Below are 556,006 nucleotides of genomic sequence, written 5' to 3' on the forward strand. Positions count from 1 at the left end.
CAAAACAATTAATTAATAAAGCACCCTTCATCCATTTCTAACTGGAGCTGTGGTTCTAGCTTCCACATGAGCAGTAACATAACTTTTTCCTGAACTTCTGCATAATTTTTTTAAACTTTCCATTCTTATTGCCTCTGAGCGCCCAGCATATTTTTTTTTTAAATGAGCATCATTAAACACATGTGACTCATTAGCAATGATAGTTTAGCTTGGGATGACTTTGGTGGTTTCCACTCCTAGCCGTCTGTCCTGGCTCTCTCTTGGCAGTTCTTCCTCTTGCTCCAGGGTAGCTCAGTAGCACATGAAGCTCCTTCACCCTTCAGGTTTGGAGGAAACCAAGATCCATTTCAATTTCCCTTAATACACCTGCCTCTAATTTATGGCAGCTCAGCCACTGCTCCTGAGTAGCCATGGCACCTCTGCAGTGGAGGCAAGAGCCTCTGAGGGAAGAGCAGGGCAGATGTCCTGACTGAAATCAAGAGTGTAGGTCAGATACGATACGTTAGCGTATGCCACGTGTCACATTAAAGACATCCGAGGAGTAATGCACTCTGAAAACAAAACAGCGCTGGGCAGCAATCTAAATACTTGGGTGGTGCGAGGAGCAGGGAAGAGAAGGTGCTACAGAGCCGTTAAGAGTAGTCAGATCATCATTCAGGTCTAGAAAAAAATGCTTAGGAGGAGGCCCGAGCGAGGTGCAAAATTAACCTTTGGCAATATATTCAGAATTTGCCATTGTTTTTAATAAAGTCCAGGTAATAAGTATGCATTACTGCTTTAAGAGGTACCCCAGCACTTTGGCTCAAGGTATGCTATTTTTGAAAGGGCAGGGGTCAGCACACAGAGGAAGCATGTAGGGGATGTATCACTGCAACTTTCAACACAAATGACTCAAAATCGATCCTCTGTCTTAAAGACCATGCCCATGAAAGTTCTCCTTGTCCTGTAGCAAAGTATAAAGCAAAGCCATGGTGCCCTGGCTTTGTGGCTTAAAAAATGAGAAATGGGATTGCTCAGCTGGTCTTCTAGATTTAAAGAATTAAATCCTTTATTTACATTTAGGCCCAAAAGGATTAAACAAATGCAGAAGAAGGGAATGTTCTCTGGAGATGTGGCTGATTATTTTCCTAACCTGATGTGTCATCAGCAGCCTAGATGCTACCCTTAGAAAGAATGTGGCCTTACAACACAATCTTTGTACATCCAGTTCCTTTTTTAAGACTCTTTGTTTTCTCAAACTGATATTTGAATTGTGTTCAGCATCCGACGTATTTCCTGAGAAAACAACTGTGTGTTGGTACAGGAAGCTGCACAGGTGACAGTTTTATTTAGAAAAGAATAGCAAAAGAACCCGAGCAAATTCCACATTAAAAAATTGATTCTCTAAAACAAAGCAGGCATAGCTTTGCTTTTATTGCCAAAACGGTATTTGCCTATTTTATTCTCATTTTCCTGAGAGAACTTTCCCAGGAGGATCTCCAGGTCAGCAAGCAAGTGTGCTTAGCCAGTCTTGTGGGGCTTCTACAAACGTTTGGCAACACGCTTCTGGTTCATCAGCACAAGCTTAACCAGTTAGGGAGGGGGGGTGGCGGTGACTGTAAAAGAGGACAGTAGGTTGTGTTGCCCGATCTTGTATCAGGCATCGCCGTCTCCAACAGCAGGTCCAATGTCTCTAGGGAACCACAGAGGTCCAAGCAACAGCTCAGAGCACCACAAAGGCTAATTTAACATTACAAATGCATTCAGCACGGTACCTCAGGTAAGAGCATTTGTAATAGTGTGTTCTTTTAATATGGGGTTGGGTTTCTTTGAGGAGTTATAAAGTTCTGGCTCAAGAAGAAAAATGCAGTATTAGAGACTGCAACTTTCAGTGCTGAATCATCTGAGACAGAGAGTCTGAAGGAAAGATTGCTGTCGAGTGCTTGTATATGTTGTTAGCTAGACCTGGTCTTGCAAACACCTTAAGTACAGAGCAGCCATTGGATACCACAAGAAGCAAACCAATGCTGTGTGCCCTATAATCTTGTCTTTAATCCACTGTTGATAAATTCTGCAGAAAAATATTAAAGCAAACATGAGCAAGTTAACCCATGTACAAGAGAGGAAGAAACAAACAGGCAGGAGCACTTTACATTATTGATGGATTTGCTGTCATGAAGACCGTATTGTCTCACTTTCACCACCAGTTTGTAACTCCCAGCCATGCGTATACGAGGCATTTTTGGCCCAGTCATTTTTACATTCCTGGTAATCTCTGGTCCTTTGTTTTTTGATATCATACCAAATACATCTTATTTTTCAAAGTTTCAGAAACTGGTGATAAAAATCATTTGGGAGAGAGCATTGGCAGACTCACCTGGCACAGAAACTGCCTTTTAACCTTGCGGTGAAGGGGAAGAAAGGATCTAGCTGAGCACTCTGCAGTAGGCGAGGCACTGCCGAGACATGGGACAGCTGGAAAACTCCACAGTAGCAGAGATGTGAGATATGCCAGCTTCTGTTTGGGGCTCCATGGTGTATGTTTGGTAGAAGTGACAAAGTCCACTATCTCATTATGTTCCCACTCTCAAATTCTTCCTCTCACAAACAGCCCCACTATCTTTAAAGGAAAGATTTGCTGCTACTTTCACAAAGCCTCAGCCCCCCATATAACAGAGGCTCATCCCCTGAGATTTCCTTTTGGCTTCCAGCTTCTTTTAAGGGATAAAGCTTAGAAGACAACAAGGAAAAGGCCATGCAGTCAACTTCCCAATGTTCTGGTCACAGGGATGGATAATCATGAATTACTTTAAATGGGAAGTTTAATGGAAAAGGACTATATTAGTTTAATGGAAAGGGATTTTTATCTCAAAGGTAACAGTGTGTGAACGCATGAGCTGACAGGTTCAAAGGCAGCCCAGTTGCTGCAGGTGTCCCCAGCCCAGGAGCAGGAGGCTGAGGCACTCTGACATGGCTGGTCCCAGGTGGTACCATCAGCCCTCAACAGACCTAAGCTGCCCCTGTATAACACATTTGTGTCCACAAAGAGCAGACATAAGTTTACTGGGGCTCATTAGCTCAGGCTCACCCAAGAGCTTTCTGAACCTGCTCCAGCCCTACATGCAGCCAGCTCAGGTGCTCCTGAAGCCATGGTCCATTTACCAAACAGGTAACCCATTCAGAGGCAATGGAGCTGACTGGTCCCATTTACACTACCTTTGATGAGGAATCTCTGCATGGATCACAGAAGGACAACATTCAGCACACCTTTTGCATCTTTACTCAAAAGGAGAAACTCCTTTTCCATGTTGCAGCCTGTGTGTTCTCTCTATCATCTTCATAGAGGGAACTACACGCACAGCTGGTGTACAGCTGCTACCTACGAAGGACCCATATCTCAGTGCAAACAAAGCAGTAGATGGTTTAGCTGCATAAAGTGACAACATAATAAACAGATTCCCTTTTCCTGTACATTCATTCCTGAGTATCTGCTTATACTTGGAAACATTTATGGTGTTAAGAATGATTTACAATTATTCAACACTAGCTGCTTTAAAGCATCTGCTTCTTTCAATTAAAAAAATTGTAGCTGGGCACTCTCCATATGATTCTTTACTCAGGCAATGTTGCAGATTTAAACATGAATTGTGGAAACTGTAAGGGAACAGGGACTGTAGATGAAAATTCAGTGGGATATGATATAATTAGCCCACCACAGTGCCGAAACCAACACAGACTTACAGGGTTGTGCCCCCAGACCAAGAGCAGGGTGCTGTGCTAGCTGCCAAACTGCAGAGTATGGGGAGGGTTAGGCACCTCTGAATGGAAATGCTGAGCAGGGAACTGCGCCGCTGCAAAACCCTGGCAATGGGGCACCTAGCTCCTGCCATCAGCTACCTAAGGTAGGGCAGTGCCAGGCTTTCCTCAGAGGTGCATGGTGAAAGGACAATTGTAATTATCACAAGCTGCAGTAAAAGAAATTTTGGCTAGATACAAGGACAAAAATGTTCACAGTGAGGCTAAACAAACACTGGGAGATGCTGCTCAGAGAGGCTGTGGAGTCTTAGTTCTTGCAGGTATTCAAAGCTCAGTTTGACATGGCCCTGAGCAACCTGCTGTACTTGATTTCACTTTGAGCAAGAAGACGTTGGACTGGATGACACCCAGCAGTCTCTTCTGACCTACATTATCCAGTGTTCCTGTGAACCCCTCTCCAGAGTCTGGCATGCTTATGGAGAAACGCAGTTAGTATTATTCATGTATTTGGAACCCATCTCCAACAAGTCTCTCCCAAAGAAATGTCCTGTAACCATTTCCTGAAAAAGGAAAAAGCAAGGGTTGCAGTTTCTTTTAAAGCTCAGGACAGTGCTGATGCCAGTACCCAAGACCTATACAATATGTGGCTAGCGAAAGCGCTTGCCCAAGAAATAGCTGTCGTTACTGCCATCCCTAACCCAAGCAGGTTCAAACCCGTATATTGCAGCCCCCAAGAAATAAGGATTCTGAAGAAAGGCTGAGGGACATGAGGAAACGCAGCCCCGTGGTGAAAGGTTAATATCTCCTTCTAAGAAAGGCAATCGTCACATCTGGTGCTAGACTGTTTTGTGCATGGGCTCAGGTGGAGAAACAGCCGTGGAGCTGGGCACATTCTAAGCTTTGCTCCCTTCCCAGCTCTACTGTAGCTCCTGGGCTGCAGTCACACTGCCCCTGGGTGCTCCCTTCCTGGCCCTTTGAGTCACAGATAATTTATTCTGCCAAAACCCAGCTTCAACAACAAGCTCCAAGTTTCTTCCCCTCCCAGAGCTGGCCTGCTTATTAGGCTGCTCTCTTGGGAAACATAAGCTTGAGCTTCTCCAGACTGAGGAAGACCTAGTATTGAGGTTTCCCTGGGCAGGCACCCCAACTACCATGCCACAAACTAAAAAATAAACCCACACAGTAGTGCCATCCCCATTACCTCCTCCATCATAACCGAGGCATGTTTCCAAAGAGCTTGGCCCCTGCTGAGCTCTGCAGGCAGCTGAACGCCGTCCGTGGGCGTTAGGTGTGCTCTGGGAACAGGCAGTGGGACGGGCCTCGAGGGAGCAGAGCTGGGAGCTGCCAGCTTCTTGCATCCCGCCCTTCCCAGCACCCGGACACGGAGCCATGCAGGCTGCAGAGCTTCTGGCTGAGCAGTGAAGCAGCGCTGGAAGTGCCCGGGGCACAGCAGGACCTGCCATGTGAGCACAGGCAGTCCCAAACTTTGGGAGCAGCTGCAAAGAGTCTTCTTGGATTGCTGCTTTGGAGAGAGGTGCCTGCCTGACATGCTTTCCTGAACCTCAAGCCCTGTGGCACAGCCAGTTTACACACCTACAGCTTCTTTGGCCTTTCATGCTCGCGTTCAGTGCTCTGCTTGAAGCATTTTTTGGGCATCATCTCAAACTCTCTGTACCCTGTTTCTTCTCGCTCCTGCTAAACCCTCTTTCCTACTGTCCTTTCTATCCTGTCATGGTGCCCTTCTGCCCAGGCTGTCCATGCACTTTTTTTAGTGGCCATTTTCTTTCCATACAGTTCCCCAGCAGAGCTGATCTGCATGTGTGTGCCAGGGCTGGTACTTCCCAGGCACACTCTGGTTGTGTGACCAGATGCAGTCCTAGCACCCCAATTGCTAAAGCAGCCCACAAGATCCACATACTGCTTCAGGGGGACACTAAGGAGCTGATAGATTGCTCAAACTAATAGAAATAGCTTCAGGTCTAGACTGAGCAAAAACCCAACCTCCTCTGCTAGCAGCTCCTGAACGCAGTCCTTCTCTACCAGCTTTAGCCTTTGCCTTCTGCCATTCACACCACAAGCTATCACTTCTTTTTTTACTGTCTCCAGACTTGTTCCAATAGAGCCCTACTGCATTCCCATGGCAAGACTAGCATGGACCAAAAGTGCTACCTAAGATGTTTGTGACCATATTTAAGTATTGAAAACTGATTTTTGCTTTTCTTCTTCAGAGATGAAAATAATGCCCTTCAAATAACTCTTCTGTCAAAAGTGTAGTAAGGCATCTATTTGCAGACTAAACTTCTTGCTCTTCCACTTTGGAAGGCACACATGGGTTAGGAGTAGAGCATTGGTCTTCCAATATCCCCTGTGCAAGTTTCTTTTGTGCTGCTTACTTACAAATCCTTCCATCCTTGAACACTTGGATTACAGCAAAGCTGGGAATTAGTCAGGATCTTAGTCTAGGAAACTACCTGATCTCCTCATCACAGAGTAAGACGTATGCCTACTTTTTCAGTTACTGTGTCTGCCACTCTTCTTGACAAAACCGGTATGGCTTTGGAAATATTTTTACTCTAAAAAAAATCAGATTTCAGAAAAATGTCACTTAAATGTAAATCAGCTATAGTCTTCTAACACCCAGACTCCTACTTCACAATTTCCTTTTGGTGTCCCATTTTTAAAAATATCTGGAACTTCCCCATGTGTTTCTTCTGTTCTTTCTCAGTGATGAACTCTTAATGGTACAAAATGTACCATGAATAGTTCTCTTTTACTATTGAAGGCCAGGAGAACAATCTACTGTACTCTATCCTGTGAGATTCCAACTAGAAGTTACAAGAAGAGTGAAAACTGATTTCCTTATCTGAAATGGCACAGTATACATTAAGGAGAAGTGGCACAATTCTAAGAAATTGCAGGGTGAAACAGAAGGGCTGAAACACCCCAACAATGGCAGAAACCATATAATACAGGTACCAGAGAGGGTGACACAGGGACATCCAGATAGTGTTACCCAGAGACAACACAGCACTAACGACACTGGCACATGGCCAGAGATAACAAGCCTACTTACCCCACTACAGAGCCAGTCAAGTTTTTCTGGAGTATGTTCTTCTCTTCAGCACTCAGCAAACTGGCTGGATTTACCATCTCGGGCTTAACGCCAGCAATGCCAGATGTCAGCGTGCCTGCTCTGCGGGCTGGTACCGGGAAAGCCACGGAGACCCAGGGTGGCTCTGCATGGAAACAGCTGGAGTGCAGCATGGCTCCTTAAGGGAAAGGCTTCATTATTTTCAGGGTGAAAAAGAAGAGGGTGGAGGAAACTGGGAGAGTGAAGAAGGAGGGTGGAATGAGGCTGCCCTGTTTAAAGCTGCTGAGCTCAGTTTAGCTGTACTGCTTAATTTTGTCCTTAGACTCCGCAACACAACTGCAGTGAACCTGCTGCCAGACTGGAGCTGGCTCTGCAAGCAGCGGAGCTGCACCTGGGTGACATTCCTCCTAAACCAAAGTGTGGCTGGTCCCCAGCTGGCTCTGCTAGTAGAATAGTCCCCCAAAACACCAGCAGGGATTTGAACTGTCCTAGCCATTTAAGTTGCACTGTTGGTGGTACAACCATCTAGCAGAAAAATGTCAGGGTCAACTATCAATGGGATCCTTTGGAAAAAAAAACCTCAAAACCCACAGGCTCGAGTGCCTTCCTATAAACCTGGGAATCGACATGATGTTTTCTGGGTGCTTATGATGGGTGCTATTCTCCACTCATTGGACTTCCTCGTGCTGTCATACAGCACACAGACATCTTGGTGTAACATGTGCTGGTACTTGTACCTGGCCTTGATCACTAGTGTATTAGTGGGAGGCTTCCCTCTAGGCTTCACAAGGGATCTGGCCTGCTCTCTCACTTGTGCACAAACAGTGTGGTATCCCCATCCCTCCAGTGTCAGGCCATAGGGCTGAGCCTTGAAAAGTGCCCCTGAGGCTGCAGATGCCTGCACAACCTATCCCACAGGCATCGTTTGAGAAATACCCTTGCACAAGCTTGGTCTCAGTCTTAACTGTGCTGCATGGTAAAGCATTTTCCTGCCTCAAAAAAATTCCATTCAAGTAGTCTGAACTGCAGGGATCTAGAGAAACTACAATCCCTTCTCAAAGTACAATTGTCCTGTCCCTCTTCTCGTATCAATCCTTAAACTGCACACAAGCAGGAGACTGGGAAGCCAGAGTGGAAAATCCCACAGAAGAGAGGTTATCTGAAAAAAGAGCCACTGAAATCTGCCTCATGCACTACTAAAATACTCACAACTTCTTAGAACAAATGTAAAAGGCCCGACTAAAATGGAAGAACATATTTTTTACTGTAACTTGCTCAGCCAAATCCGCTAGAAGAGCATACACTGCAAATTCCAGTTATATGATAACATTAAGTCTCTGCTGTGCCTACCACTTACTCTTGAAACTAATTTATGTCAAAATACGCTAATATTCTCCCTTTAATTCTGATGCATTTTCCATTGAGGAAAATGGAAGTTTCCCCATTGCTTTAACTCTGTACAATGCCTTCTGAAAAAAACCCACAGATAGCTGTTACTACTTAACAGGTAACTACCAGTACATGGTTTTATAACTATATCTTAAATAGTTATACAGTAATAACTAAATATTTATACAGTATAGTTAACTACAAAGTTAAATAGCTGTTACAGCTCATTTTAGCTGGAAAAAGGAATATTAAATTTTTACTGGAATGATTTAGCATTTGCTAGTGAATTTGCTAGAATTATTTAAGCACACTGCATGTCTCCTCTCCTAGCTGTCCTCAGAAATCAAGTGCCGGCTGAGAAACTTTGGCTGAGTAACACAGAGGTTAATACATGGGACTAAACTAATTTTCAAATCTTCCAAACCTGTCTTGAGCAGGAAGCAAGGAGCCAAAGGTGTTTTGCTAATCCCATAACTGTTCCAATGCTGAGGTCCGTTTCTTTGTGCTGTGCAAGCAGTGAAGAGCTCTCCAGAGCGCATCAGTTCAGCCCCTCTGCCAGAGCAGAATCCATCCATGTGTGACAGATACTGGTCTAATCAGCTTTTACAAACCTCCAGTGAAGGAGATTTGCAACACGTCCTGCCTGGTGCTTAGCCACTAGATTTTTTTTTCTTCCATATATAATTCAGATCTTCTTTTCTGCAAATTAGACTCTTGTTTTATATACTTCCCAGTGGACATGTTAAACAATTTAGTTACTCACTGATCTCTTTAAAGCAACCTTTAAGCAGTACCAATGTTTTTCCACTTCACAACATCCTATGCTGATTCACGCTAGCTGAGCAGCTGGGCTACAGTTTTAAAAGAGCTGTTCTGCCAGCGCCAGGGGACTGGTGATGGCAAACCAAGATTCCAATGCACTTAGTGTGATAGTGTTGGTAAGCCATTGTGAGCTTACAGCTCTGATGCTGACCTGTAGAAAACAGCTGTTTGAGGATGGATTGTGCCCACCTATAGTAGACAGCAAGAAGAGTTTTGCACTCCAAGAAAAAGCACTGGCTTATTCCCTCGTCATATTCTCAGTTTTGCTCCCTGTAACACAGTTAAAGTAATCTTAAAAACAAGGGAAGGAGAAAAAGAATTAGAACTCTGTTTTCTCCTAAACAACTTTCAGCAGCAGGTTGTTGAAGTTTTTCAGCATCACACAACAGGATTTTCATTCCATGAAAGATGTCAACTGAAAGTTTTTACTTTCAAAAATGTTCTACTCTGTTTCTTACAGATGCCTGATGCATTTCTTCTATGTGATTGGTCCTTCTGTAGGAAATGTTGCAACCATTCCTGGTTTGGCATGGAAAGTGACTGCTCTGACTGTGCGACAACTTAAAAAAAAAACCAAACCCATGCATATCAGCTTGGAAATGAATGCTCCTAGGAATTCTGTTCACAGAGGGAAAAAAAACCAACAAACCAGCAGCAACTGGTACTGTCTTCTTAATGGCTTGGAGATTTATCTTGAACTCATTACCTGAAATAACTCAGGACTGGATGGCCTAGATGCATGAATGGAAGTTGTGTGACCCAGATTAGCCTCCACCACACCTCCTGGCAATCAGCATGATTTGGCCCTTATGGAATGCAATGATAATGTCTCTGGACCTCACAGGCAAGGGGAAGATGGCAAAAATTGTGGGGGGAGCAGAAATACAAATAAACAGAAAATAGCATCAGTGTAAGATCCTTCTGATATACTGAGAATTTCAAAGGACAAAACAGAATGTGCTGTTCTCTTTTGGCCTGGCATGGCTTGTCCTGAAAAGAATAAGCCTCTCTGCCTTCCTAGGCAGTGGTACATGGGACTGCTTTTGAGGCAACAGCAGCAATGGGGGAAGAACAAGGAGTGATTTGTAAGAGAACAGCTTTATGAACTTTAACAGGGAGCTTACGACTGGTTGCAGCATGGGAGATGGTAGCATGAAGCTGGTCAACAAAGAAGCTGACAAGGGAAGAGGGCATAGGAGGGAGGTCTAAGAAGCTGGTCCCTGGGTTGGTGCTAACCTAGAAGAGTTAAATGGGGGGGATTTCTCTTGGGCTGCTTGGGAAGTTTATTTGCCCTGGGAATCAAAGAGTGAGCAGAAGAATCAACATAACAGGTGCACTTGCGAAGTATTGTAAGGAAAAAGTTATGACTGTTTTGTATAGGGATAGATCTGAAATAACATGTAGAAGAAAGGTTTGAAAGAAGACAAGTGGTATGGTATTTGATTTTTCCCATGCCAGCAAGAGACTGGAAATTGTCCCTAAAATCAGGGTGAACTTCCATGAATGTTCAGTGCTTCTTCATGTGGCAACATCATTCCTCAGACCAGTTACAGCGAGCACTCAGGGTGGCAGTGCAACACAGAAGCTCAAAGAGAAGTGTTGAAGAGGTAGATCAAGAACAAAGTTCTGAGGGAATTCATGGCATGGAAGTAATGGAAGAACCAAATAATAGAGCAAAGGATAAGGACAGTGCTGAAGGAGACTTAAACAAGAGGAGAGGAAATGTGCATGATACATATCAGGTTGATAACCAGGGATTTTGTTAAAAGTATTGATCCAGAATTGAAGGCCACATTAAGAGGGAGGGGATGCAGAGGGAAGTCTAATTAATGAGACAGGGTCTCCAAATGAAAATACAGGTCACTGTGAGAGGGGGAGAAGAGCCAAAAGGCAAGGCTGGGGAGTGCCAAGGTTGGGTGGTACCAGGTGTGATGTACATCACAGCTACATGCAGCAGGAAGAAAAGTCAGGAGGATACGAAACAAACTAACAGAAGGGAGAAGAGGGCAGCTCGAGGCGGGGAGGAACCATCCGGTTTCATTGAGCTTTTCTCCTGTGTAGAGACTATCACAGGAATTTACCCTCCATGTTTCATGTATTTGTGGCTCAATTTGTAATATTTCTTTGCAAACAACAACTTTGGTAAACGCTCCTTAACATTACTCTTTGCACCGCCGCCGCTGAGGACCTTCACAACAACATGAAGTAGAGTGATAAAAGCCATCTAATTGCTGTGCAGGCAGGGAGGAGTCACCAAGCAGTGTTGTTATTGAGTGGACAGCACACAGACCGTGTGGGAACTGCTGAAAATTAGTCATATTTTAGTAGTGTAACTATGCTACTTTTCCTGATATTAAATTCCCCCTGACATGCCAAATTTACCAGGCACTATAAACAAAAGTTTGTGGCAAATTCCTCAACTGGCACAGAAAAGAATTTAAAAACGCATATTCATAAATTTTGTCATTATAATTGTGTAAATTACATTCCTGATCTCATCAGATGCCCCCTCTCCCACTGGCAGGTCCCCAGCTTCTGTGCCTCCTGCCACATAGCCCCATGACTCTCCCAGGCTCCAGTTCCCTGTGGTCAGCCAGGATGATCTCATGGTCCTCACTCATCTTCAGTTCTTCTGCCTCCAGGAGTGGAGTGGTGCCCACACCAAATAGCCCCGCTAAAGCAGAGCCTGATCTACTTAGAACAAAGACAAGACAGAGAAAATGGACCCACAACAAAAGGGCCATTATCTATACCAGTCTGTCCCACTAAAGCTGACTGTGATGGCTGCTCCTCCGGGCTCCAGAGCCTCTTCCCACATTGTCCTGTGCCCAGTGGCAGCTCCTGACAGCTGGCTGCTCCCTCTTGGGGCAACTTCTTAACTGTTTGCTGTCTCTGGATTTGCAAGCATCTAAACCAGCAAAGTAGAGCCTGAAGCTTTTCACTGAACCGAATATAGGATGCTCAAAGGGATTGGCTTTTCAGTGCTTGCTGGGATATTGTTGTCTGGAAAGTCACTGTACAGACTGACATGTTTTGTTCTTCCCACAGTCCCACTTAATTAGAGCAATGCTGGCCAGCCAGGAAGCATTCCTCTACCCCTCTAGAAGTCAAACAGATTATTTTAATTTCCAAGGGTACATTTACATTGCAGAGAACATGATGCAGAGATCCCCAAGCTAGCACTGAGCTGATTTGGCAAGTTCACACAGCACAGCAAAGTACCGTGCAGATATGCCAAGTGGGACTGAGAAGCAGAATAATCATGTTCAGCTGGCACAGCACTCAGGGCTGTATTGCGTCTGGTTCAGTGCTGGCTTGCATGGAGCCCCTGCGCTGTGTTTCCCAGCTTTTCAAGCTGTGGGAGTAAATTGTATCGCGCCAGCTTAGATGTCTTTGTGCACACCCTAAATTGTTGATCAGATTTGTAGATTATTACGTGGCAATTCCACTCCATCACAACCTCTGTCTTTTAATCAGTGAGAAAAAGTTCTTTAGTATGATCCATTTTACCTTCATTTTATTACACTTCTGATGTAAGAAACTTAGAATCTCTTAACCTCTACTTTCATGCATTGATTTTTTTAAGCCTATCCTTGAGAAAGTCATATAACACTGGCCCTCAGATGTCGGCACTTACCCTGATCCCTTCCTTCCCTCCAATATATTCCACAGCCTTTGAGAGCAAAAAAAAGAAAAAAGAAAAAAAAAAAAGAAAGAAAGATATTTTACACAGATAAAATTATGATCTGATACTAGATATGGTATGATTAACAGTTTTGGCATCAACTTGGATTAGTTACCCTAGATTCAAGAAACCATTCCTTCTAGCAGGTCCTAGCAGAACAAGGAACAGGAAGCATGAGAAAATTTGCCATCTTGCAAAGTTTTTGTAGCACTGACTCTGTGTTCTTGAAAAGCAGCCAGCACTCCATCCCATCCACTTGTAAATGTTCTGCAGTTGTTCTCTTAATAACTCAAGGTTGATGGATGAGTGTAAGGTTGGGCAGCTTTGTTTGATAGCCTAGGGGAGAGAGAAGGAGGGAAAGAAGCAAGTATCAGCAAATAGATTGTGCAACAGACAAATAAAAAGAATTACACAATGCACTCTATATTTTAAATAAGCCTTCTGGAACATTGTCTTTGCCACCAATTGATGTTGCTTAGAAGAATTCACCAGCTAATGCCGGCACAATCCTACCAATAATTTCATTTGAAGAGAGACAAATGGGTCAAAATCATTGCCCTCTGCTAGTGCTTAAAGGAGTGTCAACAAGACAGAGCAGTATTTTCAACAAGTTGCATTTTCTAAAGAAAGATATTGCCTTCATTTCAGTCTCCTTTTCCCTTCTGAGCTTGAACAGCAACTCAGGAAAATGGGCTCAAACATGACGTAGAGGGGACACCTGAGATTTTTCCAAACCTCAGAATCATTTTTGAGTCACTTTCGTTAGTTACTTAATTCAGTGATTTTTAAAACCTCTAGGAGACACAGAGCAAAAAGGTATGTGCCCAAAATTTTCACAACAGGTAAGTGAGAAACAGTCACCATTGTCAGTAGACTTAAATTTGGTAGAAATGGGAACTGCACCTCCACTTGGTAAATACTGCTATTGTCAAGATTGTGAAAGTTCATTTAAAATCTGTTATGAATTCTTCTAGTAAATATCAATGAATTACCTTCTGCTTGAAGACAAAGACATAAAAGTCCTTTCTTTTCCTCCACCTTTTGTCACCTCTAACCCATACTTCTTTCCATTCCCTCTCCTTGAAGGTTCAGCATCTTCCTCATTTTTTGATACCAGAGCAAAACATACAAATAATGAAAACATCTCTAGTATGAACTGAGGTTTTTCAACGAAAGCATGAATTATGCAATTAGGAATGTGTGGAAGAATTATGGGAATGAAAATTCAGATCTATTGCATACATGCAAACCAGCAGGAGTTAAGGACAAAGAATATGGTCATGCATAATATAGCACAGATCACTGGGTTCATCAAGCAAACCTCCAGTGGGAAGGTGAGCACCTGCAAGTCCTTTTGATGTTTGGGCTGGGCTCAGTGTTTCACATAATTAATACACTTTTTTCGAAACCAGCAAGCATTGTATTCATGCCTTGATGAAGAAAAGGCACAACAGCATACGCAAAGGGTACTCAGACATACACATTAAAATCAACATGAAAATGCCTGCTGACCTTGGCTGTGATCAGCACCCTCTGTGTGTATGAGAACAGACATCTGAAGTTGACTTGAGGTAGAAGAGAAGTTTCTGAAAAATGGAGAAAAACATTTTTCTGCAGAGTTTGTAGCCACTGTGCAGCCCACTACTGGCCAACTCAGTCTGTAATCTGGTAGTAGCCCTGAACTCCTGACTGACAAAGTCATACAGAGCAGCTCCTGTAGGGAGTGTTTGACAGACTCCACCTGGTGCCCTCCAGACTGGGGTCTGGGGAGGTGATCTTCACCCCTCGTGTCATCATGCCAAACTCCAGATATTGCAGAAGACTGTAGCAGAACACAGGTTGCTATGAATTAATCCCACCTGCCCCCTACTCTCTGCCCTGGACATCCATGGATTTTCAAGCATAGTTGAGGCTCTTTATCTCTGAGACCCTTCATGGCCACTATTAAAGGCCACCAAGAGTTGCAGAGTGAAGACTATGACCAGCTTCAGCACTTTCAGCCACAAATATCTGAGGTACAGGGATCACTATGGTAAGAAAAAACTTTTTTGGGGCAGAGATTAGAACTCTTTTTTAAGAGTTCTGAATCTGCAGAATGAACTTTCCAAGAAGCTAAAGACCACTACAAACAACAGAACTTCCTGCTCCAACTGTACTTGACCTTGTCTTTCTAATAGTAATAAAAAGAAGCGTGCCGGCTGTTATCCCACCAAAAGAGGCTGCTGCAGAAGTCCCACCCCCAGGGGGTAGCTGGCAGGGTACATCACGGCATGCACACCCACCACCACTGCAAAGCACCATCATCACACCTGTGACTGTGGAGGCTGTTTGGAGCAGAATACACTGCCCATATCAGCTACAGGAGGATCAGGGTGCATGTGCGAACAGCAAATACCCTGAACAGGCAAACAAGTATTCAAACATCCTTGAAATCAATAAAGCTTTGAAAGAGAAAAGTGCAGCACTGCCCCTGCTAGAAACTTCCAGCTAGCATGCTGCTTCTGCTGTTCACCACCTTCAGCTGTCCATGAGACAAACCAACGTTGTCTGAGGAAGGACTGAAGAAGTTACCTCCACATTTGTCCTGCTTGAAGCTTGTTTTTTATTGAACTTACAGATCAAAACCGATTTGTATTACAGTACATTGGTCACACCAAAATGACAACTGGTTTTACTCTTGTTTTTTCCATCTGTGCAGTTTGGGAGTAGAGGGCAAGGCTCACATCTACTTTTTGGGGTATGGAAGCAGAAAGGATTAGACAGGATGTTGTCAGACTACTTACATCCAACTGCCTGCTGCTAAATACCCAATTAAAGCCTCTGTGAAGTTGAGTCTAGAAGGCAGGGGTTCCTCAATCCAATAGCATGTTTAATTCATATCTCATTACCATAATATTGAATATTATAGCAGCAAGTAATCCAGTAATTACAGTTTTCCTTTTCAAATCTACTGGAGTTCATTGACGCATTTGGCATTAAAACAATCCTGAGATTTCTCAGAAGCAAACCAACTTGCCTTGATGTCTTTATTTGTAAATGCATTTACTCATATAAACAAGTTAAAGCTAATTTCTGAAAAACACAATGTGAATTGTATTTTGTAAGATCCTGAAAATGCTTTGACTACCTCAACATTAAACACACAGAATCCTACTTGAGCAATAATAATATCACCTCTTCCTTTCTAAGAAAGCCTGTTTGACTTGACAAAACGTGTATTGTCAAATATATGACAGGCACAGATGATTCAGGAGATAACAGTACAAACAGTCATAAAATCTGAAAGTCAGGCAATTGCCACGAATTCCCATATAAGTTTTATTTTTGTGCTATAATTCTTGTGAATTTGTTCTTTCAACATATGAATAGCTGTAGTAGTTTAATGACAAAACCATGAGAATAGCCTGACACTTGTAAATTCTCAGTGTTTCTTCTGTTTGTACATCATATCCTTCCACCGAGTTTTCTTTGACAATTGTAAATAGTTTGGGACAAACATGAGGGTATGTACATGAGTATATGTTGGCTGTTGTTGATCTTGTTGGAGACTTTTAATGTTACCAAAATACAAGTAACAATAATTAATATCTACCTGTCAGATATAGCCTCTTCAGTGAGAACTAAAATAAAAATTATAACTCTTGTGGGAGATCGCCAAAACTGAAGGAAAATCTAGAAATACACTATTCTGTAATCAGGTCAACTTATTTCATAGCACTTGTAAAAGCATGAATCACATTATGTTCCCTTGGCATTTCTGTGGTTGCCAACTTTTTATATGCAAACGTTGTAAAGAGCCTTGCAAACAATTAGGATGAATTCATAGCTCCTGGTAAGATTGGCTGTACCCCACAGGGCAGCCTGTGCCATGGCAAACCCCTCGTCCCTCCTGCGAGGATACCTGGCTGCATGCTGATGGTCCATTAGGGCAAGCCCTCAGGGTCACCATCTCCCTCAGTGCCTGGTTTACTGGTGAAAACCCACAAAACAGTCAGAAAGAGATATACAGCAGGTCACTGCGTAGAACAGCATCTGCAGTTAACTACACGTGGATACAGAGCAGGTAATCTCACAGGAGCATGATAAACAAATCAGCAGTTCTCAGGACAATGCTGTGATTTGGGTTTAGCAAGGCAAGTGCTGATGGCAGAGATATAATGGAGGCATCCATCATAGTCCAAACACAGGAGAACTACATGCGTTTTTTCCTTCATTTTTACTTTTTTTTCTTTTATAATACATCCGTATGTATATGGAAAGGCTGGATTGTTTGGAAATGGTCTAATTTCTCTAAAGCGGTGGACCCTCCAGAATTTTCTACTCCTTCAGCTGATGCTGATACAGAACCTTGAATGCTTAGTACTTTTGAAAATCTGGTCACACATATAAGACAGGTACATTAGGGCCTAATTTTCAGTTATCTCTTTTAAAAAAGGATCTGGGTTATAGTCTTGAGAAGTAGAATAATTGTAAGACGTTTGTATTGTCTTTCCACTTTGTATAACTGAATGGCATGCTGTATTTCTGCAGGTGCACATACTCACTTTACAGCCAATCTGAAACCAATGTGTTCAGATCACACAGTGCTCAGGGATGTCACTGCCCTCCTTGAATGGGTTTGGGGAGTTACACCCTGGCCTACGGCTGTATTTAAGTGCCTGATGACCAATGCAATCAACAGGAGTTCCGGCGTTTATGTATCTCCACACACCTGGGACCTATAGCCACCACTGGGCAGAATGGTGAAAAAGAGCCAGATCATTTTTCTACATCTATAAAGGGCATCGCCGAGCAGTGAGCGCTGTGAACAGCGAGGCTGGGCCCCGGCTCAGCGCTGCTGTGAGGCACGGGCTGGATGCAGCTGGGGCAAAAGGGCACCCAGCACCTGCTGAGGTTCCCTCCCGCAAGCCAGCGCAGCTGCGGTACTCAGCCGCCGCAGAACACGCGCAAAAGGAAACCTGCAGCAGCTTATGCCTACACCCGGGGACAGAGGAGCAGCTGCACACACTGCCCAGGAGTAGCACGGAGCCCGTACGTCCTCCTCCATTACGATATAGTGAAAAAAACCCTAAAACTGCTGCAGACAGAAACTGCACAGGTAACAGAAACATTAACATCCGAGAAAGAAGGAAGGCCGGGAGCTTAGTGCTTAGCACTGGGCCCTTCAAGAAGGGACAGCTAGTACCGATGTACATGAGCTCAACAAGAATGTAAATAAGGAGCCTTCTGACGAGGAGGAGCTAACTGCTAAAAGAAAACAAACTAGGGTAAAATAATTGTGGTAGTAATGGATCAGCGACTTCCTACTCAAATGGCCCCCATCCCAAAGAAGGTGGATCCCCCACCCAGGGATCATGCTGATACAGATTAAAACCAGCCCAGAGGGCATGGATTAGCTTGGCATGTTTAGAGTGGACAATAAGGAAGGACTAATGGTTAGCTAGCAGATGTTCCAAGATAACAGAAACTAAATAACAAAGACTGCTAATGTATGCAAAGATAAATAAGAACTACAGGTAACTGCCCAAGAAGATGAAAAGTACATCTTGAAGAGGCGCCAGAGGGAGGAGATTCTGAATGTTCGGAAACCTTATGTATATGCATGACTTTGCATAATAAATATCGGACTGCTTGTTGAAACGGTGTGCAAGTTAGGAGGAGCAATCCCCCTTGCACCCGGTGCCGCAATAAACGTACCTGCTTTATAACTCTCCTCAAGTTGTAGAGTTCGATTCCACACATCAGTTACCACAAGGTACCAGGCCCTGCTTCTGCTGGAAGATGCCCGTCTGCTTGTATGGGCCTGTACTGCACCAGTGCTCAAACATGCACATGACTTATTCACAGGTATCTGTAAGATTAGTTTTGAAAACTGTAAAATAATGGACGGTGACAGACTGGTCGTATCTCCCGTGGTTTCATTATGTCAAATGAAGCTGAAGAATCAGCAAATATTTTGTTTCAGCTTCTCACTGAACCAATGAAGAAGAAATCTGTCCCTGATGCTTCCTCACCTGCAAACAGTCAGCTCTCCAGGCAGACCTTCTGCCACCTCCCAGGGCTACCGAAGGGCAGATGCCAGCCAGAGGGGCAGCCCTTGGGTACTGCCCATTGCACAGTCAGCAGAGCTGCCCTCCAGCATCGGCATTTGCATCAGCCTGGGTGCCTTTCTCATTTGGGACCCAGTTCTGCTGCTGCCGTGTTAACAAGAGTTTGTGATGGGGCATGTTCAGGCTTCCAATGCATTAGCAATAATGCTAATGATATTCTATGTTTTGCCTGCATTACAGTCTGGTGCTTAGAAAATAAACATCTTGGCTTTGCCTCAATGTTTATCTTCAATAAATACCTCAGTTTTGCCTCAGCAATTATCTCTCCACAGCAGACCATTATCCAGTAGCAACATATAATCCCATTAACAGCACCATTTAAAAAATATCCTCTTTGTGCTGCAGAGAAAGGAGTTGTGTGTGAGAAATGTCAGGGGCCTCATGTAGTTTTGGAGTTAAAACAGAAATTAAATCATTCAGGCTATTATTTATCCTGTTGGTTTTTGTTTTTCTATTTCTTGTTTTGCACAATACGAGCTCTCTCTGGCTCGTGAGGAGATTGCAATTGGAGAAATCTGGAAGGCGCCCAGGGAAAGCATATTTTAGGGCAATCCTGTGCCACGGGCTACTGCAGGTGATAAAAACTGATAAAGATCCAACATATCACCTGAATCTGCTTCAAACTGCTTTAGGAACAGGTAGGCATTGGGCTGCTTTGTATCTTCTAAGGAAGAGGTGTGAGAAGCTCCTGGTGGTAATTGTTAAATATTAACATTGTGTTGACATTTCAATCTGATTACATGCAAGTCAGCAAGACACCTAGAGGTTAGAAGGGTGTTTAAAATAAAAATGATGTCAGTCCTTTCAGAGCTGGTGCGGGAGCACTGTGGGAGGAGCCACTGCCATGACATTCTGTGCAAACGGCCCAGGCAGCAGCATCTGGGAGGGAACAGCTCTCTGTTCTGCATCACTCTTATTGTCCTCTGCATTCTGTACCGAGCCAACAATGCAGTTAGCACTTAGCAAATATGCAGTAGGGCAAATTAAATGGTAGAGAATCTGTTCTCACATGCATCAGTACAAGTCCAGAGGAACTCTATTAAGGTTGCAGAAGTAAATGAGATCAGAACCTGGCTCATTGTGTTTATGACCAGCTAAACTTTGGCAAAGAGCTCAGACAGTAGGACCTCTCTGAGGGAGAAGGCTGCAGTGATGGAAGGTGGCTGAAGCAGAATGGACACTGGCAGAACTGAGCAAGTAGAGCCCCAGTTTAGACAGAAACAACATATAGGGTCTGCAGTCAAAATTGCCATGGCTAGATCCAGTAAAGGATAAGGTGCCAGGTTGGGGGGTCGAGGGGCGGTGGGAGGAGTGCTTGAGCTGTTTGAGACCCTTGCAACCAAGCCTGATGTTTCCCAGACTCATGTGGTACCTCACTATTGGAACTCAGCATTCCTGGGCTTCTGTACAACCCAGACTTGCCATCATCTCACAGACGTTGAGCTCAGCTCTCAGTATCTACTTCGTGCCCACAGCTGTGTGGCATCCCAGACCAGGCATCCCAGCACCAAGGTCTCCTGAAGGGCTCAGTCTAGTGGGTGCACTCTGAATACACCTCAGCATTGAGTTTCATGGAAAACACCACAGACAGGGTCCTATGCCTTGTGGGGGAGCCCAATATTTTCTGAAATAACCAGCAGTTCACTTTTATCAGCTTTGGGACCTAATACCGGTGGCACAACCCACAGGAGCAGATGGCATTCCCAGAAGCAAACAGCTGTCTCCACCCTCATCCATCATCAGCCACCAAACAGCTTCTGTACTGCTGTTAAGGGGCTGAGGAGATAGGGGCAGAGGCTGCTCTGTAGTCTGGATTACAGTGGGCTGAGCAGGTTTCATGCAGTAATTTAGAAAAGCTCCCTACAGGAACAGCTGAACAGCTGTCTCCTCAAGGAACAATGAGACAGATAACAATATCACCTGGTCTAACGTTAGCCTACAGGCCATTGGTGTGGCTAGGCAGGCCTGGCAAATTCACCACTTGCTCATTCACTAGGAGAGAGGAGCTAGAGGTCCTCCTCCGCAGCTGTGTTATCTCTACTAGGCAGTCAAAATTAAAGTAAGTCTAAGAACTGTGGTTCAGCCTTGTGGTTCAGAAGCACAGGTGGGACTGGAGGGTCTTTGTTCCTATTCCTCTTCTGTATTTTATCTGATGTGAAATGTGTGGATAGCTCTATGAGCAGGGACAGTCCCAAAGTCACAGGAGATGATGGAGTGGTCAATAACGAAGAAATCAGGTCCCTGAGAAGGAGCAATGTGGCTTGCTTGGCAAGCTGCATGCAAGCAACCAATTTTTGATATGAACTCCATCACAGCCAAAAGTCGAGTCATTCATCAGAGGACAAATCTTGCAGGGCACCCCCACTGGTTAATGAAGCCCTTAGAAGCAATGAGTTTGCAGGGGTGGAGGGCAAGGCAGATTACCCAGCAGGAGGAAATGTTTGCTTCAACAAAAGGGCTAGGGCAATCCTCGTGTGTATGAACCTGGGAGCTCTGGATGCTATGGACAAAGTCTGGAACCGGTCTCGGTTTAAAAGTGTCCTGGCCTTGTGTGTACAATTCAAGAAGAACGTTAATAGATTAAGAGCTTTCAGAAAGGAGTTCACTAAATGCCTGAGGACTTCAAAATGTGTCTTACAGCAAGAGTTTCCAAAAGCTGAAGCTCTTCACTAGAGCAAAGGGAAAGGCTCACATAGGTGTAATTTAGGAGTACCTGCATTTGGAGCAAAACTTTGGAAGTGGGCTCTCACACAAATCTGTCTAGACAATTCACCTTAGAAATAAGGCATGTGGTTTCAGCAGAGAGAAGAAATTAACTGCTGGAAAAATTTACATAGAGCGGAGGGGTAGCTTCTTCGTCACTGGGCACAGTTTAATTAAACTTGGCTGGTTTACTCAAAGAAAAGCAATAGTTCAAACAGGAACAAATGCAGAGAAGCCCTTTGATCCACATTATACAGATGGCCATGCAAGATGATTCATTCTGGATATCAGTCAATGAAAAGCGAGTCGTCCCATGCTCTGTTCCACCTTCCCCCTCCATCCCTCAACACCAGGTCTCTGAGCAGTGGCAGCAAAGTGAAGCACCTCCAGTGTTGCCTTCCTCCACCCTGGGATGGAGAACCCGGAAACCACAGGAAGGGGAGAAAGAGATGGGCAAGAGATCTTAATTGCAAGAACTGAGCTTGGAAATTCAGACATTAATAGCATTTTTTTCTTGGGTTGCATAACTAATTGTTAAGCAAAAGAAGAGAGCAGATGGTAGGATCTAGAATAAATTCATTAGAAATCAAGCGTCTGATGGCCAGCTGGGAACTTCCTACTCTCAGGAGGCCAGAGAGAGCTCTTACAGAAGAGGGTATCACCCTCTGTCCATCCAAAAGAACTGGCAACACTCACCATCTGCCTTGCTCTCTTACACACACAAGAGAAGAAAGAAGAAACATAGCCTTTTTTAAAATACCTTATGATATTAAGGTCATTCCCATGATTAGGAGAGTGCTGAGTTTTCCTCACTTCTGGGGTTGAGTCCTGTGTGAGATCCAAACCCTTCGAGGCAGGCAGTGCCCCCTCCAGCTACCCTCCTGAGCATGTTGTCTCATGCTTTTGTGAATGCATCCACTGAGGATGCCGCAGTGACCTCTCTTGGCAAGCGATGAGCCTGTCAAATTGCAGGCATGTCTTTCTTCTCAAGCTACTCTTTGCATGATGTCTGCCAGGAGGTGCAAAAGTGGAATCAGCTCAAAAGCAGTGCTAATTGCCTGGAAGTTTGTCAGAATATTACCTATTCCTTACAAATAATAATAAAAAAATCCTCTGCCCATTTTTGTAGTGTCAACACAGCACTAACATAGCAGTTCAGCCAACAAAATTTGTCAAAGAGCCAGTTCAGATTAAACATGAAATATTTGATCCCTGAGCACTCAGATCTCCTGTTCCTTTAAAGAATCACACTCTGTTAGAGTCATCTTCAGTGCATCAGCCTCCCTTGACAATGATCTTAAAAATGCTAGCACAAAATTAAGATACAATCCTACAATGCTTGTACAAGCTGTGGAAGCTCATGCCTGCGTTTTCTTACTTCTCTGACCCCTCTGTTGTTCATCTAGGGCAGAAGGTGTATTTCAGCCATCTGAATTTTTTCACTCCAGGCTTTATCTAAGTATTCCTCTCACCATCCCCACCCTCCAGGCTTTATCGAGTTATTCCTCTCACCATCCCCACCCTGACCCGAAGGAAGTACTCTCTTTAGGACACCCTGCAAGTCACCAGTAGTGCTGCAACATGCCATCCACCTTTGTGTGGCTGGACAGGTGGATGAGGAACCTAGCCCATGCTCCCATCTGGAGACGCTTTCCAATGGGAAGGACAAGGAAGCACTGGAACAGGTTTCCTGGGGCACTGGCGGAGTATCCATCAAGTCTTTAAGAACTGATAAGGCTGGCATATGTCAGGAGCAATATAAGCACAGTTCGTTCTGCCTTCCAACCCTATTTTTCTTGATCTAGGGTGAAATTCTGCTCCTGACAAACTGTCATGAATATTTGCCTATTCCCTGCATCCTGGGAAGCTGAGGAGACACTGTTTAGCAACTGGCATTGAGGTAAGCAGATTGCAAGTCACATTAATCATCTCGGGAGTCTATTGGGCCCTTACCTACTATTGTCCAGCTACTAGAGTCATTGGTATTGACTGACAATTGAATCTTCAAATCCCAAAATGAGCAACAGCTTCCAGACTTTCATAACTTGCATTATTTTTAGCCTATTACACAGTCCTTATGACTGATCTGCCTGGAGTGGCTTTGCTGTAAGCCCTGAGGGAGGGGAGAGGAAGGGGTTCATGGAGACATAAATTTCCATGAGTGATAAGCTGGCATCTGTTTTGAACAGCAAAATGGCAGCTCGTTGTGAAATCCTCTCAGAGCATACCTTTTAAATGCCAAACAAGCACAGGACCAACAGCACATAAAGAAATAATTGAAAGGCTCTGGAGGGAAGCCAAGAGGACGTGGCTAATGTTTCACCTAATCTCACCCCCTCGCTCGCTCTTCCCCAGCAGTCCAGCCGGCAGGACGCGAACCTCAGAGCTCCAGCAGGCAGCTGCTCCTTGACTGCCTGCACTGTCTGCCCTGCTGGCGGCAGGACAAGGAAAACAAAGCAGCTAAAAACATAAAGCAGGGAGAGATTAGGAACGGCGTGGCCGGGCGGAGAGCGTGCTCTCCCGTCACGGTGGGGCTGGGGCTGCAGGGCCTCCCCCGGGCCCTGCCCCAGCCCCGACCTCTCCTGGCAGGCGGCACCCGCAGAGCCACCCTGTGCTCGGCTGTGCCTCCTTTCTCCCTCCAGGAGAGGCCCGGCACCCAGGAGACCTGACATGGTGGTTCTTTCACAACAGACTGGCGTTAACGGGGGGAGCAGTGTGCAAAAAATTTCTCAGACTGTACTTTCCCTTTGAATAAATCCACTTTGACTCCCCAGCCTCCTGTCACTTGTCCTTCACATGCACACGGTCATTTACCTTCCCTGCCATGCCCACAGATGCTTTTCCTTTGGCACAGAACAGCTTCTTTTTCAATAATCTGTATTAAAAGTAATTATTCAGAGGCCCTTCCCAGTGGTCCGGCTCTGAAACTCCTGCTTTCCCGAGTTGCTTCCCATTGTGTCCTTACTTTACAAAATCAGCACCATGAACAAATGATACCCAGGATGCAGAGAGCTGCTGACCGCCTGCTCTCGTTTTGTGGCTAGCACTTGCTGGCAGGTCAAATCGAACATGAAGTTGACAATCCTGACTGCCAAGCCAAGAGAAGCACTCTGTATGCCAGAATTCAACTGAATCAGAGGTGAACAGTGTTAATTATTGATCGTATTCGCCTCAGTTCAAGTGAAGTTTTTAGGACTGACCTTTTACCTGCCTTAAAAACTGTGGTTAATGGCGCAGTAGAGCTGCAAAGCTTTCCAGTGGGTTTAGAAAAAAACTCTTTGTGCTAGCATCAACCTAAGAGACAAAAGTATTCCAGATCCTAAAGGAAAAGAAACAAGTCATAATTTTTTACTAGGTGCTGACCAAAAACTTGGAGTTTAAGTCATAAATCACCAGCAATACTGTCTCACAACATAAGCAGTAGCACAGCAGCAAAGCACTTGATGACCGGCAGCGAAATAGCAGTAGAGATCAGAGACTGGTAGGGGACTGGAAGCAAATGTGATTTTTCTTGTGAAGAATGTATGAACACACAGGGGAGAAAAGAACTAAAAATTAATTCACGGTTTGGCCAAAACCAGATTTGGAATTAAAATCAACTAAGTTTCTGAAGGTTTGGGTTTGTTTGTTTATTTGTTTACAAGATTTCTTTTTGGTCCGGCTGTTTTTCATTTTGGTTAGTTTCCTTTTGAGGCCAAAGTGATGAAACACTACAAGAAAGGAAGTTTTTGTGGTTTCTTGGGGCTATCCAGAAGCAGAGTAATGGAAAACCGGCAACAAGCAGGAAGGACTGGAAAGCGTGTGAGGGCTTTCCTACCCAAACTCTGCTGAGTTCTGCAGGCTGACGGTGTATATTGTGACATACAGACTCTTTCTTGGGGCTGTGCAGCTGCGTACAGACCTAGTGTAGGCATAGGCAAACGTCATGATAACCTCCTAGAGAGTACCGAAGCTGGATTGCCTTTGGAGGCACAGTGATCCACCCCTCCCCAACCACTCCCTTCGCGCTCCTTCAGAGGTGTCTAGTCTTTGTGCTGCATCAGCCACAGGACTTACCTTGCATCCGACCAGCAAGGGCTGGACACATGTTTCTGTGCTCTCTTCTCTGCTTGAGCACTCATATCATGACAGGAACCTTCTGGCCTTAACATAGGTCAGAGGCTGCATTAGCATTGTGCAAAATTGAGCCCATCTCCTGTAGAACTACTGTTTTTTAATTGCTCTTCTCAATGAAAACTTGTCAGTGCATAGAAAGTGCATGGCATGGCTCTGAATGGTATCGTGCTTAAGCTGTCTCTCTCTGTGTAGTCACAGGTACTTCCTGTAGCAAAAACATGCACGTGAGTCTATCGGTCTATCTAGTGATAATTTGTTTTACAGGCTAGTCAACAGAGTTTTGAACACAGCCAGAATTGTTCTCATCCAGCCACCCTGCACAAGCAAAAACAAAACAGAAAACAGAATGAGCTCCAAGCATTGGACTGGCCATGCCCAGTCAGGTCCACTCGGTGCACCAGTCATCAGCATCAGAACAGTGAAAAATGTTCAGGAACTCACACCTGTCCCTTCTGCAGGCAGGTACAGAACAGACAGGACATCAGGAAAAGGCAATGCCTAGAGACAGGCTTATACCCCGAGAAGAAAGTTTTACATTTTTTCTCATGTAATTTGTGGAAGTGTTTTGAGTAAAGAATGAAAATTACTTTCCCCCTCCTCGCCCAAGTGCAGCTGAAACCTCTGTTTTGTTGAGGATGCGTACTCCTTCTGCTCGTGATGCACATACAGCTGGCACCGCTTAGGTACGCCAGTGCTTTGTGGTCCGTAACACATCCCTCTTCACCACTCCTGTACGCAGAGACGCAGGAAAAGCTGCCTTCACTTTGCAGAAGGAGGACTGATTTGGCTGAGGTCCTAAATCTCAGGCAGAGCTCAACCTATAAAGCCGTGGCTAAAAGTTTAACCGTCTTTTTTTTTTCCTCCTATCATTTAATATTCATTAAGTAGCTACTGACCAGATCTTCAGCTGGCTAAAGTCACCTTACCTGCAAATCTTTGAGGGGATGTTAGCCATTTTGCCCTGTGTCTGCATTTAACCATATAAATGTCAAAAGGATTTGCTCCTGGAGTTGTGCAGTCTTTAATGACCGTCCTTGTTTGTCCCCCAGCAAGCAGCAAAGGACATGTGAGTAAGTATCCACCAAAGGAAGGATGTGCAGGGGGGTAGTGCTGGCTGGGGTGGACGCAGGGGGCAGAAGGATGCCACAGAGGGGTTCAGCAGATCTCTTGCGGACCCTAGGGAGCTCTCTTGTCCCACCACCTATGCAGCACTACTAAATACAGCAGTGAAATGCTTGTGGGTCATACTGAAACTCCCTTTCCAGCTGGTGTACACAAGAAAGCCTAGTTTTTACACCACCCTCATACAACTAAAACAATAGCACAGGATAAATCCTGCTTTCCCTTATAGTCAAATAAATCTGAGATGACACTGTTGGTTTCAGGAGGGGAGCTCACATTCCTGCATCTTCCCACTCCCAGAAGAAAATTATTTTCTCTTCTTTAAGTAGTGAGCAGAGGATCCCAGCTGTGCCTGGAGCTATGTGATTAATCAGTAGCTGATGTGCAATACCATGAGAGCAAACGCTGGGGAGGGGCTAAAAAGTAAAAAAAATCATTTGGGGGAGAGGGGGAAGTCAAATATGATATTTTATTTCATTCCATTACTAGTTTGAAAAATAAATGTAACTTAATGCAACCTTCAATGGTTTCCTTTAAAAAGGCCAAACATATATAAATTTGAAAAGAGTTCTTTAAACAATTTTTAAAATACTTTTCAAAGCTGTTCACTGAGTTCAGTAAAACTGTCCAAATATTTTCAGTCAAATCAGGACCACATTTTCATCTTACTACATTAATCTCAAAAAAACTCCATTAATCTGAAAAAAAATATATCCATTTTGTATTGGGCGCAAAAAGCAGAAATGTTTTACTTCTGTGAATATCCTCAGGTTTTATACTGCTTTATTGTTCTTACACTGAAGGATGGAAAGATTTAATTTTATTCCCTCTTTGTAGACCTTCTGTGTCCTAATTTACTTGCACTTTACAAATTGAACCCCCAATCATCTATGACTGATTTCAGAATATTTCTCAAAGATGTGACAATGAAATTACTGGCAATTTTTAATCAATGCAACTAAATATATTTTACCTTTCAATCAGTCATCTGTTTCTTAGGCTGCCTGTTCAACTCAAATACTCAGCAAGCATTTTTAAGGGAAACAATTGTTTCCTAAAGATTCAACACCCTGTTCCATCTGCTATGGGTGGAAAAACTCAAGAACATAATTTCTGAGACCACCCAAAAAGTCATGGAGAAAAAGAAAAGGAAGACTAGAGTTGTGAACCTTCTTGTCATTTTTGTATTGTGAGTTTTATTTGTAAAGCTCAGAATCAGGCCATCTGAGGAGTTCACTGTGCTCTCTTGGGGGGGGGGGCGAAGGACAGGGGTACTACAGAGCAGTATGTTTCCAGGTTTCTAAGCAAAGTTTAAGGCTATATTTCTTCCTATTCTGTCGGTGTAATGGTCTGCCAGAAGTGTAAGGATACACCTTTTTTTTTTTTTTTCCTTTCCCAAGAAAGCTTTATGTATTTAGTCCATTTTTTAGCTTTTGGTACACATAGGGATTTGTTTCAACTGCTTTTTGTTTCAAGTAAATGTATTAAAAATTTTCTGGACAGAATATAAATTAACAGCTGGTTAAAAGATGTGTTTAATTATCTTCAGTAGAACTGTCATTTTTCCTGTCATCTGGTACCAAATGACACTGGACATTTTACTCTGTTGAAGAATGTCCTGCTTTTATCAAGTCAAACTCCAGTCACATTTTTCAGCAGAAAAGATAAATAGGAATTGAAGAGGGAGGACCCCATGTAAAGGAACCACAATTTATCAGTGTAAAACCTACAATAAATGAAACCAGTTTTCTCTGAACTAAAGCCTTTTAGCTATCAGAGGAGCTTCCACACCATTTTGTTATGCTAAGATACGTTCCTCATTAATCACTGCATGCACACGGCTCTGCGCTTGGTCACATGAATGGTCCTGGAGAGCTGTCCTCACATCCTTTTGTCCCTCCCCGAGCTTACAAGCCTTTCATGGGATGTTTAGAAAGGAGGAAGGACAGCAGGACACAAGTGTGAGAGTGCCTATGACAGGCTGGGCGTTACACGGTTCTGCTTTTCAAAAGGGTGGATATTTGCCGTTATTATACCCACTGGTTTGCACCACAGTTGAGGCAGAAACAGAGAAAGCCTGGACAATGAGAAGGGGACAAGAGACAGAGGTCTCTGCAAAGTAGTCCCAAGTAGTCAAAAACCCCAGGTGAGAGCTACATCCCAATCTTCTCCAGGGAAAGGAAGCAGTATCAAAGTGACCCAGCCCTTTGGGGGACCTTGTCCTTTCTGTAACTTTACAGGTGCTAGTGGAAATCTAGGTGAGTAGAAATCCTTCCAGCCCCAGTCCTAGATCCATTAAACAAAAGGTTGTCAGGTTGTTTGGTCAGTGGAGTTTTCAGGCAGAAGAGCAAGAGACACACTGCAAATAGATATGAACAGAACAAGAGCTGCACATATTGAACCAATTTTGTATTGCACTATCCACAGGGAAGTCTTAAAAGGCCTCGAACCACAAAGGTACACAGCCCTGCTGTTTAGTTGGGTGATGCCTCTTCATTGGTACAGAAATGAAACACTGGGAGCCTGGGCAGTCAACCCCAAAAAAGAGCTGCTTTGCTTGCAATGTGCAGGCTGAAATTGAGCCCTATGCATGCCTGCAGTTCTCTCTTACATCTGCAGATTGCTCTGAGATGCCCTGCAAAATGCATTCAGATCCACAGTTGATTCTTCTAAGGGTCAGTACTCCAGAGTGCCATAAACTCTGCATTTTGAAATGATTCTGTGCGCTGATCTGGATCATTTACCATCGGAAAGATCAGCTGTACTATATAACCCAAGGGTATTAATGGCATGGTGAGCTACTGTAGCTTTCCTATTGATTTTGTCTCACTCTGTATCTGCAGCTATGAAAGTAATATGCCATGCACTATAAGTGTCCTGATGGCTGCAGTGCTGGCTGGCAACCCGAGTGGGGACCAAGAGGCCAGGGCAAACAGGCACATGAGAAGCATCCTGGACAAGTGACACAGATGTGGGAAATGTGACCAGTAGTTATGGGATGGGAATAAAACATTAAAATCATGTTTAATTCTGTCTCTACACATAGCCATGTGCAAGGATGATGGCTCCCGTATTCTAAGGTTCAGTATGGTTACGTATCACCTGCAGACATGGGCTACAAGGGGAGGAGGGGGCACAGGATGGGCAAGAGGCAGAAGCACTGCCAGAGCTGTGGTTCTGGTCCCTGCCATCTGGGATGCCTTCACCTGGTCTCAGTGCAGGAGTGCATCCCTGCCCTTCCACCGACCTTGATATCCTCCCACCCGCCTTGTCCAAAAGTACACCTCCTCAAACTTCAGGAACTTCAGCGAGACCAAGCATCAGCTTGAAGAGTAGATTTCCCAAGCCCCAAAATCGTGGGCATCTCACTGCCAAAGCCATTCCCAGAAGCCCATCAGTTCACATAACATTTAATATAAAAATCCCTCTGTAGAGCTGAATGAAGCAAGGAACTTTTTTTTCCTCTCATTTGTGAATTCTAAAAGATCATGTAAGTTTGAAAAAGCTATTTTAAGCTCTGGCAAATTAAGAATACAATCAACCACTGAAAGTCAGTCAGGATGCTTTGTTATGACAGATTGCTTTTGGCTAATGAAAATATTTCAGCTTGAGTCTGACTACCTCAAACATTTTGAATGTTTTAAATACCATTAAAGGAAATTCTGAAATAAAATAATGATGAACCAAAAGTACTGAAAAAAACAAAGTGACAATTCAGCATTTAACAAACTACTTTATTAAACACACTTATATTACATAAACAATTATGCAGATTTTCCATGTATTTGTGAACCATTTCAGCATTGCTACAGCCGCACTCTCCATTTAAACAGAGTGTTTCTTCAGTTTCATGAAGCCCTAACTTATCTCATTTAGCCACATAGAGTTGAAACTACACAAACAGGAAAGTTTGAGAACATAATCATTGAAAGATTGAAAAAATAGTTTTGGATGACCTTGTGTTTTCTCTCTCTTCTTCCATTTTGCTCCAAGGAAAAAGACTTTTGTAAGAGCAACTCTTAAATGTGGTTTGGAGTTCAGTGCTTGCTTTCATTTTCACTTTGCTGAGCATTACAACTCCTATATTATCATTCTAGCCTGAAATGAATTGAACAACTTGAAGTGATTCTCATAACACTGAATTTGGGGCTGAAATTATATGACTTGTAATAATGTCAACCTTTTCTTAAAGTGAAACTGTCTTTCACAGCCATAATGGAAACAGGCAGTATCTTGAAAGGATTGTTCAATCCCTATGGACCGGATTCTGATTTCATGGATAACAATGTAAATCAGAGGCAGGAAAAACATTGGAGGTGTTAAACTACTAGTAAGAGTAGGACTGAATCCTACATTTTGAGATAAACAAATATGCACATTAAGAATTGTGTTCAGCTAGGAGTATTGTATTGGAAGGAGTCATCTTCCTTTAAATTTATTAAGATCTATTACAGAATAAGAACAGGGGCTGGAATTTTGAGTTATTCTTGTACCTTCTGCAGCCTTTCTTTCTAGCAGATGCTGTTTGGTATCTAATTGCCTTGACCATAGATGCAGAAGAAAGTTAAAAGCAAACAGATAAAAAGTAATTAAATACATTGTAAGTATTCAGGAGTTGAATAAAAATAAAGTTCAAATTTGCTAAAGCTGAACAGGAGGAAAAAAAGCATATTAACACATCCACACAATGCCAAGACGGAAAGAGCCATTCTGAACTATGATGTTGCCTCCATAAAAAATCTCTGGAGACTTTACTCTTCATCTGGAGGAAAAAACTCTGAACAAAGAAATGACAGCTTAAGGTGTATCATCTTAAATGCACCAGGTGTGTGCTTCTACACAAAGTATGCAAAAATATTCTTGGCCTCTTGCCAATACTTCTTGCTTTCTCAGGAACCAGTCCCTCCACTGAATCAGGATGGCTGTGGGTTTTGTACACCATCAAGTAAATAGGAATAGGAATCACCTCACTAGAAGAAGGCAAGCATCATATGAGTTAATAATATATATATAATAATATATATAATAACAACGTAGTTCCAACTTTCTGTCTTCTCCACCAATGTTTCCCCATATCAATGTTATTAGCACATAATAATGAAGTAATTTTTTAATGGTTTTATATCATACAAGTTTTTTCATAAATTGTTTAATATGCCCTTGGTTTGGCTTGGTTTCTTGGTTTGGTTCAGGTTTTGTGTGTTGGGGTTTTGTTGTTGGTTTGTTTTTTTTTTGAAAGTGAACATGTAATGATGAAAGGAATAAATACAATCTTCTTGATTTTCTGTTGTCCCACTGGCTTGATTCCCTACTGTGTTACAGGAGATTTATGCCACTGTGCAGTTCTCATTTACAAGTGGTAGGTTTTGAGCATGTAGTCATTACAAATGAGTCCAGGAAAGTATGGTTATTATATGTACACATTGAGAAGATGATTTGAAAATGTTTTAGAAAATCTTATATACCAAGACCAACTGCCGCTTTCTCTCAGTTGCCTCACGTTAGTATGTCTGGGAAGTAGATGCTAAGTATGAGGAAAACTTACCTAAGTTAGTGACCAGTGGTATGCGTGGTTCTCACGGACCTGACTTGCATACAGGTGTATGTGGGTCAGGATGCCACTTGGTAAAAGTCAAGGAGGAAAAATTTTGGAAATGTTATAGCAAGTCATAACGGTATAGTGCCTCTGGAAGGTGTCAGAGTTGTTTGTGATATTTTCACAGATATGCCTTGCTGCTTTTGTCCTTGCTGCTGCTTACATGTAGGTGTGTGTCGGATGGATGGTAAAAGCATGCCTTCAAATTTCATACTAAAAGCACATTATTTATTCCTCATTTTCCACCACTCCATTTTTGGGCTTGGAGGTTTTTTGTGAATGTGATTCTCATCTACAATTTCATTCTCAGTAGAAAGCAGAGCACCTTATCAAGGATCAGACATCCTAGCTCTTATATAAACAATACATGCTTCTGATAAACAAGCAGCATGAGTGACTATATGGTGAATATTCTCTACTGTGAAGCCTAGCCTTACACCTCTCTCTCTGCTCACATCATGAATAACAAATGGGAGGACTAAGTCAGAAAAGAAGGTTAACCTAGCCAAAAAACCTAGTTTCCCAGAGGCAGTACTTCAACAAGCTCTACCCTTGACAACACAGATATGGGGAAAAGGGAAAGATAAGGGTTTCCGCAAACATCATTTGGCTTTTAGGAGGGTGAAAAAGGAGATGAAACACATTCTACCAGAGGCAGGGAGGGAGCGGCACAAGCAGCCAATTCCTGGTATCCAGTGCTCACAGGGACACATAGATGAGAGCCCCGTCCCACCAGCCTGGGAGCGGGGCGGCGCTTCTGCCATTTTATCTGAAAAGAAAGGATATGCTTGGCATAAAATTTTGGCAGGTGGAGCTGGGCTGGTTTAGCCAGACACCAAGACAACAATCACAAGATGAAGAAAAACAGTACGACTGGAAGTAAATTAATGTCTGTAATGCAAAGCAGTTGTAAGAGAAGATCCAGATTATTGGGAAGTGGGAGTGTATGAGCAAAGGAGATCAGGGAGGTGCTGGAGATGGTGAAGGAGAAGAGAAGGCCTGGGAGGTATATCTTGGAAGTTGGAGTCTGGATTTTAGGGCTTTAGAATTTTTTTTTTTTTAGAAAAACACAGTGGATGGGTGAAATAATGGAAATGAGGATATGGAAAGAGTAATGCTATTCTGTCAATCATATTCCATTTCAAAGCCTGGTTAAATAGGCATTTACTTATACCAAGTAGCAGTAGATGGCTGCAGCAGGCATTTGATAACCCTCAAAGCATTTTCTATCTATAGAAATGCACAGTGAAGGCTATTTAATATGGCCTTCATTTCAAATTGAGCAGATTAATTTAATAGACTGCAGCCTTTTGTCTAAGGACAAAGGCAGGAAACTGTGCAAAGCTGAATAATATGAAATACTCAGGAGTCTGCTTCTGGCTGGTACTTAAGGCTCTGGTTTACAGTTATGGAGTTTGGGGAAAATGCTGTACATAAAAAAAAAAAAAAACCCACAACAAAAAAAGAGCAGGAGGTGCTTTTCCCATATAGTGTATTACTTCCTGCAATTCATGAGAACTCTTTCCTTGTGCATAAAGGTCACCTTTCATTTATTTACCCTATCTGTTTGGTTTGCTGAAAGAGTGTCCTGAAAACATGTTAAACAAAAATATGAAAGGAAATATAAAAAGTAGGGGTAAAAGAGTGTGTCTCATGGCAGGACTTCTATAAATAATGACTATTAAAGGGAGTTGGCCATTGAAACTGCCCCACACAGAAATATCCTCATGGCACTACAGATCACAGACTGAAAAAAAATTGCATTTACTGACACTTAAATCCACAGGCTGACACTGCTCACTGCTATGAATGGCCAAAAAAACATGTAACATGTGAGGATGTGAAGTGAGATGTGAAATTTTGCAGAGTAATGCTGTAACAGAGAGAGAACCTAAAGGAAAACCAGCAACCTAGAAAACAGGGGAGCAAAGATACTCATTTAAATGATTGGATGCATTCAAGAGCAAGTGTTACAGTATGTTTGCCCATGTCCCCATCACTGCTCTGTGCAGAACTACTTCCATCTTAAACAGACCCAAGATCCTAAACGACCCCAGCAGGTCCCAGCAGATGGCTGTGCAGTAAGATGGTGGTGTCACTGTAACCCAAATGTATGAGATGCAAGCAAACAAGGGAAGAGAGCATGAGATGGGACCAAAAAATTCTCATCTCATGCTCAGCATGGGGGATTTGGTGTGTCTGCCTGGAGTGCATAGCAGCAGGAAGCCTGCATTGGCCGGTGGTGGGATACCCAACTTGAGCAGCAGCAGCCAGCTGCAGAACCACAGCCAGCCTTTGAGGGGCCATGGGCAGCACTGCTTTTCTTTTGGCTGAAAATGAGTGATGGCGTTTTCACTTTGATGGAGCCTCTTTAGCAAACTCCCCCCACACCCTTGCTCAGCAAGGGAAAAATGTGATTGTAAGCAGTGGTTAGTGCAATTCATAAGCCCTTCCACAGCCAAGGGCAAAGAATTATATTTGCAACCACGCCTTAGAAACCCTGAACAAAATATGGCTTAAAACTAAACCTTCATCAGCTCATTTCCATCAGTGTTGCTGTATGTTCCCATGACTTGTGTACAAAAATGTGTTTCAAGTTGATCAGCAGTGAGATGCTGCCACTGGAGCTGCAGAGCCCTGACCCCAGTTGTCTCGTCATGCACAACTCACCTGTGGGTGTGGGGGTTCTCTCCTTCACTTGAGGTGTACACAGAACTAAAATGTTCTTCAGGGCCTCCCCAGCTTGCAACCCCTACCCAGAAGACCCCGAATGCTCAGAAATAATTAACCTAGAAGTCAATATCTTGGTGACCATCAAGAACTGGAGCAGGGCTGGAGCGATGCCAGCGAGGGACCTGGAGGAGCAGGGAGGACCACACAGGAGATCAAATGCTGCAGTCAGTCAGAATTGTGCAGGACACAGATCCCGGGGATGGAGGGAGGGAGGGAGGGAGGGAAAAAGCACGAGTGGGTGGTGGGTGAGCAGCTCTCCAGCACCTGTAACAGCAAAACAACTCAGGAGGCTCTGGCAGTAACACAACATGGATGTGCAAAGGTGAGGGAGCCCAAGTAAAGCAAGTTAGGAAAAAGTCTAAAGCAGGGAGACCCTCAAATTCACGACTAATATCAAGCCTGCATATTTTAGAAAGTGTTCTAAACATGAGATTTCTTCGGCTGGAGCAGTAGGGAGGGGACTGCCGGGGCATTATGTAGGAAAGCATTCAGCCCTTCCTATAGCCAAAGGTGCTAAGACCAGGCAGCTGAAAGGGATCTGCACAGCAGAAGGATATCGGGGTGTGTCAGCAATGTGAACAGCGAAGGACAATGCAGAGCTGCAACTCCCTTCCGCCCCTGCCCCCTCTGCCAGACATCCGGATTCCAGGCGCAAAAGGGCAAAGTCATTTTTTTTCTCCTTGAATAGCTTTTTGGGACTCTGGGAGGCTGCCCTTGAGACTGCCAAAGCCTCGCTGCTGCCCATATGAGCTGCTAGCACTAGGTTCAATTAATCATCCTCTCCCTGTGGTAACTGTAGTAGTGCTGGAACCAGACATCATGGTGAAATATCCTGAGCCTGTTTCCTTTCTCCCTGTTATTTCTGTAACACAGCTGATGGGGTCTGTCACTTGCAGGTGAAGGAGTTGTGACTCTGCTGTCACTGCTGATGCATTACAGAACGTTACATATATCCTAGCTGCATTTTTTCCTCCTCTTACTTTTCCTCAATACTTTTTTGACTAAAGTTCTGTTTATTTAAAAAATAAAAAGAGGATTTTTTTTTTTTAATTTAGTGGAATTTAAACAAAAAAATCCCTGATGCTCAGTTGACCATTCAGGAGATTCCTCAGACAAGCAAACATGCAACCTTGCTCTACAGCACATGTGAATGTCTTGGGATTTCTACCTTCTGGAGACCGGACCACTTCATGGTATGCAACACCTTCACCTGGAAAGCATAAAATATTATTAATCAAAGTCTTGAAGTGATCATGAGGTCCTGACCTGGTAGCAGGGGAATAAAACCTGGCAGTACTATCACACAGATACTTTTTTTATTTACTTATTGAAGCGCTGGGATAATAAAAAATACGTATGCCTTCCTGTTTACTGCATTTTTAAATAACCATTCAGCATTGCTTTTATTTCTCATTTAATTTGAATAAGTTTTATGAGTTGCTGTTGTGATGTGAATTTTTTACTGCTGCTATTGTATATGTTACTGTCTTCAGGATGCAGAATTCCATAAGAAAAAACTTTTGAAATAGGTTTTTGGTTAGCTAGTTCTGACAGGTACTTAGAGCTGCCGTAGTCCAGAGTTTTCCCTGGGCTTTCTCGCAGGTCTACACACCCATGATCAGCCCACCTTCTCCTTGGCTGTGCAGTCCTGGCTGGAGGAAGCAGCAACCCGGTGTTCTCAGGAGGTGAGTGTGTATTGCCTCCATATGCCTCAGTGAAGGGGACACCTTGCAGAGATCCCAAGGAGCGCATTCAGTCCCTTGCTGTGAGAAAAGGCAGTTTTCACCCTATTATCCAACATGGTAGAAACAGAAGCCCAAAAAAATCCCATTTTCGAGTAACCATGGCTTCACAGTTACTAGCAACACAGAGCTCTAAAATAACGAGAAAAGGCATGGAAGGAAAACTAGAGAATAAAAATAATTTAATAACCTTTTTAATAATAATAAAATAACCTTTAAAATAATTTTATATATATAAAAATAATAATTTTAAATCATAAAAAAACTTTTAGAAAAAATCTCCCAGGAGCTGGGACTAGATGGCAATCCCAATTTCCACTTAAAGTGTGGGATGCAGAGGGAGTTAAGAAGCCTGTCTGTTATGTAGGAAGGAAGCATTTTCTTAAAAGAAATCTATTATTTTTCATTCCATTGGTACTGGGCTGTGGCCTGAATCCAAGCCAGGGACCCGTTCACAGAAAGAAATTAGAAGGCAGAGCCAATAACTACGCCAGATGATTCTTCCAGCTCTGTAAGCATGCGGCCAGCTACAGTTGGGTGAAAACTGCAAGCATGTTGGGAGGACCTTGCAGCATGCAAGCTCATGGAGGTATAAGGCCCATGGAATCAAACATAATAAATCACTGTTCATTATTAAACAAGACTTAGAATTAGATTGAGCTCAACTGGACAGTGGGGACCAGGGCTGTGACAACAGTAGTTGAGGCAGCTGTGTGCCCTCTGAAAGTGCTTCAATTTGACCACACCATTTTCGCAGGATGTTTGAAGTCCAGTAAAACCAGTGAAGCCACTAGAGATAAAGAGAAAAACAAGTGTCCCTACCTTGGAATCAGGATAGTCTCTGCCATTGTCTGTTTATGGGTTTATGTGCATAGACCCACATTAGAAAAAACACTAAGGTCCTTAATTCTGATTTTAGGTTCCTAATTTATGCCGATTTCCTGAAAATTAAAGGTCTAAATCTTCTGTTCATTTTGACTTGTGGTACCCAAAATTGCTCAAAAAAAAATCAGTTTTACTTTATTTTCTCCACTGGAAAATTAGCTATGCATAAGAATCCTATTACTCATTTTTGGGTTTTGTTGGGTTTGGGGTTTTTTTCCTGAAACTTAGTTGCCTCTGATGGAATATTTTTTTCCTCTGTCAAAACATTCTCACTCAGAATCAAAGCATTCTGCCAGCATGAACAAAACCAAAGGTGAGCACTGCAGCTCCTGACCCTCGGGTCCTGCATTACACACAGCCACAGAAGAAGCCTGGAGAAGAGAAGGTCTTGAGTTTGGCTGCTCCCCTAATGCACTTCATTTTGCATTTCCTATCTTCACACGTGGCCAATTCCCAAATGGTCAAAGGGGTCATATAATGGAAACTGAGTACTAAAATAAGTTTCCCGTCTAACAGAGGTCTATACCTTGTGAAAACACATTCCACAGATAGGCTGGCTACTCACAGCAGAGAGGACAATGACTTGTTAAATGTTTTAAAGTCATATCATCTTCCACTTCCCAGTGGGAAACTGTGTCTATAACTTTAATATTATTCCGTGTAATTGACATCATCCACTGCTGATTTTTGTCTGCAAAACCTTTCAGAAAATCTCATGGGGGTATGAACAACATCTGTAAATTATTTTTAAATATGAGATATGCCTGGGTTGACCCTAGCTGAGGGGTTTCTCCACAGCAGCCTGGACAGGCATAGCCAAGAGGGGTTGCTGGGAGAGGGCAGCAAGTGTGCAGGTTACCACAAAGTGCAGTTCACCCTAGGGAATTGCAAAGAAAGATGGAGACTTCTCCACAGTGAGATGGACTTCCACTCCTTTTGATCTGTGTGCAACTGCTGGTGAGCGAAGGAATAAATAACGCAGCCAGCAGAAGATGCTCATCTGCTAAGATACCCTAATCAGTTGTGGCCACATGTGCTCAGTGTCTTTGGAGCTGCTGAGACCAGCGGGGTCTGTCACACTTCTGGACATGCCCTGAAATAGAGTAGAAATGATCTAAAGGGCAGATCCCCCAGGACTGATCCACTGGCCCCTGTAGTCCATGCCCGGTACTCTTCTTGTATTGACTCTACCTCTGCCAATGCTCTTCATCTGCATCTTTATCTCTACTCAGCTTACCTAACGAAATTCTGTTCCTAAATCCAAAAAATCTGTGTTCCTTGGTATGCACATGAATGCTCTTCTTCGCAGGCACAGAAAAGTTCTGCTGCCGCATTCACGTTGCAGCATACTGCCTGTGTCTTCAGTCCAGGATCCCATTTAAAAAGGGATTCTTGTTTGACTCGCTCCGTAACTTCACTTGTTACCTTTCCTCACAGGCTTTACTGTTTCTTTGACTGCTCTCTGCTGCCTCAGCTGGGACCCTTTCTCTTCTGGCCATCTCTGAGAGCAGGATAAGAGAAAAAGACATACTGTTCATTCATCTCAACTGCAGACACAAGAAAAAACGTTAATGTCTCTGCTGGCCACAGGGATATTCAGTGCTGTAATTGGCAAGCCTTAATTTATTCTTATTTTTAATTGTAGCTTGATACTCTGCCTAGTCCTCATATTTAGAAGCCAGTTAACAACCATTGGACAGGAGAATAAGCAACTTATTTCAACAAAAAAGCTATTAGCTTTACAGCTCTGGCATAAATGGGTAACACTTCGGGAGTAAATGACCTGCTGTAGTTACCAACGTCAATTTCCTTTTTGTTCTTTTCTCTCTTGGTTCCTCTCTCACATTTGTTACTTTATGTATCTTCTTCTTAATTCCCCTTCTCATCTTTTTATTTTTTGTTCTAGCTTAAGAAAAAATCAGGGGCGTGCAAGTATTTTCGTGCAAGTATTTTCCTGTGCAAAGGTCACACAGTCATTTGCATCAGACTTCTCCTTTAAAATGAGACAACTTGTGTTCATCTGACACCGGCAGCAGCAAGTAACAGATAAGAACATGCACAATTGGAGGCTGGGCACCCTCCCAGGCGGGCTGCACACACCCACCCTGACCACCAGCTGTGATCTCTCCCACCCAGGACATCTGCAGCATTTAATGATCTGCACCATTTAATGTAGGGGTTTGTGATAAACTCAAGTCCCTCAACAGACCAAGCTATGGAGCCTAATACACAGTTTATCTTTCCAGGCAGTCTTTTCTTGTTCCAAAGCAGTTTAGTGATACCATCTGCAAACTCTAAGGCTGTCATTTCAGCTGCATGTGGCTCTGCTTTCCATGCTGAGTTTCCACTTAAAGGTCTGCTCCTGACCACCTTTAAGGCTTCCATAAAATTCCACAGTAAGTTGGTCAATGATTTAAGCTCCCGTTCACAGAAATCACATTCTTAAATCTATTTAGCATGATGTAATGCCTGTACACTCTCAAAGAGTCAAAGACAGTAAGAACACCATTTTTACAAGAATAAGGCATACTGGGTAGATCAAGGAATCTGTTCGTCAGTCCCATCCACGAATAATGGGGTGAATATTAACAGCAGAGGGTTCAGGGACATTTTATGGTTGAATGCTGGTGAAAGAGTAACTCCTCTCTCTTTCTGGCCTAACGAATATTTAATTCAAAATGTAACTGCTCCTACAGGAGAGACTTAATAGCTCGGTACATTGAATATTCACCTGAGATACATATATCATGGGCTTTAGTTCCTTCCCTGGACAAGGAAAAGCCCATGTATTTGAATGTAGTAAAGCCAGAAGTTCAGTGTGGACCTTTGCTGTCCCAAAAGAGGACTGCAAACACTACCATAGCTTTTTTACAAGGGCCTCATGACCTCTGCAAAACAAGCAAAGGAAAAATCCCCAAGCCATTCTGTATTCCTTTAGTCTTTGGTGGTTAGGAGATGAGGGGAATTGCAGAAAGAGGATATAAATATAAAATTATATAAAACAATTGCTTGACAAACTCATAATTTTACTGTTATAGCTAGAAACATTTTATTTAAAAATACTGGCAATTCTTGCCAGCTCTCAGCCATGTCTGCAGTCAGGCATTAACAGCAGCTGGAGCCAATAAGCATTTCACGGCCATCTTCAGACACCTTGTGCCTCACCAGTCATCCACAGCACGACAGTGTACCAGCCTACCTGGCCGTCAGAGACTGCTACCCTTGTTGTGCTTCCCCAAAAGCATTTGAAAGGTGCAAGTCTCACTCTGCATCAAAGCCAAATGTCAAAAACCTAAAAACCACTGACAGAGTGTTCCCCACTGTACAACTGCAGCTGTAGTACCCTCCCCTATAGAGCAATGCTGAATTTCATTCGGGGACGTCCAAAAAATTGATTAGTGAAAACATAAAATGGACAGAGAAAGCTATAAAAGAAACCACTGAACAAAGCAGAGCCATAAGGAATCAATCTCTATCATTCTTTCCACAATTGTGATCACAATAATAAGCAACAATGAAGTACTGGAGTCATTAAGTAAATTGGCAAAATTTGTGAGGTACAGTTTCACTGACACGCAATCTCCTTGTCAACTTTTCTATACTAATGTTAAGGGGGGGGGGCGGTGCTTAGTAATTCTTTTTCCTCCAGCTTGTGGAGAAAAAATGGGATAGACTGATCTCTGCTCTGCTCAGCTGCAAGATGTTAATGGTGAGGTACCTGTACAGTCAAAACTGCAGACCCTGCTCCACCAAACCCACCACAAGTTCCACTTCCCTCAAATTCCAACTGCACACAGGGTCTGGGAGAGCAGGAGCACTTGTGCTTCACCACTCACAATGAGCTGTTTCTGTGCAATTGAGTTACACCAGGTTTAAAGAGCTTTAGCCAACCAGCCCAGCCCAGTAGAATAGTTTTTGGCTGCCCAGTTTGACATGACAAATAATCACTAGTGAATTATCAGCGTGAAAAGTCTGTGATCAGTTTTTGGGTTAAAATTCTCTCCTCTGAGATACCTCAAAATACTGCTAATTAAAACACTGGTAGAAAACCGGAATATTTCACAAGTCATCTGGAAGCAGAGAAAAAAAATTAGAGCAAGTGACTAGTGTTCTTATGTGATTTCACATTTTTAAAAATAATTTTAAAATCTCACGGTAGTGTAAGACCTAAAATCTGCAGTGGGGGACTTGTGGCCTACGGAGAAGGCCCTTTGTATAACCAATACCCAGCAGAAATCCACATTTACAAACTGACTTGCAGGCAGTTGCACAAGGGAGCTGGGGTTCACATCTCCCAGCACATTTTTGTTCAGCCGAGGCTTTCTCACGGACATAAGATCCACTGCAACCAGCTTTGAAGTCCTGTGCACACCTGCATAGATTACAAAGAAGGGAAGGCAGGTCCCTCCACACCCAAACTGTAAATTAACAATGCAACAAGTCAAGTTAAGATATGCCCTCCAGCACCTTGTTTTAAAGTCAGACCAATGGCTGACAATCTCCTGATACACTTAACCCTTTCCCTGGAATTCACACCCAGTTTCCAGCCTTGTGAAAGAAGAAACAAACTTGTAGGAATAACTGCGTGATTTATTTTTTTTTAAAAGTAAAGTATCGGTTCAAACCTGGGCCATCTGCTCTAATCCAAGACAGGAACTGAATCATACCCTGGTTTTTTTCCGCACAAAACAGATGGAAGTTACCCCTATACTAACTCAATTTCTGCAGAGTGCCTTGTATAGCAATAGTGAATATGTCAGAGGTTGAAGAGAGCCAGCCTTTGCCTTTCCATTTCACCTGTTTGTCCTGGAAGGATCCCCTGCTATGGGTAGGTCATGGCAATTACTGGGGGGTTTTCTCCAAAACCTTTCAGAAGGTTCTGCTCATCCACCAGAGAAGCATGTCATCAGTAACTATAGCTTCGAAAAGGGCTTTTAACTGAGCCAAGAACAAGTACACTCACCCAAACTGCCAGACCTCCTAGCCTTAATGTAACCACCTTCCTTACTTCATCCACTTTGTCATAGCCCGCCACTAACTACACTCATCACTTCCCATCACTTCATACCTAATGGCAGGTGAGAACTAATTCCTGTACCATCTGTAATGCTAGCCTTCTCTGGACCTAACCTCCTCTTGACCCTGTCACCTCACAGCTCCTATAGCTGTAGGGAACACGCATGTGAGAACAGAGGACACTGCTGGCCTCCCTGGCACGATTTCTGCAGGGGAGAGTGCCCACTGCGACTCCGTGCTCCAGCACCTCCTTTACCTGCCCTGTGCAGCACAAACCCAGGCCTATGCTCAAGCTCAGGCTTGTGAGCACCCTCACAGCGCGGACCCAAGCAGAACTTCAGGCACAGGGTGGAGGTACCAAGAGGCGTGCTGGGGACAGGCAAGCGGTGTATCCCACCTTGCTGTAGCCAGCAGCACAAGGACAAGCACACATCCACTTACAGAGGGTTCAGGGTACCACCGGACTGGGCAAGCCACCTCCATGTCCCCCACCTGCTCTTCCAGGGAGCCCATGCAGCCTGCTCTGATCTGTGGTGCTGCCTGGTGGCAGCCCAGCACTCCAAGGAGAGAGGCTGGAGGCATTTAGGTTGGGCTGCCATTTTACAGTATGGACCTGATGGTGCAAGCTGCCACTGTCCCAGAGGTGGTAACATGGAGCCAGAGAGGGACCAGACTGCGGTTCATCCCCTGCTCCAAGCACCAGAACCCAGCGATGACTTCTGTGCCCAGGTGCTGGTACTTACAGTAACACCTGACATACTCCTGACCAGTGACAAGAAAGATCATCCAAGTATCCAGCCGTACTACAGGAAAACTATCCTCATCTGCCTGCTGTCAAGGATATATGATTCAACTGCCAGGTGCTAGAAGGCTCTGCATTTGAGGTGAGTTCAGATAGAAGTCAGGAGGTGCGGCCTGTGTGTGTCTATATATGCTTTTCAAATCTTAATTGAACTTTTCACATTTGGATATTCTTTGACTGTTTTGGGGAAAAGAAAAAGAAAAGGAAAAAAAAAGATAAAAAGAAAAAGGAAAAGAAAAAGAAAAAGAAAAAGGGAAAGAGAAAGAAAGAGAAAGAGAAAAAGAAAGAGAAAGAGGAAGGGGAAGGGGAAAGGGAAGGGAAAGGGGAGGCAAGGCTTCACTTTATCGCCCTCTTCTATCTGTCTCACACACATCTCCTTTGTTACAAACCCATTAGAAAGAGACCCATCCATGTTTTCCATAAAGTAGGAATAATCTATTAAAATTTTAAAAGCTGATTTTCAGAAGCTTCTTCTCTCAGTGGAAAACAAATGTACCTCTGATAAACATTACCTCCTCATGTATCTGTATTAAATGATTTACCTTAATATCTAAATCCAAGCTCTTTGGTGCATATTCTTAGCTGCATGAAAAGGAACTAAATATCCCAGGAGACTTGCAAAAAAGGAAGAAAAAAGATTAAGGAATGGCAACCACCAAGAGTATTAAAGGATGTGAAGAAAAAAGAGAGAGAGAAATAGGACTCAGCATCTTCAGATGAAAGCTGAACTGTGCCTTCCATCCAAAAAGCACCAGGTAAGGAGAGCAAACCATCAGATTGCCCAATGAGTGTAGGAAAAGGAATAAGGAAGACAGAGCTGATTAACAGGAGGGATGTGAAGAAGGACTACTGCAATCCATGGTGGTGTCTTTATTGCTTTACAACAATCTTGAATTCCAGGTTGCTTTTCCACCCAACGTACTTTGCTGTTCAGATGTAGATTTTTTGTTTGGTTGGGTTTTTTCCTCTTACAATTACACAACAAAGCTAACTAGAATAGTCAATGTATGTCTATTCTGCAGCACTCTGAAATGTTATCGCTGTTGGGAAGCAGATAATGTAGGGAAATGTGAACAGTTTGGGGGTTGTTTGTTTGTTTGTTTGTTTTTTCAAAAAAGGAGACAAATAGGCAGCCCTCCGGGTCAAGCTGGGACTCACCCCATTTTAGGGTGAGGTTCCAGGCACTCTGTGCCTCCTGTCTCCTATAAAAAAACTTTTTCTATTTCAGTTTGCTTTCATAAAATGTACATAAAGAATCCAAAGCAGGGCACACAACACACACCCCCCACTATCCCTGGGGAAATCACAAGTAACAGGAGAGTGACAAGGCCCTACACCCAGGGCATGAGATCAAAAGGAAAAGGGCCCAGATAGGGAACATTTGGTATGTAGATGAAAAGCCAGTAAGCTAATGACTTGTTGCCTAATAAATTTCTAAAGACTAGGACAACAAAGCATCCCAAAAGCTTCCTCTGAGATGCCAGGATGAGGAATGGCATTCAATATGGTTCCAGTGGATGGAAGCTATCAGTTGTCTTTCATGGAGTGTGAATAATGGGCCATATATGATTTATTTAAAGGTGTGCTCATGTTTATCTGAGAAGACCCTTATTGTTGACTTGAGGATGTACTAAATCCTTAAATGGGTGATATAGGGAGTGTGCTAATTGTCCAGGCACAAGATATGTTAATGTTGTTAACTTGAAGATATACTAGGTCCTTGAATAGGAATGTGCTAATTGTCCAGGTGTGAGAAATGTTAATGAGTTCCCGGAAAGTTAATGAATAGACATGAGTGACTTGTATAAAGAGGGGGCTGAAAGGTTCCCTTGGTGTGCATGACTTTGGAGGAGCGATCCCTCATGTACCCAGCGCTGCCGACTAAAGATAACCTCCGCTCACTCGAATATTGGTGATAGATTCTTTGAATCAAGTGCTAAGTGGATTTTTAGGTTTTTTAATGAGTACATCTTCAACCCAACAACAGATCAAAAAGGATGTGCACATAGATTCAAAATAAAATTTAAGATGGATGGATGTACGTATGTATGAATAACAGAACAGAATGAATGCAATCAGCAGTGCCCAAATGCTGTTTGATCAAAAAAATTACTTTTAGAAAATTTTGTCAGATAATGCCAGCACCCTCCTTTCTGCTCCTTTGCTTTTCACCTTTTAACTCAAGAGCCCTCTGTCATCAGCATCTCAAGAATCCACATCTCCGAACTCTCTCAATGACAGAACATAGTGCATTAGCAATAATAAGCACAACACTGAAATGACTGCCATGATACTGATTTTCTCGACTTAGTTACACAGAGAGTGCAACAAACACGTAATAGATTACTTTCATTTCAAAGGAAAGGGCAACTTGATCTAATCTGATAAGTGACTGAAAATAGCACTAGGGAGTGTCTCGCTTATTGTAATTCACTGAACTCATACCACTTGGCTTAGTTGGAAGAGAAATAAAGATCCTCTGACAGTACTGGGGAATATGAACTTTCTAGAGGAGAAGCAATCAGTCCTCCCCTGAGCTAATCTTAAAGGGCAGAGTACCTATACACTCAGTAGAGAGGTATCTCACTGTGAAATATTGACACATAAACTGAGCGAGGTGTAATTACTTGCCCTTGAAGGCCATTGCAAGTAAAGGCTTGGAGTTCCTCCTGCCAAGAGTTCACGCTCCCTTCAAGTATATCATGAATTTAATTGACCTGGTTATCTCAGAGATACAAAACCAACCAGTGTTTATAGAACCATGGCTCAGAGGAGATACTACCCTGACTGTGTCGGGGTGACAGGGCTCCTAAACCTCCTTACTTCCACTTTCACTCCTCAGCCAAATTTCCACTCCCTCTCACTTCCATATATAAATTCTCTAGTGTTTTAAAAACTTTTCCAATTAGGCAGACCCTCAGAAACCAGTTTTCAGGTGCCCCTCTTGTGCTACAAACATCCCCATACTGTGCTTTAGTCACTGGTCAAATCTCACTTAGCTGCCTCCAGGAAACTAACTTCTGCCGCTGTTCCGGTGCGCAGTGGCTGAGCAGTGCACTTGCATCCCTTCCTTTGTATCCCAATGGAATTACCCTCCTGCTTGTCTTGTTCTCCCGTGAGCCTGCCTGACTGTGCAGCCAGGGGTTGCTGTAGAGAGCACAGAAAGAGTTAATATTGCAGAGTCTGTTATTGCTCATTAGTACTGCAGAGGTGCCTGGGTGCCCTGGCAAAGACCAGGATTTACCAGGCCAAGGACTGTACAAACAATAAGGGCCAGTGCCTGCCTGCAAAGCCTGAAATCTAAATACACAGCACAAACGAAGGCCAAGCTCCTGTTTCCATTTGACAGGTAGGAGGAGGTGCCACCCCCCCTCTGGCCACCACCTCCCCGTCCTTTCAGCACTCAAGGTGAGGTATTGCTCTGTGGGGCTCTCCAGCAGGTACCCCCACCTCCTCTGGCAAGGAGAAATCCCACTTTCCTCAGGGATCTTCCACGATACACCTAGGAGTTTCTCGCTGCATAGCTCCCATACTCACCAAGGGCTGACCCCTGCCCACATCACACACACACAGCCCCTGCCAAACCACTGCAGCCCCTATACACCTACGTACCCATGAACACATGCACAGACATGCAGGTAAGGCACTCTGCCTGGCCCAGCACACCCAGAACTGCCCACTTTGCCCTTGGGCAACCTAACTTCCTCACATGCTGCACCCCAGACTGCAGCTGCACCCGCACCCAGGTCCCCCAGGAGCTGCTTCTCAAGGGCACCCATAGGGGCTTTTCCTCCCACTGCTACATGATGTGATTCACGCTCTGTGTTGCATGACATGATGCACACCCTTAAATTCACCTATATTATATTTAAGACGGGAAACAGTCCAGTTTCCTCAGACCCATGTGTGTGATGAGGCAGTGATCTTCCTTATGTTGTTGCTTATGGTGGCACCACACCACTTGAAGTCATCACCCAAGCTTGGTCTCACAAGTGACTCCCCATTCAGGGCAGGACAAAGTGTCCACTTCTAGCAATACCCCACTAACTCTGGCCACTGCTAGGCTGGCAGACAGCCTGTAAAACCCAACATCTCAGAAAGCAACCAAACTGTCTGTACATACTTTGCACAAAAGATCTGAGGATTTTCAGTAGATGTGAGAGCTCAGGATCATGTTTGACTTAGCATGCATGTTTGACAGCTAAATAACATGAGTAAGCACAGCAAATCCACAGTCCCAAACACTTCAGATTTACCATACTATCTATTCACACAAGCAGAACAACAATGTCTGAAATCCCCAGGACCTTCATGCTGGCTGTGCACATGCCAGGTAGCTAATCTGTGCATGCAGTACAGAAACATTGCAGATTTCCAGCTTTATGGTGGCTCAGGCAAGGATCTATCACGCAGTCCCTCAGCAGGGCCGCCCACTGGCTAGAAACCCTGGGCCAGTGTAAAAAACCCCATGGCTCTGCCTATGCAGCACATCTGCAAGGAAAACAGGGCACCCTCAGGAGAACTCAGACATGTGGGGGCTCTGTGTTAACCATGGTGGCAACAAGGGCTTGCTTCTGTCCGCTTTGCCTCCAACAGACAAGCGCTTTCTTCTTCAGACAGAGCCTGTGCCTGGTGTCATTTGGAAGGTTGCACTTGCTTGTACTAGCCCATCAACAAACAGATGCGGAGCCCATGCAACGCTAATTATACACTATAGGTACCTGTTAAGCCATTTTGTAGCCAGTTGTGTGCCTTCATAATTTAAAGGGACAAGTGCAGTTAATTACATGTAAATGAGGTCTGGCTCAGTGTCACAGCATCTATAAAGGACACGAGAGAGGCAAATAAACCAAGGAGCCCTTTTCTTCTCTGCATTACTGCAAAGGAGGCATGCCTGCTGATGGGGAAGAAGTGGTTTGTTAGCACAGCCAGAGGCACTGCACGCCCTAAGGGAGAGCCTACCTCCCAGGAACAGGCTGTAGCAGAGACCTCTCCCCACCAAACCCCAGCTGGCAGGTTGGGATCAGCATGGGAGGGAATACCGGCAACTCCTGCCCTGAAGCCCTGAAGGGAGGGAAAGGCTGCACCCAAGCCCTTCCCTCGCAGTTCCTGGGGTCAGCTTCCTGCCCACCGCCAGCACCAGCACTTGCCACTCAAGAGGACAAACCCAAAAGGAAATGCACATGAAGGGAAAACCTAGAAAAGGAGGGAAACGGCCAGGGAAGTAAAACTCACTGCACCCATGGCCACGTTCCCAGAGCTATGCAATTTTCTAGGAGGTATCACACGTGATACCACAGCATCAATCCATAAGCAAATAAATAAACCAGCAGTGGTATTCATTTACCTACTGCAGTGCAAATTCAGTTATGATGTTCAATGAAGGCAAAAGCCTGGAGGCTTTTTAAAAGGACTCAAACCTGTGTCAAACAGTGAGGGATCCAGAATTGCATTAGCTAAGAGCCTTCTTAAGAGACTGGATGGTTGTACACTCACCTCATGTCACAAGACAACATATAGCTGGTGGAGATGAGGAAGGACTTCTTTCAAGAGGCTCATTTTCTTGAGTCCTCTCTTCCAGATTCTCCCACCTTTCTACATTCATATTAGTCATATCTGAAAATAAGAACCTGAACCAGAAATTGTGTTTATTCTTTTTTATTCTGAATGCTGGTCTGGGGGTGTGGGGCCGGAGGAGGTGATGCAACTCAATAGAGGCCTGAGTTTTTAAACTCTGCTGACTTTCCTGGAAGTATTCCTGATCTACACATACAATGTGCTTGGTCACCTCTTGGCAAAGTCTTCCTTCCACAACCACCACCTTGACACAGTTGGCAGTAACTGGTGATGCTGAGGACAATTCCTACAGCGGTGCAGGTGCCTGCTGGAGCAAATTACCGGTTCTCCCTTCAGGTGGTCATTCCTGATCAGCAGTGAGTAGAGTAGCAGCAAAGCATCAAGAAAAAGCCATCTTTGGGAAAGATAAAATTCCAGCTTCTAAGATGACCCATCCATAAACCTGAATGCATTTATGTAAAAGGAAGAGATCTCTGGAAATTCAGAAAGGGCAGTGTCAGATTGAAGAGTCATATTCCTTGCATGTTACCACTGCATGCAGACATAGTATAGGAATTGTTTTCACAAACCAGACATGGCTATTGAAAGGCCCACACTTCTAGCGCTTCACTGGATGAGCAAGTCCCAAGTTAAGGGCCTCAGAGTGTGGTTCACCCACTGGAGAAGCCACCCTTCCCTCCCTGCTTTCCTTCAGGCCAGAGATACCTCCCGGGATTAGATCATTCCTCAGTGTCAGGCTGCGGTGTTAGGTTGCCAGCCATGGGTGGGTGTGTTATTAGTCAGATTTACATGTCTAAAACATCATTTATGCAAACACCCCAGGGCATGGCTATGAATGTGCACAAAACACAAATCTGAAGAAGTTGTTCAATAAGTAGAAAAAGCAGCATCTGAGTTGAAGCACCTCTACAAATTGGTCAAATCTACTTGCAGCGAGTTGGCTAACATGATTGCTCACCAGATTTACTGCAGAATGTGTTTTGATATCGAATGCTTCTTTCAGTTGTATTCACATTGCTCTGCTAGATGCAGTATGTGCTCAGTATTTGTCTCTAAAAAGTAAAAAATTAAGTCGAAGAGTCCCACACAAGGGGCACATCTCCAGAGGAGATACTCTATAAACACCTGCAATAGCCATTAAATCACAGGGGCTTCATAGGCCATGACTATACAAATTAGTTATTCAGCTACCTAACTTGGGGCTTGCAGGCTGACACTCTGGCTTTGTTCAAAGCACCTCTGCGGTGCTAGGATGCTGCTGTCCCCAGAGAGTAGTAAAAACCACAAGGAATGCCAGACATAGTAATATACGAAGCTAACCTCAGAGGAAAGTAACAGATTACAAGCAGCTGTCAAGGTAGAAAAAATACTGTAAACTTGTTTTAAACATTTTCACAGCAAAAAAAAAGAAATCTATTTTAAAGTGTCCTACTCATACTTTTCATTACTAAGACAAAATTAATGGCCACACTCAAATGTTGTCTGGGCAAACCACACACAGGAGTACAGGGCTGGTGGAAAGCAATTTTGAGTCCTATCAATACCATGCTATTGGAAGTGAGGGAGTAAAACAGCTGAGCTGGTGCCCAAAAACCATCCTCCTGACCGGCTGGCTCCAGATCAGTTGGCAAGGGAGGAGCTGTGCTTTCCTCTTCCTATAGCACCAGGGAGGAATAAAGTGCCAGGGCTGCAGCTTTCAAGGGGAAAAGGGGAAATGTTGTGGAATCCAGAAAAAAGTCCAGAAAGCTTTTTGGGTGCTGGGCTGGAAACGTCACTTCAGATCCCTGGTCACTTTGTAGCACCCACTTGCACACATACACTTCCCCTCAACATCTGGGCGCTCCACGGCCCCGGCCACCACAACAAACAGGAGTAACCGAGCCACTCACAGGCTGCCCATATAGCCATGCCATCACGTCTTCTAATCCTAGACTTGGTGCAAGCCAATTTACCTGATTACATCGCTTTTGTTCACATTAAGTGTTCATTGTGAAACTGTCTCCAGACAGGAAAAACTAGATAACAGGGGAAGAGCTCCTCTGTGGAGATTGCCACAGACAATTTTTTGTTTTCATCAACTGTTTTCATCATTCAAGACATCAGCATGACATCCAAAATGACCAAAAGTTTCCCTGAGATGTCCTAAGCATGTCATAATTTTACACAGTTAAGCTGTGCAAGGAATAATAAAAACAAAATTTATTTCAGTTTGCATTCATAAAATGTATGCAAAGAATCCAAAGCAGGACACACAAAGCACACGTCCCACCACCCCTGGGGAAATCACAAGTAAGAGGAGCCAGATTCTTAAAATCTCTTTTGGAATAAATTGATTGAATAAGAAAAAAATTATTTTAAACGATTCACAGGGCTGGTGGGCACACCTGCCCTATTCAGATATGGTCAGAATCAGCAACTACAAATATAAATGAAGATCATGTTAAAACTCCTCCAGTTGCTGCCAGAAAAATAAATAGATTCAGCCCACTTTTCATATTTCTTTTTAACAACTCTGATCGTAACCTGGGGCCATCCCCTTAGGTCACTTCTGTCCTAGACACCATCCATTATTCCTCCACACAGCAGAGCACTTCCAGCCCTGACTCCTCTTTCATCCATGCAAATATTCTCCCCTCCTTCCTCCCTGGGTCGCATTGGCAGGTACAGAGGGGAGGGTGGCAACTTGCCTCCTGCCTGCAGGGAGAGAATATTAATCCCTTCCTGCTCCATGGAAATGTGGGAGCTGCCTACCACGCTGCAAGCCAAATCCAAGCTTATTTTTAAATAGTACTGTCTTGATTTTTGGTATTCCAGGTTTAGGAAAGGCCTCTATCTGGTCTCTTCTCACACTGTTTTCTTTAATAACCTCAAATTATGAAGCTGTGATCCAGAAAGAGCATAGCGGTTGGTACCACCATATAGAATAATATGCACCAAAATGCTCTCACCCACACACATCCCTAAGGTTAATTAATTAATTAGAGCAAACTGAAACTTTCTGGTAGTAAATGTTTGTTGTTAATTGAATAAAAATAAATGACTGAAAATACAGTTATAAAATTTGCATTTTGCTAACGTTTTAAAAGCCTATATGTAGTACTAAATACAGAATTATTTGCCTAACATTTTTTCTATAAAATATGTTATTTTATTCACCTTGTTTCTGTTGGTTTAAAAAAAAAATCACAACTATTAATTTCCAAAAGTCACTGTCTGTGACTTGTAAATTTGCACACAGTAGGTGATGGGCATTTTATTAAATCACTAAGGATTGACAGGATGGCATGGAGAGTCTTCATATATTTTGTATTAAATGGCATTTCTGATAGGAGACAGTATTTTTATATAAGTAGGGTATTTGCCTTGTATCTATGTACAGTACTAATACAAAACATAACAAACCAACAAAGCTATGCCAGCAGAAGGAACATTGTTGAGACACATTTCCAATTCCTTGAAGAGTCATGTTTTATTGTTATTTAAGAGGATATATTGGTAGAATTAGAACTGTTTTGAAACCACGCCTAGCAACAGTTCAAGGAATTAATTTGTTGAGCAAAAACTTCACTTACAGTAAGCGCACAATTTCTATAAATTTTCAACATGAAAAAGTTTTGAAGTAAAATGTAGTTGTTTGCTATTTAGGTAGCTGAAGTTTGCTGCTGTTTATCCTTAGTTACGGCACTGACCTCAGGCAGCCCCAGAAAACGTCAACAGAGAATTGCAGCCAACAAACCACTAAAGCTCCATCCTGTCCTGTGAATGTTCCATTGATTTCAGTGGTGTGAGACCCATCTGAAAAGCTTTGATGAAAATGTCATGTGCAGTTCCACTCTAGGATTCCTCTTTTAGGTATGCCATTCTCAAAAACTGTTAGTGCCAGCAGCAGTGTACACTGGCCTAGGGTTTGCCCCAAGTTTCTTTTCCTCCAGCAGACTAAGGACAGCTGGAAATCTTTCTGCACTGTTTCATGTGCTCTCCATGCGGAAAGTTTAACCTATAAATGAGTACCTTCTTCTGTAGGATCCTAATGCTTCAAAAATTATAAGCTGCCACATACCTCAACCTACCAGAAGAGCTGCCATTGACTTGTAATAGGAATCAGACTGGCACTTCATTAATGCAGTGCAGATTTTTTTAAATACCTTTCCAGGAAAGGAGAGAGCTTTATCAGTATGTATGGGACATTATTGTAATTTCTATGTATCAAAAGGCAAGTGGGTCTGTTGCAGAGAGCCCTTTGGTGATTTATGATCCAGACAATTTCAGAAACATCATGTCCTTAATAAGGGCTGAGCCAATTCTTTGGTTCGTTTTCTCCTATTAATGACAAGCATCCCATGAAGTTAATCATTCTCCAGTAATGTTTCTCAAAGTGTGGACCGTGACTCCTTTAAAGACCTGAAAGCGTTCCAAAGAGGTCAGGTAACATGAGCAAAAGCAGAGTTAGTCAGCTCAGTTCTTTCAGGCAAAGAGTTGTGTTTACTGGCTACCACTGTTTCCACCAGCCCAGGAACTATGATCTTCCTCTCATTGCTTTTAATTGGCTGGCATTAGTTAGGCCCCTTCAGCACATGGGCATGATTGTTTATACATGAAGCAGCAATTACCAGCAATTCTCATTATTCCATCCTAAAGGGACTAACCTGCTGTCAATTCAGGAGGTTGTAAAAAAGATGGATAAACCAGAAGAGGCTGCATTTTCATAAATCCTTGATATCTCATGCCCAAAGGATAACAGACAGCAAACAGTTCCCTAATTTTTGAAGAGGTAAATAGGTGAAACTGTGAAACAGAGGGAGAAGGGGCTGAGCATTCAGCTGGTCTCCACACTTTACATAAAAACTTGCCCTTTAGGAGGCAAGTTCACTGTATGAGTTAGGAAGGTGGCAAACTGATAAAAAAGGAGCTAGTGAAAAGGGAGATGCAAAGAACACCCATCAAAATCAAGATGTTGAGAACAAAATTAGTCACAAAGCCGAAGGACACAAAAAGAAGAAAAAGCTAATTGCCTAATCATCAGCATAAGAGCTGGATAATAGATGAGAGGGACTGGAGTTGCTCAACTACAAGCAATGTGACAGTGTTACAGAGCCCAGCATGATAAGTATGTTAAAGTGAATTGCTAGGATCTGCATAGGCACAGGGAACAGGAGAGACAGCCTTGCATGTCATGCAAGGTACATAGTTACATGTACACAGCTCAGAAATCACAGCTAAAAAGCTCGGCAAAGATCTTCCCACTTGGTTTGCATGTTCAGACCAGCCACCACAGCCCTTTGCAACCAAGCTGTTCTCTTTGTAGACCTGGTAAAGGTGTCCCCTCTACAACTAATCTCTGAGTTGCTGGCACTAAGGAAGAAAACTATCTTGAAAGCTTATGAATGAATATTGTCACTTACAAAGTTCAAGATGAGTGAGCGGTGGTCCATTTTGCAGACTATGAAATCAAATCAATTAGCTAGATGACTAGGTCTATAATCAGCTATGCATTGTGCCAGAGTAGAAAGCCACATTATCACCCAGATCTTCAATCTGAATGAACCATGCTGGATGTCTTCTGCTGTCATCAAACAAATGCAAAAGTACAGGCAATAATTTCCTTATTTGAAAATTAATTGCACCTGATATAAGAGCTTGACTGAAGACAGTTTGGCCACAGAAGTCTATTTTTGGCAAGGGATTATATGCCGTGAGTTACATGTCAAGACAGTGAAGTCCAAACCAGCTTGTGATTTAAAAGGACAAATGCCACTAAGTAGAAAATAGTTAGGAGCTAAATCAAATGAGATAAAGAATTTTAACAAAAATGTGTGAATGATAACTGGAAATCCTTAAGAAACTGTAGTAGATGTTCAATAAGCCAGAGTTCCAAAACACCAAGGTCAGCCAACCCTTCCCTTAGGAAGGGAATTTGAGGGCACATATGACATTAACTCCTAAGAAAGAAAAAGGAAGCTGATAATAATTGTTACCAACCAAATGATAGGGACCAATAGAGAAATAAAAGCACAATGACCAAAAAAACCAGTATTATCTACCTCGTTTCCTCATATTTTTAACTTCAAGGGTCACAGAAGTTTGTTTTTCACTGACCCACACCAGCAACTCATGCTCAGACAGTTATTCACCCTGTTTACCATGTCCCTCTGAACATCACTTTCCCCCAGCATGGATCTGTCCATTCCATCTGTATGACCTAAGATTTTTGTTCTCTCTCCAATAACTTTATATTCAACTATGTTAAAACAAGAAACCCAAGGTCACTTTAATTATAATACTGGCACTAGCCCTTTGACATTTGCTAGTTTCTCCAGCATTAATGACCTCTGAAACTTCATTTGCATTAGTTCTGTGCTTTCTCCCATATATTTGGAAAAAAGTACCAAACACCATAGACAAAAGAATCATTTCTCAAATAACTTTGCTAAAACCAATCTGTTTAAGGAAGAGGAACTTTCACACTAAGTAAGAGATTTTGCAATCTCCTCCTGTAGAGACATCCCAAACTCAGCTGGACAAGACCCTGAGCAGTTTGATCTGCCTTTGAAGCCGGTACTGCTTTGAGCAAGGGGCTGGACTACATGGCCTGCAGAGGTGCCTTCCAGCTTTAATGATTCTGTTACGATTCCCCATTTGTATTCTCACACCTGTCAGCAGACCAGCTTTCAATCAATGTCACACATGCCACGTTGATTTTATATTGTTTGGCTTTCTTAACTGCTGTCTCATTTGATGTTGGGTCAAATGTGGTGATTTTCATCCTTATCAAATTAACTTGCCATCTCATCAAACAAGGTAGCAAATAAGATTTACAGTATTGATTTCACAGACAGTGATGATGACTGGCATTAATTATATTTTTCTCCTTTGATTTTTCTTTAATCTAGTCCTAATCAGTTGTTCATTCTTCGGCCCATGATTCAAAACAGGCCTTGCTGTATGTACGGTAAATTACTCTGGATTCCCAGCTCTTCCAGAGTTTCAGGAGTCACTAAACATCAGCCGTGAGTAAGCTGCCACCCTCCAGAACGACACTACTGAAACCTCTGCATGATTTAACATTTAACTTCCAGTTCCCGACAGGACAGAAATCGTTTCACCCCACTCAACGGCCAGCAACGTCGCACTTGACATCTCTCCAAACGAAATGTTCATTGAACCCCACTGCCCCATCTGTGCCACCAGCCCCAAGAGCTGCACGCCGCCGGCCGCTGCCGCCCTGCCTGCACTGCCCGTGGCGGGGACCGCCCTGCCTGCACTGGCCCCAGCTGCCCTGCCTGCACTGCCCGTGGCGGGGACCGCCCTGCCTGCACTGCCCGTGGCCGCAGTCACCAGGCCCGCACTGCCCGTGGCGGGGACCGCCCTGCCTGCACTGCCCGTGGCCGCAGCCACCAGGCCCGCACTGCCCGCACCAGGGGCTGCCCTGCCTGCGCCGCCCGCAGCCGCTGCTGCCCGGCCTGCACTGTCCACGACGGGGGCCGTCTGGCCTGCACCGCCCGCCGCTGCTGCCGCCCTGCTGCACTGCCCACGGTGGGTGCCGCCCGGCCTGCGCTGCCCGCGGCCATTGCCCGCCCCCCCGCCTGCGCTGCCCGCGGCCCGCCCGAACACCGCCTGCCGCCGGGGCGGGCAGGGCCGGGGTGGAGCCCAGAGCTGAGCTCGCTGGCGCAGGCGGGGGGGACTGCACCGCGCCGCAGGAGTCAGCGCCTGCACCCTGCACACCCTGCTCCTCCTCCTCTCCTCCTCCGCTTCCCGCGGGGCGCAGCGCGGGCCCTGCTCCCCAGCTCTCCCCCCCCGGGGCTTTCTGTCCTGCCCCTCCCTCTCTCCCGCCTCGGCCGCCCCCCGGGCTGCAGCGGGTGCCCCGCCCCGCCCCGCCCCGCCCCGCCGCCTCCCCGCCTGCCGCCTCACACGCGTAGCAGCTACCGCTTCTGCAGAGCTTCGGGGGGGGGGGGGGGGGGCTGGGAAACGGCGTAACTGGGATATTTCTTGCTCTTCCTACAACTAAAAAGCCCTTGTTGATTAATTGCAGGCATTTCAGAAAGCCACTACTTGGCGTTAAGATGCATATCAAAAAGTCCCATTTGTCATGCATTGTCCAGATCATACCTGTTTTGCTGGCCAATCCAATACCAATAAATTCCACTGGATTTTTTTTTATTATTATTTTTTGTTTTGCCTGCCTACTCTTTTTTTGAGTCATCAAGACGTTGGCATTTGCGCACTGTCTCCATACACTTCCCCACACTTCATATTCATCAGTACCTGTGGCACATCCAGAGCCAAATGCCAACACCCCTCTTTCCACTTACATCATCTGCCAGCACAGGCAGTGGACTAACAATCCCAAAATATCACAAACCGACACATCGACTACTGAAAAAGGATAACTGATATTTCTGTATTTAGCACTGCAGTAAAGAGAAAGTAAATCCTTTTTGTCCTTTTATTTTTTTTTTCCCCTGTGAAAATTCTGGTTAGTTTTGAAAGCAAGTTTGGTAGCTAGCATTGCATTTTGGTAACTGACCTCAGAAATTACATTCATCATACTCATTGCAAGCTTGTGAGAAAACTTTTAAGTATGTCTCACTACCAGTTGCAAAATCTGCTTTAATTTTTCACTGTCAACTCTAGGGCTTTCCTGTGGCAAACTGTTCTGCCTTTTCATCTCCAGCCAACCAGTGCTCTGAATCCCAGTTATCACACATAAAAAATGAAGTGATTCTGCATATCGGCACTCATCATCTGTCACTTCCTGAGAAAGAAAATCTACTCAAACCAATCTTTCCACTCTGATTTTGGTTAGCATTCAGAGTATAACGCCACCCTCCAAAACACTGCCCTTAGACTCTCTCAAACTGATGGAATTCAGGACAAATGTTGAGGAGGAAGCCACGAGGACTTTTCTTTCTCCACTGCTCCACATACCACCACAAGTTAGGTGTCTTTAATACTAAGTTCCTTTCACCTGAGATGTCTTTCACAAATAGTACTTAAAAACATATGATGAACATGAGGAGGATGCATACCACCGCAGACCCTGAAGCCATGGCTCACTTTATGTCATTGCTTTTGGCACTGAGACATTAATCCTCCCCTCCCTAAAAGACAGTGAGACACCCTACCCTATACACCTTATCTCCCATCTCATTAGGTTTCTCTGCCACAGTAGAAATCTCAGGACTGAAAAGTAGCCCTTTCATTCATGAAGGATTATCTTCAGGAGCAGAAATGCCAAAGTTTCATGAAAAACCTCGTATTTACGACATTGTGCAGAGCAATATTGACAGGTTAACAATAGCTCTTCTTCTGCCAAATAAAAGCATGTGGGATGATCAAGAGATTACAGGACGGGCCTGGTAATTAGACAGCTTCAAGTGAGTAAGTGGTCACATGCACTTATTATCCAAGGACCTATCCTGCAAGAACTTCAACATGTCCCAGAAGAGTCCATCAGATCCTGTTGAAATCAGGTTATGTGGATAGTACCATAAACGTGGAACAAAAAGGAAGGCACAAACCCTGCCCAAAGGCTTACAAAGACAAATTGAAACAGACTTACAATTCAGGCATGGGGATCTGCTTATATCAGCACAGGAACACATCAAAGATAGAAACGGATCTCCAGAGAGAGAACAGAGACAGATGGTCCCAGTTCAGACATAAGCATGGAACCTGGGAGAACTTCTGGCAGTTCCCTCCACTTTTCAGAGACATCCTGTGTGTCTTAGGCAAATCACTAAGGGATAAATATGTAATACATAGCTTTCATTCTCATCCTTTGGCATGCAGGCACCCATTGCCTTTCTCAAGTTATTCATTCAACCCGTGAGGAGAATGAGACGCTTATGCAGCATGGGTGCAAAGATGCTGAACATGACCTAGGAAATGCCACAAGAGGGATGGATAAGTACTAAGCTAGGCTTCCACTAAAGTGCCAATGCCCGAGTCCAGACTGCAAGGAGATGCCTTCTTCCAGTCAGGGGCAAGCTAAACTAGGTCAATGATTGTACATGGGAAGAGAAGGAGGAAGAAGATGTGGTGGCAGTGATGACACCCAGAAGCCCAAGGGCAAAAGAACTCACCCTGGAGGTGGAAGATTCAGGTTCAGATGCTTTCTCTTCTGCCTGACGTGGAGCAGGGATTTAATTTCAGGTCTTCCATCTCTTAAACAAGTGCTCTGAATGCAAGCCATCTGCCACCCAGGCTTCTTAGTGCAACTGCACTGCTTTCCACAGCATTTTTAAATATTCCTTCGGCCAGAAAGAAAAAAAAAAATGCCTTCATGCCCTGGTGTTGGAGCAGTGATGTGAGATGGACACTCCAGCTCTCATCCAGTGAACATTTAAGTGCTTTATACAAACTAGAAGAGCTGAGACCCACTGCAGAATATCCTCTAGTCTACTGAACTGGGCACTTCTTACAGAACTGTGTTTAGAACCAGAGGGATCAAAACCTGGAATTTCTACCATCTCCATGCAAGGTTTTGGAGCTTTGGGGTTTTGGTTTTTTAGGTCTTGGGGCATGCAGAAGCAGGGATTCCTGCTTCTCATGCTTCGGGACAGGTGCAATGCAGAAGGCATGCTCTCTCAGATTACATGTTTCTGGTGAGGTTGAGACACTTGGAGCTGTGAATGGTCACAGTAAGCAAACATTAGCATCTCAGAGGCACTGGGAAGGGGAGGAAGGATTGTGCGCATGCCCACAGAAAAAATGCAGGCACATTAAGTCCTTAAGCTTTCTCATCATCAACACCAAGGGACATCAAGGGCCTCTCAGGCTAAGCAGACCTTGCACAGGGGGTTCTGATGATCTTAGGAACATGCAAGCATCAGGTTTGCCAGATACCATCCTAAATGTTAATCTAGCCCTTAATCTCCAGAGTGCATCTCCACTGTGGAGTGGCAGTGTCACAAAGATGAGGCTCCAGGCCAGACTCACCTCCCACCCATCTTGCCTGCAGAACTTCCCTCAGGGCAGGTTCTGGGGCAGCTCAGCCAGTACTCCTGGGGATGGACTCCCATGCGCACCCAATGCATTCAAGTGCGCTCGAGGGCACATTTATTTCCGTGCAGTGCAAACAAGCCCCAATTTGCCCTTGCAGACATATCCTCTGACCTTTATCAGACAGACAAGAACATCTGGAGTAAGACAGAAATGTCTCTTCCACAGGTGTAGATAGGATTTGTGTGCTACAGGAGCCCAGGCCAACTACCAACAAGAGTGTGAGTGTGAACGTGAGATGCTTTGCTACCAGGGGACCCTTGCTCCAGAGTCTGTGGGAGTCCATGTTTCGAGGTTGGAGTACTCACAGCCCCTCTACCTCCGCTTCACTTGCAGTAGCTGTGATCATCCCCCTACCAGCAGCGCTGTGGGGATGAATGCAGTAATGCACTCTCTCACACAGTGGGGGCCACTGTGGCCACCAAAGATGGTATTTCAGAAGAGGCAGGAAAGCTGATCTGACAAATTAAAAATGGAAAGGTAGAAGCTCTTTTCTAGAAAAAACAGTCCCGAGGAGCACAGAACAGAGAATAGGGAGGAAGAAATGAACAACCACGTCATTGCCAAATCCCAGCACACCACAGTCATGAGTCAGGCCCCAAAGAATCAAAAGATTTCAAAGCAAAATGACATTTCTGTTCTTTCTATTCACCATCCGATTTTCTGAGTCTCTAGAGTTCATATGCAACTTTTACTCCATTAGAAAAATAAAGATGAGATTTTGCCCTTATCACTTATCTCCAGAAAATATGGTTGCAACAAACACACCAAACAGAACAAAGACCACAGTGAAACCCCCAGAGCTATTAGCCTCCTATTAATAATCAGAGAGCTGGAAAAGAGAAGGAAGATTGGAAGAAAAGAGCAACAGAAAGCTGGATGTGTAAAAAAAAAACCTACATGCACAGCTTTAAGCCTTTCCTTAAGGCAGAAACGGTCTGGAAGACAGAAGATACATTAGGGAGGGTGGTAGCAGTCATACATCTTGGGAGAAAATGAAATTCTCTTTAGTTTGCCTCCTACTCCAAAAAAGACTGCAGCAAGTATTGAATTTAGCTAAGAAACTGAAATGCTGAATTTCAGCTAAGAAACATAAAACTCAGATGTATAGTATGGATAATTAGTGACATGGCTAATTGGTGACTTCCACAATCTGTTCTCCTACTGTGAAACATAAGACGTTTCGTATTTGTGTAGACTGCAAGTCGGAGAGGAATGGAAAAAGAAACATTTGAATATTTGCAAACATTGCATTACTTTTTTTATCCATCAGGGTGCTATTAAGAGAAATGTACTTGAATGGATTCACCGAGTTTTTTGTTAATGTGTGATGCATACAGATGAGGATGTGAGAAAATGCAATTGGACATTCATCTTGTCTTCCCAGCAACATCTGCCACATCCACACTGTTTTCCTGTCCTTGCACGTTAAAGCTCTCCACTCCTGTCTGGAAGAAGACCCCGCAGATCATGTAGCTGAAGTTCAGATCCCAGAATTTTTATGAATGTGGGCAATCCAGATGTAATTGACAGCTTACAGGAAGCAAAATAAAGAGGGGTTTGTGTCCATGTTTACAGTGTAGTGAACAGGTGAGTTTATTATCAGGTATTAAATATATTCAGGTAATAAATCACATCAAAATAAATCAAAGTCTTATTGTGCTGTGAACAGCTTTTTTTTCTAACTCATTCTTCTTTGACATGGAGTCTTTGTTCCGATTATGAAACGTCATATTTCTCAATGACTTTCTTTTTATCAATTTGCCGATCAAGTTTCACAGCAATATAAAAGCATCAGAATTTTAACCCAGTTTTAAAATTCTAATGTTAAAAGCATAGATATTCAATAACTAATTACAGAACTGTCAGTCCAAGTCCCTGTCACTTCAACTAAGATGCTTCATTCAGATCCAAACCTTTCTTTCTTTTTGTATGGTATCCAATACAGACATATTACAATAGTCCCAAGGAAACATAAAAGTCTCTGTCGTATGTACAGGTGAAATCTTTGCGACTTCCTAAATTAGAGGACTGTGCAGGGGAATGTTTTGGTTCCCTTAAACATATTGAAATAGCTAGCATCTCAAAAAGGCAGAATTTTTACTTTAACGTATTGCTGCAAGTGTTCTCCAACAGGACTACTGGAGCATCTTCCCTCACAGAGACTGCAAAGAGAGAGAGAGCGGTAACAAAGATGGGTTTATGGATAAAGCACATAAAACCTCTATGCACTTTACGCACTGCAGTAAAGCCGAGGACATGCTGCTGGCAGCATGGCTTCACGTGCTCATATGCATTTGCAGAGAAATGCCAATGCCTGCCCGGGCAGTTGGTGAGGAGCCATGCAGCAGGACAGTGAGCCCGAGGTGCTGGTGGCCCCCAGCCTCCCTCACATCAGGGATCACTACCACCTCCGTGCCCGTGTCGCCCTACAAGCAGCTGTCTCAGCTCTGCTCAGCCTGGGGCAAGGCAGAGCTCATGCACGCCTGCCTACAGAGGAGCACAGGGCCGATACCAACAGCCAGCCACTCCAACAATCTGCCAGTGCATCTAATGTCCTTTCTCCTCCTTCACAGCTGTTCTACCCATGAGGAACTTCACCATCTGAAATTTTTATGCATCTGAACTGCAAGTTTCTTGCAGCATCCGCACCTGAGAGACAGTCTCTGCTAGGAGGTGCCATGCTGATGGTGCCATCAGTCAGGCCAGCAAAGCAAATACCTAAAAGCTTATCTATATTCACACCAACTCAAGTTCACTTCCCAACACCTACATCCCGCCTATGCCTGGGAGAAGTCTTTCAGCTGCAGGAAATCTCTCTGGCTTGCATTTGCCTCAGCTCTTTCCCAGCTAGTGCCCTTCCTGACTGAACACAAACATGACTCAGCTTTTCCTTTGAAACAGAAGAAATTTGGTTCTCTTTACAGTTCCACTTTGGTGTGCTATGACAGAACACAGATCTGTCTTTTGCTTTGTTTAGAAGAAGTGACGCCAGTAGCAATTGTGGATTCAATTATATTTCAGCTGCAAGAGAATCTCAGTTATGTTTTTTATGTCTCTTCTGACCTCAAAAAGCCGGCTTTAAACAGGCAGAGAATTCTTTAATATCACTGATTGTGGCTAGAACTGACTTAGGTCCTCATAAAAGAAATTACTCTTTTTGTCCAAATTGTTTATTTTGGCAATATAAAAAATGTCTCTTTCATATGTATATGTGTGTGCGTGGATATATATATAAGTGTATTGAATAAATGTCATTGTATAATTGCATAATGAATTGTATAATTAATATTTGAATTTCATAATGAAACTGCATAATGAATATCTTGGCACATAAATATAAGTCAATATTCAAAATGTCTTTCATACATGTAAACCAACAATAAAACTTCTCAGTAATCCTTCGTCAGCATAACCACAACAACCTCAAAAGAAAGAAAATACGTTTGTAAAGGCTGAACTCTCCTATGTAATGCATCTCAGAAGAAACCAACTTGTGATAGCCTTCATTTTGTTACATGTTTAATAATATTCATTCTACCTCATACATGTTTCCTATAAATTATTGCTTAAGGATTCATATCCGTGCAATATCACTGTCACCTTGGCTTAGATAGCTCCTTTGCTCTAGCTCTCTAGAAATAGACTATTCACTTAGTTCAAAAACAGCACTCCTCACTGCTTTGATAAAGTTTCCTCTTCTGGTGGGATTGATTTTTTTATCACAATTTAGTGACAGACCTTAAAAAGCACTTCGGCGCACAAGAGGCAAGAAGGAGCTGGTATTGCACATAGCAATGCAATAAGTGGCATTTTAGGGTAATGTAGAGGGACACGGTAGTTATTAGAAAAAGAGGGTGGATCAGACTCAGTCCAGCTCCCTGCCACAGTGACGCCTCACCTATGGCGGGTGTGGATGAGGGCGGGCAGCTGTGTGTTCCCAGCCCCTCTGCGTCACGCCATTCAGCGCCTGCACCAGCTTCCGACATCGCACACCCTGGGGTTCCTGGTCCTCTCTCAACCTCTCCAGCAACCCTCAAGAACCAGTTTGGGGTCACAGGTATCACTTCAGCACAGAGATGCTGAACTTGAAATGAAATCCAGGAGGCAAAAACAACTTCTGCCCAAAGCATTGCACAAACCCCAGTCTCCAGCTAGGGACGAGCTGACTTTCATCCATCACTTCTCCCTTCCTCTTCTGCCTCTTTCCTGCTTGGCCTATTCCCATTCCTGTATCAGTGGCATGTCTTTTGCGTGGCACTTGGCTGAACACCAGCACAATATAAATCACATGAAACAGATATAAGACATAGGGCCACTTTTCTTCTGTTGGAGAATCAACAGCCTCAGGGGGGAGGTGGTTTTATTTTCCTTCCTTCTTGTGCTGGGAGCGGAAGGGGCGAAAAAGCTGACAAAATGGTACTTCAAAGATGTAGTTTCCACTTAATAAAAATGGAATAAAACCAATAAACATTAGCAAAGACAAAAATGCCTTTTTTCTACATTCTTTGTGATACTTCACTCACTGCATCCGGCAATTGCGTTGCTGCTGACAACACAGGGCTGGGCTGGCGGGTGGCTTGTTCTTGTACAACACTGCCACGGCAGGACCAGGAAACGTGTCTGTCCTTATCCCGAAATCAGGGAGCTAAGAAATAGAGCCTCTGTGCTTAAGGCTGCTACTGCTGGTATGGGAAAAGCTATGTAAATCTGGATTTGAAGCTTATTGATTTGGATAAAAAATATCAGAGCCCCATGTGCAAAGCATACCGATATAGTATAAACTCACTCTGACAATTCAGATTGGACTGACCCATCACCATGCCTGCCTGACCCCCTCTAGATTTTCACCAGCCAGGCCAGCACACAGATGCAACAGAAATGTGCTTTGTATGACACCACAGAAATGCAGTCGTGTGCCACACCTGATCTGAATCAAACGTACTTCTGAGAGATCCAGTCATACATGGATCCAGCTTTAGTAGCCATTGATTTATAGCCAGGGGAGTTTCCAGAGAAAAAACTACAGGGCCAGGAAACAGGGATTTACGGAAATTGAAGGCAAAAGAAACCATTATTGCAAATTGCTTCTTTCCATAATAAAGCCTGTAAAATCTTGTTCTTTGAGAGTTATTAAGCAAGCAATTTTTAATTCACTTAATGCAGTGGGATTGTACTGCTTTCCTGTCAGGCACTTTTTCAGTCAACATTACAGGGGCAAATGCTTTTCAGAAGTCTAACAGGTGGCAGGAGGACTATTGTTATCCCAGTTTCTGATTTGGAAGTGGTGGGAGAAATTGCTATCAAATTGAAATCCAGCTACCATAAAACTTCATGGCTGAGCATTAATTACACAACCATCCTTTCTGCTTACTATTTGCATGCCACAATACCCCCTCTAAGATTTTACTCGAGATCAAAGCAGTTACCCTGTTCAGTTTCCTACAGTTTTTAAGCACCAGCACAGATCTTTGCAGATCTCTGTGTGCTGAGCTTTACCACTGGCACTTCTGAGAGTCACTCTGCCAACCTCAGTAATGCTCTGGGGAGCGATTAGAAAAATGTTTTAACTTCAACAGCTGCTGCTTCATGTCTTGGTCGGTAGGAGCTTGTTTCTGGCCACACCAGGCAGAGCCGGCACAGCCAGGTGTGGGTGCCGCAGCCACCCAAGGGCGTTGCACATCCCTCCCCTCCCTCCGCAACTGCCCCACTGCCCCAGGGTGAGGTAACTCCTCCCTGACCTTCCCACAGGCAGTGGGCAAAAGGCAGCAGACTTAGCCCGGGGGTATGGGGCTGCTGGTCTCCAGGCCCCATGGCAAGGCAGGACTGACAGAAAATCCACCTTATTGTGCAGCCTGATCTGCTAATCCTTGCTAGGCTGCTGGCAAACTCTTGTCTAAGTGTGACACCCTGGCTGTAGGCTTTGGGAGACTGCTTGCAGTAATTACAGTCTGTCATAACATCAGTTTATTACAATAGTAGTGTTCATGTAATAGACAGAAATGTTTGTTCCCTTATGAAATACACAGATGCTGGAAGATTTATGTGGGTAATGCAAACAATAACGCCATCACAGATTATGAACCACAGCTGATCTGCATATACTGTACTGAAGAAACAATGACAGCAGTTTATAAAGTCATCTGCCTAAAGCCAAGATTTCAGTAAATTATTTACCTTCAAGGAAGCAATGTACTGTCTTTCAGTGATGCTTCTATTTATTGACAATTGCAAGATATTTGCTACCACTTAGAAGTAAAACGTGGGACAGTTGAGGGGATCTGTCTGCCTGGGGGGAGGATTTCTGTCCTTTTTTTAACATGAACAGCCCCCTCCGGGAACCAGGTACAGCATCAGTATGTTCAGGTCATGCTAGCATAAGCAGGTTTTAATTCCCGAATTCTTATTATTTTGGCTGCCACAGCAGGGACCCTCTAAATACACCAGTGGAGACCTTGTCTGCCACAGAAAGGCAGCCAGATCCCTGGGACACAGCTTGCTCATGATTATGGAAGCTGAAGGTCCTTATCACTAAAACAGTATTTCCCTACCTTTTTGACCAAAGAACCACCTAATTTTGGGCATGATTAAAAAAAATCCTTTAATCATCTTCAACAGTACAGCCATGAGACCCTCTATATGTAACTACCAAAAATGAGGTTAAGCCATCAGTATTCCCTTAGAGAATTTTCTTTGAGCAGCTTGTTTCCCCAGGCTCACCCGCAAGGCAGTATGCAAGTTTGGTTATACATATTTTATTTCTTTGTGATTGTTTCAGGAAGCCTTTCTGAAGAGGTGTAGCTCATCCACCACTCATTGACAGTGTTTTCAAGGATGGGGCCTGAGGATGGCTGTGGCAGGCAGACAGCTGCCACCGCGGAGGACTTGTGCAGCTTCTCAGGCTACTTCTTTGTGTCAGTGTCATCCAAGAGATGTTCCATGTCTTCCACCCAAACTGCCACAGGCACCTCTGCAGCAATAATCTCCACCTAGCCTTGAGAAAGAGTCTTCAGCAACAGTAGAAGTTTAATCTGTGCAAAACTTTCTGTTGAAAGTTACATTTGCAAGACAAGGTTTGTAGCTCCACCATCTTGTTTTCATTAGAGCTAAATTTGCAACGACACTTATTTGCATTCAGGATAATGGTTCATCTGTTTGTACAAGCCACAGCAACATCTCTTACTTTAAGTCAGCTCCCTGCACACCAAGGTGTCAGCAGGACATGCAAAGATGACAAGCATAACAGTGACACAACTGTTCCTTCAGATCTGCCGTCTACTCTACTTAAGGTATTTTTACTTAAGGTATTTTCCTTCTGAAAAGCAGCCAGGTACACACCAGTCAGGCCCTAGTGGGGAGACCAATCAGTATTGCTTATCATTTGGAAAGCACCACAAAAATACTTGTCAGAAGTGTTGAACAAACATGCAGGATAGTCCCTGCTCTGAGCAATGAAGTTTAAAAACATGAGGTGATACAGTTAATGGCAAAAAAAAAAGAAAACAGAATAAACGTGCTATTGAAAATAATGTTTAAATGTTCTCTACTGAATAAATTTAATTGCTTAAGTATTGTTTTGGCTTACTGCATCTTTTCACAGCTTTCAATGTACTTGATGCTTAACTTGCTACTTAAATTTAATTACTTTTTGAAACCATAGAAGCCCTTAGTATCCACAATACCCCGTGTCAATGAACTCTATTTTAACAACACGTGTCATGAAGTATCATCTCCTTTTATTTGTTTTAACTTCCCACCTCATGATTTCATTTGATGCCCCCTAATTCTTGCACTGCAACACACAGTAAGCGCTTCATCCCAGAGTTTCTCCCTTTCTCTGCATCGATCGTGTGAGCTATCCTCCCTCAGTTCTCTCTCCTTGGGCTCAGGGATTTTGGTATATTTCAGTATTGCTGATAGGAAAGCGATTTTGTATCTTCAGTGATTGCTGACCTTCTCCCTACCTTGTATAATATTACTGTACCCTTTTTGAAAACAGCACACGGTATTCAGAGTGAGGGTGTGTCATGGATTTATACAGTGGGATAGTTTTACTGCTATGAGCAATTTACTATCTTCAGCTGCTAATTCAATTACATTTCAGAAAGATGCAAAATTATGACAAAAAGCAAATGTAAATCTCTTTAACCTCACTGATCTCACACTGATTTTGGGACTTGATAGTCCAGCTTAAGTTTCTTAAGTCTAATTACTGATATGGGAAATCTAATTGCCTTACTGGGGCATATAACTCTGAAGTATTTTTGAGGATGTAAGCAGAGAATTAGGTGCCTACATTCTGTTTGATAACTCATCTCTGGCTGAAAAAAAAAAAAGAAGTATTTTTTGTTGTTTTCTTCTCCAGATTGCTATGTGAGAATGGAGCTGGAATTTAAACTCCTCGTAAGTTAAAACAATACAAATCACCAATCTCCTCCCCACCTCTTTGTTCCTACTGGTATTTCTCCATGTGATCCTACAAGCTAAAGACACAACCTGTTGCTGTTACTGGCCAGAAACAGAATCTTAAAGAATTCTGTTAAGCAAATATATGTGTAATTTTAATGGTCACACAGTAAGGAAAACTTTTCACTTTATGAAACTTGTAACATATATAGCCTATATACAAGGGTATATTGCATAGCTTCAGCACTTCTTATCACAGAGTATTCAGGTACTTTGAACCAGACCTAAAAAAGCATTGGTTCTCTGAAACTAACGGAGATGCGCTGGTTGAAATCAGTTGAAACAGGATGAAGCAACTTTCTGGCCATGGTAGAATCATAACTCTCCTGTCCCTTTCCAAAGGACTTCCAAGGGTTCAAACAACATGATTTACTTTGCTATAGGAGGTCTAGGTAATCCTTACACTGCATTTGCAAAGCTTTTTGGTCACAGAAATACTGCTGACAAAGGCATTATTTACACTGACTAGTCTGATAAGAGAATGTAAACACCTTAAAAGTGCCATTCCTCTTGCACAATTAGCTCCTGGCTGCTGAATCAGCACTCTGGGGACAGCGCTTGCTGCCAGCCACCTTGCCTGTTGTTCAGCCCGCACCTATCTGTGCTGCCATCACACCATCTCTCTTCTTCAGTGCTCCACAGGAGCCTCTGAGAGCCTAGCAAAGCCTTTTGCCAGTCAGCACAAAATTGCCATCCTCCTTTTCTAATCCCAGTATTTTATAAACTAACAAATCAGAACATTAGCCAGCTGTGATAATGCATGCTCCTTTTCACCAAGGCAGGAATAACCAATGAGAATCCCTACCATGCACGCATTTTCTTTCAGGTCAAGTGCACTGTTCTTGAATTACCAAACTGACCCTCCTTGATTAAAAATATGAAGAATCCCAGTAATAACTATTGACTACTTAAAAATATGTTTTGCTTAAGTTTGTAGGTTCTTGCAAAAGCCCAATGACTCCAGACAGTAAGCCTCTGTACTATCTGGGTAGAGACAGACATTTGCAAAACACACAGCACCATCTGAAAACCTTCATCTGTACTGGGTAAAAATCAATGGATTTGAAGAATGGATAAAGGCTTATCTTTTATAATCTTGTAAAGGATAACAGCAGAGCTGATGATAAGATCCAGCAAGTGTTTGCAATCATATTATTGCATTCCATAAGCTGCCATTCCTCACCTGTCAGCACATCTGTGAACCACAGCTACTGTGCAGGCTGCAAGGCAGAAATACACAGTCTGGTTGCTGCTAACTGGTTAAGATGCTGCCCAGTAAAACCGAACGCACCTAAACCATGGGTGAGTGCTCACTGCAGCTGTGTCACGGAAGAGTGCAGACAGAACCAGGCTCCACTTGGAAATGCACAGGGGCAGGATGAGAGAAGCATGCTGAAACATGAGAAATTCGCATTAGATACTGGGAAAATATTTCCACTATGGGGGGGAACCAAGCACTAGCACAGGTTGCCCAGAACAGCTGTGGAGTCTCCATCTTTGGAGGTATTTATACATGGTCTGAGTAACCTGTTGCAGCTGACCTGCTCTGAGCAGGGTGGGGTGGGACAGGGGTGGATTAGGTGATCTCCAGAGGTCCAACCTCAATTATTTTGTGATGATGCGAATTTATGGACACTTACTATATTTCAGTCAAGGGAACACTAGTTAACAAGTTACGAGGATTTTAACAATTGTAACTATCAAGGGAAAGTAGCAATAAAGAATTAACAAAAAATCACGGACAAGAAAATAACAATTATCTACAGAAAAAGAAACCAGAATGTAGAGGCTGGAGAGGTGCTTCCCAACCAAATTATAGCTGGCAGCTCAGCTCCTCAAGAAATGGAGTTTATTTAGACCAGGGGAATTTCCAGCATGCCAGAGTCTGTTTTCAACCAGATTTGAGATGAAAAATACAAGATAATATATTTTACAGGAAAAATCCAAAATATTTCAATTCATAAAAAATGTTAATACTGTTAAAAGATTATCACATAATACACACATGCACATACATGCATGCACCTAAATTAAAAAAAAATATTGAAATGGAACAAGAATGCCAACACTGAAAATTCAGGAAAAGTAATGCCGGAAAAGCAAAATAAAACAGGAAGAGAATATCCAAATGGGATGGGATGTCACATTTCAATTCTGAATTTCTTTGAAATTCTCCCATTCAAAAAGCCAGTTGTTTTCAGCATTCTGCTTCATGGAGCACATTTTGCACCCAGTAGTGGAAGATTTTCCAAAGGGAAATTTCCATTTTGAAACTTTGTATCAGTTCTCTTCAGCTATTCTTCCAAAAGCCAGTATCCTTGAGGAATATGGGCTTTCTTCACTGATGCAACTTTACTTTTCCTGAGCCAGGATTTTCCTTTCCTCACAATAAAACAGTGAATTCTTCAAGTTTGTTACACATTCCTGTAGTGTTTTACAAAAAGACATCTACAAATTTTACTGCCCTGTTTCTTTCCGGACCACCCTAACAAACAACTTCTGCTTTATTTTTAGAATTAGCCTTTCTTGCTGGCTTTTATTTTCCTGTGCAGCCCTAACATGATTTAACTATTAGTCTGCTGCACCACACAGCTGATGCTGTGGCACAAATAATACTTACCTATTTTTCTCTCTCTCCAAGTACTTCATGTCCTTCCATCACATAGGCTATTTCAGTACCCCAAATTACTGACAAACAGAAAGAACATTCATAACATAACTGTCTTACTTCAAAGTGTGGAGGAGGTTAGTAAGGTTCACCTCCCAGCGATCCTAGCAATCAGTCCTCACTGCACTAAAAGCTGTGACACTGTGCATTATGTTCCTGGGGGTAATCGTGTAACGTTTATGGAGGTGAGTTACGGCCAGGAAAGGAGAGTTGTACTTTCAGTGGTATAATGCCACTAAAGGTCATGTTAGAAGAACTGAAGAACTCTGCATTACAAAGTTATAAAGAACCGTGATGTCTCAAACTGACGGCAATGAAAAACAAGGCTGTTTGCGGCTACAACACAGTTAGTGCATGAGGCAGCTGCTGCTCCACAGTTGGTCAGGAAAAGGTTAATATTTTCTGGAAGTGGCGTTTCCACAGATGGCAAATTCCTCTTTCTGTTCAAATAAGACTGTCAAAAACAAAACAACCTCTTTCCCAGAGAAAGAAAATTTTCCACAAATTCAACCCTTCCTTCTTCCACCATTTCCTCAGCTGTTGGTTCACTGCCAGCTCACTGCATCGTCAGCCCTCAGTTCCCTGTAGTTCTCGGCAAAGATCATGCTTGCTATTGTTTCCCAGCCCTGGTTACCCTACTCTTGCAGTGGACATTACATCCCCCTTTCCCCTGCTCTCATTCCTCTTGCCTTTGTGGTTCCATCTCCAGTTTGTAACATGCGCTGCTGGAGCAGAAGACACTACCTCTCCCTGTAAAACCTGACTCATTCACACCTCTGATCTCACGAAGTTAATTGCCTCAGGGGTTTATTCATCTCGACAGCATCAAGCTAAGCCCATTCTCCCGATGATTCAGTTTCAGATCTATGTATTACCAGCTGCTTTTTCAGATCTCTTGTTTTTCTGTGACAAACTTCATTTGGTTTACCGGGATCTTCTTTAACCTCAGCAGATGTCAGGAACTGCAGTTGGTAGGCTTTTTTTTTTTTTTCCTCTCTTCAGCCTTCCTCCAAGGCTTGAAAGGCTTCTTTTACATTCACGCTGTTGATTTTTTTCTTACCATGTAAGAAGAATTAACTATACCTCACAACTAGTGGAGCTCAACCATCAGAGTTAAATGGCTTAACTAACCCCTGTATCCTTCTCTGAGTGTCTCAACACCCATCTGTGAGAACATGGATGTACAAATTTGCCATGTTATGAACTTGAAACTTTCTCAGTAGCAGGCCCGTTTCTCCAGGAGGTGTTCTAATTCTGTTCATATTCTTTGGCTCTGGAGCATCAATAAGTTATACATTACTGCACTTCCAGTCAAAGTTTCACACTTTCATGCAGTTATATGAATAGGTTTTTTTCATATTCTAATGAATTATATAAACATTTGCTAAAGAATATAAATAGCCTTTATTAGGTGAACAGGCCAGCAGGAAAGCACAATTTTGCTTATTGTAACTTGATGTGGAAAAGCACATTCATATGAGAAGGCAAAATTTTCTAGGAATTTCCATGAAATTCCTGAATCTCAGACTTTTCTGTAGTGTAGGTCATGGCTGCATGTGTATGCAGATGGGCATTTAGTTCCTATCTACATACATGAATCAGATGGCAAAACCGGAGCTGCAAACTGGTGTGGCAAAGCGGGACTGCTAGTGGCACAGCTGGCTATAGTGTTTTCATCATTTTCAAGCAACATAACCTCATATAATTGCTTTGTTTTGAACATATACAAAAACTGCAGCAGAGCTGAAGAAGAAAATCCCTGGCCTCTGAACAGTCGAACTATTTGTGCAGCTGGATCCCTCCAGCTCCTGCAAAGCAGACACAGCAGACAGCCACCTATACAACCTTTCAAACCACCTAATTTCAAACCACCCTTTGGATATGCCACTTTCAATCATTTATTCTGCCTCTAATTCCCATGCACAACACTCACAGGGGCTCCTTTTCTAGTCTCTCTCTCCCGCTCCCCAGCTTAGCACAGTCAAATAACGGTCAAGGCAACTATACTATATGAACTATGCAATGGGTACGCACGCAAACACTTACTATTTGTTTCAGCCTCTACACTGTACTTGTTCAGCTGATGAGTAACTTGAGGGGGGACATTTAGAGAGGCTATGTGTGCCTCAGAGGTCAATTAAACAGGGGGACCTCTGCAAAAAGTTGTGCTTACAGTACCAGGGGGCTAGGGCCAGCTTTGCTCTTAGAGCACCTAAAGCACTTCCAACAGAAAGCCCCACTTCTGTGAGAAGATCCTGCACAAGACACTTGCATCCAGGAAAAAATAAATACTTTCCCTAGGAAAATTCTGAAATCCTTTTGTGATGAAATAGTATCACATATTTTCTAAGCATATGGCACACAAAAATTATTATTTCATCATCTTTTCCTACTGCCTCTCTACGCTTTTAATTCTGCTTTCACTCCCCTCCTAATTCTAACACTCCCTAATCAGCACCTCCCCCAGATTCAGTGATCTCTGCCAGCACCCTACCACCCAAAATGCCCTCTGTACCATGCCTTAGCTGACTGGTTAACTGATGACTGCCAATTACTCCTGATTAGAGAGGGCTTTGTGGGCAAAAGGAATAGAAAGTGATCTCTCATTTTGCTAATCATAATTCTGGTTTTGCAAACATAGTCCACCATTGTTTTTCTTACGCCTGTTTTCATGATGGCATTTGCATGTAGTCTCTGAGTAAGCTGTGCTGGCTGGCTAAGGTCTTTCATTATAAATACTATCTAGAGCTGTTGATACCTGGGCTTTCCCAACTCAGTCAAGGGTGAAATCTAGCTCACTCAGTCTCAGCTAAAGAGCAACCTGTTTCCCTAGCACTCAAATGGAGTCAAGCTAGCCAGTTTTTGTATCAGGAAATCCTTACAATATGCCTCTAGTAATTCCAAGGAGTTTCTGCGTTGTTAAATCAAACTATGCCATGACAAATTGGCACTTTTAAACAAAATGCAGTCTCATAATTCTCACATTTCTGTGGATAAATATTAAATGAGAACAATGTGGCAAAATTCCAGGTAGCTTGCTGGAAAGCAAAAAGGTTAATTAATCCTCAGTGCAGTTTCTATCGTGAACAAATAAAAATGTTTAAAGAGCTCCAGGGTTCAGGTTTCAGAAGAGGCTGCTACGTATACAGCAAGGCTAGAATGCTCTTCATCAGTCTGGCCCTCCCCAGAGATTTTTCTGTATAAGTCCCAAAATTTAGGATTTGAGTTTTATTCAGATAACGGGGCTTTGGCTAAACAGCTGAGCCAAGCTTACCAGGGCATCCTTCTAGCTTCAGCTCCTCATTACTCCTCTCTTTCCCATCCCTCCAGCATCTGATCTCTTTTCTTTTGCCTTCAGAGATCACTGCTGTCAGTCCCATGCCAGAGACAGGCCATGACCCTCAGCCTGCCACTTCTTCCCACCACTTCTTCCCACGGGAGACCCAAGGGTGTGCCCCGTGGTAGGAATCTGCCTGTTAAACATTGTGTTCAAGGAGATCTGTCACACGAAAAAGCCTTACTCTCTCTTCTGCCATGCTTTCCTGTTCTAGGCACCATATTTTCCCCAAAGTCTGACTCGTTAATTTATAGAAAAAATAATGAAGCATTTTGCTCCTTATTACAACTGGATAAACATTTAGTGAGAGAGCATCATTTTAAGGAGACCCCCATACCGATCGTTCTGATCCCGTACCAATCAAAGGATCTTTTTCCAATTACTTTGGTGAAAATCAAATTAGCCCCAAAACCACCTGAAAGATGTGTACAGGCAGGTCTGTATTTCCTGCTGGCTGTTTGGGAGTATGGCATATGAAAAATCAGACCTGCGGCTCCAGTACCAGGGAGCTCAACGCTGCTATATGATTCAGTGACTCCTGCAGCAAGCATCACAAGCACAATGACTTACAGAACAAGGCGACACACCCAGTATCAATGTTTAAAGAGCTCAAAGCTCATCTGATACCTTTGCAGAAGGACAGAGAGGTAAAGGACTATTAGTATGTATTAGAAGAAGGATGTAAATTTGAGCTGTGAAACATTCCTTACAGAGTAAAACTGTGAGCCAGCCCACTGCCAAAACTACAGATCTGAGTTTTGTATTTCTTTGCTATGGAAACTAGAACCTCAGATACAACTGCACCTAAATCCAGGGATCAGGACTTTGGACCTGGGTCTAATCTTTCCATCTTTGTAGGTTTTTCAAAACAATGTTCAGATTTGATCTAACATAAATTCAGACCCAGACCCAAAATATCAATTCAGATTCTACTGGAAATGAGTTATACAATTTATACCATTAAAATCCAAATTTGTCCAAATTCCTAGGAAGTTCAACCTCAACTAAAATGATTCTAAATTTCTACAGCGAAGTTCAAATTCACATACCTGAAACATCTGGAGAAATTAGGATACCTAGAGTATGAGGAAAAGACAAGGATAGAAATCAGAAGCAAAGTAGTGAGAGGACCAGCTGACTGCCAAGAGAGGAAAGACACACTGAGAGGGGAACGGCAGCAATGCTGTTGCATAGCTCTGTGGACACTTCTATTGGGTAGGACACAGAAAGCCAGTTGTAGTGTGGAACCCACGGAGATAGGTCAGCACGCAATGTGTCCATTCCAATACATCTTGCTTTTCAGGTAGATTTGCTGGAACAGGAACACTCCCATCCTCACCAGTGATGCAGTTCTGAGACTGGAGCTGATTTGCACTTCTCTTGGAAACCATGGCACCTGACTGCTTCCACCTTGTCAGCAGGCATCTAGTATTTTAGATAGCTGCCACACTGGCATGATAGCGTAGACATCACATCAGTCTGGGGTAACAGGCCCAAGCAGAAGTAACTTAAATAAGTACCAATGACATCTCTTCAGCTGTTAAAGACCCTCATATCAAAACAAACTCTTAGTTTAAATGTGGCACTTGTTCTAAACCGAAGTGGTAAAATTCTTACTCCAGCCCTAAGAAGGTAATTCCTATAAATGGAGCCACATGTGGAATATTACTGTTTCAGCTTTGCTTTTCTTGATAAAGAAGGAAACCACAATGTACTACAGAAAGACAGAAGGAAAAACAAGCAGCAATGCTAACTGACCACTTGCTGTGCAAGCACAGTAGAGATAAATGCAAAAGCTGGTAAGAAATAAACCTGAAACAACCTTGTTTCATCCTCAGCAAGACCAAAGGTATAAAACTCCTCACACATGGTATCCCCTTGATCAGCAAGAGCCACATGGCCTGTTGAACTTAACAGAAACTGCTGTTTTAGTGCTCTCCCTCGCTCCTCTCTCATGTACTCACCATCAAAAGTCACCCCCCTAGGTGCTGCACAGAACCAAAAAGCTCATCATTCAAACAAGAGAGGTACACTCAAAGACACATGCAAAAAGCACCCTGCCGCTGCCTTTACAAGGGCAATTACAAGGCAGAAATTCTGCAAAATTATCATGCCAAACTCATTGTGATTTTGTGGGTTTTATCCTTTTCTGTTATCCACATTTTTGTTTACCTACTTATCACATGCTTGTCTGAAAATGGCACATACAGCCAAAGGTGCAGTTGTTGCTGTATTGTTTTGCACAAGCTCTGTGCAAAACTTCAACACACATGGGCCAAGGACAGATTCCAGCAAGACCCACACAGAGCAGCAATGGTTGTGCTGCAGAAACACTCAGGTGTAAGAGCAGGGCCATGCAAGAAAGGGAGCCCAAACGATGTGCCAGAGATGCCCGACAGGGTAAAGAGGCTGGAAACTGCAGGCTGGTTCTGAAATTCAGCTAACACTGGCATGGGGCTGCAGTGAACAGAAAACTGGGATGAATGGGGTCTCTCACAAAACAGAGAGGAAATCCTAGCAGTGTTTAAAAACTCTGTGAAATGGAGAAAGCAGGAGCAGTAGCTACAGAAGCAATTGAGGTCAAAGGTGGATATTTCTTTAAGGTGAAAGAGACAAAAGCTTGCATTATGTGGCAAAAAATGGCAGATCAGAAAGAAATGAAAGTGGGAAGCAGAAGAGAGTAGCGATGGGGGGGTTCAGTCAGTGATCAGCCTCCAGTGGGGGTATATTCGCTGCCTCTCACCCCACACACCCCTATTACCAGCCATAGGGTGCCTGTAGCTTGTACACCACAACCATACTCCCTAGACAGCAGCTTGACTCCTGCCTGATCATACTGCTCATTAAACATTCTGGGATGTGCTTTTAGGACTTTTTGGCTGGCCAGATCTACCTACATGACATCATCGCAGGGGACCAAGGAGCTGTAGCAACGAATCTGAGCTGGGCTCTTGCATCTGTAAGTGTGGGCACATACAGACTTTGGGCATGACAGCAGGTTCAGGCTTGTGCCCAAAATACACTAAATTCTTTGAAGCATTTTTCCCTAAAATTGATGGCATAGCCCAGGAAATGAAAGTTGGTCTCCAGGGCATTATACTGGGACCTTCACTGCATTTTTTATTCCATGCCACACACTTGGATATTTGTGCATCTATGCATGACTGCTCATATAGTGAACTGCATGGCAATTTGACATTACCCACACATCAAATGCTGGGAAATATCTGCTGAGTTAATACATTAACCAAATTCTTTGACAGGCCTGGAAGAAGTTAACTTCAGGTGAAGCTTTCTTTTTTTCTTTTTCTTTTTGTGAGACATTCAGCACTTGGCTCAGACCCAACATTATGTTAAATGTACTCGGCACTCTCTTGGGTATACAAGAGTTTGAAGGAGTTGAGCATCCTGGAGGACTGGGGACACAAGTCCAAGGATAGCCTCTTCTTAGGAAATAATTTAAGGTTACCTTTAAAATTATAGGGCAAATGGCAACAATAAAACAGGTAATAAATTACTATCACAACCTATATCTCCTTGTAAACAAATATCTGAACAAGACCAAACTACTGGCAGTGCAGTAAAACACAAAGGGTGTGGAGTTTGTGTAACATGAAGATGTAATTTCTGCTTCATGAATCTACTTATAGAAAGAGGAATTAATTTCTGGGAAGTAAGCAAGTTTGTTCAAACAAAATAAACTTCAAAGAAAATCATAAAAAGCAGAGGGTAAATGCAGAGATGACTTTGTTTTGAACTCTGTACAATTGCTCAATAAAAATGTCTGCTATTCAGATTTTGTTTTTGGTTTAAACATTATAGTTTCCTTTGCTACTCCTGGCAAAACGCTTTCCTTATCCTGGAGGCACTTCTGTTGTTACCCTTTTTCTTAGTCTCTGACCTTGAGGCTCCACAGGGACACCAGAGTTCATCCCCACAGATTAGCTCCTAGGATTGGGGGTTACTTATAGTTTATTGGAGGGTGTGGAGTGATGTTTTTCAGATATGGACACTAATGTTTTCCTGCAAAAACAGTACAGGTAAGCTCAAAGCTGGAGAAACTGGATGTCATTACTGTAGAAAAAAAAAAATCTCATTCTTCATTATTTCTTTTCAAAGTACAGTATAAATTTCAACTATAAGGAACCTACTTCTGATTTTCAAATTTAAATTGCACATTTTTAGAGTAGCAGGGAGTTATCTGGCAAGTCAGCCTCTGCTTTTTCTCTGCCTCTGATCCCAATTCCTCTTTTAAAAGACTCTCTGTGATCCTCTTAAGCAAGGCATATCAGACATTTACCAACCAAAGAGACTCGGAAGCGGAAGACACAGTTCCTATTTACTCACATGCTGTCGTTGAGAAGGAGAAGGTGAGATTCTTTGGGAGCCAAAATGCTTCAGCAATACATACTGATAAGTCATTCTTTTTAAACTGATACCATTTAAATTTTTATCAAATGTCGTAGCCATATTTTACCCACAATTTTCTTATTCTCCTGAGAGTTGAATGAGCTGACATTTATGGCTTTAACTGTTAGCATGCTGTATGTGATATATCTTAATTCACACATGCACACTGCACACAGCGGCAAGGCTTGCCAGGAGAAAAAGCAATTTTTCACACTTAAATCTCCTATGGATTTTAGTGGACTTACATCCCTTTGGGGACCTACTTCCTTTCCCTGCCTTTGAAAATCCAAACCAATATTAACATTTAACAGCTTTAATCCAACCCTTATACCATGTTTTTAATGTTCTTTAAACAGATTAATGAATCAAACTTTCTAATACCCAAGAGAGACAAGTGCTATTTGCATACAACAGATCCCAAAGATCTCAAGACAACAAAAATAAAACTCAAAGCCCACTGTAGCCAGAGCAAAGACACGGGCTGACACTAGGGACATCAGGACCTATGCTGAAAGCTGGGAAAAAACCAAGTTCCCTCTTTACCCACAGGCCTGTCCTTCCCTTGTAACATCCAACTTACCTGGAGCATGAAATGTTTCTGGAGACTATGGCATTGTTTTGGTCTGGTTAATATTTCTTTTTATAAAATTCTTTATCATGGTTTTCAAATAGCATTAGCACCAAAATGACCTGTCACCTTTTATTTTTAAAGAAGTATGACTTGTCAGATTCCTAGGAATACCTATTAAAGCCAGAGACCATGTGGTAGCCAAAGATCCTCCACACTTCTAACTTAAGTAGCTCTATAAAACATTGCTTCAAGCAGAGAAAATGTGGTAGATAAGGCACTGCTGGATGACAGTTACATTTTCCTCAAAGTAGGAAAAATGTCATAGTTCCCAAAGGCCCCATCTCTGTAGGCTTGAAACTGAGCAAAGAAAATAAAGCAAAAAAAAAGTAGCACTGTTTTCCATTTCTCAAGAACTGCCAGTAATAAAAAGACAATGGATAAGCCTTTCCTGTACATAATGCACTGTATATGATATTTTTGCATCTTCACGAATGTTATGTATACAAAGTACATATGCACACAAATACATAGAGACGTCAAGAAAAAGAATACCATTAATGTAACCACAGAGTTGAGAAATCAAGCATTTCAAAGGCTGGAAAATGCAGTATAAAAATAAAAAGGTCTCCTGTATTCATTCTAAGATACGGGATTTATTATAGAAAGGAACAGGAGAAATACTGGTGATTCCAACTGCACAAACAACATAAACCCACTTTTTGTACAACCCAGCATAATATCCTCTACCAAAAGTAATCCTTGGCCCTTCCAGTTCTATAGGCTGGAGAACTTTGGCTCAGGTAGTTTTCTGCAATCTTGTCATATTTGAATTGCAAAGGTCTATTAATTAAGCTAACTTTGGTTAAACTGCTCAGCTATCCTTTCACAAAAAATGTGTGGGTTTATCTGGGGAAAAGTTAATGTATTCGGAATGAAAAATGCAGGAAATGCATTCTCCTTGCTGCAATGAGACAAACTATGAAATCAAATTAAATTTGGTAAAATTATGCACAGCTGGGACAAGGATTTAGGAATCTAAACTAAACATTTCCCTTTAGTAATCTATATTATTACTAGTATCATTTTTAACCCACCCAAATAATGCCCTCATAAATTAGGCAACACACACTCTGAGTACCTCCAATTTTTCTTAGGTTTATGTGAAATAAAATTAATTAATTAAATATCTGCATTGATATCAAACACTGACATTCCATTAAAAGCTTTACAAATTCACCATTGAACTAAGTGTTACTGTAGGTTAAAATTAAATGAAATGTATTATTAATTCCTGCATTGAGGGATTAGAGCCAAGAATTTCTGCAGTGTGGTGGAGGTTATCAGCTGGAAACACAGCAGGGAAGACTGAGGATACCAGGATCACAGAATGCCCATTAGACCCAAATGTAATTATGAATTAAGCAATGTGGTCCTGGGATATTTCAGACAAAATGTTTCCATTAGAAATGTAATAATATTCAAGGCAATGTGCAAAGCACTGCTGCACCTTCATCTGAAATATTTTGTATACAATTCTGATCACCTGTTTTTGAGGAGGGGTGAATTCAGGATACAGAAACAGTGCAGATGGCTGGTATGAGCCAAAGAACAGACAGGCTACCATACATCAGAATACAGTAGCTTCATTAGTTTAACCTAGTGAAATAAAGGTCAAAGAGGGACACAGCATAAACACCAGAAAGCTAAAATAACTTTTTCAGCTACTGGGTAGTGCTGACACTTCATAGAAATTGTAATTATGAATTTTTTACCATAATTTAAATTTTTAACCAGCAAAGAAATAGGGTTCTGAAACAGACAATAGGAAAAGTGGAAACAGAAACCTAACTGGTTTTACAGAGAAACTTGAGTAACTTGTAAAAGGGATTGTATGATACAGTTGTCTGCAACAGGAAACACACGGCTTGATGATTAAAAAGGTCCTCTTGAATTACATCAGCCTACCTGATATGTATTAATCCTATAGGGATGGTATACCCCACAGATTTTCTGGGGTTCAGACACCCATAAAAGACTAAGCATCACTAAATGTTTCAAGGATTACAACAGATGACAGGAACTACCACCTCAAAATCACTAAATCACTTTTTAATTTAATTTGAGAGATGTCAGGCAATGCCTGCTTGTGTTTACTTTATTCCTGAAAACACTCTGGGTTGCTACAGCCACAGATGCGGGGCCAGCGGTAGTCACTGGTGAAAGCAACCTCAAGTTCATAGGTTAGCCAAGCCCATGCTGTGTGGGGTCTTGCCCTCATCCCTGCCCAGCCTCCTCTGCCTAGGTTGCTCAGTGACACATCCCTGCTGCAGGAAACCCTGCATGAAACGTGCAGTAAGTCCAGCAGACTGTGTGAGTGACTAGCAGTGTTCAAGCAGCCAGGATTTGGAAATTTTGGTTCTTGGCAAGGGGACAGTTTGTTAACATGTGCTGTGGATCCTGGAGCGTTCCTAGCCCAGTTCTTTGACTTCAGCCTGTTTTCATCCAAGACCACCTTTTTGGATGGATGGCATGGTCCCACCCAGGGGCTGTTTTCTGGTCCATCTGCAACTTTGTGACAGCACATGATCTGGAAAACCACGGCTATTGCACACTGAAAAGAAGCCTTGACCACCTACAGTCGTTGCCTGCCATTTCTCCTGCAATCTCATTAAGCCGTGTTTTGTTTTGCTGACACCAACACTGCCAAAGAGATAGCTGGCAAAGGAGACTGCATTAGTAATGTGGCTGGCATTTTGCCTCCTGCAGTTGAGGTCACTTCTGAGCACTGACTCTCTACTGGTCGACTTGCACGGATGGCCTAAAACTCCTTCAGTTCAGCTTCCACACGATGCAGCATGCCTGCAATTGCGCTGTTCCACTGGCCTTGCTCCACAGCAGTGATGATATCTATAATGACTATTTTTCTTGCCTTCTATCTTCTCTTCCCTAGCCAGCCACCTAAGCTGTTGAAATACTTGGTGAGCCTGTGTCCCTGTTCTGTTCCCAAAGCTCCGAGCAGCCCTGTAGCCCATTCATCTTAATTCACAGCAATGATTCCATTTCGCTGGAAGATTTCACTACAATTGTTTCTAATTCAGGTTAGAACCTTTCTTTTCTAGGTGAACCTTATGAAATACTCATCCCTCTCGTTCACACAAATCTTTTAATTTCAGAGATCAGAGATGTGCAGTGCAAACTCTGCCTACTTCGCACAGTGCATAAACAACCCTAAATGTAGCATCCAGGATGGGGTTTATTTCACTTCACCTTAGCCATCTGAAAGTCAGCCTCACTCCATCACCTAGATTCCTTCTATACTGACTGGAAAAGGGAAATTTCTTTTTGAAGAAAAACTCTCACACTGACACATGGGGAGGTCTCACCCTCTGGAGTGGTCTCTTTTCACGTAATGCAGAGCACGTCTAGGACACCTAATACTCAGAAAGCTAAAGGTAGATCAGACTGATGATTGATATTTCATGCCTTAACAGTATTTTTTAAACAGAAACTAATTATTTCTGGCTCTTAAAAGCTAAGTAAAACTTTCTAGCCCATTTCAGAGAAGGCAAATAGAAGCACATACAGAATGTATGACCCGTCAAAAGACAGACTGGCAATCACGGTCAAAGTCGCAGGAAGAACACGGGAGATCCTCGATCACAGACCTGTGCTAAGGCCATTAAACCATGCTTCTTTCAACAAACATCTACTTGCTACCAGCAAACATCTTGATATAAGTTTTACATGGGTTATTAATTCCTTGTAGTGCCTTGCCTCTGAACAGCGATAAAAAGTGGCCACACACAAAGGATTCTCTGGAACTGGGTGGTTAGTTCATGTCCCCTAACCCCTTCGAGCCAGCTTAAAGGATGGCTTGAAGCAGCATCCAGAGTAGTTCCAAGTGATCCTTCACTTCTCTGGATTCAGTGAAATTCCAGTGGAGACATAGTTGTACCAGAAAAAGGTGGGGTTTTTTCCCAGGAAAGAAGGAACATGAGCAAAAGCAATCTTTCTTCTGATCATAACTGTGGAAGGCTTGCCAGCTCCAATCACATTTTCTGGTGTAGAACTGACCTCCAGCCTTCACAGGTACTATGTCATCTTGCACCCATGAAAGTCAGGCCAACGAAACTTCAAGTTCATAGGTTATCCAAGCCAGTATAAATATCTACCTATGTGTGTATCTGTATTAATACATGTACATATGCATATCTGGGTGTACCCAGAGGCATGTGCATGTGTATGCCCACAATCTTACAATTCTTGATATTCAAATATTTGGTCTTACTAGTAATGTATACAGCTCACCATAAATTTGTATGCACCTAGGGGAACCCTAGAGAGATTTTTTTCACTTTATCAAGCCAGACTCAGCCTTCAGAGCACTGAAGAGACCCACAAGGCCAGGAGGGGAGAGGTATGTATGCCTATAAAGCCACAGTGAATAATTTGTGGTGCAATGTAGCTGTAAAATCACTGGGCAAATACCTGCTTTGCCTCTAGTCCATCGAGCTGGTGAACTCCTCACTGATGCCAGGGGGTGGGGGGTTGGGGAGCAGCGGGGGCATGCCATGCAGCAGCTCAGCTGTGTCATACAAGAGGCTGCATGGGAGTTGTGAATTCTTACTGCCAGCTTATCAGAAACAATCATAGGACAAAGAGAAGGATTTGATCTTTTCCAAAGTAACTGACAGCAGAAAATACTGGGCTTGTCTGTGGTAAAGGTAGCAGTACATCCTGCACTCACTTAGCTACTGTGCAGAAAGAGAAAGCCTAAGAATGCAAAGCAATAGCTTTTTAAGGTTGTAAATGCTATACCCTGCTTTTCATGCCCCATGCTTCATGCTGAGGAAAAGCTGCAGCACACAGTGTCCTGGTTTTGGCTGGGATAGAGTTCATTTTCTTCCTAGTAGCTGGTACAGTGCTGTGTTTTGGATTTAGTGTGAGAATAATGTTGATAACACACTGATGGTTTAGTTGTTGCTGAGCAGTGCTTACTCTGAGTCAAGGCCTTTTCAGTTTCCCATGCTCTGCCAACAAGGAGATGCACAAGAAGCCAGGAGGGAGCAGAGCCGGGACAGCTGACCCGAACTAGCCAAAGGGATATTCCATACCATAGAATGTCATGCTCAGTCTGTAAAGTTGAGGTAGTTGGCCAGGGGCTGCTGATCGCTGCTTGGGAACTGGCTGGGCATCAGTCAGTGGGTGGTGAGCAACCGTACTGTGCATCACTTGTCTTTCTTGGGTTTTATTTCATTGTGTTGTCTCCCTTTTCATTACAATTACATTATTGTTGTTGTATTTCAATTATTAAGCTGCTCTTATCTCAACCCACAGGTTTTGCTTTTTTTCCGATTCTCCTCCCCGTCCCACCAGGGGTGGGGGGGTGTGAGCAAACGGCTGTGTGGTACTTAGTTGCTGGCTGGGGTTAAACCATGACAGCCAGAACAGAGCTCTTTTCAATGAGCAGAAACAACACTGAGGAAACTGGAAATCTACATTATTTACTGCATCTGAACCTCTTTCTTATGGTAAGCAACAGCCCTGGCCAGCAAGCCGCAAACCAAAAGACACCTTAGTGGTCCAGGAAGTTCAGAGATCTCAGAGTTAAATATTGAGCAATGCAGGTGCAGGCTGCAGATGGGAGGTTTGGGTGCGAAAGCATGCCAACTGCATAACAAAACTCGATTGAAGGAAGCCAATTTTAAGATCTCAGTCTGAATTCATTGCACATAGATGGCAGGAATTCCACAGATACCCTGTCTGAGAAACAAGAGTTTTCAAGGTTCCTCAATGTGCAAGCCACTGGCATAAAAAGGGACCTGCTTTGCTTTGCTTTGCTTTGCTTTGCTTTGCTTTCTTGAAATTACAGTTACTAGGCACACCCAAGTGTATCTCCTGTTAAATATGCGGGGGCAAACAACTCCTTGGTGCAAACACAGCTGAAGAGAGCAGGGAATTTAGTCTGTATTGACAGATTTAATGTTTTTTCAAGATTTGTGTCTAATATTCTAGAATTAAGAACTGAAGATTTTGCTGAAAGCAAGGAGGCAGACCATCTGTATTTATTTCCACCTTACTTCCACTCATTTTTTGTGCACTTTGTGCTCCCCTATCCACTGGGATATGCCAACCATTTTTAAGGCTGAAAGAAATCCTGTTTTGGTGTGTTCTTCCTATCTACCTATACAGAAACAGGAGCTCTAGTCTGTAAAAATGGACAGAAGTTCAAACAATGAATGAAATGACAAAGAAAAAACAACAGAGAAATGTTGGGAGGGGCATACTGGGAAAGAAATCAGCTTAGCCTGTAAAGAGTGGGTGCTGATGGGTAGACAGACTTTACCATGCTTTCAAACCTGGAATTCTCCACATTGCTGCAAAACAGCCCAAATTAATAGTCTACCATTTGAGGGGAAGAGGATGTCACAAAGAAAATACATCTTCTTAAAGCAAACAACCATTGCTTGGCTACACTGCAACATTCAAGTAATGCCCACCACAAGTCTTAAAACACCAGCAATCACCCAAGAGAAGTCCACCTTGCATAAGACATTCCCCTGAGGCTCAACAGCCTTTTGGTGAACTACTGGCTTAAGAGTTTCTTTGAACAGGATCTTTGAAGAAAAAAAATATCTGGGCATTTTCTTCTTCATTAGGCTCCCCAACTGCACGATGTATTCCTATTTAAGGTGAATTTTAAGTGAGAAAGCTGTAACATCAGCTTGCCTCACCACATAGCTACATAATAATGACTTGTTTCATTCCTCAAGGTGTTTTCTCTTAGCTTTGTTGAGATGTTTACTAATATGAAAAAGAAGCAAATATCTGTTTGGTAACCCATCATGCGATTTCATCTGTAAACTACAGGTGATAATAACATAGGTGACTCTGCTACATGTAAAGCTTAGTGAACAGTAACCCTACCAAAGTAGCCACTTGTATTTCCTTGAAACCATTGACGTGAATATTGGCATTCTGGATCTGGACCATTGCTCATACACTGCTTTTGATACATAAAGCCCTATACATCTGCTGACTACTGCTACTGTTGGCACATACTTAAAAAGACAGACCTTATGATTTATTCTAATTTCTTACATTTTCATATTCTTACATTTCTTTGCTTAGGTCCCAAATCTACCTAACCTTGACAGCCAGCATTTTAAGTTTACACATTATTAGCTATTATACCAGAAATATTTGCAGTATATTAGGTTAGGCACATACATCAGTCTTTGCAGAATCCAGGATACTTATTAATTCACAAAGACTGAAATTATCTCTTCTCAAGTATGCCTTTGAAATTACTCCTAAGCATTTACTCCAACTTAAGGACGTAAATGAGATTTATGTGAGAAATGGGCTGTCACTGGCTGTTTACACATGGGTGAATTTTATCCAGTGGGTGTGTATGTTGATTTTCTACTCTAGAATTTCTGATCCTCCCAATTCTTCCCTACTACCTACCAAAATCACTGCTGTTAGTTTTGGGGTTTTGCGGTCAAAATATTCCACGTGATCCTTTTTCCATTCACCTTTAACTTTCTTTCCCAGCCCTGATCGTAACTGCTTAAAACAGCTAAAATGGATCGGTGACCTTTTTGTTAATTACTCATGTAACTAAAAAGCTAATTTGTTAACAGAGTAAGTCTTGGTTTCTGGAGTACTGTGGAAAAAATGTGTCACTGAAGACTTCTCTAAGTCAATGGTGCCTGTATAAGAAGCTCTAACTTTCTCAAGTGCTTATTTCTGAGAACTTCCAGCCCCGAAGGACTGATGTTTATCTCTGCAACAATTTTCATTGGGAAGATTTGGGAGTTTAAAGGCTTCAGACTTAGTGGCAAATTTTTCAGGAAGTACATAGCCCTTTCTGAGAGAAACATTAATTTGCATTTTTAATTCAATAATTATTTTCCCCAAAGCAATAAAATTTTGCTACAGCAGAATTTTTGTTAACCAAAGGTGGAATTTCTCCACTGATGTGAACCTGCTTTGGTCATGCCTCACCAGAAGGTTTTGCTGAGGGAGTTCTTTTGAGAAGCAATCATCATAGGAGTAGCTTTGCTGTTCATAAGGGACCCAAAGAAGCCTGAAGAGAGCATGCCTTCGGTGTTGACAGAGAAAAGTAAACTCGACTGAAAAGCCATCTTTGTGTCCTCCTGATCTTGGTCTTCTCAGTCCCATGTAATTCAGACATCCCAGGCAGACTCCTCAGCTGGCACGCAAGCAGCAGTGCTCTCCCAGCACCAATACACTTTAAAGTGCCCACATTATTAACATCCCCATGGCTCTTCCCACACCCATGCCTAGAAAAACCCTCTTACCAAGTTTCTGAAAGGATCTTCAGAAAGTGGCCACATGGCCATCCTCCCCTGTTCCTGTTCCAGGTCAGCTGTCTCCTCTCTGAAGGCCTCTTCCTCTCCTCCATCTCTCCCGCATACTGTGAAAGGAGACAATAGGAATAAGAAGCTCATTGACGGTTTATATAGATCCAACAACCCACGTTTTGTCACTTGTGTGACCCAGGAGAGGTAAAATCTTGTTTATGGATAGTTTTCAATAACTTTTTTCCTGTTTTGGGAACTGTTTCATTTCTGTTTAAATGTTACTATAGATACTGGAATCCAGCCTCACAAAGTTACATAAGCTGCCTTTGCAGCAGCAAGGGCAGGGATGTCAGGAGGGACACACAGTGTCCTCCCGTGCAAGCCCTACACAGGGGAGACTGTTCGGTGCAAGAGTACTGGGAGGGGAGGGAAAGGTACCCTTCACACCTCTGTCCGGGTCTGGGAGGCTGTCTGCCTGCCCTCTGGCCCAGAAGGGACTGAATGTGGCTGAAGCATCTGGGAATGATTGGGTGAAACTAGTCATAGGATAGTCATTAAGAATATTGAAAGGGTAATAGCAGACTTTGTTCAGACATTGAGAGACGGCAACACACACAAGCAGACATTCCACAGCTTGGAAACAGTAATGAAGGTACATTGCATGTGTCTGGACTGTTCAGGACAGGGGTGTGCACAGAAACCAGCCCGCCTTGGAAGAAGCTAACCGCAGGCCCAGAGTGCCATGTGCCCATGCAGCCCAGCTAACTAGCTCAAAAAGCAGAGCTGGTCAGTTGTCGTGTCAGCGCTGTCCCTGTGCCGAGACCTGCGGTGGTGGCTGGCTAAGCACAGTTCAAAAGTCACCAGCTTGCTCAGAGCAAACTCTGAGCAAAGTTACCTAACCACGGTGGTATGCTCGTGGCCTCAGGCATTTCTCTATTACTCATGAATATTTCTTTATCATATGGTAGGGAAAAAGAAGTTTCTAAACCAACTTGTAAGTGCTTAAAGGCATTTGACTTCTTCACCATCATTTTCACAATTTTGGAAATTACTTAGAAAAAGTCCACTATCCTCAAAGCCCATCAATTCTCTACTGCTCTGCCAAATACAGCTGAATTCCAAGTGGATGTCAGCATGTGAGAAGGAGAAGGACAGTTCACTGATTTCTCAATATTTTTCAAGAAAGGCGGGTTCAGTTCCTGACCCCTTGAAACACTGAAGTCTAGGTCCATATTTCCAAACTGACAGGCATTTGAACATTTAACAGAGCATCTACCGATTCACACTGTAATTTTCACACTTCCCTGCTAATACTTTCTCTGTTTTCCATGAATGAAATGGTGATCATGCTTCCCTATTTAACAGAAGTGCAGCAAAGAGAAATTCTGTTAGCGAGTATGTGATGCTTATCATCAAAGTTCAATGAAAAAGACAGCTGAAATGGAGATTCCCTGCATCGCAGGCATATAAAATGCCCAACTGTTTTTTTGTTTAAACTAGCATCAGTTGTAGTCTCGCCTTTCTTGACAGCTACTGCAAATGCTCCTTTTACAACCAGTACCAATGCTGATGCTGATGCTGCTTCTTCAGTAAAACAAGGACAAAGCTCAAGAAGACAGAGACATCAGGCACAGTCATTTAGGACCACAAGTGAGTAAGAATTAATTAACATCACGTGGCAATATAGGCTGGCAGATTTTATGAGCAGAAGCCTTGTTTCACCTTCCCTGGTTTTTTTTGCATCTACCTGCCACCCCAGTTTCTTACAGCTCTTCAAATGTCATTTATACTGACATTGGGGCTTTTAACCCATGTGCAGTTTTTAATGAAACAAAGGCCATTCAGACACTCTTCAATGATCTGAGTATTCACAAGCTATGTGTGCAGTACAGTACTCGGAACAGCCTCTGACACCAGTTTAAAAAAGTGTATGGTTAGTCCACTTAACTTAGTAGACTTTTCCCAAATAATGTAAAACAGGTCAGACACAGGTCCATTGCATTTGCATACTTAAAAGACAGGGTTTAGGTAAACACAAAGAGGGAGATTAAATCATGCAGCACTGAGAAGGGAGGTAGGTGGTCATGACTCCAGTGCTTGTAGTGCACAGCTACATATACAGACATTTCAATTCTATTTCCTCCTTCAGTCACCAACAACAAAAAAAGCCCCACAAGAACAAAAAGCAGCCCAGTTTGCCTTTAGAAATGCCAACAGAGAACAATTTCTAGGACATACTGACTCCTTCTCTTTATGACAATTTGGTTCCTTCAAAAGTGTCTCAAAATGCACGTTGAAAAGCTGAGGACTTAAAAAAGGACCTGGTCATTTAAAAAAATGTAATAGTAACATGAAGTGTTGTAGATTAAGGAACAGAAATGGTGACTCTTCCCTTAAGCTTAGACTGGAAAATGTTTTTCTGGTGCAAGTTTTATCTGATTTCATGAAAAATTACGAAGGTGTTTGGCGAAACACACTGTACAAATGCTTTTCCTATTGTACTGAAAAATCTATGAGCACAACTGGAAGACTTGCTCATATTGTGAAATAGTTTCTTCACTTTCATGTCATTCTAATGTCACTCAGTATTTCTTAACGAAATCCTGAACAATAAACTGAGCTGTAAGCAGCGTAACTATGTAGTACACCCCCATGCCTTTGGATGTTCTGGCCACATCCCCTGCTACCCCAGTACCTTTTCTTTTACAATCCCATAGACTTTGTTTGAATTCTAACTAATACCAGAGTATTTCAGATAAATTCAGGCCATTTTAACCAATCAGTTCAATGTGGTTCTTCGCTCAGAAATGCCAGTGTGACCTTACCATTTGCTGAATCTGTAAATAAGTAATTATTTGGCTTACTTATTAAGGTAACACACCCTAGCTAGGATGAAAAACCAGACCTACAAGATAATCCTCATCTCAAGTTTCTGCTGGCTGTACTGTCTCAAAGTATTTTCCCGTATTGTATTAGTGAAATTTCATCTATGCTTCACACTGAAGTTGGAAGTGTAAGGCACGGGTGGGCAAAGCAAGACCTCTAACAGCTGTTTTCTCTCATTAATTTATGTGCTTAGAATCTTGTTCTGCAGATAGAAAGATATCTTTTCCTTACTACAGAAACTGTATTGTTAAGCATGTAATTAAAATTTTCTGTCAAATAACTTTTCATTAAAATTGGTGGATCAATAATGGTATTACTTGGTGTCTGTGCAGAAAGCGAAGAAATACATTTCATACAAGGGGACTGTATTTCACACTCTAGCTGATATCACCTAGAACATTAATCTTTTTGTTTGTACATTGGAATTCTAAATAACATCTCTTTACAAAAGCAATCTGAAAGTGTCATGAAAACAGCAGTGATGTTAAAAAAATTAGACATGTTGACATATATAAAAAAAATATTTTTGAAAGGATGTTATTTTCCCAAATGTTTTTTGCTTTTATTACTTAAGAGTATGCAGCAAAGGGAAAACTTTTTTAAATAACAAAAATTGATGGTATTGCTGGTTAAAATAGAGAACAGCACTTATTCTCTGTTTTTAACCAACAGATACCATTCTTGCTGGAGTATATAGTACTAGACACTGGCCATTCCTTTATTGTGTTGTTAATGTCTGCATTATGGTAATTTTAACTTGCAATTTGTTTTCATTCAGGTTTTCTGTTTAACAAGTACAACATTTTATAGGTAGTGGCTGCCATGAACAGCCTGATTTTAAAGCACATAATGATCCTTATCTTCCCCTAAAAGTGGTACTTAATGCAGAATCACAGAACCACACCGTGGGTCAGGTTGGAAGGGAGTCATTTAGTCCCATGTCCTGTTCAGTGTAGCTCTGAATTCAGAACAGATTTGTCTAGGCTTTGTTCAGTCAGATCCTGAAAACCTTTTGAAAAGATGTAAGAGCCTCTCTGGCCAACCTGTTCCAAAACTTCATTGCAAAAGACTGTTTTTTCTTCTTTCGGCTGGACTTCCCCTGCCTCCTTGATTTTATGACCACTGTCTCCCATTCTCACACTGTGTTCCTCAGCTTCAGCCTTATCTTCTCAGTAACTTCTCCATAGGTGCTGGGGAGGGCTGCTGTTAGGTCTCCCTGACACTTTCTTCTCTAGGCTGTCACAGCATTTACTGAAACACTTTTTTACAGAGATATTTTTAATATACTGATACATGTTTTTAATATACAAAAACCAACCTAAAGATGGCAAGTAGTCCAAAGTGGTCAGATTCAGCAAAGTTTTTTTTCAAACAGCAAGGGAAGGAACCAATCTCATACCAACTTCAGTACATCTCTTCAGACAAAGGAAAGAGGCTATTCTTTGTCTGGCAAGTCATTTAAGGACCTCTCAATTCAGCAAAGAAATGTGCTAACTTTTCAGTAAGTATTTAATGACATTAGAGTAAAAGAGATACAATATTCTTCAGTTCTACATTAACTTTTCAAATTGTGCTAGTACACTTTTTTTAAGCAGTACCAGCTTTGTAAAGGGAAAAAAAAAAACCCACACAAAATATCTACCCCCAAAAACCATGGTTTTGGAAGCTCTTTTTGAATATTGAGCATTATGAGTCATTTGTGACTGTGTAAATTCCAGTAAGTCAATGGAGTTGTGTCAGACCTGGACTTTAATTTCTGATGGTACATCTTAAATTGCACAAGCAAACAAACTCCCCAAATGTGAAAGGAGGAAAAAAATGCAAAAATGTGTGTTAGCATCTTCCATATTTGAAGACACCTCTCAATCACCCAAATTAGACCCAAAGTTGTTCTCCCATTCTAGCAGGACACCTAAAAACCTGTGATCTCTGGATATACAAGACCTCTGAAGGTCAAACTGTGTCCTAGTCAAGTTACATAAAGCTGAAGCCATACATTATAAAACATGACAAAGTGGGGAAAGAAATGCTTTAATTAAACCAAAAAACAGTAACAGAAAACTTTAAAATTTCTCTATTTCCCCAGCAGTAAAGAAAATAAGTAATAACTGGAGGTACAATAGCCTTAACTACAGGCTACTATAGTTAGATAGCCTTAACTATCTCCTGGAAGATCCAAGACCTATCTTTTTCCTAGGAGTAATCTGGCATTCCATCGAGTTGCCTGACTCAGCAAAGTCAAAAGTGACTTTTACATGATATGGACACTCAGTAGATGTAGATACAGATATATCTAAATCACCTTTTGCACAGCAAAGTCAACTTCCATCTGTTAACGATTTGACTTTCTAACTGGCACATAGCAGGATTTTCTGAGAATAGCAAAGAGCAGAATTACTTCTCTGGACTTCCCATATTTTCAAGACTTTCACAGCATATCTTGCAACACTCAGCAATTCTTTTATACAGTGAAAGTCAACAACTACATAAGCAGACTAGTTTACATTTTATATGCAGTGAACTGAGCTGAACAGAGTAACCTACTTCTTATCCATGTGTTTCCCTTTGCTTTCTGTTGGGAAAACATGTATTTTTTGTATGAGCAAATCACATCATCTTTTTCCTGTCCTACACTCTGAGAAGAAATTCCAGCCCCAGTACTGAGGAAAATTACATTATAGTAACACAGCTCAAGAACAGTAGTAAGAGACAGAGCATCTACACAGATTGTAAGACTGTATTCTCAATTACATCAACACTCACATCTCCTCTTGAGTCCATGTCAGCATAAATTTGCTGAGAATTTGGTCTCCACACCCAACAATCTTTATACATATATATCTGCTATTACTTCCAAAATTGCTGCTATTCTTTCTGCTATCTAAATCTCAAGTGTCCCTCAACCACATCTTGGACATCAATACTTAATACAACAATCTTTCTACACTTCAAATAAAGTAACTCAAGCCTAGCAGCCTTCAGTAGAGGTTACACCTGCAACAAAAACATGCTTATTCTCAAAAAGTATCAACATGTAAAAAGAAATTCAACACACACACACTCCCAGTCCCCAGATGTTGACTCTGCAATTTTGATTGCTGCAGTGGGCTTGAGGGCTGACCCTCGGAGGGTTGTTTTTTTATTAAAAGCAGTCATGTGCGACTCAGTGGTTTTAACTAGAAAGAGCAGCCGTCCATCCTTTCCTTCTGCGAGGCGCTGAGCACAAAAGAGCCTTGTGTTGTGGTGTTTTAAATTTGTTTCTGCACGAAATGAGAACTCATTTCAGGGGTGAGGAACTACAGCAATTGCCTTGGTCCTCAGGCCACAGGAAGGGGCAGGCCGGGAGGGACCTGGGCCAGGTCAGGCAGCAGGACTCGTCACCCAGCGTATGTGGGCAGGAGGAAGGCCGGGAGGGGCTGGGGCGTTTGCCTCTGCCCTAGGCCCCATGCACCTCAGCACCAGCTCTGCCCAAGCTCCTCCGGTGGTTTCCTCTTGCCCGCACCTGCGTGCCAGAGCCGGGAGCCTGGCTTGCTCACCACCGCCTTGCCCTTCCTCCGAGCAAACAATAAGGTCCCAATTATGCAAACACACAGACTGACTCACGGATTGCTCGCGTGCCCCAGTGGCTACAAGACGAGAGCCCACTGTTTCAATGGGCTTTCAATGGGAAGTTTCAACGCAATAAAAGCGCATCTGGTGTTGTACTGTGAGGTTTGTAATACCTGCAAAAGCCTTTCCCAGGGACCACTACCCACAACGGCTCCCAGCTCCCAGAACAGCATGGAAATTTGTCCGCCATAAGACAGGACTGTCAAAGAATTCACAGGAGTGTATGTCTATACTGTAGTCACAACTGATGTGACTACAATGCAGTGTAAACGCAGCCAGGCAAGCTTTAAATTAGCTAGCTTGGGCACCGGTGGTAGTCTAGTTGTTGACTTCAGGCCAGCCTAACCACTCAAGCATTTACCCGGGTTTTGGGCATGTTTTCCAGCCAGCTCCAAGTTCCATGCTGCCACAGCTGGATTGCTACCAGCTTCCCAGTTGACTAGTTTAAATCCAGCTCAGGTATGTCTGTGACGGCAGTGTAGACATACCTAAGCTTATAAGTCATTTAAACTCCTATTTGTGTCTCAAGTTCCACATTTCTAAAAACTTGAAATTACAACACCGGCCTTCCTGTATCATCACCGTATTGCTGAGATTAAACGTTCTGGATGCTATAAATAAATACCATGTTAAGTGTGAAATTTACGGTTCTTCTAAGATGTAAATCGTGTTTAACAAAAAATAATGAATATTGCTGGCTATGTGACGACCTCTGTCTCATTCATTCCAGAAGCAGTTCAGTGAGCACCAGATGTACGAGGTGACTATCTGACCTGAAACTCTGCAGAACACAGTAACTTTATACACAGATGTCCAAATACCTCAAACATGTCTATGACTTACTCTGTATCTGTGGACTATGGAAAAAGCCCACTGATTCCAGTGGACATTTTCCCTGCATAAATACCACTCACTGACTATATAGTACATTTTGTAACACAGAGAAACTTGGAAGAAATGCCAGCTTAACACTTGCACTGCTTGGGACCAGCAAATCATTCCAACCTCAGCCCATAACCTGAAGTTGAACTAAGGACTGAAAAAGTGCACAAAATTCTTAACTATTTCTTTTGTCTTTAACTGATTTTTGGGAAGCATAAATTTGTGCACAATTTCAGTCACATTCATCACAGTGGTAATTTAGCTGATTGTACCAAGGGTTCATTTCACCATGGCTGGATTTGGTCATTTAACAGACATCCTTTGCATTCAACATTTTAAGACCAATTTGTTCAAGCCAAAGATCCATACTTTCTCTTCACCCACTCTATGTACCACCTCCTGTCTGCTTATATCAGAAATTTCTATGTGCCAGCACTCCCTAATGCTCGGGAGTATGGATCCTCAAGACTCCGTCACGTCAAATGCTCCCTATCATGGCAAGGGCTCATGCCATGTGCCACAAACCAAAGGACACCCAAGCAATGTTCTTTATCTTTTCAATAGCACGGACTTACATACCACTTCTCTTACTCCTGTTTTGAGAAAGAAATCATTCAGCACGTCAACATTTGAAACGCTGCAGGGAGGATGGGCAGAGGGGAGGTGTGCTGGAAGATGTTATGGGCTGCCATCAGCTAGCCCTTTGATCTAGAAACACTTCCAGACCTGGTTAAAACTGCTGGGTCTGCTAACCAGATGGCAAGGACTCTGTGTGTTCCCAGCTTCTCCCTCCTGGTTTTTCAATTCCCATTAAAATCTATGAGGTTCTAGTCCCATCAGAATTTGAACATTCCTTCAAATTTTTGAACTGTTAAAGTATGAAACCAAATGCAGGAAGGCAACAAAATGCTGACAGGTGTACAATCTTGCTTGGCACCACAAAAGCATCATTCCCAGTCCTGCCTCTTGTTTGCCAACGTAAGTCCAAAGTGACTTCACAAGAAAACAGTAAAATTACAGCTGATTAGAACAGGTTCATCTGAGGCCAGACCTAGATAATAGTCAGCAGGAAACCCCGGTGACTTTATCAGGAGCGGCATGCTAGCTACTACTAAATATTTTGGCATTTCTCATGATTTGACATCAAAACAGCTCTGCCTCTGACCTAAGGGTTCTAGTTAGCCGTGTAACCTCTGCTAGTTCCCAGAAAAAAAGAATGCAAAACTGGAACATAACTACTTTATCTTGAGCATGTTCATGCAAGAAAACTACAGCAGCTCCTTTTCACAGGTCTAATGAAATGCTTTGTGTCCCTATGTTCTAACACAGCAACTCTGTTTATTTTATAAGCTTATAATAAAAAAATGACACTTTACGAGCTACATGATAGTATTTCAACAATACCTTGTTGTGACATGATACGGTGTAATTACTTAGCAGGAGATACTACAATTTATTGTTATGCCATTGAGTCATACCCTTCAGGGCTTCAGACTGGTGTCTAAGTTTGCTTTTTAAAGCCATACAGGCTAGCAAGCTAAGTCAAGGGATGCATTAAAACATCCTAGAAATAAAGACATAGACCGAATGCGTGCCTGCACACAGCATTTGAAAACACTTCCCGAATCCTTTTCCCTTCCCTCTTTGTTTTGCTTTTACAGCATTGACTTGGCTAATAATAATCAAAGAGAACAGAAATTTCAATGCAAACGTACAAGACCCTGACATGTCACATTAGGGTCCTATTCAGGCAGTTAAATACATAGATGGATCCTATGGAACTGGAAATGCTCAGCACCTACCACTGACCTTGCCCACGAGACGAAGCGTGTGATCGGAGTCCTGCAGGGACTCCATCCACAAGAAGCATTGCTGGCTTTTCATCCCTCCGCACAGTTTGCACCGTAGGACAGGGCCTTGCCAAGCATAGCATTTGCCTCCACCTTGGCGTCACTTTTAGGTGCCATACATCAGTGAGGAGAGGATTTAATTTTCTGTGGCACACTGTAACAACCTTAAATGCAAAACAGTGAATCAGTGGCAGCACCTTTCCCTGACCGATGGAGTCGAGACAGTAGGCCAGGATGTTTTTTTTGAAAAGCGTCGCTCTGAGCGAAGCCCCTCGATCCATCTTGTGGGTATGGAGATAAGGGGCTCCCGTTTCACAGGCGGTACGTGCAGTGCCACCCCGCTGAAAACGGTCTCAAGCAGCAAGCGCAGTCCTGGGACAAGCTCACCCCCGCGCCGCCACGGCGTGCCCCGGTGCCCCGGCAGCGCGGGGAGCCGCTCGGCGCCGGGGGCGGCCCGGGCCCCTCAGCCCAGCCGCCGCCTGGGCAGGGCGGCTGCAGCTGCCAGGGGGCGCGGAGAGGGGAGGACGGGGACACGGACAGGGACACACACACCCCTGCCCCCGGCGGGTGGCAGCCGCGGGGCTGGGCAGGCAGGGGCGGCGCGGGGAGGCCGACCCGCCGCCCGCGCCTCCGGGAGGGCGAGCCGGGGGGAGCTGGCAGCGCCGCTTCCCCCCGGCGGGAGCGCACCCGGGCACGACGGGCTGATCGCAGCCGTAAGAAGCACCACCCCGGCAGGGGCCTCAGGCAGCCGGCAATCCCGGCGGCCGAGTCGGGCGAGGCGCCAAGCCGGGGCGGAGGCGGGCCGACGCCTCTGCCCCACGCCCCGCCGCCGGCCCTCGCCTTGGCCCCCCCTCGCCTCGCCCGGCCGCGGCCCGGCCCGGCCACCTCTCCGGCGCGACGGGGCGCGGCGCGGGCAGCCCCGCGGCAGCAGCTCTGGGTGAACCACCGCCCGGCTCCGCGCCTCCCCGCTCTCCTTCCCAGCCCCCGCCGGCGAAGCCAGCTCGGCGGCAGCGCCCCAGAGCGAGCACCTCCCTTCCTTCCCCCCGGGCGCTGGGTGTTGCTGTTGTTTTGCTGCCGCCGCCGCAGGTCGGCCGGGGTGGGCGCGAAGGGAGGGAGGGGAAGGGGTGCGCTGCGGGGCCGGGTGCCAGGCGCACGCCTCTGCCTGACACACGGGCGGGGAGGAGCAGCTGGACGGGCAGGTTTGTCAGCGGGGCGGCGGCGGCCCCGTTCCCCTCCCTCCCCGCGCTGCTGGGGATAATTAGTGTCTGTGCGAGTCTGTCTGCCCCCGGGAGGCAGGGCGGGCAGCGCGGAGTCAGTGCGTACCCGGCTGTTTGTGCGCGGTGACTCGCCCCAGCCCCTCGGCGGAGCCTCCACCCCGCGGGCAGGGAACCGCCCGGCCCGCCCGGCCGCGCTCCCCGCCGTGACCCTCCCACCGCCACTCACCCCGCCGGCCCGGGGAGCCTGGCAGGGCGAGCGGCGCCGGCGTCATGTGACAGCGCGGCCCGGTGCCAGGAGCCCGGGGGCAAGGCGAGCGGGCGGGCGGAGGGCGGGAGGCAGGGCGGCGGGCGGGCAGCTCCTCCTCGCACACAGACACAGAGCCACCGCCGAGGCGTCTCAGCCGCGGGGACGCGGGACACGCCGGCCTTGCGCCTCGGTGCCGCTGGAGTGCCCCCAGCCCTCCGCCACCTAGTGCGACCCCCGGCACTGAGGGAGCCGACGGAGGCCCGGCGCCCTCCGTACCGCCCGCCCAGCGTAAGTGGGGGTGGGGGGGCGGGCCGCGCTGTGCCGGCTGCGGGATGGCGGTGCCGGAGGAGGAAAGTTTCCAGGCGCTGCGAGCGGCGCGGAGCCCGGGGCGGCAGGGGATGGGACGACACCGGCAACAGGAGGAGCGGGAGCCACAGTCGCGCCGGGGGCCGAAGGGGCCGGGGTCTCCGTCGGGCCGCAGCTGCGGGGAGGGGGGAGGACTGATCTCGGGGGGCGGCGGGGGCTTGCTCACCGCCGGGCTCCCTCCGCGGCGCCTGTGAAACTTCTCGCGTGGCCGGCAGCGCGGTGGGGCGCCGGGAGCGAGGGGGCTGTCCTGCCCGGCCGCCGCCGCCCGGGGGGGCAGCGCACCTGTGTGGCCGGCGGCGCCGCTCGGGGCCGGGGCCGGGGCCGCCACCCCCGCGGCGCCCTCCCCCGCCGGCCGCGCTCCGTGGCAGGGGGCCCGGGGCCTCCCGCCCGCCTGCCCCTGGCGGGAGGTCCTGCGGGCCGCCCGCCCCTCGGAGCCGCCCTCCCGCCGAGGGGGCCGCAGCCCCCGACCTCCCGCCGGGGTGTGACAGGCTTGTCTCGGATGGGGGACAGAGGTGTCAGCGGATGCCGCGAGCAATACCGTGCCGGACGAAGCTGAGGTGAAAAGTCCAGCGGGTTCCCTCGGCTCTGAGGCGTTGGGGAGATGCCCGGGCGGGAGGTCGCCTCTGGGCGGTGTCGCAGCGGCAGCGCCGAGCTGATCGGCGGCGCCGTGGCCCCGGTTTAACTCCCGGTGAAGTCGAGGGTGAGAGCGGCTCCTAAAAATCTACCCCTGGTATTGTCATCTAACCGTGCTTACAAGCATTTCGTAATGCAGGCGAAGTTAAAACGCCTGGGACTGCACGGCGGTTTTGTGGAGTCAGAAATAACGAACGTAATTAGCTTGCCTTTTCTGGATGCCGATTGGGTTTTTTTTCTAAAGCTGAAATGGGAATAGGGAGGTTATTTGCTTTGGACCTTTGTCAGGTGAGTGCCTGGCAGAGCTAGGGGAGCTCTGGAAAAGGAAGGTTCGGCAGTGGGAGCCAGCGCTGGGAGATCGCAGCACCTGACGGGCGGTTGGCAGAAAGACCGATCTCAGAACGGCTCCAGTGGGCATTCCAGAGTTACGTGAAAAAAAATACATTAAAGTTGTTTTGTGTATTTCCCTGGTGATTCGGGTACTTTACCTGCACTGTCTGCTGTGTTTTATTTGGTTCCTCGCCTTTTGAAAGTTCAGGAAGTGTCACTATTTGTGGAGCTGGACTCTGCAGGTTTTATTGTTGGGAAAAGCTGGATTTGGGTGGCTGATATCTCTGAAGACTTTTTTAAACTAACACCCATAAATGCTTATTACCTGTATTGAAAACAAAGGATTACGTGGCGGCTCACTGGTGACTTGTCTGTAGAATACTTTCAAGATACACTGTCTTGATGTATGGAGGAACTAGCTGCTTCTTGTGTGACAGGGATTGCCTATGGATTTGATAATCCTGCATGACCCAGGAGAGATTTAGTTCAAACTAACTTTCCTCTTGTATTTTTAATAATACTTTGTCGAGTATCAAAATACAAAAAAACCCCTGAAACTGACTTGAGTGGCCTTTTTTATTTTTTCCCAAGCAGGCAAATATATCTTTTTCTTTCTTCACACCCCGTTATAGCTGTGTTAAAGACCTCAGGGGAGACTGAGGGGAAGATTCTAAATGGTCTCTCCCTTCCCTGAGAAACCAAGCAGAATTTTCTCTTAAACAGCAGAGCTGCAAGGAAGCTTTTAGGTACTGTGAAGATTTGACCTATGCAGCACCTGTTTAGCCAACCCCAAAAGTCTACAGATAAATAGTGATGTAGATGTGAGTGAGATTAGTCGAGGGCTCAGGTAATAAGAGATGGGAGTTATACAGCCACCAAATTACTTACATTTCCAGATATTCAGTATGAAAAAAGTAAGGAACTGATATTATCGGCATAAAACCTACACCCACACATTGCTGTGTAGATGTTGTACTAGCCAGTTGTCACCTCGTGTGCATTGTTAAACTCCAGCCATGAAACCCTGCAGCAGTTATTAATGCAATTATTAGTGTTGCTGTGGTACTCATCCACGTAATTTGCTGTAACACATTCTCACATTGGATAATACTAGCTGTCCCACCCATGGTATATAAATAACGAATGCAAAGTATGAAAGTCCAGAGAGAGTATTTGAAACCATAGCTTTAAAGGAAAATGAATGTCCAAGTTACTTGGTTGCATGACATTTAGACAAGATGCGCTTTTCCTCTGCCTCATGTCAGTTTATTTCATTTATTCAGCTGTGTATTCGGGTGCTTCAATAATAAAAGCATTATACCACAGAAAAATCAGATCGTGAGGTGAGGGGTGACTGCATACAAAACAGGGATGTAGAAGGCTAAGCATGTGATAGCTTAGAAAAATACTCGCGGGTGCACTGAATGATGTTGGTCCTCAGCTATTGAGCAGTGCTGAACAAAAGGCTGTCCAGGACCAACACCTGGCTTTACAAACCACTCCTGCAGCGGTCTGATCGCCCTAGCTCTGTCTGCAGAGGTGCTTGCTGTCAGGCTGGGCGCTGCCTATTCGATGTCCTGAAGCTGTAGCTCTGTTTAGCTGCTGGCATTCTGTAAATACAGTAATAAACCAGCTAGTCCTAGGGAAGGTTCCAGCTAATCATCATGACCTGTGGTGTCTAAAAATCTCCTGTTCCCTTATGTTAAGGGAGCCTGTTTGTAAATAGGGCAGGGCCCCTGCATAAGGACAGTGTTTTTATTCACACCCAATGAACAAACACCTCCACCCACTGTTGTTGTTTTAAAAGACTCCAGCTGCTCATGAATATAGGGTCAGGGAGGGCCGCCTAAATGTTTCTCTGTGCTTTCTCCCCAGCACAGCCAGCAGAGCTGTTTCCTGTTCTTTGTTTCAAGGCTGGGGTTTGCGTCACACATTCCAAGTGGCATATGTGGTGCTCTTTCCTGTTTCAGGCTGTTTTCTGGCAGATCAGTAGCCTCTTCCAGGCCCCTTGTCACTGCCCCTCAACTCCCAATCCCCACCCAATGAGTTATCATGTCTCTACACACTCAACGATTGCTTAAGATGCCTGTGTTATGTCATAATGAGGTTTCCCAAGTTAACCTTTAACATACGCCCTCGACTCCAGTATAGTTATGGGGGTGAACTGGAGAGCTTCACTCCCTTCACTGAAAACTAGTACTCAAGTCTCCAAAAGTTGTGAGCCAGTTTTCTGCTCTCACTTGCTCATCAGTAGATCTGGAATAGCTCCATTAAAGTAACAGAGTTACACTGGTATAAAAAGAGTGTGAGAAGAGAATCCACATGTGTAGGCTCGTATTTGTAAGAGGGTTTTGGCTTCTGCCCTTACCCAACCTGAATGGCCACCAGAAGCACTCTTATTTCCAGATCTCAAAAGGAATAGGTATTTTCTTCATATAGAAACTAGAAGAGTCATTGGCTTCCAGATGTAATTCAGAAAATGAGGCACTGCTGGCTATTTTTTCTTTGGAATACCATAGGTATGGCTGTCCCACATTTTGTATTTTTGAAGGCATAAAAATAATTTTTTTATTCCTGTTTTTATATTTTTCTTGTCCCCCCACCCTGTTGCAGGCAGACGTAGAGAAACATCAAGAGGAAATTCAGAAAGAGAACGTAAATGTTTCTGTTGCTTTGGATCTGACAGAAGAAGAGCTAAAGGACCCAAGCCAAAGCTCATTGAAATAAAGAGAAAGACTTGCATTAACTTCAATGGGCTTTGAATCAGGCCCTGGCTGAAAATGCAAGATGGAGTGTTTATTCTTCTGTGTCACTTAGGGCCGGAATATGCATTGTTTCTGTACACACAGAAATACTTCCACCCTTTCATTTTACCCCTTTCTTTCACTCATTTTTTAGGTAATCTTTTAGTTCCTGCTGTTGCTCTTCTGGATGCTAAAAATTTGCTTCTTGTAATCATTACAGCTGTCTTTTAAGAAGGATCTGAAATACATGCTTTAAACTTCCTCTTTCAGGGCTTAATTGTGTGTGAAAAATAATTTTTACTGAATTATATGCACATCCTTACATCAACTTGTTTTTTGTCTGTTCAGAACTCGAGATAACAAGAAGTATTTGGCCACACGGTTTTGGTAAGTTGTTTATCGATTATTTTCATTTTTCATTCTCAGTTGGTTTTACTTACTTGTTTTTCTGTTAATTCATCCAACCATGGATGAGTTTACCCATCAGAACCTGATTAAATATCTTAATTCTGGTACTGTGAATTTCGCAAAGGATTTCAGACATGATTAATCTTTCTTCTCATGACAGAGGAAAAGTGTTGCATATAACTGCATTTAATATTGGAAACTGGTGTATAATAAATGCAGTAAATTTTGTGGTTCACACCTTTTTGTAGCCAGAAGTTCTACAAAATCAGGAACTGACATTAAAATTACAATAGTTTTGTAAACCAACATTTTAATATTAATTAACACCGCTAACAGGAGGTCTTTTAGAGTTCTTTCATGCTGTCAGCATTGAAGCTTTGTCTTTTCATTCCAAGGCTGGTTGCTTCCAATCCAGAATATGAAGTTTGGCAGAGCTGGTTTTAGGAGAGATTTAACCCTTCCCTGTTAAGCATTCACTTGATGCCAAGGCTTCCTTTGAGGGTTTTGTAGTCGTCGTTGGTATCTCCCAGGGGAGGGAAGTGTAAGCATAGATCAGCCAAATGGAAAGATAAAGCTCTAACAGGTTTTCAATGGTAAACTAAGTCAGAATGGAAAAAAAACCCCAAACTGCGTGGTCTGCCTATCATGCAGTCAGTGTGTGTTACCAACAAACTAACTTGATCTATGAAGGCATGACAGACTTTATACTTTTTATTAAAGAGTCTAAGCTACTTCAGTCACTCTCATTTGTACCCACTACACGATCCAGCTCTTCTCCCCGTTAGGTTTTTTCCCCACTTCCATAGGTACATAGAAGTTCATTGACATTTGCCCTATATTCAAATCCTCATTCAACTTAATCATTTAGACTATTATTCATGAATGTACTCTTCCTTTCTTTAGGATTAGGGGTTTTTTTTCTTCTTCCCCATACTATCAAATATGTTGAATGTCTGTTTCATGTTTCATGAAATAGCAGAACCCTTTATGTAAGAAAACAGTATTTGCTGCCATTTTCCCCTCATAATACAAAAATAGGATTTGTGTGTTTCACCTTTTAAATTATTGTGAAAGTTAACCTCTTAAGAAAAACGCAACAAAACAAAGTTCAGTTTGGAAGAGAAAGATTATCATACCATTCCACATACTTCACTTGTTTTCAAAAGTATGATCTTTCATCCTTACTAGACTGTTTCTCCTTCTAAGAAGTAGCTTGAGACAGGAAACCAGACAGCAGTCTGCCCCGATAAGGGAGAATATTGTCTAATGGAGGTGCCTCAAGAGCTTTTCTTCCTCCCTTAGGTTTGGTAAATGTAGAACTGAAGATTTAAGAGGGTTTACATGGGCTTAGTTTTTCCTCAGTAGAGAAGGCATTTTCTTCAAGAGCACTGCAAGACTGTTTTTGCCCAAGATGTTTACCTACAAGAAAGTTATTTCCAGGTGTGTGGCTTCAAAGAGCCTGCAACAGCAGTACTGTACATTTAATGCAAATACTGATTAGTCTGGTACACAGCTGATAAATTACTATGTTAAAGCAGTTCTAGGTCAAACAAAGTCAGCAAAGTTATGATGCATAAGTTCTGCAAAAAGACAGGTTTTTGAGGTTGCTTGCAGTTCTGAAAGGAGGAGTGTAAAAAGATTTTCAAGTCAATAACAAGCAAAAATAGTCTGAAATACTAAATAACAGAATCCTGTAGAAATACTCTTTTTCTTCGTGCATATCAAGTAACACTTTCAGCAGAAAATTTCTGCCCAAGTACCATTTTCTTCTTAAATGATATCCTAACTTTTTCAACAGTTACTACCATACCAATGGGAATCCAGTGAATCAACAAACACAGAAAGCTGCTGATCAGCGAAAGGTTTTCTTGGTATACTAGTTCTTTCCAATTCTCCCTCTGCTCTGTTCTTCATGGGCTGGCTTCACCAGTGCTTTCCCCCAGTACCGTGTCTGGGCTTTTCCTCCTTCCCCTGCTCTTGCTTGCTTTGACTTGAGTCTGACTGCTGTGCTGAGCTGGAGAGTTTCTTAGCCTTGCTGCTGTTTTGGGGGCCAGTGCAGTTAAGTGCTTGCTTACTTCCCATTAAAGTTCATGGAAGTTTAGAAACCCTTTTTTGCTGACTCAGGTCTTGATGAGCAACTGCTACAGTAAGTGCAAACAAGTCTTGTTATTAGCCCTGGAAAACATTTTTTGTACCTTTTCCAGGGAGTCCTGCTCTCAGAAACTGGTTTTTCTCTGTCAAACTCTTTCAAGGTTCCCCTGAAGACGACTTCTCACCCATGTTCAGAAAAGTCTGTTTGGTTTCATTAGTGGAGAGTCTTCTGATATTATCACTATTCCTTAGTATTGGGTGAAGTTTAACTCAAGGCTGACAGAAGAAGTAATAGTTTCAAGAGCAGCAGCCCAAAGGGCTTGGACTGAAGAGCTTTGGCTGCATGACTTACGTTGGCTGCTAGATATCAACAGTGCTGCAAGAGTTGCAGTGTCTTTGCAGAGGGCACTCATGCAGTGCTAATTTAGCAGATAATATTACATTATTCTGTAATTATACCAACAATAACAATCATACTTTGAAGCTTGTAGACAAAGCTTCACTCTACCATGGGTCAGCATTCCTTGCTTCCCCCAGGCACAAAGACTGAGAAAGCAAACCCCGTGCATGCTTGCATGCTGGGTGAAGAGAAGCAGAATTTATGGTTACCACCCCTCTGTGCGCAACGAGAGTCAGGTCACTGACTGCTCTACCAGGTATTTAATGAGAGTAAAGGCTCTGTGTTAGAGGAGGGCTTTGTAGTTGTTGGATGTGCACAGTCAAAACTGGCCCTCCACCCCACCCTTTCCTTTCATAACAGGTCGGTGGACCTTGAAGGTAGATGTACAGAGCTGCTGGGAGTAGCTGCAATGTGGTTGCCCTTCTCCAGCTGCTCTGCAGTGCAGATGTGTAGTCTGGGTGCATTCTTTTAACGCCTGTGCTCATTTCATCCAGGGTAAATAATCTGTACAAGTCCTTGTCGTCAGAATACGTGTTAAGTACCTTTAAGCTTTCCTTTACTCTTAATACTCTGAAACAGTAAACCATACTGTTAATATTGAGAAGTCTTCAGTCTTGACAAGGCAATGAGCTCTACAGTGAACTTACTTTCTCGAAGGGATACTTTGCTGCATATTGGATTATAAGGGCAGAGTTTGTGTTTTTTCTGGCTTTCTGTCTTCACTGGACTTCAGATAGGAATATACTGAGGAACTTTGCCTGGACTTTACCTTGCACCTGTCCTTATTTGCATACAAAAACCAATTGCTTCATTTGTCTTTCTGAAGTACAGGGTGTGAGCAAAATCTTATCAAAAGCCATGTCCTGTTTGGACAAGTTGGACTGACTTGGCAGAGATCCACAGGGTGGAGTGAATGGGAGGAGGCAAAAAAGTAAAAACTGGGTGGCTTGTTGGCAGAAAAAGGGAGAGCAAAAAAAAAGAGAGGGTGGAATGTTTGCCTACCGGATTGTAGTTAATTATTTAGTTTCAGATTACATGCATTTTAAATTTTTTTAACCCACATAAAAAAGCCCTTTAATGCAAAATAGTTTATCTAATAACGTGAAAGACAAAGGCCTTTATTTTTTAATACACTTAATATGAATATATTGTTGTCTTCTCACTCTTTTTTCCAGGGTACCTCAGGAATGAGAGGCAGTATTTTGATTTTCCAGAAACTAGTTGTATTTACTAAACAATTTGTGGGCTTTCAAACAAGTACATTATGAAATCAGTGTGTAAAGTAGAACCCAACTGTTTTTTCATTCCTCTGTAACAGAAACAGATAAGACTGTTTACCTTCCCTATTGCCCCCTTCTCAAATGTTTAGGAGAAATAGATTTGGAGGTTTTGAGTTAGGAGGCATAACTGTACAAATAGGCTAGGAAAAACTACTGACTTAGAAGTAGCATGCTTTATTTGTGTGTGAGTGTGCATGCACATACGTACTTGCTTGTGAATGTGGTCCAAGCAATCAATTTGGAACATTATTTTTAAATACAAAGAGAATTGTTTTGTGAGTTAATTTGCAGCCTTAGGAAAGTGTCCTTCTGAGCTAAATTGTAAATGCCAGATCCAAAGCTGGTTTATATTGACTATAGCAGCTATATCAGTTTCCACCAAATAAGAATTTGACCCTGTGATCTGGACTGACAGGACCAAGCGTTATATATTAATTAATTTTCCTTTCTTGAAAACTGGTTTCCAGTCACTATCAAATGGGGAGAGCAAACTTACCACTTAAGAGTAACGTGATACAGAGGTGCTCAGTTCCCCTACTATGATGCAGCAATAAAAGTAATGTTTCCCTCTGACTGTACCTGAGAAAGGTTAAGAATCACTTGTCACTTTTTATTCAGTGCAGTACACTTTCTGTTCTCTATGTCAGTCTAATTCCTACACAGTAATTTAGAACCCTCTCAGGAAATGCTCAGATGTGTAGCATGACATGTGAAACGTTTATCAAATGTCTTTCATGCACCTTCTTGTAATAAAAAGTGAAATAAAAGGAATAGCTCTTAAACTGAAGAAAATTCAATTTTATAACAACAATGACAGAGTAGCCTGGAAGCATGACTGCTTACTTAGAACAAACTCTTTCCTTCTCCCTCCACCCCCCACCCCACCCCACCCCCCCAATGTACAGATTGGTGTGTCACTTTAGGTATGCACATACAAACTCAAATTTGAAAGTTTCTGGAAACCTGAAAACAAGTAGTTCCAAATTCTTATACATGAAGTCCAAGAGGCTACATTTTACTGTAAACATTTTTTATGTCTAAAAGTATAACTTTTTTTTTCCTGTTTTCACAATGCATATATATGTGTTGGAACGTGTGTGAGTGTTGCATATGTACACATACATATTTAATGCATAGATATGTGGATGTATTTCTGGGAAGACAGTCTTCTGAAACAGTAGTTCTAGCTATATGAAACGTTAAAAACCTGAAAAAGGTAACCATGGAATGAAAAATAGTATAATTAATAGTCTTCTCACATACCTAAAGTATTTACAAAATTATCACAACTTTTAGCAAATAGTGCCATCTTACACAGCTGCTTCTAAAATAAAACTACATGTTAAGTTTAAACTGGCAATTACATAGAGCTATTGTACTGCTCTTTTTTTCACTTTTTTTGCAAATCGGTTTTGTCAGGCCTTTGACTTTTGTCAGAAGAATTATGAAGAATCTTTATTTTTGATACTTGTTTGTTTCATTATTCAAAATATACACTTGTAATATATTTCTGTAAGTCTTTAAACTTTATTCGTATACCTGAATAATTAATGATAGACTTGAAACAGCTCATGCCGTCTTTCTCTGGAAGCTTTTAACAAATTTTTATCTATAATGGTGCTGGTTATGTGATAGTTAATTGCAAGATTGTTCATTAGCGTAGGTGTATCAGAATTGTTTAAATTTGAGCAGGTACATCTTAACATTTTCATATACATTTCTGGGAGAATTTTCCAGCCACAACTACAAACGTGTTGCTGAGCCTTTAGCCTACTTCCCTGGGGTGAAATCGTCAGCGGGTGTAGTCTGGCTGTATTCGTTTCTTTCCAGCGCCATCTACTGGCCAGAACTGGATTTGTGTGGATTTTTTTGTGTGTGTGCCCTTGTGTCTTAATAGAGGTCATACCACTTTCTGGCAGGGCTGTGAACTCTACGGTGTATGGTCAGAACTGGCTTCTTTAACATTCATCATATAATGTGTAACCTCAAGAGATTTATAAAAAGCATGTCAACATCTAAATGTCATTGAGAACAACTTCCCTTTGCTTTTCTTGGTTTTTACTCTCTACCCATATGGCTTCGCCCAGAAGAGGTATCTCCTCCTTTCCTTCACAGCGTCTTTCCAAGTTGACCGTGGCAAATGCATAGTATGATAATTAAGTTATGGCATGCTTTACACTAAATACTTTTTATCTCAGGCAGTTTGAGATAAGATAGAATTGGACAAGTGAGGTTGAACATTGTAGAAGAAACAACTGAAGCTGCATGGAATACGACCAGATTTTTGAAGTGCTTTTCCATAGTTAGCACACGTTGTTGAATTGTCAGTAAAACTATTATGTCAGGGAAGTAAGTGATGTATTTTTTTATGTTAAGTTATTGCAGCATGTTGAATGTACTTCTACAAATTAGTTCCGGATCTTAATCTTTCTTTTGCATTGATTTCAATGTCACTGTTATAAAAGTTTCAACTTTTCTACGAGGACTCTAGAAAAAGAGATATCTTTTCCTGAGTCAGTTCACTTGTATAAATAAGATTATTCTGAAGTTGTAATGATGATGAGAAATGCCTAGTCTAAACTGTGATGTGTTTACACACTGACAACTAATGAAAATGACAATTCTGTAATCTTGGTATGCCGACATGCACAATAAAAATTCAAATTAACTTTCATTAAAGTGAGCAGATGTCCCTTTGTTTCAGTAGCAATTGGGAAAGAATAGACTTACAATAACTGAAATGTTTAAATGAAGGCCAGTCAAATAATTAGGAAGCTATGTTAGAGATGGATAAATATTCACATTAATTTGATGAAATAGGAAGTTCTCTACAATTCAGAAAGTTGATCAGGGGGTTTCCTGGGGCCTTCTAACACCTTGTCTTTCTCCTGCAGGCCAGGACCTCAGAGGCATCAGAACAGGTGAATAAAAAAGATGCTGATGTTTGACCCAGTCCCTATCAAGCAAGAAGCCATGGAGCCTGTTTCAGTGGTAAGACCCTTAAAATATATTAGCTTTTGTAATGACTCTATAGTTTTTCCACCTTTAAATTCATACCAAGATTTCTCTAAGCTTTGAGCTTAGGAAAGGCTGTGAAACTATATTTTCTTCTTAGGGCAGTGAAATTCACATTCTAGGAAACTTTTTCTGTAGTTGATTAATTTGTTGCCCATAAATGATCTGTCCCATTACCTCTGCTAGTGCTTTCATCCCCAGAGCAGAGGAGAGAACATCCAAGTCCTCCTCAGCCACTGCAGTGCAAATGTAATCTCTGTAGCTCATGCTGTTGATGGAGGTGGATTGAAGTTACGTTGCCAGGCTTCACAGTGAAGTGACAGGAATCTGTGGTTTTGATGTTACATCTTTGAACTAAATGAACAGCTTCTCACTGTCACCTGCACTGTTTCTCTCTCGGTCTTGACAATGTGTGTCCAAGGCTAACTCTGTGCTCTAAACAGCAGAAAATTAATCCCGGCAAAAAAAGCAGTGGTGTTTTTTCTGGATAAGCTGGGTGCATTACCATGTGAACGGATGAGAACCAGGGCAGTGGAGGAGGAATGGGGAAAAAAGGGGAAGGAGAGACCTTTACTTTTCGATTGAGTTAATTTTCTATTAGCTTCATGTATAGGGTCATCTCAGAGAAGAGTCTGATAAGAGCAGCAGGAATGTGTAGTGTGGGGGAGGACAGTGGGAATTGTAATGATTTAGGCTGCCAGGGAAATGGGGCCTTAGGGAGCAGTTTCACGTATACTTCACCTATTCAACTGCAGGCTGCTGCTGTTCAGGTTTTTCTCCCTCCTTTCCAGCTTTGTGTCTCCTTTGTATGACATGAAGCAATTGTGTGGCCGCAGAATGATTTGAATCTTTCGGATCGGCTCATTGAATGGTCAGAATTGCTAACCCACCAAAAATACCCTTATTTTGTCATCAGGTCAGGAAGCTGATGTGACTCATTCTGTGCAGCTGCTCAATGCTAGAGCAAGGGGAGGGGGGAAGAGGAGGGAACAGGACCTCCCCTTTCAGCAGTAGCCTGCAATAAGATCAGATACAAGCATAACATAAAACCACACCTCTAGAAAGGCAGATCAGTTAAAGGGGTGAAGTCAGTGTACATAAATTAGAGTGCATTAAACTCATGCTGCAAATGGTGTATTTCAGTGAAAAGTTTGTTTCCAGGTTTATTTAAAATGTAGAATAATTGTCATCAATTTAAATACATCTGTAAGCAGTCTGATTTCTTTAGTGCTAGTAACAGCTTCTGAGAGTTAAGATTTTAAAATTAAAGTCTGACTTTCATGAGGTTTATTTACTTGGGACCAATGATAGAAATATAACCGATCTATAACTGAGGGTGTGAGTATGAAAAATTCCAATATTTAGGTCAAGAAAGAGCCTTTAGTATTGGCCAATTTCTGTGTCACTTCAGTCACAATTATTGTATAACCTTCTAAAGATCAGTGGTGATTATCTGTGATTACCTAAGGGTATCTAATGATGTCCGTCAAAGGCGGAAAACGGGCTACTTTTACAAGTGTCGTTACACGAATAACAGAAAATCCCTATAGAGATGCGGTGGGCTGTCTTTTGTACACACCTGCCTTCATCTCCCAAAGAAGGTTCTGCAGTGGCTTGGGGTGATGCACATGAGAGACAGCTGTGGGCTTCTGCAAGATGGACAGGGTGGGTCTGTCAACAGACTGACCAGGAGAGGAGTGAGCAGTCTTCCCCAGACCAGCAAGTGAAGGAAAAACTGCAGTGGGTAGAACAAGGGAGCATTTCTGAGCCAAGCCCATTTCAAGACTGTAGTTCCAAATATTGTTTATTCTGTACTGTGTGCTCCTTGCAGAGGAGTGGTACCTTCCATGTATTGGACCTCTGGAGTCACGTTGGGTGTTCTTACAACTCTGTGTCATCACTCTGGCCAGTTGTTAAAGACTGTTCAGAGCATTACCAAACCTGTATGCTTTCCTTTTCATTACTGCATAATGCACCACCCCCCCCCCAAAAAAAAAAAAAAAAAAACCAAACCAAACCAGAAAGGCAGGAAAGGAAAAGCAGAAAGTCAAGAGGAAAGGACATTTTTTGAGTGAGGTTCCCCTTATGGAGATTGCTTTTGCTTCCCTTGGGCTGAGGAGTGTGCATTTCACCTTACGTGCACACACAGGCTGTTCAGCCCCAAGCCTCAAGGTCCTGGCTTCCCCAGCACTTCTTGGTCTTGCAGCTTCCTTGGAGCTCTGCCACCACAGCTCCCCAGCACAAACAGCTCTGGAGACACTTCTAAAGGGACGCATCATGGTGTGGAGAGAACACAGGAAAGGATCGCAGCCACTGAGTCTGTTAAGTTTTCTTGACCTCATCTTGAGGAGGTGGAAGGAAAAAGAAACTGTTAGTGTGACGTTTTGGAACTGCTAAGCATAGCATTCAGTTCACTGTGGGCTGATGTAACTCAGAAATCTAAAATCAGGATTTGTTTCTATTGTATATTTAATTTTTATAGTATCATTAGAGGCCAAACTAAATGAAGCCTCTTAGGAATTAATTTGTTATTTTACCTGAAAATACACTTCCCTTATAGGTATATCCAGATACAAAGTCTGTCTTCAAAGTATCCCGTCAGGTGGAAGAGGGAAGCAAATTTCGGTTTTGATACCCACTGTATTTCAGGGTGTGTGGCCAAAAGGTTTAACTATACTTCTCAGATGACTGAAGCTTGCACCCGCAGTATTTCATCAGTCTACCAGTAGCTTACGCTATTTATTGAATTATTGAGCACATTTTATGATAGTTCTTAATGAACTAGTGATAAAGTCATCTGAGTTGTACCTGAATATTTACTGCAAGGACTTTTTAAACATTCAGACAAACATCAGTTACTGTTTAGTGAAAGAAGTTGCTTTTATATGTGTTACCATCTTACCTGGAATTGAAATAAACAGTTTTTCTCTGCCCTTCCATCAGTCCTCCCCCAAACGACTTGTTTCATCCATTCTGAAGGATAGCTATGTGTCACATGAGGGGTTGAGGTCTTAGGTAGTGTACTGGAATACAAATTTCATGTGGTGAGAATGCTTTTTTGTGTATTAGCTACTATTTGGATTAAATTCTATTCATCGTCTTGTACGATACTAATTTGACAAATAGTGTAAGTAGGTAAGCAGGTTCTTTGCTTGTATCTGTTCTTCAAAGAGGCTGGCTAAATTTTAAAGTTTAATTCATAGACTTACGTAGTTCATAAAGGATTTGGGAAATTGCTTCAAAATCTGTTCACCTGTACAACAAAGAAGGTGTTTCACTGTGGCAGTATAACAGAACTCAGCAGATTATGTAGTGCTTGATAATGTCCCCTTGTGGAAGCAGCAGTCTTCTGGGCAGTGCTAGGTGTTCTTGTGACATATTTGGCCAGTCTTTATTCTTGATAGATTGTCAAGAGGAAAAGCCTGGTGATTCTCTTATTGGATTTCTTAATTTGTGTGAGCCACATGGATATGACTCAAAAATACTTGAAGTTCCTTTGCTTCATTTTCCAGTTTGTTTGTGACTTCAGTGCTCTGGGTTTCGTTATGGACAAACAGCAAGGAAAGGTAAATGGGTTGCTTTGTAAGGCCCAAAGAAGGAAAGTGATCAGTGCAAACATGAAAAAGAGCTAGACGGAGACTGTAACAGAATACAGGTTGAAATACAATCCTGCATCTTTAGAGTGATCTACTGTAGCAACATAACATTCTGCACGGGGAAGTTTAGGAAAGCAGAATTTACAGAAGGGGCAAATTTGTTGGCTTTTTTTCAATCCAAGTCAGATCAAACTCCTGCATACGCTTAATTTCCACAATAGAAATCCAAGGAAAATGTATCTGCTTAAATATTTCAGGCAGACAGAACAATGATATCTACTTTTCCATTGTTCCACCAGGATATTTTGCCTAAGTTCTAGGACAGGTGAGAAAAGACTGCTTTTGCAGGCTATGAAGTACACTCCTGCTTCCTACAGTTGGTGGCATTTAGAAAACCAAATAGAGGTAGTTGGTTGGGTTTTTTTTTAGTTTGCTATTGTTAATGCTCCCCATTTACAGAGAAAGATTGTGAAGTCTTACTCTCCCATCCCATATCCCCCAAGGGGTACTGTCCACTTCCCTGGCAAAGAAAGGGAAAGTGACTTAGCAAATTTGAAAGCAGTGGTTCATATCAATCTAATGGCAATTGTGGTGTCCCAGGGAGCTAGAAATTGAAACTTTGCTGTGCTCTTAAGATACAGGAAGCTTAACTTCAGAATTGGGAGATACATCTGAGTGTGACTTACTGCAAATGAACAGGGTTTTAACCACTTCATTGATAGGGAAGCAAAACCGTTTCCTACCAGTGTCTGACTGACAGCAGATATTCTCCTTTTCATTGTTCTAGCACCCTTTTCAACTCCTTCACTCTTTTTCTTCCCAACACAGATTGTCACACGACATTTTTCTGTCACAAATCTATCTACAGTTCAGATAGAAACAGCAATTAAAATCACAGAAGGATGAAGAGTTTAGAAAAATGATTCAGCTTCCCCAAACTGCCAGAAAAAATAGCTAATGTTAAATCTGTGCCAGTTTAATTACAACAATGGAAACCTTCTATGCAAAATAATGCAAGGCATATGGTGTAAAATACCAATTCCTTAAAATAATAACTTCTTAAAAACATCATTTTCTTCCTAATTCTTGGAGAGTGTTTCTTGGTAGTCTAGGTATATTTGACTTAACTTTTGTAGTTTTCAGTTCTCTGCACATTTTAGTAGGTTTTTTTTCAGCACGCACATACTCCTAGTGTTGCTTAAAGAGTTGAGAGAAGATAACTGTTTATATAGAAAGGTTGCAGCCTGGAGATACTTTGTTCTTTAATAGACTCATTGACTGAAAACATTCCCTAAGATTTTAAATTGCATAGTCTTTTTCTAGTGTTCTTGCAATGGAAGAAATAGCTGTAAGCACTGTAAATGCACTGATGTTTAGTGGTGGAACAGTTACCGTTTGTTGAAGCTGAGTGAGTAGGCTTTGTACTGTAAACCAATAACAGCAATTCTACTGTAAGCCAATAACAGCAATTTTAACTGAAGTACTTCTTATCTCTTACGCGCGTGAATTTTGAATTTTTGCCTATACTCACAACTTGATCAGATGTAGTAGATACTAAATACTGTTAAATATTAAACTCTCAGTATTCAGTGGCCTTCATCACTTAGAATGATAATTTCATTGCTTGGCTTAGCAGTGGTGGTAAATGTATAGAACCTGTTTTAGCCAGCACTGTTTGCGATAATGGCATTGTAATAGAATTTTGAGGAGCCATTTACCATCAAAGATGAACGTTTTTATTGATTGAATTTGTAAGAATAGTCATAGAGAGCATAAATAAAGTTTCAGAGGTTTTAATGTAATATTTACTGTTTGAGGATAAATCACCATTGTGATGCTGCTTTATTTAAGTATTTTATGGAATAGGTGACTCAGCTTTGTTGTTTTATCACAGTGCTATGAATGCAGCAGGAAAATTTAATATTTTCTAAACTCACTGTTTCAAACTAACTGAAAGGAAAAATGTGTCATTTTGCAAAAATGTTAGTTAATGCTCACATTTAAAATCAGCTAATGGGCACTCACAGGGAAGACAGAGTTAAGAAACCAGGAATATGTATTTGCTAGTTTTCATCCCAAGAAAAAAAGGTAATTGAAATGTCATGGAAATGATTGTATAAAAATACATTACTGTTGTACTGCTAATCTGCTTAATTTTCTACCATTCTGAATGTTTTTTAATACCACTCATCAAAATAATTTTGATGCCAAAGAATCAGCAGTTTTTTAATATTGGTGTGAAACAGGCTTAGCCTTAACGTGAAGCTTTACTTAGAATCCAAATTTTACTGAAATTGTATTTCAAAAAGTTTACACCATCTAAGGGCTAAAACACTGTGTGGATTGTATTTTCTATGTCTATCTGCTGTGTTAAAACACCACATTGGTTTCCACTGTAAGTTATCTGTTAGTAAACAACTTCAGTTTTTAACACTTTAATTGCAAAATTGATCTGGATAGTTGTTTTATTAATACGTTATTCTGCAATGAATGTTAATACTTCTTGGTTTACAAAACTTATTTCCACTAAAATGTGTATATCATCATGTTGGTCAAGATTAGCTTAGGGGTTTATATGATCTTGTAATGAGAACTGCTAGCTACCACTGACGGGAATAGTATTTCAACATGCCAACTGTTTATGCTTGTACTAACGTTTCAAAATCAAACTGGCTAGTTAGCTGCTTTATTTCTTAAAAAAAGTTAAGTGTATGTGTGTCTGTGTTTAGAATTTACGTTTTGCACTCTTTGAGTTTCCTACCCATTGCTTATATAGTTGAGCTGTGTATTTTTTATTGTTTGTATGATTGAGATACACAATTTCTTGCTTTAGTGATGATTGTTTTCCAATTACTTAAGCAGTTGATTGGGACCTGTTACTTGCAATTCTGTCTAATTTAACTCCCCTCTTGCTTGACTTCATGATCCTCCATATACAGTTACATGCTGGCCGTAGCACAATGTATCTCCCAGGTCAGTTAAATAACGCACAACTTAGTATGTGAAAAGCAGTTTTTAAGGGAGGAAAAGAGTTGAATAAGCCTTGAGGATTTGTTTTCATCATCTGTTTTACATTGCTTCTGAAACAGTGAATCAGTACTTGAGTAACTGCCTTTGTGTGAAATCTTAGGCTTTATTTAGTTCACTTTTATTTAGAAAGTACATTAAAGTGCTTTCTTGAAACTTTTTCATTTTGCCTCATTTTATTATTTGCCTTTCTTTTTCAGCAGTAATTGTGTGTGTGTTGATTTATTATTTGATTTTCCATATTTTTTCCCACTCCTTCTGACAGTCATACCCGTCCAATTACATGGACCAAATGAAGCCAAACAAATACAGCGTCATTTATTCTACACCAAGTATGTTGCACAATAAATTCTACTCAAACCCTGAAGGACTATCAAATGGAATCCAGATGGAGCCAGTAGACCTTACAGTGAACAAACGGAGCTCACCATCTTCAACTGGAAGTTCTCCTTCCCCCCTAAAGTTTCAGACTGTGCACAGGAGAACTTCACCTGGATTGACTCTGTCCTCACCCAGCTCACCTCTCAGTAAATTCACACCGTCACCCCCAGGAGTACAGCCTATTTCCATGCCAATAACAATCCCACCTGTAATGGCCGCTGCTCTTTCACGCCACGGACTAAGAAGCCCTGGAATACTCCCAGTTATACAGCCGGTTGTGGTCCAGCCAGTTCCTTTTATGTATGCGCCCCATCTTCAGCAGCCCATCATGGTGTCTACAGTTCTTGCAGATGAGATGGAAACTCCAAGTAGCATGCAAGGTTGGTGTTGTCAGGGTTTCTTTTTTATGCCATCCCTCATCCTGGGAAAATAACTGTATATCCAATCACTTTTGTGTTTTTCACATTTTAGGAAATGGGAAATAATTCCTGTTCTTCTGAAATACACAGGCATAGAGTTTACTGTGTAAATATTTTACCAAACTTACTGAGTTCTGATTTATACCTGCATAAAGCTGTTTATCTCCTGAGATTTGGACTGATTAGAATGTTGGACTGATGAAATTTAATTGAATGGGTTTGAATCACAGTTCATCAGGAGATAGACTAAAACTGGAAGATTTTGTATTTTAGCATAAATTGTTGCATTAAGTATAGAGATGGGGGATTTCTTTTAACAATAGATTTTTATATCAATTTTCTATTTCCATAACTCTTGATATTTTTGATGTGTTGTCTTCCCTCTGCTACCCTCCCCCATACAGTGCCTGTTATTGAGTCTTACGAGAAGCCTACATTGAAGAAAACAATCAAAACAGAGCCAGGAAGTGAACCATCAAAGACTGACTTCTATCCTGAACAAATGTCACCTCCAATGATGACCTCATTGTCTCCCCAGCAAGTAATGTTGCAAGAGTAAGTAGCTAACAGTAGTCCCAAGAACAGCAGAAGAATGAAAAGCAGTTCATTGCAGCAGTTACTGATTTTGAGGAGTGGAGTGTTGCTGTGCTTTAGAATATGTGGTAAAATGTAGAAAAACATCCTTTCCCCCCCACTGCTACTGTGAAATGTGATTTCAACTTTTTTTGCCCCCTCTTTAGCAGTACAGGAGTTGATATGTATTTATACATCGCAACCACATGAATCTGCCATTTATATAATACGCTTCTGAAGTAATGCTAGTCCCAATCTTATAATTTACTGAAAGTAGGACTCACAGTAAGCCAGTGATACCTGTTTGTATAAAACCAGCAGCAAACTGTAAAGATACTGTAGAGGCATTTCATACTGATTTCTGTATTTATGTTACCTGAAATACATTTCGTTAAAAATACTCTTGTGACTTTATTTTCTCGGAGGACCTCTTTGTCTTCTAAAAAATTTTGGCTGCTTGGTGGAAGGAATCCCCTCAGGCCTACAAGTTGTGTAGGCCAGTGAAAATTCCATGTTTACCCAGGATGTTGTTCCATGGGTGGCTTTTTTGGCAGCTCAAGTAGTTCCTGAAGCTCACTCTCCTCCCAGCCACCCGTTTCCATCCCAGTACCAACCCATTGTGCTGGTACAGCTGTTACTGGGGCCACTGCATGAACTGGATCACAGATTTAATTGGGTTTAAAAACAGTCCTGTTTGCAGAAGGCAGAGCAAGGGCTAGAAAGAATTGAAGTCTGGGGCAGAAACTTTTTAATTTGGAATATTAAAAATTTCTCAGGAAGTACCTGAGGAGCCATAGGCACCTTTCCATTTCCTGTTTTCCTAGGGAAAATTCTGTCAACTTGCCAAAATCATGGAATGCCCAGAGCCCAGCTTGTCCTTCAGCAGGCGATGCTCTGGGCAGGCTTGCAGGCTGCTGAAGTGACTCTGGTAGGAGCTGAAGTGGGAACTGAGCTAAGCTCATGGTACATGACTTCAGAATCCATTTCTGCCCTTTCTTCCTGCTCACCCATTGCCCTTAGAGGTGTTGTGCGAGACCTCACCTCCTAGAGTGGGGAAGAAGGGCTCAGAGCCAGACTCCCAAAACCCGTGTGTGAGTGCAGGGTGATTAAGAAAGAGAGAGAGAGAGCATCAGACAGGTGGTCTCCTGCATTTCCTTCAGCAGACATCCTCTTCCTCCTGCTCGTGACCGTTACAAGGATAAAAGGCACACTGCAGCTCCTGGGCCAACAACGTTCTGTACAGGCTTCTCTTCTGGGCACCCTTCCTTGTTTTCAAGTCTCTAACCAGCCTACATGCAGCTTCTAGACTGCAGGGTCTTTGCAATGAACTAGTTGCCAGCTAGGTTTTAGAAACTTTATGCTGTTTATTTAAAAATAACCTTATATGTTTTATTATAATAAACATATAATAAAATGGTAAACATCCACGTTTACTAGATGGTTAGTTATCTTCCATAATGGACCTGCTACACAAGGGAGTAAGGTCTGTATGTACTTGGAACTAACTCCTGCTGAGTTAGGACTATCAGATGGTTCAGTTTACTTTTGAGGCCTCTTTAACAAGCGCAAACCAGTAAGTGCTGTTCCTGGCTGATACCACACCCTTCCTCCAGGGCTGAGACTTCTGCAGATTTATCACCTGCATTAGTGATTTGCATTAATTGTTTCCCGATGAGTCCAGTTTTCCGCAGGTAACCCATCCACCAAATAAAGAATTTGGTATAATGTGTAGGTAGTGGTGTTAAAAAAACATTTCAATAGTCCATGTTTCCAAAGCATCTCCTCTGCGCTTGCCCGTGCAGAGCATTATGTTTATGGAGACCCTGTCTTCACATTGTAATGGCTTAAATTGCTTCCGAGCTGTCCTGTAGAGCTGCAGTTCTTGCTCATTTCTAAAGCCAGCCCTTCCAAGTTCACATTCTTCTGTATCCACAGCAAGAAGTCTGTAAATGGTAGCTTTTATCTTTTCATCATTTAAAAAAATAAAACACAAATACAACGCATAGACATGAGTTACAAAATGAGAGACCTAGATCTTTATAAAATTTCCTGTTGTCTCACAGCTTCATCAGTCTGTCTTTCTGTATTATGAGCTATAGTTAGGCAATGATTTGTTACCATATTTCATAGGTTTCAACTGCCCAAAGTGCAGTATTCAGACATAAGCTACACTAAAGGGACATAGGAAATCTTCAGTCTCACTTAAGTGACTGTTTCTGCATCAGTGTTCGGTTTTGGCAGGCGTTATAAATGTATAATGTTGGTGGCATTTCTGTAGGGATTGCTGACCTTTCTAGGATGTCTGATAAGTGACATAACTATGCAGTTATTTCTAAAATCATACATGAGGTAATAATCTCTGACCAAATATAAGAAGCCTCATTAACATTGTATTTTCTTGTGAGTGCAAGTGTCAAAGTCTAAATCACACTGTCAGCATAGTGTCGTCAGTTGGTAAAGAAGAAAAAGCTGTTGAAGTGGCAACATGATTTTTGGAAGGTACTATTTATTAAAGAATGATGCTTAAATGGTTAGACTTGGGTGAATTTGTATCTGGTTGTGTAAAAGGGAATGAAAGAATTAGGGCTTTTATTATCGGCACTTAGTATTTATCACTGCTTAAACCATTTTTTAAAACTTCCATGCCCTATCTGATTATTGATAACATTCTGTAGTCTTGCCAGCCTCCTTTCCTCTAGAGGGAAAATGAGACAGAGAAAAATTCTCAGTGCTTTTTTTTACATGCACTTAGGTTGAAAACCATCACAAACAGTGTGCAGCCAATATCCTTTTTCTCCCTTTTTCCAGATGTTACCATATCCAGGACTAGCCTCCACATATAGGGATTTAAACCAAGTTTGCTTGGTGTCCTAAGCCAGAGCTTCTCCTGTTAATAATAGACTAGTAATATAATAATATATTTTTTTAATATATATAGAATATATAATAATAGACTAATAGTGAAAGACTAGTATGCAACAGCGTTAAAACTGGGCATTGCTTTAGAGGAGCATTTATTTGGAAGCTAAAAGCCTGCCTTTCTTATTTGGGAGCGTGTACATCTGTGTCTAACATCACCATCTGAGGTTTCCTGCCATTACAATATTTTTAGCTAGATTAATGTGTACTTGAAGAGTACATTACTCAATAGTCACAGAAACACCCAAGACAGAGAATTTGGCTCCCAATTTCAAGCTTGTAACTTTTAAAAATTAATAACAGAATTAAATTTTTCCCACATCAGTAATTCCCATCCTGCTGCTGTGGAGAGGAATGGAAAATTTTTTTACTGTTAAACCATGGGAAAGATTTTCTATCTTTAGCACATATCCTTTATTTTGCTGAGAGAAGTAGGTATTCAGTGTTTCTGAAAATTAGGACCTAAAGGAATTTGGTTTAACTTAGTGTTATAAAATGTAATTAAATCAGTAAAGAAATGTGAAATACAGTAACTGAGAAAAAAGTTTATTTCTGTCATGCGGAGGAGCTAGTTTTGCAACAAGGAATGCTAATATCTGCACATACTCAGTTAAAAGCTAAAAAATACATTAAAGCAGTGCTACAGATCTGCTAATGGTTGCAAAATGCAACTTTGTGAGGTTACAAGATTTGTAATGCCACTTAACCTTTTTGACAAACATACTGAATTTCCTTCTCTTAACATCAGCATGGAAGAAAGAATCAAGGTTGTCCCCAGTTCTACAGCAGAAGTGCTGTTCAAACCTAAGCGGCCACAGTTGATGACACCTTTTAAGAAGCTCAGTGTGTTTTCACAAATGTGAATATTTATGGTTTTATTTGTTACATTAAGTCCATATGTAGTTAGTACATGTCTTACCTGTACCGTACCTGTGGGCTTCAAAAGCAAAAAATGATGTTTATGAAGGTGGAGGGACAACTTCAGACATCCTGTGGGTGTGCCACACAGGCTAAACTCTACTTTTAGGAATTGACGTCAGTGGTATAGGGAGGCCGCACCCTCCTGCCAGCACCAAACAGGAAATTCTTAATTATTCTCTAAAGGAGTGGCTGGAACAACAGAGAATAAGTTCTGCTTTGAAACTCTAAAGATACAGTTGCTTTAATGATACGGAATAGCCGTTTCCAATTACAAGTGAATTAGTTACATATGAAGAACAAAAATTGTGAACAAATACAAGAAAAGTGCATTATGAACCCAGAATTTGAGAAATCTCAGTTTGACTGAAAATCAGGAATTTTAAGGGTTTTTTTTCCTTTGTAAGTTTAAAAAAAGCTAGGGAGTAGTAAAAATGGCTACATCATGCCACGAAGTGAGTAAAGATTTAAAAATATTACTGCTAGAATACACAACACTTGGTAAACCCTCTTGAATTTTTCGACATGCATGTAATGTTGTTCTTTCTGCCAAGAGACAGTGGTAGTGAATAAACAGCTTTGTCACGAGTCGTATTAGCTGGGGTTTGCTGTGCTAAATTTTTTTCATTTTTAACATTCGGTTTGACTTTGCAGGAATCACCCTTCAGTTATAGTTCAGCCAGGAAAGAGGCCTTTACCTGTGGAATCTCCAGACACTCAAAGAAAACGCAGAATACATCGATGTGATTACGAAGGCTGCAACAAAGTCTACACTAAAAGCTCCCATCTGAAAGCTCACAGAAGAACCCATACAGGTTTGAGCATTGCTATGCTTTTATTCTGTTGTCTGTGGTAAAATAGTAGGCTAAGCTTTTAGTTTGTGCTAATGGCCAGGTGACCACATGTGTAAATAACTAAATGACAGAAGTTAGATCAGGCATTGTTCTGAAAATAATGAATAGGCTGAGCGAAAGACAGAGGATGTAGCAGGAGAAACCCACAAGAGACTGTAAGGCAAAGCAGGATTACGGTGTATGCTTTACATTCACTGGCTCTTTGCTCATTTTCTGTCCAGTTGCTTGCAGATTACTCATTCTGCACACCCTGTAAACACCAAATCAGTTCAAATTGCACTACCTCACCTCTTACATCACTGTTAAACTTGACTGAGACTTCCATGGGAGTAGCCCATTTGCAAAAGTCTGGACTGTGTGCCAAACACAAACACATCTGCTTCATGTGGACACGCTAACCACTGGTCTGATAGTGCTCTTTTCTGAGTGAATGTTCCAATAAACGTATCCCCATCTCTGTTCTCCACTGCAATGTTCTTCTTGGCATGCTGAATGAATATATGTACATCCAAGCCTTTTACGAAGATAAGAGACACTTCTAGGGTAAAATGGAGCCCAGTTCATGTCTGTCTTACATCAAGCCAGCCATTTACCTGTTGGGCAGCCCAATGGTTTTAAGGAGGAGGAGGATGATCACATATTAGGAAGTAAAGATTGAGAGAGATTTTAAGTTGAGCTGCTTGCGACAGTGGTACCAGTTATTTATACTACAGTAACTTTAAGAGGTCACAAGAAAATTTCTGCCTGCTGTGCTGAATGGTAGCAGCACCAGTCCTCTTCCCCCACATAATCTAGGTCCTGGTTTTGAAAATACTTGAACAAATGTTTAAACCTTCACACTTCTGGCCTTGGTGAGACAAAACAAATGCTGATAGGGCAGAGAGAGGAACAGAGAGACAATAAAAAAATAAGTTATGGCAGGAAACAATTTTTTTATCCGTTAACATCAATTACACAGTTTCTAGTGCAGAGTACTCCACAGCCGAGTGCTCTTCAGAGGTTTTTTTGAGTAATCATTAAAAAGTACTTGCTGAAATTTGACAAGGCAAGAGGATAAATCCATCAAATACTTAGCTGATATGTTTGTCTTAAATCCCCACTTCTGTGTTTCTTTTTCCAGGTGAAAAACCGTACAAATGCACTTGGGAGGGATGCACGTGGAAGTTTGCTCGTTCTGATGAACTAACGCGGCATTTCCGCAAGCATACGGGAATCAAACCTTTTCAGTGCCCAGACTGTGACCGTAGCTTTTCACGTTCGGACCATCTTGCTCTTCACAGAAAACGCCACATGCTAGTCTGAATGTCTTCTGTCCCCGACTCCTGTCACACTTTTTTTTTTTTTTACACATGCATTTTGATTTGGATTCAGCTGGTCTGAATCTCTGAGTTTATACCATTAAAAGCTTACATATGGTCAGTAACAGATGTTATCTAACCCTTCTATGTCCTTGCCACGGGTCAGACCTAAAGAATGTGAACACCTTTTTTTCCTTTTATTTTTTCTTCTGGGGATGCTAAGCAAACCCTTTCTGCAGACAGTATGTTTAGTGTATTCCATTGTGAATAAGGGAATTTGTAAACTAACAGCTTTTGTTGGTTTCTTCGTATAATCAACCCAGCATATACTGATAAAGTAGTAAATTTACTGAATATCCAAAATGCTAGTCCTTGCCAGAGACTTTTTAATTATGTGCCCTGTAAGGGATAGATACACTCTCATTTTATGCTTAACAATGCAATTAATGGACTCTCCCAACTGTGTTGATTTCTGCAGTATGGTTAATACAGCAGTTTTAGAAAGACACCCAATTTAGAAATCCCCTTTGCCCAAACAGTGAATGACACTGTAGAAATAAATCGAAGCAATATAATTACTTTACAGAAAGATTGAGTCATCATATCATTTACCCCAGTCAAGAAGAAAAATTGGCAGGAATTGGTCCATATATAATACTGTGCATCTAAACCAATGTCATCTGTCCTCTGTATTATAGTGTAGTATATATACTTGTTTTTATTGCATAATGCCCTGGTGGATTTGTTAAATGAAGGCCTTGTGTGACACTGTGTCTGCTTTTTGTGCAAGTGTATGGATGGAACACACACGGTACTCTCCTATGATACGGCATTAAATTATGTTCATACAAACCTACCACACCTCATTTCAGGGATGTAGACTGTCCCTCTACAATCGCTCCCCTACATTTCTTCTAAATATTTTTTTTCTTTGCTGTACCTCAGAAAATAGCAATCATTATGTCAAAAATGCTCTGACCTGTATTGTTGAAAGTGAGTGCCACTTTAATACACTACAGTATTTAAAATGATTAATCCACAATATTTTTATGACAAGATGGCATCAGACATTATGAAACACTTCTGATGATAAAATGAGTCATGTATCTGTTTTGGATAAAAACATACCAGATCATCCATTTGGTAACCCTGGTCTGTGACTCTGGTAGCGTCTCAACAGTAGGTAGACGAAGCTTCCCTGTGGATGTGTCGATTGTATTAAAAATACCGCATCAGCAAGTCTTAACTCCCATGTCGGTTAGCAAACACAATAGATTAACTGAAATCAAGCAACCTGCAGCTGACCCTAGAAATGTTCCTGTCTGTGGAAGCCTGCTGAAAGGAAGGTTTCTGACTATTAGCTGGGAGACTTGGTGGCACTGCAAGGAAACAGGATGTATTTCTCCAGGCTGTTGCACACTGGTGCATTTTTCTTCTTTCTCCTATGTAAGGCAAATACCATTCCCTGCAAATTAAACATACTGAAGTCAGGGGTTTGTTTCTCTTGGGAAAAACCCACTGGAAGATGGAGGGGTGAGGGGAGGAAGAGTTTTCATAAAACTCTCCAGGAGGAGTCAGGTGGAGTGTCCATCTGCAGGTGGGTATTTTTGAGGTTACGGAGCAGGTAGGCTGTGCTGCTACATCCTGTGGAGTCCCAACAGCAAACTGAAGTAGTCTTGGAACAGTTTTGAGTGCAAAAAGCCTTCCCTAGGTGATGGGAGTTTACCAGGTGTTCTGCTGACATCCACGTAACCATAGAATTACAGAAGGGCGGGATCTGTACTTCCTGGAGAAAACAGTCCTACAGCAACTGCTGTGAAAAAAAGTATTGTTCCAGTTGTTCAGCAAATCTTGTATGTGGGAATATGGAACTGGCAATTTTATTTAAGGAATGGAGCCCTGAACATGTGCTCTACGAAGGGGAGAATGGAGATTTGCAAAGCAGACTTGGAAACATCGCTGCAAAGCTTTCATGAGGAAGATCCATATGCTGTGTTACAGCACCATACATCCTCACCACTCCGCTAGAACTGAGGGAAGTTACACCAGATCTACTTGTAACTGGCCTTCATCTGCTTAGCTATGGAGCTGAGAAACCTGGGAGATGAATCAGTCTTTTTTTGGTAGGCCAGATTGTTACTGATGTTGAGGAACTTGCAGGGAAGAGGAGGATATTAGTGAGCAACTGTTCTAGAATGGAGATTTTTGTTGGATATTTTTATTGGCAGCAGTAGCAGAATTGGCCTCCTTCGCTAGGCTCTAGGTTTTAATGATAGTGCCATAAATGCAGACACATCACTTGAGAGGGTGTGTGGAGTCCCTGTAGCATCTGTCACAAGTCTACAGACATTCAGTGTCCTGGGATGAAAATAATTCTCTTGCATTCTAGGGAAAAAAACAGATGAGATCTTATAGAAATAAATGGCTTAATGGCAGTTGGTCCCATTTTTAGCTTAACATATGCAAATCCATAGAATTTGGAATGTTTAAGGAAATTTCTTTCCAATGCTGTTCTCTTTTGAGGCCTTCACAATTTTTTTTTTGTTTGGTTTGGTTGTGTATGGGTTTTATTGGTTGATTTATTTATTTTTTTTTTTAAATTAGAAGTCTAAAATCAAGTACCCTAGGTGCAGAACTTCTTTGTAACCATGAGTTACATTGGAGAATTTAATTTAGGTTATTTGCCATGTTCATTCATTAGCCTATGTACTACTTTTTTCCTGAAAATATTTATGCTAATAGTGGGGACAAATACAGTGGAGATTCAATAGAACTTTCAAATATCTTTACCCATGTGCCTTGGGATTTAGGACAACAGAAATTTAAGTATTAAATATTTGAGATTATTCCATATAAATGCCTTGCTTATAGAATTTTTCACTTGTGTCTGTGGTGTCTTGTGGGATGTCAAAAAAGTCACAAATACAATTTTGTCTTTCAGCTGAAAATGTGAATTTACATCTTAACTGGCTCATTGATTCATTTTAGCAAACTCTGATTTGAGGGTTATCTTGTAATTTTTAAATATACCTGACTAAGTATTTTTTAAAGCCAATCCTTCTGTCTTTGCCCTTACTAAAGAAAAGCCAGTTTAGATACATAGAAAACCCTAATGCTGCAGAACGTGTATATTTTAAAAAGCCACCTTTTTCCCTAGCAGTATCGCATTGTGCGGTGTGTAACAGGTGATACCGTTTTACTAAAATGTGTCTAAGTCATTTGATTATAACAAATTACTAGTTTCTAAGACAATCACGAAAAACTGCATAGGTATAAATGCATGTGGTTTTATTGAAATATACACTGCCATTCTGCAGTGATATTTCTAATGCCACATCTTGTCCAGGTATGTTGTCTCTGTCAAGGTTAGCAACATGTAGGTGAATACAAATGTTTTCTATAAAAAATTACGTTTTACTTATCTTAAGAGGGCTACACCAGTTTTCATTATATTTTACAAATATTAGCACTTTTTAAAAAATGTACTTTAAATATTAGAGGGTCAAAATAATCGTTCTGCTTAGCATCTCTCACCTGCAAATGTAGCAGGGATGTTATATTTACTTTAATACTTGTATAAACTATGCAGAAATTTTTTAATAAAATGTAATATATTTTATAAGCTAGTAAGACTGAATGGGTAATTAAAGGTTTCTAGTGTGCATTACTATAACTTGCAAATATGGAGACATTTTGGTAATTTTTCTTATTAAATATGTGAATGTTTCATGTACTTTCACTGTTTCTACTTTGGTAGTCCAATGGGAATTCAGTAATGACATTTTGTCATGTCAAACTGTGAACATAAATTTGTACTGTACAGTCCTCATATTTAGTACACAATGCATATGTATCATACTTGTTAATAAACCCCTCAGAATATCGCTTGTGATCGTGTCATCATATGCTGTATGACAGAGAGGACTGATGCGGGTACAAGGGTCAGAGGTGTGCTCAGGGATCCCCACAACCGAGGGCAGGAGCAGGCAGGGCAGGGCAAGAGCAGGAGCCAGCAGAGCAGAGGCAGGCAGGGCAGGAGCGGGAGGGGAGCAGGCAGAGCAGGGCAGGCGCAGGCAGGGCAGGAGCGGGCAGGGCAGGGCAGGAGCGGAGCTGAAGCAGGCAGGGCAGGGGCAGGAGCGGGCAGGGCAGGGCAGAAGTGGGCAGGGCCGGAGTGTGAAGCATTGCAAGCCTGTAAGCACCACCACCTCTTCGAGCGGCTGTGCTGCGGAGGAGCTGTGCCCAGCAGTGCGCTTGGCAGCAAACTCACAAAAATAGTTGACTCGCTTCTAATTGGGGCATTCTAATTAGTCTGTTTGCAGGTCTGGAGGGCCAATCATGCAAGTCTGCATTTTTTATCACTCGCGGAACGGCTGGCTGGGCCGGCTGCTTTAGCCGTGCTCTTCCCCAGAGCCCTTTCCCATGCTGGGTGCCAGAGCGGCGGGCACAGGCGCGGGCCGCCAACGCGTCGGCGCGGTCAGCCCTGCTCACCTCCAGGCACACCCGCAGGCTTCGCTGAGAGATGACGATGTGTGGCGCTGACAAAGAATGTTTTTTGTTTCTTCACATCTTTTCAGATGCCTAAAAAGAGTGACCCCAGATGAATTTATTACGCGTCTCTTAACCCCATTCCCGCTGAGGTAATTGCATCGGGATGTCGGGCTGCCGCTGCCCGGGGCCCAGCGGATCAGCTTGCGGAGCACCCGCGCTGTGCCGCGGCGGCCGGCGGCAGGGACGGCAGGGGCGGCAGGGACGGCAGGGACAGCAGGGGCGGCAGGGACGGCAGGGGCGGCAGGGACAGCAGGGGAGGCAGGGACGCGGCGTCAAACCGCAGAGAACGTGAGACAGCGGCCGGCTCGGATTGTGTAGCGTTCTGCCCGAAAGTAAGGCTTGGCCGTTGCAAGGCAAGACTCGGTGCTCGCTCACACCGTGCTGCTGCTGCCTAAGGTTCGCTCAGCGAACCGGCCGCTAGCGGGGCCCCGCAGCCCGCCCGCAGGACGGCCGGCCGGCGCGGGGTGGGCGCCGCCACAGCCACTGCCCTCGCGCGGCGCCCGCCACCGGGCTGGGCGTGTCCTGCCGCGCCCCCGGCCCGCGCAGCGCGCGCCCCTCGGCGCTCGCGGGGCTGACCGGACTCCCTCAGCCAGGCGCGCTGAGGCGGGCGGGGTGCGCCGTGTGCGTGCTGCCGGGAGCCGGCACGTTCGGGAAATGGCGGTAATTTAATGGGCCACTGGGTGTCACCCTTCGCCTGAGAAAAAGGTAGACTTTAAACTCACGGGATTGTAATTTAACGAAATACTTATTTTCCCGTAGTTAAAAAGTGACGCTGTTCCCTCTGTCCTACTTTATCAGTGAGTCAGATGCGGTCATGCACAGAAATATGCTCCAGGATTCAAAACCGATCTTGGTGCCTTTACTGCAATTTTTAGCCATAAAAACGCTTTTAACGTATCCTCTACAATTAAAGCTCTGGCCTGGCCGCACAAAGTTGGCGCAGTGCTGCTGTTGTGTGTGCTTCGAGGCCTGTGTGCTCAGTGAGGAGCACCTGACGCCATTTTATAAACGGGGACGACAGTATGACAGTATTTCAAGAGCTCAACCAGATACTCATGTCCTGTCGGTCTTGCGGACTTCTTTCCCAGAAGCAGCTCTGTGAACACACTTTAAAAAAAATTAATAAATCTTCAACAGCGTATTGCCTCATAAAAAACAGTGAAGAAAAGCATTTTCTACGTTAGCCCAAAACAAAAAATAATCAACACCCTCTGAACAGAAACAGAGTTTTACGGAAGAAAAAAAAAGGAAGATCCAAGAGAGAAGGGATGAGAAACACTGTCAAATGCTACCTTAAAAAAAAACAACCACAAACCAACCAAACTGTCTTATCAAAGGAACTCAGATATGTATTTTAAGCAACTGTAGTGTACAGTATAGTACATACATACAAATAAATGAAATACTTGGCATGTGTAGGAAAGTTTTCTGAAGAGGAAAAGACAGAACATAAAGGGGTGTTACAGGGTTAATATCCTAAAACAATGCACATGGCAGACTAGTCCTTCCACACCTACCTACAGCTTAAGTTTCAGAACAGTCTTAAGGGTGAGGGACTCTTCCATGGCCCAGACCCTGTGTACTATTTAGGCCATAAAACCCAGTTTGCTAATGCATGACATTGACAGAGACCGAAAAGCCTGATTTGAGAAATTTTCCTTCCTCTTTTCTTGTCCAGTAGCCTATTAAAACATTACCACTAAGCGTGAATGCTAGTCATATTCTTAGACTGTAACACTTGGGATGGGGAGAAGTCTTTCAGAAGGAGGGGCACGGGTTTTCTGGTAGCATTCCTCACTGCAAAGTGCAGAGGACCCCCAGAAACATAAATGCTACAAAACGTCCAACCAGCTTAATGTGCACTGGCCTTGGCAACTGCACACTGCCTCACGTACCTGAGAGCTGTGTAGCACGCAAGCCTTAATTTACAGACATATGTAATTCTGGCTGTAGCTGAAAGAAAGAAGCCGCTGAAGCTTAGCCAGGTACTTGCCTAAGATCAGACAGCAGTGTTACGGAGGAAGTAAAGAACCTGCACCCAGAGGGATGCTGTACAGCTAGGAAAAACCTGTTAAGAAGGAAATGTTGCAGCTCCAACGGTGCATTCAGGCTGCAGCCCCAGGTTTAACATCACTACTTCCATGGAAAGCACCTTGCTGTCACTGGCTGGCTGGCACACGAGGTTTGCAATGCACTTTCAGCAGTGCCCCATAGTGCCCAGTGCCCCTGGCTGCTGTGTTGGGTTGCCATGAATCACAGAATCATAGAATGGTTTGGGCTGGAACGGACCTTAAAGACCATCCAGTTCTGACACCCTGCTGTGGGGAGGGACAACTCCCACTAGACCAGGTTGTTCAAAGTTCCATCCAACCTGGCTATGAAGCACAAGTGACTCTCAGGGTAAAGAATTTCTGACTCGAACTCCTGCACTGTGCTAAGCTCCAATGTGTCTCTGACCTTCTCCCCTCATAAATCTGCTTTTCAAGCACGCTGCATCCACCAGCTCCCACTGAAGTACTGAGGGTCTAGCATCCCTTTTTAAGGTACACAAAGAAATCTTGGCCCAGGCTTTGGGAAGGGGGAGATCTGTTATGTGTTATCACAGAAGTCAGTAGCCAACTTCCCTTCCCCTGAAATTAAGACTTAATAGAGATTTTTAGCCGTTCTTTCCAAAGCTCTACATTAACAGTCAGGCACCTTGTATCCTACTGCAATGCCCAGTTAACCTGAGCTGGTAGGTGGGTGCAGAGTGGTGTCTCAGCACCTCTAGACACCAGAAAGCTCTCCCATAGCTTCCTGTCCACTGCTTCATCTAGCTACCACCACACACACCTGGCAGGTGCTCAGTCAGCCACGCCAGTGAGTGTTAAGGATCACATCCTCTCACTGGCTTGCTCCCCTCTCATGCCGCTCATGGCTGTGATCAGAGGGCTTTGCATTTCCATTAAGCCATAAGTATAATTACACAACACCACACCTCCAGTGAAATGACACCAGGAAATATAACAGATAAAAAAATGACAGGTTTATTAGATTGTCAAATTAAACCCCAATACAGCAAATTATTAGATGTCTCCTATCAACAAATACCATTAATTGGTTTGATTTTAGAAGAGAAGTTATTTCCCAATGAAAATTGCTCCTTTCTCACCTGCATGATGACCCTCAGCACCTGCTATTTAAAAGCGCAAGGTAATAGAGACCAATGAGAGTCTGGAGATGAAAAGGGTTTCACTTCCAAACATCAAGCTTCTATCTTTTAAAAAACAGGAAAAACAAGTAACCCAGTATAGCTTGATATAATCATAGCAGAAAGCAGCAATATTATAATGCTATAGAAATTTCATAAATGCAGATAGTAACTATTATTTTGAAGACAACAAATAGTGAATTCTATGCAATCATGACTTGGTAGGTAAATCTAGGCAAGTGGGAATGTGTAGTACAATAAAGGAAGAAGAATATTAAACAGGGATTAATGGCTCCAACTTTCAGCTCTTACCCAGGAAAGTCTCTGTCCGTGATGAAGGGAAAGACTTCCAGGAAAGGAAAACAGGCTGAACAGTGCAGGTATACTGTATGCTTGACATATGCTATACCAATGTCCAGGGAGGTATTTGAGCAAGAGTTTTCTTCTTTATATTAATTGATTAAAGCCAGTGAAGCAGATATCTACCACCTTAACCCCACAACTTCCATGTCAGAACAAAAATTAAATGCATACCTTGACAGTCCTGATGACATTGAACAACCACTATTTATATTACTTTCAAAGATGGCTTTCAATGGGAAAAGTTTGAAATAAATGCAGCCCAAGTATACAAAAATAAATGTAATCACTATGAAAATTCCTCTCTCTTTCTCTTCGTTGATGATGGGCAACTACAGAAGACTTCTGACTACCTTCACAACTAGAATAAGCAATAGAAGTTTCTGTATGTGTCACAGTTACATTTTGCTACAAAATAGGAATAATGTAAAAAACTATAAAAAATTGATTAACAGTTTAATGCAAGACAGTCAGGTCACAGTTATTCACATACTGACTCACACTACTAGTAGAAGTAACATCACTCTGCTACTCATTTGCATCAGCCATTGGCAGGTTATAGCTAATAGCTGCCCTCAGATTAGCCCAGAAAAGGGCACGCTTGCTCCTCTCCTTCGGCCACTCCAGGTAGGTTCGCTTTGCCATGAGAGCCTTCAGCTTGTGATACCTGGCAGGGATAATATACGGAGGGATTGGCTCCAGCAAGATGAGTATTAAGCTGTTGAAATTCTCACTGAATAACTTGTGATGGGCAAAGTAGAGCTCATAGTGACACCACTCGCTCTGCACAAAGTTGGGAGACAACACAAAGATCGACTTGTAGCTCTTCTCAATGCAGTTAATGATGTTCTCCACAATGCTCTTGCCGGGGACAAAGTTCCGCTCATGCTGGCACAGCTGTACGCAGCCCTCCCCCTTCTCCAGGTTTGGGATCAGCTCGTTCTTCACCCACAATGAATCGCGCTCGCTGTAGGAAATGAATGCATGGAACTGCAGAATGGCCTCTTGCTCTTTGGGGTGGCTGTGCCAAGCTCTCCGCTTCGTCTGCGTCCACTGCCACGTCATTCGCAGGTACCACGGCACATCCAGGTAGATGCACAGAAAGGCCACGACAGCCACCAGCAGCAGCATTAGCAGCAGAGCTGTCACAAGCAAGAGCATCGTGTTGCACGCCAGCTCAGTCAGGTGGAAGTCCTTTAGCTGCGTCCCTCGCAAGTCTTCTGGGTACTCGCACACGTACGCTGCCGGCCAGCCAAACAGCTTCCCCCCAGAATGCCTCTCCAGACGGACAAAGTCTTGAAGTTCACAGGAACACCTGAATGGGTTGTGCCCGGCTTGTAGCTCCCTGACCTTTGGGCAGCTCTGGAAGAAGTCAGCAGATGGGGTGAGGATCGAATTCATCTCTGTATTCAGGAACTCCAGGGATGTAAAGCCACTGCACCCCGGCAGGTCAGCCAGCCTGTTGGATGCCAGGTTCAGCTCTTTCAAGGACTTCAGCTCAGCCATCCCCTTGGGAACACTGGCGATCTGATTGTTTTGCAGGTCAAGTTTTTTGGTGTTGACTGGCAAGCACTCAAAGACGGCATCCGTCAACTGATTTGAGGACAGGTCCAACTCTGACAGAGACTCAGCCCACTGGCATTGCTCATCAGCTCCATCATGACGCAGCAAGTTGCTGCTCATGTCCAGATATTTCAGTGACTTCATGTGGCTGGTCATGAAGCTTACCTTGAGGAGGCTCTCAAATTTATTCCTCTGCAAAATAAGTGATTTCAGAACTGTCAGTGTGCCACAATTCTGGAACAATTCATCTGTCAGGGCGTTGTGAGAAAAATTTAAATACTGAAATGAGCTTGTTCTATTGGGGCAAAGCATGTGTGGCATATATGCATCATATATTGTCAAACTGGCAATATTCATCTCCGAAAACTGTCTGTATAAAATCTCCTGGTTGAAATAATAAAGCTTATTACGAACATGCTCCAAAGTTAGCACTTTCATGGAGCCACCCAAAGAGATTAATTGTTCCACAGAGCTTAATAAGGCTAGAAATTCATATTCAGTCAGGTCCACCAGTGGTCCTCGAAAAGTCAGATTTCTTACAGTCAAATGCTCCACGTGTGAATGCCAAATAAGCAGGAAAATTTGCAAAATGATAGCCCACTGTAAGTCCACAGTGTCAAGCGTGAGAGCTGTTGTCTTGATTTTCTTCAGAAGCATTAAAGAAGGAGGGGGAAAATCTTTGTAGCTCAAGGTGTATCTTAAGTTAACTACCTGTAAGTTTTCTGAAGTGCTCATTCCGTCGTACAAGAGGGGAAAACTGAAGTTTTGGTTTGCTGCAAAAACAATGTGGAGGTTCCTTGTATTCAAGGCCATCAGACTCTGAGGTTCGTACAGAGAAAAGTATTCTAAGGTAAGGAAGACAGTATGCAGCTGTAAATGTATGATATACCTGAAGTCTGACCTTTGTATCATTGTGGCACTTAATCCTAGGTACTCTAAACGAAACATGTTCCCTAATTCCTGGCAGATGGGCAGGGCAGTAAACTTATTGAAAGAAAGATCTAAATGTCTAAGATATGCAAGAGTTTGACAGTAAACTTTCAAAATGTTATTATGAGATAAATCTAAGTATTCTAAATCTTCATTAAAAATGAAGACACTGAAGTCAAGCTCTGTAATTAGATTATGAGAAAGATTTAATACTTGAAGGTCAGAAAGATAAATAAATTCTGAGATACTAAGTCCAGAGATCATATTATGTGATAAATCTAATACATGAGTATGGACTGGAATGTTTTTTGGAACATTAGTTAGCAAACTGCTTGAATAATTTGCAATAAATTCATCTTCCACAGTTGGCTGGATATTATTCCATAGTGTGAATGTGAAGACACAAGCGAAGACATAAATATTTGTAAGTGGTCTCATTATGCTTTCAGGTTTATCTTGTTCTTTTACAGAAACACAGCAGCATATCTTTGTTTTCTATTCAATATGTCTCAGTGATGAGTTCAGTCCTATGAAAAGAAAACACATGGAATTTGCTGGAATTGTTGAACTGTTGAATTTGGATTTATTGCTAAAATAAAATTCAATACAAAATTTATGTAATAAAAATTTTATTTTTACATACTCTTGTTCTAAGTTCTTATCAATCATCCTCACTTCCATTCTTTAATTCCAATTATTGATTATCTCAGTTAAGTGGAAATTAATTACTTTATAATGGGAGGAACAAAATCAGCAGTATGTTAAAACACAGAGATGTTAAGAAATTCAAATTTCTCAACAATCTTGAAAAATACAAAACCGGTACAAACAGACATCAATGCATTTTGGAGTAAAGGAGAACACAACAAGCTTCCCATCTGCTCTTTCCTCACGTCCACATACATTTGGGGACAGCACTCAAAAAGTCCCATGGACCCTCACAGGAACTGGTGCAAAAGCAACCTCTTCATTAAGAAGACCCAAAGGATATTCCTCTTCACACCCCAAAGGCCCATGACATGGCCACGCACCCCCTTAGGGTCAGCCAATCAGAGAAGCTGATCAGCTTTGTCTTTGCTAGAGCACAGACAGAGAGGTCCATGTTTTCAGTAAGCCAAGAATCTTGAGGAGGAATTATACTGTCCTATTGTACTGGGTTTATGTGGGAAGGCTTTGGTAGCAGGAGGGCTACAGGGGTGGCTTCTGTGAGAAGCTGCCAGAAGCTTCCCCTGTGTTCGATGGAGCCAGTGCCAGTGCTCCGAGATGGACCCGCTGCTGGCCAAGGCTGAGCCCATTGGTGACAGTGGTAGCACCTCTAGGACAGCATATTTAAGAAGGTGAAAAAAACCACCCTGTGCAACTGCAACCAGAGAGGGGTGAAAATGTGTGAGAGCAACAGCTCTGCAGACACCAAGGTCAGTGAAAGAGGAGAAGATGCTCCAGGCACTGGAGCAGAGATTCCCCGGCAGCCCATGGTGAAGCCCACGGCGCGGCAGGCTGTGCCCCTCAGCCCATGGAGGCTAACGGTGGAGCAGATACCCACCTGCAGCCCAGGGAGGGACCCACCCCAGAGCAGGTGGGTACCTGAAGCAGGCTGCGACACGGTGGGAAGCCCGCGCTGGAGCAGGCTCCTGGCAGGACCTGTGGCCCCATGGAGAGAGAAGCCCAGGCCGGAGCAGCATTGCTGGCAGGACTTGTGACCCCACAGGGGATTCACACAGGAGCAGTGCATTCCTGAAGGACTGCACCCAATAGAAAGGATCCACATTGGAGCAGTGTGTGAAGAACTGCAGCCTGTGGGAGGGACTCACATCAGAGAAGTTCATGGAGAACTGTGGAAGGGACCCCATGCTGGAGCAGGGGAAGAGTGTGAGGAGCCCTCCTCCTGCGGAGGAAGGAGCAGCAGAAACAACTTGAGATGAACTGACTGTAATCCTCATTCTCCATCCCCCTGCGCTGCTGGCAGGGAAGAGGGAGAGAAAATTGGGAGTGAAGTTGAGCCCAGGAAGAAGGGAGGTGTGAAGGGAAAATGTTTTTAAGATTTGGTTTCATTTCTCATTATCTTACTCTGATTTGACTGGTAATAAATTAAACCAATTCCCCCAAGTCGAGTCTGTTTTGTCCATGACAGTAATTTGTCTTTATCTCTCCATGTCCTTATCTCAACCCATGAGCCTTTTGTTATGCTTTTTCTCCCCTGTCCCGATGAGGAGGGGATTGATGAGTGACTTGGTGGGCATTTGGTGTCCAGCCAGAGTCAACCCACCACACTCATGGATATTGTATTGCCGATCTGGCTGAAAGCATGTTAACAGGAAAACCACAGCATAATCAGACACTACATATGAAGCAGTGGTACCAAAAATCTGAAAAAAAACCCCACTTGACACTTCCAAAGACTCTGGGATTTCCTAGGTGTCCTAGGAAACTTCTAACATTTTCCAAATTATCCCACAGTTCCAACTTGACAAAGAACCTCTCTAGAAATGATGAGGGACAGTAAGTCTAGGTCTGAGGATCAAGAAATCCAGGAAGGGAAAGAATTTGTGGATATGGAAAATGGTCCAGCAGAATTAATATCTGGACATGTCTATCAATAGCTTACATAGATTTGGAGAGGCATCCGTTCTATCATAAAAAAAGATGACCTGGGCACTACTCTCTGGTCAAGCATTAAATACAACACACAGACAACCAGAAGATGAGCAACTCATAAACCATTTCAGAAGACAGACATCCCCAGTTTTTTTCCTGTAAAACACCTGAAGTTTTAAAATTGTGTAATCTTTTGTTAAATAAACCCCAAACCCCTATTTTTTTTCAGTTATAAGTTGTAAGTTGTCTTAGTCCTAATAATTTGATGGACTGATTTCAAAACTCATCCCTGCCCCTCCAAGTCTCCTAACAAGCTTAATCAAGTTTTCTTTCAATTCAAAAGCAAAAAAATGTGTCATATCACCAAAAGCAATAAAAGAATAAATTAGTAAAGTATAAATTTCTACCTCAATAGAATCCAGTTGAGAGGTCAGATCCTGTCTTCAGAAAGTTGTGCTAGGGTGTCTGAGCACAGAATAGAAATGAAGCTGGGATAGTTGGTCAAAGTACAGTATCACCCACAAGAAGAACCAAGACAAAGAAATCTGACCCAGCTTCCTTCAAAAAGCAGTTGACCCTGTTCTTCAGAGTCCAGGACGGTAGAGAAGCTCTTGAATCAAATAAACTTTTATCTGGAACTATCTGGAGGAACTTCCCCCTGGGCAAAAGGGACATCAGGAACAAAACAAGAAATATTCTGAAGGAAAACAAAACCGGAAAGATATTCTCAGTCCATGCTCCATTGCCAGATGAGTTTTAATTTACTCTGCATGCTATGCTATACACTGCAGGTGCATCACACAAGGTATGATCCACACTGTATAGCACTGAAGAGTGCCACAGTCAAAGAATAAAGCAGATCTCTCTAGCAAAGCAATATTAAGGAACAACGGTATCCCTCCGACACTATTTTATGACGGTATTAAATTAAGAGTTGGCTAAGAATGAAAATTGCCATACCAAATGTTTTTTTCCCTTTCTCCTTTGCTGAAAGTCAACATACAGATGAGCATTTCCACTGAAATTTCAAAATGCAAGAATATCTTACAACAGTGATGAAACACCAGCACCCGAGATTTGATGGAGTCCAAAACATGTATAACAAAAAGAAAAAAAATGTAAACAATGAAGCAAATATAACCCACCTTTTGTGTGTGGAATTCATCTCTTGAGTGAAGAGCCAGCAAAAGTCCTCTGCATACTTGGTTAACATCCTCAAAAGAATTTCAAACATATGAAATGTTCAAGCTAGGGAAATCTCACACGAGATGCTAACGCCTTAATAATTACTACCTCAGGAATTAGAAAGAACCAGGTTTTATTATATAGGCTATAAAATTCTAAGAATTATTGACATTTTCCTACATCACAGGTATTAAGAGCACAATGAAAGGAACTTTTTAACAGTCTGGACTCAAAATGTATTTACTTCTGTGATATTTACATAACGGTATGGTTTAGGAGGAAATAAACCTATCTGCAGTACAGAATATTCACCAAGGCAAGACTGCTTAAATAATTCTGCATTTCTAATTTCACTTCTGCTTCTGATGGTTACACAGATGTTCTAGAAATTTGTCAACTGCATTTTCTCTTCTGCTCAGAAAAGAGGAAGCAGAACTCTCACTGCCAACTTCTCTTCATATCAAAACCTCTTGCAGAGCTCTGCCCCACTCATGTATTTTTCTCACCAAGCAGACTAATTAATGTAGCACATTGATGGATGGCAATCTGGGGATGGAGGAATCCAATAAAGCAGCCATTCAATTAGCGTTTTGAACAGGAGCATGAGCTTAGGGACCAAATCAACAGAGCAAAGAGCGAGTGCATGGCAAGGGCAGATGTAAATAACCAAAACCAACACCTCACTCCCATAAGCCTCCAAACTAATACAACATGCTTCAGTAAGATTAATTAGCGGAGAAGAAAGAAGCAGAGATGAATAAATGAATGAAGATTTATTTAATTGGAATTAATTTTAAGATTAAATTCATGAAGTTATGTAATGAATCCTTCAGGCATGAGCAATCTAGGGGAAGAGGAGGCACCTGGGTCCATTCTGGACTCAGTCTAGAGCTTACTCCACCCCATAAAACCGTGCCTTGGAGAAGAGTTGAAGACAAGAAGGGTTTCAGCTAAAGAAGCTGAGAAGTATGAAAGTTTATTCTAGATACCAGTGCCAGTTACACTTCAAGCTTGCATTAGATTCCTTTGAAACTTTTCTTTTTGCAGTTATCTTTTAACTTTTGTAAGGAAGAACTTAGCCCTTTGCTTTGCTGAAAGAAAATTTTCCTTTTTCTTTTTTCATTTCATTTCAAAATGAATAGGCTAAGGCACTTGTTGACAGAACAATAATACCACATTTATGCAAGCCAGTGGCAGTTTTACTTCCAATATAATCTGTGAAAAAACATCGCTGCATGGACAAAATCAAATACACCACCAGCTTTCATCAGAGCTGACTCCAGTGCAACACAGCCATAAAAAGCAGAAGTATCTACGCCTTTACTTACCACTCTTCTTTATGAGACTTTAAAATACATTCAAATAAACAGTTTGCCATAAAGAAAAATTTGCAACTGGTTAAAATAAAACTGATACTTCTGAATACCTCTGTTAAATCATCAGGAACATTGCATTATGTTATTTTTACTAACCAATTCAGAAAAGCTTTGTTTGGGGCTCGTTTCAGTTCACTAAGTCATTTTGCATGATAGGCAAAACCTAAAAAGCAGTGTATTTCTGCTCATGCATCCTGAAATGTACCAGCTAAATACCATCCTTTCCATAGTCAGCATACATACACTCACGCAGATCCCTTGTTCCATTTCTGAAGCTGATACTGCTGGGGTTTTTTGCAGCTGATTCTATCAATGAGCACCTGTCTTCACAAACAGCCTTTCCCCAAGGCACATTTCACATTTCTGTCTGTATGTTGTGATTACTTACCCAGAGAAGAACTGCAGCTACAACTTGGCAGGGTATCAGAATCTATTCAGGACCAACACTGTGCCCAAAGGTGTAAAGAACCTCTCCAACTGGAACTGCAGAAGGGAACTTACTTTACGCATAAACAGACACAAGGATCAAAGCTGTGGAAATCAAACTGGTAACACAAAGCCACCTTGCAGAACACAGAACTTTCTCGTTTATTGGTTTATCAGTACTGCTTCCTCTTGACCAAGCAGTATCTACAAATGAGCATTTTAGTCAATCTCCATAAATGTTTCTGAAAGAAAAACCAGCTAAACTGAAGCCCTAAGTGAAAACATGCGTTTCACAGAGGTTTTGAACCTTCCTCTCAGCAGAATGCCTCACCTCCCACAGAGTCCTATTCTTTTCCCTCATGTGCCTTTCCCTGCTCTAACCCTCTGCAGTGGAACTTCAGCGATGATGCTTTGTAACATTTTCAAAGCTAAAATAGAGCCAAGCTCTCAGCAGGGCAACCCGTGTTGCATCAGGACTCCCAATCTGTTGCAGTTCAGTTTCTTTTATACTACACACCACTTAAATATGCATAAACCCAAGTACATTTTCTCTTCATTCTGCACATTTTCTAGGTTTTGGCGTGTGTTCAGCCCTATGTTATCAGTTTTCTATGTTGATATTATTATGTACGCAAAAATAGCATTCCTGCTAGTCACCAAGATAACTAGTCAAATGCCAGGAATCTGCCCTGATACCTGCTCTGATATCTGACATCAGAATACATTTACACAGTCCCATTTCCTCACAACTGGCGTGAATTAGCAGTTACAGATTTCAGTGCAGAACCAGCTGCAGACTCTTATCACCAGGGTGCACAGGAAAGGGTAGCTACTTTCCAAAATGTGCAGATAAAGTGGTTGACATTGGCTGTGAGACTATATGTGGCCCCACGTATGGGAAAAATTTCTTTGTGAATTAAAACTGGTTTTATAGAAACTGTTCACAGTATGGCAGAGGCTAAAACAACTGAAATATTCTGCTATGTATCACTTGAGAAACTCATTCTTTCCCTGTGGAATCAGAGAAACTAGATGTGGTAATTCATTGCATGTGTAGCTGTTCTGTCAATTATTTGGCACATATCCTGGGCAAAAATCTAATAGTGTGTGTGCTTCTCATTCCAAAATACAAGTTTTAATTGCTCCCCATGCTCATTACAAGCCTCTCTTCCCAACATTATTCACTCAAGGATTTTGGACATATATCAGAAACCTGTAATTATATATTTCTGCTTATGATCATATCAGATACATTGCCAGAGGTCAGGTAGTTCCCAAGTTCTTTCCGAAGTGGCCAGCAAACCCCTGCTAAAACCTTCTACTCCTGAAAGAATTAATTTCTGGAAACAGGTATGTGCTCCCACATGAGTAACAGGAAGGATTCCTGGTGCACTCTGACTTTCGGAAGGTTTCTCTGTCCTCCAGCCAACAGAAGAAGCCATATGGGTTCTTAAAGCTTCACACACAGCAGGGGGAACTTAGCTGTATTACAGAAGTTTCAAGGGCTACTGACAAAACTCTGAGGCTCTTCAAGAAAATTTTCAAGCAAGCCACCATGTCACAAACCAGCTGTCCCTAGTTGTGTGAAAGCGACAGGCAAACCAAGCGAAGTTGGTTCCATCTTCCATTTTCTAAGGGTTGAATGAGTCATACACTGAAGCATTAGTTGGACGGGAACGAGGAAGTACAGAAAACATTTGTTTCTGCAGTCCTGAATGAAATGTCTGCAATTTTGTAGGAGGTGTGTTATACTCATTTTGAGACTAAGTGGGATGAAAGAGCTAAAAGTGTTAAATTGACCTTTCCCCTACAAATCATAAACAGTTGCTCACAGTTCAAGACTTCAAGTCAGGAAACCTCAGTTTGCTTAGACCTCAGGCAAAAACCACCAAGAATTAAAAAAAAAAATGTTAATAACAATGGAAGACAAGAATGAGGTAAAATGCAAACATTTTCTACTAAATGAGGATTTCATCTTAACATCCCTTCTCTCGTCTTCATGATGAAATACACCTCCTGCTTGCTGGTCATCAGTCTGGTATTCCAGATGGCAAACACCTCCCCTCCTGCCAGCAAAGACAAAGTTTGCTGTGATCAACTTCAGCAGCTGTGAATGTTTGTTGGAGCCCAGCCATGTTTTCTTGAAGCCAAAACAGCACAAATACAGGTAGCGAGGTCTGCTGTATTTCTATAAAGGAGAGCAAATATTGTAAACATAGCTTGTCTTTACGACTCCATGAATAGAGGGTCTTACCTGCTGTCACAAGACCTGGCAAATTCTTTCAGCCTCTTACTGGTTATTGCCTTTCTGATCAGAACTCATAGCTGTGCTGCAAAAGATACTGTTTCAGCTAAAAAGGACAGATTCTTTTAATCATAAGCATAAAATAAGATGTATGGTTGAGAAGAAAAAACCCAGAAAGCTAAAGAAATAGCATGATCTAGGAAGTTAAGTTTCTCAAGATATAGCCAATGATGATGAAGGCAGTTCTGTTACTGCAGATACCCTCTCAGTCCCCTTGGTAAGGGTATGTCTCAGGATCAAAATGGTAGCAGGACTCTACCAGAGGATGGGAATTAGAGCTCCGATTGTCAATTCACTACTCCTCCCTCACAACAGTGCCAAACTATAAGCCCCAAAAGGTGAAGGAGCTCATCTTTCCTTTTTATTTTTCTTTTCTTTTTAAAGAAAAAAAAACCCAGCCTTCCTTCCTCACTCAGTCCTCCTTTGTGGAATGCCCATTTATGTCCACCAGTGCTGGATGTTTATAGACTCCTGTATCTGGGTCCTAGCCTTTTAAGCTTCACTGAATCTAAGAAAACACTACCCAGGAACCATCTCAGGCTCTGGACTTCTAGACATTCTCAGGATGCATAACCTTCTCTCTCACAAATTAATTTCAGCAAAAGAGGTCCTGTGGCCGAGTTGATTAAGCTTTGTGATTAATGCAGCTCTGCAAACTCTACAGAAACTCAAGCATTCTCCACATGACTATGCCAACTTTTCCAGATTTTATTCTGCTGAGAAAAATTCAGTGCAGTATTTCAAGCTGTATTTCAAAATCCACATCCAAATACATGCATGATTTGCTATCTCTATATCAACCTCCAGACACTTCCTGTAAGGTGATAAGAATTTTGCCTGCAGTTAGGAGGCAGCACAGACAACTATGTAGAAACAAGGTTCTGTAACAAAAAGCTAAATACATTGAACAACCAATGAAAATCAAAAAGTATTTATTGCTTCACTAAGAAAAAGCAGAAGAAACTCCATTAGAAAGATTCTTAGTCTGCTTCCCCACACCTCTCTGCATCAGCCATTGGCAGGTTATAGCTAATAGCTGCCCTCAGATTAGCCCAGAAAAGGGCACGCTTGCTCCTCTCCTTTGGCCACTCCAGGTAGGTTCGCTTTGCCATGAGGGCCTTCAGCTTGTGATACCTGGCAGGGATAATATACGGAGGGATTGGCTCCAGCAAGATGAGTATTAAGCTGTTGAAATTCTCACTGAATAACTTGTGATGGGCAAAGTAGAGCTCATAGTGACACCACTCGCTCTGCACAAAGTTGGGAGACAACACAAAGATCGACTTGTAGCTCTTCTCAATGCAGTTAATGATGTTCTCCACAATGCTCTTGCCGGGGACAAAGTTCCGCTCATGCTGGCACAGCTGTACGCAGCCCTCCCCCTTCTCCAGGTTTGGGATCAGCTCGTTCTTCACCCACAATGAGTCGCGCTCGCTGTAGGAAATGAATGCATGGAACTGCAGAATGGCCGCTTGCTCTTTGGGGTGGCTGTGCCAAGCTCTCCGCTTCGTCTGCGTCCACTGCCACGTCATTCGCAGGTACCACGGCACATCCAGGTAGATGCACAGAAAGGCCACGACAGCCACCAGCAGCAGCATTAGCAGCAGAGCTGTCACAAGCAAGAGCATCGTGTTGCACGCCAGCTCAGTCAGGTGGAAGTCCTTTAGCTGCGTCCCTCGCAAGTCTTCTGGGTACTCGCACACGTACGCTGCCGGCCAGCCAAACAGCTTCCCCCCAGAATGCCTCTCCAGACGGACAAAGTCTTGAAGTTCACAGGAACACCTGAATGGGTTGTGCCCGGCTTGTAGCTCCCTGACCTTTGGGCAGCTCTGGAAGAAGTCAGCAGATGGGGTGAGGATCGAATTCATCTCTGTATTCAGGAACTCCAGGGATGTAAAGCCACTGCACCCCGGCAGGTCAGCCAGCCTGTTGGATGCCAGGTTCAGCTCTTTCAAGGACTTCAGCTCAGCCATCCCCTTGGGAACACTGGCGATCTGATTGTTTTGCAGGTCAAGTTTTTTGATGTTGACTGGCAAGCACTCAAAGACGGCATCCGTCAACTGATTTGAGGACAGGTCCAACTCTGACAGAGACTCAGCCCACTGGCATTGCTCATCAGCTCCATCATGACGCAGCAAGTTGCTGCTCATGTCCAGATATTTCAGTGACTTCATGTGGCTGGTCATGAAGCTTACCTTGAGGAGGCTCTCAAATTTATTGCTCTGCAATATTAATGTCTCCAGTTGAATTAATTTGTCACATTTTTGAAAAAGAAGATCTGTTAAATCATTCTTCAAAAAATTTAAGTATCTAAAGGGACTGTCAAACAAAGGACATAGCATATGTATCATCTCTGATTCAGCTATTGTCAAGGCTTCAATATTCATGTTTGCAAATATTTTGTATAGGTTATCTTGTGAGAAGTACAAATCTGTGATTAAAACTTTCTTCATTGTCAATGCTTTCATAGACGTACCTGAATAGTCAAAGTCATAGCTTTCAATGTCCGACAATTGTGTTATACCATTAATATTGCAGTATTCAATGGATGAGTGCCATACAGTCTGTAAAATATCAGCAAGAGCACTCCAGTCCACTGACACATTTGTCAGTGTCAGATTTTGTAACCTGGATCCTTGTCTGAAATTAGATAATAAAGCTATTAATTTTTTTACATTGCCATTTGTGATTTCTGACAAGGACAGGCTTTCTGTAGTATTTTGTATCACAACCCAGTCAAAATTAGCTTCAGACTGATGCCTGTTTGTGTACAGGAGTAGCAGGCTCTTGATTTTTTTGTCATAGCTATCTTCTGGAAAATTGTTAGAAGTAAAGAGTTGATTTTCCACAGACAGGCTGACATGGTTCCAAAAAGTTAATGCAAACAAACACTTGTAAAGAAAAAAGTTTCTGAGGGATCTCGTATTTTCTGTCATACTGGTTTCTGGTTCCTTGGATATGCTCAATACTTTTCTTATTTGTCCATCTTTGTTCTAATCCTGTAGCAAAACAAACACAAAAAACAGATTGTATCACAGAGATTGTTTTTTTAAGGTTCCAATTTCTCACCTCTCCCTTTGACTCAAAACACAATGAAGGCACTTCTTATCACTTGGGAGAGCCATTCTTTACTCAGAGAACAACACTGAAATATCTATTTGACAAATATGCTGTACTTAACATATAATGAAACTGTTCCTTACAAAACATGTCTGATTCCATAGGTGACCAAAATTTGCTGCTTACTTACAGAATCATTGCTGTGATTCAATGTGTTATGAAGACTTCCCACAACTGTAATGACTTTGATCCAAAAGAACAGTATTTGAGGCCAGTATGGATCCTTTCCTCAGATTCTCTCTTGAAGGATTAGACTCAGAGACATTTATTTAAAGGACTTTTGACTATAAAACTTGGAGGGAAACACAGTTCAAGAGACTGAATCAAAGGTTGGCTGTCTTTAGGTAGCTGAGATTGGTCATTACTGCTTACTTTAACTGCGGTGATGGAGGTAGGGGGTAGGATGTTCTATATTTATGCTATAGGAAAGTTTGCTTCTTGTCTGGGCTAAAGCATCTCCTGAATCTAGACCCCACTCTGAAAGTGGGGTGTCCCTGTGTCTGATCTGTTAGATGTACACAGAGGGCACCAAATGCACACTGAAAGTATTTGCATGCCACAAAAAAATACCAGTTGTAGAACCTCTGTACACAAAATCTAGCCCTGATCTATGGACACTGACCTCAAATGTCTCTGTTGTGAAAGAGGGGCTTCTTTAAACACAATTTTGAGAAAAATCATAACCGTGGATTTGCTTTGATTTTCCCTAATGGAGGACACTTCTCCTTTCTGAATGTAGTTTAGGGTAGCCAGTCTTACTTTAAGTCAGCCATTGTGAATACTGCCTTAAAACTCCTTTTAGATATTGCCATAAATGCATCAGAACACCTCTCTGAAAGAGGAACCGGTAAGAACTCAGCTAACATTTTAATATGTGTAAATCTTGATTTAGAGTTGTTTTCCAGATTTTTGAAATCTTGTTTCCTTGGTGCATTTCCCCCCTCTTCTTCCCATTACTTTCAAATCATAGCTGTCTGAAGATTTCCGTAGTGCTTATTCATGACTGCACTGGCTTTCAGCTTTCCCTTGATACTTAAATAGCTACACTGTAAGTTCATATTTCTAGTGACTCTGCAAAGAGACAGTAATAGCTGTCATTTGTTGGACTAAAGCTACAACCTCAAGGACTTCATCCTCTGCACCATTAACCATTCCACAAGCTTGCTTAGAATTACATTACTGGATCTAATATGTACATTGTCCTTGATCTGACACAAGCTGTATTATGAAATCTCAACATAACATAAACAGTGCAACATAAAACAGTCCACTGACTTCCTCTTTTGTAAAGAATGCATGAAATCATCTAGAAACAGTGGGGCAATACAGCAAAACTTTTCCAGCTTTTTTCCAGATTTTCATTTGTAAAAATTACATGCAGCTTTACCATCATAGCCCTCAAAAGGCATTTGGGCATGCTGTTTTGCTGATTGACTGGATACCAAGCAAAAATAAATTCCAAATCAAACATAAGAATAAATGCAGTTTATTATATTACACTATAAAAAAATAGCATGCGATATGATAAAAAGAAACTGTACTAGTTATTATGCACAATATGATAAAAGAGCAATAGGAGTGAAGCACCTGATCATTACTGCAAAGTGTTACGGAGACAAAGAAAAGGATACATCACCAAATACCACCTTAACATCACCCAGGCCCACACTTCAGCCGGGAAGCCCTGCTGCAGCTGGTGCCAGAAGTCTCTCGGTAACTGGGAAAATCCCTACGCAGTGCATCCACCCATAGGTGAGGCTTCTGGCCAGGTCCCAGAGCTTGCCCAGTGAGAAATATATTCAGTGAAAAAAAAAATAAATAAAGTGTACGCACCTAGTGTATGCAAACTTTTAAATTTAGGCTATGTGCAGGCGTGTGCTATTTCATGATTTGTAAGGTTCACACATGCCAGGGACACTGGCCAGACACCTGAGCATGGTGGAGTTACTGTCATGACTCAGCTGCACACAATATTTATTGCCTGGATATTCCTGCTCTTATCTTGCTCGTTCGGGGGGCTCAAGACAAACACCACCCGCTCATTAAAGTTGTCTTTGAGCTCCCTGAGCACACTGTCCAAGTTAAGCGTTCCCTAATTAAAGACAAAGGCTTTTTCATAAGCAGTAATCAATCTAATACATTTTCACCACATAAGTGCAGAGAAGAAAAGATAATAATCTTTTATCTAGATAGACAGATAGATAGATAGCATCTCCTATCCTGTTCTTCCAAGTGTTTGGGCAACACTACTGATGTTCATGTAATCAAAAAAAATATATAGCTTCAAGAGAAATCTGGAAGAAAAATCTACCTTCAAATAATTATTTCTTCTTAGGACAAAATTTCAGCAATATCCAGGGGCTAGGTGAAAGAAGGATATGATTCTTCCACATGTGCTTAATCTTCTCTCTCATTCTTATATCCTGGCATTCAGTCTAATTATTTACAAGCACCTTCAAACTTTCTTTAGAATATGCTATGAAGCCACAAAATTAAAAACTGTTGTAACACATGACCCATGATTTGGGGGCTAGCACTGGAGAAATCACCCTTCATAGTCATATCCCTTTTAATTCAGAAGTATCCTCAAGTCTTCAAACTTGATAAAAAGAGCATTATCAAGATATAAGCACAGAAGCAATCCATTAGGGTAAGCAAATAAAGACCATCATGAGAAATTGTCCTGTTGTTTAAAGAGCAAGAGAAGAAATCAAAATTGAGGTGTTAAAGGAGTTTTTCCAATATAAACTCAGTATAAACTGACTAAGCTTTCATATAAGAAACATACAGAATGCATTGAGCTACGATGGTTCATGATTAAGGCATGCACTTTGCAAATTATCGGCATAATACAAAACCCAAACATTAAAAGTATGTCTTTCGAATGAATGAAACATATCAAGTTAGGCTCATTCCTGAAGTGTAGAAAAACTATTTCCATTAAATCACTGCAACCCCCATAACTATGGATGTAGTGCAAATACAAAGGAACTGCTATTTGGCCAGCTTCTTCAGATAAATTTACTGAACATAAGCAACTTTACTCTCATTTCTTAACAATATACTTGACAGTACATCATACGCTTGCTAATAATCCTCTATGGGAAACATGGTTTGTTATCAAATAAGATGCAGAACATAAAACAGTTTGAGCTAACCAGCAACCAGATAAAATCACCAAAATGAAAAGTTTCTCACCAGAAATCCCTGGTCTCTGAAAAAGCAGAAAATGTACTCAAGAGAAACCAAAACCAAAACTTCCTGTAACTCTATCCTACTGTGTAACAACACTTAGGAACGCCCAAATTCTTTATATAAATGTTTGTGCCACCTACTGACATTTTATGAAATGGCATCTGCTTTCCTCCAGATGTATTTTCCACATATGACAGTACTGTAATTCCTCCATTATTTAATTTTTATTGAACTATATTTTTTCATGCTTTGCAATAGATTAAGCAGGGGAAAAATTAATCTTTTTACCAACTTTCTGTCTTCATCAAATTAATATAAGTATTTCTTCTGAGCAAGTTTTACACTCAAATTCATCCTCTCTGAACTTAATAATGGTCTAAGTCTATACACATTATTCTGATGTTTTGTTTTGCATTCAGCTATACCAATTCAGTTGTCACATCCTTATCAAGGCTGGTTTACAAAAGTACTTTTGTCTTATTTTAATTTCTATTTAATGGGAATGGAAAAATAATATCTCTCTCTCCTGCTCCAGCAGTATTGTGATTGGGTTAAATAGTGGATATGGGAACAGAGCAGCGACTTCAGTACAGAACACTCAAACGCTTGGATTATTATCCTGGCAAAGACATAAACCAATCTCTCTTTATTTCTGTATGATGTTGGTCAGAAATTCCATCTTAGCTGAGATCAAAATACGGAACTGGCACACTACCATGCTACCTTTCTGGGTTAGCATACCATAATGCATTCACGATTTAACATGTCAATGATTCAGGAAGCAGAGGAAATAATCTTTAAAATTACTTTTTCACATTAAAGCTTATTCTATACATTATATTTCTCAGAGGTCATCCAAAAAAGGGAGGGAAAGACGGGACACGTAGTAAGCAACAGAATACGGTCAACTCATATTCTCTGCTGTTATGCTGATGACCCTTATGGTGGCACTCTATGATCCCTTCTCCATTTCTGTTCAATACAGACAAGAGTATTCACAGCTCATTTCCAAATGACAACTGGTAATACTGTTATATACAAACCTCACCACTGCCTGCTCTTAGTTAGGAAGATTTTGCTATCCATCCTTAGGATGAGGTAAAATCCTAAGGTAAGACCTTGCTTCCACCAAACATGCATTCCTGTTTTAGAATATAACAGTTTAACTGCTTGCACATAACCTAGCTATTACTCTAATGAATACAGAACCAGACGTATGTTTGGTTAACATGTAATAACTGCTGTAAATTAAAGACTCTTATTCAAGAGTCTATCTTCAATTAAGTGACAGTATGAGCTGGCCACTGTTGTGATTTTGAGTTCTCCAGTTCTGCTTATATGTTATAACAATAGATAGAGCATATGTTCAACAGCAAAATAAGCATATTAACATTAATTGCATGCCATTAGTCCTCATATTTACCACTTGGATTTACCAGGGCAATCACTGGAAGAAGATTAGCATATTCCTCAAATGTTATGCACACTTCCGTGTTTTGTTAAAAGTAACCAAATGTAGTTGTTTCCTCCCATCTTTTCTTTATACTTACCCACATCTTTTCTGAAACCCATTAGGAAGATGATGGCAACTCAACTTAGGGTAGTAACAAACTTCAGCGAAACCTGAGATGCATAGCAGCGTTCAATCTCTATCACTCATTTATTTCAAAACCATTTGCAGTATCACCATACTGACAATACAAGGGAAAATAATTACTTAAAAGTGAAAGAAAATTTTAAAATGCAAGTGCTAAATTCAAGAAAGTAATTTCAGAACTTAGGAAATGAATGCATCCTTCCATCCCAATAGAGATACATACATGTTTGTTCACTTACAATGTTAATTTCATCCTGAAGCAATAACTTCGTATTACAAAAGTGATGAATACGGTCTTGCAGCTCTAAAATATGCATGGCCTTCTACAGAATCTGCAAAACAGTGTAAGATCCACTTTACAGACAAAATTACCATCTATCATGGGGAAAAACAATCTCCAGCTATAGAACTTCATCCATCATGATTCCTCCTAAGACACTGCCCTTACTCTTCTGCAAGCTCCACTGAAAAACACAAGCAAAATCCTTAGGGCCACTCTAGATTTCATTTTCAATAAATACATCTTAACTTTAATAAATTAATCTAAAAGATGCTAGAACTGCCAGCACGCCCTGATACTTAAATTCTCATAGAAATGCCTTCTAAATAAACATTGTATGATGATATGAACATTTGTTCTGCTACTGCCTACCTTAATTGGAAACTCAGACTTTTGCCTGAGAAGGGTGTAACATGACTGTATTTTTGATGCATGCTTCAGAGAGCTGGGGCTGTATTTTGTGACCTCCTATAGCAGCTCTCCTCGGTGACTCACATGCGTGATTTTGTTTCCTGTGGCGACAGTAGCTATTTCTTTCTTCTGCAAAGGAAGGCTAGTGCTAGCAAGGATGCTATGATGACTCGTGGAACTGCCTTTTATCACAGTAAAAGGGCATGCTTCACCGTGAAATGAAGAGGCAAAAAGAGGAAAGGGTGTGAAGGATTACACCAACCAGAGGCTGTTGGGCAAGGGCCTGCAACAGCCCTGTTCAGCCAAGCGCTTCTGGCGTGGCTGTGGGCGCTGACACTGGTTACTGGAAATGTGCCCGCACACCCCCCGCGTTCTTCTGGCGGCATTTCCTGTAAACACGGACCAGCGCCGCTGCAAGCGGCATCTGGAAAGCTCCATCTCCGTTAATTCCACAGCCCCACACTGCAGTAGGTGCTTAGCTGCAGCTCACTCCGAGGAAGGCTTAAACTTTTTAAACACGAAAAATAGTATTAAAATGTGGCGCCACCTCAGTGACTGGACCCACTCGTACTTAAGAACGCCTGGGTACGGCCGCTCTCACACCGGCGTTGCCAACGCACCCTGCTGCCGCCCCGCTCCCCCCGCGCCTATCGCTCCCGGCCTGCGCTTCCGGCGGGTCCCCGCAGGCCGCCCCCCGCCCGCGGGCTGCCGCGTCCCACAGGCGCCGCTCAGCCCGCGCCCCGCCGCCCCGCGGAGAGCCGGGGGCTCGCAGGGCCGGTAACGGCGGCTGAGGCGGCGGGGCAGCCCGGAGCCCGGGTGCGGCTCAGCAGCGGCGCGGGGCGCCCCTTCCGCAACAGGCGGCCGCCTCAGAGCGACGGAGGGAGAGCGAGGGAAGAGGAGCCGGCCCTGCCTCCTCCCCGCGGCCGCCCGGCCCGCGGCCGCCCGGCCGGCTCTGCCTCCTCCCCCCGCTGCTGCCGACGTGGCGGGGCGGGGAAGGGGAAGGAGCAGGGGGCGCGCCGGCCGGGGGACTGCGGAGCGGTAAGGAGCGCAGCGATTTCTTCTTTTCTGCCGCTTTTGAAACTGCCTGCGGGCTCCTCGCTAAACTCTGCCCCAGAGGGGATTTCGAAAAGAAAAAGGAAAAGAAAAGAAAAGAAAAAGAAAAAAAAAAGGAAAGGGGAAGCTGTGGCTGCTGCGGGTTTGAGGGAGCGGCGCCTCGGCTGGCCCCGCTTCTCCCCGAGCGCGGGGCAGGTGGCCGGGGGAGCTGGCGGCCGCAGCCCGAGGGGGCGTCGCCTCAGCCCGCAGCGTCCCGCGGAGGGAGGGGTGACAGAGGTGACAGGGGCGCTGAGCGAAAGGGGAGCGCGGTGCCGCCGGCCAAAAAAGTTATCCCTCCCGGAGGCGCTGATCCCCGTCTGAAGGCGGCCGTCGGCGGCTGGCTTTGCTTTCCAGGCGGGATTAAACTCCGCCGGCGGCGGGTCGGCAGGTGCCGCCAGCGCCAGCCCCTGAGGGTCGGCCGGTCCCGCTGGCCGCCGGCGGCTCAGGGCGAGTGGCGGCCGCTGGCCGGGCGCTCCCCCGCCGCCCGGTCCGGAGCCGGCCTTGGCATCTCCCCCAGGAGCTGCCTGTGGGCAGGAATTGCCTCTGGGCGGGGCGGTCCGGGCTGATGCAGGTCGGTGTAGCCTCACTGATGACAGCTTGGATGGCGCCTTACCCCCGGGCCGGGCGCGGCTGGCGGCGGCTCACGGACGCGGTAATTCGCTGTTACCTGCCGTGCGCCGGTGAGGTTGGGCAGACAACTGCAGGGACCTTGGCCCAAGTGGCCCCCAAAGGTGACCCAGCCCTGCAGAAATTCATGGGCACGTGTATGTGTGATCCTTTAAACAAGCGGTTAGGGGCATTTTCTTATTCAGCTCTAATCCCTGTGCAAAATGATGATGCATGTGTGTACAGATTTTGCAGGTTTTGGTAGAGGATCCTCATATCGGACGGTGGAATTTGATTTACAAATCGATTTTCTTCAGGTGATGCTGCCCATCACACAGTGAGTACTGTTAATGGCAATATTTACCTACACTAAAGCATTTTATAGTATTTGCTGTATTTGTAATAGAAGACTGCAAATACTTGTGGCAGATGCAAAGATTCTGACTTGTAAATGTATGTTTTCTAAAGATAATTAAGTTACAGTGTAAGCTAAAGTAATATAAGTGATACCAAGTGCTTGTTTATTTATGTTTCTCGTTCACTGATCCCAAATGCTATTCTTGGAACTGTTGAAACAGCTCATCTACATTCAAGTGGGATAAACACGATGCTAAAGACACAGAGGTACATGATCCTATAGACTTTAATAAAATGTAGTGATTTACATACATGCTTCTCAGGCAGATGTCTCCTAAATCCCAGTCATATTTTGCTTTTTTCTTCCCCACCCGCACCCCCGCAACTCAGCATATGGTCAAGAGCTTGCAATGTCAACTCTTTGTCAAGGGTTGTCTTCTGAGTAGAGTGCCAGGCATATTGTTGCCAACATGTAAGTGGTAGTTGTAATCACTGTACAGTAGTTCTTTTGGACTGTGCCAGTGCTGATCCTTAATCAGCTGCAGAGGTTGCTCAGTGGCCATTTCTTTCCATTCCTGGATCCTCAGCCCAATGACTGCACAGTGGTGGAAAATACTGAGAAAAAATAAGTTACATTGGAAGATAAGGGGCAAATACAAGAAAACTGGTTCATAACTTAGAAAAAAAACCAAAACTGTACCTTATGTAAGCTTACCTTGTTTCAAAACTGAAGTTTAATCATACAGCTGGAATTTTAGGAACAGGTGAGAAGTGTTGCACTCCCCAAACAGTATGCCTTTGAGACAAGTGATGCAGAAACAGTGTGAACAATGAATGCTTCCTGTCTATGAAATGGCTGCAGGGACCATGGCATGTCATGTTCTCAAATTATGCCCCTTCTCCAACACATAAATATCACTATAGTTTTTGTCACGTAGTGTTTGTCATCCTCCTCTCCATCAGTCAGCAGTCTATAGGAAACTCTGGATGTAGAGAGCAAGAGCTGCTTGGCTATTGCAGCTCAGATTATCCTGTTCTCCAGTGGTCTTTCATACATGTCTAATAGGGAATCTAGGAATTAACCACATGGCAACTCTTACATTTGACTTCTCTAGACAAATGAACATCCTTTCTCCCTCACCAGACTGTACTTGGAAAACAGTAATGCTGCACTTCATACTTAAGTGAGATCCTGCAAGGTGAATAGAGTATTCACAGTATCTTATGTTATTCACAATACCTTATGGTAAACACTGCATATTTTATAGTCATTCAAATGTTTATGTAACCTAAAAGAATTTATTTTCTTTATTCAGAATTGAAAATGTCTGAAGACGTATGTGATGGCATCCCATCTGAAGAAAATCCTGAAGTAATGGAAGTGCCCAACAGTGAGATACTGCCTAACAAGTCAGTATCACACCTTGTGGAAGCTGAGATCTTGCATGAGTCTTCACAAGATGAACATGGACAGGCCACTCAGAGTGCCAGTAATAGACAAGAAGGAGACGTATTTATTAATGATAAACCTTTGACTGAAAAAATAATTGAAAGTCTGCCTTCCAACGGAGAGGCGACTGAAGACATGCCCACTGAGTGCAATGAGACTGTAAGCCTTGATACAGAACCTGTATCTGAAGACACACTGCATGAAGAAAGCAGCCCAGTAAGTCATAGTTTCTTTTCCATAAAAGCCCTCCCCTCCCTGCTTTGTAGGGGCAGTATTTTGTACAATGTATATACTGTTTTTCACAAAAGCTTAGAGTTGTATACAGAAAGCCTGCATGGGAATAATACTAAGTTAAGATAGCAACATCAAGCTTTTGGAAACTGGGAATAGTTGAATTTCTCTTTGCCAATATGATGTTAATTTGGTCTTTCTAGCCTGGTTGCAGTAAAACTACACCAGAGCCTAAATCTTAACTAAGAATCTAGTCCATTTTGCATAGATATAATACACCTGTGATTTTGTTATCTGGCTTTCTGTACAAATCTGCTTCATGCAGTTCACAGAATGAACCTAGAAGAGGACAGATTTTAAGCTGCATATGCAGCACTGAATCTTGCACTTGCTAGGTTTCAAGTCACTGACTTTACAAAAACAGTGTATGTTTCACAAAGCTCAGTGAAACACCCAGTAGTTTTTTACTTATTCTAGGCCAGTAGTGTTTTATTTGTGATCCACAGACCTTTGGGAGTCCTGTGAGTAATTGCAGGAAGTTAATAAAAGAAAACTAAGAAAAACAAGGCTTTTTTTACTGTCTATACAGCATCCAAATCCAATACCTGTGACATAGCTGAAGATGTTCTCATCTCCACTGAAAAATTTTCAGGCATCCATGAACTGGAAAAGGTTAAAGCACATTGGTTTAGTCTCTCCACAGGGATCTGTACATTGTACAATGCAGGCTTGTCTCAGGATACTTCAGCTTTTGGTTTTGAGTTGATTGTGTAGGGATGATATGCTACTGGAACTTTTCTTGAGACAACAGTTTCTTAATATGATTTACATATGGAATACTGATAATCACTTAATACCACACTTCAGAGTAAAAGGTGGGCAGCACCTCCTCTGGCTGTCTTTTTATTGAAATCAGTTGTTAGGCATTCCCTGTGCACATCTACTGGGTTACACCTTTGAGGAGACTCAGGCAGAGAAGTCTCTAACTGTGGCTCCTGGTAGAACTCAGGAAACAGACGAGTTCCTGCCTCTCCCTAGTAATAGCCCTAATAAACTTGTATGGCTTTATAGGATTGGGTGCCTGAAGAAATATTAGGGAATTTATAAAGACATCTTTTTAGGTGCTTTCAAGAATAGGTGATCTGAACTAAGCTTCCCATTCTGCTTTCTTGTGCACAGAACTGTATATAATACCTGATCTATCATCATTTAATAAATGCTAGACTTTGTTGCCTGACAGCTTTGTGTTTCCTCCTGCCTTTGAATTTTAGACAGTGGAGTAATATTTTTGTTCTTATAGGCCACAGACTCCTCATCTAAAGTAAGTAGATGGGGAGCTTGGGGTACCTGGGGAAAGTCTCTTCTGTCATCAGCTTCTGCCACAGTGGGTAAGTGTTCAATCGGTAAAGTACATGAAAATAAATTGTAATTTTAATGTGTCATTAGACACGTTAATGTTGCATCTTAGAGATTCATAGACAGTTTTGTCCTGATATGCTTAGCAAACGTGATTTTTTTTTTAATGGGAAAAAAGTTCTCCATAAACTGTCAAAGTACCTAAATATTCCTTTGGGTCAGATTACGGACAAGGTACTAGGCTTGTTTGTTAAGTTAGTGAATTACCTTGTGGTGGCTTCTTCCCAGAAGGGGTACATGATCTGATACTGTTACTATCAGCCAGAGGTTTATGGGTTTTGAAATGAAAGCACTCCAACCCAGATTTGTGCACTTGCATGATTGTGGTTTATACACCATGACCTCTGTCTATACAATCCAAATTCACTTCTCATAAATCATTCCAACTTTCATTGACACCCAGTCAAACTGTTAAGCTATCACACCAGACTTCGGAATGGAACATACTGAAACATGGATACTATACGCCCTCTCCCTATACTCTCATTTCAAATAGTATGTCAGTATAAAATGACTTTGTGAAGACTTTATGTAAAACGTAATCATTACACATCGAAGACTCACAGATAAAAAGCAAAGCATGCAAATACCTAGTTACCAGTGGGAAATCATTTCTCACACAACAGCTACTAAGCTGTTAACTAATCAGTTCTCATAAAGGATCCACAAAACACCTCTTCAAAAGATGAACCTAGGAATTAAAATTAATTGCCAGTTACTAAAAATAACGGACTCAACAAAGATACTGGTTTTATTCTCCCACATAAGGCTAAATAATTCTCTATATCCTCCTCTGTTCCATAGGCAATAAATCCTGTCTGTCCCTCAGAGGAGGGAACTTCCCCTGTCCTCTCTTATTTTCAGTAACACCTGCACTCAAGAGTTCATAACTACCTTTTCTTTTAGACAGTCCAACTAATTGACATATCTAATTAAACCTGGAATGGATTTCTAAGATGTCTTTAAATTGACATAAGTGAAGGTCACTGCTGAAAGGAGCAGGCCTGCCCTGCCCCAGCAATGTATTTCTTCCTTCTCTTATGCTACCAGTAGCTTTCCTGTAGTGATGTGGGGAACTGGTTTATGGAACTGATTTTGCAAAGTACGAATTAAGTAAGAGCTGTTTTTTCAGCTGGATCAGTTTGTAAATTCCCTAATCTGGCTCACCATTTGATCACCCAAGTGTTACTGAATAGGAAATGATGGGAACACACAGAACATGTCAATAGGGACAAGGGCAGCTTAACTAGCTGTGGAACTGCATAAGTGTTCTCAGCTTGTATTTAACCTTAAAGTTTAGCACTTCCCTTTCAGACTTGAAGAAGGGCATCTCATGTCAAAAATTTTGCCTGACACTATTAGTAGGTCTAGTAGCAGGTGCTGCTTTCACAGACTTCCATGAGTCTTGCCTCTCTTACATTCTCAGATCATCGTAACAACAGCATTCTGAAAAGAATTTGGCTTAGTGTAAATAACTAAAGAAGAAAATGTATGTGCATGTTGATAAGTTGGAATTGTAATGCTGATCAATTCCTCAGTTCAATTTTACAGTTGCAGCAGGGTTTCTTAAACAGAGCTCTTTCAGGTCAGTCAGGTTTTGCCTGTGAGATAGCCATATCTATGTTCTGTTTAGCTTTTGCAATAAATAGTGTTCTATCAAATGGCCATTCTACTGTTTGTGAGAAATAAGGTTATTTGTTACTGAAAAGTTACTGTTCTTGTAGGCTTGCAATGGCAATCTCACTTACAGCCTTCTGTTGCTTAAAAGTCTTGGCCTCACTGAGCAATCAGTTTAGTGTCACAAAGAGTATACATTTTCTGTGGGGCACTATGGCCATAGATATTTCTGGCCCAGCTGATGTAAGCTTGCCTGAAAATGTTGCAGAAACTTTGGGAGGTGAAAAAGAATGAGTGTTGTATCCCATCTTACTATCTAATCAGGACATATTTTTTACAGCTGTTTGTTGCTTTTTTCTATAAAACCTGCTGCCAGCATTGTATCTGTGGATTTCCATGGACTTTTTACATTATGTGATCTCATTTTTATAGAGATCATATAACATCTTGGTTCATTAAAGATTACATTAAAAATTCATGCTTAACTGATACTGGCTTCTTAACATACTACCTGACAGTATCAGCATCACAACTGTCTTCACAGAGTGTAAATATGCAAACAAGTCTGTTGTGAAGGCAGCCTGACTTGGTAAGTTTGTGTGATATTGTCTATTTTGAATAGGCATGTCATCACTATTATATATATTTTTAGATTTACTGTTATGTAAAAATGAGCACAGTTGGAACAGGTCAAGTTGCCTAGGCAAAGGAGCATCCACATGCAGAAAAGGAAAAAGAAAATTTAAAAATAATTTTAATTTTACACGAGAATGGTTGCACTATGTCACATCAAAGACCTGTCTACTATCTAGTTTCTGGCGCAGTGACCAACAGCAGCTGGGAAAGAGCCTAGAACCAGATGTATGTGAAGCAGCACAACCCTTGTTTTCTCTTCCCCTTTTCTGGAATCTACAACTTAGACAGACTTCCTGATCCTGGGATCAGGATAGGGTTGAGTTCCGATATTAATATCTAATAATTTTGGATCTAACTTTTCTCTGTGAATTTATTGAAATGGACTTTGAATTAAGGAGAAATCAAATATACTTTTCTTCCATGTTCACTGAACCCAAGGTAACTTGGAAGACCATGTTGATAACCTTAGATTTGTCCCAGGAAATCAATGCAACAGGTAATAGTTTATATTCCTGATACAGAGAGCATATTTCCTAGTTGTTTGTTATGGAAATTCATGCTTGATCTTGTGAAGTATTTGCTCTCTCTCACTGTATCAGACAGGATGTGGGACTGTGTATACCATATGTCTGCTTCAGCGTGATAATTCCTAGCAAAAGACAGAGAGAAAAAAAAATTAAAGCTATTGGGAATTTCTGTAAGATTTCTTCTTTTTATTAAATATTTATTATTCCCCTTCAAGTTACTCCATTTAATATCTGAGCAGTTCAACCAATGCTTCATCTCCTGTTCTGCATCAGAAAATAGGTTTGCCGTGAATCAGTCCATTTTAATGTTGCTTATTCCTTCAGTGTAGCAAATGGTATAAGTAAGCTGCGTTCTTGGAATTAGACTTATCAGCAACACCTTTGGCATGTGATTTTTCTGTTGCTCTGTCGTTATCTTTGTACAGCACTGCTGGTTGTCTGGCTAAGTATGACAGACACTTACTATCCCTTATACTTTTCTTAAAAATTGTACTCTGTAAAAATAGCAGTTTCAGGTGGAGTAAATAACATCTTAAAGGCCTAACCAAATACATTCAGCTTTTAACAAACAGTATCACAGAACAGCCCATGTTGGAAGGGACCTTAAAAGATCATCTAGTCCAGGCTTTTGTGGGAAAGGGTGCCTGGGTGAGATTATCCAGCACCTTGTCCAGTTACATCTTGAAAACCTGCAGCAGTGGGGACTCTACCACATCCCTGGGGAGGTTCTTCCAGTGAATGATTGTTCTCACTGTAAAACATATCTTTCTTACATTCCTTTTTCTTTAAGACTGAACTGAAATGATTGTTCCAAGGATCTCGGTTTCAATATGCTTCAAACCCTAATTTAGAGCTCCCAAACAGATTAGCATTTTTACTGCATGGCTGTAATTGTTTTAGCATAGCTGATTTTAGTTTCTAATAATAAGGTAGTTCCCATATAATTTGTATCTTACTTCTCTTTAACTAACTCTGCACATATAGCCAGTGACTGTTTTCGTGGTGGTTTTGTATTCTAAAGGAAATATCTGTTGTCTTTGAACTGATTTAGACATTATTTGGATCAAGGTCCCTGCCACAAGGCAGATGTGTTATTAATCTATACAACAGAATCTGTAATGCCTTTGGATTAGTAGCAGTCACTGCCTGAACCATGCTTAGTGTCTGACACTAGATGTCACACTAAGAAAGTTGTTGAATCTGTCTCATCAACGAGATAAAGAGTTTTCTTTTGTATTTAAAAGGTGCAAGAAATTTGCTTTTCCCCGTTGTGGAACCACAGTGGAGTAGATCTCCTGCAATAGTTGCTGGGATGATGAGATGGGAGAAGTAGGCTCACTGTGATCTGGAGACATAATTTGTACTAACTGTCACCTTTTAATCCTCTTTCTTTTAAGTTGTATTTTGTAGTAAAGTAGCAATTACATCATCTAGTCTTTTAGTAACAGTGTTGATAAAACTCTGCTTTAACAGTGGGTTACCACTGCAGCTAAACTAATCTCATGGCTAGCAGCCACTGAAATGTGCAGTCTGCACCTCTCTTTCCCTTGTGTGTTTCTTCCTCCTCCCTGTGCCAGCACTCAAGCTTCTCTGAGCACCCAGTAATCAAGTTCAGGAAGCTAAACTGACATCAGAATAACTCTAGAGGAAAGAAAAAGTAATTTTCCTCCTCTTCAGTTCCTTCAGCCAGCTCACTGCGATAAGTGCCAGGGCAAGCAGAATAGACAAGTATGGAACATGGAAGGAGCAGAACATCCCATACCAGCACCAAGAAGCCTTTAGGTCAGCTTAGCTGTAACAGCAAACTTTTTATCCCCAGGGCTTAAGTGAGGCAAAACACATTGTCAGCCTGTACCTGAAGCTTGTGACTTCCATTTTTAAAACCAGCTTGTATGCTTGAAAGCTTGCCTGTTTGGTATTTTTTTTCCAACTAAGCTACCTGGTAGCATAATGAAAATTACTACCTTCTCCTACAAGCCTTGCCTTTCATATGCTGTATTTCTTTGTATGGATGAATTATGGTGTTCATAAGGTGCTTAAGTTATGGTGCTCAACCAGCTTCATTTCCAAGAAAAGTCTGTTCTCTGTCATGCTGTATGCATGTGCTTCACTCCATGTAAGTGTGGGCTTTTTTACATCTAGTGCCATTGATAAGACTAGCATCTGTCAATACAAACACAGCTATTTAATTTACAAGGCCTCTGAAATTCATACAGTAAGGCTGCTTAATGCATCTCCCTCACGTATTACTTGTAATTAATATTCTGCTCTCTTGATTATTTTGTGCTTGTGTATATTCCTCATCTAGTTCTTTACCTAGCAGAATGGCACAGCAAAGTATCAGACACCCATAGTTCTCCGTGTTATGCTGAAAACTTTTTCTTGTCACTCAGTATGACAGAAGGAAATGTCACTTATGGTGTCACTGTGTTCATGAGCTTCGATATTACGCATGGATATGTGTAATAATCAGTATTGCATAGCTTAAATTGAAGTCTGTGGAACAGAAATGCAAATGCTTCAGATAAGGTGAAATTAAAGTATTGCAATTATGTGGATATTGTTTCCATTCCCTATAGATATTATTCTCGTGAAGTAAAGAATGATCTAAAAAACCCCCAAAGGCTAGATATTATGCTTGTACCATATATGACCATAGAAAGGGCAGTTAATCTCTTCAGAAGACTACTTTTTTTTTTTTTTTTTTCATTGCATAAATTCAGCTGATTAAGGGAAAACTGGTTTGGGGCCTGAAATCACATGGTGGTCACTCAAGTTATTTTGTAAATAACACTTTACAGCTGCTGTAGCAGCAACTCCCTTTAGCACTGTTCCTTCTTTTTAAGAATGCTGAATACAAGTAAGGGATGGAAGAAATTGTGGACATGCTTTTGGGGATGGCAGTCCCGACTGCTTTCATCATGTCTTTCAACATGGGTTTGTGATCTAGAAGAGGTTGAGGACCAATAATCTGTTGTAGCAGCCTTTATGCCTACTGCTATTATTAAAACATTTTACCATTGCAGTAAGGAGATCTGAAGCTAGTCTCATTTACCACAATGTAATTGGAGTTATTCCTGATTTACAGACTGGACAGCATAGGTATTATCAGAATGTAGCCTGTGTTTTTATTTTAACTACAAGGAAGAGAATTTTTCTACAGTCTTGAAGTGAATGGAGTGCCAATAGGGTAGCCTTAAAGTAAGCACAGTGGGGTCCCGCTTTTTTTAGTGTACAAAACCAGAGCACAGCTGGCTTTTCCACGTATCTATATTTCATATAGTAGAGTGATTCCCCCTCAGCCATCTTCGGGTTCCTCAGTTTCTCAGTCAATGTCAGATGCGAATTTAAGGCCAGTTTGAACCAGATGAAGCTTCCATCAGAAATGCCCCCATGGTGCAACACAGATTACAAAAAACTGTGTGCTAGCCAGGGGCAAAATCTCGAACTTTTCCTCCCCATTTATACCACTGAAGCAGGGAGTCCAGTTTCCTGGGAGTACTAGATTGACAAGGGACAGCGATTCCTACAGAGCATGGTTTAGATTTCAGATGTGCTTAACTGCCCTCCATAGGTGTCTGTTGGCCTCTCTCAGCTCTGCAGGGAATCCAAAGCTTCTAAACTGAGAGGTGGAAGATAAGAGAGCCTAAAGTGAAGTGGGATGTATCTGACTAAGGCATTTGTGAGCGCTGTAATCTGGCCTTGGGCAGATCAGGCAAATTCAAAGGCAGGCCACATTTTCAGGCACTGCTTGCAAAACCTTCCTTTGCAAATGAAAGATTTAAGCTAGCAAGATGAACAACAATATTCTGCTGAAACCGCTAGCCAATAGAAGGAAAAGAAATCATGAAGGCAAGAAAAAGAAAAGCAACAACATAGGAAAAAAAGGCATGCTTTCTTCAAAAAGAATGCAGTTAATATAACCCATTGCATAGCTCTTTTGTTATCTGCTGTTACAGATGAGTAAATGGAGGCATCAGTGGTGTTCCTAAGTTTACAATATCAGGTCAGCTGTGTTACCACACAGTGTAACAAAACCAGTGCACCTTTATTTCTAAAATGTAGTTCATCTCCTATAACCTCTTTTATTTCTGTGCCGTTTGAAATTACAAATAATCACTTTCATTTCCAAAGCAACATGTGCTTCTGCTATGTTTGTGCGTGTATCTTAACAGTGCTGACTTGCTTCAGTTGTGTTCTTCAGATCTCATCTGGTTTTGTTGTTGTAGTCAAACATACATGCCATACAGTTCAGTCAGCAAAACCACTCCTAACTGACCTGAAATATTTGTATCATTCTAGCGCATGTAACCACAGCCCTGAAAATGCTGCCTTTTGTAAGTCTGTAAATATCAGTACAGCAGCTGTGTGCTTTCTTTTGGAAATACAAGCTTGTCTGCAAAACTATGAGAACCAAATTACAGAATATATATATAAAAAAATAATGTTTAGATAGAGAAAAAAAATTGGAAAATTAATCTGAAAAATCCGTAACTTTTGCACACAGTTAAAAGGATATCTTTGCTTAATGTTTATAGTTAATTTTTTTATATAATTACAGGACAATAGTGCTTTGTTAGCAAGTCCGATCCTTGAGAAAAATTAAGTCAATGGTAAGAATAGAACTCTTTTGCTCATTTAAAAAGTTGTGAGCAGAAGTAGAATGAAATGTGACATGGAGTATCTACTAGTTTAAAAGCACAATTAATAGATATTTAAGTGAGTCCCAGGGATTTGGAGAGTAAATAAATTACTATAGAATCTATTCATGCTAATATTTTCATTGAATCAATTAAATTCAGGAAATCTGGATTAGACAAAGTAGTACGCTGCTCTCCAGTATCTGCACTGGAACAGATTTTGCAAAAGGCAAGAAGTTGTCCAGCGATGGCTTAAATCACTGTGGTGCGCAACCTGGTACAGTTCAACATGCTGCTACGTTTTGTAAGACATGAAATAAAATAGACAAGGGTCATCTTTTCTTTAGAGAGGTAAAAACATTTACCTGCCTAGTCTCTCTGTTTTCGTAAAACATCAGGACCCTGTGCAGCTTAGGCTGTTGTATAGAAAATTACTTCTTTCTGCTTGTCTGTTCCTTAGGGGACATCTGTTATTTCTGTTTACCTCCTCAGATACTCCAGTTTTCTTGTATGTGATCTTTCAGTAGTGCTGTTTCACATGTTTCACATATGTTTTCTACAGTATATTTATTACTGAATTCATAGAGCACCTGATGTGCAACCCATCTGGAAATTATAAATCTAAGCTTTCCTTCTTCCTATTCCATTTCAGGTAGTTTTGCTACATCCTTCTTTAATCAGATGTTCAAAGGCATATTTTTATGGTCACACACACACATATATATGTATGTGTTTATTCAGAACACTGCAGAGCACTGGCAAATGATAGGCTATTTTGCTGTAGTTAATGTAACTCAGAAAAGAGGCTTTGAACTTTTCTAATAGAAAGTGCACACAATTGTGGGAAAGTATGGACAACAGTTAATGAATTGTTATGTTTGACTTCATGCCTTAAATGTCTAAGTATCTTCCTGAGCATCTGTATTAATGCCTTTTCTGAAATCATTTATCTATTTACAGCTCATTTTAAGGTGACAAAGCAAAGAAGTATGAAATTGTCATTAATACTTCTTATAAGCAGTTAGGCAGATAGTTAAAGCACTCTGTATTGTCCTACTGCTAGAAGTAATCAGCTTTATGTGAGATGCAGTAACGGTATGTTGTGCAAGAAAAAATCAAATAGGGTCACCAAAGCCATTTCATTTTGTGTTAGAAAGAAGCATTGCTTGCCTGGTTGGTTGTTTACTTACTGCATCTCATCTGATATGCAGAAACTTCCAGGTAAGGAAGATGTACTAGGTGGATCATTTGTAACAAGAGAAACATACCATGAACATAGTTGTGGATATATCCAGAAGCAGAATAGGCAGGTAATTTGAGGGTAGTCTTTTTTAAGGGCAGTGTTTTTCAGCTACAGTTAATGCAGATCAGGAAACTGTTGCCTCATTTTGCTGACTACCAGCCAATCCCAGCCTGTCCTATAGCAGGATGTTACCGGTCCATGTGATCTGCTAATGTAAATAAACTCTGTGTAGAAAAGTGGCAAAGCAATCCCATTCTGTCAAAACTATTCAGATAAAACCGGTAATAACATACATTCTTTACATTAAACTAGACCCTTTTAATAGAACAGAGAGTTAGGGGGTCACTATGTATGTGTCGGGTAAAGGTGGTGAAATCTCTGTAGGAGATCAGCTACTGCTGGAACAATAATTCTGTGTCATCTGACACCAGCAGACTTTACTGGTATATCTGTTATATATATATATATACACACATATATATACACATATATAGACACACACTGATAAATAAAGTATATTTAAATAGCAGCTTTGAGGAGAGACACTTTAAAATCTGACTTCAAATGAGCAACTGAGGAGCTTAAATCCTGACATAACTTCAAGGATTTCTAAAATACTTCCCTAACATTGCACCTATGCAGCAGACTGAGGAACAGATTCCTTACCTCAGCCCTGCAGTCACCCATAGACCATTACTTGTGGGTTAATTGTTCTAGACCTCTGAAAACTAGATGGGACCAAACCCTACAGCATTAGGAGGACCATCAGTTTCTGTTCAAGGTGATTGTAATAGCATATTTAGCATTTTGAAAAGCAGGCAACTAAACTTACGTGTGCCACGGAAACAAGTTTTACATTTCAGATCTAATGTCATTTGTATCATATTTTAGCTTTAGTGTTTCTGGTCAGTTAATACACTGGATATAGTAGAACAAGTGAATTCTTAACCTAGAAAAAAATTAAGCGATGAGGTAAGTTTAATAGTTACTCTGATTGTCGTCATTTGTGGAGTGTAAGAACACTATGCAGTGTTAGTAGTAAGTTTTCAAATTGTATAATCTAGAATATGCTTCTGCTGCAGGTCATGGCATAACAGCAGTGAAGGAAAAAGCAGGAACTACCCTAGGAATACATAACACAAGTTCAGCATCTTCGGAAACAGCAGTGCCTCCTGCAGCTGAAACACCAATTATACGTAAGTTCAAGTTCACTGAAATTGGACCAACCTCTCTGACACTGCCAAATTAGTCCAATTTACAAAATTATAGGATTTTGACCACAGAATCCAGTTTACTGTAATTTGTGACTAGTAGAGATGAAAGTATGCTGTAACTTGCTTTTTTTTAATTTTGTTAGAAGCAGAAGATTCTCTGGACCAAAGCTCATCTGAGAATACTGCTTCTTCTCCTTCGTCTGGATCTCGTGGCATGTTGTCAGCTTTCACTCATGCTGTACAGAACACAGTGAGTCTTTTTAGCTGGCCTCTGTGCTCTAATCATTCTTCATCATTTTTAGGTGCAGCTTCACTGTAGGTCCCATTTGTTAAGTTGTAGCTCTTTGTAAAAACAGTTAGGTTGTAAGTCTGTTTAGAGTCTTTTCTATGGCAAAATAACTGTATCAAATTTAAAAGAAAAAGTCAAACCAACTAAGTAATTTACTACTTTAGCATCATTTTCAGTGAAAAATATGGTATTCTCCTAAACTATATAGAATTCTGCAAATTCTATTGCAAGAATTCTATTGCAAGAAAAAAGATTTCTGGGAAATCTTGTACCATCATCTTAATTTTTTTTTTCAGTTAAGTCCTTCCAGAGAAAGTATGTTAATATTTTTAATAATTTTTGAAGGCAGATAAAATAAGAAAATACTCCATTCGCTTATTTGAAGGCTTCTACTAAACTGTGCATTGTTAGTCCCTGGCCCTTACCTTCACCTCTCTATCTAGTGTCTCATTTCATATTAGCCTTCCCTGAAGATGGTCTGATTGCGGACTCAGTGAGGCAAAATCTCTCGTCCACAGTTCTTTCCTGTTACGGTCTCCATATATCTCCTGTGTGTTGCACTTCACCCTTTTCTGTTTCTCTGTGTTTCAACTTTTGCAAACTCCTGTACCATACTGTTCTCAAATAAATTTTTGTTTAATCTTCTTCCCTTACATTTTTTACACAATATTGCCATAGCAAATGTTTTCCTCTGATCTTTTCAGTGTGGCGTTTCCCTTGAAATTGTAAGAGACTTGAAGCATCAGCTAAAAAGGCATAGAAGACTAAGTCCCCATTGAGCATGTTTTAAAAATGGCAGTTCTTTTTTAGTGCATATCCAGTTCACTCTGAGCACCTCATCACTCTAATATCAAAGATTTTGGGAGCAGGGAGAGATTCCTACTGACTATTCCTAAGACTGTTGCTACAGAATCTGGAGCATCGTAGAGCTTGTTGAGGGCTGGACATCAGTAAGTTTACCTGAGCATTGTATAAAATTTGCAAATAAGAGAAATGTGCTCTTGCAAACCTAGAGAGGCTACTATACCACAGTGATGAATGTCACCAAACAAAAAGAATAACTTAAGATTTCAGTAAGTTGCTTGTAATGCCATTTGAGACTTCAGTAGGGTTTTCCATTATATATCATGTTACATCAGCATTTGATTATCTGACAGATACATAATCCAGACTGAATTGGGAATCTTTAACCAGTGAAAATTCTTCTTCAGTGTACGTGAAAAATTGTGAGTGAGGGCTAATGCTAATACGAAGACACAGGAAAAACAACTGTATTTCTATAGGAAGTTCCAGAGTCATCACAAGTGTCAAAAATTGCATTAACAAGAAAGGTTAGGTAGGGTAGGATCATCCTGTTCATGATGGACTTTGGGTCCATATTATTCATATCTAAAATATATTCCCATGGACTAGATGTCACTTCAGATGAAATTAAAGTGGTATTCTTAATAATTTTTTTTACTGGCAACAGGTGTTAACGTTTCTCTGGTGCAAGTCTTTTAATTAACTAGAAATATTTTTATAGTTGAGTTTTTTCTTCTTGAAAATATATTCAGAACAACGTAACAATTTTATAAATGTGTCAATCCTAGTGTTCGTTGAAGTATAGAAGATCTAGGGACCTGAATGTTCACAGATAGTGTCAGCAAAAGCAATACTCTTTACAGTTCATATTAGCATAAACTGGAAAGAAAATAACCACATTGCATTGTTTTATACAGGGGAAAAGTGTGTTATCTGGAGGCTTAGATGCTTTGGAATTTATTGGGAAGACAACCATGAATGTCCTTGCAGAAAGTGATCCTGGATTTAAGAGAACCAAAACACTGATGGCAAGAACAGTTTCTCTATCTCAGGTTGGATTTATTTAACTACAGCTCTGTCAATGCAGTTTTAGATTCTTTTTCCGGAATTTCAGATGCCTCAGGGAGAGGCTTTATTTATTGAAATAGATATTGGCTAGGCTTAAGGAAATAAATATTATGCTTTATATTTGCCCCACTTTATTTTTCTTCAGAGAGACACAAAAGATAATGTAAAATCATCTTTTCTGTATAATCACATGTGCAACACCTGATTTTAATAGGATAGTATATGTGGTGATAAGTCATTACACTCTGGAGACAGAATCAAATTGTTGGTGTTATTTCTAACAGCTGTAGATAGGTAATCTTCCAGCACAAACATCACTGTACTGCTTTCCTTGGAAATAAGTAATACTGGAATATGATGTATGTTTCATTAGGAATTAAAGCTGTGAAAAGTTAGATCTTAATGTCCATCTTAACTAAAACTAACTTTTACAGCCATGACTTACATACATGTTTAAAAGTCCAGAGGTATGATAAAAACAGAAGTGCTGTCAGTACAAAATTATTTTAGCTCTCCAGACACTGGTAGGAGGGTGGCTGTGGAAATCAATAGACATTGAAAAAAACTTTCATTTTACTACGTGTTTACTTCCTTGTAGAGAGGAGTAAGGTATTTTTCTTCTAATGAGATGTTTTGTCTTTGGTGTTTGTCATTCTAAGTGTGAACAGACTGATACTGTTGTAGTAGGCCAAAAGCAAGTAAAGCTTCTTAAGGCCCACAGGGTTAAACCCAGCTTTTGAGAATACCTTTCTAAACAATACGCATTAATTCACACATAAAAGATGAGTCAGAAAGTGACATGAATCAGTTCTCATAGGTCACATAAGGTAGTGCTTGCTTTTTGGTGATTTTTACATAAAACTTTGTGAATGATCTTTGGAAGGTGGAGACTGAAAAAAACCTACTATTTTAAGTCTTCTGTAACAAGTGAATAACTGAAGACAACATTGTAGAAATTTTGATTATGGAATAGTGTAAGTGGCGAGAGTTAATCTGTATTCAGAGGCTTATATGTGACTTGAGATGCAGTTCAGATGTATTTACCAGCTTTACTTTTTAATTTACAGTAAATTCATATGACAGGCCATTCCGTCCTGGAATAGAAGATCCTATTCTATACACTATTCTGTCCTTGTACGCTAATTTAAGTGTGTAAGAAGATCACTCCAAAATATCCCCAAGTACATGGAGTGTAGTTCTGCCCCAGTTTTGGTAGAAAACACACCTTATTAGGCCAGTCTCTTCTGTCAGTCTTGCTGTCACATAAAACTGACTTTAATATCTGTTAAAAATATTGTACAGGAAATGTTTATATAGGTGCATTATTTATGCAAGTAGATAGGCAGGTCCTGAAAATAATAGTCTTCCCATTTTGTGGTCTGTGGAATGGATTGCATGACTCTCTAAGGCTGTGTATAAAGTAGTCCTTTTCATTTTATTTTCATTGTAGTTGGTGGCAAAATTTCTTATACAGTATCCATAGCTGACATTGCTTTTGAGAACATATGATTATTTGTTTGTTCATTGTTTTTTTTTAAAAAGATGGTTAGCAATTGCCATTGGGAAAACCACACTTGGAATACTACTTAAATATTTTATTAGAAAAGTTTATCAAAAAAGTTAGATATTTCAGCTTTGCAGGTGTGATATAGTCCCAAATTTTATTAGTTTCCTAGACAAGCAGAAGCAGGAAGTAATAAAATCTGTTATACCTACAGCACTACCAATAAAACAAAAGGAATGATGTGTATTTTTGCAGCTGTTGAGAGAAGCTAAAGAAAAAGAGAAACAGAGGCGGGCCCAGCAAGTTACAGTTGAAAGAACAGCACATTATGGACTACTTTTTGATGAATTCCAAGGTTTGTCTCATCTTGAAGCTCTGGAAATCCTGTCAAATGAAAGTGAAGCTCAGGTACAGTATGCAGACAGCATAAATCAAAATGGTTGGTAAAAAATTGATCTTTACATAAATTTCACTCTGCAAGTACATAGGGAATGAACAGTAAGTTTTCCATCAACTTCAGAGAAAGCTGGATTGGTCCCATGGGCCAATCATTGGCTTCAGGAAATCAGTCTCAATACACCTAAAATTTTAACTCCAAGGTTGACTCCAAACTAACAAACATCTTAACTGAATGTTATTTTTGTTAGGACTGTGTATAGTCTATATTTTTCAGCTTGTGACACAATGCGTATGTCTTTTCAGCATTTTCAAGGTGGTTGAAGTCTTTTGGTTTTGTATTGGGCTCCGATACTTACTTTCAGGAATTCCAGGCCTACTACACATGAAGGCTGGTGAATTAAAATGAATCCCAGATTACTTATCCAATTCATAAGCCTTTTTTATTGTGTTAGTTTTTAAAGTTACATAAAACTACCCTAAGATATTATTACTGGAAGTGTAAAGATGTCTCTCTGAAGAACATGCTAATGTTACTATGGCCTGTATGATAAATATATTTTTTAATTTCAGCTGTCAATTTATAGACTCTGCTAGTAGAATAGTAGCTCTCTGACAGTAGATTAACATAATTTGGTAGAATCCCAGCAGCAGTATTTTGTAATAAAACAGTTTTCTGAATAAGTTTATTAAAATGCAAGTTTTCTTCTTGTTTGTTTTTGTAATTAGCAGTCCTTGCCCTCTGGGTTATTTTTAATAAAAAGTAACCAGCTTATTTTTTTAAATGTTCACAAATAAAAGAAGCTTATATTAGTAACAGCTAAGTACATACTGTCCACATTTTAAATTTTTGCAATTATGTCTAAATGAAAAATTAGAAATTCAAAACTTCCATGTAAGGTTCAAGGGCCTGCTTTTGGAAAAAACCCAACAACGAAAAACCACAAAACAGCAAAGCGAGAAATAGAAATCAAGTTAATTGTCAACACTCTTTTTCTTTTACTGTGAAATACCACAGGTTAAGTAAGACTTGTGCAGGTTGTTACCATTTTCTGATGTGCTTCATGTTATATCCTAGATAACCCCTTGTTCATAGTCCTGCTTACTTCAGTTAGGATTGAATGCAACTATGGGGGTCAACAAGTCCAGTTCTATGATAAATATTCCAATTACCATACACACACAAACACACACACACCAAGCATGTACAGTACTATAAGCTTAGAGACCTGTACTAACAGCCCAAAAGCCAAAGGAGGAGCACATGAGAAAATGAAGGTGTTGCTAATGTCCTATGTGCTTCTAATAGCAAGGATTTAAAAATATTTTTAAGCTTTTATTTTGAAAGTTTCCATTTTAAAAGTTCCCATTTAATACTATGAAATGGATAATGCTACAAAGAGGGACAAAAAAGCCCCAGGTGGTCTTTCACAACCTCAGTCGGGTCTCCCAACTTCATCTTGTATTTAACCCTGAGCATGGGAGCTGGACACACCAAGGAGGCACGTATGAAAGTAACATCTTTCCCCAGTCTCTCACTGAGCCAGTCTGCACATTTGTCAAGCAAGCTTAAACAAATTCCCTTGAAAAAAACCTAAAAGTAAAATTTTGTATCAAGGGGGGAGAAAGGATTTCTCTTGGCTTCCGTAGGCAGAGAATGCAATCAAGGGATTAACACCATATAACTGTAAAACAAGTGATTCAAGGAATCTGTTTCCATCCCTCTTAGGCAAACTAACAGTGATTCAAAGAATCTGTTTCTGTCCCTCTTAGGCATGCCACCTTATTAGATATGCAGGGACCCGCAGATACCTGAGACATGCAAAGACCTGTCAATGCATTCTTCAGAACAGGTGGACTGGTAGACTGTCAATAATTTTGGTTGCATTTTGAAGGAGGGGAAACAGGCTTCTTTTTTCAACTCCTGTGAGTCCTCAGACTAACCATGAATTTCACCTGTGCTCTTTTTGCCTGCTGTCTTCCAAGCAATCTCAAAATGCTTATAACAGTTTGCAATTAAACCATAGATTTATAATTCAAAACTAATGTTCTGGGAGAAGGTAGAGACCTGATGATCTTGCAAGGCTGGTGTAATTTTTGTGATAATCAAATGTTGATGAGAACCAAAAATGTGTCTGCATTGAAACGTTGTAGACAAGGTTGGAGCATAGTGGAAGTTTCCACTTCTTAGCCTATTTTGGTATCAGGCTCTAAATCAGCATTTAAGAAATGCTCAGTTTTGGTTAGCAATGCTTACTGTCCTTTCTTTTACAGATTCAGTCATATTTAGCAACACTTGATGGAGAGCAGTTGGAGACTGTGAAAAATGATTTAATTGCTATAAAAGAGATTTTTGTTCCAAAGGAATCAGATGATGAAGTGGTGCAGGCACAGAAAGGTAATTGGAAATATAGAGAATCATAGGAGTAATTGTTACTTTTGTATACAGTAATTTTAAAAATTACAATCCATACTAGAATTTCTGATATCCTAATACTCTTCATAAGGTAGTCATTAAAATTAATTCTCTATAGAAGTTGTGGAAGCTGATCAATGCTTAATTTTGAATTTATATTGTAATTGAAGTGTGAGATATAGGAAATGTAAGGAAATATATTACTTTGCTGTATCATCAGTGAAAGCAAAAGATAAATAAGGGAAAATGATAACCTTTTGAATAACTGAGGTTTTCTTACAGAATCTGTTTATGAAATTGTGTAATCTGAATGTTTTGGGGTGTTTAGCAATGCTTTTCCGTTTAGCAACTTCCTCCTCGCTTTGCACCCTGCCTTACTAGATAGGGAAAAGGTAGAGTGTAATAGAGACTTAAGAACCCTGAACTTTTTAAATGAAAGTCACTTTGAAACACAGTGGCTTTCTAGGTATTGCTTGGCAAGATGTGACATGTGAAGTGTGAGAAGTCAAAGCAACCAGAAGCATGCCATAACTATGTCATAGTGCACAGCACTGAAGAGAATGGGACAAGCATGACAGTCCACAGATCAGCTCGCAAAAGTTACAATAAAATGGGTGGGTGATTTGGTTGGGGGCAAAATAGGTGTCTTAAACAGGAATTTTGGCATTCCCCAGAACAGGCTGAAAACAGAGGGTAAGAAGTTAGCCTAAAGTCACCATAGGGCACATGTCCAGGCCTGTGAGATCCATACCAAACCTCTTCTAGCTAACAGAAGCAGTCCCTTTGATGTGACTGAAGACTGGCTTATGCTATTGAACACCATATTGTTGTGTTTCAGAAGAACAGAAACATAAAAAGATACTTGTTCCACATCTTCTTGATCTTCTCAAGGGTGCTTTACCCATAAAACCTACATTTTACAGGATGGTGAGGTATGATTTCTCTAGCCTTCAGAAAAGCTAGAAAAACTGTGTTAACATCCACATGAGTCTTTTCTGGTCAGACTGTGCTTTCTAAGCAGTGCTTATTCAGTATGCCTGATGTCTTTCACAGGGAGCTTATTGTTTCTTCTTGGGTGGACAACGAGCGGTCAGTGTAAAGTAGAGTACAGTAGAGTTTTGTGCTCCCCCCGTACCCCTTGTTACTCCTTAAAACCCCATGCTCCGCTGTGAGGTTGTGAGAAACAGAAGTCAAGAAAGTGTATTAACTGTTTAAGAGTGAGGATTCATGAGATGACTGTTGTTCCTTAATTACTGTGGGAAATATTTCCTTGCTTTGAAACCAGCCTTCAGGAAAAGTCCATTCGTTGCACAAAGTGATGTTTTCTCTGGTGGTGGGAAGTTCTGTTTTTTTCAGTGAAACACAGCTGCTGATCATGTTCCTTGAAACATTAGCTAGCCTTTTAAATAGTCTGGGACCAAGGCAATGAGCACCTCAAAAAAACAAACAAACCAAATCAGAGTGTCCAGCATCCAGCAGCTTTCCCCCTGCAAAAGCAAACCAGTCAGCAGTGAAACATTTCCTCCTCTCTGTGACAGCATAAATAATAACCACACACGTGTTCTTCTCACAACTGAATGGGTGTTACTTCAGGCTGCAGTTCAAAATGACTCACAGCCTTTAGTGTGATCAGGTTCAAGATTTATTGTTACTTGAACTAGAGATAAATTTCATTAATTAGTATTAAGTCAGATAAATTTTAGTTCCACTGGAGGACACCAAAAGAATAGAAAAGTTAATCACTTCTCAAGGCAGTTTTCTGTTACAGCTGAGCCTAAAATTCTGTGGTTAGGCTCCTGACCTGGGACATGTGGCCTTTACTTCTTTCTTCAGTCCACAATCCATAGTACATGCAACCAACACTGCACTGATAGTGCTCTTACCACTGCATAGTGCTTTGACACATCCCTTCTAGACAGTGTCCTAGCCTGGGTGCCTTTCCCAGTCACAAAAATGTGTTATGTTCATTAAAATCTTGTCCGAGTGAAAAAAGGCTTCGTATCATCCTCCTGAGTCAGGGAAACCAGACCTTTTCCTGAATTTCTTAATGCGCAGGATCTTTAGTGTTTTTATTAAGTGCATTTATGCAGCAAATGCATAAAACCTTGTAAAACTTAAAGAATTCCACTAATAGGCTTTTACATGACAATTGTCTGCCCTTTTTAGATAAAAACAATGTCCCACGCATTTTCATGTAATGTTCTATGTGATTTGGCATGTCCATTTCCCCTCATGGAGCACAGTGCTACTGAACAGTTTAATGTTTCATTGATACTTTAGTTTGCCAGTTTTCACATAATTTAAGTTGGATTCCAGTGACTCCATATTAACAATGCTTAGCATTCTAGTCATATTTTACAAATAAGTTCAGCTTTCTGGGGTGCATTGATACGTATCCTTCTGGGCACACGCTTACCTTTTAGAGTCTAGGTTTAAATTGTTTGGGTTTGTTTGGGTTTTTTTTAATTAAATTGGTATCGTTTACCTGAAATGACTTGTTGGAACCTTAAGCGTATTTCTGTGGCATAATTAATATTTACACTAAAAAAATGGTCTATGTTTAATGTTACCAAAACATTTAAACATCATTTGGCATCCAGCACCGATAAAAGACAGTGAAGTTTAACAACAGGTTCACTGATCAGGTTTAAATGCAGCTCATGTCTTGCTGTGAAGAGAAGACTTTATTCTAGTTTGTGTTCTCAGCTCAAGCTCCTGTTAAAAACATTAATTGTTTCATTATTTATTTTTACTTAAACTAGCTAGTCTAGCAGAACGTAGCAGTCTACATTAAAATTCTGTGGAGTTTTATTTGTGTTTTCTAAACAGTTTAAGACTACAACTAACTTGCCTTCAGTAGTATTTTGATTTGTTCTTCCTAGATCAATTAAATATGTGGGGTTTTTCCTCTATGCAAGGAGGCCACCCCCCTACAAAAGAGTGATTAACTAATGATGTCTGAAAATGTTAAATCTTACCTAGCCACTGAGCAGTATTTGAAAACAAGTTAATTACTACTTATTGCTAGTTACCACAGTGTTACCACTTTCTCATCATCAGTCATGTTATTTATGTGGTGTAATTTGTCAGGGCTATATATATTCAGCAAAAAAGAAGACTACTTGGGAGGAAAACTAGTACTTTGCATTCAAGTGTTTGAAAAGGGTGGCACTTTGGTTTTTGTAAATTCTCAGGATACCTTCTTGTCCTAGACTCTCAGAATCTCATTCAGAGATGTTAGTGCTGCTTTTTGTTTCTACTGTAAACACAAGTGTTTACACAAGAAGAAATTACTGCGGTGATCTTCAGAGGACTGTTTTGGGAAAGGATTGGGGCTAGGCTTTGTTCTTGGCGACTTTGAAACTGGAATTGTAGTTTTTTCTGTGTCTTTGCTTAACAGTCAGATAGGTGCAAAATGAATACAAAAAGAAAGAAAAGGAAAAGATATTTTCTGACAAAGGTGGGAGAAAGCCACATGCATACCCATACCCTTCTCTAATGTTTCCTCTCACTTTGATTATGTAACTTTAATGTATTTTTCACTGCAGCTTATTTTCCTTTCAGTTGTTTATGAAATAGTGAGAGGAGAATATCTGAAAAGGTAGCTTTACCTACATTTTGAAAGCCATTAACACCAAAAAAATCATGTGTGAGGTTAAGGGAGACAGTAACCAAAGTGAGTATTGAATTGAATGTACCAATTATCAACAATTTTGATAATTTTGTGTTGATCCAGTGAACTGCTTATCAGTTTTCAGCATGCTATACTTTATAAAACAATTTGCCATTGTTTTAAGAACAAGCAAATTTGGTGTATCCAAGAGATGCTGTATTGCAAAACCTGAAGGTCCTATTGCTAAAATTTACTGGTAAGGGCAGCAGTGAAATGAACTCTCTGCATCTTTTTGGCCTGCCAGAATATGATCTCCTTGACCTGTTCCTCTGCTGTTAAGAGGAAGGCTCAGTCCCTTCCTTGGTCACTGCAGCTGAAGAGTTCTTTGTGCTAAATACCAGTTTATTTTATAGCACCAAGATGGTCACTGTCTTTACAAGCAAGGGTACAATGTCCTTAGCTCTAGAAAGTATAATCTGAGTGTCAGATTCCACCACTTTTCCACATGTTGCAAGGTACTGTGGACTGTGAACAGTTCTACCGAAATCCCCAAACTCATTGGAGAATAATGGGTCTCTGCTTTTCAGCCCAGTACTGAAGATTTGCATAGAAATAGAAAAACTGGCCCTACCTAATAAATGAACAAAAAAAGTGGGAATACAGCAAGACATGAAATTAATTTTTGAAGTAGCTGGACTTCTATCAGGTTCAGTATGGGGACTTTTGCCTTTTGGTGTCATCAGGCTAAAAAAGCAGGATTTTGTATATTCCACCAGGAAATTTTAATGAAGGTTCCAAACCAAGTCAGTGCAGATGAACAGAACGAACCAAAATACCAACCTCCAGGAACTTAAAAGCATGTTAGAATATGGCAACTGCAAGTAGTCAAAGGAAAATATATAATATAGGTGAAGTTCAAATGCTAATGGTATTTTATCTTTGCTCGTAAATCCTGTGAAATAAAAGTGCAGATTCTTTAAGGCTCATTAGTCCAAAGCAGAACAGGAAACATTCTTCATTTAAGCAAAGCTCAGTCTTAAAATAGAAAGAAAACACAACTCTCAGCTGTGGTTTCAGACAGCAACAGAGAACAAGCTTTCCAGTATGTTTTGGTCTGAAACTTACTTGTATCTGGTCCTGCTGCAGTTTTTCTTCCTTGGTTTGCAAGAATAGGTTAGTATCTCTTTGGTTATTTTGTGGGTCATGTATTGTTGCCAGGTAACTAGGGATGATGCAGCTTCTTCTCCTCTTACCTGTTCTTTTGAAACGTAGTGGAATTTAGAATGGGGCGGAAAGAGTAGTTGAAGTGTCAGGCTAGCATATCTGGTTGTACAGGTATCTCTCTTGCTATTCTCTTTATTTGAGCATACACACGCACACACCCACACATCCCTTTTGTCTGTCACTGTTCTTCAAGTGCTAGAGTGCTTGGGGAAACTATGTGACTGCATGTATTTGATTGTGTAAAATATAGTGATAACACCCTAAAAAAAAATGTCTTTCTTTCTTGCAGTAGATACGGGAGAAGAGTTTGTCAGCATGCTCACTGAACTGCTGTTTGAATTGCACGTTGCTGCTACTCCTGACAAGCTTAATAAGGTTAGCAACTGTTAGTGAGCTGCCCTGTGTTTTTTGGACAGAGATAAAAAAGGAGGGCTTTGTTCTGAAATCTGACTCAGTTCAGACAGTTCAGAAAGCAAAGAACAGGAGGGTGGCACTAAAATGATGAATATAGAAAAGCTTTCAGAGAAGAGAGTGAGATTAGTAAGGCAATACAGCTGCAATGATTAGCTAGCACAACACGTTAGAAAGCCTTCAACCAGGGATGTCTCAGCAGAAGAGTTCATGAGCACAGCACATTTGGTCTTACGTTCTGGGAACAAAGGTCAGGTTCAGATTTATTTTTCTTGCTCATCATGTTTATTCTTCTGAGGGACTTCTCCAGACCTTCTTAGCTAGAAGCAAAGTCTTGGATTTATCTTGTCTAGCTTCAATCATCTAAAAGTTAGATGGCTAGAAGCTAGTCACGTCACTAGTCACATTTGTACTGTCAGGTCCCTTTAAAGTGATTCACCTGCTGATCTTCGGCTCAGATGAATGTTTATCTCTCTAGCTGCATGGACTATGGATAACTATCTTAGTCTTAGGTCTTAACATATTTTTTGACTTCATGTTAAAAAAAGAGACATCATAAATTTCTTATTAACTATAACAGTAGTCTGAAGGTGTGTAGAACTTCAAGGTTTTTCCACTTTGATCTACTTTCAAGCCTGGGAAGGCAGCTGAAGATACACTGATTTGCTATTTATTTTGCCTTCAGAAATTTAGTACATCTCTCTTACTTCTCCAATATTTTTTTCTCCTTTTTTATACCACCTTCTTATTTTATTTGGGAAAATTATTTCTATGTAAATAGATACCTCATAAAGCTGAAATATTAGTAAATTTGGTATTAATGCCAGCTCTATGTGTTAGTTAGGGATTTCATACCTGTAGAGGAATTACCCTCACTAATCCATCTTTATGTAGTCAGAAATGCTTCTCCCTGTAGTCTCTTAAATATACACTTAACTAAATGCCATGCAGAGGCTTGATATGTTTGAACTTCTGAATGTAAAAAGGAAGTAATTAAATGTATTGTTAATTAATGTTCATGAACATAATTTGATATTCCCTATATGAACTGAACTTTGGGGTTGGGTTCTTTGTTTGGCAGGCTAGGAAAAAAGCTCATGAATGGCTGGAAGAAGCCAGTTTTTCTACCCCAGTAGACACAGAAGAGAAGCTAAAAGAAAAACCTGGGGAACCTAGTGAAGAAAAGATTGAAAAAGAAGATAAAATTGACAGTGATAAAACAGAAGTAGATAAAAACAAAACTGTGGAGGTAAAATAGCTTCTTGGGGATAAGTTTCATTAAGCAAATTGTCATACTTTGATTACTTCTTTGTTTGTTGGTTTTATATGTTCTCCTTCTTTATAACTCATGGAAGTATTAGGAAATAGTAATATATAACTATTCACTGTAGACCCAATAGGAAACTAATTTGCATAAATATTTTTACTTAGTCTGTTCCCATAAGTACCTATCAAAGTAGCAGGTCCTCTGTCTATTGTATTGGGTTTTCATGTCTAGGTTTTTGTGTATATGTATGTGTATACACAACATACAGTGAGCTGAGGGATTCTGTGGTGTAATGTCAATAGCACATTGAAAGTCATACCTCAACATTCCTTGGCATCTGTGTTTCCCAGTGACAGTACATGAAAGAAATTCACAAACTTTGTTTAAACACTTAAACAGTTTAAATCACAAACAGACAAAACAGAAATATTATTTAGGCACCTCACAAATGTTCATTCTCTCTATGAGAGAGAGCTCTTAAGGCTAAAAGTAGCATGTTTAGACAATCCTTCTTGCTGATAAGGGTGATTGTGATCGAATATTTTACACCAAATTATACCAATGTTAAATATGGTTGGTATCTTTGTCAAAATATTATCCATAATGTTTCCTTACAAAAAAGGTCCAAGGAAGGAGACAGTTACACTGTATGTATTATAGACTTTATGCAATTGCAGATTTCCAGCTGGCATCAGCTTGTGAAAGCTGTAACACCGTAGTGCTAAATTGAATTCTTTATCATTGCTGATAAAAGTCACTTTTTTATTGGGAGTATTATCCATTTCTACTCTGGAAATTCATCTGAGGGATGACTCAATACTTTTGGCTCTATATGAAAGTAGTTATGACTTACTTTAGTGTTAAGGGATCTCTGTATTTGTTAGGACTAGGTCTAAAAGTGTTAGGTTAGAAAATCCAAGAGCGTGATGTGACCTAGTTCCCATCCAAATAAATGGTAGACTTGTTCTTACTAATTTTTCAGGATGAGTGTAAGGTCTGTATTTTATAATCTGTGGATATTTCATTTCCTAGTATTGTTTGTGAGGATGGCATTATGGCTGATATTACTTCACTATGTACGTGATGGTATTTCCAGTTGGGGCAGGGCTGCTCCTATGTTTGAAATTCTTTTATGTGTATATATCTATATGTATATTTATCAATGTTGTTATTAGTGATTACATTATTCACTGTTTCTAATTTAAGGAAATATACATGCTCTCCATTGAAAGTCTGGCTGAGGTAACTGCTCGTTGTATTGAACAGCTTCATAAAGTAGCAGAATTAATTCTGCATGGGCAAGAAGTAGAAAAAACAGCTCAAGATCAAGCAAAAGTACTGACAAAGTGAGTATTTTAAGCATTTCATGTATGAACATTTGACATTTGCTTAAAACTCATGTAGTTTTGTTCAGCTTTTGGCACTTGAAGGCAGTAAGTTCATGAATCAACAAATGGTATTGGCTTTAGGGGTCCTGGTGCTGTATTTTCTCATGTAATCAAGTTACATAGGCTACCTGTCATTTTTTGACATGGCTAACACATGTATGTTTACAAAAACATGACCTATTCACAGGCTGAAAGTTGTTTCTGCTCCAGCAAGTGAATGTACATGCTAATTTGGGTTGCATTTCCTGTTCCCTCTGCAAAAGATACTGTGCTAGCATATATAGAATTTGCTTTTAGAGCACATAATGCATCTTATTATCTGTTGATTGAGTTTCATTATCTAGTGTTTAGGTGCCAAAAATATATAAAAATTAGTCTGTAGTTCTAAATGATGAGACTACATTTGCCAGCAACTTTCTGGTAAACCGCAATAAAACATGCATAAATTCAGGAAGCCAGTTTATCTAGTGGGACTCAAAATTCAGATCTCAAGCTCTCTGTAATAATCAATTCTACTGACATTAATGGGTTTTGACGCTAAGATGTTGTAAGCACTTGAGTCCTAAGTAAGTAAAGTATTCAAGCACGTGTTTATCCTTAGGAATCCTAGTAACAATAGCAAAGTCCATAGCAACACTTCAGTCTAAAACAAAGTACTTGAACAACTATTTTTCAGAATTAGAGCTAAGGTATGGTGCATTTTGCAGGATGAGGTTCTATGTGATGCACTTCTGAATGTTTTGCAAAACAGTGAAAATTCTAGGAATAGAACTAGATCTCCTTCTTCTTTCATATTTTAACCACAAGTGTACTTCCTCTTTTAGTACAGAGTAGATGTTTTATTGCTTAGATAGGAAACTTTTCGCTGTTTTCTTTAAAGTTTGATCTATTTCCAACAGTATTTCTAGGAGTTGTGTTGCTGCAGTTATCAGAAAAACATGAGTTAAAAAATTGAAACATTGCCCTATCAAAAAAACCTAGTGTTTGTGCCAACATGATGTCATTTTGCTGCTGTAGTCAGCAATGGATTTTTCAGTGGAGGAATGTAAAAACTATTTAATGAACAAAGTCTACTCCAAAATATTTAAAAAAATACTAGAAGCAAAATTGCTTTAAGAACGTTCTTGGATGAAGTTTGTGCCTGGGGTAGTCACAGAGTTTTTACTTGTTGACAGGACAAGGATGTATTTTTATATTTGTCTCTCTTGTTTTTAAAACCAGTTTAACAAGTGCCATGTGCAATGAAGTTTCGTCTTTATCAAAGAAGTTTTCTGATTCTGTAACAGCAGTTGGGGTAAGATAACAGCATTCTCTGTAGCATTCGGGCTTTTTTTAATAGTTCACTTCTTGAAACAGAACTCACTACACAAGTGCAGTGGCTTTACATGACGTACCAGCAAAGAGGGCATTCCTTTCCTCAGATCAAGAACACAGAGCATCTTTAGAGCAGATTACCTGTTGCAGAGAAAGTTTATAAGCCTTGATGGATGGCAGTGCGTCCTCTGCCTTTTATAATCTCTGTTCCTAGACACATTTCCCATTTTTCCTGATCACCGCTCAGCACTTCTTGTCTTTTTGTACTGAAAGGGCCCTACCTTTGTAGTCCCACAACTTGATATTGTCTTCTCAGCCTATCCCTTTTGAATGCATTTGTGTAAAAGTCATTAACAGATAACACTTCCAGTACCTTAAGATGGTTTCACGAGCTGTCATCTTAGCCTTTGCTAAATCCCCTGGCCTAGGGCCACTGTGTTTTCAAAAGGTTTAAGAGATTAGAAAATCTATTTAGTCGTTCATCTTAAAAAAAATGACTCTGTCTTGTATTTCAAGATATTCCATTTAGGAACATCCATTCATCTGTGAACATCTTTGCTAGAAATATTTTCCTGCCTTTCAAGATGTTTCAAAGATGACTGGCATCTGAGTACTCTCAGGATCCAGAAGCAAAAACTGTGCTGTTGCTGAAATTGTTCTGTAAACTTCAGAGAAGAACAAACTCTGGTTCTCCTGATTACTCCATGAAAATGTGAATGTACATCAAAGGAAATTTTCCCAGTTCTCCCATGAGCTCTTCCAACACATCTCTGAGCATTTTTTTTCAGAGTTATTTGTAGACAACATGATTTACTGGGTTGCTTTTATTCTGAATAATTTACATTCCTTCCCATTACTCTGGGAGAAACTGCTTGTTTTGCATTTTGGGATTGTATTTTAGCATCTCTTTGTGTGACACTCGCAATAAATACATGCACAGACATATAAAAATGAATTGCACATGAAATATTAAGCTAGCCCAGCTCAGGAAATTGGAAACAAAAGCTTTCATAAGCATCACATTAGGTTTTGTTGTTATTATCTCTGGACTCAATTTTTAGGACCAGATTGTTTTTATGGACATTCGTGTGGACATGTAAGAAATTGAGCACAAAGACACTCCCCACTACTAAAGTACTCTCTAGAAGAGAGTTTTAGTAGGCAGTCAGATGATCTTAATGTGCTGTCCTGTGCTTGTAAGCTTTTGGAGGAAGATACGGGTATCCTCCTTACCATGATCAGTAGGTCAGATCAGGGCCTGTCACACAGGACTGTAGAAAATCTACATCTGCCTGCACGCCCCAGTGGTTCAGCTTCCTTCTTAACCTGCCAACAGTACCTGGGTTCACAAACACATTCCAGTATCCTGCAAAGTGCATTAACTCATGGAAACTGAGAAATGGCTTAGAACAGAAAATACTGGTTTTTTTCAAACATAATGTCATCCCTGTAGTTTTACCTGTATAATTCAGACAATAGTTGCAGTGCTGGCTGTACACATAGTCTATAATGTTGGCGATGTTTCTGAGTGAGCAGTAGTGCAGAAGTAAGAAATAACAGCTTTTCTTGCTACATAAGATTTCTTTCAAATTTTAATTTATTCATTCGTACAATCAATAGTATAAAATTGATACTGCTCTCTTATCTGTTTCAGTTTATTGATAATCAACTGAACAGTGCATTTCTTAATGGATTTTTTAGTCACTGACAGTAAAATTACTTTTCTTTTCTCTAACCATCTTCCCTTTGTTCTGCCATCTTTCTCCAAACTAAAATTAAGGTGTTTTATGTTTCTTTAAATCTGTAATATAAAAGCTACAAGGCTGTAAGTGGAAATATTTCAGTTAAATTAATCAGTATTGTGTTTCCTTTGTTTCCTTTGCCCTAATGAAGTCCACCATTCAGTATTAAAAGAAAGCAACTCTTTCTGGAGGTTACTGTCATTCTAAAAAAACACAATGCAAAGAAAAATGAGAAAAAAGGAAAGAAATTTTGCCATTTTGAAAACCAGAGGAGCTGACAAATCTTGGTTTTCTGGCCTCTAGTAGTGTCACTACTCATTGTATCCATTTTATTCCTATCTGGTGGCTGAGAAAAATGCTATGTATGCTGAGCTATGTCTACTGGCTGGTCTGCATTGTCCAGCTCAACATATACTGCCTCCAGCACGGCGATCCGAGTTTCATCTCTTTTTCCTTCTGTAGGGGAGCTAATCTGGGCCTTTCATTTCCTCCTAACCACAGATATTTGTGAAACTTCAGAGAACTTAATTTTTCTTCTGACCTGAATTTTTCCTTCTTCTTTCCTTGAAAATGAGCAAGGGGTTAAAAATTTTTGGGGGAGATTAAAAGGTCACTGACAGGCAGATGGACAGACAATGTCATCACATAAATATCACATCCATAGGAAACCAAGCAATTTGAAACTCTGTGGTACATGAATTAATGAAAAAGTAAAACTGTTCATTGTGCTCAGTGATAGAAATACGTAGGGTCTACTGAAGTGTGTATGAAATGTAGACGCAGTTACCAGGAATACTGTGATAAACAGTCTGAGTAAGAATCAAGGTGAAGCAAGACCTTTATAGAATTCATAAAACCACTTCTCAGGTAGCAGTATATTTCTGTTAAATGTATTTCTTGTCCTGGCATTTCATTCTATTTTCTGGTTTACAGAGCAGTATGAAGGCAGAGGTTCTTAACCCCATCATCAACAGTGTGCTATTAGAGGTAAGCCTTCACTTTTTTCACATTAGGAGATGTTCTAGTACAATGATTTTGAAATGAAACAGTTGCATTTATGTCTGAAGAAAGAACTATATAAAAAGTAATGACAATATCATTCTGGCTGTTCAGCGCCAGCTCATAAAGCTCTTGGTTTTGTGTTCATCCTCTCCCACAAACACTATAGTAGTAATACTGCATTTACTGAGGAGTCGTAAGAACTGTGTCACTGAAGTGAGACTGGCCAGCTCTTAAATTCTGCTGCTGTATTGGTCAGAGCACAGCAGACAATTTGCTGTTTATCCCTTTTCTAACCTATTCACATGTTGCCTGGGATGTCTATTCTTACTGTTATATTACCTACTTCAAATCTTGCAGAGTATTTCTGATTCACAGATAGTTTCAGACTATTCTTTCCTTTAAAATTGGAGTTGCAGTTATGCTACAGTGCTTCCCTTCCATAGGCATTTAGGTTTCCACAAAGATTCACAGTGTAGCAGCAGGTTTGGTCATCACATGGATAACCGTGTGTTAGACATCACCAAAATGTTCCTGAGTGATTTCTTTTATTAGTTACCATAACCCATGAGTGACCTCTTCTATTAGACATCATGAGCTATTTTTCATCAGAAGAGCAACAGTAAGTAAAATGTGCCTCAGTTTTGCTGAGAAGAGGTCAAGAGGGAGTAATACACTCAAAGTACTAAAATGTGTACTATCTGCAGCATGAGTTCTTTTAACTCTGCTAATTATATCACACTTCTCTTCAAACATAAATAAACATGTAGTAGCGACTACAAGTTGCCATTCTGTATCTAAAACTGTTCTCTTAAAAATGAGGAAAAGATTTTTACAATAAGCATTTTTGCACTGAATTAACAATATCTTTAGGGAAAATAATGGGAAGATTAATAGAGCTGTAGTAAAGATTACTGTGCAGTTCCTTTTGTTATAGGGTAAATTTGCTGTTGCAGCTGATGTATCTTTCTGTGCTTCAGAAATTGTGAAATCTGGGAATGTCCGGAATTGTGGAATATGATGTTTTGTACTTCTTAAATCCCGTATTTGTATTTGTACAAATATGTATTTGTACAGCCTAGGATCATGGAGAATTACAAACTGCTGTACTGTTCAGTATTAGAAATTCCAATAATAGTACTACACGTTAAAACCATTACAATAATTCAAACTGTTATTTTCAGTGACACTTTTTCCACCTACAGCAAATTCAGAATTAGTTCTGTTGTTGGAAAGACTAGCTGTTTTGTATTTAAAAAGTCAAATCTACTTCTGAACACTGGCATTTTATTCTACTCTCATTACAAACAAAACTGTCCAAGAGTTCAAACGGAGGGAAAATCAGATTTTCATGTAGTGATTGAGGCTCTCCTTGTTAGCCATAAGCTGTTGCAATTTATAATTTTTGGTATCTGCAGGTTCTAAAATCTTGTGTGAATACATATGCTAATATAGCATGATGCAGATGTATTAAAAAAAAAAAAGAAGTGTATTTAAAAAGTACAGTGTAATTCCTGAAATACATGACAGCTATACTGATGAACCACATGTTTTCTCTCCCCATTAGGGTTGCAACAGCACTACTTACATTCAGGATGCTTTCCAGCTATTGCTTCCAGTTCTGCAAATTTCACATATCCAAACCAGTTGTTTGAAAGCACAAGAGTGACAGTTTCCCAGCAGTTGTCTCCATTGGGCTTAACAGAAACCACAGACGTAATGTCTTTAATGTATGCAGATAGAAGACGTGGTATGAGAGATGTTGGGCCACTTAAGAGTCCTTTGAAGACACTAACTGCAGTTTTGCACATACAATCTTGAACATCATTTTAAAACTCTCTCAGATTTGTAGACTTTAGAAGTAGTTAGTAAAGTGAGTAATTTCTTTTCCATTACAGTATATCCTCTGCATTAATTTAAACTGAAGTTTATTGATATTAGCATTGATTTATATACGGATTCTAAGTGTTGACCCTTCCAGTTGTAGACAGTGTCTGAAGCAAATTAGAAGGTAAAATTTTAAAATATTTCAGCCCAAATGACCATTTCTGTTGTTTGCATCCTGTCAGTTAAAAATGTATATTTCAAAAGTTGGTTTCAGTACTTCATTTTAGCCAACATGAACAAATTATCATAGTGTTGGTGCTTGTTAAATATTATTTACAGTAGCAAATAATAACATCATAATAATATGTACCACTTACATAACACTTTGTGTTGAAAGAGTTGTACAGCAATAGGTATTAACTTTACTAAATGAAAATTATGGAGGATATGCATAGAGAATTATACTGAAAAGAAATTTTCTGAGCCAGTTAAGAGTATGGGTAAAGTTTGTATTTGCTGACCCACAGTTTTGTGTTCATTTATGTCTATTTATTCATTCCAATGGCAGAACAACATTGCAGGCCAAAATGATCTTTTTAATACACAAGAAATAGAAAATTTCCCTTTTGTTTGGCGATTGAAATACCCCCAAAATAATCTCCTCTCAGATGTGTTACCAAGTTAGCACTTTGGGATTTAATTTTGGCTTTAAACATTATGAACCTTTTTAACAAATGGAGTGACTGATACTGACAATTCAGAAATAGGTTTTGGGCGTAGAGAAGAAGTTGTGAAAAGAAGTTAGGAGAGAATTACTTTAGGTGAGGATGTCATATGTCAGAGCAATCACCTTTTATCTGAGGCAGTAGGAATGACATTTCATGATAACACTAGCAACGGTGATAATTTCTCCATATCCCTAGCTTAAAATCCTGAGCTGTGAACCTCAGAATTTGTTCAGGCTAGTGTACCTCGTAGATAGGAAGAACTTTCCAATATTTTATGCAGTTTGTTCTCCTGGATTTTCATTGTTTATTACATTCTTTCAGCTATTTTTTTCCTCTTGATACGCTCATTAATTGTTTTTAGATACTTTTTAATTGTAGTTAACATCTGAATATATTTAATCGTAGAAGCATAGTCTATACATCATAAAAATAATGAAACAGAGCATGAGGAAATACTATCGTGTTTGCCAGAAAAGAGAAAACATGTATCTGCTTTGCACATGGTAACTTAATTTTGAGTCCAAGTAAGAGAGGACAGAAAGGTCTCTTTGTTTGTGTCTCACACTGCTGTGGTCCCTGTTCTGCTGTCACACACATTGTGACTTTTCCATCTTTTTTATTTAGAGATGAAATTTTCACTCTCCCTTCAATAAGGTTTATTATGCAAAACCTATTTTCTGACACCATGTAATTTAGCAGATTTGAGATAATCTTTCTGGGTAAGTAGAAGCGGTACAGTCTTCGAAGCCACCTACACAGAATGTAAAAAAAAAATATTAGAGCAATGTGAACAAAAATAAGAAAGCCCCTTGGCAGCTGAAAAGGCAAACAAAGCTTGACATTCATCGGTATTTATGCCATATTGAACACCTAAATTACCTCAACATGAGAGAAAGCGGGACAGAGGAGGGTGCAACTGGTAGGCGGGGTCACTAGCCCAAAGGTAGGATACAGCTCCCATCAGCCGTTACATCCGTGACACTTCTATCTGACATTGCTTTATTTCTGAAAGCGTCATTTGAGGTGTGTATTACAAAATAATGTTTAGTTGATGCAAAGCATTTCACCTCTGGCATCTACACTTTGAGGGGGATAAGCGGGCTCTTCTCTAGTGGTCTGGGCTGGCTACTGGGAGAGATGCACACTTGTACTCACCTGGCAAGCACTTTGGCCGAGAAGAACAGCTCCTCAGTGCAGATGACTGAGAACCGTGTACTTGCTCCATATAGTTGATCATGAGCAGTTTGAAGTATCTGGGCACCAGTGAAAGCATTCAGTGGCTTGTAAAAAGGCCTGTTTAAAGTGTTTTTTTCTGTTGTTCTGTGCTGGCAAGCAGAATATAATACCTGGTTAAAAGCTTGTTTATTTTTCAAACGAAGACAGTCAAGAAAAATCTAGTGTTTTAACCTATCAATCATTACATCCTGGATTTATTTTTACTTTAATTTGATCATTAGTTTTCATCAAGAAGCCTTTCTGTCCATGTTGGAGTACAGCTCTGCATCAGATATCTATAAACATCGTATTACTGCTAAATGAGTCATAGAACATAGCACTAGCTGTTTCATATTGTTCCTATGCCAAGTTAATGTTTCAGACATAAATTAATTTAGTCACTTTTTCATACAAATCTTTTTTTTTTTTTCCCCTCTGAAATGCAGTGCAGAATATATAGTGTTAAACCTGTCAGAAAAATGAGTTGACTGATAGTGGTGCCTTTTAGCAGAGACTGAACAATGTAGTATTAGAAGCGTCAGGGGATAATGTTTGAAATCATAGAGGGGCATTCTTAAGACAAAGATTGCTTGTCTGAACTGTTCTTTACTAGAGGTTTCACTGTCTTGCTTAAATTATGTATGTATTGAATAAAGTACCTTACCCTAAAATAAAAGAAGCTGTAAAAAATAACGTGAGGGCTTACAGTTTTTACATCCATACAATGTAGGAAAGGAAATAGGGCAGAATATGAGCACAGGGATACTCCATCTGATCTCAGATGCAGTCATCTTGTCCTAGGAAAACTGAATGTTACATCTTTAAATCAATTTTAGGTAAATAATATTTCAGTAGAAAAGTACTGTATAGATGTAACCAGACTATTCTGTTTACACTAGTTTGTATTCTTCCATCAGTCAAATTTGAGATACCTAACTGAGACAGTCTACTAAGAATGTTTTGAAGAATAATGTGATGGGAGGAAGTACTCAGTGAAGTCTTCCACTTTCTGATTTTGTGATTTACCTTCAGAATGATGAATATGATTTTACTGAGAGTCTGATAAAAACAGGTGTTGCCTTAAACTTTTAAGGGAGAGTGTACTTCCTTTCATCACCACTGTTTTCCACATTGGTTCACTACTGTTTTCCACATTGATATACGAACTGTGCCTTGGCACTCATCAAACTACTAGGCTTTAAGTGCTTATTTAAAAAATAACCTAGATTGTGAAAATTACCTGTTCTCTTAAGCAGATCTCTTTTTCATGGCATTCCTTTCACTTTGAACACACCTTTTTATGCAGAGACAAAGGAGGCAGGCTTTTGCACTCACTGAGTTGAGAAATTTATCAAGATGAAACTTAAACCAATGTCTATGTACCTACAGCCTTGCATCGCTGAAGGATGAGCTAGAAGTAAACTATTACACAAGTCATTTGCTGTATTTGTATATTAAAGGTATTTGCTGACTTTTATTTTTTTTCAGGCAAACAAAACAAAGCAAGCTGTAAGTTGTTTGCTGCTTTTTAGGGTATAGTCAATTCATGTGTAAACATCTCTTCCCTATGATTTGCTCCTGCACTCCAGCATCCTGCACTCCAGAATATTTTTGTTTGAGACAGCTAAACAAAAGAACTGTCTCTTCCACTTTTTTCATACTGCTTAGATTATCCACCGAAGCCATTAATATTTTCCTCTAAAATGTGCCTCAAACATATCATTACAAGTTGAAATGCTTTTTAATGATGTTTCCAGTGTCACCCATCAGTCAGGATTCATAACAACCTTAATGGGACTGAAACGCCACAGTATTTTTAGGGACAAATACAGATTTTTCACCTTTTTTCTGATTTCACAGAAGTGTTTTTATCATACAAGCAGTCACCCAGCTCATAGGATTATCTTTGAGATGTTCCAGTTCTATTTCAAATGACAGCCCTGTCCTTTCTGTTAGCCTCAAAAGAACGTGAAGAGTGAAAAGGACTTTCCTGAGTTCTTTTTAAAACCATCTCGGAGCAAGGCTTAACATGACACCATCAGCCAGTCTGACCTACTTTGAAACTCTTACAGCCTGATTGGAAAGCCTTCTGGACTTCAAACACTTTTTTTCTGTCTTGGGTCAACCTTTGCTGCTGAACCTGCTTTTAGTGTGTGACCTGTACGTTTTCCATGTCTGACTCCTACTCCAGTGTTTGTAATACTGACGATGGTGTGCCATTTTAAAATTAAAGAATTGAAAATAAAATGTCACAAATTGAGCTATATTAAAAAGATGGGAAAGGGAAAATTATTTTCAAAGAAAATAAAAAGGACATGCTGTCTGGAAATAGGAATAGTTTGCAAGGTTGGATTAGAGAAAAGGCTCTGTGAAAGAATTTTTCAGCATGGCTCAGAATAAACAAGTGATGACATCTGATTTGTTCCAGCAGAACTGGAATAAATTGTAACAGCACTTCTGAAGTAAAATGAAAATCTGCATGAACTTGAAGGAAGTAAGTCAAAGATAAGAACGTTCAAAGAGGAAGAGCTCAAAGGAACACAGACAGCTAATTTGATCGCGCTGGATCTGCAGTGCTCGTTCTCCCTTCTTTGCCTGCACCCCAAAAGTCCCTGAGCATGCACCTGCTAAGAACTCCTTATTAGTCTCCCCACTTTGATCTCCTTTTCACAGCTTCCCTTTACAGTCTTTTGAGGAGGTGCTGTAACAGACTCCAAACCAAAGCACTAGCTGTTCATTCTGCCTTTCAAACATTCTACCCAAGGAGTGAAAGAATATTTCTTACGCAACAGTACAATAATGTACAAAAGGAGTCTAAAGCTGCAGCAACAACTAATCATAATTCTTAGTGAGCTGAATTTGCTGCTGCTGTAAAGAGGAAGGCATGAAGGCATTACTCAAACACGTGTGTGCTACTGCGCTTCTGCACTGCAGGGTTGAGGCTGAAAGGCATTCAATGAGAGGTGCCTGTTCTGGAATCAGACAATGCCACCTAAATGCAAGCCAGAAAACTGGGTAATTCGAACAATTTTTAAACACCTTCAGAAGCCTCAAGCCATTTACTAGACCTGGAAAAATGCAGTTCTACTCTTCCTGCCATTGCTTAGCCCAGACACTGAATCAGCAGCTCAGACAGTGCTGGTATTGAAGGTGGTCTGTGCCTTTCCTGTAGTTCCATTACCAGTTCTGCCCCGTGTCCCTTTTGGACATTTCCATACACAGTCAGTTCTGCCTTCCCCACCAGTGCCATCCACCCCACCCTCCTCCACCTCCTGTCTCCTTCCTCCTGTTGCTTTCTGAAGTTCTTCCTTCCTGCCCATCCTCTCATGCTTCAGAGTCTGCACCAGGATGGCCTTTCTCTCCTCAGGTGTTCAGTTTAGAAGAAGCCAGAGATGAAGAGAAGGGAGTTAGAGGACATGGGAGGAGAGAAGCCAAGAGGATCTTAGGAGAAAGTGGGAAATCGGTTGCTCATTAGTCCCTTCCTTGCTCCTCCAGCCTGAGAATGATGGACTAGAGACAGCCTGAGGTTCCTTCAACTGCATTACCTTACGATCACTTTTTTTTTTTTTTTTTCTTACCACTCTCACCAATGTCTCCCCATTCTCCCACTGTTCCCTCTAGTTTGGATCATACTTGCAAGACAAGGTAAGCTCTACTCAACAGGGATGAAAAGCTTGTAAGAGCCTTTTGTGTTTACTTGTTCTTGGTGGTTTTAAAGGTAACTTTTTTAAAGGAACCTTCCCAAGTAGTAAAACCAAACGCTTAGAGAGCTGTGAGATAACTGTGGGTGATAAAAGAGTAAGTCATAGTTTAGCCATTGAAGGAAAAGCAAAGAGGGAGGTTACAGGCAGCAACAGTACAGAATTAAATTATAGAGGAAAGGAAATTAAACTGGGGTCACAAGGAGCAGGGCTGTCCCTATCAACGAGATCTCTGGATTACCGAAGGGGAGGAGTGATAGATAGTGCCATCATTTGAAGCATTTAAACACGGATTAAAATGGCCTACAGCGATTTGAGATAGATATGCCTCTTCATCTGTAAGTCGTTGTTCTATAGTAAGAAGAAAGAAAAACAACCAGAAACCAATTGTGATAGTTTTGTTTTATAGACTGTATTAAAAAATCCATTTCTGAAAAACTTTAAGTTATTACCATAGATAAGCAATAAAGGCTCAAAAGCTCCTAAATCAAGACAGTATTTTTCTCTGATTTTTTTATAAGATGGTAACAAACAATAGAAACAAATGCTTCAGACTTATCCAACTAAATATAAAAAATTCCATATGGCCTCAAATCATTCAGAAGCTGATATTCACAACTATTCCTATTAAATCTGAGCTGCTTGGTGCAGTATAATGACTGAAGAAGCAATTTCGAAAAGCTTCAGGAGGGAAAAACTATATAAAATGTAAGGTATAGAGGTTATGAAGTATTAACACGATGCTAAATTGCTGCATATCATATTTGCAATGGGCAGTTTACAATCTGCTCATCCTGATGGATTTAGCACAAGGGAGTTTGAAGACCTGGCTCTGCAATTTCAGTTTCTGCCTAGTAATTGATGGTTAAATTGTACACACAAATAATGTGTTAGCACCAAATGATTTTGGGACCCTGCTCAGCCCAAACTGCTCCATTACACTCAGAGGAGTAGTAATAAATGGAAAGTAAGGAAAAGTTGCAGGAGATAATGAGACTGAATACTAATGACCTAAAGTAGTGCAAAAGATAGAAATGCAATTTTTCAAAAAGTACAATCCCCATTTGGCATCTTAATGAGTTATTAAAAAACAATAATAACGATTCTGTGGTTTGAAGCCAAATTACTATTTTTCCACATTTTTTTCTTTATCCACTAAGATGTTGCAGAATTTATTAAGGTCTTCCAGGTTTACTGCAGAAATTAAAATGTACTGCAGGATTCTCTCCATTTACGATCCTCTGGTCACCTGCCTCAACAACCAGAAATTGTATCTTTTAGGAATCTTACTCACCTAGAATATTAAAATAGGCTGAAAACTGCTTATTTCAAGGAAGCAGAGGATAATTTCTATCTTTAAACAGACTTCCTTGTCTGATGGAGAATATAAAAGAAATTTCTTCTCTGATAGAAGATGAAATTGTTGCAAGCATTATCTCACAACCATATGATTAAGTATAAATCCCAAATGAACTGAAAATAGATGTAAAATCTATACTCTCCTACTGAAGTTGTTTTCTACAGCAAAGTATGTTTGTCCATCATTAGTATTTTCCTAATACCAAATAATTAGGGTGATGGATAAAACGAAGCTTCTCAACTAAAATGCATAATTAATAAATTAATAAAATTGCATTAATAAATTAAATTAATAAAATTGCATTGTCATGAAAAAAAGGCTGGATAACATAGCTCCACAAACTGGAAATGGAGATGCTTCTTTCTGTGGTGTATGATGTGTCTTCTTTCATCCAACAGTAATGATACTTCACACGGCAACATCTGCAACTGAAGAAAACAGCATCAGAAAAAAAGAGGTTAATCAGGTCTTTCCTGATTTATCTTAAATGTCATTCTCTTGACTTTCACAGTAATGAATTTCCCTCTTTATTTCAAAAGAAAACAACATTGTAGCTAAGAGGCAGACAAAACGGACTATATACATCCGATTGGGGTGAAAGACCTAAGCATGATACCTGCCAGCAGAATCACGGTTTAGGCACCCACCACATGAGACTATGGTACAGGAACCTGAGTGAGACGCCCCAGACCTCATTCACCTTCAGGGAAGGTGGGCAATGTAAGTGGTCAGAGCCAACAGCTGCCCTAGAGAACATGAACCACATCCACCTGGCTGGAACGCTTCGGTAAGAGTGTCCCTCAAGTGTCCCAAACTGGCTTTCTGCAGAGCGTCTCCATCTACACAGAGTTCAGCCTGGAACTGCCTTTCAGAGGTAGGTGGTGATTGATCTCTTTCCTTCAAATAACAGAGCAGGCTTCCCTCTCTCTGTCCCTCCCAGCGGCTAGAAGAGGCAAGAAGAGTTCTGTATGATGTCTGCCTCCGCTCCAGAATCTCTTGCTCTGTGTCAGCTCCAGGGCATCTCCCCATGAACTACTCCACCTGCAGCAGAGCGTTCAGAAGTGAATCTGGGGTATTAACAAGGTCTAACTGAAGCTGACCCAAAATAAGCTGAAATATCCTAATGGGAAAAAATAAAAATAGACCAATACAAACCACCAGCTAGATGGGAGGAATTTACAAACCTGCGCCCAACTACATTTCCCGTGCTACACTCATATACAGTAGGACAAATTTGGAAATAATGAACTATGAGCAGCTTTTTCCACATTCCCAAGTGAAAAATACTCCTCAGTAATTGTCAATGGGACTTTCGAAATTTGGACTGCAGCTCCCAGAGTAGCATGTGGTGAGGAACCTTGAAATATGAAAATGCCCAGATCCCAATCAAGCTCATCTTAGTTGTTAGGGAACTACACGGTGCTGGCTTGAGGGCAGGGAGCACAGGGTTTCTGTACTTCTTACTCTCACGCTGAGTGAACAAGCAAATGTAGCCTGTCATCTGTACCCAATGCACCCACCCACTCTGGTAGTTGATGTAGCTGCAGGTCCAGTAATAACACCTGTCTCCCTTTTCCTTTATATCATAAGGACTGGGATAAGAAGTGTTCCTTGACCGGGAAATCATACTGGAGGCAACAGCTGCTGAAGCGAGCTAGAAAATGACAAGTGTAGGCAGGATACAATGCATCAAAAATTGATGCCAGCTAATGGAACAGTGGTTTAAACAGCCTGCACGGTGCCTGTTACAGTCCAGTTCCGCGAGCAAGCAGAGTGCTTCCCTTCAAAAAAACCTCTTAAGTGTCTGTTTTGCGGAGAAACACACCCTGGCATGCATTGTGTGCAGAGCCCAGTAATTGTGCCAACTACCCTGGAATGTGCTCAGCAATCCGATTCTATGAGCTCTTTCGTCCTGAGAGGAGTTTAAATTTTAATGCATGATTTAAGCCTTGAATCTGTTATGGAAGCAGGAACAGAGGAGGAATTATCTTTCATATTTAAAAAATAAATATGTGATTGAGTGACTGCATACAGTCCTGAAAGCAATTTAAAGCTGCATATGGGTATAAATCTTTTTCATAGTTACCTACAGGAATTTGTGAAAGCATAAAAAACGATGTCTTACAAAAATGGCTACCTGGCAAACCCAGTATGTCACTACCAGCAGGAACTCCTGCTGTCAGCGGCACCGCACCCAATCTCATGGTGACTTTCCCCACAATAATATCACTTCTGAGCACTGAAATGATGCTTTTTGGAAAAAGTGTCAAAAGGCTAAGTGGAAAGATCACAGCAATTTAAAATAATCTTTAGAAATACATTAATGATTTATAAGAACAGCTTAAGCGTAATCTTTCTCTCGCTCCTGAGTACATTTGGTATGTGCCTTCGCTAGAACATTTTGAACTATGAGTTTCACTGTTTTCCCTATGTAATTTGTATCTTCTGTTGTTTGTGTAGGTGTCTTACTTAAAGACAGACGAGAGGGATTCTTCTAAATATGAAAACGTAGAGGCATGAAGCCGGGTTAATTAACATTGCTAACATACAGCTGTGGGCTGGCTTCAGGGCGTGGGCTGGCTGATGTGGACAAGGTGCAGCTGTGGCTGGTTCTGTGGAGTGGTTAAATAGCTCATAGGGGTATGGAAGAGGAGCAGCCAATGGAGAGAGATCTGGAAGAAGCAGAGAGGAGTAGTACCTGCCTTGGGGGCAGAAGAGATGAGGAGAAGGATGCAGTAGGGGTAAGAACCAGAGGGACTGGCCTGAAGAGTATGAAGAAACGGCATGGATGGTAGATGAACTGTTGAAATCTTGTGGGGAATTGGTGGCTGTGCTGGGGCAAGGCGTGCTGGCTGCTTGTTGAAGTTAACCTGGTATGGGATGGTAAAAAGTCTTGTTGCAGCCAGCTAGTTTTGAGAGTGCTGTGATGTGAAAACATTTCTGTAAAGCCACAATCACATAAGGAAAAGTGGGAAAAGAATATTTTTAGGCTATTTCTGTTTGTGCTACTAAGTTCTGCGATGATGGCATGTAAAGAGCTCTTCAGCAAGGCAGCAGGGGCCTGAGCCAAAGCCCTGGGTGGACTTGCGTTGAATTTTCCTGGTATTGGATTGGAATTTGCACAACTACATTTCTAAATTGCTAGGGGAGGGTATCCTTAGAAATGGACAGCAGTGGTGATACTACTGATGTAGCTGGATAAGAACCAGCCTCTCGTACACTCAGTTACTTAATGATCTCTTGTACCAACGTGGGAGGTTTTGTGTCCACATGCTTTTAGATTGTAAGAGAAGAAAGGGACCCATCAACTTCTCTTTTACAATTTCTGTGGAAGAGGTTTTCACCTTTTTTAGACATACACACACTTCCCCTGTGCGTCATCCCTGTCATCTACCTTACATTCCAGTTTTATAATCCATTTCACTGGATGATAAGGCTGTGCCTCAAGTTCTATATTCACTGGGAGACTAACTTGTCTTATCTAACCATACAGCTACACTCTTGCTCAGAAAGAAATAGAGATATGTGAAGCACCTTGTACATTCAAGGATCTCAAAGCTCTTTACAAAGAGATGGAAGTGCTGATGGCAAAAGGCAGTGTACTAAAAATTGTTGGCAATTGCTGATGTGGAACTCTCATTAGCTTTTGTGCAGCCTTTGACGTGTCCACCAGTTTTATTAAGAGAATTAATGGGAGGCAGGACACTAAGATTGTTTCATCTTGTCCTTGGGGCATTGACTGTCAAAGAGATTGATGCAGTAAGAGAAGGGCTCGGGGTAATAGTGAGTAGATTGTGTGAATTTGATCTAACAACAGCTCAGAGCATGATACTGGACCCTTTCTACCAACAAAACAAGTCCACAACAGTTAGCTTTAAGACACTGTGTTTTCCTTCTTTTTTTTCCTCATAAATTGGCAGCTCTTCATCAGGAACTGTCAGATCTGTATCTGTCTCTGATTTCCCCAAGTAAGAGAGAACACTGTTCTATTCCTAGTCGTTCGTGAGATCCATTACTGCCCCTTTTGATTCGGAGAATACAAGGCCACTTCCCCTTGAGCAGGCAGAGCACCCGAGTACTGCAGGAGAGGGGTCACCGTTACTTTTCATGCCGTACACACGTGACACTTATTCTGCCCTGATCATTGTAGGACTGAAGTACTCTTCTGGTGTGGAAGAAGCCAGCCAGTCTGTCCAGACTCCATGTGGCCCCACTGCTGGGGAAAGAGGGACTGCCATAAGGGCAGGACAGATACAGAGAGAAGTCACACCTTGGGACAGGATTTCTTAAGCCTCCAAGGGTAAGCTTAGCCAAAACCTTCCCTATGAAACAACAATTTCAGGGCTAACCATCAGTAAAATCATCTTGCTGTATACTCCACCACCTTCAGAGAGGATGTTCGTCATATATCAGGGTGTTTTAATGGGCATGGCAAATTGACTTTTGCTCACTTTTATTTCTTACTTCATTTATTCTCTGCCCCCACTGTTTTAGGGAGCAGCCATTGAATCAAGTGCGTTCAAAAACGTTAGCCCTCTTACAGCTTCACATGCTGCATTTTTTTAAGTAAAGGGAGCTAGTTGCCTCACTTCAATATATAAATTATTTATTCTTCTGATCTGCTCTCCCAGATTTCTTGCCATCAGTCCAGCTTCTTGTTTCTGTCTTTTCATCTGTCACAGGAGAGGGTATTCACTCCTGGAACTTTAAAAAAAAAATAAAATAAAAAAAGCAGATATACATCCCACTGCATTTCAGAACTGCTAAAAATAATAGTTGATATGAGTAGTGCTTTTAAAGTTAAAAGTACCAGTTTATGCAAGTAGTGCTTTGTAAGTTAAAAGCACTACACAATCTCTGTTTCAGCTGAGGATAAACAGTTCTTACCACAGTGCAAATTAGTAACAAGGCACTATTGGCAGAGACAGAAAAGTTGGGTCTCCAGAGCCTTATTCTAGCATGCTGTCCTCCGAACAGCATTGCCTCCAAACCCAAGTATTTGCCCTAAATAGTGTTCATGCTTCCTATCCAAATAAACAGCACCCTTGACATTTAAGGTAATTACTATCACCTTTTGACTGCACTAAGGAAATCCACCTACACTTGCCATATATAAAGAGGGGACTGTCTTAAAGCACTTGAGAGACTTGGCTCATTCATTTTTTCCAGGACAGTTACTAATATGGCAGTTTAATGGAAGATGGCAGAAACGGAGGAGGATTCTTAACTTCAGCAGTCAAATTAATAATAATAGTTACTGTGAAAATACACAGACATTAAGTGACCTATGCTGAAAAGATTTTCCTTTGGCAAAGTTACAAGTGCAAAAGTTAGTGCATTTTTTATCAGCTGAATTAGCTGTCAGTGTGATAGTAACCAATGAACTGGAAGTAAGGAAGCATGTGCATGCGTGTCTCTGCACACACACAAATGCACACAGAGGATATAAGTATATTGATAAACATGATACACATAATGTTTATCAATATACTTACATTTCATGATCAACTATTGTCTTAATATTAAAGACATTAAAAAGACATTTGTAGAAAGAAACGTCTTTTTTTTGACAATTTTCAAATGAAAAATTCAGCAGAAAGTAGCAATACGTCATTGATATCTCTCTACCTATTAGTAAGATAAATACTTCCCTGTTGCAGGCTAGAGCAACAAGCAAATAACATGCTTTACACTTTGCTCTCCCGTCCGATCTGGACTTTTTAACCACAGGAATTTACTAAGTTAAAACAATGTTGTTGGGCCTTTCAGCTTTCAATTGTTGGGTTAAGGGCCGTTGCTGAGACCATCAGCAGGTTCTCCAGCTCAGGAGCAATAATGATGGTGATAAAAGCGATCCAGGCTTGCCCACAGCAGCCACTATACCTACCACACCTACTGCATAGCTAGCCTGCCTACACAGAAATCAAACACATGCTCTGTACTGTGGTTAACGCTCTTTCTGACTGCACCTTCCGCTAGCTGGAAGTGAGGAAAAGCATAACTCAAAAGCGGTTTGCCCGTCCCAGTCTTGCCCGTTTGATCCAGGGCAGACACTGAGGTAAATCTTACCAACTGGGCTGAAGCTACATTTGAAGCAGAGAAGGGCAGATGTTAGCACTATTCCCAGCGGAGCTCTCTTAGGTTTCTAGCTCAGGCTAGAACCCTTCCTTGCTTGAGGCTCTTGTATTGGTGGTCTGAAATCCTTGTGCTTCAGGGGAGCAGCTGGTAGGGTAATACAAAGATGATGCTCTTTGATCAAGAAGCTCCTGGTACATACTTCTTGCCTCCACCCCACCTCCTCAAGAAAAAACAGGTTTTATCAAGTTGATGTAGTCTGCAATTGTCTGTTCTTGAACTTAATCATCTTGGTGTTTCTCAGTACTCGGCTGTTCATGTGCAGCACTTCTAAAGCAGCCAGCTCCTCCCTGCTGAGCAAACTAGTCTTTAGTAGCATTCTAGACGCCCCATAGAGACAACGCTAGCACCATGAGACAGGCAGCCCGCAGCCTCCTTCTGCAGCCTGAGTAACCCAAAGGACTTGTAGCTGGGCAGCTTTCCTGTAACTGCAGCATTGCCACCGAGCCACCCACAAACAGCAATGAATTGAATCTGACCTTATCAGATGAAGGGGGAAGTGTTTCTTTGCAGGAAACGAAGCAAAACTAAAGCAGAAAGGGCTTTCATTGTTTTGACAGAGTATTTAGCTTTGAGACAGTATTCCTTTCAGAAACGTTATCCAAAACTGCAAAAAAACGCAAGATCAAGATCTAAGTTCCTGCCTCTCCAGCCACTCATTGAATAATCTTTCCACACAACGTCAGGTAAGATCACAATTCCATGTATTTGTCATTAATCCCATGTATGACATCCAGTTTTCCCCTCGCTGCCGGCAGTCCTGACAGGAAGACTGTGCTATGACCTGGGAAGCAAGCCTGCTCCTACAGCACAGCGCTGCAGCAAGGCACTGGGGTTTCTCAAGATACCTAATCTTTTTCTTTAAGTCACCGACAGAGAGATTAAGGAAAGGGATAACTTCATCCCAAAGTGTCCTGGATCTCATATATGGCCTTACAGAGCAAAGATCTGCAGAGTTGTTCCATCTCTTCTTTCTGTCCTTCAATGTGTAACACAACATAACGAAAGCGAAAGGAGTGCTAGCAGGTCAATTCTAATGGTTACTCCCACCTCTAGGAACACAGGTGTTAAATTTGCACGGGAATGGGCCATGAATGTTGTTTCCTGCCTCTAAAAGATAAGTTTTGGTGAACCCAATGTCCCAGAAGGACAAAGCATGCTATCATTCAGACATACTACTGTATAAATGAAGGCACTGAATACTAGCGAGCCCTCCCTTAGCGACACATCTTACTACAATGTTAGTCTTATTTTTAACCCAAGAGTAAATGTTCTCTCGTGAAGCAATTAAAGTAGGCAGGTACGCGGCAGACAGGGATATAGGAAGATAAAGGTTTACCTGAGAGATATTCAACAGGTATCAGAAAAAGAAACAGTCTGGTACTAAAGTGGCCGGGAGGAGTCCATGGAGAGGAGAAGCAGCTGCCCTGTGGAAAGGCTGGTGGGGCCCTGGGAAAGGGCCTACTCGCTCAGCAGAGGCTCGTGATGTCCACATGGCAAACAGCTGAACTCGGATGATCTTACCAGGAACTGCTCTCATCTGTGTCACCAACTTCCCAAGCCATGCTACCTTTCCCTGCCTCCTGATGCCCTCATTTTAGAATAGCTGTAATGACAACTTTTCATCTTTGGAAGTCCTTGTAAGATCTATAGATAAGATTCACTTGGAAAAGTGGTCAGTATTTTTAATTACTGTGATAAACTGCCATGTAACCCGGCTAGTCCCTCTCAAAAGCCAAACAATAATCTAACTCAATTATTAATTTATTAAGGAAGTACCTCATCTTTGGTCAGCAATGCTGTTCAAAATTTCTTCTTTAGCTCCACTCTCAACACACAACTTAGTTGTTTATGGTTCCACACGAAGCACAAAAATCAAACTGCTCTTCAGTACATAAATTTTTTTAACACATTAAAATAGCATGATATGATATTGAGTTTCCAATAAAACTCCATCCAATTTAAAGAGATGTAAAGAAGGACCTTCTTAAGCTTTTAACCTAAAAATTTCACCATAAATAGTACTATCTGTGCAAGCAGCCATAACCTTGTCTATGCAATTGATAGATTAGTCAGTATTACTTATTTAAGTAGCATCTGTTCTGTTTCTAGGCTCTACAAGTCTTGCCAGGAAGAGGTATAGCTTACAGCACATTTCTTTTCAGACTTGTTTCCTTAGATCCGGACTTCCTGAAACAATTGCTGAGGAAAGTTAGAAGTGGAAGACTTAGTTTTAGTTCCAAGCTGAAATCAACTTCTTGTCATTCCTTCTGACTGGAGTAATAACGACAGAGCAATCAATTTCTGTTGTTTGGAGAATTTGATCAGCAAACTATTTCAAACGTGATTTTCCTCAGAGATCATTCGCACGTTGCTTTTCTCCTCTGCCCATGTCAGAAACAAATGTCAGCATAATGCTAAAGTCTGAGACACAATATTCTACACCATAAAAATGGTGTCAGAATTTGCACTGGGACCTTCAGGGCCACACAGGCTTTAAAAGGCTAACACATATGTTTATAGATGACCCTTGGTAGCAGATGGAAAATCGATTTTGTTTCCCTGCTACCTAGCTCTCACAAAAACACAATTTCCAGTTTGTCATCTCATATATTTGACTAGAAGAAGTAGTAATTTATTTTGAGCAGATATTGCATACTATTATTTCTAAAAATATGAGGCAAAAGAGAACAATGAGTTGTAAGATACTTACCTTCTATGGTTGATGCACCCACGTGACAATGCTCTTGTTCAGGAATTATGGGCAGTTTCTCTGTGGTCTGTGCAGTAAGTGGAATCTGCTGTTTGCTGGTTTTCACTATTGAAAGTTAAAATAATTTTTATCCATATTATTAAACAGCAAACGTATCTGCAGAATGTTAAACATTGAACCTGCAAGTCTGAAAACAATTGAGATCTGTCTGAACAGGAGGCATAGGTGGACAGCTAGTTTTTCAGTGGGATTTCAGTGCCTAGAGATGTAGGTACATGTCAGGAACTCCTGAAAGTACTAACCATATCTTGTATTTAATTCCTCTTGAGACTTGTGGGACTACAACATGCTGATCCTAAGTCTCCTTGGGAAGAAGCTTGAAGGTAGGCAACTAAATTGCTCTTGGAAATTTCACTAGTGGTGAAAATATAAAAGCATGCAAATTTGGGATTGCACCAGAGTCTCACCAAATGCAAAAGCCTACAGCTGGCCAGGTAAGCAGAAACAAATGAAATTCAGAGTATGAACTTTTTGATTCATTTTCACATAAGGGCAGCCCAGACTGCCACTCAGGACCACATGATGTGGCCTCAGCAAACGTCATACACACAGGGAGGGCTACTGGGTGTCATCCAGTTGTTACCAATGACAGCATGCACCTCAGAAGCAGGGAAGGGTGTGGTGATGCCTTTAGCACACTGGCAACACAGATGCTGATGGGCTGTCTTGCTGGGATACAGATAAAGAAATGCAGAAATAGCACGCTCAGGCAAATGAACACAGAGTTGTTGACCTAATGCTTTTCAAAGAACTACTGTAGAACACAGATATTTCAACTCCAGGTCCATCCTGTCCCTGACCATCCATAACTTCTGTAAGCCTACAAATGGGTTTCTACTGAGTTCATAACAAGAAGATGAACTGTGCTGCTTGTATTGAGCTGTATCATTTGGGCTTCTCTCTTCACAAATGCAACTAAAAGAGTAGAGTTGGATCTTGGTAACTAAGCAACTGAATATGAAAAGCAAAGTTAAAATGAAACGGTGGTAGTTTTAAGAATAGCAATGGATCTTGTTTCACCCTCAGGATGAACCTGGAAAGAACAGGAATGTAGACTGACATTCCCCCTGGAGCCCGTGTGTAACACTGTTCTGCATGCGTGCAAACTGAGCAGAGAAAAGGCCTCTTGTGCATCAATGCTCTATGGAAAGCATACAGGGGCTACAAAAAGCTCCCTATAATTACCTGCATCCTATAGGTTTTATCCTCCCATCTGAAAAATAAAAAAGCCCCAAAGTGGCAATAAGGCTTCGTTTTTTTCTCTGAAAATGTTGCATCTCAAACATGTAGGTCTGTGTCAAATATTAAAAACTATGACAAGCTTTGCTTTCCCCAGCATTATTCATCGAAGTTGCAGAGGAAAAGACAGCTATTCAGCTGTGTCAGGAATTGAGAAGGATCAGAATCAAATAGGTGATGCTTCACTTGGCCCAGATTAATCAAACTTCTTCTTTCTTGGCTTTGCATCTATTTGCTGCTGTAGAAGATGTCTCATGCTTTTCCCCTTTGCTAAAAAGAAAATGTATTGCAGAATACAAGGAGGAGTGAGTCTGAATTCACTGGGATGCCAGCCCTGACACTACAGAGCCAGCGTTTGATTCTATTTCCAACCTGTCAACTAACTTGAAGCTGTAGCAATACATCAGAGAAATGGCAGAATTTCACCTATTTCCTCTAATCCTGTAGGAGAGGAACTATTATTTTAATTGGATAGCACAGAAAACAATACAGGAATTCAAATAACTGAGAGGAAATTTGTCTTCTTGTTTCTTATGTGCAAATTACAGTTGTCAAGCCCGCTTATATCAAATGCCACAAATGTCACAAAGCCTAAACAGTCCAGAAAACAACTGCAGGCCAAACTCGCTGAGTCCTGGTTGTCCCCATGATCCTGCAATGTCCTTCTTTCAGGATGAGTTATAAAATTACCATCCATCAGAACTGACTTTGCTGTGAGCCAGACAAGTGTATCCTGTGTTTGTATCCTAAAATGTAATGAACCAAACTGTGACTGTGAGCCAATGGAATATCACCGAAAATGAGAGAATTGTACTGTCTGAGCAATGTAGAACACGGCATTGTTTGAACTAAGGTTGCCCTCACAGGCTGTCGAGTAATAACATGATTATATTAACAATACGATTCCCTGTCTGCACAGTCCCGTTCTAGCATAGGAACGAGAGCAGGCCTTTCTTTCCAATAGATCTCATGCTACTTTCAAAATAGAATAAAAATAAACAAGGAATGTAATTCTTATGCTAGGAAAAGAAGGTCTAAATGGGAATTTATAGCGGTAGACTTCTAGTAATATAAATTCACACTTAAGTATAACCCATATAACTATACAAACAAAACTTCCCATATGAAAAGACCCTGCTAGACAGATTCAGTCTAGGTATTAAACACCCTGATTTATGCAATCTGTTTCCTGTACAACTTTTTTTTTTTTAATAATGTAACATACAGTTCACACACACTGGCCTGCTCCCAACAGGTAATTCTGTGCCGTGTCCCCAGGCTTATTTTTTTTTAGGATACAGCTATTATGAGAATAGCTATACTTAACCAGTTACTAGCAGTGGAAAAGGTACTAAAGTGGTTTAGGGGAAGCAGGCTATGGAAAAACTGTAACAGCAGAGTAAGTGTAACTGCCTTCCCTTCCTCTGAAACTGAAGCTGATTTAAGCAGTAAGCTGCACGTGACAGTTGAGCAGTTTCTGTCAGGGTTCTTTGAAAACACTGTGCTGAATACTGTCTAGTCCTTCTAATTGCTATTATTAGTTTATTAAATTGTTCCCAAACCTCTTCTACTGAGTCTTAAATCTGAGAAAGCTCCATAAAGAAATTCTTGCAATAAAAGTCTCTTACATGGGACTCTCCCTAAGATTCTCTGTCATGAACACAAAGCGAGGAACTGACTTTTCTTCTATGGATTGTTTTCCATGTGCTACTACTATCAAGTCCTCTTTGATACAAAAGTGCTTTATGTCTGGAAGCACAGATCAGCCACTTAATACTTACTTTTTGCACTGAAGAAAAAGCACCCTGTACTCTTTCCCTTCTCTTGTGGCTGCATTTAAGGGCAACTGGGTTTTGTAGGTTTTGTCAATTCATACCATTCAAGGGTCTGTTTTACATAAACACAAAGGCAGGACCAGATCCAAAGTCTGGAAGATGTGCTCTGTCAGCCCATGCTCCTGTGCAATCTTTTTTTGGCTTAACAGCACAATGTTTAGTCGACATTTACGACCGGAATGCTTTAAAGCTCCCCTATCATCACTATATGTGCTTAATCCTTTATAGTACCATGAATTTGGAAGGCTGTAACTTTAATCTTACTCTAGAGAACACGCTATACATTTTTCCTTCTTTCCTCTGGCCACCAGACATAATGGTAATGATTCATGGACACAGAGCCACTGACAGTTGCACAAAACTACCATCCATGGCTGTAAATTACCTTTTTGTAGGACCACAGTGATAGTAAGATAGTCATTTCCTTAGCCTACCTAGGAAATTATTCTCATTCTCAGAGTATAGGTTTCCTTCTTTTTCTTCCCTTATCCTTTCTGAACTTTGAATAACCTTCTAGTAGTACCTATACATCTTTTAATCTATATGATAATACCGTCACATCCTCCCAGATACATAGTTATTTAGCCTCATTATGATGTTTCTAGGGTGGTTGTATTGTCTTCAGTGGATCTTAATGTTTTCTTTCAAGATTCCAAGCTATGCACTAATGACAGTGAAAAAATTATCAAGGGCTGTCAAGGAACTCATCTATAGCTATTTATAGCCATTATCACAGTAGTCAATTTTAAGCTTAGCAACTGTGGGAAGAATAAACTCTTTTCATATGATCCTGATTCCACTTTAAATTTTATTGGTATAAATTGGGAAAATGACTGGATTGATTGGAATTATCATGTGTAAAATCAAGGAATTTCATATTAAAATAAAACCCATTATAGCAGTTCATACAACTAAGCAGCTTTCCGAGTTAAATGGACAGATTGAAGTGGCAGGATAGATTGAAGTAGCAGGCACATAGAAGTAAGAATGACAGACCAGTAAAAGATTCCTATTCTCTAGTTAACTAGATCTGACTTTCCATAAAACTCCATCATTAAAAATGCCTTTGGATATACAACACTAAGAACGCATTGTGAAGCACGGTGATAAAATAGGTATGGTATTAGTAAAGCTACTCAAGACAAAAGATGTCAGAAAGATAATTCCTTTCCTGCAGGATGAAAATAATGAGCTCATAAATATATCTTAGAGGTAGCCAGTGCTTTAAAAGCAAGGATCATAAATTGTACTCACAGGAGAGTTCAGACAGACAAGGAGCTATTCACTCTTTTCTAGGTAAAATTGAAATGCCATGAGTTACTGAGTTGTAGAGAAAAATTATCAAGTCTCTTCTTACTCTTGAAGAACTAACAAGACAAACAGCCAAGTACCCAAGCCTAGATAAATTTTAAACCATTTTTTGATTTGCTGGCTTTGTATTTATTCTTGTTTTGGAGGCAGGTTGGTTTGCCATTCTATATGTTCATGTTAATCTTTTTAAAGATAGAGCTTCCTTCGTGAAGCCAGAATCCATGGAACTTATTAAAGCATATGCCTCTTCCAGCAGCACTAGTAACACTCAGAGGTACAGCTGCTAATTTCCCCTCACACAGGGATTTATTACCAAATCATGATTTCTGGAACCAAAACTTTGCGCTTAGCCATGCCATTTAATTTATCTGTGCTAAACATCCTACACTCTCAGAAGACCACATTCTAATTCCTATCTGAAACTAGAAAATTGTACTTTGTGGGAATTTTCCCCTAGAAACAGGCTACAAAGTGTCAGCAGAGCCATTCTCTTGAGTCCTGCTACAGCCAGTCATTCCATCCTTTGGTAGCACATTTTATGGGGAATCACAAACGCACAGAGCATACATACACGTGCGTACATGTCTGTATACTTCCCATACACACACAAAGCATTCAGCTGCCAAACCTCAAATGTGGCACACAACATGACCAAAAATTAAGAGGACGTAAAAAACCACCAACACTTTTGGAAGAAGCATTCCCACATGACATACGTAAGTCTTAATAGTTTTATTGTCAGAATTATTTCTTTATGATATAAAAATGTTGCCATAACATAAGCCAAATCAAATTTGCATAGGATCAAGGTAACTCTGAAACAGACCTGAAGCATCCCTTGACAGGAAAGACTTAAAAGGTCTTTCTTGACTTTTTCATGCCTCGAGGGTTTGTTAGGTATTTGTTTCACTTTTATATTACTTACCAGGAAAAGGATGAATTTTAGTAGTAGATATGGTTCTTCCTGCATATCCGAAACTCTTTCTTCTTAGAATAGTAGAAACTGCTGCTGCTACTCTGTGTTTACAATCTGTTTTAAACAAAATGTGTTTTATCCTTAGCTATAGAATTACATTACAGCATCGATTAGAAGGAAACCCTTATTCTTAAACTGTTGAACAATTTCCATGAAAAAGCAGGAAGTTTTTGAAATAAGGTGATGAGGAAAGCCGAGGGCCAGATGTTTTATATTTTTCTGAATTAAATTTTCTGGAAATTCCATTCAGGTTTGCCCCTTTCAAATTATTCCCTCCCTTTTCTACACTGCGTATCTTGAACAAATTTTGGAAGGTTATCAAAAAAGTACATGTCCCAGTACAGGTTCAGACTCACACTGCTGCCAGTGGAATAGCAAGGATGGAGTGTATTGGCATCCTAGGAAGCTGACAGATTCTTTGCAAGTGTGGGATGTTCATCTTTGGAAACACAGTTGGAGAGCAAGCTCTACACCACTTGGAAAGACCCAGCTGGGTTGAACACCTCTGACTGTTCCTCAGCACCCAGCTCATAAACTCCTCAGTCTCTCCACCCTTCTGCTGCTCTTTTAATACTGTGGTCTTGCTGGGGTTATCGCAGGTGACTGGGTAGCTGTTCTAGTTAGCCCTGTTCTACAGTGACAGCAGTTCAGGGCTCAGCCAGCTTCTGATGACAGCCTCGCTCCAATTCTACATAACAGAACTTATTTTTATCTTTTTATTTTCAGAACACTAGAAAACTTCAGCTGTAGGAAATTAATTAAATTAGTATTATTTAGGTCATGATTTTCTTATGAATAGCTAGTGGAATTGTAATGCGCTGAAGCCCTAAGCATGCACTGTAACAGTTAACATCAAAGGAAGCTCTGGAAGCAGTCATAAGATAAAAGTGGAAGGGAAAAGGCAAAAGGACTAATTTCTAATTTAGCTCCTTTGTCATGGATTGGTTGTAAGCGCTATGAAGTTTATCTGGATATTTTGTTTTATGCACTCATGGAAAGTAATTAATGTTTCAGAGACTGTCAGAGTCTGCCTAGCTGAATGTCTTGCAAGGTCTCAAGAGGAAATGAATAATTCTGTATTTCTTACCAGCTTTCAGTGGTGCTCAGAAATTAAGAGAAAAACTACTAACTGAATTATGACTGGAAAAATTCTTAGCAGCTGTTTTAGGCACATAGTAATATTCTGCTGTGTTCTTTGGGCACCTCTGAAAAAAGCAGTATACAGACTTGCAATTAAAGGTGGTACCATAACATATACATGTAAGGAATGCAACCCTTAAATCTGATTTTTATGTGCTTGTCTTTTTATTGGTAACATACTGATGTTTATGATGTTACATGTTATAAACTTAACAGAAAATGTATTCTAGAAGCAACTCAGTAATTAGAAGCATCAAAAGGGCATTTTTCCTTGCTGCTTGTGTCCATGACAATTCTGAAAAACCTGCATTTAATAGAAAGCTGATGTTAAAGAATAAAGGCAGTAAATCATTAACCATCACTGCTAACAGTTCTGCATTAAAAATAGGATATTATGACTCAAAGCACAGAAAATCATACTCATGGCATTTATAGGTAGCTTTCAAATTACAAATAAAAGTCCTTTAACTTAGAGCATTTAATAGCCCACTTATAAAGCCCTAACTTACATTTTGTGGGATTTTTACATACATAAAATAGGTCTCAGAATTTCGTTCTGGCAATAAGTAAAAGAACATTTATTTTAACAAAGATAATCTGGTAAGGAGTTTCTTTAATCACTGGCAAGGGAGCACAGATTTGCCATTTTAAGCAACTATTTCGCTCATTCATTTAAAACTATACACATAAAACATTTACATTATGCAAAAAAATCAGAGAAGTATTTTGTGTGTGGGTACTCTTCTGCCTTCTGTTCAGTTATGATTAAAGCGTGACTCCTATTGCTCCTTCACTACAAAACTGCCTGTGGATACAGTAAGGACGATCAGGGGAATGGATATGGCTTATGATTTTTTTATTACCCCTGTGACCAAGGTCTCCATTTGGCAGCTCTGGACTACAAGGTGAATGGATATCTGCCTGGTAATAGCAACTAAATGCTGGTTATCTGGAGGCATGTTCTGTCCGCTCAGGGCTGACACCGGCAGAAAGTCTCAGGAAATTGCTCTGAAAAGCATCTAAGAGCTATTATCCCAGGTAACAGGTTAAGTTAAGAGTACCTTTCCATGCTGATGAAAGGGAGTGTGCTCCCTATACCAGCTGCCTCTGACTTGGGATTGAAAACAAGGACCAGCAGCTGACAAGTGGTCTATTCTCTGCATTGTTCCTGTGCAGAGGACTTCGTCTCGATTGCTCAAAAGTCTCAAGCTCAGAGTAATCTTTTATTTTCACCTTCTTCACTGTATCTCGCTAGAAGAAATACTGTAAATCTGATTTCAGCCTGTATCCCAAGTGAATTGCATAGGATGAGCCCGTCTTGGCTGGTGAAGGTATTCTGTAGAAACAATCATTCCAGTCTCTGAACTAAGGGCAGGTTCTTTCATAGCAAAGTTTTAATCACTTGGAATAGCCAATAGGGCTGATTCAGAAATCACAGCAGTATTCTTTTTGCTGAAATAACAGCAAAGAGAAGAAATATTATCTGGGCTTTATTCAGCTCTGGGGTTAAGAAGGCACAGGTTGGCTGACCTGTATGGGATTACACCACCGCCGAATTTAGGTAACAAGTTTTTAGGACAGATAGCTGAGTGTATATCTCTTCGTAGCTATCGTGTAATTTTTCTTGACCATGACCTAGATGAATCATCTTCAGGAAGGAGAGGGTATTTCAATCTGCTGACACTGGTCATTGGCATTTATGCTTAAGACCTTCAACAAGGTTCAACCGTAATTGCTTTTTATCTACTGGAATCAGTCTGAAACTAGAAGTTCATACCACTAAGGATCACAGGCCACCAAGCACCTGTTAAAACCCCCACATTTCATTAACTGTCAACAAGTTTGGATTTGCATCCACAATTCAGAGGTGAGAGGTGATAGTATCAATCACATGAGTATTTCAGTTCCTGTATAAGAAGCTTTTATCATGTTACAAATAAAATACTGGTGTCTGAGCTACATTAATAATCAACAGCTTTGTTATTGTAAATTAATAGATTTTTCATTGCATAGAAATTTAAATTCATGCAGATTAACTTTTTGTTACTTACAGTTTTGTTCATTTTCTTGGACTATTTTGTAGATGACAATTGAAATAGTAAACACAAAAACTATTGCAATCATAGTCAGCCAAATGATCTTCGCCATACACATTGGATCTGTCCATAAAATGGAGAAGAGATAAAATGAAGCAGGAAACCACTGACAGAGAAAAGCAGAACATTTGATCTTGGTAGGTTTTTGGACCATGCCTATCCCCCCAGATAAAAATTTTAAACAAAAGAGATTATGCCTTGTTCTTTCAGCCTTCTTTGTTGTTTGAAACAAAGTTTCCTATCTATAATTTATCTTTACTTTCACCTGTATCTATGTCTCCATGTCTGAAATAGTTCTACATAGCTAAGTGAATGAAAATTTTTCCTGTTTGTATAAACAAAGGAAGAAGTCCAGGAAGAAAATGTTTCAAAGATCAATGTTTATATTTAATGGATGGAGCACAGGAGGAATTGGTCCACTGTCCAACACTAGCCTGTACTGGCATTCTCAACCTCCTGGTCTATCTTCATATATGGTGGAAAGTAAGATTCTACATATAGAAATTTTCTTACCAAAATTTGAAGAAATGCCACCAACAGGACCCCTCTGGGAAGTTCTTTTAACTAAAGCTGCCTTGGGTGAGAATCAGGGAGGGACTGGGTGTAGGAGGTAGGCTGCTCTTTTGGACAACAGCTGCTGCAGAAATGCACCCACGTTCTGCAGGGAATTAGTTCAGTAACTAGTACAAGCCATGACTACATACTACAGAGAAAGGATGTGGGAAAGTTTCCTTCCTGATTATTTGAAAGACCTTTCAAACTTCTTTGGCAGCTGCATGTTAATGCATAGCTTAGCATTGTCAAATAACTATTTTAAAAAACAACTACGTTTCTATGGCTAATATAAAATCAAATTACAGACTATAGCCAAACCACTGTTTTCCTTTCCTTGGCTTAGAACGGTATAATTAGACCTACATCAACTCACTTCCCTTGTGCGTCTTCTCCACTGAGAAGTCACGAGGTAACTGCCAATAACCCCATGGCTCTGTGAGGTAAGCGCAGCTCATGTCTCCTAATTCAGAACTAAAATTTCTTTAGTACAGTCATTCAGGCTCCTTTCAGACAGAGTACTCTACCCCATCTTGCAGTGACTTGTAATGACTTGTATATCAACCTTGCTTAGTAAAGGCCCTGAGCACCTCGTCAGCTTTGCTTTGAGGTAAATAGAAAAAAGATGCGTTGTTAATTTGAGACAACTACTTCCCCAGTAAATCACCATTAGCAAAGGGTGGTTACCTCATAGTTTTGACACAAGTTGGCAGGGCAAGTTACAAACTATACTCCACTCATAGCTAGACCTACTTATTTTAAATAAAAACACCGTAACTGCCCTCTCTTCTCTAGGATTTTACCTAGACTTCTTTAACATAGGTTTAGCCAACTCCAAAACACTTCCCCACCCCCACCCCCCCCCGAAAAGGTACAGCATAAAATGCATTTGCCATACAAAACTAAATGAATTTAGTAATTCAGCAACTCCCAGATGGCAAACATTGCACATAGACAGGCTGGAAGCCCGGATCATAGTCAGGCAATCAGCCAAAACACTCCTGCAGCACAAAGACAAATTTAAAAAGCTGACAGGCTGTCCTCTGGGAAAACTAAGCCTAGTTCAGCTAAAGATTTCTCTTTTAAGTGTACTGTAGTAAGGCTGCATAGTAGGATATTGCAGTACAACATTAAGAAAAGTCAAACCTATCTCCTGGTTCTTCTGCCGCTGAAGTTAACGGGATTTTTTTAATTTGCCTCCAAGACAACAGGGTTATGCCATTATCAGGGAGGGGAGAAGAAAAAAGTAATCCCTGGTTTTGTCATGCATGCAATTTGTGAGTCTGTCACCACTAAGCAAAAAAATATACAGACACCTACTTTGCTGTGTTGCTTCCAGGGAAAAACAGCCACAGCTAAACCTGTTTCAAATCACTATAAAAACTGTCAGTTACCTACTAAAGATGGTCTTTTACTAATGGATGATCAAAATTGTAGTCTTTTCTTGTGACATACTTAAATACTTCCAAATTGTTGCTGAAAGCAAAGAACTACCTACTGGAGATTTTTTTGTAAGATTGATATTGTTGCTGGTTTGATTTCCATTCCGACTCTCCTTTGTAACTTACATTCTACATAGGACTTCAGCTGCAGTGAAATATTTATACAGTCATTTTGGTCTTCCATCATGGCCAGTAGACAGGAATGATTTAGGTGTTCTTCAGCTGCATTTCTTCCTCCAACTACAGAATTGTTGATGTGCATTTCCAGCAGGTAGTAAGTATTATGCTCTACTTCTTCTTTCTCAGAAACCGTAGTGAAATTAAAATATTTATAAGAATAAATAACATCTTCTCTTTTCACTTCAAGTAAGCCTTTTGCTTTTGGAAATAGAAATTACAACAAAACTGTTACATAATGTGCAGCAGACAGAGAAAACAAGTTCTCTGTCTCATTTGCAAAAACATACAGTAGGCTTTTACATTACTATGCTAAAATGTACAAAAGCATACTATGTAAAGTTATTCTGAACAGATCTGTAATGTATTGGTTATCTATACAAAATATATTTTCCCTGCAAGCTATAGCCCCTTTTCTGCTTTACTACCAGCTTCAGAGCTTTTCAGTTTTTCATTGTTTTGTTGTCTGTTGTCAAAGGTAACAAAAAAAATCAGGCTGTGAAAAAAATAAAAACTGAGAAAGTCATATGATAGAGATATGATCTAGTCTGTTACCAGTTGCAGAAGGTTCTTGTTTCACTTTAAAGCACACAAGCTGTGAGACTTGCACAACGTTAACAAAAAACATAGGTAGATGAGACATTGTCAAAATTGTTAAAGGTGTAACTGAGAACAGACTTTGTCCACATTTCTTTTTTGTTATTTTCCATACTTGTTAAGACAGCTATTTTATAATAAGAAAATCAGGCATTTGGAAAACAACTGCATTTCTTGTATTCAGGACTTGGCCTGTTGCCCCCGTTGCTGACAACGTTAGAAAACCAAAATTCAGAGGCATCTTCTTCCCCAAAACTTTCCAGATACTTTGCAAGTGTGTACAGCACAGAAGGAATATGCTGCTACCGCTCTGAAAAGATGTGAATGTTGCTGAACTCTTCTCTGTATTGCTCTGCCAGCTCTTATTCAGCACTGCATTCTATGAAACGTGCAAAGCCATTTCTGATACTACACTGTTCTGGGTATTGTAGACTACAAGCACAAAAATGGTTATTTCTTGTATAGCTGTCACCTGAATAGTTGCCATCTTTGAATTAGTTCTTTAGGTTGCTCACAACAATATATATATCTTCATATAGTATCAGCAACCTACATGTAGAGTTCCACAATGACGTTTAAAAGCAAATTCAGCATGAAAACTGATCAGAAATTACAACTCTTTAAAAAAATAGAATAAAATAATAAAAAACCCCCACTCTTTAAAAATAAATGAAATTTTAGAAAATTTAGCAAGATTAAAAGAATGAAGATGGGGATCTAAGAGCATTGATAAAAGCCAGATGGCAGAGGTCAAATTTGCAACAAAAATACTCCAGGTGGCTGCTGGATAAGGCATTCTTTTCTCACAGCACCCTCCTTCAAGGCCAATACAAAGCCCCCTGAAGATAATGACACACACACACCTGCCATGAATTTATACAAGATCTTCAAAGAAGAGAAGTCAGCATTTTGCTACTGATAGGTTTCACTGACATCCAGGCATGAATGCCACTGAGAATCTGGCATAAAACTTGCATTCTCTAGCCATTCAAAGGCAAGCTAAAAAAACCATTGTTCATAGATTTTGCAAAGACCATAGAGAACCAGCAGCATATTATCATTTCCTTTTAACTACCAAATAAAAACATGTATTTCATGTTGTAATTAACTACAAAATTATGTATTTCTCTTCCCCTACTTACTTTTTCTAGCTACTGACCCTGATCCTTGATGATCAACATTCGCATCTCTCTTGGATTCACAGTCGGTGTGTTTAGTATGGGACTGCTGTTCCCTCCTGGAGGACTGGCAAACACATGGAAGATCATGGAAACTGGAATGATTTACAATGGCCTTCAGTAAAACAGTCTGGTTTTCTCTTCTATGTTGCACTGCTCTTTTGCAAGAATTGTTAAAAGTACAAAGTGGAAAAGTGGTGTTATGTGATGAACAGGTATCCATGCATGACACAATTACAGTGTTAGCTGTAAAATTAAAAAAAAAAAAAGAAAGAAAAAAAGAGTACTGTATCAGCAAGACAGTCATATAGGACACACGGACAAATACATGCATGGAAGCATCATGTCACAGATCCTTTAACCACCTTACAATGAAACCTGCTTTATTTCTTGAGGGTTATGGCAGCACGTTGAATGCATCAAGCGAGAGGAAGCAAGCACAGTTGTCCCACAGCCTAGATGCTGAATTCTATTGCTGAACTGTTTGAAATCTCTTGCAATACTAGCTTGAATTTGTGGTGGCAGCTAGTCACATTCTAGTTTCAAAGCTGCTCCAGTCTGATGGTACTTGAAGATGAAAGCACTCACGTTTGGAGGGGAAACTTAGCCCTGGAACTGTGCCATTGTAACGCACTGGTGCAATTACTTTATAAAATAGCTATAATCAGAATGAAAACTTTTTTTCCAATGACATTGAAACCACACAGTGAAAACACACAGAAACATTGCTGAATCCTTCAACCACACCCTTCGCATCCTCTTACATTCAGTCTTAATTATGACCATTGGTTTTGCTATTCATAGCCAAATTTCAGTGTCGAATTACTGTATCTAGAGGACGTTAAATGCCATTCTGGCAAGTAGCAAAACCCGCATAAAATTAATTATTAATAAGTGTTATTTTAGCTGTCTTCCACATTAAAGTACGGCTTTATTGTATAAATTGTGCATTTCTACTTGAGTTAACCTTGAACTATTTTTTCAATATGAAAATAAATATTTAAGAATAAAAAACTTCTGGGACCCCAACATGAAATAGGTATTTATGAGTACAAATAACCACTTCCTGGAGTTGACGCAGCACTAACCTATAGTTCTGTAGCTGAACTTCCAATTCTAGTAGTACTCTTGCATCTTTATGAAGAGGAATTTTGCATCTAAGTCCCATTATGAGTAATCAGAGTAATATGTTCCTAAATCCTTATGTATATAGAGAAAAACATAGCCTTTAATTGCTCCAGTGCTCAGCTGCAATCTGACAGCTTCAATAGGCCACCTGTGCTCACACAGCACCAGGCTGACCTCAGAAATGGTTCAGTGAAGGGTTTCAGACAGGATACAGAAATAAAATCCCAAATCCAATGCCAAAGTCAATTACCTTTGCTTTATGAACCCTACATCAGAGAGTCATAAACTCCTTATAAAACATAATAAATTGAAATGTAAAATACACATCTTATGCAGGTAAGAAAATAATTCATTTTAATACAAAAAGGAAAAAGTCAGACAAAATTTGGGCTTGATCTTTCCCTGAGGCAAGACAAAACACTTCCCTTGAAATGCTTACTATCTGAGTCATGCAACCTGGAGTGGAGCAGGCTCCTGAGGTCAAATCCTTCGTGCTGAAGGAATCATTCAGTGCAGAGTTTCTCTGTGGAGATGAGCCAGGAGCAGGAAGTGAACGTTTGCTCTCATGGCAAGGTGTGTGTGCATCTGAGCAACCAGTCTAAAACCATTTCTACAGCTTTCAAGGTCAACTAATAGTAATTCTGCACCGTACCCCTTTCACCAAGAAATTTGTACGCAGACTAGGGAATCTGCTTAACTACAGGGCAGTCTACATCCAGCACTGTGAAGTCGGTTTTGGACTTCACACACCGCTAAACAGGCTCCAGAGCTGTCTGTGAGCCATGCTGTAGATAAGTAAAAGGCATGTTATCTGAGTGGAAAAAGTTTGAATGCTGTCCCCTTAGGAAGGGCACTTACCATCCTCTTGAAAGATCTCTACAGAGAAAACCGATCAAATTATGATCTAGCATCAGTAAACTTTATTTTCTTCCAACTCACAGGACTGTGGACTTTCTAGGGAGGGATACGTATTGCTGAACACTGTAAGCAGGGCTGCAAAAAGACTAGACTTTCCCAATGGATTACACGGCAGACAGAGAGCCTAACCCACAAGAGGCTTGCTCCTTACTGCAGGACTGGGAGGGACCCTCCCAAATGTAAACGTCACTAGAAATGTGGAAGGGTTTTGTGAAATCTGAATGCAGATGGCCTGAAGTGTTAAAAGAATCACTGAGATGAAACCATGCAAAGTACCTCTAGGAAACCGCTTTATATTCAAAGATCTGTAACCCACATGCTTAATGTTGGGAATTTCTGTGATTACGACATTCTTTTCTTAAGCCTCTAGTTACAGGGTTTTTCCATAGAAAATCCAATTCCATTAAAACAAAATTACTCACAGGGAAGATCTGAATTTGTAAAAAACTTGCTTCCCTCTAAGAAAATAATAAATGTTTCATTTTGGATTGGCTTGACTTTTTTTCATTTGATCTGTGGTATTCTGTTTTGAATCAATTCAGCAGTATATGAAGTTGCATTTTTTAATCACTTCCTTATGGAAATTACAGTTGTCACATAATATTGTACAGATACAAGGCCTACAGTACAAACTGGGGAACACACCACTGATAAGACTAAAGGAGATGGACTCTATCCAGTAGCTGGACCCAGAGAACAGGACTGGGATTGAGAGCAACAGGCTCCAAAATAACGTCCTCTTGCTCTAAAGTGACATCCTCTTGCTCTAAAGTGACAACCTCTTGCTCTAAAGCAATGTAGTTTAAAGGTTCAATGATGTTACGACCAAACAAGTGGGCTGCTTCAGAAATGTAAAGGAGACTTTTCACTTTTGGAATGCTGAACTGCATGGTTTTGATAAGTTTTTAAAGGCTTTTTAAAGGGTTTTTTTGCAAATTGATTTCCCCCTAAATTTCTGTTCAATGAGAAAATTCCATTTTTATTCCCTCTCTGGAATAGAAATAAATGCTGAAACTTCCCCTGGGATACAACATTCAAGTTTCACTTACCTCTATCTGTATACTTTGCTTGCCTGCCATCTCAGAGCTTATATTAAAAACCTGAAGTACCTACAATCTTAACATGATCTTAGAAAAGCCTGTGGAATTAGGTCTCTCCCACTCATTTAGACCCACTTGCAGAGGAAGGAAGATACGGTGACCTCCACATCTCAAAGATTTCCAACAACAACTCTGTGTGGTGAAGTCTGATGGGGTAACCACCAATTTGAAACATCTACAGCAAATCCTGTACATTTTTGGTTTGCCACAAAATCTGAAACAAAACTGGTTTCCGACAGAAAGTTTTCAATTAATCAGACACCCAAATTCCTTGAAATTTTCAAAATAAATAGTTGAACATATTTACTTTCTCATGTACTTCAGACATTGTCATAGTCTGTTATATAGTCATATAGTTTTTAGAACATCCAAAATATGACAATGATTGTAATTTTCCGAATATAATTCTGTACTGTATTCTACACTTCATAATCTTATTTTAGACACTTTGTGAATAAGGTCATACGCAGATATCAGAATCGCAGTGGTGATACTATTGCAGCATAAAGTGTCTCCAATAAGAGCATTCTAGAAAAGTTACCATGGAAAAATGCAATTAACAGTAAGGCCAATGTTTTCTTCTGGTAATAGTTGTGTCATTGTTTGCATAGTCTGTGCTAGAAAATACTTTGATTACTTCTGCATGGAGGTAAAATATTAATTATTCCAATACCTTAAACTGACTCATCAATATTATGATATTCAAAACTTATGACAGCTTATAAATTTTGTTTATAAACCATAAAAATCTATAAATTATGCTCTAGTTACTGTCATGCTTATTCTTTGTGGTTAATGAAAACAGAAATGTAAATATAAGTACCCTGATCTGGATATATTTTTATATTAAGTCTTTTTTCAGAAAATTATGCTTCATAACGAATTTATTTCATGATGCTTGGGAACACGCAGCATTTGTCAGAGGGATGCCTTTTATTATAATATTTATCTATTCAAAAGCTTACTTAGGAATGGAAGTGACGAAACTATTTTAATATTAATTTATTTATAGAGTTTAAAGAAAGCAGTGAATGCATTACTTACACAGACATATTTTGCATTTATCCTAAATCCAGTATCGACCTTTAGGGTCACCAAGATGCACTTGGAATTTATATTAAAAGAGCTGCTTCGCTCAATTATACCTACTGTGCTCTACTTTTTCTTATCTTATGTTACCACTGCGTATCTCTTCCACAGATAGCATCTCATACCAGACAGTAACTGTACAAAGTTTTATAAGCATTTAAGCATAGAAACCTGAAAAAAGTTAATTTATAAGACATGAATACATGCTGTAAAAGAACATAGTCACTTTAACTACTCTCTTCACAATGGAGACTGTAACAGTTGCGTGGAAATAGTCACCAAAAATTTTGCAGTGTATGTACATGCATGACAAACTCCTTTTGAATTACGACATACAGTTAATGCTGTTGGCTAAAAATCTAGCAAAAAAAAATATGTACATGCTTTGCAAAGTCCGTATGAATACAGCATCCTAACCATTGCTTTTAGGAAAGCAGATGGCAACTTTTCAGTTGCAATCAGACCAGAATAAATAAAAAGCTATCTTAAAAGCTGATTACCTACCTTCATGGATCTTGAAAAATTCAGGTAAACATAAAATAAACATGGTAATTATTCCTAGTACTAATTTGAAGACTTCTGATTTTCTTAAAAGCAAGCACATGTCACTGAAGCACTTCTATCTAGCGTAGTGGTGGTAACTTCCTTCCTGGTTTAGCTTTTAACATAGCTTTTGCACACTCTATGCAAAATAACGTCTGTTCATTTCCTTTTTTTCTAATATTATTTTTCTTTTTACTTCTTGTTACGTTAAGTTGTAAAAAATCAAGTTCTGTTCTTACACTGGCATAGATGAGGATGATTCTAATGAATATGCTGAAGATAAAACTCATGTACCACAATGAAAATAAGAGAAAAACCATGCATAGAAACTATTTTATTCATTTGGGGTAGTTTTGGTTTAGGAACAGCACCCTGTAATGGCCACTTTCATATACCTTCCAAACAGTAACACGTGAAGGAATTTTGTTCTCATTTAGCCAAGAGGATTTTTTTAAAAATGAGTCAGACTCTCATTATAAAAATGAATCAGAGCCACATGAGTCAGATATGGAGATTTTATTGTTTTATTTATATACATATGCATTGGGTCTGGGGAGAAGATAATTTTATGTAATACCTAATCTTTGAGACTTGAATAGACTATTAATTTGATCATTACAACCTCAAGTTTCTGATCTGGCAAGTAAGTGATGTACTAAGTACAATGAACTGAGCGTTAGATTTCATATTGTCCTTGCTGCTGTATTCTTAAAAGACAACAGATGTGTTGCAATCTGTAGTCTTCAGTGTGTACGTTACTATCCTTAACACCACCAGAAAACTGGATATAGCCATTACTATTTCTATATATTGTAGTCACGATTTTTCAGCTAAACTTTCCAGTTGAAAAAGTTTTTCACTCTGACAACCACCATGATATTCCTTAAATTCTTCTTACAGACGACACTGCAAAGAACATTTCTGAAATGTACTGGATAAAAGTGCTCTGAATAATGCATATGTAAAAGCAAACAATTTGACCCAAATATAGAGTATATACAGTATGAAACATTTAATTAATTCAGAAAGCTCTCTTCTGATGTACTATTTTTCCCACAACCCATTAAATATTGAGTACTACCAAAATGAAGCAATGCTGCTGGAGTTAAAGACATGTCTTAGAAACCTGAAATACCCTTCTTTTCATCTAATTATCTCAGAAGATGAGTAAGCCAGGTGGAAGCAAATACAGTATTCATTCTATAGCAAGACTCTTACTGAAGCTGTAGTGAATATAGATTTGTTAATATGATATTTTAAATGTAGCACTTTTATGCAATGAAAGCAAAGCAAAACAAACTGATTTTTTTGACGGTATGGTACAACAGAAGTAATAGGATACAAAAAATCATAGGTATGAATTTAAAAAGTAAAATACTGTGTAATTTGTATTTGTCAACTGTCAGCAAATTAGCCCTACTTTGTGTTAGAGTACATTGCCCCTTAAGTATATTCCACATCAATTATTTGTATTTTCCTGTTTTCAAGGTTGCACGGTGTTCACCCATTCCTTCTGTCCAGAAGGAATGGAGAAAATACTGGAAAATAACAGGACTTTTTCAAGTAATACGTGTACCTATCCCTTTGTGATAGACTCAGACTTTCACTGCTGTTGGTAGTACCCAAGGTCAGGATAGAAATTGCCCTATAGAATCACACCCAAGCTCACCCTGTTGTATATCAGATATAGTGATAGCCTGTGGAATATTTGCAGTTTGAGACGCTACAGAAGAAGGTTTTCAAGAACTCTGCAGTCAGCAGATGGGGAATATCTATTTTAGGGCTCTAGTGATGGTTTAGCGTCGAAGTTCGGGAGGCCCACGTGTGGTCTCTCAATGCACCCCCAGGGACACCCTGAGCTTTGGGCACTGTCACCCTCAGGCAGTTGCCCGTGTGTGAACCGGCTGAGGCCCCACGCACTAACTAAGCTGGAAAACGCATCCCTCCACCTAGCCAGTATTTCTTAGACAGCTGGAACACCGAGTACCATTAGAAACCCTATTCATGGGTCAAATTCAGTTGAAATTGGCTAAATTGGTTGAAGTCGGCCGGGACAAGAATGCTAGCCGTTTCCTCACGGAGCTGAGCAAAGCAAGCGCCCCGCACCTCGCTCCCCGTCAGGCCGCCGCCAGCACGCCTCAGCCAGGGTCTCGCGTGCCCTTACATCGGTTGTATCAGTCAGAGGCACATCTGCCACGCAGTCTTATTAGTTCGGATAATTATTCTGCCTTTGGATGGCAGAGGTGACCGGTGAGGCATCCCACAGCGAGGCCAGCAAAGGCCGGAGCCTTGCTCGCCCGTTCGAGAGCGCGGATGGGCCGCCTCAGCACCGCGCGGCGCCGGGGCCCCGCGGGGGGGCTGGCGGGGGCCTGGTGTATCACTGCAGGTTTATGTCACTTAAACGTGGCAGGGGAGGTTACGGCAGCGCGCAGCCGTGCGGCTACAGAAGACACGCAAAGCTCCCCGAGGGCGGGACGAGCCCTTTCACAGGGTTAATGACGAGGCGCCCCGCAGCCGCCCGCCCCGCCGCCCCACACGCCGCGCAGGCGGCGGCAGCGTAGCGCGGGTGGCGCCGCAGCCCGGGGGAAGGCGCCCCGCCCCGCCACACGCGGCCACGCGCTGCCCCTGCCCTTGGGCGCGCGGAAGCCGCCGGTTGGCTGGCCCCGGGGCAGGAGGCGGAGCCTCCAGCGGGGCCGGGGGGGTGTTCCGTGGCGCCCCGCCCCGCCCCTAGGCCTCTTCCCCCGCCCCCCCCCCCCCCCCCTCCCCTCCCCTCCTGCGCGGCCGGCCCTGGGGCCGGAGCCGCCCGCCCGCGCGGAGGGGAGGGGCCGGGAGCGGGACCCGCGGGGACCCATTAGCGGCGGGGAGGGACCGCCCGGTGCCCTCGGCCTCCCCCGGCAGAGCGGGAGCGCTGGCCGCCGCCGGGGCGGAGCGGGAGGGCAGGGGAGGGGGTGCCGGGGCCTCCCCTGCAATTTTTGTTTTTTGTTTCCCCGCCCCCCTCCCAATCTCGCCCCCTTCCCGGACCTCGAGAGGTGAGAAGGGCGGTCGGGGCTCGGCAGCGAGAGGAGGGGGTCGGGGCTGCCGGGAGGGGGAGGAGAAAGCGAGGAGGAGGGCGAGGGCCAGCGAGGGGCGGGCTCCCGCCCGCCTGCCGGCTGTGGAGAGCGGCCGGCGGCAGCCGCCCTGAGGCGCGTCCCCGCGGGGCGGGGGGTGGGGAAGCGGCCCCCGGGCTGAGGGGGGGCCCCCGCCCCGCCGCCGTGGCGGCCCCACCGGGTGGGGGCCTGGGGGGCTCGGCCGGGGCAGGCGCTGGCGCCCGAGCGGCCGGGTGCGGGACGGGGAGCGGGGGCGCCGGCGGAGGCGGGGCGGGGGTCTCTGTCCCGCCGGGCGCGGCAGCCCCCGCGGCTGCCTCGGTCCAAAGCGTTCGGAGCGTAGACCCGCTAAAAGTGCGCTTAACACCCTGGGCTGTCAGGTATTTGCCCATTTGTCTGTCGCCTAGCCTTCACGATCATAGTATGAAATAGTGAAAGACTAATTTTTCTTAATTTTTTGCTGAGACTGGTCGAACAGCGTAGAGCAGCGACTACCAGATCACTAAAACAGGGAGTGGTGTTATTACGCGGGGGAAAAAAAAAAAAAAAAGCGTCGAACATCAAACAAACAACTGCTGTTTATACATATTATTGGTTCATGTTTTTCCTTAAAGCCTTTTTGTGGCTTTGGGCTTTGAACTCGGTGTGGGAGCAGTGGTGTGGCTCAGCAGACCAGCTGAAGTCAAGCCAGCCCTGGCTCCCATCGGTGTGCTAGCAGTAATGTCACTTTTTATCTGGTAAGGTCAGAACAGTAAACACGGAGTGCTTGGGTTTGTTTCTTCTACTTAAAAGTTAATTAAGAAATTGTGTCAGCTCAAGTCCAAATACAGTCTTATTTTCATGCAAAAATACTGCTCAAGTTGTCTCACTAGCATGAAGAGGAACAAAAATTGGAACTCGTGGTTATGCCATTGTAGCTTTTGCGTCTAAACAAACTATATTGTGGGGGTGGATCCTTTTTAAAAATGGATCACAAAATGCATTTTCATGAGTGGTTAGTTAATTTTGCCAGAAACAATGTCTGATCATTTCTCATGATGGTATTTTTGCATAAGAATTTCCAGATACATATGTGGATAAATATTAAAAAAAAAAAAAAAAGCCTTGTTCTTGAATTTCATAGGTGCATTCCTGATCGAGGAGATTGTGTTCCCATCTTATGTTCATTCTGTTTTCCACTTGCTGGGCTCATGCTCACGAGCATAGAGCAGGATAGAACCAAAATAATCATGACATCCCTAACCTGAGTCTGATAGTGTTTTCCTCTGCCATGCATCAGCTTCATTGAACTGTCCCTCAAGTATGTCCTCTGGATGGGCAGGTCCACTATGAAAGCTAGCATGCTTACTCCATGGCAGTAGATTTTAACATACTGTGTATCCCAGAAATGCAATGACTGCAAATTTGAAATAGAAAAGAGTTTGAGTGAAGGTGAAACAACCTTCCATTAGACAATTATAGGCAAACAGTAATTGCAGACTGTTGGTAACAATGACAATTCGTACTGATGAATTTGTTCCAACGTTCTGGACTTTCATATCACTAGTGCTTTTAAAAAGATTGTTCTTTGGCTGTGTTGATATTCTGTGTTTTTGTTGATGCAATTCAGTGTTTTGTGATGTGGTAAAGAAGTTTACCTAATTGGACGTAATGTGTCCCAATAATGAAAGTTTCTATAGCTCTTAAGAAATTACAATGTGATTTTACATTTCCCTTTCAAAACTCTTATAATGGGAAAGTTTACCTTCTCCCCTGTCATTTAAATTGCTTTTTATTATAGCAATCTTACCAAGTAGAAGAATGCATTAATCACAAACCTGACCATCCACCATTTGCTTTTTTTCACAAGAACAAAAGCTTTCATTCAAAATTCCCAACAAAGCAACTGCTGACCGTAAATACATGTATTAATTGGCTGCATGACCTTAAAAACCAATCATATAGGAGAGATGAGGTCATGTGCTCCAGATGCAAGAATGAGGTGATACTACTATTCAGACAGCTAGAAGGCTCTTGCAGCTAGTGAAAAAAGATCAGACCATGAGAAGTCAAGTATTAGGTATCACACTATGCATGCAGGTGTCCTGTGGGGCTATGTTGTCTTTCAATTTAAAGTGCATATAGTCAATTTGTTTGGTGCTGAGCCAAAAGTAGACATGTACTATTTCAGCAAGCTAGGATTTTTGAGTACAGGACTTACATTGGCTGGAAACTTTCTACTGGCCTGTAGATAGGAAAAGATTGAGAGTCACTGTAATAGTAGGTGTGACTTTTTTATATAAATGTCTGGTTTATTGAAGCATGTGTAGTGGTGCTTGGCTTTATTCACCAATACAATCAATGTAACTTTTTGGCAACAGTGTTCAGTTTAAGGGCTTCATGTGGTAGAACAATTCTCCACTGTTCTTCCCTTCATGGAATTACAGCTAGTTGAAGGTAGGGGTGAAAATGCACTGAGGTGATTTTTTTTACAGAAAAAAACCCCACCATACTGTCTTGTAACCCAGTGTTCCTTGAGAGTTTAGGTCAGGGGTCCTAAAACTACAGCCCGCGGGCCGGATACCGCCCCCCAGGGTCCTCAGTCCGACCCCGCTATTTACAGAACCCCCCTGACCCCCCCCTGCCCCTCGGGGGTTGGGGGGGGAAACCAGGCAGCCGCAGCTGACTGTCTGCCGCTTCATCTGCGTACCGGCCCCCTGGTTAAAAGTTTGAGGACCCCTGGTTTAGGTATTCAAATTTCATATTAATTTTCCCTTTTTCTTTGGAGTATTTGTTGATGTGTAAGTAACTTGAAGTTGTGGAAGAAGCTAAGGTGACAGTTGTGGTGACATGCTTTTGTCGCTGCTTTCTCAGAAAGCTTAGGAATCACAAGGCAAATGGGAGGAAGTTCTGTCTGAATAGAGTAGGCAACCTGATTTCATTTTGGGTTTTTTTCCCTTCAATGGCTGGTTCTTATTTGTTAGCACTGTTGTTTTTGTGCCTCCAGGTTTTTACCTGCTACCTCAAATTTTTGGAAAGAGGAAGACAAATGGAGTTACGTGATTCTTTGAACACTTAAGAGTTCATTTTGGTGTTACAGGTAATTATTGTATTTTCTCAATTTTAACATTAAGTTATGCTACAAGGAACACAGTTTTAGCTCACAAAGGTACTAGGTCTTCCTTACACCTGAAATTTAATCGTTTGTCTGTTAAACATCTTGTGAAGGCTTCCTTCCCGGTAAGCGTACACAAGCAGAAATTGACTTTGCTTTTCTGGACTTCACTCCTAGTGTTTGGAACATTTTTATGCGATTTCATCGCTTCTGCTCTTTATCAAAGCATGCTTTATAGAAGACTGTCAGTGTTACTATAAAGTTCAGTTTTAATCTTTTCAAAATGCATGAGAAACCTCTGACTTTGAATCTTTTAATCATTATAGGAAAAACAGGCAAAGCTGATGCTGAATCTGTAAGAGAAAATACTTCTTTAGAGAAATGCTTGTGAATAGAGGCCCGTCAACTGCACAGTCAAATCTCATTACTCCAATAATACTGGCTGGTTTTCACTTTCCATTTTTTTTTAGCAGGAAAGCAGTAAGAATGTTCTAAGCTAAAGTAATTCTCAAAGGGAATAGCTTTGACATTTGCACAAAGCAAAGGAATAAAAGAATGTTGAAAACATGAATACATGCAAGAATCTAGCTTTATCTGAGCTCTCTGTAAAGTAAAATACTGCTGAAAAAATAGTGGTGAGTTAGAAAAGTAGTCCAGTTAATTTAGGAATACTAGCTTTTACTAAAATGAAAAAATTGGCTTTCATGACTGTGAGATCCCTCTGCTTTGGGAATGTTGATAAAGAAACATACTCCTTTATTGTCTAGGATTTACTCATATCATGATGCAAATACAGAAGAAGAGAGACGGTCTTTCTCACTCTTCATGTCATCTGTCACATCACTGGCAATTTACCATATATAAATAATGTTTTTAATAGTAGGTGCTTTAATTTGTTCTGTTGTGTATTTTTCTGCTTCTCTGCTTCTTGATAAACTTTTTGGCACAGTATATTATATAATTAATTATATTTTTGGGGCGGGGGTTGGGTCTGTAACCTTTGACTAGCTTTCCAGGAACAACAAGTTTAAAGGAATGTTGCAGTTCTATGTGATGGAATAACAGAAAGTCTATTTCAAATAAATTTAGCCCAGTGATAGCTGAGCGCCAGCTGCAGCGCCCTTTGTGGCTGTTTGCTGTGTGGCAGTGCTAGCCTAGAAGAACGCAACTCTTGAGACATATTTTTTATTAAGAGTGATGACACAGTACTTGAGAATTCTGGGTATAGTAATTACAAGGTTTTGCTTTGGGCATTTTTGTGCATGGCCATCACATTAATGAGTTGGGAATCATGAGTTTGGTAAGTTTAGAGTTTGAGACCATTGCTATCCTGTCATTTATTTGTATTGGTTCTGTTAAACTGTTGGGAGAAATTGCAGTACTCATATTTTGTTTTATATAGATTAATTATAAATTTATTTCATATTTCCAATATTCACTTCTTCACCCATTGGTGCACCAAAAAAAGCTGATGTCTTTTTTAGTTAGTATACTGAGTGTTTGGGCTAAACGAAATTCATCCATATAAGCTTCTTATACTTAGAAACATGTATCAAAATACCACTTTAGTATTCCTGTTGCTCTGGTCTCAAAGAAGGAAATGCTTGCAAGACATCTTAAGGAGTTTGTTTCAAGTGTCTGGTTGCCACAGTGGGACAGACTTTGGCAAGTAATTGGCAGGTAGTCCCCTGGCACTAGCTATGGTAATCATCAGTACCAGCAATGGGAGAGTATTTGGTGTTGTATTAGTCTACTGCATGCTTTTCTTCAATGCAGGCTTATATAACATCAAAACAAGAACCTGTTTCTCACTCTGCATTGCTCTCAATAGTACCAAATATTTTAGTATTGCATAGCAGAATGATGCTTTTGGTGCCCAGATGGAGATTGGGAGGCATCTGTTTAAGCTTGATGTCTTCCTCTGTCTTTACTCAGGTTTGATAAATTCAAAACATAGGGTTATAAAGAATATGGCAATGAAACTCAAACAAGCATCATTCTTTCTTGAGGTGCCTTGAAATTCAGCTTTTTCTACAAAGATGCTGCCACTGTTTTATTTATCCTCTCCCTTGTCTGTTTAGAAGCCTTTCCTAGACAGCCTGTTAATCCAACAGCAGTGATAATCGGAAAATTATTATAGTCACGTATGTATGGCATCAAGCAATTGGGGAAACCAGTCCTTCTTGACTGCTTTATTTTCTGGGAAATAATAGGCTTTATTTAATTTGGGGTCATAAAGGATTGGTCTCTAGTCAGGCTCTTTTCCCTTTTCCTTTTTTTTCCTTTATCTTTCCTTCCTTGGTCAGTCTATATCCTTGTTGGTATCTTCCACCATAGATGACATCAAAACTATTTTGAGCTTTAGAAATTATTAGAACTGCTGAAGATCCCCAGAAATTACTTTGAGATCAGACTTCTTGTTTTCACTATTTTGCAGCGGTTCAGAATGTGGTAGCTCCACTTAGAAAATAGCCAACCTCCTCTAGGTCATCAGAATTTTTAGACTTGGCCTGCACGTTTTTCTCTAGTGGTCATGAAAGTTAAAAAGAATTTTAAACAAATGCCAAAATATACTCCAAAGAGAAGGAACTGAAAAGGGGGATCACTATGAGAGAAATCCTTATTCCTGTCTTACTGCAAGGTAGAATGATTAATTATCAAGCAGGGCTCCTGGTTAGTAATTATGTCTTACGGACTATGCTGGCATTTTTCCAGAGGACAAATTTCTGTACAGTTGAGGGAGATATTGATTTCAGTCTGTTCAGAGGAATACTTTGCCAATTAATTACCTCTTCTGGCAATTCCAAGTGCAACTGATGTTAAAAATGCTGATCTCTTCCATAACAACAGGATATATTTTGAAGAAGAATTTTTCATTATTAACTTGGATTCTTCCTAGGGCATCCATCAGTTCTTCAGAATTAATGGAAGATTGTTCATAAAATTGTACAAGATGTATTTGTAAACCAGGGAAATTTAATGTAGAGCACTGGCTTAATCTCTTTGAAAATGTGTCTGAGATAGACTTGTCCTACTGCTTTAGCTGGTAACTCTTGTCAAAATAGTCAATGTACTTTGTATTGAGTCTAGTGAAAATAATTTAACTTAATTTAAAACTTAATAAGAATTTAACCAACTTGCTTAAAATTTGCAGTGCTTTCCAGTTCAAGAAATTGCCACTTAAATCAACATTCTGCTTTTTATTTTGGGTAAACTCTTATGGCTCTGTATTACACATTCAGTGGTGGGGTTGGTTCTTGAAAGAGTACATCAATTGTACTAGACATCTTTTTAGATATCAAATGTACAAGTGCTTTCCTACTTACAGAATCAACCTTACCTTTTTAACTTTGAGAAATGTCCCCCCTTTACAGTTTCAAAAAGCTACAGCTTGCCCAAGTGTTTCGCATAATTACAGCTTTTTAAGCCTCTGAAAAAGTTTTCGAAAATGTAAGGTGCTTCTCCTGCTTATGCTTACTGGATTTTATATGAGGGAGAGGAGGAGCAGAATGTGTCTTACCTAGGAAGAATGAAATCCTAAGTAACTAACAAGAGTGTTGTGGATAACTTAATGTTTACAGACCTGTTTCTGACAGTCTTTTCTTAATTATTTCCTGTGGGTTGCAACTGAAGACTTCGTTAGATAGATAGGTTAGATAGGCTTTGTGCCTCCAGCAGTAAAGCAGTTCTCACCTTGGCCAAGCATTACACCAGTAGCATTGGAAAGGATGACATTAAATGAAAAATCAATTATTTTTGTGAAACATGATTATAATGATGTTATTATGAGGCCAGAACAGTGATTATTTCTTTCATCTCTCTTTGTTTTGTGGTTGTAGTATTCCATGTTAGGTTAAAAAGAAATCTCTCCCCTCCAATTTCAGTTCTGATTAGAATTTAAACCTGTAAGAAGAGAGGCTCTGAAGGAAACAGTTTCTTTACTAACTCCTATCTGAGGTACAATTTTCTTCTGAAATGTTATATTAAGAGCGATTACCAGAAAAGAAAAAAACCCCACCTCAATCTTTTGAAAAGCTAAACACAAAACATAAAAGAATAGTTCAACTTCGCAGTTTTAAGTTTTCAGTTGAGTGAAATGTTCCTATTTTTAAACTTTCTGCTGTATCTGCTTTCTACTAGTTTCCCTGAAACTTTCTTCTTTTTTAATCAATAGGCAAGATATTTTAAAAGCTGGACTTAGCTGGAGCAGAATGTATTTCCTGTTCTTCCTTCCGTGTTTCAGAGTGAGTGAGTGTGTGGTACTATGATCTGCTTATGATTTTGTAACCCTTTCATGCTTAGTGTTGCTTATTAGTGACCATATTCTCAACCGGAGGAACTGTTTACAGACAGCATATTTTAATACTGGCTTTGAATAGGAAGATCTTCCATCATATTGACCTACAAGCAATTTCACTTCCTAAGCACTTCCCTCCTCCCCCCCAGCACTTTTGAATCCATTTTCTGTATATGTTGTTCGTAAAGGGGAAAGAGCAATGCAGGAAGAGAAAGGGAGAAAAGAAAAACCTGTGGTCAGGCCTTTATACCATCCTGCTCTCAAAAATTTCTTTCAAAGTAAGCTAGAGCTATCTTGCAATCATAGCTATTCAGAATCAAAAAAAGTAGAGAGCCACATTATCTCAAATCTCTTTTAGGTTATCTTTTTAAATGCTGCTGTTTTTTCTGGTGTGCTCCATCTATTCCACCTCCTTTCCTTTTTGCAGTATGTTATGAAGCTGTAAGAGGAAATACTGCTAACATTTTGATATAGGCTATAGAAGCATGATGATTATCTCATCATCTGTCTAGTACAGATTTGAGTTGATTTGGGTAGAAACAGTACCATTTATTATAAAAACAAAAAAAGTGCACACCATTCCTATGCTTACTGTAGTCTCAGTTTCAAGCCAACAGAACTTGTTCAAAATCAAGCTAAAGTATACCTGTAGAACACATGAAATATTCACAGCACCTGGCCATGTTATATTGTACGTATTTGTAGTGTACAATGAGAGAAGAATGAAGTCCAGAGAGGTTTACTAACCTGAACTGTAAAGAATACAAACAGTAATATAGCTGAATTACCAAATTAATTAAATGTTTACAAGTAGTGTTTATGTGGTGAGGAGACACAGGAGCAGCTCACAGGAAGATGAGTTTTTTGTTAGTGGTTTTGGTGATTGGATTGTTTGCAAGTGAGTTTTTGTTACCAGAGCAGACATTTTATGTTGACTTTTGCACAAATAAGCTGTTAGCCTGACAGTTGCCTTGAGATAAGGAAAGCATTCTACATGGATTATTCATTATATCCATATGCATTTTTCTGGTAGATATTCTAAAATATATTCTAATATTCTAAAAATAAGTGCTTTTAAATACTAAATTATCACTTGGTCCTTGCCAAAGATGAAATCAAAGTTTAAATCTTGATCTTTTACATGCAGTAGGATAAATGATACTTTGGATGTAAATGTAATCACAAACTTGTGCATTCAAACTGTAATTAAAGCATTAAGAAAGTAGAGCATTTAATGATGCTGTTATAGCTCTGTAAGGTTTGGCAAGATCTTCACCAAGAACCATAGCATTTTAAACTTGGAAGTGTTTTCCAAGGAAATAAAAGTAATTAAAATTTATCTATGAGTTTATAAATATGTGGCAGATCAAGTGATAAGTAGTAGAACTTCACTCTTTTTGTACCTCCTCTCACTTCTTGATAGATGTTTTTTTCCATTAACAAATACAAATTTAAATTGCACCTTCGTGTAAGAAATTAACTGATGTTTTGACCAAAACCAATTGTACTTAAAATGGATCAGGTGATAGTTTCCGTAAGTATTCAGACATTATTGTTTGAAAACTTATGAGCTCAATGTATGAGAAATATCTTTTATAAATACTGAAAGCTAAATTAGGAATTCTTAGAACTTTGAGCTTATAGGGAGGATAGATGGGCAAATGATTGCAGATCATCTAAATCTAATGAGATCTACGTGCGATAGTACAGCATGTTAGTTTTGTATTTCCCTTAAGGTTTAGCCAGAGTTCATATCAGAGGAAGAAAAAACACTTGGTAAGCAAATAATTTTTTTCTCAATTATGCCAGCTTCTGACAGTTTAGTAATCTGTGTTCAAGAGTTTTCCCTTTTAGGAGCATGCTACTTCAGTAGTGGATCTCATGCCCCTGGGAGTGCCAACAGTCTGGGTTAGTATCCTGTGTTCTTCCTGGCAATTGATTTATATTGCTCTTGTCTTCTCACTCATGCAGAACAGGAAAGGTTTCAGGATTCCTGTAAAAACATGGGTCAGGCAGCTAAGACTGGGATCAGTGTGCCTCTTAGGATAGTTGAACTGTTAACTCTGCAGGTACTTTCATGATATAAAGGTTTAATAGGTTGTCGATTTCTGTCATTGTTGCCTTCCTTTTCAAGGCCTTTTCAGTTTTACAGCTGTTGAAGACTAGGAGCTTGTAGTTGTGTGTGAGCAATCAGTCAGATATTGTGATGATTTCTGTTCTGCTTTGTTCCTAAATCCTGGGCTTAGGTGGTACAGAGCTACTCAAGCTAAGGCAGTTGTGCATACTCAGAAGCAAAAGGTAATGCAGCTTGCAAGTCTGTAAGTTCCCCAGATGAGTTGGTTTTATGTCTTTTGGTTTATTAGTTCTCCCTGAACATTTCTGTCTACTTGCCAATTTCAGTCAAGCTCTGTCAGAATGGAGTTCTTACCGTGTTCAAATTCCTGAAAGGCTTTGGAAATACGGGTAGGTAGGGAAGGCCAAGTAATACTACTTGACCTGCCTGCTGCTGAGCCTGTCTGCTTCTGGGTCTGAATACGACAAAGGATTTGCTTATCCTCCCTGTCCTGGTACTTAGTAGGGAGGGATATGCATGCGTGTGGGTGAAGGAGAACATGGGAGATGAAGCATGTAGGAGAACTGGAATTATTGTTAGAAGAGATTGTAAAATAAATACTAGTGGGGAACATGAGATTACTTCTGCATGAAACTGCAGAGACAGAATGGAGAGCTAAGAAACCAGTTTTCTGATTATATTTAGGAATAAGTGGTGACCTGATACTATCAAATCTCAGATTAAACTATGTATCCAAATACAGAATTAAAGCATATTTTTCCTTTAATATGCCTCAGATATGTATTATTTTTAAGCAACATTGACCCAAGGCAGAGAAGTTTTGTTTTAGAGTGAAGGGGATAATTAAATGTACTGTGATTCGGTCTGCATGTGTTTTTCCTAATAATGCTTCTTTGAGCCAAATCACTGGTAAAAATCAATGGAAACCTTTAATTAACAACTCTTAATTTAATCATGTTGCTTTTACAACTTTGTGAAGCTTATTGTAACACGAAAAACCTATTGTCAAGATACGAAGTTGTAATTAAAGCCAGTAATACAGGACGTTTTGTTGTGTGTTTCTAAACAAATATATGTATGATCCAATTTAAATGTTTCTGGGACTTTTTGATTATGAATACTGGTCTCTGATACTGATCTCATTTCAGTGCTTAATTTCAGATTTAGTTTCTGCTGTAAATGTCACTTGTTGTGGAGAAATAAGATGGAAGATTTAGGTTTTCTACTCTGCAAGATAATACTTTCTAGTAACGTATATTTGTCAGCTACTAGCGTGTCTATTTATAAACAGGATTTTTAGTAGTAATTGGTGATGAGTCACCTCACAAGTCCTTACTTGGAATATGAACACTTACGCTCTTTTAAAATTCTTTAGTAGAATACCTATATTTTATAAGAAATTGAGGTAATTTCTTTGTGTGGCATTTCTTGCATAGTCAGTGCTTCATCTGTGTTCAGTGACCTGTATAAGGAGCAATCATTGCTGGCAAGCTGAATTGGAAGAATGCTTTTCTGTATTGTACTGTTAAAGTAAATCATACCTATTTAGAGTTGGCATAGAAAATCTTAATAACATATTGGAGGAGGGAGAACATGTGCATGTACAGTGTTCTTTAGATAATACTCTTAACAAAAATGCTTCTGAAGCATTTCTTGAAAAAGGCATTTAATACTTTTGTTTGTATGTATAAAAGAAATATTTAATTTAGTGGGGGTATGAGAATAAACTGTAACTGAGAAACTGATGCACAGAATTCCTCACCTCCTGTACATCTAGTTACCATGCTTTGCAGTCATCTTCTCTACTTGTAAGGATCATGACTGCAACATGGCAGTAGATCAAAATGTTTTTTATTTGTCTAGCCTTAGGCTTACCAAAATGGTTTATTTCTATCCAGCTGTTACTTTGAAGGCAGTGGTGGTGTAAAGGTACTTAATGGATGTGAGTGCACAAATAGAATTAGGGTGCTCATTTGATGGGTTATGTTGCTTTCATATTACTTGTATGATAAATGCAGATTGTTATTATTTAAAATAATTCTTTACTTGTCACAGCAGCCATTCCTGTAAAGTCAGTTTAAGGAAGGGGCTTAAGTCCATGGAATAAGTAGATGATAGCTAGATACTTGAATTCCCTTTTGCCACCTTACAAACAGTTCAATATTTCATAGAATCACAGGGTGGTTGAGATTGGAAGAGACCTCTGGAGGTCATCTGGTCCAACTCCCCCTGCTCAAGCAGGGTCACCAAAAGCCAGGTTGCCCAGCACCACGTCCAGACAGCTTTTCAGTATCTCCACAACCTTCCTGGGCAGCCTATATTCAGTAGTCCTCACAATGAAGAAGTGTTTCCTTACATTTAGGCGGAACCTCTTGTGTTTTGGTTGTTACCTGTTGCCTCTGTTGTCCTGTCGCTGAACTGTCCTAAAAAGAGTCTGGCTCTACCTTGTTTGCACTGTCCCTTCGGTTATTTGTGGATATTGACAAGACCTCTCTGAGTCTTCTCTAGGTTAAACAGTTCCAGCTCACTCAGACTTCCCTCATACGAGAGATGCTCCAAGTTGTTAGTCATCTTTGGCCCTTTGCTGACGCTCTCCAGTATGTCCCTTTCTCTCGTACTGAGGAGCCCAGAACTGGACACAGCAATCTAGCTGTGACCTCAGCAATGCTGGGTAGAGGGGAAGGATCACATCCTTCAACTTGCTGGCAACACTCTTAATGCAGCCCAGGGTACCATTAGCCGCCTTTTTTGCAAGGGCAGATTGCTGGCTTTTGTTCAGCTTGGCAACTTCCAAGAGACTCTTTCTCTGCAAAGTTGTTTTCCAGCTGGGTGGCCCCCAGCATGTACTAGTTCATGGGATTGTTCTTCCCTGGTGCAGAGTTTTGCACCTTCCTTTGCTGAACTTCATGAAATTCTTCCTTTTGTCACCTACGTACCATAAAAGTCGTTGATGTTGCCTTTGACATCCCTTGTGAGATTCAGCTCCAGGTGGGCATACAGTGGTAGAATTCTTCATATAGCAGGGATTTTTATGAGAAGTTCTGTTTGACATCTGTGATGTTACGCACAACTGGATTCCTAAAATGTAAGCATATGTCTTTGTGTAATGAGGTATTGACTCTTAAAACTAAATAAAAGTTCTGTTTTTCATATTGAGACATTAATGTGGTTCTCATAAACATTAATTTGATACTTACAAATATTGATATGATTCCTAGAAGCATTCTGCCTTTTAGTGTGGTGATTGTTGGTTTTATACTTTGATCATTTGTCTTGCCTTTCTGTGAACCGTGTATTCTGCAACAGTGGTTTTGAGTTGCAGTGATCAGTTGCACACAAGGAATTTCAGATGAGGTCACACCATTTGTTTTATAAATATGTATAAAATATTATATCCTCATATATTATCCCTTATGCAGCTGAAAGTCTGTGGGGGAATGTTAACTGAAGTTTCTAATTAAACAGAGGTTTTCATTGAGAGAGAAATAATGAATCTCTTGTGTCTTTAGGTGTTAAATCATTCATTTAAAAAGGTCTAACTTGAAAGACTTTGCTTCAGTAGCTGTGGCATTGCATAGCTTGACATTTAAATACGGTGTAAACTTTTCACCTATGGACCTCTATGTATTTCTCTTAAAAGTTTGTGTGGTCTGGCATGGAGCACTGTCTTGTGTTACCTAATCACTTGCAAATCTACTTCTTCACTGTTCTTTTACTGTGTCATAATCTGGTAGTATGGGGCCTGATGTAGAACTGTGAATACCTGTAATTTTTTACCAAATATCCGCTCTGCTGTTGACAGTGTTGGTAGTGTTGTTCTTTTCCCATTTTCCTGTGGGGTTTTGAGAAGAAACGAATTACTTGTGGTGAAATAAAGCTGCTGCTGTCTTGGAAAAATGTGAAAATATCTTCTTCAGTTTGCCTGCAAATATGCCTACAGAGGTGACCTGGGCTATGTTTATCTTATCTTGATAAAAGGAAACTATGTCCATGTCGTTTTGTTTGGATTTGCCACTGTCCTTCAATCTGTGGTATATGGTCTTTTGTAGCTTTATTGGGCTATACCTTTCTAAACTAGGTCTAAAGAAAGGCTTTGCTTTTGGCAGGAGTTCTTCAAATATCTGCAGACCAGTGTTTTTGTTACCACTCTTCCTTAACAGTGGCATTCCTAGAGGAGGTGATTTGTGCTGGAGTATTACTGTCTCTAGATTGATGACTTTACTTTGTTTTCATTAGAATTGGCAGTACTGGTGTCCCTGGAGTGTATGAACAGGGAACCTTTTGCTTGTCTTAATCTCTGCTTGTGTGGCTACTTGAGCCTTTTGGTACAGAAAACTGATTTTGTGATTTGGGGGTTAGTCTTTTACAATATTGTCCATTTTGTATTATAAATGAGTTTTAACTAAAAAATGACAGCTGACCTGATGGACTTGGAGTGCAAACCCTTTAGGGGGTGAATAAGCTTCAGGTGACTTACTGTGCTGTTTGCTCAGGAGTAGCTCTGCATTTCAGTTTTACGTAGATGGTACAGTTCCTGATAGTACTTGGGTATTACTTGGATAGACAGAAATCAATGTTAATGTTTTGATGCTAAAGAAATGTAAATATCTTGGATCACAACTATTGTTCTGTGTGAACCAGTATGATGCTTGAGCTAAAAAACCAGGATCTGACAGTATAGTCTTCTATTACATATGGAAATTTTCTCCCTTCCCCTCTGCCCCCTTTATCTGAATAAAATAAACAGCAAACCAGGCTGTTGCTGTATACTGGTCTTTTCATGCAACTGTTACACTGAGTTTTCTAAAGTCAGTGTTTTTAAACATACGGCTTGCAACTCTCAAGGGAAATGTGCAATGCAAAGTGGCAGAAAGTTGCGATGTAGTGCCAGTAATTTGGCTGCAGCTCATTTCTGCCAGTCAGAACAATGAATTTAAGTACATACAGTCAGCATCTGTGGGGTGTTTTCCTCTTTTTCTCCTGGATGAACTATGCTGTTGCTTGCTTTAAGGGACTTTTCACATAACAATAAACCACAGAAATGTTTGCCCTTATAAAAAAACTTTGGGATAGGAAGTGATTATTGTTTTATAGAATCACAGAGCATGAACATATCTATCTTCCTGAAGTCCTTGTTGAGCTATTTCTGTAATTTTGGGGCTGGAACACAGGAATGGCGAAGAAAAAAGAAAGTAAACAAGTAAACATCTAACATTTCTTTTAACATGAGCATAGTTAGAAGGAGAATTTGGGATTTGTCTGTAGCAGTTTTCTTTGAACGGTAATTTTAATGCCTCAAATTAATATTTTAAAGTTTAGTAATTCCTTCTTAAAAAGTGTTAAATTTTGTATGCCTTTTAATGCTCTAAGTATGCATTTGATTGATGAACATTGCAGTCAGCGAACCTTTCTTATGCTTTAGAATAAATATCTAGGATCACTAAACATTGGCAATAATGTATTACTTTATCACATTTTAATGAGTCTATGTCTAAAATATGTCTTTTTATATTTAATGTTTTTATTAAGCAGTGTTTTTTTCAAGAGACAAACAACTCTGGCAGTCAGAACGAAGACTTTATCTAATTATTTTGACATTTTCATTCTTAATTGGCACTTTAAAGGATCATTAGTATCTTCCAAGGACTAGCTGAGAGCCTTTATGCCCCTAGATCTTCAGTTTAAAAATGGATAATTTTAAATCCATTTGACAGACTAAATACCTTGAAAAAGTATGTTGATGAATTGCCCTGAAGTTGTGGTGATAGTTTTTTGAAGCCAAAACAGCAGTGACAGGAAAAATGTTACCATGAAAATCTTAAAAGTGCCTCAAAAAAGTGAAAAGTCATAACGAATAAAAGTCTGTAGACCTGATTATTTGAATAATAGTTTTTTCCATATTTCCTAGTGGTGTACTTAATGATATTTAGAAGGTATCTTCCCTCAAAATACACAGTAGAAGCACCTTAGGAGTAAAAATGTTTTCTGAATTTTAGCTAGTTAGGCTCGGTTGCAATCTTCCCTTAACATTTGTATGAATAAACAAAATATATGTAATACCAAGAATGTCAGTGTAGTAAAGTTCTTGTAAAGTTCTCTAGTAAAAAAAGATTTGTATATCACTGTGGAGATTAAGTGTTCTGAAGGTCTTGAAAAGAGCAATTTATAAAGCTGTCATGCTGTGGTTTTATTGTTACCTATTTGCACAACTGCAGATTTTATGTATGGTATGCATTCAAATATTTTCCTTTTGTTCACAAGGGGGAACTTGTGGGGAAAACGGGGAAATGTCATCGTCGTCGTCGTCCCCAAAGTGGGGAAAATGTTCCCCCTTGCTAACTGCAGGCATTTATTACTTTGTGGATCTGCTTATAGGAGAGAAGTTATGTACTTAAACACTCAGGTGCTCCGCTCTTAGGAATGTCAATCTGATCAGTAAAAATCAGAGTTCTCAAAATTGTTTTCACAGTAAGTTTATGCAACCTCATTAATGTGAACAAAATGATGTTCCTGAAGAGGCCAGTGTACCTGTATTTAAAATATTGTTATGATTTACCACAGAATAGAAAATGGATATTCAGCTGCAAGTGACAAAAGTCAGAAAAAATGGGCATAAGCACCCTTTTTTTTTTCATTAAATGAAAAATTTTGCCTTAGTAAATGAAAAAAATATTTTAGAATCCTTGCAAAGTTTGAGTATACTGTGAATGACTTTAAGATGGTACCTTAATCTTATCTTTTAAACAGGCTTCTCAGAAATGTGTTAGTGCATTAGAAAGACATGAGGGGAGGCCATAGACTAGGGGTGGGCATTTGGATTTGTGAGCACCAGTCACCAGAGGAGATGTTAAAGTTGAAGCTTGAGTGGTCCTAGCAAGTGGAAGTCTGAACAGTTCGTCATTTCAGATCTCCTCAAAAGTCTGTTAACTCTCAGCAGGAGACCTGATAAAAGCTGTCACATGGTTCATAGTGATAAAGACTGTCCCGAACAAGAAGAGTCCCTCAATTATTTCCAAGCGGTGTTGTCAATTTTAACGGAAGGATTACTTGTTTCATCTTGTTGTTTGTAATACAAACTTGTATCTGAGTTATACGAAACAGAGAAATATTTTAGATATTTATGCAGTCTGTCTTAGAACTGCAATTTGGGAGAGTGTATAGAGGAGCAAGAGTCTGTATAATCTAGAAAAATAAGAGAAGATGGAAAACAGGTTTGTGTTTTGGTCTTTTAAAACTACAGCACATTTGGTTTCTAATCTCTGTTTGACCCTATAGCTTCGCAGCCGAAGAAAAGCAGTAATTAGGCTGTATTTTCCATTAAGTCATGAGAAAGTGCTGAAAAAGCACTAGAATCGGCAAATCTACTGTTGTCTTAGTAGGCTTGTACTGGGACAGTCTGAATTTTAAATGAGTCTGTTATACAAGCAAGAAAATCCAGGTCAGTCTTTAGTATAATGGATTTACCATACCAACAGAAATAACAGTATTTAAAGCTTGCTTTTCAAGTTAAATGGCTAATTAAAATGCTACTTCTGTGTTGGATGTTAACAAATTAACCAATCACTTGTTTTGCTTCTCCACCTCTAATGAAAAGCCAAAGTCAACACAAAATGTAAGGAGAGGATAAATAAAAAGATGTCCTTTTGTTATTACTTCTTAAGGTGTACTGTAGTTTCACCCAACTTGCAGTTACACAAATGATGGTGTACACTGCAGTAAAGCTTTTAACCATTAGCTGCGTGTGTATACAAGATGAGTAGGGTCTGCCTGTCATACCATTTTGGTTAAACATCTGTACGGTTTTTATGCTGACACTTTAAATCATTATCCTTCTTAAATAATTCCCTGTTTGGCTGTGTTAAAGTGAAATTCCCAGCAAAAATGGTAACAACCTTGTGTATTTGTCTACTTAATCATCTCGCCTTCCAAGTATATTCTACTGTTTTCTGGTCATGCTGCGAAGGCCTGGGTATCTAGCTTCTGGTAGGCCAGGATGCTGGCAAGGTACACATTCTGAAATGCAGCATCTCTTTGTAGAGAGCAGCTGGAATGCTGTTTCTATAGAAATTAGATTTGCTAGCATTTGTGAGAAGCACTTTCATAAGTAACTGTGTTGTGAGTAGCAATGGGTGATCTTTCCAGGTTAAAACTAGTCCTTTCAGCATTGTGGTTTGCCAGAAATTAGCATGGTTTACTCCTGGCATTGAGTGTGAAACAGACTGGTTTTTGGGTGGTAAAATTGAGCACTGTTCTAAGTTTTCATATGGACTCTGCATATAACCTGTTTTAAAGAACACTGCAGGTATCCTAATTACAAGGTGACATATTTTGTAGCTCATAATGATTATGACTTGCACTTTTGATGAAAACTGCAGGTAGAAGAGAAGCTCTTACAAATATCTTGCCTGTGTATCCTGGAGAGTTGAACAGGGTAACTGAACTGTGAAGACTGAAAACATAGATCTGTTTATCAAGGACTGGTAAAATCCAGTGGCTCTTTGTTGTTCTAAAATTATTACTATTTGCATGTGATTGGAGTAAGTCTCAGTGTTTTATACATAGCTAGCTCCCTGTGTCATAGAGGAAATAGTCTGTTTTTCATAGGAAATGTAAATTGCTCATGTATTTTGTCCTTTTGGCTTTCTCTTCCTCATTCAAATAAAAACTTCTGTTGAATATTTTAGTATGTTACATAGATTAACTCTCTAGAGGGAATACTGTCTCAAAAATGTGCATCTTTTTCACTGTTCCATCACAGTACTTTTAATGTGATCTGGAACAGCTGATTGTATATGATTAGAAAGAAGCCTTTTGAGAAGTTGTCTTTGTTGCCTGTTTTGCAGGGGGTGTTTCTGATAACTTGGATAGTGACCAGTTGGCTCTTTCTTTTGCTTTTAGTGATGTGTAAGTGAATGCAAACCATTAGCTCATTTCAGATAGAAAATTTCAGTTACTGCAGACCTAGGTTTGAATCAAAGCACATCATGATGAAAGGCTCTGTAACCCCCAGTATTAGTCCCTTGAGCCTTCCAGGCTGTTCTTGTCCTTTTTAAGTTAGTGCATGTCCTGTAATGAGACAAAGAATTACTTACAATTCAGTTTCTCTCAGCATAATCAGTTTTCTTTGATTGGTTTTAAGTCTTCTCTGTAAATTAGCAGTGCTGGAATTATTCTTTAGCAGGAAGAATTCAATTTGCTTTTTGTGAGGTTTTTTCCCCGTCTGTAGTAGCAAGAGTTAACAGAATAAGAAGCAGAGATTCTAAGATGCAGTACAGGAATTCTGTGTCATTTGTGGTTCAAGAAAAGGGGGTGGTATTCAGCTCTTGAAAGGTCTTTAATGAATGCTGTTTGTTTGGTGTTTTTGAAAGCTAATGGTCAGAGGAAAGCAAGAGAAACAGCCTTGGAGCTTTTAGGGTAAAGGGATGAACACTTTTTCTGATTGAGGTGATTGTTTCACCACCCTTTTTATGTAAGGATTTTTCACCATCTATTGCCTTTTGTTTTTATTCTAATGACATACACTTAAAGAAGCCTTTTTTTATGTGAATGCAATGCTTTCTCCCCTCCTCCTGTAGAAAATCTGCTTGCCACAGACAGGCAGAGCATGTGTTTCTCTTGTCTTGGTTGGGTGCACAGATCTTCTTTTATGTGTGCTGCTTCTTACCCTGTTGCCTAGACGATCACTGGCTTTCACTAAGGATGTCTGGTTCTCGTAAAGAGTTTGACGTGAAACAGATTTTAAAAATCAGATGGAAGTGGTTTGGTCATCAGGCATCAGCCCCTAACTCTGCAATTGCAAACGACCAGGGAGACTTCTGGAATAGAGGACAAAATGTAACAACTGGTGGCACAAAGTTTTTAGATTCAGGTAACCTACCTCTAACATCAGTTGGTTACAGAAGGTCCAGCCAACAGGATTTCCAGAATTCACCTCCTTGGCCAATGGCATCCACCTCAGAAATCCCTACATTTGAATTTGCAGCAGAAGACTGTGGAGGTGCAGGTTCGCTTGACAGACAAGAAACAGATGATAGAGCAAGTGAAGAAGAAAATGAATCGGACAGCAGTTCATGCAGGTTATTGATTACTTTCCTATTGTGAGAAATGTATTTTCATTTCATGTTTACAGATAGTATGCATATATAGGCTAACCTTTATTATAGATTAAAATGCTTCAGAAACCTAGCAGCTGCAGTATCAGAAACAGAAAATGATTTATAGTCAGGGTTCTGTGTGTTTACTAGGATCTTTTTAAAAGGCAGATGTAGTCAATGTGGATAAATAAAGCACAAACTTGTGTTTTAAGTAGTATACCAACTACGTGCTGCTATGAACAAGGTATTGTCCATTACATGGTAATGTTACAGGATGCTTGCTGAATTATTTCAGAGTGATGCTGATCGTTCAGTTATGCTGAGAATTAGTCTCATGCCAGTTAGGAGAAAACTATGAAAATGTAAGCTTCTTGTGACTCTTATTGGATGTTTCCACATTATAGATGAGGGAAATGACACTAAAAAATACTTAAGAAGTAAAGCAAAGATTATTTTTTTCTTGTGTATATGCAACTTGAAGGAAAAAAATACTTTCATCTATCGAAAGCTGGCCAGTTTGTGCTTTAATCTGTCCAGGTGTCTTAAAATGTGTATCTAGCTTAAAAAGAAAAGACTGTTTTATTGTGTCTATTTAAGGTGTTTTTCTCTAACATATTGTTACTAAAGATGAAACTGCAAAATTTGTTCTTAAATGAAAGGTGTTTACCAGTTGTTGTAAATTAGGCAAGTTAAAAGAATTAAACTGATACTTAACAAGAAAGATTATTATTTCCTTTTACTGCATATCAGCTGTTCTTCACTAAAAGTATTTTTTTTGTTTTGTACTGCATATAGTGCGTAATAGCTTACCATTTCAAGTAAATTTTATGATGTTTGTTTTCTTGCTTTTAAGATAACTTTGCAATGATACGGCATTTCAGAAAATACGCCTATTTAAAAGGGTACACTGTTTAATAAAGCCTAATGAGGACGGATCAATCTAGACATAGCAGTTTTAGTGTTTTGCATTCCCTATGAGAAGAATTCTTTTAGTGCAAGGGCAAAGTAGCCCACAATATAAACACTACCTATTTATGGTTTATATAACCTTTAAAGATTCAAAGAAAGGGGGGAGGGTAAAAATGCTTAAGAGTCAATACAGTGTATTTGCTTTTATCACTGAATGGCAATAGTACTAGAATTACAGGGAAAGGAAATCCTGCATGCTGATGCTTCATAACAGCAGTCTGATCATGCTGCAACAACTATGTAGCTATAAATAATATTTCTGAAGACATCCTATTTTAAGTGATATTCATGTATGAATTTTTAATAGCTGTGTCACTGGATAATATATATGATATAGGTGTAACATCACCTTCCATTTCAGGAACATTTACTTGTGATGTGAAATTTTTATATATAGCATTACCCCAACTGGATATTCTCACCATAGTAATGTGCAGTCGGTGTAGAAAAAAAAAAAAGTAATTTTAAGAGATAAATGTCTAGATTGAAATTACTATAAATTTGTTCTTAATTGTGGGAGAAGAATTTACCACAAAACTAATTTGTTACTTTGTAGAATTGGAGAACTGCAGGTACTTACTTAGGGGTGTGAGAAGTCTATATAGCATTGGGGTTTTGTTGGTTGTTTTTTTTTGCAGGTGGAATTGTATACTACAGGAAGTGCATGGAGGATTTGAACTCAGTAAATTTGAAGTATCTTTTAAATTGTGTGCTTAATCATCTATAGCATCTAGCATTATTTGTAATTCCTTTTGTCTTGTAGTTCTTGCAAGTGTTTTACTTTCAGGCTTTAAAATGAATATTTTGGATAAATTTTGAGTTCAGGGCTGGTACAATTTAATATGTAACTAATGGTAATGTAAGAACTTGCTTTGTATTATCTGTCTCCTGTCTTATGGGGACGCTGTACTTAAACCATGTTTTTCTCACTCCTTTGTTAAGAATCTGTAAACTATTGGGCAGACTACAGAAATCTGTCCAGCAGCTGGAATAGTTCTGATGTTAAGAACGTAATTAAATGTTCTTTTTATTAGTCTAAAATATAGCTTTTTTCCCCATATGAAAACCCTGTTTCCTCCATTGGAAACAAATTGTGTGAGTGTAAAAATCCTTTTTTTAAAACTTTGTAGAAGCTATGCAGCGACCTTACTTCTTTACTCCTCTTTAATTTACCGCCCAGTTACAAGCCCTAAAAGCATGAAGTGACAGCTCAATGGCTTTGTACATATCAATCGTCCTTCCTCTTTGCCATGTGATACAGCACAGCTAGAAAAGCATTTAGGTCAGGTCTTTGTCATTATGAAAGCTTTAGATCGTTGTGTGATTCATTTATAGAGACCTGCTATAGAATTCATTTATTACTAATTAGTATAGACCTTGGTGGCATAAGGGATAAGCAAATTCCAAGTTTAGTACCAGATCTTTGATAAAGGCTGTGTCTGACATGCAAGCAGATCATCCAGATTCAGGGATCAGAGCTAGTTGGCTATAATGCTGTTGACATTATACTCCTGCATGTTGTTTGTAACCAGCGTTAGCTTGAATGATTGGTTACTGGACCAGTGAGGTTTGAATTCTTTTGCTGGCTTTTGTCTCCTAGATTTCCTCTGTTGTTAACTTTCCTACATTCCTGAGGAAACAGTCATCATCTTGGATTTGTACGCTTCTTAAAATTTTCCAACAGCTGTGCAGACTCTTACATAGCAGATTTAAACTTATTAGCAATAGATACGTTTTTCATAACTTTTGTGGGTGCCTTAGCAGCAGTCCACAGACCTTGAAAGCATGGTGGATATCAACCTAAAAATACCTAGAGCATACCTAGTATGCAGAATATTGTATCTGGTTCATTTCACCCAGGCATGTGTTAAAATATTGGAATTACTTTACTGTAGATTAAAGTGTGGAAATGTTTTCAAATGTAATATAAAATGTATATTTATATTTGAACATTAAATGCAAACAGTATTTCAAAATTCATCAGCTGTGTCCTAACCCTGAAAAGTTCAGTAAGATGTCTGTAATTGATTTTAAAACAAGGTCTGAATGCACCAGTTGGTAGCTACTCTGCAGTATTGCACGCTCTATGCACAGTCTTGGATTTAGTAAGCTGTTAACTTCCAATCTAAGTCTGCCCCGCAATAATTTTCAATCTACAGACACCTTTGGTATTCTTTCAGCTCAGTCTTACCTACCTTTGAGGCTGTAAGTTTATTAGGGCCGCCAATTGTGGTGTGTATGTCTGTGTATCTCCTATCGTAAAACAATGCAAACTGCCAAATAAGGACAGTTGATAGATTCCCTAATTTTGTTGCATGACAGTAGTATGATACTTGAAATTGACTGAAAAATTATGAAAAGAGCATTTTTTTTTTTTGCTAGATATATACATGAATTAGACAAAAATAAGAAACCTACTGAAAGACAAGTTGGTTTACAGGGGAGAATCTCTAGCCTTCTAGTTTCTTTTCTTCCATGCTACTGCTAAAATTCTTTCATTTTCCACTGTGCCTATTAAATCTTCACTTGGGTTATGACTATGCCTATTTGGAAAGAGTTAGTGCGGCACAATTACATAGCACGTACAAAGCAGATGCAATCTAGTAAGCTTGAACAGTAGATGTAATGAAGGTAAGACAAGAGGCTGTAGCATGGACTTCTCAAAGGCACAGGGGATTCCAGCTATAAATTTGGATGGAATGGGCTTCCATGCAAGATGATCATATTTTTGCACAGATTGTCATGTGTTTTGACTACCTTAAAGCTTGGTCAGGTATGTTTTTGTACTACTGCGCTTCTCAATCACTCCAGTGTAGATGTATCATGAGGTAGTCTAAATAGTTGTTTTGCAAACAGAATGCATGTTACTGGTGACATTTGTGTGGGTATATGAATTCACTGCACTAAATCCAAGACATCTCTTAGGAAACATCAGTGCTATAATCAAGAGTCTATCTGCAATGAAACATGCCTATGTTATTTCTTAACATAATTAGAAACAAGTAAAGATGCAGTAGTATTGGCTTAGAAGGCTGTATATACATGTCTTTGCTGGCCTAGCATAGGTTACGCTGGTGTCTGTTGTTGCTCGTGCCAGTTAGATTAAGGTTACTGTGCATATATATGTGTGTATGTTTGCTAGAACTGGTGCCTTTTGATTACACGATTGTAGTTCTGGCTATTGCTGTAATTATTTTCTCTAGCATAAAGTGAATCAGTAGCCCTCAAGTTCTCATGCATATATAGTCTTACTGTGCTCTTCAGTCTCTCCAGAGTCACTGTTGTCCTCTTTCCAGTGTTTTGTATTACCTTGATTTATGATACACTAGATTTTTAGCAGTTTTTGTTGTTACCACCTTATGGCTTCCTCCTATTATTTATGCCCTTCCCAGCCTTTGAAGGTGTCTTGCTTTTAACTATTTCTTGCTTTTTCCAAGAATCCTTTCAGCATCCTTCTTTTCAACAAACTTCATTCTCTGCAGCTGAGGTTCTTCTTTTTCTAAGTTTGAAGAAGGAATTTTTTTACTCCTTACAAAGTATAGTCTATAATTATGGAAGGTGGCATATTGTTATTTTAGTAAGTTGTGTTTCAGTCTCTGCATGCCATAAAACGTCAGCTAGCTTGAAGATAGCAGTGTAAACAACTAAATTGTTGAAGAGATATATTTTAAACTATTTTGAAACATTGTATGTAAAAACTGCAATGCAAGAAGCTATCTTAACACAATAAGAAAGTTACAAAATGGAGATTTGTTTAAAAATGCAAAGGTTGTAGCTTAATGTGTATCCTAATTTGTCCAAAGTCAGACATACTCTTACCTCCCCTAGTGACTTAAGCAATTGACTACTATAGCCTAAAGATGGCTTGAAATTTCAACAGATCTTCTACTTATTACTGAAAAAATACCTTGAGATCATGGATTTGTTATGCGGTATAGCAGATGTAGTGCCCTGTGTCAAAGTAGACAATCAGCTTACCTTTTGGCTGCACGGGACTTTTTTTTTTTTAATTATTTTTTATTAGGAAGTCCAACTACTGGAGATTTATCAGTTCTAGTAAGAAAATAAATGCCTTCACTGGTTTTGAACAGTAGTGAAATTTATAGCTTATTGGTGATTTGCTAGAGTAAATTCCATATGCTTTGTTTATGATTGCAGAGTTCTGCTTTGGTCAGTCAAACATTGGCTTTTGATTTCATTGACATCATTCTTGGGTTTGCATTACAAGAATGTAAACAGCAGCATGTAATTTATAGTCAGAGGTACTATGCATTAGTTTTCTTTTATTATCTTCTCTAAACACAAGGCAGTTGCACCTATTTTTCTGCACATAATTTCCATCACTTATCTCTAAACCTCTTTTATTATTTGGAACTTTTTTGAGGTGTGACTAAACCTAATATTTTTACTATTTCTTCTTTCAAATGTCATGATACTTATTTTTTTATACCTGTATACATTGAGATGTCTGTATTGGTTTGTTGACTTTCTGTTTATTTACATGTCATATTTATAAAGATAGTATACTTTATGCATGAATTCAGATTTACAATGTTAATGTCAGTTACTTTATTTTCTGAGAAACAAAATGGTGTTCACTGGAAACATATTAGTGAGGAGAAAAATGTGTATTTTTCCCCATCTGTCCAGTTTTGCCGGTGTTTACTACTTCTAACACAGACTGGGTGTAGATGAAAGCATTAGAGCAACATGTAAAACAATATTTAAGCCAATTCTGTGCACTGGTTATTCTGGCCCCAGTTCCCATTTTGCACTTTGTAAGTCTGTCTATGAAAACCATTTGGGTTGGTGTACAGTGCTGCCTGCAGATTTCGGTAGCGTAGATAGAGCATTTGCTTTTAGCTTGATTTCCTAAAGGGACCAAGTTTGTGCGGTTGTGTTTTGCATCACCCTTGCCATTTTGTGGGTAGCTTTGAAACCTATGGGCCGTGACGGTAGGCAGAAGTCTCAAAGATAAAGTCACTCCTTGCAGTTAGTTAATGGAGAGAAACCCAGCTTACTGCCTTCACTGAAAAAGGGCAGAATTCATCTGATGCAAAGCTGGCTGTGTGACACCTCTTACTGTTAGTCACGTTATTTGCTGTCTCTTGCCTAGTGAGGAAATGTCTTAAGGAACTGAGGGGAAAGGAGAAGAGCTGGAGTTGTGGTGGCAGGTGGAATGAGGAAAGGAGATAGAGCATAGAAATACTTGTAAAATAGACTTCATTTGTAGATTCTGTGAACCATCCAGTTGAGTAGGCATAGTAGCAATATGTTGGAGGTAGTTTCTCCATCAAGATTTTATGGATAGAAATCCCATTGTAATGCTGCCTGACTCCTTTGTCTAGTCAAGGCTCTAGTAACAAGCAGCACTTCAGCATGCTGCTTCTGTCAAAAGGAGCGTGACTTCTTAATGCGAGTAAATAATCTTTACTTGCTCCAAAAGGTTAGAAGAGACAAGATGATCAGCATCTGTACTACATGTCTCTGATCTAACCAGGTCACTCTTACCTTGCAGTTAAAATACATTTTTGCAGATTTATAGGATTTAATACTATCTTGTGGAGAAGTTGACCTTTTTTAGAAGTACAGGTGAGGTTACAGCTGGATTATGTGAACTAGTTATGACAATAGAACAGTTTTAAATACAAGTGAATTTACACATAATTTTCTGATGATTTTTTTCAGACAATTTCACACAATTTTTCAGAAAAAATATTTTTAAACTAATTTCAGATTTTGGATTGTGTTCTTCTATCTCTGTTCCAAAGTGAATAGTTTGAAAACTGTATTTGATTTTTTTCTTAGTTATAATGAAGCCTTTATTGCTTTATTTTTATTTCTAAGACAAACATGGAGACATTTAAGCTAAAAGATACCTTCCTGAAAATAATTTTAAATGCATAAAATAAAATGCTTGAAAAAATTTTGTAACTTTTGTTATAGTAAAGGTTAATACTTACTAGAATTCATAGGCTGTTAACTAATATGTGTGATTGCTATAAAATAAGAGTAACTCCTCCTTTAAATTTAAAATTAATTGCAGTGATTTAAAATTATTAAAATAACGAATCCTGTTAATAGGAACAGATTGTGCTTCTCCCATGTAAAATTTGAAAACCACTGATGCCTCTCTTTTGGGGGAGAGAGTTTAGTAGAAGTGGGAGGAAAGAAGGCTTGTGTATGTTATGGTTTGGTTTTATATTAAAGCCTGTGCTGTAGCTTTATTTAAGCCACAACAAGGAAGCCTGAAACAACTAGAAAGGAAACCAGAAGGAGAGGTGTGAATTCAGCTCTCCAGTCGTCATCATTATATATTCTTTTATTTTTGAAACTCATTTACCACCACTTCACTAGCCCAATAAATTGCTTCATTGCTTTGCAATGAACTATTTTATTGGGTAGAGCTCTTTATTCCAAACATCCTACTTCAAGAAAGAAAATATTTTAAAAATGAATGGTTTTATAGCTATATATATGGCTTATGCATAATTTTGATTTCAAAAGGCATACTGTTATATAAATTATTTATTAGACAGAGAAGCTGAAGAAAGCTAGCATCTTTAGTATATGGATGTTTGTCACCAGGGTAGTAAAATGTGTAGCTAGTGTGGGAAAGACCTTGTTCTTAGTTATTTACATTTTTACAATCATCCTAAAATTGTACCATACTTAATAAAATTTGGTCAGTGCTCGATAGCATGTTTTTGACATAAATAGGGAAAGAAAAGAAAACCCAAGAAAAATGTGAGTGAAGTTAAAGAATAGAAAAAGGAAACCCTACTGACTAACATTCTAAGCTACTTGTAATAATATTTTCATTTCTTGTGATAAAAATGCTATCTTAAGTCTTAATCTTAAAGGAATATGCAAAAAGGGCTCTTTGATACACTTATTGTGTGTGCTGACAGCCTCAGTCTTTAATTTTCTGAGTAGTATGCGTGAGGTGTGCAGAAGTAGCAATATCTCTCTAGCCTGTGGGAGGGGAAATTCATACTATACTTAAAGACAAATTTGAGAGCTAAATGCAAAAGGAGCAGAGCTGTCTTGATACTCAGAGCTGCAGGACTATCGTGGCTGGGTGTCTGCTCTAAGCACGGGATTCACAGGTCAGTGTTAAGATACCCAGGTTTCCCCTCTCTAGGTGGAAGGAATGTGGGCCAAGAATTTTGGAAGGCATTTCAGTACTACTGCTGGGAGGGGGAAAAGCAGGTCCTCCGTGTCCTCTGTTCTTCCCATGCTTGTGTATTCTCCCAAGCTGTCATGGCTGTGGCAAACTGAACTGGGAAACAGATTTGTAAAACACTTTGGGGAAGGAGGGATATGTGAATTTTGTATAACCATTGAGTCATAGGCATAAATAGCCCTTGAAGTTATTTCTTCCTTTTTACATGTATCAACTATTAGGCTGTCTCTTTCATGTTCTCTTTATAGACCACTGAAGTCTGTCTTTCTCCTTTTCCTTCCTTATGGAAAATGGTTTGTAAGTTATTGGCTAGAGGACAGGTATAGGGTTGAACTTCAGGTGAGGGGAAGAACTAAGCTTGGCTCTATTGTGGTCTGAGTAAGTGCTTTATCATGGGTAGTGGGAAACAGATGCCGCTGCAATTATTACTGCTTATTGAATGAGAGTGGTGACTGCCACCGAGTTCTCTGCAGAATGCACGTGTGCAGTCTTGGGGCTGGCAATAACTCCAGTGAGGGTGTGGTCCAGCAAAGTGCTGGCTTGGAGGGTTTTTCGCTATTCCGTGCCAGTTTGCTGCTGCTTCAGTTTTATCTGCACAACTCTGTGAGGTGGTAATGTACATCAAATCCTTGATATCATGCAATTTTTTATCATTATTAATGGGGTTAATTTGAAGAATCTGAATTAAAATATGGTTCAGCCAAAAAAACCCTTCAAACTGTATCAAGACAGTTGAAGATGTGGTAAATTGTGATAGAGTAAGAATTTCTTAAGCATTTTCTTGTTGGCCAGCACTCTGTTCTTTCCACTTTGCTTTCTTTTGCTTTCTTTTGCTTTCTTTTGCTTTCTTTTGCTTTCTTTTGCTTTCTTTTGCTTTCTTTTGCTTTCTTTTGCTTTCTTTTGCTTTCTTTTGCTTTCTTTTGCTTTCTTTTGCTTTCTTTTGCTTTCTTTTGCTTTCTTTTGCTTTCTTTTGCTTTCTTTTGCTTTCTTTTGCTTTCTTTTGCTTTCTTTTGCTTTCTTTTGCTTTCTTTTGCTTTCTTTTGCTTTCTTTTGCTTTCTTTTGCTTTCTTTTGCTTTCTTTTGCTTTCTTTTGCTTTCTTTTGCTTTCTTTTGCTTTCTTTTGCTTTCTTTTGCTTTCTTTTGCTTTCTTTTGCTTTCTTTTGCTTTCTTTTGCTTTCTTTTGCTTTCTTTTGCTTTCTTTTGCTTTCTTTTGCTTTCTTTTGCTTTCTTTTGCTTTCTTTTGCTTTCTTTTGCTTTCTTTTGCTTTCTTTTGCTTTCTTTTGCTTTCTTTTGCTTTCTTTTGCTTTCTTTTGCTTTCTTTTGCTTTCTTTTGCTTTCTTTTGCTTTCTTTTGCTTTCTTTTGCTTTCTTTTGCTTTCTTTTGCTTTCTTTTGCTTTCTTTTGCTTTCTTTTGCTTTCTTTTGCTTTCTTTTGCTTTCTTTTGCTTTCTTTTGCTTTCTTTTGCTTTCTTTTGCTTTCTTTTGCTTTCTTTTGCTTTCTTTTGCTTTCTTTTGCTTTCTTTTGCTTTCTTTTGCTTTCTTTTGCTTTCTTTTGCTTTCTTTTGCTTTCTTTTGCTTTCTTTTGCTTTCTTTTGCTTTCTTTTGCTTTCTTTTGCTTTCTTTTGCTTTCTTTTGCTTTCTTTTGCTTTCTTTTGCTTTCTTTTGCTTTCTTTTGCTTTCTTTTGCTTTCACTGGGAGAATGCCAACCAGTTTTGTCAATGTAACGTATGAGTTCCTTGATTCAGTTTCCAGAATGACCCCTAAGATTACTCGTTTCAGCTTGTCAGAGGGCCGGTGGTGGAGCAGAACAAGTGACTTGGAGGGGGTGGGAAGAAGTTGATACAGCTGAAATAAATGGCTAACCACAATTTCAGAGAGCACATAAGATAAAGTCCTCTGAGGGAGGGAGGGAGGCAGGTATCTCATTTCTGATCTGTTACTAGATTTAGTTGTGAATTAAGTGCCAAATTGCTTGGGCTTTTTAGCTGTTTGCATACATGCACAAAACAAAACTGCACCACCCCCCCAATAAAACAAATAAATAAAAAATAAGCAAAACAAAAAAACGCAAACAAACCAAAACACCGCCCAAAAACCAAACCAAAAAAACCAGAGCATTTTCTGCTGAAAATTTAGACTTCAGTTTTGAGGAGCTCTGTCTTGAAAGTTCTAGGCTAAGGACTGAGCCAAGTCTCTTCGTGGATTTAGCTCTAAGCATGCTGCCTGAGCATATCTGTGTGAAAACAGAGGTCTCAATGCAGATCTTGTGAATCCATGTCCTTCCAAATATTATGGCAGGTGTAGACTATTTTATAAATCGCCTGTATTGTGGAAGATTAATTAGCAGTTAAAAAATTACGAGCAAGAAAAGGTGCTTCCCTCCATATACATAATTAGGATTCATCTCCTTTATATCTGTCTTAGGCCCATGCATTCCATTTATTTTCTCTGTTCCTCTTTTTTTCTCCCAAGCTGCTGTGTGTGTGGACAGGAGTAATTTTTTTTCCCCATCCACCCTTGCTTCTCCCCTGTATTGGCATCTACTGTGCTAGATCTCATTTCAGACACAAAAGGCTTTGTGCAATGGAGGTGGTGGTATATTGATGTGTTTTTTGATTCCCACCTCCCCCGCATGCCCACACTCTTTTTACTAGTTCCATATACGCTGAGTTTTGTTCTAGTCACCCTAGGCTAAGTGTGAAGCAAGGCTTTAACATATGTGGGAGGGAAGGGTTTGATTCTTTATTGCATCCTTCCATTGCTTTTTCAGTTTGCATGGTCTTGGTAGATGTCTGTTCTTCCTTAACCATCTGACAATGCTATAGATGTGAGTACTGGACTGATCTTCATGTGTCTGTTAGTTGAAAAGTACAACATTAAATGATTGTACCTTTTTCACAAGGATTTAGATTAAGTTTGGAGGAAGAGAGAAAGTATGAATATGAAGAGAAATAAAATATCAAGGAAATATATATTAAAACAAATAATGTATGTAAATTTTAAATTCACATTTATTATCGGTAGATAAATTGCTGCACCTTAGTATTGTGGGAACTACAATTTCTGTTATTGTCTTCAGCAGAACCTCCAACAGCAGTCATACCTTATCATCTTGTCAAACTATGGAGCCCTGTACCTCAGATGAATTTTTTCAGGCCCTCAACCACGCTGAACAAACTTTTAAAAAGATGGAGAATTATCTTAGACACAAACAGCTATGTGATGTGGTGTTAGTTGCTGGTGATCGTAGAATTCCAGCTCACAGGTAAGTTTATTATAATTTGAAGTAACTGCATATTTCTTTACAAATGCACCTTCAAAATGTGTCCTGTGTTTTCTTTAAAGAAGGTCAGAGCATCCTAAATAATTTAGAATACTTCAAACATGCTATGTTTTTTAACATCTGTTTGGAAACTGAAAGCTAATTTCTCTCTGTTGTATGTGATACAGCATCAAAAATAATTGTGATGTTTTCATGTTCTACTTTTTGTCCTCAAGCATATAGTAAGATATTTGAAAAACAAAATAAAACCCCCAAAAGTATCCTCAGAATATTAGAAGTAGTAGTGGTTTCTGTATCATGGAATGACACAAAAAAGTTTTCTTAGATTTAATTTTTCCTTTGTACTAACAATTAAGTTGCTGAAGTCATAATTAGCAAGAAGGACAGTCTTCTGTCTGCATAAAGGTTTTTTGCTCCCATAGTAAGAAGAGTCCTTTGATGGCAGGCTATGGAACATTGACAGTAAGTGCGAGAGGGCTAAATTATTAAATCAAACATTACCCTATCTGTCATCTGTGTATTTAATAGGTCATATGGCATGCCACTTTAACAGCTAGGAAAATACCAAAGACTGTGAAACAAAAGTATGAATAACTGAAGCATGTTACAGTGTTTAATGCACAGTATTAATAGTTCAAATAGGAACCTAGGTATAATTAAGCTGTGGTTTCATAAGATCATTTCTACAACAGAAATAGCAACCTAAAACATTCCTAGTTTCCAGTGCTCATTCCTACCCCCAAAGTGAAACTACAGCTTACTACTGTAATAGTAATAAAAAGATGGGAAGAGGTTGCTTGGTTTGGTATTTTCCTTAAAGACAGATCTCTGCTTTTATTCAGCTATCATCCACACTGTTGTGCTGACACAGCTGAGGGAATGACAGCATGAGTGTGGGAACAGACTTGAGGAGCAGGGAGGCAGTTATACCTTAACTTGCTACTGCTCTCAAAGACTTCATTTTATGAAACTTCATTTTTAAACAGTCAAGACTGTCACTGATATTTCCAAGATGATTTAAGGCAATCTTTTTGCAATTACTGCTACAATGGGTGGTCCTGCTCTCCACCCAACCCAACCTGAGTTCCTTTGTAAATATTTACAGCCACATAGCTGCGGATGATGATGAATCCTCTTTGGAGAGACAATAGGGTGAGCAAGGTGATTTGGCTTTCCCTGTGGCTACAGAGTTGCTTAAGATTACTGTTTAGTTTGTTCAAATTTGTTGCAAAACTGCATTGTCCTTGTGGAAAGAGTGAATTGTATGAAAACAGAACATACACACCCTTAGTGGATTTGCACCTGCTGAAGTAATTTAGAAGTCGAGAGAGCTCAGGAATGCTGTAAGCAGGAAAAAGAGGGATTATAAAAAGGAAATAATTTTACTTTCTTGTGTGGCCCAGGTAGCGCGTTTGCAGCATACACTTCTGGAGTATGGCTTATGTAATAGTTAAAAAGTGTAGAAAAGGTGCAGAGGACAGCTGTGAGTATCTTGCAAGGACTGGAGATGCTTTTTTTTTTTTTTTTTTTGTAACAAGATAAATAGAAAGTCAGCATGCTAAAATGTTCTTTAATGTGGTTCCTACCTGTTTCTCAAGAACTGACTTTGCTCCTCCAGTTTCTGCTACAGTATTTGTTTCTGTAGTGCAGTTAGGCCTATGTTAGCACCTGTTATTTGCTCTGGTCTTCTTTTGGGAGGAGAAAATTCTTGCTGAAGTTGGTATATTGTGTTTTAAATAAGCATGAAAGTTAAGGCCAAAGCAGCACACCTTATGCTTGTAGCAGGAGGTGGGAGGATGATGATTGTCCTTAGTTCACTTTATAATGTTGGAGCAACTTAGAAAGCAACTTTGCCTTTTCCACAGCAAGTTCTATCTCTTACTGTTTTGTTTTCACAGAGAAACACAGCAATAACTAGTGTCTTCGTCTCAGTTACGTCCAAAGTACCTCACTGAAAATTGAACGTTTCCATAGTAGGAAAGATAAAGATGGAAATATTAAATTGGTTGAGAATTTATAGAAATTCAGTAAGAAGACTGGCTTTACGTACTTGCAGTAACCTGTGTTATAAGAAAAAAATTTCTGAAGGATTTTTTTACTGCCTGCATCCCAGTTCTGCCTGCTTCAGTATTTACTGCAGGCTGGAACAGTCAGTGTATGTCAGAAGAGTAGTGATTATTTTAACTTAAGATTTAATAAGCAACAGATGATGTATTAAATAGATATTAGCTTGATGTCTTGGCATTCTGAGATGTGTAAGAAAATAGAAAGTTCACTTACACTGGATAGTTCTTTTGTTCTTTTTATTTCTTAAAGATAAAAAGGGTTTACTTAATATATGGTCACACAGAATTGGTAAGTAATAACGATAATAATGAAAAATGTTCTTTATCTCACTTGTTAAACACACATACAGAGTTTTCAGAATTTCTGTATTTTGAACCAGATATTTTTAATAGCTCCTGTGTTATTTTTTTCTTAATACTCAGTTTCTAATTTTGGTGATACTTGAATGTCCTGAGGTGTATGTTGTATATTTTTAGAGGAAAAAAAACAATGAGTTTGGTGTCTGCAATAGTAATAAGCACAGATAATACTTTACTGTAAAATTCTGAAGGGTTTTGGTTTGTATCTATTCAAAGAAATCAGGCTATGAGTCTACAAATAAGAGTATCATATGTAGACATGATTTTTCTGATTATGGCATTCTCTATTATTCTAAGACTGTTTAAATTATAGCTAAGAACTTATTTAGGAGATCAAGAAGCAAGTAGGAGAGGGGACAGTTCTCTACAAGGAAAAAATGCATTATATTCCCACTCCTTAACCTGCAGTTCCATAAAGAAATATTGCCAGACTTTTAATTAAATTTAATTAATTTTTTTTTTGTATCAGGTGCTTTTTCTGTGTCCACTGCAATTTCAGATGTCTGAGGAATTTATTATGTTCCTATTTACTACGTTCAGCTAACTACTATATCCATAATAAGAGTATGGTTTTTATTGTAATCACCTGCTGATTAGAACATTCACATAAGAGAAGGGAGATGGGTGTAAATTCCTGGCCCAGAGGGTGTTTAGAGCCTGCTCTGTTCTTTAACCAGGAATCTGAAAATCTGTACGGAGCCATTTTCTTTCTTCCTGTTGACACTGAAAGATGGAAATAGAAAAGCCACGGAACTGAAGGAAAGAAGGCAAATGGAAGCTTATGTATGCTAGGGGTTAGGAAGCTTGTCTAGAAGAGCGCAATTTGCAGATGTTTTTATTTTGAGGTTTGTTTATTTTTGTACTACTTTTCCATATGGCTTAGTAATACTTCCTTTCTTTCACATCTGTATTGCCTTAGTTTGTAAATCATTCACTGCAGCCTTTTTTTCTTTGGTTTAGCTACGTTCGTAGAAGTTTAACACAAAGTGTCTTTCTAAAAAGTCAAAAGTATATAAAAAAGAACTTTTGCAATAGCTTTATGTTAAAAAAGGTACTATTGCTACTAACAGTGTGGTGGTGAAGGGTTTACTACAATCATTTCACTGTCAGAAGCAGCAATGAATTTTGAAAGGTTTGAATTCTCTGGAAGAGAGCTATAAGTAGAAATAATTATAACAGGAACATATTGCATGTATTTTTTGTTATTGCTTGCTTTTAAACAAATTTAATTTAAATATAGATGTATTAGTAGTGCGGGATAGTACGACTTTCATATATTCTTTTTATTATTGACATGCTTTGTTATCAAGAATAGAAACTAGCAGAAGCCACCAGTGTGTTTAGTGCTTCGAAGCTACATCTCATGAACTATTCAGTATATCACCTTACAAATTCAGTGAATGCTATTAGTGAGTTCTGTAGGACTATTTTGAGCTGTTACACAGCTGCAAACAAGGAGTTGCCTAGGAAGTGTCCCTTTTATCTTCAAGATGTGAAGAAGCTTCATTCTGTCAGGTGAATCAGGTTGGGAGATACTAAATCTGTAAATGGCCAGGTTTGACATCTATCATTGTTTTAGGTAATAATTGCTTTGTAGATGTAGAAAACTGTCTAGATGATGCAGCTTGTGGCAATTCCAGCAAGCAGTACAATTTAATTCAGGTATGCCATCCTGGTTACACGTATTTTACTGGCTCTTAGAAAATTCAAAATAAGTGTAAACCATCATGGTGGGTCTTTCTGTTGTTGGATCAGTACAAACCACAGAAGTTAAAGATCTCAGAAGCATTGGACCCTCCGGTAAGAGCAGGAAGAGATGCTGAAACACCCAGACTTTGTTAGTATTTGGCCCATAGCTGTTGAGTGGTTTTTCCAGAGATTAACTGTTCGGGTATCTTATGATCTCCAAGATGAAAAATTCTGGTATTCATGTGTTCCTTTTCTCTACATATTTTCTGTACACTGAAAAAGAGCAGCCAATCTACTGCATGTATATAATTCTGTAGCCAAATTTTTGTAAACTTCCCTGTACGGGATTGAATATTTGGCAGTAGTTGGGAATTAGGTAAGGAGATAAAGGTAAACATGTTCAACATCCCCAGTTAAACAATACAATGTCAATTATATTACAACTTTTTCTTGATTATTTTGTTGTTGTTGTTTGTTACTGCTAAGAGGCCTCTCTAATGTCAATATATACTAATTTCATAGGCATTTTAGTTGGGCCGATTATGAAAGAAACATGAACTCAGAATACAAACCCCGTAGCTTTCTTCGGTTTCTAAACTGAGTAAAGGCAGTATTTTGCAGCATCAGTAGCTCCCAGTGACCTCTTGATATGGATGAATATGTTAATTTTAATGATTAATAAATAACACAAAGAGATTATCTTTTGTGTTAAATACTAGCAGAGCCATGACATGGCTCTGTTAACTGGGAGATTGTGGATATAAGTGTAGTTTTTATAGTTGTTGCATAGATTATTCTTTTGAAAAATCGTATTTAGCTCTTTTAGAGCTTTTTTAGCAAAATGGTTAAATATGGATGGGGAAAATCTTCTGTGGATTCTTCAGTTATATAAAGGTATTAGCTGCTTCACATGGTATAATCTGTACGTGGGAATGCAGTTTAGTTTTGGACAATCCAAAAAGAAAGGTTGAAAGAAAAATCAGTTACTAGCTATTAGATTAAAAGATCAATGAAAAGTGGGTGTCAAATGGCACAAGTAAAGTAGTAACTGTTTTTTATTGACTAATGGGAAAATTGTAGGATGAAAAAATCAATTCATTTTACTCTGTTTTGTGATACCTGACCTCAGTCATCGTGAGAAGCCAATATAACGTCTGTTTGGTCTGTGCTGAGTGATTTTGTGAAGTGTTATATTCACTGAATGTATGCAGATGGAGTGTGTAGTGTATTTGGATTAGGCTTGATTCTTGGGCTTGCTGTTTGTACAGCTCAGTACATATGCAAATGTGTTTAAATTTGAATTCCCTTTGAGCAAGGCAACAGTGAACTACTGCAGCACAAAAATTGATCCAAACCACAAGGCTGTTCCTAGAGGTCTTTTAGGGAAGAAACCAGCAGACCTCATGGAATAGTTATGGTAGGTTTCATACAACAGAATTAAAGGTTGAATATTCCTGCTCTCTGCTCCACATGATTTCCTTTTTCACCCTAGTCCTGTGAACATATGGAGACATCAAAATTCTTGCACGTCTTGTGGAGTGGCATTGTTCTATTTAGTCAGTGTTTTAGTAATCCAAAGAAATTTCTGTTGTGCACTAACATGTTTACTCAGTATCTTAAAATACTCAGAATTGTTAACAAAAGGCTAAATACATATCCACAAAAGATTACTCTGTACCATCTCCATGTTTACTGTGCCTAGTTCTATCAGTATTAGTAAAGGAATGCATTTGTGCACCAAGGGTAAAAACATTTTAAAGCACTTTGAAAAGGACTAGTAAGTCATTCTTTCACGTTTAAAAAAGCAATTGACATAATATAAATGGAAGTAAATTCAGGTTTTTTAAATCTTCATAAAGTATATTTGTTTTTCATTTCCAATTTATGTGGGTTTTGTGGGTTGTTTCTGTGTTGGCTGTTAAAAGTCATTGAGCTTTGAAAGGGTAATTAGTTTGCTTCAGCAGCAAATGTAGATTTAGTAACAGTACTTCATTATTCATAAAGGGGAACTAGACCATGGAGCAGTATGTCAATTTTAAAATGTTTTTCTCAATGCAGTGTTTCTTCAAAGAACAAAATAATGAATCATAAATTAACAAACATCAGGTTGACTAAGTTTTTTTTGTTGGTTTTTTTTTTTTTCCTCTTTGTGTCTCTCATTTTCGCCTGCACAATGTGCTTAGATTGGTTCTCTCCTCTGTTTCGGACTACTTTGCAGCAATGTTCACTAATGATGTGAGGGAAGCAAGACAGGAAGAAATCAAGATGGAAGGCGTGGAGCCAAATGCATTGTGGGCTCTGGTTCAATATGCATATACAGGTAATTAGAATGAAAATGGGAACGTCATCTAATGAATCGTCCTCCTGTGAGCATTATATTCCATTACTAGATTCCAGATGCTCCTTACAAATTATTATTCACATTGTTTAATTCCTTATAAATAATGGCAATGATGATTTCATTTTATTTACCTGAGGAAAGCTGGTAGGATATAAGTTTCTCTGATAATACTGTATTCAGTTAGATAACAAAATACGTGAATATTTTAAATGTATCATGACTGACAAAAAAAAAAAAAAGGACTTACTAGGATTCCCTTTCCTTACATCATTATAGGTACTAATTTTGAAAAGCTGGTTATCTGTTGCTGAGGGTGATGTTTGCAAAGCCTTATAATCTGTAAATAATCCTGTTGCCTCTGAGTTTTAGGGAATTACAAATTATTAGAGCAAACTAATTGATCTTTTTAATGTTACTAGGTCGCCTTGAATTAAAAGAAGATAACATTGAGTGCCTGTTGTCTACAGCTTGCCTTCTTCAGCTCTCTCAGGTTGTAGAAGCATGCTGTAAATTCCTAATGAAGCAGCTTCACCCGTCCAATTGCCTTGGAATCCGATCTTTTGCTGATGCGCAGGGTTGCACTGACTTGCACAAGGTGGCTCACAATTACACGATGGTATGTTGTTACTTTAAGTATCATCAGCTGTATTTAGTAAGGAAAATACAGAATGTTGTCCTGAATAAAATAGCAGTGGTTTTCCCCCAGAAAGCTTTGAAAATTTTCCAAGCAAGAATGCACATACGGTCCCATGATGAGAAATGACAAAATAACTATGAAGTTGCTGGTTTAGAGTTGGAAGGAAATAGGCAAGCATTAGTGGTTCCCTGTAACAATAATGGGATTGTGTTGTACACATTTAATAAAATAGAAAAGCTTGTTCTTCTTTCTTTCAGTCAAAAAACTACAACTTAATAGTGGGCAAGATGTGCATCTTGTGCAAAATGCCACGTTACTAAATGAAACTACAGAATTAATTTGTTTTGTAATGAGCTAGAGTAATGAAGTTCTAAGTTGGGGTATGAATGTGGGCATTCATCAACATAGATTCTGCATTATCCTTAATTTCTTGTTTGATGCCATCCTGGCATTCCATTACTAATTTAATCTTAGAATAGGCAATATGTGGCAAAATAAAAATTTGCCAGTGATACTTACAGAGTTATTTTATGGAAAGACTGACCTGCCAGCTTAGTTAAAGTTCATCTTCATAATAGTAATCCTTTAATGTAAAATGTTCTTCTCCTTCTCACAAGTATGTTTTAGTAATGTTATCAGCAGAAGAAGGAGAATTATCTCTGAGACAAGTCAGTTCATCTGTTCGCTGCAGTTTTGTGAGGCATTTTTCTTTCTTCTTGATAAAATTTCACCTATGTAAGCTCTTGGGACCTGAATGAGGGCATGTAGATATTGTGTAATAGATGTGGGAATGAAGATAGTACTTAATTTGCTTGTGCGGCATGGCCGTTAAGCTATTGGTTTAGATCCAAGAGGTGTAACTTCCGTCTTCTAATTAGTATTAGAAATCCAGGGCTTTTCCTCTAGGTGCCTTAGTTTTTGCTGGTTTTAAAGTGTCTTTTATTATTATTATTTCTTCTTGGCTTAAAGTAACTTAGTTTAATGTGTATTTAAAATAGACCTTTTTTTTTTTTATATATGATACAATGTTCTTCCTCGATGAGTGGATCTCTGATGTATTTAAAATCATGAACACACCAAAACAGGCCAAAAATAGTGTGCAGACTGTAATTTACATTTCTTTTCTTGATCTTCCTTATTGCTTAAACAAAAGCAAGGAGACAACAATTAGGTAGACAGTCATATGAAACAGTAAAGATGAATGTGGCTGATGCCTTTGAAGAAGAGTGAGACAGTGATACAAAAAGTGTTCAAAAAGAGACCCTCCCTTCTCTGACCTACCTGTTCTTTTTCAGAGTAAGAATATGTTTTGGTCTGTGCTGTTGTCATGCCCCTTCTAAGTGGACTGCCAAGATCAGAATGGTAATAAATGTTAGATTAATGCATCTTTAAAGATGAACGTTAGGGATTATAGTTTTACTGTTTTGACTGGCATTTCATGACTTGTGGCAGAAAGGGGCTATGAACTTTCTAAAAGCCATACATACAGCACTTACCTTTCTTTTGTTCAGACCTCTGGAAAATAGTTATATGCCTTTTGGCCATTGTTTACTTCAGTGGCAAAATTGTTGCTTTTAAGGCTTCAATTTGGATGAAATTTAAATTAGGTGGATTTTAAAAAGCCATTTTCAAAACTAATTGGTTGTGCTAGATGGATTCTTCCCAGGGCCTCTTTTTATGTTGCTCAGCTCCAACAGAGACATGAAATTGAATTTTAGTAATAATGAGTAATAGAGGAGCAGCCTCTTTAGTTTGAAATTAATGTTGCTATGGAAACTGCATAGAAATGTATAGTTCAATTGAATCTTCAATTAAAATAAATCCCCAAGTAATTTAATTTGTTTAAAAGCTGTTCAAAAAAAGAAAATGTTCAACAGTAGTAACTACTAGCCACTTGATGCTCTTTCCATTAAGAAGTATTAGAGCATAAGGGTTAAGCGCACCTGTAGTACCTGGAAATTCTGTTTCTCAAAAACAATGCAATGGGCAGCATAGAACAATGGGGGGTTTTACTGAGTATAGTATATACTTCTGCCTTTTCCATGTAATTTTGGTTCTTTTAAAGCACTTGAAGTAGAAGGTAATGAATAATAAAAAATACTTAAGTGTTAATTTATATATGTTATTTTCTATGAGTTTTTCTTTGACAGAAAAACCCAGATTGCCATATAACTGTTACTCAGCAATTAACTGCTCAGTTTTAAAGGTTTTTGTGATATATGCTATGATTTGATAAGCATCTTACCTGCTTCATTAAAATAGTATTTACACGAAGACTAGAAATTCAGCTGAAATGAGCATTTGGTTAAACTGAAGAACCAATGAGTGAGTTACCCCAGTAGGGCTGCCTCTGTTAATAGACCTGCTCTGTCTGAATAGTGTTCATTAGTGTCACTGGAAAGCATTAGCATGATTTTATGGCATTATTTTAGTCACATAATACAGTGTGATTAAAAAAGTAAATAAGAAGGATTTGAATGCTGCACTTCAATTACATACTTAAATATGTAGATGTATGTTATGCTAAAAGGACTTGTGTTGCATTACTTTATTGCTTAGTGTTGACACTTGATAAGTTGCTTTTTGAGAAGAGTAATTTTTAACATTGTCATCAAAACAGGTCAATTTTTGACATTGCAAATTAAAGCTTGAAAAATCCTCAGGATGCATTAAGTGAAACATGAAATAAACTGAAGTGATCACTAGCAGATTTAGTGCTGTATAGAAAGCAACTCTGATTTTTATGCATCGGGGGTTTAAAATATAGTTGACAGAATCATGGGATGTGTCTGGGTAAAGATATCTTTTGTACAAAGGTTATCCTGTTTTGCTGTACTTCATATATAGCATCGGGATCATACAACTATAAATGTAGGAGTTATATTAGATGGGCCGGTAGTGTATCTGTTCACTTTAATTTTTAAAGCCTTTTTGCACAAAATGCCTTCTGGGCATTTTTCTTGCTTCTTCAGAAAGTCAAAAGAAACACCCCTTTTGCCATCTTCATTGTTTGAAACAATTGGTAGTGTACCTTGAATGAAAACCAATAGCTCCTTTTCCACAAAAAAAGTAAACCAGAGGGAGGTTAATACTTTCAGATGAGGAAAAGCTAGCTTCTGTTATTTCTAGAACATGAAATACCTGTGGTTAGTAGTGAGGCATTCTTAGGTAAGTGTTAGTAGCTTCTGCAGTAGCCAGGTTTTAACTTCCTTCATTACAAGCAAAAAAAGGAAAGCATTCTAAACATTACATGTGATAGTGCCTCAGTCAGTCCCCACGTAGAAAGCTTTATGATCATTGTTGCTCAGCCTTCCATGCTTAGAACAGAGTGAAAAGCCATTCTGATTTTAATCAGAAGTCTTCAGAAGTATGTGAGTAGTGATTACATGATTCAGATAATTTTGGAGTTTGCATGATTTCTGAGCATGGCCAGTGGCTGTTTATAAGAAGAAAATTTTAGAGAGGATGGAGTAACAGATTCAGGCCAAGCTAGGAGTTGTGGAAGAATGTATGTGAGACACTTAGGCTTGCTTTCTTCTGTAAGGCAGAAGCTGGGTAACAAAAACTCATTGCAGTATGGAGGTTACGATTTGGGAGGAGGAATCAAAGTGGTATAACTTGTCATTTTTCTTGCAACAGCTAGGATAGTTTGTTCTTTTGGTAGGGGGGAGCATGAAGAGGGGAGAAATTTCAGTATTTTTTGCCTACAAAGGGCCAGACCCAAAGATAGTGTTAGTGCCTAGAACAAGGATTTTACGTTCTTGCACCTGACATTACAGTCCAAAGTACCCTGCTCAGTAATCATCTGACTTGGAAAATACTCATTCACGTTCTTTCACCTGTGAAAACATAAGGTATTTCTGTTTTTCAAGTTCCCTAAGTTCTGGTTAGCACAGTAGATCCATACTGCCTTGGCAAGACTAAAGAGGTTTCTGCATGCTGGTCAGCCTGTTTTTGGAATCCAGAAACTATGCAGAGAGGAGTCAAGCTACAGTAGTTGTGCTCTAAACAAACCCTGGGTACACCAGTAGCATTAGGTTAGTTTATTGCTTAATGCAGCAGTGAAACCTGGCTAAAAGTAAAGTAGCTGCTATCTGACATCTACCTGATTATTAATAGTTTACCAGAAGGTCAGATAGCTCAGTTCTTAGTGAATTCAGACCTCAGTTTACCAGCTGACTGGAGCAGCTGGTAGACAAAATTACATTCCCTATTTGTTCTCATTCACATCCTGTGAGTCAAGCACCTCTTGCTTTTTGGCTGCCCAGGTTCAGAGTTTAAACAGAACCCTGCGGTTAGAGCTGCCTATTGGCCTGCCGTAGTGTCACATCCTTCAGCACCAGAACACCTGCAGGCTCTCTGAGGTTCTAATCCTTCTGACACAGTGTAGAGGGAGACTAATCATCTCGCTGGATCCCACTGTGGTCATTAAGTACCACTGAGAAATAAGCATCATGAGGTCTTTTATGTGCTTCTAATGTTTTGGGTTCTTTTATTCTGCTCTGTATCAAGTTCAAGGCAGACCTGTGGTTAAGAATACCAGTATTGACTCTGCAGGTGCTGAAGGGTGTGTTTAAGGTTATAATGAGCAATGCATAGCATTGAGCACAGGGATTGTGTGTCCCTGGTTTAGCTAATATATAAACATCAGGCTAGTAATTTGATCAAATTTCCAAGGTCTTTGAGGAGCTAACTTTTGGGGTGGGAAACTCCTTTTTGTACTTTCAAGACCAGAAAGCAAGGGACTGAAACTGCAGACAGTTTGTTCTCTGAAATATCCTGTTCTTCCACAGAGAGTTCCCATAAGAAGAAGGAAAGAAAAGGCTAAATGAGGAGGTTAAGAATGCTAGGAGATACACTGGCTCCTCCTTTTTGTCTTCAGAATCTCTGTCTGTAGAGGAAGAGGAATTGTCAGATTCTGATTATAAAAACCCCCAGACATAGGCCAAAGAGTGGCTGTATTCCCAGTGGAATGCTTTGATACTGTGCTCAAAAGGAGTCTCTGCTTTAAAAATAGAATGGGAGCAAGAGGAAGCTGAACTTGTTCCCATCAGAAAGCAATTGTCTGCAAGCAACAAGAAGGAAGATCAGGCTTTTTACACACAACAGCTGTTGAAGTGATGAAATCCAGTTGGAAAAAAGCTTTCCAAAGAGGATCCATGACTGACTTATGCAAGATCAGCTTGTTGTTTCCTTCAGAAACAAAGGAAGCTTTCCATGCAGGTGCTTTCCCCTTCCTCTTCCTGTGATCCGGATAGACAATATGGGAAGTTTAAGGTAGTAAGTGTTGGCTTTTCTCTTCATCAGTGCTCGCTGCCGGTTTATTCAGCAAAACTAAAAGCACAGCTCCAGCTTGCATACTCTGTAGGACAGAGAATCAACAAAAATACAACAGTGGAAAAAATGAACTCAGTGGAATCTGAATTTCTGTGAACTGCATGTTTAAACTCTGGAAATAATTTGATCATTTTTCAGCTTCAATTTTACTCTCAAGCATTTGGTATCAGAGTATAAAAAATAAAGTGCATGTATAGTGGTACTGAATATTGGTACAGTCCTTTCACAGTTTCTAGTTCCTGTATTTGTTCATTTTCTTAACTTTTGTTTTGTAATAGAATTAAATTAATTAAAGAGGAAAAGACAGTTTTATCTCCCTTCTAGTCGACTACCATTTTCTCTTGGAAACACCACTTTTGTGTAGCCAATTGGATCTCTCTAGGAGGAAAGCTTTTCAGCTATTAAATGTAAAATTTTCCTTTCCAACTTCTGCCCAGGAATACAGTTAATGTGTGCAGATGACACTTTCAATTATTTTCCTAATCTCGACTCCAGAGTTACCTGTGGAGTGGAGTTACTTTGATCTTTCCTGTTAGGCATCTTGTTGCCATCTGCGTATGTGTGGCTTTCATGTAAAGTGGACTGGTTTACTCCTAATTAGTTTTTTCCTCTTTGCTTAGCATTCATTAATTAGTTAATATTTTTTGAGTACTGAGGTATAGCTTTGAAATTATTAGACTAAGCAATAAAAAGGAAGAAGTATTACCTTTTTTGCTTTGTTGTCATGATGTCTTTTGCATATGCAATTCCAAACTGTACTGTATGTTTTTGTTGCCATTTTATATGCTAAACTTGTAGCTGTTTTGCAGTGCAGGTCCTGCTTCTGCTCCCAAGTTTCTCCCTGTTTTTTTTTATCTAAAAATCCTATTTTTTTCCCAACATGTATGTGCTTCTCATCCAGAGTTTTTTCATTAGTGTGCAATTCTTGCTTTTTAAATCATTAAACAAGATACTAAGTAAGGCTAATTGTTATGTTAGACCCTGTCTGTGGATCTCATGCAGTTTATCCTCCAGGTATTTTGGAGATACATGTGATGGCAGAGCAAAACCAGCATCCCACTGATTAGCTATCTAGCAATCAACAGTGCATTTAGTAGATTGATTGTAATACTGTTTTATTGTCATGAAGCTACTTTGTCTGGTGTATGAGGTTAATTGGGTTTTGAGCTACCAAAATATAAGTACATGGTTGTGATTCATAGACTGCTTTTCTTTCCTTTGCTGCCTTGTAAAGGTGTGTGGGGTAAGAGGATAGACATGATCTCGCCCTTTTCTGTTACATTCAGGTTCCCCACTGTAAGTTCATAGAGCTGATTGTGTTTCTGCGTACTTCTGTTATTTCTGCCTAAGGTTGTGAGAATCCTTACAGTATATTCTGCAGGTCCTAGTATTATGAAGAAATAAGATATCAGTGTTGGAAATGTTACATATTGTGACTTTCCTATTTTGAAGTAAGGATTTATTGCTGGAAATGACAGGATGAAAGTTAGAAAATTGAATCCTATCAAAGTAAATATTGTTAATAAAACAGGGTATGTATGATACTGTGGATTCTTTGTATGTTTTACTCCCCAGTCAATCAGCTGTACAAAACCTATAAAATAGTAAAATAAAATAATCCATTTAAAATCAGCAATAAAATTGTTATTTCCTCTGAAAACTTAAATGTCATAGTTTAATGTAGCAATAATGAAAACAGTTAGGTGTGCCCAGTAGTTGCAGCATGTTGTGCTCTTTGCTTTACAAAGCATCTTACGTTGCATTGTACCTTGTCAACAGGAACAAACTGTGCCTTTTATTTCTTTAAACTATACTTCAGAAAGTGTTTCTTCAGTTGCCATGCCAAGATAGTAACCCGCACAACCCATTGTTCATTTCTGTCCATTTACTGTCCCCTCAGTTATTTCAGCACATCTGTCTGTGGGACTGAATGATAGAATTGGGGAAATGATCAGAGTCAAAATAAGTCAGTACATTTTTATGTTACTTTTTTTTTTTCCCTCCAGGTCAGTTCTCCAGTAGTATTATGCTGGTGTAACTGAGAGATGGTGTGAAGGGAGGGAGAAGAGGGGAATATATAGTAGGAGTTCCATAAAACATCTTCAAAGTATGATGTCACCTCTATTAAAAATGCTTTTCTTTTTCAGGAAAACTTCATGGAAGTAATTAGAAACCAAGAATTTCTATTATTGCCAGCCACTGAAATTGCAAAGCTTTTAGCAAGTGATGACATGAATATTCCTAATGAAGAGACTATACTGAATGCACTACTTACATGGGTTCGACACGATTTGGAGCAGAGAAGGAAAGATCTCAGTAAACTCCTGGCTTACATTAGACTGCCTCTGCTTGCTCCCCAAGTAAATTGTTCATTTCTTCTCTAGTTTATACCATAGTTACAGTGGGCATAGCTTATACTGCATCAATATATTGATAGTGACAAATCACAAAAGCTTCAGGATTCTTAATGGTTTGGATTCTTACAGCAGCATATAAGGACTTACCATGTCGTATAGGCATGGTAGTTTGTGTCTTTTTGTGAACGGCAGCGTATTCTGATCCTAACCTGAGATGAATCAGGACACAAGAAGGGGTGGAGCTGCTACGAAAAAATCACTTCTGTTGCCTAGAAAAATGCTTATTAAGGATATGTTTGTCACTAGAAGGTGTGCCCTTTTTAAATTTCTTTTTTATGGAACTTGTGCAGTTTATTTGGATCATTAAATTTCCTTCATATAATTATAGCTATCCTTGAGATTTAGGAAGTATGGTTTGAATAAATTATTTGAAGTGATTTTTCTTCTATCAACATTTGATTAACCATCTTTGGGTACTTCTTGTTCTTCCTTATCAATATTATTTCTCCTTCTTGGACATTTATGCACAATGTTGAGGAAGACTCAAGCTATTTGTTTAAATAGTTGTGAATTACAGTTTTCCTAGTCCTGTAGGAGACTACTCTTGTTAGTGTCATGTGTAACATCGTATTCATTATTTGATAGCATGCACATAAACTAAGTTTGATTTTTTTTTTCTTGTGCTAGCCTTCTTTGCTGAACCTTCATTAGTAATATTTAATACTTACTATACAATCAAAGGATTTTGCTTTACATTTTTCAGTTTTAGTGATAATTATCTCCATTAAATGAAGAAAATAGGATTTTTATGGAACCTGAATAAGTAGAATTTGTTAACACAACAAAAACTGAGTTTGATTCAGTCGTAGTGATAAATCACATACACAGCATTCTGTGTATTGCCTCTAATCTTGTATCCTCTTGCTGGATAGTGAGATTCACTAGCAAACATTTCAGTATTAATATTTCCATATTGAATATTATATATGCAATGGCAGGATTTTCTCAGTTACGGCCTTGAATTTATTTGCTTTTTCTAGAAACATAATACAGTGTAAGCCAGTTGACCTAGAGGAAACTATTCCTTTGTTGAGAATCAGATTAATTGGTAACTAAGTAACCACTGCTGTATGCCTCTTACTTAATTGACTGTAATCTTTAGAAACTGAAAGTTCAGTATTTATCCCAGAAATCTGTACTGAAATCAAATTATGTCCACTCACTAACTGATTAGGAAAACAGCAAAATGAAACAAAAAAGCAATATCGTATTTCACATAATATTTTAATTTTTCAAGTCTTCGCCAAATACATATTTCAATACAATATTTTTCTGTTACCTTTTTATTTATTATTTTAACAAAGTGTTCCCGTGTTAAAATCACCACGTTAACTATTAGTGCATTAAGTCAGTATGAAGTACCCAAAACAGTCTTAATGTTTTCAGAATCATGTTTTGCTTCATGATCACATGACATTAGACAATCTGACAACAAACATAACATAATGAAAAGGTTTCCAATTTTATGGTTGAAGGGTTAAAGCTATTTGAAAGAAATTAAATTAGAAAATTGAACAACTTGCTGAAATCAATAACATTGCAGCCAAGACACAAAGGATATTAGGTTCATATACTTTCAAAAAAACTTTGGGAAATACTTTGAAAATGTAGCATTGGAAGCAAAAAATCATGATGAATTGTCAGATTCTTTAGTTTTTATGCGTGTCTTTGTTCATAATGTGTTTCATCTCTTTGGTTAATGCAAAGTGTCCTAAATATCTCTAAAGTCTCTTTTTGCTTTTACAAAGGCTAAAGATGAGTATTTGTCAGCGTCTTAAGCTGTAAGGTGGCAAGTATTCAATCTCTGATAAATTAATGAAGATGATGATTAATCAATTTCTGAGTTAGAAGATGGTTCAGCTTCCTTTTAGATAGAAATTCTTAGTACTTGAGTATCTGCACTACCTTTCTCTTCATCAGGTTTCCAATGACTATAATTTCATGGTAATACATCATTTGTAACTGCTTGGTTATAAATGCATTTAGTACAAAGAGCTATGTAAATAATAAAATTTGGAAAAAATTTGCTTTCATTTAAGTAATTCTATTCCAAGTTGAATAAAAATTTACCTAAATTGTAATACTGTAGGTTGAGATCCAAGAGGCTTCAGATTTTTTAGATTTCATTTATTTTTAACTGAGATGAAATTGCTTTTAGAGGTTGACACTCTGCTATAAGAACTTCTTTATAGGTTGGGGGGTAGAAACTGGAGAAAATGTGTGTTGCATCTTGTTGCAAAATTCATATACACATGACGTGTTTCTTTATTAAATGTTGCTTGTCTATCAGAAAAATACATTGGAAGTCTGAATGGGTCATGTTGTGTACAAGCCTTAATTTTCATGCATGCAACTATAACAATATCTGATTTGGGACAGTAGTAATTAATGGTTTTTCTTTTTTTTTTTTTTTCCTTTAAACCATGTGTAGTTTGATAGTGTTGCATGCTGGCAGTTAAAAGACTGCTTCTATTTTATTATTTTATAATCTCAAAGTATCTCTATGAGGTGATACAAGTGGTAAGTGGTGCTTTGGGTCAAGAGAAGAAACAATGGGAAGTACTGAAAGTAAAGGAGAATTAAGCTCCCTCTGCTAATTTACAAGAGAACACTTTAATTTGCTATTTTAAATAGAATCAGAACATTGGCTAATAGAGAAATACTGCAAAAGTCAGGCTCAGTTTTCTGAAAAGTTGCTGGTGAAGGGCTTTGACAGTTTGATTACTTTTTTTATTATTTTATTCTCTGTGTATGTTTATTATGTTTTCTGTCATAGTTTTCTGTTGATTTGCCTGGTACAGAGATGTGTTCAGGCTTAGCAGACTGTATTACCTGTATCTCTTCTGGAACCATGGATATCATATTTGCCACTCTGCAGTCCTAAGGCAGCTTTAAGCCAGGGATATGTACACCATACTATGCACAACTGTTTCATGATGCGTCCTTTTAGTACTCCTGATCACTAATTTCACAGCAATTTTGTACGTGTTACTGATGGCTGTCAACAGCTCAACAATGACATCTCATTCTGGTTTGTGGACTTATATTTCTAATATTCACAAAGTGTTTGGATTTTGTGGTGGCAGTTCAGAGGCATTTGCCTTTTTCTTATTGTTGTGACAACTGTCCAAGTCCCAGTGGGGCGCTTCACTTGCTTTTTTTTCTGTTACTCAGGCCATGTCTTGCCATTCAGAAAAATGTCAGTTGTCTAGACTTCTGATTATTACAGTTGAGACACTCAACCTATGAATATATTTTTCCTGCATCTGACAAACACAGAGTACAAAAGACTCCAAAATCTTTAATAACTGTTATTAGTAGTCTTAGTGGAATTTTATTTGTCAGATTTAAAATTTGACACTTGTCAAATTTGCTTGTATCCTTGATATTAAAAATTTTAACAAAGGCTTGCATTAAACTGATACACAGTGATCTGGGTCAGTGTCAGAGCAAGGGATACAATATATATTCAAACATTCAGCCTGTGCCTGACTAGAGCCCTGGACCAAGTGGATTCAGGAATAAAAGCATGAGGTTAAACTGATTTACATACCCAGAACCTGACTCCATTTCTGTGAACATACCTGTACTGACACTGGAACAGGAGGAGATTTTGTTTTCTTCCTTTGGACCGTTAAGCTTAAATTATTCTTTGGACCATTAAGCTTAAATCATCCATTAAGATTAGATGGCCTGCCTTTTTTTTTACTTAATAGCTTAGCTTAAAATGTGAATATTTTGTTTATTACAAATTTATCTTTATGCTAGTCTTTTTTATATGATCATTTTCAAAACATATATTTTAAATCAGGCAGTGAAAGTCTTTGGATTAAATATTTTCTTGTAATTTGTTTTTATTTTTCATGTTGTTTATAGCAATACAGCTTGTTTAATTTTCTTTCTTTTTCAGTTTCTGGCAGATATGGAAAATAATGCACTCTTTAGAGATGACATTGAATGTCAAAAACTCATTATGGAAGCAATGAAGTACCATCTGTTGCCAGAGAGACGACCTATGTTGCAAAGTCCTCGCACCAAACCTAGAAAATCGACAGTGGGTGTGTTGTTTGCAGTTGGAGGAATGGATGCCACAAAAGGTATTGGCTTATATGATAATTAGTTGAGTTGGTTTTGTTCATTTTAAAAGAAATGTTTGATAGATGTTTTTATAACATGTTAATTCTAACATTCAAAGATTCTGCAGTATAGAACCTGAAATGTCTTAAATGTACACTGTTCGTTAGGTTAAAAAAAATCTACGTAGCTTTGATAATACTGTAAACATTCTGGAAGCTAGAGTTGTGACTGATTTGAAATTATCAAGGGAATGCCTGATTTCTGAGTAGTGAAATGCTGAATTGAGTGAAAACTAATCTTTATTTACTTGAATGGGAAGTAATTTGCAAAAGGAAGAAAATAACAGAAAGGGCACAAAGGTGACCTACAGATGCATTAGAAATGAAAAAAAATATGCTCTTTGTCTAAATGTAAATGGTTCTGTCACAGTTACTTAGGTTTTCTTTTTATGGACACTCCCATACTGTTTAATAGTAGAAGAAATCTGGCAAGGTACAAAAGTTACGGCAGAGAAAGTGTTTTCTTTCACTTACTGTTTTAACATTAGCCCTTCAGTACTTCATGTCATAGCTTCAGATTTTTTTTTTATATTACAAAATATTGATTTCAGTATATAACCGCATTTCACAAGAGCTGTTTTATATTCCTAACTTTTAATTTTTAAAGGCTTGATTCTGCAGAGCAGTTGGAAATCCTGCTTTTTGTCTTGAAAAGTACTGAGAAAGGCCTCCTTTATAATGGTGCAGTTAATCTGTGAGGAAATCAAAGAAGACTATTTGTAGACATAGAATTAAGAACATGCTGCAGGATGTCATGCTGTTTTGTGGGATCAGCGTATTGCTGAAATGAATAATTCAGACCTCTGTGTTGTTGTTTTATTTAAAAAAAAACAACAACTTGTGTGTGTTGTCATTCAGGAGCTACAAGCATTGAAAAATATGAGCTTCGTACCAACATGTGGACTCCTGTTGCAAACATGAATGGACGAAGATTACAGTTTGGAGTTGCAGTCTTAGATGACAAATTGTACGTCGTTGGTGGCAGAGATGGACTGAAAACATTGAATACTGTGGAGTGCTACAACCCTAGAACAAAAACTTGGAGTGTAATGCCACCTATGTCCACTCATCGTCATGGTCTTGGTATGTAGAGTTCTGTAAAGGCTGAATGCGTATTTTTAAAGATTATCTGGTTTAGAATTGGTCAAAAAACATTCAGAAATTTGGTTAAGGGGGGATGGAAAATTTGTTTTAATGCCAACTGCTTATTGAATGTCCTCTCTGTCAGATAATTCCTTCCTCCCTCTCCTTCCAGCATTGGCTATCAAAAGGAAGTTTCTTTTGATTTGTTTTTAAATATTATGTGGTGCATACTGGACTGTCACTAGGAAAATGTGATCTTTTTTTCCCCTTATCCAGAAGCAATTGTTTTTCGTTGGTTTTTTTTTAGGAGTGGCTGTATTGGAAGGTCCCATGTATGCTGTAGGAGGACATGATGGCTGGAGCTACCTGAATACAGTAGAAAGATGGGATCCACAGGCTCGTCAGTGGAACTTTGTAGCTAGTATGTCAACTCCAAGGAGCACTGTTGGTGTAGCAATATTAAATGGAAAGTACGTGAAGGCAACTTTCATTTTTCTATCTCATTATTTTAATGTAATCGCAGGACTATTCTAAATTACTGTTACTACTAAATCACTAATTTCTCTGGACAGATACCTGTTGATAGCATTAAGAACCATGTTTCTTCATTCACAGAAAAGATAGTGTATTATTGGTCAAGTAAGCTTCCTCACAGCATCACAGTGCCCCTCAGTATCACTTATGAGACACCATCTCTATGGGCTAATAAGTAGTTACCATCTCCTTAACAGAGAAGGGAGCACACAATTGTTAGCTTTCACTGGGACTCCAGTGATTTCCTCTTACTGTGATAGTTTGAATAATCAACTTCCAAAATTACTGTAAAGTCATGGAAGAGTACTCATGTTATATTGCATTAACTCAGAACAGTAAGTTCTGGCAGAATTAATCTAATCCAGAGTGGTATCTGAAATGTTTATAGCTGTTTTTCAGTGGAAAATATGCCCAATTCCTAATACAAAGCATATTCAGACAACTAGGTCACTTAATGCTGCAGTCACAGAAAATGGCTGGAAATGACCTCAAGGAGTTCCCTGATCTGTTCTGCTACCCTAAAGCTGAATCAATTATATCTAAAATACTCAGAGTGATCTTGTTCTTAACCTCCAGTGGTAAAGTTTCTGTAACTTCCCTAAGCAATCTGCTTAACTATTAATGCATCACTGAAGTTCGCATGTCAAGTCTCAAATACCTTTTCGTGATTTATATTATTATTGTTTGTACTATCTAAAGTGAATACGGAAAACACATATTTTCTTAACTATTTACAACAGCCTTTTGTATTTAAAGACACATCCCCTCAGTATTCACTCATCAGGACTGAATAACTCCAGCTCCTTCAGTCTTTATTTGTAGACTTTGATTCCTAGGCTTTGAGTGATTTTCATGGTTTTCCTTTAGACTAAGTATAATTGTTCTATAGCATCCAAAATTACAAAAATAAAGATCAGTTGGAATCACAGAATTGTAGAATAACTTGGATTGGAAGGATCCTCTAATTTAAACCTTAAAGTTGAATGTAGTTTCAGAGCTAACTGAGGTAGCTCAGATTGTATCTGAATTTTAAATACCTAAGGATGATATCTAACAATACCAACAACCTCTCTGGGCAACCTTTTCCAATGTTTGAACTCCATTGTACTGAGCATTTTTCTAATATCCAATTGATATCTCCCTTGTTTGAACTTGTCTCTTTCCTTCCTTCACTGCACACCCCTGAGAATGATCTGTCTTCTATATAACCTCCTATTAGGTGGTTGAAGACAGCAGTAAGATGCCTCCTTAGCTGTCCTGAGAATTCTTAAGACTACACAAGGGCAGGTCTCAGCCTCTCCTCATGTCATGTGTTCTAGCTCCCTCATCTTACTGACCATCAGCTGGACTTGCTTCAGTATGGCAAGATCTTTCTTGTACTGAGAGCCCAAAGCTGGACACAGTATCCAGAAGCAGTGTTACATGTAATGTATAAGGCTTATCAGCTGCCTTTACATCAAGGACATACTGCTGACTTGTCTGCCAGGACTCCCAAGTCTAGTTTTGCTAAGCTGCCTCTCCTGTCAGCTCCCAGCCTGTACTATTGCATGGGAATATGCCATCCCAGGTACAGGACTTTGCATTCGCCTTTGAACTTCATGAGACTACAATCAGCCCATTTTTCCAGCCTGTCTAGGAGTCTCTGAATAGTAACCAAGCCCTCCAGCATATTAGCAACTCCCCTTAATTTGGTTTTATCAGTAAACTTGTGAAGGCTGATTTCCGTTACATCTTTCAGATAATTAATGAAGATGTTGAACACTATCAGCCTGGGAGGAACACTGCGAGTAGCCAGCTGCCAGCTGGAATTCATACTGCTGCAGTACTTTAAGCCCAATAGTCTTTCCAGTTTTCCACCAGCCTTGTAGTGGGCTTATCCAAACCATATTTTACCAGGGTGGCTACAGGAGTACCACAGGAGACAAAGCTAACCTGATTTTCTTAGTAGTAGTGTGATTGTGGCAGAATACTTAACACTTTTGACCATGAATTTTCGTTTCCTGCTTATGATGTATCTGCTTTGAGCTGTTTGAGTATCATGAGGTAGCAAAAAGCTTTTCACACAAAAAGCTTTGCACACTTTTTGTTTTTTCTTGAAAGGTTAGTCTCCTGCTAAATTAGTACAGTTGAAATGCACCTTACAAAGGGTCCTCTGAAATCTGGAACAAGTCCAGGAATGAGTGGAAATGGTCACTGGGTACAGGAAGGAGAGAACTTGAACAACCAGCAAGCAGAGTGCCTTGCTGCCTTGGAACTGCAGTCTCAGATGCTCGAGTTAGGTCTGAAGCTTCCTGTATATTCAGCAGAGGATCCCAGGTGTGGTGAAAAGCACCAGAATTAGAGCCACACTGTCCCTATTATTATACAACATTCCCTAGACCCTTAGTGTAGGCAGCAGCACTAGATGCCTATAGCTAAAAAACTTAAAAGCACATGCAGCATTTCAGCTGAGAGAGCAGTAACTTTTGCACTTCGTAGTAATATCTGTCTGTAACTTGACAAATTTTGGATTATTTGCTCAAAACCTTCATATAGAGAAATTAATATATCTTTCTTCATGTCCAAAATGTAAAATCACTGCATAAGTGATCACAACTCTGTTATATTTTGGGGGGAGGTAAGGTGGGGGGCTTCATTTAGATGCTGCATAAAGCATTTATTTTTAGTCATCAACTTAGTGGAACTGGAACAGGATTTTTCAATAACCTTCAGTACATTCCTTACCTTAAACAAGTTGTGTTATTAAATGTGGGAACTTTCATGGAAATGCTTTTTTTTTTTTTTTTTTTAAAAGGGTATTGAAATTATTCCTGAGAACTACTAGGTCAACCATATTTACAAGATGTTTGTATTTGTTTGTTGGTCAGTATATTTAAAAAAATAAAAAATGGTGTTTCCCAAACTGAGGACAGCTTGAATAGTGTTTCACACTGTCATTATATACAGTATCTGATGTTTATTTGATTGTTTAGCTATACTGTAACGTGCCTTAGGCTATGAAAGGATGTCATTAATTATATTTAAGGTGATCTTTCAAACTGGACTTGACTTCTGATGTGTTGCCTCTTTTTTAGAATGGCTTCTGAGTTCCTACGTTTCCAAGTAACAGTTCTGGGCATTTCTGCTTCTAAGCATAGACTGCTCATAAACTGTGCATAAACTTTTTATCAAGTTTTATTATTTGATTAGTTTCGAGGATTCATCAGTGCTGGAGTGCTCTTAAAACCAATCTTTTCCTTCTAGCCTTTCCAAAATGTTGAAATCCTTTTGTTAATACCAAATGCTGGAAACATTTTTGCCAAAACTGAGAAAACTAGGCCACCTAGTGGGTGTGAGGGACTGAATGCAGCACTGTCAGTCGTAAACTAAAGCCCGGGTCCAGAAAAATACTTGCATGCCTAAGATGAGGCAGGCCAGGGTTGCTGCATGCACAGATCCAGTGCTGAATTTGTCCCTCTGGCCCTGCTAGAAATGGGCCTTTGTCAAGCCACAGAGGTAATTTTGAAAATGTTAGCTGTGTGCATGGGTTGGAACATAAATGCTGTGTTATAGATAGCAATTTTCTGTAAATGATTGTTACTGTGCATTGATAGTGATAATAGGAAAAGACTGGAGCAAAATCTAACCTGATTTTTGACACATTCTATTGGAAGTTGAAAGTCTGTCTCCTCCTAAACTTTCCTTTTTAACAAACTTGAAAGTCCTTCATTCATCATTGGAAACTTTGTGGTGTTCAGATTTTTTTTTTTTTTACTTTACAGGCTTTATGCAGTTGGTGGTCGAGATGGAAGTTCTTGTCTTAAGTCAGTAGAATGTTTTGATCCTCATACGAACAAATGGACCCTCTGTGCTCAGATGTCAAAAAGAAGAGGTGGTGTAGGTGTAACCACCTGGAATGGGTTCTTGTATGCAATAGGTGGTCACGATGCCCCAGCATCAAACTTAACATCCAGGCTGTCAGATTGTGTAGAAAGGTAATATCCTGATGAAGGCATATCCTGCTAGTAATTCTAATAGTGGTAGTCTACGGAGTGATTTATGGAAAGGGAACTGTAAGTAGAAACCCAGTAAAATGGCTGTGTTATTTTTAGCATGAGCAGAGGAAACTTAAGTATAAAAACATACTGTGTAGTCATAACATGATTCAAAATGTTGCAGAGACAAATTATTTAAAGCAAATTCTCCCCAGTGTACTTCATCTAGAATTTTTTTTCTAACAGTCTCACTGAATGAATGATGATTGGTTACTGAGAACAACTTGGAATTGAATGCTTCTAAAAATGGAGCAGAACTTCTTTCACATGATAAGTCTGTATCATTTTATATTATAACGCTTAAAGGAGTTAGCGGTCAGGGTCTGTGGATCCTCAGATACCCTGTTCGTTCTTATATCCCCTAATGACACTGGGAAACTGGCATGTCAGTCAGTCATTCCAAAGTTGGTATGTTTTTATGTAAATCTATGAATGAATGACTGTATTACAAACTGCAGAAGCACATGTGATCCATAAAATAATTAAAAGTTACAGTAAATACTTCATAATGCACTGCATTAAATATTTGCTGGCATTTCAAGTATTTCTGAAATACACTTCAATTCTCTTCCGCACCCCGCCTCCCAGTTGTAAAACTTCTCCTCTTTCCTGTTACCTCCCAACACTTAGTGGTTCTTCATAACCCATCTTCTTTTACTAAACTTCTTTGTGCTGGGAGATGTGATTCACCCTCTACCAAAAAAAAAAAAAGGGAGATGATGACCACCAAACAAAAAAACCCACCCATGACAAAACAGCGCTGTAGTTTTCAAACTTTGTGTCCTAATACGCCCCCAAATACATAGTGTGGCCCATACCACTTAACATATGGAAGTTGCACTGAAAGACCCCAGAAAGGTTTGCAGAAAGGAAGCTATCTTAGCAAATGATGAATAGAAGCCCAAGAGAAAGCAATAGGTCTGTGTACCTTTCTGCATCAGTATTCTCTGAAACAAAGTTACAGAACACATGAATTCAGTAAATAGGAATAATTTTGTAATGCATTTTGTCCTTGCTCTTCAAGTGAGATGAAATTGAGGACCATCAATTTCATGGAAATAGTTCCATTAAAAAAATTACCAGTTTTGTAAAACCACACTAAGCTTCTGAGTATTTGTTTACTACTGTATTTCACAATAAAATTAGCTTTTCCCAGATAAACACATGGTTCATGAATTATAAGATAAATTGAAAAGTAAATTCTATATTTAGCTTGCTAATCACCTTCTTTCACTACATTATACTTCTATTTGCAGCATCTGCTTCAGGCAGTATTTTCATGTTAGGATTATGACTGCATGCATTTGTTGTACTTTGACTAGAGAAATGCAGATAAAATCATTAGATCTCATATCTATGCTTTTCACATACACAAATTAAGACTAGTACCTTCCAAACTTGCTTTTAAGTGTGATCTTAGAATGGTCTCTTAGTCAAATATTTTCTTTGTATGCAGTTCTTTAGAGCCCTTCAGAGCTCTGCGATTACCTCAGTTCTGCTATAAGCATCTGTGATCCTAACACTGTCTCTTTCAGTCAGGTTAAAATATGTTCTGTGACATAAGAATAACACAGACTCTCCTGCGTAGTTCTTAGTTTAACTTGTAAACATCTAAATGTGATCTAGGATCTCATTTAGACTTTCTCATTAAACCATCTGTCTTCTACTGTGATGCTTCTGATGATACAGAGCTATGATTAAAGTAGTGCTGTAAATTGTCTTAAGGGTTTTGCATTTCCCCCAGAATTTTCTCAAAATGTTTTTGGTTGTTGTTGTTTTTTTTTTAATGGTAATCTTTCATTACAAGTAACTCTTGAGTACCACACTCAATTTTAACAGCCTATGCTTTGACATGTAGTAGTTCTACTACAGTGTAGCAGCAGAACTGTTTCTGGACTGGTATGTTTAGACATACAGTAAGAAAAGTAGTAAGAGCAGCTGTATATATGTGTGTTATTACTGTATGGAAAGTGGCACAAAGTAGATGTGTAGCTAGTACTTGATTGTGTTACCAGATGACTTAAAAAAAAAAAAAAACCCCAAAAAAAACCAAAAAAAAAAACCATTTTCAAAGAGTATTTTGAGGGAAAAGTCCTTTGAAATTAACACCCAATTCTGTGCTGTCCTAATAATACCCGTTTCCTACTACCTTGAAAGCATCAATTCAAGAATGTTTTTTCTGCTGAATTTTGGCAACAATTTTACAACATAACACAAATATCTTTTAGGTATGATCCAAAAACAGATATGTGGACTGCTGTGGCTTCTATGAGTATTAGCAGAGATGCAGTGGGAGTGTGTCTTCTTGGTGACAAATTGTATGCTGTTGGAGGATATGATGGTCAAACGTACCTTAATACAGTGGAGTCTTATGATCCCCAGACAAATGAATGGACGCAGGTATAGCTTCTGGAAAAAACATACGCTACTATTTATCTTGTTATTTGAAGTTTGCCTCTTTTTACAAAGAGAATTCAAATACTTCTTCTCTAAGAAGCACTTTCTTACTAGTCTGTTGTAAGCTGGGGGTTTTTTTCTACCATTTTGAGATGATTTCTCTTGAGTATGCAGTTGTTAACTTACAATAAACTGCCCTTCTTTCTTTGGCGAGAGCATAGCTATTTTCTTTGAAAATTTCAACCACTGTTAATAAAATGTATTGACAAGTTTCCCAAACTATCATAAAGGGTTCTGTTTACATGACTTCCTATTCTGAAGATAAATGTAGATTAGTTTTAGCTCCAATGTGTTTCTCAGCATGTTCAGCAATTTTCTCAAGGTTTTTATCATCTTTTCATAAATAACCCCTTCCTGATGTGAATACTATGAGCAGTGTGTATGAGCAACTTTGAGGAAGGCTTGTTGCATTTCACAGAATCACAGAATGATCAGGGTTGGAAGGGACCTCTGGAGATCACCTAGGCCACCCCCCTGCTAAAGTAGGTTCACCTACAGAAGGTTGCATAGTGTCATGTCCATGTGAGTTTTGAATGTCATCAGAGGAGACTCCACAACCTCTCTGGGCAGTCTGTTCCAATGCTTTGTCACCCTCAGAGCAAAGAAGTTGTTCCTCACATTCAGATGAAACTTCTGTGTTGCAGTTTGTGCCCGTTGCCCCTTGTCCTGTCACTGGGCATGTCTGAAAAGAGCCTGGCCCCAGCCTCTTGTCACTCACCCTTAAGATATCTGTATCATTGATAAGATCCCCTCCTCAGTCTTCTCTTCTCCAGGCTAAACAAGCCCAGCCCTCTCAGCCTTTCCTCGTCAGGGAGATGCTCCAGTCCCCTCATCATCTTCATAGCCCTCTGCCGGACCCTCTCCAGCAGTTCCCTGTCTCTCTTGAACAGGGGAGCCCAGAACTGGACACAGCACTCCTCTTCACGCAGCTCAAAAAAAAATATGTCTTCAATTCATGATCAGAAACCATTACTGTCAATTCAAAGCTTGGTTGCTTTTACTTTTTTATAGCTCCAAGAATGTGTGCCTCTGTGGGAAGAGCGCACACAAAGGCGTCCTGGGCAGGCTCTCCTTTGGTACGTACTGCCATCTGAGGTACCTAAATACAGAAGGCTGGCAGATACAGCACAGAACTTACGGCAGACCAAGGCCCTTCTGGAGTCCACTTGCAGGCCAGGATGGATGTCCAAGGTCATCTAGAATAACATGAGACACCAGTATTTAGGCAGCTGAATTCTGACCTCCTGAATATGTTATCAGTAATAGCCCTAAATTGCTAATTCAAAAAAAGAGAATTGCACTGCTGGCTATCAAAATCTTTGCAACACAGAGAACTGAGCTGTTCATTTCCCATCACTTTATAGTGCTGCAAGATGTTAAAATATAAGTCATCTAGGAGGCTCATCAGAGCTTGGGGCCTTCAGTGGTGATACTGGTAATGATTACCCAGGGCATTTTTTGTCCTGCCAAAGAAAAAAAAAAAAGTGTACCAGAGGAGAGAAATAGTGCTCTCACTGCTGCATCTAAATGAATCTTCCATGATGTCTAGGTGGTGAACATCTGTATGTACCTTTCTGTCCTTAGCCTTGACCCTCTATATCTCACTGAACCCTGTGATTCCAGTATATTAGGACAGTTTTGAACCCTCTGTAGAGGGACTTGGAAGTGTCTGTGTACCTTCCTTCTCTCTCATTATGTCAACAGTTTGCCACCACTTCATCCACACACAACTCAAAAGAGGGTAGTGGAATTTTCTTAACTGAAGTTTGTCAGAGTCACAGACAGCTGAGGGTAAGTTTTGTGTTCCTGTTTAAAAAAAAAAAAAAAAAGAAAAAAAAGAAAAAAAAGGGGAGTTGGCATAAACACAATTCACAATTTTGTGTCTTCAGAATAATCTCTGTAGCATTGTGTGCTATTCCCTGCCCCCCCAATCCTATAAAGTTTAAAAGGGGAAGCTAACATGAGTGTCAGGAACTACCTTCCTCTTTTCAAGTCCAACAGGATCTCAGCAGAAAAGGGTCTTGCCAGAAGTAACTTCTGTTTACAAAGAAAGAATAGAGACTGGGAAATTGATTTCAAGAACTTGTGATGGGATTTTGTCAAATATTTAAGTAAAAAGGAGAGGTTGTCCCTGTTACGTTTGGCATTTTCTGTTTGAGAGAAAAATGCATAGTTTTGCCAACCATTACTCAGTTGTCAGACTGTCTAGCTCAGGTGTCCAGTTTGTACCATAAAAAAGGATTCTTTTTCCTGTAAAGTAATTGAAATTATCAGTAAGAATTGCTTCATATTCTTGGGGTTTGCTATAGCTGTCAAAGTGTTTTACTCCATCATAAAGTATCTTTACCTTTTCTGTGGATTTGTATCCAAGTTTTGGACCAGATGGCTATTTTCTTGTCATGTTAATACAGTGTGGGAGATGTTGCCACTCTGTTGCAGCTGTACAGCTATTATGACAAGCGTTGACTAAACACTGTCAGTTTTAGGGAAGAAAATACTTAAAGCTGACTGCACTTATCTCATGGATATATTTTTTTTCTTTCTTACAGGTTGCACCATTGTGCTTAGGAAGAGCTGGGGCATGTGTTGTGACTGTAAAGCTGTAAATTATTCTCTTTATGAAGGTGACAATTCTCCTCCGCAGACTCAGATGATTTCTTTTTTCCCTCAAGCAAACTGTCAGTGCACCAATAAACACAAGATGCCGGATATCTACCATGGCAAAGCGTTCGATCTCAAGCTAACATGTACACGTTGTTCTTACGGACCAATATTAAGCACTTTTTAAAAAATCATGTTTGTTACCCGTATGTTACAAAAATTCTATTTGTAAAAAAAAAAATCAGCTGCAACCAGCCAGTTGTCAGCAGAGGACTTCTGTTTAGGAAGTGCTAAGAAATGAGTAAACTCATTAGTGAACTCACTATAATAATCAAATGTTATAGATCCAGGGCCTTGGTCCCCCAGACATGCAGAGGGGTGATGCTATAAACGGATATTCTTCCACTGATATAACTGAGTGGAGTGATATCTGGGTGAATTACCTCTGGGTGAAACAAGTTACAGTATTGGACCCCATATATTTAATTTGCCTATAATAAACATGTTTGACTATAGGTATGTGAGTGATTGATTACAATGCAGGCTGACAAACCAATGCAAACCATTGTAAATGGCAGGCATAATGCCTGCCTTGGAAATGAAGTTGTGTGTTTGGTGAATCTTTTGCACTTTTATCATCATTCCTAGTTTAGCAAACCTTTTATTTAACCAAAGCCTTATTTTAAATATTGTCTTATTATGCTAACAGAAATCAGCTATTTAATAATTTCTGCTGGAGATTTTTGACATCCAGTCTACTTTTTGGATTTTCGAAGTTTTTACATGATTCAGAACGTCATACCTTTTTCTCTACTTTGGTTCTTAGGTTTACTTTGCTATTTTTAAGGAAAAATCTATAAGCACGAGTTATTTGAAGAATTCTAAAGTGTGATTAAAAGTTAAGCAATTTAAGTTTGATATTTGCACTTTGGAATTTTTGAAGCATTCCATTACATCTAGACTAATTACATTTTTACATGAGGCTTTGCACTAATTTGAAAAGTATAATTTTATAAGATGAAATTAAACAATTGTCTATCTTTTCAGTAAGGTTACTTTAAAATGTAAGGGGCCCGACACTGCAAGATGTTGAACTGCCACCGTTTAGGCATGATCAGCATCTTACAGGAGTTATGCGTGCCTCTGCAAGATTGTATCGTTAGTTACCTTATTTAATGGTTACCTATTATTTTCAGATACTTTATAATTTGCCTTTCTTGACCCCTGTGCTGAATTGCTTTGAACAGTCTGAATGTTCTCGGGAAGTCTCTTTGTATTTGCTTTTCTGTGCCTTGTTTCTTATGTTTTCAGAACAGTTGGTAATACCTGTGTGTGTCCTGGCAGGGGGGAAGATGTGAGCTCATGGAATGTTTTTTGAAGTTTGAAACGTCTGATACCCAAAGTCTTTGTACATTTGTAATTCTCAATGTGTTAATGCTCTCAGTGGACTATTTATTGTTTTAGAAGGAATTGCTAAGCAGTGAAACTTTGTGATGACGCCTGCACTGTTTGCAACTGAATACAGCTGACCTGACGTGCACCATGGCTGGCTCGGTGCCCTTTTTCTCTGGCCGACTGGCCGCGGTGCGTGCCCGGACCCCCGCCGTGGCGGGGCTCGTTCAGAAACGCGGTGTGTGCGCCCCTCCCGCGGGGAGCAGCGCTGTTAGAAAAGCGTTCGCCTCCTGTCAGCGCTTCCGAGCCAGGGCCGCGGGCGGCACCCATCGCTCCTGCAGCCGCGGCGCTGCCCAGCCCGCGGCAGGTCCCCGCAGCGCGGGGCCGCCCGTCGCCCCGGTGGGCCCGGGCTGCCCCCGCCCGTCTCCGCGGCGATCGCGCTGCCGGCGGGGGCGGGCCGAGCGGCCGGCGAAGGGGGGGCGGCGCATGCGCGGGGGTTGCCGCGCAGCGGGCGGTGGGCGCGATGAAGGTGAGTCCCGTCGGCCGCCGTACGCGCGGGCGGGCACCGCCGGGGAGCTTCGACCCGGGGCGGCAGCCGGGGCTGTGGCTGGTGTTCCGCGCTGCACGGTCCGGGTCGGGGGCGTCGAGCGGGGCCTGGGGAGGGCGGCCTAGGGGAGGGCGCGGCGGGAGCCGGCCAGCAGCCGGCGGGAGGCTGAGGCCGCGGGCACGGCCTCCTCAGGGGAGCCGGGGCCGCTCTGCCGCCCGCCCTGCCGCCCGCCCTGCCGCTGCCTCCGGGGGGCGGGCCGCGGGGTCTCGGGCTGCGGCCGGGCTGCTGCTTCCCGCGGCGGTAGCCTGGGCCGCCGCGTCGCCCGACGCCGTTACCGGGTCTCCCACGCCGTGCCGCCGCGCCCGAACGCTGGCGGCGGGGAGGGGTGCGAGGGATCCTCCGGCGGCGCTTGAGGGACGGGGCCGGGGGGAGGGTTTCACCTCAGGCTCGTTAGGGGGGCTTAGGGCGCGTTGCTGTTCGGCGAGAGCACGAAGAGCTGGAGCCTGCCTGCGTTCTCAATGATTTTCTTTGTGGTTGGTTTATTACAGATTTTATTAAATTTTTTTCAGACTCAAACACGACTGTCAGGTGTCATTTGTGCTTGTGGTGCTTGTATTTTCACACTTCTTATGCGTAAAATGCAGATTCACTGTGAAGAGTGCCTCGGTTTGCCTTCACCCCAAGGAAGGGATAAGGAGCCTTTGGCAAAGGCTTGAGTCAGTGTGCCCAGTGTTTGGTGGGCACCAGGTGCTGGCGGTTATCTGATGATGTGGGAGGGAAAAAGGTATGCTAGCAAGCTGTGAAACAAAAACTGTGGGCTTTATCTTACACCCAAGTTATGGAAAAATCTGTGCAGGTAGTGTGAAAGGAAAAGGAAGCCAAGAAACTTTCTTAGTCAGAAGTCAGGATTTCTTTTTACAGTTGAGTTGCTTTGAGGTATTAGCTTTTAAGACCCAGCAATTCATAGTAACAAAATAGTCATGTCTTCAAAAAAGCAGATCTAGAGCCTTCTGTGTTTTATACATAAAGGATGCTTTCAGACTTTTGCATGAAACTTAAGAGAACTAAACATTCTGCTCTTCGGACATGAAGGGAGAGTCTCATGCAGTATTTTTTGTTCCAGTAACTCTCTGAGAGAAAAAACAGCAGTTGTGGTAGAGTCACAGAGTTGTCAATGCAGACACCCAGCACCAGAAACTTCAATTTCTCCAGTACAAACCAAAAGATTTTTGTGTGGAATTAGGGTACTCTGGCGCATTAGAATCACCCAGAGGTTGTGTTTGGGTTTGGTTTTTTTCCCTCCACAGTACTCATAGTTGCCACATGGTTAGGAAGTTGTAGTGTTGCTATATGCTTACATTTTTTAAGATGTGTAATTTCCAACTTTTTTTTTTTTTTTTTTTTTTGTCTCCCAGCAAGTGTTCAGTCTATTAGAAAAAGCTTGGGCTGGTTCCCCTGTGGAGTTTGCTTGGCAGAAAACTTTGGGAAATTTCCTTGCTGTAACAGGGTAAGGTTATGAATATTTATTGCATTTGTCCATAGAAATCACTGATGAAGAAAGGGAATTATTCTATATGTTAATCTTTTTAGAGGTGATCGTGCTGTGAAAATTTTTGATCGTCACGGTCAGAAGAGAAATGAAATCAGCTTACCAGGGTAGGTACTAAGATGGGTTTAAATTATTTTCTTTGTTGTTTCCTTTAAAAATGCTTCTCTTCTGGTGAGGTGCTTGAACAATGTGAGAACTTTGTGGGAAGAGATGTTGTCTCTGGTGAGCATACCTGGAAGAGAAGACAAACTGATGAGCATGTATATCATCAGAGGCAGTAAAAGCTGAACTCACAGCAAGCTGTCAAGAATAGTAAAAAAAGAAATACATTCTCCTACCCAAAGCACTTCTCATTATTTTTTGCAGTTCATGGTAGTTGCCACCTTGCACCAAATCAAGAGATGCAATTATCCTTGTCTTTACCAGACTTGCCTTGTATCCTACTGACCACTGCATCTTGCTGTACTGGTTAGGGGCCATTCATAACATGGGCTGGCTGTGTCAGTGTCTTCAGCTTTGTGATATCCGTGGCCCAGCTCACTCTGCATTGTATTTTGCACAATGAATAAAAAATGCTCTTTCTCTCCAGCAAACTGCCAAAACTAAGGAAAGCTGTGTGGAATCAGTGGTAAACTCTGAGAAGAGCTTGTGTTGGACTGGGGGACCTCTACTGTCCTGTGGGTTGGAGAGCGTGGTGTGAGGGGTAGTCTGCCTTATGATGGACACTGATAGCACTACCTTATTGGTGGACGTAGGTGACTTAAAGGGAAACATACATCTAAACTGGGTGTAAAATCTCATGGCAAGGCAAAGAGGAGAAAAAAACTTGTATAATCTCCACGTATCCTAAAGGCTTGTTGAAATAAACATCTGGTTGTGGTAGTTTGAATAGTACTGACTTTTTGAGGCCTGCCAGCAAATCTTTTGCTTAGGTTAGGTAGTTCTTTTGAATTCTTACAACCTTTTGCTGTGATTGAAGAATAAATTATCTTTATTACTATTAGAATAAAATTCAATTTTTGTGATACACGGTTCAAACAGAAACAAGTATGCTTATATGGAGGTTCCGGCCCTAAGGCCAAACTTTGCTGCTTTATTTGTTGGTTAGCAGTTAACCAACTGCAATTGCTAACTGCTGGACATCTCCTTATATAAGAATGGAGTTCAGAATGTCAAATATTCTCTGCTATACTAGTTATAAGAATCTTCTTACCATTATTTTGATAGAATTTGTTTTGTTCACTACTTAGTAATTTGCATTTTCCCCTATTTTTTTCTTTTTGTCCTTGTTATTCCTGCCTCTGATGTTCTGATAGGCTGTTATGGATGTATTTTCAGAACCAACCATGCCTGTTCTCCAGAGCAAACTGATAAAAGTCTTAAGAAGAAAGATAGGAGAAATGGAAATTCAAGGCTTTCTGAATTAGTTCACAGCAATGTGTGTTTCAGTAGGGTGTGTTTGAAATTGCTTGCATTAGGAGCTTTCATTTGAGTGGTAATGAAATTATTCAGAGATACCTTTTTAACCTGAAACTATCAATTTAGTTATCTAGAAATAAGAGTGGTGTCAGATGGCAGAGGTTCTTAATCTCCAGTATATGGTTGTAAACAACACTTGTTTCCAATTCACCAGGGACTTGTGGGTAAGTCTGCTGTCCATTCTGGGAACTATTTACAAGTGGAGGTTTTTCCTGCTTCTGCATAGGTTTCTTGTCCAAGTTTTTATGCTTGTTGAACTATGAGGAAAATAATCCCAACACCGAATAGCCTCTAATAAAATAGACCTTTACAAGGGATTTTCACTGTCTCTTGAAAATCAAGGTGGCAGTGTTTCAAGTATGGAATGTAGGTACCAGTCTCTTGGGTTTTATGACCGACCTTTCAGCCTCTGTCAATTCAATGAGATTTGAGTAAAGGTGCGGTTGCTGTAACAGTACTCTTTACAGATAAATGTGCGATCTGTCATGGATTTGCTTGGGAGGGAAAAGGAAGGACAGGGACTTCAACTGAATAATTCTGGCAGTTTCTGTACACTTACAAACATATTTTAACATCATTAATGAAAGCTGTTTCTTTTTCTTCAGTAATTGTGTTGCTATGGACTGGGATAAGGATGGAGATACTTTAGCTATAATCACAGACAAATCTAGTGCCATATTTCTGTGGGATGCAAACACAAACAAATCAAGCCAAGTAGACAGTGGCATGAGGTAAGAATTATTTTTTTTAAACTGTGTATTTGAAGGCTTGGACCACTATGGTTTGTTGATGTGGAGGATATATTGCAATCATCTTTTTACTGGAGTCCTCATAGCACATATACAGTTAAGCTAATATGCTACAGTTTGTTGCTGAATCCTTCTTGGTGCGATTTGTTGGTTTTGAAGTGTTTGGTGGTGGTGGTGGTTTTCAGGTTGGTAGGGGTTTTGTTTCTTTTTAAATTGTCAACACCGCCAAAGTCTCCAGAGAGCTTCTCTTCAGTGTCTCCACTGTGTGGTAGTAGCAAGGATGGGTGAATTTTTGTATATCTGTACTGGCTATGTTTTCTCCAAAGTATTTCACACAGATAGAAAGTAGCTTAAAAGTAAGGGAAGTGATTTTAGCGGTGCTAGGATTTTTTCCTCTTAGATTTATAAGGGGACTTAAATGCTGTTCACAAAGCAGACTGGTTTAGGATGGGAAGAGATATCTAAGGCAATCCTACTCTAAGGTTCACATCCCGACCTTTCTGAATTTGGGCGCCGACTTGAAACTCTCCTGAGGCCCATATAACAATCCACTTTTGGGTTAACAAATAAGCTTGGTTTAACAATTAAACTTTTAGCCTGTTTGAATCTGTTCCACTAAACTATTGTGCTCTACATAAACGTTCTGTCTGTGAGAAAGGAAGTGGAAATGAATCTGTCCCATGTTTGGTAGGGCACTCACCTGAGCAGAGAAATAGATAATTTTGGATGATGTTGCTATTTACGTCACTTAAGACAAACATTCCTTCTGATTTAACCCTTCATCTCTAAATTTCCTTTGTATATATTTTGGGGGTTTTTCAATGTTTGTTTTTACTTTTAAGTAGTCAGAGATACCAAAATTGGAGTGTTTTATCCATTAAATTAAGAAAATTCAGTTCAGCTGGAAAAATTGAGGGGTGGGGGTTATGTTGGTTTCTATGAGAGTGGTTTGTTCCAAATTTAGGTTGAAAACTCCATGTCTAGAATATGGAAAATATTCCATATTTCCATGAACATGTACACTTGTGCTTTGTAGAATTCATTTGGAATATTGGATATTCAATTATGGGATATTTCAGTATGTTTTCAGCCTGGTATCCTATATGTATATGTTGAAGCAGAACTTAAGAAATAACTTCCATACAAGTTATTCCACTCCTGAAAAAGTAAAAGAATTGCCACTTTGCACAAAATACACAGTGACTTAACCTTTACATGATTTAATGAAGTTACGTTTTAAAGATTGTTTGTTCATAGAATGTTAAGTCGCATGTTAGAAAGCAGTTTCAAAACAAGCAAATGATTGTACATACAATGAGAAATTTAAAGTGATTACTCCTTCCTTCTGTGTAATTAATTGTATGTGGCATTATATAGGTATCTTGCTTAATGTGGATGACTCAGTCATTTCTTAGTCGTTACTTTTTTGTCATTACTTATTAGTTATTACATCAACAGTGTGCCATTTTACCACAGATATGGTAATGATTATTGTTCAGAATTCTCTTTTCTGGTGGAATACAGCAATTTTGGCCTTAAAAAGATTTTTTTTCCGAAGTAGGGGTTTGGGATTTTATGATATGTCAGTTTTAAACTATAGCTATTCATATAATCAAAGCCATTGATGAAGATATATGTACACATTATATTGTGTGAAGGAATATACCAGATTGTACCTCCTTTTCATGGGTGAACAAGTATTTTGGGGGGAAGAGTATCTTGCCAGTATGCAAGCAAAAAAGAGCATAGAAGGTATTTAGCAGAATGGAGTAGGATGTGGTGATTGCAGTTCCTTCATAATCTTTCTTTCTAATGTCTGAGGTAAATCACTTACTAGAGGAGGTCTCACTAGAACAGTATGTATCAGTTTAAGCGCCTAATCCTTCTTTTGTCACAGTGTTATTGCTTAAGGAGAATAAGCACGAAGACATATAAACGGTGTGATGACCAGGCTTTTCTGGTATCCTTCTCTTTTTGAAATTAGAAAAGCATAAACAAACCCCCTCACATGCAAACCAAATATATCTTGGAGGTAATTTCATGTGTCAATATCTGAAATTTGTTTCAAATTACTATTGCATGCTTACAGTAAAATTTAAAAAGATGAGAGGGGTATTGATGGAAATAACTGCACTAGTTACAAAATTCTGATTAAAATTGTTTCGCTTAAGAGGCTTTTTTTTAAAATATGATATATAATATTTATCTGTGTAGCCTTAAATACACACCAAAATAGGTCTTGCTGTATCTGAAACGTCAAGTTAAATTGGCTCTTTCTAACTTCCTTATTACATTGACTAGAACTAGATCTATTCACTTGGGGCTGGCTGAATTCATAGGATTATTGAAGTGCAGAAAAACGATGCAGAAAGTGACTGGAAAATTGCACATACCTTCGTGGCATCTTTGAGTGTTTTTTAAAACAGTGTATTTAGCCAAATTACCCATGATTCCATCAAAGACTGTTGATGTTTGCAGACACATTTCCATTTATATAAGTCTTATTACGTTACCTCAAACAAGTTGTTATTACTTCTGCTATTTTGTGCCCAGAAAATTCTGGTACTTGTAGAAAACATTATTTAAAAATTCTGCTTGGTCTGTTTGATTTTATAGAACTTCGAAACAAATATGCAAAATGTTTTTGTATGTAAGCACGTTAAAGGAATCTTTGTACAGTAAAGTAAAATTTTTCTTTGTTTTAGGGATGCAATGTCTTTCTTATTATGGTCTCGAGTTGGAACTTTACTTGCTGTTGGAACAACAAAGGGAAACTTACTTATATATAACCGTCAGACTTCTCGCAAGGTTGCTGTTCGTGGTATGCAATCGTTTGAAACTAAGCTTGCATATGTGAAAGTGGAATTTTGCTAATATACTTAGATTCCTTTTTAGTTCTATATATGAACATGCAAGTCAAAAATGTGCTCACACTCAACTTGCACCTTCTGTTTTGTTGTGCTTACTAGAGTATTTTTATAGTATAGTGGGTTAAAAATACATATACACATACCTGATACTGCCTCATGGGAAACTTGTGTTATCTTTCTTGCAATGATTGTTCTTACTAAGTGACCATTTTCTTACCTGCTCAGAGTACCTCTGGGCAGAAGGGTTAAGGATATAGCACAGGCCCCAGAAATTTGATGAAAAGAATGGAAGAACAGGGGCTGTTCAAGTTCTTATAAGGTGAAAAGACTTTCATCTGGGAGTAGAAGACTTTAAAAAAAACAAAAAAAAAAAAGACAGACTTTTGAATTTGTAATTGCTCTGATAATTTGTATCACATTCTGACAATCTGTGTTTGATTGATCAAACAGAGCATGTTTCCATCCTGTATTTTTTTGTTGTTGTTGTCTTCATTTGTGTTGTATGGGTTTCTTTGTTTTTCAGGTAAGCACACTAAGCGGATTACTTGCGGTTGTTGGAGTACTGAAAACCTTTTGGCTCTAGGCGGTGAAGACAAAATGATTACTATAAGCAATCAGGAAGGGGATACTATAAGACAGGTAGTATTTATACCCCCCATTTGATTTTAAAGGCATACTTTATAATACTCCTGGTTTCTGAGAAAGCTGGGACCTGTGTAAGCTTATGCCTTTTCAGTCCCACTGCTTTCAAGGATAAGGAGCCTTTGGGAAACTTCATGTAGGATGAAGGCATATCGAAACATCTGCGCCTCTATGTTATACAGTGTATTTTGTGATAATGGATTCTTTGCAATTCTCCTGTGATCCTGCCAAAATGTGCTTCTCTCATCCTTGATGCTGATCTATATCTGCTAGAAGAGGATCCTATGAGTGCAAGCTTAGGTGACTTCCCCAGTCGCAGCACAGGACAGTTCTCACATGACTGTTTATAAGGTCTTCAGGAAGTACTTGTAGTGTTGGTCTTGCTTTAGATTAGTTAAACAAAGATCTTGCCTCTGATGTACAAGGATTACTCCTAGGCTGGACCTCCACTGTGTTGTTGAGAGGCTGATTCCCATGCTTCCTCCAAGTACAGTCGGATTTTGTAATCAAGCATTCTGTCTGTTTACATACATCACCATCCTTCCGAGCAACAACAGTTGCTGCATAATGAGCAAATGAATATAATTCACTTTTTTAACTTTAATGAGCAGTGTTTCACTCAAGATTTTTGAAGAAAAAACCTTTCATAGTTCATTTCATATGCTTCCATCTTCATGTCTGAAGTTCGCAATTGGATAAGACTATGCTAATAAATTTATTAGGCTATTTCTGTGCTTTAAACTGGTTGGCTTGGGTAGTGGAAGCAGTGTAGCTGAGACAGCAGACCTAAGCAAGGCTTCCTTATGAGGTTTTGTAACCTCATATTGACTACACAAGCAACTTAATTGCTATCACTACCTAAACCAGATTGGGTATGTCCTTTTTAAAATGCATTGTAAATATTTAACTTGCATGCCTTAATCTTGGTTGTCTTTCTTTGAATTTGCATTGGAGTGACCTTACTTGTACTGCTTCAGTCTGTATAATACCAGCTTGCAAGTCTTCTTCCTCATTTTGATTTTTCCTTCTCTTTTTGGATTTGTATTTCTGTTTCCTAGATATTTTTTCAGTATATTCCGTGATAACGTGTCATTATGATCCAAACTGAGGCCATGTTTTCTCCAGCTTTTTTTTTTTTTTTTTTTCCAGTTTTGGTACTACATGCACTAACAGCTCTATCCTTAACACTAAAAGGTACAGGGCAGGAATAATGCAATTACTTACCATCAGTATTTGCTACATTAAGTGTTGATTTCTTAATCTGAACTTGTTTCTTGCAGACCTCGGTGAACTCAGATCCCAGTGATATGCAGTTCTCAGTTATGAAGACTGATGAAAGAATATCGACCAGGGAAAGCACAGTAAGAAGTCAATACAAAATACTGTAAAAAGTGTTAATCTGAGGTTTCAGGGTTTCTGCTGGCAACCAGTATGGGCCCAGGAAGCAGTTTGTTCCTTCTTGATTTAAAATTTGGTGTTGAAGGTTGTTTTTTTTTCCTTTTCCAAAACTTTTATTTAAAGTAAAGCCATATTCTTTTTTCATTGAAGATGTGTTAATTGAAAGTCCAGTGGTTAGCAATATAACAGATAACAGAGCAGTTTTGCAATGGTAGTTAACGTAATACATGGAAGTATGTGCAGATAGTTAAAGAAATACATACAATATAAATACAGAATAGTATATGCAATGTGGCAGATGGAAGTGGAGCGGGATTGTCAAAATCGAAGAGACGACCTTTCAGAGGGCAAGTTTTCATCAGTCTGTTTCGGGAACAGATAACTGCTCTCTAGGTTTTCATCTTGTCTCACCTTGGTGCCCAGCAAGATCATGGAACAGATCCTCCTGAAAAGTATGCTAAGGCATGTGGAAAATAAGGAGGTGATTGGTGACAGCCAACACGGCTTCACTGAGGGCAGATTGTGCCTGACAAATTTGGTGGCCTTCTATTGACGGGGTTACAAGTGTTGATGGATGAGGGAAGAGCAACTGACATCATCTACCTTGTCTCGTGCAAAGCTTTTGACATGGTCCCGCACAACATCCTTGTCTCTAAACTGGAGAGACATGGATTTGATGGGTGGACTACTTGGTGGATAAGGAATTAACATGGACATGGGCAGTGGGATGAAGTGCACCCTCAGCAAGTTTGCTGACAGTGCCAAGCTGTGTGGTAAAGTCAACATGCTGGAGGGAAGGGATGTCATCCAGACGGACCTTGCAGGCTTGAGAGGTGGGCCCCTGTGAACCTGATGAAGTTCAACAAGACCAAGTGCAAGGTCCTGCACCTGGGTCGGGGCAGCCCCCAGTATCGATAAAGGCTGGGCGGAGAATGGATAGAGAGCAGCCCTGAGGAGAGAGACCTGGGGGTGCTGATGGATGAAAAGCTCAGCATGGCCCGACAGTGTGCACTTGCAGTCTAGAAAGCCAAGTGAATCCTGGGCTGTATCAAAAGAAGTGTAGCCAGCAGGTTGGAGGTGAATCTCCCCCTCTACTGCGCTCCTGTGAGACCCCACCTGCAGTACTGTGTTCAGCTCTGGAGCCCCCAACATAAAAGGACTTGGACCTGTTGAAGCGAGTCCGGACAAGGGCCGCCAAGAGTGGTCAGAGGGCTGGAGCACCTCTCCTGTGAAGACAGGCTGAGAGAGTTGGGGTTGTTCAGCCTGGAGAAGAGAGGACTCCAAGGAGAGTCCTTATTGGGGCTTCCCAGTACCTAAAAGGGGGCTTTTAAGAAAGATGGGGACAGACTTTTTAGTAGGGCCTGTAGTGAATAGGACAAGGGGTAATGTTTTTAAACTAAAAGAGGGTGGATTTAGCTTAGGTTTTAGGAAGAAACTCTTTACTGTGAGGATGGTGAGACACTGGAACAGGTTGCCAGAGAAGTTGTGGATGCCCCATCCCTGGCAGTGTTTAAGGCCAGGCTGGATGGGGCTTTGGGCAGCATGGTCTAGTGGAAGGTGTCCCTGCCCATAGCGGGGGCTGGGGGGGAGACTAGATGATCTTCAAGGTCCCTTCCAACCCAAACCATTTTACGATGATTCTATGATCTTAGCAAACCTCAGCATCACTGAGACTGGAAGCCCTGGTATCAGTCTTCTGGTGTGAGCATTATCCTGTCTCTCTCCAAATGGCTACGGTTTCATTGTCTTCATTGTCTTTTCTTGAGTTAATTGAAGTCCATCAGATCGGTCAATGGTGAAGTACAGAAAAGTGGGGTAATGATAATTATTAGGAGAGCATATTATTAAACAATCAGCAGTGAAATACCAAGATAAGACATAGAAAATCCATGGATGGAAAGGTGGTACTGTGTTAGAATTTGTCCAGATCTATACGCTTTTACAGCATAATTAAATTCTCACAGTCAGATTTAATCTATGAAGTATAGGTGTCGAGAAGTGTTTTTCCCCATGTTTACATTGACAAAGACTTCTAGGAGCTTTTTGCCTGTCTGCATGGAGTGAAATGTTTTCTGCTTTCTAGGGAAATTTAATGAACAGCCATTTTGAAAATGCTGGAACTGAGGACTTCAGCCTTGATTTCTTCTACTGCTTCCTGGGGCATGTGATAGCCTAGGCTTAGGGGTTTTTTTACTACAGCTCTCAGGTTCACTGTAAAATGTTAGGGAACATTTTGTAATTCTGTAGTTCATAATGTTTGTGCTTGGATAGTCTGTCAGCAGCTCTAAACCTCATAGCATTTATTGTCTTAAGTGTCTGTTGTTGGGGGGGGTGTGGGGCTTGGCTTGATAACAGTCACTTCCAGGCTGTTACTTATGACATCGGGGGAAAAGGACCCTGCAACATGGATCAAAATAAGTAGTACTAGAGTTAACATCTTGCCTGCAACATAAAATAATTCCTGTAATTTCTTAGAAGAGTTTAAGAAATAGTGTTTCTTAGATACTTTGTGATTAAGCTGCAATGGTGTTATAAGCAACCACTTCTAAAAGTCAGAAAACAAACTTTATATATTTGTGGTAACTTCAGAAATTAGAGCACGGAATTTGAGTTTGTAATTCTGGATTAATGGATTTTTAGGTCAATATAGGCTTTTTTTTCTTGGTTTGAAAATACCAGCTTTGTATTTCATTCTTCTAGCTCTTATTTTAGGATTTTTCTTCTTTTTAGACAAGGAGAGCTGGAACAGAAGGCAACGTAAAATAAATTTGTAAATAGCCCTTCAATGTATCTTTGTCAGAGAATAAGATGAAACGAGCTGCTTCCTCCTTGCTTTTTCTAAAATGAGTGTTTTACCCTTGCCTGACAATAACACACACTCTAGTAACAAAAGTAATCTTTAAAAAAACCCCAGAGTTCAGCCTGTCTTCTCCTATGAGGTCCAACATCTCTATGGGATTCATCAAATAAAATGCCCTCATCTGGACCAATACCAAACTGTAAATGTTGTATGTTTAATATAAACTGAACAGTGTGTTTCTTCCAGAATTGTCTTTCTGTCTTTGAAATGTCAGCAAGTTACTTGAGATAACAACGTTGTGGTAGACTTCCCTTCAACCTCCCAGATAAAAATTCTGTGGATCAAAAAAGACATGGTAGTTCAAGTGAGAGTAGTCCCAACAGGATAACTCTGTGTGATCTGCTGCCTTTTCCTCTGGGGACACAGAACTGACTTAATGCTTCTGTAGGGAAAAGCCTTGAATATGAGATGTATGTTCTGCTGGGCTTGCATTTAGATCTGTGAACCACTGATTCACAAGGGGAATATCCTAAAAATCTCTTCCACTGTTGGTAAAGATTCAGAATTCAGTTCTGTGGGATTCTTAAGGATTATTGAAAGTTCTAAATCTCATCTTTAAGTGAAGATGTAGGGCCTTATTTTCAAGTGATGCCATTCTTATCAAGTTGATTTTTCTTTTCATTCCTTGACAGGTGAGTGTAGTGGTCGGCAAGAAGACTCTCTTTCTTTTTAATTTGAATGATCCTGATAACCCGATTGATCTGAAATTTCAGCAGCCTTATGGCAATATTGTAACCTACAGATGGTGAGCAAACTTTGTTAATGAAGCGTTCTGGTATTAACAAGCTGAAGGTTTTCCCAGTAGTTCTGATAAATGCTGGAAATTAAATCGCACATCCCTTGTTTACACTGGATTTTTCTTGGCTGTCTTGTAGCCTTTTTAATAGTTCTTTTCCAAACACAAAGAAGTCTACATTTCATAGTTGTTTTACATGACAATCCAATGGCAATAAAATCAGTATTTTCAAATACAGCTGCTGTTGGTATGCTCGGCTTTAAAATACTAATACTGTTGCTGTCCTAACAGTAGATTAAACTGGGGGGGTTTGTAGGTTGTTTTCTTTGGATGAGTAACTGATGAAAGAGCTAGGAGTGGAGCTAGGTGAAGGATACTTCAACTAGTTTATTGGTTTACAAAATTGTGCAAAGTACTTGTAGCATCCCTGCTATGTAATCCAGTTGGTAATGTTCCTTTGAAGAAATCCCAAGCTAGAAGTTTCAACTGTGTACCCAAAAAGTAGCTGTACTGTTTCTGTATCTGTGAATCATGACATTGTCTTCTAATGCCTGTTCAGTCTATGTGAAATTGACATTTGTTGCTTTACACTACAGCTGTATAAGAAAACCTTCAGCTATATGCTTCTTAATGTATGGCCTCATGTTGGACACGTTGGCCACAGTATACCTGGGGTCTTTCCCTTGCAATGATTTTTTTTTTTGCAACTAAGCTGATGAAATCAGTTTGAATGCATCCTTACACACTGTAACTATTTCTGCCTTAACCTCATTATTTCTACTTGACACTATGAAAAGTAAACAAACTATCTATTCACAAATACATATTGTAGGTTTGGTACTTCCGTTGTGTTTGCAGTAGTATGCCTTAAGGGCACAGTGACTGGCATCATTATTTTTAGCATAGCTTTGGTGGGACCAAGTCAGCCAGAACCTTGAAATGGAAGTTTCCATCCTCTGGCATGCTTATTCCAATGAAGATACCAGAGGTTTTTCTCCTGGCATCACTGCCATGTATGCAGCTTGCTGAAAGTAAAGTGGCATTATAGAATGTAGAAGAGAGAGTAAAGACAACTTATGAGTGAACTCTGAGCACAAGCATGGTTTTCTCCTTTTAAGAATCTTTGGTTGCTTTTCCCTAAAATCTGTTTTTATGTGTTGTTGTACGTTATATATATAAATTCCCATAATTTGATTATTTTTCCTATTAAAGGGAGACATTGACAGTTACCCCAGTAGTTTGGAAGAAAATGTATTTTGCATATTGCGTAAAGAGATCTCTTCTTAATTGTTGGGTTTTTTTGTAACAGGTATGGTGATGGCTACATTATGATTGGTTTCTCAAGAGGGTGTTTTGTAGTCATTTCTACACACATTCGTGAGATAGGTCAAGAAATCTTTCAAGCTCATAATCATAAGGATAATCTAAGCAGCATTGCTATATCACAGTCATTAAACAAAGCTGCGTCATGTGGAGACAATTGGTAAGTGGTAGTTTTATACATAAAGAATGGAATATAACTGTAGCTGTTGGGCTTTAAAACTAGGTGGCCAAGTCAGTGCAGAGAAGGTGAGATGAATTACTCTGTATAACTGCCTCTCTGCCTTTGTAAGGTTAGGAGAAGCTAATTTTGGCCAAAATCTCTGCAATTGTAAATAACTTTACTGTAATAAATTGTAAACAAAAAAATAATTTAAACTTAAAGTATAGATTATTCCTTTTGATGCATTTTCTATTATGTTACTTGGCTACAAAAATGTCCAGATTTCTTTACTATGATGTATTGATTGGACATAACAGTCTGCTTAGCAATAGAGTAATTAATTTAAAGCTGTACTGAGTATGCTGATATTCTCGTCCCTGGTGTCTGGTCTTACCTGCAATCTAAAAAAAAGTGTAAGTATGAAAACAGTTAAGAAAAAAAAAAAGAGTTAATGAGTCTAGAGTTTTTCAAAAATATGTTGTGCGTATGGTAGAATACCTTGTTCAGCTCCTCATCTGCTACTCCCTGATTCTGTGATATCTGAACTCTTCAGTGAAGGAGCTGAGTGATGGTAGGGCTCAGACTGTTCTGTCTGTTCTCAGTTCGGTTTATGACCTTACAGACTGTTGATTTATGACACTTGCACATCAAGAGTTGTATAACTATGAGCAAACACGGTGCAACTTCAAGGACTTCAGCTATTGTAGAAGAAGTATTATTTCTTTAAGGGGTTCTTTAGCATATATTGAGTAATGTGACAGCACAAGTAAACTCTCATTCTGTCCCTTTTTATGTGAAGCAGGATTGAAAGCTGTTTTTTTGCATCTGTGTTTCAAGCAGTGTTTGTCCATCAGCAGTGTGTTTTTAACCTAACCTGTACTGTAACAGGTCAAAAGGGAATTACCGTGTTTGTTCGCCACCCCTGAATTCTTTTGAATTGGATTTGTGCCTTTTCCTCAAATTTTAGTTCTCTGAACAAATATTTTAGTACAGTGGTAGTGATAAACTATTTCGAGTAATGAGTAACAGTGTGTGTTGCTCTTTAGGAAACGGAAGCCATTTTGTATTTGCACTCTATTTTTTGCTCCATTAGGCTGTCTCAACTGGGTTGGGTTTCTTCCAGTTTACGACTGAGATTTATGTTGGTGAGAATGACTGTTTACTTTTGTTTCAGCATTAAAATCCATGATCTGTCAGACCTGAGAGAAATGTATGCCATAATAAACTTGGATGATGAAAACAAAGGTATGTTAACAGTCTCTATGAGGATAGACATTTTTACAAATTAAGTAAACCAGAATTTTGATGGTGACTCTTTTACATGAGTGAAAGTACTGTTCTTGGGAAAACTGTGTGAATACAGAATTTATCATGAATTCCTTCTTCTCCAAGTTGTATTTATTAGGTTACCCATAGCAAAATGGGAACATATTTTATCTGTTCAAAATATAGAGAAGTACAGCTCTCAGAATATTTGATCAGTTAGTGTTTTGTTTTTTTGACTCTCTGATACAGTATGTTCAGATTACTAAAATAATACACTTGACTAGTTTCTGCTTCTTTCTGTGGGTTTTTTTTGGCGGGTTTTTTGTGCTTGTCAGCTTCTCCTATACTGACACAGGATACTTAATCTGTTCTCATCCTGGTTTACAGGATTTATGCCTGTGCTTTCATAACATTGTTACAAGACTATGTTCTTATATTGTGAATTACCACAATTATGTCGTCTTGTAGTGTCTGTGAATACTTCGGTTGTTGTCAGGTCTTTGCTGTTAGGAAGATGCTGAATTAGTAAATTGTTTGGTTTGAGAGAAAAATAATTGTTTTTTGGTTCCAGTAGTTAAAGAAAGGATTATTTTTTTTTTTTTGTCAAAACTTGTGAATGTTTAGGTGTAGATCAGCTGGCTTGGACAGATGATGGACAGCTGTTGGCAGTATCTACACAAAGAGGATCCCTCCATGTTTTCTTGACAAAGCTTCCAATCCTTGGAGATGCTTGCAGTACACGGATTGCATACCTCACTTCTCTTCTTGAAGTTACTATAGCCAATCGTGTGGAGAGAGTATGATAACCTCTTCCTTTTAAACTTCATTTACATATAAGTAAAGTAAGTATTAATAGCGGATAAAAATTGTTTTATTTTGTTTTTTTTTCTTACAGGAGCTACCAGTCACAGTCTCTGTTGAAGTAGAGCCCAGTTTTGTTGCTATTGGTGTTTATCATTTGGCTGTAGGAATGAACAATCGGGCTTGGTTTTATGCACTTGGAGAGAATAGTAAGCAGAAATTTAGTTCTCTTAAAATACTGCATCATTGTGTCTTGTTTTACAAGTTCAGTATTGTGTTTAGCAGTTCTGGACATACCACATTGTACAGTAACAACTTGAATTGCCATATGGTCCTGCTAGGGCTGCGTGATGGTGTACAGTCTGAAGCAGTTATTTCAAGGCATTGTAAATACTAAAAATTCAGGTTCAAGGTATTAGTAACAAAATGTAGAATGTTTCTTTGTTGGTTTTTTTCAGATCATGTTGTTAAGCAATGAAGGATTTTTAGGCTTTTGAGATGTAACCTGACTGTGTCTTTAAATACTAAATTTGGCAAAGTACCTAGGGACTATATGATCAGAGGGTTTAAACTGTCAGTTTGGTAGATAGTCACGTCATTTGCTTGGGGTAAGGTAGGACTGGTTATGCTATGTCCAAATTTTTGACAGTGGCTTTAAAGCTTTCATGTCTCTCTAAGCATCATCTCTTTTGACTAATAATAAATTGATCAAAACTGTGAGAGTACTAGTCAGAGCTGCATAGGAAAAGAGTTTCTCTTGTACTTTCTAACTAGTTCTCTGACTGCCAAGAAGAATGTCTCTTTACATGTAACTTGTCCCCTCTCTGCTTAGTTGTGAGTTTTTCACATCTAGTTAATCAGCTGCAAATTTCGATGATGATAAATGAAGACCTATACAAAATCAAAATATTTTTACTTTTTCTTTTCTGTTTGAATTCTTTAGATGTAAAAAAGCTTAAAGATGTGGAGTACCTGGGGACAGTAGCAAGTATGCATCTTAATTCCGATTATGCTGCTGCTCTCTTTGAGGGTAAAGTCCAGTTGCATATGGTAAGAGCTCTGGTGATTTGGAGTGCTGAACTAATGAGTTGATCTAAGCTGAACAAGTTAATGTAATTTTAAAAATGAGAGAAAATGGAGTAATCTTCAGTTAATGGAGATAAAAATTTAAAATTCTTTAAATTTTTTTTGATGGCTAATGAAAATATAAAGCTGAGTTCCTGTAGACTTTAGAAATACAGCCTAGTCTAGAACAGGTGAAGAAAATGTGTTTTCTTGTGGACTGTTTAACAAATTTTATTTTAAAAAGTCTCTGTGGGAATCACAGAAGCAGATGCACATGCAAGTTTGTTTTCATCTCATTTCCTTGTGGTTTAATACAGGCAAAATTACAATACCTCATTGTAACAGTGGAGTCTTTCAGTTCATTCTATTCTTTATATTTAGATAGAAAGCGAAGGTTTGGATGCTCAGGAAGAACGAGAAACTCGACTTTTCCCAGCAGATGATGATAAATACCGAATTTTGTGCCATGCTTTAACTAGTGACTTCCTCATATATGGTACAGATGTGAGTATTACTTCTGTAATCTTTTTAGATGGTATATATTTCTATCTGAATTATTTGGATTATTACTCGTACTTTTAGCAAAAAAATTGTGCTTCTGAGAAGTTTACAGTGGATCTATACAAGTGGTTCTATGCAAGATCTTTATGAAATACAGTCAAAATTACATCCAGCTTCCTTTAACTGCTTCATTTGTACGAGATGCATTGGTGGGAAGGTTAAGTTTTGCTTTTACTAGTGTTTGTTGTAAAACACTGATTTTAATGGCAGAATTTAATTCTGTTGCATTAGTGAGAGGGTTGGCAATCAAACTGTCTGCCAGGTACAAGAAAAAACATAGCAATTGCCTTGCAAATTTGTTGATTTAGGTGGCAGTGTAATAGATGTAGTCAAAAAGGTACTAGCATAAGCAAGTGTGATAGCATAAATGGAAGTCTTGATTTACACTGAAGCCTTTCCCAAAGAGAATTTTTAGGTGTTTCAACACAGATAGGAATTAGTAGGACACTGAAGAAGGATTTGAACATGATTATGGGTTTTTCCAGAGTTTTTTCTATGCATGAGGGGTAGTTTCTTTCCTTCTAGTATTTTCTGGCACGGGGAATACAAGGCACATTTGGCATTGTAGTATTGTGACACAGACTGATGTATTGACCTTCAAAAGAAAAGGCAGCATTGCTATCCCTGGTGTTATCAGTGGCTTAATAACGAGTGGTTTTGCACCAGCTGAGGGCTTTCCCACCTCCTCAGTACCTAAACTGGTACTGATAAATTTGAGGTACTAAATTCAGAACTGATCAATTTGATATGTGCAGATTTTGCAATTGACTTCAAAAGCCATCTTTTACTTTCAGTGTTCTTTGTGCAACACTGAAATATAATGTTAATCACAAATCAGTTTGGTTGCTTTTCTCCCCCAGATTAGGTACATCTGTTCTTAGGAATGTGTAGTTCTTCCTTGGAGGCAAATTTTTCAGCTTTGTTTGAATGTTAAGCTTCTCTCAGCAGTGAGGCAGGCATTTCCCCTGTTCAGAGAACTGCATGGTAAATACAGCTTGTCTTCACAAAGCAGAGTGAGATAAACGACAAAAACAACAGAACACCCCTCAATTGTCTAACTCCTTTCCCCACCCAGCAAAAAGCCTCAAGTTATCCTGTCTTGCTGTCCTGGTTTAACCCCAGGTGGCAACTCACTGCCCTGCCCCAGTAGAATAAGAAGGAGAATCAGAAAAAGGTAAAACCTGTGGGTTGAGATAGGAACTGAAGAAGGAAGCAAAAAAACACCTGGAAGTATTTTTCTTTAAACACTCTTCATGCTCAGCGCTCTAAGATGAGCGAAACTGCAACAAAGTTAATTATCTACTTGCCACTTACTGATGTCATTATTTTTCCTGTTATTTCTCATTAGGCTGGAGTTATTCATTATTTCTACATTGAAGACTGGCAATACGTGAATGAGTATCGGCATCCTGTCAGTGTGAGAAAAATTTTTCCAGATCCCAGTGGAACCAGATTAGCTTTCATAGATGATAAAAGTGATGGCTTTGTCTATTGTCCAGTAAGTTAGTGTGGGATACCCATGCAATTACATTTACAAGCAGGCATTTCAACTGTATAGTGTTTTTAATAGAGAATGAGGAAGGTTTTGTCACTCCAATGTGTTTGCTGGTAGAAGAGATTGCTAAGGAGGCTTAAAGATTACTCAATGGTAATGTAAAGAAATAAAATCTGTCATATGAGATCAAGGCAAATTCATTATACTAAATTCCTGATCAGTAATTTTCAGAAATGTATGTCTTTTGTATCCAAATACAGGTATTTTAGCCCATTAACAAGCACTGCCGGTTTCACTGCCTGTCCCCATACCTTTTTTCTAAGAAAAGCAAATAACATTCATATAACGTGTGTTTTCTCCATTTACTTCCCCTCTGAGTTAAACTATTAATGTTATTCAGTCACTGCTTATAAGAAGAGTTTTTCTTAACACAATTCTTGTATTTTTGCACTATATTCTTTTTTTATTTTTCATCTTAACCAGGATGAATATTTAGTTTGTCTCCTTAGTCACTTGCTAGTAATTTTACTTTTGCATTATTTGTAGGTAAATGATAGATTATATGAGATTCCAGACTTCTCCCCAACAATTAAAGGAATCCTGTGGGAAAACTGGCCAATGGATAAAGGTGTTTTTGTTGCCTTTGATGATGATAAAGTGTACACTTATGTTTTTCATAAGGGCGCCATTCAAGGTACTGTAAATGCTTTTACAAATTTACTCACTGTTCTAGTTAATAAAGTAAAACATGTTCAGGTTCTTCATTTGTCTTAAATATTTTCATAACTGCATATAAAAATAAATAGTAGACAGAAATTTTGAAGTGCAACTGGAATAGAAAACCAGTTGATGTGCAGGTTTCTCTGTAAAGCTCCAACAAATCAATTTGGTCTTAAGTCCCTAAGCTTCTTGCTATTACAGTCTTTGTCTGACATTTACACATTGTGCTTCAGTTGTATTTTGAAATGTTCATGAGAAAGTCTTAGGATCAGGGTGACAAAACTTCCACTGTTAACCAAAATTGTCATAATAGCAATTTTTTTATTTGCAACAGAGAACATGAAGAAGTTTACCTACAAACATTTGGAAAGTGACCTTACTGATTAGAAGATCTAATTATGTATGTTTACTTTACTGAAAAATATGTGCTGTACATTAGATGGTAACGACCAGAATTAGAGACCTGGAATTTATACCCTGCAAATCTACATTATTTCATCTGTGCCTGCTTGCTACACTTTTTACCATGTAGGGATTTTTTAAATGATGTTTTCTTTTCTTTCTTATCTTTGAATCTAGGATCAAAGATTATTTTGGCAGGTGGCACAGAAGTTCCCTTTTCCCATAAACCTTTGTTGTTGTATAATGGAGAATTAACTTGTCAGACTCAGAGTGGGAAAACAAACAATATCTATCTGAGCACTCACAGTTTCCTTGGCAATTTGAAAGACTTTGGACCTAATGAGCTGACGCAAATGCTTACTCAGACTTTAATGTTGAAAAGGTACATCTATGTTTTAATTATATTGTGTAAATTGTTTTCTTATGTGCTTATACCTCAGTACAGCATATCCTAGTGATTTAAAAATGTCTTGCTGAATATTGATAAATTAGATTGATCCCTGAGTCCATGTAGCTGTCTATGCAGACCAAGCAAAATAAGTGACCCAGTGGTGCTTTATTTGTTTTTCCACTGTCAAGTAAAAGCTAAAGTAATTTTTTTCAAGACTGATTCAGATTTCTGTGACAGTGGCTCTTCAAAAACTGGCTGGAGCGGGTACTTGCATACTCCCCTCCCACTGTAATGAAGCAATGCAAAATCAGTATAATGGAAAGAATGCCAGAGCAGGGAAAGCAGATGTTTTCCTGAAAATTGTGTAGGAACAGGAGAAACAGAACTGTTAAGTTACATATTTGTATTTCTCCTTTCTTCCTGACGTGTCACTCTCTCCATGGCTTAGAAGGAAATGCTTTTTATGTTTTACTTTACCGTGCTATTGGGGAAAAAAATGCTGACAGGGAATTTTTGGTACGACAAATGCCTAAAATTAAAATATTTTAAAATGCATTTTACCTTCTGTAGGTTTTCTGAAGCGTGGGAGGTGTGCAGACTTCTGAATGACCAGTCTGGTTGGAATGAGCTGGCCAAAGCTTGCTTACATCATATGGAGGTGGATTTTGCAATACGTGTTTATAGGACATTTGGTAATGCTGGGATGGTGATGTCATTAGAGCAAATACAGGTAAAATGTAAAGTCTTTTTAAAATAGGAAATGCAGTGTCTCAAATCTTCTTTAAAAATTGCTGAATTCTTTATTTTTTGTGGGGTTTTTGTTTGTCTGGTTTTTTAAATAGAAGATGAATTGTCTTCAAGGAAGTTAGTAGTTCTAGAGGAGAAAGTGTCCAAACCATATAACTCTTGCTTGGTTTTCTCTTGAAGTGGTTGCAGTCTCTATGGGAAAGCACAACATTCCTTTCTGCATTTGTTCGAGAGCAGCAGAATATATTCATGACTTAAGTATTGGAGGCTCTTTCTTCCTTTGTTATTTTGAGAAAATGTTAAAGGCTGCTGTTGTTACTTAAAAAAAACACCAAACCAGAACAAACCGATTACAATTATACATCTAAAATTATGCATGAAGTAGTACCTTTCAAAATATGCTTCTGCAAATTGCTCGTTTTAGATAGTGTTAGCTGTAGCAGCTTTGAGCTACAATAAGAAAATGAGGGCTTTTTCTGATTTGGAGAATCCGATAGACATGTTTGTAAAATGTAGGGATGTTTTTGTTTTGCTGTGCTTACTAGATTATGTTACTTGTTACAGTATTTTTTTCCTTTTGGACTACTTTTGCACCTATTACATTTTTTTACAGGGAATAGAAGACCACAACCTTTTAGCAGGACATCTTGCCATGTTTACTAGTGATTTTAATCTGGCTCAGGATTTATATCTAGCATCCTCCTGTCCTATTGCTGCACTTGAGGTATTAATTTGAGATGTGTAAATTTTTCTCTGCTGTTTTTATCACCACCTTAATGTTGGAATATTTTACCTTCTGATAATTCTGCCCTTCTATGGTTTTGTTATTGCCATTGTGTGACTGATAGACATTCTTTTAGAATGGATGCCTCTCAAATTGTCTGAACCTTTCTAGAATACTAGCTCTGTATTTGTATTTAGAATAATATAAAGTTTGTATAAGAATTCAGAATTTAATATTTGCATTAGAAAACATTATTGTTCTTTGTTAATAGATGCGAAAAGACTTGCAGCACTGGGACACTGCACTTCAGCTGGCTAAGCGTTTGGCCCCAGACCAAATCCCTTTTATATCAAAGGAATATGCAATGCAGCTTGAGTTCACGTAAGTTCTCCTGTAAAGTTGCAGTATGAGAATATTAAACCAGTACTCATGCTAACCAGAAGAACACAGAATTGATACGCTTCAGCTGACTGCATTGCTGAGAGAGGATTCTGTGAGGTCCTTCAGCTCTAGTATGAGGAAGAATAGTTTTGTAAGGAATATTTCATGCTAGAGGCATGTGTTAGCGAATAATACTTACTTTTGATTAATTTCAGTTTATCTGAGTACTTTGCAACTGGTAGGTCCACTATACAATAATATCATCTACTAAATAAATATTTTGTTGTAGGCAAGTGCTTGGGAAAAAAAATTATACTATTAACACTTCTTGCATTGGACAGAAGCCTTGCCTTTTGCTTGTCTTTCCTTAACTACCCAGTAGCCTTCATTTTCTTACATATTTTTAGGTAGAGGAGTGTCAAATTCCAAGGCTGCCAGCCCCTAAGAGGAGAAGGTATTAACCATTTGACATGATTTTAATGTCTGTTTTGTAGCTGATGCTTCCCAGGTGAAACCAGCTCTGTTTAATGTCTAATCCAAGTTGAAAACCACTTATCTATTAATAGAGTTTTTAGACAGATCCTTCCCCCTGGCAGTGCCCCTGGCACTGAAAGAGGACACTTGGTCACAGAAAGGAAGGGACGGCGGCAGTTGAAGCAGTGCAACCATCTGTAACTTGAGTTCTGAATGTACTTAAGGGGAAAAAATGCCCTTTGTTTTTATGTTGCAAAAATTCTGAATCATTTTAGGTGGTTCATTTCCTTATCTTTCAGAAAAATGTGGAAGTAGATAGGAGAGTATTGAGGTGTATTGTGCAGTTAGATTCTTTGTCTGTCTTTCAAGGGACATTTATTGGTCTCAGTATAATGGAATTGAGATGGACTGCCTCCTTGACTAACAGCTTGGTGAGGTGCACAGAAGTGCCGACATACAGTGTAACTGTCCATCTTCTGCATACTTCACATCCATGTATGGAGTCATTATATCTAAAGCAAGACAGAAACATGCATAATCTGTGTGGTAGGAAGGCAGCTATCTCCTCCTATTGAAAATACTCTTCCATATAACTTCCAATTTTCTTTTAGGGGTGATTATGTTAACGCTTTGGCACATTATGAGAAGGGAATCACTGGAAACAATAAGGTAATTCCTTTTTAGTAATGATAGCATTTGTACTATCCTACTGCATATTAAGTTACCATGTTTCAGACTCATTTGAATTCAGATTTTTTTATTCAGCTCTAAATCTATATGACTGTTGCTTTTGGGAGAGTAGCCTTTGCACTTCTCTTATTTTTAATATACAGAACGATGCTTTCTGTAGGTAATAAAGCAGTATTACCATTGTATTAACATGGCATAACTAGTCTTAGACTGTTATACTATGAGCAGTTTCACAATAGATGTGCAAATATCAGAGAGAATATTGCTAGGATTTTCATTATTATAGCAAAAGTCCTAATTATTCCTTCCATTCTTTACTGAATTGTTATCTGTATAAAGACAAGCAAAGATTGTGTTAGAAAATAAACGTCATGTTCAGTAGATCCTCCCTTATTCTGGCATTATTTCCCCTCATATTTGCAAAATTAAATGATAATAGGGGAAATAGCAACATTTCCTGAAGTCAAGCCATTTGGCTTTATGAAATACCGGTGGCCTTACCACCTTTATTAAAAAATAAATAAAGGAAATATTCTGCTTGTAATTTTTTTTTCTCTACTGTTGGATTTGGAGGAAAGAGGAGAGTAGTACTGAGCTGTCTGTAAAACAGATTCTTCTCACGTATGCTTGGTCTGGACAGATCTTGTAAGTAAAATGTAAAAAATTTAAAGACAAAGCTTAAGAAGAAGACTAAGCTGAGTTCCAAGTAAGTGTCAGCTGCAGCTGGGCAAGAATTTTGAGGCAAAAATTGATTTTATTAAGTCTGTATAATGTTTTGTTAATTTGTTTCAGTGCTTGGTTACTGTGGCTTTTGTGACCTGATATTTCTAACGTATAATGTGCAGTTACTGCTTTCCATTTGATTTCCAGCACCAGGAACATGATGAAGCTTGCCTCGCTGGAGTGGCTCAAATGTCCATTCGAATGGGAGATATCCGTCGAGGGGTAAACCAAGCCATCAAACATCCCAGCAGGTTACTAAAAAGAGACTGTGGCGCTATTCTGGAGAGTATGAAGGTATTCAAAAGAGTGAATAAAGCTAAGGCTGAATACGTGAATTCATTAGGCTATTTACTTATTTGTAATACTAATTTAGAAATTATATTTTAATGATTTCCAATATTGTAGCAATTTTCAGAAGCTGCTCAGCTGTATGAGAAAGGGCAATATTATGACAAGGCGGCATCAGTATACATCCGGTGTAAAAACTGGTAAGTACAGTTTTCAGGGAAGTGTTACATTTCAGGGACTTGTTGTAGTGCTCTTCGGAAAGGAGTGGTTCTCTGAATAGCACAAATATCTCATTAATTATGTTTCATTGATTTTATTGTTCCCTCTCCCAAGCTTAACGAAGACCAGTGTTCTCTCAGAAGCTTGTTGTTTTATAGTTTTACTGTAAATGGGAGGTAGTTTTCCTTTTTTTTTTTTTTTTTTTTTTTTATATTTAAAGCTACCTGCAGTTTTGAGTACTTTGTGTGTGTGTGTGTGTATGCATGCACTGAATTTGGTAATTTTATTTGTGTAGTTACTGTTTAGATCATTACATTTCTTCAGTTATCAAATACATAGCTGAGACTGAATATTCAGTTGGAAGCGATTCGAAGTTGTTCATTCAAGTGGAGTCTGTATCATGAGTAGTCAAAGTCATTGCCATTATGGTCAATACATTTTTAAAATGTTTTTAAGTGAATTTGATTATTTTCAAGTTTCCAGTGGGAAAGTACAATTTACTGAGAGATTTAAGGGCTTAATTCTTGCCTAAGTACATTTTATGGACTTCTGATATTAAGAAAGGATTGGAGCCGAGATCAAAAAGACCTTTCCTTTTTCATATGAGTGCTCTAAAAGTTAAGTTGGAATATTATGTTCATTTACTAAGGAAAATTTTATTCCGTCATAGACGTTTCAGTGGCATCAGAATGGACCAAGAGAACACTTCATTAAGTAGGGTAGCTTGCATATAATAATAGCCTTGATTTGGGAAGCGGGAGGTACAAGCTTTGCTTATGCCAGCAGAAGGAGGTTCAGTTTGGGGACTGCTCTGTCTTTTAGGCAGAGGGGTGAGATTTAAGGGCAGCCTCTTTGCAATCGCTCGTATCCTTTGTCTTGAAAGGCCCACTGCTTTGATTGCTGGCTTTTACAGACGATTTGTCTGTGTGCAACTCCTGAAGCTAGATTTATGGAAGGACTGACACAGTTATGTGATCTTCCACACTCTGCTGTAACGGATGTTGTTGCTTAGAGCATCTGGTTCTAATTGCCTGGGTTCCTCTGTACAACCTATGGCCTTAAGCACACAGTCATGGGACTAATCGCAACTGCACCTATACTGGTAGCCTTTTGTACTCTTCTGGACATTCCTTCAGGTTACAGTTTTAATACTGTGCTGCTTTTGCAGATTAATTAGAGAATACCGCAGGTAAAAATTGTTGGTCTGGCACTTTTTATGCTTGTACATCTCAAACTTTAAAAAGAAAAGATAACGTCCTCCTTTAAGCCTCTTTGTTCATGAAGCAGTCTATAATTTCCAGTTCTTACATCTACAAAGTACAGCTTTTTGAAAATATTGAAGTGCCTTCAAAGCTTACACATTATGTTCAGTTACTTCTTATTTAGCCTCCTTATCAGTGTTGATACAAATATGTCTATTTTACTGGAGAAAATTTGAAACCAGTTATCTTTTTAAAATAGCTATTATCTTGTCTTTCTAGGGCAAAGGTGGGTGAGCTTCTTCCTCATGTTTCATCTCCAAAGATTCACCTACAATATGCAAAGGCCAAAGAGGCAGATGGCAGGTGTGTTGGCTTATCTTTTTTTATAAAACATTATTATTGTTGTTATTGTTACTATTATACATTACTCTTTTTGTAAAAAAAACTAAAAGACCGACCTTAAATTTTGCATAGAATAGCCTTGTGAAAATGGATTCTGAAATATGTAAACTTAGGGTGTTGTGTAAAGATCTTAACATAATTATGGACCTACTAGTATCAAAGATGTGTTTCTAAATTGATTGTTTTTCTAAATTGATTGTTTTTCTGTCTAAGTATTAATCTCTTTCTAACAAAAATCATGAAAGGTTTTACACTGTTGCACCCAGTGCAGTATTACATTTAGCAGAGTACTGAAGTTCAGTTTGTTTTTAAAGACTCCTTAGCTGTGATTTTTGAAGGTCATTCAAAGGGGGAGTAATCATGACAGAAGATTTTTCATTCTAGAACCAAATTAATGTTACATCTTAATGGTTGCGCTTGCAAAATATTGAATAATGTGACATTATTGGCTGAAGTGAAAGCCCAAAGTAGGTTGTATTTAATCACAGAATGTAGTTTCTGGTGGTCCTTGCTGATAAGTAAATGTGCTTCAGAATAATGATACTTTACCAAAGCTAATTGTTTGCATTGATGAGACTAGAAAATACTGTTCATGTCAATTGCATAGTGTGAGAATGAGAAATTTCTTGGTCTTGTTTACAGAGCAGAAAGAAGTCTCATTTTTAAAACTGCACAACTAGTTATCGTATGTTTGGGTTTTATTATTCTCTCACTCCCAAGCGATTTCATATGGAACTTATGAAACAGAAGATGGTTGCTGATGAAACAGATGAACCACTTTTAAGATATACCAAAAGGCAGAGTAGGTCAAAAGTAGTATTGTAGTAAATGTTTTTGTGTCGTCTCTGCCTTTCATTCTCCCAAGAGGAAATGAAATAGTGACAAAAAAATATAGCAGATGCAAAACAATGCTATTATATGCAAACTGAAAGGAAGGTGTCACACAGTAACCTCTCAGAAATAAAATACTGTATGTTTCTTTCACACTGTATTGTAAAGAGTTATTTAAAGGTTAGAAAAACTCATGTGGAACCATTATTTTGCAGGTACAAGGAAGCTGTGCTAGCTTATGAACATGCAAAACAATGGGACAGTGTAATTCGACTATATTTGGATCACCTTAATAATCCTGAAAAGGCCGTTAACATTGTGAGAGAAACACAGTCTCTTGATGGAGCAAAGATGGTGGCCAGGTAGCAATCATATTGTGCACGTTTAAAAAAACAGGTGAAAGAGGCCATACCTGTGGGAGGTTGGTGAGGCTTGCTAAATGTGTGAGACTCTGGTTGTTGGTACTTGGCCAGTGACCGTGTATCTCGGTTTACTGGTTTGACAGCTAAGTAGGTACTGATTTGGTTTTGGTGGGGGTTTTTTCTTTCTTTCTGATTAAAATTGTATTAGCCTGAAGTAATAAGTTTAGACAATAATAAAAGTTGCCATGCCCTATTATTTATACTAAGTTAAGTTTAGTAACCTATTTAAAATAATCAACATTTAAACGAAATTAGAAATATATCACATTTGTATGCCACAAAATATACTATATTCCTAAAATATTTGGTGTGTTCATTATGCTGATTATTACTAAGGTATTAATTTGTTCATTCTGATTAGATTCTTTCTGCAGCTGGGTGACTATGGTTCTGCCATCCAGTTCCTGGTCATGTCCAAGTGCAATAATGAAGCTTTCACATTAGCTCAACAACACAACAAGATGGAGATTTATGCTGATATCATCAGTGAGTATTCAAGTTTAATAGTTTGGGTGCAGTGTGTGTTGCTGTTCTTTTAATTGGTTTAGACCAAACTGAAATCGTAAAACAAGGGGGGTGAAGTTTTGTGTCCCAGCCTTTTCCATCTCCAGTCACCATGGACAGATCTGGCAATATGTGTCTCATGCAGGCCTACAAGCTACACTTTGCTTTTCAGCGTAGGTGTCTCCATTGGTCTTCAGTCTAGGTTGTTTTCAAATCTTGCCTGTCCTAGAGCTTCTTCTGTTTATCCACAGAGATAAAGCATTTGCCTAGACTATTTTCTTGTGTTTGTTGAGGAATCCCTTTCTTTGACCTTGATATGTGTAGTACTTACTGCTTTTGCATGACTCAGAATTTTACTGGTACAGTTCTTGATTTTTATCCCATTTTTCTTTTTTCACGGTTCCAGCTATTTTCTTACATGTATGTGTCACTTGTCTTTCCTTTTTTCCTTTTTAAGGCCCTTCGTAGCCTCCTCTTGTCTCGGTGAGAGACAAAAAGGAGACCTTACTGGGAAGCTGGCTTCTACCTCGGGCCATCAAGTCAGTCAGTAGCCAGCTTGTCAGTTTACAGTACATTTTATATTTTTCACCATTCTTTGTGGAAATACTTCCACATATGTATCTACCAAAATATCTCATTTTTTTGATTAATCTCTTCCTTTAAAAAATGTACTCTTGTTATTAGTGGTATAAAAACCTGACAACAGCTAGCTTGGTGATGTACTGTTGCAGCTGCTTGGCAAGGTGGCCACTGTTGCTCTCTTGGTCTTTATGCTTTCTTCCCTCTCACCTCTCCAAAATAGAATGTCTCAAATTGTAATCTTAAGTGGGTGAAAAAAGGATTTAAAACTAACTTTGGAGTAGTGGCTGTCTTTGTTTCAGATGTGTGCAGTAAAACGGAGTCTCGGTTAGAAGACTAATTAGTATTCTCTGCCTGCCATGTGGTTACATTGGTCCTGATAGTCTTGTTCTGTGCCATACAGATATACTCGCATATCCTTAAGCTGTGAAAATAATTCAGGTGATAATTTTATAAGCACTTGCTCTGTTTCACTGTTGCCAAGACATAATGGAAAAAATCATTAGTAGGTTGTAATTATGTCATTTTATTATGTCTGTTAAAAAAGCAGAAATCCCATTATGGCGCAAAACCTATGGAACAGGTTATTTCACTGCATTATTAGTGCCCGATGTCTAACATTTAGTCTGATTCAATAGGAAAAAATGCGTAAGACATAATTTGACTGTAGCTGGCTTTGGGTTTCTTTGAGTGTCAGTATTAAAAAAACAGGATTATGTTCCTTCAGTAGGGCCTTTATCTTACTTAATAAGAATACTTTGCTATCATTGCTATCTATCTGTTGCAGGTTCTGAAAGTACTAGCAATGAAGATTATCAGAGCATTGCACTGTACTTTGAAGGAGAAAAGAAACATTTTCAGGCGGGAAAATTTTTCATGCTGTGTGGTCAGTATGGACGGGTCAGTACTTAAGACACCGACAGTTAAACATTCATGGAAACTATTCAAAATACAGTACTTCAAAATCAGGGGAGTTTGTAGTAGACTGTAGCTGCCTCAACCAATGACATACTGATATTTTTTAAAAGTGTAAAAAAAGTAGGCGAACTAGTTATATTTACAATTATCCACGTTGTATCCTGTGAATTGCACGCTGCCATGCACATATCTATTTCATAGCAGTAGAGGCTCCAGGTGGATCAACGATGTAGTGTTCTCACTGAATCTCTAAATGCCATGAACACTGAAGTAGAATTTATTTATGTTTTATTAGCTTGACCAATGAAGACTTGGTTGCTGACTATTGTAATATTGTAGCATGTTCTAACTTAAAGCTTTTTTTAAAAAAAGAAGTATGCTAATTGAAGTTTGTCAGTTGGCACACTTTTTGATCAGTTACAAATCAGTGAACCGATGCTTATTAAACGTTTGACTTCTGTATACTGAACACATACCAAAAAAATATTATTGAGTTTTACAAATTACAGCCATCGTAGGTGACCACTCCTTCAACTGGGGTGTAAGGGGGCAGATGTGTGTGTCCAGTGGCACATTAATCACTAATTTCTTCTCACCATATTGCTGTGAACACCTGTCACAGTTAGGTGAAGGTGTACACTGGAATTTGGCAGACTCAACTTTTCTTTCTTGAAGGAGTATCTGTAAGCAGCTGCTACCTCTGTAGTGTATGTGGTTGTCCTTATGGCTGTAAAATACAGTCAAGATAAGCATTCAGTGTGGCTCTTGTCTGTCAAAATGCAGAGGGAAATAACTTGATAAAAATTAGGAAACTGTTATTTCATGTGTCTCAGTTTTAACTTTTCTTCTATATCGTTTTAGGCCTTAAAGCACTTTATGAAAAGTCCAAACACAGAAGATAACTTGGCTATAGAAATGGCAATTGAAACAGTAAGCAACTTTGATAAAACAAAAATAAATTTGTCTTCTCAAGAAGTTTACCTTCGGTATGATAACATTTTCATAGCGTCAGTGAGTGTGTTCGGACAGATTGCAAATAGAAGGAAAACTTTAAATACGAGCTACCGCATGTCAAAGCAATGAATCTGGTTTGAACACACAGAACTAAAAAAAGCATGGTTCAAATCTGTCTAGTTTCAGCATTTTTATGGAAAGCCTCCGTATTAGTATTCCTCCTTTCTTTTTCATACCATAATTTCTTCTGTCTTTATTTAATAGGTGGGACGGGCAAAAGATGAAGCCCTAACAAATCAGCTGATAGACTACCTTATGGGAGAGAGTGATGGCATGCCCAAGGTACTGTGTTTTTATCACTGCTATTGTGTCACGTTGCTGTGCTGCGAGGTCTTCTGAGCTTATTACGTCCTAAAATTTCGGTAGACACAGACTGTGTTCTAGCTTGATTTCATTAAGGAGCAAGACTTACGTGATCACTCTGTGAGTCACTCTCCCAGTAACTTCAGTTTCAGAAAGGTAAGAAAAGAAGTAACTATCTTGGATATAATCATCTTTCTCCAAGCTTTATGAAAGAAAGTAGCTGGACAGAGGAGATTCAAATTAACGCTCATACTGAGGGGAAGAGGCAAAACTTAGCTGTTTGTTCATGCCAGCTAGCCAGTTGGCTGTTGCCTTTCCCAGATGGACGGTCAGCATGTGTGTTACTCGAGACTAGCTGCAGTGCTGTTCTCTTCTTGCAGCGTGGGGAGTTGGTCTGACTGTTCCAGTGGAAGAAAGTGAGGTAGTAAATAGGAGGTGAAGGACAAAACCCCCAAGGTGATCAGGCTACATTAGTTCCTGTATTGACAGATCAACACAAGACATAAAAAGCTGTAGACAGATTCTCAAAATTGCCAGCTCCCTGTTGATTTCTGAAGTTTTTAAAGACCATGTTTTCAAAATAAGCTTAGCCCACCCAAAACAACTCAAAAATTTGCCACTGAGAACACTTAAGAATCGAACAGCTTCATGTGGATGTCCTTATGACAGTTAAACCTTATTTTTAAAAAATCGTCTTTCTTTTTGGATTTCTTATTATGTAGAAGTATTTGTTTTAAAGTTTGAACTGGTTAGTCAGAGTGAATTTAAGCTGTGGGTTTAGGCTGTAGTTCTGTCAACTAAAACACCAGAGTTTGTTCTGTGTTAGAGAATAAAATTACAGATTTTATTTATGTTAGAAATTTTTTTTAAATAGGAGGCACATTTGAAGATTTTTGGTGACAGACCTTCCTAACATGGAAGTTTGATTAACAATAGGAGAACAAAATACTGTGGACACAGATTGTTTTGGTTTTACTCATCATTATCATAGAAAAATCTTCTTTGGATCCTTAGAACCATTAATTTTTTTCTTTTATACTCTTCAGGAGGTGCTTTGTGCTCTGTGCCATGAGGCTTCTTTTAATGTCACGTGACCAATTCATAAAATTTGGAAAAGACTGTTACCCTTTCTTCCAGGTTTCCTGATCCTTTGTTAAAAGCAAACTGTTCACTGGGTGCCATAAAGGCTTTTGGCAGACTGGTAGACTTACTTCGTCTTTTTCTGTCTTGTATATATGGATGTGGGAGTTGGAAGATACTTGCTGACAGATTGTTGTGCATTGGTTGCCAGTGCCGTAGGTTTGGTAATAGAAGAGGATCATTCACAAACTAAGCAGAACATAGATTGGATCTGTGTTATATATACACCGTACAAGAAGTAGATTTTGACCATATTCTGTTAATAATGATTTTTTTTTTTTTTTTCAGGACAGGTTAAAAATGTCCACTGTAAATATGATGTTAGACATCAGAACAGCAGCATTTAAGCTTAAGATGACAAACGGCTCTTTTGCAGAGTGACTGCTGGGGGCCTGTCTGGTTTGTCTGAGCTCAAGCTGTAGAAAAACAGACTTCACGGACTGTTTTTGGCTTCGATGTCTGTAGAGCTTATGGTACATTCAATCATATTTCAGCTTCAGTTCATGGAACTGAGAGGCTGAGCCACTTCAAGTTAAAACTTGCCTGCTACAGCAGAGCTTGAATGTGACCTAAGTGGCGCTGCACCCATGGTTTTCTACTGTGAAAGCCAGACCTTGGGTGCAGACGTTGCAATCTGCAATTAATTCTTAGTCAAGGAATTTAAGGTCTCATACAATCTCACAGTGAATAGTCAGGTGCAAAATGATACGTATGGAAAAGTCAGTTTTGCCTTACTAAGGGGTGTAAGGTTTGGTAATGATGGAGGTGACATGGTCTTGGTGCAGTAACTTTATTTCACCTCTACCTAATACTACAGCTGTGGTTTATGATTCTGTTGGGAGATTAGAGATTCTGGCTCTTTCCTCTTGGTATGGTGCCTGGAGATTAAGGGTTTGATATTTTAGACTTCTAGGGACACTGGACAGTCGATGGCCCAGCCAACTTTGCTTTTATAAAATCAAAACAAAACTCCCAAACCCTCTGTCTCTTTATTATTTACTTCTTATTATTTACCTGTAATTTGAAATGTGAGCATTAATAAAATTATGAAAGAAGCAAAACATAGTGAAACAAATGAAATTCAACTGCAAGAGACCAGAAGAGAATGAAGCTGTTGGAGGCATTGGATGAAAAATCTGTGCAGCATCAGTGTAAGCCAAAGTATTTTCATATTTATGCTGAAAGCTGGGTAAGACAGAAACTGTAGCATGCAGTCTTTTTTTTCTGAGAGTAGCAGCCTAGCCATCTGGTTGAAAGAAATGCGTAGGACTGGATAAGGGAAGTGAGCTACAGTACAATCTCCGTAGTGAAGAGGTTCTAAAGATTGTGAGAAATGCTTGGGAATTTTGTGAATGCCATAACTGCCATATTTAACATTGTTTTGAATGTCGATGTAGAGCTTGCTTTTCCTTGTTTAAAAGCTCTCTCTTCTTCTGAATGCTTTAATCCAATCTGCCATAGTCTCTCTCAGTGAGTAACAAAATTTTTTATCAAATCATACATGTATGTTTTTAAAATCTATTTAAGAAACAATTAATCTTTATTATGCTATGGAGACAGTGGTTTTAAAATTATGAAGCCAGTGGGGTTGTTTATAGATAATAGCAGCTTTTTTGTGGTGGTATTTTTGTAAAGCTGAAAGTAAGAGTGAATTTAAAGTAGCCATGCAGCAGAAACTTGCTAATCCTTTCAAGCATTGATCTTCAGACCAGATCATTACTCACAGCAGCCTGATTGCTTGAAACCTTTCGGGGCCAACAATTTTGTGGCATTTTAATGAAGTACCATATTATCAAAATTATTATGCTTACCAAAATTTATTGTCTGACTAATTATGAACTATTTCTTAAATGTGTTACTATGTCAACTATTGTATTTGTTAACTTCAACACTAGAAGATTCTTAATTTGTCGTGTGTTGTTTTGTAGTTTCTCAGGGAGTGTTAACTAGCAAGGTTCTGCTGTTTTCTGTGTGCATATTTACTAAGTGCATGCGTTTTAAAAAACAAAACTAAATTAAAATCATGGCTATCTAGTATTAGGTTCAGTTAGATCGCAATAATAAATTTTTCCAAAGACCTTAGGAAACGTGTTGTCAATTGAAAATTCCTTCCTGCACTTTTTGCTTTTAAAATGGCTGACTTTAAGAATATTCAAGTGAACATGAGACTATTTTTCTTAAACACCTTCGACTTTTATAATTTTTTTCTACATATGGCTGCCATGTAAGTAATTTAAATGTATTATTTAAGTAAAATATAATTAGGGACATGGCAAATACCATATAAGACCACGCTGATCTGTGCTGGGACAGATTCCTCCTCCTGCTGCAGCCATTTGCTGCATTATGCATTACCATTTGTAATATTTTTTGGTTTACCTGACTCAAGGAATAGCAACTTTGCTTTTTAAGGCAGTTTACAGTGAATAAATAGCCACTAATACAGGTAGTTGCGGTTACTTTATTATCTAGATAACTGTTTCATTATTCTTAAATTATGGTTCTGATGATGTTCGACCTTTCAATCATGTGTTACTTAAAATTCTGCTCCATCATTAGTTGAAAAGTACTTTGGGTCACTTAACGTTTTTCCTGATATTGTGCATTAAAAAGAATTTGACTTGCCTTTTTTATTTCTGTATGCCACTTCCTCTTGCTTTTATTTCTGTGATTTTTCTTCCTTTTTTTATCTGGCCTCTCAAGTAGGGAGTTAGTCTTTGTAGTCACCTTCTTTATAAGAAAATGCCTTTATCTTTCACATATCTGTTCCTTTGAATTTCTGCCTTTTTTGCTATGTGTTTGGCATACAAAGCCCACACAGTATTCCAGAGAACAGCACAACATTGATTAATATAATTCTTTTAGAAGACATTTTAATACTATTTTAACATAGAATACACATTGAAAATGTTTGGGTTTACTACTAATACTGCAGAATTTGTTTGTTTGGTTTTGTTGCTAAACTCTCCATAAAGCTACCGGTGTCTTTTTTTTTTTTTTTTTCTTCCTATTTGGATATTTAAGTTGGAACCATTATATACAATATTTCAGCTTAATTTAATCTTGACTTACTGGTTAAAAGATTATCACGTACAGGCTTTACTATTTGTTGATCCCATTTTAGAAATCACTGCTAAAGATACAAAATAGTGACACTAGCCCAGTTGGTTTTTTTCACTTAATAGTTTCTTTTCATCATAAGCAAGGTAATTTTATTTTGTATTGTAGTTGTATTTTTAGGACTGACCTCTTTTGAGGATTTTCTCAGAATCCTTATGAAAGACCAGTTCTCTTCTCTCTTGATTTCTTTTTCTTTTTTTACCAGTCTGCTAGAAATTTGAATACACTTTACAAAAATTGAACTCATTTGCTTTCTTCAATACTGCCATCTTTTTTTTTTTTTGAAGTTGTTTTTAAATTACTTCATGAATTCTCCTGCTGTTGGTTTGCCAGTTCATGGGTGAACTCTTTGCTCATTTGCCATTCTTGAGTCATGTAGGTATGTCAAAAGCACATAGTATTGCAAATCATAAATGTTATGCATTTTGTTATCTACTTGCCCGCTTTATTTTCAGGTTTTTAGCCATCTTGGATGTCTGCCGTCTGGTCCCAGAATAATACACGTTTTAACGGCCAGATTTTGTCATCCTTGTCCATACTAAAAAATGTTTGCATCTAGATCCGTTAACATAATATAAACATTTCTAGCAAGATTCTGATGTCTAGAACGAATCCTTTGGGTTTTTTCTGACATCATAAATGCCTACATGTCTGAAGTTGTTGGGTTTCCACCTGTACAACTCTCTGTGTATCTAATGGTCTGCAGCTTTCTGCATCTGCACTGCCAGGGCTTGGCCAGCAGCTGCCGCAGCTCAGGCAGCACCCTCACGCGGGGGTGTGTGGCTGTGCTAACGGCCAAACCCGGGTGAGTGTCGCGTAGCTAAAGCGCGTGGATACAGAGCTCTTCAGAAAACAGGCCAGCTTGTCTGCTTTCGTTTGAAGAAGGTGGTGGTGGGATGAGCAAGTAAAGAAAGGGAATACAGCAGTATGTCTTCAGTTAGTATTAATTGCTTTTGTGTGATTTAATTAAGGATGCCAAGTACCTATTCCGCTTATACATGGCACTGAAGCAATACAGAGAAGCTGCCAGAACGGCTATAATAATAGCCAGGGAGGAGCAGTGTTCGGGTAAGTTTGTTTTCTCTGATGTGACAGCATCTCTGACACTACATCCTTGCAGTACTTAGGGCACCGTTACTTATACAGGATTGTACTTAGAAAAGACATCTGTCAATGCTTTTAATTGTATTCAAGTTTACTTTTGAGTTAGAAGTAGACTTTGTGAAAAGGTTGGGACTCATACCTGTATATTAACTATTGGGAAAAAAGAAAATTGTGGAAAATATCTGCATTCCTTATTACATTCAAGTAAACATAGTGATTAAGATTGCCTCCGAATTTACTTTTCTGTGTATCGCAGATCTTAGGATTTCAGTTCCTACATGCGGTTTCCTAATTGGGTACTGATCCTTTAGTCTTTGCACATGATTTTTTTTCAGCGGGAGGTGTGTACAGGAGATGATTTCTATTGAAGGATCAGACACCTGCTTGCTTAAGCCTTGTTTTCCCTTGTTAGAAGTAGCTGAAGTTAGAAACAGAAAGAAGAGACAGGGCCAGAAGGAAAACAGCTATTGCCTCCGTTATTGGCTCTTTTCTGTAGCCATGGCAGCAGCCCTGCCATGGCACTGCTTGCTTGTCATTTCAAGTAAGTTAAGAAAAACGTCGATAAAGGAAAAACAGCAGACTCGGGAGCAGCCCAGGCAAATTAACATTTATGGGCTGTTCCTTAGCATTGGGCTAAGGAGCAGAAAATCTCTGAAACCCTTGGCCAGCATGATTTCCCAATTCATCGCAGCGCTTTTTTTACAGAAGCACAAACGCATTATGTGATGTGCTTATTATTATGTAAGCAGGAAATGTAAAGGCTCGAGGGTTTAAATATTTACTAGCTTCTCCAAATGTGAAAGCTTTATCTGAAATGCAGTATCCCATAATGCATTTCATATTCCTGAATAGTACAGGTATGTTCTGCAGCAGTCTGATAATAAGCACAGTATTTTTTGCATTAAAATCGCCAATCTTGCAGTAACTCTTTCCTCTGCAGAGGCAGAGTTTTAGATTGTACTCTTCTTCAGATTTCAGTGAGTTTGATTCTGAAGTTTATACCAATATAGCTTGTTCTTTCCTTAAAAATCCATTTAAAAAATAACAACTTAATTCATACTGTTTAGTATTTTCCTTTGGGTATGCCGTTTTAGGTGCAATTTTCCTTTTAAGTTGTTTTTATGTAATCATTATTACATATGTAATATGTACTGATTGTATTATACTGAGAGTCAGTAATACAGCATGAAAAATTCATGTTGTTTTCCAGCAACTAATCCTGGAGTGGTATTTAGCTGCCTCACGCTAATTCCACAGGTTGATTCAATTGTAGTGTATAACAGCTTGTAAAAAATTGCTCTACAGAGGAAAAATGTTTGCTGATAAAGAGGGAGGAAAAAAGTTTCCTGAAATAACTGACTCTGAAATTTCCCTTAAACGCCTCCAACTGCAGAGTATCACTTCTTTACGCTCCAATAATGAAAAAAAACCAACCAAACCAAACCCAAGCAAAACAAAGCAAGAACAAAGAACTAGCCAAGGGTAGACTAACTGTACTGGTTGTTTTCAGCTACGCTGATAATTTAATGAAATCCTGTGGTTTCTGGACAATCCTTGATAGTGACCTTGAAGCAGTTTAACCTAGTGAATTAACATTCAAATTTTAATTCTCTCTCTGACAGGTTTTGGGTTTGTTTGGTTGCAGAGGCAAGGAGTTGCCAAAGCAAATGATGAAGTAAAAGTATGTTAAATTAACATTTAAACAACAGCTTTTCAATAGCTGACATTGAAGAAAAAAGAGAAGTAACGTCTCTTGATGGTTTAAAAATACCTTTTCTCCCCTTTATTGTGGAAGCAATGTAGGATACAGCATCTTTCCTTTTTAAAGTTTAGTATCAATATGAAATTGTCATCCACATACATATTCTGATACTGTTTAGATGACTTCTCCAAGTGTAATTTTTTTTCTGATTTAGCTCCGTGGCTGATACCGTTTAGGATACTGTGACAAAGAACTGCTTGTTACTTTCCAAAGAAGCAAAGTTCTTTTGCTCTAAGACTCAACATAACTTCCTGTTCAGCTTCATAGGTGTCGTTAGTAGAGAAATTGTTATGAAAAGTTAAATTTACTGTTCATGGTTGGTTTTTGTAGGAAACTACCGAAATGCACACGATGTTCTTTTCAGTATGTATTCAGAGTTAAAGACCCAGAAGATTAAAATTCCTTCTGAGATGGCTACAAACCTTATGATTCTACACAGCTATATTCTAGTGAAGGTAAAGAATTGAGAAACTGAATTAGGCACAAGTTGCGGTTTCTGATTTATTGAACTGTACATGTGGGTGCTCTGTATACGAAAATTACATTGTCCTATAGGTTGTATCACAGAATCCAAGTGCATGCTGACAGCAAGCTTCAGGAAGACAACCTGTGGTTGTGTCTGCCTTTTTGATTAGCATACTCTTTTTTAAAGTACTGAATAATTAAAACCCTACATGTAGCTTCCTGTATTTCTTTTGCATACATAGTTACAAATGTTATGCTACTCGTACAATTACTATTATTATTAGCCGTAAGCAGATCACTGCTTTTCTGTAAATGAAATTAAGCAGGGGGCCTCCAATGACTTCCTGTAGTTAACCCGTGGCCCGTCAGGACACCCGCCAGCCTACACCAGCTTCTGGCCTCCCTGCCAGCAGCGAGGCAAGGGCGGGCAAATAGCGGGGCGAAGGCCAGACAGACCGTGCTGGGAGAGAGCCCCTATAAAGTCTCTGGTCCTTTCTGCAGCACACCGTGCACCTCTGCTCGGTTGTGTGAAAGAGCCGTGGGTGTGCAGCTCCCGGAAGGATGAACGCCAAGAGCAGGCAGGCTGCGCAGTTACTGTCTAAAGGCTGCCGTTATTCGGAGATGTTTGTTGTGTTCCAGACTCACGTGAGACGTGGTGATCACATGAAGGGAGCGCGTATGCTTATACGTGTAGCCAACAACATCAGCAAGTTCCCATCACGTAAGTGCCGACAGCACAGAAGAGCGTGCTGTGCTCTACAGGACGATTCGTTAATCGTTGCATTAGCAGGTCCATTCTCCTCCTGTGGTCCTGCAGGGCACGTGACCGCGTGTGACCACACGGTGCGCTCTGCCACCCTCCCCAGGGTGGCTCTCGGATAGTTGGCCTCCAGGACGGGTTCCTCACCAGCCGTTTAATCTGTTGTGACCCACCGTAACTGCAGAACTGAGCTGCCTGAGCCACACACAAAGTCTCAAGGATCGTATGTAACGAATGGATTGGTTCTGCAGCTTCATTAGAAAAAACTTAACTGATTTTTTTTGAAAGTACTTTTTGGGGACATGGAAAATGTGGACTTTTATACAGTGCAGAAACGCAAGGCGGTGAGAGGTGAAACCATGATTTTCTTGTATTCAGTTACAGGAATTGCACAAGTTGTGCAACTCTGTAGCATGAGGAAGAAGAAAAATACTGTCATTTTTTATCAGTACCTTTTTAGCCACATTAGCTCAAAGCTTTTTAACGTTAATATTGGTGACTAAATATTTCACATCATTGTTTCATTCTCTTACAGACATTGTGCCAATTTTGACTTCAACTGTAATAGAGTGTCATAGAGCAGGATTGAAGAACTCGGCCTTCAGTTTTGCTGCTATGCTGATGAGACCCGAATATCGTAATAAAATAGATCTTAAATACAAAAAGAAAATTGAAGCGATGGTCAGGTAAGCAGTGTTAACATGTACTTTCAAATGTACATAGTATCAAGGCTTCATGTATAATGCTATTTTTGCTCATAAAGCCTATGGGCTTCATCCTGTCTTCGTCTTATTTCACTGTCTCAGAGTTGGAAGGCTGAGAGCCATTTCCCCACCACCACCATCCCACCTGCTCTGAAAAGTAAAGGCTTTTCTGTTCCCTTGCATGCAGCAAACCTGAAATGTAGTGTTAGTGTAAAATGCTTCCCAACTAGCAGCAACATTTTCCATCTTGTCCATACAGGCGCAAGTGCAGCCACACAGCTTCAGTTGTTCTCCAGTTAGGAATGTACGTGGCAACTGTTCGCTGCTGCAGCGGTGTGCTCTTCTGTGATTTGGGCTACTGCCTAAATGGCCAAGATAAAAAAAAAAACCGTAAGGGCAGATGGAAAACAGATGAATTCTTAACATTTTCTTCCTTGTCTGAAGTTCTGGTTTTCTCCAGTATTTTGAGGGTCCGGGACTTGCTGAGCCCATAGGGGAAGTCTGGGTATTTATTAAGTCTCTCTGCTTGAAGCTATGTACAATTTATAGTGACAGGTACCTCCTGTGACAAGAAGTTCCACTGTGTCAAGGCTGGCCCCTGGCTAGTTCAATGTGATCCCTTGTAGCTTTCCTCTTGAGAGAGATCTGGCCTTTTCTGTGCCGCTTACAGTTTTATAAACCTTTTTTTTTTTTTGACATTTTTCCCTCTTACCAGTCATTATCTTTTCAGGACCTGAAGTCTTAGTTTACGTAGCTTATCTTTTATGGATGCTGATCGTTATGGCCTTTCTCCAAAACCCTTTTAAAGCCTTTTTTGGAAGAGGCAGGACCAAAACTACATATTGTCTTCAAGATGTGGGCAACCCCTGGATTTATATAGTAGCAGAATGACTCTGTGTTCCACCCTACCTCCTTTGCTTTGACTGTTTTTAAAGCAAGCTGATGTTTTCATAGCATGTATTATAATTGCAAGATCCTGCTCCTACGCTGCAGCAGTTCAGAGTCCATCATCTTACACATGGAAATTCTTTTCCAACAGGCCTTGCTTTGGCTTCCCTCCACCCTTGTATTTTCTTAGCACAAAGTTGTTCTGGAATTCTTTGAAGCTGACTCTGGCCTATATCAGTCTGAATAACATATACAAGCTGTGCCATCACGTTATTTTCCCTTGTATTTTATGAGCAGCAGGTTACCACAGATGTGTACTATGAGAACTGTTTATTCTGTTCTGTTTAGCATCTTAACCATTTTTTTAATGCTTGCAGAGTTCTTCCCTGTTACCCGTTTGTTAGGAATCTTACAACATTCCAGTAAGATTCTAAAATACAGTATCAAATGCTGAAAGCCACGTTGCCTTGCTCCTAATCTATCAGTCAGGTTTACCCGTACCTCAGATTTCATTAAGTGGAGACAAAGGAACGGGCCACTGCAACATGCCTGGGCTGATAAAAGGAGAAATTCAGCTTTCTACAAAGTATCAAGATAACCAAGGAAACCATCTGTCTGCCTCCAAGGTTACTAGGCCAAACATTAGAAAGGATATATCCTCTTCATTGGAAAATACACTAAAAGTGGATCCAAACTCTTGATCTCAAAGTGTTCCATAGAAGATTAAGCATTAAAGGTTGCAGAAGAAATCTAGAAAAAGGTCTCACGCCAGGTGCTGTGATGTCTGGATCAGGACCAACAGACACTTGGGCAAAAACCAACCTGTGAAAGGCAGCGGTACAAGCTGCATTGGCCCTCCCCAGATGCTAGTTTTACTTCTTGTTACTTCAACTGTTTGTGGCCACTCCTGCACAGAAAAACACTGAAATAGAAAAACCATAGCTTGATATTTTATACGTATAGACTATGAGTTTTGAAATCTTTCTAAGTAGTATTACCTGTTACAGCTTTAAAAAGGTTATATTGTTTCAAATTAGATAGAAAATGACCTGTTCCTGAGTTTACAGAATTGTGATGAAGCTTGAGTGGTAGTTAGAATTAATTATCTGGTAGAATACAAAATAGAAACTGGAAGCTATGCAAGTAAGCATCAAAGGCATTGGAAAACATCTTCGTTCAAGTTCAAAGCACTTGAGGTTTTTATTCACATTTGTATCTTACTCCTAGGCGTCCAGACACCACAGAGACAGAAGAGCCAACAACAGCCTGTCCGTACTGTGCATTCCAGCTCCCAGAGTGCGAACTTTTGTGTCCTGGCTGTAAAAACAATCTCCCATACTGTATTGCAACTGTAAGTGTCTGCCATGTTTTCCAAAGCTTTTCTCTCCTAAAAAGAAGTTTGTCTGAACATCTTTGGTTTGCTAGGAGTTTCAAGCTAGATGTTTTTGTGGGTTTGGTTGGTTGGTTTTTTTTCCCCAAGCTGCACTATGACAGAGTGTCCTTAGTTGCCACCTACAAGTTGCAGGCACTTGAGGGTGACAGTAAAATCACGAAGTGGTTCTGAAAGACTTTGGCTTCCTGAGAAGGCAGGTGGTGTACCGGGACTCCCTTCAACTGCAGCACACCCGGTGCCCTTTGGAGGACAGACAGGACTGTGCTTCCCAGCTCAGCCCTTTGTGTAGGTGCTGCAGTGCTCAGAGCAACGGTGGCAAGAGATGGCAGCCCTCCTCTCTTCTTCCGTGTACAAGAGCCGTGGGAGGGCACAGCTCTCAACCCCTGAACTCCAGGCTGCCAAGACTTCAAACAAAAACAACAACAAAAACACCCAACAACAAACCACTTAAGGCCCTTCCAAGGTTTAGTAACCTCAGCATTTCTTACATTACTGATCCTCACAGAAAGGAGAGAGAAGTTCTACCATTTGTTTCAGGATGATTTAGAGTGTACTGAACAGGTATGGATGGGGTACGTTTCCTAGTGGAAAAGCCATGCATCCTACTGTTACCAGCATGAGTACAAAATCTTTATACTGAGGTTAGCTACTGTATAACTAACAGACTCTGTTTTTACCATGTTCAAGTGATTAGTTATACTGGAATTACAGAAAAAACAAAATTTACTTGAGCAAGAATCAAATGTTGGAATTAACATTCTTTATTAAACTAAAGAATTAAGTCTTACAAAAAATATTAATAGCAATTAATCTATTTTTTTACTCTATTGGTTTAGCAGAGTAAGATTACCAATATATTTTAGAAGTAATATCTTAAAAGAAAAAAAGCAAGGCTTTTGAATACAGCTTTAAGAGCCAAACATAATGTACATAATTGTATATATATTCCATGTTATTTATTTAGGCTCTATCTTGGTTATAGTTCATTTACAACACAAGTATTTGTAACATCATTAGGAATGCAGCATTTTCACCTTTGAGAGTCAGTGTCAAAACAGTCTACTGTTGCATATTGTATTAAGAGCATAAATCTCTCATCTCTAAATGTAGTTCAACATGCTGGTGTGTTTTTATGGTATTGAAAAAGTACACATGGATTCTTGCTTCTAAAAGCAAATTTAGTGAACCATACCAAAAAGAGAGGAAATAATTTCTGTTTAAAGAGGCAAGTACCAGGCAGCCGCTACGTTCACAAATTTGACCGTGTTGAATGCAACCTCCTGGACTCAGGTGACATGCAACATCAAGTCTCTGTAGATGTACATACATGTCTAGACACAGCACTACAGGTAACATTTTAGAATCACCAAACTAAAAGAATTTTTAAAATTGTAATTCAATGCAGTCTTAGGTTTCTTTTTTAAAAAGAGCAATGTGAATTACAATGAAAACACTGCATCTCACCGAGAGCTCCGTTCCTAGTTACAGAATTTACACAGTAATCAGACTAGAGTTAACACGACCACGGGTTTGGGTTTTTAATTGCTCAGTCTTCAGAAAGCAGTTGCTGAGACTTTTTCACAGCAACAGGTACAAAACAAAATGCCCAGCGCACTGGGACAGCACACAACCCCTTAATTACTTGCGGCTTTTGCGTGCAGGGTCGACATATGGTACGAGATGACTGGACAGTCTGCCCACACTGCGACTTTCCTGCCCTCTATTCAGAATTCAAGAAGTAAGTTGGGGTATTTTCTTTTCCTTTTCTGTTGCACGATTCCAATGTTTGTTCGTATTTTAGCAGCAAACTGTTTCATTTGGTATTAAAAACACGTAACAGCTGGGGTGGGGTGGAAGAGGAACACCACTTACTCAGTAGTTCCATCTAACCTACTCACAGAACATCGCTTCAGCGTGGAACGAAAACCACAATAAAGAATTCAGCCAGAGATGCAGGGCTTCAGCAACAGGAACTGTCCTGAAGGTGGACGGGGGGAGCTTGTGCAAGCTCTCAGCTCCTTCCAGGAAGGACACCTGATATGGGGGCAGGGGGAACAGAGGCACAGCAGCAGTCACCAAAACAAACAGAATACAACAGAAAAATAGGTATAGGCTAAGGCAGCAATCACCTCTTGTCCCCAGTAATCATCTGTGCGAGAACGGGACTGGATAGCTGTGAAGCTCCAGGAGCTTCATGTTTAGCCCAAGTTCCTCTGTATGTTTCAATTGCCAAATTTTCCTCATGGCAAAGAGTATCAGCCTTCCCATCGTGATGTTAATTCTCAAATCTTAAAAATGAACAAACCAACCTTTGCTCGGCCCGGACTGAAGCGGCCATTGCTCGAGCCTGCATTTGTTACATGAAACAGATCAGAACTTTGCTGTACGCCTTCTGCCTCGGGGCCAGCTGCTCCTTTTAATTCTAACATGTTTTTATCATTTGCCCATCACCCTTCTTTTTAAAACAGCATGTTACAGACTGAAAACATATGCCCGATGTGTTCTGAAAGGATTGACATTGTTCATCTTAATAAAATAAACGACTGCACGCAGTACCTCAAACCAGAAGACGGGGACCAATAAGCTCAGGTATGTGCTAGAACCTGTATTATTTTACTTAACAGGGCTCATTCTAGGACGTCTAAGGAGTTTTTCCCAGCCAGGGAAACGCAGCATTCAAGAGTCTAACTCACAGCCTGGCTCTGCACCTCAGGTGGTACAGCTGAGCCTGGGTTCTCCATTTTCCCTCAGGCACACAGACACCAGTATGTTTTGCTACTGCAGCCGACCTGGTTATTAAATCATTCCAGTTGTGAGGCTTTAAACTAGTCTGCCTCTATGATCACACCGTCACCTTCACCACGTTCTGGTTTGGAACGTGTTCCTGAACACCAGTTGTGCTTCAGTAGCAGAGAGAACAGTTTCAAGATCTCCACATCCTCAGATCCTTCTACAGATCTACCAATGAGCATAGGAAGAGAGAGATGCAAAGTAGAAACAGATCAAAATGCAGGTTAAGGACCTTAGCCTCTGTGTTTAACAAAACATGTCACAGGAACATAGCACTGGCTTGAAGTAAGAGTATCTCAAAGAACAAAACCACTGCTCCATCTATGCCACACACCTGGATCCTAACCTTATTTTTGTTAATTTCCCCCCCCTCCCCCCCAGTCCGAGAAAACCTTGTAGTTTGCCATCACCGTCTTTTTACCTTGGGATATGACTAACCACCTCTGTTTATTTTCAGAACTGCATGTGTTGTCTGGCAAGCAGCAAGGAAAGCTTCATCACTAGATTACACATCTTTTCCCTACCAGAATGTAGTAACAACAACAAACATGTCACTTCTATTTTGTCTATTTAGCTTTTGATAAGTTTTGTACTTTGATTTATTACAGTAATAAAAATTATTGATGATTATTCTTACCAAGCAAAATTTGTGTTTTATCTCCACCGAAGACAAAACAAGGGGCATTCTGTGTTTTGTAAGTCACAAAAAAACCCTCAGCATTATCTTTTTCAAGATCAGTTCTGAACTTTTACGACTATTTTCTATCAAACATTTCTTACACTGAAGATACAACTCACACGCATGGGCTCCTCTAGTTTTGGAGCTAAATCCCTCACTGTTGTTCTGTGTCTCTAACTGAAAAAAAGGGCAGTTGTAGGAAAAGCACATCCTGTACACAAAGGAAAGCCGAAACCTTGGAAGAGAGGGAGAGACAGAACACTCCATGACTGTAACCAAAACTTTTTGAAAAAGACTCCTGTGAAACGTTTTATTGTTATCTGATATACCACTTAATTTCTATAATGTACAAATATGCAATTTAGGTTTGGGGTCTTTTTTGCATCATGTAGTATTTACAAGAGTTCACCACATAACGTCAGGGGATTTATTAAAAAAAAAAAAAAAAGAGTAACGGGGTCCTAGGAAGACTTTGCATAAACATCAGGTAACTAACACCCTATTTTCATCATGTTTCATGCACCCTGGTGTTTGTTGCGCAAGGATATTTATAGGTTGTAGCACGTTAAGAGTAAGTACAGCACGGCATAGTGTGAGAGTACAGTAGCTACATCACCTCTATAAGAGGAGCATTTTCAACACACTGGTTCTACTTTCCCAGCTCCAGCAATGGATCTGTTTCATGTTTCTGCCAAAAGTTAGATAAGCAAAGCTACATCCAGAGCAAGATTTTATTCTGCTTAATGTCTTGTTTTCTCTTTTCTCTTCCCTTCTTTTTTTGTTGTTTCTTCATTTTTCTCTCTTTTTGGCAGCTTGGAAGACTTAGGGGTTTTTTTCTGCAAACAGAACATACAGACAGTTCAAAATCCAACTGCAACCTGACAAAAAAGCGTAAGTCAAAATGCAATCAGTATTAAAAGAAAAAAACTCTCTCTTCTCTTCCCCTCCCATTTCAGGTATGAAGTTTTAAAACACCATGGAGAGTACAGACTCAACAATATTCAGTCTTAATGGCCTGATTTGGTGACACATACAAAGGGTGTGGCTGAAATTGTCATCTGTGATAACCCCATGCAAAGGCCTGTGGTTGCTCCTTACCAATGGCACCGTCCCCACCAACACCTAAAATATTACAAAGTTTGGGAATTGGATGCAGTATTCAGGGGTGTACAGTGATGTCTCACTTTGGTCTAACGTGCAAGCAGAAGGCAATGGATGGAAATAACATCATAGACTTTTTTAATTTAGAAGTTGACAGATCATGTATTCAGCATCTACTAGTCCACTTCCCCCCCTCCCCCCTTCAGATGATGTTACAAGTCCCAAAAAGGTAACTAAAAAACCAGAAAGCAGTTTACTGTGGTAGTTTAACACTGAGGAAACTGTCACCTTAATCATTGCGTCACTTTCAACAGTATCTTTCTCATCCTCATCAGACTGGATCTCTTCCACATTCAGTTCTTCATTCAGTCCCAAGGCTGATGCAGACCCCGACTGCCTTTTAGATATCTTGACAGAATTAAGTGAATATGGAGTCAGATGTGCCTCCTTGTTGTAGGCACGTGTAAAAGCTGCTTTGACCTGTTAGGTTGGAAAGGAACATGATGAGCATCAGGTTTGGAACTGTAGATGAGAAGGTTGGTTGTTAGCTAACCAGCTCTTGGCTGGAGGTTCCACATCATCTTTCCTTCGCAAAGATGTGACCAAAGATATGCAGAAGAGGACACATTCTCAAAAGGACACAGAAAGCATCTACAACCTCTATGGTAAGGATCATTTTATCAAAGTCCCACATAATCCTCAGCTAGAGCATACGTATCTTCAGATGCTTCTTGCTTCGGCCTCCAGCAATTTCAGCACTGTTGTTCTGCTGCTGTCTAATCCAAGTCCCTTACACCGAAGCCACCCTCCGCAGCACTGAACACCTGCCACACTGGAGCAATGTATTCAGACTAGGGAAACGCCCAACAGCAGCACAGGTTTACTTACCAGCAAAGAAGAATCTTCTCGCCCAGAGTACTTAACCTGGGATGGGGGACATCATGGTTCAGATCTCACACCTGCCTAGTTTGTAACAGGGACTTGAGCTTAAGCTCACCTGGTACTAGATGAGGGTCCCAACCACTGAAGCGGGCTAGCTGGGTACTGGAGGAGCACCCCACGAAGTCCCCCCAGGTCTAGCAGCTCAGTCTAACTGGACTGTGAAAGATGCAAGCTGCAAGCCAGCCTCTCACCTCAGTGCCCACGCTGTAACAAATACAGTTGTGTGTGGCTCCTCCTTTACACGACGGTAACAAAGGCAGCGCTATGCACGAAGGTGACACAGCTTGTAGCCGGGAGCTGGCTTGCAGAAAGGTACCAGCTTTCCCTGTCCCTTCTGTGTTCCAGTTCTGTGCCCAGGCCCCAGCCAATGCCCAGTGATCCCTTACGCCAGGAACAACAGGTGTAAGACTCCTGAAATGAGGCCCAGCCTAACCATCTCTAGGACATACACCTCAACTTTTAGTAGTATGTTTGGCAGCTGCACCAACTTCAGCCTTTCAGCAGCACATCAATACCACAGCTATGAATCTAGAATCGCTTTTTAAAGATATGGAAGAAAAGGAAAAAATTCACTGGTAAATTTTACCTTGGGATCCAGCTTTGAAAAAGGACTGGGTTTGCCTCCCCATGTGCTTATTTCCATGATATTTTCAACATCTTCTTTCACCAAGCAGTAAGAGTCCATAAATGTTACAGCTTCTTGTACACCATCTGCTCCAAAGTCTTTCAAGGGCTGGACAAGCGCGTCTCGCAAGTACGGCAAATACTCCATATTTACTGTCCTCTTGCCTGTCTGGGTTCTTTGTCAAATTGAAAACAGTAAGTAAATGTGCACAACCACCACCCCTCGCTTTTGAACACGAGCAACCTGGAGGTAAGGCCCCTGGCAAAGGGGTAAGCAGCTGCCTTAAGAGTTGTACTGTGCTGCTCCTTCTGCCATACCTGCGTTAGGGATAACTGATGCAAGGTGTGCAAACACTGAGCAGTCTGGGGAAACACATCCCTGACCGAGAAACAACAGCTTCGGGGGCGGGGGGAGTCACAGGACTGCTGACTATACTAGAAGTGTTTGCAGTCTGGTTGTTGTCCTGATCAAGTGCTAAGAAAGCGTCACCAACAACATACAAGCATATTCACAGGATATACACTTTGTACCAAGCCCAGCAAGGAATTAACAGTGGGTAGCGAACTACATGAGAACTAAATACCCAGTATTGATACAAGCCAGAAGAGAAATGCCAGTACTACCTGAGGCTCATGTGCATTGCCAGTTCTTGAACAATACGATCGTGTTTGCCTGTGGATGAAAATTTCCCCAGCCAGCTGGGAAAGACAGGAAACTGGGTCATGTGACCTCTCATCAGCTCCCCTGGGAGGACGCTTGCATAAATACCCTGAAAAAGTAGCACACATGCCAAAAAATCACCATGAACTAGTCTCACTGACCCCACAACATACTACCCTGCTTGTCTGCATGAAAGCGGGTAATCAATACCGTTCCGCAGTAAAAACGGTTTGTTTTAACAAAACTCTTTTTTGGTTCCTTGCTTCTGTTCAACCCCTCTTAGGTTACACCTTCATCTCTTGTACCACATTCTAAGATGTCTGTAAAGTTACCTAGGTTGTAAAAGCCATTAAAGAAAAGGAAAAAAAAAGCAGCCTGTTCATTTCTCATGTCTACTTTAGAGTGCAGTCAAACAGCTGACTTTACACAAGCAAGTGCTGTAACCTGCAGGCCGACAGACATGGTAAAGGAGACATTTCCAACGAACACCACGAACCTACAAAAAATCAGCTAACAAATAAAAAAAAGCGAACAAATCCTAAGCCACTTCTCTGCTTGGACCCACGCCAAGCAGGGGGGTGAACTCTATGACCTCCAGAGGTCCCTGCCAATTTAATCTATGACACATTCTCTGATGCCAGTCATAATCCTTTAGGCAAGTCTTGTCGATGTTTCAGTGACCATTAACAGAAGCACAGTGACAAAGCTTCAGCCTCCTGTGCTTTGGGAGAAATACTGGCCTGGTGAGAGGGCGGGATAGGAAGCACATAAATAAAACAGAGTAGGCTTGCAACTGCACATCAGAAGTGACAAGTGCCATGTGCTCCTGTGCTTTATAAAGAAGGGTCAAGCTTTTCAAAGTTTCAGAAGACTTCATTTCACAATACAGCATGTGCTCAACAATACGAATACAGGAAACTGCTCCACCCACCAGCAGAACAGAGAATACTGCATGAAGTGTGAACCGTACAGGTCATAAAGTTAATCTAAACCTCAGTGTCAAGGGATTGGTCTTTTAAACTAACACCCATAAAGCACACAAGATTTTGAGTGTGAAGTGCTCACCTGTGTTGGAAGAAGATTCCAGTTTTGCTTGCTACGAATCTGTTTGTCCACAATATCACCATCACATATACTATCAGCTGCTCTACTCAAGAGCATCAAGTACTTTTTCAGATTTCCTCTGGAAAACAAAGTTGACTCTTAGAAAGCAGAAATATCCAGATAACTTTTAGTCTAGTTTTACTCCCCGACACTTAAAAGCCTACATCAGTTTAGGGTATGGAATAACTCACCCAGCGGCAGCTGGTTTCACATGTACATAGTTCTCCTGGACAAAGAGAGGCGCTAGGGAATAATCATGGAAGAAAAGATCCAATTTGTCTGTAAGAGACATACGAGCAACCTCCTCTCCAGCAGCAAAAACCTTCCGGACAACATCAAAAGGGCCCTAAGGAAATGATATTTCAAGAAGTCAGTGAGTTACAGGTCAACATAAACAATAAAGACAGAGCACAACACCAACAAAATTACTTCAGATTAGTGATGGTACCCAACAGTGACTCATCAGTACAAGTTAACATTCAGTATTACCTTCCTAGCACTTTCCCAGTTTTCAGAATCGTGTTTTACTTCCAATATTAAGAGAACTATCTCCTAAACAGAAGACTTGCGATGAGAAGTATGAGCTTCATAACTGATCTTACATAAGACAGCAGTACATCAAAATACACACTCAGTCCTGTATTTACTGCTCCTCTTCAACTATTTGTGGCAAATCTGACAGCTCCCTGCATCTCAAGCATCAGTGCTTTAGTTCAGGAGATGCCTATAAAGCCTAGTGATTACATCAGAATACGACAGTAAAAGCCAATCCAGTATTTTACACTTACCAGTTTGATATCCTTTTTGGCTCTGCTGGCATCTGTTTTAGCCTCATCATACGTCAGTGATTTATCTTTTGCACACCACATGTTAAGATTATGTAAAACCTAAAGAACAAAATTGACAATGTGGTAGCGTAACAGCATTTAAATTGAAGAGACTAGTAGAAGACAGCCTGATCTCTACACATAAAAACAGTAATACTGTTCAAATACTAAGCTGAAGCCAAGGACTTGTACATGATGTGCTATCCAAATGGACGCTGCTGCTGAATGGGCACAGACCTGTCTGATGTCCTGATTTGCTGCCAGGATTATCTCTTGCATAGCAGGTGGTGGAATTTTTAAACCTTCTTTAAATGCAATAGACATCATGGCACCCTGTAATATACAATTGAGGAAGTGTCACTAGAGAATTCCTGTGAAGTCTTCCCCCTACAGAACATATTGACACATCTATGAAAGAACATCACCGTATTTTTCTAGTTCTTTTATAGAATGTATAATTTAAATTTTCGCTCTTAAACATAAGGTAATCCCTTGTCACTAGTGTAGGAAAAGTACAAGATCATTTAAAAAAGAAATTTTTGGATATATTTAAGATTGAATTTTTCTTCCCAAAGCCTTTCAGATTTTAGAATTCAGACAACCCATTTTGAAAGGCAGTTACCCACTGAGGTGACCCATTAAGTTTTATGCGATGTTTCCAATTCCGTGTAAGTTCTGCCACGTGAAGACAGAAGTTCCTGATGGTAATTCAGTACAGCCCATACAGCCACAGCCTTCTTACCTTAATCTGTTCTAGACGAGGTCTCTGAAAACGAAGATCAAAACAGTAGTGGACCAAGGAACGAATTTTAGGATGGTTGCGATCGTTACACATACAGATGATTGGTATCTTTGTGTGTCTAATCAAACCAATCAACTCCTGTGATTTAAACACATTACAACAATTGCATCAAGTAACTCAATTATTAAAACGTCATACCAAGCATTCTCCTGGTTTATTCCCTGCCTTAAATCAGATCCTTGACAAGTGCAAGTCTATAATAAACTCCTACTGTAATCATATTTATACAGAGTGAAAACCTAGCCCCTCTCCTACTTTTTTGCTCGCTATTCGATTCAGCTGCAGTAAGTCTGCCGTCTCCCCACTTCCACTATCTACTTTGAGCAACCATGTTTGGAACAGTCTTCATGAACCAATGAAGATCAACAGCCCAGAGTACAGCTGTCCACCGGCAGAACTAGATTCACTCGTCCAAAGGCCGGTTTGACCAAGCCCATGCTCAGAGGGAGCACAAACCTCCCTGACTGCACCCTGCCGCACACAATGAAGCAGCAGGAAGTAAAAACATCAGCTCTTCCCTATCCAAAGAGCTCAACCCCGAGGCTTCCGCATTATTAGGCTTACCAGAACAAACTTTGCCTAGTCTAATTAAGGTGAAGTTCAGTTTCATATTCCTGCAATGCAAGCGTCTGCACACCTGAGCTAAAGATCTGTATGCCCTTTACTGTCAAAGTACTGTATGTGACCATAGGAAATCTTCAAAAGGTAAAACTGGAGCTGCTAAGGAAAACAAAGGATAATACTGCCTATGCCGCATTGTTTACTCAGTGTTACTGCCTACTGAAGAGAGCAACTGTCCCAGCCAGATTACAAACTTCCTGCTGCAGATAGATGTCAGCTACAGAGACCTTAGAATAAATTCACCTGTCCAGGAAAAAACTTAAGTTCACACACCCAAGTTCATCACTCCAGGTTTCTTTTACAGAAGTACCTTTCCCCTCCCCCCCTCTACCAATGCATAACTCTTCTTACACAAACACAGACTTCTAAAATAGATCAGAGAAACTGTACTCTACAGAGACTTTCTATGGACCATGGGTTGAGGACAGTAGACTGGCTTGAAATATTTTGTGCTATATATGGTATGTACTCTTAGCAATGGCATTAGCTAATAACTATAGCAGTTTCACCTGAATCCCTCCTCTGTCTTCATTGCCTGCCATACCATCCACTTCATCCATGATCAATACATGTTTCCCGCTAACTGATGAGGATGTGCCTGAAAATGAATATGAACAAGAAAATGAAATGGCAATAAGATAGGTTCTCGCTCAGAGTTTTACCCAATGCTTTATAGGTTAGGTAACCCCATCCTAGACAACTGAGGTGGTGACAAATCTCTTGCTCTGACTCCTGATCACATGAATCTCCTACATTCACAGAACAGAACTGACTACAACCTCGTGTCATCTTCCAAGAGACAAGTCTCATACAACAGATGAGCAACTGCAGAGTTCTTGAGTAGTCTGTGCAGACTGATGACTGATTCGACTAATACCAGGATATAATTCTACAACTAAAGATGAGATAAAACAACCTACTAAATTAAGCTATCCCTATCAGCGAGATCCCTCCACATGATGAGCAAGTTAAATTCCTAACACTGTTTGTTGTACAATAAGCAAGCTCTGTCCCTCCTGTAACCGGACTCTTAATATAACGAAAATCTTCCTTCAAACAACAGACATACCAGAACAGAAGTCTTTGATGCTGGTGTTGTTAAGCGATTCGGCAACTACTTCCTTCAGACTGTTCTTACTGCGAGTGTCACTAGCATTCAGCTCCACATAGCTGTACCCCAGCTCCTAGTCCAAACACACAAACCACACAAAAAATGAGAACACACATCAGTGAAAGAGCATATGCATATTCAGACTTAGAAACAGTATTTCAGAGTTCCAGAAGAAAGCTCTTACACAGCACTGTTTCCACTAATTTGTGGCTTTGATTCCCTCCTCCCCTTAATACTCCTTTTCTCTTACACCTCAAAAATATTTGTAACCACACACAGAACAGACAGGCCCAACTGAGAACTGGGAATTGGGGGTGGGGAAGGCTTGCAGAGTTAGTGGCACAAATTTAGTCCTGAAAGATTAACAGAACTACCACCAAGGATAAAAACAGAACTACGAGCCAAGACTGGCTAAGCTCCATGGTATTTCCAGCTGCATATCAAAGTCTTATGCAGAAAGAAACATGCCACGTACCTCCAAAAAGCTGAAGGACAGAAAAGGTTTTAACTGTTTAACAGCTTGGAACCACATGATTCCCCCAGCAATTCTAACACTTCAGAACAGGGCTGGGCTGCATGTCAGTACCTGAAAGAACTTAACCCACCTGCTCCTTCATCGGCAAACTCCCCTGCCAGGGGCACGCCACAGTGCAGCAGTGAACTGCACACAGCCTTGGGCTTGCAGCTTGAACACACACACACACACACGCCCCCCCCCCCCCATATTTCGTTGGCTGTTCCTACGGAACATGATGAAACGCTCTGCAGAGATCTCAACCAGCTGTGAGCAAGCGCTAGGCTGGAGACCAGAAGCAGAAAAGACCATGCTGTAAGGGTGGGAGGAAGAGGTGGGAAAGATCGGGCGTTACTCTATACAACTCAAACACTGAGGTAAGGAATCACTCCTTTCCACCACAAAGGTCAGATAGCGGGCAATAGATCTGAACCCCTCCAAGCTGGTATTATCATACTCTGAGAGAACAAAATAAAACCCTGTAACTTGTTACAGCAACACTATTAGTAACTTAGCTTTAGTTTCCACAGTATGAAGTTCTCAGCTGATTCTCATGATGCAGTGGAACACGGGTTTTCTTAACTTACTGTAACACCAATTTCTGAATTCAGATTTAGAGACTGACACATAGCCCTGTCAACTTTTTTCATCCTAAAGTAGTATTTGAATTTAGAATGAGCCTGGGAAAGATATCTTTGTTCGATATATAAAAAACAGAACCAAGTCTTTCAAAAAGCTTGTCAAAATTAAAACTCCCACTAAATTTAGCACAAATATTCCCTAACTTGTAGAACTAGGTTGAACACTCACAATTTTTGAAAGCCATTTCCAATTGTTCAACATACTGTCACACGCTTCCTCTCAATACAACAGAAAGAAACAGACACCCACAGCTACGTTCTCACTCTCACTGCCTTTAGACCTGATAAAGGTATCTAAACATGCACATATTTTAACCTACGAGCAGGCAGAACTAGGCTAGGAGCAGACCCTGGCCATTTAGGGGGACATAGACCTGCACAATGTACCTGTATCCAGACAAAGAATCAATATATAACAAAAACTGCTGGGAACAACCCTTAACATGAACTCACCTTACAAACCAAAGAAGCTGTAGTAGTTTTACCAACTCCGGGCGGACCAGAAAGTAATGCTGCTTTAAAACCAGTAGCATCATCTTTGCCTCCAGTTTTATTGGTCTTTGCTATAAAAGAAGATTCCAGGTTTTACCTAGGTATGTATTACAAAACAAACTGCATACTTCTAAAGATTCAAACACCACTACAATTCTTCCGCACTTGAGGCCTGATACAGGTATTAAAAAATACACATCCATATCTGCATCCCTAACCATTTGGTGAAAAGCAGCTTAAACCATCTTAGTTTAAGACTTGCAGTGACTGTAAACTGAAAAACAACAGAAGTGCTATTAATACAACCACTTCAGCAATTTCCTCACAACCTCATAAAAAACCCCCACAGAACAAAAACAAACACCACCACCACCCCCTAAACTAAACCAAACCCCAAACACACAACACAGAAAAACCCCACTACCCACTATGGCTGAAGTGAAACTTAAATGCTATTTTAAACACAGGAAAAAACTTGTCTGTACCATGACAAACTATGAATGACGTGGACTACTTGTCAGGCAGAACCAGGACCTTAACAATTTTCCCCATGCATGACAGCAGCCCTTTGGGCATACTGCTATCCTGTATTTTCACCATGTGTACAGACATATTAGCACCGGTCAATGTTTCTCTTGGCAAGAAAGAATTCAGCAGGCTGAACCTGAAGCCATTATTATATACATTACTACTAGATTATTTTGGTTTCTTGTAGGAAAAAAAAAAAGAAACCACCACACACACATTTAAGAGACTACCACAAGACTTAAAAAAATATTTTCAGACAATTTTCTGTTCTGGTTGCTTGATGGGTTGGTTTGTGTTTTGTGGGGGGTTTGGTGGTTTCTTTTTTTGGGGGGGGGCGGGCAGGGCAGAGGGACAAGGATGGGGGACACGGACAGACAAGTGAACAACTGCTTCAACAAGAAAAACGCAGGCTCAACTGCTGCTAAAAACGCATCCAACTGCAGCCTTGTTCCTGACTTCTAAGCTTCTCTGCTATCTCAAAGGCCCTTATCAGTCCAGGGAAACAAGCAGCATGATTGGCATGGAAAAACACAGAAAAGTTAACCACGCTCATCACCTTGTCCATCTTCTGAGGTATTCTTGTGCCAATTTCTGAGCCATCGGAGGAGTTTATTGGCACAGCTTTGCTCACCCTGCTGTCCAATTATTGCCTTAAGAGATACAGGCTTGTATTTATCTACCCATAGCAATTTCTCTGTTTTGTCTTCATTTATCTCAGAAACCAAGTTCCCCTTAGGTTTTGAGGCTTCTTTCTCCTCTACAGTCTGCCGTTTAAAATCCATAAGCTTTCGAACAGCAACCGTTTCTTTCTTGGCCGATTTGACAGTATCTCCTTTTTGAGGAGTAGACCTGCATTTTTTATTATCAGCTTCTCTCTTGAGAGGGCTAAAATTCCTTTTTCCAGCTTCTGCTTTCTGTGGTGTCTTTACAGGTGCTGCTTTTTTTGCCTTAGGGAAATAAAGGTAAAGAAATTAAAGGGAAATTTTGAAAAACCTATACAGTAAATAAACAGACTGTCATTGAACGCATGTACAGGAGTGCTTAAGAAAGTAACAAAGCTTATATATTGATAAATAGAACTTCAAGAGCAGATGAAGTAGTACTCCACTGAAAAATAAACCACTGTTAAACATGATACCACTTGGTTCCACAGCACAACCCAGAAAAGAGAGGCAGGAAATGTTCTGGTCATTCCAAAAGCAGTTGCCTTACTCACGGAGCCTGATACATTATTTAAAAAAAGCAACGCTAATGACAGTCAGGTTGGAACAAATGGGCCAGACACCCATGAAGCTCTTGCAAAACAAGGCTTCCAGAAAGCGTTCAACCCAAAGCAATTCAAAGGGAGTTAGTTGTGCTAGCTTTGGCTGGGGTAAAGTTAATTTTCTTCACAGAGCTGGTATGGGGCTATGTTTTGGATTTGTGCTGGAAACAGCGTTAACAACGCAAGGATGCTTTAGTTATCGCTGAGCGGTGCTCACATACAGAAGAAGGGGGTGGTTGTGGTGGGACAGGGCAGCAGGGAAATGTGCAGAGTGATGGCATTTGTCTTCCCAAGTAACCATTATGCATGATGGAGCCCTGCTCTCCTGGAAATAGCTGAACACCTGCCTGCTGACGAGAAGCAGTTTTTCTTGCTTTGATTGTGTTTGCAGCTTTTGCTTTACTTAAACTGTTTTTATCTCAGCTGAGTTTTCTCACTTTTTCAATTCTCTCCCTCATCCCACCAGGGTGGGGATTGAGCGAGCAGCTGCGTGGTGCATAGCTGCTGGCTAGGGTGAAACCACGACAGGAGTGAAAGTAGTTAGTTAGTAAGCTTGGAGTTGCTTTTCCTTAAGACACCAATAGTATCTTTACACACAACAATTCATGTCTAGCCACTTCAGAAGTGCCAAAAGCAACAGCTATACCGAACGCACAACATGCTAGAGCTAACAGATTTTAATAATATTTTATCAGCCATTACAGACTAAGTTTAAATGTACATAAAAAACTCGTTACTCTTTTTACAATGTTCCCTGAAAAAATCACCTCTAGTATTAGTTCAAGTACCACAAAGACAAAATCTGTTACGTATAGACATGGTTTACGTAAGTTGTCTCATGTTTACAGTACAACTTTATATTGGGCCTGTCTGGGTATCAGACACAGTATCAGTCACAATTACTTATTTCAAAGAACGAATAAAAAGTCAAAGTTTACAAATGAAGCCATCTAAGGAGGTACAATTACCCCCCCAGTCAGATACCTAAAATACAGAATAATGTCAGAGTATAAAAACGTTAAGGTGGGGAAAAGCCCTATAAGCTCCCAAGTAGAAGTCTTAGCCACAAATACGAAATTTTCACTTTCAAAACTTTTAGCCTAGAAGGTCAAATTGAAAATTGCAGGGTTATTATTACTGGAACAGAAGACAAAACTCCTTTCTGTTAAAAAAAAGACCAAAGTAAAAAAAAACCAACCAAAAACCACACACATAAGAAAACCACCCCTAAGTTTATAATGAACAAACCTCTGTTTCAGCTGCCAGCTCATATTTGGACTTTTTGCCTGGCATAGTTCGAATAAGATCAAACAGGCCATCTTCATCAATAACTTTTGTCCCTAAAGTTGATGCCTGGAGCAAAAGCCAGAATCAAAAAGTTAGGAGTTACATAATTCACTTCGAAGTGCTTTCCAGTAATGACTGCATTTAGGAACACAACAAAAAGGTTTTTTTAATTTATCTATGTGGGTGTATATACACATATAAATAAAAACAAAGCAAAGCCCTAAACCACTAGGCAACTTTTCCTTTTTAACATGCACTTTATTGGTAGTACTGCCTCATTTTGGCAGAGATGAAAATCAACAGTTAGATATGAACAGTTCACTGTTTCACTCCTACTTTGCTCAGGTACAGGAACGCTCACCTTCTCACATTTAGACTGGCCACAGTCTCGCCCCATAACCAGATAGTTTGTCTTCTTGCTGACATTACCAGTTACTTTTCCTCCATAACGTTCAATCAGAGACTTGGCCTCATCTCTTTCAATACACTCCAGAACACCTGTAATTACGAATGTCAGGCCTTCCAAGCAGTTTTCAGCACCCTGAGAAGCAGAAGGTCGCAGAAAACACCATTACCTAATGCAATGCTATCAAATGCCTCTTCACCATAAGCTTTTTCTAGCCCCCTACAATGCCGCGTACCCTATGAAAAATTAAAAATAAGCCTATCATACCTAGCTAGGTATTAGTTCTAGAAGTTCAAAAGTCATTAAAAGGAATAGCTGCTACCAACAAAACTTCACACGTGGTTTATCTGACTCCTCATACTCATAATGCTCTGTGCTTCAAGCATTACACATCAGTCAAAGGAATGACAGCAATCTTCAACTTTAAGACCAGTAACTATTTTTCATCATCACGGCTTCATAAACCAAGTACTGGATTAGTCACTGCTTTGCATTATAATTTAGTTTTTTCCAATGCATACTTCCTACTCTAAAAAAAAATACCAGTTGGTAAACAGTTTAGTTGATCCTTGTTAGATCACAGTCAGTCCATGATACACTTCTACATACAGAATTCTGCTGTAGCCAAACTTACCCGAGGTATTTCTTTGGACCCCAGTGCTTTTGGACCCTCACGATTAAGGAAGCTTCGGTAGGCTTGATAATTAATTCGCTTCTTTTCAGAGTCCTCAGGACTTACAGACTTGGGCAGGAGGGGAAAAAATTAACATGCATATCATATGTATTAAAAAACCCCAACCCTCAAGCATCAGAGTTTAAGACACTTTTAAGCACCGAAGGAAAATTAAGGTCTAACACTTGTTTTTAGTAGATTGAGATGCAGTACCAAAGCTTGCTCTAGTTTTGGTGCTTGTGCTTTGAGGGTTTTTTTGCTGTTAAAGATTTAAAAAACTCATCTGAGAGTTTTAAAAATATAGACCTACTATTTATGGTCAAGTTTTTGCAGATTCATCTGCATTCCACATCTACATGCTCACTTCATTCATAAATTGTTAAATTCACATCCTATTTTATTTCAGAATGATTATCAGGTATAGACTAAGATCTACACTTAGAAGTCTGCTTCATAGTATTTCTACTTTTAAGAAACATTTAAGCTGTGTGTTCAATAGTTACAGTCACAGAATCTGTTAAAATTATATTCCTACATAACGTATCAATCATAAGAAATATACTTCAGAAACAGGAGATGACAGGACACTACAAGAAATCAAACAGTGCTATTTATCATTCTAACAGCAGTACAGATCTACAAGGTCACCACCCTCACATAAACAGTAAGCTTTCCCTCACTAGGTGAGGGTCAGAATTCCTGCAGTCTGCATTTTTTCAGCAAACAAACATGAAAAGCACCAGACTGATTTTGCAGTGTATATGCATACCTTAATGAGCATTAAAGAACTCTCAGTTCCTTCATGCATTTAACTTACACTTTTTAAACTGATTTTTTTCTTATATTTTTGTAATTGCTGGGAATGTAAAGCCTTACTAAAATTAAAGTTCTAAGAATTGCCTAGAAGATTCAAAGTACTAAGTAACAATAATGACACATAAACAGTAATAAATTAAAACATTTTCCTGAAAACTCCACCAAGACTACTAAATTCATTTTGATAGCTCCTACCTCAGTCTTCTTGGGAGAAATTTTCTCCTTCTTTGGTGTTGTCTTTTCTTTCCCTCGAGTATTTTTTTCTTTAGATACCAAACTTTGAGCACCTCTTTCCTTTTCAGCAATCTCTTCTTTTTGTTTCAGAGACACAAGCCTAGAACTAGGTTTCAAAGGCGAGGTCTTATTCATCAACTCTTTTGCTGTTTTACCACCCGGTGATTGGGAGGATACATGAGGGCCTTTTGAATGTTCAGATTTAGTTGGCTGCTTCGCAGTGTAATTCTTTGCTTCACCTGTTGAGTTTGTTGATTTCACTTGAAAGGAGGCAGAGGGAGGAAAGCACATACGTGAGAATGCATCTCATTAACGTTATGAAGTGGTGAAATGTTTTCTGTATTCCATATCCTACCTCCTTCTGACTGCTTATATCTTTCTGTCATGTTAGGACTGCTCTTGACGCTCAGCACTGTTTGCTCTCCTCCTGAATCTTTCCGAGCCTAAATAAACCCACAACACCAAAGTCAGAGATTCATGTACCAAGCTACCATTAAGCCCAGCTCCCCAGGTTCCCCTACTGTTAAGTACACACTAAATGACATCTAACAAAGCTGATCCTTACCACGTCAGAATACAACCTCTTGTCAAAGCAGGCAGAAGAGCAAATTCTGCACTCAGCCATGCACATAAATTCCTTAAGTCAAAGGCCAGACAAGCTTTGAGGTTACAGTAAATTTTGATCTTAATTGGTTTACTGATTAGTCTAGAAATACTAATATTTGCTATATTCAAATTAACAATCCTAAATTCTAAAAGCCTTGATGTACCACACAGCAAATATTTCACTGTGCCTTATACCACAAGTTATGAGAACTTGTAACATCCCTCCATCACTAGGGTTAGTCTCAAAACTATCAAGATCCTTGCTTGCCCCTTCTCTTGAAGCAAGGAGAGTGTATTGTCCTCCTTCCTTGTTCTCCCATCACTTTTCACCAGCTTGTGCCATTGACTCATTTTACTTCATCCTGTCCTCTGGATATAGGTGTTTAGGTGTTCTAAAGCATAAGTCTTCAGCAACACATTTTCCTCAATCAGAGCTAGAACTTAAAATCCCATTTCAACAGAAGCATATAGCACAAACATACAATGATGCCAGCTGTCTGATTAGGAAGGACAGTATCTACTGAGTGAGGAAAATCCACGAGGAAAGTATCAAAATTACGTATGTTATTTTCATGCAAATTGCTGGTTTTAATGCATTTGTATGGAAGTCTCAAAACAAAGGTTAGGTGTCCCAATAAGAACACTCCCAGCAACACAATTTCTAAAAACAAGAGTTTAAAAATAGAGTTAACCTTCTTCTTCTGTGGTGTTTCATCCAACATGGCCAAAGTTTTAGCAAATTCTTCATCTTCATGCAGCTGTCTCTCCAGCTAATAAAAAAAAAAAAAAAAAGCTATTTTTAGAATAATGTCTGACAAGGTTTAATTCTGCTTTAATTTTTTAAAGCTATCTGCTGTTACAGACAAAGTTTATCAAAAATAAAACAGCACATAGCTGGGAAAAGTGCATCAGAGGAAAACAGATTTCTAAAAATGGTACTGAAGAATTATTTGTTCCCTCAAAAAAAAAAAGTGATTGAAGTCTAGTGAGAAAAGCAGAGTTTGGATTTGTTGCACTAGGAACATTACTAACCCTGTATAATCCATTTTTAAAGAGGTCTTCCATTCCTTCGTATTTTTTATTGTAATGTATCCTTTTCATTTAATAAACATGCAGAATTTGAATCCAAGATCTCACAACAACCAGCTTGCACCAAGATGCAACCTGCCGGCTTTAGAAAACTTTCAAAGCACTCCCAAAACCCAAGCAGGAACAATGCCTGTTAAGTATTAAAATTTCCAAACAACCAAAGTTTTATTCTCATCTACTGCTAACAACATATACGAAAAAAAATTCTGGCAGCTCTGGAGAATTTAGCTACTGCACTTAGTCCAGGTCTTGCCAGTTCCGTTTAATTTAAGGCAACAAATACACTTTAACTTTTTAATATTTCTACTTCTGCAACTGATTTTCTTTGACAGAAGAGCCAGTAAGAACAAATACTGTACACAGAATTTGAGAAAGTTGTTTATTAATTGTAATAATAATTTAAAAAAAAAGTCAGGTTGGTGTCATTTTTATTTCACCTAACAAAATAAATGTGAAATCTACAATGATAACTGATCATCAAGTTACCTCTCCTATCCAACATGGTCCCTTGGGGAAAACTTCTTCTATTGCTGAATGGTATATATTGTTGCCAATAAATATTGATGATTTTTGTAACAAAACAACAACAAAAATCCTTTCATAGTTGTCCTGGAGTCCAACATGCCATGCTATAAGATTCAAAGAGATGACTTTATAAAACTGATATGCCATAGGCATTACTTTTATGTGCCCATGACGATGAAATGCATCTATCTTCCATGTGTATAGTGAGAAAGAGGAAGGGCAGCAACCACCAAACGCAAACCAAACTAAGGCAGAGACAGACCTGAAATAAAGCATGTTCCTTTTATGATACATACAGACAACGTGAGCGTTACAGCTAAGATCAGTTCAAATGAAAGCAAACACCTTGTTTTGCCCAAAAGGTTACCTTTCTCTGATAGATTAAAGCTAGATTCCTCACACCTCTGGGGAGGTCAAGGATGAGACTAAATTTTGCATGTATAATTTTTTACTTCAAATGATACTTGATATTACCAATATATGGTAAATGAATTGATTTTCCCAAAAGCAAGTAAACACGTACAAGAAGTGTACCTTTCCCTCATTTTGATTCAAACAGGAAATTTTAAGACACACACATACGGGTTGTTCACATTTTTCTTAACCATAAGAACACTCAGGTGACATGTGAAACATTCATGGATAGCAAAGGCTTTTAATTCACCACTTCAGGGAACGAAAAAACCACAAAAAACAAAGACAAAAAAGCCCCCCACACACCAAAAACATGAGGAAGCAGAAAGTGAATTCCATATGAAAAACAAGATTAGAGACACATCAACTGCACAGGTAGATAAAAGTCTAGATAAGACAGAAAATAGATTAAGGGAGATACTCTATTTACATAACTGCAATAATACCCATAAAAAACCTGTGTGACTATGTTTGTACATATGTGCAAGACTTAAGTAAACAGATGAATTTAATTACACTTATTTATAGCATGCATGGGAAGTCTATCTTAATTTCTTAAGGAAAAACAATTTTAAAGTTAAACAAACTGCTCTTGGCATAAAGCAATGAATTTATAGAGCATCACCTCTGAATCTTCTTCAAGCTGCAGTTGCCTAGCAATGGCCTCATCATCTAATGTGCTGTCACTGCTTTGTGAAGGCTATATTAAAAAAAGAAAAAAAAGATCAATAGTTCAGTTTCCCCATATTGTGTAAATTACAGTTATTTAATCTGTATGGATTCATTTTGTATACTTCTAGAAAAGGACTGGGAATAAGACATGCAGCATTTTATTCCTAGCTTTCTAACCTAAATACTATTAAACATGGCTGTTTTAAAGAGATTTTACTATTCAAAATGAAACTATGCTATAATATAAATATCTAATTTCTTCAAACAATGCTGAACATCTCTGAAGCTATCAGAATCAGCCTGCTTGAAAGAAAAAACAACATGATGAATTTTTAATATCCTCCATACTTTATTTGGTGCTTTGTTGTTCCATGAATGTATGTGCCATAAAGCTTGGGAAAACAACCTCTTTCCTCTCCTTCATGTCCTCCACCCCCAACTATAAGCTATCCCACCCACTCACTCATCTTAAAAAACTGCTTCATTTTAAGAAAAGTCACTTGAGAAGAAGAATGGAGAAAATTTTTCAACTCTGTGCCACCTTCTCAAACATGGAAATGCTAATCTAAACTTGCATTTGAGGACTTGATATGCCTCACATATCATCAGGGTTGAACTCATACTTGAGTAGTTACTGAAAAGTAACACTAAGTATGACAAGCAGTAAAGTACCTCCTTGCAGACGTTAAGCCAGCCATTTTGATCTGCTATCAGACACACCAACAGCCTGAAGCAACATCATCAGTACTCACTTCTTTCCTTTTACTTGCTACCAGTTTCTTTTCTGATCGCTGGACACTACTTGTCCCAAAGTAATCAAGTGCTGAGGTAGGAGTCTGTTTCACTGAAGATAATGGTTTGATTTTAGCTTGTGGTTTTACATCTTCCTTTTTCACTGCAGCTGTTCCTTGACAACCAACTGCTGACATCCCATTCTCCTTTGGTTTCACTGAAATTCTTTTCTTGACAAAGTCATCTTCTTCATCTAAACATGAAGAGTATTCTATTACTTCTGGGACATGGAACTTAAGTCTTAAAACAGAACTGTCAAGATAACTATTTTGGCAGACTATATCAACTCAGATCCTAAGAAAACATTACAGGGTTTTAGAAGTTATTTAAAAAAAGGCCAAGTTGCATAACACATAGTATTTAGCATCTTTAATAGCATAGCTCAAGTCTGAATAGATCAAGTACTGAAATAAAGACACATAAAATGTTACTTGTGTTCATACATTACCTCTCATTTAGAAACGTTCACAAAGAATGCCTTCCCTTCTTACATAGGGAAGATTATAAACAGAAAATCTTGGTCACTGAAATTTGAACCCTCTATCTTTTAATTAATGCAACATCAAATTGAACGGCACAACTCTTTCTTCGTATTAAATGTGATGTATAAAGCTACATTTATTTTATTACTTTATAGTATTCATTAACAGAGCAGCTAATATAGCCTTTGTAGACTTGTATGTTCTAAAGAATCTCTCAATATTCACACAAACCAGAAAAAAATATTAGAACACTGTGTTTATATAAAAGCTTCTTGAGTAAGTTTACTTGTTCTTTTTAAAGTCCTGCCCATAGCTTATGAAAGTTTTAGTAGAAACACTTTTTAACACAATTTTTTTACTTCTTCCCTTTTAGTCAGAGATTCTATGAGCTATTCTGTACATTTCTGCACCTAAACACACTCTTCTTCCAGTACAGTCAACACCATCTCAAACAAATGCAGCCATTTCACAAGATGCAGAAAGAGGTCAGCATACAAAATAGATTTTTCAACTTAAAAGGAGGGAGAAATGTGGCATACACAGTATCAATAAATGTAATGTTAGCCTACAGACCACTGAACAAAATCTCCATCTTTCCTTATAAGGACTCTTCTAAAATAGCCAGGACATGGTCTTTCCAGTAACAAATAAATGAGAAAAGAGAGTCTGAGAGCCATTTATTCATTCTGGACTCAAACTATTCACACAGTTAATCAATTAAAAAAAAAATAAAATAATAAAAAAAAAAAGGTTACCATGGGCTTCCAAGAGTTTTGTGTCATGTTGTGAAGTCTTACTGACAGTTATACAAATGAAACCCTATCACTGAAGCATACAAAAACCTACAGATATCACTGCCAAATTATTAGACTAATATCACAGCACAGAAGACAAACGTCAATGGGCAAACTTGTTGGTTAGTGATAAAAACACCTTCTTTGTGAACTCTTCTAAAAACTCAAAGTGTGTAAGGGCTAAGCAGCAAACTGCAAGAAAAATGTCCAAAATTACTATTAGACACAGAAAGAATAAAACACAGACTACAGAGGAACAGAAATGGAGGCAGTCTCATTTGCATGCCTCTAACTGAAGTCTGGTTTTACTTTTCTCAAAATAGAGGCATGTCAGACACTTCCCTCACGATACAGAATGTTTTAAGCATCTGTTTTATAACCGAACTTAAATTGACAGTATTATCACAAAAATATGTTCATTTTCCAGTCATCCGATTTCAGTCCCTATACTCCTTTTCACAATCACTTCCCTAAATTTAGATGACACGATACGTCTTCTATAAATTTTATTTTATGCCAGACAGAGATGGAAGGAAACAATTATTTCTTGTTTCATGTTTTCTCAATAGGTGTTAGTAACAAGATTGTTAGAGGTGTCAGCTGGAGCTTCCTGTTACTGAACACTTGGTAAGCAGAATTTAACAAGTACAATGGAGGATCCTGACTATTCCTGGGACAGAAAGAAAAGTAAAACAAAGATGCACTTGTGAGGCAGGAAATTAGTTCAGCAGTGAAATCAAGAATGCCTGAAGATAAAAATCTGTCTACCAAAAAGTGGCATTTTAGCCAATTCAATTCACACAGCAAAATATCGAAGAGACAATTCAAGCCCACAGCCTCAGCAGACAGCAACAAGTTTTACCACAAAGCTAAAAGCTTCAGTGTTCTCAACACAATTTACTTCCCCTAGGCAGCAGCAAATATCTTACTGCCATTTAGCAGTAAAATACCTGGGACATTTGGACACTAGATGCTTTAGGCTCCTAATTTACAATAGTTTGAGGTCAGAAGAGAAGACTGCTTATCTCAAACTTAATTTCAGGAATATTTTTACTACTTTTAAATTCTTCAGTTTAACAAGAAGATACATTTGCATAAGTAAAATGTACCTACTACTAGAAATTAACAGTTAATGTAGATGTAGTTACATTTATTTGTCTTGAAAAGAAGATATAAATCCTATCCTGCTCCCCATCCTCCAGCTTTTCTTAAGCTAAAGGATGCTCCATGCAAGAAGAGGATCTTTACCCATCACTATTGTTATCAGAAGATCTGCATGCAATATTGATTTTTTTTCATTATTCACTCATGACTATTTAAATAACAACAAAACCTAACAGGATATTGCTTTCTCTCAAGCAGAAAGAAGCAGAATAAATATAATTTGGTTGTAATTAAAAAGGATGTGGATTTGAGTCATTTATGATACCAGTATTAAGTATTAGAACAATTACAGCTTTGCTTAATTATGTACTTCCTAGAAACGCCAGGATTAGAAGCATTTATTGACTGCAAGCAGTAGCTGAAGAAGGGCAAGAGATTCACAGCACTTATGAACAGTCTATAAATATAAATAAAGGCAAAACGGGAACTTGAAAGTGGTCATCAGGAAACAAAACTACCGCAGTTCTAATATGTGGGTTTCAAAAAAATGCTTTAAGGGACAGATACTCAGGCTACAGTTTCATCCCCGATTCAGGAAATTCATAAGCACGTCACAAATTTGCCAGATCTCCAGGCACTCCCCTTGTTTCAAGTATATTAGAACATCTAACGCTTCCTCCTTGACACAAACTTCACACATGCCTACTGCCACAGAAATGAACAGCAAAGTTAATCAGTTGTACACTTTCAGTTTCCTTACAAGCATTAAGGTGACTTCATTGACAACTCTGAAAATACCAAGAGTCCTAGTATTGCTGCTGGACTATTTTGATCAACATTTTGCAACATATGACCTGTAAAAGCAGAGGCATTCTCACCCATACAGGCAAGCCAATAATTTGTGGAAAAAATAGAAGTGAAAAATTCAGCTCCTAAAAATTGTACATTAATTGCATTCTTAATTGCTAGGTGAACAGTTGAGATAGCCTTACCCAATGGGGGCATAGACTTCAAAAAGGAGAAAAAGGAATCAATTTTATCATTTACTAGATTACTTCTACAATGCAAAATCTTTGTATAGCAGAATATGGCTGTTCAGGTAGGAAAAGTGTTTCACTGGAGTCTGCATTAATCTGCAGTTGGAATGTACCCTTTTAAAGATCCCTTGGTCTCATTTTTTAGAATCCTCTGCTACAAACAGAACAAGACTATTCTCAGAACATGACATCCACACATTTTTGTGTGTGCTATACCATGAAAAAATACCCTGAGCATACACATTTGTTGTTTTCCAGGATTAGTGCCGAATTACAAACACAAGTCAAGACCACATATTCTAGTCAGCTTTTCTGGAAATTAAGTAGATGTGACAAAGAGAAAGCTAATCAGGAACAGACAGGCATGACAACCAGGAGGCTGCTTTCAATTATTTTGGATGCAAACACTACACGCGAAGCGGGGACCTACTATGCCAAGCAATGTACAAGGACAAACTTCCCTAGCAACAAACAATTGTTATAATCCTGAGTGTTTTAAGAACTATTCCACAACATTGAAGCACATCTGGCTTTTATTTGATACACTGTTCTAGCAGCAGCACAATTAGGTTAATAAACCACTGCCTGCAGCCACCTGTAACTATCTGCTATTCCTCTTTCCTATCCTCGCCCTTTCTCAACCGGGTTTCACCTGCCGATTACAGAGCAACATCTGTGGTTGTTCCCCAACTAAGCTCTATCAAAATCACATAAGCAGTTTTAAACATTTGTGTAAAATCAAATAATCTTAAAAGGCTCAGGTTCAGGAATAACCTCAGCCAATCTAAAAAGGGAGCAATCTATTGCAGCAAGGGCTAACAGCAACAAGCAGCGTAAGACAGACCCTCAGATGGCCTTCAGAACAACATATTTTATTCATCTTAATTTATTATTTCTGTAGTGTTGAGTTCCTTACCAGTATCCAATAGAATTCCCTGGTTCCTATTCTGTTCAGATACAACATTTTTAAGGCAGAGACAACCTCTTACTATGATGTTATAAAACCAAATATGGGCAGGGCATCTGCAGGTGACAAGTAACTCATACTTACTATGATAAATGTATGTTAAATTGTGTTGGTAGATTACTACATAAAGATTACTATACTGAGCTAAAGCACTACATCCTATCCTAAAGTCATTAGATCTATATTACTTATATAAATTGCAATAATCTGGATGTCTGCACAAGTACTTAAAACCGTTCCCATCCTAAACCATTTTCAGTCTAGAGTAACAGGTATTGCCATCCAGGCTAAAGTTGAGGGTAGAAAAAAGTGTTTGTGTGAAAAGAAATCAGATTTTGATTATCTTAAACATGCATTGGTCAGTAGTCAACAGTCCCAACACCTGGTAGGACTGAGTTGTGTATTCATCTTTTGTTTAAAGTACATCTTTAAGATAACCATCACTTCTCCAAAAAAAATCAGCAATTTATTCAAACTCAACTCCCGTAGCTCTTTCCAAAAAGAACAGAAGCTATGTGTGACCAGCAAAGTGCATTTTTTTCTATCCTTCTACTCATTTAAAAACACAGCAGCTGCAACCTACATTTAAAAAAACCTGATCTGTACAGTCATTTAAGGTTTTTTATGTCATTTCTCAACAAACTAATTGATTTTAGATGTACTACAAACATGCACTTTAAACTACAATTGTTAGCACTTCGCCTATACCGACATGTCAAGGTTCCAAGCTGTTATAAAGCTTACCTCCCCTTTACTCCCCTGAAGTAAATTTCCATTTGGATTTTCCAGTTATCAAAGATTATTTCAAGAAGTTGCCTCCGTCATATTTACCACTTCAAGGGAAAAAGGTGCTGGGATCCAAGAAAGACCTCAATGCAGTAACTGTCATGTCTAATTATACACTTTGGTGCAAAACTACATACCCTTCGATACCCTTTTGCCCACAGTATATACCAAGTAAGTATATGTGCTTGACTAAGAATTTTATCTTTTAATATTATCTTTAGAAACACGTTTAGGGAGCATTAAAATATGAGAAGGCTGAATATATTTAAACTGAAATAAGTGATCTTTATCTGCAAAACCATCAATTGTAGCAACTCCTCCTAAATGAAATACTCACACTTGCCATAGAAACTGTGTACTACCTTGGCATGCAATTAGCAATTATCAGCCCATTAGCTCTTTCCAGTTTATTCTAGAGTTTTATTCACTTAAACTACTTACTTTTACCCTAACAGCAGCTTTATAATTTCACAGAAGCAAATCTGAATCCCCATCATGTAATGAAATTTCATGTTCTGGGGTTTAGTGCACCTGCATATTCAGTAAAAGCAAATAATCACCTAGAAAAACTAGGGGAAAGTAACTTGAAAAAGATCCAGCCAAGTATAAATGCATTCATTTTTTCCAGCCGAGACTTAGTGAGCCACTCAGAACACAACGTTCTGTTTCATACAAAATTAACTAGCCAGCGGGTGGGAATATCCTCTTTTACATTTTAAACCAATCCAGCAGATTAACTGAGTCAGGACCAGTTACTGAAGCAGCTTGGTATGGAGATGTGAAAGGAGGAAGGGGGGGGGGGGGGGGGGGGCGGAAGACATCCAGCAAGCAGAAAGGAATAGGCAGAGGAAAACAGCAACTTCTTGAGCTAATACAGCTACGCTTTTAAGAACCGCTATTCCAAAGAATGAACTTGTCAAGTGACATCAAAACATTACATTCATGTTTGATTTATTGGTAACATGACAATCTGTATCAGCTATGATAAAAGCTTCAGAGATCTTAAAAGTGATAAACAAAACAAGACAGTCCAATTCAAGAAAATATAAACTCTCTGATAATGGAAAAAGCCAAATAGATGTAAATTATTTCAAAAGAGTAAAACTGAAATGGTTCTGGTAAGCATTATATTTTCATAACAGCATGGAACCTTTTTATTTTGGTTTGGGGTTACCTAAGGGGAGATAATTCTGTTTTGCTTTTAAAAAAGCACCTTACAAAAGTATGAGGTTAATGATGCACTATTTCAAGAAATGTAAGTCACAACACTCTCTGTTAAGCAGACCTTTAAAAACTTGCACTTAGACTTATCAAAAAAGCAACCAAGACATACAGCACATTTGGAGGGTTTTTATAAGATTTTTCAAAAAATCTGAAAGCCTTCAGTTAAAAAAAAAAGAACCATGTGATCAGAGTCTTTCATACGGAGGTTTTTTAAACTGTGCAAAACAGTGAACTGTAGTATTACTGATAAAATGCAAAACTAAGTCTTGAGTAGAAAGTTTCTTCCAAAACTTGACACTTACTAACATTTTATGTCAAATCATATGTATGAGACCACAACTTATGTGATGTAAGTCGTCATTGCATAAGCACTGGGAAATATTTTTCTATTTTACATTATAACTCCACAATGTTTTAACATAACTGCATTTTAAAAATTGGGTAATTGTTCAAAGGATCTACACCTGAAGTCATGAAAGATCACTTTCAGTACTATGGTCTAAATAAAACAGGTTCTGTTGTTTCCTTAACACACTGCTTTCATGTTAAACAGTTTTATTCCAAGTTAATGGGACTGGGTAAAGCAGAGAACTGTACACATTCTAAGAGATACCGGGAAGTCTAAAACGAATTTTGCTAGTTTGTGTATTTTTAACAATGGCCTTAAAAACAGCTTTACATACAGAAAAATTGAAACTTTAATGCCTAACAGTGTAATTACAGAAAATTTAATTCTCACTCAACCCAGTTATAAGAACTACAAAAGGAACAATGAATGTATGTGCATTACAAAGGAACTGAAAAAAGTCGGTAGTGAAATGATGTATCAGAAGGTCCAAAGAAGAGAGTATCTTCAATGACTGCTATACTTCATTCATTCCCCAATCCCACAAAAATTCAAAACAAATAAATGAAAATGAAGCATTACAGTCACAGAAAGTTCATACAGAAAAGTGGGAACTAGGAAACATCAACTGCCCGATTTTATCATTTAAATGCAATATACTGAATGGTTAAAATAAGCTTATGGTATTTCTAAGCAAAGGTCTTTTGTGCAGGTAGTAAAAAAAAAAAAATTTAAGTGCAGAGGCTCTACAGCAAACAACATGAACGGCAAGAACTTTTGAAATTCTTTTTGTCTTCTGAAAACACTGTACATATTTAAGTGCAAAAATTTGCCACCCATTTTCACATGCTTTGAGCAAGTAATTAAAAACCTGCAAGGAACCTATTAAAAAAAAACAAGTCTCCTACATCATAAATTTTTAGCTACTGAAAATTACAAAGCAAGTTACAACATTATAGGTGCACCACGTAATACCTATATCATTAAAAAAGCCCCCAATACATTAATGTGAACTCTGAACCCTAACTGGTATATGGAAAAACACTCCACATCAATAAAACCACCAAAGCTACCTGGAAATAAGTTAATTGCAACCATACCACTTAAATGGCTGCAACAACAGTATATGAATTACTGATTTAGTAAAGAACAATGCATTGATTTTTCAACTGCACAACAACTTTGTCAAAAGAAACAATCTGCATGAGTCAGTATTTTTATAAAGTTTTACTCCAAACATTAAGCACTATCTCTGTGTTACGATCTTAGGTCCTACCTTAAAAACATGCTGTCTTATGTAGGACATGCAGCACAGAAGAAACAAGATTCATGTGCACTTACAGGACTAAATATTAAAATCTGGTTAAGTATTAAAAAATAAATCAACCTAATCCTCATCTGGGTTCACAAGTCATGCTGGAGATGGAAAGGAAAACAGACATTAATTGATTGAAAAGGAAAAGGCTGTTCCTTACACTACGATTTCCATGGTACTATTCTAAATGTTCTCCTGTTGAGATCTGTTTCTACTTCCCTGTACTATCTACACTGCTACAACCATTAAGAACACCTTGCTCTGATGCGCACGTAAATATCCAGCAAAACAGTCCTCTGTGTTTCACCACACTGATGGCATAAGGAGCCAAAGTATCAGCATGAGAGAAACAAAGTCGGGGCTCAGTTGGAAAATACCAAAGATGAACAACATCAAAGATTAGGCACACAACACTGAAAACATGCAATTAAGTACCACAAAATGCAAAATGTAAAGACTCAAGGTACTTAAGTATATTTACAACATCTGCATATTTCCCTGTATTTGTGTAATAAAAGAAAAACAGTTTGCATTTGTGCAATTCACTGCTAGTTCACAGCAAGGAGGATGATTTTTTCATTGTACTATTAGAAGCATGCAAAAATTCAACTGAAACACTAAAGGGAAAGAAAGCCCAATAAAAGTGCTTGTTGCAGCCATGGAAGAGTATAAGGCTTACAAGATAGGCATCTCCACAGAACTATCAGGCAATCAAATTAACACTGGAGTAAGGATGCCATTTCAGTTCCTTAATTTAAAATAAACCTACTACACTTAGCCAAGGTAACCTCTGCATGCAGCTACCAGAAAAAGGAGAATTCACTTCATACTGCTTTTCAGAGGAAGAAAGGGATTAAAATGCAAAATGCATTAATTCCAGCATCCAAATTAAAAGGCAAAATTATTCATTTCATCTTAAATTTGTAGAGTAACAGCACATGGAGCTGTCAATGCCTCTTTTTAAGAGGCTCACGTCTAGTCTGCTACACTTTTTTTATAGAATGGTATTTTATGCCATTATATTTTCCATTAAAATCAATACACATTAATAACCCTAACACTGACAGTTCTATAAAAAAAAAATAAATCATTTGAAAAGCAACCAAACTCCTTTTCTGAACAGATTAAAAAATAGTTTGGGTTTTAAAATATTGGAAGTAGCCCACAGAATCAACAGCTTTCACAAAGAAGCCATTCTTTAAAGAAGAAACAAACATGAAGTATATAGGGAAGTTTTTCCAAAGCTTCCTCAAAAGAAATTTACAATTAAAACAATCATTTTGCAATCCACATATATCAAGAGAACAGCACAGTACTACAGCTAGGCAGCTGCTTGACCAGAACATCTTTTAACATACCTCTAAAAGATGATCATGTACTTGTAAAAGTAAGTGCAACAACCTGCCCATTATTAAAAACTTAAAATTTAACAGCAACTGTTACAGAGTTTAAACTGTAACAAGTATTTCATGTCCTGCCATGTTTGAAATACTGGCTGACAAAGTAATCACTGTCTTCTGATAAATGAATCCCATTAATTTTTTATTAAATTATTTTTATTACCACATTTCTTTCTCAATATTGTTATCCTAGATTCTCCAAAGAAAAGAAAAAATATCACCTCTAAGAGTAAGACTAAATTTCACTTTATCCACACCTCTGGTTTCCACTTACTTCCCTATTCAGGAAGGCAAGTCCAGATACTATTGCACATTTACTATGTTTATACAACACTCCTCACACCGCTTCAGACTTCGAGTACAGCAGCACATTTACTATTACAGGACTGTTATGTTTGTATTCACAAACTTAACCAAGTTACCTTCAATGGGGCTCCCTCCTAAATACCCTTTATGTATCCCTCTGCAACACCAGTCCCTGCTTCTTCACAGGGTTTCTGCCAGAACCTATACTCATTACTCAAGTGCATGTCAAGTCAAACTCCCATAGTTCAATACGTATTCCCAACCGACCTTTCACAAAACATTTTAGAGGAAAGTTGGTACAAAGAGCACTATTTGTCACCTTCATGCATTTTTGCATACGTATAGCAATTTTCATAGATATATACAATGCTAATATTGCCCAGGAAGTATCAATCACGATTTTTCATTCCTCTATGAAAAGTTTCAGTGTAAACATGCTTATTGACTGATGCTCCGCTGTTCAATTGAACCAGTGTTTGGGTGTGGGGACCTTTTGCACTCCAATTTTTTTTTTCTATGGGTTTTGGGGTTTTTTTTCATGTTCATCCCCATGCCTCCCAGCATTCTCTGTATTAAAAGAATCTATATTCAGCAAGTACATCGACAAGTTATTCTTCCCATCCTGTCTCCTAAACTCTCAAGGAACAATTTTCCAGTAACCCACAAACCTACTCAGTTTCTATCACTTTAGTTTTTCTAGCTTTACAAATAGAGTTTAGCCTATCACTAGAAGAAGGCTTCTTTTTTTATAAAGAGAAGTTGTATTTTGCAATATTCAAGCAATTAAGGAGATTGCTACATATGCATACTTAGCTCTGCACAATGTATATGAAAGATTAAGTATTCACTAAAAAAGTGAGGTCATAACTCCTGCCAAATAACCACCTGTGATGAAACCAGATTAGGTTCAACACATCGTAACAGGTCATCTTCTACAAACAAAGCTCAAGGTTCCATACTTCATTAAACAGTCAAATAAAGTGTTATTTTAACAAGTACAACAAACACAAGTTTTTTCCCCAATCCACTAAGACTGTTATTACAACAAAAAAGGTTTTTTTTCCCCCTTGCTACACACTAGAATAACTTCATTTTATCTTCGGCAGTCACTAAACATTTACATTAAATTTGTTTCAATAGTAACAAATTATTTCTTACAGAATTACAAACAGCAACTATTCTTGCTGTATTTTTTTGCATTTAAAATATTCCCAAAGACATGAGAATGAGATGCTGACTTTTGAGCTAGGCCAGCAAGCCTATTCTTGATTAAGTTTTCAGCTGTGTTAACAGTGAAAACAAGAAAAGTACAAATGCCTACAAATTTCATAAGGATCCTTTCTACCTACTATTTCTGTATTTCTATTCTTGCAAAACATGTTTCTCTCAAGCCAATAGCTGTACCAATACCTTGACAGCTCCAAGAAGCTGAAAAAGCTATTTATAGGTAAAACATAAACAAATTTCACGCATTAAGCCTCAAGGTTATAAAGGCATTGTTCTAGTCATATACTATTTAGTCAATGTGTACTTAACACTCTTTAGATAAGAGTAACCTTGAGCTGTGGTTTTCAGGGATTTCACCAGTAACCTTGACTAGCGTTCCCATGGTATCCTATGCAGAAAAACTTGATTACACCATCCTGAATTGCATAATAAACCTAAATACGTTTATTGTCCAGGCATCTGACAGTTTATCTACTCTGGAATCAATGCTATTCAAGATCCTTTTGATTAGGAAGAATTGTTGGCAAAACTGTCAAAGGAAACTAAGTTTTGAGTAAAAGGACACAGAAGTTAAAGTGTTCAGGGTACTCTGGAAAAATGAGCTCATTTCAATATATGACATGATACAGCTCAGTACCAGGTCAAATACCTAGGACAAGTAAAATAAGCACAATCAGCCTTAGAAACAATGATTCTGAGAAGAGCCTGAGAAGGAATAATGTATAGAAAAACAAGTGTGGCTCAACTGGCTAACAGGATAATGCAGCAAACAGTCCTTTTTTTTTTTGTTTTAAAAATGCGTGGTATGATTATAGGGAGGCAATGTTTATGTTCAACCACGATCTTATCAAAAAATACTACGCCCAGGGACTGCGTTCACTTTTCCAAAATACATATCCCAAAAGATCATGGAAGAACTCTTGGAATTCTAACACATAAAAACATGTCTTATCAAAATAGATTTGGATTCAAGTCTGTTAATTTTAGCACAATTTCTAAGAATCCATATAGGGGAAGTATTGCAGCTAGAAAGAAGAACTCTAGAAGACAAATACAGAAGACCTGAACTCAGAAAACAAATGCAGAAGACAGCCTCAGCTCAACTCAGACCAGATGTAGGTAAGTCCATCTAACCACAGCAGCAACTGACAAAAAAAAGTCTTTCCCACTGCAGGCCTAAATAATAGCAAGCGAAGAGAGATGCATCACAAACTAGAAGTACCAGCTTTGCAAAATGTGTCCACCTAGTAGTACAACTCTCAGGAAATTCTACAGCCTGTGTTGCACAGATAATCAGAGTATGGTAACCTATATCCAATACCAAAATACTTAAAAGTTTAGCTGCATTACGACACATCAATGTGAAATTACAATAGATCTACTGGAGAAAGAGACACTTCTATTTTAAAAGCAAATTGGAAAAGAGTGGACCTAACACGACAAAAGATTTAGGTTGGGAAGCTATCAGCTCTGAGCAGCAGATCAATTAAAAAACTTCTAACTTATCAAATTGAGTCAAATTTAAGATGCTTCCAATCTATGCCATTCAGTAAGTCGGGAATCAAATTCATTCTGTCCTCAGAAAAAGTGAATTCTTCCTGCCCACATGTAATCTTAATTTTTGCTTACATGCCACTAACAAATGTCTTAATTAAGATGGAATAAGAGAACAACCAGTAGTAAAAGCAGACCTGAAGTTGCAAGCACTCACATGTATTTCAAGTGTATTTAAGACCCACACAACTCTACGTAACAAAAGAAATGCGCATACACATTCAGCCAACTGTTCTCGGATGGCAGAAACGTTAAAGTCCATCTTCAAGACCTACTAAAACATTAAGCTAAATACTAGCTCTGTTCAGTTTTCTCACAGTTTTTGTTGTTGTTTTTGCTTTTTTACAGAATTCACAAAACCTGAGTATTTTCCCCTATGCTGGTGGCATACCTTTACAGATGCTTGATTCACAACTAAGACTGAGTCTACATAAACTGATGTTCACTTATCAAACAGTAGCCACTGAAGCTTTTCCATAACATCTCAACGTCAGTGGAGGAAAATGCACAATAGCTTAACGCAAAGTAATTGGAAACAAAACTGCTTCACAACAGAAATAAGAACAGGGGGAAAGGGGGCCAACGGGAAAATCATTACCAGTTTTTTGTTTTGGAGCTGGGAAGGAAATATGTTTAATGAAAATTCTGCACGATAAAGTTTCCATAACAGCAGACAAACATCTCCTGTCAATTTACAGTCAAACTCCTCCTGAGAGCATCAAGGTCAATAATCACACAAAAAGCAACACTAAGAAATAACAACCGTGCAAACAATGAAAACAAATTAACACATAAGACTCTTCAATCAAACTGATAGAATTTGCCTTTATCTGTTCAGTTGAATGGTACTTATGACTTGAAATTGTGGGTTTAGTTTAACTACACAGCTTCTATAAAGAAGAGACTAAATCTAAAAAAAACCTACTGAAAACTTGGCAGTTAACCACTGTCACAACTTTTTCAGAAGGCTACAGAGGACTTGAAAATGATCAAGAACGATTAATTACACTCACTCCTTTCCCCAAGAGCAAAAACAACTGCAGAATTTAGAAAGCTGAAATCCAAGACTGAGAACTACGGTATAGTATAGTATATACAAGGTATAAGTCACCAATGCTATTAGGCAGAGATTAAAGACAGGGAAAGTCACATACCAAATGAAATAAAAATCTAGGTTTTCAAACCTATTTATGGTAACCAACAGCCATATCATGAAGTGTGATAGTGAGCAGTTTAACTACATTAAAAATAATTCCTTAACTCCTTCCCCTGAATCTATGGAACATTCTTAAGCAGGGAAGTGTTAGGTGATAAAATTATATGCTTATTTAAATCAGCCTAAGCCACTACCCAACATCATCACAGTTTTACCCTGCTCCTGACTTTACAGTACTTGAGGCTAAACTTCTGAAGCGCCTTTGGTTAGCTTTTTCAAGAGAACATAATTTGCCTTCCTCTATATTATGTTTTATGGTCACATTTAAGAGTGTATCAGCAAAACGATCCATCCCATTTGTAACATAACCCACCCCGCTATAGCTGAACATGTAATGATGTATTTCTTCCATTACCTGTTTCTGAAATGTAAGCAACAGGATCCCGCTTTCGAACTTTACCAAGTTTTGAAGGAGCTGGTTTTTTCTCAGATGTCTGCTTGGGTTTTTTTACTGGCTGTATCTCCTCTTCTGAATCTGCATTTTGACCACAACATAAATGTAGATTTTCTCCACATACATACAGGCTTTAAGTAACAGATGACATAACATCAGTTAACATGTGTTCACATATATTCAACTAAGTGAGAAAAAGAGCACAGCTTTGTTTTTCACCCTCAGCTAATAGCCTAGCCATCATTTATTCCAGCATATAAACAAGTAAATGAAAATTTGGTCAGAACGCCAGTCCAGACAGCAGATTTTGTTTACATAACAAGAAATACTTTGGTATGTATTCCAAGAACTGCTATGCCTGTATAAAAACCTTTCCAAAAAGGAATGTAACTGTCAAGAGAACCACAGATTACTAAGAAAAACAAAACCACACACAAACAACTACAAAAGTCCAAAAATCATTAGCCTGATTGAATTTATATGGTATTGTATTATACTATACTGGTATACTTACACCACTGTGGATTATGTACCCCAAGATCCAAATGAGTAAGCAGGGCAAACTGAGGAAGCTGAGATAACTAACAAGTGGAAGAGAGGGCTACCCTGACAGCCTAGTTTCCCATGATAAACACTAATAAATATATTTTTTTAAAAAAAGAAAAAGAAGAGAGGAGTTATGGTCAACTGACTCAAGTTTCATCCTATCCCCACCTTGTCTGTCTGCGTCTCCACCCTCCCTGCCAAAAGACAAGACAGACACACTTTTTCATCTTCAAGAACTTAGAGCACTAGTTCCTCTTTTCTTCTCCTCCTACTAAAGGGCTAGAATTTGCAAAATCTCCAGACAGTATCAACAGTTTAAAGGTAGCAGTCGAGTTACATATTACTTTTGCACTCTCAACTTTTAATGCAGCAAAATTTCTACTGCTGTTCCTCACTGCCATATAGGAACTTTTTATAGAACAGTTTAAGGTTTGAACACATTTTTCTTTACACAATAGCATTATTCTGACAGATGTTTGTGTGACCATTTTTCTTCTACAAGAGAAGCAATCCCCTATTGTTAAAACTGCTTCTAAAAATTCGAGCTGAAGTCTTCAGCAGGAGTCAAAAATCATAGAAACTCCTCCAATCTTTTCTACAGTTCCACAACAACTATTCAAGATTTGGAATCCAATCAAAGAGGGTTTAAGTGACATAACAGCTCAGAAAGATTAAACTAGAAATTCCAAGCTTTTAAATTAAACTTCACAGGCAAGGACTTGGGTGGAGGTTTTTTGTTTGGGGGTGGGGTGCTTTTTGTTTGTTTGGGGTTTTTAAAGGTGTAAGTGCTATAAAATGGATCTCCTCTTATTATAATACTCCAAAGAATATTTTTAGAATGCGATGGCAGTACTTTGAAGTTATATTCTCTGTGTTCCATACTGTAAATTTAAAACTATGGGATGAACAAATACTAGATTTTTTTAATAGAGAAAGACACATATGGAAACACAAATTTGCTTTTTAAAACAAATCTCTTGGTTATGTTCACACAATGCAGAAGAACGTTGTATTATAGTGTATGATCAGCCTCCTGTACCCAGTACTGGATGTTACTTATCCCTAACAGAACTGGAAACCTAGAACTCCCCACAATTTATATATGTTTTCATAACAAAACAAGAAAAAAAAAAAAAAAACCCAAACAAAAACCATCAAGTTCCAGAGTTTTGATAGAGATTGCTATCTGAACTTTTGTTTAAGTTATTTTGTTGAAAGTTACTTCCTACTGTATATTACACACATGGCACACACTGCACTCTTATTAATCGAAAATATTTAGCTATCCAGCAATAATTACTGTGACAAAATGTTTTTAACTGCATTTACAAAAAAACCCCATACAACACAAACCAACGACAGCTGTCTTTCTGATGCACCATTTACTTAATCCACCCTGAACCCTGATGCAAAGAAGCATTCAGAAACAACCATGAACACTACCTGAATCGTAGATTATTCTTTTTTTCTTGTTTGTCCGCTTTCGTTTGGAATCATCTTCACTGGATGAATTATTTACCTAAGAGTAACAGTCCATTAATTCAACCAGTAAACAGGTCCTACCAGCTTTTACTCAGTTGCACATTCAACTTTGTAAGCTTCAAACAAATTGTAACAGAAATTATTTATTTCCCAATATTACATTTACAAAGTCCTGTGCTAACTCATGGGTGGGAATGGGAAAGGTGCAGGGCAGAAGAAACAGGAAGAAACTGCAGCAGTAAGTTAAACATGCTCCAAGCAAGCCATAGATGATTATGTTGAGAATAAATATTCAAGTTTAATACCAATTAAAAGTAAATCAAACAGATTTTCAAGCATTTCCAACTTTTAATCCAAAAAAGAACCTGCATGATGACCAGAAATAGTGGTCATACAGGCTAATAAATCACTTGTATCGAATCCAGCTTTCACTTTCAGTTTTGTTCTGGATGTGGCTTGGCTGTAACCACCAGAATTTGACACAACTTCAGAGTAAAAATATAGCCAGTTGAAAAACGAGAAAACCCACACACAACAGCTGAAGCTAGATTGATTTTCTATTCAGCGTCCTGGTTGCTTGCAGCTTCTCTCATTTGTTAAGCAGTGCAACTTTAAGAGACTGCACCACTGGTCACAGTTGACAAACGTGCTCCACCTAGGAGCAGCTAGTATTAAACTGTCTCAAGGTAATACATATATATATTCACATATTTTTTTTTTCAGTTTATAAGTTTTAAATATTTAGAAAAATCACAAGCTGCACAGATAGGAAGCTTCCTGGGCCTAACAAACTACCAACTATGCTTATTTTGTAGTCATGGGCAGCTGCAAATGCTGCTAAAAATACATTTCTAGTTAAACATAACTACAAATTTTATAATCTACATTCAATTCTAATCTTAAACCTGTTAAATCCTTCATATAATTTGAGAATTGCAGAGTAGAAATAATAGGTCACACAAGATTAACAATTACGTCTTTCAGTTCCACTGAATGATACTTTATTTTCACATTGAAACAACAAAATTATACAGCCAAAATATTTAAGTAACATTTTTCTTCTTGATTGTGATGCTTCACATTAGACATTCCACCCTATTAGAAATCCTTCCATTCTGCAAGTGATTTTAAAGCTCTTTAGCCACTCCTTTCTTTTTTATACGGTTCAGATGACTAACATGCAAAGTACTCTGAGACTAGAACCCTATCAAATTTTAACCTGTCATTTGTAAAAATTTGGTCTTTGCAATGGGTCTACATAAGTGATCCTGTCCAAAAAAAGACAGTGTTAATGTTTCCCCCACAGGTGTTAAAACACCTGGTTAAAAAACTGGTCAGAGGGCACCTGCAACACAGACTTGACCTTACTTTAAAGCATGACATCTTTATGATATGCCTACATCTACTGTATATAGCCCTCAATCTTAATTAAATGAAAAGTTAGATAAGCAGAGCTACTTAAGAGAGTTGTGGGCTACAGCTAAAATAACTTCAAATACATCAGACTGTTCCCACATTAGCGCCTAACCATAACAACTTCTACCTACCTCTGATTTGCCCTACAACCCAAGTATTTTTAATAACAGTAATTTTCTTCAGCACCTATAAAGTTTTGCTGCTAGAAGTTAATATTAAGTGGTAGTTTCCTCCCATGCCTGTAGAAACAACTGTCATATAGTGCTTCTCATACACTCAAAAAACAGTCTATGACTTCAAAGAATCTTAAATACACAAACAATCCTATATCGGAGAAACCAAGCATTTCAGATACAAGAAAAACAAAACTAACCTTAGACTCTTTTTCCCTTTTCTTCCCACCGGAAGGTCCTTCACCATTTTTAATTTTTTCACTCTTTTTCAGAGTCTCACATTCTTGTCGCTTTCCAGGAGGTACAACGCCAAAGAATTTCCGGATATCCTAGTAAAAGGGAAAGCAGATTCATAATTTTTTAGACAGAGATAGCTCTTAGAAGTTTCACGCTACAAAACACCAATGCACTTAAGTTACTTTCTTAACAGCTCCATTATAGTATTTCTTGATATTGACATTTTGTTTACAATTAAGAAAACAAAGCCCAGCTAGCTAAACATAGCTGCTCAGACACCACACCATCTTTCTCTTGTCTTTGAATCGTGAAAACAAAGGTTTTCTCCCTCAGCTGGACATCTTCACCAACACGCGCTTGAAAACAAACTTCCACTAACTATGAAATATGACTTAACACAGATACATAACTAGAATTCTTTTTTTTTTCCAATTGATCATCACAAATCTAACCCAAAATATTTTTATAGTTAAAACTATCAACTCAGCTATGAGGTAGGGTCCAATGTAAAAAGACAGAAAAACACCAGGAACTAGACACAGTCATGTAGCAGGACATATTGTATCCTCCACCTGCTCATAAGTTTAAGACAGTAACTCTCATCTCACTAAAAAAGTTAACCAGCAAAAAAACAGATTAAAATTTAAACAAAGAGAAAGAATACAAAGAGCTCCAAAAGGTCTAGTCTGTAAACTTATTTTATTATAAAACTACAGTACAACCATAAAAAGCTTTCTAAATACATAAAATCAGCAGCTGAAACTTCAATATTTTTTTTAAAAAAGCACTACCATATATAGAAAACCAAAACCTAACTTCTGTTGAAAAAAAGCTAGTATTACAGTTTTATTAAAGACATCCAAAAAAACATGTACCTGCTCAATATCACTACCTCCAGGGGTAGCAGCCATTTTAGAGAAAGTTATTCCATGTGGCCTAAATATATATGAGGTAAAGGGTGTGGCCCAGGGCTACATTCTACCCAGCTGATAGCTATTCCCCATCATAGAGTTAATCTGTGTAGTTTCTGATTACTACAGGGACCTACAAGCAAAGCAGTGAATTTTTAAGAAATCTCCATAAAACTCCAATGGACAAGAAGGGGTGGTTCAGGCTCCTTTTCTCTCACCCATCAGGTCCCTGGAGGTTTTAATTTAGGTTATCAGAGCCTGTAAGACCTAAAATCAACGGAATATGTAATTTGCAAGCAAATGCAGCATGTATAGATTAATTTAGTATACTTAGCTTAAACCAATTTTCAAGAATCAGAATGGTTATTTCCTGTAAAAATCTAGACTGTTTTACCTGCATATATAATACGGATTCAGCAAACACACAATGGGAGACTGGCAAGCATTCTTCCTCAATGAGACTTCACCCATTTCCATCTCTGGAATTTACACCTTGAGGCATAATTTTTCAACACTTTGCTATTTTACATGTACTCCTACAATATAAATGCAGTACTATAAAAGCTCTGAAAATCTGACTGCAGATAGCTAACAGGTTTGAAGAAAGCATCTATTTAAAGTGTCAAAGCAGATTAGTGGACTTGGTCACTCAATCGTTGTTACTTCTTTTTAGGCTTAAGTTAATGTAGGCAACAAAAACTGATTAACAAGTCTTTTATGTAGTAAAATAAATGCTTACTACAACACTGCAAAATAAAGTGGCTTTGAAGTTTTGTTTTCATTTTTATAGTTGTTAATTTTAAGCTTAAAAATTTGGAGAATAATTAATTTTAGATCAGTAGTTAATGTTCTATTCATTCTAGCATTTTAACTGAAAACAACTAGAAAGTGAGGTCTCTGCAAACACCATATGCAATAATATATATTTTTAACAGATTTACACAAGGCAATATCATCATATCTTGGTTTATGAAATGCAGGCTTAGTAAAGAAAACATATGAACTTGACCTGTCTCCCCCAGCTTCTTCCACTATTTTAATATCACAGTTCTGAACTGCTAAGGCCCAAATTATAACATGTAAAGTATTATTTTCTGCCTTATCAGCTGTCATGATACCAAGTCAGCTCTTCATAAATACCTTTACTGCACAAAATGAATGCCATAGCTATAAACCCTGCTATGATTAACGTGATATAAAGAGGACCTAAACTGCCACTTTAAACTTTTAAAAAATAGCATCTAATCAGGGTCAATTTTACAAGCCATCTTCCCCCAAATTACTTCATAAATACTTAAAATAAATGAGTGACAGCCAACTGCTACTATCTTTATAATGCAGGTGGTATTTCATTAGATTAACAGGTCACATGGGAATAAACTTTTTGGTTGGTTGGTTTTTATTCAAGGCAGCATCTTCTACCCATTTATGCACTATCCATAAAAATACTTTTTCTTTGAAAATACTGTGGTGATACAGCAACTAGATAGTCCAACGTTGCCTCCCTATGTTAACACAACTCATTCTATCCTCTTGATGCAAACTGCAATTCAGTCCTCAAAAAATGGCAGCTTTTTCCTTTTCTTCTGCTGTTACATGCTTGTGTTAAGGAATTTTTCAGAAAATATTGTAAATGTCAGAGCACACAAGCCACCTAGAGGTTTCTGAATAAAAGTTTGTATTAGGGTAGTAAATTTTAATTTCCCATTGAGCCATCTACTTCTAAGTGACTAAACTATACAGCCGTAAGCTACAGAGGAAAACTGACAACTATGTACAATCTTCTTTAATCTTCAGAGTTATAAATCCTCCAATCTTCTTCAGCTATCCTGCTATTCAGAAGAAAAGGTAACCTTGTTAGCCACTGCTGGATGTAACAGATGGTGAATTCAGAATTGCTTGGGAAAAAAGTACGCCACAATGCAACAATAAAATTATCTTTCAGTGAAGCTTTTATCCAAGAACAACAAGACAGATTTTTTTGTGCCATTTATTAAGAGATGTCGGATAAATCCTTAATTCATTGCATAACTAATTGCAGAAATGAAGCAATGTAAGTACCTATCAGACTGATTCCCATTCAAGTCTGAAGACTATTTATAAAGTATTATATAAGCTTAGATCCCAGATAGGATGACTTGCCTCTATTCTGGGTTTATCTGTTTAACATACTCTGACTGACCACATTATCGGTATATAATGCCCTCCATATATATGAGTTCACCAGGTGGAAAAACTGCGTATGTTTAGCTTTTATCTGTGCTCATTCAAATGAGGACAGGCACTGGCAAGCTTCCTTCCAGGAAGCACATTCCCCCAAAAACCACAGGAGTCACCAGCCCTGTGTATCCTGGAGATACGCTCCCCAGGCTGGCTGTCCCAGGTGGTCAGTCTCCTTACCCAGAAGGCTCAAACTAAAGAGGTAAGGCTGTCTTAGTTTAGCCCCACATGGGTGCCTGAGCAGCAGCAAGAAGACATGTAACTTTGAGCAGTTCCACCCAAGTAAGAGGTGGAACTAAGTAAGAATTTCCAATTACTCTCACTAAAATAGGGGGGTAATTGATGCATGGCATCTGAACAGCCTAAAAAGCTGTGTTCAGGTGCAGTGCACTGGTTTCTGCTGAGCTGCCTTAGGAATTGTATGATCTCAGTAATGGCTGTGCCATCTAGTTCTTGCCAGTTTTGACTACTGCTTCAAATCTTCCACGTTAAGCAGTAATAGAAGACCATAGCAATTAATCATGTCACGTTGCATGTTTTCTCTTGAAACATTTCTGTTTTACTGAGGGGAGTAATACAAACTGAAACCTGTTTGTTAGGTAGGACAAAGGGGTTTCTTAAAAGCGTTTGTCATGGTGACTTTGAAGACATTAGTAAACACACAGCTCAAAAATGTCAGTTTTAAGTAAAAATCACTCCATACTAGTTTTTCCCTCCATTTCAAAAGCATCCTGAACCAAAGACTAACTACTCCAACACTCTGATGAAGAATCATCTCAACCTAACCATAACAGGCACAGCGGTTTTAGAAGACTAATGTCCGGTAAGGCAGAATATTTTTCAAAATACTATCATATCATTCAGTTTGCACCTCAAAATACAATACAAGATAGAAAACAATTTCACCAACCTAGCTCAATGACTGCACTATAAAGTTATGCACCTTATTTCTAGGTATTCTCAAGTGTGTCCATGAGGGCCTCCTTGCATCAAAACAATCGTATTTATTTAGTCTGCCTATTTCAGTGCAAGTTTTGTGCAAACATCAGCTCTGACATCTTGTGTGTCCAGAAAAACTGCACTAACCAAACTCAAATTTAGGGTATCACTTCAGTGAAACCAGTAATAGTTGCTTGGATAACCACAGTACAGGTATCAGACAGTATTTTTCAAGTAGTATCACAGTTCAAAGTACACACCAACTGCTGCTACACCTCCAGCCATTTGAGTGTCTGTCTCAGCTACAGGCAACTCAAGTAGCCGCTACTCCCAGTCATTCATTCCTCAGTTGTACCAGTACAGCTCTCTGCTTGGGAACTAGGTCAGGCCACTAATCTAGGTAAAAAAATTAATCCCTTCTAGGACAAATTAGTTCACTGTGTAACTCTATACATATCTGCAGCTGAGATGCTGCTGCAGAACTAACCCAACAGGAGCTACTTATGTCTGGCACTACATGAAAAAAAAGTCTGAAAGGGTATGATATTAACACCCAAGAAGCTTGTGCTGTCACTGCATACACAGAACAGGCTACACTGTTACTAGCATCACTATTTTTGCCTCTGTCTCAGCAGCTGCAGCAGTGATGGTTGTACAGCGTTTCCCTTCAGCACTGAAAAGGGAATTGGCTGAGGCAACTCATTCTCTCCTCAGAAAGATGGTTGTCTTCCTTCTTCTAGGAAAGTGCCTGACACTGCGCGATGCACAATGTTCAGAAGACTACAGAGAGGGAGAAAGCCTTTGTCCCAGGAAGGTGGGAAATGAGGAAGCAAGTCTTCCAGTAAGATCAGTTTTCTAAAGAGGTGATGGCAGGGGAATAGGAGAGGCTGACTTGTCCTTGTACGTAAATGTGAAGTCATCCGCCACTCCTAACAAATTATGAACAAACAAAAACAGTATCACAGTGTAATAGCTCCAGCATTCTTGGTGCTGGCAGACCTCTGTCAGTGCTGTGAAAGACTCAGATGGTATTGCCCATCATTGCTGAGCATCAGGTGTAAAACATGAACAAGGTCAAACCCAGGGAGAGTCCAAAACCAAAGTTGAACCTAACTGGCTTTGAACTGCATTTGTAGTTAAGCCAGTAAAACATCTGCAGAAGTAACAGAAACTCCACCTGAGTAGGAGCAAACTGATCTGAGCCAGAGATGGCACAGGGGTTACCATCTCTTAACGGCTGCGTAAGTGAGCAGCACTTTGGAAAGCGCACACACAAACACATACCTATTCACACTTACGAACCCTTTACAACCTAATGAGGGTTACATCCTTCTTTAATTATAAACAGGTGTCTACTTATAGACTTTTAAAGTTCTTTTTTCCCTCCTTGAGTTGTTTTCCTGCGAACATTGCACACCGCACAAGTCGGCAGCAGAAACGCCCTCGTGGATGCTGCTACTGCAATTAAGGGAAGAGTTAACACTTCAGCAGTCTGGGTTCAGAGAGGTTAGCTCGTCTGACCTTCCCCCCTGCACCACCACCCACCCCACCCCCAAGCCCACGGTCTGCGTCTAATTCAGCACCCGGTTTCGGCGGGGGGCAGCTGGCGAGGCTCAGGCGCTTCCCCCTCGGGCACAGGCACGACCGCGGGCCCCCCTCGGCCAGGGGCCTGCCTGCCTGGCACGCCGGGCCGCGGCCCCTCAGGGCGGGAGCGGCGGGAAGGGCGCGAGCGCGCGGCAGGGCGGACGGGCGGCCCTCCACGCGGCCTCTGCCGCTCCGCCACAGCGCGGGACCCCCGCACCCACGGCCGCGCCCAGGGGAGAGGGCGCCGGCTCGGCCCTGCCGCGCCGGGCTCCGGCGGCCGCGGGGGCTGCAGCCAGGCGCCGGGGAAGCCACCCATCGGGCCCCGCCGCTCGGCGGGACACCGCGCAGCGCTCCCCGCCCTCCCCACCCGGGGGCGAACGGCGGTGCTCACCATGCTGCCACGGCGGTGTATCTCGCTAGCGCGGCGCCCGCGGCCCCATGCCTCCCGCCTTCGCGCCAACTCCCGCAGCCCGGCGCGCGGCGCTGCCGTCACAGCCGCGACGGGCGGGGCGGTGGCGCGGCGCGGGGGGGCGGGGGGTGGCGGGGGCCGTCCTGGGCCCGGCCGCCGTGGTGGGGTGGGCACCGCCGCCGGGTTTTGCCCGTGTGTTCGCTTTTGCTTCCCGTGCGGGCCGCTGCGGCGGGTCCCCGGGCCGCGCGGGTTTAACGGCCGCGCTGAGCCTGGGCGGGAGGCCTGGGCAGCGGCGGCGAGCCCCGGCCTGTTAGTAACGGGAGGGGGTATGGCAGCGCGCAGCAAAATGGTGGGCTCCTGGCTGGTGTAGCTCCGCGAGGAGCGGTTGTGCCCTCGGTCAGCAGGCGGGGCGAGCTGACGGGCTGGGCTGTGTTAGCAGGCGAGCGAAGAGCGCCAGGCCTGTGGGCGATGGCCCGGGTGTTACCGCACGGAGGCACGTGAAGCGCCCTGAGCCGCGGGCAGCTGGCAGCACCGCCGCGCAGTCACCGCGGGTGGGGCCTGAACCGGCCCAGCGCATAGAAACATCTCCCAGTAACAAACTGGCGCTGGTCCCTTTTCTGCCTGGATAGGAAGCTTCAGGCTTTAATTCCTCCGTGGTACTGCCTGCCGTGTATTAAAGCTCAGGAGAGCTCGGCGCCTACGTTTGCGGGCCCCTAGAGAAACTGGGAAGTTAAGCTCTGTTTTCACCTGCTTATTGATAACTTCTAATCAGTTGCTAATGAAATCTTGTATGTTTTCTTCAAAATTTTTTTCCTCTTCTTGCTGAACGCTGGGAGGGGAATAAACTTGGGCAAACCAAATAAAAACGGTTCCTTTCTCAATAGTGACTTTGATGTTTAGATTCTGCCAGCCTACTGAGCCGCTCGTTATTCCTAGTCTTGGAGAAGAATGGGGAGGCCAGACAGGATTTGTGATGTTAAAAATACTGCCACTGATTTAGAAAACCCCTCATTAAAAAAAAAAAAAAATCAAAGAGCACAAGTTCAATTTGTATTTGTCTCATAGTTTCCAGTGCTATAGTTTGTATACTTTCTGTAGTCACTTAATTTTCTTTCTTTTTTTAATTTTTTTTAATTTTTTTTTAAGAACATGAGACTGTCTACCTGGTAGCATGGTCAAACTCCAGCAAAGACAATTAAAAAAAGATAAAAGTCAGATCCTTTTGTCCAATCTCAGAAAATGTGAATGTTAATGATACCTATTACCATTCCTGTTTAATTCTTCAAATTAGACCTTAAGTAATTGTAAGACCCTGTTTAAATAGAAATTGCTGCTGTTCTTTTATGAATGCACATGGTCAGGTGGACTCTCATATTTTTAACATTAGCATAGCTTGTAAATTTGGATTTCTGCATAGGAAACACCTGATGAGCAAGCGAGTGAACATAGACCCACAGCACAGGCTGTGCCTTTCGGCCTTTTTTTGCAACTTACTCCATGTGCACTCAATTAAACGGCTACGCAAACAAAACTGGTATCACTTCAGAAAAACTTCTCCAGCTATGTGTTTGTCTTTACGTATTTCTCATTATGTAATTTTTAAAGCTGTGGATATTCCTGATACCAGAACTAAAGAGTAGTTAAAATGGCTGGCATTTGTAAGAGCCAGACAAACTGTTTAAATAATGCTGAAGGAATTATTGCATGTGGTTATCTCTATTTGTAGTTGATAAAGCTGCCTAGAGTAACATCCAGCAGAGCAGTATCTGCCTGTGGGCTTGTGACATGTTCATGTTTCTTGGAAGGCAAGAGTTTAACCCTTTATGAAGAGCTCAGACTGAATACCCGGAATGACTGCAATTCACTCCTGGGTACGGTGGGGAGGCAGGATACCTCTGATTCTACATGCACAGCTATGAAAACAATGAAAGTGGGAAAAACCTTGCTCTGCCACAGGAAACAAAACTGAGTATGCTCACTGTATTATGATGGGCTTTGCAAGATAAAATGAAGGCAATATCCCTTTTGAGTCTCTAATTGATCAGGGGTCATGTTTTAAAGGCATATTGCCCAGCTGAAAGTACAAATTTAAAAAAAAAAAAAAGTACAGCTGAAGTAATCAATATCACCACTCTATTTACAACTGAGAAAAATATTTTAAAAACTAGACTTGTTTTCAGCCTTTCTGAAAATCACAGGCTATTTGGCTTTTTATGTTGTTTTTTTCCAAAATAAATGAAAAAAAATGAGATACTAACTCCTGAGCTTGAGGGTTTTTTCCCTGTTGAACAAAACTAGTCCTACTGTTATTCTTAGTGTAGGCTTTGTCTTGCTTATTGAGAGAGGAGGTTGTTTATAAGAAAAATACATTCTCTTATATTGAGAAATAAAAATTTCTTTCTGCTAATATTTTCATGTTTATTTTATTTTCAAATTTTTGTATATCAATATGTTGATACAATTTTGGAATTGAAATCAACTTTTATTGCAACATTTGAAGCAATGTTTTATTTCCTGTCCTATAAAATTTGTATTTTGAGTTGTTTGGAACCTCACTGAAGTATAAGGCAGATCCTTGTAACTTAACACTGAGATACTTTTGAAGTCCATAAGGCAGTGTTTCTCACTGTTTAAGGACGATACACTTGAATCACTTAAGAAATAATAGAACAGAGATGTTCTGAGCTTCATATGTGTCCAAAAGACCCAAAGATTAGGAATTGCCCTAACAAAATACAGTACGGTAATGCTGAGATTATTAGGAAAACACAACAAAAATATGTTTCCTGAAATTGAAATCTTAAATTCTGTATTTTCTTATAGCATTAATAGGCATTAAATTACTCATTTACTAGACAGTAAGGTCTATTTTGGAGGAATCCTGTAGGGAATATTTTTCTTACTGGAGTCTCTAGTAAAGAAAATCAAATTTCTCTCATTGTAGAAAGCAGGAATTAGCATTTTGTTGCAGACCAAAATTCCAAAAATTCTTTGTAAATCTGTGGTCTAGTTTCTATTTACATTAGGCTTTCTATTGTATCCATCACAATTATGTGTCTTTAGAAAAGACTTGATCCCATCTCAAACAGTTTTTGCTGTATAAGGTAAATGTATATGGTAAATATAAGTGATTTGCACCACACTGTTGAGGGCAGTTACATAAGTTGTGCTTTTTCAAGCACCTGGCACTAGCAGATGTGAGCAGCTGATGTTAATGTAAATATTACACTTCTTCAAAGTGAACTTTGGCTTTAGGTCTTTTCTCTCTCCTCATTTGCATATCTAGGCAGAACAAACGTGTCTTAACTCAGATACTCAGCCTAAAATTGTGTAGACACAAAACTCTACTCCTTTCGGTGTGCTGCATTTCTGCAGATCAAAGGCCAGTTTTTCAAGCCAAGCCCTGCAACAAGGAGGATACATATTCAGTGGTCAAGTGAAAAGTTGTTTTCATAATTTGCATCACTTGCCTTGGCAGAGGCAAAGATAGAAAAGGAAATTTGATAGCTAAGAATTGAACTGAATAATCATTAAGCTTCCCAAATACTGTAACATTAATGGCAGGTGCCCTGGAGGTTTCAACCTCTCCCAGCCTCGATTCATTCTGAAACTCATTAAGTGCATGGCAGGAGGCAGGAGATGCTGCTGTGCAGCAGCACGCTGACATCCACATACAGCATCAAGGTTGGAGCCTGTACTGACTCTGCCGCTTGAGCTAGTGGAACAATTAATTCCTTCTTCTTCCCTTCCCTTTGCACCCTCTTCTCAGCAGCTCCCAATCACATTTTACTAGTCTGTGCTAATTGTTTTCCAGATTGACAGGCACAGTGTTTCCCGACAGGCACAGTGTTTCCCCAACTCTTGGCTCAGCTAACCGAAACATCCTTCCAAATTCAAGTCACTATATGACTCTCTTTGGTTAAATTGCTCTTTATCAAGTAACATTATAGCCCAAACAGTTAAATGTGACAAAGCAGTAAGAAACTGGATTCAGAGGCTTGAAATATTTTCAGATCTTGATTCTAGTATGCTCCCAGTCCCATCAATAATAAGGAAAGACATACAGTTCACAACTTTGTCCAGATCAAGCATCTGGGAGCACAAGTCTCTGCTGCACCTTTCACATCTCATGCAGATGCAACACATTGTCTGCAACAGGGTGCCAGTGGCACTAACGCTGCTGTAGTTAGCGATGAGAAGCCTGTTGTCTTTACCTTGCCAATACATTGCCATGGTATTACAGAGTGGGTGTTTTGAACGCAAGCATCTGGTAATCATGGTAACTAACTGCTTTAGAAATATAGTGGCATCCATAATGATTTGTATTTGGGTTTTCTTTCGTAAAGTATGATGCATAAAATCAAAGCTTTTAAATGTTGAAATGGAAGGATTATGTTGATGCAATAACTATCCAGATCAGCATTTTAAAATGTTGCGACGGAGGGAAGACACAGTCGCTCAATATGAGTGATCAGCAGACTTCGTTTATTGTACCTTACAGTCACCTTTTATGCCTTCTTATAATTAGCTCATACATATTACAAAAGTTAAGCTCATTATTGGTTAGTTGCCTAAATACCAAGCCCACCCCTAGTTTCTCTCCTGTAGTTTTCTGTTCCCACCTGCAACATTCTTTTCCCACCGAAATCTTCCTGTTATTGTGTAACAAGGACAGCCAAAGACAGTGTATTTTGCTTTACTTCAGATAAGCTGAGAGCGATGTGCATTTTTGTCCAGCCAGCTGGACTATGTCTATGTGACCCTTTTCAGCTAGCCAGTTATCCACATTAAAATGCTATTCCATAGAATAAAAAAGGAACATGTCAGTATATACCGTAGACCGACTTGGTACAGTCCCTATCTCTTCATCTCCTTCCCAAGCTTCTTTGGTAGCATCTTGGCTGAGAAGTGTGGGGCAGTTACTTGAGGTAGCGGAGGAAATGCTGGGTTTGTTAGGTGGGAGGGACTCATGTTAGATGTTGTGGCTACCCCACCAGCAGGGAATTGCTGTGCAGAAGGTATCAGTGGGAGCGTTCTTCTTCATCTATGGTGAAACTTTCTTGTAAAGGTGCTGCAGAGAAACACAAACATGCACTGGGGTTTTGTTGTTTATCATAAAAACAAACAAAGAAAATGACTGCTATATTCTATTGATTAATCAGCTTTATTGTTAAACTAAAGGTACGTCTCAATGGCATTATGCAATGCTGAAAGCATGCTCTCAGAGGTAGCAGGAGCAGTAAAGTGGCAGTAGCCCAGCAGTCCATCTCGACTTTCATGCCCTACATGCCAGCAGGGCTAATTCATCCAAGCAGAGTCCTGTGGTAAGTTGTTCCCGTGTTCAGATTTCAGTGTGTATCTTTCTTGCATGTAAAGTTATTCACACTGCTATCTTGTTCCACAAATCTCTTCAGCAACTGCGGTCTGTGTGTGGATACACTTTATATTACTGTACCTCAACACAAGCAAAAATGGCAGGTGTCAGTCTTACTGTACTGAATAAATGGACTATCTCAACACATGTAGTTTTGCCATAATTTGAAATATTTTAACAGATGAAATTATATTGCATAACTGCTACGATGTTCGCTGTACAGATGCCCCAGCTGTGTATACCAATATTGTTAAATTAATCAGTGCTGAAATAGCGTCTTGTGGGGCTAATTATCTTTGCTAATTGTGGTTATTTGAAGAAACCCAGGGAAATTGCTTAAGATCTGGAACAGTTCCCTGTTAATTTTGTACTGCTGCTGTATGTAGAGCAGTACAGCAGAGCTTTATATAGGGTAGAAAAAATGCTTGCATGTGTTTGAAAGGAATACTGACTTGCTTTGCCTTTTTGAATAGTTAGTGGGTTGTGCATATATTTCTTGTCCACAAAAACAATTTCCCATGAGTCCAGGGAGAATTTTCAGCAGAAGTACAGACATTTGAGCAGGGCAGGACTGAGGAATGACACACTGTCCTTCCAGCCATCCAGTTACACAGGCGGGATAAATCACCTTTTAATTGGAGACTGCATAGTCTGAATTGTATTTCTGCCACATTTCCTCAATATACAGCTGCACAAGGAATAAAGGATGTGATAGCTTCTTTGCACCCTCTGTCACCTATATGCTCCCACCCAAATGACCAAACTTTAAATAATGATAAATTAGTTACTAGTGTTTATATTGTTCGGGCAGCCTGTTTTCCTGCAGTAAGAAGCCAGCTAGGTGTCTCAGTTGTCATAGGGAGGCCACCTTCCTAAAAATTATGCCGTTCTCTGACCTGTTCTAGGTCTCACAGTTCAGGCTAATCATTGACAGGGCTTTTACGATCACAAGCTTTTAGTGAAGCTTTGATAAGACACTCCAGCAGTTCGTGGCAAATGAAGACAGTCTGCACGGTGGGGACTCCGGCGAGTGAATGGATTTTTTTCAGCATCAGAGCAAGAAACCTGACTTTTAACACTGGCACTGTAAACCAGCGTAATGTGTGGCCGACGACTGGAGAGGTTCGTTGCTTTTTGGACATTAGTTTTCACAAAGACAGTTACAGGGCTTGCTGGAGAGGGAAGACCTGTGTGGAAAAAGGACCCACACTTCAGCCCTGTGAGTGAAACACAGATGTTTTTGTATGACACTTTCCCCAAAGAGTTTCTCTGGGGTGTAGGGACAGGGGCTTTCCAGGTGGAAGGCAGCTGGAGGGAGGATGGGAAAGGCTCCTCCATCTGGGACCACTTCATCCACTCGGAGCTCAGGGATCCTGACAGCACAGACGGTGACAGTTACACTTTGTTGGACAAAGATTTGTCTGCTCTGGATTTTTTGGGAGTTACTTTTTACCAGTTTTCAATTTCATGGTCAAGGCTTTTTCCCACTGGAGTGGTAGCAGCTCCCAATGAAAAAGGACTCCAGTATTATAACACCCTTATTGACTCTCTGCTCTACAGAAATATTGACCCCATGGTTACGCTGTACCACTGGGACCTGCCCTTGATGCTGCAAGAAAAATACGGGGGATGGAAAAATGAGTCAGTAATTGATATCTTCAATGACTATGCCACCTTTTGCTTCCAGACCTTTGGGGATCGTGTTAAGTATTGGATTACAATCCACAATCCATATTTAATTGCTTGGCATGGGTATGGCACAGGTATTCATGCTCCTGGGGAGAAAGGGAAAATAACAACCGTCTACTCTGTAGGACACAATTTGATCAAGGTACAGTATAGTAAGATTTTACAAACTGATCTTGCACTGCCATGGGAAATTCTGGGAGGAATCAATCATGTAATCAATGTTTAAAAAAAATATGAAAGAATGTGAAAACACTGAGAAATAACCCTTAGCTAAGGCAGTATTTTTTTAATCCTCATGCTGATTTTATTGTTGTTGTCAGAACAGCTGATTCAGTAATTACTTGTTTTAAAGTGCTTGTTTACCACTTTATTTAAATCAGGTTTTGCCTACAAAATCTGGCTATTAAAGAACATGATTTTATTTATTTATTCTCTCCACTTAGTTAAACACACTGACATGACCATTCATTTGGCTACACTAAAATAACTCTTCTATTAGTTTAAAATTAAATTTATTTTCATTTGCATATTGGATCAGTTGTATTAGCAATAGGGTGTGTATATATAAATATGATTAGTTCTATCTTAGTAAAATCATATCTCGAAACATTTATTGCTAAACTAGCAAGGTCAGCAGTTTGGGCGTTTGTAAAACCCAAATGTCCTCTTCAGTATTTGAGTTTCAAAATCACATTATTTCCATGATATTTTCAACATTTTAATTTTTATGTCAGTCTTATTTATCAGCTGTCTTCTGCAGAATTACACATCCAAAAATCTCAATCCCATGATGAACAGCTTCGACAGCTGCAGTACTGGATCTTAAGTTCATGGTATTCTTTCTTTAGGAAGGACAAAATGAGGTCTGAAGTGGGTCATATTTTTTAAGGAAAAAGTGCAGATGTTGTTCCTGGTATTCTCAATAACATTACAGAGTTTATAGCAACACCTCTGACAGATTGTTAATTTCATCCTACAGAGTAGCTAGTTCATATGCATAGGAGCGTATATTCTTATTTTCTCCTGCTATAATTTAAAACATTTTCTAATAACAGCAGTTTAATATAAGAATTAACAATATCAATACAGCATGTTTTTCATCTGTAGTGCTCAAAGTACTTTACTTTGAGAGCAGGTCACTATCCTGTCTCTGATAGAGCAGCTAGTATAATTCCCCCTGCTTAAACTACTCCTGTCTGTCACAAAGAGAATTTTTCTACTACCTACCATACATTATAAAGGTAATTAATTAATAAATCTGAATATATTTGTCCTACAGAAAGAAGTATGCATGTAGGAAAAAATAGTTGCCAGAGTAGTTAAAAATATTCTGCAACTGACTGACCATTTCTGTTTCTTGTGTTTGCTTCTGGGTTTGAACCTGCAGAATTTTTCAGAAAATTCACACTGTAGTCAACAGTTTTACATAGAAACATAGAAAAGTCATTGAGCACTCTGAATCACCAACCAATTTCAGGCTTGGCACAAGAATGATTTAGCTATTGAGATTTGTGAAGCATCTCAAAGAGAACTGATGCTCAATCATTTGTTTCATTTTTCAAGTGCTATATAAAATATATTCAACATAATACATGTAAAAGATACAATGTAAGTTTGTAGCATTTCTTGCCTTCATTTCTGAGTAGCACGATCAAATCGGGGGTACCAACTAGGCACTCTCTGCATTTTCCCACTCTGTAAAATCCGTGTAAGCAGCACACAGGGAGCAGTACCTCTGCTGAAGAATCAGTTGGGTGTTCCAGGAAGCCAAGCACAGCTGGGTCTGATACACAAATTACTGACCTAACTTCATTGGTCAATATTATTTAACTCTCAGACTTGATCTGATAGTTGTTCTAGTTTTAAAGTGTGAATCTGAGTATAAAATAAATCACTTCTATGAAAGAGTTAATGAGATTTCCAGCAATACACAATCCATTGACTAGTATTTTATTATTCTTGGGCAGAAGTTATTTTTATGCTGTCTCTTTCTTACAGCTCCATGAACATTACCTAAAGTATTAGCAGCTTATTCTCTTTCCGAAGATTTTAGGTCTTCATGAAGAATCTCAGATTTGTAGTTATGTATTTGAGGAACTGGAGTTTGATGTTCAGGGTTGGAGGTGGAATGGAAGCTCTTGAGACAGCAGTAGACATGAGTCAACTCTTCCTTACAATTTTTTTTTCTTAATAAAATGTAATTAAAGTCAGCCATTCTACAGAATTCATAGGTGGTATTATGTTTCAGTTCATTCATACACGGAGGGTGATAATTGTTACTGATCACTGTAAAAGACCTGATACTACTTCCATGGAAATAAATAGGAAATTTGGAAGTTTGACACTTACAAATTATAAATTCCTAAGGGATTCACTTAGATAAATCTCTATTCAGTTTTATGATCATTACCACTAACAGAAGGAGCATGTGGAATCTTATACCGAATGGAGAATGGCCGTCAAAAGTGTATCTCCCTTGTTCATTAAAGGAGACTGTACTTCCCAAAAGCGACATTGGAAGACAATTAATGATAACATGTAACTTGCCATGTGACATTTGAAAGACACATCAAAGAACATACAATAGCTATGAGCTTGCTCCTGAGGCAGCTGTCATACCAAGGCAGAGAAGAAAAACCTGCACACAGAAAACCGAAATGGTTTTCTTTGATTTTACAGTAAATAAATCTGAGAATAAGCAAGAAAATATAAAGCAGATGAATCATGGTTGGAGCTAAATGAGATATATACCTGATATATTATTATCATTTTCTCTGGATCTAGTTATGTTCTTTTACTTAGATTGAGTTTTGTAAATATCACAAACTGCAGACCAAGCTGTCTTCTTTTCCTCCTCTGTATCAGTGCCCTCTGGGCAGTTCTGCCTTTACCATATAATGGGCAAAAAGGGGCTGCTTCTTTTTTTCCTGTTAAAGATCATTCACACTCCTTTTTATCTGACAGCAGAGCCCAGGAAAAAACTGTCAGGATAAGGTCTCCCTAAAAATTTTCTTCATGGACACACCTCCGTATCTCATACTGGGAAAAGGCAATAAATTCACTTTCAAACATGGTGTCTCCATATAGATCCGTCCACAGACCAGGTTCATCTCTGCGCCCAGCTGCATTGCTCCCAGCTCTTTGGTAGCTCTCCCTATGCCAGCACCTCTTCTTTAGGGACACTGCTGCCTTTGGGATCTTTGGATGAGCATGTCCCAGAGAAGTCCGATAATTCATTCTCCTTAAAAACAAATTTCTACAGAATGAAGGGGGAATAGTTCTTATCTCTGTGTCCAACCAGACACTTTCTTCCCTTCCTCCAAAGGGGCCTCCTTTCCTCAGGATCTAGAAAGATGAAGCTACACCAGTGCCCGTATTTTTTACAGGAGGGAAATCTGTCTCCATCAGGTACGGCTCTAGGGTGGACAGCAGAGTGGTCTATGCTTGTAAATGTCTTCACTGGAACATTTTTCAACCACTAGTAGCCATAGCCACCAGTGATGAGGTTAAATTCAGCCCTGATTCACACTTTTTCCATATGATTTGTTATTTTCAGGTTAGCTTTCTTATTATTCTTGGAAATTGTGAGGAAAACCAAAATCCAAATGCAAGACGGTTAGCATACGACAAATTTCATAGTAAAGCCTCAGTCCTTCAAACCACCCTCTTAGAAATTTAGCTGCCTACATCTCAAGAGCCCTTTTTTTCTTCACAAGGACTGAGCTTCAAAGTCAGTTTGCAAAATAAAGGCTTTAACTCTACTGACAACATGTCATCTTTACTACAGACCAAAAGGGCCTTGAATTGAAATATACTCTCCAAATAAGCCACACACACCTGGCCTTCTTCTGAAGTGATACTTAACACCATCATCATCAGACTCTGCATTCTAGCTCTTCATGGTTTAAAAAACAAATAATTAAACATGAAGCCAGAATAATTTTACTAACATTTTTTAAATTCTAGTTTTCCTAAATATTCTTGCCCTCCAGCACACTAAAACAACTCCATATACCTCTGACATTGTTTTGAGTGCTCATTGCTGAGACATTCAAGGAAAATTGCTTGACTTTAACATATCTTAAGAATTGGTCTTTCAATAGTAAGCTCTGTGTACATACATGATAAATTACAGGATCAGAGTTTGAAGAAGAGAGGAGAACAATACTGTTGTCTTGATTTTATTAAATTGACTTATCCAGGCTTTTTACAGGGTTAATACTAACTGACTTAGCAGTCCCTCTGACTTTCAAGTCTATGGAATAATTTCTATATTAATGTGTCGCATGCATCTAGAATAAATACACAATATTGATCTAGCTTTCACTGTGTACTTAGCCTTGACATTTGTCCTTGATCTAACAAGGAAAGTGAAAGATTAGGGATTAAACTCTAACTGAAAAAAGATTAGTTGAGATTTACTCAAAACAGCCGATTTGAGCTATGATACAGCTTTTAAATTGATGTTTGTTTCATATGTGGTCTTACAAAACAAATTATATTATTCAGTTGGTTCCATCAACAGTAAGTTTGCACTTAGCAAACACCTTCCACCTGAGAATGTTAAGCTGCTTTACAGATAATTAACAATTTAAAACAGAATTATAGACAAGCAAATGTTATTGTCTCTACTATGCCTGTAGCAGCCCTTACTACAGACAGTGACAATTTTTTTTCCATAGAGTTAACCCTCAGAATTAAGCGGTATCAGTGACACATGTGAATTTGTGTATGGGAATCCTATCTTGACTCATTAAATTTAATTATTTGTACTTGAAGTCTGCTCCTGTAGAATTATACCTGTGACTGTATTCTCTACTGTAGACAACTTTTTTACTAGAAATTTTACTTTTTTTCTAATCAACCTCCTGAAAATGTGTATGAATACAATGACTTGTCCCTGATTGTCTTTTACATGTCAGTATTGCATTCTAATTAGCTGGGGTTTGGCAAAGCCATCTTTCTCCACTTCACCTAGAAATGTGTGATTGCTAAGATTTACCTGGTGCTGTTGTCACGCTGCTTGGCACTGTGCATAGCGCAGCTGGCTTCAGCAGGGTTTTTCTTGTTAAGCCAATGCAACCATATATCTTTGGCTAAACAATGGTGTTAGTAGCCTGTGTCTGGGGAAAAAAAAATACTAACCAGGTGAGAAATCACTAGAGGCAGAGAACAAAGCAAGTCTGGCCTCAGCAGTCACCCTGGGCTGGAGGGACCTCCAGGAGAGGACAGCAAGGATAACTGAGGAAATGGCCCTGACCGCTTAAATTTTCTGATGAGACAAGTAAGAAATCCATTTTATAATATTTTAACTGTATCTTGCAATTTGCCTGTGATTACAGTTTTGCTGACTTCCCTTTTCAGCTACAGAACCTGCATTTCAAAGGTTAATGTTACTTTATCAGTATTTTCAAAGACAGACCTTGAACAAATGTTACGGGCATGACCTTAGAAACCATAAATAACTGATACACAAAATTCCACAAACTGTAATTCTTTGGTGCTCCCTAGCTTAACCAAATATCTACCACATCAGGTCTTCTGTTTTTTTTAAACTGTCAAGGCTGGTGTTTCTAGATATATTAACTGAAATTATAGTCAAAGGTAAGCAATGCTGTTTGGCTTGGTAATGGTGGTGGTCTAATGGCACTCTGAGTGTTTCACAATGCTTCTCGATGTTTTTTATGGGCGCAGTTATTTTCTTTCTGTCTTAAGAGTGTAAAGCCACACTTCAGGAATAAGGTAAACCCTGAGTTACTTGACAACTCCTCAGCTGGGAGAGATCAGCTCCCTTCCCTTGTGTCAGATCTTCTGCTGTGATTCATGCTGCGATCCAGAATCACCCTTCTCTGACACCTGAGCTCTCCCCTTTTCCTCTGGGACTTTGACAATGCTAGTGGTCCTTCAGGCTGTCGTGTATTCTTTTTTTTGTGTAAATTTCAGCTGCCGTATTCTCTTATTTAAGTAATTAGCAACTTGACATTTAAAGGTAAATAGAGTGTGTGACAATGTTAAGCATTCTAAAACAGGATGATAATCAGAAAAATGGAATTAAGATGTGATACAAGGTATGCTTTGTCACTAACTTGAGTAGCAAAACTTCTGTCTGTCCCAGGGCAGTCAATATTTGGCCAGCTACAAGTACTAAAACATGCCATACCCAATAGAACTTATGAGATACTGCTGCCAAATTACCTTTTGAAACCAAGGTGTTGTTGCTCTCTACTTCAAATGAAGCTTCATTCTGTGCTGTTGCATGTGCTGTCAGAAAAAATATTATTATAGCAGCTTCAAAGAAGGAATGAACTAAAATTCTGGATCAAAATTCTCATACAGAACTGTGAAACTTGACGTTTGGGTTCAAACTTCACAGCTGGGTCCTTTCTCTTAAGTTTTTACATTTAGGGACTACACAAATATCAAAAGTTGAACACTTGCTCATATGATTAGGCCAAACTAAACCAAATGGAAGTATATCCCAAGAAGAGGGATGGGGTGGATGTAGTTTGAAGAGAGTAAATCCAGGTAGCCCCCATAGCACAGAGCAGTTAATAGCACACAGCCAACATGGACAAAGGACACATCATTTGAGATGCATAATTTATGGAACAATTTTAAAGATGGTTTAAAATTTTAACTGTATCAGGAATCACTGCTTGACAAAGAAAGACATAGATGGGACTGTCTAGATCATGGAGATCAAATCCCACCATGAACAGCTGTTTAGTCCCAAAGTGTCTGTGTAACAGCTATTCACATCCCTGCTGGGACTGCTCGTGAAATTTAGACCTATATGAAAAGGCAAAAAGCCACAGCCTTGATGTGTTATAGGAACACCACGCATGAGATACCGAGCATTACCATCATCTTGAGGTACCTTGCAGTATAACAGCGATTACCCTTTACGACTATGCAGGGTAATTAGCGTGCCTTAACTGTTTGTTAATATTTCCATAGAGGCCTGTGGTGAATCAGATGCAGCCACCTGCCTGTCTAGCTGCCAATGTGCACAGATGTGTTAGAGACTTACAATGTAATGCTGTTTTTCTCTCATCAGGCTCACGCAAAAGTTTGGCATAACTACAAAAAACACTTTCAACCATATCAGAAGGGGATGATGTCCATAGTATTGGGATCCCACTGGATTGAACCTAACAAATCGGAAGATGCTTTGGACATTTCTAAATGTCAGCAGTCTATGGAGAGAGTACTCGGATGGTTTGCTAAACCCATATATGGGGACGGTGATTATCCAGAAGAACTGAAAAATAAATTCTCATTTTTGCCACGGTTTACTGAGGATGAAAAAAACTACATAAAGGGAACAGCTGACTTCTTTGCATTTTCCTTTGGTCCTAATAACTTTAAACCTCCAAACACTCTACCAAAAATGGGACAAAATTTGTCACTCAATTTGAGGGAAGTACTGAACTGGATTAAACTGGAGTACAACAGTCCTCGAATCTTGATTGCAGAGAATGGCTGGTTCACTGACAGCCATGTGAAAACAGATGACACCACAGCCATCTACATGATGAAAAACTTCATTAATAAGGTTTTACAAGGTTTGTACACAAGTTAGTTGTTGGATTTTTGGAGGGCTTTTTATGATCATTTGATACTAAGCTCTGTAATGATTTAATCATTTTTTTAAAGAGATAATGGTGACTAAGTTAATTATTAATTATTTATACTGCATCAGTACAAGTCATGGATCAGGATCTACTCATTCTAGGTGTTGTACAAGCACAGAAAAAAAGACAGTCCCTGTCCCAGAAAGCCGAAGTCCAACATCTGTGTTGGTCAGAAATTAATGAAAACAAATCTATTGGATATCCCTTTTCACTGCTGACAGTCTGCCTGTAAAACCGTTGTGCAGGTACATACCTTGACAACGGGAAGGTGAGACCGTGACTACAGACTGTCATTGCCATGCTGGGGTCCTATTCCAACGTCAAATGCATGAAGGGAATCAGCAGGAGAAGGGCAATCATTTTTCAGGATTATTGCATGCCAAACAGAATAAGTTTTAATAACATAGTTTTAAACTTGGTGTTTGCCCTTCATAAAGCCAGGGTACAGGAGTGCTCTCTGAAGGCAAAATATTTAATTTTGTATGAAATATAAACACTGTTAGTACCTAAAGCCTTTGCAAAACCAGTATTTCTTTTCCCCCTCACCCAGTTTGTAGGTTTGGCACTGGAAGAGGGACAGCTTCTGGTCCCAGAGCCATCCCCCCAGCAGGCTGCCCCACTGCTGGTGCCGTGCTGCAGCTACGGAGTGGCTCGGGTGCCTTTGCAAAAACCTTTCTTATCCTCAGAAAAGGGAAAATACGAGTAATTGTTTACTCTGATGCCAAGTCAGGAAGTACCGTATCATCAACAAATGTAATTAATCTCCAAATGGAGGTTATCCAGATATATTTAAAGTTGGTTCAAATTATAAACTGCACATAGCACAACTGTGCGCTGTGTCCTGCCTTCTCCATTTTTGGAGGAGTTACATTCCAGTATTTGGTTTATGATATTTTAAATACTGCAGTGACACAGCAGGGAAGTCTAGATGCAGGCCTGGATCTGGAGATGTGGAACAGGTAAATTTTTGGACACATACATAAGAAAATCCACAGCGTGTTCTTTTTTTTGAATCGCCTACAGCAGACCTGCTGTAATAACCATCCGTGAATTCACGCTTCTGAAATACTTGGTCAATGTTCAGCCAATAACTGTTTCTCAAGAACTGTCAGCTACATTATTATGTATGCAGATACTTCAATCTCCTCCGCAAAATACAAGATTATCTCTTAACACATTTTTTATGAAGCAAACTTTTAATTTGTCTGATCAGGAATAACACTTGGAACACATTTTCATATTTTTACTTACAGAGAAGTGAGGTATAAACTTGCTGTTTGCAGCAAAATCAGTTAGATCATGGTAACCTCAAAATATCATTTGTAGAGGCCAAATTGTAATGGGATGGTGACTGCTGAGATAGCATGTAGCAGGCTATAAGGAGCTATACTCACGTGTGTGCGCTCAAGGAGAGTGCTGTCAACTTTGCACTGTACGTCTGTAACTCACGGCACTGTGAGTCATGAAAATATATGGTGTGTAACATCACCATTGCAATGAACTGACCTCAATTATGACACAAGTATGCAATTTAAACTACAGCTTCTTAGCAGCATGCATACGCCCGTCGGTGCTGAACCTATTACTTCTACAGGACTCCAAGGCTCCGCCTATAGCAGGCATAGAAATGCCTTGAGATCGCCTTCTGTGGCTGTCACCTCTGGTGACACAGGGACCTTAACTCCCAACTTTGTCTGCCTTCAGCCCCTCGTTCCTGCCCCCAGCCACCCCCTTGTTTTTTAGGAGGAATTTCTTATCCCCACCCTAACGCTCAGTGAGGATCAGACTTCTGTTTCTGCCCTCTCCTTTCGGTGTCACCGCAGACAATACTGTGGACATGCTTTCATGCCGATCCACAGGATCTCTACCTATCACCCACCTGTTAATTCTTTTTACTGCAAAATATACACTAAATAGCGCTTTTCCCCCTACCCATTTAAACTGCCAGAATTTCTCATCTAGGCATGAAGCATCTCAAGTACCACGGCATTTTTTGCTCTGACAGTTAAACTTAGCTCCCATGCATTCAGTATGCATCTAGAAAAAAATATTTTTTTTCTCTGTTGTACCTTATGCTGTCCCTGTATGTCTACTTCCATTTGTTCAACCTTCCTCACTGCAGACACAAAGTACTCATCTTTACTTGCAAGGCTTGTCTGGCCTGTCTCTTCATCCTCTACATCATTCTCCACCTCTGTGTTTTGCAATTGGTATTTTCAGGCATTTTTGTACTTTGGCCCATAGGTTCCCTAATATTTACAAGTCATTTTTCTTGAAAATACATGCCATTGTATTGCTTCGTTACATTCCCTCTTCTCCTTACCAGTATTCTGGCCTTGTCTGTCAGTTTCTTGTATATTTACACTGCAAGCTCTTGGGCTTTCTGATTTCTTCATCCAGCAGCTAGTAAAATACCATGGTGACTGTCAGCGCTGCTGGGTGCCTTGTCGCTCTGCTGCAGGGACACAAGCACTGCAAAACTGCCCCCTGCTGAAGCTGCAGCGTGGTGTGCACAGTGAAAAGTACTGAGAAAATCAGGCAAAGCAGCACTGGGCAAGAACAGAGCTTTAAACGAGAATACTTTGGGTTTATTCCTTGGCTTACCCTCAGTGGACTTCAGGTAAAATGTGGCCGTTCGTCTGCCTGTGTCAAAATCCTTGGTAACCCCCCTTGGTCACTGCTTTGCCCTTAATATTCCAGCCCTTATAAGGTTAACCTGAGCAGTGATCACGAGTTATTTCCTGGCTTAAAGCTGGCGACAGGCAGCTAATGTTGACCATGGAGCCTGGACTTTTTCTTCCAGGCTGCCAGCTGGCACACGCTGTAAGTGGGTAACGAACGTCACGTTAGCTGGTGTCCAGCGAGAAGCTGTTTTGGAAGTTCTGCTGCCCTGCCTGGGGAATCGGGTCCCACATCTGAGAAAGCAGCCATTTTGTCATCTTTCTCGTATATATATAAAAGATTATATGTGTGCTGCTTTGCAAGGCAGAGGGACATAAGATTGTCTGAAGAAACACGCATGTGCTGCATTTATGCTGTGAAGAAATGAAGCGCTTCAGTCTCTGGGTAGATCAACTCAGCTTCTTCTAAAGTCATCACATGTCCCATACCGACATAGTTAATGTGTCAATCTAGAAGCTGGATAGACATTCCTAAATGTTAGAGCTTGCAGAGATCTTTAATAAAGGTAGGGAATTTTAGCTTCATGACAAATACAAAGTCACAGACTAGATCAACTGTTCCACCTTTAATTTTTAGTCATGATTCTCTAATATTATTGCTATATATTACTTGCAAATCATCAAACACAACCTAAAATGTGGATGTGGCATAATACTTCATGTTTGCTCAGAGTAGAAATAAAGTATCCTACAGTAATTTAATTTCTTAAGGAACTAGTGGTGTACCTATTTTTTAATGAATAAACGCTAAGATACATAATGCCTGTCACAGTTTTGCAATGAATGACAATGGGCCAATAACCCTATGAGTGTTGAGAAAACCTTCAAGATTTTCAAAGTGATCAGACCTTTCTTGTAAATATCTCTTTTATATGTTAGAGAACTAAATGTAAGACTCATGGATATTACTTTCTCTTACGCAGCTATTAAACATGACAACATAGACGTGTTCGGTTACACGGCCTGGTCACTCCTTGATGGCTTTGAATGGCAACATGCTTACAACATCAGGCGTGGATTGTTTTATGTAGATTTCAATAGCGAAAAAAAGGAAAGGATTCCCAAATCATCTGCACTTTATTATAAACAAATCATACGAGAAAATGGCTTTTTCCCAAGGGAGTCTACCCCAGGCTTGCAAGCTCAGTTCTCCTGTGACTTCTCCTGGGGTATCACCGAGTCTGTTCTCAAGGTAAGCATAAAACCCCGGGAAGACCACTGGAGGCGGAGCGATCAACAACTTTACTTTGTGAATAAATGCCTGCGTATGGCACCTTGCATTCAGGAATCTCAGTGCACGCTGCAAACAGAAGTTAAGCCTAGCCGTAACTGCATAGGTTTCATTTTGTGTACTTTACAGCTTTTTGAGTGAGCTAGTCACAGCGTGCTGGGTGCTCCTGCAGCAGCAAGCCCTGCTGCGGGAGCCTGTCCAAGGCTGGCCCCCCCCTTGCCCTCCCTCTGCTCGTGCCTGCGTGTGGCACAGCAGATCGGGAAACATCAGACCAAGAAGTTGACCCCAACCGATTGTTCCTGGGTTATTTTTCAACCAGGGGAGTTTCCCGATCCAGTTTGCAGCGTGGCCATAGGGATGCCTATGACAGCGTGACGGAGCGGGTGGCACAGAGCAGGGACAAGGTGGTTGTGCGGAGGATAGCAGAGCTACCTGCAGGCTTGAGGACTCATCTAAAATAACTGAATGAAGCAGAAACAGATTCTTGTGTTGAGCCTGGCTCTAAGTGACACTTAGACATGTGGGTAACAAGCTATTCTTTAGAAAGATTTACACCACGGGCGAAGGTAACAAACATCAGCACATATAGCTTTTACCATCTGAGCTCATGTTTGAAAACAGATCACACCACCTCTTCTCCAAACTGGTTCCTGCAGTATCTATTTCTACTTTAAATTTGGTAGATAAGCTAACTGTATGTATGGCCAGTGTTGGGATTCTCTTTTTGTCATCGCACACAGAAAGATAGTCCAATGACCAACATCAGCCTCAAAAAATAACAACAAATCTCCACAATTTAACCTATTCATTGACGACCAATGGAAAAAAAGTAAGGCTTCTATATATGTTGTTAATACGCAGCATGGAGAAGTCCATTTTCTTAAAAAAATCAGATTTAATCTAAGTATTTTAAGCTTCGCTGTATTGTATTCCAAATCCAAAGTATTTTTAAAAATTGGAATAGAAAACAAAAAAAATCATGTGCTACACAGAGCCTTGTTAACTAGCAGGAGATATAACCAAATGCTGCAAGCTGTCTGCGTCAGATATTTGCACAGGCAGGACTACCAGTAAGGCCAGGAAATACTATGCCACAGTTTCACAAGGTTGATCTTGTCAGCAGTGGCGAAATAATCCGTGCCTGCCTTGTATATGCCCTGGTGCTTGTTCTTACCACCCTGCTCTTCTGCCAGCTGCCTGAGAACTGCCGTTTGCATGACCGAAGAGCGAACTCAATCAGGGAGATGTATCTCTGTGAAACTATAATTTGTGTAGGCTAATGGCAGGGCAAATGCCAGCATGTAGCTGAATAGAAAGGAGAGTGCAATTTTAATGTTTTCTGTAGATGAAGGAATAGAACGGGTACTACCACTAGCACAGACAAACCCCATGTAGGTGAGGTTACCCTCTTCCCCTCGAGGCATCTAAGTGGGACCTTCCGACACCCAGCACTAATCCTACAGCCAAACACAGGCAGAAACACAGCCTACGAGCAAGCATTTGTTTAATTAAACCCCATTGTAACACCTTGTTTTATTTCCACAGGCAGAATCTGTGGCTTCCTCACCGCAGTTCTGTGATTCCAGCCTGTACCTCTGGAATGTCACAGGAGATGGGCTCCTGCACAAAGTTAAAGGGGTGAAGCTAAGAACCCGACCAGCACAGTGCACGGATTTTGTCAGTATTAAAAGGCAACTTGACCTCCTGGAAAAAATGAAAGTCACCCATTACAGATTTGCACTTGACTGGTCACTAATTTTACCCAATGGAGATTTGTCCGTGGTCAACAGGCAAGTTCTTAGGTATTACAGATGTGTGGTCAGTGAAGTGCTGAAACTCAATGTCCAGTCCATGGTCACCTTATATTATCCAACTCATGCCTACCTGGGCCTACCAGGACCTTTGCTGCAGACAGGAGGATGGTTGAACCAGTCTACTGCCTATGCTTTTCAAGACTATGCAGCTTTATGTTTTCAGGAACTTGGCGATTTGGTCAAACTTTGGATTACAATAAATGAGCCTAACCAGCTAAGCAATGTCTACAATAGGAGCAGCAATGATACATATCGGGCAGCACACAATTTATTAATAGCACACGCCATGGCCTGGAGAATATATGATGAGCAGTACCGGTCCTTTCAGTATGGCAAGGTGTCCCTGTCCCTGCATTCAGACTGGGCTGAGCCTGCCAACCCCTACTTTGAATCTCATTCAAAAGCTGCCAGCAGGTTTCTTCAGTTTGAAATAGGCTGGTTTGCCAATCCCATATTTAAGACTGGGGACTATCCAGCTATGATGAGGGAATACATCAACTTTAAAAACAGAAAAGGCCTCTCATACTCTTCTTTGCCATCTTTCACAAGAGAGGAAAAGCAGCTTGTCAAAGGTGCAGCTGACTTTTACGCGCTGAATCATTTCACCACCAGATTTGTGATTCATGAACCTCAGAATGGGAGCCAGTATGAATTTGATCGTGACATTCAGTTTCTGCAGGACATCACGTGCCTGAGCTCCCCTTCTCGTTTGGCAGTGGTGCCCTGGGGAGTGCGCAAAGTTCTCAGGTGGATTAAAAAAACCTATGGTGACATCGATATTTACATCACAGCAAATGGAATAGATGACCAGTCCTTAGACAACGATGAACTTCGAAATTATTACCTGGGAAAATACGTACAAGAGATTTTAAAAGGTGAGTATATGATAGATTCAAGCTCCCCAGAGCCATTTCCCTGGCACAGACGCAGGCATGCCCTAAGCAAGCACCTAACACTTGCCCTAGACGGAGCAAGCGGCTCCAGTTGAGATGCAAGGACTCACCATCAGCATTCACCCCCTGAGGGGCCTGATTCTGCAGTCATGCTCAGGGCAGATACAACACAAAGCAATGCCACTGAGCCTCGCACGTGAAGTGCGGCCACGGCTGCTTCCAGTTTAAACCACTTGAGAAGCCACCTGGGCATGCATATACAGCAGAGCAGTTATTCAGAAGTTTGTAGCATGTGGCACTTCAGACCAACAACTCCCAAGAGACAACTCTATTTTCTACTCTACAAATAAAGGTGGGAGCCTCCTTACTTGCTTGCTGAACTAGAGTCATTGGACAGGAAAGCACAAGCAAGTCCAAGGAGACCTGGAGGGACATACAGAAGAAATACAGCAGGTCACCAGTTTTTTTAAGGAGCTGTTGTTGAAGGGAGTCAAACTCCAGTTCCTGTTCCGCTACTTGCTTTGTCCTGGGCACCTACAGAAATCTAGTTCTTCATTTTAGAGAAAAAATTAGGAACAATTATGGAGGTAGAGGACAAAAATGTTCAAGACAATGATCTTCAGCAATAGCTTATTGTATAAGAAATGCTGCAGGGACCTTGCCCCTCCCATCCCTCTTCCTCCAGCCAAATGGTAAAAGGAAAGCAGTGAGCCACAGGATACCAGTACCTCAGTACCTGAACCATACAGCCAAAATGAGATGTACAGTACATCCCCGAGCTCACTGTTCCCTAATGGTGAGCACTAGCAAGTTCCCTGATCAGGACATGGGGCATCTAAAAGCTCTTCTGAGGCACCTGTGCCCAAACCTAGTCTACTTTATCATGGTTTCTCCTCCCTAGGAGCTAGCTACGTAAAAAATGAGATGGATCTACTCATGGCTAAGCATGGCTTCAGATTACTTCGAGACACCAACAAGAAATAACGCATTCCCCCACCAGTGCTTAGCTCTTTCTCAATTACTACAGAACTAATGAGCATTTGCTTATTTATTTGCCATGCTGATTTCATATTGCAAACAAGAGAACAATAAGTTATTTAAGGAAAGGGTTGTTTAAGGGGGACTTCATCATAGCATTCCCATTATGATTTTCAGATAGCATGACTTTACAGTACTCTCAAAAAGATTCTCACAATTTACAGTGTTCTTAACCTGGGTCACATCTCCGACTATGCTCTCTGCTTACAGAGGAGAGATGTTTACTTTACTCACCAAGGCTGCTATTCACGATTTCATAATTTTCACCAGACACTTGGGTGCGGCAGTATAACGTACAGTCACAAATCCTGCAGGGCTGACCAGCTGGGTTTGGAGCAGGGCACAAATTTTTGGAAAGCTCCTCTCATGGCACAGATAAGCAGCTGCTCCCCTGGAATCATCACAGCTGGGTTCAATAAAGAGCAGCATCTGGCTTCTCCCAGGAAAGCGAGCTCCCAGCACTAACCCTGTTCAAATCCAGCTTTCACAAAGTAGGTCCAGAAAATTACCAAATTCTATTTTTTTTAAAACAGTGATGCACTGTTTCTACTTAAGACAGTTGAGTATTAGTAGAAGCATTTAAGTGTTACCTAAATATTTTATGATGCAATTACACTTCTTGTATTGATAGATTAATCATTTGAAAGCTGAACTCATTACCAGAAAGTCTGCAGGTCATACAAGGTTTTATTAACATTTGGCTTGGGTTTTGTTTTTTTTTTTCTCTTCCCAGCATACTACATTGATAAGGTCAAGATTAAAGGCTACTATGCATTTAAACTGACTGAAGAAAAATCTAAACCCAGATTTGGATTCTTCACTTCAGATTCAAAAGGAAAGCCTTCAATAAAATTTTACAATAACCTGATCAGCAACAACGGCTTTCCTGCTGACTATTCAGTCTGTCGTCCCTCCAACCAAGAAAGGCAGTGTAGCTTCTGCTTGTTTATTTCTCAGAAGAAGCCATTAATATTTTTTGCCTGCTGCCTTTTCTCTACCCTTATCTTGCTTTTAACCATTATTTTTTTTCAAAAAAGAAAAAGAAGAAAACGTTTTAAGGCAAAAAGCATCTGGTGCATCTGTGTTTCATTTTAAAAAGGGGGCACAAGCTCACTTTCAGTGAGATCCATCACTGTTTGGATTCTACAGAGGACGATGCAGATCAGACAACTGTAGAAAAGCACTACATGAGTCACTCCAGTCACACACCCAAGCATTTAGTTTGAAAATGGAAAGTAGTTGTATGCACAGGAAGAAGAGCTATGATGACATTTGTTTCTGTTGAAATTACTTTTATCCACCTACTGTACACAGAAAATAAAATGCAACTATTAAAAAAAATGAAAGAAGAACATTTTATGACTATCCTGTGCCTTGGAATAACTTTTCAAACAGTTTGACTTGAAAAGATACTAAGCTGAGAGAACTGATATGCACTTTTCTATGAACGTCTGGACTAAAGAGTTTTGTGATGTATATTCATGTTATCAATGTCGTTGAGCATGAAACTGCAGTTGTTTGAGTTTACAAATAAAAGTATTATTAAACCCCACAAACTTTCAACTATGTACAAGAATGGAATATCCTGGGCCACCTTCTGAAGATAACCTGGATTTGTTCTTTTAGAGGTAACTCTGTTACTGACCAGCATAACTGGATCTCTTACATATGGGGTGAAGCAGAGATCAGACATTAACATTTTAAGCAAATGTAACAGGACCCACAAGAGACAAGTCAACATAATATACAATCGCTGTTTTTCATCTCCAAAACCAGGAAGCCATAAAAAGTTTTACTAGCAGAGAACATCAAAATAAAGATTAAAAAAAATTAAAAATTAACCCACTCAAGAAAGTGATGAATGTAACTCTAAATTGCACTTTTTCATAGAAATGAATCTGTATTACCATCTTAGCCCTGGTCAAGCGCCAGTGCAAGCCATGGGTGGGATAAAACCACGAGTGTCTTGCTATTACTGCATTAAACAAAAGCTACCAAACCCAGGTATAACACTCTTAAAGGATAAATGAATCCACTGTGTCATTTAAACTTCTCAGGGACCAAACCTGAGGTTTCCCTTGGTCTGGTTCTGGTCATCTCAAAATGACCCCACCAGGTTTCTCCCGGGAACTGCACCACCATGTAGAATTGACATTGGCTAGCCTTTTCAGTCATTGCATCAATCTTCGCTGCTCAGGCAAGTACCGCTACCTCTGGAGGGGTAGAGAAGCTGCTCTAGAAATGGAAAGAAGGGCAAAAAGAGCCATCAGTTAAACACCTGCTGCCTTCCTCCACTTTGCAACCTTCTTTTCCAGTGGTTAGTACCATTTTCAAGACACAGTGAACCCCCCAACCTGTTTCCACTAGACGCTAGTTACCTCAGTCTTAAGGTCCCCAAACCAGATAGACGCACTTTGTCTGTAGCCCAGCACCTCTGAAGAGACAAGGCATACAAACACATTGGCTTTTCCAACCGCATCTGGACACGAGATAGCATCAAACACAAGGTCTACGATAATACATTATGATAAAGTCAACAATAATGTAAATTATGAAAGCGTCATGGCCACTTACAGGCTACTGGAAACTTTGTGGTAGTGCTGCTTAAGAGGATATGCACAACTGACTGAACCCCAGACTCCGAGTACTTGACCCAACCTGAAGTCTCAGTTCATAAACATGAGACTATTTCTCAATTATATTTCAAGCATTGGTCAACATCACAGAAGGTTCATTAATTTGAAAGGTAACTACTAGTAAAACGATGAGGGACCGGCCCATTTTACACTACAAAATGTTCTGCAAGCACAGCCAACAGCACAGGTATTAGGTGGTGCGTACATCCTTCCATCACCCAAAGGCACTGACTAGTAATCACTCACCGCAGCCATGGAATCAACCTGAAGCGTACTATAGGGAAATTCCTCTTGAATCCCATGTGCACTGGGGGAGCACAGAGAATTCTGGAAGACTCCTCTAGCTACATAGCTTGAACCGCTCAAGAACCAATCTTCAAAATGTTAAGCTGGCCATGTAAAATTTCCACATCCACACAGTACTACTACTTTCCAAGGCGCAGAAACTCTATAGAAACCCATTGAACTCTATAGAATTACAAAGTGGGTGCTCTGAGCAACGTTCTGCATTCCTTTGTCACACATAGATGCTTTCCTCAATATTAAGCTTACCCACTGATTGCTAAGTCTGTTTATAAACTATCCTGGTATTTTCTGTGAATCTTTTTTCAAAACTGAATTTAACAAGTGCCAATGTGGATTCTCCCATAGCACAACAGCCCAAATACATGTTGCTACATGGCAAGATTAGCATAGCAACCAAGAAAAAAAAAACAGTTATATCCCCAGAGGACACAAACCACTTGGTGGAACTCGGCAATAAGCTCCGTCTGAACTGAGGTCAAGTCTTCAAACTTCTTAGTTGAGCAATATAGCTAAAGCATCATATTGTCAGACTACTTATTCTATCCCTGTATTTACTTTAAATGGTCATATCAATCTGGTTCTACTGATTGCAGTTTTGTTATTTATCTATTTCAGATTAAGTCTTCACAAGTTTGAATTCCCCTCCAGAAACTACACGGAAATCAGCTTTTGCAATTTGAGGTTCTGCAATGATGTGAAAGAACACTATAGTGTCCTTTCCCCAAGAATAATGCTTTTGCTACTTAAGGCTACAATTTTAAACCACCACTTCGTGGCTTTACACAATGGGACCACGTTCTACCACCATGAGGTTTCCAAATCACAGACTTCATTCAGTCTGAATGTTCTCAGGAGACCGGTAAACCAACGTGTACACAGTGCTAACATTATCTTGCATTACCCTGTGACAATCTGCTTCTCCAAAAGGCCAAGATCTTCAACAGGTCCACACAATCACCATTTAGCTCTTAAAAAACCCAAAAGGCCAAGATATGAAATATTTTTTATTTTATTAACCTCTCAAGTTGTTTGTATTTTGTATCAGATTCTTCAAGCTGGCACCTGCGGGTATAATGTCTCATGGTGGTTTGTTTCAGGATCCAGACAACTGTAAATAAAAAGTTAAGAGCTTTTAGAAAGGTTTTAGCACTGTAAATGTGAAATTGAATTACAGACATGTGACAAGTTACTTTATCTGATAGTTTTAATTCAAGACAGACATTAATAACTCAAAGAATTTAATTTTATTCAGACAAGATTAAAGATGCCTAAACAGAACAACTCATGACTGTTTAACAAGCAGGTAACAAACTGTTTCATCTCTCAAGGAACTCAGAACAGCACCATTTTTTCAGTAGCCTGCAAGTGTCTGGTACCTGGCTGGTGATTTAAAAAAAAAAAAAGTAGTTTATGAAACTCCCTTCTCATCTGCATTCTCTGTCTCAAGCTTAGGTTCGGAAGGCACACAACACTTACTTTATTTGCAAGTCAGCCTGTCTCACGCTGCACAAGTGTTCTGTACCATGTATGCAACCATACATGGCTGAAATGCATCAGACTCCCTTAACAGTTAAAATTCTTAAATTATCCCCAAATCCTTGTACTCAACTTCAGTAACGAATGTGCATACACAATGTGAATAATTGTCCTGTTTACAAGCATTTACACACAAATTACACAGAAGATGTTTATATATAAATTAGGCACCGAACACTTTTTTTAGTGAAGTCAATGTCCAACCCAGAGGAACTTTAATTTAAGAAAATCTTCTCTGTTAACAGCTGTAAACTGGTCTGTCATGCCAGGTCAGCTGGTTTAACATTCTGAGCCACTATCATAACTAGCATTCACAGTGTAGAATATAACACTTCCAAGTGAGGTATTTTTCCATACAGTAGCATAATACCAAGCTGGTGAGAGATGGAAAGTTGCTGTCAAAACACCTAGCAAAATTTAAGTCTTACGATGCCATTTACAAGCACAACAGCATCCCTGTTGGGAACCTGCTTAACCACAGCCTTGTTAAGTAAATAAACCTTGTCAAGTCCCCACATCAGGTAACCACCTCTACACTGAAGACATACAATCTGCATTAAGATGATACCAACCTATTAAGAGTCCTACTCATCCGCCTGCTGTACTGTTCCTTTCTCAGAGACATAGATACCATCCAAGAATTTCCTGATATCCTTGTTCTTGACTGTAGTGGCTTGCTGAATCAAGGCAGCTGCAGTCAAAGCAACATCATTAGCAAAGCAAGAAGTCCAAGCCAACTCTCAGCCTTTGTTTACTCTGTTTATATTTCAACCAATATAAAACTTTCATTTGGAGAAAGGAATTGCCAATCTGAAATCCTGTCAGATCTAATGAAAACAGATTGGCAACTCAGGGCAGTAACAGTTTATTACTCCATGTTTGTACAACTGAAAAGCTCAAGTTTGGTGCCAAAAAGGCCATTGATACTGACTTAAAAAAAAAGTTCAGTGGATTTGTAAAAACATCTAAGTTTAGAAAAAGCATGAACAACAATGAAAGGCAATTAATCTGACTAGAAGGAAAAAAAAAAAATCCTGAGCTGCCATTTGCCTCAGGGTTTCAGAAAAAGACAGCTTGCTAAGTTGACATCTTCAGATAAAAGTGGCCATATCATTGTATCTTCCCACACGTGTATTTTCACAAACCTGAATTGGAGACCAATTCAATGTCATTCCCTTCAAGGATCAGCTCATCCTTCTGGGCTTGAGATACTGCACAGGAAACACCTACAAAAAGGAAAACGCACAAACTACATTGTGAAGATGTTAAGCATACTAAACAAACAATATTCATGTCCTGTCCCAGTCTACAGATCTAGAAATCAGTATTCTAAGCAGTAATTAGCTTCTATGACTTTGTTTACCGATTCCCATAAATCCCTTCTAGGATTGTTCTCCCTCACACTTTCAGAACTCAAAGATTAGTGCAAGTCATGCTCTGGATTGAAAGCAACTAAGCGATATTCCTACTTAAACACTACTACACTACAACATTCATCACCAAAACTGTGTACCAGCCAGAGAATTTTCCAGCATGGCTTCATCAGCTAGGTGGTGCCATTTTCCATATTCATACGTTCATGAAAACACTGGAGTCATCACAATCAACAGTCATTAAAAAAAACCCTGCCCCCTGACAAGTCAAGCACTATGTTTATACTAGCAACATTGCAAATACTCACAAGGAGTAAACACTAGGACACTCGCGAGTCTAACAGGAAATTTTCATTTGCAAGGATAGTAACACAAGTAAGTCTCTACAGTTTGAACTATTTAGTCAGTAGCTGTTAGCTTTTAAGCCAGCACTTCACCATCTTTGAAGTAAATGCCAACTTAAAAAAAATCAAATACAATAATCAAACCCACCTTAATATCCCACAGTAAATCAAAGTCAAAGCCACTGTACGTAACTTCACACTATATCTACCAGTGTTTCTGCACAAATCTAATGCTTTCATCTAAAGCCACCCCAAAACACCGTTGTCACATCAAATATCCTTACCCATACCTCCACCAGAAATGGAACTATCAAAAAAAATGGATATGGAAACTTTTCCCCAGTCTTAAGGAAACTGTGTTTATGACATGTTTTGTCTCCTCCTTTTGGAAGCTTAAGAAGCTCCATCAAATGCCTAGCCTGTTAAGACATTTTGCTAAAAATCCAAGCATGCCAGAAATAAAACCAACAGGGAAGATGATAACTTTGAAGTTTTATCATACATGCTCCTAGACAATCAGGAAATTCAACCACACTTCAAAGACCAAAACTGTGATGTGGTGTGAAACTATTCATGTACAATGTTTAAAACTGAAAGACAAGTCTAAAATTAAGCACCTGCAGTTTATCAACTATAAATGCTGTTGAGATCTCGCGAGTTCCTTGTAACTTGTATTACAATAACTAGCTCTAAACTAGTTATTAGCTATTAGCTAGCTCTCATTACTAAAAAATTAATCACAAACACATTGTTATTAATAAATCTAGATAATGGCAAAGACATCATAATATTACATAAATTGAGATGGTCAAACGCTGCTTCAGCAATCAATCCTTCACCATCTCCTGTTACCAATGGCAGTACCTAAAGACAATACTTTAGAAACAGTGAAGTACATATCCAGATGGGCTCACCTGGCCTCATACGCACTCTGCGAATGTATTTCTCTCCCAAGAAGTTTCGAATTTCCACAAGTGAGCCATTATCCTGTATAACTACATTGATTGGGAAGTGAGCGTACACTGACCTCATCTTGTAACGAAAGCCCTGCGATAAAAGACATCATCAGATACTGAAAGCAGAGTATGTCCAAAAGGTAAACAGATGCATTGAGCTTACTGGACAAATCTAAATGCAAGATATACTGAAAATAGTTTCTTAAGAAGGGCAAGACATTGAGCTCAAGGGACATTCATGCTTTCTTCCACTCACAGAACTTGTCTGACAGAAAGTGCAAGAAAAAAAAAAGTAAAGAAAGAGAGAGCTACATCTTAAATGCTTAGAAAAGCTCTCACTTAAGTAAAAGACTATTGTGAGTAACAAAAATGACACGAGTTAACTATGTTTGAGACTACACTTACCAGTGTGACACCCTTTATCATGTTCTGTACATGGCTACAAATTGTGCGAACTGTTGCCAGCTCCTTTCTGTTACCCCACCACTTGTCAACACGTAGCTGTGTTAAAAAACCAAAATAATTAACAAAGCTTTCAGCTACACTTCAAAACTAAAAATGAAACATTTCTGTGACAAGCTAAGAGCAAAAAGTTCAGATAAACTACTTAAAAGCCCACCTACCAAAGCACAGAAGTGTCGTTCCTTTGACAGACCACTGAAGGCCCACCTAGCTCAAGTCTTTTAAGTCCTAACCCCCAAAATGTAACATTTTTCTTCCCTGTCTCATTACTAACAACTCTTACAAGAAGCTGGGACAGATTGTCCCACATCTCAAGCTGAAGGACGAATTATCGAATGCTAAACATTGTTCCAATGTTGGCCTCCTATGTAAAATTTATCAGCTGTTAAATGGAACACCATGTGTGGGTCCAGTGTTTTAATGACACACTACATACTTGCAAAGATGTAGCTGAAATCAGCCACTCTTCCCTTTTTTTTGTAGTTCCTAAGACTGCACAAAATTATTATTCGTTTATTTACAAAATATCTGCTCTACTTACGTAAGTTGCCAATTCTGAAAGTCAAACGTACAGCTTCAACTTTATCTAGCTAAAACTAGTCAGCTTACATAAGACAGCATACAACGATCAATCCCTTTCCCAGTAACTGGCTGTTAACTGCAAATGAAATCAATCAACAAATTCACTCCAACTGCAAGACTTCCACGTTGCCTGAGTAGGTCCCACAGTTCCATGAGACCAGACACTTTCAGAAAACATAGAAATAAGCAAAAAATTAAATAACGTATCTACAACTAAACATTTTGGTTCAATCTCCTACACTAGCAAGAAGTTTTTTAGTTGTACAGACACCCTCCCTCTCGGCAACGAAAGACGTCTGCAACACGTACCTTCTTGTGTTTCTTTCCCAGGAGTGACAACTCCACATTGATGTGGTTAAAATCCCGTCGCAAGGTTCCTCTGGGGCCCTTCACAATGACGGTCCGGCCCTTCAGTGAAACGCTGACTGGAAATCAAAGGCAGACACATGTCAACCGGCTGCGGGTTCGGCACCGCAAAACGCCTTTCGAACGCACACGCAGACATACCTTGCTCGGGGATGTCAACGGTCTGGTTGCTGAGAATCGTCTTCATTCTGCGAAGGACAACAGACAGAAGCTGCAGAGCCCCGAGGCGAGGCCCCTTCCCTGCGCCCTTTCCGCTCCTCCCCCGCACGCACCCTGCAACGCGCAACTACCGAGCGCCTACCCGCTGCCCCCACCCGCTCTGCCGCCGCCGAACCGGCCCGGCGCCGGGCTCCGCTTCCCACACCGACACGTCCCGCCCGGGCCCCACCGGAGCGGCGAGAAGCGGCGGCCTCAGCGCTCAGCTCCGCAGCGGGGCCCAGCCCGGGCCTAGGCCCGCCGGGGAGGGGGCGGGGGAAGGCGCCACCTCGGGGCTTCCCTCCCGCAGGACTCAGGCCAGGCCGCGGCGGCTGGGCCCGGATCAGCCCCGGGAGGCTGCTCGCGCTCCGGCGGGGTGCTGGGGGCGCCGCCCGCGCCCGATGGTCCCGGATGCCGCCGCCAGCCCGCGCCTCACCTGGCAGCAGGCAGAGCGGAAAGAGCTAGCGTCTGACGTCATCACGTACTTGTAGCCGCTCCCGGCCCTTAACGTCATCACGCCGAGGTAGCCGTCCGTGAGGCAAGAGTAGCCGAAGCCCGATGCGCGCGAGCTGACTGCAGCGGGCAGGCGGGGGGGCCGAGCGCTGAGACGATCGATCCATCGATCGATCGGGCCGGCGGGGAGCGCCGGTCCTGCTGCTCCGCGGGTGCCGCCATGTCGCTGCTGCCGCGGGGCCGCCGCTGCGGGGTCGCCGCCGCCACGGCAGCCCGCCGGTTGCTGCTGGGGCACCAGGGACTGGTGAGTCAGCGCCGCGGCAGGGCCGTGCGCCGCAGGGGGGTGCCGGCGGCCGGGCCGCCCAGCGTCCGTGGGTGGGCGTTGCGGCCCGGCAGACGGGAGACCTCGGGCGGGTCCCCGGTGAGGGGACGGGGCGCACCGTGGGGCAGGAGGCGGTGCCGTTACCCGAGCTCGCTGCCGAACCGGGGGGGCGGCGGCGCCGGGAGCCCCGGCCCCGCAGCGCGCCCGGACACGGCGGCGCCCCGGTTCGGCGGGCCCGGCCCGTCTGCCCGTCCGCCGGAGCGCGGCCCTGGGGGACCGCCTTGGCAGCGCGCGGCCGCGCTCGGCCCGCCGCACGGAAACCGCCGTTACCCGGCGCGGTGCTGTCACCGTCCGGAGCCCACAGACGTGAGGCGATGCTGCGCTGCTCTGGCGCAGACCCTGCCTGGCGTCTGTCGGACAGGACCGGGGGCGAAAGGGAATTCCGTGTTTAACGTAAGGGCGATCGGGAAAATGCTTACGTAAAGTATACACTAACCACCGAAGGGACATGTAGTTATGTAGTATATCGTGCTAGTACATTTAAAATTCGATAAATGACAGTGTTGCTTCCTTTAGGTGGCTGGGAGCCATGTGTGTAGCCAGTACGGGACCTCAGGTTCTTTGCCAGAGGAAAAAAAAGAGTTTCTGCAAAACGGACCAGACTTACAAGACTTTGTAACTGGAGATTTATCAGACAGGAGCACGTGGGCCGAGTATAAAGGCAATTTAAAGCGTCAGAAAGGAGAAAGGTAATTGTGATTTTAAACAACTGTAGTTGCTTCCATGCACTAGGTCGCACTTTTAGTATTAACTATAAAACATATACAGTGTATTTTTTGTAAATTCTGTCCTACTGGCTTGCAAATTTCATAGTTTTTCAAGAACACACACTTTATTAACTTAAAATGTGCAACAAAACACGAAGGCATGGTGGCCTTTTCTTACTTGAATGCCTGTGCCCATGGCCTACATTGAATTACAAATATGCATCGTTAGGGGAGCATATCCTACTTCGGTGTTGAGCAAATATTATTGATAGATTAAAACAAAAAATGAGACTAAATTTTAAAAATGCTTAAACCCTCCCATATGCCCAGTTATAAATTTGATCAGACTTTACGATAGCTGTGTAACATATGCTGCCATTAACTCTTGCAATCTCCAGTGTGGCACTATTAAATCCCACTGGTACAGTTAACAGTTTAAAACCCTCCAATGACAGTGAACTTCCTACTCTTTAATGCTGTAAACCTGGAAGAGAGAAGCCTATTACAGCCATGAAAGAGGTTAATATTGGTTGCTGAGTTGTGTCAGTTTTCAAGGAACCTTTCCTAGTTGGGATCTGTAACAAATTAAAGTGGATCTATGAAATTAATGGAAGCTTGCCATGTAAATAATGTGTTAATCTTTATGTTTGCTTGATGTCATTCAGGCTGCGACTTCCTCCATGGCTGAAAACAAAGATTCCCATGGGAAAGAACTACAATAAACTAAAGAATACTTTGAGAAGTTTAAATCTTCATACGGTAAGTCTAGTGTCAACCAAGTTTTCCTGTAGAAATAAGGCTTTTTTTTTTACAGATACAAAATCAGTTCTTTGTGGAGGACAGGTAGAAAGAATGTCTTGTGTGATCTTCCAGACTGAAACCAAGCCCAATGCTGATCCTTTTTGCCAGAAATGAGTTTCACCAATAAAGAATGAGTACAAATTCAATGGAGTATTTAATGTTTTTCCTGCTGTGATTTTAAATACTAGGGTTTAGTACTTGCATCACCAAAGAGATCAGAAGATGCAATGTGTTACTTTTTAACGGAAACGTACACAATTTCAGGGTTATGTTCATGTTTTGCATGAAAAGAAATTCTAGAAATATATGCATTTCATTAAATATACCTTCCAGATGATAAGAAGTGATAGGTATGCATGGAGAGCTTTTTTCCTTCTCCCCCCCTCCAGGGTAAAGTCATGCTTTAATGCATCATAGACTTTGCAAACATTTTATGAAATTTTAAATTTAAAATGTTAATGACAATCTGTGCTAATTAATAAGGCAATTACATGGCTGAGGAGTTTTTGGAGTTCTGAGGTAGAGGAAGAGAATGGTAATGGATGTTAGGAAACAATTCTCTTCCTATCTATTCTACTGACTTTTTATAGAACAACATGCAACTCTATGAATCTCATTTATCACAGGAGTTAGGTTTTGTTTGTAGGCCTCTGTTGAAGTGGATCAATAATATAATAATAATTTTCCATAATAATAGGGAAAAAAGACAGGTATATTACTATCTTTTACCTTTAGGTATGTGAAGAAGCACGTTGTCCCAACATTGGAGAATGCTGGGGAGGTGGTGAATATGCTACAGCTACAGCTACTATTATGGTAAGCTATTAACCATTTCTTAAGTATTCTGTTAATGTTTGAGCTGTTTGTAGTGTATTCTAGGATCCCTACTACAGTAGAGTGAGTTTATTACAAGAAATGTGGACTAAAGCACTGTCCTCGGTTTTTTTGCTTAGTATTGGGATTTATCTGATCCAGCTTATGCAGCTGCTTCTCAGCTGAGCAGTAGTGATGTGTACAATGTAAAGGTAGGAATGTCTTTCTTATTTCAGCTGATGGGTGACACATGCACTAGAGGTTGCAGATTTTGTTCAGTAAAGACCGCAAAAAGTCCACCTCCGCTGGATCCTGAGGAGCCTTACAACACAGCAAAAGCTATAGCCGAGTGGGGCTTGGATTATGTCGTATTGACATCTGTGGACAGAGATGGTTAGTATGTTGTCTCTCATCTCTTCCAGTCTAAGCTCTCATATTCTTCATATGGGGTAAACGCAGACCTCGATGAACATTTATCACTCAGCACAATTGCTGAGGATTACTATTTTAAAGGAGTTGACGGTGCTGAAACTTTTTACATATTCTTAGTATTTCTCTATGTCTGGTAAAATCTAACAGCAGTTACACTGTTATTAAGCATCAAGAATATTACATTCTAAATATTTTCTAAATCATTTGTTGCAAAATACATACATATACACCGTGTTCTGCTACTTGATTAGCAAAAAACCCCACCAACACCAAACCCCACAAACATTCATATACAGTATCATTACAGCACTTCCAAAAACTCAACCTGAAATATATTATATATAAAAAACCTGAAAGTTGCCTTTTTCTAAGGTTGTAGTAGTTCCTTTGTGGTGACGCCACATAGGTGGGGAAAACCATTGTAAAGGCTGTTGAGTGTGATGGAAAGTCCAGTAGCTTTGAAGTGGCTTACAATTAAAAGAGCAATAATATATATTTAGGTTTTGTAGAACAGTTTCTCAGACCAAAACCATAAATAGATAAAGCCATTCTGTGCTCAGCCTGACAGTGAACCTAGAGACAGGTAAATCTGGAGTAAACATTTGAAATCTGCCCTAGACAATCACAGTTAGACTTTGTGCAGAATAAGGTGTGGTAGACTATCTGTTCTACCATAAGCAGTAAGATAAGAATGTGGTTTCAAGCTTTATTATTTTGCATTTAAATTTGAATCTGTAAAGTTTTTGTGGCTTTGCTAATAAGTAAATGCATTTCTTGAACAGAAAGGTTAACTGAATAATTGAAATGCTTCTAGATATGCCTGATGGTGGAGCAGAACACTTTGCAAAGACAGTCTCTCATCTGAAAGAAAGGTATCTCATTAATGCATTACTGTTACTGTTAAAACTTTAGAATGTGGTACTACATATAGGTCAAAACTACCTTTAGCTGGATTATTCCAGGGGCTGTGCAGATACAAAAGTCTGCCTTTAGCCTATCTGGGTCCCTTTTTTTTCCCTGTTTTTCATCTTTCTCGTATATAATGGCCCCAAAGTATTTTGAATTAGGATGCATTTCCCATTCAGCCCAGGCTTATTTAAAGCTAAGCACTGGATTATTTCTTTGAACAGGCAGCTGGTTTACCAGGAAATTAGTACCTACTTTTGAGGTATGTTCATTCTTGGGATTCAAGAATGAATTCAACACAGTGGATTTAGATAGCAGTGTTGCCACATGACAGAAGAAGGCGGGTTTCCCTTTCAGCAGTGATCAGACTGCTTTGCCTTTTCCCACAACGGCTGTTTCTGCGATTGTACCTTCCCACTTTCCCCTAGTTGTGCCGCCTTCACTCTGCGTCGGTGCCCTGCACACGATTTGATAGCGTACTTGTCTGCCGGCAGATTTAATTGGTGTAACGTCATTTAAGTCTTTATCCAGCGTATCCTGGGACTTGAAAGATTCCTGTGGTGTGTCCCACCTGCCTTTCTGAGCTGAAATCTGGCTCCTGGACACCAAGATTAGGTACCAGGGCAATAATGCAGAGTATTCTTATCCTAGTAGGTAGGATTATAGCTCTTCTGTATTTTGGAGCTGTGGTACTAAACTTGTGTTAGTTAATCTGCAACAAAGACACATGAAAAATCGTGTATGAACAGTGAGACTGTTCTAGTTGCTTTTGTATTATTTGGCTTTCATTCTATTTCAGCTTACGTTAGTAAAATCAGGAGTTACACATGTTTTGTTTGCATTGTCATACAAGTATTTGCAGAAATCAGTTGTTTTGGAGATGTGTCCCGAATGAACTTGGCTTTGCTTGTCGCAGTGTTGTTATGTTTATTTTTTGCTCTATTGAGCTTTTTGGCAACAGTGACACCGACCCCACAGACACCTTCACTCTGTCTCTTCTTTTCAGGAATTCAAAAATCCTGGTGGAATGCCTAACTCCCGATTTTCGAGGGGACCTCAAAGCGGTGGAGAAAGTGGCACTGTCGGGACTGGATGTGTTCGCCCACAACGTGGAGACGGTGCCAGAGTTACAGAGGTAGGCGACGGCAGTGGGCAGAAAGCACGAACCCCACAGGGGTGTCGTCAGAGGCCTTTGTGCGAGGGGGGCGGCGGGATCCGTTCAGACCGGCGGCGGGGCGGGCCGCAGGCCGCAGGCCGCAATGGCGCGGGGCCCGCTCCCAGCCTGCCTCGCGTGCTGCCGCGCCCTGCCCGCCGCCCGCCGGCAGAGGGCGCCCGCGCCGCGCCGCGCCCCGGCCCTCGGGGCGGCCCTCGGGCGGTGTCGCCTGCCGGGGCCGGTGTCGCCTGCCGGGGCCGCTGCGCGGGGCCGGGGCCGCCGGGACCCGAAGCCTCGCCCCGCCGCGGGCGGCCGCGGTCAGCGCCACGGGGCCGGGGCCGGCCTCGGTACTTAAACCGGGGCGAGGCTCATCGCTTGTGACACCTCGGGGAGGGTGTCAGCTGGCGTCAGACTGCGCGGCTGAGACCTCTGAGTCGCCATTTTCGCTTTGTAGAAACTAGCAGAGCACACCTTGCTTGGCACCTCTAACATTCTGTACGCCCTTTCGTCCGTTTTCTCCCCTGGTGCTGAACACACAAAAGGAAGGTGCGTGACCCCCGAGCCGGCTTCGAGCAGTCCGTACGTGTGCTGAAGCACGCTAAAGAGGTCCAGCCCCGCGTCATCTCTAAAACCTCCATTATGCTGGGGCTAGGCGAGACAGACGAACAAGTGTATTCCACAATGAAATGTAAGTTCGCGTTGAAACAGATGCCAATATTCACAGGTATGAGTTTGATTGTGTTGGAAAACAGTTGTCGGCATCTTTGCCTCTACAAGCAAATCAATTTGCTGGTACAGGAAATGTTTTCTAAGCTTTATTGGGGGAAGAAACAATTTGATTAAAAAAGATTCAACTTCTGAAATATTTTGCCTTCACATGGCTTTCAGATTCAATTTGACAGGTAAAGCGAGCTCATGTTAATTTCAGTGGAAAATACAATTATTTTTTGTGTGACTATACTCTTTTTTTTCTTTGCAATACTTAAATAATGGGCTTGCGACATAGTTGCCTTATTGTGCATTCCTTCTTAGAAACAGCATACCTGATTTTTTTAAAATAATTTATTTCAGTTTGCTTAGATGAAAAAAAAATTGTTATATTTGGAGCTGTAGCGTATTGTTTCCATGTATATGTATTTTTAAGAGGAGATTTCACAGTGGTAAGTGAACGCAGTGCACTTGTAAGAAGTAGTTTATAAATCCTATGGCATTTGTCCCCTACCCTGAAAGAATGTCTACGTGGTACTTTGTGTACAACAAGCCATATTTAGAATGCAGTGATATCTTTTCTGCAGCTCTCCCACAATCTGGACCATAAAATGACGGTTCCTGATTTTCCTGTCCTTGCCTAACATTTCCTAGCCACAAGAACATGAAATTCCAGTTTTGCTGCTGTTCGTTTTCAGGCCACTTTCATGGATGTATTTGGAGACAAACTGTTACCCACTGCATTAATTCTGTTACTGTAATTTTGGTCTCCTTCCATCTTCTGGGTACCAGTTAAAGAACACCTAAATGTGCTGATACTGAAACAGCTTCTCCACAGAACCGTATCGATCTAAACAGAGATCCCAAGGCAACAGGGAGTGCAATGCTGTAGGCAAAATACTGTCTTTACTTCCTATTTGATGTGGGGCAACCAGCCCAAGTAGCCAGAAAATATATGGACATGTTCATGCTAAACCCGATTCCTTAGCTATCCCTTTGTTCGGAATACCCCACTAGCCGTAGTGAACATAATTCTTCAGGCTAGCTGACTATCCAGTGCCTTGGTTTCCATCTGTAAGTAGACTACCTGACCTCATTTGCTGTGTATTGATCCTAGTATATACTCAAATTTTAGCAGAGTTTATGAGATTCTGCAGGCGTCAAAACTTAACATACATCCTAAGTGTGTAACACTGGCAAAAAATTTTGGCAATTTCCCCTCATTTATAGCTCTTTAGAACTGTCCACATCTTTTAGGCACGAAGTCTTTTGAAACAGTGGACAAGTGCGGGCCTGGTGTGTGTGCACGCATCCATTTCTTTTTTTCTAATGAAGGCTCTGACCTGAAGGTAACAATGAAAAGCAGTAAGATAAAAAAGGCAAGAGCATGTGATCTCTGCAGTGAGACACACGACTGCAGTGAGTGCAGTGCAATGGTATTCTCTCTAGCTTTAAACTAGATAGCTCAGGTCTTGCAGCAGCGTGGAGCCCAGAAAGAGGTGTGTGGCTACTGCTTGTGGAGGCTGGAGGTTCCCTTTGCTGCAGAGCAGAATGTTAGCCCTGCAGGGTGCTGTGGAGCGACCTTTGTTCAGACTTGGACAGAAATTAGGAAACACCCCCCTTCCCTAACAGGGAATTTTGTTTTTACAGTATTGCGGGAAGCAGATGTAGACTGTTTGACGCTAGGACAGTACATGCAACCAACAAAACGTCACCTAAAGGTAAAAATGCCTTTAATTTACAGGTAGATTTATGGTCTGTACCTTGCACAGTCAAGTTTCCTCTTTCTAAATTGAGGCTTGATATGTATCCTTACCTTAATTGTGGATTTGGGGGGGGAAATTTCCTTCCTTGTTTAGCCTTATCTTCATCTGTTATAGACTCTTCACTAAAAAATCCCTCAGCCATCTAATCCCTTCCATCATCTGCAGACTTCCCGTGCTACTTTCTGCTATTGGCTTCAGAGACAGCTGGAGCTGAGGCACGATTTGGGAAAACAAGAGTTTCAGTGTATGTCTCAAACATAATGGCTCAAGCCAGCTCTCCTTCACTATCGCATAGGCTCTCCCTTAATGGTGCCACTTCAGCTGGGGAAATTACCATTCTTCTCCTTTTGTGATCTGTCCAGAGCTTGAGTCTCTGTTCTGTTACTGTGTTTCATTGAAATAACTGTTAGTGAAGAGAGCTGTAGGACTATTTGGGGGTTTTTTTTCCACTAACTTGGACAAAAAAAAAGTTTGCTCAAAAGGACCGTTCAAAAATAGAATGAATAAAATTATGAAGGAACAACTAGAACCTAAATTCTAAACTTTTCAGCTGAATATGAAAAGCAAATAAAATGCATTCTTTTGGTGGGAGGCAGAGAGACTGCTGAAAGTTCTGGAGTGTAAAATTTTGAACTCACGATAGAACTGTTCTATTTCACTACATACTAGCTACAGCCATTTCCTTTGCATTAATACCTAATCAAAGCACGTTTTTTTCACTCAGGTTGAGGAGTACATAACTCCTGAAAAATTTAAGTACTGGGAAAAAGTAGGAAATGATCTTGGATTCCACTACACTGCCAGTGGGCCTTTAGTGCGCTCCTCCTATAAAGCAGGTAAATTACTGAAAAGCATTAGATTCTCTAGCACGGAATGTTTTATTATATAAAGTTAAAATGGTGAAGTAACGTGCAACAAAGCTCACCTTAGCTCAAGGACACCTCACGTAGTCATCCTTTTTTTTAGTAATTATTTATACTGTCTTCTGTAGGTCATCTAAATGCATCGGTATGACAGTAGATGGTATTTCTACAATTGCTAATTTTTTGCAAAACCTAGTTTCTACTATAGTTAATGTGTGAAGCAGGATAAAGGGTACCCAAATAGCAACTTCTTAACATTCTAACTCTTGGGTGCTTCAGGGTTTAATGGGACCCTTTGTTGTTTGTGATGTAATTTCGTTGCTTTATGCAGAATTTATTTACAGTGCCTTAGAAATAATTAGACACGCTTGTAGCAGTGCTTTTTCTGACAAAGCACAGAGTATTAAGTAGCAGCTGCTGTTAATGGCACTGTTGTGTAGGCCCAGCATCCTGCTTTTTCTGATGGAGAGAACAGAAAAGACTCAGCTAGGACACCTTGCTTCTCAGACTGTTTTATGCCAGCTCAAATGAGATTTATAGCAGGTTTCACTATAAGTTGCTGATATTTTATGAAATAGGAAGTAATTTTTAATTAGATCAATTCACCTTTGCCTGTTGGAAAGGACAAAGAAACAGAGCTACTTCATAAAATTGGGTATGAGGAAAATGAGGATTTTGGGGGGTTGGAGGGGTTGTTTGTTGGGTTATGGGTTTTGGTTTGGGTTTTTTTTTTTACATCCATGCTGTATGTGTTGAAAGTGCTGTTGTATAGGATTGAATTACTATAAAATACTGGTAAGCACAATCATATTGTAGAATAGAATATTCTCATTAAATAAGAATGTGTATTGTTGTGCTTTATTTCACTGAAATACCTAGAAATCATTCTGGTGCCTTTTTACCTTTCAATTAGGTGAATTCTTCTTGAAGAATTTAGTAGAAAAAAGAAAGACAAAAGCCATCTGAAAATGAGAGTGAACCTATTTAAAGCAGCCAGTTTTAAGGATCCTTTTTCAGTGCATAATTATACCCAGTTCCAGAAATGCAGAAGACCAGATGGTGGATGTATGAATAAACTTACTATCTTTCCAGAACACTTCTCTCTCACCAAAACACTTTCCATTATTTTAGCTCATTCCTCCTGGCAAGGCTACAACTACATAGTACTTCTAGCCTTCAGCACAAAGGCAGAAGGTAGAACTGGTTTTGAAAAAGTGAAGGAACTGAGGTGGAAGAAATGTAAGCTGGGGAAAAATAATATCTGACAGATTTAAGTAAACAGGTTTGATGCTACCCTCAGTGCCACTGTTGTTAATACTTGTGAAGATGCTAATAGTAAACGGAAAGGCATTGCTATTTGGTGTATCTTACTATTATGTAACACAAGCTTGCAGGGACTCTGGAAACTAGAGGAGTTCTAAAGAAAGATTGTGTACATGACAAAGGACCAGATTAGGCCTACCTTGAACCACACCAGACAAAGTGTCTGTAATACTCTTTCAAGAGATGGTATCTCTTACCTGTATCTTAAGAAAATGAGCTGTACCATAGGGGCAGCTAATGCTTTTCAGGCCTTTGCATGTCTCAAAGCATGAGCCTTGTTAAACACAAGGTATCAAGTTGAACAAAACTAGTGCCCTTTGTGGCAAAACAATTAACCTTGTGGATACCATATAATTTAAATCATATGGAAAATCAGAGTTGCTGAAACGGCATAAATAGAATTCCCCCCCTGGTCTGGGTATATGACAAAGTTGCACAGGTGCTTCCATATTGGGTGTACAGAGCTGCTGCTATTCTGTACTGTGTTTTTTGTCGTATCAATAAAGTTAAAAACCCCACCTAAAAACCCATGCTGGTTGTGTTTGATTGGTCTGGTTACCTGCCCCCTTGAGACCTGGTCTGTCTGTTAAATCTGAATGTAGAGAAATGAAGTGAATCGTGGATGAAATGTGAAATCCACTGCTTATCATACTAAACTCAAGCAGAAATAAAAACATGGCTTATGGTATGCTAGCAGCTGTAAATTTTTCTCTTTACAGTCATGATAGTTCAAAGTGCATCTTTCCCCAATAATTCTCAGTTGTCTGCTATGGACATTAGATACCACTTTTTAACTGTCAAGAATTTGCCATGTGGTGCCAAACTCTCATCATGCAGCTAATCCTATGGCTGGCTATAGTATTTTTCTAAACTAGTCCATATGAATGAGTGGACCCTCCATCCACCCCCAGCTAAGTAAGATGTTAGAAGAAAGACAGCTAATTAGCAAGTTTTTTTTATATATATATATATAAAAGAAACTTGATAATTGTCACAAACAACAAAAATCAGATGGTACCACTGAAGCTGGCAACGTACAATTGATGCTTCACAAAATGAAGTACAGCAATATTAAAGTGTTATGGAGACAGCCTTAAGCTAGAAGGAATGTACTAATTAATTAAACAATGTAACAGAAGTGTAAATTGGGGAAAGAGAAACCTGAGCAATAAGAAACAGGGGAAGAACTGAGAAACAGAAGCCTTAATAGCTGTACTTTATAAAGGCAACCAGAAAGGCAAGGCTTCCTTTTTTAAAAATTAAAAAATATAATAAATTTTAAAATTTAAATAAAAGGAGTAGTCTGACGACTAGTCTTGGAAAGACCAGGCATACTTTGAGCCAAAAATGCCCTGCTTCAGCTGAAGTACACTGAATACCAGAGCAGTGGAAGGTTATCAGCTATGGTAAGGAAATCCAATACTCCCTCCAGAGCAGCAGGCAGGGAAGGGTGCAACATTAACTCCAGGATACCCACACATTTAACAGCTGCCAGCCTTTATTAGGGGCTTTAAATACTATAAATAATGATTTTTACTTGCCTGCAGAGCAGATTTAACAGAATATTACTGTAGCTTTTGCAGAGTTACTGCTTTTTCAGCCTATCAACACCAGATACCAGGTAAAAGGAATTCCGAGCCATACAGCTATTACCAAACTGGAACAAAAAGACATTGCACCATAATTATCCATGACTTCTTTACAGTGTGAGAAATAATGCTTCTGGAAACACGGTCCAACGTTATTTCATGTTAGAATTATCTTACGAATTGCTGCTGGGTGGTTTGGAAGATGATCTCATGCTTTTACACAACTGTCTGCCAGCTGGTACCAAGTTTCAGAAGCCACGTAAGCTATTTTCTAACTGCATGTTTTGCCGTTGTTTCTAAGCAAAGCAGTCACATTTTGACTTCATGGATTGGAGGGGCGTTTTGTTTTTCAGTGTGTTTGAGGACAAGTCCTAAAGTTTTTTTCCTAGTTAAGAAATCTTGCTTTTCCAACCATCTTCCATCCCTACTGCCCATTCAGGTTTTCCATAACTATTATGTTAAAGCATCAAACTCTCACAGAACTCCTGGTTATAAATTCAGCACAGGTTTCATGACTATCTCAGTTTTGCTTCTGATGAAGTTCCATGTGTAGTGAAGTATTTTTTTTGTATGTCAATCACTTCATTCTGTCAGTTTGTTTCACAAAGCAGCCATAAAATATTTTAAGAAACATTAATCTTCCTTGCAATCAGGAAAACATCAAAATGAGCTTTGGTAACATGATTTCAAGTTGACACAGACACTTTAAAAGAATGAATAGTCTTTTTTAGCATCATTACATCAATCTACTACACTGTGAAGCATAATTAAGTGTTATGCAGCTGACTAGAGAACTGCTGCATCTTCCAGTGACTTCACGTCTTTAGGCTAAACAAAGCCAGAGCGTTCATTGTGAGAATTGTAAGTTTTCTTCCTACTTGATCAGTAATTTAATATCGGTGTGCCCTTCATTTAAGAGATGTCAAGTACTTACACTTCTTTACTACAAGATATGGCAACTAATTGCAGATGTTCAACTTGCAATAGTAATTCTCAGCTTGGAATAGAAAAAAAGCAAGGAATGGAAACTGACTACAGTATTCCTAAGTCAGATAACCCATTAAGCTCTCCTGAATTGTTTTACAATTAATTTCAAACTTTAGCTGAGCACCACTATAAATTCCAGATCAACAGAAGAACCTCAAGTGATAGAAATGTAAACTTGCTGGCCAGTGGAAAAATCTTACCACTAACTGCTCCTATACTAACTGGTCTTGGTCAAAGATGCATTTGTTCTATTCACTTGCAGTATTTCTTGGCTGTCATATGCCTGGAACCAGACTTAAGTTTTAGAAGTTCAACACACACAGTAGAAAAACAGTTCATCTTGCCTGGCATTTACAATTTGTCTATGCACATCTTGGGTAAGAATTTATGCAGTCTGTACCATACTATTCATAGGCTTGTATTAAAGATTGATTTGCTTCAGCTGTTGTATTCACATTTTGCAGTGAAAACCAGTGTTACTGCAGGTTACATTTTATTAAGAACCCCATAAAAAGAATTTCAGAGTACAGGACTCCATTACTCACATTACACAATTCTCACCAAGAATTACACGCTGTAAGATCCCATAGACAAAGACTCCATAGCATTAAAACTCATCCCTTACATGTACTACTCAAGCCTTCAAAGCAGGAATACAAGTCATCTCCAATTCTTATTTCCCTGGAACTGTACTCTGAGGATGATTGCTTATGATTCACAGTACTGCAAAGCTTCTGAAGCTTGCTCTTTTGGCCTGTGATAAAATTCTTTTGCATATATGCAAGGTAAGTATTACAGTATCCTGAAGGCGTGCTCCACCAGATGTTCAGACTTGATGCATCCCACAATCCCAGTGTCTCAATAACAGAATGCAACCACCAAGAAACTAAGTAAACCTAAACAGACTCTCCAAGAAAGCAAGGGAAATGCCAGTACTGGTTTTACCCCTTGTTGTTCTTCAGAAAGGATCTGCTGCTCCCCCTTTCCTAAGAAAGGGAAGTTGGATTGATCCTACCGTAAGGAACCTGCCCACTCTTTATCCTCATGATTAAGCCACAAGTCACTATCCAGGCTTTGACCAAGTCTGCAGGAGAAACAGAATAGGAACAGGGGTATGGCACTTAGTTCCTTCACCTCCTTGGGACAGCTTGGGACTAGCAGCACCAGGAACACCGATCAGCCTCACACATTCCTAACAGAAGCAACACTTCACACAGTTTAACGGTTCATGTATCTGCTTCAAACTGATGAGGGCAGGTCCCATACAAAGGCACCACTGTCACAACTGTGTGCATGTTTCTGAAAAGCATCCCGATTTTATGAAGCCTCTACTCACCCTCCCTGTTAAGGCATGCCCTGAAGCAGTGCTGTGCTACCCTGAACACAGTTCAGGACAAGACGTCCTTTTAGCACAACTTCTCAGTACCCTCTTCCTAATCCCCAAGGAGAAACGGCCAGTCTGCCCTCACAGGTGCTATGGGGGCAGAGGCAGTCAAGATGCCTACCTGCAAAGACAGGGTGATCTATCAGTTGGATTACGACACTTATGAATACCTCGACTGTACCACAGTGTTGTCCCTGCTCTGCACATGTTGTATGAAAGCAACACTAGTGAACTGGAAGAGATGGCATGATGGAAGATGACAGTTTGATTTGAAGCCCCCATAATTCCCACTCACTGAGTGCTCCTCACAGAAGATCTTTTGATAGGACAAAAAGCCTGAGGCGTGTTTGCCCGAAGGGCTGAGTGACTGCTGCATAGTAAGTCCCTACATGGAAGCCATTAACAGGCAGAATCTGAAAGCATCTGGTTCAACAATACAGCCACTTCAGTCAGATAACACCATCTTGTATTGTCTACCCAAATTGTTATCCAAGTTCCTTACATCTTCAAATGTTTGTCCTAAAGCTTAAATTGTGTCTGTTTCTGTGGGTAAGTAATTATAAGATCGCTCATGAACAGAGCATATGATCAGTGTCGTCTTGGTGAACTACTGATACACCATACTTGGAGGCACACCTATTAAGTTCAGAAGCTATGTGACTAGTTACAAGATAATTCTCTAACATCCCATCACTACATTATTCAGCTAATACATATATGCCTTCTAGTCCAAAAACTTCATGGTCCATCTTTCTCTGTCCTCCCCTCCATTTTACAGCCCGATGCAACAAGCCAAACAAACTCTGTCGTCCAGGATTTTAATAGTACTGGCCAATTGAGAATAATAAAACCAAATAGAAATAAAATAATAAAGGCAAAAGTATCAAGATAACATAGGAAGTATTAATTCCTGCTAATTAAATGAGGTAGCAAGCTGACTAACTTATGGGACTGAATTTTTATTAATTTCTTAACAGCAGAGTAATTTTTGCAGATTCATTAAGGATGCTGCTTTCAGATTAAGTATGTGAGCAGAAAGGAAGGAAAAAGATAACCATCAGGTAGCTTTGAAGCCAGTATTTGCTTTCTACTTAGACTGACACCAAATTAATGTAATACTGCTTAAATTTAGTGTTCAAACAAGCAGAATGCTCCTCTGCTGAAGATGGGTTGTATTGCTGTAACTTAGGGAAAAACTTGACCCAGGAATCTGATTAGATCAATAATTTACGTGGCTGCACATGGAATGTAGGCAAGAAAACTAAAGAATCAAAAGTGAAGATCTGCCAGTGGATATCAAGTCTATCACTTAATGACAGTGGACTAGCAGCTATAGATGCCTGCAGAACTATCTGGCCTCCCACCAGATGCAGTTTAGACTGCTTCGGTGCCAACTGATCCCAACCAGGATCGAGGTATTATTGTTACAGTCGGCTCTATTTCAGGCCTCAACCCAAATCCTACCAAATGCACTTAGAACTTATCTTTTTACTTCAGTGCCAGTTAGTGCAAGCATTTAACTGGGCAAAGAATCACCCCAAAAGAAAGTGAAAAATTGATGAGAACAAAGTTCCTGATCACTGTCCATAACTGGACTAAAGTAAAAAGATATTCTATTTCTTTTGCTTTCATATCACTTGAAACATTTAAAGTGCAGTTTAGGAACATCTCTGGAAGCAGAAGTCTGCAGTTTGAAGGTAACTTTTCCACTTAAAACATGATTCATTATTAAAAACAGGTCTGCACCATCTTTAGTAACAAAAAAAAATTGCTATAAAAATAGAGATTTGAAAATAGACTGAATTCAAATGTACCAGGTACCGTTTCTAGTGTAAAATTGGTTTAGTTTATGAAAAATATCTTTCCTTAAAAAAGTACAGGCTTACAGTTATTATCACTAAGAAGGTCCACAGAATTCCTTCAGTACCTATTAAACATTATACTCTAGGCTTTTTGACAGGTGGGTCCTGCAGGCTGAACTTAGGAATTTCACATGAAGAAGCAAAAGGAATTCTTTTGGCTGACACCTTCTTCCCAATTGTTTCAATCTGAAAGAGAAGACACATTTACCAAGTGAGTGTGGCAAGCTAACATAATTGTGTCAGCCTATGAGGAATCTACAAACTAAATCCAGGACCAAAACTACATTTCACAAATGCTACATTAATACCAGCCACAAAGCACAGTGTGCCCAGGGACAGTTCCTGGGATTGGAGTTGCAAAGAGTGTTGGGTTGTTTTTTTTTAATACAAAACCCCAGCCTTTCACAGGTGCCTGCTTTGCCTAAAGCTGCATGTTGCTCATTTGAGCATTCATGTGCCTCAGCTTCCATAGGACTATCAGTACAAATATCATAAAATGTTTCTGTGTATTTACAAAATGTGGGCTCAGCCTCCTTTGTCTAAAAAATCGTACCCAGTAAGTTAGGACAGAAGGCTTTCCCCCTCCATCATGTAGCATGTTGTTTTAGAAGCAACACAACTTTGAAGGGCTAAAGGCAGCCAGCTCTCTGTAAGGGAGAGCATGTAACAAAGTCAACACACACAAGCCAGGTACTGCAAAACTCAGAGGGCAAGACAGGTTCCCCTAATTTCTGTATCAGGCTAATTTAAATCACAAAGGACAGAGCTTGTAGAAGAACAGCAACAGCAGAACAGTTCAGACACCCAGTAAACAAGAAGAGCTGTAGCTTTCTTCTTGAGCAAGTAGTGCAGGTCAGAGGCAAAGCACCAAAAGACAAAATACTTCAACTATTTCAAGTTTAACTTAAGTTTGATCAGTACATTCTACACAGACCACCGAGTTAACTCTGGAGAGTTATTCAGTCATGCAGGCTGTATGTACCATATTTGCCCATAACAGCTTCAATTGACTGGTTAAATGCATTATACAAGCCTGTTCATGAACACTGTAGGTAACTGTAGTTCACGTAGGGGAAGAAAACATCAAGAGAGAAACCCTATATCCATTATGCAAGTAACCACAGTACTCAGGAGTACGTAGAATGAAACACAACTGAAACATGCATCTGATCTGGGTGGTAGATTTTGTTCTGATTGTGTCTGGCTGAGATGCTTCTGTCAGATTATTCAGGGATTTTGTGATTGTAGTATTAGTCAAATTCTGTCTGTGCTAGAGTGCTTCAAGCCCTTCAATCAAGGCTTACTCTGCTTTCTCCACTTAAGACCCGAGCAGATTTTTTCCTCAGATCAGATATTGCTTTACCTAGAATTACAGAGCTTCACATTCCCATTTCCTGAATTAAGCTTCCACTGTGCAAACAGCTTATAATTGAAATTGTAGGTGTTTAAAGTTCTGAACTTCAGGTTGAAAAAAATTGTAACAGATCAAATTCATAGATTTGGATTGTATATAATGGAATTGCAACAAGGGCAGTTAAAAAGACTGGGACCCTAAAAAAAATTAAATTTTGGGGTTGTCTTTGCAAGACAAAATCCTTTTTATTGTTTTATACAAAGAATACAGGTCAATTATTTAATGCCTTCGTAACAATATCCTGGATGAAAAATCTGGGTAATAAACCTGGACGGCAAACTCACAAACTGGTTAAAAATTCAACTAGAATTTCACAGAAGGAAAGTCACCCAAGAGCTATGAAATGCAAAGACACAGTCTCTGATTCAGAAAGTCTTTAAGCCACAGACTTCCGAAGTCCCTAGGAGAAGTTTCACATAGATTATGATCCGATACATAATTTGCTATTAGCTTAGCAAAATGCTTAAGTTAAGCATTTGCTTCAGGGTCCTCTTTGGTGTAAGCAAACATCATTGTTTTGATTTTCTGGCTGACGTTAATCAATCATAAAGGACTAATCAATCATCTCCTCCAGCTTCCCATGTAAGACTTCAGCATTTCACAGACTTATCTTCAGATACATCTTTGTGTACCATGTTTTCATCACCAATGTCAGCCAGCCTTGTTGTGCAGATCTCAGGGAGAAAAGTCCAAATTACTCTTAATATTAAGTCTAAGTAGAGGATCTCACTGGCTGATAAAACATTTGTTACCCGCATTACACCTCGTCTGGCTTTAAGTCCCGTTACTGTCAATTTTAAATGCTGCTTTTTCTTTGGTGGTGGTAAAATAAGTTTTCAGGTAGGGGCTGTGGCACAAGCTATAATGTAAACCAAATGCTAAGCTCAGTCCTTCTGCTGGTTGGTAGCAGCAAAGACTGCAGGACTTGAGGAAGCTGCGAAAGGGGCTAGTTTTGGAATGAAATACCCTGCTGATTACCTAGAATGGATGACACTATTGCAGTTTAGCAGGTTTTTACATCTCATTATTCTGCATGATTTCCCCAGTCCAAAGAAGGGCAGAGTGGCATTCGGATGTTAGGTTTACAGTTGGACTCTGATTTTCTTAAAGGTCTTTTCCAACCTAAACCTAAAAATTCTGATTCCAAGGTATGCTTAGACTGCTGAATGTTGATGGCATAGTCATGGCATAGTCTCATGTAGCCTGGAATTTAACAAAGCATCAGTCTGAAAATAGTAAAATCATGGAGGAAGACAGCACAAGTGAAGAGACTTAAGTACAGATGTGTTTAGATTTAAATCCTCACCTGAAAAGGTTTTTTTCCCTTGGTACTTGGTCATTGCAGAGGGAGAGAAAGCAAGAAGGAACAGAGCAGAAGAAAAGAAACATAAGCAGCAGCACCACCCAGCTGATTACCTGGAAGCCAATGACTTGTAGCTCATTGTGAAGATCATCTAGAACTCTCCTACCATCAAAGATAAATGCAGGCTTCAGCATCTTCTTATGAATGCGTTCATAATCTAACTCCTGTAGAGGGCAATTAAAGCAGATAGAATAAGTAAGTAACATTAACACAACACTCCCTCTTTTTCTTTAATTTAAATTAAAGATCACATCTACCTTAAACATGTCCCATTCCGTGCAAATTACAAGGGCATGAGCTCCATCACAGGCTTCGTAGGGATCTTTACTGATAGTGACCAACCGAGACACTGCAACAGAAGGAAAATAAAGTTTTATTCCACACACATCTTTAGCATCAATCTGGTGCAGTCCTGGAAAATTAGTCTCCTTCTTTGCCCTACACAAACAAGGAATTTCAAGTCACTTGGCTAGAGATGCATTCTATCAAGCCATTTGTCACTTTGATTTCACTTATTTAAAAGCAGCTTGTACCTGGCATTTGGATAGTCAGAGCGCTTAAATGTTTGAAGTTAAGCATTCAAATTTTATTTTAATGGTCAACAGCATCTCTAGAAATAGAAGCTACTATGGAATGTTCAAATGCCAATGCTCAAAGGTCATTGCCTGTGCAACAGCAGCACATCACAGTTCCAATTTAACACTCAGATCACTATAGATCACCTAAGACTACACACATGGCTCACTAGGGACTATGTTCACCCTCTGACTGCCCCAACAGCTGCCTAGAGGCAACCCTCCCCATCCCCTCTAATTCAAGGGCATGTCAAATAATGCATAGCCTTTACTCTTCTTCATCACAGCTCATCTTTCTCCATTGTCTATACCTCTGGAAGCCTGATCTACACTTCCTCCCTCATCCCCATTTTCCGCTTCCCCAATAAGGAAAGAAAACAGAAATCCCAAATACCCCCTGCCTCTCCAAGAAATTTTAGTCATAGATGACTACTTAAAAGTCTTCTTGAATTTAAAGGAACAAATGAATTTAGAAGTGATATGGGGGAAGAGAGAATACTCTATAGTGAATTCCAGAATTACTTATTTCTACTTTAGATACGCAAGCAAGAACTAAGGAAGACAGGACTCAAGACAGAGGAGCTGACAGAACAGCAAACACTAGTCTTTCCTAATTCTGGACATGCTTCTTTCTCTTTCTTTTAATTATGCAGAGGGAAAATTCTTTGCATGTATTCAAATTAATGTTTATCAAAAGAAAAATATACAAGAGTACAGAATTAGCATTTATCTATAAAATGCTATAGGGAAAGTGGGAAGAGTTACAGTAATCCTCTGGGCTATGGAAATCTTCCAATAAGCGTAACCGACAGCAGCACATCATTGCCATGGTGAAAATGTGAAAATGAGCTTATAGTGTCTAAACAGACCTTGTGTATTTTGAGAAGAGGCTGGAGAGGGAAGCGGCGAAATAAGTTTTAAATGAGCATTCTTACCTTGGTTATCTTCTGAGACACCTGGATGTGAGAGATCCAGGACGATCTGTTCCTTAGGTACTTTAGGATCATAGATGTGGAGCTTTGCTCCTTCATCCATTAAATACTTGCTAATGTAGATACTGGATGACTCTCTAAGGAAGTGAATCAATCAGTTAACAAACCAGGTGGCATATTCTAAGCAGCAAAAGTCTTCAAGTGTCTATAGACATGCAATGTCAAAGCCTTTATACCAGTTTTACATTAAACATCTTAGTGGTAATCCATGCCAGCAAACTTGAAAATCTTGAGGGACACCAAGGAGAGTAATTAAAAAAAAAAATTAAGTTTACAGCTCTCTTGCTGAATCATGCAAAAGAGATACTAAGCCCCAGGTCTCCTATTGACTATAATTAACAAGGCATCAAGCTTATAAGTATTCCCTACAAACTGCAGTTGGAGAGTTCTACCAAGTTTGAGCTTTACAGGAAACCAGGATTTACCACCTTGGGGAAGCAAAACTAAAACTTGGCCTTCACACAGCAATTTAGAACCAGTTGCAAAAATGTTTGCATTACATTCTCCACAGAAGAGAAGGACTCTGTCAAAATCTCTTCACTTATGCAAGTTAATAAGGACTAGAGTTAACTGCTTTAGCTTCTGGATTATTCAGGTGTGTTGTGGAGGTCAAAAATCAATTGTCCCACCCATTTAAGAAAGATCAATACTTATTACAAACCAATTCAGTCACTAACGGTTAAGCATAGATCAGATATGGGACCCTTATTAATGCAATTCAGCTGGGGGCTTCAGCTGCATAGCCAATGACAAGCATAGGGAATCCATGTTAGTGAACTGAACTCACTTTCTTACCTTGTGTCCCCAGTATCCTTTTTGAATGCAAACCCTAAAATAGCAATCTTCTTATCAGTGACAGTATTGAACAAACTGTCAATAATGCGGGAAGCAAATCTTCTTCTCTGGTAATCATTCATGTCTATTACCTGGAATTATGTAAAACATGATGGTACAGAAGGGAGCCATTTTAAGCTACACATAGATTCTATTAACAATCGTTTAACAGAGGCTTAGAAGAGAAAGTTCAGTATTTTTACTCAGTATTGTAAATAATCCAAAGATAAATTTAGTCAATCTAGCAAATTCTGAGACAAATCCTATTTTAATCAATGACCGTAGATGCATCTACACACATACTATCATACGTTATACAGTTTGAAGGCTAGGATTTTTTCAGATTGCTTTCTATTTTAATTCTATAACTTACTGTATTCTAGGCAGAAACATGGAAAGCAATTTCAGTGTGGAGTACTTGATGTCACCAGACCTACACTTCCTTACATTCCATGTATAACAACTGTGAGAACATGTTTAGCCTTTTTAATCCACACTGATTTCAGTACACAAAATTAGTGTGGTTAAGCCAGATTTAAGTACCTCACTTTTGTTATGACATGAAAGTGAGTTCACTCACTGATTGTTCCTGTACTTCCCTTCATCCTGCTTCATACTTTGATCTCCAGCCCTTAACACAGAGAGAGCACTGGATCACTAGCAGAATAGGAAAGGTATGGCATGCACTGGGAAGAACTACACTTCCCTCTGTTTTGAGGCTTTCAACGCAAATCAGGAGTTAACAGCATCAGCCTATTAAACAAAAGGTATAACTATATAACTACACAGTAGAAAGATACTGGCAAACCAGATTACTTTGAGGAAAAGAAATAAAAGCAGTGAGATTTATGCAATTCAGTAGGGTGGTGACGGGGGAAAAAAGAAACAGCTGACAGGGTAAGAGGGACACATTTCTTCCTGCAGGTGCACTTCAAGGAATGAAGATTTCAGTATTAGAGGCCCTGTCCTGTCTAAAGGCCAGAGAGACTAACAGTTGGGGTTCTGGGGCTGCTCTGATCCTCATATCCTCCAGAACTTGCATTCTGTCCTCAGAACAGTCTGAGGTCTCCCATGCGCACACGATGCTGACATCTGACCTGAGCTGCTGACAGTGCAGTGCTCAGGGGTTCCCACAGTTGCTTATGCAGGTGCACGTGTGTGTATTACATGACTTGACCGGCGTGGGCTGAGGCAGACAGACCTCTGCAAGATGACAGTGCTCTGAGGAAGCAGAAGGTGCAAGTAAGGGTTGTACTACATAAGCACAGCATTTCACCCCAACTCTGCAGCAGCTGTTCTTACCATCTGATTTGTCCACAGCTTAATAAGCCATATAGAAACACCGCAAAGAATTACTCTCATACTCAAGTTTAAAGAGTATAAAAGCATTAAAAACACTTTTAATGTAAACAAACTAGTTTACAATACAACTTTTAAGCTTTTGTTAAATTAAAACACACCTCCACACAGAGTAACCATTAAGTGTTTGTATGCCTTTGGGTTGCCAAGATACCAAGTAGGTTGCATTTTGAGAAGGACCCTTGTGATCTCAAAGGACACAGCCAAACCAATGTGTCTCTTTCAAGACACTATTAATTCTTCCTTACTCATCAGATTATCAGCAAGGTAACATGGTTAGTTCCCACAGCTCCTGCTGCTCCAGGGATTGTCTGTTGTCTGCTTACATCTTATTCTAAGTAAAAGCAGTAGTTATTGAAGCAAGTATAGGAACCTAGGGCTCCTCTTTCCTACTGCGCCAATCGCATTCAAGTCCTACACTGAACCAAACCTCTCTGGGATGCTTGCACAAGGTGCATGCAGTGTTAATCTTTTCACTGATAGGACTGCAAGCCTTTCCACCACGGACTAGACTATCCCAATGAAGTACATTTTTAAGGAAGATGTCAGTCTGAACCTCTTCAGAGGCAGACAGCATAAGACCCTTGTCTTCCTTGTCCCAAGCAATTAATGTGAGAGTTATTGTTGCAAGCGACTAACTAGGCTGCTGACCAGCACCTGGTTGGAGCTTAAACTATGAACACTATGTAGAAACCCACTGGACATCACAGTTAATGCAAGAGGCTCACAGAAGTCACAGATAACACTCAGACTTCAGTGTTGATGTGGCACAACTGACCAATGATGGAAAAATAATTATGGGCAGGTTGTTTATTTGGCAGCAGACTGGGATGGAGGAAAACAAGGCAAAAAAAGGCTAGCCAAAAGGAAGATTTAAAAAAAGAAAAAGAAAGCTGCCAATAAGGCAGGCAGGTCATGTGCTTGGTGTTCTGGAGGCATCCGCTAGGCAGCCTTGTACTTGACCACCACAGCCTAAATCAGAACAAGCAGCCAATGCTGTTCTTTTGACCATACTGCCCATGTCAAAGCTGCTTCCTCAGTCAGGACTGGGAAGAGGGGTGAGATGCTTTCACTGATTAATAGTGAAAGAATTGCAAGTACAGACCAAGCATTCTGGTATCGCTGTGTTGGTTCTAGGCCTGAGAGCATCCACCTCTTCCCAATCATTCCTAACATTAGCCAGGGAAAAGCAATAACCATGTTTTTTTAAAAGAACAGCAAGTTCTGCGAGTTCTTTCAGAAAAGGAACTGTAGAAGTAGAGGAAAAGATCATAAGCTTTGAATTCAAAGTGGACAGAGATAACCAAGTGCAAGAGGAAGATATGAGTATAGACATGCTTGCGCTTCATTTTCTACTGCTACTTCTAGACAACTTCCCAATCCATTTGATCCAGGCAATTTAATTCACCCCCAAAAAAGCCTAAGCACCCACAAGTATCAAGAGTCGGAGTTAGGCTGAGGGCCCTAAAATGTAAATATGATCAAGGTTAAGGTATCTGCTCTTTAAAGCTGAAACACAGATTAGGTGGACAATGCTCAAAAGCTCAATGCTGAAGAAATGTCACCCCCTCAAAAAAAAATTAGTGAAGAACTTTTACCTGTTGCCAGTAGCGGGCTACTTCGGGTAAGTTCAGTGCCTCACAGAGGTACACTAAATTCAAGACATCCTTCTGAAAACAGCTACCTCCAAACCCTGGAAGACAAAATGGTTATTTTATAGGTGACTAAGGTACTATTCTAACTCACTCTTTGGAATCAAGTAGTTTTTTGCAGTCATTGACATGTCATTGTCATGTAATACTACATGTCAAGTATTACGTTTCCTAGTCTTTTACTGCTAGCAAATTAAAATATTAAGACCCTCTCAAAAATTCAACTCCTGGGCCTACCTACTTTATCAGTTACAGAAGCCTTAAAATCTGCCTCAGGTCCCACTGAAGTAAATGGAAGTTTTAATCCAGTCTTAGAGCTATCTTATAGTATGTTTCCCTTTTTTTTTTTTTTTAGAAGTGGGTGGAGAAGCTTCTGGGTTTGCTCTCCCCCTACCTACAGATATAAATTAGTATTTCTCAGAACAAGCATGTTAAGATCGTGTTCTTTCCTCCCCCACCCCCAAGTGAGTATTTGATCATTGCCAAGAGTCAAAGCTCACCACAGCTGACTAAGGGAGAACTGAAACAATTAGTAGAAGGATCCTTGCCCCCTAGAACTTTGCTCAGTAGAGTTCCAGAAGCAACACACTGTAGAAGGAATTATAACCACCTAATGGGGATTTTGTTAATGTATTTGCCATCTACTTTTCATTCTTGCATAGTCTCTAGGAGAGGTTATATTTAGTAAGGTTACTTTAAAGTCACTCTTTCTAGCATGAAGTCTGTGACCATACAGATAGGCTTTAGTCTTGTTCTGTAAGTCTGAAGGTTTGTGGCACTGATCACCACTTCATCAACTCTTACTCTAATAAATCTAAGCCAACTGAATTCATCCTACAAAACACAAGCTGCCATCAAGCATTCTGACCTAGAAGAACCTCCTTCCTCAGGCCACTGGCAGCAACTCCTAAACAAAATTGCAGCAGTTCCAACTGGGAAGATATCTTGGAGAGCACTATCATTAGTGATGCTTCAGAAAAATAAAGTTGCAGCTTTTCTTTCCTGTGTCCCACACAGGATAAACCATGCAGCCTGAACTCTCAGGTTTCAGACTGCCAGGGTCTAGAGCAACATCAGTCACAATGTTTTACCACAAAAACTGATTTATGCTAGTACTCTACAGCAATATTTTCACACACTTACACTGTAGAAGATTTTAGAGTATCAGATCACCTACTTCAAAGCACTGCTAGTAGACCTATTGCACTACTAAACAGAAGCCCAGAAGGGAAAAAAAACACCCCAGGATTTTCCATTTACCAACGCTGGCTTTGAGAAACTTATTTCCAATTCTTTGGTCTGTTCCAATAGCTCTTGCTACTTCTTCAACATCTGCTCCTGTAGCTTCACACAGTGCACTGATTGAGTTAATGCTGCTGATTCTTTGGGCAAGGAAAGCATTAGCTGCCTGTAAATAAAAAACATAGTAAAGGGAACTTGATTTTTCCAGAAACCAAGATGCTGACAGACCAAAGGAAGTTACTAAAGTAATCCTTCCAGAAGTATCTATGCAACTCTTGCGATACAAAATGGTAACATAACCAGTTTAATACATAAATGCCAGTTAATGGAATCTAAGCAAAATAATGTAATGCTTAACAAATGCAGAATTTGAACCATTTTATGATGGCAACCAGCTTCTGGAGCACTGTAGATTTAGTAATAAGACAGCAACAAAAGTGAGAAAAAAATTTCATGAAAAGTTGGTGTCATCTATTAGCGCAGCTGAGATAATTGGAAAACATGAGTATCCTTTGACATACATATTGTGTACACCCGGCCGCATTTGTCTTTCCTAGCTGCTCTACTCAGTACCAGTGAACTGCTTCTGAGCTTTGTGTCACACCCTTTGCTCATTGCAGAAAACAGTGATGAGTAACACTAACCAGTTTAGAAAGTTCTGATGACCACGTATTGGTTGTGAGGATTTTTTCTTTGGGCACCCAATGCTCATAAACAGCACAAAGAGCACGGACAGCTTTCTGTCCCTCTGGAGAATCATCTCCACCAATAAGCACTCTGTCTGGGTTCTTGAGGTCCTTGATGGCTGTTCCTTCTGCAAGGAACTCTGGGTTAGACAGCACCTACAGGCACAGAAAAAAGAATAGCAGATAAAAGCCAAAAAGGAAACAGCAGCCTTTTAAGTACACAACTCAAGATTACACTTACCTGTAAATCCAAGTCAGGCTTCGTATTAGCATCAAATATTCGACGAATGCTCTCTGCAGCACGTACTGGAACTGTGCTTTTCTCAGTGACAATCTTATAACCATTTGAATTTTGTACAATCCTTCTTGCACAAGCTTCAATGTATTTCAGATCAGCTGCTCGGCCTTTTCCCATCCCATAGGTCTTTGTGGGAGTGTTAACCTAGTTACAAATACACAAAGGGGGAAGAAATGTTGCAGGTATCTTAACAAGAGGTACTGACAACGTGAAATTGTTAAGAATGACAGATTTTTCCATCCCAGATTCCAGCTTGCTTCTACCACAGAATTATTCTAGTTACCATATCAGATGAACAGCTACTAGCTTTCTCAATTACCCATTTTTGTCTTCTAAAGAAAGCTCCTTGGCCTCTATTCAAATAGAATTTAAACAAGAACAATTCATAGCAGCTCTGCAGGCTGTGGCGAAACTCAGTCCTTGTTCTGAAAACCCCAGTAATTTCTTCATGATTATAGCCAGCCACCTTTTGTTTCCTGTCCCATATTAGAAGTGCAAAAATTCACGAGAATCTTACAGCTAGCGAGGCAGTTGTACTTTAAACCCACTTTGCAGTGAAACCTAAGTGTAGAACTGCTGAAATTGCTATACTGAAGTACACAGACAAAGCAACATGAGGGAAAACACGACATTTAGATTAAGACGGAGGGTTCTTTTCATTACAAACTGAAAGAAGAAGTGTTTTACATGTTGTTGCCACAACAGCATGGTTTAAGCCAAGGACAGGTAGCTATATATGGGCTGTATTAGTGGCAGCCATCCAGCCAAGTAGCATTTGTTTCAGACTTAATGAATGGACAAAAATACTATCAGAAAGAGAGCTCTGTACTGACGTGCCCTAAAAAAGAAGGGGTCTCAAAAAAGAGGACTTTACCAGAAAACCCTCAACTGTGGCCTACCAAGATGAATAGCAGTTATTTCTTTTGGATTGCACATTACAAACAACCTTCTAGAATACAAAAGGTCACACTGTATGTTTGACTGGATAGTCTTCCTAGTGGTGACAACTGCTTAGAAATATTAAAGCTATAAAATATTAAAACTATCCTCTCTGTCATTAATACATGTTTTTAAAAAACTTCTAGAAATAAGTTATCTTTGTAACTCAATCAGTATATGATTTTGTATCCTTATATCTAGGAACCATACTAATATTATTGAAGTCCCATAGATTTCAATAGTACACTGCAATGACAGATCTGCACTACATTCTACTCCAAGACCACATACATCTAACCAAGCTAAATATCAACATTGTCATTTTTACTTAGAGCCTGCTCATTTGTCAGCTATTCTACTGGCTATAAGAAACAGATAAAAATAAAATAAAAAGCTTACTCAACACTTTCCACAGTACACAAATGCAAGGAGAAAACTGAGTGACATGACACTGCTTAACTGAATCTATATGACAACACAAAGACCTCTTCCTAACATAAGAGGAACATAATGATTTGATTATAAAGAGAAAAAAAAAAAGACAAATACACATACACAATCACCTTGTCCCCCTAAACTTACAGAAATAAATACAAGATCAGCTTCTCTAATGGCATCATCAATACTGGTGGAAAAGAAGAGGTTTCTTCCTCGACAGGATTCTACCACTTCTTTTAACCCCGGCTGAAAAAAACCCAAAAAAGCAGTTAAGGTTAATGCAGTTAGAATAACAGTGAACTGCATGCCCAAACAAACAGCACATCATTTCAGATTAAAAAAAAAAAAAAAAAAAAGACTTCCCCTCCCTCCACCACCACCTCAGTCTGGCACTTTTTCAGTCTGCCAGATGTGAAATACAGATTCTGCAGATTTTACATAGTGAAAAATAGAGCCCTTTCTTATTCAAAACACCGTCTTGAAGCTTTCAGCCACACTGAATTGTTATTTGCACACCAAATTTTAGGCTCCAGCTATTCCTATGCTCAATTCTATTACCATGAGCAACAATTAAAGAAATACCTGTAAAGCTGTGTTAAGTAGATTCAAGAAGTTAAGTCTTGCATACTAGGCTGCAAACAAAAGAGGTGGTGCCAACTCTCCTTTTCCCTCAGCTACACATTCCACGATTCCCAACATCTAAAACTGATTCAGCACAAAAAAAACCCACAAAGAAATCCTCCACCAAATTAGCAAGCCCAGATACAGTGAAAGAAAGGCAGTGGAGACACAGGAGATAAGACCACTCCTTTTGGCAACCATTCATCTTTGCACCAGATTAAGTTTACCATGGCACTATACCCGCAGTGTGGAAGAATCACAGGCACGATTTGATGACAGTCTTTCCAGACACACATACTGTGCTGTAATAATTTCCCTCCCCTTAACACCTCCCTCCACTCAGACAAAAGGAACAGGAGCTCATGTGCACATATGAGCAATCTTCTGTATTAGAAGGGTTTGCAAAATTATTAACCAAGATATAGTTGTCAGATAAAAGAAGCCTTTACATTTTGTTTGAAAAATAAAGTTACACATGTAACCTGGTGATCAAATCTCCAGCCTGGGCGACACTTATGACACATGATATACAAGTGCCAGGAAGGAGAAGGTTCACTGGAGGGAGATAAAGCAAAACAAAGCAGAAGCTTTCTTATGCAAGACATGTCTGCTGTCTCGCTTTATACTAAATACCTACTAAAAAGGAAAACAAAGGTCAGCACAGGCAGAACAACATGAGTTACAACCCATCATATGTTCCAACTATGGTCTTACTAGGATGTAAATAGAAAAGCAGCCCACTAGACAATTTCTGACACTGGGAACAAAAAAACAGAACAAAAACTACAAGAAAACCTCACTGTGCAACGACTCGATTTTACAACTGTCTGAACTAATTCTTGGCAGTTTTTGTACATTCTTTGTAAGCAAAGGATACCATTCCAGGAAACAGATGTTGTGAGTTTGTTGGTTTTGTTTTTTTTAAAAAACATGCCAAGACCAGCCCAGTCTAAGTGTTTATAGAAAACAAAGTACTTTCATGATCTTTATTCATGTCTCACCTGCTAATCTGAGCATTATACACATTTTCCTTTTAATATGTATGACAAAGGAGGCCCACTAATCTTTGCTTGGAGAGTCACAGTATAGGTTTGGTTTTCAGAGGAAAAAAAATACATTAGCGTTACAGTATAGACAGGATTTGAGAGGACTCATAGCAAAAAACCCAAAAAAACTTAGTACCAGGCAACATACTTGTCTGTGGGAATCAAGTGAAGACAAGTTTTCACTCCCATTTAAGAATTCAAACCTATAAAAACTATCTCACGAAAGAATGAACAAGACAGACCTATTCTTAAAGGGTAAAAAAAAGTAAAAAATAGTAAGCACTAAGACAAGCAAAATAGAAAACTGCTTTACAACATCCTCAAATTGAAATCATTCTGTGATGAAGGAGTGACCGAGTGAGACATTTAAAAATAATTTTTATCTGGCCTAGTCTTCCCAGGCCAGACTGGAAGTTTATGGTACATGCGAATCAAGAACACTACTGTCCTCAGCTTACAACATGGTTAAGACAGGCAGCACAGACTGGATTTTGGCAGTATCCAGAATGGGAATAAAGCTTATCGCTCAGTGCCACACTTTCATATTGTGCTGCAACACAGCAGATAATATCTACAACTGAGTAAGATGACTACGCTGTGATTAAATGGGGTCCCAAAAGAAAGTCAGCATGATTTAGGACAATTCACTACATAAACAGTTACATTCTTCCTTACTAGGCCCTTTGTATATAATCCCTGAATACCTGTCTGCCCTTGAATATGAAGTTATCCTAATAATCTGGTTTAATGAGCAGTAGTGGTAAGTAGCTGTTCCAGAATACTCTTTTTGAGGGACATCACTGTGCTACACTTATCAAGCTTCAGAAGTGGGCCATGTGGAAATGCCATGTGGCGGGGAGCAGCAAACAACTCTGGCTGGAAAAGGAGACAAGAGTGAGACAAGTTTACCTCATAGATGGGGAGCGTATCTGAATTCCAGGCATTTATTCTGGCCTCATTGACATCCACGACAGTAACTTTGATACTGGGGCACATCTGGGCAATAACACTACAGGTTGGCCCGCCAACATAACCAGCACCAATGCAGCAAATCTTCTTAATTTCAAACATGATTGCCCTAGGAAGGGGGTGAGGAAAGGAGGATGAGGAGTTACAAATAAAAACACTGGCCAGCGACTCAAGGTGATAGAAGAGAATTAATGATTTGAGGTTTTCTTATGCTGGCACAGGGAGGAACATTTTCTTGCAGCCGATCTCGGAAGGAGCGGCAGCAATCTCCCCCCACCCCGGGAAGGCCGCGCCGCCTGTCCCGCTCCCGGGGGCCGCGCACACGCCGCTGAGGAAGCGCGTTCCGCGGTCCCCTTGCGGCCACCCCTCGGCTGGGGAACCGCCGATGCCGCGACAGCCCCAGCCGTGAGCAGCGACCAGCGTACCGGGGGAGGTACCCGCGCCGGCCCCCGCCCTGTCCCCGGAGCCCCTCGGCCGGGAAAGGCGCGGTCAGCGTGGAGGCCGCGGCTCCCGCCTCCTCCCCGGTGGAGGGAGCGGGCCCGGGGCCGACCGCGCTCCCCTCGAAGCGACTCGGGCCGGGGCCGACGCCGACCCACCCCCCGGCTCCATCCCCGGAAGCCCAGTGGAAAGGCTCCCGCCAGCCGCGGCGGAGAGCGGCTCCCCGGCCGGCCCCCCGCCCCACGCTCCGGGGGGCGGCAGCTGGCGGGAAAGGCCACCGCCGCCCCAGGGAGCCGCCAGGGAAGGCGGCGAGGCAACCAGCGGCCGACACCGAAGCCGCAGCCCGGAGACTTACTGCGGGCAGGCGCGGTCCTGCCCCGCCGCCACAGATCGAGCCGGAGGGCTGCCGCGAGGATGCTCAGCCAGCTCGGACCGGCGCTCCGCTACAAGCCGGGCGGCGGCGGCGGCGGCTATTTAAAGGGCCGCCGCGGGGCCGAGGCGGCCGTTTCATCCCGCGGACGCCGAGCCAGGCCAGCCCCGCCTCCTCCCTTCCCGGGGGCGGGGCCGCCGCCGGAGCCCGCCCCGCCCCGCCGCGCCCCGCCCCGCCCCGCCCCGCCGCCGGCGAATGGGCGCAAGACACCTCAGGCGCCGCCGCCGCCGCGCAAGCCTGGGCGGGAGCGGGGCCGCAGGGACCCCGGGGCCGGCTGGGGTCTCCGCGGCCGGGCCTGGGCCGGGGCCGGGGCCGGGGCGGGCCCTGCCGCAGTGGCCCGCAGGGAGGGAAGAGTGGTGCCTCCTATGGCGCTCGCCGTGCCCCCGGCGGCCCCTTTCCGCATATGTCTGTGTGGGCGTTGTAACGCTGGTTCCCGGCGTTACTTTGGGGTGGTTTTGCGTCACGGCAGCCGGAGCGGTGGCTGGTGACAGTACCTCTTTGGAAGAGGTGTCTAAGCTGCGACCTGGCCCACACCCACCCCCCGAGCGCCACTGGAAGTGTCCCCGGAGATGCTGGAGCAGTGGGGAGCAGGGGGAACGAGCGCTCCCCCAGGCCCCACCACAAACGCTGCCTGCTCCGTGTGTCTGGCCTGGGCTCCCAGGAGGTCGGGTCCACTGGTGGGAAAGGGAGTTGATCACGGTGCCTGGCTGAGCTGTTCCCCTCCTCTGCCTCGGGGTGTTTTTATAGGATAAATTCATTTTGGTGGTCAAGTAGGCATGTGGGTAATTTCTGGTTCTTCAGCTGTGCTTGCTGTGGAACACAAAACTCAATTGTTCATCCTTTCTCCTTTAGGGAAGCGCAGTCTCAACAAAGATAAGTAAATAGAAACATGGCTAGATCACAGTAAAATAGGGTGTTTAAAGTCCATGTGCAAACATTGCCACAGTAAGGAAATGCGAGCTTTGCACTCCTTTGCCCTTCTGATCTGGGCACTGCCCAGGGATCTCTTGCCTAGTTGCATTAAAGTTCTCGGATACTTCTCTCGCTTTTCGTATAAACATGATGTTATTAGTATACTTCACCTGACTTTGGGAGCAGAATGGCTGTGAGAAATCTGCCATCTTTTCACCTCTGGTGTATTCAAGTTCACTTACACTGCATCTCCTAGAAGCTGAGGTTTTTTTCCTGCATCCACAATACCACACTCATCTATGTTTTAACAGATTACAATTTCTGTGTTCAATGTTGCCAAATTAGGTGGTTAATACATATGTATGTCCTTGTTAACAATGCCGGTAAAGTATTGTCTTGTTCTTACATAGAATTTTCATCCATAGATGTTAAAGTAGATAGAAATTGGAATCATTGTTTCTGTTTTATATTTTACTCTGTTACTATTTTACTCTGGAGGATCTGATCTTTCCCTAGAAGAATCTGTGCCTATTTAAATGAGTACATACTGTAACTCACTGGTCCTTTAGAAATGATACTGTAAAATATGTGTGTTTCTACTGAAAGAGCCTACTGAGGTTTGCAATCTCAGAGCAGAATCCTAGCAGAGCCAGTGTGGTTAGCCAAAGAGCTGCCTGGCGAAGGTGCAAGGTTCACAGTGTTTATCCTGAAGTAAAAACAAGTAATGCCTTGTCTCGTTGCTAATTTGCACAGATGTCTCAATTTTGAACACATCATTTTTTCCAGGGAAGCCTAGGCAAAGCAAATAGAAGCTCAATGAGCTCTCGCTACTGAGTCAGTCTTACCTACACCATTACCTTCAAAACCCGTGTCTGTCTCCCTAGGTCTCAGAATAGTCATAAATGCATACATTCGTACTGCTAGGAACTTTATCTGGGTCCTCTGTATGTGGCTGCTGCTGCCTTGGCAAGGCCAAGTCCACTTCAGATCCTTTACATGGTCCCCCAGGGGTGTTGCTATGGTAAATATCCTTAGTGTTACGCCTGACAAACAAGGAGCAGATTTTCTAAAGGCAGTGGTGGTCGCTGTGCAGGAGGCCACCTTTGTGAGACGGAGTTCCCTTTGCTTTTGCTGTATGTATGGGCAGTTAGTCGTGCATTAGAGTTGGTGAATACCCCCTAGTTACTGTGTTTGCTGAGAATGAGGGCAGGAGCTTCAGACCCTTCCTCCGTGGAGGGGGTTCACGCATACCTATCTCAGGAGAGTTATAAAGAAACACGGGGATCTAACTCTCTACCTGCAACTATGCTTGCTTGCCAGGGAGCTTGAAAGGGAGTATTTTTCCGGTCTGATAATCACGGCTCTTTAGTGGGAGGAGAAAGGTCTGGATTGTAGTCAGTGTTTTGAGAGTTGTTTCAAATGTCTTAACAGCCCTTAGAGCAGGCAGTGGAGCCCAGTCTCTTTTCTCCTAATAAATGGCCTTATTGATAGACTGCACTGTCAAAGCCCCTGCCTGGGACATGGATCTCAAATCCCCTCTTGCAGAGTGACGCGACTTTCCCAGAAAGGATGGTGAGGGCTGCTTTTGTTTCCCTATAGCCTACACCCTGGTGGTGAGGGCACTGCTGGCAGGGGAAAGACTGCAGTGAAAAGGGCAGGGAGCCTGGATCTCCCCTGTCATTACAGAATAAATTCTGAATTACTGAGCGGGGTTTTCTTGGGTTTTCTGTTCAGGCAGACCCATTGTTTACCAGTACATAGAATTTTTTACAACACTGAACAGAAGCAATAAAACTTAGGTAAGCTTCAGGGCATATCATCAAACCTCCTGAAGCACGCTGCTTGGGGAACACAACCCTGGGCTGCTACAAAGCAGATGAGGCTGGTCCACTGCTGGCCACATTTTTAAAGGGAAGTGTGAGTTCTGTGCCATTTTGTTGAAGGTTCAGTGTAGGCTGCAAATCCTTTTGCAGTGCAGGGTCAGTAACGCACAAGGAATGGGATTTCAGGTTTATGTATTTCTTTAGCATTGCCAGTTGACTAGATGAGATGAATCCTTCTTCCAGCATACTGGGTAGCCGGTACCTGGCTCCATAACAGCCTCAGGGCTATGAATGCCTTCCTGGGAGGCAATGCCTAAAAATCATGTGAGTAAAATGAAGTTTTGCAATGCTGATTTCTTGCATGAACAGAAAATCAATAATCCTTCCTTCAAACTAGCAAAATGTAATGTATAAAAATTAAAGCTTCACAAATTCAGATTCAGGAAAGTTGTTTTCTAATAGTGAAGATGAGTAACCATAATGATTCAGAGATGGCCCCTCTCTGGAAAGTTTTTCTAAAAGGTATTTTCTGGTGCAAAAAATAAATAATGCAAACCCTATGGATGTCAAAAGACATGCTCATAGTAGTCCACTTTAGTTTATAATTTATGAGCTTAGTATGTATATTATGCAAGATTTTAACTAAAATACCCCCTTAACTTGTTGCTGAAAGGTGTCTTAGCAGGGCATCCGTTCAGTTAAACAGCAGCATCAACGAAGGATTGCCACTCTCCAACCTAAGTTTTGTGCACTGCAGACCGAGTCAGAAGTCTCCATATAGGGTTCATTTCAATGTTCATTTTTTTTCAGGTAAATTCCTACTGTGTGTGTTATTTTGGAATTAAAATTGAGAGAGCGGCTGGTAGGACTGATGAGTCTGTTCCATTCATCCAGGATTTTACATTTTAAAGATTGTCATTTGCATAATAATTTAACTGTAAGTGATGTATATTTCTGAGAGCACTGCTCACACATCCTGCTAGGAGACCGTGTTTTCAGACCCTGGTATTAAGCAACTTGAGCTGTAATTTATGGAAGTATCCATGTCCAGGAAAGGTGGTTACCATAATTCATACACATCTGCTTGAGAATAGGCATTTTTAGATATATTTGTAAATGTTAGGCTACAGATACACATATGACAGAATTTATAATCTAGTCAATAACCTAGTCCTAGGGGATGGACTCCAAAAGGTGTATAAAATCCAAAGATACTCAAGTTTTTACAATATATTTCCTTAGGTACCTAAAGGTACATGTTCTGACTCAGTGGAATCCAGCCTGAGTAGTTCAGTTGCCTGCCTCATATCTAAACTTGACCTGATCCTGAAAATGAGCAGTCCCTTTGCTATATGCTCTCATAGACCTGACCTTTAACATGTGCTCAGGTGAAGGGTAACACCAGCAGGATCAAGTGGCATGCAGTCCAAAGATTTAAGACTCCTTCATTCAAAAAGCTTGGCCAAGAAATGTGGTAATGTTTTTCTAATATAATGGCTCAATGGCTAGAGCATGTACCAGCGTGAGACTGGATCCTCTCTGTGTGGAAAATAGGGGAGTGGGCTTGAGGCCACATCTCTACTTTTCCAGAAACCACCAAGTGAAGTGCAATCTAAATGCTAAAGGTGGGTGGAGGGGGCACTCTTCACCTCCACTGTACAAGCTCTTCCATTTATGCAAGGGAGAAATAATGATTTATGAAGGACCTGGGGGATGAGGGGATGGGGAGGGAAGAAAAGAAAGAGCAAGTGAGTGCATGATTGCGTAATCTCCTGGCTGGCACTCTGATGTTGGAGATGAGAGAAGCTATCAAGGAACCCTGGACATGAAAGAAGTTTTGTATCTATCTAGGGAGTGTTTAATGCCAGACTAATCTGTCACCAGATTTAGCTGATCATTCACTAAAGGCAGCTGTGTTTGTGTAATCAGTTTGTGACACTGACATCTGACACAGATTCAACAACAACCATTGTCTGTCAAGCCTTTCTTTAACTTTTGACACAGCACAACCAGGAGGCAACCCCACATGTAACGGAGAAATCTGAGCTACTCGGCAACAGTCCCAGGCTGAGGCAAAAATGTGCCCAGAAGACTTGTCCGCAGAACAGTTGGATCAGCTTTTGAATCCATGCTTTGTATTTTACAGTGCTGAGAGGGAGGAAGGAGGCTCAGCTGAAGAGATTACACAAGGACATGTGGGACTGGGCATGCGTGGTTCCTCTGGAAAAAGCTCCAACAGTTGCATAAAGCAAGCCATATACCAGTTTTGGACAAGGCAGCTGAGTGTCTGAGCTCCACGTGTGCTCGGAGCCAACCGTAAGTTAACTGCACAGAGCCAACGTTATGAGTTATTACGAGCAATGTTTTCTGCCTGGCATGTCCCTACTTATGCCCCTTCCTCACCACCTCTCTGGCTCACCAGAACTTCGACTTTGCCATTTGGTCTGACAGTTTGCCCAAACAGCTTATATTAATCTAATACAGTATTTTTGTTAGTGACAACCAGCACCCTAAACTGCAATTATGGGTAAAATTTGTCCCAAAAGGCAGTGAGTTTCTGGTCAGGGTCAACATGCCTGTTTGTATAGGGCCCAGAAATCTGGATATTAATTTCAGCTGGACTTGTGGACAATATTGCAATATAAATAAATCCCAAAAGCCACGCAGAATTTAAACTATGTTTAAAAGTCAGAGGAAGGCCACCCTGAAAATTCTGATGAGAATGTCCTTTCAAACCCTATTCTTTCAGTTCCGGCACGACGATGTTTTGCTTTCCAGTATATGACCTTCCTCTAATTAGATTATTTAAGTCTCTTAGTATACACAGAAATTATTCACACTTCCTCCCAGGCATGTTTACATTTGATGGTCTTATCAATTGTTTAGTAAATACCTCTTTTTTTTTTCTTGGCTTTAATATCTTCTCTTACATTTTAAGGGTATTTTTTGCACCAGAAGAAATTAATAATCTTCAAGAATTTTAGAACAGGTATAAGTCTGAAAACTACACAGTCACAGAAATTATTCCTCTGTTTCATCATTCATAGCTTGCAGGATGAAATAACCTCTTTTTTTGTTTGTTTGTTTTTTGGTTGGTTGGTTGGTTTTAGTTCCCCCCACCCCCTTCTGATGTTCTTTCTGAAACCACAGACATTACAGCAGACACTGAAGCGGTTCCTTCAGAAACAGTGCTGTGGGCAGCAGCATTGCTTTTCTGAACACGGAGCATACTACAGCTCCCAACAGAAGAGCTATTTCAGGCATAACAACCATCTCAATAAAACAATAAGGAAGCCTTAAATGCTAAAACTAATGCATTAGTAAGTAAGAACAGCCACATCAGGGACTGCTTTTCATCACAGCCCCATTGGTGAGAAATTCTCTTGTAGCATGACTTCTTTGAAGGGTTTTACTCAACTAAGTTGTCCCATTGCCTGAAGTTGTTCACGTAAAATAAAGTGAAGATTTGATCCACTGTTACAGTATAGCTAGAAGCAAATTTGGCTTAATCTCTTCTTACATACTGAAGCCCAACAGAAGCATACAGCCAGAGGGAGTGTCAGAGACAAGATGCGCTTGTAATTCAAATTGCAAACTAATATTTGATTAAGTGGGAAAATGATTATTTGGATTTTCTGTTTCATCTATATGGAACCGAGAATGGAAAATAAGGCTGCATGAAATCACTAGGAGAGCTGAAGAAACCAGATTTTTACTCATCACTACCACAACAAAAAAGATTTTGATGTGTTACACGCAGTGCTTGCTGTAGTGTCCAGTCCTGTGGGAGCTTTTGTGGATCATTTTCTTGCTAATCATACTCAGTTTATCCTTTATGATTTCAGCCACAAGTTCTGCTCTAGACTGAGCTCCTACACCATAAGACTTACTTTTTATATCAAAGCTATGGCTGTGACCTTCAGAATGTTGCACAATGATGGGGATTTTTTTGTTGGTCTGCTTAGGAAATATATTTTCTTGGCTTTAATATCTTCTCTTACATTTTAAGGGTATTTTTTGCACCAGAAGAAATTAATAATCTTCAAGAATTTTAGAACAGGTATAAGTCTGAAAACTACACAGTCACAGAAATTATTCCTCTGTTTCATCATTTATAGCTTGCAGGATGAAATAACAAAACCCATAAACGCAAAAGACTTTTTTTGAAAAGCTTGCTACTTGTGATCTTTGATTAGAAATTACTGCTGTATTTTCAGTTAACATTGTATAAAATATTTTATAATATCACTTTCCATATAAGCAAGAAGAGTGAAACCTTTAAAAAGCTGAATATAGATGGTGAATTAATATTTATTGTCACATATTGAAATACATTTGTTTCAGACACCCTCTTTGACCAACCCTTATCTGGGGATGTTAAAAATGTAATGCGGCGGCCAGGTTCTTCTAGTTACTATGTTTCACTACAAGATGCCTGCTACTGGAGTTGGCAATAATTTTGATACAAGAGCAAGTTAACATTGCTTCAGTTACTCTTCTTCTATGAAAAGAGACAAATCTTCAGCTGACTTTGATGAGTGTAACTCCCTGGAAGCCAAAAAGAGTTGTGCTGTTTTACAAGTGAGGATGTAGTTCACCGTGGGATGGACCTCCTTTTTCCCCACCAAAGGTCTGTGTCTCTGCAGTGAATTGCACCGTAGGCTGCTGCTGGTACTGAACAAGTAAGGACGGAAGGGGAAAAGAATGCAAATTGTCCATTTTTGCAAGGAACCCGCTTAACGTTCATGAAATATTTTGTGGCAATGATTTGATGTATTTCTCACAAAAATCCTAAATAAGATACAGTTTTTTTCAGGCTTTTGGGCAGAGTAATCTTCTCCACTTACCTGGTAGTCTTGAACAGCTAGACCTCATGCAGATCCATTGAACACAGTTAGTTTAAATTTGTGGTAATTTCCTTTCTGCATCGCTTCCCATAATAGGTATGTGCATCCTCGGCAAACATTTTCATAAGCGCACTTGTAAGTCAAGTTAGTTTTAGGAGTTATTTATAGCTTCATGTTCAAGTAAAGGGCTAAATCTTGATGAGCAGACACTAATGATCTCTCAGACTAAGATCAGACAATTTCTAAATAGACTCAAATGCCTAAAGCATTTATTACTAAATTATTTGTCATTAAATTATTATTACTAAAAATAAATTCAGATTTTGTTTCTGATTCTCTGGCATTGATTTCTGGATAGCTGTGTATTATTTTAAACCCTAATGCTTTCCTGTCATTTTCCTTTTTTCTCTTGGATTAACGCAGGAATCCTTAACATGGGATCTGAGCTGCTGCTGACCCACTGCTCAGCATTTCATGCTCTGCTGCCAGAGGGAGAAGAGTGCTACACTCCATGGGAACAGTGAGGAAGCAACAGGTCTCTACTACTTCTACATGCTGCCTTGGATCTACTGGAGCATCTTCCTTCCTCAGAGCAGCTCTGGGTCCAACAGTGCCAAGATCTAGGACTAGAAAATAGACTGCAAATCCCAAAGTAGTAGGATGTGATCTAAAATGAAGTGTCATAATTGGCATATTTGGCCTCTGTCATTACTTTTCTTTCTGTATTATTTCTAACTTCCTAGGTTACGTGGCTACTTTGAAGAGCAAAAGGCAGAGACGTCCATGTCAAAGTATCTTAAACCTTGGAAACCGCTTATAATTTGTTCTGACTTGCCTGAGACACAAACAGAAGACAAGTGTCCATTAGAAAAGTTAGAATTTACATTTTAAAATTTGCACAGAAAACACTATTTTTACCAATGCTTATTTTTAAATTATTTCAAACTACCTTAGGAATTTATAGGTTGGTGCAGTATCTTATACAAAGACTAAGAGGCGAAGACAAAAAGTTACTAACGATTGCTATTTATTGTGTTAAGTCAATAAAAAGTGCATAGTACAAGCCCTTTATCCCAATCCAAGTACTCAGTAAAAGATCACTAGGAAACCGCAAATGGCACAGATGATTTTTTGTTTGGCATAATTCAGACATTTTAAACCACCGATTTACATTAGGTACATCACATCATCACTCTTCCTTTTTCAATCATGAATGTTACAAGGCTAAGTGATCGGCAGACAATACATGAATACATATGATTTCTCATTTCAGAATATAACAATTGTGTTAAGCAGACTCTAAAAATACTATTGTTTTAACAAAGATCTAAGCTAAGGTATAATTGTAAAATTCCCTCCATATTTCCCAAGTTGTTACAACTTGCATCTCTTACTAACCAAGCTTAAAACCCTCATGACAGAATTAATCATATCCTGAAGCTTCACATGCCACTAATCTCTTCCACACTTCTCAAAATTTACCATAAACATCTGTAACCATGATACAATTATTTCATCACAAACTACATCACTAAAGGCCAGATTTCTGCCACCCTTACTAAAGCTGCTACTAGTACATTATCTCAGAGTAGTCCCACAAACTTCAGTGCAACTACTTGATGAGTAAGGCACTATTTAACATAAATAAGAGTGGCAAAATACAGTCCTACAATTAGTTACTTTTTTTTAAATTAAGAGTGGTGATCTGAAGGGTGTATCTTGGAGAGAGTATCTGAATTTAAAAGGCATACATTTTGACGTGGGATAGTGGCCTGGCTCTTTAGTACATTTTACAATAAAATATTTCCAATGTTTTTTCTTTTACATAGAAAATTTAAAATAGCAATTTACATGAGGAAAGCATACATGTATAAAATCACTGGGACAATTACTTAGAGGAATTTCAAGCAAAGACACTTCATTTAAATGTAAAACACATTACTCTCAAAGAAAAGTTCATCTGCCAAGACTGTTAGAGCTGGGTGCACATGGTGAGTTTTATAAATACATACACAGACATTTAAGTAAAGCAAGATGGATCCTCGGAAGTGAGGAGCATCTGCTGTAAATCTCACCAATTTCCAATAGGATGAGGAGTGGCACTCTGTCTGAAATGAAGCCTGTTTCAGCTGGCTTTTTGATCAATCGGAAGCCTGTTTTATGCATCTGATAGTGAAGAATTCTGGCCAAAAATCCTTGGAGAAAAGGTCAGTGTAGGAGATACATATATATTTCCTTGTTGGTTCAACAAAATGATGCTGTATTACTTGTTCAAAACAGTATCCGAAACATAAACGTACATGGAAGGCAAAAAGCAAGCACAGTCAGACTGCTCGTCCCAGTGACATCTTTACACAGTGTTTGTGGCCTGTACACCATTAGACATAACAGGACAAATTCTCTCAGCTTCCCTGCTGCAGCACCATCACTTTACATGGCACTGCGCCGATGTCACTGAGAGCACCTGGCCCAATCTTCTTCATTTTTAATGGTTTTTTTTTTCATTTTTCACATGTGCTGCTATGCTTGGAAGCACGCTATTCCACAAAAATTCAAAGGGCGATTACATCAAATTACAGAAGCCTTTCTTCAGGTCTGCACTGTACCTTTGCAAGGAGGCTTAGCTGGCCCACCATTTACCCTGAGGAGGAAAACCCTGCGTCTGTCATCCATGGGATCTGATGTGAGATTTTTGTTAGAGCCTGTTAATACAAACCTTTACGCATCTCAACAGTCCCTTCAGCTCCGTAACTAAAGTCCCCATGAAATAAAGGTTTGTAGAGTAAGGCTTTGAATTCCCATATGTCTGTTCTACTGACCTTTACGGAAAGAAGCTTCATGTTGGTAACATAAAAATGTTCTTTACATTATTCTCATCAATTTTTCAAATTGATCAAGAAAAATATACAGTGTTGCTTTTCTGTACATCTTTAAAATGTTCTTAAATTAATGTACATTAAAAAAGTTGTTCCCATTTTCTACAATGGGAGATGTGCACAGGTACGTGCACAGCCACACATACGCACACATAAACACACCACACATACACACAAATATTAGAGGGAAAATACATGCCATATGTAGTCACCTGCAAGTCTGTTATTCTACAATTACAACCAGTAGACAAGAATGAAATGTTAAGAATTGCTGATAACATACAGGTGAAAAAACCTGAATATCCAGTATATGTTTTGGTAGACCAAAAGTTGATAACCTTGGTAACCTCTTGGTATGATTTCATCTTGTCCAATATACATTAATTACATCATGGCTAAGAACTTGTTAAGATACTGAGTATTAAAAGACTATATCAAGACAGAAAATTCTACCAAGTTCTTTCCACTAAATGTCTCTTTTCATGAAGTCTATAAGTAAACAAATCTGGTTTTGGAATATATTTTTTGACAATATATTGAACAAGATATATCATTTATTAATGAACAAGATTAAATTATTTTTTGGTGGTATATTCTTTTGTGTAAAGTTCCCAATATATATGTCAAAGCTTTGACAGTGACAATTATCACATTCGCTTATGTGTGCACGCACGCACACAGAGTATAATTCTACTGGACAAGCCGTGCTTTTGCCAACAACACTGAAAACTAAGTTAGGGGTCCAAAGGCCAGACTAAAAGCTGCTCTGAACCAGGGCAAGTATGAAATAATTTCAATTTCTCACCATAACTAAGCTAATAGTTGCAACCGTAATATAACTCTGAGAAGTATAGTGGAGAAAAAAATACGGATTAATCTGAAGAAAGGTCAGTAACCTTCATTATTATAGATGTACAGGGATTTTCTGTTTCTTTCAATGCACATCAGAAATCACTGCAAAGAAATTAAGATCACTGTAACAGAAAGAGACTGAGTGGAATGTCCACAGTAAAAACCAAAAAACCCCTGCAATGCCTTATCATTATTCAAATTACAATCTACTAGGATTTGTAATAACACACAAAGCAAAAATTAACTTAAAATTGTAGTTGCTAAAAGCAGTTAATGAAGATAACTGCTGAATAATAATTCTTCTCTATATAAATGAGAAAAGAAAACAGTATTGAGCGGGGTTTAGGAGTAATCTGGTCACTTCGTTCATTTGGTCGTGCAAGGTTTTAGCTGCTGAAATTTTCCAATAGTGAACGCTCTAGTCCACCGGTGGGGCTGGTGGTTCTTGCCCCTAGAGGGAAGGAAGGAAGCAGGAAAAGAAAGAAAAAAGCCACATTCAGGATTAGAAACAGTGCTTCATGGAAGAGGATTTAGCAATAAAAGAACTCAGAAGAGTTACATTGTGCTTTCTTTTAAGATCTTTCAGCATCTCTTTCAATACTCAAGAGTAAATGAGCATCAGAGAACAACACTGTTTTCTGCAACAGGGATTTTTCTATGATCCCACATCTTGGGCAAAGATCACTTTCCTAGTTTCATGATGTAATTTTGTTTACCGACTTCTCTTAAACCTGTGATTTAAAGCTTGTACATAAGAAGGCAGGAGGCAGTTTTAACCAGGGACAGCCAGTGTCCAGAGGACATTAGGACCCACACTTAGTCACTCATACCTACTCCATCCCACGGCAGGCCTCACAATTGGCCTTTGTGATTCTGCTTTCCCTTTGGTTTTACTGATTTTCATCGTTAATGGGGTTCCAAGAAAATAAAGGGGAAAAATGACTGTAAGATAGTCTGTATTAAAACAAAACACATCTAAGCTCTTGTAAAGTCTCTCTACAGGGTACTTGAAGATGCACTTACATTATGTGGGCTGGTTGGCTTTCCGGCTGTGTTGGATCCTCTCAGATTACTAGGTCTCAGTAAGAACAAGACAAGTGCAATCACCACCCAGGCCATCATTATCATGGCAAAGCTGATGCCATTGTCACTGGAAGAATTTGGTCCTGGCACTACAGACAAGGAAAACTCAAGTTATAGCACAGAGTGACAGCAGAGTTCTTTCCCCATGGTGAAAACACAAATGCAATGTAACTCTCACAAAAAAAACCTGAAATGAGAATCTGTTTCATAAGATTTCGCTGGAATTCTCAGAATTATCATGAATATTTCTTAGTTCACATTAACTTCTAATGGACTGGAGATGAGAAACACACCCTTTGTGTTTAAGAAATCAAACTTGATGAAAAATATATTTATGTGGGCAAAAAACCCATCTGTTTTTGCCTCTAACAAATAAAAGACTAAAAAGATGAAAGCTTGGACTCTATTGTTAGACCCCCAGAAAGAAAACATGCTAAGTCTAGCAAGAAGGGAGCAAACTAATGGTTATGATTTTGTTTGCTACTCTTAAGTTATTTTATTGAGAGTTTGTTCAAACAAGTGTATCAACAAGCTAGATGTCTGTGACTGATCATCCAGGTCACATGGTATTTCTGATAGCATCAAGGAAAACGTATCCGTCAGAAGGGGAAAAAATGCTGAGGAGATACATGAAAAAGTGAAGCCCAGGAATACAATATAAAAATTTTACATCTAATTTTCATACATTCCTAGTTCCCAATGGCTGAGACATCAAAGTATGGAAATAAAACTGAGAAGATTCCCTCAGACTGGAGATGGCTGGTTAAGTCTTTTTGGATCAAGAAACTCTTGCAAATATCTGCACATTTGAAAACAACTTTTCTCCTCTGAAACATAATTTCAAATAATCAAACTGTAACTAATGTTGTCAGCTGAAGTATTAATCAATGTATAGTTTATTACCAATGGTACTTAAATGGCTCCATTTACAATAGTATCTAAAGACCTAATATCTTTGTTAATAATCTAGATGATCAATTAATGCAGAACAATTAATACAAAGCTATAATGAATAACCTTCAGAAAGAGAAGAGCTGTTCTATTTTATTCATCAAGTTGAAAACTTTAACATCCAGGGGCATTCCACAGACACACTTGTATCTGTCAGATTTTTCAGTTGCCTCAGCTCATTTGGATCCTCGTATGGAGTCAAGTCTGGATTCAGTATTGGTTGGAAGCTGTTCTTATTTAACATTTGCAAGCTAATTTACACCCAGTGAGCTGCTGGAGTATTTTTCTTGAAGGTTAATGCCGATATCAAAAACCCACCCTCATCACTGTCATAATGAGTAGCATTTTTAACAGAGGCTCTTCTGTGAAAATGGTTTGTTCATAACACAGCAAAGGGGCACTGTGGGGAAGCTTACAGCTATGCCATTCACAACTTTGCTGTTCTGTGAATTAAGACTGTATGAGTTGGGGCTGTTGGACTGATGTTCTTTACCAACATCACATGTACTCAAAAAAAGAAGAAAAAAACCTGTATTATAGAAGTTCATGCTTCTCACAGCACAAATACCACTCTTAATATGTATAAGCAACAGAAACTGTCATACAGCTCTTACCTTTTAAATGTCCCAAATACAGACATTTCAAAACTTGGGATGTGGCTAATGTAGAAGAATTTTACGATTGTAAGTATATACAATTACAGGTGCCAATTCTTTCGCAGATCTGAGTGAACAAATGGTGCTGTACACGAGGAGAAGTTACAGTGCAAAGAAAATAAATGAGAATGCTACAGCCTTTCATTAATTCATTAAACTGTCATATAATTGGTTCAGAAAGCATATGAAATTGTGCAGGTAAGAGTTCAGATCTGCAATTACGCTGAAGGAAAATACTATTGTTTATCAACATCATATATCAATATTTTAAATCTTGGATGAGCTTTATATATGCAGTCCAGTAAACTAACATATAATTCCGCATGAAAAGGACAACTGCTTTATTTTGGGGCTTCCAGGCAACGTTAATAGCTACCCTAAGATTACCTTCATCAGCACGTAAGACAGCCTTAGGTACCTGCTTTGGCACATGTGTACAGTAGAACACTGAAAACTGAGATCACCTGTTACACTGGATTCCCCATACAATGCAGAGAAACAGAGAACAGTCAGACTGCCTTTGGGAATTTTTGCTGAACCATAATGCGCTTAAGGTCAGTGGTTAAACAATAGTTAGGGTAAGTAAACGCTGCTAGGTCAGCTCATGCTACAGATCAAGGAAGGGAGCAGAAGGAACCATAGAGGGAAACCATAAACATTCATGCAAAAGACAATTTCTTTCAGCCTGTGTTGTAATACAGTTTAGATGGAACCAAATGTGCTGAAACGTTCTAAACTAAGTTAAGCAAGACAGCAGCTGATTCAACATAGCTTGGCCCTGTACTACCTACTCAAAGCATGCCAGATATCAAAACAGCCACAACACTGTTTACACTATTCAAGAACTGTTAAACCCACATCTCTCACAAATGACCATGTGTTTTACTAAGGATGCGAGATATTTCAGAATCTGTTACTTTAACATCTTAACAGAAGGAGATGAGGATAAGTAAAATCTCACATAGCTGAGGTGAATCACACTTTTCAAAGCTTTGCATCACAAATCAAGAGAACAGACAAGAAGCTACTGGGAGCAATAATACATGGAAGGCAACAATCTTTTGCTACAAAGACCTCCATCATCAAGATCACAAAATAATCAGGTAAGACCAGCTTATGGATAAAGAACAGTTGAGTGAAGATCAACTGCTGATGGGCAGAAGAAAAAAAATATCTTATTTTTAAGAGTTCACAGCCACAGTGCTTTTACCTATAATTGATATTTTTGCAGCTAATCTAGACGTGGGTTTTTGATTCCTTGAAGAACAAAGGCTATCCTGTAAGAGCACCTGTGGGTGATATTTTCCAGTATTTCCAGATAGATACAAGATTGCCCTGTTCTGACCTCACAGATGAATATGCCACCACCCATTCTGATGGATGGATCTGTTTATTAGTCTCCAGTGCTGGGAGGTACAGAATGTAGCAGTACATATTCCTGTATCACTGAGTGACACGAAGCTTACAGCCTCTAACCTGCCTTTCCACACAACACCAAATCCAGCTCAAGATCTTTATTTTCAGAGTATCTGGTCCCCTCAGCTCAGCATACCTATACATCCATGCACTTCTGAATGAAGCCTGTGAGCAGTTCTGTCCCTGTGGTTACCTGGAATTTGTTTATACCATGGCTGAATTATCTCTGTGCAGGGGAAAGCTTTCTGAGGAGCTGGTCTGATAATTTGGGATGAACGTCCATGGGAGCTAATGATTATGGTGAATCCTATCTGTTGCTCCATGTACGAGATACAGTTCTTTGACTTGCTTTTTCCTATAGAAACAGAGACTAGGTCACATAAACTAGTCTCCTCTTGAAGAGAAATGGGAAGGGAAAAAAAAGTCTTCTGTGACAGATGTTTGCCACCTCATTTAATGTTCTACTAGAAGGCAGATGAAGCTACTAAAATTATGAGTTTGGTAAAAATAATTTCTAAAGATGAAAGGTCAACCACCTCCCGACCGTGCAACTAAAATCTCAAGAATACAATATTAAAATTAATAAATGTCTTTGTGAAATACTCCTTACAGGAACTTAGTTCTCCTCTTGAAGTGGTATTTTTCATTCAGAGCGAGATTGTACCCTAAAGAGGAAAGATTGCATTTCTTTTACTGTAAAAGTATATTCCATGTGGTGCTTTTTGTATGCCCTGTCATGATAGAAATACCTCCTTTTGGATCTTCAGCTTTTTACTGTATAACATCTGCATATGGAAAGGCAACAACATGCTCTCTGATTTGTACCTTCTTTTCATGGTGTTTTTATTCTTGCCTGTCCTGTGAAAGAGAGGCAGGAAACTGTATGAAGAGAAGTTATCTTTCAGATGAATCGTGAGGAAAGGCAAGAACCTGTAGGACCTTCAGCAGATAATCCCTGCCAGCTGACACTTTCAAAGGCAGGGATAAGGAAACTGAAGAAAGCCAAAGACGACTTGAGTGGAGGAAGGGAGAAGGGAATTACCAGAAAAGGGAGGGAAGCGTTGGCAGACATTTCATGCTGTTAGGTTACACTGCTGTGACTGCCCTCCATGAGTACAACTCAAGATGAATCACAGATATGCATTCATTTTAAAATACATAAAAATCTGGGAGTAGATGACATTTGAGACAGTCATCTCTGACTATATTACAAGCTAGCAGAGTACTGAGAATAGTGTTGAAAATATGAATGTGGTAAATCCAGGTCACAACATCTGGGAATTGCTAGAACAGAGAAAAAAACTCAGGCAGTAGCTCCTCATTTCCTTTGACATGGAAGGCTGACTGTGAAGGGCCACCAGCCAACAGAGCAGCTCAGTACCAGCTGGGATCCTCCTCGGTCTGGATGAACCACTGATGTTGCAATTGCCACACACTTCAGAGAAATCTTCCCTGCTGCACTCGCATTAGACAAAATTCAGAGAAGAATTACTGCTCTTATTCCTCATTTCAACAGGAACTGTAAGATCTTTTGATTTGCTGAGCATAAACAATCCCAACAGAATATTAAATGTGTTGCATATTCAAAACTTGCAGCCCTTTTTCTCCAAGTCACCCACTAAAATGGAGGGAACAGTTATCAGACTCTGATACATGCTTTACTGTCATAGCAGATATTCTGACAGAATCAGCAGAAGAGCCATCACGCAGAGTGCCCAAATGCTCTCTGAAGTGGTGCTCATATCCTCTTGTATGTAGGAGTACAAATCCAAAAGCACTGGTCCTGACCCTAGCAGGAAACTCTCTGCAGGGTAGTCACTACAATATAATGGGGCCAACAACCATAAATAAGAATTTAGAGCTAATAACACAAAAATGCAAATGACGGAGCCTTGGTGCTACTGCTTTGATCTGGCTCCAAAAATAAAAAAAAAGATCCGAAACCAGGGGTTGAAAAAACAAAGTGTGCTCAGGAAGAACCAACACAGGGTGTTTCTGAGAACTTCCAGCTGGTAGCAACGGCACAGCACATGACGCTGCTGTGACACTGGCTGAACCACAGCCCTGACATCTTCCAAAACAAAACCACATACATCTCATCAGTTATTCCACAACCTTGCAACTTAAGAATCTGTGTATGACAATATTCCCAGCTGTGCTTTCAGAAGGAAGACCAAATCCTGGGAATGAGCAAATGGGTGGGAGTGAAACAAGCTTCTTCATAGTGAGGTCTCGAAATGAGGAATCAAAGTCAGCAAGTAACAGGAAGTGGAGCTGTGGGACCTAGGGAAAAGGAGACCCACCTCAAACATAAGCTCATCGTGGTATACCTCATCAGAACAGGATGAAGCAATAGAGAGAAGACTGGCCCAGAATTGTTTTAATATGTCTCTGAAAACATCTCTAGAAGCTTCTCCAGACTCAATCTGTTTATTTTTGCCTTTGACTCCTGGGAGTCTTACAGAGCTCATATTGGCCCAAGCACAGAATCACAGAAGCATCACAAAATAATTTGACCAACAGCCAGTCATTGCTGTCATTGCATCAGCAGAAAAATACCTTTGTGGGAACTAAATTTAAGGCAATATAACAATGCAGGAGAGGATTTAGTCTATAATTTTTGCTTCGGTTTTTGAAACAAACCACTGGTTTGGAACAATTGCTGCCAAATTGCTTGCATCTGCACAGTTACTGCAATGATCTCTTTCAGGATGGAAAACTATTTGCCCCAGACCATTCACATCCCCACTCTACTGTAGCTTGGTATCGTGAAAGCTATCCTACAAGCTTTGTGCCCACACATGACAGAACTTACCCATTTATACAGTCTCTAGCCTAAGACCTTCATAAATATTGATGAACCAAGTCTCCCAAGGCTTGAGTGAGAATGACCTACCATCACTTGGTTCTGTCTGCAGACTAAAACTCAGAAAGCTGCACAGCCCGTCTGTACCTACTTATAATACAGAAAATATTCTGTCTCCTGTCACCTGCCTCTTTCTGTCTTCTGCATTGACTGTATTAAATAATAATAATAAAAAAACAACCAGACACAGAAGCCTAAGGTGTGGAAGACTAAAGTCTGCCCTAGGACAGATGCATTTGGGACAAGAGAGGTGCTGGAAGTCACAGACACACGGCGTAACTTGGAAAGACCATAAAGAAAGAGTAAAGCCAGCAGCACTGTTATGGCAGATGTACTCTTGTTTCAGGGGTTATCTGGGAAAGCTCATAGCTCTGAATGAATCGGGAAGGCACAGTGCAAGTCCAAGCTAGATGGCCATCTCTAAACACGTTTTACTGGGGAGTGAAGAGATAAGAACAGGAGACTGAACAAAGGCGTACTCTCTCCCCAAGATCCTGGAGCTCTTGGCTCGCTGCTCCTAGACCTGTAGAAGACACAGGCAGCAGCAGCTCTCGCTTCCAGGAACACTGCTCAGGTGTTCCTGGCTCCATCCAAGCATTACAGTAGTCCTGATGCAGGCTAATTGAGTGAGTTCATATGCTCAGTTGGTAAAGCAATATAGGAAAACCAGATCCATTTCATTTTTATTTATAAACATTTGGCAATGCTCCCTCTAGACCATGGAAAATGTAAACAGAGCACCTCAGGACAAGCTTACGTGACTGCATAACCTCTGCACAGCTATGCTTCTCTGTAGATGCTGGCAACGTTTGACTGTCATAGTAATGCTCACTGTTTGGGAGAGGTTTTTTTGATGTATTTCACAGCAAATTTCAAGGAAGTGTACACAGCAGTCCCCTGCTTCATTAACTACACAGTCGCTAAGTCAACAGAAATGCAGTCACAGTGTATGTCAACTTATCAGTCAGAGCTGGTGGGGAATCTCCTCTCCCTCACAGCAGAGTAGAGGGTTCACAGTACCGACAGTTGAAGTCACTCAGCCCTATCCACTCTTCACTGGTTTAGGCCGCTATAACTGTAAGGAGAACAAATAAAGCCCCCTCCAAATTTTCTCCTTAGGGAAAAATTGAAATCATCCTATTTGGAGGCTAACGGTAAGATTCAGTAATGCTTGGGGCCTGATCAGTGGTCACACTGGCATACTGATACCTACAGCCCTCTGACCATTGCTGCTTCCATACAATGCTTCAAATTTATAAATGTTCATCAGCACTACAGATTCTCAGAAATTACCTCCCCCACATAACACTTTTAGTACTGTAGTATTTGATTTAATGTAGGGTGTCCCTATAACATTAAATCAACTGCTGCGTTTTAAAGACCGGTCAGACTATATTTTAATTACTACTGTTTGTTTTACTTCCATGCACCTGATCTCAGTAGTTACTCACATTCCTGAAGGCATTCTGTGTCTGTGCAGTATGACTGGGATTGTCTCAGCTGAAACAAAAAAAGAAAGGCATGATACTTAGCAATAAGGCTCAGTCAGCTTTTACGGAAATCATGATTTAGTATAATGTCAGAGCACAAGTTCAAGATAAGGAAGGTTATAACTGATCCTTTACTGCATTGCATTTATTTGGCTTATGGTGTGTGAATCCCAGGTACAGAGGTAGTTTCTGAACACTATTTACATTAACACCTTTAAATCACCTGACTATAGTATTATTGCTTCCACAGAGGTCACAGTCACTGAATGCCTTTTAAAATTCAAGTTAAAAATCTGCAGCGATATAGACATTGTCATATACAGATATACTCTCTACACACATTTTGGGATTTATAATGTATAGGTGTTCCTACTGTTGTCTAGATCAAATACTATTAAAATACTCTGTGATTACATAACAATAAATGAGCAGACTGTGATAATGGTTACACACAGAAAAGCCAGATTAAATTTCAATATTTAAATTTAGCACTTACTATTTCTTCCACCTAAGATCTTCTTTTAAAAGCAGATTTTAAGATGTATTTTACTGTTTTTTCTCTTTACTGATAGGTAAAATTTAAAATGCTTTTAGCAACTGTAATGACTATTTGCATTTACAGACTAGGTAAGCTTGCTAACTGCAAGAAGAGTCAACACTGGCTAACCTGCAAATCAGTATAACTATTTTACAGATGAGAGACTCAAAAAAGAAATACAAATATCACATTCTTTCTCAGGCACAGAGAGGTTAAATGGATGGGATTTAATCTGCTGTACTATGGAAATAGGTTCTATCCTCTGCTTAGGTAAACAACACAGATTAATTACAAAGGTTTTGAAAAGTACAGACTTGTTATAATGCCTTGGTTAGAACTGACATTTGTTTTTTGACAGGTTTTATGTCACAGTGGTGTCACAAATCCCAACACTTCTAATCTGTTTATTATCAGTGTAAATATACAAATGTAAAAGAGAAGAAAAGATGATGTTTCTTATGAAAGAAATACATGAGTAATTTCTACAAACCTAATTTCCCCTTGTACTGTCATAACTGATTTGCTGTGTGTAGTCATAATATTATGCAAAGCACATCAAGGAAACAGATAAGCAATCAAAGGAGGAAGACATCTGGAAAAGTCTAAGCTTCTTCCTTTATCATAGTGATTTTCAATGACTGACACACTCAAGAAAGAAAAAAATATAATTGGAGATTGATCACATTCATTCTTCCATTGATATATAAAGATCTCCTAGCAAATTTACTGAGACTAGAAAGAATTTCCTTAGGAAGAACTGGAAAGGCTGTGTTTAACCTTTCAGCTATTTCTATAGTTAAAAACAACAGCAGAGGAAATTCAAACAAAATACTTCTACTTACCTTACTAAAAAAAAAAGTATCTCAAACTATGCATATTTCCTGCCCTTCTCATACAGAAGTAAAAGCTCACTTTATTTTCAAACTTCGGAAGTCATTCTCAAAGGGGAGGTTTTACGTTAGCCAGAGTATCAATTTGGAATATCTGACACAGAGATTCATGAACTGGGAAAACTGGATATTGCTATACCCACATTTTAAAGAGATTGGCAACATAATTATCTTCTGTTTGCATATGGGTTAATTCTGGAGGGGCCTTAATTTGTAATCCCTACTCTGTAAAACACAGTTTACAGCTATTCTTCAACACGGAATGATGCCTAGAATTAAAATGAGTATATGATCAAAAACATCATACAAGCATATAGCATCTAGTTATCCCACTGTCCCCAGGATGGCTAGTACTCATACAGCTTACCTAGCTTGTTCAGATAGGCAACACTGCCTTGGGGCATTCTAGCCACAGTATTAGTTATCCTTTAAGTGTTACACTATCCAAATACAACTTTTTTAAACCATGCAATTCACATTTCCATAAAACCCATCTCAATAAATGGCACATGTACTTTTTGTTGCTGTTAACATCCTGTTCCTTCACCTGCCTACAGACGGACTTCAACTCCTACCACACAAAAAAAATTTATGGAGCTCCAGCTTTGACTGACAGGAATACGTTAACCACCAGAGAAGCTTGTTTAACAGCAGAAAGATGTTCTGGCTACAGCTATGCCTTTCTTGAAAGGTGGTCCCAGCAGTGATCATGATCACACCATGTTTTGTCATTCACTATCACCTTGACCATTTTTTTCATGAAAAGTCTACACACTGTCTGGTAACGCTGCTGATGTAGGAAGGCCACCTAGTTAACACACAGTATGTATTAAATCCCCGAGTGCCCAGAGGGTGCACTCAGATACTGAGTTTTATCCTGCGGGCATCCCTGGTGACTTCTCAAAAGAAGGACAGGCTCCAAGACCTTAGAATTAAAAGTACTACTGGAAACAGCAATGGTGGAAATATTCATCAAAGTAAGCAAGCAGTCTTAAGAAAAATACCATTAGGAGTTGCTCTACAGACCTCTGCTGAAAAAGTGCTCTTAGATTACAACCTGCCAAGATGGAGAAAAGTCTGCATATGTATGGAGGAACAACGTACAGAGGAACCTTTACAAAGTAGAGAGCCAACTGTACTTTGTCTGATAATGGGTCTGTGCTTTCCAGAGGGCTTGAACAACAAATACTCCATTTTTTTCATGGGGATTTAGAAACTAGATGTACAAAGCAGGTTTAGAAACCTCAAATTATGTTGTGGAACAGTTCGAAAAGTATGAAAAAAATACATTCTTTCAATATCTCAATGAAATTCCTCTAAACTGAAAACAATACATAATCATTTAATCATGCAGATTTAAAGAACCCATCTAAAAAATATTACACTTCATAGTCTCTGCTACATTCATATCCAGCATTACAAATATTTCTTAACTATTCCAGGTAATATAAAAATTCCTTACAAAAAATACTTGTTCTGGAGAAGACTGTCAGAACCGGACCACCCATAGACTCAAACAGGGTTTAAGAAGACATAGATCACATGACAAAAAACACACTCAAATATCTTCCCATGCTCACTTCCCTCCTGACCACAAGCCCATGCAAAACCTCAGTAATCCATGAGCAGAAGCTCTAGGATGGCTCTGTAGGAGCCAGGTAACAAATCTGTTTATAACAGCTCAGTGACAGGCTGCATACTGTTCTCCTGGGATGAAACATGGCAGATGACTGAAAATGAGCAGAAGTAAAAAGAGTTTTTTCTCAATTCACTTGGGTGAACTAGTTCCTCAATCTGTAACCCAATACAAATCTGATCCCTTGAGGTCACTCAATTAGTCAAAAGATGAGAAACGATTCTGGTACATGTATGAAATGCTTACATAAGCCGAATGGCTGGGAAAGGTAATGGCTTTTGCTGAAACAAGAATGCTCCTTCTACCAATTAGCTCTCTCTTGATAACGACACCCTTAAGGAACATAGCAACTGGTGGAAAAAAATTGAATGTGAGACACTTAATCGTCAGGTAATTGAAAAAAGAGCAATTATCAGGGACTAGAAATAAATAGTCCTTTGTATTCAGATTTTCTATTCTGATGTGGAGGGGGAGTTCAGATGAAAGTTTGTAGAATAATAGTAAAAAGTTGAATCAGACCTTCCCTCTTTTCAACAAAACCCTTAGAAAGGCTTTTCTAATACACCCAGTGTTTTCCAGACGAGGAACACTACAGAGCTGATGAGAAAATCTGAACAGAGAAGCAATTCTTTGAATACGTTAACTCTTACATACTTAAAAGCAATTGTTATTAATGGTGGTTTTGGTTTTATTCATATTTCAGAGATCCTTGTGCTGTCAAAAATGTGAAGTTAGTGGGAGATTAATAGTTGACTGCCTGATTGGGCACCTGCTCAAGTCAGCAACAGCCTTTTCATGTTTTTCAGTATATTCTGCAACAGACCCTTAAAAAACACAGAAATTAGATGTGTGAAACATCAGGACTTAATTCAAAAGAAGGAGAGTGAAAAATGTTGCAAAACTGAATATTTACAGTAATTTTTTTTTAACATTTAAATTAAGAGGATTATATCTTCTTTAGTTTGTCATCCAAATACAATAAATGACTTAGTGCATGTGAGCCAAAATATGAACTAATTTATCTTTTATTGTCCAAAAGGAAGTAAACACAAATTGTAAACAGTATAAAAGCTAAAAGGGAGCTAAAAAGGCTTCAAAATTTTCAGTTTTAATGCACTGCAAACTTGCAGGCAATACAAGTAAAAATACTAATTATAAACGTGCATTATTTAAAATACAACTGTGAACTTTAGTTCCCTCCAAGTACACTTAAAATCTTGATTAGCTTTACTTAAAACAATTTAAATTAATAATCCCCAAACCACAAGAATTCTTGGCCAATACAAGTATTTGGTTTCTATGAAGCCCCTAATAATTTCTTGGAACTGGGAGGCTCCAGTGGCTGAATTACACCAAATCAGTATCCACTTACTGATGTATTTTGAAAGTAAACCCAACACAATGCTAAGAAAAAAAGAAACTGAGTTACTTCTAGTGGTAAGGCAGAAAAGGGCTTTTCCTCATTCTTTCCCCGGGGCACTCAAATTTTGCACTGCAAAAATAAAAAGAGCACATTTCAAATGGCTCCTAGTTCCAGTCTGAAATAGCTCTTCCTTCTTTTTCATCTTCTTTCTAAAGACAGCTTTCAGCCCTAGTTCACACTAACACAACAGTGTTTAGATCCTGCTCCTCTGACACCATCTTTAACATGCCATCTTGTGGATCAACAGCATCTACCCATCAAGCACACCTGAGCCCTGACCATCCTGCTGCTACTCTTACAACAGCTGCATGTTCTGACAGACTACTCTGTGCAGTTTTTAGCAATGAGAGCAATCACTTTTCACAATCCCTGGCTGTGAACAAAACATGAACATTCACAGTAAAGGGACACTGCAATCACCCCCTGGAAACTTTTTTGTGAAGTCGCTAAGTAAAGTCTCTACTTTTTCATGTGCAAACTTACTATGGGCACACAAACATGCAACAGCGTGGTGAAAACAGAGTGTGAACTTTTACTGCATGTTAAGCTACTTCACAAAATCACGGGTCAAGTGAAATAGTAAGCCCAGTGAAACAGCTTCATCTAGCTAAACAGAGAACTTTTTTTTCCAATACAGTGACCTCAGCCACCGGGATCATTTCAGTCTTCCCATGAAAGACATTAAACTACTCTGCATTTACTGCTTATCACAAGTAGCTACTGTGGAGAAGGAAATTCAGACTTCTACCTTCACAGTAACTCGTTCTTGTGTCAACTCTCTTGCTTCCTCTTCAGAGGAGTTTCCTGAAACTCTTCAGATGAGTTTTCAGAGTTTGCTGCCCCAGAATTCAACAGTCTCACAAGCCCTGGGACTGGTCCTGCAATCGCTGCTCAGACAACTTTTTTTTTTTAAGTCAATAGCATCTGGCCTGAAAAAAGATTAAGAGTTCCTATCCAGTACGAATACTTTTTAAGAGTTAAGTGTATTATTTAAGAGTTAAAAAAGACAAAGCATGCAAATACACAGCTCAGCAGTCTGTCATTTTTCAGAAGAAATAATTGCATAATCCCTATCCACTTTCCAACTCCAGAAATAGTGTAATAAAGAGGTAACAAGAACAACAGGACTACTGGCAGGAACACAGTGCAATAATCAATGAAGTCTACTGTGAATGGTAGATGAGATGAAAGTAAATAATTTATGTAGGGATAATTAAAATAATTTCCTTTTACAGTAACTTTTGAGACAGCTCAAAGCAGAAATAAGTCCTCAGAAAAGACATGAATGAAAAATTAGCAAGTTCATGAACCAGGTCAAGAAAAGACCTCCATACAAAAATTGTGATGGAAGAAAGCCCAGAGAGATGTGTGAAAAACAGATCAATTAGGTACAAAGAGGAGGGAGCAGAAAAGGATAATGGGGCAATGAAAAGAAAAGGATAGGTAAGTAGGAAAGCAAGGACAAATAAGTAACTTGATATGGTCATTTATCCCATGAATAAAAGTAAATTTAAAGTGGAATGGAATCATAAAGGCTGTTGATAGAAAATTTTATGTGATAACAGGGCAAAATATCATCCCTTGTGAAAATACTTTTTTGCAATTTAGACCAGTTGTAAGCTCTGCTTTTTTTTGCTTCTTCTTTTTTAACATTCCTCCAATGATGCCAGAAGATGACAACACCATAGTATACTCCTGATTGTGTTCTCATGCTTCTGGGTAATGAAATAATTGTTTAAGCTTTGTTGGCAGCCACACCTGTTCTGTCCAAAGTATATAAACGATTTAGTAAACAACATGATAAATAAATTGCTGTGGTAGGATAGGCCAATCCTGAATACAAGCCAGGTTGCAGATTGAATTGTAGCTTTATCCATAGAGTTCAGATTTAAAGATGCAAAAAATGACACCTACATGCATTACTCTGCTACAAGCTGGCCAAGAGAAATAAGAGAAAAATAAGGGGAAAAGAGGGTATATTGAAGGAATTGAATTGTCATTTAAACTACATTAGCTTCTCATAGAGGAACAAACAAGGAAAAAGTGAACACTACCTTCCCCACTCCTACGTTTTCTATGGGCATCTGAAGAATTAAAATAAAATAAATGATTGTTCATACAAGTACAGAATAACAGTCTGCAATAAAAATATGGAGTTAGGTCCTCTGAGGTGACAAGTAATTTTCTCTCCCATGGAAAAGGAGAGAGAAGGATGGTTAGTACCTTTCAGAATATTCCTAGATTACAAACTGATCTGTAAGACCCCAAACCCACCAGCCACTTAGGACAGAGGGAAGAACATTAACATTCATACTGAAATACATTAAATTTTATGGAGGAAGATGCAGCAGATAAGAAAGTCAGAGGGACCACTGTGCAAATAGGAGCCTGATTCAGGCAAGAATGCATTCTTCTCTTTATTTTCTCATTTCTCCTGAGACTGCTGTTTCCCCTTGGTGTCAAGATCCCCCTTCCCACACTTCCCTACAATTCCATTACTTTTATTTGTACTTAATTTTATAATTTTGCTGGCCTTGAGGACCTGGGATATCACTGGCATCCTGCTTTTAGTGAATGCAAAGCAGAATGAATTAGCAGAACAGGGAGAGTAAGGGAAAAGAAGATGAAGCTATGTGATAGTCAGGATCATTACAAGGAGCTCACAGCACCTCTGACTACGTGAAATACTCGACAACAAATGGATGAGATCAAATATTACACAGTATTACTACAGAGGCATCTGAAAATATTCATGCTCCATATACACAGAGCTCTCAAGATTAGCAAACTCATACAGAAACCCCCAAAACGGAGTACTTGTGGGGTTTTTGACCAAACAGTTGGGTATCTTCTGCAAAATGATGCATATTAGCAAGTGAAAAGGGTACTTCCATGTAGGAAGCCTTGAGGAAAAGGTTTAGAACTAGGAGTTCCAACAAATAACTACAGTTTGCTCTAAGTGTTGATTAGATCCACATATAGCTGGAGAGAAAAAGCAAATTTTCTCCTTTTTCCTCAAATGAGATGGCTACAAACAGCTCTGATCATCAGAGTTCAGCCATTCATAATACAGGTTGTAGCTATTAATCACTTCTGCAATATCAAGCTGACATAATTTTCAATGCATAATTTTCTACATTGCTTGCAATGCTGTCACACTATGCATGCTTTGAGACAATCATGAGGTTCGACTGAGCCTGTTTTTTACATATATATATATATACACACATATAAAAATGCATATACTGGTGAAGAAGCAGCAGCTTCCAGCATACTACAAAGCTCATGAATAGGAAATGCAAAGAATGACAGGCCCCTTCAACGGTCAGTTAAGTCCTGATACCTAACTCCTTACAGGTAAAAATGGTGTCCATGGGACATAGACCTGAGTGGACACAATTTTTAATGGTTTGGGTTTTTTTTTTTCCCAAACAACCATTACCTGTCTAGAAAATAGTCTCCATTTACACTGCTTGATCCAGAACTAGTTTCTAAGTTAAAGGTCGTTAGCAGTGCATGAATTCTGCAACATAGTTTTGGGCGCTTAACCTGTACAACAGCAGCACCTTGAGCACCCAGTGAAGGTGGGGAAATGGAAGTCAGTGGAGCAAGAGTGCTCAGGAACAGGCTCACACCCTGCCACTCCAACCTTGTGTTTATTCTTTTGGCTCAGCGCCTTAGGAGGTGCATCAAGCCTTTCCCCCTGTATCTCAGCATGATAGCTTCTTTGCCTTAATAAGCAACCTAAGGTTCAGCTGTTAAGAAAGGTCCTTTTTGAACCAGTTTGAACACCAAGAAAAAAAGGGAAAAGTGAGAGCAAAATGCAATTTCCTGCTCTTGGGGGGGTTGGCTAAGAAGGGCTATAGACTGGAAGCAGTAGGAACTGCTATTAAAAAAAATAATAATTAGAAGGCAAATGCTGTGGAACATGTGTAAGAAGTCTCCAGGGCAATCTCTATATTTAGAAGGTCACTTTAAATTATCACAAACGTATTCGGTATCGTTCTGCTGTGCTTTCAGTAGAGGGCCATGTCACTAGGTTAACTCACTTTTGCTGGTTGCCTGAGGGACCGCTCAAGTTGGGCTTAGCCATGCTGACAATTTTGAGAGCGTTTTCAACCATTTGCAGCACACAACACATCTATTTCAGTCATCTGTGTTTATTCTGTGCTGTTTGCACAAAGTCTCCCTCAGCCAAGATTCATGGATACTATTCCAGACTATGCCAGTCTATAATAGTAAGACTCTAAAATGTCCTGGCCAAGACAAGTATGTGGAAACTTGGTTGACAAAAGAGTGTTTGAACCAATTGTCTTGAAATAGTTTGAGAATTTGCAATTTTTGCTATGAAAATCTAGTGACACCTCAAAACACAAGAGAGATTAAAATAAAGAATTATTTGCTTTGTATCCCCCAGGGTTTTTGAGCCATTCAAGCCTTCTGATATAGCAACATAACTAGAAATAGGCCATTGCTTTGCAATTCGCTACATAAGAACAAAACACAAGGTTGTAATTCCCACAGAGGTTTGTAAGGCCATGAAATCTCTGCAGTGTAACTGCTGGCAGTTCATCAAATGGGTCCTTTTGCATTACAGAACTATAAATGTTTTGGCTTAAAGAACATATTGATCATTTTCATAGAAACTAGTATGAGGGGATTCTGAAGTTACAGTTTCTGTAAAGTAAATAATACTGCATCACAAGGAGGGGGGGAAGGACGTTCACATCACACAAAGCTATGTGCACTACTGGCTTGCTTTGACATTTCTAGCCACTTTATGTAGTCATACACATGTCTCAGGCTTCAAGAAAGATGCTCTATGTATGAGTATCCCCCGGCACCACACACGCTGTTTTCAGTCTAATTTTCAGGCTTGAATTGAGACATGGGCTAAAACACTCTATGGATCAGCCATGCTTACTCAGAGAGCATTGAAGTCCAGAGGAGTAACATAGTGCAATCAGATTTTTATTTTACAAAAGAAGTGAAAAAAGGGAAATAAAAAGGTTTAAGTATAACATCATTCTTATCTAAAGATTTGTTGTCTTCTGCCACAACTAAGACAGGAACCATTTCCTCTGGATACCACAGAAAGTCCTTCACCATGACTCTTCCAAACAACTGGCCCCTTGTCTGACAGAGTGTCCCCATTAAAGTACTTGATGTCATTTGTTGCTCTTCATTCTTGAACTTTGGCTCTTCTTGTCAAAATAAGTTTTGCAGTTGGAGGAGACTGAACAGGAGATAAAGCCATACAAGCTATCATTGTCTTTTGACAACTCTTGTGTATCTGTAGTGGATCGAAAGTGTTGTGGTGTTTTTCTTCTATGCTTACTTCCTCTTATGGAAGTTCCCGATTATCTGCTATATCCATAGAGTAAATAGTCAAACTGTTACGCAACACCACCAAATCACAACAGATGTTGCCATGGGTATTACATACTAGAAATGATATTTATGAAGTCACAAAGAATTTAGATTTCTATTGTTTGCTAGGGATATTTGAAAATCATAATATTTGCTTACTATTTACAGTGGCTATACTACAGAAGTTTACATGTGCAAAATGTTCATATTTTGACACCAAGCAGAACTCTGAGCAATCCACTTCAGGAAAACGATAGAACATTCAGCATAAGAGAATTCAAGGCCACTTATGTATATACAAAGTTCTGCGGGTATGAACAGTATCTCTCAGTTAACCTAACAAGCAGGAAAAAAACTTTTAAAAATATCATGTGCATTAGAGATACACAGTCCACTGTCTACTGTCTATAAATTATTCATAGTATTATGAGTTAAGAAGAAAAAAAAGTCAACAAAACCCTGCTTAGGCAAAATTAATTACAGAAAAATAATCAAGCCACATAGCTAAGTAAGAATTAGGCTTTTTAAAAACAAACAGCTTTCTTGTTTGTGATTTTCTGTAGTGTTGCTAATACAGAAGAGTTTAAGTGGAATGGCTTTTGTTTTTTCATTGTATAAGCATTAATTGTAATGACAAGACTAACTGAAGTCTGCATTTCAAGTAGAGATTTAAACTATATGCAAAAAATGGAATATATTCATCCACAGATTGTACTTTGAATGCCAAACACATTTTCTAAGAATTTCAACGTAAATACAGCAATTAAATTAGAAATTAAAAGTAATATGTTGGGAATTAAAATGAGAACTTCAGGTTGCACAGCCAGACTTTCTGACCTCCTCCTGACCTTGGAATAGCAGTGTCATTCAAATTTCCCATACAGTTAACTCTAACAGAAGTCTTGTGTATTTCAATACGTATTTTTAACTCTACATGTAATAGCCATGACTGAATACATCATGCCTTCTTCATTAGCAGAAGCCGTAATTCTTATCAGCGTTGATGTATACAGGTATAAACAAATTAGTTCATAAAAATTAGTTTACATTAACCCAAATGCAAGTTACAGTCTATGTCAATCATGGGGTTTTTGCACAATTTCATTACTGGACTGAAGAGTCCTGAAAGTACATTTCCACACCTCGACCTCTCTTATAATTACATTGTTGTTCTGTTAAATTTTATCTTAATTCTGTAAATTTTGGATTTACAATGCTTGGTCTGGAGATAATTGCAACCACCTTGTTATACAATTTGCTCCAAAATCCTGGCAAGTATTCACAGCTATACCACTATTCAAATGTACTCTGGTGTGTTTTATGTCTCTCTAGGTTTAAAAAAAATCAGCAATTAAGCAGGTATAGGGAACTATTCTGGGTATACAGCGTGTTTGGATATATTTTTTACCCCACAGGCCAAACAACTGCAGATTGCTTAGCTTCCTTGTATTGCAATGGAGTAAAGGTTGTGAGGATCCAACTTTTAGAGGTAATTGACACTTGTGGTGTTCAACTTTGAGAACAATGTCCCAGTTCCTTTTAAAACAAATAGTAAAATTCCTGTGTGCTGATGTCATGTAAGACTGAGTGGCAAAACAGCAGCTTAGAAAGCAAACTCTTAATGAAGCATAGAAATTACAGATGCAATAATGAAGGTCTAGCAACTCTCCTGCTAAAATCATGCAGTAGGTTACTTGAGGACAGTCTGGTTGCTGACTGAGACTTTTGAGACTTTTTCTTTCTAGATTCTGCTGAATTATCCCAGCTAGTGATTTGCTCTTATAAATATTTAGGAGCATCTGTTTTACTTTTTAGGATAGATGAAATCTGGCATTTCCCCTTATTCCTCACAGTTTCAAATGCTAATTGGTATGATCTTTCTGGAAGCTGGACACTGAGCAATAAACTCCATTCCTGCAACTACACAGGAACACTGTTAGACTGGTCTTCATGACTGCCCAGGAGTGTGCGTCTATGATGTGCTCTGTTTACGTTCGCAATGCAGGAACTAGTGTTCCTCCAGACAATCTATTTGCACCCACCTTACACTGCATGGAGCGGCCCAGGAACAAAATATTACAGACCTTTGTGCCACTTCTTCTGACTTTGGACACAACTCACCTATCTCATTCATACTCAGAACTCTCCAACCACAACATAAAAAGGACTTGTTAACTGGTGCCATTGCTTGACAGTATCTTCTAGCAGAAAAGGAAAAGATAAAAATGCTGAATGGGGATTGAAAGTATGAACCGTACTGGTTCAGATTTGCATCTGACAAACCTCAGAGGAAAGGGCAGCCAACATACATCCTCCTTTCTCCCTCCCAACTTCCTGAAGCTTGGTCCTGGGGGTTCCTTTGTCACCACTTTAGCATGTGTCAAGATGCCTCAAGGTCTGGAAATCAACACAACTGTGGAACACGGCACAAATGTCATGTTGAGGTCAAGAAGAAAATCCTTCTTGGGAAAGAGTATGTGTATGAGTGTCCATATGGGGGTAGCAGAGACAGCTCAAAAGATTTGGAAATTGCACCTCTAACTGGGAAGCATGAGCTAGGATGGCTGGGCCCTGATGTAAAGGCTCCACAGAAGAGACAAATGTTCTCCACAGAAGCCTCCATTTTCTACACCCTTGGGCCAGCAGCATTGACCTTTAAACAGTGCACGAGCAGGTTGAAGGATGCGATCAAACACCTGTACTCAGCATCATAAACCTGTATCTGGAATACTACATCCAGTCTCCAGCTCCCCTATACAAGACTTAAGTGAATTCAGCAGGGTGTCACCAGGGCCTGGAACATCTGCCCTGTAAGGAGAGGCTGAGGGAGCTGGGCTTGTTTTGGGTAGATCTAACTGCAGCCCCAGGACTTACAAGGAGGTTACTGAGAGGACAGGGAAAGGCTCTTCATAGTATTGTATGGCAGAGGGTTCGATACTAGAACAGTGGACAGAAAAAGTTCCCTACCACAAGGATTGTCAAACATTGGAGCAGGTTGCCCAAAGAGGCTGCAGAATTGCTCTCCTTGAAGGTTTTCAAGACTCAGCTGGAATAAAAACCCTGAATGACCTGGTCTGAATTCACTGTTGATCCTGCTTTGAGCAGGAGGTCAGCCTAGATGACCTCCTGAAGTCCCTTCCACCCTCAACAATTCTGCCACTGATATAGCCCTCCCACTGCGAGAGCCTGGTCTGGGGTATTTTGGCTCCCAGGGTGGCCTGTGTGTTTCTGAGGAGGCTTTCTGTGTGCACAGGCCCAGGGGTGCAATGTGAGAACACAATGTCATATGTTCTGCAGCACAGACATGCATGAGCAGAGAAGTTCTGGAAAATGGGGTCAGCCAAGCTCCTTGAGACCACACACAAATACAGCATCTGCCTGGCTTTAGGTTCTTACCCTGGCACTCCAGATGAGATAATGTAACAATACACTCCAAGGCCAATACAGTGTGGACACTGAGGATTTTATGCTCAGAGTGAGGCAGGGCTATATGAGTGCAACCCACACATTTGCAAGAACAAGCTATATACTTCTTGCAAAGTACTATTTTAAATAAGTTTGTTCTTTTGCGGATGCATGCATGTAGGAGTGGTTTTATTTTGAAAGGCAAGCACATAAACTGATTTCTTATTCCTGGACATACATTCTTTGGAGACTTACACAGCAGCCCTACTCTTATCATAGGCTATTGGATGCCATGTTTTCTTCATAACCTTCCTAAAATATTGATAAGAAACTTGTTGAAGAAGGGCCTGATCCTAGAGAGGCTGCTCTTCACACATACTGCCTTGAGTGGCTGATGTAGTCACTTAAAAAGACATTAATTTAGCGCCTAAGACAGAAAATGGGATAAAAGCGAATTTATGAAAAATCAACAAGGGGAAGTACATCAAATGAAGCTGATGTACAATGTGATCTTAAAGGTATTTAACCAAATTAGACTAGTAATCAAGTTCACTGACAATTCACAAATTTTAGTATTATTTTTAAAAAATTTACACTTTTACTTAGGGGAAAAAAAAAAAGAGCACTTTGTAACTTTTTCTTCAATGGACATGAACTGAGTTCTAGTCAGAAGCAAAGAATCCTTGCTATTTTACAGGTCACAGCTGCAGCAATGTAAAATAATTTGCTTGAGGTTGCTCAACCATATCAATGACATCGCAAGAAACAGAACTCAGAACTCAAAATCACTGGGTTCTCAACTTCAGAATTTTTTAAAGGTTTAAAAATTTAGACATTGTTATCTTGCCATATAAGTATGTGGAACTTCCTGTGTGGGGTATCTCCTTGAACTGAAAGAATTTGCACGACAGTTTCTTTGTTTTGATGCAGACCAAAAAAGGGCTACAGAGAAACATTTCAATAGAAACACTGTCAATACTGTCAAAATGCAGCCCTGGGAAATAAACAGAAAGCGATCATCTGCATCAACTATTCAAAAGCTCATCAGAAAGTCAGATACACAGATTTGAGCTGTACATACAACCAAAGAAGTAGAATCAAAAGCATCAGTAACTGAAAACCTGCAAGAGCTGAATTACCACCCTTCCAAATATTTTCATGTTATCCTTACCAGATTAATCAGTCTTCTCATTGCATGTTCATGTGAGCAAATGCATTCACAAGGATCAAATCCACCTTCTGCCATGGCTCTCTGGATAAACCTGACTTGTCTGTGAACACCTAAGAAGGGTGAGAATAAAAGGACAATGAACTCTTTTTCAACTGACCTTATTTTCCAGACTCACACATCAAGTTTCAGTTCATTTAATGCCAGGGTGAAAAAGCAAAACAAAGCAGGGTAATCCTATTATTCATTTGGCAGCATGAATGAAGAAGGTATGTGCAGTTACATTTTGATGCTGCTGAAAGCAGTGCCTCACACAGGCTTCCTTTGAGCACCAAATAATTTTTTTACAAGAATTTGTGTCTCCCCCCTGTTTTTTTCCCCACATACCACAATGAAATACATCCTCACAAACAAGAACCACAAAGATTAAATTCTGGTCTCTCATCTGCACAGTGGGACTCTTAAGTGTACGCACACAATTTGAAAAGTCAGGGGAATATGTACTCCTAAACCCTAACAAACTGCTGGCATTCTCCCTCTGGATCAATGTACAGGAAAATAATTTAAAACCCAGTAAGTTCTTTGCTAAAGGGAGAAACAATCATCCTTGTTGTATAATGAAAGCAAGCAGCAGGGGTACAAAAGTGGATGTACTTGGAAACACTTTAAAAATGGAGCTACACAGACTAATTTTAGATCAAAGAAGTAGGTCATTCACTTAGCAATACAGAAAGTTCAAAGACGCTGTAATGGACATGGTAGGGAATCAATTCTAGGTTATTCACCTGCTAAAACCACTTACACCACACGTGTCAAGCATATACAAGTATATCTTTACTATTTAACAATAACTTCCTCAGTGACTTAATTGATGGTCAAAATGGGTAACAGATTGCAAGGCATTTCTATCCTTCTGGTCAACTCAGGGATTAATTACTCTTGAATGAGGCCTCTTATGATGTATTAGATCAGTTCTGCATAATAATACCTTCAAAATATTTATGTTAACTTAGCAGCAATAAAGCTGGATTCAGACTGTTTGTGTTGCCTGCACTGGGGCACTAATGTGAGAATAGCTGGCAAGCTTAACAAATGCAGCAGCATAAAGCAGATACAACACTTCAACTTCCTAAAACAAGTAGTTTATGAAGATGGCAGCCATTTGATAAGGGTGTGCTGAATCAACAGATGTGCTCTTCATCTGTAAGCTATAAAAACTTAAGTCTTGATCACACATAAGCATTTTAATGTTTTATCTTCACTAGGAGAAAGAGAAATAACCCATATGGCTATAAGGTATCTTCATGAATGGAGAGAGACGGAAAAAAGCAAAAGCATTTCAGAAGTCCTTCCTCTGTCAATGCCTACCACTCTTCTGTACTACCCTCTGCTGTGGTGGAGACAGCCAGATAGTAAAAGAAGGTAAGAGATATCCATGTCTTCATTACAGCTTGAACATCAGTGCCCTTAATCTGCTAGGGTCTCCACTTTTTAAAAAAGAATACTGGAAACTGGAAAAAGAGTTAAAAAAAAATTATACTGAAGGGGTGGAGGAAAAGTTCTTTGCCTAGACACTAAGGAAGAGTAATCTGGCAATGTAGTGAAAAGACAACAGAGATTACTTGATTATGTAGCATACAAGTACCTTTGCATAGAAAAATAAACCTGAGTATTGAGAAGTTTTTCAATGAACAGGTCATCAAGAACCAATGACCGGAAGCTGTAATCAACCAAATTCAAAAGAGAAGCAAGGCATACAATTTTATCATTACAGTAACCGATCAGTGCAACAAACTGCCAAAGAAGGGGTGGATTTCCCATCTCTCAATCCATTCAGATGTGCTTCAGTCAGATACAGGTTATTGAGTAAAGTACAGAAGCACCCAGGTTTAGATATAATGTTCTCCAATATACAGGAGATCACAGGAGATGCTCCAATGATTCTTTTTGGGAGTTAATTATAAAGCTACTACACTAACTTTCATGATATTATTGCAGAACCAGTAGAACTGCATGACAGCAATAGAAGAAATTTTTTAACTACACAAGCTCCCTGGATGATAGCCAACATCATCCAGAAGAGCCTTTCTAAAACTATCTTAGCACGAGGAACCCGTAAAAGCACTGATTGCTAAATAGTGCAAAATGGTGTCTCTGGACACAATGCTAACATCCAAAAGAAGGTATTTGAACCAGGAAAGTTGCAAAAGAATATTTCGTTGTAACTGGAAAGAATTTAGGAGTCAGTAACACATAATAATGTCACAGCAATTAACAGAGGAGTGTGTATATATGACTACAAGAAATCGAAACATCAGGTAAGAGTCATCAGAACAAAACCAGGCAAACATTCTTTGTAGAGCATACAACTGAAAAAAACCAGACAATAAACAGGGGAAAATAATCTGTCATACAACATTTAAGTGGAGGTGTGCTAGAAGGAATTTACCCTAAGACATCTGAATTGTACAGGAAAAATTACCTTAATGAGCTAAAAATAAAGAAGAACACATGTCACCAAGTAAAACGCCACCCAAACTTTCAACAAAAGATCCCTTACAAGCTTTCTCACATTCACATGAGGCTGAAAGGAATCATCCTCTATCTTCCCTTCCTCCAAGCCTCTGACAACCTCTTTCATTGGCAAAGGACTGAAGATGGACCATCTATTCTGGGAACAGCATTAGGTTTTCCCCTGATACAGTTGCTAAACTTGGGTTATTTTACTACTTAAAACCAAACCAACAGCTAACTAATCCCCTCTATGCTATTGTTTTTTGCTGGGAACTGAAGGAAACAGATTTTCTATGTGGCTGACCAGTTATAAAGAAGAGACACCCACTCCATGCTATACGATGATTTGCACTTGCAAACTGACACTCTCATGTCCATATTCCTCATTAAAGCATTTTTGGCTTAATAACTGTATTATTTGTAACACACTTTGAATGTATAAAGTACTAAATATCAACTAGGCTGTGTAATCAGATCCTTAAGTTTATCAATGTTTTGTGACCTTTCTAAGATTTGGTAATAAGAGACTAGTACTTTTATATATCACAGAGCAGGATTCCTTGGCTCCACTGTGTGCTCTTCAGCAGCCTGTTTGTATCAAAAATCTGTTCCAGAATTGCAATGTGCTTCCTGCCTGCCTCCCAGCACTTCCAATTGTCTGATCTCACGTCAGCGGCTAACTTGTTCTGCCCAGCTCTGACCTCTTTGCTGTGAGTCACACCAGCTCTCCACCTTTTGCAAATAGAGTTGTTCTACGGTCTATCGCAGAAAATGGGAGGATGTGCTCTGTTCTCTTCCTCATGACCCAGAGAAAGAAAAGAAAAGCTTGTAGTTTTATTTTACTTATTTTTCTGTATGTTTTCTTTTTATTGCTACTGTGTTTTTCTTGAAATTTATAGAGCAACTGGTAAGACCACAGCAATTGGTAAGGCTATGATGTCTAATACCTGCAAGTACTCTGAGTTACTTTTACTCTACTTAAAATTACTGTATTTTGGGTTGGCCATATTACTGCTAGTACAGTATTTAATTCATAGGGTTTACAAACAGCTGGAAGATACATTTGGTAAATATGCCAAAGCTCTCACTGTTAACAGCTGGGAAGGTATATATTATGGCCTCTAGACTAAGCAAACTGATAGAGAGCATAATAAAAGAGAGAATTAGTAAACGTGGACAAATATGATGTACCATCAAAGAGTCAATACGACCTTTCTAGTGTAAAGAGGCCCACAGAGGCAATCATAAAGAGTACTACTGAAATTAAAATACTGTAATCAGAGACAGAATTACTATAATTCGGGAGTAAAGTGGAGGATGGTCTCTGATCCACCATTACCTTTTGACTTGAGCATCTATTTGAAATTGTAGGCAATGAAGCCATATTGAAAAATATTTCTAGTCTCTCATGATTTAAAAATATAGCACTCAGTTATAGTAATTATTGCAAATTGTTTCTTCTTTTATTATCTTCCCCAATGCCAGCCCTACAGCTGTGTACTATATTTTATACACTCTACTATCAGAAAAGCAATCTTTATGGCTACAATCTGATTGTTTTTTTGTACCTGGAGACTCTTCTGTATTTTAAATTATTGCAATGACTGTACATTATTTCCCAATTCAGCAACACCTCTCCTGAGTAAATAGCATGCAGCTGGTGAGCTCTGGGAGACTGAAATTATACTTTGCTTCTCCACCCTAATCATTGCGAAACTGAATTCCTTTCTAGCATAAAGGCAAACAAGAAGTTTTGTCAATTTTTCATGTGCTGGATGCCCTCCAATGTGACTCCAACATGATGCTGATTAGCAAGATAATCAAAGTGCACATACTGGTAATCTCTACTTCTTGGTATAAAGGAGGTGTAAAAATATTTGTGATTTCAGTATTCAAAGAAACACTCACTCTGTATGATACATAAATCAGAGTCACGGCAGATTTATCATGGACTAAACCTAGCATCTTCAGCATCAAAACCTCTAAGCCCTTTAACTCTTATCTTTCCTGGATCCAGGGACTTTTAAAATATAGACTATCATATACACAATACATACAATGGATGAAGATTTCCTCTGCTAAGAACTATTTTGTCTGTGATGCTATTTTCTTGAAGATTGAAGGTAAAAAATCCTTGGGAGCAAAATACCTCACAGCACAGCAGACAAGTAACAGAATCTTTCCACATTAATTTGAAGAGCTATAAAACCCTCTTCAGCTCCTTGTTACTGTTTTTCAGCCAACTGCAATAACTCAAAGCACAATTGTCAAATATTTCTAACAAGCCATAAAGTTAAATCTGCTTTTGAGCTCAGAACTCACCTGGACACGACTCTGCAACCTGCTCTAGGTGAACCTGCTTTACCAAGGGCTTGGACTAGATGATCTCCAGAGGTCCCTTCCAAGCCTGATCATTCTGTGATTCTGTGATTCAGTTTGAGAGAAGTGTGGCAGAACAAATGAAAATATGCATAGAATTTAAAATAAAAATGTAGAAAGAAAGCAAATGACTTGTTATGCCTCTGCACGCATTCTGAAAAATTATAAAGGGCTAAAATAGCAAAAGCTATACACAAAGCATGAACAATTCATTGCCCCAAAGATAAAATGTTCATTTTTATCTTACTGTCAGAGGCAGAAACCCTCTTTCCTATACTCTTCCATGATCTCCTATCCAGCTTTCCATAAGAAGGATTTGTTCTCTTGCCTTTTTACCTGCACTTAATCTTAGTATCCATGTTTTCTTACAATACCTGACCTGTTCAGTAATTAATTTTCTTCATAGCATACCCCAAGTTTGGTTCTTCTGTATAATATTACCCACCTCCAAGTATTCTCTTCTAGCATGTAAAACATCCTGCACATTGGCCTTGAGTAGCATAACACCCTTGCAATCCTGCATATGAAGTCCTGTCCCAGAGAAACTGCAGCTATGTGACCACAGTACCCATTAACCAAGGGAGTGGAAATTTGTTTCAGTTAGAGCAAGAAGAGACTGCTATGATCAGCTTCTCATAAAGCATCTCATCACTGCTTTTATAGGATTTTTTTTTTTCCCCTCCTTGGCCACTCTGTCCCCCTGGGTACCATTAGTACTCCAGGGGCAACTGGCATCTCAGCTGACTCTTTACTGGGCAATTCAAAATGCTTCTGGTACAAGCGGTTACACAAAAATCTGTTTTTAATCCTGCCTCTTCTAGGGACTGGGCTCACCTAGTCACCTAGAGCCCTGCCTAGTCACACAAAATCCAATTCAACATCAATTAGGTATACAGTAAAATAATACATAAAGGTATCTGCAGTAGGGCAATGTTGCTTACTAGTGACCAAGCAAACAAGAGGAGCCTAAACATTAAAATCAAGTGAATCCTAAACTCAGAATTTTCTGTATTTCTTACATACCATATCTTCCTGTTGATTTCTATCATCTATAATTTTTGTACTACATGTACATCCAGCATCCCACAGAATCCTGAGTGTTTTGTTAGTCTTTTGATGAACTACCTACATCCAACTCACTAGCCTATTTGACCTCCTATTATTTCAGTTTTACAGCTAAACTTCATAAGACAGGTCAGGGAATTTTATCCATTGATTTCTGCAACAAGTTTCTCTTCAGACTGGGTTAAAGTATAGAGGGGAGAAATTAACATGCATGGATTTGGGGTTTCTCACTTAAAAAACAAACAAACCAGAGATATGTATAGACAGGACTGACTGATTTAACCTGCAGAGATCTTTGTGATATTTCTAGTTTTTTTACACTGCTACTACCTGAAATACAGCACATTTTCTCCACCAGAGCAGTATAAAGGAGGAACAAGGCAGAAATGGTAACAGAGCCATAATAAAGCAAAGGAAGGGAATAACTAATCACAGGATAAAACTACAGTACAGTATAAGAAAGCAGAAGTGTTTGTAGCTAAATAGGGAAGAAATATCACAAAAGGAACTACAGAAACAGGGAGAAAATAAAGAGAAAAATAAGCAGTAACTTAAAATAATAACTGCTGTTCTGTCTGAAGTTAATGGATGCATGAATCTAAGGCAAGGGGGGAGGACACTGCACTAAAAATTAATCTAGAAGCCGAAGGCCTGGCATGAGTAACCAGTGGAGGTGGTCTGCATTTTTTTATACAAGAGTTTTAAGTTGTAAGAGTTATAGAGCTGGCAAAAACAAGCTTTAAGTTTTCTACGGAAACTTCTTTTACAAAGCAACTTCCTCTGTTCAAACGAGGCTATAAATAGAATCTGTAAATAAAGAGTAATCTTGTACACAAATTGACACTAATTAAAACATTCCAAGGATCTGTTATCCGCTGTTACTGTAATTTAGAAAGTTCATGTAAATATTCCCTCCTAGAACTTCAGTCTGAAACACTGCAACATTATTCTTGGCATTTTTATAATGGTAATTTTAAACCTCTTTTACAAACAAGGCAAAAGAAGCTCTCTCCCATCAACTATCACACTCTTACAGCTCGATCCTACTTTTACTGAAACAAATACCAGCACTCCCTTTGGCTTCAGTGGATCTAGTTCTGCAAGGTCACAGACCTCTAGAGGACTATTGATGACCAGGCCTCCTCCTGGGCATAAAATTGAGTTTTCAGGACAAAAGAAAACCAGCTGTCTGACTGGGCAGCAAAAGCAGGATATAAATGTGGGTCCTGCCAGGAGGAGTGCTGCCACAGTGAAGTGTGGCTCCAATTACAGCTTTCTTCAACTAATTGTCCCAGTTCAGATCATCCATGTAGCTTTTCTAGGGAAAAGAGCTGCAATAATTTTGATGGCTGATACAATAACCCCAAATGGGTTCTTAGACATAGCAACACTTTCAGAGCTCTCCTTTTCACTTTCCCTATAATTCCAGGGGGCAGGGGAAGAAAGCAGCTGATTTTATACTTGAAAGCATCAGCACATCTCCCTGGACTTCCAGCTGTAGCCTAATGAGTTGGCAAGTGTATTTTTGCACTACAACTTTTCTCAGGATAATTAACAAGATCTAAGATTAACTTTTCCATGCAGATCAAGCTAAGCCAGTTCCTTCCCTCACCGGAAAGTCAGTGCCTAACCATGCACACAGATGTATGCAACTGGTGCTGTTCTTGTTGGTTTCAACAGAGGTATCAAGACCAGTAGGAGCTCCACAAGAGGACTGCTCACCAGCCACATCCTGCTCAAGGCATACTAGTGGGTAACTTTACTACTGTCCCACAAATAATTTGCTAAGTAAATTATGAATTAATTTTCCAGTGTCATCCATCTGGTACTTCTTACAAATGCTAATTTAATACAAAACAATTCCTTAAAAATAGAAGCAAAGACAAAGAAATGCTGAGCCAGCCACTGAAGGATACTTATAGTGACATGCCAAAATCAGGGAAGGAGCTTCTGAGCAGGGACAGGCTCAGAACTGAGAAGTGCGCTAAAGACCTGCCTGATGTTTTTTTCTGATGGTCCCACAAGACTGCTGCAGTACTGGTACATCCCTTGTCCCCACAGCCCTCATCCACCTCTGTGTGACCACCACAACATCGAGAGCAGGTGACCTGAGATGCATCAGTTCAACACAAGGGTATATCAGGGAAATACAGAAGATGTCACAGATGCTTCCTTCAGTTTAAGTAAGGTTCATCAGCGTGAAGTACATCTCTCAGAGGACAAGAACCCACACATTAAACCCCCCACACTGTTCCAGTACTGTTTCCCATCCTCCTTTTCATGGGCAGTCCCCAGTATGTGAAGAGAGCGAGATAGATTCCAGGCTTTAAGGGTGTAAGGCTGATGTCAGTGATCAAAACTGAACTCCCCAAGGGAGCTAAATAAAACTCACCAAGATTAAAAAAAGCTATTTACTTATTTCCATGCAGGTGGCTTAACATTTCCTCTGGGCAAAACACTTGAAAAGGAGCTAATTATGCACATCCAGTCATGGACAAAAAAGCAGTCCAGCTATTTTAGAATTCATTTACTGATATTTGATACAGAATGTTATTGCCAAACTCCAGCTGTCAGCATTTGGTCATCCTTTTGTTAAAATGATGACATTTTTCTGGAAGAAATCTCTTGCAATATGAAAGCTAATTAAGAGAAGATGTCAATGACACAGAACATTGTCCAAGAATAATACCCTCTTTCTGCTAAGTAAATGCTTCAGCTTTACTTTAACATTTCTAGTGTAGCAGGCTGTGACAATGGTCTAGGACAACAAAATTATTCCTATTGTACTGAATGACTAAAGGCTATTTAATCATTTTGTTTGACATGTGTTAATGCACAAGGGTGGGCTATCCTCTGTAAAATTACTAATACAATGTATTTCAATCAGATTACAGAGCAAACTGGGAGCCCTCTCCTGTGGCCTTCAGTAAGGCAAGAACTCTCATTGACTTTAACGGGATTTTCCACTTGAGTGGTAAGTAGAAGAGCCAGCTCCTAGGCAAATCTGCTTATTCTCCTGCTTTTGGTTAGTGGCTCTGGCGCTACAGACTGCCCCACTGCTCGTATCAACATTCCTTTTCCCATTCCCCAGCAACAATTGCCAATCTCCTAAATTCAGCACCCCTGCAGCTGTACGAGCGATGCACTGCTGCTGGAGCAAGACATACCGAACCTGAAACCCCTGCCAAAAGCACTTCTGCACCAGCAGTGAGAGGACACCCATGCTGTGCCGTGCCAACCAGGGCTACAGGCTTGTATTGCAATGTTTTGGCAGGCCTGATCCTGAACAAGTGGTCACGCCCAAAAGAGGAGCTGGCCTTTCCAGGGAGCAGACTTTTGCAGGGAAACAGAAATAAAGGGTACTGCCCGCAGACAAAAAATGGCAGAGGAGACATCTCATACTAGCCTCCCCATGCAAGCAGAACAGGGAAACCAACGTTGCTGTTGGTTACCCCACCCCAGAGATGTTTTGCACTTAACTTTTGGGCTTCATAATACAAAACTAATAATTTACTTCAAAAGATTAAGTACGGAAAAAGAATACGTCCCCATAACAAACTATGTAACCTATCCATAAAACAGATTCCAAGAATTATGAATCAAAATTACGATTAAAATGCTCAAATGTACCAAAGCAGCCTGAAAGCTCGAAGTAGATCCAACTTTAAAGTTTGCCCAGTGAAACTCAGAACTCAAACTCATGAACAAAATACCATGGTGTAACAAAACCACTGCATACCAGCTGAGCTGTGGCAACAGTCCACACACACACTCTTAGCCCATGGGAACAGTGAGCGAACACGACTTTGCTTAGCCCATAAGAGAAAAAGGTTAAACTGAGCCACTTCAGAGCTGCCCTGAGCTACACGTGAGCATCCAGACAGTTACCACAGCTCAGGTGGCCTGCAATAACTCATTATTTTGAAGTAATTTCTTTTAAGGGTCAACCATTTGGAGACTTTTAGACATTTCATCTCTTTGCAAAAATAAACATTAAAAACTTATCTTATTCACTCCTTTACAAAAATGTACAGTTTCAAAACAATATAATGAAAGTTTTTCCACTATATTGAGCCAACAAGTGTAGCGCTAAACCATGAGCTATTAAGTTTTTTACGACTTGTTTATTAAGAACACAATTGTTTGGATTATAAAATATCATACTAAATCCTTAAAACTGTAAAAACACACTATTCCTTAATGTTACTCCAATCACATACAAACACAAAATTATACTGAAATTCTTTGGAATATTTTCATTATTTTTTCCTCCAGAGATGACATATGTTTCTAATAAGTTGCCACTGAGCAAACAGATTTAGCAGGGTAGCAGCATGCTGAGAAAGATAGCAGGATTTTCAATTTTCAGATGAAAGCAGCTCTATTCCCTGGCAGCCCTACTCCTAACCCCTTTAGGCCAGATCAAATTTTATCTGAAGCTAGCGGGTGCCTGTCTTTGACTTCAAGGGAAGTTGAATGAGGTTTTCTACATACCTGCAGTAAACAGTCTGAAGCTTATCAATTATAATATTTTTAATCAGTACTTATACCAGAGGGAATCTGTAGCAATTAACAGGATTTCTGGGCTTGGTTATTTACATATGTTTAGCTAAAAGATGACCCAGTTTTTACCAGAGAATAACATCCATCTAATTCAGCAGACTCCCAGACTAGTTTAGATTATCAGAAGGAAAGTGCTATGCAAATTGCACAAGGCTCCCCTGCACCTACTAGCAATAGATTTTAAAATCTATTACATTAATTTGCACAAGGAAAATCTATGGTACTATTTCACAAGATCAGGATTAGTTTGCAGCACACATCTCACCTTCAGCTCCACAGTTTTCCCACAGGAAAGAAGGCCTTTTTCAACTTTAGACACTTTTGTTCTACATACTAACTTGAAATTGGAAGCATCTGACAATCTCCATGGCTCAAGAGAAGTCTATGTATAAGAATATTTCCGTATTTCATGGAGCTCTCTGATAAAAGCTTTATCTAGTATTTTCAAATAGTGGTGCTTAATGACAGGTGCCATCTAATCAGTCTCACCTAGATATGAAAATGATGAGCCTCTAACAACGCTGTAACCACTTGCACTTGAATTCTTGTTAAACTAAGGCCCCTGGCACCAGGAAACTTTGTTTCACACTTGATTTAGTTCAACTATTTGAAGAGCTAACGCCCAACTTTCCTTCATATCTTCATGTAATGCCATTTGGACAGCTGTTTTTTCCCTAAATGAACTCTTTAACGTATGAAAACTGACATAAATTATTTTATCAAGTTCTCTAAAAATATTGCCTTGCTAAAAATAAAGCTGTCATGATTAACTAGCTGGAAATATACAAATACATAATGTGAATATATGAACAAAAAAGACCAAAGCTCTATTACTAGAGAGAGGACTGTATTTGAAAAGATTCAACAAATAAAGCATTGCAGCTGCTTATATCATGTAAATGTTTGGTGCTACATTTTTGTACAGCTTTTCTGTTCCTTCTGATAAAATCTTTTCTTTCCTAGGAGAGCTCAGTGCTTTGGGTCTGACACTTGTCTAGCAGTTTTATAAAGTACGAATGAAACTATATTTAGCTCCAGAAAGCCATGTTTTTTAATGCATGCAAAGCTGCAGAAGAATCAGAACTAATCTTAATGAGGAAAACTTTTATCAAGTGTAATTCTATCTGTTTCCACCCAAATGGGACTAATTTGCTCCATTATCTGTAAAAATACCAGCTAGATACTTTGACTAAAGCCTCTGAAGCGTATTTGTTCAATTAATAACCATGCACATGTACAACCACTCAATCATGCCAGAGGCTGCTCTCCAAGCATCTTCAAGTGTTTCATGAAAAGCCATATCAAGCAGCACTAAGGGACCTCCTGCTTGCCCCAGTCAATATTGTGGAGCAAGCGATAAGATGGAAAGAGGAGGATAGGACCACACTGCTCCTAAGGTCCACCAGAAGTAAGACTAAGACTAAAACTAATCCTCCTCATATCCCTGACTGTATTCCTTCATAATGAGGAGCTAAAGAGTCTTTTCTTCAAATGAGGCTCCTTGGGAACTGGGGAAGCTAGCTCAAGGTGAATCAAGGCACAGAAGCTGAAGGAGCTGTTCTGGGGAAAGACTTTTTTTTTTTTTTTTTTTTTTTTTTTTTTAACCTGAACAAGGATTGCAAGATTTAGCTCTATGGGGTAATCTTACAAAGTTTCCTTAGCTTCCTCTGTACTTATAGAGGACTTGGGAGCACTTGGATCTTCCACCAAGTACTCAATGTCTTGCAGAATCAAGTGCCTCATTAGCAATTAGATATATCTTTATGAATTAATAAATTGTATCTATAACCTAGGAAGTTAAAATAGAAAGTGTGCTTAACATCAAGTGTAACAGCATGTATGTAAATGCATGCATGCAAAGCATGTATGTAATAGCATGTATGCAAAGCAGGCTCACAAGCTCTCTGATTTACTTCCCAAGCAGAATATGGGCAGATGACATCCATTTTTTTAAATGCATCTGTCAAAATATTTTTGTATTTGTTGTGATGAGTAATCTGATAAATGTTCAAAACATACACAGTAAGAATCTGATACTTGGTATCGCCAGGGCACAGCACACCTTCTCCATTCATACACACTTCTAAGAAGATAAAGAGGATCTTGCTGTTTTCATTGTACTGGCCCTGTGAAGACTCATGATGTTGTTAGGCTCAATTCTGCTATGATGAACTTCAGCAGAGACAAAATTTGGTCTTTAAGAATATATGTCAAGTACCTAAAATACCTAGGAGGGAAAATTCTGAAACTAAACTCTGTTTTATTACACATCTTTTATGCAAATAACAGTCACACATCACTAATTCTGAAGTCTAAATATATGAAAGTACAAATTGAGGCGTTAATAATAAAACAATTAGTCAGTTCAAAACTAACTTTCTCTAAACTCAAATACTGACCTTTTGAAAGCAGGTACAATAATTACAAAGTGATTAAAACCATAATGCATTTTGAAATTGGTTTTACGTAGACTACTTCTTTAACAAGTATATTATTCTTAGTTTTCTCTCAGAATGAGGGAAGAACATGGACTGCAGAACGTTGCCCATGTAACTGGGTCATGCACTTCGGACTTAGCGGACTTGATTATGGTTTGATTAAGGTGCTGCAAAACCGTCACAACGTGCATGGTATAAGGAATATCATAGAACCATGTCTATTGTATTTGTTTCTATAATTAGCAAAGTAACATCCAGCTAGGCTAAAATAAGATCCACCCAGAGCTACAGAATAGCTGCTACCACCACCTCAGTTCTAAAGCAGAACCTCTTGGTTTACAGTCCCGAGTGGGTCAGGGATGTCCCTGCCTGCCAGAGAAGCACATGTGACAATACTTTGTGGAATGACCAGTAACACATCCAGCATGGCTTTGCACTTGTTTAGCACCTCATACAAAATGATCTTAACTACTTAAAATACAGAAATTCATATCACTCTCGAGTTAGGCAAAAGTTGTAAATCTCCTGTTTGACAAAACAGGGCAAAAAGAACCAAAGAGGTTGGACTCGCCCATCTCAGAGGCAGAGGAAGGAACACCACTCAGGACTGAACTAACTAATGTACTGCTAACATTACAATCACTATTATTTTGCCAACTGCTTCTACTATTTAAAGCTGTGTTGTCAGTGACAGGGTCACCTTTTTAAATCAATCATCAACAACAATAACTTCATTTCTTTCATCTTGACAGGTCACAAGAATTAGATGAAATTACCAAGGATTTATTCACTCTCACTATATATAGGATGAAATCAAAAGTAAGATTTTTTTTTTATGATTTATTTTTTTTAACTTGATGTCTCCTTTTGGGAAGTAACAGAAATGAGTAAAGGTGGGTAGTAATCTAATAGCTAAGCACGTAAAGACTTCTAAGATGTAACCTACTAATGTTCACTGCAGATACGCACCTTCCCCAGTACACACACTAATAATATTAACATAATAAGCTATTAAGACCAAAAAAGTTTGATGTCCTCACCTCTAAAAACTGCAGATTGTTTTCAAGACTTATCTATATTCATAGACATGGATGTTCAGCCAGTATACAACACAAACAAACAGTCCCTACACCCAGAAATCTATAATTTAAAAGACAATTCTGAAGACTGACTAGACAAACAGGTGTTTGCCAGGAAACAAAAGTTTTTGATGCAGGTCACGTGCCACATTCTTGTAGAAGTGGTGGTTAGCTGAGGCCTCAGAACTGCTGTGGAAGGCAGCAGCTGAGCTGCAGGGCAAGACATCTGGGAAACCTGGCATGGTGACCACTGCAGAGGAATGACCATGGACAATCTCTTGTCATCTTTTAGGCCACTATACCCCTTCCCCACTATAATCTGCTACAAATCACATCTTGGAGCACACACGCGAAGAGCTCCTGGCCAGAATCCTCTCTTTAATAAATTAATGACAGCATGATGTTGTCCTTTTCCCGAGATTATCTTTCACAAGACATTGTTCAATTTCTCCCACTGTAGTTGCACACGCTTTTCAAACAGCGGGGAGCAGCCTGGGAGCACATACTCTGGGGTCAGCATGCCACTTGCAGCTTCTTTAAAGAGAGAAATCGAAATCCCTTCAGCTCAAAGTATCAGAATGAGATCCTTAAAAAAACCCCAAAACCTACCAATAAACGAGAGAAGACTGCCACTTTGCACTGAAAACCCCAACAACCCGAAAAACCCAAACCAGCCCAGCTGTGAGGACGACGAGCGGACGTTTCACTGGTTTGTAAAAAGAAAAGCGCCGCCTATTAACGAGCGGCACGGCTCGAGCTCTCCCGGTGTTTACCTTTCCGGGCACCGGGCGAAGCGCCGGGCAGCGGGGTCGCTTCCGTACTTCAACAGGCTCGAAGTTACCCCTGCAGCCCGCGCCGTGGCCACCCGCGGGCCGCCCCGCTCCGGGACGGGCGGGGGTGGCCGCGGAAACCCGCCCGGCTCTGCCTAGACGCGGCCGGCCCGCGCCCTCCCCGTCGCCGCCGCGGAGGCCCCCGGCCGCGGCTCCCCCCGCTCACCGTGCTCTGGCCGCCGTCGCGGGGCGCGGAGGGCTGCGGCGGGCCGCGCGGCGTGGGAGGCGGCGGAGCAGCGGCAGGGCAGCGGCAGGGCGGCCGGGCTGGCAGAGGCGGCCCCGCGGCTCGGCCCCGCTGCTTCGGGCCGGCTCACACGTCAGCCCGCGCCACGAGACCCGGATCTGCCGGCTCCCGGCGGCGGGGCCGGGGCGGTGCCGCGCGGCTCCCGCCCCCGCCCCCCGCGCACGCCCTGCCGCGGCCCGGCCCGGCCCTCCGCGGGGCGGCTGCCAGCCCGGCACCGGAGCCCCGCGGCTGCCTGCGCCGCGCCGCCTCAGGGCCCGCTGGCCGGGCAGGGGCGGCCGCGGCCCTCTCGGGCGCTGCGCGGGCGGGAGGATGCGCGGCCGCGGCAGCCCGGCGTGCCGGGTGGTGGCATTGCCAGCGAAGCCCCCGTAGGTCAGCGCTGAGAATACACACGGAAAGGAGCTCCCCTGGGACCTGGTGTGTGTGTGGGTCTGCCACAGCCCCCGCGGTCAGGGCTCTGCACCCCCGCCAGAAACAGGGTCGCTCACGTTGCTTGCCCACCCCCCCCACACACACCCCCATCATCCCCGAAGTAAGAAGGAATTCACAGCATAGTTCCTTACCTAGAAATCCAAAGCCTGTTTCCGAGCTCGTGACTCACAAGACTACTCTGCAATTAAAGCAACTCTCAAAATATGCATTTGGATGCTGTGGAATGAAGTTAGAAAGGAAAATTTCAGATCAGGCTTCTAATGTCAGCCAACTAGGTTCACCTGAGCCTAAGAAGCAAGGTGTCATGCTCCCATAGGGAAAGATGGACCGCATCCTGTCCTGGGAACAGTGATACCATGCCATAATGCCATGGGGATTACACAGGGAAGAAAATTTGTCCAATATTTCCAGGGGTGGCTTACCTCCTCCGAGCCACAGAAAACAGGGTTGATGCTGCCATTACAGTGAGACGTGAAGGTTGGATGGAAGTTACAAGTTCTCACAAGTCAGCACCTCCTCGTGGCACCAGCGCCTCATACAGTCTGCTGTGGTCCACAGACAGGGCCAAGCTTGGCTGTTCTCATCACTCTTTGCTGTTGTCACAGGGCTTTCAAGCCTCCTTTCATGGCTACAGGGTTTTTTTCTGAAAGCTTTTTTCCTAGCCTTCGGTGTCAAGCCTATGTTACTCTGCTGAGTCTCGGGTGCATTGCCAGTTGGCAGCCTTGCACATCCAGCCATTGTTGGTGTGCAGAGCCACCTCTCCCTGTAAGGCGCAGGTAGGCTAATTCTGTTCCTTCAGGGCTGGCCCTGGACATAACCATTCCACTTCCTGAGAGGCAGCAGGCAGGCTATCTTTGTCTAGCCATCCCATGCAGTCCTGTCTTGGTGAGGATCTTGCCTCTCCTGTCCCATGTTTCAGCCCTTTCTCTTGTGTTAGCACCCGCCTAAACAGTGGCAATACTGAAAAGTGAATCAAGGCACTGAGACAAAGCCAGGCCATTACACAAAAAAGCTAAGCTACACAGAGCTCATGCCATCTTGCCTCCCTCAGTCCAGGGAGCAGAACCTCTGGCGAGGCACTAAGGATGGTAAAATAATATCTTTAATTTGGAAATATGAAACTACAACCCTACAATTCTTCCTGGGAGAACAGGCTTCTTGACAGCCTGTCCAGGAATTTAGAGTGCAGCAAGAATATCAGCAACATCAAGGCTTGAAGTATAGAGGGGCTGTCCCGGCCAAACACAAAGTTATCCAAAACAACGGTGTCAGAGGGTGGTCATAAGCAGAACGATCAACTGTTAACTGCATCTCCCACCTCTCCCTTGGCCATCCTCCTAAACCTTCATCAGGGAACAAGCCATTCTAGAAGCTAGCAGAGGCAGCTTCCCAACACCATTAAGCAGACTTGCCTGTCTGTGCACACAGCCATTGTTCTAGAAAATGGATCGGAGATCCTGAAATCCCCCAAACAGACACAGCTTACCACTAGTCCTGGCTCAAAGAAGATAGGAGAGCACCACAACTGGCAACCACACAGTAGTGGAGAGGAAGGTTCCTCCTGTCAAGCTGAGGCAGGAACATGAAACACTTCTGTTTTTTCTTGCCTGTGGGTAAATTCAAACAGCCTGCTGTTGCTAAAAGGATGGCAGGCATACTTGGGCCAACTATTGAAACTAAGAAGAGTCTCAGAGCGATTGATTCTTGGAGTAACTGAATTTGAACAATCCTAGAACTTGAAGGGCAAGACTAAGTGAGCTGGACAGGCAGTCTCAGATGCCTTGTCAGGAATAATATGAACCTGCAAGGAATCTGTAAAGGAGAGGCAGGAGCTCATGGGGATGATGACTGAGCAATCTACAAGAAAGCAGTATGCAATGATGGCACTTACAGCTAGACCTGTGACATCTTTCTCTCTTACTTTGAATCAGATGGACCCTTCTCAAAACTCAAAGCATCACATCTTTCTGGCTCATTTCTCACATTGCCCCTTCCAGAAACTCGCATCATGTCTGGTAATCTCTTGAAATTGTCCCTTGATGAGGCATGCAGACAGCACTATCTGGCCAGCCAGCCAGCCCTCTGGATGAGATGCAGGCACTCACAGCAAGCAGCTCCCCCTCCCTACTCCTGTTTCTTTCCCCCACGTTGTTACTGCCAAGTTCTGCATATCTGTACATAGTTTTACACAACTGGTCTCAGTGAAAAGCTGAGCTTTTTTCCAGTATTGTATTCTGCATTATTTGTATTGCCTTATTGACAGCAAAATAGCAATTATTTTTCTGATCATTTTTCTTTGTTCAACATATATGTTTCCATTGGCATTCTTGGAAATATGGGAAGCCAATGGACCTAGTGAAGGATGGGTTTGTGAAAGGCTGATCCTTGTGGATGAAACTTCAGAGTATGAACTGTCAAGGAAAAGGGGGAGGCAATAGGATCTATAGAAAGTAGAGACCAGGAACAAGAGAAACAATGTGTAAACTTACTGCTTTCAAATCAGCAAGTACATATATATAAGCAGAAAGTAGCTAGGTATTTTGCATAAAACATTCTGCCAGAGCATTCCTCAGAATTTGGCCCTCCTGGTTCCCACGGGCAAATGAACAAGCCATAGCAGGCACTGGTTCTATCTCAGCTTCCTACTCCCAGGCTTCAGCCATCTGCTCCCTATTACACTCAAAAATTTAGTGCACGATACAGCAGCAAAACGAGATCCTACTATGGAGGCTGTTTTCAGACTCACTCTATGAAGTCTCCTTTCTGGCAGTCAAACTATGATGAAAACAGTGATGACTTAGGGTACTTTATGAACAAAGGCATGAGATGCATTCAAGATAAGCTAGTAACAAGGACAGAATAGTAAATTCCATGATTCTGACACACTAGAAAGAATTGTGCCACCCACTGCCAAGATAAAACTATGAAAACAACTCTGCTTGAAGGGCAGAGGATGGTAATGTTCCTTCCACCAATAACCATGTACAAAAGAGGAGGGTGGGAGTTGAGCAGAACTTACTATGACATTCTTTACATCCGTCATCTGAAAGTAGTGTGGATTGGGCACTTGATAAAGCAACAGGCAGACATCACGCTCCACATCACACTGCTAGCTTTCACCTTTTCTGTCCTGATAGGCAACGGAAAAGCAGGAGTCATGTTGGTGATCTAACTTGCCAAATAACAGATGAGCTTGTTTACAGATACCCAAGAACTTTACTTTTCCCAGTCTGAAGTTCTCTTTCTGCTGATGTTATTCTCATCTTTGCTGCACACCTCATGCCACTAGGCATTGCATTGTTTTGTGGAGTGGAAGTTCTTCACCTGAAATTCAGTTTCACCAGATCTGAAAAATAACCTAGAAGTGGGGCAAATGCTCTTAATGTAACTCCTTTTCTGTCTGCTCCCTCTTTTCTTGTATGCAGTCCATAATAAGTAGATAACGCTATTCCCAGAAGTACATGAATCTACTGTGAATTTTGGTACTGAAGAGCCACTTGAAAGATGGCTGCAGCTTAGTCTGAAAATGGCATCCAGGAAGTGGAAAGGAAAGATTATAAACTACCCTTGCACTAGCAAAGTAGGAGTGGCCTTTTGGCAGCAACACTGGGGTTCTGGAAAGAGGGATCTAATTTTGGAAAAAGAAGCCAAGTCCTCAGAAAAGTTGCTCACAAACATTCCTAGAATTCAGCTGGGCTGGCATCTCACTAAGCATTAGAGAATTGCAAAGCATTTTGTGATAGCAGGCAGCAGTCCCGTGAATTAGCTGGCACAAAGAATATATTGTGTACTTAGGTTAATTTAACAGAAATTTAGTTATGAGATCACGGCTGAACCAAATTTATACTGCCAGATTTTCTGTCAACATACAGATACAAGCTTAATGAACGTCCAACCACAACCTAAGCTGTCAGGACTCACAGAAAAAATATGGCTCAGAAGAGAGAAAAAACACTACTGAAATGGATCTATGGAAGGCTTTTGTGCTCCTGAATCATTAACATACCAACACAGGCTTCGAGATAAATTAGCCACAGTCCAGGGGAAATGATCATAAAGGATTGCTGCAATGCTGCCAGATCACAGCTGCCCAGTGAAGTTTCCAAAACTAGGAAATGGAGGAAGGAAATCTGAAGCTAGGGGATGACAAGGACTTTTTTACACTTAACTGGAATATCGACTAGTTAGTTAGAGTAACAATGAAATGCAAGCAGGCCAACTGGGACCCTCTCAAGATCAGGCTTGCAAAAAACATTTAAAAATAGAGGATTAAGATCTGAACCACTGAATTGTTAATGATAACACTCACTGGTAAAGATATACTATCTGAACTAGGCTGAAATTTATCTGTGATATGTAGTATTAGAACAATAAGTTCTCAGTAACCACACAAGTTACAAGTTAACGAGACAAAGGGCTACTAAATTCCATTGTGATTGATAATTATGCAATCAGTGTCAGGAACATGTTTTGCAAATACTTTGGGAAATCCTGTCTAAAAATGTGGTCTAAGCAAACCGACACTGGTATAATCATAACAAATTGTTTTTTTCCTCTGGGGCAGAAACCATAATAGCAGCTGCACAATTGCGATGGCTTTCTTGCAAAGAAAAGATAAGAAACAGTGTGAACTGCTTCTTAAGCAACTGTAGTTCACAGCCATAAACTTACCAGCAGCTAACATTGCTATATTCATCTGAAAATTGCTGCCACTTGGGAAAAACACATCTCATGTCACCCTCTCTCTATGTTCAGAGCCATTACAGCATTCAGTCTCTGAACATGAGTCAGAGCCCTCAACTGTTACAGTTCTCACAGACTTGAAATAAAAATGAATCCCTCTTCACTTTTCAAGTGAACATCTAATAGAAGAAGCCATATCTAATAGACGAACCACAGGCACAAAATACAAGCCAGTATATTTGATGAATGTTAGCACAGAAGAAAATGTGAGAGAAGGAAATGAAAATAAGATCCCAAAAGAGTTTTTTGGAACACTTTACTACATCTAACTAAGAAGCAGCAAGGAGTTAAACTTTTCTGGTCAGGAACTGGGAATTACTCTGATCTGAAATGAATATGTGCAGTTTTGCAGCTGGTATTAAGCACACAGTATGTGATTGAAATTTAAAAGTAACCAACCTTTAAAAAGCCAAGGCATTATTTACCAAGAAAAAAGAGAGAACAAAGAGAAAAGGTATTTTACTCATCACTGAGGAGGTGTATCAAAAGGCATAACTATACCAGTCAGTCCTTGGAGATCAGTATTCTATCACATAAAACGTGGCAGCATCTCTGTATGGACTACAGAGAATAAATCAAATGGTTGGAAAAGAATCTGATCTGTTATCACTCTAAGTGATACTCTGCTTTCTGTAGCACATTTAACCATGTTTTTTTAATTTTGAATCTTAGAACACCAGTATTGACAAGTGAACTAGAAGTGACTGCTTTCTCAGCTGGCCAAGATCTGTGTGTGAACATAATGCAAAGGATTTAGCTTTGTGCACATTTGCTGTTTGAGGATGTGGTATGATGCAGCTGGATGTTTGCTGCAGTATGTCAAACCTGTTGAGCAGGACCTGTAAACCCTAAAAGTGATTTAGTATAAGAAAGAAAATTAGGATTTACAGAACTTGATAACACTGTCAGGTCAGGAAAAAAAAAAAGAATTCTGTATTATTCAACTTACATTTCAAAATTTACAAATTTTGCAAAACCACTGCACATATTAAGGGAAAACATTTTGGTGTTCAAGAGTGTGAATTTACATTTTCAGTGTTTAAATGGGTTCTCGTGGTTAGCTTGTGTTAAGCTACTAAGGTCAAAATTGGACATAGATGTAGTCTCTAAAACTGGAAGTAATTACTGAAAAAAAGATGGAAAGATTTGAAGCCACTGCCATATTACAGCAGGAGTCCAACTCCTCTGTAGAGAAACTACTGAGGGAGTTAAGACTCTTCTCAGGGGACCCCAGTGACAAGGCAAGAGCACTAGGCACAAACTGAAACAACATAACATTCCAACTGAACATAAGAAAACATTTCCTTACTCTGATGGTGGTTGAGCAGTGGCAGAGGTTGCCCAGAAAGGTTGTGGTGCCTCCATCCTTAGAGATATTCAAAACCCAAATGGACATGATGCTGCTGGGCAGCCTGCCCTGGCTGATGCTGCTTTAACAATAGGGGTAGACTAGATGATCTTGAGAGGTCCCTTCCAACCTTGACTGTGCCACTCAAAACAGAACCCAGGAACAAAGCTCAGAGCACTTTCACCACAGTTTCAGTGGGAGTAAAATTGTTTGGGATGGGTGATATTAAAATACAGGGATAGTAAGACACCTAGAAATATCTGTGCAGGAAGACACTAAATATATACACTTTATTCAGTGTCAGTATCTTTTACGTCTGTTGTACGTTTGGGGAAGGGACCAACAGCGTAACATCAAAACATTCCTAGGACGAAGAGTTAGGATCTACAAAGCCCTGAGAGACAATCATACAGCATGACTGAATACCTCCCAGCATGACTAACCTCTAATTGGAGAAAGAAAGAGACAGTCTAAAATACTACCTTTTAAAAGGCAACAACTTTCAATTTACCATGTGATCTTTCTTGCACTCTGTCAGGAAGATGGGAAAGCTGTAACAGGGTATTTTATGAGATGGGTTATACTTCACTGAAACTACTATAATTGCTACCCCTCATTTGAGAAAAATGGTACAAGACAAGAAACTCCTTACCTCTAAACTAGATCTTCCACCTAAACAAAGGCATATGCTACTGCTGAAGAGAAAGACACACAGAACAGTAGGGATTTTCTAGATCCTTTTCCGTGAAACATTGTGTGCCAGAGAGAGATCCAAAGACCAGAGAAATTGCTTGCTTCTGCTGTGTTCAGGGAAACCGTACATTACTCAATACATAAACAGAACACTATTTGAGACTTGTTTGTTTAACCTGACTTTATCCTTAATCTTCTCCTCTAGTAACTTGCCAGATCCTACGTTCTTTCTAGCCACATGGCCAAACTGGAGACAATTGGGTTAGGAAAACAGCAACATCTTGTCTTAATTTGTATTCTTGAATTGGTCCTTAATGGTTTCTATGACTACAAATGCAGTTCAATTAACTTTTTATATGACTGTGGTCTAAACAGTGACTAGTGATTTAGACTTAATGATTTAGCCCTAAATTATTATTTAACTGTAGTAAGATAAATAGAAAAGGGGCTCTTTGCCTAATACAAAATTGTTCCAGTCTCCAAAATACAGATATTTTAGGATGGTATCAACAGCCATACAGCTTGATAAATTACCCATCTGTCATGGTTGAGCTCTTTCTGGATGATGTCTGACAAATTTCACTGTTTTGTAAATTTTTATTGTAGACAGTTCCAAAAGACTTCCATCAGCTGTGGATTTGGTGCCCATCATGACAGATTATACTGTAGTTTAGCAAGATGGCCATCACTGGAAATCACTTCAAATTCTAGTTAGAAGTTTCAAAAAGCTTCAGAGTCCCAGAATTGCTAGATCAAGCAATAATAGCTGAATTCAAGAGCTCCTGGTTTCTTTTTTATTAAAAGGAATTATACTTTTTCTACCTCACAGAATTCTAAAACATCTTGTGCTTTACGAAACAGAGAGGCCATTGAAGGGATTCCTAACAATTGATGATGTAAAGTATACTGGAGTATGTTCTCTCTGTGGTTTGGATTCTAGTAGATTTCTGATTTTACTATATATATTCTTGTATTATACTGTTGTTATTCATATCTTTAATCCATATTTTCTTATAGCTGGAAAGCTTTTGAGTTGGGACCACATGTACTGTACAGCCCTATCGCCTCCAGCTTGATCCTGCATATACCCCTCTGCAGCCTGCATTGATGGCTCTATGACTCAGATTACATACATGAAGAGAAAAAGGTGTCCAGTCTCATCCTTTTCTCCCAAGAAGACACAGCAGTGATGTAGGAAGACAGTTTGCAAATACACTCCCTGAATAAGTGTTGCCTGTCTCCTCAAAGGAAAAGGCAGGAAGCCAGGTAGAAGCATCCTGGAGACCAAATTTGATCTGCACGCTGTCAGTTGGACCACTTTGTACACAATGAGCTTTCCAGCAGTTAGGTTATCTACAGTGTCAGGAATATGAAAATATTTTAGCAATTAAAGACCACTACCAATGCTGTGAAATTAGGCTGTGACTGCATTTACTTTTCCTCTAACAGAAAGTGACTTTATTTTTATTTATTCTGGACTCCCAAATTCAATTAACGCTTCACAACAATTTGCTGTTCCAGGTCTAATTCTAAGCTCAACTCTCCTAACGAGAAACTCTAACTTCATCCCCAAGCAATCATTCAAAAATATTACTGCCATTTTATTTTCTCTCTTACTTACTCAATGCATTTAGGTACTTCCCTGGCTGCCACTGCATTGAATAACAAATTTAAGCTTCCAGCTTCAAGGTCCTATACACTACAGTCCTGAGGACGTTTACAAAACGGAGGTTTGCTGAGCACCTGCTTGAATCTGATTTCAGCCTCTATAGTCATTTAAAATAGAAGGAGCTACTACTTAATCCTAAGGACGTGAGAAGATGATGTCCAGCTGGCCAGGAAGAGCTGTCCAGCTGCCCTTTTAAGGCAGCTCTAAGTCCCTTTTGTACCTATCCATTTGTACCTATCAATGAAAGTTGCATAGATTTGATAATGTACTGTAAGTTATTACATTAATAGATGGTGATACAAAATTCTTAAAATACTTCAAATACTTCACTCAGGGTAGAAAATGTTTCTGAGTGGAAAACAATATACCAGCAATGTAGCATGGTGACTATATGCTTTGTACTATTGGCCAAAGCCTCTCTTCCCTTTTAAGTCTAATACTCATGAAACTAATAATAATAGCCATGTTAGGTTGTGAATTCTATTTCTGTATTTCCCAGCTTACTTTCATTTTGAAAGGACCCTCGAAAAGATTGCTATCTTCTTCTTGTAACAGGAAGAAAAAAGCAGACCTTTACACCTTTTCCTTTATAAGAAATGCTTTTAGTTCCCTGTAATTAATTTTTCAGTCTGCTAATGCCAAATTTTTTCAAGGTATGTGCCTTTACATTAAGAATATTAATAAACCTGGGACCTCCTGCAGAATTACAAGAACTATCTCACAACTGAAGTTGCTTTTTGTCTTTTTGGGGTTTTTTTTTGCCTCTCATGAACCCATAAGAAAGGCCCCTAGACCCCAATGTGTATATATCACCAGTTGAAAATCGCTCCTCCACAAAGACGTGGAAGTTTAAAAAGACCAATAATTTTCCTAACAGACTTAAAGGCAGGCTTAACAGACTTAAATGGTAGGTTTTCCTACCAAAAACATCAGGTTCAGATGTAACACTAATTTAGAAGACATTGCCAGGTCAGCAAATTAATAAAAAGTCCAGGGTGTCCTGTCAATTTCTCATAAAAGCCCTTAACAAGCAAAGAAAAATAGGGTGTTATTATTAAACTACCAAAAATTTCTGCGCATGCATTGTTTAGTGAAAACTTTGCTAAATCTTGTTTAAGCCATAATTGATGTAAAATCAATAGCTGATTTGATTTCTGATCTAACTCCACTAAGATGAATTGCATCATATTAATTCAAACTAAATGACTTCAGATGACTCTGATGTAAATTTAGTTAGCAAACTTACTGCCTTTATCAGCATATATATTTAAGCTGCTAATGACATGAAAAACACGGTTTGGAAAGTGCAGACATCGTGAGCAAATACCTCCCCTCTCTCTAGCAGGAGCACCGAACAATTTCTGTTTTACTGTTTTAGGTATTTCTGCCTGCAGAACTCCTACAAGTTCTTCCTCATTACCTTTACAGGAAAGTCTGGGCAAGGCAGTAGCAGTGCCATGAACTCTTTCCAAGGCGAAGAGCTCCTCAATAGGGGGATCCGTCTCACATGAGCGAGCCCATCTGCTCTGTTCCACCCAGGAGAGGGCACTCTTACACCTGTCCACGCAACCGGACGTGGACACATATAGGAGGAACAGGAAAGTTAAGATGACATCTTAAAACTCGGTCAACTTGCAGAACCAGTTAAGTTATTTTTATGATAAAGCTAATCTTCGGAATGAGTTGAGACATCCAGATGCTGCCACAACAAGAACACAATATGACAGACAATAAACGTGCAGGCTAAATTTATTCGTAGTCTCCAAAATGTGCTAAATGAGACGCAGATAAAAAAAGACAACCTCTGGCATGTAGGCCTCTCTGTTAAAAGCTGGGATGACAGAAAGAGAGCTGTAGGTGTAATTTTGGTGGAAAATGAGGGTTAAATTTTAAAATAACCTAGTTTCATGGATACTATTTATGCTGATTTTTGTTAAATAAAGCATTATTATAAATTAGTATATGAACATTTAAATGCAAAGTACACACCATCTAAAGTTAATCCTCATATGGATGCCTCATGAAATAAGTAAAATAAGAACTAAAAATATGTTACAGGTTCAACCCCTGTTTCTAAAGTGTTTGGAATCAATATACAGATCTCTTGAGACAGCTCTCCCCTCCAATAAGAAATCCTCCAGCAACAAAGAGAGAAGATCAAGCATGACATTTTTTATTTTTCTAAACTAAAGAGGCCAAGATGAGGAGGCGGGAAGTCTTGTTATGCAAGACACAAAGCAGCAAAAGAGGAACAGAATGTAGCATGCTATAAAGTTATAGTCTTGAAAATGGCATTTTCTTCTAATCGCAGGGAACAATCTCAATAATTCCAAATTCTCTCTGAGCAATTCCAATAGAAAAACATCCTATTAATATGAACAGAATAAAATTAGGAAAATATGGAAATGAGGAAAAAGATCACCAAGAATCTTAACTTGAAGAACAGCAATTTAATCATACTTGGTACCGTCATAAGCATCTTGCCGTCCCCAGGCAGTATACTTGGGGTAGGGGGGCATCCACAGTCTCAGTCAGATGAACCACGCACACAGTGACTCTATTGTAAGTACAGCGAGTCCAACATGTACAACTTGTGCATGAACAATGGACACTTTTCCATGAAAATGTGGGGAACTTTTCCTATATATAGGTTGTAGGATAGGTAATATTTCCCATATTACATGGGAAATTATATAGTGTTTAGGATGGTTGGTTATCCTAGCGTTGGCTAGTGAATATTGGCAACCTTTCTATATTGGGAGCTTGGGCTGAGGCCTTACAGCCACTGATCTTACTTTACAGGCACTGATCCTATGAACTTTCCTCATGCAGTAATCTTACATAGTTTGAACATAATTTAAGACACCATATTTCTTGCTCTCACTTCCTGAAGTGTTTCAAAGCAATATGCCAAACACACTAAACAATGCATGAATACCCAGAATTGTATCTCCCACTCTATTAGTTATGATCAGCTCCAACAGGCAAAAATATAGACCAATTTGCAGCCAGTTTGTGAAAGCTGCTATTGAAAGAACTGTTTGGTATAAGGCTAAATTGATGATGGGATCAATGAAAGAACTATCTCCTGGAATTAGATATACTACAAAATTTTCTAATTCAGAAAGTGAGCTGACTACGTTCAACAGACTATAGTTTTATATTTTGTGGATCAATTTTTCTAAGAGTGAACAACTAAAAAGAACTTAATTCAGAGGATAGACACAGGACAATATTACAATAAAATATATTGTTTAGTCAGATGTGGAAGTTGCTGAAATCACACAGAGAGGCTAAGTTCTCATTTTTTCTAAAGATTCTATTTCACACAAAACAGAAAAAAAACCCCAACCCAAACCAAAAAAACAAACAAACCTTAAACCAAACCAAAACCCCTATTCAAAGACTGCTAGTCTATCTATGGTCCTATTCTGGCCTAAAATGCTGCAGAGTCTTCTGTAAAACAGTAAACTATAGTAAAGCATAAAACAGTATAGAAGGCATACAATGATAACCCCAGCATGCTGATTACATAAGGTACTGATTTTTATGCAGCATTTTAATCCTGGCAAAATTTGCCACTACTCTATCCTACTCCCCCAAAAGCCTTTCTATCTGTATCTGTCTTTTACCAAAGCGAAAATTAACACAGTATATGCTGAATATGAAACAGCTGTGACATAAGTGAAAGATGCCTATTTAAGGACAAAGGAAAGGAGTGGGGTATACTAAGGAAAGGAGATACAGTAATTTATATTAATTTGATTTGCTTTTTGCAGTAACAAACTCTGGTATTTGTAATCCAAATGAGCACATGAAAATGCATCTAGATACAAACCAAGCAAAATCATTGCCCTTTACTATGGCTGTTACTGGATGTCTACTACCTGTAACATACAAGCATATGCACAGGAACACAGGATTCTGACACTTTATAAAGGTCATTCAGAGCAAAATCTGAATATTAGTAGCTCAGCTTCTTTCTACAAGCTGTCTGAAAAAACATGAGGCATTTAACCCAGTGATTTTATGTACTACTTTTATAATTTTTGTCTATAGTGACAAATAGGAGCTCAGCACACCATAAACTTTCATCTATGAGCTCTAAGAGGCAGAGAGGAGTTATTACCCTTATTTTACAGGTGAGAGCCTAAGGCCCAGAGAAGTTACGGTCTACATCCTCAAAAGGAACTTTAGACAAATCAGTGGGACTTAGATGTCTAAATTATTATGAAGGCCCAAGATCACACTTGAATTCATTAAAAAGAAATCAGGCCTAATGCAAAATGGTCCTTCTCAAAAAGGTACTGAAAACCTCAGCTGAAAAACTGCATTATGCATTGCATTAAAAGCAAGTTTTGGTCTGAAGAAGACCTAATTCAATGAACAGATGCATGTTACAACATTTCTGCAGGAAAATGGACTTTTTCCAGTCAAACCACAGGGGAGGAGTAACCACACACAGAAAAAGGACTATATGCATCTGTACATAGTTGCCAGATTTTATTTTTTTAATCGGTTGGGCCTATACTTTCTTTACTGTGTATATAATAGTCAAAATGCTGTGTATACTGATGGAGAGAAATAAACAGCACTTGCAGATGACAGCCATATGAGAAACAGACATTTGTTAGGATGTCTATATTGTACACTGTTCTGCAGTGCACTGTTAGCAGGCACTATAAAATCTTTCTACAGACCTTAATGTCTTGAAGGCCTCTATGTTCCTGAATGAACAACGGTTGTAAATGCTCCCCTCTGAAAATCTATCTGTGCTTTTCCATACCACACTGTATTTTGTATACCTCAGGTTAGCAAGGATGGTATCCTATTTCAATTTTCTAGAGGGAGCAACATCTGTGGCTGGCCCTGTTTCTTCTGTAATAAAATCTAACAGTCTATTAGACAGGACTGACATTCACCTTTTACTCTACTTTTAAAATATTGTAGCAGAATCCATAAAAAGAAACAGTTCCTTACCCTGCCTCCTCAGGCTTGCCTGCTCCTGGGCCTGCTGGGCCTGAAGTTGCCCCCAGTCCCATGCGAGGAAGCAGCAGCGTCTCCAAAGAAGGGTGAGGGTGGGAAGAGGACAAGGAGCTGCGCCAGGACAGAGATGTGTAAAGAACTGCAGTTTTCTCTGGCGAGCATAAGGGCTGGGGGGAAAATAGATTGGAACTGTTGTATGGGCAGGTCGAGTAGATCCTCAAGACATCTGAACACCCAACACCCCCCCACCCCCCAACTATTTTTGCTCAGGGACTTCACCAGAAGACATGTCAGCTGCTCCTTGACCCAGCTGTTTCCTCAGGGACACCTCAGACTTCTCCCCAGCTACCTCGGACCCCCACCCTGACCCAGCCAGCTGTCGGCCTAGCACTCCGAGGGCACTCCTTCACCCCCCTCCCCGGCCCGGTGCCTCAGGGCTCCCGCCTGCTGCGCGCTGCGGACACAGGGCCGGGCCGGGGAGGTCGGCGGGGCCGCGCTGCCCGCGGGAGCCACGAAAGCACAACCGCTTCAGCGCGGCCCCGGGGCCCGCCAGCGGCGGGGGGGAAGCGGCAGGGCTCTGCTTGCAGGCGTTTCTCTTCACGTCCTCGCCAGGCGCCCCCGAGAGCCCGCCCGGCCCGTGACACGGCCAGCAGTGGCAGGAGGCAGGCAGGTGTCTCCCGGGGCGGGCAGCGTGCGGACCGAGACCCCCGCGCCTCCTCAAGTGGTAGCAGCACCCTGCCCTCGGGGGCAGCAGAGAGGAGGAGGCGGAGAGCGCCGGCCGCCACCCCCACCGGCCAGCACTCGACCCCCACCGTCGGGGAGCACCGATGCCCGCTCGGCTCCGCACACACGCCGGCCCCTCCTGAGCGGCGGCGGCGGCAGAGCCGCCTGCCCTAGCGCGCATGCTCGGCGCGGGCGCCATTTTGGTGGGGCCGGGAGTTATCCAGCGAGAGCGGCGGCGGAGCTCGCTGGGCCCGGCTCGGAGGCGGCGGCGAGTGGGTGTCCGCTGCGGAGATGGCTAACATCGCGGTGCAGAGGATCAAGCGGGAGTTCAAGGAGGTGCTGAAGAGCGAGGAGGTCAGAGCCTCTCCCCCCTCCATGCTGCCGCCACCCTTGTGTGTGTGTGTGTGTATGTATGTGTGTGTGTGTGTGTGTCTGTGGGCAGCGGGGGAAGGTGCGGGCGCCCCGCCGGCCTGTGTGGGGACCCCGCTTCCCCCTCGGCCCCACCTCCCCGCGCTGGGGGTGGGCCCGTCCCACGGCCTCGGGGAGGGGAATGGCGATTCCCGGGGAGACGGGACCCGCCAGCCGCTGGGAGGGGGGAGGAGGGGGCCGCGGAGCCCCTCCCCCAGCGGGAGCCGCCGGCGGCCCGAGGAGGGAGCGGAGCCGGCGGCCCGAGCGCAGGAAGCGCAGCGGCGGCCGGCGCGGCCCGAGGAGGGCGGGCGGGCAGGCAGGCAGGCCGGCCGGCCTCGGGCGAGGGTCCCCGCCGCCTGCGGCGGGCGGCTGTTAACCGGGATCGCGCCGCCAGGCCGGAGGCGGCGAGGCGGGGTGGGGCCTGCCGCCTCGCGCCCTCCCGCGTCCCTCCGCACGCGCGTGAGTGCCGCCGCCCGCGCGCGGCCAAGCCCACGCGCCTCCCCGCCGGGGCGAGGCTGCTCCGTGCGGGCCGGGAGGTGATGCAGCAGGGGGGCGGGAGCTCACGCCGTCCCTCTAACTCACCCCGCCGGCCAGCCGGGGCCTGAGGCTGTGGAGTATGGTTTTAATTTTTATGGTTTTTTTCTTCCAAAGGCTTGTAAGTAAATCCCTTATTTAGGGTACTTTAATGCAGAACTTCCTTTACCCCACTGCAGGCTTACTCACCTTCAGGGGGATGCTTTTAAAGCCTCACTCGTTTCAGTCATGTTACCTGTTTCCTGAACAGTATGTCCTGAGGTATGTGGGGTCAGTAAGAGCAGCTGACTGCTCTCAGGGGGGCGTTAAAGAAGTTCTGGTCAGTTTGGGGGAAAACGTTGCAGCGTTTGCAGGGTTGCATCAATACAGCTTTTGCTGTGTCTGTGTCTGAGTTGGTGGATGTCAGCCAGATAGGCTTTAATGGTTGTGTCATCATTGTTGTCCTACTTGGGATGATGTTGCAGGTTGGATGCTTGTGAAATATTAACGCGAACATGTAACTCTTAAAGCTGGACATATCCACAGAGGAAGAAAATTGAGAGGGTAATTTTTGAAAGGTACTAATGACTTAAGGAAAACACGTTTAGGGTAGGAGTAGTTGATGTGCTTTTAAACGAAGTGTGTGCTTAACAGCATTGTTGGTATGTAGCTTGAACTAGGCCCTAGAAAAATGTAAGGGCCTTGTTTTACAGCTGCCTTCAGAGCCCAGGCTGATTTCACCAAGCTATTGCGCAGCGAATATAGGATCACATAATAGACTAAGAGAAATTTCTAGGTGGATACCTTTATACCTAGCAAATCTAGACCTTGTATCTTGCATAAACAGCCGATGTTGTGGGAACACAGAAGTCTGTATTTGAAAGTGCTGTCTAAAGGCTTCAAGACCCTTTATGTAGGAAAAAAAGACACCTTAACTTAGGTAGGTTTTGGGGGAGATCCGTGCTAAATTTTCTTACTCTAAAGGTTGGGTCTAGTGAGCATAGTCTTCACTATTCCTGTTTGTTTAGTCTATGCATTGAAGGGCTCAGTACAGAATGTTGGAAATACAGTTTTATGAAATAACCTTTAAACTGCCTAAAACTTCCCAGAAATAAGACCATAATACTTTTGAAACTAAAATTATGGCATTTTAAGATTGCAGTACAGAGGAGTTTGATATTTCTTTTTTCCTGCCATCAGCAAGCTATGTATAAGTGTTATAGTGATGTAACAGTATGTATAAAATTGCTGTTTACATACTACACTAACTCCTCTGTCTTGAATGTTGTCTTAAGTTGCAAAGGTTTTTTGTGAATGTTTGTACATTCAAAGGCAGTCAGACTATGGCGTCAGTATCACAGAGCATGAAAACATATGGAGTGAGATGGTGAATGGAGGTATAAGTACTGCAAATCACAGAGGAAAAAATGTTTTCTTCTGTGATTTGTGTACTAAAATGAATATGAAACCTTGTTTCTTTAAAAAAAACACCAGGCTTTTTCATGAATGGTGATGCTGAATTTGTTATTTAGGAGTTTTAAGTCCTGCTCTGAAGGCAAAGTGGCTCATATTATTTACACTTCAGTTATGCCCGAGTTGATGCTTTGAGCTACACCTGAACATGAAGAGCAGCCCCTCTGTTTCCTATAGATGGTCTATGAGCACAAATGCCTGGGGGAGGGGGCAGGCACACTTGGAAAAAGTACATAGCAAGTTTGTTCTCTGTCGTCTTCTAGTACTCGCCTTTGGGCTGAAATAGAGTGGTGGAACCAGAAATGTTTTTGAAAGCGAGCAGCTGGATGGCAATTAATTTCTTCTGCGTCTGAAGTATGTATTGGAAGCACCAAATTTCACTTCTAAATATCAGGGAAGAAATGTCCTGATTTCAGCTGGGATAGATTTCCTTTTCTTCCTAGTAGCTGGTACAATATGCTGTGTTTTGGATTTAGTGTGAGAATAATGTTGATAACACAGTGATGGTTTAGTTGTCGCTGAGCAGTGCTTACCCTAAGTTAAGGACTTTTCAGTTTCCCATGCTCTGCTGGTAAGGCGGTGCACAAGAAGCCAGGAGGGAGCAGAGCCAGGACAGCTGACCCAAATAGCCAAAGGGATACTCCATACCACAGAACATCATGCTTGGTATATAAAGTGGGGGGAGTTGGCCAGGGGCTGCCACTTGCTGCTCAGCGACTGGCTGGGCATTGTTCAGCAGGTGATGAGCAACTGTACTGTGCATCACTTGTCAGTCTTGGCGTTTTTTTGTCTCTTTTTGTTGCCTCCATTTTCATTCTTATTATTTACTTTATTTCAATTATTAAACTGTTCTTATCTCAACCCACAGTTTTTACCTTTTCCTGATTTTCCTCCATATCCCACTGTGGGGGGACGGGTGTGTGTGTGTATGTGCGTGTGACTGTGTTGTAATTAGTTGCCAGATGAAAGTTAAGCCATGACAAGAAAGAGCTCTGAAAATTGTGTTTATCCTTGCTATGGATAAGGAGCTATGGATCCTTGCTATTCATATGGCTAAATATACTTTTCGTATTACTTAGCACTTTGTTTCCTTGACTTAAATGGCATTTCTGGGAAATCACTAAAATGTGATTTTTAGACTTATCTTGCTCCCTGCTTTACCGATAAGAGATGAGGGATTTTTGATTTTTAAAATTTTTTTTGAGCCTGGGGTTTCTTGTGTATTTTGAAAAAGCATTTAAAGTCTTTTCATACTTGAGCAAGATAATAAAGCAAGCAGAGCAAAACCACTTATTTCTAGTTTTATAAGCCCTACACATTAACTTAAGTTAGAAGAAATTGGAGTCTTGTAACTTTAGATCTCATTAATATTTGAATTAAACAGATGAAACTAACAACAATTTCTTTGTCAGGAGTGCTCTCCAAAGTATGATTTAAATAAAACTTACTGCTTTTGAGTGTAGAAAAAGTTTTAAAATTCTAAGGTGGATTGAGTACTGCATCTTTAACAAAGATGAAGTTTTTAAGTTAGTCTAGGTCGTAGCTTGACTGGTTACATATGTGTTAAGGGTACTGTACTATGCTTGTATTAAAATTCTAAAATGAGTAAGCAATACATTAAATCAGATCATACTCCAAATCCTAGTCTAGGTGAGGCACCAGTTGCTGAACTTTATCTCTTTTCTTGTTCTGTCATTTCATTAATCTGTGATCTTCTTGGTTTTATGGGCTGAAATTTTAAAGCCGCAAAACATATTTTGAACAAAAGTATGAGGCTGCATCGTGATGGAGAAACCAATAAATAGATGGAGGGAGAATGTAATCTCACTTTTGATAAGTGGGAGAAGCATTGGAAGGTTAGCTGGTATTATTTCAGAATAGAGTTACTGGAATGCTGCAATCGATAGCCAAATTCTTACCTTATTGTTGTTTATAGTCAGCTATCTTATGAGAGGAATAATTTCTCTGGCATTTAACAATGAATAGAAGCATGTCAAAAAATCGTGTGGTCACTTAAAGACTGATACTGAAAAGTGGTTGTAGCTCATCAGGTATGTTAAACAGTGTGTGGCTTGTTTTCATATTTTGATAGAGCATCAGTGTTACACTTTAGAGAAATTATATGATGCTACCATTGGAGGATTCAATGTTTAATTTGCCATCCAATTTCTGTTATCATGTAGAAATGTAAGATGTTTTCTGGCCATTTCTAAGTCAGAGGCTAATAGATACCTTAGAGGGAAACTACTACTCTGGTACTGAAGGTAACACACTGGGAAACATAGGTTCCTCCTAGCAAGAAGAGAGATGCTGGTATCTCTACCACAAAATGTTCTTCTCTTACAAATATCAAGAGGCAGAGGTTTATTTGTATGGGTAGTAAACCCAGATAGAGCTGAGAATAAATTAAACTCAGCTGCACTTACAGAATATGAATATCTGCATGAGCAGATACCTGAAGTAGCAGTTGAAATTTGTAACTTGCTTGAACCAAAATAGCGTTCAAGTGGAGGCAGTAGGTTAATGGCATCATTTGAAGTACTTATTTCCAAGAAGGAAGTGAGTATTTTGTTTTGGAGTCTGCTATGTGTCTTTGTGATTTACAGGAGAAAGGGAGAAGGGAAAGGTAATGGTAGGCTGCCATACCACGTCCCTTAAGCTTTTAGAGTTCTAGTGAGTGGCTCTGGTCTTTGCTTTTATCATTGCCCGTAGTGGTCTTACGATTTGTGTGAATTCATAGTAAGAAGCTAAGTGGCTTCCCTGAAATTTTCTTGCTTTTTGGAAAAGCCATAAGCACTTAATCTTCAGGCTCAGAAAAACTTCATTACATTGTCTTGTTTATATTTAAGCAGTCTTGGGTGCTGGAAGTTGAATTGATGAAGATGGAAACTTTTTATTAGTAATTGTGCCCTAGTGTTACTGGAAGGGACTGCTGGAAATTGTGGATGCTTGGTTTTTTTTCCCATCTATCATGTAGAACCAGTGCAGATGTATAAGAATGAGATGTCTTCTGTTGTGGCTCCTGAGTTGGCAACAGATTTTTTAAATTTTTTTTAAGTGTCCATTTTCTGCTGATACATGTGCTTAACTTTTGATTTGTAAGAATGGTCTCATTGAAGTAAGTAGAGGTTTAGTGAGTACAGTTGGGACTGTTAGTGCGAATAAAGCCGGAACATGCCTAGTATGCATGCTTTTAAAGGCGTAAAGTTAAAAAAGGTGTGAAGATAAACTTTTAAACTGACATTATTATATTGGTACCGATATAATAATGTTCTGCCTCTTAGAATGCTTGCATATGATAAAAAAGTGGTGGTGGGGTGTCAGTGCATTGGAGTGCAGGGCTGCTGTGCAAGGGGATCTTAGTAGGCTGGAGAAATGAATGAGCTGGTGGGAACCTTTTGAAGTTCAACAGAGGTATATACCAAGTCCTGCATCTGTGAGGAAGTAATGCCATGCATCGTCAGTACATACAGACTTGGAGACTGTCTGGAAACAACAGACTAACAGAAAAAGACCTGTGTGACCTAGTGGAGAGCAAGTGGAATATGATTCAGCAGTGCTTCTGTAGCAAAGCAGCCCAATCATGTACTGGGTTGCGTTAGGAAAAATGTAGTCAGTGGGTTGCGAGAAGTGATTCTTCACCTTTATTCCATGCTTATGAGATTGTATCTGGTGTACTGTGTCCCAATTCTGGGCTTTGCAGTGTAGGACATTGATATACGGGAGTGAGCTCAGCAGAACACCAGGTGGGTTAACAGGCTGCAGCCTGTGATGTGTGAGGAGAGGGTGAGAGAACTGAAGTTGTTGAGAGAACTGTTCAAAGGGACATCTTACTGTCATCCATAAATACCTATGAGAGGCTCTGGAGAAGAGCCAGGCTTGTCTCAGAAGTGTACAAGGACAGCATGAGAGGCAACAGACACAAGCTCGAATGTAGAAAACTCTGACTAGACACTGGAAAAAAAATTACAATGATAGTAGTCAAACATTTAAACAGGTTGACCAGTGAGACTGTGGAATCTCTATCCATGGAGATGTTCAAAACTCAACAAATTCTTGAGCAACCTGCTCTTATTGGACCCACTTTGAACAGGAGGTGGGACTAGAGGCCACCTGTTGTCTCTTCCTACATTATTCTGTATTTCTAGCACAAGTCTGTTTAATTACTGCGTTTTTTCTGTTTGTGAAAGAAAATGTACAGAGGCTCCAACTCTATTGCCATACCTGGCAAAACTTTCCCCTGTAAACAAACCGAAGAATTTTAATTTCAGTTCAGAGGTTTCTGCTATTATAAAACAATAGTGAATCCTCTTCCTCTTCAAATCAGAGACTGGGTTTTTCTGGTAAATGCAAAGCTGTCAGGGTTTTTAGGTTGAACAGGTTCTGGGTTGGAACTCTGAAGGTAGGACAAATATGAGATCCATAATGCTTCTTTAACTTGTATTTCTCTGAAATATGAAGATTACCTTAACTTTAAAGTAGTTGTGAGATGGTTTGTACATTGCCAAAAAGAATTTTATCTACTACATATTTCAAGCCATGCCTACGATCTTAGGCAAGACAAGGTTTAGACCCTGTAATTGTGTGAAAAGGATACTGAAACACCATTACTGTGCACCTTTGGTTTTCTTAGTTCTGTTTATGATGTGTTTGGTTATATCTTCTAGATTGTACTGGAAAGTAATGCAGAATGCATCTGTAGATCTTTGTCTTCAAATGAGTTTGTCCAAAAGTCACTATTTTGGTAATTAAAGAATAGTTGGTTCAAAAGAAAATGCATTTTCTAGGCACTTCTAAGAAAACTGCTTATTGTTCTTCCTTCTGACGTGGTCTTTCTGACTTGTAGTTTTACACCTGTTTATCTGAACCATGTAGCTGTTTTTCAAATTCTATGAATATAATATTGCACTTTTAAGACTGGTATTATGTAGATACTAATAAGTACTAGTATTATGAATATTAATTAAATCTGTGATTCAAAACACTTAACATATAATGTTAGTGATCATTTGATCAAACCTGTGAGTTGGCCAAGTATTGCTAGTGGGAATATTTGTGCAGGGAAGGCAAGAGCTATTGCTTATTCCTGTGCTTGGTTAATGGCATTTTTTTTGTGTTAACGTGTGTCCAGTTGAATCCAGATTTCTAGTGGATAGTCTACTTGGCAGTTGTCAGAATCCCAAGGATTTTGGGAGTAAGTGGAAAATAGAAAAAAACTTGGTTTCTGTTGGAGTCAGGCTCACTTGGTTGGTTTTGGTAATCTCTTAAAAACGTGAGGAAATAGAGCAGTCACTGGTTACAGGGCTGAGCTAGTCAGTTTAGGATTAGTGGTTAGGCTGCAGCTACCATATGGTACCCTCTGACCACAACTCTTTATGGACCTAAGGGACAGTAGGAATCAGCCAATCCTTTAATCTTCCCAGTCTCCCATTCATTTTTCTGTGCTTGTTTCCAGGAGTTTGGCTTTGATAGGAAAGAAGTGTACGAGTCCTAAGGTTAGTTCACTTTACTCAGTATGAAACTGAAATAAAGCTAACATTTCATCATAGTAAATTTTTGTAACTATAACTGCGAGAAAGTGCTGGTTAACAGTCTGACCTTGAGTTGTCTAATAGTCTTTCATTTGCATTAAACTTGTTAAAGTAGTGCAAGTACTTAGTGTAGTTATTAATTTATTCACCTGTTAAATGGTTTCTAGCTTGTTTCATAATCCTAGTAAGGATTTTTGTTATTACTGTACTTCATCACTTTTACACTAATAATTGCTGCTGGTATTAAATAGTAAAAATGCTTTTGGTTAAACTTTATCTTTACTATGCAGGCTATCTTTTTATCTCTGACAAACGAGGTAAAACTTTGCTGCAATTTAGATAAGGAAAACAGGCAATTTAGTCCTCCTATGGCAGTATCTGAATTTTGAGAAATAGCATTCTGTAAGGTACTCCAGGGATGTAGTCCACTTTCGCACTCCTGTCTTACTTAGCAGTTCCCCTTCAGATTGTATCAGTATTAATACTTGTAATATTTGAATTGGGAGCACTTGAATATGCTTGCAATGAGTGTCTCATAAAATAGTATCTGCATAATAAATAAAATACTTCTGTGAGCAGCAAAAAATAACCTTTTAAGAGGGCCAGATCTGTGTCTGTTATTTTAGTTTGTTGCGAGATAATTGTATTAAGGTCATGGATGGGTCCTTTCTAGTCTTTGAAGTCTCCACACAGGAGAACAATGTTGTGAATATGCCTGACTACAGAAGAAGCTTCATTCAGCACTTACGCTTTATTGGATGCCATAAAGCTCAGTCAGTCGTATGGTGTAACTCCAGTTTGGCTATGCTTATGTCTAAGACAGCTGAGCTCATACTGCCTATCATTCTTCTGTTGCGATGCTAATAGGGGCTATCCTTTAGGAAGCTAATTTGTGTTCATTATTTCATTGTTTCTATTCATTATTAGCCAGTAAGATCAACAGTTCATTGGGAAAGACTAATGAACTAGTGATTGTATAAGTCTAGTTACTTTCCAAAGTCAAGGTTTAAGGTGACATGACTTCAGATTCTAAAATAAATTTGTGCAGTGTTTTATGAAGGGGAGAGCCAAACCCACAAATGCATTAGTCTGTTTTACTTAAATAGGTAGTTAGTTCAAGCCAAATATATATTGCTTTTTATTTTTAGGTGAAAGTGAACTGTGAGAAGGGTTTTTTTTAGGTTTTTGCTATGTTAGGATATATGTAAACAGGAGGCTATTCTGAAACAATGTAGCTGTGGTAGTTGCAAATCATGATACCTGTGCTGTATTTGCTCCCTTTCTGCAAACTCTTAGAGCCTTCAGGGTGTTTAGGTAAGCCCTTCCACTTTGGAATAAGGGTGTCCATATGGGAAGCTAGTACAGAAAAAGTGTTCTGAGCTATTTCTGCAAGTCTTCAAATGCTGGGACTGCAAGTGAATTAGCATAATCAATTTAAAATGAGCTGAATCCTGTGATTCCTTTTATATGTAGAATTACTAGCAACCTCAGTAGGGTAGACTTGGAGAATTGACTGCAGAGTCTGCATCAAGTTGGTTTTGTGTGTTTATGTAGAATGACTAACTCAAAGTATGCTTTAATAATCAGTTTGAACCATACTTTATCTGCAGGGGTTTTCGGTTGGTTTGAATCAGACAAACTGCAAAAAAAGATAAGAAAAATGCATCTTGCATTTCTGCAAAATTTCTTGTTCATTTAGGCTTTCCTGAATAGGGTTACCCAGAACCTGAGTCCCTTGCACTGTGCCCATGCTGATGTGGAGTATCTCTAGTGGCACTCAGATTAGGGTCAGGCACCTGCTGCCCATGATTAATGCCCCTAGGTACTGTAAATATCTTGCATGGTTAGACATAGCCTATGACTGTGTAGGAGCCCTTACACCACTATGGCAGTGTAAGACTGCTGTTATATACACAGCTTTCATGGCATAGCTTTACCAGTTTAACCACTCTATCCCTTGGTGAGACAAGCAATGATTGTATAACTGCACTTAGGGCTTATGCCAGCATACCTCTGTCAGTTACATCTCAGCGTGTCTGTGACTGGCGCAGTGATTTTGTCAGAAATAGTTTAGACAGACACTAGAGCTGAAGTTTCAAAATTCTTTTAAGTTGTCCTAAGGCAGTGCCGAGAAGCAGTGTCACACTCCTGCAGCCTGGTCTCCTCACTTTGGTGCTTCTTCTCTTACTTGCAATATGTGTGGTGAATCAGGTTGGGGAATTGGGTTGAAATGAAAGAACTAAGGTAGTTTTACTTCCTATGTTTGCTGTGCAGTTGTATGAATGCTTGCACAAAATCCTGCCCCTCCTTTATGTTAGTTCTGCCAGGCGCGGGAGGAAAGTAGGACGTTGACAGCTGTTACATTGGCTTAAGTTGCTGTGGAAGTACAGTCTCCTATGTTTTTTGGTAGTGACGTTTTAACGGCTGAATGTTAGCAAGAATAGGTTTTTAGATACCTTAAATAAAAAAGTTTTACTAAAACTCAGTGATGCTCCAGGTCTAACTCTTGCAAAATGAAGAAAGTTTTAATATTTGAGATGTCCTGTGTTCTGACAGGAAGAAACCAAACCCTCTCAGTACTTTTCTTGTATGTAAACATGTGTAGTGATAGAGAATTTTAAGGTTGGTGCATGTTTCATCTCTTACTAAGATATTCTAAAGAATCTTAGCAAGATGTATTAAATGAAAAAATTGGTATGCAAAAATAATCTGACGTATTTTTAATAAAACATGCATAACTAGAAAACATACATTATGATAATGTATAATACAGTGAGGTGAAATAGAATGTGAAATATGGAAGAACTTAAAGACTGAAGTTGATAGTAGGGTCAAAGAATGTGAGAGCCTTTTAAGAAAACGCATTTCTTTGTATTGACCTTTTGGTATCTAGGAAAACTGCTCTTTTATGTGCTTTAGACAGATTTGTTTCCTTTCTTCTCCTTGCCCTGCCCCAAATATTTGATGGTTCCACAAATGAGCGTTGCTCTATGTTTTGATGGTCAGCAAGAACGCTGTCTTTAAAAAAAGCAAATGTGATCTGCTGATCTCAACTGATGGTGCAGTGCATATATTTCACAGCCACGACTGTGGCAATTATATGACATTTCTGCTTCTCTTCTTAATAAAAAGCTCAGGCTCTGGAGATGCGCTTGATTCTGGCTTTTAAGCTGGAGTGCGTCCTGCACTTTGCTTCCTAGTAAAGTGATATATCCTGCCTTTTTGCTTTTTCCTGTTTATTGCAAAAGGGTGAGCTAAGTGGATGCCATGTACTTATCCTGAACTGCTTTGGGGTAGCAAAGGGTTAAGAAGGTAGAGTGTTAGTTTGAAAAGAAGTAAGGCCATGGAGATGAGCGGAGAGGCTGGTAGTGGACTTAAACAGTAGCCTAAGAGGTGAGCTTTTGTTAGGATGGACCTTTCTGGCATACCAGTGAAGGGGAGAGAGCTGAATCACTTGGACTAAGTTGAGAGGGTTAAAAATAAGGTGACAATTATGACAAAACAAAATTTCTTTGAATAATTATCCACGTATTTGCAAAGGGTTAATAAATAGGATAAGAATGAACTTAGTCTTGATGTTTAAGTTACTAATTTGAGTAATTGTTTAATGTAGTAAACTGCTGCTGAAAGGTTGGTGTTTTCTGCTCAACATTTATGTTGACTCAGAGTACTCATGGTCTTTGGCAAAAACCGAGTTCTGTTGATTTCATTATGATAGCAAATTAACTTTTTCTGTAACTCACTTGAGATATATTCATGCCAGATTTTGGTATAGAATAGGACTGTTGTGGTAGAATATAAAATGGGGGGAAGGTAAGAAGAGATTTAGAAGACACTAGTAACTTAATAGTACCACAGTTTAATTTCACTAGCATGGTTTCAGACCAGGGTGAAGTGTTTTTTACTTAATTTAGCTTATTAAATATTGATCCTTAATAGCATCAGTATAAAATGTTTGGATGTTCAAAGTACCTACTTTACATTTGTAAATTGTAGCTGTATTAAAGTGGTAACAAAATTTTGGCTATATTTTAGGGAGGTTAAAAAGTGTTTATTGCCCATTTGTCTCATAAAGGAATCAATTAAAAATTCTGTCAGAACAATGAATAAAAAAGTAATATTTTTTTCCTTGGTGTGGCTGGGAAATAATTAGTGATAGAAAACATCAGCTTTTAAACACATGGCCTCCCTTGCAAACTAGTGGACTTTGTCCTTGGTTCAGAAAGATCTGGAGAACTTTTTCAAAAGAATTCCTTAGTCTTTGCTGAAAACTTGGCATGTACATTTGTGGTGGTTTGACCTGACCCTTGATGAATGCCAGGTGCCCACCAAAGCCCCTCTATCACTCGCTTCCTCAACTGGACAGGGGAGAGAAAATATGATGGAAGGCTCGTGGGTCAAGATAGGGACAGGGAGATCACTTGGCACTAAGTAACAGTCACAGGCAAAACATATTCAGCTTGGGGAAATTAGTTTAATTTATTACGGTTCCAGTCGGGGAAAAAACACCTTCCCCTCACCCCTCCCTTCTTCCTGGGCTTAACTCAATTCCCAATTTCTCCACCTCCTCCGCTGGAGCGGCACAGAGGGATGGGGAATGGGGGTTACAGTCAGTTTTGCTGACGTGTTGCTTCTGCTGCTCCTTCCTCCTCACACTGTTCCCCCACTCCAGTGTGGGGTCCCTCCCATGGGAGACAGTTACTTCTCCATGAGCTTCTCCACGTGAGTCCTTCCCACAGGCTGCGGTTCTTCACACACTGCTCCAGTGTGGGTCCTTTCTACGGGGTGCAGTCCTTCAGGAACAGACTGCTCCAGCGGGGGTCTCCCATGGGGTCACAGGTTCTGCCAGCAATGCTGCTCCAGGCTGGGCTCCTCTCTCCATGGGGCCACAGGTCCTGCCAGGAGCCTGCTCCAGCGCGGGCTTCCCACCGTGTCGCAGCCTGCTTCAGGTACCCACCTGCTCTGGGGTGGGTCCCTCCCCGGGCTGCAGGTGGGTATCTGCTCCACCGTTAGCCTCATGGGCTGAGGGGCACAGCCTGCCCCGCCGTGGGCTTCACCATGGGCTGCTGGGGAACCCCTGCTCTGGCACCTGGAGTCGCCCCTGCCCTCCTGCACTGAGCTGGGGGCTGCAGGGCTGTTTCTCTCACGTGGTCTCACTCCTCTTTCCTGCAGGTGCAGATATTTTTTCTTTCTCTCCCCCCCCCCCCCCCCCTTAATATGCTATCCCAGAGGGGCTACCACTGTCACTGATGGGCTTGGCCTTGGCGGTGGAGGATCTGCCTTGGAGCCAGCTGGCACTGGCTCTGTTGGGCATGGGGGGAAGCTTCTGGCATCTTCTCACGGAAGCCACCTTTATAGCCCCCTTGCTACGAAAACCTTGCCATGTAAACCCGCTACAAAGTTCTTCTAACATTTTTGTTGCTTCTTAAAACTGTTTTTCTTCCTGTGTTAGTTGCTAGTCTTAAAGCCCTCAATGGTTACAGAGTTTTAATATTTAGCTGGGCTTGTTTATCTGTATGTATCATTTGTCAGTTATGATTGTCTTTTCAGGTCAGGGTTTTTCTGTTGGATTTTGACTGGTTTTTTGTATCCATATGTTTCTAGAGTTTTCTATGAGTTATTTTCTGTAAACCCAAGGTAAATTAACAGAAAACAGCAGTACCTTGGTACAGACTGTTCCCCTTAAGATGGAGGAAAATCACGTTATAGGACCTATAAAATCAACAGCTGTAGATAGTGAATTGCTGTGGTGAATAGCAGGATTTTGTGGGTGGTTTTGCTTTTGGTTTTTTTTGTTTTTGCATGCACAGAGTTATTCAAAAGTGACCATTGGGTTTTAAATTCAAAATCTAATTCTATTTAAACTAGGGTGTTTTTTTTGGTATAGTGTGTGTGGTGTTTTTTGTTTTTATAAATCTTTGTTTACCATCTTGGCATTTATACCCAAAGATACTTGATAGGAATTTTTGCACATGGCATCTGAATGTGTAAGGTGAGACAGATACACTTAGAACGTACAAGTAATAATTAATTTTGACACTACTTTATTCTTTTTAAGAAAGTAATGTGCTGAATCAAAGCTATTAATACTGCTAATAAACATAATTTCTTTCCTTTTTTTTTTTCTGACCACAACAGTGTAAACCATGGTATAGATGCTAATGGATGTGTAGTGGAGAATTTGGCCTGTTAAATTTCTTTAGAGAAATATTATGATGCAGGGATCAAAGGTCTAGTGTTAAGATAATGTTGTGGGGGGATAAGTAGAGCTGATTAGTTCTCCAATAACCTTACTCAAAATTTCTTTTTTGTAAGTCCTCATCATCTGGTATTAAGTTTATAATGTGTTTTGCAGCTATGGATGACACAGAAGTGTGAAGGACTTTTGGGGTTTTGGGGTTTCATTTTTTTCCTTCTGCTTGAGGAGGTTCAACATAGATGTAAAAAACTGCTGACTATGTAATAATAATAATAAAAAAATTAGAAATGTGTTACTCCTGCATTTTTTGTTAAATGTACCGGTATCTATCCATACGTTGCCAGCTCTGATAATAGGCATTTTTATGCTGATTACTTGATGTTAACTTTTTTCTGACAGCTTACTTATCAAAATAACTGGAATTTGGAGGCTTTTTAGCATAAAAAAAATCCAATGCACCTGTAATTCCTACTTAGTCATTTCATGTACCTTCAGTCTTCATGAAGTAGATTTATCTCAAGATAGAACTTGGAATATGTAATTTTTTTTTAATGTAGTAAGTAGTATTTTATATGTGGAAAACAAATGTTTAGAACAACAGTGCAGTTTTTATGATCGTGTCTTAATGTGCTCCTGTGGTGTTGATATGTTACAGTTTTGTGTTGGCTCTCTTCTAGCTTTTTATTTTCTGTGAAGGAAAACTTTGATTTTTTCAGTGTGGGAGGTACTGGACTAGAGAAGAGAATAACAAGCCGTGACTGACACATAAGTAAAAGGGTTTTTTAAAAGGCAGTTGGAGAAGAGAGGAGGCAATGGCATGGAAGGCTCAGGAGGAAGGGTGAATGAACTGCAGAAAGGCGGTAGGCCTCTCTGAGGGACTTTGTGTTAAGGCCTGTAGATTATGGTGAATAAAAGTAACAGAAGAGCTTGTTGTCTGCTGAGACTAATATTACAAGGTCTGGAGCTGCTTTCTAAGAGGACTTCAGTAGAAGTGAAGGAGATGTGTTTGATAAAGTCGTAACAGTGGCAGAATTTACTGTTGGAAGTTTCTGGAGTGGGTTGTGTGTTCTGTACAAGGAAGATACAAAATGAGATAGTGTAATTCTGGATATTTTTTTTCAATGAGGAGGCAGGCAAAGACAAGTCAAAATACTATTGATCAGTAGCTACTGTGATAAATGTGATTGAATGTCCAGTCTTCAGGAGATGCTCACAGAATGACTCTTCATGAAGGATTGATTCATTTGGGTTTCTTTTTAGAGATAAGGCTTTTGTAATGGATGAAAGTGCCTTATATGAATTTTCCCCAACTTTTCTGCCTCATGCTTTTAGTTTAATCTCCATGCTTGTGTTTAATCTCCACAAGGCACAATAAAATCAGGTAGGCATGACTATAGCAGTGCAGAAAGAGTCTCAGCAGTTGGGATGATCTAAAAGATGACAAATCTTTTGACTAGACCCCTAGTGTGAAGCAGGGGATACATTTAAAAAGGAAAAAAAGGCTATGCGTAATCTAACTGGAATATGAAAAAAGAAAGATGAGGGAATGTCATCGTGCATTATGTAATACTTTGCATTAACACTCCTTTTTTTTTTTATATCAGTCTTGATCAAAATAATTTTCAGGTGTGATGGTGGGAAGTTCTGCTGGAGGTTCTGTAATGTTGGACTTGTAGATTCCTAGTAAAGGATTTCGGTGTCAGTGGAGTGTTTTCATGTTGGTGAGAAATACTAGTGGGAATTGTATTGTTACAGAATTTGACTTCTTTTAAGATTACAGAAATAAACGCTGCTAGTGATGGCATGGCTCCTATTTCAGAAATTGCTAGCCCAGCCATTTAGTCAGCAAATTGTTACTGAATCAACAGGAGGTGATGCTATGTTAGACTTGGTATGGAAGCATAATGAGGTCTTAGTAGAAGAACTGCTTCTGGGAAAATCAACTTGTGAGGTCACAAGTTGATTCATAAATTCTGTGCTAAGATCATTGGTGTCAGAGGCACGCTTTTGGAGAACTCTGCTGTTGGTAATGTTTTTGAGACACTCAGGTGATTACTGTGGAGGCTGGGGATTTATTCTGTTAAAGCTGCTAAAATTAAGTAATTTTATCCTATGTGATCCTCATTAAGGGGAAATACTGTAGGAAGACACTCCAGATTTAATTGGATGAATAATCATTTCACTACAGTTAAATATTAGTTATTGCTCCAGGGATGAAGGAAAAAGCAAGAACTGGCAAGGTCAAGCTGAGTTGCACCTTGAAAAGTCTATCAGAATATCATGCAAAAGGTTTGTCAGCTACGTAAATAAAAAAATGCATTTGTTATGTGGAAGACATGGTAGAATTTAAGTATGAACCTGAAATTAATTTAATCTTTACACTGAAACAGTGTAATATAGCCTGCCATTTCCCCCCAAGGTTCTGTACAAAGAAAATAAGAGTGGGAGATAGCTATAGCTGTAGTCAAAAAAGCAGTCAACTCGAATGGAGGAACCAGGATCACTGACTCTTGAAAGAGACTGAGCTTAGCAACAGAGTTTTTGTTTGTTTGGGTTTTACCAGATTTGTGGAGTCAGGAAGGATTTGTTATGAAAAACAGCTAGTGTGGTACTAATTGAAATTGAATATGAAGGTGAATACCCAGGCTGTTACAACTGTGTGCAGGGCACTGAAGAAAAGTAAAATGCTAAGCAGAAAATTAAGCAAGCTGCAGCATGGGTTAACCATAGATTGTATCATTGAAATTAATCCCTTTTACTGTTGCTTCAGTCCTCAGGATGGAAAGTTACGAGTTTATTTGCAAAGAACAACAACAACTGCTGTCAGCTTTGAGGTTACCAGGTGAAGTTGGCAGAGGGAGAGCAGGAGATCCAGAATAGACCTGCATTACTGGAGCAGGTAGTCTTGGTGACTCGTTAACTGTATTGGTTATAAGACTGATGTGCTGCTTTGTGAGCTATGAGGTAATGCACAGGGACAGTACCTCTGAGGAAGCACAGTGCAGTCACTGAAGAGGCCAAAAGTTCCATAGGAAGCCTTGCTGGGACTTTGTCACTTCATCTAAGCCTTGTGTCACATTGCCACAGAAGATGGCAAATTTGATCTTAAGTTATGTTGCTTGTGATGTATTTTCGGTGAGTGCAACAGAGCGTTTGTGGCACTGATTCTGAAACGTTATCTTAACTTATGTAGGGCTAGTTAGGTGATTGTGGGATGTAAAAAAAAAAAAATAAATAACCAGTGTGTCAGGATTAAAATTTCGGCTTGTTTAAAGCAAAATTAAATCTAAAAAGGGAGATCTGTATGAATACCATGTGTTTAGTGAGGGGAATAAATACTAGATGCGAAGAAATTTGTTGAAGCTGGGACACAATGCTGTCACAGGTGGATGTAACTAGATTGTAACTTTACCTAAATTGTAGATTAGAAAGCTTGTACCGATTGTGAGGTTGTGGAATGAGCTGCTGGTTGGAATAGTGAGCGCAACAAACTTAAAAGGGGAGTTGGAAAACTTGCAAAAGGAATGTGTTCCCAGTGACTGAGTTTGGATTCAGTTTGGATTTCTTACAGTGCCTGGCTGTTGGTGGAGGCTGTCTTGCTGGGACAGTCTGTCCTGCTGCTGCTCAGTTTTATGGAAACAAAGCTTTGAAAGTGTTGTAGTTGCTCTCTGGTCAGACAACTTACATGAACAGTAGCATGAAAGGAAGTAAATCTGAAATACGTTAAACATAATTTCGTCTATTATATGGATAATTTCCTTTCTCTGATGTCTTAGCTATTGTCATGAAGGACAACACAAGATCTGATGCTGAACTTAAAAAGCTAAAATTAGTAAAACAGAACCATTACATTTAGTATTTATTAAACTGGCTGTTGATTTTGGAGGTGTGTGGTGCATTGTTAATTTGTAGCATGGTTGAATCTTTTTTCTTTGAAGTGCAGTAGTTGGCCTCAACTATGCTGTTGCAGGTGCTGTCTCATTTGTGTGCGTTGAAGGATTTTTACCCAAGTTTAAGACAAATTTGTGTCACTATAGATGTAAAAAGCTCCCAGATCACCATTGGATTATGTGGTGGTTTGACCCTTGATGAATGCCAGGTGCCCACCAAAGCCCCTCTATCACTCGCTTCCTCAACTGGACAGGGGAGAGAAAATATGATGGAAGGCTCGTGGGTCAAGATAGGGACAGGGAGATCACTTGGCACTAAGTAACAGTCACAGGCAAAACATATTCAGCTTGGGGAAATTAGTTTAATTTATTACGGTTCCAGTCGGGGAAAAAACACCTTCCCCTCACCCCTCCCTTCTTCCTGGGCTTAACTCAATTCCCAATTTCTCCACCTCCTCCGCTGGAGCGGCACAGAGGGATGGGGAATGGGGGTTACAGTCAGTTTTGCTGACGTGTTGCTTCTGCTGCTCCTTCCTCCTCACACTGTTCCCCCACTCCAGTGTGGGGTCCCTCCCATGGGAGACAGTTACTTCTCCATGAGCTTCTCCACGTGAGTCCTTCCCACAGGCTGCGGTTCTTCACACACTGCTCCAGTGTGGGTCCTTTCTACGGGGTGCAGTCCTTCAGGAACAGACTGCTCCAGCGGGGGTCTCCCATGGGGTCACAGGTTCTGCCAGCAATGCTGCTCCAGGCTGGGCTCCTCTCTCCATGGGGCCACAGGTCCTGCCAGGAGCCTGCTCCAGCGCGGGCTTCCCACCGTGTCGCAGCCTGCTTCAGGTACCCACCTGCTCTGGGGTGGGTCCCTCCCCGGGCTGCAGGTGGGTATCTGCTCCACTGCTAACCTCCATGGGCTGAGGGGCACAGCCTGCCCCGCCGTGGGCTTCACCATGGGCTGCTGGGGAATCTCTGCTCTGGCACCTGGAGTCGCCCCTGCCCTCCTGCACTGAGCTGGGGGCTGCAGGGCTGTTTCTCTCACATGGTCTCACTCCTCTTTCCTGCAGGTGCAGATATTTTTTCTTTCTCTCCCCCCCCCCCCTTTTAATATGCTATCCCAGAGGGGCTACCCCTGTCACTGATGGGCTTGGCCTTGGCGGTGGTGGATCTGCCTTGGAGCCAGCTGGCACTGGCTCTGTTGGGCATGGGGGGAAGCTTCTGGCATCTTCTCACGGAAGCCACCTTTATAGCCCCCTTGCTACGAAAACCTTGCCATGTAAACCCGCTACAGATTAATTTAGTGGAACTTCTAATCGGGTAAATTAGTAGTTCATGAAGAAGTTCACTATCTTCTGCATGGTGAAACTTTACTTATTTGGGTTTTTTTATATCTGTGAGCATCTCTGGTAAGAAGAGCATCCTTGGTGTTGGTGGTAGCGGAGCCTGAATCTGTAGAACATTTACAGGAAGGAAATAGAGGTAATCTTCTAGCTGTTTTTCAGAGAATTGTGTCCTTCACAGTTCAGAGCATTGGTAGATACAAGAACCAGTTGATGGCAGCCATCAGCTTTATCAGACTTAACTTGTTTCTCATAACTGTCAGCAACCAGGTTTGCTCTGAGGGAGAAGTGCAGCTGCACAAGGCTCTTTGGTTTAGAACTAGTTGAAAGAGTTTTAATGGATCTGGGAAGATGCTGTGCATTCTTGGAAAAAAATAACATAGGGTTCAGGAAATCTGTATTGCAGTCAGTTGAGCATGGTATACAGAAGTAGCAGAATGGACAAATCTGTAATTACTTACCTCTAAAACCTTTATGGTATCTTTCTAGAAGGACATTTTGCTTTTCATCCCACCAAAAAAGTTACTGCCTGGAATTTCACTAATGCTGCTCTTTGGACCTGGAAAGCAAATTCAATGAAATGAGTAGCTCTGGCTAAACACTTCTGAGAATTGATTTCTGGAAAACATATGTTTTTTTCAGTATCAAAATACAGTGTTTTTAATTTGTAGGCAAGTCGATACGGGGTGTGAAAATGTTGAGGAGGTGACAGTGAAATTCAAGTGTATAAATAAATTGTACCTTACAGCTAAATATTAAAGATAAATATGATCTTAAGCAAGACTACAGTATTCTGTTTAGATCATCATATTGTTTAAAAATAGTGAATGCTCCATTTGGGGAGGTCTTTATTCCAGTGAAGATTACAATCGTGTCTATTACTAATTACATTGCTCTAAACAAGAAAAAAAAACTATGTGTAACTTGGTCAATTTAATTTTATAGTCTACGATATGTAAAATTAATAGCTGATTTGAAAGATCATGGTCTTCCAAAAATGTAATCAACTTAAGTGTTAGCTATTACATTGTTGAGTTACTTTGCTTATTTTAGTGATAGTATTAAATAATATTATTTAAATTTCAAATGTTTCACAGATAGTCTATTTTTCATGAAGTAACCAACTGGAAGACAGCTATTTAATTTAGGTTACTATATTTTAAGATTTTTATTTATTTATTTTGAACAACTATTCTAAAAATTTAAAATATCATTTTTGGGGGAATTCTGTATGTCAAATGTTTACTTATGATTCTCTGTTTCTCTGTTTATTTTTAAGACGAGCAAAAATCAAATTAAAGTAGATCTTGTAGATGAGAATTTTACAGAATTAAGAGGAGAAATAGCAGGACCTCCGGACACACCATATGAAGGCAAGTAATGTTTTTGTGTATGCAGTCATTGTACACTTCGCATCATGTGTCTTGAGATGCTTTGTTTGTAAAAATTAATTTACAGCATAAAAGTGTAGACCTACATGTTTTAAAATAGTCTGATTTTTTTTTTTTTTTTAATACGAATTCTAAGCTTGAAAAATATCTCAATTCAACTTTGGTGTTGCCTGAAGATGGATCTGTTCTACAGTAGGATAGACTGTCCCATATCAAGAGTTAATTTACAGGTATAAGTTGTGCAGTGTAATTGGTACAATTTTGACTTCTAGTTGTTTGTTTACATTCTTGATAGTTTAAGCTCCTTAGTCATGAAGCATCAAGAAATGGAGCTTTAGAATCTAATGTTAACTGTACATGTATTTCTGTGATCTAAGGTGGTGGTCATTCAAAAACATGTTGCCTTTTCCTCAAGGAGAGATGCCATTGCAAGTTAAATTTGGGATTACTCTCTAGGCATCCATGGGTCCAAATACTTAATTTATACTGGGGGAGGATGACCATATAGGAGAACTTCATGTCTATAGCTCTTTTAAAAAAAATGACACCTTATCAGCTTTCTTGTTTATTAAAGCTGATATCAGTAATTGTGCATCTCTTCAGTCTGGAAAAAAGCAAGATAACTTACTACATATTGAACCTTTGACAGAAGCTAATATAGCCTATTTGGTCAGAGACGCCAAATTACTCAATAGTGCTGGTACTTGTAAACTTTCTGCTTTTATGTAATACATAGGGAGCAGGCAGGCTACTTTAACTTCTGTTGAAGTTCCTTGGTGACAAACGAGGATTTATAACAGGTTGCCCAGAGAAGTTGTGGATGCCCCATCCCTGGAAGTGTTCAAGGCCAGGCTGGATGGGTCTTTGAGCAACCTGATCTACTGGAAGGTGTCCCTGCCCCTGGCAGGAGGGTTGGAACTGGATGATCTTTAAAGGTCCCTTCCAACCCAAGCCATTCTATGATCTATGCTTTTTCTCTTTGAACTTCCAGTAAAAAAAAGTTTCAAGGAGTGTTACAGGCAAATAAATTGTTTTGTTGGAAATGAAAACAGTTTTGTAAGTTTCCAGTTGCTGTAGTTGCTCTATGCCTTGGAGCCAAGAGTGGGACCTGAGTATTGCCCGGAGACCAGACACGTGCCATTTGTCATTATTTTGAAAAATAAATTCTCATCAAATGGGTAAATATCTGAAAATTGTTGTGTAGGTGTATATGCACTTGAAAGTGTTAGTGACTACTGATGGAAAAATTTGGTTGTTGCACCTTCGCTAAGGAGGACATCCCTTGTAATTTGCTTCTCTGGACTAGGAGCTGCTGGTGCAGCAGCATTGGACTTGAGAGCAGGGAGAGTCTCCCCAGTGCCTGTGTTGCCCCACCGCGCCCGGGGCCCGGGGCAGATAAAAGATGAGGAAACAGCCTGACATAGAGAATATTGACACTGGAGAATATTGGGCAGGGGTAAAAAGGTGTCAGAAGCTGAGGAGAAAGGAAATTAGCCTGGAAATGAGAGAACAGAAAAGCAGAAGCATTTGTAATGGTAAGGATGCTTCCCTCCAGAGCTTGAGTCCCAGAGTTCCTCTGCTGTCCAGCAAGTAACGGCAGGTCCCTGCCTGTGCCCCTACACTTTCCCCCATCATCTCTGTCCTCATCTCATCAGCCAGTAGTGTTTAGCTGACAGAGGACAATGTCTAAAAGAAGGTAATTTCTTCTGGTTATAACATGTGCCTTCAATTTAGAAGGAGAACTATGCCATGGATCTGAAATACATTGTTGTACTGGTGACCTGTTTGGAAGTGGATCATTCTGTTAAGTGTAACAGTTGGGGTTTTTTTTGCAAATATAGTTGCTCTTGTAAAACCAAGTCCTATATACAATTATTGCAAATACAATACAAATATTGCAAAATTAAGTTAATTGGATACTGGGAAACATTTCAATGGTGAGGGGAGGGTGATGTTTTGTGGGGTTTTGGTGGTAGTGGTTTTTTTTACATTCAGAGTTAATCCTCAGGCGAGTTGGTTTGTATGGCTTGCCTTCCCCCCTGCCCCCCTCCAGGTCAGCACTACCTCAGCTAATAAAATGGCCCTTTTTTGGAGAACAAATTGAGTTATTCGAAATGAAAGATGTATTCATATGTCAAGTTAAAAACTGTATAGCAGTTCATAAAGAGGGTAAAAAAAGATTTGAACGTCTGTCTGGAGAACTGGGTTCTGTGTAATGCTGGATAATTCAGCTGGACCAAATTTTCAAAAGCTGAGCACTGTGTATTCAATATTCAGCATATCCTGCTAACAAAAATCAGCAGTATGTATTTAGTGTGGAGTTTGTTGATGTGAAATGCATGCATACTTACATATGAGTACATTTAATGATGAGGATATTGTAAATATACCTTTTGGGGGGCTAAAACTATCGTGTACTGTGATTATGGGAGGGAGCCCATGAAAAAATAGTATGATCGTATGCTTGCTTTAATCTAGAAGGCATATGCACCAAGAGCAAAATGAAGGTTACAGCACCCCAGTTTCTGGTGTTTCCTGACACTTGAATAATTTACTTTGGAATGTTAATATTTCTGTGTCATAGTTACATGCATTTATTCCTGTATGTAATTATGAAGGTCTTGGCAGTGTATGTAGCTTACATTTTTTGACTAATGCAGTAATCCTGTCATCTATAGTCTGAACAATGACACAGCAGGAAGTGCTTTATGAAGAAAAACTAATTAATGCAGTAGTTCAGGTCAGACAATTCTGTGACACAGGAGGGAATTCTAGGGCCATTGTGAAGCAAAAGAACACTACTGTTTGTTGTTGAACACAGTTGGTGAGGTATCTGAAAACAAACTGCTGCTGCAGAATTCTTTTATAGGTGATGTCAGGACTTCAGTTTGAGTTATGACTGAGAGGAAGAATGCCATCTGTTGTTGACAAATTTTACAGCTTTTATTTTTCTGTCGGTGTCAACTCATATTGATCAGTTATCAGAATATTGCAAGGCACAACGTAAATGGAAACACATCTGCATTCCATGTTAAAACATGTATGTCTGGAGAGAAGACCTTTGAAAGTCTAGATTAGTGGATGTGTAATCATGGTATAAATTTCAAGCCAAGTTTGAGCCACAGTAACTGTAAAATTTGTAATAGGGTATTTCTTCAAGGAAAATAGTTAAAACTACTCTCTCTGTTGTGAGACATGTTATAGTAGGAGTACAGAAGGGATATTCTGCAATTACTATTTAATTCAATCAAGTATTAAATAGCTATGAAAAAGCCATACGTATGCATACACCTTTTAAAAAAAAATCTGCAGAAATGCTGGCATGAAGGAGTTAATGTTATTCACTTGTATTTTAAATGTAGTATTAAGGAAATTAATATCCAGATTTATTCAATTTGTCTTAAAGCATATATTTTGAACTGTAAACTTCAGTGCACGATGATACATTTATACAGTAGTCCCTGCAGTTTTAAAATCTTTTGGACTTGTGCGTTCCAGGTGGAAAAAATTGGTGGCTGAATAGCCTGTTATGCAGAAGGCTGTAATAGTCTGTCTTGTAAAGACAAGTTTTCATGGTAAGCAGAAGAAATGGTAATAGCTAAGGATAGGTTTTATATTACCGTACAAAATGGAGGGCAGTAAAATCATACAGGGACTGGTGAATTTTTGCAATCCAGCAACAGTGTAATTGTTCTGTTTCTTAGGAAAAAATGCTGCTGAATTATGCTTCAATTCAGACAAAAGGAAAAGCAAACTTACTTAAGGTCTGTTGCTGATGTACATCTTCAAAAATATTTCGCCTGTGCTGTCCCGTAAGCAGACAAGCCATCAACTTAAACATTGACTATTACAAATTTGGATTTATTTGCCTTCCTTCTGTTGTATTTTCTATAATATCTTCTCAAGTTAGTACTGTAGTATTTAAGTCGGAAAGAACAGCTGTGGAAGGTAGTGTAAAATGCCAAACTGATATTAATCAGTTTCAGGTGTCATGTATTAGACTGAATTACACTTTAAAAGTGAGAGCTATTACTAGCTGCTAATGTGCGTTTTGGCACAGATTAAAAGGTGCCATAGACTATAACTGTTCAGAGTATTCCTTTGAGTGGTTTTTCCCACATGTGAAACTTGCTGCCTCTATTGAGGCTACTTGAGAGTTGGTTTTGTATAGAGTGATTTGAACAGAGTAAATCACTCTTGAAGTCCCAAAGGAAATAGTTTGCAGCTTCTTCAACTTTAATTCAAGGAATTTATAAATGGTAACAAAGTGTATTGAATAAGGGAAAAGGTTTCTTTCTCAAAGAACAGCAGTAGGATGAGGAGAAAAATTGGAAGTGAGAATTGCTTTCAGTTTCTAAGTAAAAAAGTTTAAATTGTGTTAAATGTTTTGTTATACTGTGTTCTTTTTGTTATTAAACTACTGCCTGGCAAATGATTTTCAGTAAGCAGGCAGAGATAGTTTGAGATTGCTTTAGAAGACATCAGGATTGATAGTAAACTTGAACGTTAACAAAACTATAATTGAAATAGACACAGGTAATAATATTGTAATGGGGAGAGAAAAATGAGAAGTTTAGAAAAGGGCAGTAGAAGGTGGTTGTGTCTGCTGTGCTCATACTATCCTTTATTGCATGCTGTAATCCTACAAACTATATTAATAGTAGGAGTATGTCAGTGTTTGCAGAGTTGGAGTAGAAGTTAACTGCTTCAGACAGTAATGTAGAACATAGTAACATTGGAGCCTCCTTCATTATTTTATTTTTTCTCCCCCAAAGCATGGGAGCTTTTCTTAAATGACTTAGTTGAATGGTGAGTTCCAGAAAATGAAAAATGAAATACAGTCATTTTCAGTTGTGTAATTTTGAGATTTATTGGTGTGAGGTATCAGAAGAGAGTCAAAATAATATAATACCCTGTGTTCAGCCTGAGTGTTCTGTGGCCTGTTGCTTCATCTGTTTGGGGGGATGTTTGTTCACATTTTGATGCATTTTATGGAAATAGATTATGGAAATTACAACACTGGAAATGAGAAACTGTAGGAGAATGTACATATAATATACCAAAGAAATACAGATTCTGATTTGCTTAAGCAAATACAGCTTTATTAAATTGACTTTATATGCATTTATTTACAAAATGTATGACATTTAGAAGTATCTTCTAGCTAATACTTCTGAGTAAATTTGAGTTACTTGAAAACTTACCCATTTAGAAAAGTAAAATTCATTGTCGTGAAAGACTAAGCTTGAGTAATGTTGTTTTTGTTTTTACTTTCTAACTTGTTGTCTTTTGCAGGTGGGAGGTATCAACTAGAAATAAAAATTCCAGAAACATATCCGTTTAATCCTCCTAAGGTACTGTAAACACTTTTTTTGAGTAGAATAATTTGGCTAACAAGTTGGTTTTGAGTATTCTTATTGATTTGCTTGCATGTATAGCCTCTTCGTAGTACCCGTGTTCCATTTTTCTTTTATTCTCTAGAAAGGCATTGGAGCTGTCCTATTTAGGTAGAAATAATGCAGAATGAATAGCTGTGTCCGATCAGAAGTACACTCTGATTATTCCTAGAAGTACAAACTGGCAAATTCTGGGGAGGAGCTTGTGCCTTATTATTGACCCTCAAGTAATTTCTTTTGGCAAGAGAAATACAGTTTTCAAATAGCCATAGTCTCTACATGAAGTAAAACTGCCTTCCCTCCCCCTCAGTATCGTTGAAGAAATGCTGTAATAGATAAATATTGATTCTTTTAATTTCTTGGGCTCCATAACTTATATTTAGTAGTCTTGGCTGTAACCTACCAAGTTTCTACTAATAATGAAGTAGTGAGGTGTACAGTTGTGTGACTTGAACCAATAGAGAAATATAATGGTCTTACTGCAACTCCATTGAAGGTTTGTATAAAACTTGTGATTCTGCTTCTATTCTAAATGGATCAATCTGAACAGTGCTCTCTCCAGCCACGTGCAGTGGCAACTGTATATTCCCATGTCCTGATTGAGTGCACTCTTCAGTGGCTTCTGATGAATCAGCAGACTCCTGAGTTGTCTGACGCTGCTTCTTGATTGGTTTTCCGTTTGCCTGAAAGATGTCTTTGAACTATGAATGTGTCCTAGATACTGATTATTTTCACCCTGGTATGTAATACTGGGAAGAAACTAGAGAAGAGGAGGAAGGGAGAAGTGCCAGTAGCTCGTAGCTCCTTGGCTTTTGTCCTTTGAATGACTTGCTTGAGGCTAGAGTGAAAGAAAGTCCTAATGAAATATCCGTTGGTTTCAGTTCTTTCATCTGCATGTGTTCTGGAGGGAGCTAAAATAAGGAGAACTGAAACAGTTCGTAGATGCTGAAAGATGGGTCTGTGGACCATGGTTTAGTTGCTGCTTTAGGGTTTGGTGGTTTCCGTTTCTGAAGTTTATAGACAGCTGTTAGAAGCTCAGTGCACTGTAGCATAGTACTGCTGAGTCTGGAGTCTTGAATTGGAGGCCTTTTTGCTTTGTGTCTAGCCCTGCCTTTCATCCGAAGGATTTCTTTATCTCGTTCAGTATGTGCTTTGACAGCCATTGTTACCCGTCATTCACTATGAGAAATTACCTAGTATTTACATGGCTTTTTATGTTTTTCAGAGTGGTGATCTCTGATTTTCTGTGCTGAAAAGCAAAACTGTTATGGTCTTGCCAATTTATACACCATGATTGCACTGATTTTATTATAGCCCTGGATGTACAGTCTTTTGCTGTAGTGCCTGACAAATAATGTGTTCTCTGCACTGAATTGCTTGCAGATCAGGGGCAAAGTTGAAAGTTCTGTGCTGCATGTAAGATGTTTGTGAAGAGTTTTGGGTTGAGGAGGTAGAAATGAGAAACAGAGATAGGTCAAAGTCACTAGAAGGCAGTTAAAGTGCAACTTGAAATGAGGTGTTTGAAGAAAATGAAGGAGAAATTTCTAAAGGTGTGTATATATTCCTTTCGGAGGACAGCTTTGGGTTTTGAGACTCTTAAAAGAAAATGCTGCTTTTAACTCTGTCTTTAAAAAAAACCAAAATGAAACTGATTTTATTTATGCTTTATGAGCATGCATACACTTGATTTTACTGAAAAAATGTGCACATGATCAATGAATGAATGCCAGGACTTGATACTTTCAACAGCAAAGAAGAATAATTGTAACTTAATTAAGGTTTAGTTGTTTGAAGAGGTTTCTGTGTATGGGTAATGAGACTGTTGTAGAAGTGGTGGCATCCGCCAAGGAAATTTTTTGTAATTCTTCTGTAGCTACCAGCAATTTAGCTGAACGGTGAGATCCCATGCCTACGTTAAGAGTTTAGGGACTTGTCTCACTTTGTAAATGCTAGAAAGTCCATTTTTAAGTCTGTATTTGACAGTCTGCTTATGTTGAAACACTGATACTACTGGAGGATATTTCTAAACAGCTTTGTGTGATGCAGGGATATACACACATATGACAGTGTATGTAAAAGCAGTTAGGGATGAATTTGATGTCCATTATGTTTTTGAGTAAAGTAAGGTGCTGTCTAACAAATGGCCTTGCAAACTTGAAGCCTCCTGAAATAAGTGGTATCATATGCCTTATTTCTGGTTTTTAGCTTGCTATGTCCTAAATTAGCATTTATTTATAACATTATTAGGAATAGTGTATTTTAAATGTTTACTTAATATACTGCATTTAATAACCATTTTTGGTTTTTAAAATTGTCTTGTTTTGTAGGTGCGGTTTATCACCAAAATATGGCATCCTAATATTAGCTCAGTCACTGGGGCCATTTGTTTGGATATTCTGAAAGATCAATGGTAAGATTCCATATGGATTTAAATGTGCAAAATCAAATACTCCAGTGTCCTGGATAGGAAGCAACAGCTTATGTTGCTTTTTCGCTTTGTATTTGTTTTTTGAGATGTTCTTAAAGCTTACAATACTTCACTGTAGTATTTTGAGTTGAAAAGATGCAAATGAAACGATTGCGTGGTGATTTTTGGAAAGTACTGAGTAGATATTATATGCATAGAGAGCTTTTCCAAAAATGTTTACACTAGGGTTTGGGTAAACACTTCATTGTTGTTGTTCTGGGTGTTTTTGTAGGAGTTATTTTTTTATTGTTGTTTATGTAGTTCTTTTCCATTAACAAATGCTACTTACTGCCTTCTGAATTTTGTCCTTTCAGCTTCCAGAGGTGTAAGCAGAAAAAACCCCAAGTGCTTATCTTCATTATCATTCTTGCCTTCTGCTTCCAAATAAAATTAGTTCTGAGAGAGCTAAAACAATGTGTGAAGTGAGTCTGGGAGTATAAAAGGTAACAGGTCAGCAATAGAAAAGGGAGAAGAAGAGACTGGCTGTACTGATTCTGTCTCATGGTTGTCACTGATAATACTGATCATTTGCACCTCTGTAAATCTTTTGACTTTTAGTTGCTGGTCAGTTGCTGTCTTTTGATTACTTGTTACTGAAAAAGTTTTAATAGCCAAATCTGTGGAATAGACCTGTAAATGTCCAAACTGTAACAGCTGAAGTCATTGTTCATTTGTTTTTCCAAGGATTGACTTCATGTGGTTTGAAGGTCCTATGCACCAATTATAATGATAGACATGGTATCTAACATGAATGGAATTAATCTTTGTTATTTTCTTCCATGTCTCCCCCAAAAGAATAGGACTGTAATTCCCCACCAGATGATATCACTATCTAATCTGTACAAGCTGCAAATGCTTGTAAATTCAACAACTTCATCAAGACTGCTATTGGCCAAGCAGACATCAGTTGGGTTTGAAAGAGAAACTCTAGGGCAGAAAGCTTGAGCTGAGGTCTTGCAAGGTGACTCATCCAGTGTATTGATCTTCTACAGAGTGAGAAGATTATGCAAATCATGTGGCATAGGATAGTGTAAATTACTAAAACAATTTCATAATAATCGTAAGCTGTTGCCTTTTTCTGGAACTGAATGTTTTGTCTTATAGTCTTGGAGCACTTGATGTTCTTTCAGGTAGTAGAATTTTCAATATACATGCCATGGTACGTGGTGTGATTTTTATCAGTAAAGCCAGTGCACTTTTGTACCTGCACCTAGTTATTCATACTACCCTACAGTTCTACTGGAGATTAATGACTCTTTAACTGTGCAAGTTCGGTTTCCTGGGAGATTGTACTCTAAACTCAATTATTTTTAAACAATTGAGATTTGGAAAGGAAGAACAGGAGAGGACATTTGACTTGTGTTCTTGTAGTCTTTGAAATTTAGATCTTGTACAGATAACTTAATTCTGTGTCTTGGTTCTGCCTGACAAAAAAAAAAAAGTTAATACCTTTTCTCACCAAGATTTGTATGTAAAATAAGAGTATTGGAACAAGATCTTGCCTTCTGTGTATTTAAACCAGCTGGCACAGGGAGCATGAATATTATGCCACTTATATACTGTTAAACATTTCCTTTGAAACACTGTCTTCATTTGGAAACTCTAAGAAAAGAATTTCACAGAATTTGTTGCTGGTGGTGGGAGGCTTCCTATACAATATAATCCTGTTTTCAAATGATTATTAATGTAGTGATCCCTTCATTTTCTAGTGGTGTTCTTGGTAAGTTTTGTTTTTTTCAATTGTAGGATGGTAAATGAAAATCACTTGACATTGTTGAAGTGCTTGGAAAGCTTCAGGTCCTTTGGAGAAAACTGTTGTGGCTACTTCCATCCTTTCTTGTTTGAAGAATTTCAGTATTGTGATAAGAATTTTTTTATGAGTAGCTTCCTAAAACTTCCTGAGCCACATGAATGGTTAATATTATTTAAACAGTTTGTTTATTGTTATTCCATATATGCTGTTTACACTGAGAAATGCCCACATGACCGTGTGAGTTTTCTGCATATGTAGGTTGGACAGTGGTTTGAATAAAATGATAGCTTCATTAGAAAGCAAACAAAGAACCCAAGCAACACCCCCTCAACCTGGATAATTTAATATTTGATGGATTTCACCAGGTATTGAAAGGTAAATGGGGCAAATGCGATTCTGAAATATTCTAATGGCTGTGTTCTTAGAAAATGTATTTAGCTTCACAGTCTCTCTTGTCAAATCTTTTAGTAACAAGCTCTGTTTCTGAAGTGCCGCTTCATTGACTTGTAATGCTCTTAACTGAATAATGCTGCTCTTGTTGCTGTGTTCAAATGTAAGTCTCAAATTCCTATGCATATCTATGTCTTTCAGTGGGGTCAGTGGGAGTTGAGGGACAGAATTTGGGCCTGTGGGACTTAGTGGGATTTCTTAAAGAGTTAATAAACTGATAAAATACACATTTATATGGTGAATACAAATACAAAGATTTTAATGTGTTTGTACAGTTTACAAAAAAGTCCCTTTCCTACTCACCCATGCTATGATAATGATTTTCTATTTTAATGAGCGTATTTAAGGTATTGTTCTGCATATTGGCAGGAGGTTTTATCAGTTTGCAAAGTAATGCCTTTAAATGATTCTTTTTTTTTATAAGTCTAATGGTATTCTTTCTCCCCACGCTATATGCTTGATGCTGAAACTCTTTGCAGCTGTGGATTTTCATCACGTTTAGATTTGTAAATACCTGTTATGCCGGTTTGTTTGCAAAACAGCTACTGTTGGCTGGTTGAATTAAAATAGGAGTATGATTTTGTAGGAGTACTGTTTATGCTGATCTGGTATGACTTTTGTTATGTGGTTTCATTTACTGTAGCCTATATTTATCTTCCAGGTTAGTATTCTGTCTCAAAATTTTATACTTGGATATAAAATATATCTAGTGATGTTCATTGAAACCTGAGAACTAAATTACTTGAAAGCAGTTCTGCATAAATCCCTTGAGCAGTGATCACGAAGTGATTGTGTTTTGTCTGTGTGTATGGCTACAAAAAACTCTTGGCTCTTGTGGTTTTGACAGTCTGTCCTGGTTTTGGCTGGGATAGAGTTAATTTTCTTCCTAGTAGCTGGTACAGTGCTGTGTTTTGGATTTAGTGTGAGAATAATGTTGATAACACACTGATGGTTTAGTTGTTGCTGAGCAGTGCTTACTCTTAAGACAAGGCCTTTTCAGTTTCCCATGCTCTGCCGCTGAGGAGATGCACAAGAAGCCAGGAGGGAGCAGAGCTGCGACAGCTGACCCGAACTAGCCAAAGGGATATTCCATACCATAGAATGTCATGCTTGGTGTATAAAGTGGGGGGAGTTGGCCGGGGGCTGCTGATCGCTGCTTGGGGACTGGCACCCATCGGTCAGTGGGTGGTGAGCAACTGTACTGTGCATCACTTGTTTTTCTTGGGTTTTATTTGTGTCTCTTTTTGTTGTCTCCTTTTTCATTCTTTCTTACTTTACTTCAAGCTGTTCTTACTTAACCCACAGGTTTTACCTTTTTCTGATTCTTCTCCCCACTGGGGCAGGGGGTGGAGAGCAAGGGGAGTGAGCATGCAACCGTTTGGTATTTAGTTGCAGGCTGTGGTTTAAACTGTGACACAGTCAAAATAAAAATTAATAAGAATATCTTTTTCATACTGGCTGTACTGGAGGATTCATGCTTCAGCTTTAGTTGAGATGCAGAGATTATTATTTTTAATAGATATATATTATATATATATAAAAAATAGATATATAATAAGCAACAGCCAGCTTGTTGTAATAAAATTTTCTTGGGTATCTGAACCTGCTGGTTTTTGTTCAGGGTGTTTGAGCCTGAACTTCCTTAAAGCTTTGAGAAAAATGCAGAGAATATTAGTATTGTTTGAGGGAACTCTTCAGTGAGTAGGCTGTCTTCCCCACCCCAGCACTATGTCAAAGCTATTCTATTATTATTTTTCTTTCCCTAACGGGTGCCCATTCTTGTATTTCTCCTGTAAATAGTAACTATACAACAGGCTTCCACTCAAAGGCTTTATTCTTTTCCTCCCTTCTTCCAGATTCCATAAACCTTTGGTACAAGTTCCCAGAGCTTTTCTCTTGGATTAACAAGCTTAGTTATTTTACAAATAGAATAAATATTGCAGACTGTATTTAAATAATAAACTGTTCTCAGTAGCCATGTTTGTTGACAGAGTGGAGCACCAATGTGCTGGCTGCAGCTGTTCCTGCTGTTCTGCTGGGTTACCTCTCCGAGTAACCGGCAAGGTTGTTTCCAGATAGACATGTACAGAACATAAGTAAAAACATGCTAAATGGAAAATCACTTAGCCTTTAAATATGAAGAAGAAAAATTGGCAGTGTTTCATAATCTTCTTTAGGACTCTTTCAGCTTGTTTGAAAGGTAAGAGATTTCTTACCTCAGGCATGCTGGGTCCAGCTGGCTTGCTGTGCTTCTTAAGATTATCACTATATTAACCCAAACTAGGGGTGCTCTTTTTTTAATGGAAATGCCCCAGGATATTACCTTAAAAAAAAAAAAAAAAAGTGTAGGCGAATAAAACATCTATCAGCTTTCTTTGTTCTGGTTCAGTCCAGGTTTCCCTTGCTGTTTAACAAATGTAATGCCTATAGAAAGCCTTGGTTTTGGATAGGATCTCTGGGTGGAGGCTCCTAGTTTGAAGTTCTCAGAGGGACAGTGCTTCCCTGTAGTGAGCTCTCCGCAGCTCACTGGTAGATGTTACTGGTCTTTCCTCGCATTTTGTAGGTGTCAAACTTGCAAGCCTGCATAGCGGCTAGGCGGCAGCATTTTGAAATGGGGGTGGGAGTCAAGGGTTATTGTAAACCTTAGGAGAAAACGGGGGCCTGTGCTGTCATATGCAAGGCAAATAGGGTGTTGGGATGTAGAAAGTTTTACCTGCAAAACTCATGATACAAGCTGTCTGCTTTTTATTTATGATTGGTCAGGCTTCCACTGGAGTAGTGTCTTCACTTTGACTGTTGTATTCCAAGGAAGATGGGAACCATGGGAAAAATCCAAAGTGAAGTAAAAAGAATGATGGTCTAAGCAAATACAACCTGCAGTGAAAGTTTGGAAAGCCATTTTAGTATGCAGAATATCCAGCATGGCGAAACAACTAAAATAGATTTTCAGAAAAAATCTTGTGAGGCTCCAGTTAAAAACAGATTAGACAGAAGTCTGACAGGAGTGAAACCAAACCTTGCCTTTGGCAAGGAGGAGAGAAAAAAACCTAAACCCCGAGCATGCAGCTAGCTTGGGTTACCAAAGGGGATTGGTTGAACTCCATGAGATGTTGCACATAAATCCACACCTAGAAATAAACTTCAAATGTGAGAAGAGCTGGAAATCTATTTTTTTCAGGATTCTATTCTAGAAAAAATAAACCCTTGAGGAGCACTAGAAAATGTTAAAGGCATGTATTTTTCCACTGGAAGTTCATTTTAAGGAGAATACAACTCTTCCACTCCCCGCCCCCCCCCCCCCCAGCACATTCTTCTCAGCTTGTGAGGACGTTGTCTGGGGGTATGTGTTGGGTTTTTAGTTTTGTGTCACTATCAGCCCAGATTCTCCTCCAAAACTGGTGATGAGAATTGGTTTTGCTTTTTGCTGATGAGGAACATGTCTTGTCTTACTAGTGTCTATACACATAGTTCTGGGCAGTCATCTCCATTCACTTTATTCTCCCAAAATAAGGTAATGGGAAGGAAGAAGAGCTTTTTAAGGTACTTGGGAAATGAGAATCTATTTTTAGCTGTCCCTCCAGTTTCTTCTGGGAATTTTCATTTATGTCTGAAAACTTAAGACTAAGCTACTTAGAAAATAACAAGCCTTTCTTACTTTCTTTGATGTGGAAAACTAATTGGTGTCCTAAAGGTAGAAAATATTATATGAGTATACAATAGTTGTATGAAATATGTCAGATTTTTTTACCATTAATCGCAAACTTTAATTTCCTTTTGTCAATACTGACAGCAGGTGAAGCTGTAACAGGTTTTCTTTTATGATTTGAGGGCTTACTTCTTTAAATATTTCTGTCCAGTGAAGACTTTGTCTTTTTATGCATGAGATGTGAAAGCCACTTTGAGACATGGGACTTGAAAATAAGTTGTAAACTACATTTTTAAACCTTTCTACGTATGTAACTAAACTTGTCTTGTCTATAACCTTATTATTTTGGAGTTTTGAGTTTTCTGAGCATATAGCCATCTGCATATCCAAATGGATGAGGTATTTATTTATACTACTCATTTTGAAATTGGAATGTCAGAACAGAAGTTCACGTCTCAGTATGCTATATATAAAAATCTACAAACATAACAGATGAACAGGGCTGAAAGGGCCTAGCAGCTTGGAAAGCCAGAGCCAGCTAGAGCCAGCGCAGAACTTGTGTTCTAGACATCCATGGCAAATTTGGTCCTTAGTAATGCCCTCTGCTCCCCAAGGTATCTTTTCCACTCCTAGAAGATACAGCATAAATGGAAGTAAATTGCATGTAAAAGCAATGCAAGGGGCCACAACCCCTTTCCTGTCGTCTTCTCTACTTTAAATAATGGCAGTGTTTTCAGATGTTTCTAAAGTAGAAGGATTTCTGTAAAAGAAGGTGCAGAACAGCTTGCATTTTTTGAAGGTTATTGTGGTATTAGTTATAGCTGATAGATATTTCGTGTTAAGTCTATCTTTAAAACTCCACTAACTAGCATAATAGAATTCCTTAACTGGGAAAAAATACTTGAGCTTTTATAGTGTGTATTGTTGATGTGGTAGTTCCTCAAATTCACTGCATAAAAATAAAAAGGGTTAAATCCATTTGAGCATAGTAATGCCTGAAAGACTTAGCATTCTGTGGCACCTGAATGCCAAAATAGTAAACATGTTGCATTACACTCATTTGGTATTAGCAGAGACCACTGTGAACTGTCATCAATGCATACATTAAATAGATTAATTTCAAGACTGTATAAACCAATAAGGATTGCAAAGAACAGAAATTACGAGAGTAAAATAGCATAGGTACATGTAAAGCAAAAATATTGCTATGTTATTTCACTGAAGTTTTTGTGTGTGTGATTTAGGTGTGGAAAAACAAGATGTTTATTACTCTTTAGTTTACTGTGTTAACCAGGCTGTCATCACACAACTGAGGGTATGTTTCAGTGACTAGGTGTTCTTCATCTGATTAAATATGATCTTAGTAGTTAATCCCCAGCTTTGTGATTTAAAGAAACATTCTTTGGCTTGGAACCTGAAATACTTAAATTTAACTGGAAGAGAATCTGAAATTTGGGAGGTGTGGTGGGGTGGTGTGCAAGGGTGGAGTTTAGTTATTAAGTAGTAGGTTTGGAAAAGGAGAATTATATGTAGAATTCAGATCTAAAAGCATGAGGGTTTTTTGAAGATTTAAGCCTCCAAAGTTCAGCTTGAGGGACTTGAAGCTGATGTAGCAGTTGGAATGAGACAATATGTGCTAATTAAAATCTCTGTCACTTGGGATGTTTCTCACTTGCGTTTTGATGTAGAACACTGCACTGTTAAAACTCAGTGATGATTATCAAGCTAAAAAAAAAGTTTCTAGGAAAAAATCTTCTAGAATTAGAAACAATTAGGGAAGAAATGCCATATTTGAATAGTTAGTGGCATAGCAGGAAAGCTGTAAATGTAATCGTCTAGGAATATAATATTGACGTGTCACAGATGTACCTCCGTTTTACAAGCATCTATTCTTTGTTCATCTGCATACTGTACTGGAGTATCTCAATACAATGCCTTGGTACTAGAAAATACATAAATTACTGGAAAATACATATATTTCTGAAATGTGAAACTGGGAATAGACTTGCAAACTTGTTTCCTTTGTATCTGGATGTTCTGGTCAAACTGTTCCACACCTACTCTAACAGACTCCCTGTGTTTACTTTCAGTCTTCTGAAAAGAAGAAACCATTTTCTGTTGACTGAAACTTGAATGGTTTGTCTGTAAGAAACTGGATGCCTACATTTCACAACTTTCCTCTGACATTTCATGTGCCATAACCATTTTGCTCAAATCTAAGATGTCACATTTACCCACTTACCTTTCTACTAGTACTTAAGCAGAGTAAGCAGTTCTGTGTTTTGGCTTGAACATCTGTCTGTGCCTTCCCCACAGCAATTAAGAGCTACTGAACTCGTTCAAATCCACTGAAATACTGAACTTTCACAGATTCACTGGGGTCTTTATTTGGTTTCCAGTGTGTGCCTGCTGAAATGGTAGATCAGAGAGAGTACTCGTGGTCAAAATCTAATTAATCTGTGTATTTAAAATGTTACAGCTTTCCAGATTTACAGTGTATAACAATTTCATACCTCTACTTTTACTATATTATGGAAGTCTTTTGCTCTAGGTATACTTCTGAAATCAAGATAAATTATGAGATCTTGGAACTTTAGAAGTTCCAACTCTAGAACTACGCTACCTTCAACAGGGTTCTTTCACAGGGGCAAAAGAGTGACTTTACAGCATCATCATGACTACAGGATGTTTTCCTGCTTCTGACAGTCATGTCAGGTTGAAATGAGAGGAAGCTGAGATAATATTTTCAACTGCACATTCTGTAATAGCCAAACCCTTTTATTATAGTAGTAATTCACTATGTAAATGGTTGAATTTTGTTGAAAAAAAAAAATAAAATCGTATTAAAACTGATCAGTGCAGAAGATATCTAGTATATAAAATTATTTATCTGTTACAAGTATTTAAAACACAGGTCGCTATTTCTGTATATGCTATTTTGCTATGAAGAATGCCAGCAGAGGGAGCACACGTGGGCTACCAGTTCAGTACCTAGACCTTACATAAGGTGCTGTTACTGGTAGTAAGGAAGAATGACACCAACTTGAATTGCCTTTTTATTATTTTTTTTCATCTGAAAAAAATTCTGTTCAGTGGGCATGGTCAAATGTGTAGGTCAAGGACTGTATTGTCCAAAAGCATTGTTAATAAGAAAGTCCTCATTTAAAACCCTATTTAAATATATCTATTGAGTGGTATTGTAATACCTATAAGCCGCAGCAGTTTAAAGTTACTATTCTTAGACTATACAATCTGTACACATACTCTTGTGTCTTCTGTGATACTAGTACAGGAGCAAAGGTGAGTACAGGCTTGGGATTTGGTAAAGTCATTTTGAAATTTTTTTGTTTTAGGGCAGCAGCAATGACTCTAAGGACGGTGTTGTTATCACTGCAAGCGTTGTTGGCAGCTGCAGAACCAGATGATCCACAGGATGCAGTAGTGGCAAACCAGGTAAGATACTCGGTTGGCTGTGAATTTGTAACACTTCTGTAACCTTTGCTAACTCAAATTAGGTCCCAAACCTTGGGGGAGATAAAGATTTTGAAGAATTCATTGGAAATTTCCTTTACAACTAAGTGTGAGTTACTACAGTGTTTTGTGCTCTTTACTGTTTGGATTCCAGAGGAAGCAGCAGTTATTTTTCAGTGTCAGGAGGTTTATTTTGTTAGTTTTGTTCCTTATTTAGCTTGTCAGAAGTGTCAGGAGATAACAGCATAGTAAAATGAATTCCAGTACAACTTGCCTCTTAAAATTTAAGTCTTCTAGCGTAAGAAAAGCAATGTTGTTTAAATTAGTTTAAAATGTGTTTTAATTTGATGGCGTTCATTGGATTTGGTTTGGGATGTAACTCCTCTTCCAGATTAATATGAATATTGTTGAGCACTGTATTTGTTTAATGTCAAAATTTTATGAATAATGGCTTTACGTGAATTACTTTTGCCTGTTCTCTGAATGAAGCATCCTGTGTATTTTACCTTTGTAAGTACTTGGGATAACCGTTTTAGTCACTGGTTGAATTGGTATCAGTAGAATTCTATAATCACAGGGATCGTTACTTTTCAGACAGTAGCAATAACCTGTAAAAAGTAATACAATGTCAGTTGAGTCTTATGCCATACCAGGACTGACATGGTTCTGTTCAAAGTGTTGATGAAAGACAGGAACAGTCATTCCATAACTTAATAGTCCAACGGTTTTCAACAAAATTCCAAGTATGGCATGTTCTTTTCCTTCGTACTTGAGGGGGGGTAGGGGTGCAGGGAGGGAGAGAGAGAGAGAGAGTAAAGGCCTGGCTTCCCCATCGACTGCTAGTAAGGCTGTTAGTAGCAACAGAACAAAGCGAGTATAAGGTTCTTCCAGCATCCGTTTCATCTATATATCCTGGAAGTCAGGACCCTTCAGGGTAGGGTAACATGGTGTGTACTCCTTCCCTCTAAAAATCTCTGTGGGACGATAGGTTAGCGGTTTATCAAACCTGTTAGGATTTGGAGGGGAACACGGAAATCGGAGGTAGCCCATTGCAGGACTGGGTGGAGGAGAGCTGTTTGTTACTGCTATAGTCAGTAGTAAGTACAGAAGGGCTTGCGTGTGGGATTCTGCAGTACTGTAAGGCTGCTCTGAACAAATGTCCCTGAACAGTGCTGTCAGACTGAATTGCTCTGCGCAGGGAGCATTGTTGCAAAGGCCAGCAAGGCCACCAGGCATGTCCCTGCACTGGTTTTTCTTGCCAGATGCATGCACTTGCTGTCACATGCTATTAAACAAAACCACTTTTTCCCTTTTTACAAAGAACAAGAATAGCGTTTCCCTTTCTAGCCCTGATGGTAGAATTCTGTGGGGGAATCATAACAGTCTCTAGGAGCGCTTGAGCTGGAAAGAGTTTTTTCTCAGGCAAAGAACTTCATGAGGGTATGTGACCAGTGGGACTGTGGCATGGCTGATGTGGGGAGAATTCAGTTTCTCCTGTTCCCTGCAAATACCTGCATGAAAGCACCCAGTTCCTTCATATGTGTTTTATTTGGTGGTGGCATCCTTCTTAGTTTAGATTTGTTCTAACACTACCACCACCCAAAAAAAAAATTCCTTGTGAATTTGTTTATCCTCCATACTTATTTTTCATTATGTTAGTTTACTAAGCTATGTGTTAGACTACTAAGCTGTCCAGGTAAATGGCAGTGTCCTACAAGCTCTTGGGCTGAATCCCAGGGAGAGTTCCTGTTTGAATAACGGCAGCATTTTCAGACACCAGCTGTCTGGTGTCAAAACTACTTCAGTTAGTTGCTGGGTTTTTTTAAAGTACAGCAATTTTAACTATCTCAGATTCCTAACAGAGAGACATCAGTAAAAGGTGCCTTTAGGCTTTTCTCAATTCAGTGAGAAGCTAGATATTTACGGGTACCTAAGTAAAGGAGTTTTAATTATAGAACACTGACACCTAGTTCTGAATAAAATGCAGTTATGACTAATTCTTGCACTTCAGCTAGTTGCTTTTTATGCTTAGCAGTGTTCTCAAAAATATTTAAAAAATAAACAACTAAAACTGGGGGAAGATCTCTTAAGAGTAGAATATAGTGTGTCAGGATGCTACTGATGCTTAACTTACTCCTTCCTCTTTTCTAGTCATTAAAACCAAAGAAATTTATTACAGACTGCTGTACTTAGAACACACAGAGTTATTTCCAACAATAAATTGTCTCCCATGTTTGTTTTAATGCCATTAATAAACAGGTAGTAAATGTACAAATTACTTCATTTGGAGCAGAATTAGTGGGAGGTGTACAAAGCACACTGTGCAGTGTAGTTGTATGTGTAGGAGAGAGAAAATGAAATGTACAACGGTAAAAAGTACTGTTTTCACTTTGTCAGTGCTTTATAGACTTAATAGTTGTTTTCATGTATTAATAAAAAGCTTTGATAATCAGCCCTGTTTCTGTCCTTAAGTATACCTAAATATTTGAATAATAGATTTCCCGATATCTTGTCTTATTATTTAGTGCTAAAATTTATTATATATCTAGAGATGACAATACCTACGTTTTTCAAAAGTGTAATGATTAAGGGAAAGAGTCTTTTAAAAAAAAAATAGAAAAAAGCTTGATACTATGTATGAAAATTGCTAAAATGGGAAACTCATCTTGCTTTTCTTAAGTACAGTTTATGGCAGGTGACCTGCTTTCTTGGCTTTTGAGTTCTTGGTGCAGGCTGAAAATTCTCTGTGATAAGGTCTGTTCTGTTACTTGTTAGTGATGGGATTGGTGCAAAATAATATTTATGTACCGTGTGTCTTTTTTTTTTCTGGCAAATAATAGCTTGCATGGAAAGAGTTGAAGCTTCTTAGCTTTTTGCACCTGCTCACCCGTTTTTCAGCTCTTCTTTTGTCATGTACACTATCAATATCCTTATTCTCAGGAGGAAGCCTGGTAGTAAAATGTCAGCCCTGAGTGAGAAACTGTAGACCTACTTGAAGTGTATAAAACCGGGCATATTTTCAAGCGATTAAGAAAAACATTAGAATAGTATGCAGTTATGTACATTCAGGAGATGTTAACAGAGGGGTAATTTGTGCTCTGCCATGCTGAATGTAAATTTTCAGTAGCTGTGGTAAACATAGCTAATTTTCTTTTGATCAGTGCAATTGAGAGCAGTACCTGATTGTACACATGAAATACCTATTGTGTGTGATTTAACTTAAAGGCAAATGCATTAAGGCAAACGCTTGCATAGGTCTACTCTATGTGTAATCCTTACGTCCAAATTTCATTTCAAAAATAGCAGCATGATCAGTGTGAAACACTGTTGAAGATACTGTATAAAGAGTGATGGATTGCAATCTGCCACATCATCTTGCTTTTTGGTTGGATTGCTGAGTTGATTTAACTTTCTCCTTCTCCCCCTTCTCTCTTTTGTGTAGTACAAACAAAATCCAGAAATGTTTAAACAGACAGCTCGACTTTGGGCACATGTGTATGCTGGAGCACCAGTTTCTAGTCCAGAATACACCAAAAAAATAGAAAACCTTTGTGCTATGGGCTTTGATAGGGTAAGTATATATAACCTCAATATTTTTCAGTAGGGGCAGGGCAAGTATATGTATATAAATACAAGGAGTCAGTAGTATACTAAAGTAAGACTTGCTACATCCGTGACCTTTTGTAGGTCTAATCATTCTGTTTTGCTAATTATTTTTAAGGATCAGAGTTTTAAAATACTATGTTATGAGTAAATCTTGTGAGCTACCCCTGCCTTTTTGCAAACAATTTTTCTATAACTTCTTAGTTAAAATTGAGCAAATGGTAAACTAATGTTCTGATCAATCTGTGAATTTTCTTGCCACTTCTCAGAGCTGCAGGTTCACACACTGAAAAAAATCATTGCTTTTGTCTTTTCATTGCAGAATGCAGTAATAGTGGCCTTGTCTTCAAAATCATGGGATGTAGAGACTGCAACAGAATTACTCCTGAGTAACTGAGCCATGTAGAGAGAGCTGCTTCAGTAGTCCAGCTTGCCCCTTCTGGAGGAGCATCACCATCTGTTATTTTTAGGATTCTATATAGATTCTCTTTTAAAACTGGCACTCTTGCCTGATGATGCTGTCTAGGCACTATTGGAGACTGAAAAAAAACGCTCTGTAAATAAAGCTAATTAAACATCTGTGTAAATTTAAAAAGGGGAAATACTTTAATTTTTTTTCTTACTAAATATTGTAAAAATTCTTTGAGCTCAGCTAAGATAATGGGGGAAAAACATGCCTACTTTAGTGTTTAGCAGTGTGACGAAGACTAGCAGGAACTTGCTTCAGGATTTTGATTTAGTAATTCAGAAAGCAACATTTTTGAGTGTTAATCATCAGAATTGTTGGTGCCACTCATCACAGCTATCTTACTGTTTTTAACATGGATCCTATGTGCCTGTGGATTGACCTATATTTGCATGCTTGTACTTAATAGACATATTAGGTAGGGTCGCTGAAGAGAGCACCATTGAAATACTCGATTGTTCTTGTAACTTTTTTCCTGAAAGATTTTCAAGACTTACCCAAAGTTCCAAATGGTGACCTATTCAGAACCGGTTTCTTTCTAGCTTATTAATTGGGAAACCTGATTATCCTCTCCCTTACATCATACAGCTGAATATCCTCACTAAATTATGTTCCGTCATCTGTGGGTATTATGTGTGCCATTTACAGTAGTCTAGGCTCCCCTTTTAAAAAATATATTTTGAATTATCAGTAATGATTTTCATCTATCATGTTTTCTACACAACACAATCTTATAAAGAGTATGCCTCGATATAGCACAAAAAGATGGAGCTGGTTTTCTTTCCTTTTTTTTTGTCTTAAATAGATGTAAAATGTTCTTCAGTACATTCTGGATAATATGATTTCACTGGGTTTGAAGGAGGAAAAAGCTGATACTCTAGTGTACTGAGAATTAAAAATTTTTTTTCTTCGAGTACTTGATATGATGCAATCAGCTGTTTTTTGCAGCGGTTTTCTAGCTTTATTTTGGGCTTCGATTTAAGGATTGTTTACCAGGTACTTTAAAATTCATCCTTGCTTGCATTTTTCTCTAGTTGACACATGGAGGCTGTGTTGGTGTTTTCACTGTACATACTTCAAATGCACATAGAAGTAGAAGTGTGTTCTCAATTTAGCTTTCTTTTGGATTGATGTTTCTGATAAACAAGAACTGAAATCTTATCTTGGCTTGTACATACAGTCAGTCGTCTTATTCGTATTAAAATGACATTTCCTCCTGAGTGCAAAAGCTTGAAAATTATTAGTTTTGCAACTTCAAACACTAGTACATCTATTTAAAGAGAGCTGTAATGTCTTTTTGAATATGATGCTAACTTTTGAGAGTATATCTGACAAGGAAGTTCAGAGAAATCCTCAGACTAGAGAGTGTGGGGGTTGTGGATAATGGAGTACTGTATAAGTCATCTTTTCCATGACTCTGTTTTCTCCTAAACTGTGGATTAGCGGGGTGGGGAAATATATGTCTGTCTGGGGTTTTTCTGTAGCCATGAAGTACAAGTTGAAATAGTTTCACGCTTCATAGACAGTCTGTTTTATAAAACATACTAGAGGAAATCGGGAACATCAGTGTATCTGTTAAATATCTGGAGCATAGTGTTAGGGGAACAGAACCAGAAAACAGGGGTGTAGAGACCTAGCTAGTTCAGGGATGTTCCCCGTACTGCTCTGTCTGATGTTTCCAAACTTAAAATACTCCGGGGCACAGACAGTAAATACTTTGAACTCATATCAGTGCAATACTAAATGCATTTGCTTAGTCTTTATACTTACTGCTTTTTAAGGTATAGTCAGTGGTCAGTTTTCTTGGGTTTTCTTGAGTTAGTGTAGATCATTTGCAATGATGCCAAAGGAAACGAGTTGTTTTGTCTTTCCTTATATTTATTTATTATTTTTTTTTAACAAGAAGCTGCTACTGTTCAGCTGGTTTGCTAGGTGAAGACCAGGGATGGTAGGAAACTATGGCAAAATGCCACTTGTGTTAATCTCAAGTCGCTGTCTTTTCTGTTATACAGGCTAAGAACTTCTTGATTACATCAACACCTTTTTTTTTTTTTTTTTTTTAAACCCTGGTGGTAATTTATAAATTGCTGACTACTTTCCCTTGTTCTTCGCTGCTATTTATCAAAAGAAAGAACTTGGAAAATCATTGTCGGGGACATCAAACTTCTCAGTTATGGGCTTCTGAATGTGTCTTTTGGTAAGATTAGTCTCCTAAGAATAGCAGGTTTTTCAAACAGTATGGAAAGGGATAAAGGAGGCTGGGAAAGGGGGAGGGGGAGAAAAGAGGAAATGGTTCTTAGGTGAGCACGGTCACCTCTGAAACAGTGCCCTGTTAAGTTTTACTTCGCTCATGAAGTTACCTCATTTTCTTCTCTACTGCAAAACACTCATCTTCCCCTTTCCCCTTGTGTATAGATGTTGGATGTTGGCTTTTGCCCTCCACCCGTGTGCTTGGTAGCAGATACCTTAATGCTAGCTCGGGTGCTGGCAGGAGGGAAGCTTCTCAAGAAGTGAGCTGGGAAGGAAATGTGACCCAGCATTAAGGAGACATCTGTGGTCTGAAGTCCCTCTGAATTTTGACATGCAAGTCCTTTATAAGGAATGTTTTTGTATTCTTGGTAATTATCAGTTGAATATAGGGATAATGTTGTACGAGGTTAGTTTAACTGCAGCTGGGGCTGAGCCCTAGGAATTTTGCTGTTAGTGTTCTGTTTATCATTGTGAGTTTGTACATACAAAATGGTAGTTCTGTTTTTTGTATGACTGAACATCGCTATATTCAGGGCCCTGTGCGTTCGCAGGTGTGGGGTTGTCGTGCAGTCCCCTCCAGCTGTGGACTCAGGCTGCACATTTCCCACTTTCCGAAGACAGGAACTTAAAACATGGGTACAGTTGCTTTCTAAGTACAAATAAATCCTGCGTTGTCTTCCTCTTATCATGTAAGAAGACTGCTCGAGACAGTAATCTTGAAGTCTAAATGGCCCCATTTTTCTAAACAAGATACTGGCAATGACGATTACCTGATTGCCTGAGCATCGATCGGATTTCGTTGCTGAACGTTTTAACATGCATCCAGCAAAGTGGTTTATCCCTTGTTTGGTTTGTTGGTGGGAACAAGAAACTGTTCCTCGTCCAGTTCCGCAAAAAGAAAAGCATGGCTTTGTTCAAAGGTAGAGAAATGCCCTTTCCTGTGGCCAAGAGGCTCCGTTTTCCCGTGAGTGCCAAAAGCCCTCACTGTATCCCACCCCCACTCGCCAAATTCACAGCTTCCTCCCGTTGCTTCTGCAAACAAGCTGTGTTCTCGGTATGACAAACTGGTACATTTCAGAGACAAAAACTTAGGAACATATCCTTCTGGAAAGATGTGGCACTTAGTGCTATTCATTCTGCATATTCCAAACTTGCTTCTTCTTTTTTAAAAAAAAAGCTTGCCACAGAGAACATGGGGCCTTGATTATAATTGGTTTGGTAGTGTTTATCTGAGCAATTAGGTACCAGTGGTGTAGGAATAGGTCTTGGGGTTTTTTTTTTATTATCATTGTATTTAACTGTTTTCCAAGTAAATTTGTATTGGAACACTTACGTAAGGAATATAGGATCTCTTGTTGTTGTCTGAAAGGATGAATTAAATAGCCAGAAAGAAGCTTACCTTGTAATGCCAATTCTGCGTTACATGGTGTGGGTAACAGAAACATTTAAACTATGCAAATTTAAGCTTAACAGCTGTGAATCAGACTAGGCACTTCAGAGCATATAGATTGTGTATTTAATCGGGGAAGGGGGAAGAGGAGGTGGGGTGGGAAGTCAAGACGTGGTTTCAGGCAAGAGTTCTTGTTTGCCGCATTGGTGATAACGCTGTGAAGGCAAAGTGTTCCATTTTCAGCTCAAGGGGAAACCTGCCTGTGTGCATGTCCCTCGCTTGCTTCCTAAATACCAACAAAAGCTAGTGCTTAGACCAGAGGCTTGCCCGAAGGGGGTAACGTTAAATAAGTTAGCAGTGAAAGTTAGGTTTACTTCATGTCGGCTGATGAGCAGATGCAACAAGAAAGTGAGGTGTCCTCTCCTGCTGTGTCTTGTTGGTAGAGTTGATGAGAAGCGCCTCAATAAGCGCGGCCACCGATCTGTGATCAGGCGGTTGGTTTTGTATGGTTTTTATGAGCAGTTGGCTCAACAATAGGTAGCGAAAGAGCATTTCACCGTACCATCTGTTGCACTGCAGAACCGAAGCATGAGAGTCAAGGTGCTTGTTGGGTGCCTAAAGCTTTTTCTGGGAAGACCATATCGATGCTTCCACTGTTAACTGTCCTCGTTTTCCAGGCGCAGCTTTCTCCTACGGCTAGGCAAAGGGGCAGTCCCTTCTTGCTTGATAAGTTTTCTGATCTGTTCCAGACCCATCAGCAAACCATGTATCTTGCTGTTCCCATTTGTGGCATTGGTGTCAAGACGCTGATTCATCGTTAGACTCGCAAGACCAACTGTCGTTAACGCATTTTGCTTCTTGCTTGGTTATTCCAGCTGCAGTGCTCTGTAGGTAGCAACTCGACTTCAGATTTGTTCTCACTGGACAAACTCGTGAAAATCATTTGCACTGTACTGTGATGTGATGTTCCTTCTCTGCTGTTACCTGCTTTGTAGGCATCAAAATAGCTAGCCGATTGCTTATGGTGCTGAGCCATTCATCGGTAATGTAAGTTAAGACATATGACTCCACAGATGAGGAAATGTACTGTGAAAATGCTGTACTTGTCCATTTTACGATTTGCGGCAGCTGCTGGTGCTCTGTTGTGGTGTCTGAAGGAGGCTGTCATCATACAAATGCTGATGTCAACTGTTGAAGAACCCTGCTTTTCACTTGCCTTTTCCATCCTAAATTCTGACTTCTCTAATTTAAAAAGAAAAAAAAAAAAAAAATCACCAAGAAAAAAAATACAGCATCAGTGTTTGGTTCCTGAGCATCAGGCTACCTGTACAGGAGGAGCGGGTGGGCTGGAATGCAGCATCAGTGTTTTTTGTCTTGAAAATAAAAACTACACAAACACTTTTGTACACAAATGATTTTTTAAATAAACACATTTTAAAAGATGTTGATTTTCACTGGGAATGCTTAACAATAAATGCATGTTTCCCTGAAAACAGTTTTCATTTTATTTCTGGTAATTTGAATTGTTCTGATACTACAGGGTATACTGCCTCCATGTCAGTAACAAGGGAGAAAGGGATGATCATTTTCATGATGCACACTTAAAATTTTGAAAAAGAAAGATGTGTAAATATAAGCTGTGTAATGAAAGCGTGCGTTATTTCAACTAGGACTGCCTTATGTGATAACCTAAGAAATATATGTACATATACAGCACCTTGTGTCTCCTTTCAAAGCTGTGTCTGAAGATACAAAAATCAGTAACTTGCAGAGGAAAAAATGTTCTATGGGTTTTCCAGCACCACTCATTTAATTTCATCTTTGTGCGTTTTAAACTATTTCGTATAAACTGCAGTTGGTTCTTACTTGGGAAGGGGACAGCTTGTTGGGTAATAACACTGCCCTCTTTCTCAGCTGTGGAACAACCTGGTTGAGATGACGCCTGTGGATTCGTTTGCCACCAGTACGCGCAGTTCTCTTGTTTGGAGTTTGTCAATGTTAGCGGAACGGAGTAAGGCTGTTCAGACGGCAGTGTCTGCCCAGCCAGAGCTGAGTGGTGAGTTTGCTGTGGAGCTGGTTGTGATCATCTGTTCCAGGTCTGTGTCCCATCTACCTCTCTGTGTGTGTGTCCCTGGGCAGGTTTTGAGGCAGGCTCTACCAGATGCACAGTTGTACAGCGTTAAAAACAGTCGTGTAAGGGGGATTGTTTTGTTTAAATTTACTGTCATCGGGAGCTGTGTTGCATTGTGGTACCTGATTTACGAAGAGATGTGAGGGAGAAGGAGCATGCCCCAGCCGCTCTGCTGGGGGGGAGGGCTGCTTCTCTTAGCCTGCCTGTTGATTTAGGGAGGGAAAAAAAAATAATCCATATTCCCTTCTTCTTGTAGTTAGATGTTACTATGACGTGAGTAACTGAGAGCTCCTGTATACTGAAATACCCTCAAAGTTGGCTGACAGCGTTGTCATTTCTTCTGGCACCCCAAAACTGGAAGCGAGTTCGCAGTTGAAATGGACCGATAGTGCTTACTGGCTCGACTTCTCCTGTACTTAATTTTCTGTTTCAATAGCTGTAATACTGACACGTTTGGCTCTCAGGCAGGTAACAGATACTGCCAATACAGCAAATCCAGGATTTTAAGTTGTTTTAAGGTCAAGTCTGGATCTGGAGCACCCGCGTCTGGTATAATGTCAAATAAATTACATTGCTTCACTTGGTGGCTGCTTTGTGTTGAAATACATGAAGTCTTCAGGTGGGTTTGTGACAGCCTGGTGTAAAATAAAAGAGTCATGGGCTGGGATGGTGAGGGGGGAAAAATGAGCCCGGTGTTGCTGGGGGTGGGGGGAAGGTGAGTGAGAGAGAAGCTGGTTTGTGCTGATGTGAGAGCCACCCAATCCTTTAGCAGCCCCAGTCCTTGGTGTGCAGCCGCCTTTGCTTGCAGGCGTGGCGCAGGGCACAGGCTTGGGGCCCCTGCTCCTGCAGCGGGTGGGAAAGGGGACTGTGCACAGCAGCGCCTTGCTTTGCCTGCCCTGGTTGCTTCCCTTCCTCCATCTTGCCCAGAATGACTCTTCTCAGCTGGCATGTTGAGAACATGATAGGTGGCAAGCAGCCGAGGCTCCTGCGGATCCTGTCTGAGAGGTTTGGGCAGTTCCTGGTGGCGGAGCCATGTTGCTGGGTTGTGGGAGCAGCCCTTGCCTGTCTTGGGGCAAAGCTGGCTGCGTCCCCATTTCAGCCACATGCCCACTGCCTGGGTGCAGAGCTGGGTCCAAGGGTGGCTTTCTCAGAGCAGCAACGCCTGGCTGCTTACAGCCCAAGAAAGGATGAGCCAGTTACGCTCTAAGGTGGATTTTGCTTCAAAAAAGAGGCCTAGAACCGGCTGGTCCCATTTCATGCTGCAGTTGGGTATAGCCTGGTAGGTAAGCATCTTATTATTTTTTAACAAAGAACAAGCACTGGAAATCATGTCATCACCACGGGTTTGTATTTCTTTGCATGCAAGGCTGAAGAACGAACACCAGCCATGGAGTGGGTCCCAGCTGTCCTTGGCAGCGGTGGCCAACGTGTTCTCATGTCACGGCGAGAAGCCGTGTTGGATGCGAGGTAGTTTATCTGTGCAGGAAGTGGTTTAAATGATTTGAAGCCGTCAGTTCAAATGGAATGAAACCCCCTCACATTTATGGCTTTTACTGTTAAAGAGACAGCTCTTGAGAAATTAATCCTGTGTGTGAACTTCCCCAGGCCCCGGTGGGAACAGGGCACGGGGGAGGAATGCGGGTGGTTGCAGTGATGGGCATTTCTCAGTGGCCAGGTCACACACAAGAGGCGTGATGTCAGGTTCGTATTAATTGGTTTGGAATAAGTTTGGCTTGGAAACAGGAAAATCTTCCCAGGGTCCCTTCCAGCCCTCTGCTCTCCTGGAAGAGGCACATCTTCGCATTTCTGCTATGGGTCAGGTCAGGCTTGTGCCCCCAGCACCAGGTGGTGGTTCAGGACCAGGGTCTAACCAGGTGCCCGGCAATTCAAGTGGCTACAAACGCTGCCAAGAGCATCAGTGGCTTAAGCAAATAAGCAGTTGCCCATTTAGGCCCTTAAAACCACATGGTGCTGCATGGCAGGCGTTAGGTGCTGCCCTGCCTCAAGTCATTTGTGAAGGCAGCTCGGGGCTCTTCCTCTGTGCGAGGTGATGAGGGAGGCCACAGGTCTGCTCCAGCACCGTGACCCCAGCCAGCTCCACACCAGGCCCAGACAAGCCCCAAACCCCAGCAGCCCAGACCAGGGGGTAGATGCCCACCAAGATGCAGCTGTTTGTAGGCTGAGCCTCACCCCTACGGGCTACACGTCCCCGCAGCGCCGCTCGTGCCAGTCCATGACAGCGTCCTGCCATCTCGGCTCTGCTACACCAACAGCTTCTGCCATGCAGCCAGCAGCTTGGACATTAAGGAGCTGCTGCCAGCCTGAACTGTAATAAAATACATATATTGTTTTAATTCTTTTTTTTTTTTTAAGTAGGCCAAAGCTCCCTCCATCATCCTACTTGGATGTTTGGTAACATCTGCTGCGTTGGTGCACAGGCAGGGTTGGTGCCCGAAGGCTGCAGGAGATTATACAAAAAAGCCCTTGCCTTGTTCCCTCGCCGTCCTTACCAGACCTGAGCACCACTGACACGTTGAACTTGGTGTTAGGAACCACTGCCATGGCAAGAGAGCTCCCAGGACCGGCAGGAACAGAAAATGAGAGGCAAAAGATCCTGCTGTGAGGTGAAGCTCCGGCCATGACTTTGTATATAGAAGGCCAAGCTCAAGTAACGCTCAATGGACCCAATCACCATCATTTCAGAGGACTCTGACCCAAATCAATCGATCAACCACCCGTTTCTCTAGGGATATACCTCCAAGCACAGGTGTCTTGTGTGTTCACTGCGAATGAAAATCGCCCATTTAGGTATTTATACACATGGATATACTGTGATGGATGATCTTACCGGGAAGGTATCTTTGAAACCTGGAAAGCCAGAGACAACAGGACTGTGAATGCCACCATGACCGGGGTATGTACAGTCTGTGAGGGGCTCATGGTGTGAGGGGCTGTGGCAACCAGAAGGGATTAAAAATACACTGCTGCTGGGTGGGGGAATGCCGGATCTCCTGCGATAGCTTGTAATAGTCCAGATGACAAGAAAATTCCTGAAAGTATTTAAAAGATTTGGCCATTCAGCGCATGTTGACTGAGTCCCAGGCAGCTCAGGAGCTGCCTGTGGCTCACAGCGGGGGTGCAGTCCGTGGCAGGTGTGCCGTGAGAAGCAACTCCCCACTTGATGAAGGGAGCAAGTAAAGCAGTAACCTGTGCTGAATTAGGGAGAGTCCTGGTGGGAAAAGCAGAGTTTAAAATCTTGTTACTGAAGCAGAACCTGATAAACTATGAACGCATCCCCCCCAGAAGCATCAGAAATGAGTCACAGCAGAGAGTCCTCTTTCTCCCCAAATCGTTTTGTGCTAGGAGCTAAGCTCGTGTAGAGGGAAGTGAGATGGTAATGCAGAAGATGCAATACACAAGCATGGACGGATACAGCAAAGACGACCCTGAAGAACAGCCAGCCGGGAAGCGATGTACTGTGGCCAGAAGGCTGAGAAAAGGGGATGGGAAAGGGTGCCAAGGACAGGTACAGAGCTAGTGTGGTCACGGCCACTCCCCGCGTCTGCAGAGTGGCTTCTCTGCCCAGATCCCATCCTGGTGTAACGGCATGAGGAAGGATGAACAGCGATGGCTTCTGCCACCACCCAGAACGATTTATGCAGATTACGGCTCGCTCTCTCCTTTCCTGGGAAGATTCAGGGAAGGAAGCAGCCAAGAGGTGATGGCACGAATTACCTGGGCAGTTTTGCAGGAAGCGGAGAAGAGCTGTCTGTGGGCAGCCAGGAGCAGCACAGCGCCCGCGCAGGGCACCCTGCACGTGCTGTGGAGGCAGTAAACCTCCCGTGAGAAGACAGATGGCTCAGACCTCTGCTGCTAGCATCAGCCCACCCTGTTTCTGGCCTGGGGGCAGCACCGGGACAGATGAGGCAGATGCACCTGAACATATGACAAAGCAAACTGAATCTTGAGTTTTCACTCATACTGCCGAGGAAGGTATTCCGAGCATCCCAGCCTCCCTTGGAGTACAGGGCTGGACTGCGCGCCCACTGCCCAGTCAGACGCCGGCTGTTGCATCAGCGTCGTGCCAAGGTAAGAAATGAGGTTACCGCCTATGGAGTTTCTAGAGCACGCAGTGATAACCCACCTGCTTTACAGCAATCAGACTCGACACCAAAGCCACCCAGCCATGATCACCTGCCAGCTCTTGCTTCAGAAGCCTTGGTGCATCAAGGTCAACATAGATCAATCTGCTTCCAGGGCAGCGAGAGGAGAATTAAATGCCTGAACTTAAGGAGGAAAAAGTGTATTTCTTTTTCTGGAGCATGCTAGCCTCGCAGTGTTATGAACACACCCCTGAGCTCCTGTGGCTGTTGATAGTCTTGTCACGGGAGGAGGACACTTGGTGTACAAAGACTTACTTGGTCATGCTTCTTGCCTCAACTGACACGCTGCTCAGACTACGCTGCTGCCAGCATGACTTCAGCAAGCTACAACTTCGCTTGCTCACACTGAAAAGCGGATGTGTCTCCTGCTGGCTGCCTCTCCTCACCGGGTAACACGGGACTCATCCATGGGCAGCACAGTGTCTCAGCTCCGCTGACTGGGGATCCAGCTGCACAGCTGGTGATGAATCCACCAGGTTCAAAGTTGAACGCCTTCTTAGAACCATTTCTTGCCAAAGCTACAGGGGTCACCATGAGTCCTGACTCTTCCTCCTGTTGGCTTGCGACACCCAGCTATTGCAGTCAGACAGTTCCTTGATAAAAGTTTTTCATTACTTTTACTAGGCAGAAAAACAGAGCAGATGCTCTGTTGCAGGTCAGAAAGGTCTTCTCGTCAGGTTGGCAGGACTTCTTCTTCCAGGGCAATGGTACCACATGCTGCCTGCTGCAGGCAGTCATTCCAGTAATTCTTCATGTGCAGTTTGTGTCAAGCGCCGTGAGTGACAGCAGGGCGCTGGAACACGCTCATGTGGCCTTGAAGCACGTGATGCTGGCTGCATTCAGGCGCAGTAAGCGTGGCTGCTGCTTTGGCTCTTGCAGCCCGAGTGAGGAGGTTATCTGAACTGGAACCAGCCTGAAACGACCTTTTGCTGTGGTTCCACTCGTTTCTTTACAAGCATCTGCAAATGCCAACAACTTGTTCATTTCCTTTCAGACTACAGAAAATAAGGCTGGGAACTTGCCTTGAGTGAGAGATGTTCCTACTTGGAATGTTAACGTATTCTAGTGATTCATGTTTGTGGAAGCAGTCATCCTGCCGGTCACCAGTGACTTGATGCTAAGGAATCTGATGTGAGCCATGGGACTGGCCACCTTCTTCTAGAAACAGCAGATCAGAGAGTGTGAGATCAAAGAGAGAAATTGGGTTGCTCACCCCCTTTCGTCTCTCATGTGGTAAAACTACAGGAATAAGAAATTTTGGATCTACTCTCCTGACCCGGGCTGTGCAGCAGGGAAGGGAGATGGCTGTGAGCCATCACCTCTGCTACTGCACCAGGACTTCCAGGTTCTCCTCCTGAGGTAGTCCAATCTTGTTTGCAACCTTCCAGGAACCAAGGCAAATGGATCGAGGGGACACCAGGCTTAAAAACTCTTTAAGGAATGAAAGCTGCTCTTGGCCTTTGAAGTTTAGGAATATTTTATCTTACTATTCGAGTTTCCCTCTGACCGTTTAAGTACCTGGAGTAGTCACCAGCAGGATGATTCCTTCCTTGTCAGAAATGTAAGCAGTGAAAGGCTTTGCGGGACCTATCAAGTGCTGCTGTACAGAAGGACTTGGCTAACTCCCGTTTAACACTTTGCTGCTCCCTATGCAAATGTGTTCCCGTGCTGAGATACAATTCCTTGGGCTGAGACCAGCTACTCTGTGACTAAAGCTCGGTTATCAACTATGCACACCTGCAGCCTGGCTGGCAAGTAGGCTCCATCGTCCAGCTTCTGTAGTTTGGGCTACTTCCTTGAGGGCCCGTTTGGGACTTGATTTCTGTGCACAAACCAACCAATAGAGTAATGGAGCACACATGCAAGCAAACTAGGACCCATATGGATGGTTTCTTAAAGCAGCAAATTTCCTGTGTATTGCAAATGCTTGGTAATCCCAAATCTTTTCAGATCTTTAGAGAGGCCAGTTCAGCTGTGACAGCCCCATCAGTTAACTTGAAACTCTAATGCCAGTCTGAAGTTGAACTTGGTTCAACAACATATGCCAAGTATCTAATGGCTGGAAGTATGTTTTAGGTAAGTATCAATTCTAGAACTTAAAGGCTTGTCAGCACGTGCAGAGAAGATTTGTAATGCATATTATTTTCCTGTTTAAGATTGCTCTAGGGAACATTAATTGTCTAAAACAACTATTCAGATTTGATTTTGTTAAGTGGTAAAGGCTTAATTTGGTGCGTTACAAAGCAAGTTCTCAGAACCGCCTTCCTGTCTTACTGTTACAAAAGCTGTGCAGTCCAGGCATCAGAGGACACAAAGGAACAGAAATAAATGTATGTCTGCTAAGAAACAAAGCCACACTTTTATGAGGATGGGAACTTAAAGATGATGAGAACTTAGCTCTAACTATGTAACAGAATGTGAAACCTCAGCACCTTTAAATCCTACACTGGATAAAAAGCCATAAAGACTGGGTTTCACCTGGCTTCCTTTTATTCTTTATCACACATTAACAAGTGAAAAACTCTGAGCACCACTTCTCTTATTACAATGAAAGAATTCCCATTCTTACATAAAATACTCAAAACCTCACATATAGCCAAGTACGAACACCCACCTTTCTCTGGAATAATTTGCCCTCAATTCCGGTTTTATACTGATTACTTTTTAATAGATCTTATCTTTAAAGCCTAAGAAGAAGTACTAGCAATGCATAAATTTATATATATATAAAAATCATGCCTGCAATTCCCTGTATTTGTTATAAAGGCTGACGGTTCCAACTACTTGCTAGCACAAGCAAGACTGCTGTAATGACCCCCGGCCTTAGGGGATACTGTTCTTCCAGAAAGATGTCCATCCTGAGATAACTCTGAGCTGTGCCATGGGTGCTCTCAGGGCGCTGGTGGGGGAGCGGCGGGGGATAGGCATGGAAGTGCTGTAGGTAGCCTCATCTGGGGCAAGTTCTGAAAAGAAACCAGCAGGCCACCGCCAGCAGGCCTCTCCTATAGCCTGTACACTGCATTTCTGCTCTTTCTGTACACAGCCATTTACGCCCAGCATAACTCGCTACATGAATGTACTTATTTTCTTTGACTATACTGATAATCCACATACAGAAGTAACTCAGGTGCGCCCCTAAAAACTCTGAGCATGGCACTGAACCTCCAGAAATCCCTTCTAACCTAAATTATTCTGTGAGGATTCCCTGAGTAAGTTGATGTTTAAACCGATCCAAAAAGAAAGGGGGGGGGGGGCGGGGGGGAAAGACACACAATGGGACACCCCACAAAACCCCCCCAACAATTATGCACTTCACATCAATGCTTTTCACAACAATTCTGAATATTTGCAAGATCTGTCAAGTCCAGATTTCAAATCATTGTTAGAGGCACACCACGAGGTACCAGAGATCATTTCCAAAAGAGACTTTCTTTTTTAGGTAGCACCTAAAAACTTTTAACAAAAACATTTTAAAATTGGTTTAAACGAGAATACTGTAACTTTTGTGTGTGGGAAGTACTGGACCAGAGCACTAAAAAGAAACTGCATTATGATCAGTAAATCCATCTTGTGAAATTATTTCAGTTTTAGAAATCAAAACCCTGACAGATGTGTAAATAAATGCTTTTAAAATCTCCCAGTCTTCCTTTGTCAAAAGCATTTCAAATCCTTCAAGTCAAACCATCACAGACTGCTTTAGAAAAAGTTGCATATACTGCTTCATGAAGAGTCTGGTTTTCTCTGTTACAGCGGAAAAATTAACTGTAACACCAGCTAAACACTCAATAGAGTTAGCCATTGTTTAACAGCACACAGCCGCGCCCTACACATTTTAGGAGAGCAACTAATCCTTCACTGAGGTCAACAGCATCCAGCTCTTCTACAATGAATCAAGGGATTTCAAAACAATTTGCAGAAGAGAAAAGGGGAATTGAGGCACAGGGAACAAAGTGAACTGTTCACCTTCAC

At 40.1% G+C, this 556,006-nt stretch overlaps 15 protein-coding genes and 4 long non-coding RNA genes across 56 annotated transcripts; 9 read left to right on the forward strand and 10 right to left on the reverse strand.

Moving 5' to 3' along the window:
* Positions 1-11,491: 11,491 nt before the first annotated feature.
* Positions 11,492-22,977, reverse strand: LOC130155093 (uncharacterized). Of its 3 annotated transcripts, XR_008823924.1 has the most exons (4): positions 22,296-22,977; positions 14,235-14,308; positions 12,838-13,058; positions 11,492-12,710 (listed from the first exon to the last, which is right to left on the reverse strand). It is a non-coding gene; the product is annotated as an uncharacterized LOC130155093 (long non-coding RNA). The 3 variants fall into 3 exon arrangements; XR_008823922.1 differs by lacking the exon at positions 14,235-14,308; XR_008823923.1 differs by lacking the exons at positions 14,235-14,308; positions 22,296-22,977 and adding an exon at positions 13,715-14,228.
* An 87-nt stretch (positions 22,978-23,064) lies between these two features.
* On the forward strand, positions 23,065-25,147 carry LOC130155083 (uncharacterized). Of its 2 annotated transcripts, none has more exons than XR_008823920.1 (3): positions 23,065-23,220; positions 23,341-23,435; positions 23,725-25,147. It is a non-coding gene; the product is annotated as an uncharacterized LOC130155083 (long non-coding RNA). The 2 variants fall into 2 exon arrangements; XR_008823921.1 differs by having other exon boundaries at positions 23,891-24,308.
* Positions 25,148-31,887: 6,740 nt separating this feature from the next.
* On the reverse strand, positions 31,888-98,220 carry LOC130155073 (uncharacterized). The gene is made up of 6 exons (XM_056352023.1): positions 97,094-98,220; positions 87,905-88,020; positions 36,715-36,865; positions 36,271-36,312; positions 32,315-33,138; positions 31,888-32,081 (listed from the first exon to the last, which is right to left on the reverse strand). Exons 1-5 carry the CDS (start codon positions 97,413-97,415, stop codon positions 32,972-32,974), a joined length of 798 nt encoding a protein of 265 aa, XP_056207998.1. The 5' UTR covers positions 97,416-98,220; the 3' UTR covers positions 31,888-32,081; positions 32,315-32,971.
* Positions 98,221-98,319: 99 nt separating this feature from the next.
* KLF3 (KLF transcription factor 3) lies at positions 98,320-127,733 on the forward strand. Of its 5 annotated transcripts, XM_056352014.1 has the most exons (8): positions 98,320-98,886; positions 103,020-103,058; positions 104,878-104,950; positions 109,745-109,841; positions 116,754-117,249; positions 117,693-117,843; positions 122,353-122,513; positions 123,673-127,733. In XM_056352014.1, exons 4-8 carry the CDS (start codon positions 109,785-109,787, stop codon positions 123,852-123,854), a joined length of 1,047 nt encoding a protein of 348 aa, XP_056207989.1. In that variant the 5' UTR covers positions 98,320-98,886; positions 103,020-103,058; positions 104,878-104,950; positions 109,745-109,784; the 3' UTR covers positions 123,855-127,733. The 5 variants fall into 5 exon arrangements, with proteins under 5 accessions (XP_056207989.1, XP_056207965.1, XP_056207972.1 ...); XM_056351990.1 differs by lacking the exon at positions 104,878-104,950; XM_056351997.1 differs by lacking the exons at positions 98,320-98,886; positions 104,878-104,950 and adding an exon at positions 99,522-99,664.
* A 3,668-nt stretch (positions 127,734-131,401) lies between these two features.
* Positions 131,402-139,955, reverse strand: LOC130155104 (toll-like receptor 1). The gene is made up of 3 exons (XM_056352060.1): positions 138,182-139,955; positions 137,444-137,733; positions 131,402-134,968 (listed from the first exon to the last, which is right to left on the reverse strand). The coding sequence occupies exon 3, from the start codon at positions 134,877-134,879 to the stop codon at positions 132,477-132,479; it is 2,403 nt and encodes an 800-aa protein (XP_056208035.1). The 5' UTR covers positions 134,880-134,968; positions 137,444-137,733; positions 138,182-139,955; the 3' UTR covers positions 131,402-132,476.
* Positions 139,956-143,243: 3,288 nt separating this feature from the next.
* LOC130155114 (toll-like receptor 1) lies at positions 143,244-151,234 on the reverse strand. 3 transcript variants are annotated; one of them, XM_056352082.1, is made up of 2 exons: positions 150,893-151,234; positions 143,244-145,327 (listed from the first exon to the last, which is right to left on the reverse strand). In XM_056352082.1, exon 2 carries the CDS (start codon positions 145,262-145,264, stop codon positions 143,309-143,311), a length of 1,956 nt encoding a protein of 651 aa, XP_056208057.1. In that variant the 5' UTR covers positions 145,265-145,327; positions 150,893-151,234; the 3' UTR covers positions 143,244-143,308. The 3 variants fall into 3 exon arrangements, with proteins under 3 accessions (XP_056208057.1, XP_056208048.1, XP_056208064.1); XM_056352073.1 differs by lacking the exon at positions 150,893-151,234 and adding an exon at positions 148,647-148,738; XM_056352089.1 differs by lacking the exon at positions 150,893-151,234 and adding an exon at positions 147,095-147,116.
* A 436-nt stretch (positions 151,235-151,670) lies between these two features.
* FAM114A1 (family with sequence similarity 114 member A1) lies at positions 151,671-193,364 on the forward strand. Of its 3 annotated transcripts, XM_056352108.1 has the most exons (16): positions 151,671-151,969; positions 152,876-152,966; positions 153,208-153,253; positions 154,303-154,652; positions 155,968-156,055; positions 165,829-165,942; positions 166,104-166,210; positions 167,971-168,105; positions 169,881-170,033; positions 172,296-172,419; positions 177,564-177,649; positions 178,767-178,934; positions 180,159-180,298; positions 181,562-181,634; positions 184,330-184,383; positions 185,963-193,364. In XM_056352108.1, exons 4-16 carry the CDS (start codon positions 154,311-154,313, stop codon positions 186,062-186,064), a joined length of 1,686 nt encoding a protein of 561 aa, XP_056208083.1. In that variant the 5' UTR covers positions 151,671-151,969; positions 152,876-152,966; positions 153,208-153,253; positions 154,303-154,310; the 3' UTR covers positions 186,065-193,364. The 3 variants fall into 3 exon arrangements, with proteins under 3 accessions (XP_056208083.1, XP_056208075.1, XP_056208090.1); XM_056352100.1 differs by lacking the exon at positions 153,208-153,253; XM_056352115.1 differs by lacking the exon at positions 153,208-153,253 and having other exon boundaries at positions 177,567-177,649.
* A 159-nt stretch (positions 193,365-193,523) lies between these two features.
* TMEM156 (transmembrane protein 156) lies at positions 193,524-219,551 on the reverse strand. 5 transcript variants are annotated; one of them, XM_056352146.1, is made up of 8 exons: positions 219,417-219,529; positions 217,773-217,832; positions 214,642-214,923; positions 212,852-213,103; positions 210,687-210,794; positions 207,445-207,549; positions 202,075-202,179; positions 193,524-193,654 (listed from the first exon to the last, which is right to left on the reverse strand). In XM_056352146.1, the coding sequence occupies exons 3-8, from the start codon at positions 214,898-214,900 to the stop codon at positions 193,635-193,637; spliced, it is 849 nt and encodes a 282-aa protein (XP_056208121.1). In that variant the 5' UTR covers positions 214,901-214,923; positions 217,773-217,832; positions 219,417-219,529; the 3' UTR covers positions 193,524-193,634. The 5 variants fall into 5 exon arrangements, with proteins under 5 accessions (XP_056208121.1, XP_056208104.1, XP_056208142.1 ...); XM_056352129.1 differs by lacking the exon at positions 217,773-217,832 and having other exon boundaries at positions 219,417-219,551; XM_056352167.1 differs by lacking the exon at positions 217,773-217,832 and having other exon boundaries at positions 214,659-214,772; positions 219,417-219,548.
* Positions 219,552-222,233: 2,682 nt separating this feature from the next.
* On the forward strand, positions 222,234-284,765 carry KLHL5 (kelch like family member 5). Of its 6 annotated transcripts, XM_056352272.1 has the most exons (13): positions 222,234-222,484; positions 225,525-225,617; positions 229,807-229,876; positions 253,333-253,515; positions 259,832-259,968; positions 260,409-260,605; positions 268,111-268,323; positions 272,291-272,477; positions 273,375-273,599; positions 273,907-274,069; positions 277,895-278,107; positions 280,396-280,567; positions 283,174-284,765. In XM_056352272.1, exons 4-13 carry the CDS (start codon positions 253,373-253,375, stop codon positions 283,228-283,230), a joined length of 1,707 nt encoding a protein of 568 aa, XP_056208247.1. In that variant the 5' UTR covers positions 222,234-222,484; positions 225,525-225,617; positions 229,807-229,876; positions 253,333-253,372; the 3' UTR covers positions 283,231-284,765. The 6 variants fall into 6 exon arrangements, with proteins under 6 accessions (XP_056208247.1, XP_056208242.1, XP_056208234.1 ...); XM_056352267.1 differs by lacking the exon at positions 229,807-229,876 and having other exon boundaries at positions 253,330-253,515; XM_056352259.1 differs by lacking the exon at positions 229,807-229,876.
* A 294-nt stretch (positions 284,766-285,059) lies between these two features.
* On the forward strand, positions 285,060-331,951 carry WDR19 (WD repeat domain 19). 2 transcript variants are annotated; one of them, XM_056352199.1, is made up of 37 exons: positions 285,060-285,146; positions 286,580-286,671; positions 286,755-286,820; positions 288,798-288,923; positions 291,647-291,762; positions 292,335-292,450; positions 293,734-293,814; positions 297,344-297,456; positions 298,757-298,930; positions 300,105-300,175; positions 300,821-300,993; positions 301,092-301,206; positions 301,941-302,047; positions 302,444-302,566; positions 303,972-304,121; positions 304,665-304,812; positions 305,418-305,622; positions 306,202-306,361; positions 306,992-307,102; positions 307,374-307,483; positions 308,569-308,626; positions 309,518-309,664; positions 309,776-309,858; positions 311,359-311,442; positions 312,528-312,674; positions 313,096-313,220; positions 314,605-314,717; positions 315,597-315,665; positions 315,954-316,031; positions 321,284-321,380; positions 323,509-323,633; positions 324,283-324,364; positions 324,939-325,089; positions 327,223-327,346; positions 329,050-329,126; positions 329,857-329,977; positions 331,814-331,951. In XM_056352199.1, the coding sequence occupies exons 1-36, from the start codon at positions 285,141-285,143 to the stop codon at positions 329,969-329,971; spliced, it is 4,038 nt and encodes a 1,345-aa protein (XP_056208174.1). In that variant the 5' UTR covers positions 285,060-285,140; the 3' UTR covers positions 329,972-329,977; positions 331,814-331,951. The 2 variants fall into 2 exon arrangements, with proteins under 2 accessions (XP_056208174.1, XP_056208166.1); XM_056352191.1 differs by lacking the exon at positions 331,814-331,951 and adding an exon at positions 330,636-330,814.
* On the reverse strand, positions 285,157-306,238 carry LOC130155232 (uncharacterized). The gene is made up of 3 exons (XR_008823957.1): positions 306,193-306,238; positions 286,817-286,945; positions 285,157-285,925 (listed from the first exon to the last, which is right to left on the reverse strand). It is a non-coding gene; the product is annotated as an uncharacterized LOC130155232 (long non-coding RNA).
* On the reverse strand, positions 331,154-374,089 carry RFC1 (replication factor C subunit 1). 2 transcript variants are annotated; one of them, XM_056352210.1, is made up of 25 exons: positions 373,655-374,089; positions 367,573-367,701; positions 365,745-365,820; positions 363,717-363,836; positions 349,564-349,796; positions 348,765-348,839; positions 346,804-346,881; positions 345,861-345,948; positions 345,467-345,765; positions 344,417-344,524; positions 343,738-343,917; positions 343,338-343,442; positions 341,382-341,772; positions 340,259-340,368; positions 338,609-338,723; positions 338,049-338,137; positions 336,859-336,996; positions 336,354-336,449; positions 336,078-336,176; positions 335,481-335,635; positions 335,251-335,368; positions 334,149-334,294; positions 333,487-333,700; positions 332,247-332,438; positions 331,154-331,693 (listed from the first exon to the last, which is right to left on the reverse strand). In XM_056352210.1, exons 1-25 carry the CDS (start codon positions 373,655-373,657, stop codon positions 331,598-331,600), a joined length of 3,453 nt encoding a protein of 1,150 aa, XP_056208185.1. In that variant the 5' UTR covers positions 373,658-374,089; the 3' UTR covers positions 331,154-331,597. The 2 variants fall into 2 exon arrangements, with proteins under 2 accessions (XP_056208185.1, XP_056208195.1); XM_056352220.1 differs by lacking the exons at positions 363,717-363,836; positions 365,745-365,820; positions 367,573-367,701; positions 373,655-374,089 and adding an exon at positions 357,620-358,090.
* LOC130155230 (uncharacterized) lies at positions 354,743-363,705 on the forward strand. The gene is made up of 3 exons (XR_008823956.1): positions 354,743-354,944; positions 361,592-361,710; positions 362,494-363,705. It is a non-coding gene; the product is annotated as an uncharacterized LOC130155230 (long non-coding RNA).
* A 5,668-nt stretch (positions 374,090-379,757) lies between the features above and the next one.
* KLB (klotho beta) lies at positions 379,758-400,107 on the forward strand. 5 transcript variants are annotated; one of them, XM_056352336.1, is made up of 6 exons: positions 379,758-380,132; positions 380,167-380,877; positions 387,793-388,300; positions 391,974-392,242; positions 393,827-394,970; positions 396,760-400,107. In XM_056352336.1, the coding sequence occupies exons 1-6, from the start codon at positions 380,043-380,045 to the stop codon at positions 397,119-397,121; spliced, it is 3,084 nt and encodes a 1,027-aa protein (XP_056208311.1). In that variant the 5' UTR covers positions 379,758-380,042; the 3' UTR covers positions 397,122-400,107. The 5 variants fall into 5 exon arrangements, 3 of the variants coding, with proteins under 3 accessions (XP_056208311.1, XP_056208282.1, XP_056208302.1); XR_008823959.1 differs by having other exon boundaries at positions 379,914-380,877; positions 396,760-398,772; positions 399,562-400,107; XR_008823960.1 differs by having other exon boundaries at positions 379,914-380,877; positions 396,760-398,772; positions 399,584-400,107.
* On the reverse strand, positions 399,955-404,886 carry RPL9 (ribosomal protein L9). Of its 2 annotated transcripts, none has more exons than XM_056352384.1 (7): positions 404,729-404,885; positions 404,531-404,646; positions 403,583-403,678; positions 403,136-403,268; positions 401,650-401,730; positions 401,077-401,195; positions 399,955-400,076 (listed from the first exon to the last, which is right to left on the reverse strand). In XM_056352384.1, the coding sequence occupies exons 1-6, from the start codon at positions 404,772-404,774 to the stop codon at positions 401,089-401,091; spliced, it is 579 nt and encodes a 192-aa protein (XP_056208359.1). In that variant the 5' UTR covers positions 404,775-404,885; the 3' UTR covers positions 399,955-400,076; positions 401,077-401,088. The 2 variants fall into 2 exon arrangements, with proteins under 2 accessions (XP_056208359.1, XP_056208368.1); XM_056352393.1 differs by having other exon boundaries at positions 400,003-400,348; positions 404,729-404,886.
* A 489-nt stretch (positions 404,887-405,375) lies between these two features.
* LIAS (lipoic acid synthetase) lies at positions 405,376-414,862 on the forward strand. 4 transcript variants are annotated; one of them, XM_056352351.1, is made up of 11 exons: positions 405,376-405,539; positions 406,134-406,306; positions 406,990-407,083; positions 407,861-407,941; positions 408,175-408,331; positions 409,185-409,242; positions 410,283-410,411; positions 410,972-411,117; positions 412,788-412,858; positions 413,628-413,739; positions 414,680-414,862. In XM_056352351.1, the coding sequence occupies exons 1-11, from the start codon at positions 405,456-405,458 to the stop codon at positions 414,730-414,732; spliced, it is 1,158 nt and encodes a 385-aa protein (XP_056208326.1). In that variant the 5' UTR covers positions 405,376-405,455; the 3' UTR covers positions 414,733-414,862. The 4 variants fall into 4 exon arrangements, with proteins under 4 accessions (XP_056208326.1, XP_056208347.1, XP_056208341.1 ...); XM_056352372.1 differs by lacking the exon at positions 405,376-405,539 and adding an exon at positions 405,638-405,656; XM_056352366.1 differs by lacking the exon at positions 405,376-405,539 and adding an exon at positions 405,747-405,928.
* A 4,989-nt stretch (positions 414,863-419,851) lies between these two features.
* On the reverse strand, positions 419,852-436,288 carry UGDH (UDP-glucose 6-dehydrogenase). Its single transcript, XM_056352341.1, has 12 exons — positions 436,133-436,288; positions 435,280-435,448; positions 432,848-432,949; positions 431,270-431,470; positions 430,987-431,184; positions 430,361-430,508; positions 429,047-429,141; positions 426,051-426,181; positions 425,199-425,332; positions 423,946-424,037; positions 423,742-423,852; positions 419,852-421,097 (listed from the first exon to the last, which is right to left on the reverse strand). The coding sequence occupies exons 2-12, from the start codon at positions 435,439-435,441 to the stop codon at positions 420,987-420,989; spliced, it is 1,485 nt and encodes a 494-aa protein (XP_056208316.1). The 5' UTR covers positions 435,442-435,448; positions 436,133-436,288; the 3' UTR covers positions 419,852-420,986.
* An 8,511-nt stretch (positions 436,289-444,799) lies between these two features.
* Positions 444,800-500,314, reverse strand: SMIM14 (small integral membrane protein 14). 5 transcript variants are annotated; one of them, XM_056352461.1, is made up of 5 exons: positions 499,384-499,524; positions 470,413-470,522; positions 455,941-455,989; positions 448,541-448,689; positions 444,800-447,968 (listed from the first exon to the last, which is right to left on the reverse strand). In XM_056352461.1, the coding sequence occupies exons 2-5, from the start codon at positions 470,485-470,487 to the stop codon at positions 447,936-447,938; spliced, it is 306 nt and encodes a 101-aa protein (XP_056208436.1). In that variant the 5' UTR covers positions 470,488-470,522; positions 499,384-499,524; the 3' UTR covers positions 444,800-447,935. The 5 variants fall into 5 exon arrangements, with proteins under 5 accessions (XP_056208436.1, XP_056208449.1, XP_056208456.1 ...); XM_056352474.1 differs by lacking the exon at positions 499,384-499,524 and adding an exon at positions 485,444-485,632; XM_056352481.1 differs by lacking the exon at positions 499,384-499,524 and adding an exon at positions 485,221-485,386.
* A 16-nt stretch (positions 500,315-500,330) lies between these two features.
* UBE2K (ubiquitin conjugating enzyme E2 K) lies at positions 500,331-543,323 on the forward strand. 4 transcript variants are annotated; one of them, XM_056352427.1, is made up of 9 exons: positions 500,336-500,466; positions 501,234-501,315; positions 507,962-508,001; positions 520,740-520,833; positions 526,147-526,205; positions 528,575-528,657; positions 537,917-538,016; positions 541,477-541,605; positions 541,960-543,323. In XM_056352427.1, the coding sequence occupies exons 2-9, from the start codon at positions 501,254-501,256 to the stop codon at positions 542,032-542,034; spliced, it is 642 nt and encodes a 213-aa protein (XP_056208402.1). In that variant the 5' UTR covers positions 500,336-500,466; positions 501,234-501,253; the 3' UTR covers positions 542,035-543,323. The 4 variants fall into 4 exon arrangements, with proteins under 4 accessions (XP_056208411.1, XP_056208402.1, XP_056208429.1 ...); XM_056352436.1 differs by lacking the exons at positions 501,234-501,315; positions 507,962-508,001 and having other exon boundaries at positions 500,331-500,466; XM_056352445.1 differs by lacking the exons at positions 500,336-500,466; positions 507,962-508,001 and having other exon boundaries at positions 501,254-501,315.
* Positions 543,324-556,006: the final 12,683 nt, after the last annotated feature.

Source organism: Falco biarmicus, chromosome 1 (genome assembly GCF_023638135.1).
Source record: "Falco biarmicus isolate bFalBia1 chromosome 1, bFalBia1.pri, whole genome shotgun sequence".
Lineage (NCBI taxonomy): Eukaryota > Metazoa > Chordata > Aves > Falconiformes > Falconidae > Falco > Falco biarmicus.

What these genes read in the sequence shown, in the direction of transcription:
- LOC130155104 (XM_056352060.1), bottom strand. Translation starts at nt 134,879, where the DNA reads ATGAGACCACTTACAAATATTTATGTCTTCGCTTGTGTCTTCACATTC.
- TMEM156 (XM_056352129.1), bottom strand. Translation starts at nt 219,516, where the DNA reads ATGTGCTTGCTTTTAAGAAAATCAGAAGTCTTCAAATTAGTACTAGGA. An exon ending in AGGGTCAGTAGCTAGAAAAA is followed by an intron (nt 213,104 to 214,641) that starts GTAAGTAGGGGA and finishes TATTTCCAAAAG; the next exon opens with CAAAAGGCTTACTTGAAGTG. An exon ending in CCAAGAAAATGAACAAAACT is followed by an intron (nt 207,550 to 210,686) that starts GTAAGTAACAAA and finishes TGTTTAAAACAG; the next exon opens with ATTGTAAACACAGAGTAGCA.
- UGDH (XM_056352341.1), bottom strand. Translation starts at nt 435,441, where the DNA reads ATGTTTGAAATTAAGAAGATTTGCTGCATTGGTGCTGGTTATGTTGGC. An exon ending in AAGGATACTGGGGACACAAG is followed by an intron (nt 425,333 to 426,050) that starts GTAAGAAAGTGA and finishes TCACTTCCTTAG; the next exon opens with AGAGTCATCCAGTATCTACA. An exon ending in TACAAGTCATTGGCTTCCAG is followed by an intron (nt 421,098 to 423,741) that starts GTAATCAGCTGG and finishes CTTCTCTTTCAG; the next exon opens with ATTGAAACAATTGGGAAGAA.
- SMIM14 (XM_056352466.1), bottom strand. Translation starts at nt 500,311, where the DNA reads ATGGCGCCCGCGCCGAGCATGCGCGCTAGGGCAGGCGGCTCTGCCGCC. An exon ending in GGCATCGGTGCTCCCCGACG is followed by an intron (nt 499,557 to 500,201) that starts GTGGGGGTCGAG and finishes TTTTCCCCCCAG; the next exon opens with CCCTTATGCTCGCCAGAGAA. An exon ending in TGAGAAGACTGATTAATCTG is followed by an intron (nt 455,990 to 470,412) that starts GTAAGGATAACA and finishes TTTTTGTTTCAG; the next exon opens with CTGAGACAATCCCAGTCATA.
- UBE2K (XM_056352427.1), top strand. Translation starts at nt 501,254, where the DNA reads ATGCTTTTAAAGCCTCACTCGTTTCAGTCATGTTACCTGTTTCCTGAA. An exon ending in GATATTCTGAAAGATCAATG is followed by an intron (nt 528,658 to 537,916) that starts GTAAGATTCCAT and finishes TTTTTGTTTTAG; the next exon opens with GGCAGCAGCAATGACTCTAA. An exon ending in ATGCAGTAGTGGCAAACCAG is followed by an intron (nt 538,017 to 541,476) that starts GTAAGATACTCG and finishes TCTTTTGTGTAG; the next exon opens with TACAAACAAAATCCAGAAAT.
- LOC130155114 (XM_056352082.1), bottom strand. Translation starts at nt 145,264, where the DNA reads ATGACAGAAAATACGAGATCCCTCAGAAACTTTTTTCTTTACAAGTGT.
- KLHL5 (XM_056352234.1), top strand. Translation starts at nt 241,703, where the DNA reads ATGTCTGGTTCTCGTAAAGAGTTTGACGTGAAACAGATTTTAAAAATC. An exon ending in TCGGACAGCAGTTCATGCAG is followed by an intron (nt 242,080 to 253,329) that starts GTTATTGATTAC and finishes TATTGTCTTCAG; the next exon opens with CAGAACCTCCAACAGCAGTC. An exon ending in CGTAGAATTCCAGCTCACAG is followed by an intron (nt 253,516 to 259,831) that starts GTAAGTTTATTA and finishes CAATGTGCTTAG; the next exon opens with ATTGGTTCTCTCCTCTGTTT.
- RFC1 (XM_056352210.1), bottom strand. An exon ending in TTTCTCCCAAGAAGACTGAG is followed by an intron (nt 344,525 to 345,466) that starts GTAGGAGCTATC and finishes CTCCTGCCCAAG; the next exon opens with TCTGTAAGTCCTGAGGACTC. An exon ending in TTTCAAAGCTGGATCCCAAG is followed by an intron (nt 332,439 to 333,486) that starts GTAAAATTTACC and finishes CCAACCTAACAG; the next exon opens with GTCAAAGCAGCTTTTACACG.
- WDR19 (XM_056352199.1), top strand. An exon ending in GCGTCATGTGGAGACAATTG is followed by an intron (nt 298,931 to 300,104) that starts GTAAGTGGTAGT and finishes CTTTTGTTTCAG; the next exon opens with CATTAAAATCCATGATCTGT. An exon ending in CTCTATTCAGAATTCAAGAA is followed by an intron (nt 329,127 to 329,856) that starts GTAAGTTGGGGT and finishes TTTTTAAAACAG; the next exon opens with CATGTTACAGACTGAAAACA.
- LOC130155073 (XM_056352023.1), bottom strand. Translation starts at nt 97,415, where the DNA reads ATGGATCGAGGGGCTTCGCTCAGAGCGACGCTTTTCAAAAAAAACATC. An exon ending in CGCTTCGTCTCGTGGGCAAG is followed by an intron (nt 88,021 to 97,093) that starts GTCAGTGGTAGG and finishes CTCCTTTCACAG; the next exon opens with TATGCGGGAGAGATGGAGGA. An exon ending in AGAAGGTGGGCTGATCATGG is followed by an intron (nt 36,313 to 36,714) that starts GTGTGTAGACCT and finishes TATGCTTTCCAG; the next exon opens with GTGAAGGTGTTGCATACCAT.
- RPL9 (XM_056352384.1), bottom strand. Translation starts at nt 404,774, where the DNA reads ATGAAGACGATTCTCAGCAACCAGACCGTTGACATCCCCGAGCAAG. An exon ending in CGTTGACATCCCCGAGCAAG is followed by an intron (nt 404,647 to 404,728) that starts GTATGTCTGCGT and finishes TTTGATTTCCAG; the next exon opens with TCAGCGTTTCACTGAAGGGC. An exon ending in TGAATTGGTCTCCAATTCAG is followed by an intron (nt 401,196 to 401,649) that starts GTTTGTGAAAAT and finishes CTTTGACTGCAG; the next exon opens with CTGCCTTGATTCAGCAAGCC.
- LIAS (XM_056352351.1), top strand. Translation starts at nt 405,456, where the DNA reads ATGTCGCTGCTGCCGCGGGGCCGCCGCTGCGGGGTCGCCGCCGCCACG. An exon ending in GACATCTGTGGACAGAGATG is followed by an intron (nt 408,332 to 409,184) that starts GTTAGTATGTTG and finishes AAATGCTTCTAG; the next exon opens with ATATGCCTGATGGTGGAGCA. An exon ending in GCGCTCCTCCTATAAAGCAG is followed by an intron (nt 413,740 to 414,679) that starts GTAAATTACTGA and finishes CCTTTCAATTAG; the next exon opens with GTGAATTCTTCTTGAAGAAT.
- KLB (XM_056352336.1), top strand. Translation starts at nt 380,043, where the DNA reads ATGAAGACAGTCTGCACGGTGGGGACTCCGGCGAGTGAATGGATTTTT. An exon ending in TCACCGAGTCTGTTCTCAAG is followed by an intron (nt 392,243 to 393,826) that starts GTAAGCATAAAA and finishes TTATTTCCACAG; the next exon opens with GCAGAATCTGTGGCTTCCTC. An exon ending in CGTACAAGAGATTTTAAAAG is followed by an intron (nt 394,971 to 396,759) that starts GTGAGTATATGA and finishes TTCTCTTCCCAG; the next exon opens with CATACTACATTGATAAGGTC.
- KLF3 (XM_056352014.1), top strand. Translation starts at nt 109,785, where the DNA reads ATGCTGATGTTTGACCCAGTCCCTATCAAGCAAGAAGCCATGGAGCCT. An exon ending in CAGCAAGTAATGTTGCAAGA is followed by an intron (nt 117,844 to 122,352) that starts GTAAGTAGCTAA and finishes TTGACTTTGCAG; the next exon opens with GAATCACCCTTCAGTTATAG. An exon ending in TCACAGAAGAACCCATACAG is followed by an intron (nt 122,514 to 123,672) that starts GTTTGAGCATTG and finishes TTCTTTTTCCAG; the next exon opens with GTGAAAAACCGTACAAATGC.
- FAM114A1 (XM_056352108.1), top strand. Translation starts at nt 154,311, where the DNA reads ATGTCTGAAGACGTATGTGATGGCATCCCATCTGAAGAAAATCCTGAA. An exon ending in TGCATGAAGAAAGCAGCCCA is followed by an intron (nt 154,653 to 155,967) that starts GTAAGTCATAGT and finishes TTGTTCTTATAG; the next exon opens with GCCACAGACTCCTCATCTAA. An exon ending in CAAGCAAAAGTACTGACAAA is followed by an intron (nt 180,299 to 181,561) that starts GTGAGTATTTTA and finishes TTTTAAAACCAG; the next exon opens with TTTAACAAGTGCCATGTGCA.